Genomic DNA, 576,716 nt, shown 5'->3' with positions numbered 1-576,716 from the left:
TCCGCGGGTATAAAGGAATACACACAGAATACATTATGCTCCATACATAAATACGGTGTTCTACAGTAGAAATGACACAACACAATATACAGAAACTGTATTATGATAAGGTAATAAAGCACTTACTTTGATGGGAACGCACATAGTAATTATTATTAAATCAAATCAAATTTTATTGGTCACATACACATATGTAGCTAGATTTTATTGTGGGTGTAGCGAAATGCTTGTGTTCCAAGCTCCAACAGGGCAGTAATATCTAACAATACACAACAATACACACAAATCTAAAAGTAAAAAAATGGATTTAAAAAATATTGAAATATTAGTATGAGTCCGGAGTATAAATATATATATATATACTGTTTATATACACACTACATGACCAAAGGTATGTGGACACCTGCTCGTCGAACATCTCATTCCAAAATCATGGGTATTAAAATGGAGTTGGTCCCCCCTTTGCTGCTATAACAGCCTCCACTCTTCTAAGAAGGCTTTCCACTAGATGTTCGAACATTGCTAAGGGGACTTGCTTCCGTTCAGCCACAAGAGGATTAGTGAGGTCGGGCAATGATGTTGGGCGATTAGGCATGGCTCGCAGTCGGCATTCCAATTCATCCCAAAGGTGTTCGATGGGGTTGAGGTCAGGGCTCTGTGCAGGCCAGTCAAGTTCTTCCACACCGATCGCGACAAACCATTTCTGTATGGACCTAACGTTGTGCATGGGGGCATTGTCATGCTGAAACAGGAAAGGGCCTTCCCCAAACTGTTGCCACAAAGTTGGAAGCACAGAATCGTCTAGAAGTTCATTGTATGCTGTAGAGTTAAGATTTCCCTTCACTGGAACTGAGGGGCCTAGCCCGAACCATGAAAAACAGCCAAAGAACATTATTCCTCCTCCACCAAACTTTACAGTTGGCACTATGCATTCGGGCAGGTATCGTTCTCCTGGCATCTGCCAAACCCAGATTTGTCAGTCGGACTGCCAGATGGTGAAGCGTGATTCATCACTCCAGAGAACGCGTTTCCACTGAGCCAGAGTCCAATGGCGGCGAGCTTTACACCACTCCAGCCGACACTTGGCATTGCGCATGGTGATCTTAGGCTTATGTGCAGCCGCTCGGGCATGGAAACCCATTTCATGAAGCTTCCGTCTAACAGTTATTATGCTGACGTTGCTTCCAGAGGCAGTTTGGAACTCGGTAGTGAGTGTTGCAACCAGGGACAGACGATTTTTCAGCACTCTGCGGTCCCGTTCTGTGAGCTTGTGTGGCTTACCACTGTTGCATCTAGACGTTTCCACTTCACAATAACAGCACTTACAGTTGACCGGGGCAGCTCTAGCAGGGTAGACATTTGACAAACTGACTTAATGGAAAGGTGGCATCCTATGACGGTGCCACGTTGAAAGTCACTGAGCTCTTCAGTAAGGCCATCCTACTGCCAATGTGTGTCTATGGAGATTGCATTGCTGTGTGCTCGATTTTATACACCTATCAGCAATGGGTGTGGCTGAAATAGCCGAATCCACTAATTTGAAAGAGTGTCCACACACTTTTGTATATATGGTGTATGTGATGGGATGTATAGACATTGTGGACAGTATGTGGATAGAATATGTAGTAAATCTGAAGAGTACGTGGATAGAATGGTATATGTACAGAAGTAGTTGAATAGGATGGCCTTGACTAGAATACAGTATATACGTATGAAATGGGTAAAGCAGTATGTAAACATTATTAAAGTGACCAATGTTCCATTATTAAAGTAACCAGTGTTGCATGTCTATGTACTAAGGGCAGCAGCCTCTAAGGTGCAGGGTTGAGAAACCAGGTGGTAGCCGGCTAGTGACAGTGACTAAGTTCAGGGCAGGGTACAGGGTGGAGGCCGGCTAGTGATTGCTATTTAACAATCTGATGGTCTAGAGATAGAAGCTGTTTTTCAGTCTTTTGGTCCCAGTTTTGATGCCTGTACTGACCTCGCCTTCTGGATGATAGTGGGGTGAATAGGCCGTGGCTCGGGTGGCTGAGGTCCTTGATGATCTTTTTGGCCTTCCTGTGACACCAGCTGCTGTAGATGTTCTGAAGAGAAGGCAGTGTGCTCCCGGTGATGCGTTAGGCTGATCGCACCACCCTCTGCAGAGCCCTGCGGTTGCGGACGGTGCAGTTGCCGTACCAGGCGGTAATACAGCCCGACATTATGCTCTCAAAGGTGCATCTGTAAACGTTTGTGAGGGTCTTAGGGGCCAAGCCAAATTTCTTCAGCCTCCTGAGGTTGAAGAGGCGCTGTTGCGCCTTCTTCACTACACTGTCTGTGTGGGTGGACCATTTCAGATTGTCAGTGACGTATACACCAAGGAACTTGAATCTTTTCACCTTCTCCACTGTGGTCCCGTCGATGTGGATGGGGGCGTGTTCCCTCTGCTGCCTCCTGAAGTCCACGATCAGCTCCTTTGCTTTGTTGAGGGAGAGGTTATTTTGTGCCTGGAGGAAAAACTTCAGGCAGGTTCTGTTCTGCCTTCATCAATCATCACAGACAGTGAGGGAAAAAAGTATTTGATCCCCTGCTGATTTTGTATGTTTGCCCACTGACAAAGAAATTATCAGTCTATAATTTTAATGGTAGGTTTATTTGAACAGTGAGAGTCAGAATAACAACAAAACAATCCAGAAAATGCATGTCAAAAATGTTATACATTGATTTGCATTTTAATGAGGGAAATAAGTATTTGACCCCTCTGCAAAACATGACATAGTACTTGGTGGCAAAACCCTTGTTGGCAATCACAGAGGTCAGACGTTTCTTGTAGTTGGCCACCAGGTTTGCACACATCTAAGGAGGGATTTTGATCCACTCCTCTTTGCAGATCTTCTCCAAGTCATTAAGGTTTCGAGGTTGACATTTGGCAACTCGAACCTTCAGCTCCCTCCACAGATTTTCTATGGGATTAAGGTCTGGAGACTGGCTAGGCCACTCCAGGACCTTAATGTGCCTCTTCTTGAGCCACTCCTTTGTTGCCTTGGCCGTGTGTTTTGGGTCATTGTCATGCTGGAATACCCGTCCACGACCCATTTTCAATGCCCTGGCTGAGGGAAGGAGGTTCTCACCCAAGATTGGCCCCGTCCCTCGTCCCTTTGATGCAGTGAAGTTGTCCTGTCCAGAAAAACACCCCCAAAGCATAATGTTTCCACCTCCATGTTTGACGGTGGGGATGGTGTTCTTGGGGTCATAGGCAGCATTCCTCCTCCTCCAAACACGGCGAGTTGAGTTGATGCCAAAGAGTTCGATTTTGGTCTCATCTGACCACAACACTTTCACCCAGTTCTCCTCTGAATCATTCAGATGTTCATTGGCAAACTTCAGACGGCCCTGTATATGTGCTTTCTTGAGCAGGGGTACCTTGCGGGCACTGCAGGATTTCAGTCCTTTACGGCGTAGTGTGTTACCAATTGTTTTCTTGGTGACTATGGTCCCAGCTGCCTTGAGATCATTGACAAGATCCTCCCGTGTAGTTCTCGGCTGATTCCTCACCGCTCTCATGATCATTGCAACTCCACGAGGTGAGATCTTGCATGGAGCCCCAGGCCGAGGGAAATTGACAGGTCTTTTGTGTTTCTTCCATTTGCGAATAATCGCACCAAATGTTGTCACCTTCTCACCAAGCTGCTTGGCGATGGTCTTGTAGCCCATTCCAGCCTTGTGTAGGTTTACAATCTTGTCCCTGACATCCTTGGAGAGCTCTTTGGTCTTGGCCATGGTGGAGAGTTTGGAATCTGATTGATTGATTGCTTCTGTGGACAGGTGTCTTTTATACAGGTAACAAGCTGAGATTAGAAGCACTCCCTTTAAGTGTGTGCTCCTAATCTCAGCTCATTACCTGTATAAAAGACACCTGGGAGCCAGAAATCTTTCTGATTGAGAGGGGGTCAAATACTTATTTCCCTCATTAAAATGCAAATCAATTTATAACATTTTTGACATGCGTTTTTCTGGATTTTTTTGTTGTTATTCTGTCTCTCACTGTTCAAATAACCTACCATTAAAAGTATAGACTGATCATTTCTTTGTCAGTGGGCAAACGTACAAAATCAGCAGGGGATCAAATACTTTTTTCCCTCACTGTATTATCTACTTTTTCACCCAGGTTATAATCCATGAGACAGAACTAGGCCCTACATTTACAATGTGCATAGCTTGAATGAATCATATAGTCCTGGTCAAATGTTATTGTTGAAAGAGCAACTCACTGTAAATGCATCCTTTTTACTTTAAGCATTACAGTATTATAACCAACTGTGGTGTTGTGTGATTTTTCATGTATCAAGTAAGACTCAAATATGGGAAGGTTTAGTATGAATAAGTAAATGTTAGCTCAACTGGCACAGTTATAAGAACATTACCTTTTTTGTATTTCAGGAGGTGCAGACTATGAGGGAGTTGGAGACGCGCCATGAGCACAGACAGATAGACCAAGGTGAGCAGGTGAGAGGGGAGGACGTTGGAGACCTCGTAAAGTTTGTAGCATCTCAATCCCTGTCATCCAGGGCGTTGTATTTTCAGGAGGTGTTTAAGGAAGAACACGTGGCCTCATTACAGCTCAACAAGGGTGTGCTTTGTTTTTACTGTTCAAAGACATTCCGAGCAGGAAAGAAACGCATTGCCAGTAAGATGTATCCTGCTTTTGTGTCAACTTGGTTTAATATCTGGAAGAAAGCAATTGAAAAGTTTGCCAATCACCAAGGCTCTCAATGCCACAAAAATGTTTTCACCACATACTTGCATGAGAATGAAGCACAGCCTGTGAATATACAACTCTCACATGCACAAAACAACAGCAGAAAGAGGTCAGAGAAAACCTATGGAAGATCGTGGGGGGCATCAAATATTTGGCTAGGCAGGGTAAGGCTTCCAGATGACACGACAGAAAAGGAGGGAAACGTCAAACAGCTGCTTGTGTACAATGCTGAGGATGACTCAAAACTGGCAACGTGACTACGATGACACCAGGATTTCAGCAGTCCGAAAATTCAAAATGAAACTTTATGTATAATGAGTAGTGTTATTTAAAGAAAATTAGTAAAAAACATCTTGCAATATTCTATAGTTATTGATGGCTCTCAGGACATAGCAGGTATCGAGCAAGAATCCATATGTCTTTGTTTTGTAGATGGAGACCTCGAACCCAGATAAGAATTTGTTGGACTGTATGAGAATATATTAGACAGTATGAGAATACTGGGGAGAATATTGCTAAAGTGGCCACTGATATTTTGGCTTCGCCTAAACCTCCCCTTCTCACAGTAGTGTGGGCAAACATATGATGGTGCTGCAAACATGTCAGGCAGTGTGCAGGGTGTTCAGGCTCTTCTGAGGAAACAACAGCCACTGGCACCATATGTTAATTGTGGACCACAGTGTGTTAACCTTTTTACTCAAGCGGCCTGCTCAGCCTCTCTATTTGTTAGAGAGTTTGAGTTTGGTACATGAATTAGGAGGGTTTTTCAAACATTCAGGCAAGTTCAAAGTTATCTTCAACAAGATAGCCAGGTCAGAAACTGGACATCACATCACCCTGAAACCCTTGTGCCCCACCAGGTGGACAGTGTACACCAGCGATACGCACTGTACTGCATCAATATGAGTCTGTCCTTACATCGTTGGAAGAGATGGCTTCATGTAGCACGAAGGAGACGGCATGGGCTCCATGAAAACTTTCTGAAGGGAAATACTGTCCTTGGGCTTACCCTTGCAGAGGATGTGATGACTGACTTGGAGGGCTTGAATGTCCCTGCAGCACAGAAGGCAAACGATCTCAGCAATATTAGCTGTCAATCATGTGAAAGCAGACATGGCAAATAAACAAACAGAGGAGCATTTTAACAGGATGTGTTCAAAAGCAACTCAAATTAGCACTTCCTTGGACCTGGTGTCTATTAAGAGGCCACACATCTGCCACCCTCTGAAACATTTCTTAGGCCTTGCTGAGCCTCATGTCCATGATACTGCAGAATCATACTACAGAATGCAGTACTTCACATCTTAGATACTACAAGTGTACAATTCACAGACCGTTTTGACCAGGGGGGGCTCCACACACACCAGAAATTGGAAAAGCTGCTCGTCTCTGGAGAAATGGATGGTGTGGTCAACCAATACCCAGAGTTGGAGCCCAGGGCGTTGCAGGTACAGCTAGCCATGCTAGAGTCTTACTACACATACAGCACCTGCTCGCAAGAACATGGTACCAGAGGTGAGAAGTCTCTTCAATCAAAAACCTTGGTGAGACTTCTACTTGTTGTTCCTGCGTCCTCTGCTGAGGCTGAGAGAAGCTTCAGTGCCATAAGAAGACTGAAAACATGGCTCAGAACATCAATGACACAGAAGTGACTGAACAATGTGGCTGTATGCCATGTTCACCAGGAAAGTTTGGACAAGTTAGACTGGACAAAAATCTGTCAGAGCATAGTCAGTATAAGTGACATCCGCGAAAAAGTTTTGGGATCATTTATTTGAGTCCAGTCCAGCCTCTGGCTGCTGCATTCAGAGTCGAGCCATTGTCTGTCTCCTTCAAAGTCCAGTCCAGTCTCTGTCATCCACCTGCAGATTACATCAACCCTCAATCTTTAGTACCAGTAAGTTAAATACTGTATTACTCCTGGACTAATTTACAGTTTCATTGGAGACTCTCCCCTGACTCTTTCTCTCTCTCCAACATGCATTCAGCCATTTCTTAGTTAAACTCAGACCACACTGAACCCTGAAGTGGCCCAGTGCCAGTGACCATATATCTTTAATATTACGTGAAATATATAAAAGCCACCTTTTAACTATTGTCTTCAATGACAGCTGTTTGTTAGACTGAAAATCAGGACTCGAAAAATACTGGAAGGTATGTTTTAGCTCAGCCCCCTCAAATGTATGCCTTCCACCTGTAAACTATGAAAAACAACAAACTTGATAGTCAATGTATGATCAACTTAGCAGATGATATCCTATGTAAATATTAATGTGCATCATTATAATAGTACTCAGTGTGCATCTTTTGTGTCTTCTTAATATTTGCCTTAAAATACTTTCATTGATGATGGCAACAGACCCGGTGTTATTATTTAAAGGGTTGGTCTCTGCATGCCTTAAGGTTGAGTATGAGTTTTACAAAATGATCAACAGCTGTGGTTTTGTGTGTGTATTAAAGTAAGACAAAAAGTAAAGTCTCTCTCGCTCTCTGCAGGTGGTCCAGTTGTGTGGCTCTCTGATAAGCCTGCCAGTTCAGAGCTGCTATGTGTTTTCTATATATTTGTCTTCCCTATAGTATACTGTAGAATACTATACTACACACTGTAGTATCCCTCGATCATGTGTGGTACTTACTATTGAATGTTGTAGTATACAGTAGAATACTATAGTAAATACTACAGTATTATTCGCAAAAAAACACTGTAGTAAATACTACAGTAATGTCCGCAATAACCGTAGTCCACAAAAACAATATATTTTTTTAACTATAATAAATACTACAGTATTACGTTTGCATATACCCTGCCCATTCCCCTCCCCATATCACAATTTGTGCTACCCATAAGTATAGACCATATATTGTCTTCCCTACAGGTTATAGAAAAAGAGCAGAAGTGCTGAACTATCCATTTACACCCCAGTCCAACCTACAGGTTAAGGAAAATGTGCTCTTTTAGTATTTCTCCAGTAAGTTTCCTGAAGGAGAAATTCTCCACTTCTATGTCAAAGATAATAAAACACAAAAACACTATAGTAAATACTACAGTATACTACAGTCTGCAAATACACTACAGTAAACACTACAGTATAACCCAAACTGCAAAAACACTACATTAATTACTATAGTATATTCGACTGTTTTCTTATACTAAAGTATTTATACTATAGTTAACTAAATACTACAGTATACTACAGAATACTACAGTAAATACTGACTTTAGTCTGCAAAAACACTACAGTGAATACAATAGTATTTATACCATAGTATACTATAGTATTTTTTTATGTGAGCATTTAGTGTCCTCAAGTTACTAGCTAGCAATTCTTGGCATTGTTACTAGCTTGCTATTGTTAGCATAAGTACTGCATTGACTGTAGTGAGCCATACAGATACAAACGTGAGAATATAGACCTTGACGCCAAGACAGGTTTTAGTGAGATACACTGGTTGCAGTGAAATACACTACATTTATAGGATGTTTGCAACATTCATTTCAGTCTATCTCTCAGTATTATTTTCAGTCTATCTCTCAGCATTCATTTCAGTTTATCTCTCAGCATTCATTTCAGTTTATCTATTAAAGGTATACTTAATGCTAAATTACGCTAGGCTGAACACTGGCAAACCAGAATTGAATCTGCCCTTAAGGAAAAAACATATGAATTTCACATATAAAACTACACATGAGCACATGAGCACATGAGAACATGATCTCATGTGAAATGAATGTGAAATAAATGTGAGAACATGTGGATGCAAAATTTCAACAACAACATGTGAAAACCCAGGTGTCAAATGTCATTTAGAATATTTTACTTTGAAAGTTATAATTGACATTAATTAAATGTAAACATTCATGGTCCCCTGCAGGTTTGTCTAGTTCCCGGGTTTGTTCCAGGGATATTCTTAGAACATTGTGTCATGGTCCCCTGGAGGTTTTTGATGCTAGCTACTTGAAGTTCCTGCTGCGCCACCAGATCTGTGGACTTAATGGAGATTAGCAAGAATACATTTATGCATTTTGCCTAAAGTTGCAGTAAAAATAAAGTAAATACAGACAACAACTTGAAGGTGTTATTTCTTTAAAAATGACAGTATGCTGCTGTATTCTGATTTAAATTACTGTAAAATCTTGTATTGTGACCACAATTGGGACTCAGCCTTAAATTATATTTGAACTCATAACCTCTTGGTCACTAGCAAACTGAAATGCTCTGCTACAGTACAGCTACACCACCAGATCTGTGAGTATTAAAGAGATATGGCCAAGAATTGCTAAAAGCTGCCCAGAATCAAGTAAATAATTATCCAATTATTTACATTTTAGTCATTTAGCAGACGCTCTTATCCAGAGCGACTTACAGTTAGTGAGTACATACATTTTTCATACTGTCACCTCCAACATAACATCAACTTAAAACTAGCAGTTGACGTAGAGTATACATTAATTATTTAGGGATTTGAACTTGCAACCTCTTGTTTCTGCAGTGCCACCAGGTTCATGACAATTGGTTGGAACATATATTAGCACACTCTCAAAAAAATAAGGGTATGGTTAGGGTACACTACTGTGTTGTTACCTGGGGTACAACAAGGTCAAAGGTACACTTCACATGTACACATATGAACTCACATGGTACAGTTTGGTAACTTGTAGGTATAATGGGCAATTTTTCTAGCCAATATTTTGAATATAAGGTACGATCATCACTGTGCTTTGATAGGTGGAGGAAATATACTGGGCTCATTAGCATATTTGGGGGCGAGGTCAACTAGATATATATTTGTGTCAACCGTCAGTGGAAGTGTTGTAGCAGTTTAAGTGTTTGATGATTATGCCGATGCAAGTAGAGCATCTACTTTGACAAAGTTAGTTCTGAAAACTTTATATGGGAATGTGTCAGTAATGAGCTGTATTGCAAAGAGTTTGTTGTGCATTTTTCAGTAGCAGAAGTTGCTGTGAATTTGTAATTTCTTAACTGGAAACTACTTGTTATTGTAAAAGTCACAATAACTTACTAGCATAATGTTGCCAGTAATTTACAGGACACTTGCTGCCACTAGAAATCTTGCCAGTAACCTACTGTGCCTTCACCGACTCTTCTATTGACAACATGGACATCACTTGCTGATTGCCAGCATACTGTAACAACAGAAGCCTATCAGAAGATAGCAGGCATTGCTTATTCGAGGCGTGGCATTCAGCTAGCTCTTTTTGGTCTCTCATAAGAGGGAACGTCATCCAAGTTATGTGCTCTGTTCATAAACATTATGCTTGTACACTGTCAGTTCTGCAACCTTGTTAAAGGCTGAAATAAGTGTAATGCCAAAGAAGCATATGATTTTTAATTTATAGCTAGTCACCATGTAATTGTAATAATCACTTTCCTACCAGACCATCAGGTCAAAGAGTGTGATGGATTAAAGGCATTGCATGGTCAATCTGACGTCTGCATTGGCTGTTTAAGGTGATGCGGCCTCTGCAGAAGTCAGGGCATTCATACTTGTATTGTATATGTGGTCCTCTGTAGCTTAATTGGTAGAGCATGGCGCTTGTAACGCCAGGGTAGTGGGTTTGATCCCCGGGACCACCCATACCTAAAAATGTATGCACACATGACTGTAAGTCGCTTTGGATAAAAGCGTCTGCTAAATGGCATATTATTATATTATTATTATACATCTTACGCTTCGACGAGAAGTGTAGAGCTGTTGTGAAGGAAGTTATCGAGGAAGTGAGTTTTGGTTTATACAGAACCTCCCGCCCTCACCTACCGTCAACCAATCATGTCAATGCAGAGCTATACGGAGCCCTCCGAATTGTTAAAACATTTGAGAGGCGCACGGTGATGCGGTATGGAGCTCAATTTGGCCTCTGCGTGCCTCCGGAGGGCTCTGTATAGCTCCGTTGTAACTAGTTGACAGTTATGTTATTGAAAATTAAACATTAACTTCCTCTGAACCAGCTGCCATTAAGCTACTGGAAAATGCATTGTCACAAGTTCTTGCAAAGATTGCAGAACTGACCATTAGTGATGTTACGTTTGATACCGGAGCTCCGAGGCATGTGTCGAAATCGCTAAGCAGCTAACTTCGAAGCAGTGTGCCGATGCGTGTATCACTTTATCAGAAGTACGTCATCAATGACGTCCAAAGCTTTGTTTGATCAAGTGCTTTTTCAAACCGTGTGTTGCAAAATGCGAGATCCCACTGATTTCACTCTTGTTCTGGTGCTTTCTTCGATTCAGTTCTTGAAAAATAGTAAACTTCCAACTAATTATAGGCTATTAAAGCAAACAACTCACCTCTGCGCCACAGAGTTTTGATAAAACACATCTATCTGATAATCACACACCACTATTTATTGCTGACCAGCAAATGTCAGTAATGTGCATTGTGAACACTGATGTGGGAGCTGTGGTCGGGAGAGGTTGTGTTTTCTCTAAGCAGGAGGTAAGCTTGGCTTCTTTTATGGTGTTGAGTAAAGCTTAAACCATGTATTTAGATCGTAGGTAGGTAGTTGTAGTTAGGTATTGTAGGTAGTTTATTTAGGTAGTTATTTAGGTAGTTATTGTAGGTTTCCGTAGGTAATTATTTTAGGTAAGTATTGTTTACGGCGGAGCCCGGCGAAGCACGAGGCTAGCTAGCTAGCGGGTAGCTACTGGTAACGTTTAGCAACGGTGGAGAGTTGTTTCCAATGTTAATGTGCCAGCTAGCCAACGTTAAATTTTTGCTGCGTTATGAAAGGAACTAGACACGGACACGAATTATCTGTTTAGTGTGTTAACACACTACTGGTAGTTTGTTGTAACCAAGTATTGGTGCTAAACTGTGTGTTATTGGATGCTAGCATGCTAGTTAGCTATGGCGTCATAGTTAGGCATCGTGGGCTGTTGTGGGTAGTTACTGTAGGTTAGCATTGTTTTTCGGCGGTGCCGGGTGTAGCACGAAGCTAGCTAGCTAGCCGTTCTTCAAACAAAGTCAACACAGTAGCCATTGCTAGCTAGCCAACACGACCAGCTAACTGTACTGTAGTAGCTAAATACAATATACTTGTGCTAGCTAGCCAACGTCTAATTATTGCTGCGTTATGAAAGGAACTAGACACGGACACGAATGATCTGTTTAGTGTGTTAACACACTATTGGTAGTTTGTTGTAACCAAGTATTGGTGCTAAACTGTGTGTTATTGGATGCTAGCATGCTAGTTAGCTATGGTGTCATAGTTAGGCATCGTGGGCTGTTGTGGGTAGTTACTGTAGGTTGGCTTTGTCTTCGGCGGTGCCGGGTGTAGCACGAAGCTAGCTAGCTAGCCGTTTTTCGAACAGAGTCAACACAGTAGCCATTGTGTGCTGTACTGTGGCAGCTAAATACAATATATTTGTGCTAAGCTAGCCAACGTTTAATTATTGCTGCGTTATGAAAGGAACTAGACACGGACACGAATTATCTGCTTAGTGTGTTAACACACTATTGGTGGTTTGTTGTGACCAAGTGTTGGTGCTAAACTGTGTGTTATTGGATGCTAGCATGCTAGTTAGCTATGGTGTCATAGTTAGCTAGCTGAATAAAGTGGGTTGAGTCTATTCCTTTAAACATTGAACCGCTGTGGTTCACAACAATTCTGATTTCTAAAGGTGGAAGTTGGGAGAGTTTTTGTTCGGGTGGTTCAGTGAAACAATTATAGTTTCTGAGGTGGAAGTTTTGGTGAGGGAGGCCCTGCTCTCTCCTCTCCCAGATGTTTAGTTCATTTCATTCCGATCTCCTCTGCATTATTGTAGCCATTTGCTACAGCCTGTCAACTATGCCTCTGCCTATCCCTGTTCTCTCCTCTCTGCACAGGCTACACAAACGCCTCACACCGCGTGGCTGCTGCCTCTCTAACCTGGTGGTCCCTGCACGCACCCCACACCTGGAGTTCCAGGTCTCAGGCAGCCTCTGGAACTGCCGTTCTGCTGCCAACAAAGCTGACTTCATCCTATGCTAACCTCCAGTCCCTCGACTTCCTGGCGCTGACGGAAACATGGATTACCACTGAAAACACTGCTACTCCTACTGCTCTCTCCTCGTCTGACCATGTGTTCTCGCATACCCCGAGAGCATCTGGTCAGAGGGGTGGTGGCACAGGAATCCTCATCTCTCCCAAGTGGACATTCTCAATTTTTCCCCTAACCCACCTGTCTATCTCCTCATTTGAATTCCATGCTGTCACAGTCACTAGCCCATTTAAGCTTAATATCCTTGTCATCTATCGCCCTCCAGGTTCCCTTGGAGAGTTCATCAATGAGCTTGACGCCTTGATAAGTTCCTTTCCTGAGGATGGCTCACCCCTCACAGTTTTGGGGGATTTCAACCTCCCTATGTCCACATTTGACTCATTTCTCTCTGCCTCCTTCTTTCCACTCCTCTCCTCTTTTGACCTCACCCTCTCACCGTCCCCCCCTACTCACAAGGCAGGCAATACGCTTGACCTCATCTTTACTAGATGCTGCTCTTCTACTAATCTCACTGCAACTCCCCTCCATGTCTCCGACCACTACTTTGTTTCCTTTTCTCTCTCGCTCTCCTCCAACACTACTCACTCTGCCCCTACACAGATGGTAATGCGCCGCCGCAACCTTCGCTCTCTCTCTCCCACTACTCTCTCCTCTTCCATCCTATCATCTCTTCCCTCTGCTCAATCCTTCTCCCTCCAATCTCCTGATTCTGCCTCCTCAACCCTCCTCTCCTCCCTTTCTGCATCCTTTGACTCTCTGTGTCCCCTATCCTCCCGGCCGGCTCGGTCCTCCCCTCCAGCTCCGTGGCTTGATGACTCATTGCGAGCTCACAGAACAGAGCTCCGGGCAGCGGAGCGGAAATGGAAGAAAACTAAACTCCCTGCCGACCTGGCATCTTTTCACTCCCTCCTCTCTACATTTTCTTCATCTGTTTCTGCTGCTAAGGCCACTTTCTACCACTCTAAATTCCAAGCATCTGCCTCTAACCCTAGGAAGCTCTTTGCCACATTTTCCTCCCTCCTGAATCCTCCCCACTTTGAAAAGAAGGTTGACGACATCCGATCCTCGTTTGTTAAGTCTAATGACACTGCCCTACCCTATGCTTTGACTTCTTTCTCCCCTCTCTCTCCAGATAAAATCCTGCGACTTGTGACTGCAGGCCGCCCAACAACCTGCCCGCTTGACCCCATCCCCTCCTCTCTTCTCCAGACCATCTCCGGTGACCTTCTCCTCTACCTCACCTCGCTGATCAACTCATCCTTGACCGCTGGCCATGTCCCTTCCGTCTTCAAGAGAGCGAGAGTTGCTCCCCTTCTCAAAAAACCAACACTCGATCCCACTGATGTCAACAACTACAGACCAGTATCCCTTCTTTCTTTTCTTTCCAAAACTATTGAGCGTGCCGTCTTTAGCCAACTCTCTTGCTATCTCTCTCAGAATGACCTTCTTGATCCAAACCAGTCAGGTTTCAGGACTGGTCATTCAACTGAGACTGCTCTTCTCTGTGTCACGGAGGCTCTCCGCACTGCTAAAGCTAACTCTCTCTCCTCTGCTCTTGTCCTTCTAGACCTGTCTGCTGCCTTTGATACTGTGAACCATCAGATCCTCCTCTCCACCCTCTCCGAGCTGGGCATCTCCGGCGCGGCTCACTCCTGGATTGCGTCCTACCTGACCGGTCGCTCCTACCAAGTGGCGTGGCGAGAAGCTGTCTCCGCACCACGTGCTCTCACCACTGGTGTCCCCCAGGGCTCAGTTCTAGGCCCTCTCCTTTTCTCCCTATACACCAAGTCACTTGGCTCTGTCATATCCTCACATGGCCTCTCCTATCATTGCTACGCTGACGATACACAACTAATCTTCTCCTTTCCCCCTTCTGATAACCAGGTGGCGAATCGCATCTCTGCATGTCTGGCAGACATATCAGTATGGATGACGGATCACCACCTCAAGCTGAACCCTGGCAAGACGGAGCTGCTCTTCCTCCCGGGGAAGGACTGCCCGTTCCATGATCTCGCCATCACGGTTGACAACTCCGTTGTGTCCTCCTCCCAGAGTGCGAAGAGCCTTGGCGTGACCCTGGACAACACCCTGTCGTTCTCCGCTAACATCAAGGCGGTGACCCGCTCCTGCAGGTTCATGCTCTACAACATTCGGAGAGTACGACCCTGCCTTACACAGGAAGCGGCACAGGTCCTAATCCAGGCACTTGTCATCTCCCGTCTGGATTACTGCAACTCGCTGTTGGCTGGCCTCCCTGCCTGTGCCATTAAACCCCTACAACTCATCCAGAATGCCGCAGCCCGTCTGGTGTTCAACCTTCCCAAGTTCTCTCACGTCACCCCCCTCCTCCGCACACTCCACTGGCTTCCAGTTGAAGCTCGCATCCGTTACAAGACCATGGTGCTTGCCTATGGAGCAGTGAGGGGAACGGCACCTCTGTACCTTCGGGCTCTGATCAGTCCCTACACCCAAACGAGGGCATTGCGTTCATCCACCTCTGGCCTGCTGGCTCCCCTTCCTCTGCGGAAGCATAGTTCCCGCTCAGCCCAGTCAAAACTGTTCGCTGCTCTGGCACCCCAATGGTGGAACAAGCTCCCTCACGACGCCAGGACAGCGGAGTCACTCACCACCTTCCGGAGACATTTGAAACCCCACCTCTTTAAGGAATACCTGGGATAGGATAAAGTAATCCTTCTACCCCCCGCCAAAAAAAAATTGTAAAGTGGTTATCCCACTGGCTATAGGGTGAATGCACCAATTTGTGAGTCGCTCTGGATAAGAGCGTCTGCTAAATGACGTAAATGTGCCCTTGAGCAAGGCACTTAACCCTAATTGCTCCTGTAAGTCGCTCTGGATAAGAGCGTCTGCTAAATGACTAAAATGCAAAAAAATTTAAATGTAACACATAATGAAGCTCAGATTAACGAAAAAAAATTCAGCACAATTTTGCAGAAGCATTCAGAATACCTCAGTTTTCTACCACTACTGACAACGTCAAGAGATGCTTAGCTTTCATTAACATAATGATCAAATCACATAAACTGGTACAACATTTCCACTGACGGTTGGCACAAATACAACATATTTTAGACCATGCCCCCAAATATGCTAATGAGCCCCCACTAGCACATTGCCCCCACCTACATTTCAAAGTGTAGTAATGAGTTTACCTAATGCTGCATTCGTAACCAAGTGGGAAGTGGGAGTTTACCACATACGAAAGGGAAAAATCCACTTTAACCACCCTCCAACTGGTAATTACTAGTGGAAACGCATCTATCATCCCTGAGCTCCAACTTCTCTCACATGCTGACCTCTGATGTCCCCCACTAAGGAAAATACCTTGATAACAGCATTTTTTTCAGTTAAATGTAACAACAAAATATTATTCATAAAAATCTATCAAATATGGTTTTTGAACTCGTTTTCAAGCATGATAGCTGTACTTTTAGTTTATGGTTGACACCGCTTGTTGGCCATTAGACAATTGGTGTTTCCCAACGATTTCAAAGCACGTGAATGCATCCAACTGGTATTTACGACTTCACAGCTGGTAAATTCCCACCTCCCACATGATTACAAACGCAGCTTTATATTTAATATATTGGGTAGAAAAATTGTCAATTTTACTAGGTTAGCTGCACATGTACCCTAATAGGTACCGACCATTACCATGTGAGTTCCTATGTGTACCTCTGAAGGTACCTTTACTTTGAAGTCCAAAGTGTAGGAATACAGGTGAAATCAATTATTGACACAGACATGGTGGTGTAGCAGGAAGATCGGAATGCTGTGAACCAAGAGGTTCAAATCCCAGGTAAGGACATGTTGAATAATAATTACTGTATAAATGTGTAAGTTGAAAACACTGTATGTTAAAAGCACTGAGCGTGTAGCATAATTACTATTTTTTGTTTGCAGGTCATTACCTGTGCAACCTGGTAAATATTTGAATCCACATGTGAAAGGTTATGTGAATCCACAAGGAAAAATGTGAATCCACATGTGATACTTCATGTGAAATATCATCACATGTGAAGTGTTCCAAAAACACATGGTTACACATGATTTCACATGCGCAAAACATGTTGAAATGTCACGTGAAATCAAGTGATTTTCCACATTTGAAATCATGTGGTTTTCAGTAAGGGTGAGTCCCCCACAAAACATTCCCCAACAACACTTTGGTATTATTCCTATGAAATAATCACTTTGCAGCTCAGGGATATCACTTCCCCCAGCCCCCAATGCAACATGCTGAAACAACATGCTGAAACTTTGCCTCGTTGAACATACAGAGCCGGAGAAACTGAGATAGATTGCGTTCTCAATGAACAAACCCCATTACTCCCTCTCTCTCTCGCTCTCAATTCAATTCAATAAATGCTTTATTGGCATGAATGGATGGTTGCCACTGTTGCCAAAGCAATTTATATGAAGTATTATATAAACGAAAAACATGTTTGCGCAACAATAATAATATATACAGTACATCAACAACCATCTCTCTCCCTCTCTCTCTCTGTTCTCTGAATCGGCTCAGTATATGGGGAGGTTGCTTTCAGGTCTGACTCGGGTTCACGGCGGCACTCCCCTGCTGGGATGGAATGTTTAGAGTGAATCCACGTTAGTTATTTTTCTACCTCCTCTCAGGGTTTGAGGCAGCTGTCCATCATGCGCACCTCTGTGTGGCTGGGTTCAAGGGTCACGGTAGCCCCTGGTATTTTTCAACACATCAAGGCTATCAGGAAGTGGAGCAACCACTTACCCAAGGTCAGTCAGAGGAGAAGGTAAACGTAACCTCTCCTCTGGTGAAGAAGTGAAAACACAGTGTGAGCCAGTGGAATGGACAGAAAAACGATTGTTGAGTCAATTATAGAGATTTTTGCCTTTAAATCTCATATACAGTGCCTTCAGAAAGTATTCACACCCCTTGACTTTTTCCACATTTTGTTGTGTTACAGCCTAAATTTAAAATTGATTACATTTAGATGTTGTGTCACTGGCCTACACACAATACCCCATAATATCAAAGTGGAATTATGTTTTTAGAAATGTTTACAAATTAATACAAAATGAAAAGCTGAAATATCTTCAGTCAATAAGTATTCAACCCATTTGTTATGGCAAGCCTAAATAAATGCAGGAGTAAAAATTTGCTTTACAAGTTGCATGGACTCACTCTGTGTGCAATAATAGTGTTTAACATGATTTTTGAATGACTACCTCAGCTCTGTATCCCACACATACAATTATCGTAAGGTCCTTCAGTCGAGCAGTGAATTTCAAAGACAGATTCAACCACAAAGACCAGGGAGGTTTTCCAATGCTTTTCAAAGAAGGGCACCTATTGGTAGATGGGGTAAAAAATAAATAATCTGACATTGAATATTCCTTTGAGCATGGTGAAGTTACTAATTACACCTAGTCACTACAATGATACAGGCATCCTTCCTAATTCAGTTGCTGGAGAGGAAGAAAACCACTCAGTACAATGGTGACTTCAAAACAGTCACAGAGTTTAATGGCTGTGATAGGAGAGAACTGAGGATGGATCAACAACATTTGTATTTGTATTTATTATGGATCCCCATTAGCTGCTACCAAGGCAGCAGCTACTCTTCCTGGGGTCCAGCAAAATTAAGGCAGTTCATACAATTTTAAAAACATTACAATACATTCACAGATTTCACAACACACTGTGTGCCCTCAGGCCCCTACTCCACCACTACCACATATATACAGTACAAAATCAATGTGTACGTGTGTGTATAGTGTGTATGTTATTGTGTGTGTGTATGCATGTGTCTGTGCCTATGTTTGTGTTGCTTCACAGTCCCCACTGTTCCATAAGGTGTTTTTTTAATTTTACTACTTGCATCAGTTACTTGATGTGGAATAGAGTTCCATGTAGTCATGGCTCTATGTAGTACTGTGCGCCTCCCATAGTCTGTTCTGGACTTGGGGACTGTGAAGAGACCTCTGGTGGCATGTCTTGTGGGGTATGCATGGGTGTCCGAACTGTGCGCCAGTATTTAAAACAGACAGCTCAGTGCATTCAACATGTCAATACCTTTCATAAGTACAAGTAGTGATGAAGTCAATCTCTCCTCCACTTTGAGCCAGGAGAGATTGACATGCATATTATTAATATTAGCTCTCTGTGTACATTTAAGGGCCAGCCGTGCTGCCCTGTTCTGAGCCAAAGTCCTTTTTTTGTGGTGTAGTGTCTAAACAGTTTATGACTTTGTTGATGTTTGCAAATGGTGTGTTAGAGGAAGTCTGTTAGGTGGCCTCCTGGGATTGGTTTATGGGAAAACACCCATATTATGTTACATAGGGCATAGGATATAAATACCATGGTTGAAACAAAGGACGTAGAGTAACAACATATTAGAGATTGGGAGAGTTGTTCTCCAGATGTATGCAGAAGTCTGTAAATTGGCGCTGAAATCTTCAATGTAATAAACTATTATAATCGAGGACAGTGTCAGCGGATTCCTTATCCTCACAGCATAATTAGCATCATTATTTAGATACCACAGAATGGCGACGAGGAACTTTGGGACGTGTTGCGTCTCTCCAGCGTTCCATTCATGAGCTACGAAGTGACTCCCGCTCAAGACGCCGGCACATAAGGTGAGATTTCTCACAATTTTGTGCGCTGGTCGGTTCGTTTGCTTATGTGGGTGTGTGCGCTGAGGAGATGTACTGTTTGAAAGACTTATGTGTGCACTTTGCTGTTATTTGCTGTGGGATAAGAGTCCGTTCTAAATTTCTAAATTTGTTTGCGCTGGAAACAACGCAAACAGGGGGGAGTGTCTATAGGAATTGATAATACTAGACACAGGGATATTTTGCTTGAATAAAATTCAAAAAGAATACAATGAAGGAATAAGGCCAAGGGAAAATGTATACAAATTAGGACGTTGTTGATCTATGGTAAGCCCTCAAACGAGGCGATCATTAGGATGGGCCGAAAATCCTGAAAACTCACTAGGTTGATTTTTGAGGTCAGTTCTGGGAATTGGGGTTTGTGGTAGATACATTCGGTTGAAAGTTACCCCTCGACTTATAATTGACGAGGTATATGTTCGAAGTAACCTCTCATTGAATATCTGCAAACTCGAGGTAGCATAAATTTAGGAACAATGAAAAATAAGGAACGACTGTAGCATGCTTTAGAGGACCGTAGGAACGGATGTATTGCTCTTGAATTGTGTGTGTGTGGGGGAGAAAAAGAAAGAAAGAAAATAATAAAATAAAGACGTCTCTGTTGTGTTTAAGCTGTGTGTCGACTCATGTTAGGATAAGATTTATGTTAGAGATATATACATATATATGTTTTGGTTGAGAACAGGGGTTTTAGTTTTTTGTAAGGAAATATGTAAGTTAAGGTTAAAATCTTATGAGTCTCCGTTAGTGAGAACGTTAATAATTGTTAACTATATATAAGCCCCCTGGAAGGACGTTAAGGTTAAAATCTTATGAGTCTCTATAAAAAGAGAACGTTTAATAACTGTTAGAAGATTATTAGCCTAAACGGAGGAGTTTCAAGAGTGTATAGAGATGTTTTGTAATGGGAAAAGAAAATAACTATAAATCTGCAGATTAGGATAAGTGAAGTTAAGAAATTTCAAAGTAGGATTTGTGTTCTATGTTTTGTGTTGGTTTGTGAGTTCTGTTAAGTGTTACTGTTTATCTGTGTTGGGGAATTAACGGAGGGACAGCTGGTCTGTCTCCTTTCTGTTGTTTAGCTTGGAGAGAGCTGCTTGGGAGCTCTTCTCACTCTGAAATCGCACTGGTGAATGTGTGGGATTTTATGAGTTTAGAGTTACGTAGAGCAAATATGCCACTCCCCTGCCTGCACTGAGCTGCTGTGACATGCAGACATAGAAGGAGGGGGAGACTTACACACAAATAAAGTATTCTGTTTGTTAAATCGGCTGTTGCTTAACGATGAAACTATTTGATTGAGATCTATTGAATTGATAAATGAGAGATATGTTGACGGATTAAAAATAAATAAAATAAAATGTTATTGAGCTATTTATAATATTCCTGAGTTAAGCTGTTTGCTTATTTCTTAGCGCGAGTGTGAACATAGGTTTGAATAAAAGGGTATTGCATGATTTAAATAACCCAGTGAGTGCATGAAATACTAAATTCTTGTCTGTTCCTTTGTTCTTCTGTGATATGAGAGACGAGAAGGAGGAGACAGAGAGAGAGAGAAGGTGCTGATGAGTGCGTCACGCGACAGGGTGTGCTGCAACGGATCCAGTCCAATTAAGGCTAGTAATGTTCTGTTCACAAAACGTACCTTCCCATACAGGATATTTTGTGTGCCTAGCATATTTCATGTTGTGACAATTTGACAGGGACTTGGCAACAGACTGATCAATTGATGTAATTAAGAATTGCATATTGGAGTTTTTTGTGCATGAGTTGGTTTGTTTAGAGTTGTGTTGGAAATCCAGCACTGACATTATTCTGTAAAATTAAGGTAATTGGGTGCTTATTAAGCAATTGGTTTGTGGGTGCTGTAGTGTTGCTGGATTAGAGGTCTTTCTTTTTTGGATTGCTCTGAAGTTGACTACTTTCCTTTACTTTTCCTGATCGGATGTGGTAAGATTGCCACTAATCAATAATTTGGTAAAATAAAATAAAATAAAAATGAATAAATTAATAAATTGATGAATAAATTAATACATTAATTGATTAATTAATTAATTAATTTGGAAAAAATAAAAATAAAAAAGGGAGGGAAACATAAGCTACATAGTCTAAAATAATAAAATAATTCACAATAAAGGAATATAAAAGAGTTGTTACAATGGGGAAAAAGGACATCAAAACTATGAAAGTAATTACTCCTGTTGATGTAGTAGAAAATAGTAATCCTCTAGTTAATGGTATTGCAAGGTTATCTGGAAAATTGAATAAACGTTGGCCTGACATTGAACAACCATGGCCAGTGGAAGGGACTCTTAACCCTGACGTCATAAACATAATGAAAGTGCTTCTGTCAATTTATAAGGCAGATCAAAAGAAGGGGGGAAAAAGGGAACAACGTAAAGAAAAGAGACAAAGAGAGCTGGGTGTTCTTAAGCTGTTTGAAAATGAAGGACAAAAACTGATAAAAGATACCAACGATAAAAGAAACAGAGGTATAGAGAAAATGGCAAAAGAGGTGAAGGTGACAGAAAAACTAATGGCAGAAGTGAATACACCTTTTTCACATACGGATTCAGCAAAAAGACCCCCACCTTATGAGAAAGAAGTAGAGTTTAAGGACATCTATCCTCAGCTTCCAATGATCATTCAGGAGGGTGATTTTTGCATCAGAGATGAAGATGAACGAATAATAGAGAGAGGACAAGCAGAAACTACCATAAAGATGAATCCAAACTCCAAAAGTAAGAAGAAAACGAGATGTCTGGAAACTAAGGGTGGAGTGAGTTTCAGGAGGATGGAACTTGAAGATGATGATGATGATGATCAAAGTGATTCAGAAGAGATCATGGGTGGATATGACCCTGTGATCAGATGGAGGTTGGCCAGAGCGGAAAGAAGGGGTGATGGAAGTTGGAAGAAGGATACTAGAGATTCGATCTCTGATGAAAGTGAAGATGGAGAAAGCGATGAAGATTTGGAGATTAAAGGTGCTTCATGTTCAAGAGGATTTTATTGTACAATGACTAGCACAGAAGAAATAGAAAGAGATATAGATCATATAGCCCATCAAGTGGATCTGTACAGGAAAAAGGAACACAACCAGAAAGAACAGGACAAAGAAACTCTCAGAAAACTCAATCAAATACAACTGGTGTAGAATAAGAAGGAGAAGAAACAAGCTTTGGTTATGCAGAATCAGTGTGCACCAAATCAACAATCACTGCCACAGCTTCAACCGGACCAGTTCCAACCGCAATTGTACCAGCCACCAATAGCGGTACCAGTTGTTTCATATCCACAGCCAGTCGCTGGACAGACACAGAATTGGAGAGGAAGAGGACGAGAAGGCTTAGAAAGAGGAAGAGGAGGAAGATTTAAGCCATACTTCCAGCAATCTTCAGAAGTGTGTTATAATTGTGGACAGGTTGGTCACTTTGCCCGTGAGTGTAATGGGCCAGGAGGAAACATCAGAGGGAATTTCAGAGGAAGATATAGGGGCCAGTCAAGATCATCTGGAGGACCGGTGAACCCTTATAGGGGCCCGGAGCAAGGATTCTAGGAGTGCCCAGAAGATCCGAAAGGGGGGTGTCAGCTGGTAGCATCAGGACTGGAAAAAGATCCTACAATTGAGGTGAAAATAAACAACCGACCATTGGAAGTGATGGCGGATAGCGGAGCTGCTTTTACCTGTGTTCGGCCTGAAGATGCTACACATCTCCCTATGTCCAATCAACTAATTAGGACAATCGGATTTGAGGGAGTGAAACAGCTGATTCTTCTTATGGAACCAATTGAGCTCTGCTATAAAAATCAGAAAATTACAATACCCATACTGGTATCAGAACATACACCTATTGCATTGTTGGGAAGAGATGCATTGTGTAAGTTGAACTGTACAATAAAATGTACACCAGACGGCTGTCTGGTAGAAGTGCCAAAGGAAAAGGTTTGCCAATTGTTGATGATGACAGAGATGGATTCTTCTACAGTATTCTGGATTGGAAATCTCAGTGAAGATTTTTTGAAGCAGGCTAAGATATGGGAGAAATGTATTGTGGCAAATATGCCAGATGCGAGGCTTCCGGAATATCCATTTCATTGTACGCTCAGGTATTTCAAGAATGCTGCCCAATCGAACTCTGAGGAATGGTTGAGTCAAAGAAAGTTCAACTCAGCTCATGTTGCATAATTTTAGGACAACAAGGAGCAGCTATGAAGATAAACACAGACGATTATCTGGATAAAGAATTGGAGATTGAGAAGAGTGTGCCACATGTGACCTTGTTGGTTTCTGAAGGCTATGAGCAGAAGCAAATAGGAGAAATGATGACAGAAGCAGAGAAAGTTGTTTTCGTACCGATGAAAGAGAATTTGGGGATTTGGAGGAGTGAAGATCAGCGACTTCTCAAAATAATGATTTCGGCTCAAGGACAAGGAGAGCCACAAGCTGTACGGATGACACATGAATCTATTTGCAGTGTGAAGATGGATTCAGACCCTATGAAAGAGGAGATGTTGCAACAAGTTCAAGAATGTTTGAGGTCTCAACACAGTACCGATATTGGACTTGTGAAATCAGCCCAACCGGTGAAAGTTGAACTTCGACCAGGAGCCAGACCTCCTCGGAAGAATCAGTATCCAGTGAAAGATGAAGCAATCCAAGGGATTGAACCACAAATTGAAGGACTTTCGAAAGCAGGTGTTTTGAAGGCAATAAAAAAAAATCCTCAGAGTAGCAATCCTTTGTTGTCTTTGGAGAAACCATGAGGGGTTGATAGTAGCGCCTCTAGACCTATTAGGTCTGATGATTCAGGAAGCACATGGGTTAGCTCATGTTGCAAGGGGGGAGGTTAGGAGAAAGATCACAAAGGAGTATGGTTTTTGGGAACCATATTTGCTTGAACAGGTTGACTATGTCATAGGCAGGTGCACAATCTGTCTGAAAAATAATGTTTACAGGGGTGTGACTGTTATTCTTGGTTAGGATGTCCAACTAAGCGAAAATATGCTCAATCGGTTGCCAAGTTCTTGTGTAAAGAAGTCATAAACAGGTGGGGTCTTCCCGATCAAATATCCTCAAATTAGTGGGGGAGAGTTTTGTGGATAAATCAGTGAAATGGTTTTTGAAAAAGTTAGGAGAAAAGTCAGACTAAAACGTTACGAAAACTAGGGTTGAAGTAACTCTAGGACAGTCAGCTCAGCTTCCATGTAAGTGCACGAGAGAGAACAGTGGTGAAGGGAAATTTAGAGTTCAGGAGAAGTATATTACAGTAGCCACTCCAACAGTAAATAGTACACAGAGGACATCTGTCACTTTCCCACTGGAAATAATTAAGAGTGTTAATACATCAACTAAAGCAACTATTTTAACATTAACTTTGAAAGAGATTAATGTTACGAAGGCAATAACACATTTAGGAAATGTGACACAGACACCAACAACAACTTTTCTGAAACTAAAGGATGTAGTAAGAGTGACTCAGAAGTTTATGATACGGAAGGAGAGTGCTGTGAATGGTAGTAAGGATAGTGTTGAAATAGGAGAGCAGATGGTAGTAGAGAAATAGTGCAGAATACTATCATGGAGGTACAGGATGAGTTCTTTGATTTTGATGGAAGACCAGAAGATATATCTGATCAATACCGCTCGTTAGGGAAAAGAGAAACTAAATGGAAGGCATATGGATTTGATTCTTCTGTTTTGCAAATTAAAGATGGATGGGCAGGTAGGAATCTATGGTTTCAGCAGTTAACTCATTCTGTAAGATCAGTGAGGAATCTTGAGGGTCCATGTCTGTTGAGAATTCCAGCACCAGGCACATGGGGTTCAATCTTAGAGACGGTGGCTCAACCTCTATCAAGTACATGTCAATCTTATGCTTTGTCATGGCTGTTGTATCAGCAACAATCATGAACAGATATAATAATGTCGTTGTCGAAGCATTTGTTTAGGCCTAGGTTTAAGTGTTCTTGGTCAAATGAATTACCCTATGTGAATTTGTTAGATCGGAAGGAAAATCAGTTAACAGCGATTCCTGAAGCATTGGAGGTGAAACCCGTGAGGGCTAAAAGCTGTTTTTGTTCAAATAAAACATATGATGGAAAGGGTATGTTTATGGGAATATCAGATTGTGAGGATTATATGATGACTTTGGGTAAGCATGAACGTAAGGTTAGTAATGAGAAATATAATGTAACTTTTTATGTTCCAGTTAGTAAGAAGAGCAGGACTTAAATAGTGATGAAAGATCAGCTTTTGCCTGGTAATGTGACTATTGGGAATTTTAGAGATATTTGGTGGGTTTGTGGTGATAAAGCATATATATTATTACCCTATGGATGGACAGGATGTTGTTACATGTCGACGTTGAAGCTTCCATATGAGGTTTTTACCATTAAAGGAGGGGAAGCACCGGAGATAGATAAATCTGATTCTAGGTTTGGAAATAGGGTGAAAAGGGACATGGCGAAATGTCATAGTCTGGAAGCCTACCATTGGAGGATAAGTCTAGGAGAGAAGTGGGGACTTGGACTTTTTCCATGGTATGGTGTAACATTTTTGGCAGATCACATTGATAATATTACCTATACTTTGCAGGGTTTTGCAAATGAAACGATAAGAGGGTTTAACCTTCTGTCAAATACTCAAAGAAGTCACAGACTGACGCTGTTGAAACATGACATGGCTCTTGACTATATTTTAGCAAAACAAGGTGGATTATGTTTGGCTATGAACTTGACGGGGGATGATTGTTATACTTTGATCCCCGATAGTTCCGATAATATCACTAGTGTTATAGATGCATTGAAGAATATAAGGGATGCGTTTGGTAGATCTGAAGGAGCTGAATGGTCAGCGAAGGCTTGGTTGCAAGATCAGTTAGGCCCAGTGGGAGCAGTGATAGTTCCGATTTTAGTAGCAGCTTATAGCGCTGTGTGTGATGTTTTGCTTTTGTACTTTGTTATTGACTTTTGTGAAGGCTATGATATTGAGATGGGTTGGAGTTGTGATGCCTGGAGAAAACACTCAGATGCCGTTGTTAACTGTTACTGATCTAGATGGAGATGAACAAGTGGGACTGGATGGAGTATTGATGGATAGATATCCATTTTGAATATCCGATCATTTTTCACATGTTTTTACATATTATTGTGATATTTAGTATTTTGTTATGAATCAAAGGGGGGAAATGGAATGTGATTCATTTTATATATAATTTTTATATTATTGTTGATATTGATGTTTTAATTTGCATGTGTTGTTTTGCAAAATATACTGTTTGGTGTTTTCTTTTCTTCCAGAAGCATATGGGGGAATGTGTAGAGGGGATTCAAATACTCAAACATGGACAATATGAATGGACTGGAGGAAGTGGAACAAGGAAGGTGTGGAAATGTTCAGATTCCATCATCGACGATGCATTGAAAGTCGACACTGCTGAGGAGATGAAGTGTAGTGGACTACATTCCAGTGTCAGCAATGATATATAGACATATTTGCATGTGTAATACATAATTTGTGTCATATTCTTTCTGTATTAATTTTTGAAGAATGATATTTTCTGTTGTTGGGTATATGTGGGGATCTCAGATGTTTTTGTTTATTTCGTGGATGTTTAGGGATATTGGGTCTAGGCAGGGACAGAGAGAATCCACAGGAGGGTCCGATGGGTCGACCAGCCTGAATGTGGACATTTTTGATTGTATTTTGTTTTCAATTGCATCATAGTATACAATGCATTGGTAAAGATTTATGAATTGATTTGGAGTACTTAGGTGGTTGCCTGGGGCAGAGGGGCCGTGAGAGAATTTTACTGTCTTGATTGATTGATGGATATTTGGAAAGAAAGCTGCCAGATCGGTTTTTCGCTCTCACACTCCATAAAGATTTGTTCATATTTCATAGAAATGTATTTACACTCCATAGAAAATGTGTTTACTCTCCATACATTTTGTTTTATTGCTAAAGTTACTCAATAAGAAAAATTGTTATTTGTCATAATCCTATTATTTTTGTTTTCGAGACTTAATTAGTCTCGAAGGGGGGAAATATGTAGTGTCTAAACAGTTTATGACTTTGTTGATGTTTGCAAATGGTGTGTTAGAGGAAGTCTGTTAGGTGGCCTCCTGGGATTGGTTTATGGGAAAACACCCATATTATGTTACATAGGGCATAGGATATAAATACCATGGTTGAAACAAAGGACGGAGAGTAACAACATATTAGAGATTGGACCAGTTGTTCTCCAGATGTATGCAGAAGTCTGTAAATTGGCGCTGAAATCTTCAATGTAATAAACTATTATAATCGAGGACAGTGTCAGCGGATTCCTTGTCCTCACAGCATAATTAGCATCATTATTTAGATACCACAGTGGCACCTGACCACACGACTGAACAGTAGTCCAGGTGTGACAAAACTAGGGCCTGTAGGACCTGCCTTGTTGATAGTGCTGTTAAGAAGGTAGAGTAGCGCTTTATTATGGACATACTTCGCCCCATCTTAGCTACTATTGTATCAGTATGGTTTAACCATGACAGTTTACAATCCAGGGTTACTCCAAGCAGTTTACACACCTCAACTTGCTCAATTTCCACATTATTCATTACAAGACTTAGTTGAGGTTTAGGGTTTAGTGAATGATTTGTCCCAAATACAATGCTTTTAGTTTTAGAAATATTTAGGACTAACTTATTCCTTGCAACCCTCTCTGAAACTACTAACTGCAACTCTTTGTTAAGTGTTGCAGTCATTTCAGTCGGTGTAGTAGCTGACATGTATAGTGTTGAGTTATCCGCATACATAGACACTCTGGCTTTACTCAAAGCCAGTGGCATGTCATTAGTGAAGATTTAAAAAAGTAATGGGCCTAGACAGCTGCCCTGGGGAATTCCTGATTCTACCTGGATTATGTTGAAGAGACTTCCATTAAAGATCACCCTCTGTGTTCTGTTAGACAGGTACAGTTGAAGTCGGAAGTTTACATACACTTAGGTTGGAGTCATTCAAATTCATTTTTCAACCACTCCATAAATTTATTGTTAACAAACTATAGTTTTGGCAAGTCGGTTAGGACATCTACTTTGTGCATGACACAAGTAATTTTTCCAACAATTGTTTACAGACAGATTATTTCACTTATAATTCACTGTATCACAATTCCAGTGGGTCAGAAGTTTACATACACTAAGTTGACTGTGCCTTTAAACAGCTTGGAAAATTCCAGACAATGATGTCATGGGTTTAGAAGCTTCTGATAGGCTAATTTACATTATTTGAGTCAATTGGAGGTGTACCTGTGGATATATTTCAAGGCCTACCTTCAAACTCAGTGCCTCTTTGCTTGACATCTTGGGAAAATGAAAAGAAATCAGCCAAGACCTTAGAAAAACAAACGCAGACCTCCACAAGTCTGGTTCATCCTTGGGAGCAATTTCCAAACGCCTGAAGGAACCACGTTCATCTGTACAAACAATAGTACCACGCAGCCGTCATACCGCTCAGGAAGGAGACGCGTTCTGTCTCCTAGAGATGAACGTACTTTGATGTGAAAAGTGCAAATCAATCCCAGAACAACAGCAAAGGACCTTGTGAAGATGCTGGAGGAAACAGGTACAAAAGTATCTATATCCACAGTAAAACAAGTCCTATATCGACATAACCTGAAAGGCCGCTCAACAAGAAAGAAGCCACTGCTCCAAAACCGCCATAAAAAAGCCAGACTATGGTTTGCATCTGCACATGGGGACAAAGATCGTACTTTTTGGAGAAATGTCCTCTGGTCTGATGAAACAAAAATAGAACTGTTTGGCCATAATGTCCATCATTATATTTGGAGGAAAAAGGGGGGAGGGCTTGTGAGCCGAAGAACACCATCCCAACCGTGAAGCACGGGGGTGGCAGCATCATGCTGTGGGGGTGCTTTGCTGCAGGAGGGACTGGTGCACTTCACAAAATAGATGGCATCATGAGGAATGAAAATTATGTGGATATATTGAAGCAACATCTCAAGACATCAGTCAGGAAGTTAAAGCTTGTTCGCAAATGGGTCTTCCAAATGGACAATGACCCCAAGCATACTTCCAAAGTTGTGGCAAAATGGCTTAAGGACAACAAAGTCAAGGTATTGGAGTGGCCATCACAAAGCCCTGACCTCAATCCTATAGAAAATGTGTGGTCAGAACTGAAAAAGCGTGTGCAAGCAAGGAGGCCTACAAACCTGACTCCGTTACACCAGCTCTGTCAGGAGGAATGGGCCAAAATTCACCCAACTTATTGTAGGAAGCTTGTGGAAGGCTACCTGAAACGTTGGACCCAAGATAAACAATGTAAAGGCAATGCTACAAATACTTATTGAGTGTATGTAAACTTCTGACCCACTGGGAATGTGATGAAATAAATAAAAGCTGAAATAAATAATTCTCTCTGCTATTGTGCTGACATTTCACATTCTTAAAATAAAGTGGTGATTCTAACTGACCTAAGACAGGGTATTTTTACTAGGATTAAATTTCAGTAATTGTGAAAAACTGAGTTTAAATATATTTGGCTAAGGTGTATGTAAACTTCCGACTTCAACTGTAACTCTGTATCCACAATATGGTAGGTGCAGTAAAGCCATAACACATAAGTTTTTCCAGCAGCAGACTATGATCGATAATGTCAAAAGCAGCACTGAAGTCTAACAAAACAGCCCCCGCAATCTTTTTATCATCAATTTCTCTCAGCCAATCATCAGTCATTTGTGTAAGTGCTGTGCTTGTTGAATGTCCTTCTCTATAAGCATGCTGAAAGTTGTAAACTGTAAAATAGCATTGTATCTGGTCAAACACAATTTTTTCCAATAGTTTACTAAGGGTTGGTAACAGGCTAATTGGTCGGCTATTTGAGCCAGTAAAGGGGGCTTTACTATTCTTGGGTAGCGGAATGACTTTTGCTTCCCTCCAAGTGGGGGCACACACATTCTAGTAGGCTTAAATTGAAAATATGGCAAATAGGAGTGGCAATATCGTCAGTATTATCCTCAGTATTTTTCCATCCAAGTTGTCAGACCCCAGTGGCTTGTCATTGTTGATAGACAACAATAATTTTTTCACCTCTTCCACACTCACTTTACGGAATTCTAAATTACAATGCTTGTCTTTCATTATTTGGTCGGATATACTTGGATGTGTAGTGTCAGCGTTTGTTGCTGGCATGTCATGCCTAAGTTTGCTAGTCTTGCCAATGAAAAAAACATTAAAGTAGTTGGCAATATCAGTTGGTTTAGTGATGAATGAGCCATCTGATTCAATGAATGCTGAGTTTGCCTTTTTTTCCTAAATTTAATTTAAGGTGCTCCAAAGCTTTTTACTATCATTCTTTATGTCATCTATCTTTGTTTCATAGTGTAGTTTATTCTTCTTTTTATTCAGTTTAGTCACATGATTTCTCAATTTGCAATATGTTTACCAACCGGTTGTGCAGCCAGACTTATTTGCCGTTCCTCTTGCCTCATCCCTATCAACCATACAATTCCTCATCAATCCACGGGGATTTAACAGTTTTTACAGTCATTTTCTTAATGGGTGCATGCTTATTAGTAACTGGAATAAGCAATTTCCTAAATGTGTCAAGTGCAGTGTCTGTTTGCTCCTCATTACACACCATGGACCAACATATATTCTTTACATCAACAACATAATAATCACTACAAGACTTATTGTATTGTATATACTCTTATACACAATATTAGGCCCAACCTTTGGAACTTAGGTTTTCCTAGATATACAGTGGGGAGAACAAGTATTTGATACACTGCCACCCTCGGTCTGGACCTGGACATGCGCTGGCTTGAGCAGGGAGATCTTGCGTGCGCTGCAGGATTTTAATCCATGACGGTGTAGTGTGTTACTAATGGTTTTCTTTGAGACTGTGGTCCCAGCTCTCTTCAGGTCATTGACCAGGTCCTGCCGTGTAGTTCTGGGCTGATCCCTCACCTTCCTCATGATCATTGATGCCCCATGAGGTGAGATCTTGCATGGAGCCCCAGACCGAGGGTGATTGACCGTCATCTTGAACTTCTTCCATTTTCTAATAATTGCGCCAACAGTTGTTGCCTTCTCACCAAGCTGCTTGCCTATTGTCCTGTAGCCTATCCCAGCCTTGTGCAGGTCTACAATTTTATCCCTGATGTCCTTACACAGCTCTCTGGTCTTGGCCATTGTGGAGAGGTTGGAGTCTGTTTGATTGAGTGTGTGGACAGGTGTCTTTTATACAGGTAACGAGTTCAAACAGGTGCAGTTAATACAGGTAATGAGTGGAGAACAGGAGGGCTTCTTAAAGAAAAACTAACAGGTCTGTGAGAGCCGGAATTCTTACTGATTGGTAGGTGATCAAATACTTATGTCATGCAATAAAATGCAAATTAATTACTTAAAAATCATACAATGTTATTTTCTGGATTTTTGTTTTAGATTCCGTCTCTCACAGTTGAAGTGTACCTATGATAAAAATTACAGACCTCTACATGCTTTATAAGTAGGAAAACCTGCAAAATCGGCAGTGTATCAAATACTTGTTCTCCCCACTGTAGCGACTATATTGTGATCACTACATCCAATGGATTTGGATACTGCTTTCAAACAAATCTCTGCAGCATTAGTAAAGATATGATCAATACATTATTTAATTCCTGTACTGTTTGTAACTACCTTGGTAGGTTGACTAATAACCTGAACCAGGTTGCAGGCACCGGTTACAGTTTGAAGCTTTCTCTTGAGTGGGCAGCCTGATGAAAGCCAGTCAATATTTAAATCACCCAGAAAGTATACCTCTCTATTGAGTATTACATACATTATCAAGCATTTCACACATGTTATCCAGATACTGACTGTTAGCACTTGGTGGTCTATAGCAGCTTCCCACCAGAATTGGCTTTAGGTGAGGCAGATGAACCTGTAGCCATATGACTTATGGGCCCCGTGTAGCTCAGTTGGTAGGGCATGTCGCTTGCAACGCCAGGGTTGTGGGTTTGATTCCCACGGGGGGCCAGTATGAAAAAGAAAAATAAAAGTATGCACTCACTAACTGTAAGTCACTCTGGATAAGAGTGTCTGCTAAATGACTAAAATGTAAATGTACTTCAACAGTATTTAACATGAGATCTTCACAGGAATGTGGTTCTGAATATAAACAGCAACACCCCCACCGTTGGCATTTCTATATTTTCTGTAAATGTTATATTTATTTACCCCTTATAGCCAGGCTGTCGACAGCAAATCCAAGATGGCAGCATGTCAAGTCGTTTGTTTGTGACTAGTACATTTTAACCTACTAATAATCTATTTATTTATGGTTGCGTAACTTCGTTGTTGCGTAGTGCAAACTATTTTATTTTTGCTGGTGTAAAGATCACGGGTCCTCCTCAACTCGGAACTTCATTACTTGAAGTTTACCAAAGTAACCCTATCTCTGGCTGGCCTGAGTTCCTCGTTAGTCCGCGGAGTGTCTTGTCCGAGCTGCTCCTTACTCTTCGCCTGGCTGTCAGTGGCAGCTCAACCCGTTACCCAATCTACTCACACGCGCAAACACTCACATTGACTCACATACACGCTGTCCCTCTCTCCACTTACCTTCGTTGGCCTCTTGTTTTTTGGTCAGAGAAAATGACAATTTACGTGGTATTGCTTTGTGCACTGACTTTATTGAACTCTGGAGAAAACGAACATTGTCGCAGGGTGAGTACATCTGACAATGTACTCTCGCGTCCATTAGACATTTTGTCTGCAGGAACTCGCTCTTTTTCACTCGGTCCACTCGTCCAAGTGCCGATGCATTTGTGGCATGATGTGAACAGTACGAATTTGTGTCACTACCAAAGTCTAATGGTTTTAAATGACTGTTTTGTATTGTCTGGAAACTCACTTGTAGAATTCGCTTGCAGTAGGTCTCTTAAAAAAGAGAAGCCGTGCAAGGTTATTAAACAGAGGTGCCTAGTTATTCTTCTGTTGTTGATATCAGGTAACGTGCAACCTAACCCTGGCCCTGATATGCAATGTCTCCAAACCCCCTCTGATTTTAAATCAAGATCTGGTTTTGGTATTTTTCATTTAAATGTACGCAGCCTGTTGTCAAAAATTGATGGGGTTAGGATTTGGGCTAAATCAACTGATGCTGATGTAATTGTGTTTTCGGAAACCTGGCTCAGCAAGTCTATTTTTGATAAGGATATTTGTATAAGTGGTTACAATGTTTATCGTGCAGATCGGGTTAAGAAAGGTGGGGGTGTGGCTATATATGTAAAATCTAAATTCCATGTAAGTGTGGCAAAGTCTGAAACTATTTGTAAACAGTTGGAATTTCTTGCTTTGAATATTGAGGTTTCAAAGGGCCTCTCTATAACTGTGATTGGCTGTTATAGACCCCCCTCTGCTCTTGGTGATGCATTTTCTTCTTTGACGCACCTTATGTCTAAACTTCTTTACAGTGAAATGATCTTGATTGGTGATCTCAACTGGTGTTGGTTAAAGCCGGTGTCTGATGATTTAAAAATGTTTTGTAATTCTATGAATCTTACCCAGTTGATTAATTCACCCACTCGCCCAAATCTTAAATGCCCTGATAAATCTACCCTGATTGATTTGATATTGACAAATGTTCCACATAAATATTCTGCGGTTGGTGTTTTTTGTAATGATTTAAGTGACCATTGTGCTGTTGTTGCTGTTAGAAATACTAAGGTTCCAAAGACAAATCCACGTTTTATTCGTAAGAGAAATTTGAAGTGTTTTAATGAGCAGGCTTTCTTTCATGATTTGTTTTATTTTGACTGGAGCAAGATTGAGCTTATCCCTGATGTGGAAACTGCCTGGATATTCTTTCATGATGGTTTTTTCCAAATAGTAAACAAACATGCACCATTCCGCAGGTTCAGGGTTAAAGGGCGGGATAATCCATGGTTTTCTTCTGAGCTGTCTTGTATTATTCACGACCGTAATCTAGCCTGGGCTAAAGCAAGGAAATCTTGTTCTGATGCTGATTGGCTTATTTTTAGGCAGTTAAGAAACAAGTGTTCTTTTCTTCTCAGGAAGGCCAAGTCTGAATATTTTATGTCTGTTACCACTGATAACCTGAATGACCCTAGAAAGTTTTGGAATGCTATTAAGTCTATGTCTGGTAACAGTAATGTTAATGAATTACCGTCATGTGTTTTGAAGGACTCTGTTGCTATATATGACAAAACTGAAATGCTGAATTGTTTCAATGAGCACTTTGTATCATCTGGTAGGCTGTTTGATTCAGTGTCCTCTGTCTCTGTACAACCCTGTGTGGATGAACCAGTGTCCTCTGTCTCTGTACAACCCTGTGTGGATGAACCAGTGAGAGCTGGTCAAACTTTTAGTTTTCTGCCATTCTCAGTGCAGGTGGTACATAAAGCCCTGAAATCCTTAGATCAAAGAAAGCCTGCAGGTCCTGATCTTTTGGATCCCTGCTTTTTAAATCTGGCAGCTGATTTCATAGCTGAACCACTTACATATCTGTTCAATCTAACCCTGGAATGTAATGAAATTCCAAAGATCTGGAAATCAGCATTTGTCCTACCACTTTTAAAAGGGGGAGATCCAACTCTTTTAAATAATTATAGGCCAATCTCAAAGCTGTCACCCCTGGTGAAAATACTTGAAACCCTTGTAAGTGAACAGCTAAAAGAGTTTTTATTTACTAACTCTATTTTTTCAATGTATCAATCGGGCTTCAGGAAGAAGCATAGCACAATTACAGCAGCCATGAAGGTTTTAAATGATATCACTGAAGCCCTTGACAAAAAACAGCACTGTGTCTCACTTTTTATTGATCTCTCTAAGGCTTTTGATACAGTTGATCATGCTATACTAAGGCAGAGATTGTTGAGTGTAGGTCTGTCGGAGCATGCAGTTGCATGGTTTGCTAACTATCTGTCTGATAGAACTCAGTGCACTCAATTTGATGGGCTTATGTCTGTTAAATTGTCTGTCCTGAATGGTGTGCCCCAGGGCTCTGTACTTGGTCCTCTCTTATTCACTATTTATATTAATGATTTAGACAAAAATGTCCAAAATGCACAACTTCATTTTTATGCTGATGATACTGTTATTTACTGTTGTGCCTCATCTCTTACAAAAGCTTTCCAGAACTTGCAAACTGCTTTTTATACTGTTCAACATACCTTGTGTCAATTGAAGCTTATCCTCAATACTGACAAAACTAAACTAATGGTGTTTTCTAATGCAAGAAATAGACCTCTGAACCTTTCACCTGTTACTACCTGTCAGGGCAAGGAGATTGAGGTTGTAACCTCATATAAATATCTTGGAATTCTAATTGATGACGGCCTCTCTTTTAAATTGCATATTCAACAACTTACAAAAAAAATTGAAGCTGAAATTGGGATTTTATTTTAGGAATAAGGCCTGTTTTTCTTTTGAAGCCAGAAGGAGGCTAGTATCAGCTACATTTATGCCTTTACTAGACTATGGGGATATTTTATATATGAATGCTTCCGCTCAGTGTTTGAGATCAATTGACACTCTTTATCATGGTACTTTGAGATTTATTTTAAACTGCAAAACCCTTACGCACCACTGTACTTTGTATACCAGGGTTGGCTGGCCTTCTCTAGTCACTCGTAGGCTCAGTCACTGGTATACTTTTATTTACAAAGCCATTTTGGGTTTTCTACCTTTTTATTTGGGCATTTTTATTGTTCAGAAATGTGGTGGGTACTCTCTTCGTTCACTGGACTTTATCCTGCTAACTGTTCCAAATGTCCGAACTGAATTTGGTAAAAGGTATTTTATGTACTCTGCGCCATCGTCTTGGAACACCTTACAAAATAATTTTAAACTGGAAGAACTTGTCCCGATTGGTGTTTTTAAATCTCTGATGAAGGATTTTGAGGCTGATTCCCTGACCTGTCAATGTTTTTAATTTGCTGTTTTTGATATTGTTATACTCTTGTGAATTCATGAATGGTTTTTACTAGATTACTTGTAGTTTTTCATGTTGTCTGTCTGTAATTTTTTGTAATGACTTGGTGCTGCCTATCTTGGCCAGGACGCTCTTGAAAAATAGATTTTAAATCTCAATGAGCCCTTCCTGGTTAAATAAAGGTTAAATAAATAAATAAAAAATAAAATATAACCTTGTATTGCTACCACTGTATCATCAAAGGTATTATCTAAGTGAGTTTCAGAATATTAATGTAATCTGTTACTAGCAAATTATTGATTTAATTAACCTTAAGCTACGTATGTTAACGTGGGCTATTTTGAGCACTTTTCTTCTGGGATGCTTACTTGTTTTTATTGCTTTACTGGGAAGCTTAGCAGCAGTAGATGTGCTCATGTTCTTTATGTTAGTGCAGGGTGAGCTGCACACAGTGGACTTCGTCCAAGGCCACACCGGCTCAGTGCTAACAGTATAAATCTGGTTCTTAGGCACATGATTACTGCATGCAATAGCTGTAGGATCAGCAGAGGCATTCAGGGCAGTTAGAGGGACATAAATTAGGTTACTTATATTGTGTCTACCGACGCCCCTGCTGTAATGTACATTTACTGAAGCATTATGACAACTCTGCGTCACAATGGTAGGGATTAGCTGAGCTGGTTGGGTCATTGATAAGTAATTGTCTCAACGCAGCCTTATAATGCTGTGAAATTATTTGGGTGGATCCCATCCTCCTTATAAAACGTGTTTTGTTTCCAAAAGGTATCGAAAATGTCAACAAATGTTACACCCATTGAGCTGCAATAATCATGTAGCCAGTTGTGAAGAGCACGAATCCTGCTAAAGCGTTCAATGCCACGATTCAGAGAGGGCACAGGGCCAGATATGATGTTTTTTTTTTGTATTTACTCCACAATGCTGACCGAAATGACAGAGTAAAAAGAAGGAAGCCTGTACAGAATACAAATATTCCAAAACATGCATCCTGTTTGCAATAAGGCACTAAAGTAAAACTGCAACAGAAATAAACTTTATGTTGAATACAAAGCTTTATATTTTCAAGCATGCATCATGTTATGGGTATGCTTGTCATCGGCAAGGACTAGGTAGTTTTTTAGGATAAAAAGAACCGGAATAGAGCTAAGCACAGGCAAAATCCTAGAGGAAAACCTGGTTCAGTCTGTTTTTTAACAGACACAGGGAGACAAATTCACCTTTTAGTAGGACAATAACCTTAAACAAAAGGCCAAATATACACTGGAGTTGCTTACCAAGATGACATTGATTGTTCCTGAGTCGCCGAGTTACAGTTCAGACTTAAATCAGCTTGGAAATCTATGGCAAGACTTGTAAATGGCTGTCTAGTAATTATCAACAACCAATTTGACAGAGCTTGAAGAATTTTTTATGGAATAATGTGCAAATATAGCTCTTAGAGCAGGGTTGCCCAACCCTGTTCCCGGAGAGCTACCCTCCTGTAGGTTTTCGCTCCAACCCCAGGTGTTACTAACCTGATTCGTCTTATCAACCTGCTAATTTGCTAATTATTAGAATCAGGTGTGCTAGATTAGTGTTGGAGCAAAAACCTAAAGGACGGTAGCTCTCCAGGAACAGGGTTGGGCAGCTGTAATCGCTGCCAAAGGTGATTCTAATATATATTGACTCAGGGGTGTGAATACTTATGTAAATTAGATATTTCTGTATTTCATTTTCAATACATTTGCAAAAATGTCAACAACAGAAAAATCACTGTCATTATGGGGTATTGTGAAAAATGGTTGAAAAATGTCAATTTAATCAATTTTGAATTCAGGCTGTAACACAACAAAATGTGGAATAAGTCAAGGTGTATGAATACTTTCTGACGGCTCTATAGATGTTATGATAGTGTCAGTAATTTTTCCAGTGTTTCCGTTGTTCATTCAAAATCACATGTAGTGGGATAGTGTCACCTTGTAAAATCATGTAATTTAATGTATTTTTCAGTATTGTTTTGTATTTTTTTCTGCAGCTGTCTTTCCTGCGTCTCTATTGGATAACGTATGACCTTTTCACCTTTAGACCATGCTGCCTTGTTGTCAGGTCCCACAGAACCTCACACAAGGGCACGAAGACAGTTGCCGAGTTCCAGGGCAATAAGCAGCAGTGACAAATTGGTGGACATTTTAGGTCACCGGCAACCTGCTCCCCCCATTATTCATCAGAGCACACTGTGATGGAACTAATAAAGCCAGCTTGTTGCTGTGGCCACAAACATATGTTTTTGCTCGCCAGCCAACCCATTTCGCTCTTTCACTATACCCATTAATGAGCAATCTGTGGGTGTTGCCTTGTTCCCCTAGGCAACGAGGAACGTTCGAGAGCGTTATATTCCAACTGTTGGCGTAGTCGTGTTTGAACACTGTCTCCAGGAAAAACAGTCATTATTATTAAATGCAATGTTGTTCTGTGCTGTCTTGGGCTGACACTACGGGGCTGAGAGGACTCCTGCTAAGTGTGTGTGTGTGTGGGTGTGTGTGTCCACACCCATGTGCAATAGTTCTGCAGGGCTCATTTGTAAAAGAGACCTTGATCTCAATATGACTCCCGGTTAAAATAAAGGTTAAATAACAAATACATATGCGTGCGCACGTACAGTGAGGGAAAAAAGTATTTGATCCCCTGCTGATTTTGTACATTTGCCCACTGACAAAGAAATGATCAGTCTATAATTTTAATGGTAGGTTTATTTGAACAGTGAGAGACAGAATAACAACAACAAAAATCCAGAAAAACGCATGTCAAAAATGTTATAAATTGATTTGCATTTTAATGATGGAAATAAGTATTTGACCCCCTCTCAATCAGAAAGATTTCTGGCTCCCAGGTGTCTTTTATACAGGTAACGAGCTGAGATTAGGAGTACACTCTTAAAGGGAGTGCTCCTAATCTCAGCTTGTTACCTGTATAAAAGACACCTGTCCACAGAAGCAATCAATCAATCAGATTCCAAACTCTCCACCATGGCCAAGACCAAAGAGCTCTCCAGGGATGTCAGGGACAAGATTGTAGACCTACACAAGGCTGGAATAGGCTACAAGACCATCGCCAAGCAGCTTGGTGAGAAGGTGACAACAGTTGGTGCGATTATTCGCAAATGGAAGAAACACAAAAACACTGTCAATCTCCCTCGGCCTGGGGCTCCATGCAAGATCTCACCTCGTGGAGTTGCAATGATCATGAGAACGGTGAGGAATAAGCCCAGAACTACACGGGAGGATCTTGGCAATGATCTCAAGGCAGCTGGGACCATAGTCACCAAGAAAACAATTGGTAACACACTACGCCGTGAAGGACTGAAATCCTGCAGCGCCCGCAAGGTCCCCCTGCTCAAGAAAGCACATATACAGGGCAGTCTGAAGTTTGCCAATGAACATCTGAATGATTCAGAGGAGAACTGGGTGAAAGTGTTGTGGTCAGATGAGACCAAAATCAAGCTCTTTGGCATCAACTCAACTCGCCGTGTTTGGAGGAGGAGGAATGCTGCCTATGACCCCAAGAACACCATCCCCACCGTCAAACATGGAGGTGGAAACATTATGCTTTGGGGGTGTTTTTCTGCTAATGGGACAGCACAACTTCACCGCATCAAAGGGACGATGGACAGGGCCATGTACCGTCAAATCTTGGGTGAGAACCTCCTTCCCTCAGCCAGGGCATTGAAAATGGGTCGTGGATGGGTATTGCAGCATGATAATGACCCCAAACATACGGCCAAGGCAACAAAGGAGTGGCTCAAGAAGAAGCACATTAAGGTCCTGGAGTGGCCTAGCCAGTCTCCAGACCTTAATCCCATAGAAAATCTGTGGAGGGAGCTGAAGGTTCGAGTTGCCAAACGTCAGCCTCGAAACCTTAATGACTTGGAGAAGATCTGCAAAGAAGAGTGGAACAAAATCCCTCCTGAGATGTGTGCAAACCTGGTGGCCAACTACAAGAAATGTCTGACCTCTGTGATTGCCAACAAGGGTTTTGGCAACAAGTACTAAGTCATGTTTTCCAGAGGGGTCAAATACTTATTTCCCTCATTAAAATGCAAATCAATTTATAACATTTTTGACGTGTTTTTCTGGATTTTTTTTTTGTTATTCTGTCTCTCACTGTTCAAATAAACCTACCATTAAAATTATGAACTGATCATGTCTGTCAGTGGGCAAACGTACAAAATCAGCAGGGGATCAAATACTTTTTTCCCTCACTGTACGTGCATGTTTGTGTGTCTAACAGGACTGGAGGGGTTCAGAACTAGGGGCCTGGGAGAGCGCTGCTTCCAGCGTCTTAATATGATCAGACAGATAGCAAACACAGCTGACAAGCGCCACCACCTGGGACTTACATTCTATATTTCCTGCTCATGCTCTGAAAGAAAGAGAGTGAGAGAGAGAAAGAGAGAGATAGGGGTAAAGAGAGTGAGGGAGGATATGGAGAGGGAGAGTGTGTATGCTTGTCTGTTTCTGCACATGTGAGTGTTTCTGTTATATACAGTGAGCTCTAAAAGTATTGGGACAGTGACACACGTTTTGTTGTTTTGGCTCTGTACTCCAGCACTTTGGATTTGAAATGATAAAATGACGGTGATGTTAAAGTGGAGACTGTCAGCTTTAATTTGAGGGTATTTTCATCCACATCAGGTGAACCGTTTATAAATTACAGCACTTTCTGTACATAGTCCCCCCATTTTAGGGGACCAAAGAGTTTGCGACAAATTCACTTACAGTGGCTTGCGAAAGTATTCAGCCCCTTGGCATTTTTCCTATTTTGTTGCCTTACAACCTGGAATTAAAATAGATTTTTTGGGGTTTGTATAACTTGATTTACACAACATGCCTTCCACTTTGAAGATGCATAATATTTTTTTACGTGAAACAAACAAGAAATAAGACAAAAAAACAGAAATCTTGAGCGTGCATAACTATTCACCGCCACCCCCCCCCCCCCCCCCCCAAAGTCAATAGTTTGTAGAGTCACCTTTTGCAGCAATTACAGCTGCAAGTCTCTTGGGGTATGTCTCTATAAGCTTGGCACATCTAGCCACTGGGATCTTTGCCCATTCTTCAAGGCAAACTACTCCAACTCCTTCAAGTTGGATGGGTTCCGCTGGTGTACAGCAATCTTTAAGTCATACCACAGATTCTCATTTGGATTGAGGTTTGGGCTTTGACTAGGCCATTCCAAGACATTTAAATGTTTCCCCTTAAACCACAGAGTGTTGCTTTAGCAGTATGCTTAGGGTCATTGTCATGGGCACCCTCACATGGGCACCCTCATAGATATCATCCTGACTAATTTACCCTCTAAATACACCTCCGCTATCTTCTCAGCGATCACTGCCTCATTGCCTGTGTCCGTAATGGGTCCGAGGTCAAACAACCACCCCTCATCACTGTCAAACGCTCCCTAAAACACTTCAGTGAGCAGGCCTTTCTAATTGACCTGGCCCGGGTATCCTGGATGGATATTGACCTCATTCCGTCAGTAGAGGATGCCTGGATGTTCTTCAAAAGTGCTTTCCTCTCAATCTTAAATAAGCATGCCCCATTCAAAAAATTCAGAACTAAGAACAGATATAGCCCCTGGCTCTCCTCAGACTTGACTGCCCTTGACCAGCACAAAAACATCCTGTGGCATACTGCATTAGCATCGAACAGCCCCCACGATATGCAACTTTTCAGGGAAGTCAGGAACCAATATACACAATCAGTTAGGAAAGCAAAGGCTAGCTTTTTCAAACAGAAATGTGCATCCTGTAGCACTAACTCCAAAATGTTTTGGGACACTGTAAAGTCCATGGAGAATAAGAGCACCTCCTCCCAGCTACCCACTGCACTGAGGCTAGGAAACACTGTCACCACTGATAAATCTACAATAATCGAGAATTTCAATAAGCATTTTGCTACGGCTGACCATGCTTTCCACCTGGCTACCCCTACCCCAGCCACCAGCTCTGCACCCTCCGCTGCAACTTGCCCATGCCCACCCCGCTTCTCCTTCACCCAAATTCAGATAGCTGATGTCCTGAAAGAGCTGCTAAATCTGGACCCCTACAAATCAGCTGGGCTAGACAATCTGGACCCTTTCTTTCTAAAATTAGTCACCAAAATTGTCGCAACCCCTATTACTAGCCTGTTCAACCTCTCTTTCGCATCATCTGAGATCCCCAGAGATTGGAAAGCTGCCGTGGTCATCCCCCTCTTCAAAGGGGGTGACACTCTAGATCCAAACTGTTACAGACCTATATCCATCCTGCCCTGCCTTTCGAAAGTATTTGAAAGCCAAGTTAACAAACAGATCACTGACCATTTCAAATCCCACCGTACCTTCTCCGCTATGCAATCTGGTTTCCGAGCTGGTCATGGGTGCACCTCAGCCACGCTCAAGGTCCTAAACAATATAATAACCGCGATCGATAAAAGACAGTACTGTGCAGCCATCTTCATCGACCTGGCCAAGGCTTTTGACTCTGTCAATCACCGCATTCTTAGCCTTGGTTTCTCAAATGACTGCCTCGCCTGGTTCACCAACTACTTCTCAGATAGAGTTCAATGTGTCAAATCGGAGGGGCTGTTGTCTGGACCTCTGGCAGTCTCTATGAGTGTGCCACAGGGTTCAATTCTCTGGCCAACTCTATTCTCTGTGTATATCAATGATGTCGCTCTTGCTGCTGGTGACTCTCAGATCCACCTCTACGCAGACAACACCATTTTGTGTACATCTGGCCCTTCATTGGACACTGTGTTAACAAACCTCAAAACGAGCTTCAATGCCATACAACACTCCTTCCGTGGCCTCCAACTGCTCTTAAACGCTAGTAAAACTAAATGCATGCTCTTCAATTGAACACTGCTTGCACCCACCCGCCCGACTAGAATCACTACTCTCGGCGGGTCTGACTTAGAATATGTGGACAACTACAAATACCTAGGTGTCTGGTTAGACCGTAAACTCTCCTTCCAGACTCACATTAAGCATCTCCAATCCAAAGTGAAATCTAGAATCGGCTTCCTATTTCGCAACAAAGCCTCCTTCACTCATGCTGCTAAACATATCCTACCGATCCTTGACTTCGGCGATGTCATTTACAAAATAGCTTCCAACACTCTACTCAGCAAATTGGATGTAGTCTATCACAGTGCCATCCGTTTTGTCACCAAAGCCCCATATACTACCCACCATTGTGACCTGTACGCTCTCGTTGGCTGGCCCTCACTACATATTGGTCAACAAACCCACTGGCTCCAGGTCATCTATAAATCACTTCTAGGCAAATCCCAGCCTTATCTTAGATCATTGGTCACCATAGCAACACCCACCCATAGTATGTGTTCCAGCAGGTATATCTCACTGGTCATCCCCAAAGCCAACACCTCCTTTGGCTGCCATTCCTTCCAGTTCTCTGCTGCAAATGACTGGAACGAACTGCAAAAATCTCTGAAGCTGGAGACACTTATCTCCCTCACTAACTTTAAGCATCAGTTGTCAGAGCAGCTTACCTATCACTGCACGTGTACACAGCCCATCTGTAATTAGCCCACCCAACTACCTCATCCCCATATTGTTATTTACATTGTTATTTATTTTGCTCATTTGCACCCCAGTATCTCTATTTGCACATCATCTTCTGCACATCTATCACTCCAGTGTTAATACTAAATTGTAATTATTTTGCACTATGGCCTATTTATTGCCTTACCTCCATAACATACTAGATTTGCACACACTGTATATAGATTTTCTATTGTGTTATTGACTGTACGTTTTGTTTATTCCATATGTAACTCTGTGTTGTTGTTGTTTGTAATCGCACTGCTTTGCTTTATCTTGGCCAGGTCGCAGTTGTAAATGAGAACTTGTTCTCAACTGGCTTACCTGGTTAAATAAAGGTGAAATAAAATAAAAAAATAAAAAATTGTCCTGCTGGAAGGTGAACCTCCGTCCCAGTCTCAAATCTCTGGAAGACTGAAATAGGCTTCCCCTCAAGAATTTCCCTGTATTTAGCACCATCCATCATTCCTTCAATTCTGACCAGTTTCCCAGACCCTGCTGATAAAAAACATCCCCGCAGCATGATGCTGCTACCACCATGCTTCACTGTGGGGATGGTGTTCTCGGGGTGATGAGAGGTGTTGGGTTTGCGCCAGACATAGCGCTTTCTTTGATGGCCAAAAAGCTAAATTTGAGTTTCATCTGACTAGAGAACCTTCTTCCATATGTTTGGGGAGTCTCCCACATGCCTTTTGGCTTATTTTTTTCTTGAAGCAATGGCTTTTTTCTGGCCACTCTTCCGTAAAGCCCAGCTCTGTGGAGTGTACGGCTTAAAGTGGTCCTATGGACAGATACTCCAATCTCCGCTGTGGAGCTTTGCAGCTCCTTCAGGGTTATCTTTGGTCTCTTTGTTGCCTCTCTGATTAATGCCCTCCTTGCCTGGTCTGTGAGTTTTGGTGGGTGGCCCTCTCTTGGCAGGTTTGTTGTGGTGCTATTTTCTTTCAAAAAAAATTATAATTTCGATTTTAGTCATTTAGCAGGCGCTCTTATCCAGAGCGTGTGCATACATTTTTTCATATTTGGATTTAATGGTGCTCCGTGGGATGTTCAAAGTTTCGAATATTTTTTTATAATCCAACCCTGATCTGTACTTCTCCACAACTTTGTCCCTGACCTGTTTGGAGAGCTCCTTGGTCTTCATGGTGCCGCTTGCTTGGTGGTGCTCCTTGCTTAGTAGTGTTGCAGACTCTGGGGCCTTTCAGAACAGGTGTATATATACTGAGATCATGTGACACTTAGATTGCACAATAATTAACTAATTATGTGACTTCTGAAGTTAATTGGTTCCACCAGATCTTATTTAGGGGCTTCATAGCAAAGGGGGTGAATACATATGCACGCACCACTTTTCCGTTATTTATTTTTTATAATTTTTTGAAACAAGTAATTTTTTTCATTTCACTTCACCAATTTGGACTATTTTGTGTATGTACATTACATGAAATCCAAATAAAAATCAATTTCAATTACAGGCTGGCTATGTACAAAAAGTGCTATAATTTCTAAACGGTTCACCCGATATGGATGAAAATACCCTCATACAGTGAGGGAAAAAAGTATTTGATCCCCTGCTGATTATGTACGTTTGCCCACTGACAAAGACATGATCAGTCTATAATTTTAATGGTAGGTTTATTTGAACAGTGAGAGACAGAATAACAAAAAAAAAATACAGAAGAACGCATGTCAAAAATTTTATAAATTGATTTGCATTTTAATGAGGGAAATAAGTATTTGACCCCTCTGCAAAACATGACTTAGTACTTGGTGGCAAAACCCTTGTTGGCAATCACAGAGGTCAGACGTTTCTTGTAGTTGGCCACCAGGTTTGCACACATCTCAGGAGGGATTTTGTTCCACTCCTCTTTGCAGATCTTCTCCAAGTCATTAAGGTTTCGAGGCTGATGTTTGGCAACTCGAACCTTCAGCTCCCTCCACAGATTTTCTATGGGATTAAGGTCTGGAGACTGGCTAGGCCACTCCAGGACCTTAATGTGCTTCTTCTTGAGCCACTCCTTTGTTGCCTTGGCCGTGTGTTTTGGGTCATTGTCATGCTGGAATACCCATCCACGACCCATTTTCAATGCCCTGGCTGAGTGAAGGAGGTTCTCACCCAAGATTTGACGGTACATGGCCCCGTCCATCGTCCCTTTGATGCAGTGAAGTTGTCCTGTCCCCTTAGCAGAAAAACACCCCCAAAGCATAATGTTTCCACCTCCATGTTTGACGGTGGGGATGGTGTTCTTGGGGTCATAGGCAGCATTCCTCCTCCTCCAAACACGGCGAGTTGAGTTGATGGCAAAGAGCTCGATTTTGGTCTCATCTGACCACAACACTTTCACCCAGTTCTCCTCTGAATCATTCAGATGTTCATTGGCAAACTTCAGACGGGCCTGTATATGTGCTTTCTTGAGCAGGGGGACCTTGCGGGCGCTGCAGGATTTCAGTCCTTCACGGTGTAGTGTGTTACCAATTGTTTCCTAGGTGACTATGGTCCCAGCTGCCTTGAGATCATTGACAAGATCCTTCCGTGTAGTTCTGGGCTGATTCCTCACCGTTCTCATGATCATTGCAACTCCACGAGGTGAGATCTTGCATGGAGCCCCAGGCCGAGGGAGATTGACAGTACTTTTGTGTTTCTTCCATTTGCAAATAATCACACCAACTGTTGTCACCTTCTCACCAAGCTGCTTGGCGATGGTCTTGTAGCCCATTCCAGCCTTGTGTAGTTCTACAATCTTGTCCCTGACATCCTTGGAGAGCTCTATGGTCTTGGCCATGGTGGAGACTTTGGAATCTGATTGATTGCTTCTGTGGACAGGTGTCTTTTATACAGGTAACAAGCTGCGATTAGGAGCACTCCCTTTAAGAGTGTGCTCCTAATCTCAGCTCATTACCTGTATAAAAGACACCTGGGAGCCATAAATCTTTCTGATTGAGAGGGGGTCAAATACATATTTCCCTCATTAAAATGCAAATCAATTTATAACATTTTTGACATGCGTTTTTCTGGATTATTTTGTTATTATTCTGTCAAATAAACCTACCATTAAAATTATAGACGGATCATTTCTTTGTCAGTGGGCAAACGTACAAAATCAGCAGGGGATCAAATACTTTTTTCCCTCACTGTAGTCATCGTATCATTTCAAATCCAAAGTGCTGGAGTACAGCCAAAACAACAACAAAAATGTGTCACTGTCCCAATACTTTTGGAGCTCACTGTATCGTGTGTTTATGAATGTATAAAGGTGTCCACCTACCAGGTTCAGTTTACTCCTAGCAGAACTTGGTGAAGCGAAGAGCTGTGCATCGCATACTCCCTTAAAAAGGCATTTCCTTAAAAAATGAGAAAAAAGCATCAATATTACTGTTTGTCCCTCTATAGATGCCGTACAAAAACATGGCCATAACACTTCCTCAAAATAGTCAGAATTAATCTAAGATAAATCAAGAAATCTGTAATTAATGTTGAAGATTATGCCGAGGAGTTCTTAGTCGCTCAATTCTACATTTAACTAAGATGATTGTTGCAGTGTTTCTCAAGTGACAAAATGTGCATTAAAAAACTTGTCGTCTCTCGTTGAATGACAACAACCACTTCATTGAATAATTCCTACTGTTGACCAATCACCTAGGAAGGGGTGTAAACTTCGGCTACCGAACTTCAGCTTGCCTCAAGAAAAAATGTAGTGTGCCCGAACAGCCGAAAATGACCACATGACCCTCTGCGCCGCTTCTCTCTGTGCAGCAGTGGAGCCGTGCCAACAGTAGAATACTAATGAGAGCATGAACGGGGTCCATCTCCCTTGTTAATGATTCAATTTCCCCTAACCACTGACCACGTAGGCATGGCAGGCAGGCCCACAGCACTGCAGTGCTGCCCAAGATATAAAAAGCATCAGGGAGAGAGGGAGGGAAAGGAGAGTAGAAGAGGGGTGGGAGACAGAGGGAGCGAGAATGAATGTGGAATGCTTCTGTATTTCCCATAGAGAGAGAGAAATATAAAAAGAGAGAAATATAAAGAGAGAGACAGAAAGACAAAGAGAAAGAAACGGCCAGAGAGACAGAGAAAAAAAAGAGAGTGATAGACAGAGAGAGAGAGAGTTCCAAAAAGAGCCAGAGACTAGCTGGGCCCAGGAGGGCTCAGTACAGGAGTTACAGTACCTTGCAAAAGTATTCATCCCCCTTGGCATTTTTCCTATTTTGTTGCATTACAACCTGTATTTTACATGGATTTTTATTTGGATTTCATGTAATGGACATAAACAAAATAGTCCAAATTGGTGATGTGAAATGAAAATAATAACTTGTTTAAAAAAATGCAATAAAATAAATAACGGAAAAGTGGTGTGTGCATATGTATTCATTTGCTATGAAGCTCCTAAATAAGATCTGGTGCAACCAATTACCTTCAGAAGTCACATAATTAGTTAAATAAAGTCCACCTGTGTGCTATCTAAGTGTCACATGATCTGTCACATGATTTCAGTATATATACACCTGTTCTGAAAGGCCCCAGAGTTTGCAACACCAATAAGCAAGGGGCACCACCAAGCAAGCGGCACCATGAAGACCAAGGAGCTCTCCAAACAGGTCAGGGACAAAGTTGTGGAGAAGTACAGATCATGGTTGGGTTATAAAAAAATATCCAAAACTTTGAACATCCCACGGAGCACCATTAAATCCATTATTAAAAAATTGAAAGAATATGGCACCACAACAAACCTGCCAAGAGAGGGCCGCCCACCAAAACTCACGAACCAGGCAAGGACGGCATTAATCAAAGGCAACAAAGAGACCAAAGATAACCCTGAAGGAGCTGCAAAGCTCCACAGCGGAGATTGGAGTATCTGTCCATAGGACCACTTTAAGCCGTACACTCCACAGAGCTGGGCTTTACGGAAGAGTGGCCAGAAAAAAGCCATTGCTTAAAGAAAAAAATAAGCAAACACGTTTGGTGTTCGCCAAAAGGCATGTGGGAGACTCCCCAAACATATGAAAGAAGGTACTCTGGTCAGATGAGACTCAAATTTAGCTTTTTGGCCATCAAGGAAAACGTTATGTCTGGTGCAAACCCAACACCTCTCATCACCCCGAGAACACCATCCATGGTGGTGGCAGCATCATGCTGTGGGGATGTTTTTCATCGGCAGGGACTGGGAAACTGGTCAGAATTGAAGGAATGATGGATGGCGCTAAATACAAGGAAATTCTTGAGGGAAACCTGTTTCAGTCTTCCAGAGATTTGAGACTGGGACAGAGGTTCACCTTCCAGCAGGACAATGACCCTAAGCATACTGCTAAAGCAACACTCAAGTGGTTTAAGGGGAAACATGTAAATGTCTTGGAATGGCCTAGTAAAGCCCAGACCTCAATCCAATTGAGAATCTGTGGTATGACTTAAAGATTGCTGTACATCAGCGGAACCCATCCAACTTGAAGGAGCTGGAGCAGTTTTGCCTTGAAGAATGGGCAAAAATCCCAGTGGCTAGATGTGCCAAGCTTATAGAGACATACCCCAAGAGACTTGCAGCTGTAATTGCTGCAAAAGGTGGCTCTACAAAGTATTGATTTTGGGGGGGTGAATAGTTATCCACGCTCAAGTTTTCAGTTTTTTTGCACTTTCTTCCAAGTGGTAGGCACGTTGTGTAAATCAAATGACACAAACCCCCAAAAAATCAATTTTAATTCCATGTTGTAAGGCAACAAAATAGGAAAAATGCCAAGGGGGGTGAATACTTTCGCAAGCCACTATATAGTCAGCCTGAGGACTCCTGACCCCAGCTTCAGCTCAGGTTAGCTAGTTTTTTTAGTCTATCTCTTTCTGGGCTCTGGTGCAGCATTTCCAATGAGGATTTACCACAGTGTTTCACCCAAAAGGTTCAGACTTCTCTGTTTCCATCTATGTGGGCCGGCACCCTTGTCTCACTGGGCCAGGGCTATGGCGGACCTGCTCCAACTTGGAGCCAAGGGAAGCCCTGGGTACTTTTAGGCTTAGATGCACATAACAATGGCTAACTGTGAACTTTTAACACCTTCTCACAAAGCAACAGTCTTGAATGATCAAATCAAATCAAATGTATTTGTCACATGCGCCGAATACAGTGAAATGCTTACTTACAAGCCCTTAACCAACAATGCAGTTTTAAGAAAGAATACACAAAAAAATACAATATAAAATAATACGAAATAAAAGTAACAAATAATTAAAGAGCAGCAGTAAAAATAACAATGACTATGCGTAGATAATAAACAGAGAGTAGCAGCAGCGTAAAAGAGGGTGGGGGGGGCAATGCAAATAGTCTGGGTAGCCATTTGATTAGATGTCCAGGAGTCTTATGTCTTGGGGGTAGAAGCTGTTTCGAAGCCTCTTTGACCTAGACTTGGCGCTCCGGTACCGCTTGCCGTGCGGTAGCAGAGAGAATAGTCTATGACTAGGGTGGCTGGAGTCTTTGACCATTTTTAGGGCCTTCCTCTGACACCGCCTGGTATAGAGGTCCTGGATGGCAGGAAGCTTGGCCCCCCCTCTGTAGTGCCTTGCGGTCGGAGGCCGAGCAGTTGCCATACCAAGCGGTGATGAAACCAGTCAGGATGCTTTCGATGGTGCAGCTGTAGAACCTTTTGAGGATCTGAGGACCCATGCCAAATCTTTTCAGTCTCCTTAGGGGGAATAGGTTTTGTCGTGCCCTCTTTACGACTGTCTTGGTGTGCTTGAACGATGATAGTTTGTTGGTGATGTGGACACCAAGGAACTTGAAGCTCTCAACCTGCTCCACTACAGCCCCGTTGATGAGAATGGGGGCGTGCTCGGTCCTCATCTTTTTCCTGTAGTCCACAATCATCTCCTTTGTCTTGATCATGTTGAGGGAGAGGTTGTTGTCCTGGCACCACACGGCCAGGTCTCTGACCTCCTCCCTATAGGCTGTTTTATCGTTGTCGGTGATCAGGCCTACCACTGTTGTGTCATCGGCAAACTTAATGATGGTGTTGGAGTCGTGCCTGGCCATGCAGTCATGAGTGAACAGGGAGTACAGGAGGGGACTCAGCACGCACCCCTGAGGGGCCCCCATGTTGAGGATCAGTGTGGCGGATTTGTTGTTACCTATCCTTAACACCTGGGGGCGGCCCGTCAGGAAGTCCAGGATCCAGTTGCAGAGGGAGGTGTTTAGTCCCAGGGTCCTTAGCTTAATGATGAGCTTTGAGGGCATTATGGTGTTGAACGCTGAGCTGTATTTAATGAATAACATTCTCACATAGGTTTTCCTTTTGTCCAGGTGTGAAAGGGCAGTGTGGCGCGCAAAAGAGATTGCATCATCTGTGGATCTGTTGGGGCGGTATGCAAATTGGAGTGGGTCTAGGGTTTCTGGGAAAATGGTGTTGATGTGAGCTAATCTATTGAATGGCGCCGAAGAAGATGGCAGCCGTTTTACTGCCCTCTAACCAATTGTACTATTATGTGTGTTTTTTCGCATTATTTGTAATTTATTCTGTACATAATGTTTCTGCCACCGTCTCTGGATATCAGGACAGCGATTACTCACCTCGTATTGGACTAATCATTTTTCTTCAACGAGTCAGACGCAAAGGATATCCTACAGACACCCGATAAGGCCCAAATCCCTGTCATTCACATGAGAAAGAGACTGAGATATCGTGGACGTAGGTCAGGGTGCCTTGTAAGGATCTGACGGCGAGCGAGTAAACTGCCATTTCCATCATCCTATTAGCCAATGTTCAATCATTTGAAAATAAATTAGACGACCTAAGATTGCGGTTATTCTACCAACGGGACATAAAAAACGGTAATATCTTATGTTTCACCGAGTCGTGGCTGAACGACAACATGGATAACATACAGCTGGCGGGATATACGCTACATCGGCAGGATAGAACAGCTGACTCCGGTAAGACAAGGGGTGGCGGTCTGTGTATATTTGTAAACAACAGCTGGTGCATAAAATCAAATACTAAGGAAGTCTTGAGGTTTTGCTCGCCTGACTACACTATTTACCAAGAGAGTTTTCATCTATATTTTTCGTAGCTGTCTATTTACCACCACAAACCGATGCAGGCACTAAGATTGCACTCAATGAGCTGTATAAGGCCATAAGTAAACAGGAAAACGCTCATCCAGAGGCAGCACTCCTAGTTTCTGGGGACTTTAATGCAGGGAAACTTAAATCCGTTCTACCTCATTTCTACCAGCATGTTAAATGTGCAACCAGAGGGAAGAAAACTCTAGACCACTTTACTTCACACACAGAGACTCATACAAAGCTCTTCCTCGCCATCCATTTGGCAAATCTGACCATAACTCTATCCTCCTGATTCCTGCTTATAAGCAAAAACTAAAGCAGGAAGCACCAGTGACTCGGTTAATAAGGAAGTGGTCAGATGATGCAGATGCAAAGCTACAGGACTGTTTTGCAAGCACAGACTGGAATATGTTCCGGGATTCTTCCGATAGCATTGAGGAGTACACCACATCAGTCACTGGCTTCATCAATATGTGCATCGATGACGTCATCCCCACAGTGACCGTACGTACATATCCCAACCAGAAGCCATGGATTACAGGCAACATCTGCACTGAGCTAAAGGGTAGAGCTGCCGCTTTCAAGGACGCTTATAAGAAATCCCGCTGTGCCCTCCGACGAACCATCAAACAGGCAAAGGAGTAAATACAGGACTAAAATTGAATCGTACTACACCGGCTCTGACGCTCGTCGGATGTGGCAGGACTTGAAAACTATTACAGACCACAAAGGGAAGCACAGCCGCGAGCTGCCCAGTGACACAAGCCTACCAGACGAGCTAAATCACTTCTATGCTCGCTTCGAGGCAAGCAACACTGAAGCATGCATGAGAGCATCAGTAGTTCTGGATGACTATGTGATCAAGCTCTCTGTAGCCGATGTGTGTAAAACTTTTAAGCGTCAACATTCACAAGGCCGCAGGGCCAGAAGGATTACCAGGAAGTGTACTCCGAGCATGAGCTGAACTGGCAAGTGTCTTCACTGACATTTTCAACATGTCCCTGACTGAGTCTGTAATTCCAGCATGTTTCAAGCAGACCACCATGGCCCCTGTGCCCAAGAATACTAAGATAACCTGCCTAAATGACTACCGACCCGGGATTTCTTATAAGCTTCCGGGTTAGAGTCCCGCTCCTTGAAAGCGGCAGCTCTACCCTTTAGCTCAGGGCGGATGTTGCCTGTAATCCATGGCTTCTGGTTGAGGTATGTACGTACAGTCGCTGTGGGGATGACGTCATCGATGCACTTATTGATGAAGCCAGTGACTGATGTGGTGTACTCCTCAATGCAATCGGAAGAATCCCGGAACATATTCCAGTCTGTGCTAGCAAAACAGTCCTGTAGCTTTGCATCTGCTTCATCTGACCACTTTTTTATTGACAAAGTCACTGGTGCTTCCTGCTTTAGTTTTTGCTTGTAAGCAGGAATCAGGAGGATAGAATGATGGTCAGATTTACCAAATGGAGGGTGAGGGAGAGCTTTGTACCCGTGGTCTAGAGTTTTTTTCCCTCTGGTTGCACATTTAACATGCTGGTAGAAATGAGGTAAAACAGATTTAAGTTTCCCTGCATTAAAGTCCCCAGCCACAAGGAGCGCTGCCTCTGGATGAGCATTTTCCTGTTTTAGTGCCAGCATCGGTTTGTGGTGGTAAATAGACAGCTACGAAGAATATAGATGAAAACTCTCTTGGTAGATAGTGTGGTCTACATCTTATCATGAGATACTCTACCTCAGGCAAACCTTGAGACTTCCTTAGATATCGTGCACCAGATTTAGTTTACAAATATACACAGATCGCCACCCCTTGACTTACTTGAGGCTGCTGTTCTATCCTGCCGATACAGTGTATAACCCGCCAGCTGTATGTTGTTCATGTGTTCGTTCAGCCACGACTCGTGAAACATAAGATATTACAGTTTTTAATGTCCCGTTGGTAGGATATTCGTGCCTGTAGTTCGTCCACTTTATTTTCAAGCGATTGTAAGTTGGCCAATAGTATCGATGGCAAAGGCAGATTAGCCACTTGTCGCCAGCTCCTTACCAAGCACCTCAATCTCCTTCCGCGATATCTCAATTTCTTTCTACTGCGAATGACTGGGATAAGGGCACTGTCTGGTGTCTGGAGCAAATCCCTCTCATCCGACTCATTAAAGAAAAATTATTTGTCCAGTTCAAGGTGAGTAATCGCTGTCCAGAAGCTATTTTCGGTCATAAGAGACAGTAGCTGCAACATTATGTACAAAATAAGTTACAAACAATACGAAAAAAATACACAAAATAGCACGGTTGGTTAAGAGTCCATAAAACGGCAGCCATCTCCTCCGGCACCATAATCCACTGATGCAGAGGTTGTTGATTCTGCTCGCCCAATGTCTTAAGTGTCACACTCCTGATGGAAAAAAATAACACTAGAGCTTACATTAATTGGCAAAGCACCATGGGATGCCTGGCAGGGGCTCTGTGTACCAACCTGTTAGCAAATTTTTTGTAATCTACTTTCCAAATGATTAATATCACATGTAATCACCCAAGGACAAAATCATCTACAATATATATACAAAAGTATGTGGACACACCTTCAAATGAGTGGATTCGGCTATTTCAGACACACCCATTGCTGACAAGTGTATAAAATCGAGCACACAGCCATGCAAACTCCATAGACAAACATTGGCAGTAGAATGGCCTTACTGAAGAGCTCAATGACTTTCAACGTGGTACCGTCAAAGGATGCCACCTTTCCAACAAGTCAGTTCGTCAAATTTCTGCCTTACTAGAGCTGCCCCGATCAACTGTAAGTGCTGTTATTGTGAAGTGGAAACGTCTCGGAGCAACAATGGCTCAGCTGTGAAGTGGTAGGCCACAGAAGCTCACAGAACGGGACCGCCGAGTGCTGAAGCACGTAGCACGTAAAAATCGTCTGTCCTCGGTTGCAACACTCACTACCGAGTTCCAAACTGCCTCTGGAAGCAACGTCAGCACAAGAACTGTTCGCCAAACAGTCGCACACAAGCCTAAGATCACCATGCGCAATGCCAAGCATCGGCTGGAGTGATGTAAAGCTCACCTTCATTGGACTCTGGAGCAGTGGAAACACGTTCTCTGGAGTGATGAAGCACGCTTCACCCTCTGGGACGAATCTGGGATTGGTGGATGCCAGGAGAACGCTACCTGCCCGAATGCATTGTGCCAACTGTAAAGTCTGGTAGAGGAGGAATAATGGTTTGTGTCTGTTTTTCATGGTTCGGGCTAGGCCCCTTATTTCCAGTGAAGGGAAATCTTAATGCTACAGCATACAACGATATTCTAGACGATTCTGTGCTTCCAACTTTGTGGCAACAGTTTGTGGAAGGCCCTTTCCTGTTTCAGCATGACAATGCACCCGTGCACAAACCGAGGTCCGTACAGAAATGGTTTGTTGAGATCGGTGTGGAAGAACTTGACTGGCCTGCACAGCGCCCTGACCTAAACCCCATCAAACATTTTTGGGATGAATTGGAGCGCCGACTACGATCCAGGCCTAATTGCCCAACATCAGTGGCCAACCTCACTAATGCTCTTGTGGCTGAATGGAAGCAAGTTCCCGCAGCAATGTTCCAACGTCTAGTGGAAAGCCTTCCCAGAAGAGTGGAGGCTGTTAAAGCAGCAAAGGGGGGACCAACTCCATATTAATGCCCATGATTTTAGAATGAGATGTTCGATGAGCAGGTGTCCACATACTTTTGGTCATGTAGTGTATGTACACACAGAAAGCACTGTAAAAAAAAAAAAAAATCTTACACAAAACATACACTACCAGTAAAAAGTTTTAGAACACCTACTCATTCAAGGGTTTTTCTTTATTTTTACTATTGTATACATTGTAGAATAATAGTGAAGACATCAAAACTATGAAATAACACACATGGAATCATGTCGTAACCAAAAAAGTGTTAAACAAATCAAAATATATTTTATATTGGAGATTCAAATAGCCAATCTTTGCCTTGATGACAGCTTTGCACACTCTTGACATTCTCTCAACCAGCTTCATGAGGTAGTCACCTGGAATGCATTTCAATTAACAGGTGTGCCTCCTTAAAAGTTAATTTGTGGAATTTCTATCCTTCTTAATGCGTTTGAGCCAATCAGTTGTGTTGTGACAAGGTAGCGGGATATACAGAAGATAACCCTATTTGGTAAAAGACCAAGTCCATATTATGGCCAGAACAGCTCAAATAAGCAAAGAGAAATGACAGTCCATCATTACATCAAGACATGAAGGTCAGTCAATCCGGAAAATGTCAAGAACTTTGAACGTTTCTTCAAGTGCAGTCGCAAAAACCATCAAGCGCTATGATGAAACTGGCTCTCATGAGGACCGCCACAGGAATGGAAGACCCAGAGTTACCTCTGCTGCAGAGGATAAGTTCATTACAGTTACCAGCCTCAGAAATTGCAGCCCAAATAAATGCTTCACAGAGTTAAAGTAACAGACACATGTCAACATCAACTGTTCAGAGGAGACGGTGTGAATCAGGCCTTCATGGTCGAATTGCTGCAAAGAAACCACTACTAAAGGACACCAATAAGAAGAAGAGACTTGCTTGGGCCAAGAAACACGAACAATGGACATTAGACCGGTGGAAATTTGACCTTTGGTCTGGAGTCCAAATTGGAGATTTTTGGTTCCAACAGCCGTGTCTTTGTGAGACGCGGTGTGGGTGAACGGATGATATCCGCATGTGTATTTCCCACCGTAAAGCATGGAGGAGAAGGTGTTATGGTGTGGGGGTGCTTTGCTGGTGACAATGTCTGTGATTTATTTAGAATTCAAGGCACACTTAACCAGCACGGCTACCACAGCATTCTGCAGTGATACGCCATCCCATCTGGTTTGGGCTTAGTGGGACTGTCATTTGTTTTTCAACAGGACAATGACCCAACACACCTCCAGACTGTGTAAGGGCTATTTTACCAAGAAGGAGAGTGATGGAGTGCTGCATCAGATGACCTGGCCTCCACAATCCCCCGACCTCAACCAAATTTAGATGGTTTGGGGTGAGTCGGACCGCAGAGTGAAGGAAAAGCAGCCAACAAGTGCTCAGCATATGTGGGAACTCCTTCAATACTGTTGGAAAAGCATTGCAGGTGAAGCTGGTTGAGAGAATGCAAAGAGTGTGCAAAGCTGTCATCAAGATAAAGGGTGGCTATTTGAAGAATCTCAAATATAAAATATATTTTGATTTGTTTAAAACTTTTTTGGTTACTACATGATTCCATATGTGTTATTTCATAGTTTTGACGTCTTCACTATTATTCTACAATGTAGAAAATAGTAGATATAAAGAAAAACCCTTGAATGAGTAGGTGTTCTGAAACGTTTGACTGGTAGTGTACATTCAAATCCTGTTTTTCCTCAGATACTGGCTGCATCCGAAATGGCAACTTATTATATAGTGCAGTACTTTTGTTTTCTACATAAGGAATAGGATGCCATTTGGGATGCAACCACTGTTGGGTGGAAATATCTGTTCCAGCTTGCGTCATGGTTCCTCTTAAAAATAAACTGAGGGCTGTGAACCATAGAGAGCCTTGTATCTCCCCTGCCTGGGACAATTCCCATCCCTTAGACAAATAGTGTGGGTGTTAACTGACAGTTCACACGCTTGCCATGCCCTCAGATCACTCTCACTCTCTCTCCCCTCTCCCTCACACACATTCCAACCTCCCTGAAACACACACACACAAGTAACACACCACTCTATCTCCTTCACTCACTCACAGAGACAACACACTGCCTCTCCCAGCCACTTAGACGGAATGATTTTTATGCCAACCAATCAGATTTGAGGCGGGTTCCCATCACAGTGTTGCCCTGCAACGTACACAAGGTGTCACAATTCACATCAACCTGAGCAGGTAACACAAATACACACTCACACACACACCACATGCACATGCACATGCACTTAACACACACACAGGGTTGGAGAATGTGTAATCTGATTACTTTTTGTCTTCTTCTAATGCCTCTTGCTGAGTATATTTGTCCGCTCATACAGGAGCAATAAAGGCCTAGTTCATTCTAACATTCAAATTGGCTTTGAAAAAAGACTACAAGTACCTCTCTTCATGCATACTTTACAAGTTTCCACTCACCCCAAACCATTGCGATAAGGCATATTTACACAAGAAAGGTGTTGATCTAGCACAATGTGTTGTCACAGGTAGCTAGTGCCACTAGCTCTTACAGGGTGTTATCTCCTAGGAGAGAGTGTGTATTTGTTTAGCATTACAGTGGAACATGAACAAATGGCTCAGTGCAGGCAGAGCTCGGAGGGATATCTCCCCTATGTCTGAGTCAATGAGCCATCTCATTTAGCCACATTGACAAATCTTCCTCTCCAGAAAGTACTGGTAAGTGGATAAGGGGAGTAGAAGAGTGTGTGTACACACACAGGAATGTACACACACAGGCATGCACTCACACACACACACACACACACACACACACACACACACACACACACACACACACACACACACACACACATAGTGTAGAAAAGCAATCAGGTTCATGTGTGTAATATTTCAAGAAGCAGGATCTATGGGACAGATCTTGAATTGATTTTGCCCAGCGGTGTCGGAACCGCAGTGAAGGCTTCCATTAAATCTTCTATTTCTCATCTCGGCCGGCGGTGGACGTGAAGCCTGGTGGTGTGTGTGTGTGTGTGTGGACAGTCCTCCCTCTCTCCCTCTCCCTTTATGGAGCCAATATGATATCCCCCTTGGTGAAGAGAGAAAACCCAGATTAGAATCTTCTTTGTCTGTGCAGGCTTGTGGTGAGCTGAAGGTCATGTTTTACCCTGAGTATAGCACCTTATTAAAGACCTGGTCCACCATGTACACACACACACACTGACCCATGTCTTCTGACGTCCCCCATCCCCCCTCACTTGACCCCAAGCCATGATGTGGTCACCATGTGGTCTTCATTATCACCATCCCCTCCCTCTATCCCTATTCCTCCTTCGCTCTCTCATCCTCCCATCCCCCATGAGGCAGTATGGCGTGGGCAGACTGGACTGACAGGCAGAAGGCAGTGTGTGTGTCAGGGTTTCTGTTAGCTGGAAACAGCCGGCTTTTGGACATTTTTTTTTTTAAGCCTATAAATAAAACTGACACTGCCAGTCAGATAGAAGAAGAAAATATCCCATTGCGAAATAATGCTTTTTAGCCTGCCTATTCATTGATGGAAATACCAGTCGACGGAAATACATTTGACTGGTCATGCTTATCGGTATATAGGTTAATTTGCATAATTTGGTGGAATTAAATTGGCCTGTGTACAAAATATTTGTTATGTATCTTATTTATGTAGTTTTATTTTAGTTTAACCTTTATTTAAGTAGACAAGTCAGTTAAGAGCAAAATTTTATTTACAATGACAGCCTACTTGTAAAGCCCCCCCGGCCATTTATTTATCACACGCGTACACAGTGGTGTAAAGTACTTAAGTAAAAAAAATTTAAAGTGCTACTTAAGTAGTTATTTTGGGGTATCTGTAATTTACTTTACTATTTATATTTTTGACAACTTTTACTTCACTACATTCCTAAAGAAAATAATGTACTTTTTACTCCATACATTTTCTCTGACACCCAAAAGTACTCGTTACATTTTGAATGCTTAGCAGGACAGAAAATGGTCCAATTCACACACTTATGAAGAGGAAATCCCTGGTCATCCGTACCGCCTCTGATCTGGCAGACTCACTAAACACAAATACTTCATTTGTAAATTATGTCTGACTTTTGGAGTGTGCCCCTGGCTATCCGTCAAAAATATAAATAAATATTTGTGTCGTCTGGTTTGCTTAATATAAGGAATTTTTAATTATTAATTATTTTACTTTTACTTTTGATACGTAAGTATATTTAAAACCTAATACTTTTAGACTTTTACTCAAGTAGTATTTTACTGGGTGACTTTCACTTTTACTTGAGTCATTTTCTATTAAGGTATTTTTACTTTTACTGAAGTATGACAATTGGGTACTTTTTCCACCACTGCGCATACAGCATACAGATACAGAGCCTATGAGCGGAAAATCTGTCAGACAGTGAGAGAGCTGCTGCTACAGCATCTCAAACAGCACATGCATAGGTAACGGAAGGCAGGCTTTCAACAGCGCGTCACATACCACTTTGCAATGAAGCAGTATGCATTTTGAAAAACATGTACTTAATTGTTTGAAACCTGAAAGTTTTACTACATATTATGAGGTCATATCTTATCTTGATTCAAAGTAGACCATATCCGTGGAGGGAATTATTTTATATAAACTTTATTTCATTTTCCAGTAGCCAAAGGCACAATCCTAGTCATATTATCAACCCAAGCTAGTTGCATATTCGATTTCCCCTCTTCCTAAATTTCGAATGGATATTTTCATCGTCTCGCATGTGCAGTGCGCTTTTGACAATGGTGTTTTCTCACTAATTGCATTACTTGAACGAACATTTGCACGTAGTCTTACTGCATTGCTGCGCTTATAATGTGAATAAATAATAGTTTATCAACATTTTAAGCTGATCTGTTGCATCAGACTCATTGCTTATTTATTTTATTTTTATGTAGCCTAGGCCTACTGGTTGTATGAATTTGGGATCTATCGTCCCACAACAGTCCCAGAGTCTGCTGGGAATAGGTTATTTCTTTTACAACAAGCTGACCAATAGAATAAGTAAAAGCTTCTACCATGGGGGATAGTATATTGACATATGTTAGTGATTTTACTGTTCGTTACTCGTCTTGTTGGCTGAGGAAAAGTAAATGTGGTAAGTTATTCTAACAGCTTCAAATTACATATCAGAATTCGATAAGAAGGACTTCGTTGCATCCTTGACTTGTATGTTCTGTTAATATTAATTACCATAATCTAAATATGATCTATGTCATTCTGAGCACTGTGGGTGGACGCCCTAATCAGATTATACACCCATGTATATGGGTCCAGTACATTTCTCAAATGTCCGGTAAATTAAAATGCTGCAGGTTAAATGTCCAGCGTCACATTTTCCTAACAGAAACCCTGGTGTGTGTGTGTGTGTGTGTGTGTGTGTGCATGTGTGCCTGCGTGTGTGCATGTGTATGTGCCCATGTGTGCATGTGTACTGGCAACTTCATTAAATAGTACCCGCAAAACATCAGTCTCAACGTCAACAGTGAAGAGGTGACTCCGGGATTCTGAACTAGGCAGAGTTGCAAAGAAAAAGCCATATCTCAGACTGGCCAATAAAAAGAAAAGATTAAGATGGACGTTGAGACTGGTGTTTTGCGGGTACTATTTAATGAAGCTGCCAGTTGAGGACCTGTGAGGCGTCTGTTTCTCAAACTAGACACTCCTCTTGCTCAGTTGTGCACTGGGCCTCCAACTCCTCTTTCTATTCTGGTTAGAGCCAGTTTGCGCTGTTCTGTGAAGGGAGTATTACACAGCGTTGTACGAGATCTTCAGTTTCTTGGCAATTTCTCGCATGGAATAGCCTTCATTTCTCAGAACAAGAATAGACTGACGAGTTTCAGAAGAAAGTTATTTGTTTCTGGCCATTTTGAGCCAGTAATCGAACCCACAATTGTTGATGCTCCAGATACTCAACTAGTCTCAAGAAGGCCAGTTTTATTTCTTCTTTAATCAGCACAACAGTTTTCAGCTGTGCTAACATAATTGCAAAAGGGTTTTCTATTAATCAATTAGCCTTTTAAAATTATAAACTTGGATTATCAAACACAACGTGCCATTGGAACACAGGACTGATGGTTACTGAAAATGGGCCTCTGTACGCCTATGTAGATATTCCATTAAGAATCAGCCGTTTCCAGCTACAATAGCCGTTTACAACATTAACAATGTCTACACTGTAGTGTATGTGTGTGTGTCTGTGTGCGCATGGAGGAGGAGGAGAGTGGAGCCACCGAGAGAGACAGAGACAGAGACAGAGACAGAGACAGAGACAGAGACAGAGACAGAGACAGAGACAGAGACAGAGACAGAGACAGAGACAGAGACAGAGACAGAGACATGGCTGGGCTGCTGAGGGAATGGAGAGTGACACACCAGCACTGGGACCAGTCATTTACATCTATATCTCACCCAAGTAGCTTCATGATGAACGACTTATTCTTCATGACCTCTGCTTTCTAGAATTTCTGTGCATCTAGGCTGTTTACATTATGCCAAATCATATTCACCGAAAGTACTACTTGGGTCGTTCCACCAATTAGGTCCCACTGGGCACAGATGTCAAATCAACATCTATTCCACGTTTGTTCAACAACGTTGATTCAACCAGTGTGTGCCTGTGGGGTGCCTTTTAAGTAGTGTAACTTGGTGGAAACTTTTGGATTTCACCACATTTTTACATTTTGTCATAAAGAGCACATGTTCAATGTCATAAAAAAACATGTTTTTCCATCTCAAGAGGTTAATATATACATATATTTTTTGGTTAACAGACTAGTCAAAAACTAGTTGAATCAACTGTGTTTCCACATCATTTCAACACCAAAAATCAGTGTGGTGACATTGAATCAACGTGGAAAACTAATTGGATTTGCAAAAAGTCATCAACGTAAAACATTTTTTTCCAAACTTTTAACCTATATTTCTGTTGTTGATTTCACGTTGAATTCACATTAGTTGACAACTCAACCAAATGTAATTCAAAATAGGACATTGAACTGACGTCTGTGCCCAGTGGGAAGTGCCTATTAAGTGCCAAATAAAAAACAGGGTTGACTGTAACAGGGATGACGACCTGCTCAGTTTTCCAACACAAAAAGAGTAAAACCAGTTCACCTGCTTTTACACTATGATTTGACTATTAGATGTTCAATGTTTCTTTTGAAATAAATATTTCAAAAGGATTGGTTTTACCACATTAAAACGAGAGTTCCATTCATGTAAAAGGATTGACCTTAAAATGAGGGACAGGTTTTTTTAACCTTAAAATGAATCACTAATCACATTAAATAAATAATAATGTTCAGAAATGACTTTGTCAAAGCAACAAAATAACTAGGGCTTTAAAATGTTGGGGTAAAATCGTTAAGATCTTCTAGAAGTCACAGAGGGTGCATGGAGGGACATGTCAAAATACTGCATTTTGGCACTTTAGCAAGTCTTTATTCATATAATAAATTGGATTTATTGAATGTTCCATGTGGTCTATATTACAGGGCACTTCATTTAATATAGCAGGCTATTAAATTCAATATTTGTGCACAATTTCTACTTATAATATCAAAGGGATGCAAAAGGCACTCATTTTTTTTTTAGCAAAATAGTGTTTTTTAGACACAACTGCAAACTTAAAGGCGCAGATCATTCAAGGATTGATCTGATGGTCTGATGGGGTTTTGCATGGTCATCATCTTCCCCCCTAGCTTGAGGAACAATAGAGGAGCAATAGAGAACAAAAGAGGAACCCCCCCACACTTGTTCCATGTCATGAGGATACCTGGACCACCTAGGCAGGGAAAACCCGTTTTGATGATTTCTGGTATATCATCAAAATAAATAAATCAGTAGTCTGGACTCATTCAGCAGTTTTTACCTGATTAAGTACAGCTGTAGGATCTTAATTTGGTCACCCTGTTGCAGGAGAAGTACACATTTGTAGTGTATTTTAGTTTTTAATTTTCACTTAGAAATTTCAGACTTGATTTCCTTGCAAAAAATGTATCACCCATATATAAATGTCCATTCATTATAATACACATAATAATTGTCATTTCTTCTTGTTGCAGGATTATTTTCCTGCTGTAGCAAACTGGCTCAAATTAAGATCTTACATCTGTACAATACCATTGTATCTGTACAATACCAATACTAAATGTCAATTTATATTCCTAAAACTTAAGTTGAAATTTATGCTTTCACATAATTTGATAAATAGCCCAATGTCAAAAGACAGTTTAAGTGTCCAAATCAATAACCAATATGCAGAAACAGTTTGTGATATATTGAAAACCTTAACATAAAATGTAGTATCTACACATACATGTGCAACAATAGTAATCATATTACTTTTTTTTACGATAACCTTGTTTTGACAAGTGCCAATAAATCACTCAACTCAAAAACCACATGGAAACTGGAGATATTTTTACATCACTGTTAAGAGGACAACCTGCAGAACACAGTCAGCTACATTTTGGAATGTTGCATTTTGATACGGGGGTCACCAAAACAGAAAGAGAAATGCAATGCTTTTTATCAATAAATCATCGATTATCACGTTGAAATCAATTGCGCGAGAGGGGGTAGAGGAGGTTACACATCCTGTTAAAACTAACACAGCTCAAAAACCACACGGAATCTGGGAATAATGTGTACATAACTGGTTAGAGGACCATTTGTAGAAGATAGCTAGATACATTTTAAATTGTTGCATTTTCATTTTCATTTCACACTTTTTTTGTTAATCACTTCCATCGATATCACGCTGAAATCAATAGAACAGGTGGCAAATGTTTGGGGTGTAGTGCTGTTTAAACTAACACTATTCAAAGGCCACACGGAAACTTGGAATAACCTATACATGGTTGGTTAGTTGTAGAGGGCTTATATCTATATTTTGGAATGGCGGATGTTGATTTTGGGAGGCTGCCATCACAGGAAGGGAACAAACCACTTTTTCTGTTAGTTAACTTTAACGGATAACGACCCACCATAGGATATCGACGTGATAACGGTTGGCTGCTATTTAAGTGATAGTTTGACTGTCAAATCAGTGTATTGGTGTGGGGTCAGCAACATTTATAGAGAGACCGCCTGGAATGAGCCGTGCCATTCCAGCCACTGTAGTTAGTAACATTAATAAATCACAATGAATTTCATCTAGCAAGCAAACTGGCAGTATGGTATAACAGAGATATCTCTGTGGTATAATGGAGAGTGAATTAAATTATTTATTAATCTTGCTAGCTAGTTATCTAGTTGTGGCGAGCTAGCAACATTAGCGCAGCTAGCAAGCTTTGGCTATCTAGCATGGACATGCCAATGGAAGCAAAGCTTAAGAAAGCAACGCTACTACCAACTTCTGGCCTGTCCATGCTGTATTTAAACAGGTTAACGGCCGATGTACTGTTCTATGTGTCCACAAAAAAAGATTAACTGCAGACATTCTGGACATAGGTGCAGAGTAGTACTGCAGCCGACGGTCTCGGTGGTCTGATCAAGGCTCTAGAATGGAAATTTGTGACTCAAACCATCCGAATATAATAGAACAGAACAGAACCCAACTGAACTGAACAGAATAATTTACATTTTAGCTTTACTTTTCTCATAGGGAACAGAATGCCATTTAATCTATTATATTGTATTCATACTTTTCTCCCCATCCTGAATATAAAAGATTGTCCTGTATTTCAGACAGCTCAAAAAGCTATACCCAGTTATAAATAACACTGATCTGAGAGCAGTTCCAGATTGAATCCCTCAGCTGGTTGGGCCCATGTAAGTGTGGAATTCCTCCACTCTCACAGGTGGAGTCCCAAATGGCACCCTATTCCCTACATAGTGCACAACTTTTGACCAGAGCCGTATGGGCCCCGGTCAAAGGTAGTGCACTATATAGGGAATAGGGTGCCATTTGGGACGCAGACACACTCTCTCAGTTCAGTGAGATCTGCTGATCAAAAGGGCCGTAACTCTCTTCACTCTCCATTATCTAACTCTCTTCACTCTCCATTATCCGGAGCCACAAGGAGAGCTGCCAAATGCAGCTGGCACCAAGATTTATGTCAGACCAGCCCGTGTGTGTGTGTGTGTGTGTGTGTGTGTGTGTGTGTGTGTGTGTGTGTGACACAGAGTGAATACCTTCTCCTCTCCTTTCATGGCCTCCTGCTTCCAGCCTGCGGGAGCCACATCACCATCTCAATATGTCTGCTTTTTATTAAGGTCATTTTTCCACTTCAATGAGAAACGGGAGATGGTGAAATGATGTCAAAATGGAATTGAAAGGTTCTAGTTGAAGGTGAAAGAGGAGAGTGACCCCCGGATGTTAGTTTGACGTGTTCTTTAGTCACAGAGAGGAAGCTGAAGGAGCTAATGCTAGAGTGAGGTTTTTCTTTCCTTGTGCATTGTTGTCTGTAATAGGATTGTGTTTAGAATGAGTCTGGCATGGGAACCATTCCCACCCCTTCCACCCCCTTCATACCAAGAAGCTTAGGAGCAGAATAACCGTAAAACACCCACTCCCTTTGCCTCCCAGCACTCTCCCTCCAACCCCCCAATGTGTGCTCAAAGCTAGCTTACAAAATGCATTATTAGGCCTATATGTGTGAGGAATGAAGAATGATCTGAAATCTAAAATAACCTAAGATGGGAAGGTTTTTTTGTATCATTTTTCTTTTTTTCCATCTTGGTTGTTAAGACTGCATGTGAAATGGCATCGATTTTGACTGTATATCATACTTTCTTAACATGTTGTCTACATTCTGATTAATCCACAGATAAGTCATGGCATCCAGGCCTGCGTCCCAAAGGGCACCCTATTCCCTAAATAGTGCACTACTTTGTCAAAATAGGGTGCCCTTTGAGACGCAACCCAGAGAATCAGTAGGATAAACACTTGAGACAATTAGTGGTGGGGAGTCGACTCCAAAATAATAAATTCCTCGACTTTATGCAATGGAGGAGACTGAGTAGTTGCCGTAGTCTACTTCTGAGAACACAAACTCTTGCATCTTTCACAGCAAAAAAAGAGCGAACTAGCGAGAGAAAGAGAAGGGAGGGGCACAGCCAGGCATAGGTAGGCAGGTCGGCCACCAGACAGACAGAATCAGAACCGTGCATTGGTAATCAAAAGTTGTAGGCCTATATCACAATGGTGTATCTCACAATGTCTTGCCTTGCAATGAGTAGGCTTAGCTATTCTACACACAACAGATCGAAAACTGAACACATTCGCATCATTCTTAGAGAAGAGAAAGAGCAGGCGAGCCAGCAAGGGAGAGAGAGGAGGGGCAGGCAGATAGACATTTGGTACCGTGCGCATGGGCTATATCTTGGTAATCTATAGCGTATCGCAATGTCTTGTCTTGCAATGCCTAGTAAATTTACCAAAAGTATTAAAGTATAGATTAGGCTATCAATGAGTATGGCTATGCTATTTTAAATAGTGCCAGTGAATTGAAGTTGAACATTGCCAAATGTTTCAGTTTAATTTGCCAGGGTATCAGCACAGAGGGGCCCTTCTGACCGAATTATTGAAAAAAGGAACGCTGATATGGCCTATCATAAACGCAAATTAGGCATCATCATATATTGAGCTCCGCAGGTAGTCAGCCCCATGGACAGCAGCACCAAAGCAGAGATTCATCAAAACTACGCGTGTCAAACTCATTCCACAGAGGGCCAAGTGTTTGCGGGTCTTTGCTCCTCCCTTTTACTTAATTGTTGAATTATGGTAACTTTCTTTTATGCTATTTACAGAAAAATAAGTCCTGTATGCTTTGCTAGTAATAGACAACAAGAAATCCACAGGGGCCGACAAATGTTATCCTGCTCTGCTTAAGTGTGCAGCGCACATCATTGTTGGCATAATAACCCACATTGTTATCAGGAAATATTCCAAAAGTATGTATATCAGCTCTTGTGCTGCCACTCCATAAGGGCGGGGATAGTAGTGATCTTAATAATTATCGCCCCATTTAAAAGGCTTCCTTGTCTAGCTAAGATTCTGGAATCCTTGGTAAATGTACAACTTTGCTATTTTTTATATGAGAAATGTATTTAGAATGTAAATCAATCAGGGTTTAGGCCTGGGCATAGCACTATTACAGCAACCACTTTAGTTGTTAATGATCTTGTCATTGCTTTAGACACTAAAATGAAATGTGCTGCTTTGTTTGTGGACCTGTCAAAAGCTTTTGATACTGTTGATCATGCTATTTTATTAAATAAGTTGTCCTCGATAAGCCTGAGCTCTGACGGCTGTTCTTGGTTTCATGATTATCTTAGTGACAGAACTCAGGCCATTGTGATGGATGAGGTTAAGTCTGAATTTCTTGAAGTACATAAAGGTGTACCACAGGGGTCGAATTTGGGACCTGCTCTCTTCACTATTTATACAAACACCATTGGTCAATCTGTTAAAAAATGTAAACTTAATCTATATGCGGATGATACTATTATGTACGCTATTGCCCCGACTGTTGATCTGGCTGTGTCAAAACTACAGTCAGATCTTATAGCTATGCAGGAATCCCTTGCTTGCTTTATACGGGCAAAACGAAATACATGTTGTTTTTAAACGCTCGTAAGAAAGTTTCAGATGAATTACATTTTCACTCATTAGATTGTTCTCCAATCGAACATGTTCCTGCATATAAATACTGAGGCATTAGATAAAAAGGTAGACTGAATAATCTGCTTCCTACTGCTTAGAGAAAGGCAAGATCTCTTTCTGTAGAAAAAGCCAACTTTAAATCCTAGCTTCCTAACCAGCTCACCTATATGTTTTTTAAACGTCAAATCCATATAAATCCTGTTTTTGATTATGGTGATATTATTTATCAAAGTGCAGCTGCTATTACTCTTAAACCTTTGGATGCCATCTACCATAGTGCCCTTCGTTTTGTTACAGGCGACAGTTTTGATACTCATCCCTGTATTCTGTATCAAAACGTTGGCTGGACTAAAGACCCGTAGATTTCTATATTGCTCCCTTTTTGTTTACAAGGCCCTACTTCATAAACTTCCGTCTTATCTAACTTTGCTAAGTATAGACACCTGAGTTGCCTAACCCATTCACAGGATTGGTTAACTCTAGAGGTTCCTAGGGTCTCCACCGAGCTAGGTAAATCTGCTTTTAGTTTTAATGCACCGTATTGCTGGAACAAAATTCAAAATACATTTAATCTTGATGTTCTGGTGCCGTTTGGGCAATTTAAAGTATTGACTGGGGTTTCTTTGTGGATGAATGTAACTGTTTTTCTGGGTGATTTGTGATGTTTTATTTTTGCTTACCATGACTTAAATTTTGTATTCTAATGTATGTATATACAGTACCAGTCATAAGTTTGGACACACCTACTCATTCAAGGCTTTTTCTTTATTTTTACTATTTTTTATATTGTAGAATAATAGTGAAGACATCAAAACTATGAAATAACACATATAGAATCATGTAGTAACCAAAAAAGTGTTAAACAAATCAAAATATATTTTATAGTTGAGATTCTTCAAATAGCCACCCTTTGCCTTGATGACAGCTTTGCACACTTGGCATTCTCTCAACCAGCTTCATGAGGTAGTCACCTGAAATGCATTTCAATTAACAGGTGTGCTTTCTTAAAAGATCATTTGTGGAATTTCTTTCCTTCTTAATGCGTTTCAGCCAATCAGTTGTGTTGTCACAAGGTAGTTGTGAGAAGATAGCCCTATTTGGTAAAAGACCAAGTCCATATTATGGCAAGAACAGCTCAAATAAGCAAAGAGAAACGACAGTCCATCATTACTTTAGGACATGAAGGTCAGTCAATACGGAACATTTCAAGAACTTTGAAAGTTTCTTCAAGTGCAGTCGCAAAAACCATCAAAAGCTATGATGAAACTGGCTCTCATGAGGACCGCCACAGGAATGGAAGACCCAGAGTTACCTCTGCTGCAGAGGATAAGTTCATTAGAGGTACCAGCCTCAGAAATTGCAGCCCAAATAAATGCTTCACAGAGTTCAAGTAACAGACACATCTCAACATTAGACTGTGTGAATTAGGCCTTCATGGTCAAATTGCTGCAAAGAAACCATTACTAAAGCACACCAATTAGAAGAAGAGACTTGCTTGGGCCAAGAAACACGAGCAATGGACATTAGACAGGTGGAAATTTGTCCTTTGGTCTGGAGTCCAAATGACAGATTTTTGGTTCCAACCGCTGTGTCTTTGTGAGACGCTGTATGGGTGAACGGATGATTTCCGCATGTGAGGAGGAGGTGTTATGGTGTGGGGGTACTTGCTGGTGACACTGTCTGTGATTTACTTAGAATTCAAGGCACACTTAACCATCATGGCTACCACAGCATTCTGCAGCGATACGCCATCCCATCTGGTTTGTGCTTAGTGGGGCTATCATTTGTTTTTCAACAGGACAATGACCCAGCACACCTCCAGGCTGTGTAAGGGCTAGTTTACCAAGAAGGAGAGTGATGGAGTGCTGCATCAGATGACCTGGTCTCCACAATCCCCCGACAACAACCCAATTGAGATGGTTTGGGATGAGTCGGACCGCAGAGTGAAGGAAAAGCAGCCAACAAGTGCTCAGAATATGTGGGAAGTCCTTCAAAAATTTTGGAACAGCATTCCAGGTGAAGCTGATTGAGAGAAAGCCAAGAGTGTGCAAAGCTGTCGTCAAGGCAAAGGGTGGCTATTTGAAGAATCTCAAATATAAAATATATTTGATTGTTTAACACTTTTTTGGTTACTACATGATTCCATATGTGTTATTTCATAATTTTGATGTCTTCATTATTATTCTACAATGTAGAAAATAGTAAAATAAAGAAAAACCCTGGAATGAGTAGGTGTGTCCAAACATTTGACTGGTACTGCATTCGGAAAGTATTCAGACCCCTTGACTTTTTTCACATCTTGTTACGTTACAGCCTTATTCTACTATGGATAAAATTGTTTTTTTCCCCCTCATTAATCTACACACAATACCCTATAATGACAAATCAAAAACAGGTTTTTTATCAATTTTGGCAAATTTATTAAATATATAAAAACGTAAATATTACATTTACATAAGCATTCAGAGCTTTTACTCAGTACTTTCTTGAAGCACCTTTGGCAGCGATTACAGCCTCGAGTCTTCTTGGGTATGATACTACAAGCTTGGCACACCTGTATATGGGGAGTTACTCCCATTCTTCTCTGCAGATCCTCTCAAGCTCTGTCAGGTTCGATGGGAAGCGTCTCTGCACAGATATTTTCAGGTCTCTCCAGAGATGTTCGATCGGGTTCAAGTCCGGCCACTCAAGGACATTTAGAGACTTGTCCCGAAGCCACTCCTGCGTTATCTTGGCTGTGTGCTTAGGGCTGTTGAGGGCCTGAGCGCTCTGGAGCAGGTTTTTGTCAAGGATCTCTCTGTACTTTGATCTGTTGATCTTTCCCTCGATGCTGACTAGTCTCCCACTCCCAGTCCCCGAAAAACATCCCCACAGCATGATGCTGCCACCACCATGCTTCACCGTAGGGATGGTGCCAGGTTTCCTCCAGACGTGACGCTTTGCATTCAGGCAAAATAGTTCAATCTTGGTTTCATCAGACCAGAGAATCTAAAGGAGAGTCCTTTAGGTGCCTTTAGACAAACTCCAAGTAGGCTGTCATGTGCCTTTTACTGAGGAGTGGCTTCCGTCTGGCCACTCTACCATAAAGGCCTGATTGGTGGAGTGCTGCAGAGATGGTTGTCCTTCTGGGAGATTCTCCCATCTCCACAGAGGAACTTTGGAGCTCTGTCAGAGTGACCATCGGGTTCTTGGTCACCTCCCTGAATTTTTTGGTACCCTTCCCCAGATCTGTGCTTTGATACAATCCTGCAAAGGTTCTCTACAGAAAATTCCTTCGACCTCATGGCTTGGTTTTTGCTCTGACATGCACTTTGATTTTGTCATTATGGGGTATTGTGTGTAGATTGATGAGTAACATTTATTTAATCCACTTTAGAATAAGGCTGTAATGTAACTAAATGTGGAAAAAGTCAAGGGGTCTGAATACTTTCCGAATGCGCTGTATATATATTTTGTGTTTAATGTCTGTTTATATTGTATTTTTTAAGGAACTCCCCTCACCTGGTTGTCTAGGGCTTAATTGAAAGGAAAAATAAAAAATCTGCAGACACTCAGCCCTCCGTGGAATGAGTTTGACACCCCTGATCAAAACAATTTATCGCAGCACATGAAGCGCTCATTTAGCTGAAAAATAAGCCTACATTCAAAGATAAAGCGGTCACAGCGTAAGTAACACATTAGGCAGGCAGTGTCTCACACACACACAGCCTGCCTATAGGTGCTGAGAGGTGATGAGCAAGATGGCCTGTAATAACATTCTGACTGCTTAAGTCTTAACCAAAGACCAATTAAAAAGGATGTTTCACTCACCGGGTTGTCTTTGCACAGCCGATGTAGCCATGTTGTAGTTTGATGTAGTGTAGTCCATTTGTTAATTCCATCATCATACTGTACATTCCATAGAACAAAATAATAATCCCAACAGGTGAACGACCTATGTACAAATGAAGGTTTGTTTTAAAACGTCATCCTCCTCTCCTTTATGTTGGCAAATTTGCCAACCACTTTGTCAATGTCTATGTCCCGCTCAGCACAAAGCAAATTGAGGTTGGATAGTCTGGCCTCATTCATGCATTCACGCAAATAGCTCTTGATGAGCTTCAGGTGGCTGAAACTTTGCTCGGCACTGGAACTGCTGATGGGAATGGTTTTGTAGATTCTATGGAGAAGGGTCAGATTTGGATATGCTCAGTACATGGCGTTGGCAATGAGGAATGAATGGTAGGACTGCGTCAGTGTTGAGATCCATGGCTAACTCGGAAATACATTATGCGGAAAGACAAGAACTCATCCACAACTTCCTCAGGCTTGTAAATGTCTTCTGAGTAGAAACGTGCGAGCTCAAGCATATTATTTTCATCATCAGGGCGCTCAAAGAACTTTGGATTGAGCACAGAGAACGCCCAAGCCACTTTTCTGAAGTCGGCAAATCGATTCTCAAAGTATGAGTATGATTCTCAAGTAGCCCCACAAGTATGTAATAGTAGCCTACGTATAGGCTACATCAGCTTTACACGCCTTCTGCTTTACACTTCTGTCGTCATCTGCGTCCTCGTCATGAAACCTCTTCCTCTTGCACGATCCAACCAACATAAATGTAAATTAAAATGTGCAAATTTTTTAGAGCAGGCATTCGGCTTCAGAGGCCGTATTTGGTGTAGCATGATTATGGTGCTTTATTCAGCGCAGGGCTTCAAGTTCAAGGATCACGGGCAGACTCTCTATAACCACTTCTGTGACCTGTTTCCTGGAGGCCCACCTTGTGTCCGATAGGCTCTTCAGCGTGAGAATGGCTCTCTCCAGCTGCATGTTTTCCTGTTCATCCTCAAGTATTTTAAAACTTAAACCTAAACAAATGTATTGTTAACAAACTATCATTTTGGCAAGTCGGTTAGTACATCTACTTTGTGCATGACACAAGTATGTTTTCTAACAATTGTTTACAGACAGATTATTTCACTTCTAATTCACTGTATTACAATTCCAGTGGGTCAGAAGTTTACATACACTAAGTTGACTGTGCCTTTAAACAGCTTGGAAAATTCCAGAAAATTATGTCATGGCTTTAGAAGCTTCTGATAGGCTAATTGACATAATTTGAGTCAATTGGAGGTGTACCTGTGGATGTATTTCAAGGCCTACCTTCAAACTCAGTTCCTCTTGGCTTGACATCATGGGAAAATCAAAAGAAATCAGCCAAGACCTCAGCAAAAGAATTGTAGACCTCCACAAGTCTGGTTCATCCTTGGAAGCAATTTCCAAATGCCTTCCAGCAGGACAATGACCCTAAGCATACTGCTAAAGCAACACTCGAGTGGTTTAAGGGGAAACATTTAAATGTCTTGGAATGCCCTAGTCAAAGCCCAGACCTCAATCCAATTGAGAATCTGTGGTATGACTAAAAATATTGCTGTACACCAGCAGAACCCATCCAACTTGAAGGAGCTGGAGCAGTTTTGCCTTGAAGAATGGGCAAAAATCCCAGTGGCTAGATGTGCCAAGCTTATAGAGACATACCCCAAGAGACTTGCAGCTGTAATTGGTGCAAAAGGTGGCTCTACAAAGTATTGTCTTTGGGGGGGTGAATAGTTATGCACGCTCAAGTTTTCAGTTTTTTTGTCGTATTTCTTGTTTGTTTCACAAGAAAAAATAATTTGCATCTTCAAAGTGGTAGGCATGTTGTGTAAATCAAAGGATGCAAACCTTGAACTTTGAATTCCAGGTTGTAAGCCAACAAAATAGGAAAAATGCCAAGGGGGGTGAATACTTTCGCAAGCCACTGTATAAACAATGAACGGCAGAGAGAGGCTGAGAGAATGTTCCAGCACAACGGTGCCTCATTCCTGGGTGGCTGAGGAGGTGAGGTTTGGAGAAGGAGGGTGTTCTTCTTCAGAAAGAGATGACTAGGGGGGAAACCAATGGGAAACGTAAGGTTACTTGCGTAACCCCAGTTCTCTGATAATATGAGTTATATGTATCACATGTGGAGTTCACTAGGTTACCTACTCTCTCAGAAGTACCTATCAAAAGTGTATGTTGGAGACAGACAGGAAGAGTGGCAAATAAGGTGAGACCCTCACTTCCAGAAATGGAGCCTCTCCTGCCCTCTGGTTCTTCTCAAGCATGCTTCTCTTCCTCACGCTCTTGCGAGCAGGGGAATGCAGTGATACATCTCAATCATATTATCTGAGAAGTTATTTTTCAAATACTTGTTTCGATGTATCACGTGGGGATATGGCTAACTCCTGAATCGCAAAACATGCTCTCTGAAGCCAGGGTAGTTCCAACATCAGCAACACTCAGAGGTCCCGACACTAAGGGAGTACGCATCGAGAAGGTGCGGAGACAACCCATCAGTAAAAACCTCATAACAAATTGAAGGGAAGCCCAAACATGGCGCACAAAATCTCAGTTTACTGAGCTATGTCCCCAAAACAGTGCCCAATAGGTAAACTCCTCAGTAGGAAAGAGCCCTTCCAGGCCCCTCCGAAGGCTATCACCCTTGCCATTATAAATGGCAAGGGTGATAGCTGTGTGAGGTCGTCGGGTGAGGTTGTGTCTCTCTCTGGCGGGAGGTAAGCTTGGCTTATATGGTTTATATACATAGTTTGGGCTTTGTCGAGTAAAGTTTAAACTATGTATTTAGATTGTAGTTAGGTGTTGTAGGTAGTTATCGTGGGTTGTTGTATGTAATTATTGTAGGTTAGTATTGTATTCGGCTGAGCCCGGTGAAGCACGAAGCTAGCTAGCTAACCCAATACCTGGACTAGCTAGCGGGTGGCTACTGGTAACTATTAGCAACTGTGGATAGTTGTTTCACGCCTGAGAGTGCCTGTAATTACGCCAGCTAGCTGCCTACAATAATTACATACAATAATGACAATAATGCCTACCATTCAGCTGTTTTTCTAACCTCATTGTCTGAAGCGTTAACGTTAGGTAGTAAGTGGCTACTGTGCTTGAAATTTAGCTAGCTTGTTGCTACCTGGATAGCTACTAAACAATGGCTGGAACGACCTAGCGAACAGACGCGAACTGGCTGAGTCAATTCAGTGGCTAGCTTTGCACTTGGCTAGCTAACAGTAGCTGCTAGGGGTAAGTTATAACCTACATTTGTGTTTTGTTTTTACATACTGGTAGCCAGAGTCGTTCAAGGGAATTCGGGACATGGGTGACTAGTTAACGTTAGCTTGGCTCTCTCTGTGTGTTCGTGCCGTGGGAGGAGGGGTTGCTTTGTTGTCTGAAAGCAATGGCTAGCTAGTATGCTAACTATTCTAGCTAACTAACTGGCTGAATAAGTTGACAACGGACTCGCTCAAGCTGTCGGGACTAACCCACAACGTTAGACACGGACACGAATGATCTGCTTCGCGTGTTGACACACTGGTGGTTTGTTGTGGCCGAGTATTGGTGCTAAACCGTGTTGTTGGAGTCCGGCATGCTAGTTGGCTGTGGCGTCATATGACCAGGTGCCCTGGACGATTTTCACGGAAGAATACTGTACCAAGTTAGCTAGCTGAATAAACTAAGTTAGTCTATTCCTAGAAAACATTGAACCGCTGTAGTTTACAACAAGAATAGTTTCTGAGGTGGAAGTTGGGAGAGTTTTATATTTGGGTGTTTCAGTGAAACGTAAGTGAGGGAGGCCCCGCTCTCTCCTTTCCCAGATGTTTAGTTCATTTCATTCCGATCTCCTTTGCATTATTGTAGCCATTTTCTGTAGCCTGTCAACTATGCCTCTGTCTATCCCTGTTCTCTCCTCTCCGCACAGGCTATACAAACGCCTCACACCGCGTGGCTGCTGCCTCTCTAACCTGGTGGTCCCTGCACGCACCACCCACGTGGAGTTCCAGGTCTCAGGCAGCCTCTGGAACTGCCGTTCTGCTGCCAGCAAGGCAGAGTTCATCTCAGCCTATGCTACCCTCCAGTCCCTCGACTTCTTGGCGCTGACGGAAACATGGATTACCACTGAAAACTCTGCTACTCCTACTGCTCTCTCCTCGTCTGACCATGTGTTCTCGCATACCCCGAGAGCATCTGGTCAGCGGGGTGGTGGCACTGGAATCCTCATCTCTCCCAAGTGGACATTCTCTCTTTTTCCCCTGACCCACCTGTCTATCTCCTCATTTGAATTCCATGCTGTCACAGTCACTAGCCCATTCAAGCTTAACATCCTTGTCATTTATCGCCCTCCAGGTTCCCTTGGAGAGTTCATCAATGAGCTTGACGCCTTGATAAGTTCCTTTCCTGAGGATGGCTCACCCCTCACAGTTCTGGGTGACTTCAACCTCCCTACGTCTACCTTTGACTAATTTCTCTCTGCCTCCTTCTTTCCACTCCTCTCCTCTTTTGACCTCACCCTCTCACCGTCCCCCCCTACTCACAAGGCAGGCAATACGCTTGACCTCATCTTTACTAGATGCTGTTCTTCTACTAATCTCACTGCAACTCCCCTCCATGTCTCCGACCACTACCTTGTATCCTTTTCTCTCTTGCTCTAGTCCAACACTACTCACTCTGCCCCTACTCAGATGGTAATGCGCCGTCGCAACCTTCGCTCTCTCTCACCCGCTACTCTCTCCTCTTCCATCCTATCATCTCTTCCCTCTGCTCAATCCTTCTCCCTCCAATCTCCTGATTCTGCCTCCTCAACCCTCCTCTCCTCCCTTTCTGCATCCTTTGACTCTCTATGTCCCCTATCCTCCGGGCCGGCTCGGTCCTCCCCTCCTGCTCCGTGGCTTGATGACTCATTGCGAGCTCACAGAACAGGGCTCCGGGCAGCCGAGCAGAAATGGAGGAAAACTAGACTCCCTGCGGACCTAGCATCTTTTCACTCCCTCCTCTCTACATTTTCTTCATCTGTTTTTGCTGCTAAAGCCACTTTCTACCACTCTAAATTCCAAGCATCTGCCTCTAACCCTAGGAAGCTCTTTGCCACGTTCTCCTCCCTGCTGAATCCCCCCCCCCCCCCCCCCCCTCTCTGTGGATGACTTCGTCAACCATTTTGAAAAGAAGGTTGACGACATCCGATCCTCGTTTGTTAAGTCAAATGACACTGCTGGTCCTGCTCACACTGCCCTACCCTATGCTTTGACTTATTTTTGTACTTTTTTTTGTACTTTTTTTTTTGCTTTGACTTCTTTCTCCACTCTCTCTCCAGATAAAATCTTGCGACTTGTGACGGCCGGCTGCCCAACAACCTGCCCGCTTGACCCTATCCCCTCCTCTCTTCTCCAGACCATCTCCGGTGACCTTCTCCCTTACCTCACCTCGCTCCTCAACTCATCCTTGACCGCTGACTATGTCCCTTCCGTCTTCAAGAGAGCGAGAGTTGCACCCCTCCTCAAAAAACCAACACTCGATCCCTCTGATGTCAACAACTACAGACCAGTATCCCTTCTTTCTTTTCTCTCCAAAACTCTTGAGCGTGCCGTCTTTAGCCAACTCTCTTGCTATCTCTCTCAGAATGACCTTCTTGATCCAAACCAGTCAGGTTTCAAGACTGGTCATTCAACTGAGACTGCTCTTCTCTGTGTCACGGAGGCTCTCCGCACTGCTAAAGCTAACTCTCTCTCCTCTGCTCTTGTCCTTCTAGACCTGTCTGCTGCCTTTGATACTGTGAACCATCAGATCCTCCTCTCCACCCTCTCCGAGCTGGGCATCTCCGCCGCGGCTCACTCTTGGATTGCGTCCTACCTGACCGGTCACTCCTACCAAGTGGCGTGGCGAGAATCTGTCTCCTCTTCACGTGCTCTCACCACTGGTGTCCCCCAGGGCTCAGTTCTAGGCCCTCTCCTATTCTCGCTATACACCAAGTCACTTGGCTCTGTCATATCCTCACATGGCCTCTCCTATCATTGCTATGCAGACGACACACAACTAATCTTCTCCTTTCCCCCTTCTGATAACCAGGTGGCGAATCGCATCTCTGCATTTCTGGCAGACATATCAGTGTGGATGACGGATCACCACCTCAAGCTGAACCTCGGCAAGACGGAGCTGCTCTTCCTCCCGGGGAAGGACTGCCCGTTCCATGATCTCGCCATCACGGTTGACAACTCTGTTGTGTCCTCCTCCCAGAGTGCGAAGAGCCTTGGCGTGACCCTGGACAACACCCTGTCGTTCTCCGCTAACATCAAGGCGGTGACCAAGTTCTCTCACGTCACCCCACTCCTCCGCACACTCCACTGGCTTCCAGTTGAAGCTTGCATCTGCTACAAGACCATGGTGCTTGCCTACGGAGCTGTGAGGGGAACGGCACCTCCGTACCTTCAGGCTCTGATCAGTCCCTACACCCAAACGAGGGCATTGCGTTCATCCACCTCTGGCCTGCTGGCCCCCCTACCTCTGCGGAAGCACAGTTCCCGCTCAGCCCAGTCAAAACTGTTCGCTGCTCTGGCACCCCAATGGTGAAACAAGCTCCCTCACGACGCCAGGACAGCGGAGTCACTCACCACCTTCCGGAGACACTTGAAACCCCACCTCTTTTACTGCAGGTACACTACTGGTCAAAAGCTTTAGAACACCTACTCATTCAAGGGTTTTTCTTAATTTTTACTATGTTCTACATTGTAGAATAATAGTGAAGACATCAAAACTATGAAATAACACATATGGAATCATGTAGTAACCCAAAAAGTGTGAATGTGTGTCGTGGCTAGCTCAGTGCTGGCTGAAGGAAACCAAGTGACCAAGTTAGCCTTCAGAAAGAGTGCTCCCATGACCGACGGTGCCGTGAAGGCCGAGAGGTTAACTAGACTAGAGAAGGGAGCTAGAAATTCTACCGTGTTGCAGGTAGGGTATGCTAGTGAGGTTCGTTTGCCTCTCAGCAAGCTAGCCAAGTTAGCTTTGCAGCGTGTGCTAAGTGAGTCTTAATAGCTAGCAGTGATACTAGTTACCAATGGAGACTGAGAAGTAAAAAATATATTCCTACTCGAATCTTAGTACTCAACCTCTCTCTGAAGACCTACGCTAGGCAGCGATATCCTTCACAGTTTGCTTGTGAGCAGATTAAGCAGTTAAACAGGTATCCAGTCGATATAGAGCTACAGTAGTGACACTTTGTGAGGAAGAGAAACGAGAATAACCAGAGGATGGGAGAGTGGCTCCTTTTAAGGAAGTGAGGGTCTCACCTCATTTGCAACTCTACCTGTCTGTCTCCAACATATGCTTTTGATAGTTACTTCCGAGAGAGTAGGCGGTCCTAGCGAACCCCACATGTGATACATCGAAACAAGTATTTGAACGAGAACCCTCCTCTCTCACCAGTGTGTGTGTGCGTACGTGTGTGAGGAGGAGAAATGTTGGAGGCCAGTGAACAATCGTGATCAAACAGGGACCATCCATCTAGCGAGTGAAACAGCCAATCTGTGGTAACAACCAATGCTCCACAGCCACAGTCTGCTCTCACTCCTGCAGCTTTCAAATAACCTTCTGTCGAGTGATGGGGGACGGGGTAAAAAACCCTACTCTACTTCAATCAGTACTGAGTCTGCTTCTGACAACCCCCCTCCTCTCCACTCCCCACTCCCCACTCCCCTGCCCATCCCCTACCTCGTGCTACTAAAGCGAGATTCTGAGAGAAAGAGGGAGGGACAGAGGGAGAGAGAAAAAGTGAGGCCTGAAGCATGCGGTCAAAATGTCAACCGAGTTGTACAGCAGGAAATGTCGCCGATATCTGGGATTAGGGTTGGAAGAAGTGGTGGAGAGAAGAAATCCCAAAAGGTATTTTCACCTCCCACTGCAAGCATTAAAGATGTGGAAATTGAGTTAGCTTGGTGAGGGGGGGAAATAGTGAGCAGGATTTGCGATTGGAAATAGTTTTACAGCTTGCGTAACATTTGCTGCAAGCCTACTGAAAGAGAGCTTGAAGAAGAGAGAAGCTGTTTGATGTGTTAATATCGGAATCTTCAAAGAATATACATTCGCTCTCCTCTCTTCCTCATATGTCCGATATTTTCCGCCTCTGAGGAGGTCCGGGGAGGCTAGTGAAAACACAGACACTGGCTGATCTGTTTTCGATTCCCCACGGTTTGAGTACTGTATGTGGCACATTATCAGGATTCCTTTCTCTCCTCAGTCTCCTGTATGACTGACACATTGATATATAGGCTGCATCCCAAATGGCACCCTATTCCCTATATATGGGTCAAAAGTAGTGCTCTATAAAGGGAATAGGGTTTAATTTGGGACGCAGGCATAATATGTCTTCACATGCTGTTCTTCATTCCACAATTCCACAAATTCCTCAATAGTATTCAGAACAAATCTGGCATGCCAATGCCATACTCTCAACAGACAAATACTGATTATGTGTTTGGGTGCAGTAGTGTAATAACAAAACAGCGTAATCTAATCGAAACAAATACTTTGTGGCAGAAACATGTCCTTGTGACCTTGCTTTTATTGAATGACACAAAACAAAAACAACCGATTCAGTTTTCCCAAACTACTGTTCCCACTTCCCAGGCCTATCTTCCCACTGTATGGAACAAACAATGGAACAACCAAATCAACAGCACGGGTTCATCACCCGTGCCTGTCCCCTTGCCACAGGGGAGTTGTCCGCCCTCACCGCCCGGGTTGGTCATGCTGTTATTGTGCTAGTGGAGGACTGTTGGTAGGTTGGCGGCTCTCTGAGGGGAAACTGAAAGTGCATGAACTTTTGAACGTCCGGTTCCTCCAGGCTGGGCGCTTTAGTGTGGATATCACACAGTCTCTCTCTCTCTCTCTCTCTCGCTCTCTCTCACTCTCTCCCCAGTGGAGGAAGGAGGTTCCTGGGAACTCTGGTGGTGGTGGTGGTGATAGGAAGGCTGGGTTCATCCTCGGGCAAAGGTCGTCTCTCGCGGTGCGTTGCTTTTCCCTTCATAAACATACGGCTGTTCAACTCCCAGCCACATTTAGTCTCTTTCTCTCTCATTCTTGTTCTCTCTCTACCCCCCCCCCCCCCCCCCCCCCCCCCATTCTCGCTTTGTCTCTCTCTCTGTCTCTCTGCCACCCCATCCATATGTTATGGTTAGAGACATTCAACAAACTCCTTTGTGTGTCAGTGCACATGTTCATGCTTGTTAGGACTCCAGACAGTGGCCTGTGTGTGTTGTGGGAGAGAGAGGGCCATTAGCCACCTGTGCTGTTGACATACTTTGACACCTCTGTTGACAGCTCTCTCAGAGCAGGGACAGGGTATGGGACATTCTGCTAAGTTTTACTTTTTAATGTGTGTGTAGGCTGTATGTGTGTGCGTGTATGTGTGTGTGTGTGTGTGTGTGTGTGTGTGTGTGTGTGTGTGTGTGTGTGTGTGTGTGTATGTGAGTATGAGCCTGTACTCAAGGCCTCGGCGGCGAACGTAGCTTTGAGTGCCGCCAGCTGTTGAGTAGACAGGTCTGCCTGTCGAGGGCAGCTGCTATTTCTCAAACCAGAGAGCCCGCCTGTCAGTTCTCCGGGGCAGAACGCTGCGCTGCTATTGGTCATGTGGGCCAGGGTACTGTAAACACTGCACCGGAAGGAGGCGACACCACACTGTGGGGCCGCAGGCACCAGGCAAAAGTCATTTCCCTTCACGCTAGACTTGCTTGCCACAGCCGGAGAAGGAAAACAAACGCCCTACGTTTACGTGCCGTGGGGCGTCCCCCTACTACCACGACCGAACGACTCTCGCTTTTTACAGTGAATAAGAAGGTCATGCGAATAAATCAATGGAATAATATAACACTGCCTGTGTTCATACACCTCCTCTCCCCCCTCAACCTCCTCTTTTTTTGCAAGGTGGTGCTGATGAGTCAGTCGAGGGGGAGGCCCGGAAGGCGGCTGTGCCCCCCTTTGGACTCAGAGATTGGTGTGTTTTTGAACAGCTGTAACTGCCATTTTCTGCAATCTAAAACCTTAAATGATAAGAAATAAAGTAGCAAACCCAGTGATTAAGTGCAAATGAATTATTTAATTTAAGTATTTGTCCTAGAATTGTCCTTAATCTTTTATTTTTATTGGCCAGTCTGAGATATGGCTTTTTCTTTGCAACTCTGCCTAGAAGGTCAGCATCCCGGAGTCGCCTCTTCACGGTTGACGTTGAGACTGGTGTTTTGCGGGTACTGTTTAATGAAGCTGCCAGTTGAGGACCTGTGAGGCATCTGTTTCTCAAACTAAACACTCTAATGTATTTGTCCTCTTGCTCAGTTGTGCACCGGGGCCTCTCACTCCTCTTTCTATTCTGGTTAGAGCCAGTTTGCGCTGTTCTGTGAAGGGAGTAGTACACAGCGTTGTACGAGATCTTCAGTTTCTTGGCAATTTCTCGCATGGAATAGCCTTCATTTCTCAGAACAAGAATAGACTGACGAGTTTCAGAAGAAAGTTATTTGTTTCTGGCCATTTTGAGCCTGTAATCGAACCCACAATTGCTGATGCTCCAGATACTCAACTAGTCTCAAGAAGGCCAGTTTTATTGCTTCTTTAATCAGCACAACAGTTTTCAGCTGTGCTAACATAATTGTAAAAGGGTTTTCTAATGATCACTTAGCCTTTTTAAAATGATAAACTTGGATTAGCAAACACAACGTGCCATTGGAACACAGAACTGATGGTTGCTGATAATGGGCCTCTGTACGCGTATGTAGATATTCCATTAAAAATCAGCCGTTTCCAGCTACAATAGCCATTTACAACATTAACAATGTCTACACTGTATTTCTGATCATTTTGATGCTATTTTAATGGACCAAAAAATTGCTTTTCTTTAGAAAACAAGGACATTTCTAAGTGACCCCAAACTAGTGTGTGTGGGTGTGTAAACTATGCATGACGGTGCGTATGCAGCGCCAATCTATTTAAGCAGACAGGTTGAGTGAGAAGCTCCTCTTTCATTTGTGACATCAGTTGCTCTCTTTGTACGTGACAAAAGGTATGACAACAACACCAAAGCCTAGAGCCCTCACTACCGGCGACCACCATTTGATGTGCGGCTTCATGCTTGTCTTCTTGCCCTAGGGCCCTGGTCAAATATAGTGCACTATAAAGGGAATAGGGTGCCATTTGGGACGCAGCCCTTCGTGTCTTTCCCCATTACGAATCACACGCCATTTTTCGCATCCTGTTCTTTGTTGCCCTTCTCTGTCAAATTAGGCTGTCCACAGAGATAAGAGAAAAGGAACATCTGCAATGTGTTGCTAGCTAAGGAAGCGCTAGCTCCATGCACTGCATTGTCAGTTTACCATGATAATGCGGCACAGATGACACAAAGGCAGGGAGAAACCAAGAGGCTGGCCCTCCCTTTATCCCCCCTCATTACTCCATCTCCCTTTAACAGCTCATTAGAATGACTGATTAATTAGCATAGCGAGCGCCAGACAGACCAGAGAGGGGAATCAAATGAAAATGTAAATTCCGCTCCTCACTTCCATAGCTCGCGATGAGACGGGCATTGATTAAAATGTAATCAGGGGTAAGACACACACACACTGCCTTGCATGCATGTATTTGCACACACATATGGTGGGGTCTGAAATTATTTACACCCAAAAATGACTGTATAAAATAATTAGCTATATTGTATGCTCAAAAAAATTGGGGAATTATATTTCATACTAATGTCACACCCTGGCCGAGAGGGGTTGTGACTAAACTCAGTTCAGTACCATAAAATCGACTACACAAAGTGTCACACCCTGGCCGATAGTGGCTGTGACTACACACAATTCAGTACCATAGATCCGACTACACAACCCTACACTCTTAGAAAAAAGGGTTCTTTGGGGTTCTATATATAACCTTTTTGTACTTTGGACGAGATTAAAGAACCCTTTACTGAAAAAGGTTCTCTATGTTAATCTAATGAAGGCAAAGAACCTTGAGGGTTATATCACTACCCCAGAGTATAATGTGGATTTTAGCCAACAACTAAAAGAAAAGCTAACGGTCACATCAAAATCTTAAATGACACTTAACTACCTGCCTTTTCATTTGTTTTAGCTGTTTTGCATTGACAATTATAACCATATTAATGATGCTGCTGCATGATTTAGCCTGGTCAAAAAAATGGCTACCTGTCTCGTCCGACACCGGCAGTGGGAGATCGAATTCGTATTTTGCAACATTGTTGCCGAGGTCGGAGTGGCAAACAGCAAGGTTCATACAAACCTATGTGGTTGCAAACTATACTGAACAAAAATATAAACGCAACATGTCACGTGTTGGTCCCATGTTTCATGAGCTGAAGTAAAAGATCCCATAAATGTTCCATATGCACAAAAAGCTGATTTCTCTCAGATGTTGTGCAAAAATTGGTTTACATCCCTGTTAGTGAACAGTTCTCATTTGCCAAGATAATCCATCCACCTGACAGGTGTGGCATATCAAGAAGCTGATTAAACAGCATGATCATTACACAGGTGCACCTTGTGCTGGAGACAATGAAAGGCCACTCTAAAATGTGCAGTTTTGTCACACAACACAGATGTCAGATGTCTGAAGTTTTGAGGGAGAGTACAATTGGCATGCTGACTGCAGGAATGTCCACCAGAGCTGTTGCCAGATAATATAATTTTCATTTCTCTACCATAAGCCGCATCCAACGTCGTTTTAGAGAATTTGGCAGTACGTCCAACCAGCCTCACAACCGCAGACCACATGTATGGCATCGTGTGGGCGAGCAGTTTGCTGATGTCAACGTTGTGAACAGAGTTCCCCATGGTGGCGGTGGGGTTATGGTATGGGCAGGCATATGCTATTGACAACGAACACAATTGAAATGTATTTATTGTAATTTTAATGCACAGAAATACCGTGGCGAGTACCTAAGGCCCATTGTGAGGCCCATTTATTTTAAGGTATCTGTGACCAACAGATGTATATCTGTATTCCCAGTCATGTGAAATCCATAGATTAGGGCCTAATTAAATTATTTCAATTGACTGATTGTCAAGAGTTGCTGTAGGTAGGTGTGGTGTGGAATCAGGCGCAGGACGCAGAAGTAAAGTCCAACAAAATACTTTAGTAGATCACACAAAATAATCCAACAAACCAACACAAACCGGGCGAGAAACATAGTCCATCGAGCCTGGCGAGGATTCAGTCTCCTAGCTGCCCGAATGTATTCCAGGTTACGGTGGTCGGTCAGAATGAGGAAAGGGTGTTGAGCCCCCTCAAGCCAATGCCTCCACACCTTTAGGGCCTGTACTACGGCTAACAGCTCCCTGTCCCCTACGTCATAATTCCGCTCCGCCGGACTGAGCTTCTTAGAATAAAAAGCACAGGGGCGGAGCTTAGGTGGTGTGCCGGACCGTTGTGAAAGAACTGCCCCGATACCGGCCTCAGACGCGTCCACCTCTACTTGGAAGGGTAAAGCGGGATCCGGGTGCGCCAGCACCGGAGCCGAGGTAAACAGGTCCTTCAGTCTCCCAAAGGCCCTGTCCGCCTCAGCCGACCACTGCAAGCGCACCGGACCCCCCTTCAGAAGAGACGTTATGGGAGCTGCCACCTGTCCAAAACCCCGGATAAACCTCCGGTAGTAATTCGCAAAACCCAAGAACCGCTGCACCTCTTTAACCGTAGTTGGGGTTTGCCAATTACGCACGGCAGACACTCGGTCCACCTCCATTCTCACCCCTGACGCAGACAACTGGTAACCCAAAAAGGAGACTGACTCCTGAAAGAACAGACATTTCTCGGCTTTGACATACAGGTCATGCTCCAACAGTCTCCTCAATACCCTGCGCACCAGGGCTACATGCTCGGCCCGAGTAGAACTGTACACAAGAATATCATCTATGTACACCACTACTCCCTGCGCCTGCATGTCCCGGAAAATCTCATCTACAAACGATTGGAAGACTGATGGAGCATTCATTAACCCATATGGCATGACGAGATACTCGTAATGGCCGGAGGTAGTACTAAATGCTGTCTTCCACTCATCGCCCTCCCTAATGCGCACCAAGTTATATGCGCTCCTGAGGTCCAATTTTGTGAAGAACCGTGCCCCGTGTAATGACTCCGTCATGGTCGCAATCAGCGGGAGTGGATAACTATATTTCACAGTCACCTGATTGAGACCGCGGTAATCAATACACGGACGCAAACCTCCATCCTTTTTCTTCACAAAAAAGAAGCTCGAGGACGCGGGAGAAGTGGAGGGCCGTATGTATCCCTGTCTCAGAGACTCGGCAATGTAAGTCTCCATTGCCCTTTTCTCCTCCTGTGACAAAGGATACACATGGCTCCGCGGGAGCGCAGCTCCTGTCTGGAGGTCTATCGCACAATCCCCCTGTCTATGAGGCGGCAACCGTGCCGCTCTGGTCTTACTAAACACCAGTGCCAAATCCTCATACTCAGGCAGAATGTGCAGTGCTGGCATCTGGTTCGGGCTCTCCACCGAGGTCGCCCCTACGGAAACACCCAGACATAGCCCCTCACACTGAGCAGACCACCCTTTAAGAGCCTTCTCTCGCCACGAAATCGTAGGATCATGGGTAATCAACCAGGGAAGCCCCAGTACCACCGGATACGCAGGAGAGTCGATCAGATAGAGTTGAATCATCTCCTCATGACCCCCCTGCGTCATCATCCTAAGTGGCGCCGTGACCTCCCTAATCAACCCAGATCCTAACGGACGACTATCTAAGGCATGTACAGGGAAGGGCTTATCGACTGGAAGGAGGGGAATCCCTAACTCAACATAGAATTTACGATCTACAAAATTCCCAGCTGCGCCTGAATCGACTAGCGCCTTATGCTGGGAACGAGGTGCAACCTGTGGGAAATAAACAGGTAATGTAATGTGTACGACAGAAAGCTCTGGGTAAGTAGGGCGCCTACTCACCTGGGAGGACTCCCCAATGTGTGACCTGCCATCTCCCTCACCAGGGGACCCTCCCCAGCACCTAGCCGCGGTGTGCCCTCCGCGGCCACAGTTGGTGCAGGAGACTGCCCCCCTCGGGCTCCTTCCTCTCCTCCCTCTAGCGCCAGCACCTCCAAGCTCCATCGGGCTCGGCTCGGAGGCGCTGGAGGGTGGAATGGGAGGCCCCCACCTGGGACGTCCGCGGGTCGCGAGCAGGGTGTCCAGCCGAATGGCCATGTCCACCAACTGGTCAAATGTTAGTGTAGTATCCCTGCACGCTAACTCTCTACGGACGTCCTCCCGAAGGCTACATCTAAAGTGGTCTATGAGGGCCCTCTCATTCCACCCTGCATCTGCCGCTAGAGTCCGGAACTCCAGCGCAAACTCTTGAGCGCTCCTCATCCCCTGTCGGAGGTAGAATAGACGCTCCCCCGCCGCCTTCCCCTCTGGTGGATGGTCGAAGACAGCACGGAAGCGGCGGGAGAACTCCGCATAGGTGACTGTGGCGGCGTCTATTCCCCTCCATTCGGCGTTGGCCCACTCCAACGCCTTGCCGGTGAGACAGGAGATGAGGGCGGAAACGCTCTCGTATCCCGAGGGCGCCGGGTGTATGGTGGCAAGGTAGAGCTCCACTTGTAATAGGAACCCCTGACACCCGGCAGCGGTGCCGTCGTACGCCCTCGGGAGCGAGAGCCGAATCCCACTGGGTTCCGGTAGTTGGACGGGCGGGCTGTCTGATGGTGATGGTGCGATGGGTGGGGGTGTGGGTACCCCGCTGGTCTCCCATCGATGGAGGGTGTTCATGACGCGGTCCAAGGCGTGCCCGATCTGGTTGATACGATCCTCTTGACCACGAAGACGCTCCTCCATGATGTCGGTGGGTGCTCCTGCTGATTCCATATGAGGTGTGTAATTCTGTCAAGAGTTGCTGTAGGTAGGTGTGGTGTGGAATCAGGCGCAGGACGCAGAAGTAAAGTCCAACAAAATACTTTAGTAGATCACACAAAATAATCCAACAAACCAGCCCGGAGGCGAGAAAAGCGCGCACAGGCGTACACAAACGGGCGCACTAAACAAGTGCGTAATCTTCTCCTAAAAACAAACAAGGAGGTAAGCTACAAAATAGCGCACCAAAATACAGGTAGCGCAGCAACACGACAAGGAACAATTACACACAACACCTAACTAACAACAAGGAACTAAATAGGGTGCTTAATGAGACATAACACAAAACAGGTGTGACAAACAGACAAAACCAATCAAACAAGAAACATAGAACGGTGGCAGCTAGTACTCCGGAGACGACGACCGCCGAAACCTGCCCGAACAAGGAGGAGGGGCCGCCTCGGCCGAAACCGTGACACTGATTTCCTCATATGAACTGTAACTCAGTAAAATCTTTGAAATGATTGCATGTTGTGTTTATATTTTTGTTCAGTATAAATGCTAGCTAGAAGCAAGAGGAAATAATGTGTTTAATAAAAGCATACACTTTTATGATTTTATTAAAGGGGTTCTATTACCCTTTTTGGTCAATTCAAATTCTCCAATTCTAATGGTCCACCAGGCACCAACTGTCATTCCAGCATGAAGACGCACGAGGACGGTGGTTGCAGATAAGCTACCAATAAATCAATTTAATAAGATAAGCAAAGTTGATTCGAATTTGAGCACCGTTCGTATGCTAGCAAGCTAACGTTAGACAGGAAAGTTGCCGGGTTGTCACGTGTCCTACTTATATCAGTACACTCGTAACAACCTAAACATTACCAAAACTTCTACTCGATGAAATAAGCCACACGTAGCAAATGAGCCATTCAATTGTTCAAATCAAATCAAATGTTATTGGTCATATACACATATTTAGCAGATGTTATTGTGGGTGTAGCGAAATGATTGTGTTCCTAGCTCCAACAGTGTAGTAATATCTAACAATTCACAACAATACACACAAATCTCAAAGTAAAATAATGGAATTAAGAAATATATAAATATTAGGACGAGCAATGTCTGAGTGGCATTGACTAGAATACAGTAGAATACCGTCTATGTATATAGGGCAGCAGCCTCTAAGGTGCGGGGTTGAGTAACCGGGTGGTAGCCGGCTAATGATGGCTATTTAACAGGCTGATGGCCTTGAGATAGAAGCTGTTTTTCAGTCTCTCGGTCACAGCTTTGATGCACCTGTTCTGAACTTGTCTTCTGGATGATAACGGGGTGAACAGGCCGTGGCTCGGGTGGTTGATGTCCTTGATGATCTTTTTGGCCTTCTTGTGACATCGGGTGCTGTAGATGTCCTGGAGGGCTGGCAGTGCGCTCCAGGACATCTACCAGACCACACCACCCTCTGGAGGTTTTTCTGCTATGGGGACAGGACAACTTCACTGCATCAAAGGGACGATGGACGGGGCCATGTACCATCAAATCTTGGGTGAGAACCTCCTTCCCTCAGCCAGGGCATTGAAAATGGGTCGTGGATGGGTATTCCAGCATGACAATGACCCAAAACACACGGCCAAGGCAACAAAGGAGTGGCTCAAGAAGAAGCACATTAAGGTCCTGGAGTGGTCTAGCCAGTCTCCAGACCTTAATCCCATAGAAAATCTGTGGAGGGAGCTGAAGATTCGAGTTGCCAAATGTCAGCCTCGAAACCTTAATGACTTGGAGAAGATCTGCAAAGAGGAGTGGGACAAAATCCCTCCTGAGATGTGTGCAAACCTGGTGGCCAACTACAAGAAACATCTGACCTATGTGAAGGGTTTTTCCACCAAGTACTAAATCATGTTTTGCAGAGGGGTCAAATACTTATTTCCCTAATTAAAATGCAAAACAATTTATAACATTATTGACATGCGTTTTTCTGGATTGTTTTGTTGTTATTCTGTCTCTCACTGTTCAAATAAAGCTACCATTAAAATTATAGACTGATCATGGCTTTGTCAGTGGGCAAATGTACAAAATCAGCAGGGGATCAAATACTTTTTTCCCTCACTGTAGGTGTTCCTCTTGTCCAGATGGGATAAGGCAGTGTGCAGTGCGATGGCGATTGCATTATCTTTGGATCTATTGGGGAAGTATGGAAATTGAAGTGGGTCTAGGGTGTCAGGTAAGGTAGAGGTGATATGATCCTTGACTAGTCTCTCAAAGCACTTCATGATGACAGAAGTGAGTGCTACGGGGCGATAGTAATTTAGTTCAGTTACCTTTTCTTTCAAGTGGGGACTGGGATAGGGAGAGATTGAATATGTCCGTAAACCCTCCAGTCAGCTGGTCTGCGCATGCTCTGAGGACGCGGCTAGAGATCCCGTCTGGGCCGGCAGCCTTGCGAAGGTTAACACGCTTAAATGTCTTACTCACGTCGGCCACGGAGAACGAGAGCCCACAGTCCTTGGGAGCGGGCCGCGTCGGTGGCACGGTGTCCACGACATGGCTGGTTTTCCCTCTGTAATCCGTGATTGTCTGGAGTCCCTGCCACATACATCTCGTGTCTGAGCCATTGAATTGCGTCTCCACTTTGTCTCTATACTGACGTTTTGCGTGTTTGATTGCCTTATGGAGATCATAACTGCACTGTTTGTATTCAACCATATTCTCAGTCCCCTTGCCGTGGTTAAATCAAATCAAATTTGATTTGTCACATACAGATGTTATAGCGGGTGTAGCGAAATGCTTGTGCTTCTAGCTCCGACAGTGCAATAATATCTAACAAGTAATATCTAACAATTTCACAACATATACCCAATACACACAAATCTAAGTAAGGAATGGAATTTAAGAATATATACATACAGTATATGGACAAGCAATGACAGAGCAGCATGGACTAAGATACAGTATAATATCATAGAATACTGTATATACATATGAGATGAGTAATGCAAGATACGTAAACATTATTAAAGTGACTAGCGTTCCATTTCTTAAAGTGGCCAGTGATTTCAATAGGCAGCAGCAGCCTCTAATGTGCTAGTGCTGGCTATTTAAGAGTATGATGGCCTTGAGATAGAAGCTGTTTTTCATTCTCTCGGTTCCAACTTTGATACACCTGTACTGACCTCGCCTTCTGGATGATAGCGGGGTGAACAGGCAGTGGCTCAGGTGGTTGACCTAACTGAGGATCTAAATGTAACCTTGCAGTCACACCCCTAAAAACAAAAAATATGTGTCACAAGAAACTAGCTCACTGGTATACAGAAAATACCCGAGCCCTGAAGCAAGCCTCCAGAAAATTGGAATGGAAATGGCGCTCCACCAAACTGGAAGTCTTCCTACTAGCTTGGAAAGAAAGTACAGAGCAGTATCGAAGAGCTGCTCGATCATCCTATTTTTCCAACCTAATTGAGGAGAATAAGAACAATCCAAAATGTATATTTGATACTGTCACAAAGCTAACTAAAAAGCAGCATTCCCCAAGAGAGGATGCCTTTCACTTCAGCAGAGATTAATTCATGAACTTCTTTGACGAAAAGATCATGATCATTAGAAAGGAAATTACGGACTCCTCTTTGAATCTGCATATTTCTCCAAAGCTCAGCTGTCCTGAGTCTGCACAAAACTGCCAGGACCTAGGACCAATGGAGACAGTCAAGTTTTTAAATCTCTTGACACATTCATGAAAATAGTCATGGCCTCTAAACTTTCAAGCTGCATACTGGACCCTATTCCAACTAAACTACTGAAATAACTACTTCCTGTTAGGCCTACTGCTGCTAGGTAGCTCTCTCTCTGCTCTTCCCCTCCCCTCTGTTTGTCCTTGATTGCAGGAGTGAAGTCTGGTGTGCGGGAGTCAGGGTTCCAGCTGCAGCTCATTCACCATAATCACCTCAGCCTTTAAGACCCGGTCAAACTTGCCACTCATCGTCAGATCATAGTCAAGACGACCATGTTAGTCTCGCTGCCGACTCAACCTGTTGTTTTCGCTCTTTGTGTTTTTTGGCCTGTTCTATTTACTTTTCTCCTGTGCCACAGATTATTGGAACCTGACTCCTGCCTCCGCTTCACTCCTGCCACCACCATCCTGCTTTCCACTACCGGACCTCCCTTTTGGACTTACCACGGACACTAGGACATTACTGTACCACACCTGCTCTGACCTGGATCTGTTACCCTCCCTGTAACCTGGACTTGCTCTTCCCCTATTATTGGAAACCTGGACAAATTGAACATTGTAAATAAACCTGTTAAACCTTCTCTGGCTCGGTGTGGTTGTCTGCATTTGGGTTCAAATCCAGTTTAATCATGACAGTATGATCTGACCATGATGAACCCAGCAGACTGTAGCTCGGATACCAACCCAGAGTGCACTCAAATTCACACTGCCATAGCCAATCAGGGCATTTTACTTGGCCAACATGATACTTTGTTTAAGACTATTTCTGAGAACAGTCAGATGCTGTTTAATCAGATTCAATTACTCACCCATCAAGTGTCTGTCCTTACTACCCAAATTAATAATGCACCCCTCGTTCATGGCATACAAACTGCTCCTCCAGCCCAGATCAGAGAGCCTTTTGTTCCTGCTCCAGAGCGCTATGACGGGAACATGGGAACCTGTGGTGATTTTTTGACTCAATGCTCGCTGGTGTTTGAACAACAGCCCCTCACCTACGCCTCAGAGAGAGCCCGTATTGCCTACCTTATCAACTCTACTAGCGGTTCCGCTAGTTCCTGGGGATCCGCGGTCTGGGAGAGTCAGTCGGACATTTGCAACGCTTACGTTGCCTTCACCACTGAGATGAGGAAGGTTTTTGACCACCCCGTACGGGGCAAGGAGGCTGCTAAACGGTTGTTGTCTCTTCGGCAGGGGTCTCGCAGTGTGGCGGAGATGGCAGTGGAGTTTCGGGCGTTAGCGGCAGTGAGTGGTTGGAATGACGAGGCATTACAAGGAGTGTTCATTAATGCTTTGTCTGAGACTTTGAGGGATGAATTGGTGTCATATGATGAATCGCCTACGCTGGATAACCTTATTTCACTCACCATCCGGTAGGATAATCGGATTCGGGAGCGCCGCCGGGAGAGGGCAGAGTCTTCCCGAGTTGATACGAGGAGCACTGAACCCGAAGCCATGGAGGTGGGTCGTGCACGGTTGTCCTCAGAGGAGCGTGCACGTCGTATTCAGGTTCGGGCCTGCCTGTATTGTGGAGAAGCTGGTCATTTCGTTCCTTCCTGCCCAGTTCGTCCGGGAAAAGGGCCGGCTCATCATTAATGGGAGAGGTTTTGGTGAGCCGAACAGCGGATTCTTCCTCTTCTCCCCGCATTCTGCTCCAGGCATCCCTCCAGTGGCAGGTCCAGGATTTCCCTGTTAGTGCGCTGGTTGACTCTGGTGCCGATGAAAGCTTTTTGGATCGAGAGTTGGCTCAACAAATGGAGTTAGAGACTGTTCCTATGGACCGTCCGCTGCAGGCTAAGGGTCTAAATGGACAATTGTTGACCCGTATTACTCATCAGACTGTCCCTGTTTGTCTCAGAGCGTCGGGTAATCATCAGGAGAGCATTCAATTTCACATAATTGACTGCCCACAGACCCCCCTGGTCCTTGGTATCCCCTGGCTCATAAGACACAATCCACACATTGATTGGGTGACAGGTAGAATTGTTTCATGGAGCACATTTTGTCATGTGAACTGTTTGTGTTCTGCTCAAACCCCTGCCAGCACTGTGCCTCAACCTCCACTGGAGTCCATGGATCTCTCTGCTGTTCCTGACGTGTATCATGACCTGGCATCCGTTTTCTGCAAACACAGGGCAACTTCTCTTCCACCTCACCGGCCATACGACTGCGCCATTGACCTCCAGCCAGGAGCCCCTCTCCCTAACAGTCGCCTGTACAATCTCTCCCGCCCGGAGACGGAGGCTATGGAGAACTACATGCGGGACTCCTTGGCGGCAGGTATTATTCGTCCTTCCTCATCACCTGTAGGAGCTGGATTCTTTTTTGTGGGAAAGAAGGATAAGACCCTCAGACCCTGTATTGATTACCGTGGACTTAACAACATCACCATTAAGAACAAGTATTCTCTGCCTTTGATTAATTCTGCTTTTCCCCTCCTTCATGGTGCTACCATCTTTACGAAACTGGATCTACGAAATGCGTATCACCTGGTGCGCATTCGTAAAGGTGATGAATGGAAGACTGCCTTCAACACACCCTTGGGACATTTTGAGTATCTGGTCATGCCTTTTGGTTTGTCTAATGCCCCTGCTGTTTTTCAGGCACTCGTGAATGATGTCCTTCGGGACATGTTGAATCGTTTTGTTTTTGTCTATCTGGATGATATCCTGATTTTCTCAGAGTCCTCCCAGGAACATGAACTGCATGTGCGCCAGGTGTTGCAAAGGTTGTTGGAGAACAAACTATTTGTGAAGATGGAGAAATGTGAATTTCATGTGTCTGAGACCTCTTTTTTGGGTTACATAATCACTCAGGGGGAGTTGCGGATGGACCCAGCTAAGATCTCTGCAGTCACGGACTGGCCAGCCCCCTCCACCCGCAAACAACTTCAACGATTCCTGGGGTTTGCGAACTTCTACAGGAGGTTCATCAAGGACTGCAGCCGCATTGCGGCACCACTCACCGCTCTCACCTCCATCTCACTACCGTTCGCTTGGAATGAAGGGGCCGAATCAGCGTTCGAAGAACTGAAACATCGCTTCGCCTCGGCTCCCATTCTGATGCAGCCGGACCCTGACCGCCAGTTTGTCGTGGAGGTGGATGCATCCGACACTGGGGTAGGTGCGGTGTTGTCACAACGTTCTCCTGAAGATAACAAACTGCATCCCTGTGCTTTTCTTTCACGGAAGCTTTCTCAGGCAGAGAGGAATTATGATGTTGGCAATCGTGAACTTCTCGCCGTTAAGCTGGCTCTCGAGGAGTGGCGGCATTGGTTGGAGGGGGCGGAACAACCCTTCATCGTTTGGACGGACCACAAGAATCTGGCATACATCCAGTCAGCTAAGCAGCTCAATCCCCGTCAAGCCAGGTGGGCACTATTTTTTGGGAGATTCAATTTTTCTCTGTCTTACCGTCCTGGGTCACGCAACGTCAAGCCTGACGCCCTGTCTCGTGTTCAATCTGCTGTTGATACTGGTAGTAACCCTGAACCCATCTTGCCTCCTACCTGCAGTATTGCGGCCATTACATGTGACATCGAAGGGATGGTTAGACAGGCTCAACATCATCAAGCTGATCCTGGGAGCGGTCCTCCTAACCGGTTGTTTGTCCCGGAGTCTGTTCGCTCCCAGGTACTTCAGTGGGCTCACTCGTCTCCCCTTACCTGTCATCCTGGAGTTACTCGGACCCTTGACTTTGTGCGACGGAAGTTCTGGTGGCCCAGGATGGAGGCGGACACTCGAGCCTTCATTGCTGCTTGTACGGTATGTGCACGAAGTAAGAACTCCACCCAGGCCAGCGCTGGTCATCTACGACCTCTGCCAATACCCAGCCGGCCCTGGTCCCACATTGCTTTGGATTTTGTCACTGGACTTCCCCCCTCGTCTGGAAAGACTGTCATTCTTACTGTGATTGATCGTTTTTCTAAGTTTGCTCATTTTTTGGCCCTACCTAAACTGCCCACTGCCAGAGAGACGGCTGATATTTTGGTTGAACATGTGTTCCGCTCTCATGGTCTGCCCACTGATCTCTGGTCCGTGAATTTCATCGGTTACATCCCGATAAACCCTGTCGGCCGCCAGGTGGCGTCCGTAGAGGGGGGGGTACTGTTAGGCCTACTGCTGCTAGGTAGCTCTCTCTCTGCTCTTCCCCTCCCCTCTGTTTGTCCTTGATTGCAGGAGTGAAGTCTGGTGTGCGGGAGTCAGGGTTCCAGCTGCAGCTCATTCACCATAATCACCTCAGCCTTTAAGACCCGGTCAAACTTGCCACTCATCGTCAGATCATAGTCAAGACGACCATGTTAGTCTCGCTGCCGACTCAACCTGTTGTTTTCGCTCTTTGTGTTTTTTGGCCTGTTCTATTTACTTTTCTCCTGTGCCACAGATTATTGGAACCTGACTCCTGCCTCCGCTTCACTCCTTCCACCACCATCCTGCTTTCCACTACCGGACCTCCCTTTTGGACTCACCACGGACACTAGGACATTACGGTACCACACCTGCTCTGACCTGGATCTGTTACCCTCCCTGTAACCTGGACTTGCTCTTCCCCTATTATTGGAAACCTGGACAAATTGAACATTGTAAATAAACCTGTTAAACCTTCTCTGGCTCGGTGTGGTTGTCTGCATTTGGGTTCAAATCCAGTTTAATCATGACACTTCCTGTGCCTATATCGAATCTCCCATTCCTCTCAACATTTTTTGAAAAAGCTGTTGTGCAGCAACTCACTGCCTCCCTGGAGACAAAAAAATGTATACGAAACGCTTCAGTCTGATTTTAGACCCCATCATAGCACTGAGACCGCACTCATGAAGGTGGTAAATTACCCTTTAATGGCGTCAGACCAAGGCTCTGCATCTGTCCTCGTGCTCCTAGACCTTAGTGCTGCTTTTGACACCATCGATCACAACATTATTTTGGAGAGATTGGAAACCTTAATTGGTCTACACAGACAAGTTCTTGCCTGGTTTAGATCTTATCTGTCGGAAAGATATAAATTTGTCTCTGTGGATGGTTTGTCCTCTGACAAATCAATTGTACGTTTCGGTGCTCCTCAAGGTTCCATTTCAGGACCACTATTGTTTTCACTATATATTTTACCTCTTAGTGATAACATTGTGTTTCCGAATGACAACTTTCATTGCTATGCGGACGACACACAGCTCTACATTTTGATGAAACATGGTGAAGCCCCAAAATTGCCTAACCTGGAAGCATGTGTTTCAGCAATAAGGAAGTGGATGGCGGCAAATGTTTTACTTTTAAACTCAGACAAAACAGAGATGCTAGTTCTAGGTCCCAAGAAACAAAGATCTTCTGTTGGATCTGACAATTAATCTTGATGGTTGTACAGTCGTCTCAAAAAAAACTGTGAAGGACCTCAGCGTTACTCTGGACCCTGATCTCTCTTTTGACGAACATATCAATATTTCAAGGACAGCTTTTTTCCATCTTCGTAACATTGCAAAAAATCTGAAACTTTTTGTCCAAAAATGATGCAGAAAAGCTAATCAATGCTTTTTTCACTTCTAGATTAGACTACTGCAATGCTCTACTCTCCAGTTACCTGGATAAAGCACTAAATAAACTTCAGTTAGTGCTAAACACGGCTGCTAGAATCTTGACTAGAACCAAAAAATTTGATCATATTACTCCAGTGCTACCCTCTCTACACTGGGTTCCTGTTAAGGCTAGGGCTGATTTCAAGGTTTTACTGCTAACCTACAAAGCATTAAATGGACTTGCTCCTACCTATCTCTCTGATTTGGTCCTGCTGTACATACCTCCACGTACGCTATGGTCACAAGACGCAGGCCTCCTTATTGTCCCTATAATTTCTAAGCAAACAGCTGGAGAAGGGCTTTCTCCTATAGAGCTCAATTTTTATGGAATGGTCTGCCTATCCATCTGAGAGACGTAGATTCGATCTCGTCAGTAGGTCCTATGATTGAGTGTAGTCTGGCCCAGGGGTGCGAAGGTGAAGGGAAAGACAAACCGCCCTTGCTGTCTCTGCCTGTCCGGTTCCTGTCTATCCATTGGGATTCTCTGCCTCTGACCCTATTACGGGGGCTGAGTCACTGGCTTACTGGTGCTTTCCATGCCGTCCCTAGTAGGGGTGCATCACTTGAGTGGGTTGAGTCACTGACGTGATCTTCCTGTCCGGTTTGTCACTCCCTCGGGCTCGTGCAGTGGAGGAGATCTTCGTGGGCTATACTCAGCCTTGTCTCAGGGTAGTAGGTTGGTGGTCTGTTGATATCCCTCTGGTGGTGTGGGGGCAAAGTGGGTGGGGTTATATCCTGCCTGGTTGGCCTTGTCTGGGGGTATCGTCGGATGGGGCCACAGTGTCTCCCGACCCCCCCCTGTCTCAGCCTCCAGTATCTATGCTGCAATAGTCTATGTGCCGGGGGGCTAGGGTCAGTCTGTTATATCTGCTGTTATTCTCCTGTCTTATCTGGTGTCCTGTGTGAATTTAAGTATGCTCCCTCTAATTCTCTCTCTCTCCCTCTCTCCCTCCCATCCCGGAAGACCTGAGCCCTAGGACCATGCCTCAGGACTACCTGGCCTGATGACTCCTTGCTGTCCCCAGTCCACCTGGTCGTGCTGCTGATCCAGTTTCCACTCTTCTGCCTGCGGCTATGGAACCCTGACCTGTTTACCGGATGTGCTACCTTGTCCCAGACCTGCTGTTTTCAACTCTCTCTCTCTACCGCACCTGCTATTTCAACCTCTAAATGCCCGGCTATGAAAAGCCAAATGACGTTTACTCCTGATGTACTGACCTGTTGCAACCTCTACAACCACTGTGATTATTATTTGACCCTGCTGGTCATCTATGAACAATTGAACATCTTGGAGAAAAATCTGGCCTTAATGGCCATGTACTGTTATAATCTCCATCCGGCACAGCCAGAAGGGGACTGGCCACCCCTCAGAGACTGGTTCCTCTCTAGGTTTCTTCCTAGGTTTCTGCCTTTCTAGGGAGGTTTTCCAAGCCACCGTGCTTCTACATCTGCATTGCTTGCTGTTTGGGGTTTTAGGCTGGGTTTCTGTATAACACTTTGTGACATCTGTTGATGTTAAAAGGGCTTTATAAATACAATTTGATTGATTGATTGATGTCCTTGATGATCTATTTGGCGTTCCTGTGACATCGGGTGCTGTAGGTGTCCTGGAGGGCTGGTAGTTTGCCCCCGGTAATGCGTTCGGCAGACTGCACCACCCTCTGGAAAGCCCTGCAGTTGCGGGCGGTGCAGTTGTCGTACCAGGCGGTGATACAGCCCGACTGGCTGCTCTCAATTGTGCATCTTGTGAGGGTTTTAGGTGCCAAGCCACATTTATTCAGCCTCCTGAGGTTGAAGAGGCTCTGTTGTGCCTTCTTCACCACACTGTCTGTGTGGGTGGACCATTTCAGTTTGTCAGTGATATGTACGCCAAGGAACTTGAAGCTTTCCACCTTCTCCATTGCGGTCCCATCGATGTGGATAGGGGGGTGCACCCTCTGCTGTTTCCTGAAGTCCACGATCATCTCCTTTGTTTTGTTGACGTTGAGTGAGAGGTTATTTTCCTGGCACCACACTCCCAGAGCCCTCACCTCCTCCCTGTAGGCTGTCTCGTCATTGTTGGTAATCAAGCCTACTACTGTTGTGTCGTCTGCAAACTTGATGATTGAGTGTCGTGCTTGGCCACGCAGTCATGGGTGAACAGGGAGTACAGGAAGCTGAGCACGTACCCTTGTGGGGCCCCAGTGTTGAGGATCAGCGAAGTGGAGTGGAGAGCCATGATTCCGTGAAACAGAGTATGCTACAGTCCCTGATGTCTCTCTGGAACGAGATCCTAGCCCTGAGCTTGTCTACTTTATTGTCCAGGGACTGAACATTAGCGAGTAATATACTCGGAAGTGGTGGAGGGTGTGCACACCTCCTGAGTTGGACTAGAAGTCCTCTCTGAATACCTCTTCTCCACCGGTGGCGTCTTGGAGCAGCCTCTGGGATAAGTTAAATTGCCTTGGGGGGTACGAACAAAGGATTCAATTCGGGAAAGTTGTATTTCTGGTCAGAATGCTGGTGATTTACCTCCGCTATGATATCCAAAAGTTATTTCCAGCTGTATGTAATAACACAAAAAAATGTGTCTAGGCTAATAATGTAAGAAATAACACACAAAAAATATATATATACTGCAAAGTTGCTTAGGAGCTAGAAGCAGATCTGCCATGTCTGTCAGGGCCATCGGTTTGTTAACCAAATTCGACACACTCTCATTGACCTCCATACAAACACTCCTAGCTTGGTGAGCAAAAAAAAAACCTGCTAGAGAACACAGATTTTGGGCTCAGTTATCCCTCTCGCTTCGCCTCTTCCTCTATGGCAAAACAAATGCTTAAAAGGAGCTCTGCCACAGCCTCCAAACAAACGTTGCTTTCTCTGGGAGGCCACATCTCAAACAAAGGAAACAAAGGTTTTCGGGCCAGGGAAAACAAGAAGCCAATCGCATTACTCAATAATTCAAGCAATAAACAAGCGCTAAATTAAGAGCACATGGGCTGAAGCATGCACAGTAATCAAGGGGGATTCATCACACCAGTGACAGGTCAATGACATCATGAACTTTACCCAGTACCAGGACATTATAGCCAAAAACCTGGTTGCCTCTGCCAGGAGGCTGAAACTTGGCCAAAAGTGAATCTTCCAGGAAGACAATAACCCAAATCACCCATCAAAATCCACAAAGAAATTGTTAACTGGCCACAAAATCAACATTTTGCAATGGCCATCTCAGTCTCCAGACTTGAAACCCATTGAAAACCTGTGGTTTGAATTGAAGAGGGCATTCCATAAGCGCAGACGAAGGATATCAAGGATCTGGAAGGATTCTGTATGGAGGAATGGTCTAAGATCCTTCCCAATGTTTTCTCCAACTCATAAAATATTTTAGAAAAAGGCTCAGTGCCATAATCCTCGCAAGGTGAGGTATTGAAAGGTATTGAAAACAATATATATTACTTGTTAAACAAAACATTTCTATTAGTATAAAATAATATAATTTCCCAATTTTTTGGAGCATACAATATAGCTAAATATTTGAATTATTTATTTTATACAGTCATTTTTGCTAATCTTTATCAAGGGTGTCAATAATATCGGACCCCACTACACACACCCTCGCTGTGCCGTCTGCTGTTTACCACTCAAACCAGAGAGAGAGAGAGAGAGAGAGAGAGAGAGAGAGAGAGAGAGAGAGAGAGAGAGAGAGAGAGAGAGAGAGAGAGAGAGAGAGAGAGAGAGAGAGAGAGAGAGAGAGAGAGAGAGAGAGAGAGAGAGAGAGAGAGAGAGAGAGAGAGAGAGAGAGAGAGAGAGAGAGAGAGAGAGAGAGAGAGAGAGAAGGGAGTGTCTGCCCTCACTGTGTGAAAATGACCCCATTCATTCAGTTTCCCCTTGCCTCCCTGTGCCCACTGCCTCGCAGAGCCGCCAAGATGATTCCCTCTGTCATGTCAAAGGCAACATTATCATATCTTTGTTGCCCGGATAACCAGCTCAGAATGCCTCAGTGGAGTGTGAAGAGTGAGTATCATCACCCCTCCTTCCTGCTTTTCCTCCCACCTTACAGAAGGCGAGTAAACACGAGAGGTTATCTCTGCGCTGCTGTATGACAAATAGCATGACACGTTTGCCTGTAATAAGCATTGCTTCTCCCTTTCCTGCAGCTGTTGGCTGGTGTCTCTCTAACAACAGTGTGCTGCCCCCGCCATTAGCCTCTAACACACACTGAGTGAGCATTAACACTATCGCCCAGGCATAGGTAGACCTTGGACAGCCTGCTCATTAATAAGGCTTTTCTGCTGGCATTAAAACTGGCAAGATCTGCCCTCACTTCAGCGGCTATGTCAACTGTGAAGATTAAGGTTAGAGGATTATTATGTGTGTGTCAATTTCGACCAGCCCACCCAACAAATAAATGGTCCAGCCCATCTGGCATTTGCCAAGATTGCCAGATGGCCAATCCGCCTCTGCACACACACATACACACACACACACACACACACACACACACACACACACACACACACACACACACACACCAGTGTAGCTGGTGACTTGAAATATTTAGGAGGATGGGCACCCCACGTTATAGGTGCGGACCGCACAGAGACGACAAAGCGTTTAAAAAATCACCAAAGACAAAAACAATTGACCTAAAACATTTAATAAAGACATTTATTGGGACGTCCGGTGACGCAATTTAGGAAATCGCTGCCTGATTTTTCGTACTGCACATCGGTTGGGTATTTCCCCCCTAAATTCAATTATTTACTCTGAGCATTATAGTAACTTACACTAAAATGGAAACGGGAAAATAGGAAAAGGTTGTGGAGCTACAACGATAGCCCGAAACAAGACAGGAGAAGGACGTGCGGCTCCCGCTGCAGGACATCGCCAGCCAGGAGGACGACCCCGAGGACGAGGAGCGGGCCGGTTAGGGCGGCGACAGTGGAAGTCCCGAATTAGATTTGGGTCTAGAACGTCCCCAGCCGGAACCCAGCTCCTCTCCTCAGGACCATACCCCTCCCAGTCCACCAGATAACGGAGCCATCCCCCACGGAACCAGGAGTCCAGCAGGTGCGGGGGGGGGGGCGTACTCCGGGGGGACGGCATCCGCCAGAGGACCAGGAACCACCGGCCTGAGGAGAGACACATGAATAGTGGGTGAGACATGGTAGTGAGGGGGAAGGAGCAGCCGGTACGATACCTCATTTATCCGCCGGAGGACCTTAAACGGCCCCACAAACCAGGGGCTCAATTTCATGCAGGGCAGGCGGAGAGGGAGGTTTTTAGTGGACAGCCAGACACGATCACCAGGCTGGAATACGGGGGGCTCACTGCGGTGGCTTGGTCCTTCTGCCGACGAATGACCCTCTGGAGATGGACATGGGCGGCATCCCAGACCTGTCCGGCCCTGCGGAACCACTCGTCGACAGCGGGCACATCGGTCTGGCTGGGTGTCCAAGGGGCCAGGGCCGGCTGGTACCCCAGGATGCACTGGAAGGGAGTGAGCCCCATGGAGGAGTGAACGAGGGAGTTCTGGGCATATTCTGCCTAGGGAAGAAACCTCGCCCACTCACCCTGCCGGTCCTGACAGTGGCAATGAAGAAACCTCCCCAGTTCCTGGTTCATGCGCTCCACCTGCCCATTCGACTGAGGCCTATACCCGGAAGTGAGGCTGGCCGTGGCCCCGATCTTCTCCAGGAAAGCCTTCCACACTCGGGAGGTGAATTGTGGGCCACGGTCCGAGACAATGTCCTCCGGAAGTCCATAATGCCGGAAGACCTGTTGGAACAGGACCTCAGCGACCTGGAGAGCAGAAGGAAGACCAGTAAGTGGCAAAAAACAGCATAATTTGGAGAACCGATCTACGACCACCAGGACTGTGGTGAAGCCGTCAGAACGTGGGAGGTCGGTGACAAAGTCTATGGACAGGTGTGAACAAGGTTGCTGAGGCACTGGGAGAGGAACTAGTTTGCCTGCCGGGGCGTTCTGAGGTGTCTTCGTTTGGGCACATATGGCACAGGAGTTTATATAACGGGATACATCAGTAGCCAAGGTGGGCCACCAGTATTTTTGTGAGAGAGAATGTAGGGTGCGCGTAATACCGTAGTGCCCTGCCGTAAGGGTGGTGTGTGCCCAGATCAGCAGGCAGTTACGGACCCTGGTGGGTACATACATGCACTCCGGAGGGGCTTTGGCAGGCGCTGGGTCCTCCTGAGCCACCAGGCGGATGTCTTCATCCACATCCCAAACGACAGGTGCCACGATGAGAGACGGAGGCAGGAGAGGTAGAGCGTCTGATGAACCCCTGTTTCAGTGTCTCCACCACATACTTCTCCATGGCCTCAGTCTCCGCTATGGAGAGGGAGTAAACGCAACTCTTCGGGGGTTGTTGCCCTCCAGCAGGTCAATGGCGCAGTCCCAGGGCCTGTGAGGAGGGAGACACTTAGCCTTGGAGGCAGAGAAGGCATCGGAGAGATCTGCATACTCACGTGGAATGTTGGGCTGGAGGGCAGACTCAAGACTCTCCACTGACGTGGAACAACAAACCACCGGCAGGCAGGTCCTCTGGCATGAGGGGGACCAGGCTTTGACCCTCTTGGTGATCCAATTGATGGTGGGGTTGTGTAGTCTGAGCCAGGGCAGTCCCAAGACGATCCGGTGAAGGGGTGACATAACGATGTGGAAGGATAGCTCCTCGTGGTGCTCCGGTAGTGTGGGAATGGTGATGGTGATAGGGAGAGTGAAGTGCGTAATGGTGCCTGATCCAAGGGGTTTATTGTTGTGATGTAGTGGCAGTGGCACGGTGGGCAACCCCCATTCAGAGAACAGCTCCCTATCGATAAGGTTCCCCGCTGATCCGGAATCTATCATTGCCGTGGAAAGCGAAAAGAAGGAAGAACCATTCACTTTTAGGGGAACTAAAAACAATGGTTTGGTGACAGGTGAAGACGAACACTCACAGAGTGGCGACGGGAGTCATACAACCTAGATAGAGAGCCGCCAGGAGATCTGTGGTCCGTGGTGGTGTAGGGGGTGCTACCCACCTCCATGGGTGAGGACTCGGAGGCAGGGCGGCTTCCATAGCTCAGATGGGGTGAGCGTTGAGGCTCCGGGTGATGTTGGGAACGCCGTCGGTCTCTCAACATGTCGTCAAGACGAATGGATGTGGCGGTGAGGGTATCAAGGTCCATCTCGTCATCCTGACATGTGAGTTCCGTCGTGATATCCTCTCGTAAGCCTCTCCTGAAGGCCGTGCGCAGAGCACGCTCATTCCAGCCAGAAGACACCGCCACTGTGCGAAAGCTCAGGGCGTACTCGAACGCGGCCTCTTCTCACTGTTTCCCTCCGTGGGATGATCGAACACCACCCTGAACCGAGCGAGGAAGGTGGAGTAGGGAAGCGCCGCGGACTCACCTCCTTCCCAGACTGCCGTGGCCCAATCCAGTGCCTTTCCCTTCAGTAGCTAAATCACCAGCGCTATCCTGGCTTGGTCCGATGGAGATGCCCCACGCTGATGTGCCAGATACAGTGAAACCTGTAGCAGGAAGCCTCTACATAGCGCTCTGGCAGGGCGAAGGTTCCCTCAGACGTTGGTGATAGCACGGGAGGAGGTGGACTGGGTGCACTCACTGCTCCCTGAGGTGGAACCGGAGCGATGGTCAGTTTATGCAACGTTTGGAGCACTTCCTGAATGGCGGCGTTCAGCTGGGCAATCTGCTGCTGGTGCTGGTCGAGGCGCTGGGGACCTCCAGGAGGATTACCTGCTGCATCCATCTTCGTGATAGGTGTGTGATTCTGTGACGAGTACTGAGGATACGAAGAGGCAGGACGCAGACGCAGGAATGACCCTGAGCCTGCCTGCCATTCTGTACTTTGTCACACCACCCTGGAGTACTGACCTCTGGCTGCCCTTGACCTGTCGTTTGCCTGCCCCCTGTTTTAGTAATAAACTTTTGTTACTTCGACACTGTCTGCATCTGGCACTTCTCCTGAAACGTGATAGCACGAACTGGCCATGACTGCCCCAGCAGACTCGGACCAGCTCCGCAACACCATCTCCTCCCAAGGAGCCACCATTGGAATGCACGAGGAGTTGCTTCACGGTCTCATGGAAGGGATCCAGACCTTGGCCGAACGCCATGACTGAGCGTTTAACACATTGCTGGAGCAATTCCGTGGGTTGTCTGTTAGGCAGCCTACCACAAAGGTAACCTCCCAGCCCCTCAGTAACCCGGCTGTTAGCTGGAGAGTCGGGAACCTGTTGAGCATTTCTCGCTCAGTGTTCGCTCATCATCGAGCTGCAGCCCTCCTCCTTCCCATCGGACCGCTCTAAGATAGCGTACCTCATCATGCTGATGTCCGGGAGGGCTCTCGCCAGGGCTATGGCAGTGTCTGGAGGAGTTCATGCAGGAGGTAAAGAAGGTTTTCTATGCTCCATTGTCCGGGAGAGAGGCTGCCAGGAAGTTACTCCAGCTTCGGCAAGAATCCTGCGGTGTTGCAGTGGATTTCTGCACGTTGGCAGCTGAGTGTGCCTGGAACCCGGAAGCGCTGTTCGACACGTTCCTGCACGGAGTATCGGAGGAAGTAAAGGACGAGCTTGCAGCCCGGTTACTCCAGCTTCGGCAAGAATCCCGCGGTGTTGCAGTGGATTTCTGCACGTTGGCAGCTGAGTGTGCCTGGAACCCGGAAGCGCTGTTCGACACGTTCCTGCACGGAGTATCGGAGGAAGTAAAGGACGAGCTTGCAGCCCGGGAACTACAGATGGACATTTGGATCGATGGGCGACTACGGGAACGAAGGAAGGAGAGGAAGTCCGATTCCATTTGCCTGCCCAAGGATTCCACCTCGCCTCCGAGGCATCCCGGAAGTCCCCGGCGGCTCCGTTGCCGAAAGAACCCGAGGCTACCCAAGTTCCCCTGAGAGTCTCCGAAGTCTGCCAATTCACCTCTTCCCGAGCCGATTCAACTAGGCAGAGCTAGGCTGTCTCCAGCCAAACGGCAATACAGGCTTCACACGAAGAGTTGCCTGTATCGCAGGACTACTGGTCATTTTGTGTCCACCTGTCCACTAAAAGACCAGGCTTACCGTTAGGAGCGAGTACTCTGGTGGGCCATATGGATAACTTTCCTCTCACCTTTCCTGCCATCTTGCTGTGGGGGAACCAGTCGAAATCTCTCCGGGTACTCATCGACTCTGGGGCCGATGAGAGCTTTATGGACGCTACCCTAGCGTCCGAGCTGGGCATCCCCACTCAGCCCCTCTCCATTCCCATGGATGGTAGAGCTCTGGACAGGTGCTCTATAGGCCAGGTCACCCACAATACCACCCCCATCAACCTACGAGTATCAGGGAACCACAGCGAGACGATCCAATTCCTGCTAATTAAGTCTCCTCACGTACCCGTGGTATTGGGTTTCTCTTTGCTCCAGCAACACAATCCCTTTATTGACTGGTCTACTTGTGCCATTATGGGCTGGAGCCTGTTCTGCCACACTCATTGCCTGAAGTCAGCGTAGCCTGCCCCGGGACGTCTTCCTGGTGGCTCAGAAGTTGCCTCGGACCTCTCTGCCATTACCGCGGAGTTACAGGACCTCTGGGAGTTGTTCAGTAAGGCCCAGGCCACTTCGCTTCCGCCGCACCAACCCTACAACTGCGGAATCGACCTTCTCCAGGCACCACTCCGCCCGGGGAAGACTGTACTCATAGTCGGGTCCGGAGACCAAGGCTATGGAGACCTACATTGAGGACTCCCTAGCTCCCGGGTTCATCCGTCCTTCTGCCTTCCCCCCCTGGTGCAGGGTTCTTCTTTGTGGAGAAGAAGGACAAAACCCTGCGCCCGTGCATCGACTACCGGGACCTGAACGACATCACAGTGAAGAACCGCTACCCGCTACCACTCATCTCCTCGGCCTTCGAGCCGCTCCAGGGGGCCAACGTGTTCTCCAAGCTGGATCTACGGAACGCCTACCACCTGGTGCAGATACGGGAGGGGGACGAGTGGAAGACTTCCTTCAACACGGCCAGCGGTCACTACGAGTATCTGGTCATGCCATTTGGCCTTACCAATGCTCCAGCTGTGTTCCAGGCCCTGGTTAATGATGTTCTCTGTTGAACCGGTTCGTCTTCGTCTACCTCGACGACATCCTTGTTTTCTCCCGCTCCGCCCAAGAACACGTGCTCCTTGTCCGACAGGTCCTCCAACGCCTCCTGGAGAACCAGCTTTGTGTGAAAGTGGAGAAATGAGAATTCCATCGCTCCACCATCCCCTTCCTGGGCTACATCATCGATCCCGGGAAGGTGAGAGCGGTGGTGGATTGGCCCCAGCCTACGTCCAGAGTGCAGTTGCTATGCTTCCTGGGATTCGCCAACTTTTATCGCCGCTTTATCCAGGGTTACAGCACCCTGGCTTCCCCCCTGTCTGCACTCACCTCTCCCAAGGTTCCGTTCATCAGGCATTCCGGGACCTCTAACACCGTTTCACCACTGCTCCATCTTGGTTCATCCTGAAACGTCCCGCAAGTTCGTGGTGGAGGCCAAAGCTTTGGATATCGGGGTGTGGGCGGTCCTGTCAGATCACACCCTGTCTGTTTCACCTGTCTTTGTGATTGTCTCCACCCCCCTCCAGGTGTCACCCATCTTCCCCATTATCCCCAGTGTATTTAAACCTGTGTTCTCTGTTTGTCTGTTGCCAGTTCGTTTTGTTTCGTCAAGCCTACCAGCGGTTTTCCCCTTGCTCCTGTCTTTCTCAAGTTCCTGTTTTCTAGTTTTCCCGGTTTTTACCATTCTGCCTGCCCTGACCCTGAGCATGCCTGCCGTTCTGTACCTTTTGGACTCTGATCCGGTTTACTGACCTCTGCCTGCCCTTGACCTGTCGTTTGCCTGCCCCCTGTTTTTGTAATAAACTTTTGTTACTTCGACACTGTCTGCATCTGGGTCTTCACCTGAAAAGTGATAGACAATAGAGCATTTTTGGAACTCACTTGATCTCCCCTCAATTGGGACAGAGCAAAATGATAGACTTACTTCAGAAACAGCCACTGAAGAAATGAATAATGAAATATATAATCTAAAAGCAAACAAATCTCCAGGCACTGATGGCTTCCCTTCAGAATGGTTCAGAGAACAACTAATACCTCTACTTCAGGCCTGTATTAACTGGACTCTGCGGGAGGGGGATCTTCCACCATCGTGAAGAGAAGCCATAATATCTGTAATTCCAAAAGAGGGTAAAGATAAGAAGGAATGCAGTTCCTATAGACCTATCTCAATTCTTAACATGGATTATAAACGATATGCATCAATAATAGCCAAAAGAATGGAGGGCATAATCCCAGAATTGATTGACGGGGATCAAACTGGTTTCATACGAAAAAGACAGACACAGGACAACATAAGGAGAACAATAAAGTCGTGGTCAAACGTTTTGAGAATGACACAAGTATTGGTCTTCACAAAGTTCGCTGCTTCAGTGTTATGAGATATTTTTGTCAGATGTTACTATGGTATACTGAAGTATAATTACAAGCATTCTATAAGTGTCAAAGGCTTTTATTGACAATTACATTAAGTTTATGCAAAGAGTCAATATTTGCACTGTTGACCCTTCTTTTTCAAGACCTCTGCAATCCGCCCTGGCATGCTGTCAATTAACATCTGGGCCACATCCTGACTTATGGCAGCCCATTCTTGCATAATCAATGCTTGGAGTTTGTCAGAATTTGTGGGTTTTTGTTTGTCCACCCGCCTCTTGAGGTTCGACCACAAGTTCTCAGCGGTATTAAGGTCTGGGGAGTTGCCTGGCCATGGACCCAAAATGTCGATGTTTTGTTCCCCGAGCCACTTAGTTATCACTTTTGCCTTATGGCCAGGTGCTCCATCATGCTGGAAAAGGCATTGGTCGTCACCAAACTGTTCTCGGATGGTTGGGAGAAGTTGCTCTCGGAGGATGTGTTGGTACCATTCTTTATTCATGGTTGTGTTCTTAGACAAATTTGTGAGTGAGCCCACTCCCTTGGCTGAGAAGCAACCCCACACATGAATGGTCTCAGGATGCTTTACTGTTGGCATGACACAGGACTGATGGTAGCGCTCACCTTGTCTTCTCCGGACAAGGTGTTTTACGGATGCCCCAAACAATCGGAAAGGGGATTCATCAGAGAAAATGACTTTACCCCAGTCCTCAGCAGTCCAATCCCTGTATCTTTTGCAGAATATCAGTCTGTCCCTGATGTTTTTCCTGGAGAGAAGTGGCTTCTTTGCTGCCCTTCTTGACACTAGGCCATCCTCCAAAAGTTTTCGCCTCACTGTGCGTGCAGATGCACTCACACCTGCCTGCTGCCATTCCTGAGCAAGCTCTGCACTGGTGGTGCCCCGATCCCGCAGCTGAATCAACTTTAGGAGATGGTCCTGGCGCTTGCTGGACTTTCTTGGGCGCCCTGACGCCTTCTTCGCAACAATTGAACCTCTCTCCTTGAAGTTCTTGATGATCCGATAAATGGTTGATTTAGGTGTAATCTTACTAGCAGCAATATCCTTGCCTGTGAAGCCCTTTTTGTGCAAAGCAATGATGACGGCACCTGTTTCCTTGCAGGTAACCATGGTTAACTGAGGAAGAACAATGATTTCAAGCACCACCCTCCTTTTAAAGCTTCCAGTCTGTTATTCTAACTCAATCAGCATGACAGAGTGATCTCCAGCCTTGTCCTCGTCAACACTCTCACCTGTGTTAACGAGAGAATCACTGACATGATGGCAGCTGGTCCTTTTGTGGCAGGGCTGAAATGCAGTGGAAATGTTTTTTAGGGATTAAATTCATTTTCATGGCAAAGAGGGACTTTGCAATTAATTGCAATTCATCTGATCACTCTTCATGACATTCTGGAGTATATGCAAGTTGCTATCATCAAAACTGAGGCAGCAGACTTTGTGAAAACTAGTATTTGTGTCATTCTCAAAACTTTTGACCACGACTGTACATGTCATGGACCACATCACTCTGGATAAGACAAGTGCTATATTAATCAGTCAAGATGCAGAAAAAGCATTTGATTCAGTGGGATGGGATTATCTATTCCAAGTTATGGATAGATTTGGTTTCAACAAAGAAGTGATACAGTGCATCAAAACATTGTATCCATGTCCGACTGAATAAAGATGAATGTACAACTGTCACGAATGATAAGTTTAGAACGAGGGGTAAGACAGGGCTGTAATCTTTCACCCACTCTCTTCTCTTTGTACATCGAGCCGTTAGCCCATCTTTAGAGGCAGTGAACATAAAATATGCATGTATGCTGATGATGTTCTATTATTCCTTAAAGACCCAGGTTCAAGTGTACCTAGATTGATGGATGTTTTACAAACATTTGGAACATATTCAGGGTATGTGCTTAATGTACACAAGACCCAAAGCCCTAGTATATACAGTTGAAGTCGGAAGTTTACATACACCTTAGCCAAATACATTCAAACTCAGTTTTTCACAATTCCTGACATTTAATCCTGATAAAAATTCCCTGTCTTAGTTCAATTAGGATCACCACTTTATTTTAAGAATGTGAAATGTCAGAATAATAGTAGAGAATGATTTATTTCAGCTTTTATTTATTTCATCACATTCCCAGTGGGTCAGAAGTTTACATACACTCAATTCGTATTTGGTAGAATTGCCTATAAATTGTTTAACTTGGGTCAAACGTTTCGGGTAGCCTTCCACAAGCTTCCCACAATAAGTTGGGTGAATTTTGGCCCATTCCTCCTGACAGAGCTTGGTGACTGAGTCAGGTTTGTGGGCCTCCTTGCTCGCACACGCTTTTTCAGTTCTGCCACACATTTTCTATAGGATTGAGGTCAGGGCTTTGTGATGGCCACTCCAATACCTTCACTTTGTTGTCCTTAAGCCATTTTGCCACAACTTTGGAAGTATGCTTGGGGTCATTGTCCATTTGGAAGACCCATTTGCGACCAAGCTTTAACTTCCTGACTGATGTCTTGAGATGTTGCTTCAATATATCCACATAATTTTCCTTCCTCATGATGCCATCTATTTTGTGAAGTGCACCAGTCCCTCCTGCAGCAAAGCACCCCCACAGCATGATGCTGCCACAGTTCTATTTTTTTTAGTTTGTTAACAAGACATTTGTGGAGTGGTTGAAAAACAAGTTTTAATGACTCCAACCTAAGTGTATGTAAACTTCCGACTTCAACTGTAATTTTACCCCACAGCCAGTGCTTCCAATGGACCTCTTCATCCATTAAACATCTTGGAGTAAATCTACCAAAAGATACTCTATGACCTGAATTACATTCACATCAACAAGAAAATATATGATGACCTGGACAGGTGGAATTCACTTCCTTTGGATCTTAGTAGTAGAATTGAAACAATCTAAATGAATATCCTGCGGAGGTTACTGTATTTGTTCCAATCACTGCCCATAGAAATCCCACCTAAACAGTTTAGGGAATGGGATAAATGGATATCAAGGTTTATCTGGAACAGTAAGAGGCCAAGAATTAGATATACAACATTACAATTACCAAAAAACAGGGCATGGCCTTACCAAGCCTAAAATATTATTTTGTGTGAGCCCAATTGAGACCTCTGGTGTGTTCGTGCAATTCAGAATCCAAATCCAAATGGAAAGACATCGAGACTACTTTGACAGAGATACCCATACAGTCAGTTTTGGGTAATAAGGTCATGGTAATAGAAATATACAAAAGACAAAATCTGTGGATTAATTTCTCTCTTAAGACATGGTTTAGGGTAGTTAAGCAAATTCATTTAGACAGAGAGGTCAAACTGCTGAGTTGGCCCGCATACGACCCCAGCTTCATTCCTGCAGTTCAGGATAGCAGATTTAAACAGTGGACGCAAAAACGTTTCACACCATTTTGTACAATTATAAGGAATGGGGATCAAGAGAACTTCCAGGACCTAAGTAAAAAACATTGCTTGGATAAACACAATTTTTACAGGTACCTAGAGGTTCGATATTACTTTTTAAAAGAAATAAAAGTGATTGATCCTCGGGCACCTCAGAAATTGATCCAAGTATTGACTAACGCATAAAACTTTGGGAATACCAAAAAAACTATTTCAAATCTTTACTTGGGTATTTTATCCTCAAAGAAACACTCTACAAACTATATTAAACAGAAATGGGAGGAGGAACTTAACATTGAAATAACTGATGAAACGTGGTTGAACATATTTGAGACTCAATTAAGCTCTATCAACTCAAGGACTTGGAGAGAATTCTGTTAGAAGAATGTTATACGTTTCTTCACAACACCTAAACTGAAATCAAAACAGACAGGCACCCAACACCCTTGTTGGAGAGATTGCGGGCTATCAAGGGCGGATCACACTCATATCTTTTGGTCCTGCCCCGCAATTGAAACTTACTGGCGAGAAATAAGATCAAACATTGGAAAATTAAATTATTATTATATATATATATATATATATATTTTTTTAGGGGGTAGATCAGCTTTAATATTGCAGATAGATTGTAACTTCCATCAATGTAATTGTCTGCATCACTTCCAGTCCCCCATATGTAATTTTTTTCTCTGCTCAAATAAATAAAGGGAACACTTAAACAACACAATGTATCTAGTCAATCACACATCTGTGAAATCAAACTGTCCACTTAGGAAGCAACACTGATTGACAATACATTTCACATGCTGTTGTGCAAATGGAATAGACAACAGGTGGAAATTATAGGCAATTAGCAAGACACCCCCAATAAAGGACTGGTTTTGCAGGTGGTGACCACAGACCACTTCTCAGTTCCTATGCTTCCTGGCTGATGTTTTGGTCACTTTTGAATGCTGGCGGTGCTTTCACTATAGTGGTAGCATGAGACGGAGTCTACAACCCACACAAGTGGCTCAGGTAGTGCAGCTTATCCAGGATGGCACATCAATGCGAGCTGTGGCAAGAAGGTTTGCTGTGTCTGTCAGAGTAGTGTCCAGAGCATAGAGGCGCTACCAGGAGACAGGCCAGTACATCAGGAGATGTGGAGGAGGCCGTAGGAGGGCAACAACCCAGCAGCAGGACTGCTACCTCCACCTTTGTGCAAGGAGGAGCACTGCCAGAGCCCTGCAAAATGACCTCCAGCAGGCCACAAATGTGCATGTGTCTGCTCAAACGGTCAGAAACAGACTCCATGAGGGTGGTATGAGGGCCTGACGTCCACAGGTGGGGGTTGTGCTTACAGCCCAACACCGTGCAGGACGTTTGGCATTTGCCAGAGAACACCAAGTTTGCCAAATTCGCCACTGGCGCCCTGTGCTCTTCACAGATGAAAGCAGGTTCACACTGAGCACATGTGACAGAAGTGACAGAGTCTGGAGACGCCGTGGAGAACATTCTGCAGCCTGCAACATCCTCCAGCATGACCGGTTTGGCAGTGGGTCAGTCATGGTGTGGGGTGGCATTTCTTTGGGGGGCCGCACAGCCCTCCATGTGCTCGCCAGAGGTAGCCTGACTGCCATTAGGTACCGAGATGAGATCCTCAGACCCCTTGTGAGACCATATGCTGGTGCGGTTGGCCCTGGGTTCCTCCTAATGCAAGACAATGTTAGACCTCATGTGGCTGGAGTGTGTCAGCAGTTCCTGCAAGAGGAAGGCATTGATGCTATGGACTGGGCCGCCCGTTCCCCAGACCTGAATCCAATTGAGCACATCTGGGACATCATGTCTCGCTCCATCCACCAATGCCACGTTGCACCACAGACTGTCCAGGAGTTGGCGGATTCTTTAGTCCAGGTCTGGGAGTAGATCCCTCAGGAGACCATCCGCCACCTCATCAGGAGCATGCCGAGGCGTTGTAGGGAGGTCATACAGGCACGTGGAGGCCACACACACTACTGAGCCTCATTTTGACTTGTTTTTAGGACATTACACATTACAAAGTTGGATCAGCCTGTAGTGTGGTTTTCCACTTTAATTTTGAGGGTGACTCCAAATCCAGACCTCCATGGGTTGATAAATTTGATTTCCATTGATAATTTGTGTGTGATTTTGTTGTCAGCACATTCAACTATGTAAAGAAAAAAGTATTTAATAAGATTATTTCATTCATTCAGATCTAGGATGTGTTATTTTAGTGTTCCCTTTATTTTTTTGAGCAGTGTATATATATATATATACACATGCATACATATACGCATATACATATATACGGTGGGGAGAACAAGTATTTGATACACTGCCGATTTTGCAGGTTTTCCTACTTACAAAGCATGTAGAGGTCTGTAATTTTTATCATTAGGTACACTTCAACTGTGAGAGACGGAATCTAAAACAAAAATCCAGAAAATTACATTGTATGATTTTTAAGTGATTAATTTGCATTTTATTGCATTACATAAGTATTTGATACATCGGAAAAGCAGAACTTAATATTTGGTACAGAAACCATTGTTTGCAATTACAGAGATCATATGTTTCCTGTAGGTCTTGACCAGGTTTGCACACACTGCAGCAGGGATTTTGGCCCACTCCTACATACAGACCTTCTCCAAATCCTTCAGGTTTCGGGGCTGTCGCTGGGCAATACGGACTTTCAGCTCCCTCCAAAGATTTTATATTGGGTTCAGGTCTGGAGACTGGCTAGGCCACTCCAGGACCTTGAGATGCTTCTTACGGAGCCACTCCTTAGTTGCCCTGGCTGTGGGTTTCGGGTCGTTGTCATGCTGGAAGACCCAGCCACGACCCATCTTCAATGCTCTTACTGAGGGAAGGAGGTTGTTGGCCAAGATCTCGCGATACATGGCCCCATCCATCCTCCCCTCAATATGGTGCAGTCGTCCTGTCCCCTTTGCAGAAAAGCATCCCCAAAGAATGATGTTTCCACCTCCATGCTTCACGGTTGGGATGGTGTTCTTGGGGTTGTACTCATCCTTCTTCTTCCTCCAAACACAGCGAGTGGAGTTTAGACCAAAAAGCTCTATTTTTGTCTCATCAGACCACATCACCTTCTCCCATTCCTCCTCTGGATCATCCAGATGGTCATTGGCAAACTTCAGACGGGCCTGGAAATGCGCTGGCTTGAGCAGGGGGACCTTGCGTGCGCTGCAGGATTTTAATCCATGATGGCGTAGTGTGTTACTAATGGTTTTCTTTGAGGCTGTGGTCCCAGCTCTCTTCAGGTCATTGACCAGGTCCTGCCGTGTAGTTCTGGACAGATCCCTCACCTTCCTCATGATCATTGATGCCCCACGAGGTGATATCTTGCATGGAGCCCCAGACCGAGGGTGATTGACCGTCATCTTGAACTTCTTCCATTTTCTAATAATTGCGCCAACAATTGTTGCCTTCTCACCAAGCTGCTTGCCTATTGTCCCGTAGCCCATCCCAGCCTTGTGAAGGTGTACAATTTTATCCCTGACGTCCTTACACAGCTCTCTGGTCTTGGCCATTGTGGAGAGGTTGGAGTCTGTTTGATTGAGTGTGTGGACAGGTGTCTTTTATACAGGTAACGAGTTCAAACAGGTGCAGTTAATACAGGTAATGAGTGGAGAACAGGAGGACTTCTTAAAGAAAAACTAACAGGTCTGTGAGAGCCGGAATTCTTACTGGTTGGTAGGTGATCAAATACTTATGTCATGCAATAAAATGCAAATTAATTACTTAAAAATCATACAAAGTGATTTTCTGGATTTTTGTTTTAGATTCAGTCTCTCACAGTTGAAGTGTACCTATGATAAACATTACAGACCTCTACATACTTTGTAAGTAGGAAAACCTGCAAAATCTGCAGTGTATCAAATACTTGTTCTCCCCACTGTATACACATACATATCCTTTAAAAAATATATATATTTCCCTTTATTACTTTCCAACCCCACCATCCCTTCCCTAATTGGAGTAAACTAGTGAACAACAATGCTTAGGCCTCTACTTCATGCTTATACATACTATATCCATTTTATGGACACAGTCAATAATTGTATTTTGTTTGTTTTTACTCCTGAACTTCATCCGATCATTTTCATGATGTCCATCTTGTATGCTTCTATATGCCATATCTTTCTAACTGTGCTCTTTCACAAAAGCTCACAATATATAACCTATATACTTATTATGGACACAGCATGTCTTACACTAGTTATCTTGTTGTTATTAGTTGTTATTAGTCCCATCCTTCAGCTCCATTCAACACCTCCCATCTATCTCTTAACACCATCCATATTGGATTTCTATTTGCCATATATTTTTCAACTGTACTGTGATGTTTTACAAAAGTTCTGAACCTTTCTATTCTCATTGTTCCTACGGTTTGTGAATTGAAAATAAACATTTTTTGCTAAAAGTATTATTATATTATTGATCGATTGACTATGACTTTTCAGATCACCCAGTAGTGCTATCTGCAGGGTCAGCTCCATGCAAATATTGCAATCCTTGACCTTCCTGGACCTGTGTCCAGAATTAAGCTACAAATGGACAGTACCAAAACAGATGATCTAATGATTCTGTCTCTTCACAGCCAAATCTGCAGAGCTGGGAAGATTGTATCCCCCATACAAATAACATTCTATTGGTAGCAAGAACTTTATATAATAATTTAAATTGAAAAATTCTAAGTTTTGAATCCGGCGTCGTTTTGAGTATCAGTTCATAAACACTAAACACAATGGAATAGGTACGTCAAAAATCTCTTCCCAACTCTTTTGCAATCTATATGGGACGGCTGTTAATCTTTTGGTCCTTAAATGATACTGGTAAACTTTATTTATCACAATTTTCTTTAACCAATTATGTTCTTTAATGCAAGGCCTTCCACTTTCCTCTTCCATTTTTGCCGTACTGCTGCAATTATTTGGTTGTAATTTTGGGTAGAGCAGACATTTCCATATGTTTTTGTTAGCTGCATGTGATAATATCAGATACCGATAATATCATTTACGAAGATTATACTTTTTTTTTCTCAAAAAAGAACGGTTTTTTATCAATTAGTATATTTGAGTTTAACCTGTCATGATTTAACTGGATTTGAACCCAAATGCAGACAACTACACCAAGCCAGAGAAGGTTTAACAGGTTTATTTACAATGTTCAATTAATCCAGGTTTCCAATAATAGGGGAGAGCAAGTCCAGGTTACAGGGAGGGTAACAGATCCAGGTCAGGGCAGGTGTGGTACCGTAATGTCCTAGTGTCCGTGGTGAGTCCAAAAGGGAGGTCCGGTAGTGGAAAGCAGGATGGTGGTGGCAGGAGTGAAGCGGAGGCAGGAGTCAGGTTCCAATAATCTGTGGCACAGGAGAAAAGTAAATAGAACAGGCCAAAAACACAAAGAGCGAAAACAAACAGGTTGAGTCGGCAGCGAGACTAACATGGTCGTCTTGACTATGATCTGACGATGAGTGGTAAGTTTGACCGGGTCTTAAAGGCTGAGGTGATTATGGTGAATGAGCTGCAGAGGGCTAACCGACACAGGCTTAATCTGGGAAACATGAAAAGTGGAATGAACCCGTAGGGAGGCAGGAAGCTGTAGCTTAACCGCGCAGGGGTTAACAATAGACAGTATCTTGAACGGTCCTATAAAACGAGGCGCCATCTTCTTAGACTCCACTTTCAATGGAAGGTCACGTGACTTAAGCCATACCTCTTGACCAGGAGAGTAACCGGGAGCCTGGGACCGGTGACGGTTGGCTTGCCTCTGCATGTACGCCAAAGCTCGGGACAGAGCTACCCTGGCCTTCCTCCAGACCTTGAAGCAGCGGCGCATGTGGGACTGCACCGAAGGTACCGCCAGTTCCCTCTCTTGAGAAGGGAACAGGGGAGGTTGATAACCCAGAGCACAGAGAAAGGGAGACAAACCAGAGGAAGCGTTAGTCAAGGTGTTATGAGCATATTCCACCCAGGGGAGCATGGAGCTCCATGACCCAGGGTTAGACCCTGTGACACAGCGGAGAGCGGTCTCCATCTCCTGGTTCGCTCTCTCGGCTTGCCCGTTGGTCTGGGGGTGATATCCAGAGGACAGGCTGGATGTGATGCCCAAAGCTTTACAGAAAGCTTTCCACACCTGGAAGACAAACTGGGGACCCCTGTCAGAGACAATATCCGTGGGTAGACCATGAGAGCGGAACACATGTTCAACCAAAATATCAGCCGTCTCTCTGGCAGTGGGCAGTTTAGGTAGGGCCAAAAAATGAGCGAACTTAGAAAAACGATCAATCACAGTAAGAATGACAGTCTTTCCAGACGAGGGGGGAAGTCCAGTGACAAAATCCATAGCAATGTGCGACCAGGGCCGGCTGGGTATAGGTAGAGGTCGTAGATGACCAGCGCTGGCCTGGGTGGAGTTCTTACTTCGTGCACATACCGTACAAGCAGCAATGAAGGCTCGAGTGTCCGCCTCCATCGTGGGCCACCAGAACTTCCGTCGCACAAAGTCAAGGGTCCGCGAAACTCCAGGGTGACAGGTAAGGGGAGACGAGTGAGCCCACTGAAGTACCTGGGAGCGAGCAGACTCAGGGACAAACAACCGGTTAGGAGGACCCCTCCCAGGGTCAGCTTGATGATGTTGAGCCTGTCTAACAATCCCTTCGATGTCACATGTGATGGCCGCAATACTGCAGGTAGGAGGCAAGATGGGTTCAGGGTTACTACCAGTATCAACAGCCGAATGAACACGAGATAGGGCGTCAGGCTTGACGTTGCGTGACCCAGGACGGTAAGACAGAGAAAAATTGAATCTCCCAAAAAATAGTGCCCACCTGGCTTGACGGGGGTTGAGCTGCTTTGCTGACTGGATGTAAGCCAGATTCTTATTATCCGTCCAAACGATGAAGGGTTGTTCCGCCCCCTCCAACCAATGTCGCCACTCCTCGAGAGCCAGCTTAACGGCGAGCAGTTCACGATTGCCAACATCATAATTCCTTTCTGCCTGAGAAAGTTTCCTTGAGAGAAAAGCACAGGGATGCAGTTTGTTATCTTCAGGAGAACGTTGTGACAACACCGCACCTACCCCAGTGTCGGATGCATCCACCTCCACGACAAACTGGCGGTCGGGGTCCGGCTGCATCAGAATGGGAGCCGAGGCGAAGCGATGTTTCAGTTCTTCGAACGCTGATTCGGCCCCTTCATTCCAAGCGAACGGTCGTGAGATGGAGGTGAGAGCGGTGAGTGGCGCCGCAATGCGGCTGTAGTCCTTGATGAACCTCCTATAGAAGTTCGCAAACCCCAGGAATCGTTGAAGTTGTTTGCGGGTGGAGGGGGCTGGCCAGTCCGTGACAGCAGAGATCTTAGCTGGGTCCATCCGCAACTCCCCCTGAGCTATGATGTAACCCAAAAAAGAGGTCTCAGACACATTAAATTCACATTTCTCCATCTTCACAAACAGTTTGTTCTCCAACAACCTTTGCAACACCTGGCGCACATGCAGTTCATGTTCCTGGGAGGACTCTGAGAAAATCAAGATATCATCCAGATAGACAAAAACAAACCGATTCAACATGTCCCGAAGGACATCATTGACTAGTGCCTGAAAAACAGCAGGGGCATTGGACAACCCAAAAGGCATAACTAGATACTCAAAATGTCCCAAGGGTGTGTTGAAGGCAGTCTTCCATTCATCACCTTTACGAATGCGCACCAGGTGATACGCATTTCGTAGATCCAGTTTGGTAAAGATAGTTGCACCATGAAGGAGGGGAAAAGCAGAATTAATTAATGGCAGAGAATATTTGTTCTTAATGGTGATGTTGTTAAGTCCACGGAAATCAATACAGGGTCTGAGGGTCTTATCCTTCTTAGCAACAAAAAAGAATCCCGCTCCTACAGGTGACGAGGAAGGACGAATAATACCTGCCGCCAAGGAGTCCCGAATGTAGTTCTCCATAGCCTCAGTCTCCGGGCGGGAGAGATTGTACAGGCGACTGCTGGGGAGCGGGGCTCCTGGCTGGAGGTCAATGGCGCAGTCGTAAGGCCGGTGAGGAGGAAGAGAAGTAGCTCTGTGTTTGCAGAAAACGGATGCCAGGTCATGATACACGTCAGGGACAGCAGAAAGATCCATGGACTCAAGTGGAGGTTGAGGCACAGTGCTGGCAGGGGTCTGAGCAGAACACAAACAATTCACATGACAAAATGTGCTCCATGAAACAATTCTACCTGTCACCCAATCAATGTGTGGATTGTGTCTTATGAGCCAGGGGATACCAAGGACCAGGGGGGTCTGTGGGCAGTCGATTATATGGAATTGAATGTTCTCCTGATGATTTCCCGACACTCTGAGACAAACAGGAACAGTCTGATGAGTAATACGGGTCAACAATTGTCCATTTAGACCCTTAGCCTGCAGCGGACAGTCCATAGGAACAGTCTCCAAATCCATTTGTTGAGCCCACTCTCTATCCAAAAAGCTTTCGTCGGCACCAGAGTCAACCAGCGCACTAACAGAGAAATTCTGGGACTGCCACTGGAGGGATGCCTGGAGCAGAATGCGGGGAGAAGAGGAAGAATCCGCTGCTCGGCTCACCAAAACTTCTCCCAATAATGATGAGCCGGCCCTTTTCCCGGACGAACTGGGCAGGAAGGAACGAAATGACCAGCTTCTCCACAATACAGGCAGACCCGAGCCTGAATACGACGTGCACGCTCCTCTGAGGACAACCGTGCATGACCCACCTCCATGGCTTCGGGTTCAGTGCTCCTCGTATCGACTCGGGAAGACACGGCTTTCTCCGTAGGGAAGATGCGGGGAGGAGTTTGTTGACGACAGACAGGTTGCTTGGAACTAACACTCCTCTCCCGGCGGCGCTCCCGAATCCGATTATCCAACCTGATGGTGAGTGAAATAAGATTATCCAGCGTAGGCGATTCATCATATGACACCAATTCATCTTTTAAAGTCTCAGACAAAGCGTTGATGAACACTCCTTGTAATGCCTCGTCATTCCAACCACTCACTGCCGCTAAAGTCTGAAACTCCACTGCCATCTCCGCCACACTGCGAGCCCCCTGCCGAAGAGAAAACAACCGTTTCGCAGCCTCCTTGCCCCGTACGGGGTGGTCAAAAACCTTCCTCATCTCAGTGGTGAAGGCAACGTAAGCGTTGCAAATGTCCGACTGACTCTCCCAGACCGCGGATCCCCAGGCACGAGCGGAACCGCTAGTAGAGTTGATAAGGTAGGCAATAGGGGCTCTTTCTGAGGCGTAGGTGAGGGGCTGTTGTTCAAACACTAACGAGCATTGAGTCAAAAAAATCGCCACAGGTTCCCATGTTCCCGTCATAGCGCTCTGGAGCAGGAACAAAAGGCTCTCTGATCTGGGCTGAAGGGGTAGGAAAAACAGGTGGAGCAGGAGAAGGAGCAGTTTGTATGCCATGCCCGAGGGGTGCATTATTAACTTGGGTAGAAAGGGCAGACACTTGATTGGTGAGTAATTGAACCTGATTAAGCAGCACCTGACTGTTCTCAGCAATAGTCTTAAACAGGGTATCATGTTGGCCAAGTAAAATGCCCTGATTGGCTATGGCAGTCCGAATTTGAGTGCACTCTGGGGTGGTATCCGAGCTACTGTCTGCTGGGTTCATGTTGGTCAGATCATACTGTCATGATTTAACTGGATTTGAACCCAAATGCAGACAACTACACCAAGCCAGAGAAGGTTTAACAGGTTTATTTACAATGTTCAATTAATCCAGGTTTCCAATAATAGGGGAGAGCAAGTCCAGGTTACAGGGAGGGTAACAGATCCAGGTCAGGGCAGGTGTGGTACCGTAATGTCCTAGTGTCCGTGGTGATTCCAAAAGGGAGGTCCGGTAGTGGAAAGCAGGATGGTGGTGGCAGGAGTGAAGCGGAGGCAGGAGTCAGGTTCCAATAATCTGTGGCACAGGAGAAAAGTAAATAGAACAGGCCAAAAACACAAAGAGCGAAAACAAACAGGTTGAGTCGGCAGCGAGACTAACATGGTCGTCTTGACTATGATCTGACGATGAGTGGTAAGTTTGACCGGGTCTTAAAGGCTGAGGTGATTATGGTGAATGAGCTGCAGCTGGAACCCTGACTCCCGCACACCAGACTTCACTCCTGCAATCAAGGACAGACAGAGGGGAGGGGGAGAGCAGAGAGAGAGCTACCTAGCAGCAGTAGGCCTAACATAACCACAATATTTGTTGCAATATTTGTTCTGTCATTTCTGGAGGATTAAATTGAAATTGCAACCAACTTTCTATGGCTTGATTTAGAAATAGTGATATTTGGGAGATTATTTCCTTTTCAAATACCTGAAAGTGAGGAGTTGTAATCTGAATAAAGGGAAAAAGTCCCTTCTTGAACATTGGGTGAGACAATCTTACTAGTTTGCTAGAGAACCAGTTCGGATTTAAGTATAATGTTTGTATGACTGAAGCTTTTAGTGATAGGTCTAATGCTTTAATATTTAATAATTTCTGTCCTCCGAATTCATATTCATTATATAAATAGGACTGTTTAATTTTGTCTGGCTTGCCGTTCCAAATAAAATGGAATATTTTTTTCTCATATAATTTAAAAAACTGTTCACTAGGCGTAGGCAAGACCATAAGCAAATAGGTAAACTGGGATAATACTTAAGAGTTAATCAGGGTGATTTTTCCACAAATTGACAGGTATTTACCTTTCCATGGTAGCAAGATCTTATCTATTTTTGCTAACTTTCTATTAAAATGTATTGGAGTGAGATCATTTATTTCATATGGGATATGTATTCCGAGTATATCCACATCATCATCAGACCATTTTATTGGTAAACTACAAGGTAATGTAAAAATTGTATTTTTTAGTGATCCAATACGTAATATAGTACATTTATCATAATTTGGTTGTAATCCAGAGTGGTTCGAAAATGTATCTAGATCCTCTATGAGGCTGTGGAGGGATTCAAGTTGTGGATTTAAAAGAAAACATTAATCATCACAGACAATGACACCTTTGTTTTTAAGCCCTGGATTTCTAATCCCTTTATATTATTGTTGGATCTGATTTTAATAGCTAATATCTCGACGCATTAATAAATAGATATGCCGATAGTGGACAACCTTGTTTCACTCCTCTTGACAGTTTAAAACTTTCTGAGAAATAGCCATTATTTACTATTTTACACCTAGGGTTACTATACATGATTTTAACCCAATTTATAAGAGATTGACCAAAATTGAAATGCTCCAGGCATTTATGTATAAACCCCAGTCGTACTTTATCAAATGCCTTTTCGAAGTCTGCTATGAATAGTAGGCCTGGTTTCCCAGATTTTCCATAGTGTTCTATTGTTGCCAGTACTTGCCTTATATTATCTCCAATGTATCGCCCATGTAAAAAACCTGTCTGATTAGAATGAATAATGTCCGACAATACCTTTTTAATTCTATGTGCTATACGTTTTGCTAGAATTTTTGCATCACAACACTGAAGTGTAAGGGGCCGGCAATTTTTTTAATGGACTGGATCTTTATGTTTTCCACTTGTATCCTGTTTCAGTAATAATGAAATCAGACCTTCTTCTTGAGTGTCTGATAATCTACCATTTACATAGGAGTGATTAAAACATGCTAATAACGGTCCTCTGAGTATATCAAAAAAGGTTTGGTATACCTCGACTGGTATGCCATCCAATCCTGGAGTTTTCCCGGACTTAAAGTCTTTAATTGCATCCAGAAGTTCCTCCTCTGTAATTTCACCTTCACATGAGTCTTTCTGTTTGGCTGTTAATTTTACATTATCAATAGAAAAAAAATCTCTACAATTTGCTTCAGTTAGAGGACATGGAGGCGACTGAAACGAAAACATATGCTTAAAGTACTTTGTTTCCTCCTTCAAAATATAATTTGGTGAATCATGGGTTAATAATGTTTTTTTTTTTTTACATAGAACAAACATTCATTCCTTTGTATTTGGGTGAAATACCTGATAACTTACACAATAGAGAAAAGTACCAGTTGAAGGTCCTACTGGCAGCCAGTAAAAAGGCTATCACTGGGAAATGGCTACAAAAGACCCTCTCACCATGACACAATGGATAGACATTGTTAAAGAAATACTTTATATGGAGCGTATGACCTTTGCTTTAAGAACGCATGAGGAGAGTGCCAGGAATACTGGGAAAAATGGGTCTCGTACTTGAAAATGGTCTATTTCAAAGATTATGTTACTGTAACTAATCTGATGAACGTATGATGTGTGCTGTACCTGCCAGACATTTTTTCCTTTATGTATGTATGTTGTTTTATATAAAAAAATATTTTAAAAAATGTGTGTTCTTCAATAAAAACAACGTAAAAAATAAAAAAATAAAGACATTTATAGTAAAATATTATGGGGAGGGCTACTTACATAGTGTTGAGAAGGGATCACAGCAGTGATTGAATGAGGGTATGAGGCATGAGTTGAGGTGTTCAGAGGCTTGACTTCAGTGCAGGAAAGAGGTTGAGGTGTTCAGAGGCTTCAGTGCAGGACAGGTTCATCATGGTGGATGTGTTGGAGAAAAGCTCAACTCTTCCACTGATGGCAGGACAGGATTTGACTGGGAAGACAAAAACAATTACACAGTTACACGAAAGAGCTAAGAGTTAGTCCAAGCAAGGATTCAAATCACATTGATGTGTAATAATGTGATTGTTTTTGTGTATGTGATTGACTCTACCATAGAGATCCTATTAAATTAGTGCAGATCAATTCTTCAAATTCGTCATTTTATTTGATTTGACCAACTCCCTGATCAAAATGGTTGACCTTTATACCATCATAAAAAGGTTTGTGCCCCTTCTAGTACTCTAATTCCTAATTCTATGGACTCTACATACAGTAATGAGAGAAAATGTACAGGCCTACTCACAGTGCTTGGAGAGGAAACATTCAATGTGCCGGTGGATGAGAGGGCACATGAGACATGGCTTCAGTTCATATCAGGAGAGAGTTCCCAGCTAACTACAGACGTTCCCACAACTTTAGAGAACGTTCCCTTAAGTGTCTCATCAGGTCATTAACTAACATTTTTTAAGAGACCATTCCCTTAATGTCAAATAGTATTTACCCAGAACATGGTTACCATGTTCTCAGAACTTAAGATATTAATGTTCTAGACACATTTCATGGGAACGTTGCAAGAATATTAATGTGTCCAGTTTTCTGTGGGTTAGGAAAATATTCCATCAACGTCCTACCAAACATACACAGAACATGGTTGCGATGTTCTCAGAACATAAGATATTAATGTTCTAGGCACTTAAAATAAGAACGTTGCAAGAACATCCATGTGTTCAGTTTTCTGTGGGTTAGGAAAATATTCCATCAACGTCCCACAAAACATACACAGAACATGGTTGCCATGTTCTCAGAATATAAGATATACCTTTTCTAGACACGTTTCAAGGGAACGCTGCAAGAACATTTGTGTCAAAAGAAAAAATTCATTACACATCACGTCTTGTTACTGTTGCCGACGCAATCAAGGCCCTGATTGGTGAACCACTGATCCACTTTGTGAGAGTAGGGTGTCTCCCCTAGCCAGTCTCGAACCCAGGCCACCAGCACCAATGACAAACACCCTAACCAGTGTCCCAATAAGGGATATCAAATCAAATGTTATTTGTTACATGCTTCGTAAACAACAGGTGTGGACTGCTTTCTTATGGGGCCTTCCCAACAGCGCAGAGAGAAAGAAAACAGAGAAATAATAGAAAAGTAAAACACATAATAATACAAGTAATAATACATACACAATGAGTAACGATAACTTGGCTATATACACAGGGTACCAGTACCGACTGTGTTGGTGTGTTTGGATCATGATAGATCCTAAGTGATGTGGACACTCCACTACAGCCCAGTCGATGTGTATGGGGGCGTGCTCGGCCCTCCGTTTCCTGTAGTCCACGATCAGCTCCTTTGTCTTGCTGACGTTGAGGGGGAGGTTGTTGTCCTGGCACCACACTGCCAGGTCATTGACTTCCTCCCTATAGGCTGTATCATCATTGTCGGTGATCAGGCCTAGCACCGTCATGTCGTCGGCAAACTTAATGATGGTGTTGGAGTCATGCACAGCCACGCAGTCGTGGGTTAATAGGGAGTACAGGAGGGGACTGAGCACGCACCCCTGAGGGGCCCCCGTGTTGGGGGTCAGCGTGGTGGATGTGTTGTTGCCTACCCTCACCACCTGGAGGCATCCCGTCAGGAAGTCCAGGATCCAGTTGCAGACATAGCCGTGTGAAGTAGGGATGCTGAGAGTGAAACATTTGAATTTTCTTCACAAAAGTTATGCACTGGGCCTTTACTAGTCCTGTATTAGTGGACCGATATCCCCTCCCAGTTCTCATGTTAAGGGTACATTTTGGCTGTATAGAGCAAACATACAATATGGACCCATGGGGCGGCGAGCAATTGGCCCAGTGTCGTCCAGGGTAGGGGAGGGAATGGCAGGCAGGGATGTAGCTCAGTTGATAGAGCATGGCGTTTGCAACGCCAGGGTTGTGGGTTCGATTCCCACGGGGGGCCAGTATGTATGCACTCACTAACTGTAAGTCTAAATTACTAAAAAAATAAAAAATAAAATAATAATAATAATAATAATAATAAAGCCACATCAGAAGAACAACAGAAACAAAAACCCAGAAGTTACAGAATAAGACTATAGTATGATATGTCAGGAACTCTGACCAGATATCTTCATACCTATGCTGTCTATGTTGCAATATTTATGTAATTCTCTCCATGTCAGCAAGTTCCCCGCATAGACCTAACCACATATCTTTTGAGGGTGCATGTTCATTTTTCCAGCATTTTGTTACACATTTCCTTGCTGCTGCTAAAAGATAATCTATCAATTTAAGTGGAGTGGAGTGTATCCACAGGAACAATACCTAGAAGGAGATGACATGGGTCTGGTTGAATAATAACACCTGTGATGTCATGTATAACATGGAGAATTTCAGACCAAAAAGACTGGATTTTCAGACATTGCCTAAATATATGCGATAAAGTACCTATTTGTCCACACTGCCTCCAACACGTAGAAGATTTTTCTTTGTTAATTTAATACATTATATTAGGGCTTATAAAAAAAACGATCTGGTACTTTGAACTCCCTTGTTCGTTTACATGTAGTAGCTTTATATAGTGTTTTCCATACCCTTACAAAAAACTTATACAGGAATCCTACAGGAATTTGACCTTTTGTGAAGGAATTTTGCAGGTGTCCTGCAGGAATCCTGTAGGATTGACAAAATCCTGAAGGAAAAGTCATTGATGCTTTTACAGGACTCCTGCAGGAGTATGACTGTAGTAGACAATCCTGCACAACCAAGTACATTTCTGCATGAATCCTGCAGGACCAAAACCTGCAGGATTTTGATATTCCTGTAGGATATGGCAATTTCAAGTTAACTAAAGGATTTGAGATACAGTATGTTGTGACAACAGAACAAATAGACTTTTGAAATATAGTGCAATATCAGACATTTCAACTCAGCAGATGTGAGAAATTTAATAAATTATTAAGTTAAGCGGTTCAACCCTTTCTCAGTCTACCTCGCACTTGTTGGGCTGTAAACATATGTAGTTCCCTTGTACACCTGGGATGTCTTTCAGGTAAACACAGGTGGTACAGATGTCTGTGCATCTGATTAACTGAACCTAATTTGAAATGCCAATCTCATTAAGAATCCCAGAGGCAGTGCCTCCTGTCTCCAGGTCTCTTATTGTGCATCTTGTTGTCATCACTGGGTCTATAAAAGCATAGCCCACTTCACTGCCAACATCAACAAAATACCTGACCATCCCCACTGACCCATGTTGTGTGACCACTACATGGTTTACTCGTTTCGATAAGGTACTTCCTGTTTTGGAATGAATGAGATTCCCATTAACGATCGCTCTATGGTGAAATTGACATGGTCCTTTGTAAGTAACGTCTGACTCTCCAAGGAGAAAAGCCTCCCTTGATGTAGGGTTCCGTGCAACAGGATACCCTAGTAAAAATACACTGTTATTTTTTTCACATTTGTTAGCGAGTTTGTAGCCCCTTAACATTTCTTCAACAAACCTTTTGCTAGCTTGGCTTGATTCTGTGCTAAATGTAATAGTGAGTAGTCTCTGGAGGTGTTGGTAGATAGTGTCCTGGTAAACCTTGAGTGCCATGGAAGAGTTTACCAAGTCTCCCATTACTAATTTCAAAGATTAATGCACTTTGAGCCCACAAAGGTCCCCAGTTTCGGACAGATGTAGGTGCATGCAAAAGTATGTGGACATTGTAGCTGACATGACATTTCCCATACAATTGTTCAAACCTAATAACAAATTCTCAAAAGAACATCTAAGCCATATCAATGTCATGAGAGGTAACCGTGTCTTTCAGTAGACAATAGATACCCTGCACCAGCAGCAGTAAATGGTGTAAGTACTGCCTGGGTAAAATCCCATTTAAACAGGGGAGGCTATAGAACAGCAGGAAGTGTTGGAACTCTGTGGCTTTCCAATATTTGAGTAAATGAATTAAGCGTGGTGGTCTTGTCACATTTACAGATGGTTTTGTAACAAGCAATCTTTTGTTTATGCGCTCTATTTCTCTTCAAATGTACCAGGAATCAGGGTGATATTTGGACTCAAACCACAGTGTAGTCATTTGCCGACATATGCCAAGTAAGATGCCGTGCATGTAATCAAAAGCATGTATGATATTCCCTGACTCTACCACCAAGGTAACCTCTTTGCGGTGTTTAGTGTCTGTGCATGGCTCTGGTTCACTCTTAAGCAAATACACTCTAGTGAATCCATTACCCTTTTCTACCAGTTCTCCTTTGTGATAGCACCAGTTGCACCCATGGTCACCATTGAATTGTTTGATATTCTGTACTTTGCAGCGAGCAGGGGAATTGCAAATACATAGTAAAACTGTACACAAGTACATTTGTGGGTGTCCCTCTCAACTGGCATGTCAAGCCCTCACCCTCAAGTGAAACACACTAATCCACAAAGGGCTGAAGGAAATAATTAATTTCTGGGCTCTTTGGCCCAAACCACAGCCCAAGTAATATGATGTGCTTTGCTCTTAGGTTCGGGGGAAGTTCATTAACTGTGACTTGTATGGGCAAGATGTGAAAGGGAGAGGACTTGAATATTGGAACGCCTTCCACATTCCATGAGAGTGAAAGGTTAATTCAATTGGTGTTGTTAAGGGCATCTATTGACTTGTATACAGTGAGGGAAAAAAGTATTTGATCCCCTGCTGATTTTGTACGTTTGCCCACTGACAAAGAAATGATCAGTCTATAATTTTAATGGTAGGTTTATTTGAACAGTGAGAGACAGAATAACAAGAAAAAAATCCAGAAAAACGCATGTCAACAATGTTATAAATGGATTTGCATTTTAATGAGGGAAATAAGAATTTGACCCCCTCTCAATCAGAAAGATTTCTGGCTCCCAGGTGTCTTTTATACAGGTAACGAGCTGAGATTAGGAGCACACTTAAAGGGAGTGCTCCTAATCTCAGCTTGTTACCTGTATAAAATACACCTGTCCACAGAAGCAAGCAATCAATCAGATTCCAAACTCTCCACCATGGCCAAGACCAAAGAGCTCTCCAAGGATGTCAGGGACAAGATTGTAGAACTACACAAGGCTGGAATGGGCTACAAGACCATCGCCAAGCAGCTTGGTGAGAAGGTGACAACAGTTGGTGCGATTATTCGCAAATGGAAGAAACACAAAATAACTGTTAATCTCCCTCGGCCTGGGGCTCCATGCAAGATCTCACCTCGTGGAGTTGCAATGATCATGAGAACGGTGAGGAATCAGCCCAGAACTACACGGGAGGATCTTGTCAATGATCTCAAGGCAGCTGGGACCATAGTCACCAAGAAAACAATTGGTAACACACTACGCCGTGAAGGACTGAAATCCTGCAGCGCCCGCAAGGTCCCCCTGCTCAAGAAAGCACATATACAGGGCCGTCTGAAGTTTGCCAATGAACATCTGAATGATTCAGAGGAGAACTGGGTGAAAGTGTTGTGGTCAGATGAGACCAAAATTGAGCTCTTTGGCATCAACTCAACTCGCCGTGTTTGGAAGAGGAGGAATGCTGCCTATGACCCCAAGAACACCATCCCCACCGTCAAACATGGAGGTGGAAACATTATGCTTTGGGGGTGGTTTTCTGCTAAGGGGACAGGACAACTTCACCGCATCAAAGGGACGATGGACGGGGCCATGTACCGTCAAATCTTGAGTGAGAACCTCCTTCCCTCAGCCAGGGCATTGAAAATTGGTCGTGGATGGGTATTCCAGCATGACAATGACCCAAAACACACGGCCAAGGTAACAAAGGAGTGGCTCAAAAAGAAGCACATTAAGTCCTGGAGTGGCCTAGCCAGTCTCCAGACCTTAATCCCATAGAAAATCTGTGGAGGGAGCTGAAGGTTCGAGTTGCCAAACGTCAGCCTCGAAACCTTAATGACTTGGAGAAGATCTGCAAAGAGGAGTGGAACAAAATCCCTCCTGAGATGTGTGCAAACCTGGTGGCCAACTACAAGAAACGTCTGACCTCTGTGATTGCCAACAAGGGTTTTGCCACCAAGTACTAAGTCATGTTTTGCAGAGGGGTCAAATACTTATTTCCCTCATTAAAATGCAAATCAATTTATAACATTTTTGACATGCGTTTTTCTGAATTTTGTTGTTGTTATTCTGTCTCTCACTGTTCAAATAAACCTACCATTAAAATTATAGACTGATCATGTCTTTGTCAGTGGGCAAACGTACAAAATCAGCAGGGGATAAAATACTTTTTTCCCTCACTGTAGTGCACCATCATACAGTAAATGTCATCTATACTATCTGGGCTGCTCTTGGACCTAGAATACTTATATTCTAATGCTTTGCAGAATTTGGGGTCTGATAACTTTTCCTCTAGTTGTTTTTTGACTGACAATTTCATGAATACTGATCCACTGTTGACAAGAAATGGCATATCCCCAAGGAGGCAACCACATGATGTGCAATGATCTGGCACTTCACTGATCTGTTGGACAAATATGCTGCATTTGAAAAGTGTCATTACAGTCAAAAGACTTCATAAACCTGTAAAGACCGTTGATATTTATAATGTCTAATAAATCACTGAGAGCTATCTTGGTGGTTGTTTGTCTTAGACCATAGCAGAGTATTGAGAGCAGAGACTCATCTTCAGTAATTTTTACATTTGGATAGATTTAGCCTTTTCTCCTCCCTCCCTGTCCTCAGACTTGATTTATGATGTCCCTGCCTTGTCCATCTGTGTTGTCTCCACCTGTCTTCTCTCCCTGTAAGCACAGCAGATACCCAGGTTAGAAGGAGGCTTATAGCCGTAGTGTTAACATGAAGGAAGGCAGATGACTAACAAACAGACAGTGGAACAGGAAGTTGACAAATTCAGGAGGTGAAAAATGAAACAGAGGAGAAGACTTGTCGGCTTGCACCTCTCAGTCATCAACCTGTACTTTGGTATTGTTCCCACATATTGAGCCTACCCTGTAGTCTTGTGGTAAGAGTTTCTGTTGTGTCAGAAGGTTGGGTGTTCGATCCTGATCAAGCCATACCAAGTTTTTAGAAAATGTGACCGCATGAGTCTCTGTTTGGCACTCAGCATTAAACACAGTATATTGCACAGTGGATATTTTAAACACCACCCCCAGATATCTGGCCTGTTGAGGACCTATATTCCCATTTTACCTAAAAACCTGCCAATTTCCAGGATGGCTAAGTGATCATTGTATTTACATTTCGCCACAAAGGTTGAGAGTTCAAGTCCCTTCTGTGATCAATTCCCTACTGTTTAATGGTGTCAGTTTACCTTCTAAGTTCATGCAATTTAAATTGCTATGTTGTTTTACCTGAATGGACGGATGCTGGCGGTCTGGGGTCACGCGGCGATCGACGTCGCTCTCGGACGAGTGGTCCTGTGGGGAAGAGCCATGCATGTCAGGTGACTGTTGCAACTGTCAGTAACGTTTTAGAAACTAGTGAATGTATAGCACTGCTATGTTGTTTTACCTGAGTGGACGGATGCTGGCGGTCTTGGGTCACGCAGTGATTGATGTCACTCTCGGAAGAGCTGTCCTGTGGGGAAGAGCCATGCATGTCAGGTGACTGTTGCAACTGTCAGTAACGTTTTAGAAACTAGTGAATGTATAGCACTGCTATGTTGTTTTACCTGAGTGGACGGATGCTGGCGGTCTTGGGTCACGCAGTGATCGATGTCACTCTCGGAAGAGCTGTCCTGTGGGGAAGAGCCATGCATGTCAGGTGACTGTTGCAACTGTCAGTAACGTTTCAGAAAGGAGTGAGTGTGTAGCACTGCTATGGTGTTTTACCTGAGTGGAATACTTACTTGTAGCAATGGCATATAAGCCGTTTTCCTCTTCCAATCTAAGGAGAGTAGATGTTGATGACATGATTAAGGATACAGCACAGACAAAATACAACCAATCGTCATTATCAGTAGACAGTTTTGGTATGAAAATCATACAGTAGCTACTTTTCTTGTTGTTGACCCGTGCCCATCTCGTTTTTGTCCGTCTTGGGACTGGCGTAGGTTCTTGGAGGTAGGCCTTCAATTCCATGACTATGCCTGTAAGCTAGATGAAATGAATGGGGCAGAATAGGTAAGAGGGCATTGAAAAGGAGATGAAAATAGCTAACCAAGATACCCAGAACAGTGTTTCCCCTAGGATGGTAGTAGGTGTGGCCAATGGAAGTTTTAGAGGCCCTCTAGGCCGCAGAGACAACATTTTGCTGTTTTAAAGCAAATTTCCTGCAATTCTACACATTTTGCCATGGGGCCTAGAGAACATTTTACAGTTTTTAAGCTAATTTCCTGCAAAATAACACATTTTGTCATGGGGCTGAGAGAAAAACTGCAGTTTCAAAGCTGTTTACCTGCAATCCTACACATTTTCCCATGGCTTACTGTATGTCGTGTTCTTATGCTATTTACATTTTTAGTCATTTTTCAGGCTCTTATCCAGAGCGACTTACAGTAGTGAGTGCAACATGCAACAATTTCAATGATTTTACTGAGTTACAGTTCATGTAAGGAAATCCGTCAATTGAAATAAATTCATTAGGCCCTAATCTATGGATTTCGTATTACTAGACAGGGGCGCAGCCATGGGTGGGCCTGGGAAGGCATAGACCCACCCATTTGGGAGCCAGGCCCAGCAAATCAGAATGAGTTTTTCTCCACAAAAGGAGAAAAGACAGAAATACTCCTCAGTTTCATCAGCTATCAGGGTGGCTGGTCTCAGACGATCCAGCAGGTGAAAAATCCGGATGTGGAGGTCCTGGGCTGGCGTGGTTACACGTGATATGCGGTTGTGAGGCCCGTTGGACGTACTGCCAAATTCTCTAAAACAACATTGGTAGACAGCTCTGGTGGACATTCCTGCAGTCATCATGCCAATTGCACGCTCCCTCAAAACTTGAGACATCTGTGGCATTGTTGTGTGACAAAACTGCACATTGAGAAATGAGAAATGCTCACTGAAAGGGATGTAAACAAATTTGTGCACAACAATTTAGAGAAATAAGCCTGTATTTGGAACATTTCTGGGACCAATTGTGCAAGTTCTCCCACTTAAAAAGATGAGAGTCCTGTAATTTTCATCATAGGTACACGTCAACTATGACAGACAAAATGAGAAGAAAAAAATCCAGAAAATCACATTGTAGGATTTTTAATGAATTTATTTGCAAATTATGGTGGAAAATAAGTATTTGGTAAATAACAAAAGTTTCTCAATACTTTGTTATATACCCTTTGTTGGCAATGACACAGGTCAAACGTTTTCTGTAAGTCTTCACAAGGTTTTCACACACTGTTGCTGGTATTTTGGCCCATTCCTCCATGCAGATCTCCTCTAGAGCAGTGATGTTTTGGGGCTGTCGCTGGGCAACACGGACTTTCAACTCCTTCCAAAGATTTTCTATGGCGTTGAGATCTGGAGACTGGCTAGGCCACTCCAGGACCTTGAAATGCTTCTTACGAAGCCACTCCTTCATTGCCCGGGCGGTGTGTTTGGGATCATTGTCATGCTGAAAGACCCAGCCATGTTTCATCTTCAATGCCCTTGCTGATGGAAGGAGGTTTTCACTCAAAATCTCACGATACATGGCCCCATTCATTCTTTCCTTTACACGGATCAGTCGTCCTGGTCCCTTTCCAGAAAAACAGCCCCAAAGCATGATGTTTCCACCCCCATGCTTCACAGTAGGTATGGTGTTCTTTGGATGCAACTCAGCATTCTTTGTCCTCCAAACACGACGAGTTGAGTTTTTACCAAAAAGTTCTATTTTGGTTTCATCTGACCATATGACATTCTCCCAATCCTCTTCTGGATCATCCAAATGCACTCTAGCAAACTTCAGACGGGCCTAGACATGTACTGGCTTAAGCAGGGGGACATGTCTGGCACTGCAGGATTTGAGTCCCTGGCGGCGTAGTGTGTTACTGATGGTAGGCTTTGTTACTTTGGTCCCAGCTCTCTGCAGGTCATTCATTAGGTCCCCCCGTGTGGTTCTGGGATTTTTGCTCACCGTTCTTGTGATCATTTTGACCCCACGGGGTGAGATCTTGCGTGGAGCCCCAGATCGAGGGAGATTATCAGTGGTCTTGTATGTATTGCAGATTCAGTCTTCCCAGGCTGGTGCAGGTCTACAATTTTGTTTCTGGTGTCCTTTGACAGCTCTTTGGTCTTGGCCATAGTGGAGTTTGGAGTGTGACTGTTTGAGGTTGTGGACAGGTGTCTTTTATAGTGATAACAAGTTCAAACAGGTGCCATTAATACAGGTAACGAGTGGAGGACAGAGGAGCCTCTTAAAGAAGAAGTTACAGGTCTGTGAGAGCCAGAAATCTTGCTTGTTTGTAGGTGACCAAATAAATCCAGAAAAAAAACAAATCCAGAAAAACGCATGTCAAAAATGTTGTAAATTGATTTGCATTTTAATGAGGGAAATAAGTATTTGACCCCCTCTCAATCAGAAAGATTTCTGGCTCCCAGGTGTCCTTTATACAGGTAACGAGCTGAGATTAGGAGCACACTCTTAAAGGGAGTGCTCCTAATCTCAGTTTGTTACCTGTATAAAAGACACCTGTCCACAGAAGCAAGCAATCAATCAGATTCCAAACTCTCCACCATGGCCAAGACCAAAGAGCTCTCCAAGGATGTCAGGGACAAGATTGTAGAACTACACAAGGCTGGAATGGGCTACAAGACCATCGCCAAGCAGCTTGGTGAGAAGGTGACAACAGTTGGTGCGATTATTCGCAAATGGAAGAAACACAAAATAACTGGGAAAAGGGAAAAGATTGTAGACCTACACTCGCCGTGTTTGGAGGAGGAGGAATGCTGCCTATGACCCCAAGAACACAATCCCCACCGTCAAACATGGAGGTGGAAACATTATGCTTTGGTGGTGTTTTTCTGCTAAGGGGACAGGACAACTTCACCGCATCAAAGGGACGATGGATGGGGCCATGTACCATCAAATCTTGGATGAGAACCTCCTTCCCTCAGCCAGGGCATTGAAAATGGGTCGTGGATGGGTATTCCAGCATGACAATGACCCAAATCACACGGCCAAGGCAACAAAGGAGTGGCTCAAGAAGAAGCACATTAAGGTCCTGGAGTGACCTAGCCAGTCTCCAGACCTTAATCCCATAGAAAATCTGTGGAGGGAGCTGAAGGTTCGAGTTGCCAAACGTCAGCCTCGAAACCTTAATGACTTGGAGAAGATCTGCAAAGAGGAGTGGGACAAAATCCCTCCTGAGATGTGTGAAAACCTGCTGGCCAACTACAAGAAACGTCTGACCTCTGTGATTGCCATCAAGGGTTTTGCCACCAAGTACTAAGTAATGTTTTGCAGAGGGGTCAAATACTTATTTCCCTAATTAAAATGCAAATCAATTTATAACATTTTTGACATGCGTTTTTCAGGATTTTTTTGTTGTTATTCTGTCTCTCACTGTTCAAATAAACCTACCATTAAAAGTATAGACTGATCATTTCTTTGTCAGTGGGAAAACGTACAAAATCAGCAGGGGATCAAATACTTTTTTCCCTCACTGTAAGTAATGCTACGCTGCAGGCTTGAGGTAGAGGTGGCACCTCCAGCACAGCCATGGTGAAAGACCTGTGGCTGTGTTTGGGAGGGGGGTGATATTTTTTTCTTATTTTAGGGGGTAGATCAGCTTAATATTGCAGATAGATTGTAACTTCCATCAATGTAATTGTCTGCATCACTTCCAATCCCCCAGGGAGGTGATTGCTACCCCATGGATTATCTGGAAAAATTGGGAATGCCAATAAAGGGACTTCACCAAAGCCGGCCTTTGATGAGGGAAAAGTCAAACTGAAAATTGGTATGGGAAACATTTAGACCGTAATGCAGCCCTACAAAGTTATTTCCAGTGGCAAAACCAATTTATTTACTTATAAAATGTTCTAGACATTTTTAATATGGGACCACCTGGTCGTGACTTGTCCAAATGTGGAGATAAAGTGCCATTAAAGTCACCTCCATTATACAATGTGTATTTGACTCCTTAGAAACATCTATTAATAAATGTGGGGAATCATCATTTGGTGCATATACAGTGAGGGAAAAAAGTATTTGATCCCCTACTGATTTTGTAAGTTTGCCCACTGACAAAGAAATGATCAGTCTATAAATTTAATGGTAGGTTTATTTGAAAAGTGAGAGACAGAATAACAACAAAAAAATCCAGAAAAACGCATGTCAAAAATGTTATAAATTGATTTGCATTTTAATGAGGGAAATAAGTATTTGACCCCTCTGCAAAACATGACTTAGTACTTGGTGGCAAAACACTTGTTGGCAATCACAGAGGTCAGACGTTTCTTGTAGTTGGCCACCAGGTTTGCACACATCTCAGGAGGGATTTTGTCCCACTCCTCTTTGCAGATCTTCTCCAAGTCATTAAGGTTTCGAGGCTGACGTTTGGCAACTCGAACCTTCAGCTCCCTCCACATATTTTCTATGGGATTAAGGTCTGGAGACTGGCTAGGCCACTCCAGGACCTTAATGTGCTTCTTCTTGAGCCACTCCTTTGTTGCCTTGGCCGTGTGTTTTGGGTCATTGTCATGCTGGAATACCCATCCACAACCCATTTTCAATGCCCTGGCTGAGGGAAGGAGGTTCTCACCCAAGATTTGACGGTACATGGCCCCGTCCATCGTCCCATTGATGCAGTGAAGTTGTCCTGTCCCCTTAGCAGAAAAACACCCCCAAAAAATAATGTTTCCACCTCCATGTTTGACCGTGGGGATGGTGTTCTTGGGGTCATAGGCAGCATTCCTCCTCCTCCAAACACGGCGAGTTGAGTTGATGCCAAAGAGCTCCATTTTGGTCTCATCTGACCACAACACTTTCACCCAGTTCTCCTCTGAATCATTCAGATGTTCATTGGCAAACTTCAGACGGGCATGTATATATGCTTTTTTGAGCAGGGGGACCTTGCGGGCGCTGCAGGATTCCAGTCTTTCACAGTGTAGTGTGTTACCAGTTGTTTTCTTGGTGACTATGGTCCCAGCTGCCTTGAGATCATTGACAAGATCCTCCCGTGTAGTTCTGGGCTGATTCCTCACCATTCTCATGATCATTGCAACTCCACGAGGTGAGATCTTGCATGGAGCCCCAGGCCGAGGGAGATTGACAGTTCTTTTGTGTTTCTTCCATTTGCGAATAGTCGCACCAACTGTTGTCACCTTCTCACCAAGCTGCTTGGCGATGGTCTTGTAGCCCATTCCAGCCTTGTGTAGGTCTACAATCTTGTCCTTGACATCCTTGGAGAGCTCTTTGGACTTGGCCATGGTGGAGAGTTTGGAATCTGATTGATTGATTGCTTCTGTGGACAAGTGTCTTTTATACAGGTAACAAACTGAGATTAGGAGCACTCCCTTTAAGAGTGTGCTCCTAATCTCAGCTCGTTACCTGTATAAAGGACACCTGGGAGCCAGAAATCTTTCTGACTGAGAGGGGGTCAAATACTTATTTCCCTCATTAAAATGCAAATCAATTTATAACATTTTTGACATGCGTTTTTCTGGATTTTTTTGTTGTTATTCTGTCTCTCACTGTTCAAATAAACGTACCATTAACATTATAGACTGATCATTTCTTTGTCAGTGGGCAAACTTACAAAATCAGCTGGGGATCAAATACTTTTTTCTCTCACTGTATATTAGCAAAAGTAAAATGAATGCCAAGTAATAGGCACTGAATAACAACAAACCGACCCTCTGAATCAGTTACCTTATTTTTCTATTTAAAAGACAACCTCTTATTAACCATTATACAAACACCATTTCTTTTTGAGGAGGAGTGAGAGAAGAAAATCGTCTGACCTACTCATTTCCAGGGGCGCAACTTTCACTTGGGACGGGGGGGACAAGACAAGTTGCGCCCCTGCTCATTCCCGTTTAAGCTTTTTGTGCTCCTCTTCTGATAAGTGAGTCTCCTGGAGGAGAGCGATGTCACAATCCATTCGTTTTAGCTGTGTCAATATTTGTTTTTGTTTGACCACATGGTTTAAGCCTTTCACATTATAAATCAAAATGTTAAGTGACGTCGACGTCATTGTCAGTATAAAGTGTCAACATAAATCACTACAGACCTTGATTTGAATTGACCTTTTCCTTGTACACAGAACAGTGAATTTAAAAGTAGAACACAGAAGACTGCCGCATTCCTGTGCGGCAGATCTTGGTGGTGTTGTGTTCTTTAAACGAGGGGAAAAAAATTCAGGGGGTAGATCAAAATCCGGTGTTTCTGCGTCAAACGGTTTCGTTATATTTCAGTCTTCTGTGATGTATATAAAGTGTAATATTGGGATGCAAACTCAAAATGTAATACATTTCCTGGTTGGAAAGCTCCGTGTTATGCGGAGCTACGTACTGTGTTGCCAGTGCGCTGGCACAGTCCTGTACGTCCTGTGCTTGCACCACGCACGTGCCGTGCGAAGATGGGCATCCAGCCAGGACGGGGTGTGCCGGCTCAACGCTCCTGGTCTCCAGTACGCCTCCTCGGTCCCGCATATCCTGCGGCAGCTCTACGAGCTGTATCGCCAGTACGCGTGCACAGCCCAGTGCGTCCTGTGCCAGCGCCCCGCACGTGAAGTGCAAAAGTGGGTAGCCAGCCAGGACGGGTTGTGCCAGCTCTCCACTCCAGACCTCCAGTCCGGTCCGGCCCGTTCCTGCTCCTTGCACCAAGCCAGTGGTGCGCGTCGCCGGCCCGGCCCGGCCTGTTCCTGCTCCTCGCACCAAGCCAGTGGTGCGTGTGTCCAGTCCGGCACGGCCCGTGCCTGTTCCACCGGTGCCTGGTCCGGCACCAGTCAGCTGCTCCACTCCGGAGCCAGAGCAGTCCGCTCCACCGGTGCCCAGTTCAGCTCCGGTCAGCTGCTCCACTCCAGAGCCAGAGCAATCTGCTTCACCTGGGTCCAGTCCAGCTCCGGTCAGCGGCTCCACTCCGGAGCCAGAGCAGTCCGCTCCACCGGTGCCTGATCCAGCTCCGGTCAGCTGCTCCACTCCGGAGCCAGAGCAGTCCGCTCCACCGGGGTCCAGTCCAGATCCGGTCAGCGGCTCCACTCCGGAGCCAGAGCAGTCCGCTCCACCGGTGCCTAGTCCAGCTCCGGTCAGCGGCTCCAGTCCGGAGCCTGAGCATTCCGCTCCACCGGTGCCCGGTCCAGCTCAGGTCAGCGGCTCCAGTCCAGACCCAGACGTCAGCCCCTCTCCAGGTTCGGGGTCTCCCACACCAGGGTCCAGACAGGGCTTGGAGTATAGTGGGAGGAAGGAGAGGGGAAGCAACGTGCCGAGGTCTAGACCAGACCAGGGGCGCAACAGGGAGGCGAAGAGTGAGAGGTCGTCACGCCCTGAGCCGGATCCGCCTCCGAGGCGGAATGCCCACCCGGCCCCTACCCTGTTATGTTTATGTTGTGCGGTCGGAGTCCGCACCTTTAGGGGGGGGGGGGGGGGTACTGTCACGCCCTGACTCTGGGAACTCTTATTTGTTGAGCCAGGGTGTGATTTTTCTATGTTTGTGATATAGGTTTTCTAGATCTATGTTGGCCGGTGTGGTTCCCAATCAGAGGCAGCTGTCGCTCGTTGTCTCTGATTGGGGACCATACTTAGGCAGCCTATTGGCACTAGTGGGTTGTGGGATCTTGTTCTGTATAAGGTTTGTTGTGTTACCTTAGGACTTCACGTGTCGTTAGTTTATTGTTTTGTCGTGTGTTTATTCGTGTAATAAACATGTTTGCATATCACGCTGCGCCTTGGTCTGACCCGTTCATCAACGAACGTGACAGTGTGTGAGGTGTATACTTTTGTTTCAAAGTAGATTTTTTTAAGACTACCAAGAAACACTCTGTGTGACCCTGATTTGTGTGACTGCAGTAAAAGGTTAAAGCGAGTGTCAAACTCATTCCACGGAGGGCCAAGTGTCTGCGGGTTTTCGCTCCTCCCTTGTCCTTGATTGATGAATTAAGGTCACTGATTAGTAAGGAACTCCCCTCACCTGGTTGTCTAGGTCTTAATTGAAAGGAAAAAAACTACAAAAAAAACAAGCGGACACTACCCTCCATGGAATGAGTTTGACAGACCTGGTTTAAAGGGTAGCCTGGGTGCATAATCAAATAATAAAAGGGAGGAGCCTATAAACAGACCAGCATGGATGAAACATTCCATGCACTCCGTTATAAACTATTGTCATGACTCTCTCCTTGGTGAGGATCAACGGTGCCAGATCAGCTTGGCAAATGGCTGAAAGATAGCCAGACCCCCCCCCTCTCTCCCACAGGAGAGGAGAAGGGGGAGTTGGGACGGTTTTATGACTTAACAGCCGGTCATAAATAGTTTGCAGAAAAAGACTCCTTTTGGTCTCTAGTATGGGAAGAAATACATCTCTTTGTTACAGAGAGACTCTTGCTGCCTAAAAACTCTAACGTCAAAAGATTGGACATTGGAACATTATTCCTGACCACCAAATGTTTGGAATGGTCAGTGGGGATCTAAAGAATAATCATGTCATATTGTTTATTATTTTATGATGTCATTAAGAATGGTATAACTGCACGTTTGAAATGGTGAGAAATCCTGAAACTCTCAATCTCTACACGAGAAAAAGACCACACACTGGACCTTATCATATCAGTCTGCAGCTGTACATGTAAAGTACTAGAACTTTCACTAAAGACACGAGTTGGGAAGGACAATCCAATCTCAGACAACCGTAGGTACATCTGAAGTATCTATTCTAACGGACACTCCATTAGAAGACAAGCTGAGTCTGACCGAAGTGGAATAGGACACTCAAACCCTTTTTGAGAAAGTGGTTCAACAGAGAGACGACGATCAAGGACAGCTACGCGTAAATATGCATTGCATTTCTTATTGGAATGTGCGGCGGTTTCCAAATGTAACAACAATAAGTTGAATCTCTGTCTCTCCCTTTCACTCTCTTTCTATTGGCCAATCCTTCCCCTAACCAAGCAGTCATGCTATTGTTAGTCCAGTCCACTAGGGACCTGTTTTCATTGTATTATGTTAGTAATCAATAACCTATACTGTGTGTGGTTGTATGTATTCTGTGTTATTATTTAGTAGTTATTAAATAAATAATTGAGCCAATTTGTGTATTGCTGATTCATCAATAAGGTTAGGGTTCTTGCAGATTCAAGGATTATGCGACGTTCAGAACGAGACTGATGAGGTAATGATTTAATAAGTGACTGTTATCGATATATAACATACATATATCTAAGAGTTTAATTCGGGAGATGGTAACTCGTTTAACAACTTCTTCCGTGGTGCCCTAAATTCCTAATGAGTTAATTGTTACATGATTCATTTAATTGAGTGACAATTAAACATAGTTAGTTGATTCGAGAAATAACAGTCATCACATTAATGTAAGTCACGTCACAACACTATGAAATATAGCCCAAAGCCTATTAAATGTTTTTCTAATGCAAATATTTTTTATTTTTTAAAAATACATTAAACTATATACAGTACCAGTCAACATTTTGGACACACCTACTCATTCAAGGGTTTTTCTTTATTTTTACTATTTTCTACATAGTAGAATAATAGTGAAGACATCAAAACTATGAAATAACACATATGGAAAGCTGTCATCAAGGCAAAGGGTGGCTACTTTGAAGAATATAAAATATAAAAATATGTTTTGATTTGTTTAACACTTTTTTGGTTACTACATGATTCCATATGTGTTATTTCATAGTTTTGATGTCTTCACTATTATTCTACAATGCACAAAATAGTAAAAATAAAGAACAACCCTGGAATGAGTAGGTGTGTCCAAACATTAAAAAAGTTATCAGTATATTTAGATAAAACTATACTAAATATATTCTCATGTCAGCACATACTGTCACGTTGTATAATGATTTGAAGACAGGTGCAGGAATAGACGCCTCACCCGACGCCTTGAATCCAGGACTTCACGGACCGAGTACGCCGGACCTCGCTCGATGTCCAGAGGAGGGGGTGGGGCGTCACTGGGTCCAGCCTCAACGAGGGGACCAGGCACCACTGGCCTGAGGAGAGACACATGAAAAGTCTGTCACGACCCGGTGCGAGAAACAGTCACTAATAATTGTCAGAACCCAGAAGATGAGGCAGACACAGCAGTACTAGAGATGGTGGTTTAATAAAGAACAAAATCTTCAGGCAAAGAAACTAAATCCACAATGTCCAAAAATAAAGCCAAGAGGCACAAAGAGGAAAACCTCCAAAAAACAAAGAAACTCCACAAAGTGGTAAAAAACAGCAGGGAAAAACAAACCTCAAAAGACTACTCAAACAGAACACAATAACTAAACCAGAGAACCTCTGGAAAAATCCCACCAGAGAAATATCAATATAACACAAGGCTTGGGCTGGGGCTGGGTGCTAACTTACAAACACTGAGCAAGGAACTGAGGAACACACAGGGTTTAAATACTAACAAGGGAATGACCTACAGGTGCAAACAATAATTAGATCAAGAAAAAACAAAAGGTACAAAAAAGGTGCAATGGGGACATCTAGTGACCAAAACCCGAACAGTCATGGCCAAAACCTGACAGAATCCCCCTCCTAGGAACGGCTCCTGACGTTCCTACCAGCCTTCTCAGGGTGGAGGGCCCTGAACTGACGAATGAGGTCAGGGTCCAGTATGTCCTTGGCAGGAACCCAGGAGCGCTCCTCGGGACCGTAGCCTTCCCAGTCCACCAGATACTGCCAGGACCGCTGCACCTGGCGGGAATCCAGTATCCGGTGGACGGTATAAGCCGACTGGCCACCGATGACACGGGGCGGAGGGGGAGGTCTGCCTGCCGGAATAAGGGGAGAAAAAACAACAGGTTTTAATAAAGAAATGTGAAATGTTGGATTGATCTTAAGGGATCTGGGTAAGTGCAGGCGAAAAGTAACGGGATTGACTCTCCTGGCAATCTTAAAGGGACCGATGAACCTCTGGGACAGCTTGCGAGACTCCACCCGTAGCGGTAGGTTCTTAGTTGAGAGCCATACTCTCTGGCCGGGGTACAGGGTAGGACCGGGACGGCGACCTCTGTTGGCTTGTCGTTGGTACTGCTGAGAGGAACGCAGAAGATTAAGACGTGCCTTCTTCCACGTAAGCCGACAGCGTCTGATGAACCTCGAGGCTGAAGGCACTCTGACTTCTGCCTCCTGGTCCGGGAACAATAGAGGCGCATAGCCAAACTGACACTCATGCGGGGACATACCAGTGGAGGAGGAGCACAAGGTGTTGTGCGCGTACTCGGCCCAAACAATGAAGGATGACCAAGTGGACGGGTTGTTGGAAACCATGCATCTGAGGGTGGTTTCCAGCTCCTGATTCATCCTCTCAGTTTGGCCATTGGACTCCGGATGGTACCCGGAAGATAAACTGGCCGTGGCCCCTATGAGTTGGCAGAAGGCCTTCCAAAACCTTGAGGCGAACTGGGGACCTCTGTCGGAAACCATATCTTGCGGGATCCCAAAGACTCGGAACACATGGTTAATCACCAACTCAGCTGTTTCCTTGGCAGAAGGTAATTTGGTCAAAGGAACAAACCTGGCCGCCTTAGAAAACCTGTCGATGATGACTAGGATCGTAGTATTACCATGGGACGGAGGAAGGCCAGTGATAAAGTCCAATGAGATATGGGACCAGGGTCGGTGGGGAATAGATAGAGGGTGAAGGAGTCCTTGAGGGCGAAGGTGAGAAGATTTGCCCTGGCAGCACACGGAACAGGCCTTGATGAAAGTGGCAACGTCTTCCTTCATGGTGGGCCACCAGAACTTACGCTGGATGAACTCCAAGGTGCGGCCTACGCCCGGGTGACAGGTGAGGCGAGAGGAGTGCCCCCACCGAAGGACTTGGGACCTTGCTGCCTTGGGAACAAACAACCGATTAGCAGGACCTCCACCAGGGCCCGGTTCGATGGCTTGAGCTTGTTTCACGGTATCCTCCACTTGCCACGAGATCGGAGCCACGATCTTAGCGGCCGGAAGGACAGTCATGTCAGTATCTTCTCGAATGGCAGGAGAGTAGATTCGTGACAAGGCGTCCGGTTTGAGATTCTTCGACCCGGGTCTATAGGTGAGGATAAACTGAAATCGGCTGAAGAAAAGAGACCATCGAGCTTGTCTGGCGTTCAACCGCTTCGCCTGCTGGATATACTCCAGATTCTTGTGGTCCGTAAGCACTTGAAACGGTTGAGAAGCCCCCTCGAGCCAGTGTCTCCATTCCTTCAATGCCATCTTAACCGCTAGGAGTTCACGGTCCCCCACATCGTAATTCCTCTCGGCCGGGGTAAGCCGGTGAGAGAAGAAGGCGCAAGGATGAAGCTTCTTGTCTTCACCCCTCTGAGACAGGACAGCTCCAACCCCAACCTCTGATGCGTCTACCTCCACCACAAAAGGTTCCTCCGCCGTTGGTAGTGTCAGGATGGGAGCAGAGAGGATGCGCTGCTTGAGTCCTTGGAAGGCCGTCTCAGCTTCTCTTCCCCACAGAAACCTTGTGTTGCCACCCTTGGTTACCGCCGAGAGAGGGGCTGCCACCGAGCTGAAGTTCTTGATGAACTTGCGGTAAAAGTTGGTGAAGCCCAGGAAACGTTGAACTTCCTTAACGGACTTGGGGGTGGGCCAATCCGCTACCGCCTCTACCTTCTTGGGGTCCATCTGGACTCGTCCGGGTTCCACTATAAATCCCAGGAATTGTACTCGAGAGGAATGGAATTCACACTTCTCCGGCTTAACGTACAAATGGCTGTCTAGGAGGCGTTTGAGCACTTGTCTGACATGCTTAGTGTGTTCTTGAAGGGAGCTCGAAAAGATGAGGATGTCATCCAAGTACACAAACACGAAGATGTTAAGCATATCCCTAAGCACATCGTTTATGAGCGCTTGGAACACAGCCGGAGCGTTGGTCAGGCCGAAGGGCATCACCGAGTATTCGTAGTGACCAGTAGGCGTGTTGAAAGCGGTCTTCCACTCGTCCCCGGGTTTGATCCGCACAAGATGGTATGCGTTCCGCAGGTCAAGCTTAGTGAAGACAACTGCTTCCTGGAGCAGCTCAAAGGCTGTGGCCATAAGAGGTAGCGGGTAGCGGTTACGGACGGTTATGGCATTGAGTCCCCGGTAGTCGATGCAAGGTCGTAATCCGCCGTCTTTCTTGGCCACAAAGAAAAACCCTGCTCCCGCCGGCGAGGTAGATGGACGCATGAGGCCTGCTGTCAGAGCGTCCTTGATGTAGGTATCCATAGCAGCTCGTTCGGGAGGAGAAAGGGAAAAGATCCGACCCCTGGGAGGGCAGGTCCCCGGCAACAGGTCGATGGTGCAATCGTAAGGTCTATGGGGTGGTAGTTTGGTGGCCCTCTGTTTGCTAAATACCAGTTTGAGGTCATGGTAACACTCGGGAACTCGGGACAAGTCGATGGATTCTAGAGACTCGGAAGGAGAACTCTGGGAACTCGGGAAGATACAAGTGGCTTGGCACGTGGGACCCCACTGCTTGATAGTGCCCACAGACCAGTCGATGTGAGGGTTATGGCTGTGAAGCCAGGGATAGCCAAGGACGAGAGGAAACTCGGAACAGGCGATCAGATGAAAGTTCATCACTTCCTTGTGTTGGGAAACTGAAAGTCGTAAGGGGGTAGTGGCACGAGTGACAAGTCCAGATCCCAAAGGACTTCTATCCAACGTAGTAACCCTTATGGGGTCACTTAGAGGTTCAGAAGGAACGCCATTCTCCTTCGCCCAGATCCCATCCATGAAGTTACCTGCGGCTCCAGAGTCTACCAAGGCTTGAAGAGAAACCTCGTGGTCGTCCCAGGAAAGGGTAACAGGAATGAGCAGGCGGGAGTTGGATGGATGGGAGGAGGTTATGTTTCCCGTTACAGTCCTCCCAGGCCTGCACGGGAGAGTGCGTTTCCCTGGAGCCCGGGACACGTGGAGCGGAAATGGCCCGGTTTGCCGCAATATAGACAGCATCGCTCCCTCATTCGGCGGTCTCTCTCAGCCTGGGAGATGCGTCCAACCTGCATGGGTTCTGGTGGAGCCAGCGAGGATAAAGGTGAAGACTCGGAGTTGGAACCGATAGGAACTAGGGTGAGCGGTCTATGGTTTTGTTCTCTCTCTCTCAGACGCTGGTCTATGCGTGAAGCCAACTTGATAAGGGACTCGAGGTTGTCCGGTGGTTCCCGAGTGGCCAGTTCATCTTGGATGGTGTCAGAAAGACCCTTCAAAAAACACACTGTGAGCGCCTCGTCGTTCCAGCCACTTGCTGCTGCCACAGTGCGGAACTGGATGGCATAGTCCGTCACGCTGCGCCGACCTTGGCGGAGAGTCAGGAGCTGTTTGGCTGAGTCAGGGCCGTTGGTAGGACCTTGAAACACTCGCTTGAATTCTTCAGCAAAGGTAGAGTAGCTGGCACAGCAGGGACTTTGGGCATCCCACACAGCAGTAGCCCAGGCTAGAGCCTTTTCCGACAGCAGGGTGATGATATATGCTATCTTGGACCGGTCGGTGGGAAACGACGATGGTTGCAGCTCAAAGGAGAGAGAACATTGGGTGAAAAACCCCTTACAAACACTTGGGTCCCCTGAGAACCGTTGGGGAGGCGGCAGACGAGGTTCCGCCAGGGGATTAACTGCCAGGGGCCCTTGAATCGGATGAACTGGAGCAGAAGCGGTTGCCGGGGAAAGTCGATCCGAAATCTGCTTTATGGAAGTCAGCATCTCTGACAGAAGTTGAGAATGTCTAGCCATTAAGGCCTCTTGCTGACCCAGAGCAGCTTCGTGGCGTTGGACAGTCCCCTCATGGTGGGACAGCATGGAAAAAAAAACCTGGGTACTGGCTGCCTCTGGGTTCATAATAATGGCTCAGTGTTTCTGTCACGACCCGGTGCGAGAAACAGTCACTAATAATTGTCAGAACCCAGAAGATCAGGCAGACACAGCAGTACTAGAGATGGTGGTTTAATAAAGAACAAAATCTTCAGGCAAAGAAACTAAATCCACAATGTCCAAAAATAAAGCCAAGAGGCACAAAGAGGAAAACCTCCAAAAAACAAAGAAACTCCACAAAGTGGTAAAAAACAGCAGGGAAAAACAAACCTCAAAAGACTACTCAAACAGAACACAATAACTAAACCAGAGAACCTCTGGAAAAATCCCACCAGAGAAATATCAATATAACACAAGGCTTGGGCTGGGGCTGGGTGCTAACTTACAAACACTGAGCAAGGAACTGAGGAACACACAGGGTTTAAATACTAACAAGGGAATGACCTACAGGTGCAAACAATAATTAGATCAAGAAAAAACAAAAGGTACAAAAAAGGTGCAATGGGGACATCTAGTGACCAAAACCCGAACAGTCATGGCCAAAACCTGACAAAGTCGGGTTAATGCGGTAATCAGCAGGGAGTTGCAAACGGTACGTTACCTCATTAACCCTCCTCAGGACTTTGAACGGCCCCACAAACCGCGGGCTCAGCTTCCGGCAGGGCAAGCGGAGGGGCAGGTTCTGGGTGGAGAGCCAGACCCGGTCGCCTGGAGAGAAAACAGGCGCCTCACTGCGGTGGAGGTCGGCCTGTTCCTTGTGCCGACGGTCGGCCTGTTCCTTGTGCCGACGCATGGATAGGGGGCAGGTAGGGGAGAAATGACCCCTTTCTCCACAATAGGAGCAGAGGCCCAGATTCCTCCTTCTCCTACGCTCTGCCTCAGGCAAACGTGCAGAGCCCACCTACATCGGCTAAGGCTTCGGATTCTGCGCAAGTCTTCATCGGGACCGCAGGAGGTTGTCCAATCGGATTGCCATGCCGATGAGCTGGTTGAGTGACAGGTTTTCATCATGGCAGGCTAACTCCCTATGTACCTCCTACTGCAATCCACTGCGGAAAACGGTGACCAGAGCCGACTTGTTCCATCCGCGATGGTCCAGAACACCAGGGCGAACTCCGAGGCGGTCCTAGATCCCTGCCGTAGTCGGAGTAGACGCTCACCCCCCTCTCGGCCCTCCACAGGATGATCAAACACCGAGCAGAAGAAGAGGGTGAAGCGCTCGTAGCACTCGACGTCGGGTCTACCCGTTTCCCAGACCGCGGCACCCCAGTCCAGGGTCCTTCCGGTCAGTGCCGAGATGACTGTGGCAACCCTGTCAGTCCCGGAGACAGCCTCAGCGTAGCGAGTGGGGTACAGGTCGCATTGCAGAAGGAATCCCTTGCATCTCGCTGGCGCGCCATCGAAGCGCTCCGGGAGGGACAGGGCTATTCCACGGACCGGCTCAGATGGGACAGAGGCAGGTAGTGGTGGTGTGGGGGCTGGTGCCAGAACCAGTGCTGGAGACTGGAGGGATTGCACATTCCTCTCCAAACGCAGGATGGTTGCCAGCACGCTGTCCATGGCTCTGCCGAGTCTGGAGAGACAGTCCTCGTGATGCTGGACTTTCTCTACGATGGTCGCCAGCTCGGCCTTTCCCGCTGTCTCCATTTTATGGGTAGATTATTCTGTCACGTTGTATAATGATTTGAAGACAGACGCAGGAATACGTATTAGGGGTTTTATTTACTCCACCCAACACAAGGTACGTCATAAAAAACCTCGGGGAAGAAGCCCAAAACAAACACGTACAGTATATATACAGTTGAAGTCGAAAGTTTACATACCCTTAGGTTGGAGTCATTAAAACTTGTTTTTCAACCACTCCACAAATTTCTTGTTAACAAACTATAGTTTGGGCAAGTCGGTTAGGACATCTACTTTGTGCATGACACAAGTCATTTTTCCAACAATTGTTTACAGACAGATTATTTCACTTATAATTCACTGTATCACAATTCCAGTGGGTCAGCAGTTTACATACATTATGTTGACTGTGCCTTTAAACAGCGTGGAAAATTCCTGAAAATTATGTCATGGCTTTAGAAGCTTCTGATAGGCAAATTGACATCATTTGAGTCAATCGGAGGTGTACCTGTGGATGTATTTCAAGGCCTACCTTCAAATTCAGTGCCTCTTTTGCTTGACATCATGGGAAAATCAAAAGAAATCAGCCAAAAAATTGTAGACCTCCACAAGTCTGGTTCATCCTTGGGAGCAATTTCCAAACGCCTGAAGGTACCACGTACATCTGTACAAAAAATAGTACGCAAGTATAAACACCATGGGACCACGCAGCCGTCATACCGCTCAGGAAGGAGACGCGTTCTGTGTCCTAGAGATGAACGTACTTTGGTGTGAAAAGTGCAAATCAATCCCAGAACAACAGCAAAGGACCTTGTGAAGATGCTGGAGGAAACATGTACAAAAGTATTTATATCCACAGTAAAACAAGTCCTATATCGACATAACCTGAAAGGCTGCTCAGGAAGGAAGATGTTTGGCCATAATGACCATCGTTATGATTGGAGGAAAAAGGGGATAACTTGCAAGCCGAAGAACACCATCCCAACCGTGAAGCACGGGGGTGGCAGCATCATGCTGTGGGGGTGCTTTGCTGCAGGAGGGACTGGTGCACTTCACAAAATAGATGGCATTATGAGGAAGGACAATTATGTGGATATATTGAAGCAACATCTCAAGACATCAGTCAGGAAGTTAAAGCTTGGTCGCAAATGGGTCTTCCAAATGTACAATGACCCCAAGCATACTTCCAAAGTTGAGGCAAAATGGCTGAAGGACAACAAAGTCAAGGTATTGGAGTGGCCATCACAAAGCCCTGACCTCAATCCTATAGAAAAATTGTGGGCAGAACTGAAAAAGCGTGTGCGAGCAAGGAGGCCTACAAACCCAACTTATTGTGGGAAGCTTGTGGAAGGCTACCCGAAACATTTGACCCAAGTTAAACAATTTAAAGGCAATGCTACCAAATATGTAAACTTCTGACCCACTGGGAATGTGATGAAAGAAATAAAAGCTGAAATAAATCATTCTCTCTACTATTATTCTGACATTTCACATTCTTAAAATAAAGTGGGGATCCTAACTGACCTAAAACAGGGAATTTTTACTAGGATTAAATGTCAGGAATTGTGAAAAACTGAGCTTAAATGTATTTGGCTAAGGTGTATGTAAACTTCCGACTTCAACTGTATATATACATACTAATCAGGGGGAATGGGAACCAGGTGTGCGTAATGAGACATGACAGTCCGCGGTTGGTGGTAATGATCCATGTCAGTGACTCTTAGAAAGCCAGTGACGTAGACCTCCGGAACTGGTGAACGGAATGAGCAGCAGTACCTGATTAAAACACACTGTTTTGCCATGAAGGCCTACAGTAGTCTCAACAGCAACCTCTAGGGTAGCACCATGGTGTAGCCGGAGGACAGGTATTTTCCATGCTCCTTTGGCTACATTGACTTCAATACAAAACCTAGGAGACTCATGCTCCTCACCCCCTTCCATAGACCTACATGGTAATTATGACGACTTCCAGAGGTCCTTCAACCAATCAAAGCTTTTGCAGTATGAACTTACATGTTGTACTAGGATCAGAGAATTAACCTAGTACTACACGTGTGATTTAGAAGCTTGGTGATTTAGTGACATTGTTGTATAGATTACGATAGTGAATAGTGATAGTTGAGCTTTTTAAAAATATATATATTATTCAATTCAAAATGATTTATTCAAACTACAGAAGACGAAGGAGGTAGATTATATATTGTTTTCTTGGACGTCACAGCACCAATTTGCCTTGCCAATTTGCCTGGTACAGCTGTGGTCCACATCGTAGCATTTTCTCCCCCTCTCCCGCCACACACCCACTCCCTTTGTGCTTTCTGCCTGTTTGTGTGACATTGCTGTGACCTCTGTTACACAGACAACTTCTCCCACTCGTTTGTGGCAGAATTGAGTGGGAAAAGTCACTAAAAGGTATCAAAATCATAGAAACCCTCGGTGTGAAAACTCCCCCAAGGCAGCCTGAAAAGTAGCTGATTTGGTTGCTAGATTCTTTTACCAATAAAAGTTGTTGGAGGGGTCTGAAAACTACACAACAAAAATATAAACACAACATGCAGGAATTTCAAAGATTTTACTGAGTTATAGTTCATATAATGAAATCAGTCAATTGAAATAAATTAATTAGGCGCTAATATATGGATTTCACGACTGGGAATACAGATATGCATCTGTTGGTCACAGATACCTTTCAAAAAAGGGAGGGGCGTGGATCAGAAAACCAGTCAATATCTGGTGTGACCACCATTTGCCTCATGCAGCGCGTCACATCTCCTTCGCATAGAGTTGATCAGGCTGTTGATTGTTGCCTGTGGAATTTTGTTCTACTCCTCTTCAATAGCTTTGCAAAGTTGATGGATATTGGCGGGAACTTGAACACGCTGTCATACACGTCAATCCAGAGCATCCCAAACATGCTCATGCACATGTCTGGTGAGTATGCAGACCATGGAAGAACTGGGACATTTTCAGCATCCAGGAATTGTGTACAGATCCTTGCGTCATGGGGCCGTGCATTATCATGCTGAAACATGAGGTGATGGCAGCGGATGAATGGCACGACAATGGGCCTCAGGAGGGGCTGGCGTGGTTACACGTGGTCTGCTGTTGTGAGGCCGGTTGGACGTACTGACACATTTTCTAAAACGACATTGGAGGTGGCTTATGGTAGAGAAATGAATATTCAATTCTCTGCCAACAGCTCTGGTGGACATTCCTGCAGTCAGCATGCCAATTGCACACTCCCTCAAAACATGAGACATCTGTAGCATTGTGTTTAATCAGCTTCTTGATATGCCACACCTGTCAGGTGGATGGATGATCTTTGCAAAGGAGAAATGCTCACTAATAGGGATGTAAACTAATTTGTGTACAACATTTGAGAGAAGCTTTTTGTGCATCTGGAAAATTTCTGGGATTTTTTATTTCAGCTCATGAAACATAGGACCAACACTTTACATGCTGCGTTTATATTTTTGTTAAGTATATTTAGCAAAGTTGCTAAATTGGCAACACTGCTAGCTAATGCTAATGACAACGTAGTGGAGTTTTTGTTGAAGAAACCCATTCATTGTCTACATCAGACTCAAACTTCTGGGTAAAAGCCACATCGATCATGTAATGGGCGAAGGTCTGCGTATTCAAATTGCACAACACAACGAGAAGGTAAGAAGAAACAGGGATACTTCATTTTTGGGCATATAAGAGTTGGCTTTTACTATGGCTTATTGTTTACAATGAACAAGGGTGACTACAAGGAGCTTGCAGAGGTAATTGCACGTTGCGATGCTTTACTTATGGAAGTTTCTACTGTCTTCTCTGGGATGTCGAAATCAATTCAGAATGATTTGATAGCTCCCATTGCATCATCCATTAAAAGTGAGATTAAAAGAGAGGTTGACGCATCAAATGTTTCTGCATGGCAAATGGATGAAACCACAGACATCAGCTGTCACTCACAGTTGTTAGTTATCCTCATGTATGTGGATGATCAGGGCTTTATTCAGGAAAGTTTCTTGGGCTACTTTGATGTGTCAAGTGGGCGAGATGCGCCGTCTGTGTTTGACTTTGTGAATTCTGAGATGTCCTCATGTATGCCAAGGGAAGCCAGGCTTCGGCAAAAAATGTTTTCCTTCAGTTCGCAAGAGGCATGAGTGAGTGAAACAGCGCCCCTCTGTCTCTGTATGTGTAGCCCATCTATCTGATGCTATCTGGTCAAAAAGAGTATGACATTGTTGCTGCCTGTAGCGTTTTGCTGCAAGGGAAGCCAGCGAGCATTTGGCCTCCCTTGATAAAAAATATATAAAATAATAGCCAATCAGCGTTGAGCTAAACTGAGTGAGCTCAACTGTGAATGGTCCTGGCACACCCAAAAAAAGTGTCAAGGGAAGCCCGTTTGGATTTGGCTCCACACCAATCACATCAAGAGCAGAACATAATTTACAGAAAAAACTTGAATTGTTGGATCTCGTTGTGTCGTTGTCCTCTGGTGGATAGCTAGCTAGCTAAAATTGGCCCTTTCCTAAATTAACCAGTGATGGAGATAGGGATTTGGACTTGTGGTTTTACTTAATTCTCCGTACTGGCCAATGATTATAACAGCAATTCTTATCCAACCATAAATTCATACATTGTGCCCCTGGCCTGAGATGATGGAAGTTCAATATGTAGCTAGATGTAGTAGGCTAATGTTAACTAGTTGGCCCAGCACATCGTTGCCCATGAAAGGAAGTTAGGCTAGCAAGCAAGCATTTTAGCCAGGTAGCCTAGGACAACAAAAACTAAAAGCTTGTACTACATGACAGAGTCATAGACCGTTTCGGCAACTTGAAAGAGAGGGGCATGTCATTGGCGTTTCTTTACAAGTAGGATGAGTCAACATGTGTGTTCTACTTGCACATGCACACACACACACACACACACATTCCTACACAGGTGATCCGAGCAGCTGCTTTTCTTCAATAAGCGTGTTGATTTATCTGATCCCGTTCTCCCCACCAGGCACAATGTGTCACATTCAAGCATCTGAGCTGTCGCAGTCTTGAATCAAGCTCATAGATCTGTCATCCTAATGACTGATTTCCAACTGTAAGCAAGGGAAATGTGTGTTCCTGATACAGCCTGTTAATTTAGAGCTGCAGCCCTGTGTGCCTGACAGACAGCGCGGCATGAAGCCTCTGATCTCTGTTCCCTCACTGTGTAGTCTGCTGTTCAGCACTCAAACCAAGGTAAGAGGAGAGATGGGGGGAGAGAGAGCGAGAGAGGAGGGGGAGAGAAAGTGAGAGAGAGAGAGAGAGAGAGAGAGAGAGAGAGAGAGAGAGAGAGAGAGAGAGAGAGAGAGAGAGAGAGAGAGAGAGAGAGAGAGAGAGAGAGAGAGAGAGAGAGAGAGCGAGGGAGCGAGAGAGCGAGAGAGAGAGGAGACAAAAAGGCAGAATGAGAGAGAAAGAAAAAAACTAGCCCTGCCTTCTTCAAAATGGAAGCTGTTCCTGTGTGTGTGGATGAATCGTAAGCCAGCATGAGTGCAGTGTGCACAGAGCGGAGGAGGCTATGAGAAGATGGAGTGCCGGCAATGACTGCCGCCCTCACTGTGTGAAAATTATCCCATTAATTCAGTTTCGCCTGGCCTCCCTGTGCCCGCTGCCTCGGAGAGCCACAGAGATGATTCCCCATAGAATTAGGAATTTGAATAGTAGAATGCACATGAACCTTCTTTTGCTTATTTGAGCTGTTCTTGCCATAATATGGACTTGGTCTTTTACCAAATAGGGCTATCTTCTGTATACCCCCCACCTTGTCACAACACAACTGATTGGCTGAAATGCATTAAGAATGAAAGAAATTCCACAAATTAACTTTTAAGAAGGCACACCTGTTAATTGAAATGCATTCCAGGTGACTACCTCATGAAGCTGGTTGAGAGAATGCTTGCTTGCTAGCCTAACTTCCTTTCATGGGCAACGATGTGCTGGGCCAACTAGTTAACATTAGCCTACTACATCTAGCTACATATTGAACTTCCATCATCTCAGGCCAGGGGCACAATGTATGAATTTATGGTTGGATAAGAATCGCTGTTATAATCATTGGCCAGTACGGAGAATTAAGTAAAACCACAAGTCCAAATCCCTATCTCCATCACTGGTTAATTTAGGAAAGGGACAATTTTAGCTAGCTAGCTATCCACCAGAGGACAACGACACAACGAGATCCAACAATTCAAGTTTTTTCTGTAAATTATGTTCTGCTCTTGATGTGATTGGTGTGGAGCCAAATCCAAACTGGCTTCCCTTGACACTTCTTTTGGGTGTGCCAGGACCATTCACAGTTGAGCTCACTCAGTTTAGCTCAACGCTGATTGGCTATTATTTTATATATTTTTTATCAAGGGAGGCCAAATGCTCGCTGGCTTCCCTTGCAGCAAAACGCTACAGGCAGCAACAATGTCATACTCTTTTTGACCAGATAGCATCAGATAGATGGGCTACACATACTGAGACAGAGGGGCGCTGTTTCACTCACTCATGCCTCTTGCGAACTGAAGGAAAAAAATTTTTGCCGAAGCCTGGCTTCCCTTGGCATACATGAGGACACGCCACTGAATGCCAAGAGTGTGCAAAGCTGTCATCAAGGCAAAGGGTGGCTATTTGAAGAATCTCAAATATAAAATATATTTTGATTTTTTTAACACTTTTTTGGTTAATACATGATTCCATTGACTCTGCACCGGTCCCCCCTGTATATATAGCCTCCCTACTGTTATTTTATTTGACTTCTGCTCTTTTTTTCTCAACACTTTTTTGTTGTTGTTTTATTTTACTTTTTTATTTAAAATAAATGCACTGTTGGTTAAGGGCTGTAAGTAAGCATTTCACTGTAATGTCTACACCTGTTGTATTCGGCGCATGTGGCCAATAAAATTTGATTTGATTTGATTTGATTTGTAAGGGCTATTTTACCAAGAAGGAGAGTGATGGAGTGCTGCATCAGATGACCTGGCCTCCACAATCCCCCGACCTCAATTCAATTGAGATGGTTTGGGATGAGTCGGATGGCAGAGTGAAGGAAAAGCAGCCAACAAGTGCTCAACATATGTGGGAAGTCCTTCAAGACTGTTGGAAAAGCATTCCAGATTAAGCTAGTTGAGAGAATGCCAAGAGTGCAAAGCTGTCATCAAGATAAAGGGCGGCTATTTGAAGAATCTCAAATATAAAATATATTTGGATTTGTTTAACACTTTTTTGGTTACTACGTGATTCCATATATGTTATTTCATAGTTTTGATGTCTTCACTATTATTCTAAAAAATAGTACAAATAAAGAAAAACCCTTGAATGAGTAGGTGTGTCCAAACTTTTGACTGGTACTGTACATAAGAGTGTCAAAACCCACAAAACCTACCACACAAGGCAAAACATTCCATTTCACCATAGCCCATTTGTCAACAGTATGTTTATGTTATATAACATTTTCTGAAATTGACCATATTAAATTATCATTATCATTGTAATTGCGCACACATTGATGTCAGACATGCATCTACCTCAAATGCTCTGTTTCTGATGACTGGGTGAATGCAGGAGCAGATTTCAGGAGCAGGACAAGACACCCTCTTTTTGACTGATGACTGACATAAGGGCATGTACGTGATAGTGACACAGGATGGTCATAATGCTTCTTGACAGTGTCATAAAGTTATTTAAAATATGATGAAAAGAAACATGACTGTAAAGAATGCATTACAACAACAACAAAGGACTTAGGAAACAAACTTTCAAATGAAAGGAAACTTCTTGGCAGGAAAAAAATAAATTTGAATAAATGTGGGTTTTGACACTCTTATGTAAGTGTCATAACCAGCCATAAAATAGCACAATATATGTCACAACAGGTGTAAATGACAGGTTATAACAAGTTATGTCAGATGTTATGACATGGTTATGACCTTGTCATAACGTGTTATGAAGCTGGGTGTCAAGTAAAGTGTTACCGCTATTTTTCTTGCCTTGATTCTAAATGTATGTTGTTTTTCTTGTATATATTATTATTTTTTCTCAGTAGAGCTTTGTAATGAAACTCTGTAATGAAAAGTGCTATACAAATTAAATATATGATGATGATGATGATGATGATTATTATACATTTTTCAAATTAACTGCCAATATGCCAACATTCCATTCAAACAATGCAGTCAATCCACAGCCATACACTGGTTGAAATCAGTTGATGATAGGACTTAGATAAGTTACAAATGCAACAAGTACTGATATTGTATCATATATTAAAACTCACAGCTTTCCAAGAAAACTAAAATTGAGACATTTATGGTCTGTTTACATATACCTCAATTACCTCGTACCCTTGCACATTGGCTCAGTACTGGTACCCCTTGTATATAGCCAAGTTATCGTTACTCATTGTGTATTTATTCCTTGTGTTATTATTTCTCTATTATTTCTCCTTTTTTTTCTCTCTGCATTGTTGGGAGGGGGCCGTAAGTAAGCATTTCACTGTTAGTCTACACCTGTTGTTTACGAAGCATATGACAAATAAAATGTGATTTGATTTGTACTGTTTTTGGTATTTGACACAATCCTTGGTATCCATAGCTGTACTATAAACCCGGGGAAATAAACACGAAGATACAATTGCACTCTGCATAAAATATATGCAGTTGAAACAGAATTCTGAAATTGTTTTTTTTTGTGTGAATTTATTTGAAACAAACTCTATGTGGATAATATTGTATAAAGTTATATAAAATCAGACATCAATATTTTTCTTTTCTTTCTTGTTATTTGTATTTCAACCAAATATTTAGTAGAGTAGCCTTGTTATCTCATGTCAAGCACAACATACACGTGTGCATTTTGACAGCCAAATGTTTTAATTTTTTTATTGTACCTTTATTTAACTAGGCAAGTCAGTTAAAAACAAATTCTTATTTACAATGACGGCCTACACCGGCCAAACCCGGACAACGCTGGGCCAATTGTGCGCCGCCCTATATATCAATAATGTAGCTATGTTTCTTTTTGCTGCCTCGTATTTACAATAAACCATATTGTTCCAGTAATGCCAATAATCATCCAAGGCATTGGAGACTCGTTCACCAAACATCCCCAATCCCCTCCAAAATCCAGTTCCGGTTCTTCTCAGCTAGTGGTGTACCTCCCCTAGCGGTTCAGGCCATGAATATCTCATTCCTGAATTTGCAAGTGACTCGTTCTGCTTGTTGGTTACATTGTATTCGCTCCGCTCAGCATTGACAGATAAACAGCCATTACGATATTTGAGATTCAGGGAAATCAAGTCCAGTAATAAAACTGGTGGAAACCACCGGAATATCGGAATTTACAATTCGGACTACAGAAAGGATGTGCTTTATTTCCAACCAGGCTTGAAACTTAATTTGAAATGCCCATCGTAACCGGTATTTTTCAATTTTCAACAGGATCTCTACGTGTGATGATGGCTGCAGTCCAGTGAATTGGCATTTCCTTTTCTCTGCTGTTGGATATCTTGGGAGCGCGTTGATTGATTTGTCTGTGTATTTTAGCACGTTGGGGGTCATCAAAGTGGTTTTAATTTTACTATCAGGATCTATGGAGTGTACATAAACATTCGTTGGATTGGTGTTGGCAAGAGGGGTAAGTTAACAACATTAAGTTTCTACTAGTGTAGGATTTTTTTTATATAACGTTTACTTACTTTAGAAACGCGGGACGTAACTAGCGCGTGAGCTAGCTTCCTTAGCTAATGCTAATCTGGAAAGGGTGCTACCTAACTAACAGTTAGCTTAGCTGGCTAACAACTGCTTTCATGCATTGCTTTGGCGAACCCCTCTTTGTCTGAAGACCCAGGAGGAGCAGTTATTTCAACACAAGCACCCATGAGTTATTCGACTCGTGTCCTAAATTGGTATTAACTAACGTTAGCCATAGCTAACAAATTATCCTAAGAAGTAGACATTTATGAAATGCCCAAATGTAATGTGTGCATTTGAGGGAATAACGTTTAGCCGCCATCTATTTTCATCTTGGACTCTGATGAGGATATTGTAGCAGCTAGTGGGAAATTAGCCATTTAACAAGCTGTTTTAAAGAGTCACGTTAATTGTAAGAGCATATATAGCTATTATTCCTTTCAATTTGCTAGTATAGCTATTCTATGCCAATGCTTGTGTACACTTGTCATCTGTTTCCCTAGGAAGTGACTTGATGATATTGCTATTCAACATTAGTTGGCTAACAGGGTGTCTATCATAAACCAAGCTAGTGTGGGCTTTTATTAGGTTGGCTCAGCCTTTTGCAAAGAACATACTGATATGCAGTGTGCCAGAGCATATGTCACAGTATTTGCCTGGACAGCCATGCTACTTGACGCTAGAAGGGCCAGGGTTAGTGGGTTCCCAGCCTACTGAACATGTTCCTTTTAGTTGCCTTCAGACATCTCTATATTTGATTGGATGACTCAAGTCAAGAGGCGTGGTGAAATCGCAATCAACCATCATCACATTTTATTCAATGCTATATTTTGTGATAACAATGCAAGGCAGTCTGGTTATTGTTACAAACCTGGCTCTCCCAAGGGAATTCGCTTCCTTGTAGCAGTGCTTATGGTTGCACATTTGCTGTCCTTGTTCTTGGTGACCTGAGTTTGAGCCACGCTCATAGATGTACTTCCCGTATGGTGGGGGTAGTGTAACGAACCTGGCATTGATAAGAGTCACCAATAACTACTCCCCCAAGAATATGTATTTTTTTTAACCATTGGCTACGGCCGCTGCCTCTCTTGGCGAGCTGGGTTCGTGGCACTCTCACCGTCTCCCCTGGATTGTTACGGTATTGTCAGTAGCGGTACGGGGATAAAATCACTAGGGAAGCCAAGCCAGAAAAAAAAGCCATATTAAACCCTATGTGTTCTGATAATTGTGTTGTTTGCTCTATAACCTGTTAGTTCATATGCCTTGCCACCATGATATATAGGCCTAAGGCCGAGACAATAAGAAGACACAGTGGCAGAAAAAAATCATCAAAAAACGTAGAGCAACATCTGTCTGGTTAAGTCCACAAAACATACTGCATGGTCAAGCAAGTTAATGTTTCAGACATGTTCAGACTACTAAACAACTATTGATTTAGAATCATAGAGTTGTCGCAAAAAAAAAGGAGCTGCCTCCACTATTCCAGCACCATTTCAATATTTAAACACCCATCAAATCACCTATGCTTAGTCTAATACAGTGACAACTAAAAGATAACAAAAACAATTTAGTCCAATCAACATAAGCTAAATATGATGTGGCTGTCCATGGTTCTGAATTCTATGTGTGTGCGTGCATTCGTGCAAGTAGAAAGAAACATGTCGACTCACCCTACTTGTAGAGAAACGCCAATGCCATCCTCCTCTCTTTCATGTTGACGAAACGGTCTATGACAGTACACACACTTAGTTTTTGTTGACCTAGGCTACCTGGCTAAAATGCTTGCTCGCTAGCCTAACTTCCTTTCATGCACAATGATGAGCCAGCTAGTTAAAATTAGCATATTACATCTAGCAACATATTGAACTTCCATCCCCTCAGGCTAGGGGCAATATATGAATTTATGGCTGGATCAGAATTGCCGTTATAATCATTGGCCAATACGGAGAATTAAGTAAAACCACAAGTCCAAATCCCTATCTCCATCCATGGCTAATTTAGGAAAGGGGCAATTTTAACTAGCTAGCTCTCCACCGGACACACACACTCAGTTACACGCTCGCTTACACACTTGATCTCTCTCCCTCTCATTCTCTCTCTTTTCTCTCCTCTCTCTCTATTGTCGAACTTCCTATAATTCAATATGTTTTTGTCTATCTTTTGTATGTCTTTGTCTACATGTTTATAACAAGCAATGGGAAGATAGCAGAACAGGGATGTTGGGGAATAATAACATATTGTACGAGATCTCGCTTTCATAATCATGTGAAACATCAATTACTATGGAAATGCTGGGATGGGTTTTTCTATGAAAATGATGTTTAATGCAACTATGATGTTGATACAATATGGATTACAATTATCATTCTGAATATAAAGGCTACACTCACTTCATGTTACACACTTACACTCAACCATGGAAATTAGCTGGGTTATTATTTATTTAGACACCACACATTATAGTCGTACTCTTACCCAGACATCATACACACTCACTAAATCACATCCAATATCACACACATCGACCTACTCAGATCTACTACACACATAATATCCTGACTCAATTTTCTAACATCTGTGGCATTGGCTCACAGGCAAGAAAAGAAAAAAATAAACATAAACACCTGTTGCTAGAACCTGTTTTTTGAATTCTAAACATCAGACATTTAAAATCTCTATTTTAGACTGTCATGATACCTCCTATGGCAGTATTTTACAAGCACTAATTATGGTAAATTTAGACTGAGAATAGTATCTAGTTATGGTAAGGGAAATAAGTATAGCCAGTTATAATTGTAACGGTTTAGCAGATTATAAGAAAAGACGATCAGTCTTTACGTGGCTAGAAGAAAAGGAATATAACATATACTGTTTACAGGAAACTCACTCTACATCTTTAGATGAAGTTGTGTGGAAAAAGGAATGGGGAGGTGAAATAATTTTCTGTCATGGACAAAGGAACTCACTCAAAAGGTGTGATGATACTAACTAACAAAAATGTCAATCCGAATGTGGAAACAGTCAGGAATGATCCGCAAGGAAGGTGGACCCTTTTGAATATGAAAGTGGATGAAAAACTGATTTGGCTCATTAATCTATATGGTCCAAATCAGGATCATCCACACTTCTTCTAAAATATTTATACCAATCTATTAAATTTATAGGCAACAAACGATCAAATCATTATAGTGGGAGACTATAACACAGTGTTAAGTACCTCAATGGACTGTAAAGGAAATCACTCTACAAACTATCAAAACGTGCCCTTAAGGAGATCACAAATATTATGGACACATTAGAAATAGTGGATATTTAGAGACTTAAAAAACCCTAACATAGTGAGATATACATGGAGGAGACTTAATCAAGCTAGACGTCTTGACTACTTTCTTGTCTCTTTCTCTCTTGCATCAAAGGTTAAAAAAGTATTGATTGGAGACAGAATGAGATTGGACCATCATTACATTTTACATTTTAGTCATTTAGCAGACGCTCTTATCCAGAGCAACTTACAGTTAGTGAGTGCATACATTTTTATTTATTTTTCATAATCTAATTGGCCTTCACATAACTCTTACAGAATTTCCTCTTGGATGGGGATATTGGAAATGTAATCAGTCTACTGGAGGACAATTTGTTCTTTAACTAAGACAAAATAATTCATAACTGAATTTTTCCAGTACAATATAGGTTCAGCAAATCCCCTTATTGTTTGGGATAACTTCAGAGGTCATTCAATTCAATATTCATCAGTAAAGAAAAAGCAGTTTCTGTCTAAAGAGACAAGACTAAGGGAGCTACAGGAACCAACAGTACAGGTAGATAGCAATAAAACCAGTACCACAGAGACACAAAACAAGTTAGAGGAAAAACAAAAAGAACTGGAGGAACTTATTCAAGAACAATCTAATGTAATATCTTACAAAAAAATAAAGCAAACTGGATGGAACATGGATAAAAATGCACCAAAAGCGTCCTGAATCTTCAACAAAGGAACGCAACCTGAAAGAATTAGCAGAAACTCTTTACTAAAGATGGAGTCATCCATGATTCTCTGAATTATATTTTAAGAGGAAGCTAAATATTCTAAGCATATGTTTTATTTTCCGTCTCCTCCTCACCCTCTGAATGACGATTACTGTATGGAATTATTTCCAAATAATAATACAAAATGAAAAATTAACAAATGCACAAAAAGAACAGTGCGAAGGCCAAATTACAGAGGAATAACTTTTTGAGGCTATTAAATCCTTTCAGTCTGGCAAACCCCCAGGGCTTGATGGCATACCGGTAGAGGTATATCAATACTTTTTTGATATACTCAAAGCTCCATTATTAGCTTGTTTTAACTACTATAGAAATGGTAGTCTGTCAGGTACTCAGCAGGAAGGTCTGACTTCACTATTATTAAAACAAGACCCGGATGGCAAATGTAAAGATCCAGTCCATCTAAAAAAACTTGAGGCCTCTTACACTTCAATGTTGTGATGCAAAAATTCTAACAAAATGAATAGCACTCAGAATTCAAAAGGTTTTACCAGGTATTGTTAATCCTGATCAGACAGGTTTTTTACATGGACGATACATTGGAGATAATACACGACAACTACTAGAAATAATAGAACAACATGAAACATATAAGAAGCAAGGCCTGGTATTCATAGCAGATTTTGAAAAGGCCTTTAACCTTTTCAAGCGTGAGTTTCAAATATCTCTAACGGTCGCCCCAGTGTGAGTAGTTTTATGCACGTGATGTCAGAATGCACTCACTGTTCCAAAATGTGATTGTTACGCAACAGGACAGTTAACCCTCGCTGCCTGCTAATTATCTATAGGCTATGTTTCAACTTGTCAATTTCAAATTATTTTCTAACAAGTTTGATTTTCTAACAGTTTGAATTTAGGTGTGTTCCGCCTCCTCATTAATTCACATAGAAGTAGCCCATTTCACTGTTCCGGACAATTTATGTGTGAGGCTTTACTGAGCCGGACAAACTTCTCTCTTCGAGGAGAACCCAAGCACTTCCCCAGTGTTTCCGCAGATCAGGTATGCAGACATTTGCACAGTCTTGCACAAACTGGCACATTTTCTGGCTGGCGTTCGCAATTGCCTTCATTGTTGTTTTCCTTACAAATAATAACTTTGTGTGTGCGTTCCTATCAAAGTAAGTGCCTTATTTTCTGTTTATCGTGTTGTCGTTTCTACTGTAGCATACAGTATCTATGGAGCATAATGTATTTACAGTTTTATTCACGTTTTCAAGTACTGGTGACAAATAATGCATTCCGATTATTGCGTAGATTGTAATGCACACCTATGATGTGTAAAATACTTTTTTGAAGGTTGTACTGATTATGATGAGCTAATGCTAAGCTATTTGCCAGCTATGTGTGGCGCCATGTTTGTTGACATTATACAATGCATTCTGGTAAACGTTGGTCAGACCAAAGATGTTATAAGAGGTAAAGGAATGGTTCACTTATCTTTGAGTAAACTTCCGGAAGTGAATGAAGGGAAGTGAATGATCGTAGACGACACACCCCCTTCAACATGCATACTGCAAACAGACCAAACTCATCTTGTCTCCTCTTATTATCGTTGGTTGATGAGGAAAAACAAACATGGTGGCGTGCACAAACTACCCATCGTTGGATTACTTTCGATTTATAGAAAGTGTTGTACTCAATTATTTGGATCAATGGTGAGCTCACCCGTGATATGATGAATTGTAAATAGTAATTGCAATTAGCTATTTCATATTGTGGTTTCTGCCAGCCGAGAGTTAGCTAAATATGACCGCTTGTGTTACGCCAATCTCTCCACAGTTAGCGCTAGGACTAATGTAGCCTACATTTTCGGTTTGGATGATTGTCTGTTATGCTGTCGCTACTTCTGTAAATGTCTGAACATTGCATCCAAAAATAAACTGGTCACATTCAGGACATAACCTTGTAAGGACTGTGTTTGTGCAAAATGTTTCTGTGAAAAAACAGTGTGGCCAGCTCAAACGCTGACTGTTGTGTCAATCGAAACTGGATGTTCTAAATAGGCGTTCTAATCATGCCGGTTTGAGCGTACGCTGCAGGGACCACTGTAGAATGATCACAGCCGTTTGTTGGTATGTGTGAAAGGTTTAATAATGTATGACTGTGTTTTATACAGTGGGGGAAAAAAGTACAACCTCAAACAGTCACACTCCAAACTCCATTATGGCCAAGACCAAATAGCTGTCAAAGGACACCAGAAACAAAATTGTAGACCTGCACCAGGCTGGGAAGACTGAATCTGCAATAGGTAAGCAGCTTGGTTTGAAGAAATCAACTGTGGGAGCAATTATTAGGAAATGGAAGACATACAAGACCACTGATAATCTCCCTCGATCTGGGGCTCCACGCAAGATCTCACCCCGTGGGGTCAAAATGATCACAAGAAAGGTGAGCAAAAATCCCAGAACCACACAGGGGACCTAGTGAATGACCTGCAGAGAGCTGGGACGAAAGTAACAAAGCCTACCATCAGTAACACACTACGCCGCCAGGGACTCAAATCCTGCAGTGCCAGATGTGTCCCCCTGCTTAAGCCAGGCCCGTCTGAAGTTTGCTAGAGTGCATTTGGATGATCCAGAAGAGGATTGGGAGAATGTCATATGGTCAGATGAAACCAAAATAGAACTTTTTGGTAAAAACTCAACTCGTCGTGTTTGGAGGACAAATAATGCTGAGTTGCATCCAAAGAACACCATACCTACTGTGAAGCATGGGGGTGGAAACATCATGCTTTGGGGCTGTTTTTCTGCAAAGGGACCAGGACGACTGATCCGTGTAAAGGAAAGAATGAATGGGGCCATGTATCGTGAGATTTTGAGTGAAAACCTCCTTCCATCAGCAAGGGCATTGAAGATGAAATGTGGCTGGGTCTTTCAGCATGACAATGATCCCAAACACACCACCCGGACAACGAAGGAGTGGCTTCGTAAGAAGCATTTCAAGGTCCTGGAGTGGCCTAGCCAGTCTCCAGATCTCAACCCCATAGAAAATCTTTGGAGGGAGTTGAAAGTCCGTGTTGCCCAGCGACAGCCCCAAAACATCACTGCTCTAGAGGAGATCTGCATGGAGGAATGGGCCAAAATACCAGCAACAGTGTGTGAAAACCTTGTGAAGACTTACAGAAAACGTTTGACCTGTGTCACTGCCAACAAAGGGTATATAACAAAGTATTGAGAAACTTTTGTGATTGACCAAATACTTATTTTCCACCATAATTTGCAAATAAATTCATAAAAAATCCTACAATGTGATTTTCTGGAATTTTGTTTCTCATTTTGTCTGTCATAGTTGACGTGTACCTATGATGAAAAGTACAGACCTCATCTTTTTAAGTGGGAGAACTTGCACAATTGGTGGCTGACTAAATACTTTTTTCCCCACTGTATATAAATGCCTGGATTTTTTCAATTTAGGTGAGTCTCTTATTCAATGGGTAAAAGTAATGTATAACAAAAGCACTAAACCTCTCTCTAAAAGCTTCACTTATACAAAAGTTTTACTTGAACCCAAAATGGTTCTCAAGGAGATTACTAAGAAAAGCTCATCCCTTGTTTAAAAATGGCCTTTGTGCAGTTTGCTATGTCTCATTTTAGATTAATTGAAAATGAAATCTTGTTCAAACTATCTCTCTTTTTCAAACAAGCAATGCAGAGCTGGTTACAATTTCAATTTCATCCCCCAGAAAAGATAGAACAAATATTATGGTTGAACTCAAATGTGCTGGTTAATAAAATACCTGTATTTATGGAAAGGGTGTTTGAAAAGGGTACTTTGTTTTAAATTATATTGGAATGGTAGAGTTATGTCTTTCATGGAGCTATCGGAATTGTATGGGAAGGTCTGCTCAATCCAAGATTACAACTAATTGATTACAGCATTACCCCAAAAATGGAGGAGGCAAGTGGCAGTGTGAGGAGGTAGGGAACTGGTCTGTCTGCCCAATATAAATGATCAAAACAGGCAAAGGAACAAAAATAGCATAAATAAATGACAGCTGTGCCATACGGATTGCAAAATAGCTGGGAAGACATTTTTCATGTACCAATTCCATGGCACAGGGTGTATGAGTTGATATATAAAATGACGCATGATTCAAGACTTCGTGCTCTTCAGCAAAGAAATGGTACAGAATTCTTGCCATCAACAAAACGTTGAATATTTGGGGCATACGATCATCGCAGCTCTGCAGATTTTGTTGCGAGGATACAGAATCAATAAACCATTTGTTCTGGTATTGCCCACAGGTAGCCATCACAGCATAGTTGAAAGATACAGTGCATTCGGAAAGTATTCAGACCCCTTTACTTTTTCCACATTTTGTTATGTAACAGACTTATTCCAAAATTGATTAAATAGTTTTTTCCCACTCATCAATCTACACACAATACCCCATAATGACAAAGCAAAAACAGGTTTCTATACATTTTTGCAAATGTATTACAAATAAAAAACTGAAATATTACATTTACATTAGTATTCAGACCCTTTACTCAGTACTTTTGTTGAAGCACCTTTGGCAGCGATTACAGCCTCAAGTCTTCTTGGGTATGACGCTACAAGCTTGGCACACCTGTATTTGGGGAGTTTCTCCCATTCTTCTCTGCAGATCCTCTCAAGCTCTGTCAGGTTGGATGGGGAGCGTCGCTGCACAGCTATTTTCAGGTTTCTCCAGAGATGTTAGATCTGGTTCAAGTCCGGGCTCTGGCTGGGCCACTCAAGGACATTCAGAGACTTGTACTGAAGCCACTCCTGCGTTGTCTTGGCTGTGTGCTTAGGGTCGTTGTCCTGTTGGAAGGTGAACCTTCGCCTCCAGTCTGAGGTCCTGAGCACTCTGGAGCAGGTTTCAATGAAGGATCTCTCTGTACTTTGCTCCGTTCATCATTCCCTCGATCCTGACTAGTCTCCCAGTCCCTGCTGTAGAAAAACATCCCCACACCATGATGCTGCCACCACCATGTGTTACCGTATGGATGGTGCCAGGTTTCCTCCAGACGTGACGCTTGGCATTCAGGCCAAAGAGTTCAATCTTGGTTTCATAAGACCAGATAATCTTGTTTCTCATGGTCTGAGAGTCCTTTTACTGAGGAGAGGCTTCCGTCTGGCCACTCTACCGTAAAGGCATGATTGGTGGAATGCTGCAGAGATAGATGGTTGTCCTTCTGGAAGGTTCTCCCATCTCGACAGAGGAACTCTGGAGCTCTGTCAGTGTGACCATCGGGTTATTGGTCACCTCCCTGATGAAGGACCTTCTCCCCCGACTGATGTACAGTATGTCAACTTAACTCCTGGTTCATCTGTGTGTTGAGTGGAGTTGAAGGAAAAGGCTGATGTTTGCTTACTCCTTTGCCATCTTCTCATGTCTTTTCTTGGAACTCCATCCATACACACACATAATCTGTAACATACTCTGTTTCACGGAAACATGGCTTTCTCTGGATATACTGTCTGAGTCGGTCCAGCCAGTTGGGTTCAGACAGGAATAAATATCACTCCGGGAAGCAGAAGGGCGGAGGTGTATGTTTTATGATTAACGACTCATGGTTTAATTGTGATAACATACAGGAACTCAAGTCCTTTTGTTCACCCGACCTAGAATACCTCACAATCAAATGCAGACCGTATTATCTTCCAAGATAATTTTATTCGGTTATAGTCACGGACGTGTATATCCCCCCTCAAGCCGATACCACGACGGCCCTCAAAGAACTTCACTGGACTCTATGCAAACTGGAAACCACATATCCTGGGGCTGCATTTATTGTAGCTGGGGATTTTTACAAAGCAAATTTTAGGAAAAGGATGCCGAAGTTCTATCAACACATCGACTGTAGTACTCGCGCTGCTAAAACACTCGACCACTGCTACTTTAACTTCCGGGATGCATACAAGGCCCTCCCCCGCCCTCCTTTCGGCAAATCTGACCACAACTCCATTTTGCTTAGGCAGGAACTCAAACAGGAAGTTTCCATGCTTAGGACTATTCAACACTGTTCTAACCAATCTTAATCCACGCTTCAAGAGAATAATATCGACGTATATACTGTGACTGAGTTTATCAGGAAGTGTATAGGAGATGTTGTACCCACTGTGACTATTAAAATCTACCCTAACCAGAAACCGTGGATAGATGGCAGCATTTGCACAAAACTAAAGCGCGAACCACCGCATTTAACCATGGCAGGGTGACTGGAAATATGGCAGAATACAAACAGTGTAGTTATTCCCTCCGCAAGGCAATCAAACAGGCAAAACGTCAGTATAGGGACAAAGTGGAGTCGCAATTCTACGGCTGAGAAGAGACGTATGTGGCAGGGTCTACAGACAATCACAGACTACAAAAGGAAAACCAGCCACGTCGCAGACACCGACGTCTTGCTTCCAGACAAGCTAAACACCTTCTTTGCTCGCTTTGGGGATAATACTGTGCCACGGACGCGGCCCGCTATCAAGGACTGTGGGCTCTCCTTCTCCGTGGCCGACGTGAGTAAGACATTTAAGCGTGTTAACCCTCGCAAGGCTGCTGGCCCTGATGGCATCCCTAGCCGCGTCCTCGGAGCATGCGCAGACCAGCAGGCTGGTGTGTTTTTACGGACATATTCAATCTCTCCCTATCCCAGTCTGCTGTCCCCACATGCTTCAAGAAGGCCACCATTGTTCCTGTACCCAGGAAAGCAAAGGTAGCTGAACTAAATGACACTCGCCCCGTCGCACTCACTGCTGTCATCATGAAGTGCTTTGAGAGACAAGTCAAGGATCATATCACCTCTACCTTATCTGCCACCCTAGACCCACTTCAATTTGCTTACTGCCCCAATAGATATCACAGACGATGCAATCGTAACATAACAGTAGTAGGCTTGATTACCAACAATGACGAGACAGCCTACAGGGAGGAGGTGAGGGCTCTGGGAGTGTGGTGCCAGGAAAATAACCTCTCACTCAACATCAACAAAACAAAGGAGATGATCGTGGACTTCAGGAAACAGCAGAGGGTGCACCCCCCCTATCCACATCGACGGGACCGCAGTGGAGAAGGTGGAAAGCTTCAAGTTCCACGGCATACACATCACTGAGAAACTGAACTGGTCCACCCACACAGACAGTGTGGTGAAGAAGGCGCAACAGCACCTCTTCAACCTTAGGAGGCTGAAGAAATTTGGCTTGGCACCTAAAACCCTCACAAACTTTTACAGATGTGCAATTGAGAGCATCCTGTCGGGATGTATCTTCGCCTGGTACGGCAACTGCACCACCCGGAACAGCAGGGCTCTCCAGAGGGTGGTGCGGTCTGCCCAACGCATCACTGGGGGCAAACTACCAGCCCTCCAGGACACCTACAGCACCCGATGTCACAGGAAGGCCAAAAAAGATCATCAAGGACAACAACCACCCGAGCCACTGCCTGTTCACCCCGCTATCATCCAGAAGGCGATGTCATTACAGGTGCATCAAAGCTGGGACCGAAAGACTGAAAAACAGCTTCTATCTCAAGGCCATCAGACCTTTAAATAGCCTTCGCTAGCACATTAGAGGCTGCTGCCTATATACGTAGATCAGAAATCACTGGCCACTTTTTAAGAAATGGAACACTAGTCACTTTAATAATGTTTACATATCTTGCATGACTCATCTCATATGTATATACTATATTCTATACTCTTCTACTGTATCTTAGTCTATTCCGCTCTGACATTGCTCGTCCATATATTTATTTATATATTCTTAATTCCATTGCTTTACTTAGATTTGTGTATTGGGAATATGTTGTGAAATTATTAGATATTACTTGTTAGATATTACTGCACAGTTGGAGCTAGAAACACAAGCATTTCGCTACACCCACAATAACATCTGCTAAACACGTGTATGTGACCAATAACATTTGATTTGATTAGGCGTCTATTTGTTTACTGTGAAGTGTGATACCGCCCACTCACACCTCTCATTGTTGAGGTGTTGCTGCGAGTTTGCAATCCTGTTTGACTCGAGAATAAAAAGCCCACACGTGTAGGTATGAGGGCTAATGAAGAACATTGTGAATAATCTTGGACATGGATATTAACTTATTTGTTGTAATCAGTAGTCAGAGATCATCATTGAAAAGAGAGAAACGTAAGTCCTTTAGGCCTATTTCTGTCATTGTAGAAATGTATTCTCCACCGTATCCATCCTCAAAGTGAAAGCAATCTTTATTCTCAGAGGGCAAACCATGCCCCTTACGCCTATACCTAGATGTGGGCCCTAAGCTAAATAGATTTCAAAGTAATTTATTGTATTTCTCTAGATTCCTCGCCTTGCTGTTGTTTGAAAACCATTTCAGAGACACTTTGAATTCAAGACATTTATGAAAGTACATCATGCTTACCTACCCTTTTCACTCTTTTTTTTATGTCTATGATGTTCTTTGTCAAAAGGCCTAAATGCTTCTCACTGACAAAGGGAACCATTGCAACAGCTCTATGATTCATGAACATGGCCTAATGTTTGTTCACCTCCCAGATAGTGATGGGGGGGAAAAATGGTATACATTTACATATCGCAATATTATATTGAGCAATATATTTGGAACATCAAATCGCAATAAAATCGCATTATCGAATCGCAATACATATAGAATCGTGAGCGTCGTGAGAATCGCAAAACATATACCATCGGGACCTAAGTGTTGTAATAATGTCGTAGCGTGAGGTCCCTGGCAATTCTCAGCCCTACTTCCTAGACCATGACCATTGCATGCAACGTTGATTGATTGCATGAATAAAAATATAATGATCAAATCAAATTTTATTTGTCACATGTGCCGAATACAACAGGTGTAGGTAGACCTTACAGTGAAATGCTCACTAACAAGCCTTGGGATAGTTATGGAGTTGTTGAAAATGTAATCTTGAGGTGTCATCAGACATATGATAGGCTACATTACGCTGTTGTCATGTTCTCTTATTATTGTAACAGTGTTTTTTTTGGGCCAGTTCATGACCTCATTTATTTTAGTTGAGACCTATGATCTGATTAAATCACTCAAGTGGTGCAAAACAAGGCCTTTGATGCCTGAGGTGATGTTAGGATGAAGGTCTGCTAAGTCACCCCCTTTTGACATACTGCCTCTTGGCTGAAACCCAAGTGGCCTCTGGAAGAGGAGATTTGTTGTCAGAGGAACAAGGAATCTGAAATCGCCCAATCTCACTGCACATCTGCTGGCTCCAATTCTGAGAGGAAGACCAAAGAACAAGCCACTAATGTTTTGGAATGGCGGGCCAGTACTGAGCCTCCTTTTTGTCTCCGGTTTTGTTATCTGAGATCTGCCTGTCAGCTCAAAGTTTTAGTGCAGTCCATAAGGGCTTCTGCTACCCAAATTTACCTGCTAAGCCCTGGTGTTCTTAACTGAGAAATTCTCTGTTCTCTTGTCAAAAACAATTCCCTTAATCGCTGGCTCTGAATGAGGCAAAAAGATTGTACCCGATATCCTTTCCCTTTTGGGTTACCTGAGGTAGAAAACGACACTGAGAAAAGCAACCCCAGGCTTGTGTATCTCCGATCCGTTAGTCACAGCAAATTGAATTTAGGATGAGAAGGATAAATATACAGTTGAGGTCGGAAGTTTACATACACCATAGCCAAATACATTTATACTCAGTTTTTCACAATTCCTGACATTTAATCCTAGTAAAAATTCCCTGTCTTAGGTCAGTTAGGATCACCACTTTATTTTAAGAATGTAAAATGTCAGAATAATAGGAGAGAGAATGATTTATTTCACCATTTGTATTTATTTCATCACATTCCCAGTGGGTCAGAAGTTTACATACACTCAATTAGTATTTGGTAGCATTGCCTTTCAATTGTTTAACTTGGGTCAAACGTTTCGGGTAGCCTTCCACAAGCTTCCCACAATAAGTTGGGTGAATTTTGGCCCATTCCTCCTGACAGAGCTTGGTAACTGAGTCAGGTTTGTAGGCCTCCTTGCTCGCACACGCTTTTTCAGTTCTGCCCACACATTTTCTATAGGATTGAGGTCAGGGCTTTGTGATGGCCACTCCAATACCTTCACTTTGTTGTCCTTAAGCCATTTTGCCACAACTTTGGAAGTATGCTTGGGGTCATTGTCCATTTGGAAGACCCATTTGTGACCAAGCTTTAACTTCCTGACTGATGTCTTGAGATGTTGCTTCAATATATCCACATAATTGTCCTTCCTCATGATGCCATCTATTTTGTGAAGTGCACCAGTCCCTCCTGTAGCAAAGCACCCCCACAGCATGATGCTGCCACCCCCGTGCTTCATGGTTGGGATGGTGTTCTTCGGCTTGCAAGCAACCCCCTTTTTTTTCCAAACGATGGTCATTATGGCCAAACAGTTCTATTTTTGTTTCATTAGACCAGAGGACATTTCTCCAAAAAGCACGATCTTTGTCCCCATGTGCAGTTGCAAACCGTAATCAGGCTTTTTTTATGGCGGTTTTTGAGCAGTGGCCTTATGTCGATATAGGACTCGTTTTACTGTGGATATAGATACTTTTGTACCTCTTTCCTCCAGCATCTTCACAAGGTCCTTTGCTGTTGTTCTGGGATTGATTTGCACTTTTCGCACCAAAGTACGTTCATTTCTAGGAGACAGAACGCGTCTCCTTCCTGAGCGGTATGACGGCTGCATGGTCCCATGGTGTTTATACTTGCGTACTATTGTTTGTACAGATGAACGTGGTACCTTCAGATGTTTGGAAATTGCTTCCAAGGATGAACCAGACTTGTGGAGGTCTACACAATTTTTTCTGAGGTCAACTTAGTGTATGTAAACTTCTGACCCACTGGAATTGTGATACAGTGAATTATAAGTGAAATAATCTGTCTGTAAACAATTGTTGGAAAAATTACTTGTGTCATGCACAAAGTAGATGTCCTAACCGACTTGCCAAAACTATAGTTTGTTAACAAGAAATTTGTGGAGTGGTTGAAAAATGAGTTTTAATGACTCCAACCTAAGTGTATGTAAACTTCCGACTTCAACTGTATCTGTGTAATCAGACTAGCGTTTTTATTAGCGTTGCCTATGCCCACAAAGGCCTTTTGAGAAGACCTTATTTGAAAGACTGAAGTTGTTTTCACTGCAGAGCCGAGCTAACTGTGAGGTGCAGCCTAAATTCTGCATACTCTTTTCCCTAAGCCTCTGTTGGAGTAGGCTACAGAAAGAAAAAGGCTGTTGAGAATGCCGAGATGAAGGCTTATTGAAGTGACTAGCATATGTAGGCTGATATGCAATCAATTGCAGATGGTGGATTTCCAGATGACGCTTGTGCGTTTTGATTTGCAAAGCAACATACTGGAAGGAGTTGACACTTAAAAAGCCTAGAAACTGGCATTCCCACTGCGTGACACATTTTCTCACCGCAAACCTAGTTGAGAAATCATCCGGCGCACGCAATCAGACTGGCAATTCCTATACAACCTAGGATTGAGGATAAACAATGCCATTTGAGAAGCTTTCAAAGACGTTTGACAAAAATCAAGCTCCTTTCCATTTCCCACGGGACTTCCCCAGTGAACCGAGAATTTAAAACAGTGGTTGCGTGACAGAATGTAGGCCTTGCCTAATGCTAACAGCATTACAGTGTATGCTAATGGCCCGTGGGACTGTGTTTTTATTTTTGTATGGGGTTTACCATTTTATTGTATTTGCCGTTTTAACTTTGATAGAACTTTACGCTCAAAGAAGCATTAGGTATACACTACCAGTCAAAAGTTTGGACACACCTACTCATTAAAGTTTTATTTTTTTATTTTTACTATTTCGACATTTTAGTCATTTAGCAGATGCTCTTATCCAGAGCGACTTACAGTTAGTGAGTGCATACATTTTCATACTATTTCTTACATTGTAGAATAATAGTGAAGATATCAAAACTATGAAATAACACATATGGAATCATGTAGTAACCAAAAAAGTATTAAACAAATCAAAATATATTTTATATTTGAGATTCTTCAAATTGCCACCCTTTGCCTTGATGACAGCTTTGCACACTGTGTATATGGTAATAATATGTATAAATGTATATGGGTAATAAGAAAAGTTGAGGTGCGCCAGCAGTTTTGCGGCTCTATACCTCCATGGCCTCCCAGCTCCAAAACCCTTTCTCACCAATACAAATGAGAGAATAATCAATACTTTTCAATAATATGGAACAATAAAATGGATATTTTGTGTACTATAGGCAATGTCACATAGCCATAGGCCTAGGCCTAAAACCTGGAGGGTAAATCCCATGTAGACTATAGGCTACAAAGGGGAATAAAGTTGGGAAGTGAGACGTCAAGTTATCGAATTATGGTAATTTTCCAGGCCTGTTTTAGGCCTACAGGATTTTTTTATCTAGGCTTAGTCCTAACCTAAACTCTTGTATTCATAGAAAACGCTTGAGGCTAAATGATGGAGACATTTTTGGATGTTTGAATTGATTCAGTAGGCTAAATATAATTTTTTTGGGAAGAAAGGTTTAACTAGGGCTTAAAAAGGATGATAGAATGCTGGTTCCCTAATGGTTTCCCTTCTGATAAATTTGCCAAGTGATAGGCCTACTCTGTGGTATGTTCTGTCTCGGTTACATATTGGATAATTTTGATGATGTTGATTTAAACATGGCTCTATTTAACCCCCCCCCCCCGAGGAATGTATTAAGGGTCGTGCCGCTACACGTCGTTGGTACTGAAGACTAAACTGTGCTACTGATAGTATACCTTCACAGAAGATCGGTTGCACTGGAATGAGCCATCAAACCAGATAGGATTTATGTGCTCAAAGGGGACTGCCTGAGATCCCAGAAAGGGCAAGAGCTGAGCTAGTACTTGAAGCGAGCCAAAACTTAAACCCAACTCAGAAAGTTCACGATGCCCTTTAAGTGTAACAGTTCATAAAGCATTCTTAAAGTGGATATGAAGCTGAGGCATAATCATGACATGATTTCCGATGTGTTCTGCATGATGTAGAACGGTTCATGATGTGTTCTGACGTGTGCTAAGCGGTGCCATTTTTATTTCATATCTGAGCCAGAAAGAAAAGTGATCCTGTAGAGCAGTAGCCTATAGGACGCGTAGGCCTTCTATGTGTCATTATTCATTTGGCTAGGCCTGTGCATTCATTCATGATTTAAGCTAGGTCTATTTCAGTTAGCCTGGTTTCTTACATGTATTAAAAGGTGATGGTAAGATTATACATTGCACACATTCGAAATGGCATAATTGTTCATTTTGTTCTTACCAGCCTTTTAGATTAGTGATTTTGAAGACTAAAGAGAGATGCTGCAATGGCAAATGAACACATAGTGTGTGTTCTTTGTGTTTCAGGGTGTTTTCACACTTGTTCCCTTTCAGCCAATTTTTCACTTCGGTTCGCTTAATTGTTTGTGCTGTGTGAACACGCCAAAGGGACTCAGACCCCTCAAAAGAGCCCCGAAGTGAACCGAACTGAGACATCTCAAGAGATGGTCTGAGTTCGGTTCACTTGAATTCTGTAGTTTGTTTCTCTTTTTTTTAGTGCAATGTGAACACAGCTCTCCAGGTTCACTTATCATTATTTCCACACCAAGCACTACAGGCTACTGCAACACCGTTTCCCCTGCTGTAGCCCCTCACATTAGTGCCACAAAAAAAAAAAAGATGATGTGAAGATGATCTCTGAAGAGACCTGAAAATAGCTGTACAGCGACGCTCCCCATCTAACCTGACAGAGCTTGAGAGAATCTGCAGAGAAGAATGGGAGAAACTCCCCAAATACAGGTGTGCCAAGCTTGTAGCGTCATACCCAAGATGACTCGAGGCTGTAATCGCTGCCAAAGATGCTTCACCAAAGTACTGAGTAAAGGGTCTGAATACTTATGTAAATGTGATATTTCAGTTTTGTATTGCTTTGTCATTATGGGGTATTGTGTGTAGATTGATGAGGGGAAAAAAACAATTTAATCAATTTTAGAATAAAGCTGTAACGTAACAAAGTGGAAAAAGTCAAGGGGTTTGAATACTTTATGAATGCACTGGGTGTACAATTTTGAATTACAGCATTATTTAATCTGCAATTATTATTCTGCTATTGATTCTGTTACCAATAATATTTACATGTTAATAGTATCTTCTGATTACAATTGTTATGTCTCATCTTTTAACTAGAACCCAGAGTGCATTGAGTGAATGTTGGAAAAAGATCTGGGTTCCTTTCTAAAACATAGCAATGTGAATGCAAAGTAGAATCGGACCACAAAATAGGTGAAGTAAACTGGCAAAAGAGTTGAGTCCTCAATCAAAAACAAGGGCAGTGTCAATACAAAGAGAACAGAGTTATTTGGCTTTTTTTTTTTTTTTTTTTTTTTAGGACTTGGCAAGGCTTTCTTTTGACAAACCATTTTCGTAAAGTTTTACTTAACTATATCACAATTACATCCTTGCCGTCTAGGTGTCTGAAACCTGTATCCTTTGTGCTTTCAATAGCCCACTATTTTAGTCTGGCTCTCTCTCTCGCTCTTGCCTTAGCAGTGCTGACCTGTATGCCCCTGCGCTTAAAGGGAAGGTAGCGTAAACATAACCAGATATAACATATGGATTTGCATTAGTATATGCATTAAAATTCCCAATGCAAAGTTACACCTCACTTTACTATTTTTCTATTTATTACATAAATCTGATCAGAACCGATCAGAATTCTGAAGTCATAACAGATTTTTTGGGGGAGGGATGATACGTCATTAAGAGGACCTAGCCAGCCAGCCTATTCCCTACAACGGAAACTCCAACAGAAATATCTTAAAATGTATAACTTCAAATTAAATCAAATCGTGTGCACTCATGACTACTGGTTTCAAAAACATTTTCAGCTAACTTACAAGCAAAAACTTTATTAATTTACTGTTATAAATCAGCTTGCAAGGATGCTAGCCTGCTAACGTTAGCCCTACTGAGCCACACTAAAGTAAACCAACGTTTTGGAAACTCATAATGCCATCTAACCAGTAATCAAAATGGAGCGTGGCCATGGGCGAGGCCAATGGTGCAGTTGCCGACCGAAGATTTTAGAGGCCCTCCTGTTGGCTGCAGAGACAAAATTGAACTGTTTTAAAGCACAATTCCTGCAATTCTACACATTTTGCCATGAAGTGGAAAGAATTTTCAGTTTTAAAGCTAATTTCCTGCAATTCTACACATTTTGCCATGGCTTATGCCATCTGAGTGAACCAAACATTATAACAAAATCAATGCAAAGCTGTCATCAAGCCAAAGGGTGGCTATTTGAAGAACCTCAAATATAAAATATATTTAGATTTGTTTAACACTTTTCTGGTTACTACATTTACATTTTTACATTTTAGTCATTTAGCAGACGCTCTTATCCAGAGCGACTTACAGTTAGTGAGTGCATACATTTTTCATACTGGCCCCCCGTGGGAATCGAACCCACAACCCTGGCGTTGCAAGCGCCATGCTCTACCAACTGAGCTACATGATTCCATATGTGTTATTTCATAGTTTTGATGTCTTTACTATTATTCAACAATGTAAGAAATAGTACAAATAAAGAAAAACCCTTGAATGAGTAGGTGTGTCCAAACTTTTGACTGGTAGTGTAATTTGTTTTCAGCACTTTTGTTTCCATGACTGATCAAAACTTGTTTTCTCATGGCTTCCGCTTGTCCCTCTTCAGCAGACATATGGTGACCAATATGTTTGGAACATCGAATCGCAATAAAATCACGTTATTGAATGGCAATACATATAGAATCGGGAGATTCGCTATAAATATCATATCGGCACCAAAGTATCATGATAATATCGTATAGTGAGGTCCCTGGCTACTCCCAGCCTTACTGATAAGTGCCTAAATTGGAAAGCAGTGGCTGTACAGTACCATGCTATAATTAAAGGCAGAGCTCAGGGTCTGCAGTATTCCAGCACTGTATGGGTTTTGACTGAGAGCTGTTCTGAACTTGAGCACCACACGCGACAATAAGTTGCCCTCATGTTGTCGGAATGAGGGAAATGCTGAAAATTAAGAGGACTTGATGTATTTTGAAGGATGAGACATTGAGACAGTGCTCAAAACTGCTACCAAACCACTTTGACTTGGTAGTGCGACCCCAATTTTTTTGGTTCACAATTTACTCAACATTTTTTATTACCAAGATTTATTCAAACAGCAATGTGTATACAACAATAGGTATGCAGACCAGGTATTAAAGTTTGGTCCGAAGTCTTGGTTGAATCTTTGCGATGCACAATTCAGTCATCATGCGCTGTTTGAATGAACATTTCGAAAGACTTTCCCCAAAGAACTTCCCAATTAAATGTCGACTAAAAAGTAGGCTTCACTGGGAGAATATCATGATGATTTGTATCAATCGCAGGGCATTTGTTTAGTCAACTCTGCAATCACATGTAGCCTACGCTGTACATTGTACAGTACAAGGACACTGCAAGCCAAACACAACGGTCTCTTGCTAGGTGCCTACTTGAGTTAAAAGGCAACTACACCCTCCCCAGTTTTTTTATTGTTCCCAGACCTCAAAAGTGGTCTCCTGATGTGGTTTAACACTAGAACTTCCGGGCCTCGAGGGACCCCCTCTTCAAGCTAATGAGCAGTCATTCTGACTGGAACATTCTAACAGTGTAATTAATACATTTCCTATATGCTATTGGAAAAATAATCATTTGGTTGTGTTTATACAGGCCTTGGGTAACATTACAATACGATTGTAATTTTATTTCAAATAACACAATAGCATTTTCATTAGTTTATGTTACTGTAGTCTATATGTAAAAACACACATTCAAGTGTACAATCAATTTTATTAGTGGAGTGCCTTTGTTACAACTATGAAACAGAAAGCATATGTGTTGGAACACGGTAACAGCTTCTTTTTTATAATGATAAAATCAATACCCCCAACCACCAAGATGCACAGTCAGCAAGACGTTCAAATGATGAAAACATCAGTAGCCTAAACATCATTATAAGTGCCAAGTGGCCTTGATAAATAATACAAATCTGCACAAAAGCAATAATGGCATTTATAATTAAATATGTGTCGATATGACAGCAGTCAAAAGTAGTCAATTACTGTCAGCTCGTGCTTACATTGGGTGCGTTTTCACGCTACGGCATCAGTTGGATTTCATTTAGCTGTTATCCCTTGTCCTAACAGTTGACACACATCTTTTGTAACTTTCACTTGCTTGACACACTCTGACATACCTTTGTTTGGTTGTAGTGTGTAATAGTCTCCGGATTTCTCTTCTATTGTGTCCCTGTCATCTTGTCATTCTAAAGCACCATTGTGGAGTACAACGGCTGTGCAGGTGCCTTATTTTGCGCTGAGGGCGGGAGCTCCCGTCTCACTTTGTTCATGGTGCCGGCCAATGACAGGGAAGTGAAGATATTGTCCATGGGGACATTTCTCCCCTTGCCAATTTAAGGTTCCACAAGCCTCATCGCCACATTCTCTGACACTTGCTCACCTGCTGCCCGATGTGGATCTTTTCCCAGATATTGAAAGCCGTTCAGCATGTACAATTCCGCACGCTCTCACTGTGTAGCCGACTTCAAGTAGGCCAGAGTAGACTGATAAAGCTGTTTGGAATAGGTGGACTGATATATGATTCATACGATTTTGAGATTCTAATTAGAATATACCGATACAATAGAATGGCCCGCCCTGTTCTTCATTCGCATTTGATGATTACATAATTATGCATCGTTGGCTTCCCCTCGCTCATCAACTCCCCCATTCACCCCATCATACTTTACTTAATTTATCTCATCTGTTATATGTGTGAAATTAGTGTCAGTATAGTTTAGGTTCAGTTTTGAGGCAATTATCGGGGTAATTATCAGCTGGGCACTGCACTTTCAACTGTCAGAAGAAGGAGCGGCGCATGCCCTACTATTGGGAGGAGGGGGGGGGCAACGGGGGAAAAACATTTTTTAAATGACATACCCTCCTAAAACTGGCTATAACTCAAATTCTGTTGTTTTAATTCGAACACCGACAGTGTGTTTATATAGACTTATTTAGGAAAAGTCAAGGACGGAGGGCAGAGTAAAAAAAAAAATGGCAGAGTAATAATTTTTTTTAATAGCGGTTCTATTGTTAAGCATAGTTGTGGACTTAGAACATCATTTTTTTTTTTAGTTTTTCAACAAAACCAAAAACGTTTTTGAGTGAACCTGAAAAAATAAAACAGGGAAATGGAATTTACCAAAAGATAAAACTGATTTTATAGGGCCCTACAACTGTGGAGGTACTGTTCAAAATCGCTAACAATAACATCATTTTTTAGATCAAGGAAAGTAAAAAAAAAAATCCCTCAACAATCAATGTAAATATGATATTGTCAAGTTAAAGGTAGACTCAGCAATATGACGTAGATGCAGAAAGTAAACCGCGTAGTGGGTTAATTTCTGCAACAACTAAGAGCGCTTAAGCGTGAGGCTCAACTTATGTTTTGGTGCTCTGGCTACCACGCTGTGAACAGCGTGATGCGAACCCATGCACATGCGCAGATACTGTGTGACTGAGTCTTGCATCTCGCTCATCTCAATATCTGCGGTGCTGCTCGTGGCAACATCATTTTGATTCTACCTTTAAAATGTAATTATTTGTGTGTGGAGGGTAGGTCATTATAGGCTACTTTCTCAGCCCGCAAATTCAATATAACATTTAAATAATGCGTGCATCATCCGCTTTCCAGGGCCAGTATTCTTTTCATTTGGGCCAGTTGCTTTAAGTTGGCAAATTTACCTGAATGTCAAGCCCTGCAAGGGCATACTAATTTAAAAATGGCTAGTCATTATTAGCCTGGTTCTGCAGGTACATTACGGGACACAGATCATTACCGCCGTGCAGCGTCAAAAAGTTGGTGCGACCAAATCATATGCTGGTGCCATCAACTGAAAAAGCTGGTGACACCAGTGGAACATTTTTGTCTAGAGCTCTGCGTTGAGGATCATAATACTGCTTTGATGTCATACAAGCAAGCCAAGCACCCGTGAGTCCAAATGTGCACTTCACATTTCCATATCATAAAACTCATGTCATATACAGTGTCAACGTTTATGATCACTATGTTTGATGTACAGTTAGTTACAAGATGACATGGTGTCATACCCTGGGTTGTTCTGAACAGAATTAACCTATTGTTGTCTATTGTGAAGAAATTCGCAGCGGAACACGCACTTGAATGCACACATGACTCCTTTCTAGGGTTGGGTGGTATTACCGGCAGTGCACACAAAGGGCACGTTAGCCACTTGGCTAATGTAAGCAAAACCCAGCTGGAGATAATATATTTGGCAAATCGTAGATAGTTAACTTAATAGTTATAAGATGTCTAGCTGGCAAACATTAATAGTGAAGTGTAACTTGATCACCTCACTTAAATTGCGCTACAGGTGTGACTCACCTCACAAAGCTCCCGTTTTGCTTGTTTGTAAACAAACACATGTGACTGGCTCAAACAGCTGTTTTGGGAAACTAGTACAGGTAAGCTTCATAATGAAAAATAATCTAACAGGCGAAATGAAGAACGCAATCTGCTTTATCTGTTACCTAGTACACACGTTGACTGCAGGATGTATTTATTTAAAAAGTGCAAATATTCAAAAGTATGAAACTGTATTAGAAAATCATGCCGAGGGTATTTCGAAATACCCCGGCATACGGTATATCGCCCAACCCAACTCCTTTCTTTGTGCACCAAAATTACGATTGGTCTATTAATTGCCCTGTGAAAGCCTAACACTGTAAAATCATATTTTATAACTTAGCTAGTCATGTTGGCAAAAGAACAAGCTTTCAAACGATGCCCACCTGACCTAGATTGCGATTTATAATGGGCCGTTTTTGGATTGCATAAACAACAACAATTGTGTGATGGCGGGGATGCTGGGCTGTGTTTCAAACAAAACAACTACAGTGCTTGCTCTAATTCGTCAACGGCATAGCTAGGAGAGCAAAAAAATAAAAAAAATAACTTGTAGTTGAAGACTGATCTTTGAGTCATAAAAGTGAATTGAAATTACTTAGGTACTGTGCACACCTTTGGAGAGGTGTGTGGCCAATGGGGGACACCAGTTAGTGCTCTCACTCAAACCCTTGTCATTTTTTGATTAAAAAACAGATGGAAAGCTGTTTGTTCATTATTTATCACACGCGCGCTGCACACATATAGCCTATAGATCATCAGTCGGGCAGAGAGAGCATGCAGCTCTCAAACAGGACACGAAGACCGACAGCGGTAGGGGTAAGAAAACGGTAGGAAATATTTTCCAATTTATGAAATCTACCAGTAAATGCTAAGGCAAGAATGGGTATGCAAACTAGGTATTTAAAAAGTCTTAAAGTTATGGTAGCTGATTTAGAAGTTCTACTGCTCCAATATAAATATATCGTGATTTTATTTCATTTCTGTTTCCCGCCGTTTCAATTGAAGGGTGTTGCGCTTGTTGCTGTAAAACCATGTGCTGTTATTATGAGCAAGACAACATTGAACGTTGGCTTCAACTTGGTTATCGATACAAAGTGTTCCATTATAAAGGGAACACAGTTTTTCGTCGCTTTCTCGTTTTAAAACATGATACAATAACCCCTCAATAACTCTTCAACATCTCAAATGGCAAGACTGACTAGAATACCACATGGACAGATTTCATTACTGTGTTTGTGTCGGGAGCATGCTGTCTAATTTAGTCAGGCAATGCCCACATTCTAACCTGTTTTAGAATGTAAAAATAATGTGGATGTCAATACATAATGCCATTGGGTAGACCGATACAAAAATAATGCATAATTCTTAGTGGTAGTGCAGACTTTTTTGCATACATTTTGGGGGGAGTTTTTTTTTCTATAGGCTATTACAACAAATATAAAATGTAGGTCCTTGAAAATTACAATTAAGTGCTTGAAAAAGTCATTGAAAGTCCTTGAATTTGACTTGCCAATGTCTGTATGAACCTTGTTATAGGCTACTTGCTCAGCCCGCAAATGAAATCACCTGCTATTGAAATTATGCACGCATCATTCGCTTTCCTGTCAGATCTTGACCCGGCCAGTATTTTGTTCCATTCGGGCCAGTAGCTTTCAATTGGTGTGTGCCACTGGAAAATGCACCTGAATGTCGAGCCCTGCTGTGTGCAGTGCGCGTAGGGCCTATATGTCTACCTCTTTGTGTAGCCGTTAGCGATACTAATGGTAGCCCAACCGTTTTTGGGTAGACGGAAAGGCATTTAAAAGGTAACTACAAAGTAGCCTATGCTTACCTGGCCATTTGTTTTGAAAACTCCATCACAAGTGCGCTACAGAAACACACTAGCCAAACACAACTGTCTTGCTGGTGCTCACCGGACTTAAAATAATTGAAAGGGTACACATAAAAATCTAGATTTCTCTGATTTTTGCTGGACCTCAGAAATGGTCCACTGATGTGGTTTAAGCATTGTTGTGAACATCCCATTTAGTTGTTGTTAAAAAAAAGAGAAGAAAGGGTTATTTTGAGAGTGAAAACCTGAAAAAGCTAAGGGGAAATCAGTCCTTCTCCCTACTGCTTTTTATTTATTTTTTACTGCGGTATCGTTTTGGTATCAAGTTTTTATTCTGCCCTCTAGAGGATTTCGCAGAAAATAATAAATGGCATCTTGAAATCTGCAATAAAAATAACTTTATTTTAAGTCTCTTTTCTTTGCTGTTGCAGTAGGCCTAAATCTATCCAAATCCATGTAAGAACACGCTCATTTAAAAGATGGCTAGTCATTATTAGCCTGGTTCTGTTTGGAATGCAGGTACATTATGGGACACAGGCCAGGTCATTATCAATTATTTAAAACAAATTGGTGCCACCAAATCATGTGCTCGTGCCACCAGTGGGAATTTTTTTTGTAGATCCCTGCTTGCAACATACCTTTGCATAACACCGCTCTTGACGAAACCAGTAGGCATTCATAGTCAGGAATAGGTCGGGGTGAATTGCTTGTCGGCTAGGACAGGACTTCCATTTGGCTACACATTGAAATAATTTGCCAAACAAGTGGTCTTGAGCTCACGGAACAACCACATAATGATCGTGTTCATCCTCAGGGGACTGGTAAGAACAGCCTTTGAATAAATCGGCCACTAATGAAGCTTTGTGTTTCAATCTATTCAAAGTCCCTAACAGAACCTTCTAGAGTGGCCTAGGAGAGCTTTCATAGTCCTTTCTGAATGCATAATGGTACTACTGTGCAAGTGACTGGGTGTTGATTCAAAATAAAACAAATTATGTGAGGTCTTTACTGTCTGATACTTCTGGTTCAACTATTAAAGCCATCAGTGATGGAGACGTTTAACCATCGCTGGTAATGCTAGGAAATTAAGAGCACTAATGACTCTGCTTGCCTTGGTAGAACAGTCTACAAATTCTACAATATTGAGTGTCTACCTTATTGTCGCTCTGAGCATAACCGGAGGACCTATTTGGTTTTCTCCTCCACCCACTCATTCGTCTCAGTTTTTAAGCCATTTAAATTGAGTTGCGTTTTGAAGGCTGGCCGTACTCCTCAGCTCCAGGGGAATTAATTGAAAGTGTTCTTCTACTCCTACTCCTGACTGGCTGCTGAACCCTGCGTCTTTTTTTTTGAGAACACAGTGTTGAGGAAAGAAGGGAGACGGAGAGAGAATGAAGAGAATGAAAGGGAAGCCTTTCTGTGACAGTGCAGACCTGTGACAGGAGTTGCATTATCTCATCTGCCACCTTGCAGTCCCATCAATAATGGTCCACGTAGGGAATGTCACACTGCTCCGGTTCCATTGCCATAGCCAAGCTAGACCCTTCTGGAATGTTCCGTTATGGCTGGCAGGTGGGTGATAATGTAAGCCCAGGCCCTATGATGTCATTCTGGTCTGTCATGTGAGTCTGGGAGTCATGACCTTTTAATTTTTGATTGACAGACCACGGAACTGACCACTCTCATTTTCAGTGTGTGTCTGGTTTAAATGTCATTCTTGAACACATTCCTGGAGCAATTTGCTATTGTGTTCCAGTTTGGTGTCCCAGGCCTATTTTCTCTGGTGGGTGGAGTAAAGGCAAGTGTCTTAAGCATTTGACAGTGTTGGACTGTAGGCTATTTCTCCCCTAGATTACATGAGGGTCTTTTAAGAGTTTGTCAGACCCATGTTCCTTTTGAATGCACATCATCACTGTGGCAATACATATTGTCCTGTTCTCCCCAGTTAATACAGTTTCTCCATAATAAGCAGGGCTGAAGCTTTGTTCCTTAGGCTGATGTGATGAAAACTGTTTTTGAGTTAGACGCCCCAAAGATACTGAGAGAGCGATCAGGCAGCTGAATGAATCAATACGATTGAGTGCCCTCTAGACCGAGAAGTAGCTTTGTTTACAGTTTAATGTGGGACTGGATTATTTTGGTAATGTCCCTGGCTAGGATGACTGTGATCGATCGAACAAAACCTTTTCGTGCTAGGCAAAATTGCAGTGGTGCAAAGTGTCTTTTCAGCCTACTCATTTGCAATCAAAACTATGGGTTAACCAAATGCCAGCCCCCATGGCATTTCCACACACTCACTGTAAAATTACACCAGTGTCTGAAGGATAGTCTCCTGTAGCTCAGTTGGTAGAGCATGGCGCTTGCAACGCCAGGGTTGTGGGTTCGTTTCCCACGGGGGGCCAGTATGAAAATGTATGCACTCACTAACTAAGTCGCTCTGGATAAGAGCGTCTGCTAAATGACTAAAATGTAAATGTAATAGCATATGTCCTGCAAATGATAGCAGCAGAGCTAGGCTATAGAGCAGGGCTATTCAACAGGTGGCCCGCGGGCCAGCTCTGGCCCGTTTATTCATTTAGTATGGCCCTTTGATAAATTCTTAACATTAAAAAAAATCCCAGCCAAAATCCGACATTCAGTGCCAAAATGACATGCACTATTGTGGTTTCTTGCTGGTTTTTGAGGTTTTTAGCGCCTATGTGCCATGTTGATAATTTTTTCTTCATATGAATTTGGCTCTAGCGTTTGAACGGTTTAAGCTTCAAAATATTATGACCCCATTCCTGAAAGCTACGACTTTCAGGAACACGTACGTGCCTTCTGTTGTCCTCTGATGTTCACAAGGACTCGTTAGAAGGGAATGTAACAGAAAAATGCACCTAATGATTGAGGGAAATTAATTCAAATCATACTTCATTCATACTGGAATTTGGCATTACCTGATTTGACATCTCTTTGTTATTTATTGAGATGCTTAGTTTTCAGATTTTAAAATGACCTAATTACTTTTAAGAAGCTTTTAATAGTTGTTTAAATAAAAAATGGCGAGCGTTGTGCCTTTTTCCTTTTCAATGATTATCAAATATTTTGGTTGCATCTCGACTCACGTTGGTTGAGCACCCTCCTTCTTTCTTAATTAATTTGAGCAACATTTAATTTTAAGAAAAGTGCTTTATTGGTGTGTGTGTGTGTGTGTGTGTGTTGCTTTTTTTATACATTTCTTCCGAAGAATATTTGCATGTTGAAAATGTCCGTCCCCTTTGCAATTCACCTGTTTTACATCTGGCCACTGTAAGAATATAGTTGAATAGCCCTGCTATGGAGTTCCTTCAGGTGCATTAGTTACTGACTAGTCAACCCCATCTGCTAGCAATTAGTGTGGATTTGTTAAACCACTTTTGAAAGGATTCCAATGGATGGCTTATTAGTACTGGGAAGTGTCGCGTCACGATGCTGCCATCTTCTTAAAAAAGGTGTAAACGTCATGTGCACTAAGTTCTAATTGGAGGATCTTTGTTCTACAATGAGATTTGTTTCTTGAGGAGAATGTCATGAGCCAATTAAGTACTGGAGTCATTGCTTGTACTTCACTTGACATAGTGAAATAAAGGAGTACTTATTGTTGCCCCTAGTGAAATTACACAAGGGCAATTCCACAGTAACGGAATTACGTTTTGACTTTTCACTTTAAAATATGCCAAACAATAACCAAAGATTCAAAGTTTAGCAAACCATACAACTCTATGCACAATGACTACATTGAACAATTTACAAACACACATTTACTGGAAGAACTGTGCAGATGCAAAGTTTGATAACAGAATTACGGTCAAATCTCCCTTCGTTTTTTATGCGACCACGTTTTCCAAAAGCTCGCTTAAATATCTGCTCCAGGGCCTCCCGAGTGGCGCTGTGGTCTAAGGCACTGCAACGCAGTTTCGCAGCTGGCCGTGACCGGGAGACTCATTTTGTGATATCCAATTGGTAGTTACAGTCTTGTCCCATCGCTGCAACTCCCGTACGGACTCGGGAGAGGCGAAGGTCGAGAGCCATGCATCCTCCGAAACACGACCCCGCCAAGCCGCACTGCTTCTTGACACACTGCTCGCTTAACCCGGAAGCCAGCCGCACCAATGTGTCGGAGGAAACACTGTCCAGCTGGCGACCGTGTCAGCGTGCATGCACCCGGCCCGCCACAGGAGTCGCTAGAGCGCGATGGGACAAAGACATCCCAGCCGGTCAAATCCTCCCCTAACCCGGACGACGCTGGGCCAATTGTGCGCCGCCTCATGGGTCTCCCAGTTGCGGTTGGCTGCGACACAGCCCAGGATCGAACCCGGGTCTGTAGTGACGCCTCAAGCACTGCGATGCAGTGCCTTAAACTGCTGCACCACTCGGGAGGCCCTGAGGATGCTTGTTACAGTAAATGGAAAGAGGGTAGGTGGTAGGTGTCATGGTAGGTGTCAGTAAGAGCCGGGAGAGGTGATATTAACTGCAGGGAGAGAGAAGAGGGAGAGAGAAGAGGGGGAGGGAGTGAGAGGACAGTAGCAGGTGATCCAACTGTGGTGTTTGACTACTAAGATTTCCCATTGTAGCTTATTCAATTGCAGTAATTCAGTTACCAATTAATTTTTTCCGGTAATTCCGTTATTGATTTAGTAAGAATTACGAGTTTGAATCACTTAATAATTCGTAAACAAACTTGATATCAGTAAAAACACGAACTAATTGGTAGGTCTACCTTTACTTGTTACTTTCGTTATTCTCTAGGGGTCTAATGGTTCACCAAACCCACGGTTCGGTACGTATTGTGGTTTTGGGGTCATGGTTTGGCTCGTTTGGGTGGAATGGGAAAATGAAATGCCAACAGTTACTGTAGTTTAATTTTTGTTTATTTAAGAAAATACAAAGTTTTGGTATTCCTGATTCCAAATATGATCGTTAGTCATAATGCCTGATGAGAGCACAATCAGGAATACCAACACTATTTTCGTAAATGATTACTCATCAACAACAACACTAAAATAAAGTGAAATATGAGTGAAATCATTACGTACACATGGCTTAGACATTGTATAGGCCTATGCTATAATGTTTTCTTACAAAGAGAAAAATGTGCACACTTGTAAAGGGGGTTTTCAGACTCCTCCAGCGACTTTTATTGGTAAAAGATTCTAGCGACATATTGAGCTACTTTTCAGGCTGCCCTTTTCAGGCTGCCGCAAACGAGAGTGGGAGAAGTGCACAGCAACGTTGCACACCCACGTTGCACACCCAGGTAGAGAAGCACAACGGGAGGGGGAGGGGGTGTGCAGTTGGAGAGGGGGGCGAAAACACAATGTTGGGGAACGCAGCTGTGTGGCAGCAAGGCAAATTGGTGCTGTGATGACGTCGTGGCAACGGCAAAATGTCTGTAGTCCTGGTGGTCCCACCCAGCTGTAGTAAGCGCAATACAGGGTGCATTGGCTTATTCATTGACGACTTTGGCTTTAGCTTGCTTATATAGAGCGGGTACTACCTTTTTGCTGAAATGGGTGCGAGAGGGCGAAATTCGTATTGTGGCTTGAGCACTTTCACGAGGTGCTGAAACCCCCTATTCTTCTCAATCACCGAGAATGGGCGCATATCCGTGGCTATAAACATACTCATGTAATTCATTTGGCCGGTCAAAATTAGCTGCGAAGGGCTGCTTGAATGCAGAGGGGAAACAAAGATGTTGTTCTTTGTGTTTCCGTCTCGCTCCGGTAGGAATACTGGGATGTCGGCGTAAATGTATCAACATGTTTTGAGGTGTTGGAAGCTGCATAGGCTTTTCTCATTGAGCAGTGGCGACATACTCAACATTAGCATGAATTTCATCAACAGGAAGTACAACATTACAAATATTTTCAGAGATTTAAGATAATTGACTTGTAATGGGAAATTCCACGATAACGGAATTACGTTTTGACTGAGATTTTACACTTTAAAATGTATTCCAAACATTTGGGGGGGGGGGGGGGCCCTATTTGGTAAAAGATCAAGTCCATATTATGGCAAGAACAGCTCAAATAAGCAAAGAGAAACAACAGTCCATCATTACTTTAAGACATGAAGGTCAGTCAATACGGACATTTCAAGAACTTTGAACGTTTCTTCAAGTGCAGTCGCAAAAACCATCAAGCGCTATGATGAAACTGGCTCTCATGAGGACCGCGACAGGAATGGAAGACACAGAGTTACCTCTGCTGCAGAGGATAAGTTCATTATAGTTACCAGCCTCAGAAATTGCAGCCCAAATAAATGCTTCACAGAGTTCAAGTTACAGACACATCTCAACATCAACTGTTCAGAGGAGACTGTGTGAATCAGGCCTTCATGGTCGAATTGCTGCAAAGAAACCACTACTAAAGGACACCAATAAGAAGAACATACCTGCTTGGGCCAATAAACACGAGCAATGGACATTAGTCTGGTGGAAATGTGTGCTTTGGTCTGGAGTCCAAATTGGAGATTTTTGGTTCCAACCGCTGTGTCTTTGTGAGACGCGGTGTGGGTGAACGGATGATCTCCGCATGTGTAGTTCCCACCGTGAAGCATGGAGGAGGAGGTGTTATGGTGTGGGGGTGCTTTGCTGGTGACACTGTATGTGATTTATTTACAATTCAAGGCACACTTAACCAGCATGGCTACCACAGCATTCTGCAGCGATATGCCATCCCATCTGGTTTGGGCTTAGTGGGACTATCATTCGTTTTTCAACAGGACAATGACCCAACACACCTCCAGGCTGTGTAAGGGCTATTTAACAAAGAAGGAGAGTGATGGAGTGCTGCATCAGATGACCTGGCTTTCACAATCCCCTGACCTCAACCCAATTGAGATGGTTTGGGATGAGTCGGACCGCAGAGTGAAGGAAAAGCAGCCAATAAGTGCTCAGCATATGTGCGAACTCCTTCAAGACTGTTGGAAAAGCATTCCAGGTGAAGCTGGTTGAGAGAATGCCAAGTGTGTGCAAAGCTGTCATCAAGGCAAAGGGTGGCTATTTTGAAGATTCTCAAATATAAAATATGCTTTGATTTGTTTAACACTTTTTTGTTTACTACATGATTCCATATGTGTTATTTCATAGTTTTGATGTCTTCACTATTATTCTACAATGTAGAAAATCGTAAATATAAAGAAAAACCCTTGAATGAATAGGTGTGTCCAAACATTTGACTGGTACTGTGTATATATATAAATTTGCCTACAAATGGCAGTTGGTTCAGTCAATAGCATTCATCTCTCTCCTCCACCTGTCTGCGTCTCTCTGTCTGGGTTGAGCTCTCGTTATAGCGAACTTGCAACATTGTTTCAACTGGGCCCTCACCGTTTCCTGCGCAAATGAGCTTGGAACAGACCCAGCTGTATTTGTGCAAGGGAGAAGTGTTCAGGTAGCCTATTTTATGACATTTCTAATGGAGATATGGGATCAGCAATATGCGGTGGTTACTTATGCCTATGGAGGAGTGTTGGAAAGATTTTCAAGTAAAGTGAGGAACTATTGTCATTCGCAATGGATGTAAAACACTCTTGACTTTCTGTGTGAGGTGACGAAGAAAATACTTTGAGAAGCTCCACAGCTCATAAGTGGTGGTGGGTTAAGACAATCAGAAATAAGCCTACTATCAGACATCCCCAAATGGGACATTTTTATAGGCCTACATTTGTGCACAGGCCAGGTACTATACGTGCTCTAGCTAACTCTAAAAAATCAACATTACAAATCAAAGGGCAAACAATTCACAGAATGAATGTGCACGAATTAGCGGGAGAGAGAGCGCATTCGAGAGACAGACGTGCCTACTAGTGTATCTTCGCCACACACCCCAATTCTCTGTTTGTTGTGTGGATTTTTTTTTTAAAGAGATGTCATTTATGAAAATACTAAGACCACAACTCAATTATTTTAGCTAGGCCTACAACAGAAAATACATGTGAAACGTTAACGTATACTGCCTGCCAGACAAGTCAAAACAATTTTGCTGGTTTGCGCAGCAATAAAGCTGAATTTGTTATCTTTCGGATCCATTTGGGTCCAATACAGACCCGGAACCTGACCCACCTCGGATCTGAATCGGATTGGGAATTGATTTTCAAAATAATTACCGGGTCCTGTCTGTGTTGGATGGGAATGTCACGGATCCGATACGGATCTCCAATTTCGGGATCGGAGAAGACCTCTACTAAGGAGGGACAAAACTAGCAACACAATGTTCTGTGAGAACTGTTGAAAGTGTGGAGTAATGGCAGCAGGGAGGACTTGTTTTGCTACTGGCTCCAGCCACCTCAAACACGAGTCGTTTCTAAAACATAACTTAAGCCAAAAGCACATCAAGTGCTGGGAGAAGTGTATCGGGGCAACATCACTAGTGTACTACCAGGCAGACGTATTTGACAGGCAACCGGTGCCAGCCCAAGCCGGTCAACAGGCTGAGTTAACTGAGATAGAATTAACCTCTGCTGGATCGGTGTCCCGTATATGGGACGGTTGAGCTAACGTGCGCTAATGTGATTAGCATGACTGCTGTAAGTAACAGCAAACTTTCCAGGACGTAGACATGTCTTTTATGGGCAGAAAGCTTAAATTCTTGTTAATCTAACGGCACTGTCCAATTTACAGTAGCAATTAAAGTGAAAAAATACCATGCTATTGTTTGAGGAGAGTGCACAACAACAAAAATCTTATCATGGCAACTGGTTTGATACAATTACCTCTGAAGGTAAATTATGTACTTACATTCAGTAATCTTGCTCTGATTTGTCATCCTAAGGGTTGCAGAGATGTATGCATAGTTGTGTTTGATAAAATCAATTTTTATATTCAAATGTAGGAACTGGGTTCTACAGTTTGAACCCCTGCTGTCTCTGGCTCCACACCCACCCACCCCGCCCGGCCATCTAGATGTGTGAAAGTTAGAATATAAGCTAATGATCCATCATGTATGACATTCCTGGGAGTGTGTAAACTTACATTTTGTATTACCATATCATTTTTGTATGTTCTCTATAGTTATGTACTTGAAAATGTATCAATTGACCAATTTGGCACATTTGGGCAGACTTGATACAAAATAGTCCAGTATTGCAATGCTTCACTGGATCAATCTAAAACTTTGCATACACATAGCTGGCATCTAGTGGCCAAAATCCAAATTGCGCCTAAACTGCAATATTATATTGTGGCCTTCCTCTTGCATTTCAAAGATGATGAAAAATAAATAAATATGAAAACGCATGTTTTTTTTGTTTGTATTATCTTTTACCAGATCTAATGTGTTATATTCTCCTACATTAATTTCACATTTCCACAAACTGCAAAGTGTTTCCTTTCAAATGGTATCAATTAGATGCATATCCGTGCTTCAGGTCCTGAGCTACAGGCAGTTAGATTTGGGTATGTCATTTTAGGCTAAAATTGAAAAAAGTGTCAGATCCTTAAGAGGTTAATGAAATGTAACACCACTTACTGCATTGCCAAAAAGGAGATGGTTTTTACCAAATTCAGACCCATGTTACTCATCCAGAAAAAGAATGGATTACAAATGAACCCGACATATGGAAATATGGTGTCCTGCACAAAATGTTTTGTGCATTTACACTGATACATTTACTAGAATGGGAGGGAATACATTTCAACTTTGAAATGGTACCAGAAAGATGGTTGGAGGTCCACACTTCAGAGAATGTTGACTTGAATGGGAATATCAGTTTTAAATTATATACTGTCAATCCTCCATAGGAAACCTATTGAAATCATAGAAATATACAGTGCCTTCAGAAAGTATTCACACCCCTTGACGTTTTCAAAATGTTGTTGTGTTACAAAGTGGATTGAAATGGATGTAATTGTCATTTTTTGTCCACGATATAAACAAAATACTCTGTCGAAGTGGATGAAGAATTCTAACATTTTTATTAATGTAAAATAAAACACTAATATATTTTGATTAGATAAGTATTCTTTGGCAGCGGTTACAGCTGTGACTCTTTCTGGTTAAGTCTTTTAAGAGCTTTGCAAACCTGGATTGTACAATATTTGCCCATTTATTATTTCTAAAGTTCTTCAAGCTCTGTCAAGTTGGTTGTTGATCATTGCTAAACAGTCATTTTCAAGTCTTCCCATAGATTTTCAAGCTGATTTAAATCAAAACTGTAACTAGGCCACCCAGGAACATTCAATGTCGTCTTGGTAAGTGTATAATTGGCTGCATTTTAGGTTATTATCCTGCTGATAGGTGGATTTGTCTCCCAGTGTCTGTTGGAAAGCAGACTGAACCAGATTTTCCTCTAGGACTTTGGTTGTGCTTAGCTCTATTCCTTTTCTTTTATCCTAAAAAACTCCCTAGTCCTTGCCCATGACAAGCGTTTTTTTACCCATCTTCCCAATAGGTGCCCTTCTTTGCGAGGCATTGGAAAACCTCCCTGGTCTTTGTAGTTGAATCTGTGCTTGAAATTAACTGCTCGACTGAGGGACCATACAGATAATTGTATGTATGGGTTACAGAGATGTGGTAGTCATTCAAAAATCATGTTAAACACCATTATTGCACACAGAGCACAAACTGGCTCTAACTAGAATAGAAAGAGGAGTGGGAGGCCCCGGCGCACAACTGAGCAAGAGGACAAATACATTAGTGTCTAGTTTGAGAAACAGACGCCTCACAAGTCCTCAACTGGCAGCTTCATTAAATAGTACCCGCAAAACACCAGTCTCAACGTCAACAGTGAAGAGGTGACTCCGGGATGCTGACTTTCTAGGCAGAGTTGCAAAGAAAAAGCCATATCTCAGATTGCCCATCTTAATCTTTTATTTTTATTGGCCGGTCTGAGATATGGCTTTTTCTTTGCAACTCTCCCTAGAAGGTCATCATCCCGGAGTCGCCTCTTCACTGTTGATGTTGAGACTGGTGTTTTGCGGGTGCTATTTGATGAAGCTGCCATTTTGAGCCTGTTATCGAACCCACAGTTGCTGATGCTTGAGATACTCAACTAGTCTCAAGAAGGCCAGTTTTATTGCTCTTTAATCAGCACAAGTTTTCAGCTGTGCTAACATAATTGCAAAAGGGTTTTCTAATGATCAATTAGCCTTTTAAAATGATAAACTTGGATTAGCAAACACAACATGCCATTGGAACACAGGACTGATGGTTGCTGATAATGGGCCTCTGTGCGCCTATGTAGATATTCCATAAAAAATCAGCCGTTTCCAGCTACAATAGCCATTTACAACATTAACAATGCCTACACTGTATTTCTGATCAAGTTGATGTTATTTTAATGGACAAAAAAATTGCTTTTCTTTCGAAAACAAGGACATTTCTAAGTGACCCCAAACTTTTGAACGGTATTGTATACAGTTGCAGTCGCTTAGTCTTTCAAATAAGGTCCTCTCAAAAGGCCTTTGTGGGCATAGGCAACGCTAATAGAAATGCTAGTCTGATTACACAGATACAGTTGATGTCGGAAGTTTACATACACTTAGGTTGGAGTCATTAAAACTCGTTTTTCAACCACTCCACAAATTTCTTGTTAGCTAACTATAGTTTTGGCAAGTCGGTTAGGACATCTACTTTGTGCATGACACAAGTAATTTTTCCAACAATTGTTTACAGACAGATTATTTCACTTATAATTCACTGTATCACAATTCCAGTGGGTCAGAAGTTTACATACGCTAAGTTGACTGTGCCTTTAAACAGCTTGAAAAATTCCAGAAAATTATGTCATGGCTTTAGAATCTTCTGATAGGCTAATTGACATCATTTGAGTCAATTGGAGGTGTATCTGTGGATGTATTTCAAGGCCTACCTTCAAACTCAGTGCCTCTTTGCTTGACATCATGGGAAAATCAAAAGAAATCAGCCAAGACCTCAGCAAAAAATTGTACGCAAGTATAAACACCATGGGACCAGCCGTCATACCGCTCAGGAAGGAGACGCGTTCTGTCTCCTAGAGATGAACGTACTTTGGTGTGAAAAGTGCAAATCAATCCCAGAACAACAGCAAAGGACCTTGTGGCGATGCTGGAGGAAACCGGTACAAAAGTGTCTGTATCCACAGTAAAACGAGTCCTATATCGACATAACCTGAAAGGCCACTCGGCAAGGAAGAAGCCACTGCTTTCGAAGTGACCCCAAACTTTTGAACTGTAGTGTATGTTTTTTTAAATAATCAAGTAGTTTGACAACAATGTTTTTAAATGACATCAAACTCAACCATTTATATTGTCCAGTGATGAAGACATGGATGTCTCATGATATGGTGGGGTATGCAAAATGGGTCAACTTTGAGCACCTTTATCTCCTGAATGTTTTGGCATTCAGGTCCAAAACGATACTTTGTGACCACTTCTTCCACAGGCAAACATGTATGGGAAGTTTCTTTAAATCAAAAGGGATGCTGTCAAAAAGTGATTGCATTCAAATGGATTGATCTTACATGGGAAACACTGCTTCTTAATAGAATTGCTGAATGAGATTGAAAATAGCTCAGGCTGTGTGAAGCGCAGTAGCCTAAGCATGATCAACTTTGCCTTCTGGTTATAGTTTGCAATGTAATTTGAAACCTTATTTTGATATCAATAAGCCTAGGCTAATAACATATTCGATCAATGCAGAGAAGCACCTGTGTCAACTGTCTCTTTATTTACCTTCCTGATGATATAGGCTATTACTATCATGATAATAAGATGTCATCATAAGGTGCTTTTTGCTCCATTGTTAATGGCACACAGCTGTCTTGGAGATCTGTAGCAACAAACACATTTTGAATGGCTAAGCAGGCAGACAAAAAGATGAGTGTAATCCTGCCACACTGCTCTCTTTTCCCATTGATCTGCCTCCATTTTACTCTACAGACCGGGATCTTCTCATGATTTACATCTACTTAGCAGGGATTGTCATGTGAAATACAGATTTATCTCAAAGGTGTTGATTTCAGAAGGTCGTCAATGGAGGGCAAAAAGATGAGTGTGTTTATTTAGGGACATTCTTTGTTAGTATCGTTTGTCTTACTAATTGCTTAATCAGGCTGTTATGATGACCTGTAATGACTCAGAGATTGGGTTTGAAAGAAATATCCCACACAGGCCTATCTCTTGGCATGTCATCCATTTTCTGCCCTAAATTGCTTTTTTGGAATGTGCGAGTGATAGATTGATTGGTTTAACTCACTCATTCATGGCGACAGTCTCTCTCCCCCCCCCCCCCCCCCCCCCCCATTACGTAGCCTAGGCCCAAATGTAATCTGAAAATGTCTCATGTTACACTTGTGTGTCAGTGCTTGGTAATACAATTTCATATCCGCACTTCTTGTCATGCCTTATCTTTTCCATTGTGATCATTACCCCAATTACACTGAGTGTACAAAAAATTAAGGACACCTGCTCTTTCCATGACACACTGACCAGGTGAAAGCTATGATCCCTTATTGATGTCACTTGTTAAATCCACTTCAATCAGTGTCGATGAAGGGGAAGAGACAGGTTTAAGAAGGATTTTAAGCCTTGAGACAATTGAGACATGGATTGTGTATGTGTGTCATTCAGAGGGTGAATGCTCAAGACAAAATATTTAAGTGTGTTTGAACGAGGTATGGTAGTAGGTGCCAGGCGCACCGGTTTGTGTCAAGAACTGCAACGCTGCTGGGTTTTTCACACTCAACTGTGGGAAGCACCTGAACTTCTATATGTTTTGAGCTTGTTTCAAAAATAAGTTTGATGGAGAAGTACATCCGTGTCCGGATAGGTCCGTACTTGCGTGCTAAATAGTAGGCCGTTTGGGTATGCGAAAATAGAACGTTTTCTAGTATGTGAAATTAAGAAAATGGTATCCTTTGAATGCCAGGATGTCATACACATTTCGGCTTTTCATCTAGTATGAATTCACTGCACACTATTGAGGAAGAATGGCTAATCGTCTTTTCAGACCCACATGCGTTTGACAGCAGCTGATAAACGACTGATAATCAGATAAGGGGACGAGATGTACCAAAATGAAGGAAAAAACTTCATTGCGCATTAGATGACTCATTTTCAGTATGGGTGAGCCTAGTATGTTCATATGTGTTGCTTACTGCATACATTTTTACTAAAGAGTATGTTCTAAATAGTATGTAGTATGATTTAGTACACAGTATGTAGCCTAGTTTTTAATAAGTAGTAGGCAAGGCAGATTTCAGACATGGCACCTGTCTACAGTTGACCCATATACATTTTTACATTTTAGTCATTTAGCAGACGCTCTTATCCAGAGCGACTTACAGTTAGTATGTAATGCCTTAACTCATCTGGGGCGTTTATTTTTCATGAATTTTTTTATTTTTTGCAGAAATGCCTTCTTGGACATGTAAACTTTCATGTGCCTTAATAACAAACTTGTACGTGATCTGTAATTTATGAAGAAAAATGTAAAAACATAGTGTTTAGTCATGGAAAAGTACAGAATCCCAGCCATGCCATGATTGGTTGAGATAATGAGGGGGCTGGGACATTCACGAGAGAGAGAGTGTCTGTCACTAGTCTTCTGTCAAGTGGCTCGTCCTGCTCTCTGCTAACGCGGATATTTCAAATATCCTCAGATCGTTGGATTTATACAGATTTCCATCATGGACAACATGCAAAGCGTAGCTACAGCATTCAATAACAGGGTTGCCCTGAATTCTGTTGGTGCTTCTAACATGCAGCTCTGACTGTGGAAGTAGAGCTGTGATGATTATGGAATTTTGGGAGACCATTAATTGTCATGCAAACGACCTCGGTTATTGTAATGTTTGGTAAAATGTTTTGAGCTTATAATGTATCTTTGAAAAATAGATATGACTTACCTAATGAATACAACACAGCTTTGGTGACACCCATGTCTCAAAAACTAATGGTTCTGACCATTTGGAACTTTAGCTTATCCTACGGACTGTGATGTTCTACTCGTAAAATGATTACCAACTTCTATTGGGTGAACTATATCTACTTGAATATAAAGTTGGATCCCCCCTAGTCCTAAAGTGAATATTAAGATGATTATGGCGACAGTTCATGGTTATTGTCCAAAATTGTCGGTTATATGATAATTCTACCAGCCCTATGTGGAAGGAAATCCTCGTCTGGTTGTGGGAAGGATATTTTGAAAGTGTTTGTCTGCCGTGATGAATCATAATCCATTGCCATAGCTACGCAGGTAAGAGTCTACAGTTAAATAGCTTGCTAGCTTCAAGTGCATACTTTATTAGCTAGCTCACACAGTATCATAAAGTAGTTTTCATTACTAGCTATTGCTCTGTAGGTAAATGGTTGCATACAGGTAGCTAACTAGATAACGTTAGCTGGACAGAACTCTAGCTAGCTAGCTAGCTAATGTTAGATTGGTTAATGTTTATTGCTGATGTGCTAAACCATTCATGACATGATGATAATCTGTGTGATTTTTTTTCATTTTATGTTAAACCATCAAAAAGAGCCCCTGTGGTGCACTATGTTGGCTAGCTAGCAAGCCACGATGAAATGATGGCTAAATAGCCATCTAGGTTGGTTTTTTAACTGGCTAGCTAGCTGGTAATTATGTTAAATGTTTGCTAAATCAGTTGTCAGCATTGCCATTGTTGGGCTGGAAGCAGGTTGAGAACAGGGCTTGTGTTTTAGCTGGTGAAGTTTAGTACAGCTGTAGCAGTCAACAGGAAATAACAACCTATAGGAGATTAATTAATTAATGTTTTAATTTTAACCTATTTTCTGGAATTTTTCTTTCAGCATAAGAAGAACCTGCTCTCCTCCACCAGTACAAGGAGATGAACGAGGTTGTACAAGCAGCACTTCAGGTCAGGGTGGAAAATGTTACCAGCCGCTCAAATCTTTTACCAGAATTCTTTTTTTGAAAAAATATAAATCACAGAGAACACTGTACCCCACCCCGCTTTCACCACTGTAGCATTGAGATTCTCTTTTCCAGAGCTGACACACACTCAAATATGTATGTTTTTTGTTGGCTTTGGGTTGAGAAAAATAAATGCTCCCAAATGCTCTGTGTGACCACAGCCAACGCCAAAATCGACCAGCATTTGGCTGGTGGCTGGTGATAATTTCCCCACCCTGCTTCAGGTATTTTGTCTTTGTACTTTATGAGCTTATTGCTTTAACTTGGAGGTAAGTGAATGTTATTCATAGTATGCAAGGTTTTAATGTCTTGTCTATTGTTGTCTGCTTTCCTCTTTTACAGCTTCAATTGTCTGGAGCCTGGTGTTGTTGTGTTGCCTGGCTACCTAGACTACTTGCTCCGGCCAAATGCTACGCCACGCCCACGGACGTTATTTTCTTCTCCGCAATGAGTCTGGATCTGAGTACCTCCCCGACGTTTCACCGAATGCGAACACATTCGGGGCCGTCTGATTGGTCCGGAAACCGATGGTTTGGGCCAGAGCCAGAACACGTGGGTAAAGTGGCGGTTTGAAAATTCGTCATTGGCTGTGATACTCTGATTGGTTAGAGACTGTCCAATCGCTGATGACTTTGTTTTGTACCAAACCTCCTTGTACCTTTCGTCACCACAAACAACTTCAAAGATGGCAGTCTCAGACTAAAGTATGTAGCGAACGACAGAGCAGCGGAAGAATTTAGTGTGCGTCGTCAGACTAGTTGTTGTGGCCAAGGAGCTTTCACTCAGATGGAAGCAGATTTCAGCTGCTTTGCAATGTTGACGTCCTTCCTCCCAGAGATGTGAAAGCATCCCCTGGACTGGATACAATCTGGCAAACACATATTTTTGAGAAGATCATTACTTTTGCAATGAAAAGGCCATGAACATTATATGTCCTGTTCCAAAGGGCAGGACAGAAATAGGCTCTCAGGGTAGATTCCTTTGTTCATATCATGACAAGACCTGACCAAAGTCACTCAAAGGATCTCATGATATAAGCTTAGGTCTAGATCATGTTTTTAACCAAGCCTTTATTTGTTTGTGTGTTAAGTTTTTCCTACTTGTAGGCTATCACTTGAAGTTAATAAAATATTTTAATCTTGAAATGTTTTCTTTGTTTTTTAAGCACTACCTCACTGCTTTAGCACATGGCCACAGTCACATGGGTTCACTTGAATTCTTAGAGATGGGTGGGTCTAAAGGTCTCTACAGCCATCACGCCGTCGTTCGACGTGAGTGCGTGTGCATGGGCGGAGTCGTTTTTTTTCTTTTTTCTGTCCACGTCATCATTGCGTTCCACCCAGAGAGGAAGTCCGCTTTGTGTAGTGTATATCCTCTAGGGGGCTTGGGTGTTGCCAGATTAGTTTACCAAGCAAGAGGGTCCGAGGCACTCTGACTATAGCTAGTGACGACATTTGAACTTTCGGATCCAGTGTTATATACCTTTTTGTTTACAAATACTAACTAGCTAGCTACATGTCTAGCTAGTATGGTGTTCTATGCTTTTCAACGCTACGTTTTAAGAATTTAACTAGCTGCAGAAGCAAACCTGTCTATCTACGAATTGGAAGAGCTTGAACTGCTCTTAGTACTCAGGAGGATAAATAAAAACAATGGCATGTCCGTCCACTGAACATTACAAGAGGGGACGAGCTTGCCGAAAGGCTTTCGTTTTTTGGCGAATGGCAGCACACAGCAAAGGATCACTGCAAGTTATAAACAAGGAAACTCTACAGTTTGTGCAAAAATATAAACGCAACATGCAACTATTTCAAAGATTTTATTGAGTTACAGTTCATATAAGGATATCAGTGAATTAAAATAAATAAATTAGGCCCTAATCTATGGATTTCACATGACTGGGAATACAGATAGGTATCTCTTGGTCACAGATACCTTAAAAAAAAGGTAGGGGTGTGGATCAGAATACCAGTCAGTATCTGGTGTGACCACCATTTGCTTCATGCAGCGAGACACAGATCCTTGCGAAATGGGGCTGTGCATTATCATGCTGAAACATGAGGTGATGGCAGCAGATGAATGGCACGACAATGGGCCTTAGGATCTCATCACGATATCTCTGTGCATTCAAATTGCCGCCGATAAAATGCAATTGTGTTTGTTGTCCGTAGCTTATGCCTTCCCATACCATAACCCCACCGCCACCATGGGGCACTCTGTTCACGACGTTGACATCAGAAAACCGCTCGCCCACACGACGCCATACACACTGTCTGCCATCTGCCCGGTACAGTTGAAACCGGGATTAATCCGTGAAGGCAACAGGTTTTTTTGAGGGGGTTTTTACCTATTTTTCTCCCCAATATTTGTAATATCCAATTGGTAGTTACAGTCTTGTACCATTGCTTCAACTCCCGTACGGACTCGGGAGTAGCCAAGCCGTACACGACCATAGCCAAGCCGTACTGCTTGTTGACACACTGCTCGCTTAACCCGGAAGCCCCCGCACCAATGTGTCGGAGGAAACTGGCAACCGTGTCACTGTGCATGCGCCCGGCCCGCCACAGGAGTTGCAAGATTGCGATGGGACAAGGACATCCCGGCCGGCCAAACCCTTGCCTAACCCGGACGACACTGGGCCAATTGTGCGCCGCCTCATGGGTCTCCCGGTCGCGGCCGGCTGCGACACAGCCCGGGATCAAACCCGGGTCTGTAGTGACGCCTCAAGTACTACGATGCAGTGCCTTAGACCGCTGCGCCACTTGGGAGGCCCTGGCAATAGCTCTGGTGGAAGTTCCTGTAGTCAGCATGCCAATTGCACGCTCCCTCAAAACTTAAGACGTGGCATTGTGGTGTGACAAAACTGCACATTTTAGAGTGGCCTTTTATTGTCCCCAGCACAAGGTGCACCTGTGTAATGATCATGCCGTTTAATCAGCTTCATGATATGCCACACCTGTCAGGTGGATGGATTATCTTGGCAAAGGAGAAATGCTCACTAACAGGGATGTAAACACATTTGTGCACAGAAATTTGAGAGAAATAAGCTTTTTGTGCATATGGAAAATGTATTCTATATTGTAGCTCATGAAACATGGAACCAGCCTTTACATGTTGTGTTTATATTTAATAAACACTGGCTAATGATGAGTAGCAAGGTACATTCAATTCCAAAATGTCAACTCCATACTAGTCACTTGTTTGCATTTCTTTGGAGGCCCGCTTGTCCTTCAACAGCCTGCCAAGCAGCTGAGAAAGACCTGAAAATAGCTGTGCAACGACGCTCCCCATCCAACCTGACAGAGCTTGATCTGCGGAGAACAATGGGAAAAACTCCCCAAATACAGGTGTGTCAAGCTTGTAGCGTCATACCCAAGAAGACTCTAGGCTGTTTTTGCTTTGTCATAATGGGGTATTGTGTGTAGATTGAGGGGGAAAAAACAATTTAATCAATTTTAGAATAAAGCTGTAACGCAACAAAATGTGGAAAGAGTGAAGGGGTCTGAAACATGGAACCAACATTTTACATGTTGCGTTTATATTTAATAAACACTGGCTAATGATGAGTAGCAAGGTACAGTAAATTCCAAAATGTCAACTCCATACTAGTCACTTGTTTGCCTTTCTTTGGAAGCCCGCTTGTCCCTCAACAGCCTTGCCAAGCAGCTGAGAAAGTTCTCAGCACTGACATTTTTTTCTGTTGCATTTTGTGAAAGCAGCTCATGCTGGGATAATGTGGTGTTGGGAAGGCTGAGACCGCTGTGATTTTTCAACTGCTCTGGAGAGACGTTATATCAAAGACCAGGAGGCCTTTGAACAGGGCAGCCTCTTGCACTGAGGCGTAATGCACGCTGTGATGTGTGCCCCTGGTTGACATGTGTGGCAAATGTCAAGAGTTACCTCTGTTATTGGATCCATTCTTCTCTTGTCTGGCAGCCTACCAGTCTCGCCAATGACTGTATGTGGACAATGTCTGAATCTAAAATCAATTTGTAGCTTTTATGAATAGGCTAGTCCTAGTCTTTTTTGCACCTTAACTCATTCATGTCTATAACAGGGGGAAAACTATTTAATCAATTTCAGAATAAGGCTGTAACGTAACAAAACGTGGAAAAAGTCAAGGCGTCTGAATACTTTCTGAATGCACTGTATAAGGTTCCACAGTTGACAGTGCATGTCAGAGCAAAAACCAAGTCATGAGGTCGAAGGAATTGTCTGTAGATTGTGTCGAGGCACAGAGCTGGGAAAGGTTACCAAAACATTTCTGCAGCATTGAAGGTCCCTAAGAACACAGTGGCCTCCATCATTCTTAAATGGAAGAAGTTTGGAACCACCAAGACTTCCTAGAGCTGGCCGCCCAGCCAAACTGAGCAATCAGGGGAGAAGGGCCTTGGTCAGGGAGGTGACCAAGAACCCGATGTTCACTCTGACAGAGCTCCAGAGTTCCTCTGTAGAGATGGGAGAACCTTCCAGAAAGACAACCATCTCTGCAGCACTCCACCAATCACGTCTTTATGGTAGAGTGGCCAGACGGAAGCCACTCCTCAGTAAAAGGCACATGACAGCCATCACCTGGCCAATACCATCCCTACGGTGAAGCATGGTGGTGGCAGCATCATGTTGTGGGGATGTTTTTCAGCGGCAGGGACTGGGAGACTAGTCAGGATCGAGGGAAAGATGAGCGGAATAAAGTACAGAGATCCTTGATGATGAAAACCTGCTCCAGAGCGCTCAGGACCTCAGACTGGGGCGAAGGTTCACCTTCCAACAGGACAACGACCCTAAGCACACAGCCAAGACAACGCAGGAGTGGCTTCGGGACAAGTCTCTGAATATCCTTGATTGGCCCAGCCAGAGCCCGGACTTGAACCTGATCCAACATCTCTGGAGAGACCTGAAAATACCCGTGAAGCGACGCTCCCCATCCAACCTGACAGAGCTTGATCTGCAGGGAAGAATGGGAGAACCTCCCCAAATACAGGTGTGCCAAGCTTGTAGCGCCATACCCAAGAAGACTCAAGGCTGTTTTTGCTTTGTCAGTATGGGGTATTGTGTGTAGATTGATGAGGGGGAAAAACTATTAAATCCATTTTAGAATAAGGCTGTAACGCAACAAAATGTGGAAAAAGTGAAGGGGTCTGAATACTTTCCGAATGCATTCACGTGAAATGTGTAATAAAACTAACCCCATGTGTCCAAAGACTAAATATAGTACGATACAGAAATGGCTGTAGTTCACAAACGACAATGAGTTGAATCATATATTTGGGCTTAGAACAGGTCAAATAACAATACTATATGCTTTTAAACAATTTAATTTTGTAATGTATTTTGTAATACATATGCTGAAGTCGTTTTAATGTTTTTTTTCTCACATTTTCTCAAAATCCCAACTTTGTCATTATCTATCATACTTCCAGTGTCAATCGTAAAATTTCAATCAATATGTAGACACTTGTACTAATTATTTTGACACCAAATTTCATGCATTTACACCAAACAGAATTCGTTCAGAGGCACATTTTGATATTGTACTAAATATAGTACAAGGACGTGAATCGGTTAAATTGATATTCCATTGATAGTTGCTTTGCCGTTTTTGGTTCAGGTTTTTGACATGATTGCTCAGCTATCATTACAGATAATGAAAAATTGTGCGAGCTTGTTAGTGTATTAGATGCTTAAATATTAGCAATCTGGCATGCAAATGCATCTGCTTTATCACATAATTTATATTGTTATTGGGTGAAAAGATGAGGATTGCCAATGCATTAGGCCCAAAATTATTATGTGAATAATGTGAAGTTAAACAATCAGACTTTTGCTATCAAATTATGTTACTGCAGCTGTGTGACATTCAACCCTAGTAGCTGTTTAAGATTCTTAGCTATTTACTACATGCCACCGTTGTTATAAAATAATGCTCCATTTAAAATGCAGGTCTAATTAAATGCAAGTCTAAACAATTTTCACGTACGGTTTTGAAAATGGTTTTGTACAAATGTTGAGTTTGCACCCTACAAACTATCTTCTCTCATTGAGACAACTTTTAGAAGAAAATGGAATGGAATTTGGTACGTGTGTGCACTTATTGTATTGACCTGGCTTTTGTTTGAGATGGTAGTAATGGGCAACCAATTATGGAGCATTGAATGTTTTAGTTTTCTGAAAACATTAACAAAGGATTTGGATAATTATACTGAACAAAATATAAATGCAACATGCAACAATTTCAAATATTTTACTGAGTTGCAGTTCATATAAGGAAATCAGTCAATTTAAATGAATTCATTAGGCCCTAATTTATTAATTTCACATGACTGGGAATACAGATATGCATCTGTTGGTCACAGATACCTTTAAAAAAAGGTAGGGGCGTGGATCAGAAAACCAGTCAGTATCTGATGTGACCACCATTTGCCTCATGCAGCACGACACATCTCCTTTGCATAGAGTTGATCAGGCTGTTGATTGTGGCCTGTGGAATGTTGTCCCTCTCCTCTTCAATGGCTGTGCAAAGTTGCTGGATATAGGCGGGAACTGGAAGACACTGTTGATCCAGAGCATCCCAAACATGCTCAATGGGTGACATGTCTGGTGAGTATGCAGGCCATGGAAGAACTGGGAAATGTTCAGCTTCTAGGAATTGTGTACAGATCCTTGCGGCATGGGTTCATACATTATCATGCTGAAAGATGAGGTGATGGCGGCGGATGAATGGAACGACAATGGGCCTCAGGATCTCGTCACAGTATCTCACAGCATTCAAATTACCATCGATAAAATGCAATTATGTTCGTTGTCCGTAGCTTATGCCTGCCCATACCATAACCCCACCGCCACCATGGGGCACTCTGTTCACAACGTTGACATCAGCAAACCGCTCGCCCATGATGCCATACATGTGGTCTGCGGTGTAAGGCTAGTTGGAAGTACTGCCAAATTCTCTAAAACTAAGTTGGAGGCGGCATATGGTAGTGAAATGAACATTAAATTATCTGGCAACAGCTCTGGTGGACATTCGTGCAGTCAGCATGCCAATTGCACTTGAGACATCTGTGGCATTGTGTTGTGTGACCAAACTGCACATTTTAAGAGCGGCCTTTTATTGTCCCCAGCACAAGGTGCACCTGTGTAATGATCATGCTGTTTAATCAGCTTCTTGATATGCCACACCTTTCAGGTGGATGGATTATCTTAACAAATGAGAAATGCTCACTAACAGGGATGTAAACAAACTTGTGCACTAAATTTGAGAGAAATAAGCTTCTTGTGCGTACGGAAAATGTCTGGGATCTTTTATTTCAGCTCATGATACATGGGACCAACTCTTTTACATGTTGCGTTTATATTTTTGTTCAGTGTGCACAAACATGGTGAACAAATGTAATTTAATACATCTGTAAAGTACATTTACTTGTAATGTGTGGTCAACTTTATAATGACTCTGCTTTGATAATAGATGCGTTTTGAATGACTGGTTATTCACAAAAACCTCCTCTTCCGCCCTCTGTCAACAAAAAGTATATTATCCTCTTCATTGTTCATTTCAGTTCCATTCTCTCACCCTTGCCAAACAAAGTGGATGGTAGTAGCTAGTCAAGTCATATTTGTAACCAAGGTACTGCTCACAACAGTTTTTCCCCCCTATCATATTTCCATGAATTTGTGGAATTCATGATCCTTAGCCAACCGTTGATTTTCTTGAATCAGGATGATGCTAGGTATGTAACTTGCTAGCTAATACAAATGTGTGTCCTAGCATCCCAGGTTCAAACAACAGATGTCTACAAAACAGTTTCATTGTGTGTGATAATAGCAGCGCATAGGTTTACTTAGCGATCATAATATTGTTTCCAGAGTTTAATGGAGGAGAAAACATTTGGGTGCCTTTCAACTTCAGTTCTGACATTTTCCCCCCCTTATTTCTTTCTTATTTTGACAGTTGGATACAAAGTTTTGTTGATAGCGAAGAATGATAGTTTCAACCCTTATACCTAAGCTGTGTTTCTATTTAATTTTTATTTATTTTGTTGTCATTGGCTGTGAGATCAAATTTATGTTGAACTTGGAGAATAACTGCATTCAGAGCTCATGCTCTTATGCCTCCAAACTGACTTTGTGGGCCTCCGTTGGACCAAAAGGGACGTTTTTAAAGCAATGAAGGGAAGTGTTTGGAATGGGTCGGTTCAGCAGGGAGGCTTGCTGGGTTAATGAGTGCCGTATGCTCTCACATGGGCCTGTATGTTCTCGTGGGCCATTTGGTCATGGAAAGATTGGCTTGGACGAGGCTGGGTATGCAGGCAGCTGACTCTCATTTTCATGTCTTGCATGTGCATGTCTGGAAACCACCCATTGTCACATGATCAGGCGTGTAAAGCATTTGCGGGGATCGGGGTTGGAGAGCATATGAATATCGCTGGAGGTAGACTAATATTAATTGTGTTTTTTTGGTTTTGAGAAAAGTATACAAATTTTGTTTAAACTTTTAATAAAGTCACCACCTGGAAGGCAACTTGACTTCAGAGTATTTTTCTGTGGGGCATTGCCAAAGAACCAATTGTGGTTGCAAGTAGAGTAATCCAAGGTGATTAGAATTGGGTGGTTTGTGTTGTAACGGATGCCGTTTCTTGGCCTTCCGTTTTGATGTAATCCTCTGTGTAGGCTAGCCACAGGATGACTTTCAACCAGCATTTGGAATGTTTGACTTCACTGTTGTACGGGCTATTTGTGGAAATTCCTTTCAGTTTATTCAGTAAGGCTGGCTACACCATTGTGAAAAACATCCTTGTCAGTTCATCCCTTGTCCTGTCATCAGGCACTGGAAAATCATTGCACAGGACTAAATTCACAACATGATTTCAACACCTGTTAATGGTTGAGTTAAACTTGCATCAATAACATGCAATCAAGACAAGGAGGCAATTGGTGGTTTTGTTTTGTGCTGGTTTTAAATGCCAGAAATTCCACTAGAAACCACTTCTGAACTTGACTCTCTCTCCTGGGTGTGACCTAAATGCTAAGCTTTCCCAGTGTGAGCCAGCCGAGGGGAACTGTGCTCTATGCTGTTCCTGCAGCAACAGCTGGGGTGCGGGGGATGGGCCCTAGTTATTAAAGGTGATTTATTGAATTACGGTCATTTGGAAATCAGTGGAGGCCTAAACTGGTCCTTTAGGACTGAGGCATGCTGCACTTGACTTCATTTAAGTGTTTAATTGATCAATAATGTTTGCAGACAAAACAGAGCCTAATGATTTAGAGAGCTGGGGCTAAAGTGAACTGAAGAGTAAGCTGCAGACCAGTGGATTTACAGTGGAAGAAGCCAGGCTAATGGGATCTATGGGAAGCCTTTCCCTGTCTCTGTCTGCCTCCTGCACTCCTAATCGTGTGTATCGGAGTGTAAAGCGCTCCTCTCATGTTGACTGACTGCCTTAATTCCCCCCCCGACAACTGCCGCTTGTTCTTTATATAACCAATTACTGGAATCTCTCACTTAGGTCTAACTGACAGATCTTTGCCCCCTCTCGTTGGCTCCAAATCCGTTTGGCAAAATCCACTATTTAGCAATAGGTCTGGATGGACGGTCGTTGAGTGAATATGTTCGAGAAATGTAGACCCTAGCAATGTTTTCCCTAAGCGCCGGCCCTCGGCTAAACAGCCGGTAACAGACTTATTTTAAGCCGGCTGCTTTTTCCACCTCAAAAATTAACAGCTACTTTTCATTTAAAAGTTTCAATTGGCTAGTCAGAAAAGTTTCAATTCGCTAGTCATCCCATGTATTGTAAGTGGTAACAATGTGTCAAAATCCACTTAGCCTAATTATTGTTTTCTGGCACATTCATTTATTTAATTTTGCGTGTTTCCTATAGCCAGCCACAGAGTCGTGGCACTTAGGCTATTTACTGTGCTTTGATTGATGGCCAAACAGCAAGTGTTTTTAGAAGTTGTCGCTCTGACTATATCCCTTTGCAATTAATAAGTCATACAACATAGTTATATGTCATGGTATCGCACCAGGACAAGTATTTTAAACCAAAGATTTCGTTTGTATTTTCCTAGGATATGAAGCCCATGTCAGGACTTGCCAGACAGTGACGCGCTAAAGTGAGTGACTCGTCAAGGAGCCGTTCATTTTGCTCCCTAATTCACATACTGGTACGCTTTTTGGCAATTATCTGCAGATAAATATAAATTATCAAAACATTCAATGAAGATTGTGAATCCTCACTACAGGAACAATAGATAGACCATTCTAGTCCAAATATGATAATGATAATTTTAAATAAATGTCTGTAAAATCAGAAACATAGCTATAATATTTAACCCTTTTAATTTTTTGTTTTAATAAAATACATAATTTGAAGAACGAACATCATTGTGGTAATTTATATCTTGCAGTAAAACTGTAAATAAGACTTTCATCTCAAGAGAAGACAGGTTTACTGTTAAAGGTTTGATGTTCTCCACTTATAGTCCTGATCATATAGGCCTAGACGATATCCAAAAGAACTAACACACTGAATTCATACATTCATACTCTCTTTCTACACAATACTAGGGATGGGCACGGTTATTCGAATATCCGAATGGACGTTAATATTCGATTACTGAGGAGAGTATTCATTTTTGAGAAGGAAAAAAAGGCTTTATCTAAAATTAAATACAATTATCTATTTGACATTGCTACATAGCCTACAAGGATAGACCATTACATTTGAAATGTTTATAAAACAACAGTTTTATGACAGCTATTATGAGTGCGCCCCATTAAAAAAGACGCACCTGTAGCCTGCACACATTTCACACTTTTAGCTTGTTGTTATTGTCAGTCAATCAAATCAGCGATAGAGGCTCCATGTGTAGCAAGTGAATTGGGAGATTTATAATCAATGCAAAATTGAATAAAAATGACAGAATTAAGTTAAATGAGAAGGAGTAGGCTACAATGATCACCCAACAGGTAAACTGTTGTTTCATATGAATGGAGTTGTTGTAGACAAGGACACCTCAAACTAGCCTCAATTAGCCTTGCTACTTTAGCTAGCAAGCTGGCTAACTTAGCTACATACTGCAGTTAACTAGCTAGCTAGCTTCTTTACAACGATATGATGCAGTCAAGACCGGCAATACCAGATGGTATGATAGACAAACTTTTTGCGGCCATCGGTTTGGCTACTTTCTCCCTCCGTGCCACACACATAGAAACGTTCCACAGGGATTCTGGCCCTACAGCTTCTCACAGTTGTGTCAAGTTGGCTGGATGTCCTTTGGGTGGTGGACCATTCTTGATACACATGGGAAACTGTTGAGTGTGAAAAACACAGCAGCGCTGCAGTTCTTGACACACTCAAACTGGCGTGACTGGCACCCACTACCATACCCCGTTTAAAGGCACTTTAAATATTTTTTCTTGCCCATTCACCCTCTGAATGGCACACGTACACAATCCATGTCTCGAGGCTTAAAATTCATTCTTTAACCTGTCTCCTCCCCTTCACTTACACTGATTTGAAGTGGATTTAACAAGTGACATCAATAAGGGATCATAGCTTTCACCTGGTCAGTCTGTCATGGAAAGAGTAGGTGTTCCTAATGTTTTGGACACTCAGTATATTTCGACTATCCTAATATCAGAAAAAATTGAATGATATAATTTGAATAGTGAAATCATTTAAAATGCCCATTCCTACACAATACCTAATTTTACCAATCTGGGAGGTAAACTCGATAAATTATTAAATCATTTCGATGTGTATTTTGGATGGAATCAAGGCATTAGAATGTACCAGAGGCAACCAAAATAGAGCTCGTTTGGCAAAGAAATTGGAGTCCGGAAAGGCCTGGCTATTTTTTCTATTTGTCTGGCTACTCTATGTACTTAAGGAAAATACTTCCCTAGTCTAGGTTTATGACTGAAGGTAAGATGTTGAACATTGACCCCGGGTCTATTAAAAACTGTTGTCTTAGGAGTGCATTGAACTCCCCAGCACATCTATGACACATCCTTGACAGCTGTCGTGCATTGATTAACCTAGGTTGGTGTAGGGCAATTCCACGGTAACAGAATGACGCTGAGATTTCACTTTAAAGTATGCCAAACAAAAACCATTGATTGCAAAGTTAAACAAACCATGCAACTCTATGCATGTACTGTTTTAACAATTTCGCCTGAAAATGTTACAAACACACATTTAATCGAAGAACAGTGCAGAGTGTGCAGATGTAAAGTTTGGTAACAGAATGACGGTAAAATCTCCCTCAGTTTATATGACCATGTTTTCCCAAAACTCTGTTAAATATATTCTCTGAATTAAGATTAAAAGATGTCTGCAGAAAGAATGGGGTGTCAGCTATGATATGACATCTTGAGTTTGAAAAAAAATTATTTTTGTTATTGAAGTACAGTAAGTGAAGTGGATTAACACCCGGTAACAGAATGATGATAACAGAATGATGATAACAGAATGACATGGGTCCCTGATCTGTACTATACAGAAATGCATAGTTATGAATGTCTTTCTCTTTACGGTGATGTATCCTGAATAGGTACACAAAGGCATGTTTGGGTATTATTTTACACACTGGCTATTATTGTAATGAGCTCCGGCCCCAAACAAGACTGAATTTGGTTGGTCCAGACCGGACCAAGTTTGTACCAATCATAGACGTCTATGTTTCACAAGTTTGGAGATCACAGTACAACACAGGAGAGTACAGCACAACACAGTAGAGTAGAGTTCAGTATAGTTCAATACAGTAAATTATACTGTACTCCTAATCTAGTGTGCTCTACTGTACTGTTCTAAACTCTACTCTGTACTGTATTATACTGAACTATATTCTACTTTCCATTACTGTACTGTCCAAACTTGTGAAACAGACGTCTACGATTTGGTTCTGATTTGGATTGACCAAATTTCAACTACTTTTCGATGTCCATGGACATCCGGTGTCAGTCGGTGCACAGTGGGCTGGTTACAGTAAATGGAAAGAGATGGGGCTCATGGGTAGGTGTCAGTAAGCCGGGAGAGGTGACATTAACTGGAGAGAGAAGAGAGCGAGAGGGAGGGGTTGTCCAGGCTCTTTTCACACTCTTGCTTTGACCACCACAGGACAGAAAGAGAAAGAAATCAGAATGAGCTGAACATAACAGTATGCCAGTGGAAGGGAGGAAAGTAGCAGGTGACCCAACTGTAGTTTGTGACTACTATGAATTCCCGTTGTAGCCAATTCAGCTGCAGTCATTCTGTTAAAGATTTTAATCACTTAATAAATCATAAACCAAATTGTTATCAGTAAAATCACTATAACTAATTGGTAGGTCTAGCTTTACTTGTTACTTCTGTGAACTTACATTATCCTCCCTCATGAGAGACAGAAATGAGAAAATATCTTAAAGATTAGTGTTTTCACAAGACCAGAATTTTTACTTCGATTCCGATACCAGGTTTTGTATCACAATACTCGATATCATCACGATACTCGATACCAAAACGATAGTAGTGAATTGATGTTAGTTTCAGCTGTAAGCTAGCAAGGAATTTAGCCAACAAAGCTGGAAGCTGCCGGTATCTTCTTGCCCTGTAAATTGTAGCCTGTATGGACATTGTTTTGCGAACAGTAATTAACAGTTTCAATATTTCTACATGCCATGTCATATTATCAAGTGTGTTAACTCCTGTGCAGCATGAGTGGGGAGCTAAGCATGATGCAGCCCAGACTCTCAGTGCAGGCTAGCAATGAGTGTGTGGAGCAGGCACGGTGTGCTCCGTGGGACATTGACTAAGCTGATAGACAGACTTGATCTGTGAGACACATTTGACAGAAGTACCGAAAGTAACACAAATTCTAGTACGGAACCGTTTTTCATGTTATAGTATCGAAAAACTACCGACGTTTCGGTATACCGTGCAACACTATTAAAGATATGTGGGTTTTTGCTAACAGAATAACAAGACACTAGGAAATATTTCTTTAACTTACAGAAGGCAAATCATTTCTGCAAAACTAATTAAACATTTTGATATTGATTGGCAGGGGTCTTTACATCAACATTATTGTGTTTTGATGATTTTCGCCTTCGGAAAGTATTCAGAACCCTCGACTTTTTCAACATTTTGTTACGTTACAGCCTTATTCTGAAATTGATTAAATAAATATAAATCCTTAGCAATCTACACACAATACCCCATGATGACAAAGCGAAAACAGGTTTTTAGAAAATGTACATAAATACCTTATTTACATAAGTATTAGGACCCTTTGCTGTGAGATTCGAAATTGAGCTCAGGTGCATCCTGTTTCCATTGATCATCCTTGAGATGTTTCTACAACTTGATTGGAGTACACCTGTGGTAAATTCAATTGATTGGACATGATTTGGAAAGGCACCTGTCTATATAAGGTCCCATAGTTGACAGTGCATGTCAGAGCAAAAACCAAGCCATGAGGTCGAAGGAATTGTCCGTAGAGCTCTGAGACAGCATTGTGTCAAGGCACAGATCTGGGGAAGGGTACCAAAACATTTCTGCAGCATTGAAGGTCCCAAAGAACACAGTGGCCTCCATCATTCTTAAATGGAAGAAGTTTGGAACCACCAAGACTCTAACTAGAGCTGGGCGCCTGGCCAAACTGAGCAATCGGGGGAGAAGGGCTGAGGGCCTTGGTCAGGGAGGTGACCAAGAATCCGATGGTCACTCTGACAGAGCTCCAGAGTTCCTCCGTGGAGATGGAAGAACGTTCCAAAATGACAACCATCTCTGCTGCACTCCACCAATCAGGCCTTTATGGTAGAGTGGCCAGATGGAAGCCACTCCTCAGTAAAAGGCACATGACAGCCCGCTTGGAGTTTGCCAAAAGGCACCTAAAGACTCTCAGACCACGAGAAACAAGATTCTCTGGTCTGATGAAACCAAGATTGGACTCTTTGGCCTGAATGCCAAGCGTCACGTCTGGAGGAAACCTGGCACCATCCCTACGGTGAAGCATGGTGGTGGCAGCATCATGCTGTGGGGATGTTTTTCAGCGGCAGGGACTGGGAGACTAGTCAGGATCGAGGCAAAGTTGAACGGAGCAAAGTACAGAGAGATCCTTGATGAAAACCTGCTCCAGAACGCTCAGGTCCTCAGACTGGGGCGAAGGTTCACCTTCCAACAGGACAACAACCCTAAGCACACAGCCAAGACAACGCAGTAGTGGCTTCGGGACAAGTCTCCGAATGTCCTTGAGTGGCCCAGCCAGAGCCCGGACTTGAACCCGATCTAACATCTTTGGAGAGACCTGAAAATAGCTGTGCAGCAACGCTCCCCATCCACATTTGTGGCCTGCTGGAGGTCATTTTGCAGGGCTCTGGCAGTGCTCCTCCTGCTCCTCCTTGCACAAAGGCGGAGGTAGCAGTCCTGCTGCTGGGTTGTTGCCCTCCTACGGCCTCCTCCACGTCTCCTGATGTACTGGCCTGTCTTTTGGTAGTGCCTCCATGCTCTGGACACTACGCTGACAGACACAGCAAACCTTCTTGCCACAGCTCGCATTGATGTGCCATCCTGGATGAGCTGCACTACCTGAGCCACTTGTGTGAGTTGTAGACTCCGTCTCATGCTACCACTAGAGTGAAAGCACCGCCAGCATTCAAAAGTGACCAAAACATCAGCCAGGAAGCATAGGAACTGAGAAGTGGTCTGTGGTCACCACCTGCAAAACCAGTCCTTTATTGGGGGTGTCTTGCTAATTGCCTATAATTTCCACCTGTTGTCTATTCCATTTGCACAACAGCAGGTGAAATTTATTGTCAATCAGTGTTGCTTCCTATGTGGACAGTTTGATTTCACAGAAGTGTGATTGACTTGGAGTTACATTGTGTTGTTTAAGTGTTCCCTTTATTTTTTTGAGCAGTGTTTATAAACTCTGCAAAAAAAGAAACGTCCTCTCACTGTCAACTGCGTTTATTTTCAGCAAACTTAGCATGTGTAAATATTTGTATGACCATAACAAGATTCAAGAACTGAGACATAAACTGAACAAGTTCCACAAAGACGTGACTAGCAAAAGTGGGGTAAGTAACAGTAAAAGTAAAAGTAACAGTCAGTATCTGGTGTGGCCAATAGCTGCATTAAGTACTGCAGTGCATCTCCTCCTCATGGACTGCACCAGATTTGCCAGTTCTTGCTGTGAGATGTTACCCCACTCTTCCTCCAAGGCACCTGCAAGTTCTCGGACATTTCTGGGGGGGAATGAACCTAGCCCTCACCCTCCGATCCAACAGGTCCCAGACGTGCTCAATGGGATTGAGATCCGGGCTCTTCGCTGGCCATGGCAGAACACTGACATTCCTGTTTTGCAGGAAATCACGCACAGAACGAGCAGTATGGCTGGTGGCATTGTCATGCTGTAGGGTCAAGTCAGGATGAGCCTGCAGGAAGGGTACCACCCTGTAATGCACAGCGTTGAGATTGCCTGCAATGACAACAAACTAAGTCCGATGATGCTGTGACACACCGCCCCAGACCATGACGGACCCTCTCGTAAAACGCTGTGTACTACTCCCTTCACAGAACAGCGCAAACTGGCTCTAACCAGAATAGAAAGAGGAGTGGGAGGCCCCGGTGCACAACTGATCAAGAGGACAAATACATTAGAGTGTCTAGTTTGAGAAACAGACGCCTCACAGGTCCTCAACTGGCAGCTTCATGAAATAGTACCCGCAAACACCAGTCTCAACGTCAACAGTGAAGAGGAGACTCTGGGATGCTGACCTTCTAGGCAGAGTTGCAAAGAAAAAGACATATCTCAGACTGGCCAATAAAAAGAAAAGATTATGATGGGCAGTCTGAGATATGGCTTTTTCTTGGCCAAAAAGTTCTACCTTGGTTTCATCAGACCATAACACATTTTCCCACGTGCTTTTGGGGGACTTGATGTTTGTTTTTGCAAACTTCAGCCGGGTTTGGATGTTTTTCTTTGTAAGAAAAGGCTTCCGTCTTGCCACCCTACTCCATAGCCCATTCATATGAAGAATACGGGAGATTGTTGTCACATGTAGCACACAGCCAGAACTTGCCAGAAATTCCTGCAGTTCCTTTAATGTTGCTGTAGGCCTCTTGGAAGCCTCCCTGACAAGTTCTCTTCTCGTCTTTTCATAAACTTTGGAGGGACGTCCAGTTCTTGGTAATGTCTCTGTTGTGCCATATTTTTATCCACTTGATGATGACTGTCTTCAGTGTGTTCCATGGTATATGTAATGCTTTGGAAATTATTTTGTACCCTTCTCCTGACTGATATCTTTCAACAATGAGATCCCTCTGATGCCTTGGAAGCTCTCTGCGGACCATGGCTTTTGCTCTGAGATGCAACTAAGAAAATGTCAGGAAAATCCTACTAGAACAGCTGAACTTTATTTGTGATTAATCAGAGTCACTTTAAATGATGGCAGGTGTGTAATGACTTCTATTTAACATGAGTTTGAATGTGATTGGTTAATTCTGAACATAGTCACATCCCCAGTTATAAGAGGGTGTGCACACTTATGCAACCAGGTTATTGTAAGGTTTTTATTTTTCATTTTTCCCCCTCGAAGATTTCAGTTTGTTTTTCAATTCAATTGTTCACATTATAGGTCACATTAACAGTGGAAAAGGTTCTGACATGATTTATCTTTGTCTCATTCTTTTACATCACAAAAACCTGCCATTTGAACAGGGGTGTGTATACTTTTTATATCCACTGTATATACAGTACCAGTCAAGTTTGGACACAGCTACTCATTCAAGGGTTTTTATTTCTTTTTAGTATTTTCTACATTGTAGAATACTAGTGAAGAGATCAAAACTATGAACATATGCTGAGCACTTGGTTGGCTGCTTTTCCTTCACTCTGCCGTCCGACTCATCCCAAACCATCTCAATTGGGTTGTGGTCGGGGGATTGTGGCGGCCAGGTCATCTGATGCAGCACTCCATCACTCTCCTTCTTGGTCAAATATCCCTTACACAGTCTGGAGGTGTGCTGTGTCATTGTCCTGTTGAAAAACAAGCCCAAACCAGATGGGATGGCGTATCGCTGCAGAATGCTGTGGTAGCCATGCTGGTTAAGTGTGCCTTGAATTCTAAATAAATCACAGACAGTGTCACCAGCAAAACACCATAACACCACCTCCTCCATGCTTTACGGCGGGAACTACACATGCGGAGATCATCCGTTCACCCACACCACGTCTCACAAAGAGACAGCGGTTGGAACCAAAAATCTCAAATTTGGACTCCAGACCAAAGGACACATTTCCACCGGTCTAATGTCCATTGCTCGTGTTTCTTGGCCCAAGCAGGTATGTTCTTCTTATTGGTGTCCTTTTTAGTAGTGGTTTCTTTGCAGCAATTCGACCATGAAGGCCTGATTCACACAGTCCCCTCTGAACAGTTGATGTTGAGATATGCCTGTGACTTGAACTCTGTGAAGCATTTATTTGGGCTGCAATTTCTGAGGCTGGTAACTGTAATGAACTTATCCTCTGCAACAGATTCTCTGTGTCTTCCATTCCTGTGGCGGTCTTCATGAGAGCCAGTTTCATCATAGCGTTTGATGTTTTTTGCGACTGCACTTGAAGAAACGTTCAAAGTTCTTGAAATGTTCCGTATTGACTGACCTTCATGTCCTGAAGTAATGATGGACTGTTGTTTCTCTTTGATTATTTGAGCTGTTCTTGACATAATATGGACTTGGTCTTTTACCAAATAAGGCTATCTTCTGTATTCCCCCCTACCTTTTCACAACACAACTAATTGGCTCAAATGCATTAAGAAGGAAATAAATTCCACAAATTAGCTTTTAAGAAGGCACACCTGTTAATTGAAATGCATTCCAGGTGACTACCTCATGAAGCTGGTTGAGAGAATGCCAAGAGTGTGCAAAGCTGTCATCAAGGCAAAGGGTGGCTATTTGAAGAATCTCAAATATAAAATATATTTTGATTTGTTTAACACTTTTTTGGTTACTACATTAATCCATATGTGGTATTTCATAGTTTTGATGTCTTCACTATTCTACAATGTAAAAGTAAAGGAAAATCCTTGAATGAGTAGGTGTGTCCAAACTTTTGACCAGTAGTGTATATATATTTTTTGAAAGGGGCTCCCGTTCACGGCCAGCTGTGACACAGCCTGGGATCAATCGATCCCCAGTCTATAGTGGCGCACCAGTGCCTTAGACTACTGTGCCACTCAGGAGGTCCCTCTACTAGGCTCCTTTTCTGCTAGATGTTTTCTAAGACTGCTTTCCCATCGGTTTGACCAGAGATCAAATCCTTTTCTTATTCTTAATTTTTAGGATGACGAATGGTTGAATAATGTACAGTAGGGAAAAAATGTATTTAGTCAGCCACCAATTGTGCAAGTTCTCCCACTTAAAAAGACGAGAGAGGCCTGTAATTTTCATCATAGGTACACGTCAACTATGACAGACAAAATGAGAAAAGAAAATCCTGAAAATCACATTTGTAGGATTTTTTATGAATTTATTTGCAAATTATGGTGGAAAATAAGTATTTGGTCAATAACAAAAGTTTCTCAATACTTTGTTATATACACTTTGTTGGCAATGACACAGGTCAAACGTTTTCTGTAAGTCTTCACAAGGTTTTCACACACTGTTGCTGGTATTTTGGCCCATTCCTCCATACAGATCTCCTCTAGAGCAGTGATGTTTTGGGGCTGTCGCTGGGCAACACAGACTTTCAACTCCATCCAAAGATTTTCTATGGGGTTGAGATCTGGAGACTGGCTAGGCCACTCCAGGACCTTGAAATGCTTCTTACGAAGCCACTCCTTCGTTGCCCGGGCGGTGTGTTTGGGATCATTGTCATGCTGAAAGACCCAGCCACGTTTCATCTTTAATGCCCTTGCTGATGGAAGGAGGTTTTCACTCAAAATCTCACGATACATGGCCCCATTCATTCTTTCCTTTACACGAATCAGTCGTCCTGGTCCCTTTGCAGAAAAACAGCCCCAAAGCATGATGTTTCCACCCCCATGCTTCACAGTAGGTATGGTGTTCTTTGGATGCAACTCAGCATTCTTTGTCCTCCAAACACGACGAGTTTAGTTTTTACCAAAAAGTTCTATTTTGGTTTCATCTGACCATATGACATTCTCCCAATCCTCTTCTGGATCATCCAAATGCACTCTAGCAAACTTCAGACGGGCCTGGACATGTACTGGCTTAAGCAGGGGGACACGTCTGGCACTGCAGGATTTGAATCCCTGGCGGCGTAGTGTGTTACTGATGGTAGGCTTTGTTACTTTGGTCCCAGCTCTCTGCAGGTCATTCACTAGGTCCCCCCGTGTGGTTCTGGGATTTTTGCTCACCGTTCTTGTGATCATTTTGACCCCACGGGGTGAGATCTAGCCCCAGATCGAGGGAGATTATCAGTGGTCTTGTATGTCTTCAAATTCCTAATAATTGCTCCCACAGTTGATTTCCTCAAACCAAGCTGCTTACCTATTGCAGATTCAGTCTTCCCAGCCTGGTGCAGGTCTACAATTTTGTTTCTGGTGTCCTTTGACAGCTCTTTGGTCTTGGCCATAGTGGAGTTTGGAGTGTGACTGTTTGAGGTTGTGGACAGGTGTCTTTTATACTGATAACAAGTTCAAACAGGTGCCATTAATACAGGTAACGAGTGGAGGACAGAGGAGCCTCTTAAAGAAGAAGTTACAGGTCTGTGAGAGCCAGAAATCTTGCTTGTTTGTAGGTGACCAAATACTTATTTTCCACCATAATTTGCAAATAAATTCATTAAAAATCCTACAATGTGATTTTCTGGATTATTTTCTCAATTTGTCTGTCACAGTTGACGTGTACCTATGATGAAAATTACAGGCCTCTCATTTTTTAAGTGGGAGAACATGCACAATTGGTGGCTGACTAAATACTTTTTTCCCCCACTGTATATATGCCTTATTTCAAAAACATATACACTCTTAGCTTTCATTTGACACCAAATTTGATGTGTTCCTAAGAACTTCACATGTTGGTGCTCATGGGGCTTTTTACATGTAAATGCCCTGTATAGTCCAATGCCTTAGGAAACCCTCACATGGGAGGTACAAAAGTCATAGTCGAGAGGGGTCTCTTATGAAAAGCAGCATTAGCGAACCCCTAATCTCATCAGAGGAATTTGGCAGTTAAATATTTATGTACTTTGGTCATTCCCTGCATGCCTGGGAAACTAGGGAGTTTGCCCCGCCCAAAGGTAATGGAGAAAGGTCAAGATAAGCTAATGCACTGTTTAGATAACGAAAAGAGGGATCTTAATCATAATGATTTCAGAACTGGCATGAAGAAATTGCATAGCACTCTAATCCTCAAGATTGTTTGTAATTTAACTATCTAGTGATATGACAAGATTTACAGCAGCAAAATATTTGCATATGTAGCAATGAATATTTTACAGTTGTGTGTCTTAACTCTACATGGCAGCTCTGCAAGTTTAATAGCACAGTCTCTATGGGAAGGAGCCACTTCAGTCCCCACTAGACAAGCAGTATCTTAATTTTGTTGAGTTATAACAGGTTGTAACAATAGGCCATTTATGCACAATCCAATCACTAAAATGAAAAAGGTCATTCTGTACATCCATTGGCACAGTTTGACTACCTGAAACTTGCCCGACGCAATTTCAGTGCTGAGAAAGGGGATGGCTAGGCCTGTTATTTGAAATACTAGTTTCCTTTACCTTACTTGTAATCCTGCTAAAAATAAATTAAAACTATACAAATATTAAGTCAGGCAGACATAAAAAACGACAGAACAGTGTATATTTAGAGACCGCTTAAATGTGTGTTATATTTAATTTATTTTTATTGTCATGTACTGACTGTTAGAACTGTTAAGGCTCCATAGATTGATGAGGAATTGAAAAACTGTATGGTTGAAAGAGATGTGGCAAAGGGTGTGTCTAACAAGTCTTGCAGCACATCTGACTTACTGCAAATTGAGAAATGATGTGACTAAACTCAACAAAAAGAAGAAGAAACTGTATTATGAAGCCAAGATTAATACTATAAGGAATGATGGAAAAAAACTTTGGAGTACTTCAAATGAAATTATGGGCAGAAAGACAAATTCAACTCCATCTTTTATTGAATCAGATGGCTTATTCATCACAAAACCATTTGATGTTGCCAATTATTTTAACGATTACTTCATTGGCAAAGTGGGAAAACTTAGGCAGGAAATGCCAACAATGAACAGTGAGCCATCGTATTAATGCTTTAAAAAACAAATAATGAAAGAAAAGCATTGTAAGTTTGTATTTTGTAAAGTTAGAGTGGGAGAGGTGGAGAAATTATTGTTATCGATCAATAATGACAAACCTCCTGGCATTGATAACTTAGATGGAAAGCTGCTGAGGATCGTAGCTGACTCTATGGCCAATCCTCTCTGTCATATCTTTCATCGAGTCTAGAGGAAGGTGTTTGTCCTCAGGCCTGGAGGGGAGCCAAAGTCATTCTGCTACCCAAGAGTGGGAAAGTGGCCTTTACAGGTTCCAACAGCAGACCTATCAGCTCTTAGCAAACTGTTGGAAAAATTGGTGTTTGACATAATACAATGTTATTTCTCTATAAACAAATTAACAACATACTTATAGAGCATGCTTATAGAGAAGGACACTCAACATGTACTGCACTGACACAAATGACTGATGATTGGTTGAAATAAATTGATAATAAGAAGATTGTGGGAGCTGTACTGTTAGATTTCAGTGCAGCCTTTGATATTATTGACCATAACCTAATGTTGAGAAAAGGTATGTGTTATGGCTTTTCAACTTCTGCCATATCGTGAATTCAGAGCTGTCTATCTAATATAACTATTTTCTTTAATGGAAGCTTTTCTAATGTCAAACATGTAAAGTGTGGTGTACCGCAGGGCAGCTCTCTAGGCCCTCTACTCTTTTCTATTTTTACCAATGACCTGCCACTGGCATTAAACAAAGCATGTGTGTCCATGTATGCTGATGATTCAACCATATACGCATCAGCAACCACAGCTAATGAAGTCACTGAAACCCTTAACAAAGAGTTGCAGTCTGTTTTGGAATGGGTGGCCAGTAATAAACTTGTCCTGAACAGCTCTAAAACTAAGAGCATTGTATTTGGGATAAATCATTCCCTAAATTCTAGACCTAAGCTGAATCTGGTAATGAATGCTGTGGCTGTTGAGCAAGTTGAGGATATTAAATTACTTGGTGTTACCTTAGATTGTAAAATGTCATGGTCAAAACATATATAGATTCAATGGTTGTAAAGATGGGGAGAGGTCTGTCCGTAATAAAGCGATGCTCTGCTTTGTTTTACACTAAACTCCACAAAGCAAGTCCTGCAGGCTCTAGTTTTATCTTATCTTGATTATTGTTCAGTCAAATGGTCAACTGCTGCAAAGAAAGACTTAGTTAAACTGCAGCTGGCCCAGATCAGAGCAGCACATCTCTGCATTGTAATCAGAGGGCTAAGTTAATACTATGCATGCCAGTCTCTCTTGGCTAAGAGTTGAGGAAAGACTTACTGCATCACTTCTTGTTTTTATAAGAAACATTAATTTGTTGGAAATTCCAAATTGTGTACATAGTCAACTTACAAACAGCACTGACACACACACTTACCCCACCAGACATGCCACCAGGGATCTTTTCACAGTCCCCAGGTCCAGAACAAATTCAAGGAAATGTACAGTATTATACAGAGCCAACAGTGCATGGAACTCCCTTCCATCTTATGCAAGTGAACAGCAAACCTGGTTTAAAAAAATGAATGAAGCAACACCTCACGGTACAACACCTCTCCCCCATGTGACCTACTTGTTGTGTGTATCTACTGACATGTATGTGTAACTGATAGATGCACACACACACACTACATGTTAATGTTTTTAAATGTATGTAAATTGTAAAGTCTTTTGTCTGTAATTTCTTTTTCGTTATGTGTCGGACCCCAGTAAGACTAGCGGTCGCCATTGGCGTCGGCTAATGGGGATCCTAATAAATCAAATCAAATACACTGGATAGGTGCAATGAAATGTGTTGTTTTACATGGTCAGCCATAATAGTACAGTACCCCTGGAGTAAATTAGGGTTAAGTGCCTTGCTCAAGGGCACATCGACCGATTTTTCACCTTATCGGCTCAGGTATTCGAACCAGCGACCTTTCGGTTACTGGCCCAAAACTCAAACATGGAAAAAAACATATCTGAACATGTGAGAAAAAAAAAAAAGTTGTAAGGCCACTAAGAAGCAGATCTTGGCCTACATCTAAAGCTTTGCAGTGGTAGCTGTGTGGTCGATAGCTAGTGTCAGGAACATACTAGTCTCCGCTGTAATATTTTATTTCAACTGACAAATTAGCCTGCGTATTAAGTCTGGTGATACAACTGGTGCAGAAATGCAGCCCTGTCTCGGCTAGCTGCACGTTCTAACTTAATTGTAATCAACACTGCTCGAGTCATGTCTCGAAGACTAGTAAAACATGACACACTTGATTGGACTGTGCTTCAGAGACCCCAGAAGTGTCACTAGGCTACTGATACGTTGCACAGTGGGACTCTCCGCAGTAGTGTAATGATCATTGGAGCTGTAATGGCTGTTTGAACTCACATGAGAGACAGGAGAAAATGGCCCACTGTCCTGGAGGCTGAGGATTGTCTCTGTATCCCCCTGAACCCTCCTGGTCACTGGGTTGATACGGGGACATTTTAGTGGTCTCTAATGGAGCCTCCTACAAATGCTCCATAGCTGCATTTCACACTTCTGGGGTTATCAATCTGGCAACTTGTCAGGTCTGTGAAGGTGGGGACCTCTGCTTGGCCAGAAGCGTCGGCAGAGCGTGATTTCTGTGCCGTGTGTAAATGGCCTGGAAATGATCTGTGACATGGCGACTGGGCTTGCACGCGCTCCCTCTCTGTGAACCTATTACCCAGAGGAGCTCTCATCCCCCCCTGCCTGCCAAATAGTTTTCTCTCTCTCTCCTCTCTTCTTTGGATTCAGCCACCGATCATGATGGAGTGAAATCTGATGCAGCCAGACTGCCCTACTTTATTCATATGTATGCACCAGGGGAATGGAGATGAAAGCATTAGGAAAGCATTAAATGTTTCATTTCTGCCTCTGCCGTGGCTTATCTGGAAGCACAAGGGGTATTGTCAAAGTGTTTCTCTGTGGAGACTTCACACAATGTGCGGCGACTGGAGCAGCGTGGTCCAGTTGAACTAAAAACCCACGACCAGAGAAAAAGAGACTTGCACTTATACCTTTAGGGCTGACCGATTCAACACCGTCTTAGACACTGCACTCAAACAGTACGCGTGAGGGACTGAGTACCTTTTAAGTCCTGCACTCTCTGAGGTGGCTGCCGCCACCCTTCTGACATTTAGCTGAGATGGAGCTTGGCTGACCTCCCTGGGTCCTGATGATTCCCATCACCTGGATCCTGGCCGGGACATTTCTATTTCAGTCAGCAGCTCAAGCACACAATCCAATTACACGGGCCAGCCTCGGCGTGGATCCCTGCACGGAATACGGGTCCCTCACCAGCGGGCCCACTGAAATTACTCATTAGCCAGGTCCTGCACATGTAATTGAAGTCCTTATTGAGTTGTTATTCCTCAGTGCTAAAAATGTATCTTTGGGCTAAAGGTGCCAGCCACAGAGGTGAAATCGCTCCGATCCAGGGGCTGTGTTATCAAGAACGGGTCAGTTTTTATCTACCCTCTATCGCACCGGCTTTCATCACCACTGGCATGTTGTGAAATTGGTATCAAAATGGCATTTTTCATTCACCTGTTGCCATGGATACGCTGTGCAAACGGGGGGGTTTTGCCGAGCGTTATTGAAATGACAAATTGCAGTTGGAATCCACTCCCCAACCCTGAGGGAAATGGTCTGCTGCTCTTTTATTCAGGAAATATTGATAAAATGAGAGATATTTGAGAATTGTGAAAACAGAATATTGTGGATGGATTGGAAAATTATATACTGGAACATTGCCTTTTCAGATTTTTCCTTTAATCCCTCAGTATTTAACTACACTACAGTGGGAGGAAATGCACACAGGCTCAGTAAATGCAAACCCATTATTAAGATATGAAAACACTTGAGGCGAAAAGCTTTAGGCCTAGATGCTAGGCTATACAAAATAATTGGTGAATGAGGTCATGCGAAGTGACAGATTCCCTTTGGCAGGTAGGGATAATCTTTGTGTTTAACCCCAGGAGATTGATTTGATGAGAGACACTCATTCGAATGGACAGCATTTAACCTGGCGTGGGATGTTAAAACAGCTTACATTGCTTTACTAGTAAGGGCAACAAGGTAGGTTGAGTACAGATAGGGTTTCCAGCCCCCTCTCAACCCTACCAGATGGGACAACCCCGTGCTCCCTTTGGCCTCGTCCTCAGTGAGTGTCCCCTTGTGGGTGACGGTACTATTGTTGCTTCTGTAGGTGGCCACTGTCTGTAAAGGGCTGACGGTGAAACCGGTGAATTATGAGCCTGGCATGCAAAGCCCGGCGGACATTGGGGATTTCGCCTGTCCCTGTTAATGAGAGCTGAATAATGCAGGCAGGCGAAGCTCCCAGGTCGGGGCCGGCAGGAGCGAGCTGCCGAGCATGCTCAGCTAGCAGCCACATCAATAGCCGAGCAATCAATGCCTGCCTAGTGCAGAGCTGACTGAGAGCTGAGCAGAGCAGGTTCCGGGTCTGCAAAAGCAAAAGGGTCGTCTGTATCACTGTGTGTCATCATCTTTTTTGCAAAGGCTCGATAAATCCACACCCGGCCTGTCACAGTGGAGGGGCTGTATCTGCTCCCAGTGATCGCTGTACACTAGTTTTAGCGAGAGAAACAAAAAGGAAGATGAAATCCAGAGTGGCTCTTTCATCTGATGCAACGCACCTAATCCAACCAAGGGGAAGTGCTTCTGCCTGCACTGCTCTTCTTCTCCCCCCCCCTCCCCCCCCCCCCACCTCCCGCCCGAACCTCTTCAGAGAACTTCACACAGAGCCTGCCTGTCACCTTCTCTCTGCGCCAGCAGGCTTTGAAACCCATTCTTTATTAGAGATCCTCATTTACTCTGCAGTGAAGGGGGAATTAAAAATGAAAGGCGGCACTGTGCAGACGGAGGCAGAGAGCTCTCCACAATCAGGTCAGAGGTTCTCTTATGTAATCTGTTTTCCTCCTCGCACTCTTTTTTTGTCATCTGTCGTGTTGGATGTTTTTCTTTTCCTCCCCCGCTTTGAAAGCACCAAAGAGGGCCCTGACAGAACCGCGGTTGGAATCGATCTGATCCCTCAGTCTGTCATCGCGCTGTGAGAGGCGTCCCTGCCCCGCGCCTGATTCATTTTCTCTTCACGTTTCTCATCAGCAGAGGCGGCCGTTGCAAATGCCTGTATTAATCAGGCCCTTGTAGTGCGGCAGCAGGGGCTGGGTGGGAGCCTGTCTGCCCAGATTCACTGGTGCCTCTCCTCCCTGCACACTCCCATGGCTCACTGGCATGTGGCAGGGAAAGCCAAATTAGTTTAGAGATGTTATTTACAGCCGCTGGAAGGGCACCAGTAGCAGCACAGCGAGCCACCAGGGTTTATGTGTGACTGACTGGACTGGAGTGGAGAGGACAACCTTTTCTGGGGCTAACAGTAGAGCACTGCAGAGCCGGGAGAATACACTCAGTACACAGTGCGCTAGAGCTAGCTAGGCTAACCATCGAGCAGGGAAGCAATCGCAGCAACTGCATCTCTCTATTTAATGGGAGCCATGCATTTTGCTACATCAAGATGTTTAATGGAGTAATATTTTCCATGGGAGGTGCAGCGAAATGAAAATGAATGATCTGGAATAGGACGTATTAAACAAGGAATATGTTTGATGTGGCAAGATCAGTGGAATGAAACGTGTGTGCGCCATATGCTTGTGAAAACGATTGAGTGTAGCCCAATTGATGTTTGCACAAGCACACATGAACATGGAGCTTGTAGTAAAATAGAGATGGCATGTTCAGGGAGCGTTAGAAGGCAACCCTCTCCACACAACTGTAGTCAACAGTCTATCTCTAAGCAGTCACCACTCCTCTGACAGTTGACTAAAGCGTCTTACTTTCCCCCCGTTCTGTTGCCAAGGACAACATCTGTCTGTCAGATTTTCATCTCATATCCTGAATCTGAGTGTCTTCTGGGAAACAGTGGGAGTAGTCTACTAAGTTGCTAGGGTATTGGACTTGACTTTAGATAGATAGTTCAGGACTAGTATGAAGCTATTATCTCAAATTGAAGGCGCATTTCCAGCAGAATGATAGCCTGTGGAATTCTAAGCCCTTGGAAACGATGTAGCATTATTTCTGTGACGGCAAGCTGTGTTGCGCCTTAACATGACCCTGTGGTTTTGAAATGGCTAACTGTTGCTGCTCACAATCCCCAACGGAGAGAGAAGTGGGGAGAGAGAGAGAATTGCTTGGAACAGCTTGCCACAGCTTGCCACCGTGTCTATCAATCAGGATCTTCCCATGTTGCCACAGTAATGACGTAGAGCAGGATTTGTGACTGCAAATACAAAACGTAATGGATTGGTGGGAAATTCGAGGTATCTGGCAAGGGATGAAAAATGTATTATTTAGGACATCCTCCCCCATGTCCACAATAATAGGAATATTTCAGATGACTCTTTGGGAAAGGGCATGATCTTATGAATGTTGATTAACTTTACTGAGAAGTCTTGTTTGATCAAATCTGAGGTAGTAGCCCTAAACCCAAATAAAATATCACAATTTTATTTTGTTTAATATATCTTAATTTGCCATTTGGGTCACTTCAAAGTGATAAAATAAGTTATAAGTATATCAGCTTTGTTTTACAAATTGCAGGTCAGATTTCTCCAAGGAATTATGACGCATAGGCCTATTGATAGAATGTTGCTCTGATCCATCCACGACTACAGCAACACAGCAACAATACAAATAAGCTTATCTATATCCCTCATTATAAATAACTAATTGTAAATTAGAGTTGTGGTACAGAATAAAAGTGTAATTTATCTGATAAATGCGTGTGGTAACGATTCATATATTGGCTCTGTCTACACCTTTTTGGAATGTAGTCCGTGATAAAACCCACGGAAGAAGAAGTCAGTCTGTCAGCTGATGATTCGTAGCAGAGCATTTTTGAAAACACTGGTGGCTTTGGAACAAAGTGCTTTGTTGTGTTTACTATTGCAACCTTTTGATGGTGAATGTATTTTATAATTCAACATAGCATAGGCTAGGTAGTTTCTGAGGGTGGACTTTTCTAGACAAGTGTTTGCACTGCAAGACTGAGATCAAGCAGCTGTTTTTGCACCGCAGTATATTGTCGTCTAGCTATGTACATTTGAATAGCATTTGACTTCTTTTACGTTCATAGCGGACTCGGACTCAATTGTTATTATTTATAATACAGCAGCCTATATGCTTGTTGTAACTAGAAAACTGGTTGATATGAATTGAGAACTCTCAGATAGCCTAGACTCTACAGCATGTTATGACGAATTGCCTGGGTTTGTTTTGTTGACCTGACCAAAAAATATAAAATGTAAACAAAATGCCGAAACTGACACTTACTGAGTCTGGCTTTAATGGACTATAACGGGTTTGTTTGATAGTGTAGTGATAGGAAAAGGTATGTTGGCTTTGATGTAGCCTAGGCCTTTTCCCCATTATTGGAGTGGGCTAGTCCTTCCTGGAAAGAAGATTTTAGATTGTAAAAAGGAAACTGATTGTAAAAAGGAAACTGATTGTAAAAAGGAAACTGATTGTAAAAAGGAAACTGATTGTAAAAAGGAAACTGATTGTAAAAAGGAAACTGTTTTGGCCAGTTTTTCAAATAGCTTAAGCCTAACAAACACCATTTATGTTTTATACGCCATTGAACTACACTCTACTGTACTGTGCTGTCAAATATTGTGGAACATATAATTGGTTCAGATTTGGTCAGCTGATTTAAACTGAGGAGTATTTCTGTCTGTAATAAAGCCCTTTTGTGGAGAAAAAGTCATTCTGATTGGCTGCGCATGGCTCCCCAGTGGGTGGGCCAGGCTCTCAAGTGGGTTGGTCTATGCCCTCCCAGGCCCACCCATGGCTGCGCCCCTGCCCAGTCATGTGAAATCCATAGATTAGGGCCTAATTTATTTATTTCAATTGACTGAGTTCCTTATATGTAACTCAGTAAAATCGTTGAAATTGTTGCATTATAAATATGTGTTGATATATAGTTGGTAGGGGTCTTTACTTCAACATTGTTATGTTTTGATGTATTTCTAATAACCTCTACCAGAAAAAGTCTTAAGGTTTCTATGACCCCTTTCCCATCTGTTTGACCTGAAATCAAAGCCACTGATGCCTGGAAAATGGTTTTTCTATGCCTTCATTTCTGCAAAATATAGACTCTTAGCTTTCATTTGACACCCAATTTGATATGTTCTTAGGAACTTCACATTGGTGCTCATGGTCCTTTTACATGGAAATGAACAGGTTCACTGTGGGATTCTTTTGGAACAATTTCCATATGAAGAGGGTGTTACTGAATGACAATGAAAAGAGAGCGGTGCAGTGAGTGGACCTTTTGTAATCATGTCTCATCCTGCTGAAGGCCTCACACTATGGTTAGTTTAATTACTGTAAGTGTGGAATTAGAGGCAGTTCACCAGAAAGGCAGTTCTTGGAAAAGCTCTGGCATTCTGCATGCCACGGAATAATCTACTGGGTCATTTCAAGCAGCACAAATAGTTTTATTAGATTCTATTATCTTTTGAATACTGTATTTTCTAAATCCTGATTTTGCATAATAGTGTTATTAGAATCGTAAATCCCTTTCATACACAGTATTCCCACTAATTTACCATGCCTGCTTCCTTTTGCTTGGTTTTTTGTTTATCTGAAAGGGTTAGGGGGTAAAAGAACATGGTAAATTAAAACCCACCGAAATACCTAGACATGATCCCTGAATTTTAACAGACCCTAAGACCAAAATACAGGTAGTAGGTCTGTGTGAATGGTTCTCTGCTTTTTTTTTGCAGGTAAATTCATTAAAGGGGGACTGTGCTTCCTGATTTGGCCTTGTGAAGCTTGGTCATTAAGAAATTACAGAGGCCCTCTCTCTCACTCACTCATCTTCACTCGCTCCTTGGAGCATAGGGCCTCGTCAAATGGATCTCCACGCCTTCCTATTCTGGGCCAGGTCACAGGCTGATGTGGTGTTGTGTCCCAGGTTGTGTAGGTCGTCCTCCAACTGGTCGGACCACCTGGCTCTCGGTCTTCCTCTTGGACGTGGCCAGTTGGGGGATGGCTCCTTGAGGATAAGGGCAGGCTCCAGAGGTGGGTTTGATCGGACCAGGTGACAGTCGGAGTCGGGAGGCTCTGACCAGGGAGGAGATGGGGTTGATCCGTCTTTTGACGTATTGTGGAGTTCGGGATGTGGTCATGCCATGTGATGCCCAGTATGCGACGGAGGCACTTGGAGTCAAAGGCATCCAGATGACGTGAGGTCCAGGGTGAGGGTCCATGACTCTGATTCATACATCAGTTTTGTTTTCAGAGAGAGTTGTTTCCAGATTATGTTTAGGCTGCCCGGCTGATGCGTAGGTGAATGTTGGCATTGCTCCTGCAGTTAGCTGTTAATGTGAATGAGAGTTGTCTTGAGGTTTACATGTTACCAAGGAAAAGGTATAAACTGCGAGTTGAATGCCCGGTCTTGAGTCAGCTCAGCTGTACTACAACACAATATTTTATAATTGGTAGTTTTGTCTCGTCTCTCCATATGGCCGCTGTTAGATCTTTCCCAGTGGACAAATCCCAGAACTATTAATATCCCTACAGGTGTAGGCTACATGTTGTGACGAACTCACTTGCAAAACTCTGTTTTGGACGAGACTGACTTTATGATCAAATTATCCTATTAGCACAATGACTGGAAGTCTATGGGTATCTGCTAGCATGCTGAAAAATCCAGAAGTATCTCTTTAACACTTCCATTGTTTAACACCTCCCTAATTTGAAACGCAAATGGCCCAATGGTTTAACAACACCATCCAACCCCCACCACTTCCAATTTGCCAGTTACCCACTGATATGTATAAAAGGGGTATAATATAATATAAGGGTATACCTGAAAGAGAGTGGTAAATAAGGGACTGTTTGAAAGGGGGTCATATAAACATTGCCGTATGTTTTTTTTACAGGTAATATAACACATCTTCTGTCTGAAATGGGTAATAGCTTGATAGTAGTGATGGGGGAAAAAATCGATAGTTACATATCGCAATATTATTTTGGACGATATTCTATCAATACTTTTGACTCCAAGTATCAATTTGTAAAAAATACTAATACAATTGCCCAACCTTTACTTTTTTGCTAGGTAGTGTTAGCTAGCACGTTTACGTAGCAGGCGTAAAAATTCATGTCTGAACAGCGTTTCTTTCTTTCTGCTCCTGACAATGTTTTTTTTTTTGTGTCGGGGGAGGTTCTCTTCTGCACTGTTAAACCAATTCAGTAAATGTGGAGGAGTTAAAGATGGAGCATCGCCTTGTTAACGTCCAGGGGCTTTTTCCATTTCCCCTGAAAACGCAGCGGGTGGCTACCGCTAGTCGGCTGTACCTGCACCAAAACTCTGGTGTTGATCATCCTATAGCTTGTTCTCCATCTTCTTTTTAAATCGTGAGCCAACATGTTTTCAGCACTTTTATTACATGACTGATCAAAACTCATTTTCTCATGCTCTCTCTTGTCTTCAGAAAGTATTCACACCTCCTTCACTTTCTCCACATTCTGTTGTGTTACACCCTGAATTTAAAATAGATTAAATTGAGATTATGTGTCACTAGCCTACACACAATACTCCATAATGTCAAAGTGGACATTTTTATACATTAATTAAAAATTAAAAGCTTAAATGTCTTGAGTCAATAGGTATTCAACCCCTTTTCTTATGGCAAGCCTAAATACGTTCAGGAAAAATGTACTTAATAAGTTGCATGGGCTCACTCTGTGTGCAATAATAGTATTGAACATGAATTTTGAATGATTACCTCATCTCTGTACACCACACATTCAATTATCTGTAATATCCCTCAGTTGAGCAGTGCATTTCAAACACAGATTCAACCACAAAGACCAGGGACGTTTCCAATGCCTCGCAAAGAAGGGCACCTATTGGTAGATGGGTAAAAATGTGGATGGTGTATCAATACACCCAGTCACTACAAAGATACAGGTGTCCTTCCTAACTCAGTTGCTGGAGAGGGAGGAAACCGCTCAGGGATTTCACCATGAGGCCAATGGTGACTTTAAAACAGTTACAGAGTGTAATGGCTGTGATAGGAGAAAATTGAGGATGGATCAACAACATTGTATTTCTCCCATTCTCCCGAGTGGCGCAGTGGTCTAAGGGCCACTAGAGATCCTGGTTCGAATCCAGGCTGTGTCGTAGCCGGTCACGACCGGGAGATCCATGGGGCGGCGCACAATTGGCCCAGCGTTGTCCAGGGTAGGGGAGGGAATGGCTGGCAGGGAAGTAGCTCAGTTGGCAGAGCATGGCGTTTGCAACGCAGGGTTGTGGGTTCGATTCCCACAGGGGGCCAGCATAAAAAAATAAAAATAATAAACAAATGTATGCACTCACTAACTGTAAGTCGCTCTGGATAAGAGCGTCTGCTAAATGACTAAAATGTAACAAATGTAAATTGTAGTTACTCCACAATCCTAACCTAATTGACATAGTGAAAAGGAAGCCTGTACAGAATATACATCCTGTTTGCAACAAGGCACTAAAGTAATACAAAAAATGTGGCAAAGCTATTCACTTTTTGTCCTGAATACAAAGTGTTATGTTTGGGGAAATCCAAAACAACACATTACTGAGTACCACTCTCCATATTTTCAAGTATAGTGGTGGCTGCATAATGTTATGGGTATGCTTGTAATTGTTAGGGACTGGGAAGTTTTCAGATAAAAAAGAAACGGAATGGAGCTAAGCGCTGTCAAAATCCTAGAGGAAAACCTGGTTGTCTGCTTTCCAACAGACACTGGAAGAGGAATTCACCTTTTAGCAGGACAATAACCTAAAACACAAGGCCAAATCTACACTGTAGTTGCTTACCAAGACGACAGTGAATGTTCCTGAGTGGCCGAGTTACAGTTTTGACATAAATCTACTTGAAAATCTATGGAAATCAATGATCAACAACCAACTTGACAGAGCTTGACAACAGCAAAGGGCCTTATGAAGATGCTGGAGGAAACAGGTACAAAAGTATCTATATCCACAGTAAAACGAGTCCTATATCGACATAACCTGAAAGGCCGCTCAGCAAGGAAGAAGCCACTGCTCCAAAACTGCCATAAAAAAGCCAGACTACGGTTTGCAACTGCACATGGGGACAAAGATCGTACTTTTTGGAGAAATGTCCTCTGGTCTGATTAAACAAAAATAGAACTGTTTGGCCATAATGACCATCGTTATGTTTGGAGGAAAAAGGGGGATGCTTGCAAGCCGAAGAACACCATCCCAACAGTGAAGCACGGGGGTGGCAGCATCATGCTGTGGTGGTGCTTTGCTGCAGGAGGGACTGGTGCACTTCACAAAATAGATGGCATCATGAGGAAGGAAAATGATGTGGATATATTGAAGCAACATCTCAAGACATCAGTCAGGAAGTTAAAGCTTGGTCGCAAATGGGTCTTCCAAATGGACAATGACCCCAAGCATACTTCCAAAGTTGTGGCAAAATGGCTTAAGGACAACAAAGTCAAAGTATTGGAGTGGCCATCACAAAGCCCTGACCTCAATCCTATAGATCATTTGTGGGCAGAACTGAAAAAGTGTGTGCGAGCAAGGAGGCTTACAAACCTGACTCAGTTACACCAGCTCTGTCAGGAGGAATGGGCCAACATTCACCTAACTTATTGTGGGAAGCTTGTGGAAGGCTATCCAAAACATTTGACCCAAGTTAAACAATTTAAAGGCAATGCTACCAAATACTAATTGAGTGTATGTAAACTTCTGACCCACTGGGAATGTGATGAAAGAAGTAAAAGCTGAAATAAATCATTCTCTCGACTATTATTCTGACATTTCACATTCTTAAAATAAGGTGGCGATCCTAACTGACCTAAGACAGGGAATTTTTAATAGGATTAAATGTCAGGAATTTTATAAAACTGAGTTTAAATGTATTTGGCTAAGGTGTATGTAAACTTCCGACTTCAACTGTACCTGTGCGCCTCCCATAGTCTGTTCTTGACTTGGGGATTGTGAAGAGAACTCTGGTGGCATGTCTTGTGCTTTATGCATGGGTGTCCGAGCTGTATGCTAATAGTTTAAACAGACACCTCGGTGCATTCAGCATGTCAACACTTCTTACAAAAACAAGTAGTGATGAAGTCAATCCTTCCTTCACTTTGAGCCATGAGAGATTTACATGCATATTATTAATGTTTGCTCTCCATGTACATTTAAGGGCCAGATGTGCTGCCCTGTTCTGAGCCAATTGTAATTTTCTTTTTGGCACCTGACCACATGACTGAACAGTAGTGCAGGTGCGACAAAACTAGAGCCTGTAGGACCTGCCTTGTTGATAGTGCTGTTAAGAAGGCAGAGAAGCGCTTTATTATGGACAGACTTCTCCCCATCTTAGCTGCTGTTGTATCAACGTGTTGACCATGACAGTTTATAATCCAGGGTTACTCCAAGCAGTTTAGTCACCTCAACTTGCTCAATTTGCACATTATTCATTACAAGATTTAGTTTAGATTTAAGGTTTAGTGAATGATTTGTCCCAAATACAATGCTTTTAGTTTTTGAAATATTTAGGACTAACTTATTCCTTGTCACCCATTCTGAAACTAACTGCAGCTTTTTAAGTGTTGAAGTAATTTCACTAGCTGTAGTAGCTGACGTGTATAGTGTTGAGTCATCCGCATACATAGACACACTGGCTTTACGCAAAGCCAGTGGCATGTCATTAGTAAAGATTTTTAAAAGGGGCGTAGACAGCTGCCCTGGGGAATTCCTGATTCTACCTGGATTATGTTGGAGAGGCTTCCATTAAAGAACACCCTCTGTGTTCTGTTAGACAGGTAACTCTTTATCCACAATATAGCAGGGGGTGTAAAGCCATAACACAAGTTTTTCCAGCAGCAGACTAAGATCGATAATGTAAAAAGCCGCACTGAAGTCTAACAAAACAGCTTCCACAATCTTTTTATCATCAATTTCTCTCAGCCAATTATCAGTAATTTATGTAAGTACCGTGCTTTTTGAATGTCCTTCCCTATAAGCGTGCTGAAAGTCTTATCGATTTGTTTACAGTAAAATATAATTGTATCTGGTCAAACACAATTCAAATCAAATGTATTTGTCACATGCGCAGAATACTTGAAAAGGAGAGCCGCAATAATTTTATAACCTAATAACCAACGTTTCGACAGACAAGCTGTCTTCATCAGGTCCCTTTTCTTTTTAAAGTGTTCTACTCCGTTAGCTAGCACCTCACCTAAATAGGTGTTTATTTCGCCTCCACATGCGCAGAATACAACAGGTGTAGACCTTACCGTGAAATGCTCACTTACAAGCCCTTAACCAACAATGCAGTTCAAGAAATAGAGTTAAGAAAATATTTACGTAAAAAATTAAATAAAAAGGAACCCAATAACAATACCGAGGCTATATACAGGGGGTACCGGTAGCGAGTCAATGTGCGGGGGTACAGGTTAGTCGAGGTAATTTGTACATGTAGGTATGGGTAAAGTGACTATGCATAGATAATAAACAGTGAGTAGCAGCAGAGTAAAAACAAGGGGGGAGGGGTCAATGTAAATAGTACGGGTGGCCATTTGATTAATTGTTTAGTAGTCTTATGGCTTGGGGGTAGAAGCTGTTAAGGAGCCTTTTGGACCTAGACTTGGCGCTCCGGTACCGCTTGCCATGCGGTAGCAGAGAGAACAGTCTATGACTTGGGTGACTGGAGTCTTTGACAATTTTTAGGGCCTTCGTCTGACACCGCCTAGTATATAGGTCCTGGATGGCAGGAAGCTTGGCCCCAGTGATGTACTGGGCCGTACACACTACCCTCTGTAGTGCCTTACGATCGGATGCCGAGCAGTAGCCATACCAGGCGGTGATGCAACCGGTCAGGAAGCTCTCGATGGTGCAGCTGTATAACTTTTTGAGGATCTGGGGACCCATGCCAAATCTTTTCAGTCTCCTGAGGGGGAAAAGGTGTTGTCGTGCCCTCTTCATGACTGTCTTGGTGTGTTTGGACCATGATAGTTTGTTGTTGATGTGGACACCAAGGAACCTGACACTCTCAACCTGCTCCACTACAGCCCTGTTGATGTTAATGGGAGCCTGTTCGGCCCTCCTTTTCCTGTAGTCCACGATCAGCTCCTTTGTCTTGCTCAAGTTGAGGGAGAGGTTGTTGTCCTGGCACCACACTGCTAGGTCTCTGTCCTCCTCCCTATAGACTGTCTCATCATTGTTGGTGATCAGGCCTACCACTGTTGTGTCGTCAGCGAAGTTAATGATGGTGTTGGAGTCGTGCTTGGCCATGCAGTCGTGGGTGAACATTGAGTACAGGAGGGGACTAAGCATGCACCCATGAGGGTTGAGGATCAGCGTGGCAGATGTGTTGTTGCCTACCTTTACCACCTGGGGGTGGCCCGTCAGGAAGTCCAGGATCCAGTTGCAGAGGGAGGTGTTTAGTCCCATGGTCCTTATCTTAGTGATGAGCTTTGTGGGCACTATGGTGTTGAATACTGAGCTGTAGTCAATGAACAGCTTTCTCAAATAGGTGTTCCTTTTGTCCAGGTGGGAAAGGGCAGTGTGGAGTGCGATTGAGATTGCTTCATCTGTGGATCTGTTGGGGCGGTATGCAAATTGGAGTGTGTCTAGGGTTTCCGGGATGATGGTGTTGATGTGAGCCATGACCAGCCTTTCAAAGCACTTCATGGCTACAGACGTGAGTGCTACGGGGCGGTAGTCATTTAGGCAGGTTACCTTTGCTTTCTTGGGCACGGGGACTATGGTGGTCTGCTTGAAACATGTAGGTATTACAGACTCGGTCAGGGAGAGGTTGAAAACGTCAGTGAAGACACTTGCCAGTTGGTCCACGCATGCTCTGAGTAAGCGTCCTGGTAATCCGTCTGGCCCTGCTGCCTTGTGAATGTTGACCTGTTTAAAGGTCTTGCTCACATCGGCTACGGAGAGTGTGATCACACAGTTGTCCGGAACAACTGGCGCTCTCATGCTTGCTTCAGTGTTGCTTGTCTCGAAACGAGCATAAAAGGTATTTAGCTCATCTGGTAGGCTCGCGTCACTGGGCAGCTCGCGGCTGGGTTTCCCTTTGTAGTCCGTAATAGTTTGCAAGCCCTGCCACATCCAACGAGCGTCAGAGTCTGTGTTCTCTGCAGATCCTCTCTAGCTCTGTCAGGTTGGATGGGGAGCGTCGTTGCACAGCTATTTTCAGGTCTCTCCAGAGATGTTGGATTGGGTTCAAGTCCGGGCTCTGGCTGGGCCACTCAAGGACATTGAGACTTGTCCCAAAGCCACTCCTGCGTTGTCTTGGCTGTGTGCTTAGGGTCGTTGTCCTGTTGGAAGGTGAACCTTTGCCCCAGTCAGAGGTCCTTAGCTCTCTTTAGCAGGTTTTCATCAAGGATCTCTTAGTACTTTGCTCCGTTAATCTTTCCCTCGATCCTGGCTAGTCTGCCAGTCCCTGCCTCTGAAAAACATCCCCACATCATGATGCTGCCTCAACCATAGGGATGGTTCCAGGTTTCCTCCAGAAGTGACACTTGGCATTCAGGCCAAAGAGTTCAATCTTGGTTTCATCAGACCAGAGAATCTTGTTTTTCATGGTCTGAGAGTCTTTAGGTGCCTTTTGGCAAACTCTTAGCGGGCTGTCATGCCTTTTACTGAGGAGTGACTTCCGTCTGGCCACTCTACCATAAAGACCGAATTGGTGGAGTGCTGCAGATATGTTTGTCCTTCTGGAAGGTTCTCCCATCTCCACAGAGGAACTCTGGAGCTCTGTCAGAGTGACCATCAGGTTCTTGGTCACCTCGCTGATCAAGGCCCTTCTCCCCCGATTGCTCACTTTGGCCGGGCGGCCAGCTCTAGGAGGAGTCTTGGTGGTTCCAAACTTCTTCCATTTAAGAATGATGGAGGCCACTGTGTTCTTGGGGACCTTTATAAAATTTACATTTTAGCAGACGATCTTATTCAGACGCTCTTAGTGAGTGCATACATATAATTTTTTTCATACTGGCCCCCCGTGGGAATCGAACCCACAGCCCTAGCGTTGCAAGCGCCATGCTCTACCAACTGAGCTACATGGCCTTCAATGCTGCAAACATTTTTCGGTACCCTTCCCCAGATCTGTGCCTCGACACAATGCTGTCTCGGATCTCTACGGACAATTCCTTCGACCTCATCGCTTAGTTTATGCTCTGACATGCACTATCAACTTTGGGACCTTCATGTCCAATCAATAGAATTTATCACAGGTGGACTCCTATCACGTTGTAGAAACATCTTAAGGATGATCAATGGAAACAGGATGCATTGGAGCTCAATTTTGAGTCTCATAGCAAAGGGACTGAATATTTACTGTATGTTAATAAGGTATTTTTTATTTTTATTTTTAAAAATCTGTTTTCGCTTTGTCATTGTGGGGTGTTGTGTGTAGATTGCTGAGGGAATTTTTTTTTTAAATCAATTGTAGAAAAAGGCTGTAACGTAACTAAAAACTAAAAAGTCAAGGTGTCGGAATACTTTCCGAACGCACTGTACTTGGATGTGTAGTGTCAGCGTTTGTTGCTGGCATGTCATGCCTAAGTTAGCTAATCTTGCCAATGAAAAAATAATTAAAGTAATTGGCAATATAATTGGGTTTTGTGATGAATGAGCCATCTGATTCAATGAATGATTGAGCGGAGTTTGCCTTTTTGCCCAAAATTCATTTAAGGTGCTCCAAAGCTTCTTACTATCATTCTTTATATCATTTATCTTTCTTTCATAGTACAGTTTCTTCTTATTTTTGTTCAGTTTAGTCACATGATTTCTCAATTTGCAGTACATTTGCCAATCGGTTGTACAGCCAGACTTATTTGCAATTCCTTTTGCCTCATCCCTCTCAACCATATATATGTTCAATTCCTCATCATTCCACAGGGATTTAACCATTTTTACAGTCATTTTTTTAATGGGTGCATGCTCATTAGTAACTGGAATAAGCAATTTTATAAATGTGTCAAGTGCAGCGTCTATTTGCTCCTCATTACACACCACAGACCGGCAAGTATTCTTTACATCATCAACACAGGAATCACAACAAAACGTATTGTATTACCTGTTATGATGAGTTTCTCTGGTATCAGGTAATTCAGGATGCCAGAATATACTTCAACAATATATGGAGAGTTGATACAAAGTATTTAATAGATACGGTACAGGATTCAACATAACAAGTGGCACGTGAGTGGCCTCTTGCTATTTGAATGAATAGACATAGAAAATCTCTCAGTTTATAAACTACTTTGCAAGCTAATTCTATCCAACAGTTGCCAACCATTATTGAGTGTCACTCCCAACTACAATAGTATCATCTTGCTACCCAGTCATCTTGCACCCCAGTCAGGACATTTCATCACGTACTCATTCTAAGATTAACACCAGTGGCCCCCCAGCCTTCTTGGCACGCCGACCTTCTGGCACCCACCAGTGACATAAATAAATGGCTTGAACACATAATAATAATAATAATAAGCCATTTAGCAGACGCTTTTATCCAAAGCGACATACAGTCATGTGTGCATACATTAACAAATCCTGTGTAAAACACATAATATAAATCCCCCCTTTTCTCTCTCTATCTGTTGTAAGTAAAAGTCCCCAGACATAACATTACTTTAACTAAACATCGACATTTTGGGTCCATGGCCAGGAAACTCCCCAGACCTTAATCCCATTGAGAACTTGTGGTCGATCCTCAAGAGGCGGGTGGACAAACAAAACCCCACAAATTCTAACAAACTCCAAGCATTGATTATGCAAGAATGGGCTGCCATCAGTCAGGATGTGGCCCAGAAGTTAATTGACAGCATGCCAGGGCGGATTGCAGAGGTCTTGAAAAAGAAGGGTCAACACTGCAAATATTGACTCTTTGCATAAACCTAATGTAATTGACAATAAAAGCCTTTGACACTTATGGAATGCTTGTAATTATACTTCAGTATACCATAGTAACATCTGACAAAAATATCTCATAACACTGAAGCAGCAAACTTTGTGAAGACCAATACTTGTGTCATTCTCAAAACTTTTGACCACGACTGTACACCCGTTGCAGGTAGAAGTGGTGCTGGACAGGACTGTATTGCCTTTGTTGCTCCTCTTCAGCCGGTTTAGAAGGGTTTTGCCGTTCTTGACCGAATTATCATTGCTATGCATCACAACACCCTCTGTAGTTAAAGAGAGGACAGAACATAACAGTTTAGTTGAGTTCATTTGTAATCCAAGAAATCCATATAAGTATTGATTAAATGACATATTATTATTTTCACCAATTATTCTTAATACCAATTTCCAAAATACTCCCCTTATCACACTGTCGATTACACCTCATAGTCACAGGATCCAGAATATTTTACCGCCACAAAGTCTCCAGGGCGCAGACAATGCCCAGATTCTCCTGCTAGGTTGCGCCTAGAAGCCTTCACCCGGAAGATAGTCTTAAGAACATTGTTAAGTGAGACACAGTATGCTACTGTAACATGTCTTCTTATCAGTCAGGAGAAGCCCTGAGATTAGGAAGTGCACATTCTTGTAGCTTGTTGTAGTACACTAGTCTCAGAGACAGGCCCCCTTTGTACTTTGTTTCTGGCCACAAATACATTTGCACATAACACATTCCATCTAACCCATAACACATTATTTACTACTGCTCATATTCTTAATACAATTTGCATATTTACCAAAAGGCCCTAGGGGAGCCAGTAATTCCCCCTTGTAACACGATTCACATCGTGATTCATGCCCCCAAAGAAAACAAAACAACCACACTGCCTGATAAATGAAAATAACAAATGAAATTAGCATGACAACCTTTGATAATATCTTAACTTAATTGTATCCCATAAGGTAATTCAAGGAATAGTAACATTGACTAGCGACAAGTGTCCCTCATTCAGGGCTAGCACTCTCTCTCTGTCCTTGTCATGGTCCGAATCATATATAGGACTATTGCCAAATTATAAAGTTCTTCCTAATCATTAGTGTTTACCTATTACATTTAAATGTCACCCAATGTTTCTAGGCTCTCTAGTGAGGGTGTTTATGTGTTTACTTAAAACTCACTCAGAAAATAAACTTCAGAAAATGTGCTGTGTTGTGTGCCTTCAAGATTTAACTAACTGCTCCCCCAGCCCACAGACTCTGGAATCTTTCCACAGAGAGAGATAATTAAACCCCCATTCTCCTGGAACAGAAAGTTGACATGTTGTTAACATTCAGTTATAATCAGCAATCCAAAAAATTGTAATTACACACAAAACATGATGCAGATAATTCCACTGTACTACCTCACATCAATAATCGTTTGTTTCAATCTAATTCCTCGTGACTACTCCAGAATAAGATGACCTAAAATCTCTCACAAGATGAAAACCACCCAAGGTTCTCTGAGTTTGCAAAGAGCATCCCTAAGTGATTACCCTTTAGACTTCATTTTCTGTAATTCTCACAAGGATTATTCAACCCCAAAATCGGCTCCATTTGCTCCCATGTCAAATTATTGTGGTATTGTTACTGGATCAACAACATAGGTAATAGCTGTTTCGCCTTAGATTGTTCCTGTCACCCCTCTAAATATCATATTTTATTCAGTCGCCAATATGATCAATTACCCCTTTTCGGTAATCTAATCATCACAACCTGTTGCATTAATTTTGTAAAAATATAAACCTGTTGATTAACAAATCTAGAAACTGAGAAAATCCCTTAAGCCTTAATAGTTACATCATTAGGTTAAGTCAATTCCCCATGTTTTTCAAAAAGTGGACATACGCCAATCCATTCTCTAAGACTATTACCCCTAGTTTGTAGGCAGTCCTATAATGCTTAACCTTGGATCTTATCAAATGATCCATAAACGGCACCAACTAAGAAAATGTTTATTTATTGTTTCCCACCCCTCACGTACGTCTACGTTTGGGTGCGCAAGTTATCGTATATGAATATTATCCAAATTATTACTTTATCAAATCTCTAGTAATTGATTACACACACATGACATGTATCATATTTTCATATATTCACATAATCCATATAGAACGTTAGAAACTCTTAGGTACTCACATCAACCAATCCCTTCGTGTTCTTAACGATTCTCAATCGACACAAATCAGCTTCTTCAAACATACTCCCAGCGGGACCACAACACAACAACTATATTTTCCCCGGACACTTCCCGTCCTGTCATGGTATCCTCCCAGAAAATACAGACTTTCCACTACTTTGTAAAATAGCATTCCGCTCTCAATACCACTCCTTGATATTCTATGACCTAATTCAGTTATATATCGAAACGTATTATCCAAACGTATCATATTATCATACACATTTCTATAATGTATTATGTACACTTCAGATTAAAATTAATTTCTGCTCTCTTTTCATAAGGTACCCTATGCTGTTCCATTGCCCCATTACTTAATTTCTTAACTGACTTTTTCTCCTAACTAGTTATATTTCCAGGTCATTATGCGCTCATTAAATCAAATGCTTTATACGCCTCTTTCATATAATCTAAATCCCATTTCGTGTTATTTACGGCGATATTGTCAATTATATATTTTCGCACTACCTGTAATTTATCCCTTTTAAAACTACCATCCTGAGGATACTCATTATCGGTCCATGCTGATAAATCACCGAGATATGGTTCCACATAGAAAAACCTTCATTTACTCAACATCCATTCGCGCGGTGTCTAATTTTCGATACTTTAAAAAGAGACATGTTTTAGATGCGGATTTGTCTGTAATAATTGCTTCACCTCCTTTCTCTCTCTTCGAGGCAAATCAAGCACTGATTTATTCTTAATTGTGATTTTCTTACCAGATACCGGTCTACTGAGTTGACTACCCATTTGTTTTTATTAGTTCATGCAATATTAGTAATTAAATATTTGAATCAAATCCCCATATTGATCTTCTTTGTTTTTTTGTAAAATTTAATTTGTCTATTTAGTCATTGGTGCCATGATCCAATATTCTAAATTTTAGCTGCTGTATTAGCTATGGTTTTCTCTGTCTTTCGCCCGTCTTGAGTAATTCATAAATGACTAATTCTCTCTTCACCAAGGTACTCTCAGAGGCTTGAACCTCCTTAATTTGTACTTCTCCTCTATAGTGTTGTCATTCCCTTAATCAATTATGGCTTATTTTAACTGATAGGGCTTCAACAAAGGACTCTAACCTTTAGCAAACACATTTTAGGGACTCAAAACCCGCACTTTATAATGTGTTTCTACAATTAAAGGACTCAAACCCCACAACTTTATAATGATTTTTCACATTAAAGGACTCAAACCTCACAACTTTATAATGATTTTTCACATTAAAGGACTCAAACCTATATTTTTATAATGATTCAACACACCAAAGACTTAAACATATATATTTTACTAAGGGACTCAAACCCACCATTTTCTTTTTAATGCCTTACACATTTAGGGATCCTGCGCCCAATCTTTATCCTCTGTTGTTTTTACTCATTAATCTGAACGCATCCTATTTTGAATCATAGCACCATGCCATTGGCTAATTCAGGATTTCTCCTTACATCTCTGTACATAATTGAATACCACTCATCCCCCTTTAAAATATTGAATTTTAAACGTTCTTTACAGCTCAGCTTTACCACAGATAAGCAGATTTTAACACAATCCAAAAAAATTAAAGTCTGCTTACCTGTCTGTTCGGCCGTAAACTGTATCCTGTTCGTAGACGCCAATCTGTTATGATGAGTTTCTCTAGTATCAAGTAATTCAATATGCAAGAAGATACTTAGATTTAGAGTTGATACAAAGTATTTAATAGATACAGTACCTGATTCAACATAACAAGTGGCACGTGAGTGGCCTCTTGCTATTTGAATGAATAGACATAGAAAATCTCTCAGTTTATATACTGCTTTGCAAGCTAATTCTATCCAACAGTTGCCAACCATTATTGGGTGTCACTCCCAACTACAATAGGATCATCTTGCTACCCAGTCAGCTTGCACCCCAGTCAGGACATTCCATCACGTACTCATTCTAAGATGAACACCAGTGGCCCCCCAGCCTTCTTGGCACGCCGACCTTCTGGCACCCACCAGTGACATAAATAAATGGCTTGAACACATTAACAAATCCTGTGTAAAACACATCATATCATGACCTCTTATATATTAGGCCCAGTCTTTGGAACTTTGGTTTTCCTAGATATGGCTACTATATTGTGATCACTATATCCTATGGATTTGGATACTGCTTTAAAGCACATTTCTGCAGCATTATTAAAGATGTGATCAATACATGTTGATGATTTCATTCCTGTGCTGTTTGTAACTACCCTGGTAGGTTGACTGATAACCTGAAGCAGGTTGCAGGCACTGGTTACAGTTTGAATCGCAGTATCGAATCACAATACATATAGAATCGTGAGAATCTCAATGCATATCGTATCAGCTCCTAATTATTGTGATAATATTGTATCGTGAGGTCCCTGGCAATTCCCAGGCCTAATTGATAGCCAGACAGCTAATCCTAAGTGTTTATCAAGTAGAACCCATCAATTTGTGCAGTATGTTCTGCTGTCTTTTTGTGACAAGATTCCTCCTGGTTCTGTGGCCGGGATTTTAGTTGGTGGGAATGCTAGCGTCTCTCAGCAGGCTCAAGCCTTGTGACTAACTAAAGGATTATACCAGACTATTTGAGAGTTTTTGTCACCCCCTGTCTGACCATCTGGCTTCACAGCCAATCAAGCTCCGACAGAGCATTTTAACCTGCCTCTGACCGAGCAGGTCAGAGTTCAGCAGAGCACTCAGCAACACAGCCAGAGCTAGATAGAGCAAGGACCCAATGCTGACCTAGCTGTAAATAGTGGCTATATGGATGGATACCTATCCACTGACTCTCTCCTTTTTCCTGTATGATCCCTGGAGGATTTTGTGTGTTGTAAATGGAGGATTTTTGTTTTTTAGCTTGCCAGTTCAATGTTAATGCCAAATCAGGGTATCTGAAATGGATTCAATTGTCAGCCTTTGACAAATCGACTTTCTTTTCAGTATGTGGCATGCATCTCTATTAGACTATGCAAACATCCCAAGTGACCCTCTGTGCGAGTAGGAGAATTGAATCTGAGCTTTATTTTCTCACACATAGCCAAGGGTTTAATTAGCATCTGTGACAAGTCAATAATGGCATGACAGCCTTTTTATAGGGTCTTATAAAATCTGTTTTATTTTTCCAGGTTTCAGTTTTTCAATTTTTTTTCAGGTTTTCACTCTCAGAATCACACCTTTTTAATAGGAAAAACAAAAAAAAAACGATGTGCCTCGGGGGCTGGAGTGATGTCACACTTTTCCCCCATCCTTAGCAAACACTGCTGATTAAACTAATTGCATTCTAAACTGAAGATGATTAGTGATTATTGTGTTAGCTGGGGCTGGGACAAAAGTGTGACACTAATCAGGCCCCCCGAGGACTGGAGTTGCCCATCCCTGTTCTAAATCCACAACAATGCTTAAACCACATCAGGAGACCACTTCTGAGTTCTGGGAAAATAGAAGAAATTTGGATTTTGGGGTGTAGTTACCCTTTAATGCAAGTGTGCACCAGCAAGAGACTGTTGTTTCGTTAGCGATGTTTATGTAGCGCTCGTGATTACGGAGCTTGCAAAACAAATGGCCACTGGATTGATGCAAATAATCATGATGGCATTCTGCCAGGTAGGCATATTCTACTTTGTAGTTAAGATTTCATTGAGAAGGTTTTTGGGAAAGCCTTTCCATCTCTACCAGAAGGTTATCATTAGCATCATTACTAATGGCTACACAAAGTGTAGACATACGCAGGCACCGCACACTCAGACAGGGGCATTCCTGTTCCATTTCAGAAAGTTATAGGAAAATACAAATCACTGATGCATTTTGTTAATGTCTTATGATTAACTTAGGCTAATTCATGAATTGTCTAATAAGTTCAATAAAAAATATATATTGTTGAATTCCGTTTTAAAAATGTCTGGATTCCGTTCGTGTCCTCTGCAACGCAGATTTTATAGGGCCCTACTTTTAATCCTTACAGTAGCCCTAAACTGGAGGCTATGGTGGGGAATCTGACCCCTCCTCACCCACCACCCAGCTCTCTCTCTCTCTCCTCTGTGAAAATCCTTCCATTGTCAAGAGGGGCGAAGGGGTTTTGCTAACGCATTCATATGATAAGTGCCTTGAAAAGAAGGCTTGTGAAAGAGATGCTCCTATTCCTGCACACAAGTTGTTTTTGACCCAGTGTTAGGAAAGCAAAAGCAGTGAAGGGCTGTGATCTGCCTCAATGGAGGCTTTGTGTCAGGGCCCATAAAATCTTTATTAGTCTGTCACATGTAAACAGGCTTGGGTGAGGAATACCAATAGCTCAGAGCAAACTGGTTTTTGAAGAATGCTAATGCCAGTGTCTTTCTTTGTCTTAAATTTTTGTCTTTTTGACGGTACAGGCTGACTACAATCAACCAGAACTTCCTAACCAAGAACATTGTCAGTGTTAGTGTGTCCTTTGTAAGTCAGGACCTCCCACCCCCACTGATATGAATGCAAATATCTTTCTGTGTTACATAAAATGTCGCACAATGGCGAGGTAGGCTTAATAAGAGCGTGGTTGCCTCATCAAAACCTTCATTAATGCTGACATATTATTCATTCATTCCCATTAGCTTAAGTCTTAGGGCTATGGCTCATTCAGACTCAAGATAGAGAGTGAAGAGGGCATGCAGGCTTTGACGCCGGCAGTAGAAGTCAACCTTGTTTTCGTGCTGTTGTTGACCTCATTCGATTGATATGTCAGGGTGTTAATTAGACTAAATATCCTGTGGCGGGGGAGCTCTGGTGAGGAGAAAGGAGCTTGATCTCTGGGTCAGGGTTTGTGGCTTTGATGATTTCAGAGGTCTCTTTAGTCCTGCCTGACGTCAACCTGCTGGTAAAAGAGGAAATGGACTCCATATGTGTTTTCAGGTTTGTGGAAACCTCACCCTCCCTGGCAAAGCCCAGCTCACTGTTGGCATACATGTGGCTTATAAACCCAAAGGCAGCTTTCTCCCTGAACTTGAGTGCATCGAGAAAGCTTGGTTATTGTTTTTTCTTTGTCAGGAATGATACAGTTTATGATGAAGCTGTTGCAAAGACAGTACACTTTTTACACGTAGAATCGGGTGAAAGTTTCATACGTCAACAGTGCTCTAAACGATCTGTAGACCAACCGGAGATCCACATTCGGTGGGTTGTGTGCGACCCTTTAAGTCAAAGAGACTGGTTAGAAAGTATTCTCTGTAGATCAGCTTTAATATTGCAGATTGTGGCTTCTATCAATGTAATGGCATCATTTCCAATCCCCTATATATATATATATATATATATATATATATATATATATATATATATATATATATATATATATATATATATATATAGACAGTGGGGAGAACAAGTATTTGATACACTGCCGATTTTGCAGGTTTTCCTACTTACAAAGCATGTAGAGGTCTGTAATTTTTATCATAGGTACACTTCAACTGTGAGAGACTGAATCTAAAACCAAACTCCAGAAAATCACATTGTATGATTTTTAAGTAATTAATTTGCATTTTATTGCATGACATAAGTATTTGATACATCAGAAAAGCAGAACTTAATATTTGGTACAGAAACCTTTGTTTGCAATTACAGAGATCATACGTTTCCTGTAGGTCTTGACCAGGTTTGCATACACTGCAGCAGGGATTTTGGCCCACTCCTCCATACAGACCCTTCAGGTTTCGGGGCTGTCGCTGGGCAATATGGACTTTCAGCTCCCTCCAAAGATTTTCTATTGGGTTCAGGTCTGGAGACTGGCTTGGAGGATGCTTCTTACGGAGCCACTCCTTAGTTGCCCTGGCTGTGGGTTTTGGGTCGTTGCCATGCTGGAAGAACCAGCCACGACCCATCTTCAATGCTCTTACTGAGGGAAGGAGGTTGTTGGCCAAGATCTCGCGATACATGGCCCCATCCATCCTCCCCTAAATACAGTGCAGTCGTCCTGTCCCCTTTGCAGAAAAGCATCCCCAAAGAATGATGTTTCCACCTCCATGCTTCACGGTTGGGATGGTGTTCTTTGGGTTGTACTCATCCTTCTTCTTCCTCCAAACACGGCGAGTGGAGTTTAGACCAAAAAGCTCTATTTTTCAAAGAAAACCATTAGTAACACACTACGCCGTCATGGATTAAAATCCTGCAGCGCACGCAAGGTCCCCCTGCTCAAGCCAGCGCATGTCCAGGCCCGTCTGAAGTTTGCCAATGACCATCTGGATGATCCAGAGGAGGAATGGGAGAAGGTCATGTGGTCTGATGAGACAAAAATAGAGCTTTTATATATATATATATATATATATATATATATATCTATATATATATATATATCTATATATATATATATATATCTCGTTTATTTGCTAGGGCAAAAAACAAAACGTGCACCCCTTGGGGTCCCCAGGACTGAGCTTGGGAAATGCTAGCCTTTAGGCTATGGATTATTTGATTGAGACCACACTAAATAGCCTATAGGCGCACTTGATATTGTGCGCCCAGCGGAGAATCAGAGATGAGGGGTGACATCGGGCACACATCGATATATACAGTATAGCCTAATAAGCAACTCATTCTAAAATAATATTTACATTTCATCAATTACAAATTACATGACCCTCCCCTGGACTATATTTAAACAATATTAAACCTTCCCCTGGACTGAAATTGAAAAAAGCATGACCCCCATTTTCCTGCAGGTATCAATTATGTAAATGTCAATCCATCCCTAACCCATGCATCTTTAGAGCTCCCCTTTTTCTTAGTATCTAATGGATATTTTCATCTGTGTCACATGAAACGGCTCACAGGTGTGGTGCAATTTTGAGAACTGTGTTTTCCCGCTAATTGCATTTTGGAACATTCGCGTGTAGCCTACAGCCATGTGCGCATTGTTGAGCTTATAATATGAAGAAATACAACTTTATCAACATTTTAAGATCAACGGTCTGATCTGTTGCATCAGCCTTATTGCTTTTTTACATTTTTAAATGTGCAGTGGTTGTTTGAATTTTGGTCTGTTGTCCTAGAACTGCCTCAGTCTGTTTTGAACCGTAGACATATTTTTTATCGTCCCGGGGACGACGGGACGCCCTTAATTTCGAGCCCTGTAGGGAATTCTTTTATAAAGACATAAAAAGTATTTAGTTGTAATATTTTATAAGCTACCGAGGCTGGCCAACCATCCTACCAGGAGAGCCTAAAAAGGAGTGTTGTATTTTGAGACAGCCTTGAATATGCAAAGAAGCCAATAGACCGAGTGTAGCCTACATTTTCTTCTGATTCTCTATGGTAAAAAAAGATAGTAATTCATTTTATTTTGTATAGTGGCATCATACAATGATGTAATAAAGACCTTTTTTGAGGGGGGACAAGTGACTTGAGCTTTTCTACTTGTCCAAAGGACAAGCCCTGATTTCTTTCCTGCCATACTTTCCTCTGTAGCTCAGCTGGTAGAGCACAGCGCTTGTAACGCCAAGGTAGTGGGTTCGATCCCCGGGACCACCCATACACAAAAATGTATGCACGCATGACTGTAAAAGCGTCTGCTAAATGGCATATTATTATTATTATTATTATAATCTCTAATGTTCTCATTATAGTTTATCTTGGTATGTTAAGAGCTTGACTTCTGACTGCAGAATTTTCACACATTTCCTCTCTTTACAGGGCAAAAATGTGGGTTACTGGGAAGGGGATACCGAGAAGACCATAAAGCTGCTGCAACCCTTCTCCCACTGCCTCCAGTAGTCTGAGAAGGTCAGACTTAACTGTGGAGCAACTGGGCCGCTGGCACTAAGATGTCCCTAAGCAGTGGCACTGCAGGCGGGAAAGGTGTGGACTCTAATGCGGTGGACACTTATGACAGCGGCGATGAATGGGATATAGGTGTTGGCAATCTGATCATTGACCTCGACGCGGACCTAGAAAAGGACAAACTTGAGATGTCTGGCACTAAAGACGGTGGGGGCGTGGCTGCCCCTCCCAGCGCTGTAGCAGCTCTACCCGACAACATAACCTTTGTTAGCCCCGTACCAGCTGCTCAAGGCAAAGAGAGTAAATCCAAATCCAAGCGTAGTAAGAACTCAAAGGAAAGTGGCAAGGCCTCGGTCACAGACGGGGCAAAGAAAGACGCCCAGGTGCGAACCCAGGGCGAGGTCACGGGACCCGCCATTGGCACAGGTCCCACAACAAACACCAACTCTGGAAAGGGTGCTGAGAAGAGCACCAAAGGCTCCCGCAATGTTCCTAGTGGAAAGAAAGACAAGGAGGCGGGCTCTGGGAAAAGTAAGAAGGAGAAAAGTGAAGTTGTGGCTACAGGAGTGGCTAATACTGAGAAGGAGTTAGGTGCCCCAAATCTGCCTTTGGGGGCCCCTCGTAGTGTCCCATTTGAGGGTACGCAAAATACAGACTTGGCTGTGGCCGAACAACTTGGGAATATCGCCCTGGATTCCACAGGGATTGTTGTACCACCATTAGCCATTAAAAGTGATCCAGAGGAGGTGGACAACGGTGAATGCAGAAACCTGAAGAAAGTGAAAAGTGAAAAGGTAAGTAACAAGCTGTCTTATGTCTTTGATTTTGCATTTGGCTGCTGTTAAATCAATGGATTTGAACTATAGCAGATGCTGTCTGTTTGTTTGCTGCTGGAATAGTAGCATATCTAGCTCGCCTTGACAAGTGATTTATTACATTTTAATGTAGCACTTTGCTTTCAAGTTGAGTGAGCAACAGACGTAATCTGGTTCTCTGTGTGGGGGATAAGAGCTTTGTACTGTCTCGAAACCTCTCATGTAATCACTGAATTTTGATGGGTGTGTTAAGTAGTGCATGAGTCTCCATCTTGACGCTAATGTCTCCTCAGGGGACTTTCACGCTACTGTACTCACCCCATAGCCCAGAAACAAGTGAAGTAGGTTCTGCAAGACCCAACATAAGCATCAGTCTGTAGCACTACATATGGCAGATGCCTTGTCCTTTTATGTGTGCCAGTCATTTCAGCAATGGATTACTGCTCAGGCTCTTCACTGCCATTAGTGAAAAGCCTGAGCAGTAACCCAGGCCCCCCGTTTGCAAACCTTCTAGAAGATGTCCTCAGGCACTCAAATGGGCAGACTTGTTTTTACACAAGTTGCTTGTTGATATAGTGGGGGGATGGAAGGCTTCAGCGTGTCGGATGCCAAAGATGTGACAAACCTGAGTGCCGCTGCTCTCTGATAAGGTTTCTGACAGAGACGCTGGAGAGTATTGAAAAGCCATCTCTCGAAGAGGCTTTGCACCAGGAGATCAGTTCCAACTGTCGGCCATATGTCACCGCCAGACGCTGAGACAAAAGTGAAGCTCAAGGGGCAGTGTCGGATGTCTTGTTCTGGCAGCAGATTTTTTTGGGGGGAGAGTGTCGAAGAGCCTCAACATTTTCCAGCCTGCAGTTAGTCAACTGGGGGGCACTTTCAGGCTAGAGTTACCCCATTAGACATAATTACTGGCTGCTCATCTCCAAGTCATCTTGATAGTATGCTTTTCAAAATCTTCATCGGATGGAACTTGGTAAGATCGACAGGAAAAGGTATCAAAAGATTCATGAGCTGTGTGATAGCTGCTTCTCCTGTATAAAAGAGGCCATCCGTATTCCATTGAGAGGGTTTTCTGCTTATCTTTGGAGCTTGGGGAGTGCTGCCTCAGTCTGAACTCTGTGGCGGTAGGTTTCATGTGTCATCTTGCTCAATTTTCGACCTCTATCATTCAATGGTAGGGGGCATTCAGTTCAACTCATTCTCGCTGTGTCTGTCTTGGGTGGGGGAGGAGGAGAAGAGGAGAGGAAGCAGTTCAGACTCTCTCTGTTAGGATCATGCCGGCAGGCCAGGAAATCCTGCAACAAAAGGACAAGATATCTCTGTCGTCTCTCTAGAGAAAAGGGTCTAGGGTCAATAAGTCATTCCTTGTTTAGACACATTTAAAGGCTTAGTCGCCTTAAAATTACATTATTTTTTAGCAAAAATCATGGTATCATCCTGTGTGGCCCTTATGATCTCATCAATAGGCCATTTCTGACATTATGTAGTCGTCAGCAGCTGACGCTGGCTAACTGCACCCATGCTACAGTCATGACCTTCACATGCCTCTCCTGTTTGGACAACACAGGGAATTTGCAGTGCCCTGTACAGGCATTAACCTCAGTGATGGTGATTGCATGTTTCCACTATGTTAGAGATGGAATTACTTGAGGTGAATGAGAGACTCTCTTTTTGAAATCCCTCGTAATCCGCTTTTGCCGATTTATTTTAACGTCTCCTGGTTGTCCACAGTCTGTCTGGTCTCTTTAGACAAACTAGGCTGTCATAAAAACCTCATCGCTTACGTAATTACACTTTTTGCTACTAAGCGCCCTGTCGCAAAATGGGGGATCATTCTACCACAAAAAGGTCTGCATTTGGTTGCACAATGCTCTAAACAGGGCATTTAAAATGTACTGTGGCCTGTGGAAGTTGGCCTTTCCTTAAAGTTCAGGTTGAAGTTCATTTCTGGAAGTCAAGTGAGCTTCTGTTGCCAATAGGCTACCTCCTCATTAATTAGCAATGCAAGAGGTTTATGTAATTTCTCAGCTAAATGCCAAGCTCACAAAGAATGAGCCTTCATTTTGAATCAGCACCAGACACCTTCCTCACTGCCAGTTATCGCAACCTGCGTGGAGATCAATGGACTACTGTAGCGAAAGTGCTGTATGCACAAGGGGGTTTAAAGCTTCCTAGCATTCCTCTCTCAGCAGTGAATCCAGACATGATTTATTTACACTATTGAAACAATTTTACTTTCTTATCCCGCTGTAAAGTTTGATAGTCAGTCAAGGCTCAGGTTTCTCATCCAGTCTTTATTAGAATGTCTATATTTTCACTCCTTGAATTAACTCCTGGAGCAGTGGTTTTAATGAATAGGTATTTTTGGATCTCTCTCTCTCTTTCCCCTCTCCTCTCTCCCCTCTCTTCTCTCCTTTCTCTCGACTGTGGAGTATTCTGTAGGGAACGTGTCTGGGTGTAAGCAGTGCCGGTGAAATGGCAGGCTTCAGTGCTCTCACAGTCAAATCCAGGGATTTATAGCATGACAGGAAGTCTCCTGTGCACCTGGGAGCAGCCCTTCTCTTCTCAAATGTATTTTTTTTTCTTTCTCTTTCCCTCTCTCACTGCCCATGGTGACTTATGACTGGTGCTATTGTATTACAACTCAGGGTTAGTCAGGGCTGTGCAGACGGGGTGGAGGGGTGGCGCAGGGAGAGAGAAAACTTGGACTCTCTCCCCTTTCCGTGTCTATCAAGTGACCGGGGGGACCGGCTTTGCAATCTTTCTCTGTTTTCTCTGCATTCTGGCGACCTGATCGGAATACGGGTTGTGGGTTTAAACTCTAGAAGTCAGGAATTGTGTACGTACGTGTGTGTATTGTATAAGCGACCCAGAAGGGGAAAGGTGGTGCTGTACTGCAGCCCTTGTTTCCTTCTCCACAGTAACACCACATAGCAGAGCTCCAGTGGAATGTATGCCTGCACTAGAGGGCTGCATCATGAAAAATGTCGACCCCGCCGCAATGGTCTCTGTTGGGACCTGCGGGTCCTGACAGAGATCATTGCGGCGGGGTCGGCATTTTTCATGATTGGTTTGGGAGCGGGCGGTCAGGCAGACAACTTTGAGATTAAAATACTTTTGTTGTCCCGCAGATGATTTGTAAACGGCCGTCTTTCTGCTTTGTATGCGTTAGCCTACCTATTGAATTAAAAACACATCTTTGTAGCATTATTCACACACTCAGAATTTGCTGCTTTAAGTTAAGTAGCCTACCTCTCAAGTGCGCGTAGTATATGTGTGGTCTCAATTAAATAGAGTAGGCTGACTATGCATGGTTGGAGAATCACGTGTCAGTTATCTTTCCAAGGAAATTAAAGTAAATATGATTAAACTCTAAACTATACTACAGTGCCTGTCCATAAATATTGATAATGGAAAGATGTGGAGGGCGCTCAACCAGCGTGAGTCAAGGTGCAATCCAAAAATGTGATCGTCATTGAAAGGGAAAAGGTGTACCACGCACATAGGCTACCATGGTGAGCGAGCTTTGCACCTTTTGATTTTCAATAAATATTGATTACCCATTTATTTGTCTCTGTCTGCTAATCGTCCTCCTAAAAAGTAGGCTATATCCTATGTGCAAAACTTATCGCAAGAGAAAGTGTCCGCTTTCATCATTCTTGCTGCTTCAAGTTCAGTAGCTTTGTGCTCAGAGATCAGGTGCGTGTGTGGTCTCAATTAAATAGAATAGGCTATAGCCTATCCACGGGCGGAGAAGCACAGGGCCATTATCTTTCCAATGAAATGTACTTCCTAAATATGATTAGGCTACAGTTTACTACATTGCCTGGAAATATTGATCACCCATATTTTTCTCAGTCTGAAAATCGTCCCACTCCCAAAAGGTAGGCTGTAAAACGTAGCTCAAGAGAAATTGCAAGTCTTCAACTCTGCTCTCTTCAAACTACGTCTGTTGGACCACCAAGTAATACAGATAGACTAATATAATGGGCCATATGAGAATCTCTGCTAATTTAACCTATTACTTAGGTTCTTTTTGCACACTTTGATATTGCCTATAGGGTGCAGTATTGCTGGGACCATGGCTGGCATGTGAACTGTGTCACATATGCCTAAAATAACATTGCGGGACTGGGGTTGGGTTCAGGACCAGTTCTTGCAGTAGTGGGTGAGAGTCTGACAGAAAGCCAGCAAGTGTGAGCGGGTGCAGTATGAGAAGCCGGGATAAATAAATCAGTCCCGTACAGACCTCTGGCCTGCACCATCAGACAGAGCCACAGTCATAGCTTTGAGAACAGAGCCTTACAATAACTAGCTTACACCACTGAACTTGTTTGTATAAACCCAGGCACACATCCATCAGCACTAGTGTAGCAGGGACACACTATCTCTCTCATACACGCACACGCCCTCAGAAGAAATTAACCTTTTGAGCTGTAATCTCCCTTGTGATCTAGTAGTGTTAGCCCTCGCATGAGAACAGCCTCTGACTCGTGTTTCTCTTCCAGTCCAGACTCCCCCTCCTCCGCTCCTCTGTCAGGGTGTGTAATCCAAAGACAGAGGGGGGGTTGTTGTGTGTAGAGATCAGCCCCACCATTCGTTTTCCAGCCATCTGTTCCGAGATGCCTGAGTCACATTCTGATTACCGCAGAAAACTATACAGCAAACTGGACAGACCAAGCTCGCCTCTTTATGTTCCAATCTCGTCGAGCTCTCAAATGGCCACCCCACGCGTCTAATGGAAGGGCAGTGCCTTCCCCCTGCCTGGCTGCAGTGGAACAGCGATTCCTCTTCATCAGCAAAAGGCTAGCTCCAGGTCTCACACAGGGCTTTTATACAGCCTTGTATTCATAGCATGTACAGCCCTGGAAATGGAGTAAGCAAGACCCAAATCTTGAATGCCGAGGCCGTCTAAGTCAAACGGGAGAAGTAGGCCAACGTTCCTCTCTTCAGACTCCATGGGAGACATTTCCATTTGTCATGTTCAGTGCCATTTTAAGACGAAAAGCAGCCTTTCCTACCCACGGATCACAAGCTATAATGCCAACACCATCGCAGTCCCTTTTCAGAGAATGTACAACCGCCTCATTGTGGTCGGTGCAGGCTGTCTCCCTTTTTTGTGTAACACAGTTCAGCCCCAAATGGGAATCATTGAAGTGGATGCCTGTCTTGAAGTTGAGTGTTTGTGGCTTCCTTTGAAATGGGGTGGCGGATAATTGAATACACAGAAGGAAAATGCAGGACCTGTGCCACGTTTTCCGTTTCTGGCGAGCTGCCAGGGAGTTTCAACTTTCCAACCATGCCATGGTCCACTCAAGACCAAACCAGCACAGTCAGTCAGCTGCTCTGCTTTACACATGGATCACATCCATAGCTGCAATTCTTTCAACATTTCATCATTTCTACACATCAGTCATTTTGGTTAAAATAAGGTTAGCATTTTAAGTTTGCCAGATAAAAACAAATACTTGCCTCAGTTGGCACTTGCAGCTTAAAATGGTTTCTAGACTGATGAAATCAAACAGCCAAGACCCCTATCTCTGAAGAAAGAAACTGAAAAACACAAAGCTAGCTCTCTGCCCCAAGGAGAAGTAGTTGCTTGGTTTAGACCAGTGTTGTTTATTTTTGTCTGTTTGAAAATTAGTTTGGCAGTGCAGCACCTACAGATGCTGCCAAGACAGACTTAGTGTTGTCACGATACCAGAATTTTGACTTTGATAACAATACCAGGTTTAGTATCACAATACTCGATACCATCACGATACTTGATACCAAAACGATACTACAACTAAAAAAACAAGGCGTATTAGCCAAAGTCACAGAATGGCACTTGATACAGTGCCTTCAGAAATTATTCATACCCCTTGACTTATTCCACATTTTTTTGTGTTACAGCCTGAATTCAAAATTGATTAAATATATTTTTGTATTGAAAATGAAATGCAGAATTATTGCATTTACATAAGTATTCACACCACTGAGTCAATACTTTGTAGAAGCACCATTGGCAGCGATTACAGCTGTGAGTCTTTCTGGGTAAGTCTCTAAGAGCTCTCCACACCTGGATTGTGCAACATTTGGCCATTATTCTTTTCAAAATACTTCAAGCTCTGTCAAAATGGTTGTTGATCATTGCTAGACAACCATTTTCAGGTCTTGCCATAGATTGTCAAGTAGATTTAAGTAAATCAGGAACATTCACTATGTTCTTGGTAAGCAAGTACAGTGTAGATTTGGCCTTGTGTTTTAGGTTATTGTCCTGCTGAAAGCAGGGTTTCCGTTAGGAAAATGTGGTCCCCAGACATTTGACTGGCAACATTTTAATTAACTGGACATTTTGAGAAAACTGACGGACCCATATGCATTGGGTGTGGAACCTGATTAGGGCGTTCACTCACAATGCTCAGAATGACAGAAATCATATTTTGTTTATGTTAAGTAATATTAAAAGAACAAACAAGTTGAGGATGCAACGATGTGCGGTCCTTCTCACCGAATTCTGATGTGCACTTTGAAGATGGTAGAATTAGGCTTGGGCGGAATCTGGATTGTCATACGTTCATACCGACCTTGTGTAATACTGGGATATTTGGTAATACCGGCACTGAACACAATGGCGCTGTTTTCAATCCCCACTGATACTATGTAATCCGAAGGTTAGCAATGCTAATAAGTACATGTAAAATCCCATAGAGAATGCTAACTAAATGCTAATGAGCGCATTGTAAACATTTTGTACAGTGTCTGACCTAAACTATAAAAGTAACTAAAAAATGCTACTCACAGTTTGCTGCATACACAAAACAAATATTATCCAGCAAGGCTCTTGATCCAGGAGGTGATTCTCTGCTGTTACAAAGCAAATGCTTGATTTTAGGACACATCGCTGCACTCTATACTCCTTTATAAACTGGTCATCTTTGTATACCCGTCGCAAGACCCACTGGTTGATGCTTATTTATAAAACCCTCTTAGGCCTCACTCCCCCCTATCTGAGATACCTACTGCAGCCATCATCCTCCACATAGAACACCCGTTCTGCCAGTCACATTCTGTTAATGGTCCCCAAAGCACACACATCCCTGGGTCGCTCATCTTTTCAGTTTGCTGTAGCTAGCGACAGGAACGAGCTGCAAAAAAACACTCAAACTGGACAGTTTTATCTCCATCTCTTCATTCAAAGACTCAATCATGGACACACTTACTGACAGTTGTGGCTGCTTTGCGTGATGCATTATTGTCTACCTTCTTGCCTTTGTGCTGTTGTCTGTGCCATAAAATGTTTGTAATGTTTTGTGCTGCTACCGTGTTGTGCCATGTTGTGTTGCTACCATGTTGTTGTCATGTGGTGTTGCTGCCATGCTATGTTGTTGTCTTAGGTCTCTCTTTATGTAGTGTTGTCTCTCATGTCGTGATGTGTGTTTTGTCCTATATTTTAATTTTTGATCCCCGTCCCCGCAGGAGGCCTTTTGGTAGGCCGTCATTGTAAATAAGAATTTGTTCTTAACAGACTTGCCTAATTAAATAAAGGTAAAAATATATATAATTTTTTGAGGAATAAGCTAACCACTTAGCTAGATAACGAACTAGCTACTAAAGTAGCAAACCAAATGCACAACTGCAATGCATTTAGCACATTTTAGATAGTTAACTTAATAGTTATGAGATAACTAGCTGGCAAACATTTAGTTGTGAATTCCATAACGTAATTAGATCACCTGGCACATGCTGCACAACAGTGAGTGACTCACAAGTCTCCGGTCTCTCGTCATTGTCCCGTGGATTTTTCTAAATACCCCGGTATACTGTAGATATGGTATACCTCCAAAGCCTAGTTAGAATAAAGAACAGCAAAATCACTGGCCTATGTCAATATGGAGGACCAAAGCTGCCATAATTAGAATTAATTGAATAAATACATAAATGCACACATTAATAGATAAATACATGAATAAATAAATAAATGCACACATACAGTGCATTCGGAAAGTATTCAGATTTTTTTTTTACGTTACAGCCTTATTCTAAAATGGATAAAAAAATAAAAAAAATCTCATCAATCTACACACAATACCCCGTAATGACGAAGCGAAAACAGGTTTTTAGAATTTTTTTGCAAATGTATACTAAATAAATAACAGATACCTTATTTACATACAGCACAAGTCAAAAGTTTGGACACACCTACTCATTCAAGGGTTTTTCTTTATTTTTACTATTTTCTATATTGTAGAATAATAGTGAAGACATCAACTATGAAATAACACATATGGAATCATGTAGTAACCAAAAAAGTGTCTGTAGAGCCCCGAGACAGAATTGAATCGAGGCACAAATCTGGGGAAGGGTACCAAAAAATGTCTACAGCATTGAAGGTCCCCAAGAACACAGTGGCCTCCATCAAAAGTTTGGAACCACCAAGACTCTTCCTAGAGCTGGGGGAGAAGTGCCTTGGTCAGGGAGGTGACCAAGAACTCGATGGTCACTCTGACAGAGCTCCAGAGTTCTGCTGTGGAGATGGGAAAACCTTCCAGAAGGGCAACCATCTGTGCAGCACTCCACCGATCAGGCCTTTATGGTAGAGTGGCCAGTAAAAGGCACATGACAGCCCACTTGGAGTTTTGTTAAAAGGCACCAAAAGGACTCTGACCATGAGAAACAAGAGTCTCTGGTCTGATGAAACCAAGATTGAACTCTTTGGCCTGAATGCCAAGCGTCACATCTGGAGGAAACCTGGCAACATCCCTACTGTGAAGCATGGTGGTGGAAGCATCATGCTGTGGGGATGTTTTTCAGCGGCAGGGACTGGGAGACTAGTCAGGGTTGAGGGAAAGATGAACGGAGCAAAGTACAGAGAGATCCTTGATGAAAACCTGCTCCAGAGCGCTCAGGACCTCAGACTGGGGCAAAGGTTCACCTTCCAACAGGACAACGACCCTAAGCACACAGCCAAGACAACGCAGGAGTGGCTTCGGGACAAGTCGCTTAATTTCCTTGGGTGGCCCAGCCAGAGCCCGGACATAAACCCGATCGAACATCTCTGGAGAGACCTGAAAATAGCTGTTCAGTGACGCTTCCCATCCAACCTGACAGAGCTTTTTATAAATGTGTTACAAATTTTACAAACTTGTTTTTACTTTGTCATTATGGGGTATTATGTGTAGATTGATAAAGGAAAAAAACAATTTAATCAATTTTAGAATAAGGCTGTAATGTAACAAAATGTGGAAAAAGTCAATGGGTCTGAATACTTTCTTATTGCAGTGTAAATAGATAAATAAATGCACAAATAAATAGAAAAATATATAAATGGATAAATGATTGCGCACATAAATAGATACATAATTATTTAAATAATGAATCTCACTTTCTTTCATTTTATTCACTTAGATTATTTGTTATTTTATTTAGTTCTGTATGTCTTCCTCTAATATCATAATGGGGGGGTGTCAAACAAACGTATGTGGGTGCTATCTAACACACCATTGGTTGATCAATGCCATGGCACGTTGATCGATTGCATTTGCCTGGGCTGCGTTCAGTATGACAGAACGTGTTAAAAGTTGAAAGGACATATTTAACACATTAACACCCCATAAACAATCACATGTAGCGCATATAGCCATGTCTCAATATTATGTCACTTTTGGGGGGGAAATTGGATATCAAATGTATTATATGCTGCTGTGCCACACATGCACAATAAAAACACATAAAAATAACAAATGGAACATTGTCCTTGCTTGACGTAGAAACAGGTGAACAGTTTTGGAATACTGAGCCAATGACTGCCTGCCTGCACCAGATGGCTGTGTTACGAGTGGGTTGCTTTTGACAATATGGCATCGGACTACAGCCATATAGTTTTGAACCTAGAAGAAGACCAAGGGACAAGAAGGAATCGACTGGGATGGGCAAGAGGAGTGTCCAGTTGTCCAGAAAAGCATGGTAAACTAATGTTACAGAGTATCAAGCTAGCTAGCTTGGCTACAACTGATAAAGTCAAGTTGGCCAGCTAGCTGCATTGTACAGCCAGAATCAGTTTTTCACGTAGCTAGCTAGCTAGATAATTAACTAAACTGCAATTATCATAAACCATTATTATCTAGGTAGCTAAATATCTGTCATATGTAAAGCAAGCAGGATTGTGGCATGTCAGAAGCAATGCATGTTGGCTAGCTCACGTTAACTAGATCACTTATTAAGCAATAGAGTGGATACTTAATGAATAAACTAGCAGCTAGCTAACTACAGTCAAGTAAGGAGGAGCATGTTGTCATGATGGAATACATCACCATTGAGAAGCTAGCCACAATACGGATTAGCCACAATAGTGGAATTTACTGTTCGCCTTAGCAATTGTTAGTGAGATGAGATGTGGTGCCATAAAATATAAATAATATCTTAGCTAGCTATAAATTCACATGTATGCCATGTAATTTGTCATAGCCGTTTTCACAAAATGGCATGCATACATTTAATCAGATCTATTTGCATGTATAGACATGAATGTGAAGTAGGCATACTGATACATGAATCCTAAATACAGGTACCATTTTCTTTTTAATCTCTGCAGGTTTGTCATCTGATTTCTTGGAGCCTGGTGGAGATGGATGCAACCATTCTACAAGGCAGGACATTTCTCTGCATCTAGGTTGAGGCTTGCTACCAGCAGGAACATGGAGCACTCTGTCGTAATGATATTATTGCTTTCCTTTACATTGCACGATACTAGGTAGGAGGCCCTGGGCCAGTGGGAGGTCAGGGGTGAGGCTACTCTCTTTTTCTAGCACTCACTACGTCTATCCGTCTCTCTCCAGGTTCTACAGAGACAGAATGGTCCAAGGACCTCCAGAGCCTTCTGACCAACTACCTGCGATCTCTCCAGAGCAGTAAGCTACACTCATAATAGTATACTTGATGCACCGTGTAAACCTCCTTCACTGTGGCAGTCTGCCTGTGTGATGACATGGCATATGTGACCCATTTCAAGAAGCTAAGCGTATGTCTCACGTCACTATTTCACAGGAGAGGCATTTTTTTGGCAGAAACGTCTTCTGGAACATGTGAACTTTCATGTGCCTTAATAATAAGCTAGCTAACATTGAACCTAGTTGGTTAGCTTTAGCTACCTGCTGATTCGTGCATGGTAGTATTGCCGTGTTCAAAACAACTGGGAACTCAGAAAAAGAAGAGGTCAAATCATGATGTCAGTGATCTTCAGGTTGGAAAGTCTGAGCTCTAGAAAGAGGCCAGAGTTCCCGAGTTGGATGACCGTTCAAATCGATTTTTCCCAGTCGGCGCTCGTTTTTTTTTTGCGTTCCCAGTTGTTTTGAATGCTCGGAAGTCTGCGATTTCCAAGTTCCCCGTTGTTTTAAACACGTCATTAGAGTTGGGATTTTGGTTAATTGTTTAGCTAGCTAGCTACATGTCTAAACAAAACACTCCACTATGCAAGTAACCATTTCACTGTACCGTTTACACCTTCTGTATCCATGTGACAAATAAACTTTTGATTTTATTTGATATAGTGTGTGTTTACCAGAGACGGTAATGTGAAGAACAACATGACCTGCACCAAAGTCAGATTAGGATATAGGCTAAGGATTTAGTGTATTTGTACTACTACTTTTTGCTACTACTTTCACCACTTTTAGTCTCAAAATCTTTTGGTTCTTTACTACTCTGTGCATCCTTAAAGAGATGGGTGGGGCTAAGACTTAAGAGGGTGTGAACGATGCTGAATGGGTGTAGACAAAGAAGAGCTCTCCAGTAGGTGTACCAAAACATTCAAGTGGGGTTAGAAGTTTATCAACTTTCAAAGCAGAATTATTTTCCCATTGTTCCTCAACTGCAGTGTATGATATACAATTTTCTCTACTTTTATCCAATGTAAACAACACCATTTCAAATGTTGCTACATAGGACCGAATCCAGGTGGTGGGTCACATATTATCCAGAGCCACTGGTTGAATTGGATTGACTGTACTCATGCTATCTCCTCCCTGTAAAAGTCTCCCAGACTTTTATCAAAATGAACAAGTCCATCCCCCTATCCCCAGGTGAGTCTGCTGGGCTATGGAACTCTAGAGCAGCACATGAAAAAACCTGCCACCCTGTTGTCAGCTATATGAAGACAGTTCCCTGAGGAAGGATGCAACTATCAAGGCTTTTAAAGGCCACATTTTGGTGATGACCATTACATTTACATTTTACATTTTAGTCATTTAGCAGACACTCTTATCCAGAGCGACTTACAGGAGCAATTAGGGTTAAGTTCCTTGCTCAAGGGCACATCGACAGATTTTTCACCTAGTCGGCTCGGGAAATAGAACCAGCGACCTTTCGGTTACTGGCACTACGCTCTTAACCACTAAGCTACCTGCCGCCCAAATGCAATATAGTTTTGTATAAACTCATTTTAATTGTATTGTTAGATTACAAAACAATAACTTTTTCATAGCATGTTTGTCACACTAACTTTGACTAACTTCTATGGTAGCTTAAACACAAAGACAACACTTGGAGCTTATGATTCAAAAGGTCTAAAGTAAATGCAATTCTCATGTCCTGGGTGAATACATTTTTATTAATATATATCAGACATCACACAGGTTTGGCAACTAAAATATTGAAGACTGGGACAAGTAGACAAAGTGAATATAAGTCAGTGCTTGTGTCTGTAGCTGTTGGTATGAATTTGAGCGGTTACATACATATTTACAGAATGGCTGTGAGACAGAGAGAGACTGTTGCTGTACTCCCAGGTAAGGCCCTTGCTTCTGGTACCAGTGAAGGCCACAGTCTTCAGTCCGGCAGCTTGAAGATGTGTCACCATCCAGGCCCATGTCACAGCATGCAGTTGCCTGATAGGGAGATGACAATAAATTCAATATGTACCTTTCATCACCAAAGTCATGTTAGCATTTACAGCACATGTTGCTGAACAATTCAACCCTTTTGTTAGTGTCATTGATATATGGAAATTCACATACAATATTCAGTTCATAATCATTGACTAATACCTCTAGGGCAGGGGTAGGCAACCCTGGTCCTAGAGTGTCACAGGCACTTTATGTTTTTGATTTAACCGACCTGGAAGACCAGGTGTGTTGAATTTAGGCAATCACTCAACTGATCAATTAGTTCAGTTGGTCAGGGCTGTGTTCAGTACATACAAATGTAATAGAACGTTCAATTGAACGGAAACAGTGCTGTACTGAACGACTAGTTGAAAAATAGGGAGGGGTTGGGTTGTGGGTTCAAAATGCACTGCTGCCCTTTAAATCCAGGTAATCTAGAAATCACTTCTAGGCAAATCCCCGCCTTATTTTAGCTCATTGGTCACCATAGCAACACCCACCCGTAGTATGCGTTCCAGCAGGTATATCTCACTGGTCATCCCCAAAGCCAACACCTCCTTTGGTCGCCATTCCTTCCAGTTCTCTGCTGCAAATTACTGGAACGAACTGCAAAAATCTCTGAAGCTGGAGACACTTATCTCCCTCACTAACTTTAAGCATCAGTTGTCAGAGCAGCTTACCGATCACTGTACCTGTACACAGCCCATCTGAAATTAGCCCACCCAACTACCTCATCCCCATATTGTTATTTACATTATTTATTTTGCTCATTTGCACCCCAGTATCTCTATTTGCACATCATCTTCTGCACATCTATCACTCCAGTGTTAATACTCAATTGTAATTATTTTGCACTATGGCCTATTTATTGCCTTACTACATTTGCACACACTGTAGATAGATTTTCTAGTGTGTTATTGACTGTACGTTTTGTTTATTCCATATGTAACTCTGTGTTGTTGTTTTTATCGCACTGCTTTGCTTTATCTTGGCCAGGTCGCAGTTGTAAATGAGAACTTGTTCTCAACTGGCTTACCTGGTTAAATAAAGAATACTTCACTCATTTGCTTCAAGCCACACCCCGGCACACCCACCGAATGGAGCAAACGTATCAGTCTGTTGAAGAACGTACAATAATGTTTTGGGAAAACGTGGCGCTGAGTACAAACCGTTCCGCAACGTAGAAAATGTTCAAGCGAACTGAACAAACCCGTTGTTGTGCCTAGTTGAAACTCAATCCTGTGGCACTCCAGGAACAGGGTTGCCTACCCCTGCTCTAGGGTCCTGTGGTGAAATGACTGCTGTGCAAGGTATTGGACAAAGCGTCTCTGTGTAGTGATAGTAATCTAGGATAGCCTCCCCCTTGTCAATGGAATTGTACTTGGTGTGAAGGCAGAACTTATCCTAAAATCAGTACTACGCTGAGATTCTTTGAATATGTGCCCTGGCCTGTCAGCAATGACACTCCACCTGAAATGCAACAACAACAACAACATAAACAAGAATTAGCTTAGTCAGTCAGTAACTTAGTTAACTAGCCCATGAAACACTCATTTAAAACGTGCACAAGCCCCCTAATCAGCCAAGCTATATGAAAACAACACAGCCTATTTGCAGTAAAATTAGGAGGGGCACTTTTCTTGCCAACTTTCAGTCACAAAAGCATAAATAAACAGGCAGGGGAACAAAGTAGTTTGACAAAAACAGTTCAAATAGTCAGTAACTAGCTACCAATATAGCTAGCAATTATATAGCTAGTTATTTTCTAGAAACCTAGCTAGAGTCCACTTAGCTAGCTAGCCAAGGTGAACTATTGGTGGGGGTTAGCTAGCTAAGGTGAACTCTGTTGGTGGGAGTAAGATAACGTTAGCTAGCTTTCCCCCTACAGTTTCAAGATAGCTGGCTAGTTAATGGAATTTCTATCAATCAGATGAATAACTAGCAAATATATTCTGTCACCTATAAGTCGCTTGTAGCAGCTATATATTCTGTCACCTATAAGTCGCTTGTAGCAGCTAGCTGACCCAAGTTTTCGATGCATACCTCCACACGGAAAAGCAGGTAATCTGGAGATGCGTAGTTTTAGCAGCAGCCAGCACTTTATGTGAATCTAACCACAATAAAGATTAGCCACAATAATGGAATTTATGGTTCACCTTCAAAATATAGGCCCCTCATTGAAATGGACACAAATAGTGAAATCATGCCATATTTGCAAGAGATAATGCTTAACAAGTTATATAAATTCAACAAAGACAATAAGTTAATTTGACCAAAAAAAAGACAAATCAGTTGAAATCGCACTGTGGATGTATTAGACTTCATAATTGCATTGGGGGCATACTTATATTTTGCTGTACAGCCTTACCTATGGATTGTGGATCAAGTCAATGGGGTATCAGCCTATTCAGTGACACCCACAGAACACAATTGTGAAGAGTGTACACAAATATTACCATTGTAGCTCATATTGCAGGACTTTGACTGTGGGAAATCACCTCCCCAGGCAGTCTATTGTGTGTAATGGACAGTCAAACTGCAATGTACACAGCCTTACCTATTGTAAAAAATGGCTAGCTGCCATCTGAGCGGTCAGCTGTGAATGCCCTCACCCACTAGTACTTAATGTGATGTAATTGGTTCTGACTCGCTACAGGCTGCAAGAACAGTACAGATGCTTCTTAGTCCAGGACTTGTATTATCTTTATCAACAGCACACACTATAGTATTCACACTCACACAGAAATCTCCAGTTTACATAGGATGGACTTGTGGTTCTGAAAGGTAAGAACAAATATACAATGTTGTAAGCTATGCAATAGGAATGTCTACACAGGAAATAATGGCATAGCATGTATACAGGGATATTCAGCAGTATATGTATAAACATCTCATGGAGAGAGAGAGAGAACTAATTAAGACAGGCGAGATTTATGGCCCTCTCTCTCATGACTGGTGGAGATCTTATCCGATCTGTGTCTGGTGCCACAGTCTAGGAAACATCTAGAATCTCTCGCCATGGCTTAACAGTAACGTGAACTATGAAAATGCAGCGGTAAAGTGTACGTACAGGCTATAGGAATGAACCATCTCTAAACAATAACATCTACTGCAAAACACTCATGCAATACAGGCACTTATAAATGACATGCACATGGAGTATCTGAAATATACATAAGCTGCAGCAGTACTATACAGCTACAAACGTAACAAGGTAATTATGCCTAAGGTAATTGCTTGCAGTCAATCACCATAATGTAGCGTTAACCCCCCCGACAATAAACCCCACAACTCACTTCTTGAATGCACACACAAACGTACTAAAATAAACACACTGATAACTTGGTCAGCAGCCAAACTTTCGTCTTCTTCTTTGGGATTTGGTTGGCGGATCGCATCTAACTTTTAAGGCCTACACCGCCATTTACTGTACTGGAGTGTGAGGCCAGTCACGGCCTACCTAGATTAAATTCTCTTCATTGGTCCTGTTCCTCTAAGAAAGTTAAATAGAGCCCTAGACACCACTCCCCTTCCCTTTCCTCCCCCCACTACACCACCCCAACCCTGTCCAATCCTCTCTATCCCTTTCACACAATCTCTCCCTATCTACGGTCATACAGTTCACAAAATAACACATGCTCCACTGTTTCCTCCACTAAACATGAATCACACAGACAACGTGTGTCTTTATCTGCTGACAACGAAAGCCACTGTGACCTGCAGTGGGAGGGATCAGAGTCCAAATGTGCATTCAGGCACTCTGATTGGTGGAAACCAGGAAACTGTGATAGGGTGATTTCTCCCCTTCTCAGTTGTCTAAGGGGACTGTGGGGAAAGTCCCCTGCACAGGCAAGGCCTTTTTCTGACACCTATGGATCTTGGGTCCATTACATTTTTGTATTTCCTTGCTCATTTATTTAATTATGTGAGGATTTATCTATTTATATGTGCATTTATTTATTCATTTAATTCAAATTACGGCATGTTTGGTCCTCACATACAGTGGGGAGAACAAGTATTTGATACACTGCCGATTTTGCAGGTTTTCCTACTTACAAAGCATGTAGAGGTCTGTAATTTTTATCATAGGTACACTTTAACTGTGAGAGACGGAATCTAAAACAAAAATCCAGAAAATCACATTGAATGATTTTTAAGTAATTAATTTGCATTTTATTGCATGACATAAGTATTTGATCACCTACCAACCAGTAAGAATTCCGGCTCACACAGACCTGTTAGTTTTTCTTTAAGAAGCCCTCCTGTTCTCCACTCATTACCTGTATTAACTGCACCTGTTTGAACTCGTTACCTGTATAAAAGACACCTGTCCACACACTCAGTCAAACAGACTCCAACCTCTCCACAATGGCTAAGACCAGAGAGCTGTGTAAGGACATCAGGGATACAATTGTAGACCTGCACAAGGCTGGGAGGGGCTACAGGACAATAGGCAAGCAGCTTGGTGAGAAGGCAACAATTGTTGGCGCAATTATTAGAAAATGGAAGAAGTTCAAGATGACGGTCAATCACCCTCGGTCTGGGGCTCCATGCAAGATCTCACCTCGTGGGGCATCAATGATCATGAGGAAGGTGAGGGATCAGCCCAGAACTACATGGCAGGACCTGGTCAATGACCTGAAGAGAGCTGGGACCACAATCTGAAAGAAAACCATTAGTAACACACTACGCTGTCATGGATTAAAATCCTGCAGCGCACGCAAGGTCCCGCTGCTCAAGCCAGCGCATGTCCAGGCCCCGCTGCTCAAGCCAGCGCATGTCCAGGCCCGTCTGAAGTTTGCCAATGACCATCTGGATGATCCAGAGGAGGAATGGGAGAAAGTCATGTGGTCCGATGAGACAAAAATAAAGCTTTTTGGTCTAAACTCCACTCGCCATGTTTGGAGGAAGAAGAAGGATGAGTACAACCCCAAGAACACCATCCCAACCGTGAAGCATGGAGGTGGAAACATCATTCTTTGGGGATGCTTTTCTGCAAAGGGGACAGGACGACTGCACCGTATTGAGGGGAGGACGGATAGGGCCTTGTATCGGGAGATCTTGGCCAACAACCTCCTTCCCTCAATAAGAGCATTGAAGATGGGTCGTGGCTGGGTCTTCCAGCATGACATTGACCCGAAACACACAGCCAGGGCAACTAAAGAGTGGCTCCGTAAGAAGCATCTCAAGGTCCTGGAGTGGCCTAGCCAGTCTCCAGACCTGAACCCAATAGAAAATCTTTGGAGGGAGCTGAAAGTCCGTATTGCCCAGCGACAGCCCCAAAACCTGAAGGATCTGGAGAAGGTCTGTATGGAGGAGTGGGCCAAAATCCCTGCTGCAGTGTGTGCAAACCTGGTCAAGACCTACAGGAAACGTATGATCTCTGTAATTGCAAACAAAGGTTTCTGTACCAAATATTAAGTTCTGCTTTTCTGATGTATCAAATACTTATGTCATGCAATAAAATGCAAATTAATGACTTAAAAATCATACAATGTGATTTTCTGGATTTTTGTTTTAGATTCCGTCTCTCACAGTTGAAGTGTACCTATGATAAAAATTACAGACCTCTACATGCTTTGTAAGTAGGAAAACCTGCAAAATCTAGCTCCTGTATGTCAAACTACTATCCTGCATAGTAGAAAAGTTTATCTATTCTATTGGTCAGCTTGTCGATAAAGAAATAGCTTATTCCCAACAGACTGAGACAGTTGTGGAAAAAAATGTGGAAAAGGTCAAGGGGTCTGAATACTTTCTATCTGTTTTTTAAATCTGACTACTGCTTGCATCAGTTACCAGATGTGGAATAGAGTTTCATGTATCCATGGCTCTATGTAGTACTGTGCATCTCCCATAGTCTGTTCTTGACTTGGGGGTTGTGAACAGACCTTTGGTGGCATGTCTTGTGGGGTATGCATGGGTGTCCGAGCTGTGTGCTAGTATTTTAAACAGACACCTTGGTGCATTCAGCATGTCAACACTTCTTACAAAAACAAGTAGTGAAGTCAATCCCTCCTTCACTTTGAGCCATGAGAGATTTACATGCATATTATTAATGTTCGCTCTCGGTGTACATTTAAGGGCCAGCCGTGCTGCCCTGTTCTGAGCCAATTGTAATTGTCCAAGGTCCTTCTTTGTGGCACCTTGTTGATACTATTGTTAAAAAGGCAGAGCAGCGCTTTATTATGGACAGACTTCTCCCCATCTTGACTACTGTTGTATCAACATGTTTTGACCATGACAGTTTACAATCCAGGTTTACACCAAGCAGTTTCGTCACCTCAACTTGCTCAATTTCCACATTATTCATTACAATATTTAGTTGTGGTTTAGGGTTTAGTGAATGATTTGTCCCAAATACAATGCTTTTAGTTTTTGAAATATTTAGGACTAATTTATTCCTTGCCACCCATTCTGAAACTAACTGCAGCTCTTTGTTAAGTGTTGCAGTGATTTCACTCGCTGTAGTAGCTGACGTGTATAGTGTTGAGTCATACGCATACATTGACACACTGGCTTTACTCAAGGCCAGTGGCATGTCATTAGTAAAGATTGAAAAAATTAAGGGGCCTAGACAGCTACCCTTTTCTAGTAGGCTTAGATTGAAGATGTGGCAATATCGTCCGCTGTTATCCGCAGTTATTTTCCATCGAAGTTGTCAGACCCCGGTGGCTTGTCATTGTTGATAGACAACAATCATTATTAACCTCTTCCACACTCACTTAACAGAATTCAAAAATGACAATGCTTGTCTTTCATAATTTGATCAGTTATACTTGGATGTGTAGTGTCAGCGTTTGTATCTGGCATGTCAGGCCTAAGTTTGCTAATGTTGCCAATGAAAAAATCATTAAAGTAATTTGCAATATCAGTGGGTTTTGTGATGAGGGAGCCATCTGATTCAATGAATGATGGAGCTGAGTTTGCCTTTTTGTCCAAAATTTCATTTAAGGTGCTCCAAAGCTTTTTACTATATCTCTTTATATAATGTATTTTTGTTTCATACTATAGTTTCTTATTTTTATTCAGTTTAGTAACATGATTTTCCAATGTTTAGTACGTTTGCCAATCGGTTGTGCAGTGAGACTTATTTGCCATTCCTTTTACCTCATCCCTCTCAACCAATACAATTTTTCAGTTCCTCATCAATCCACAGGGATTTAACAGTTTTTACAGTCATTTGCTTAATGGGTGCATGCTTATTAGTAACTGGAGTAAGCAATTTTATAAATGTGTCAAGTGCAGCGTCTGGTTGCTCCTCATTACACACACAGACCAACAAATATTATTTACATCAACAAAATAGGAATCACTACTAAACTTATTGTATGACCTCTTATACACTATATTAGGCCCAGCCTTTGGAACTTTGGTTTTCCTAGATACGGCTACTATATTATATTATGATCACTACATCCGATGGATTTGGATGCTACTTTAAAGCAAATATCTGCAGCATTATTAAAGATGTATTGATCACATGTTGATGATTTCATTCCTGTGCTGTTTGTAACTACCCTGGTAGGTTGACTGATAACCAGAACCAGGTTGCAGGCACAAGTTACAGTTTGAAGCTTTTTCTTGAGTGGGCAGTGTTATGAACGCCAGTCAATATTTAAATCACCCAGAGAATATACCTCTCTGTTGATATCACAGACACTATCAAGCATTTCACAAATTTTATCCAGATACTGACAGTTAGCACTTGGTGGTCTATAGCAGCTTCCCACAAGAATGGGCTTTAGGTGAGGCAGATGAACCTGTAGCCATATTACTTCAACATTATTTAACATGAGATCCTCTCTAAGCTTTACAGGAATGTGGTTCTGAATATAAACGCCAACACCTCCACCATTGGTATAACCATGTATTGCTACCACTTTATCATCAAAGGTATTATTTAAGTGAGTTTCAGAGATTGTCAGACTATGAATGTCATTTGTTACTAGCAAATTATTGATTTAATGAACCTTGTTTCTTAAGCTACATATGTTAACATGGGCAATTTTTAGCACTTTTTTGGGATGCTTGATTGTTTTTAATGCTTTACTGGGAAGCTTAGCAGAAGTAGACATGCTCATGTTATTTATGTTAGTGCAGGGTGAGCTGCACACGGTGGACTTCCTACTATGGCACACCGCCGCAGTGCTAACAGTGTAACTCTGGTTCATAGGCACATGATTACTGCATACAATAGCTGTATGATCAGCAGAGGCATTCAGGGCAGTTAGAGGGACATACATTAGGTTACTTACATTGTGTCTTCCAACGCCCCTAGGATAATGTACATTTGCTGAAGCATTATGACAACTCAGCGACACAATGGTAGGGATTAAATGGGCTTGGGTCATTGATAAGTAATTGTCTCAAATCAGTCTTATAATGCTGTGAAAGGATCCAGGAACCCAAATGATTTGAGTGGATCCCATCCTCCTTATAAAACAAGCTTTGTTTCCAAAAGGTATCAAAATTGTCAGTAAACGTTACAATAATCACGTACCCAGTTATGGAGGGCTAAGAGTCTGCTGAAACGTTCAATGCCACAATTTATATGGGGTGTTTGTTGGTGTCGAGCAGAAATCCGCCCATTCCTACCCCTCACACAATTAGTGGAACCTTTCACAGGTCCATGAGAAGCAGGATAGCAAAATTGGCCTTATGGTGAAATCCCTGAGCGGTTTCCTTCCTCTCCGGCGACTGAGTTAGGAAGGACGCCTGTATCTATATAGACTGATACACCATCCAAAGTGTAATTAATAACTTCATCATGCTCAAAGGGATATTCAGTGTTAGCTTTTTTTTTTTACCCATCTACTAATAGGTGCCCTTCTTTGCGATGCATTGGAAAACCTCCCTGGTCTTTGTGGTTGAATCTGTGTTTGAAATTCACTGCTTGACTGAGGGACCTTACAAATAATTGTAGGTGTGGGGTACAGAGATGTAGTCATTCAAAAATAATGTTAAACACTATTGCACATAGTGAGTCCTTGCAAATTATTGTGACTTGTCAAGCAAAGTTATACTCCTGAACTTATTTAGGCTTGCCATAAAAAATGAGTTAAATACTTATTGACTCAAGACATTTCAGCTTTTAATTTTTAATACATTTGTAAAAAACATAATTCCACTTTGACATTATGTGATATTATTGTGTGTAGGCCAGTGATGAAAAAATCTCAATTTAATCAATATTAAATTCAGGCTGTAACGCAACAAAATGTGGAATAAGTAAAAGGGTGTGAATACTTTCCGAAGGCACTGTAAACTTAGATACTTCTCTGTTCAATCGTTGGACATCTTTTTATTTCAATATCATCACATTTGAAAATGTTTGTCAATTCTTTAGAGACCGCTGTGTATGCATTATGACTCAATTATACAATCATACAATCAATTTGACTTTGTTTTTGCCATTCTAACCACAAAACAACATAATGGTAATCATTTATTTGAATGATAAATCTCTATTGATAAACTGGGTAAATCAAGATGTAGCCTAGGTCTATTCACAATCCAGATGAATCCATATTATTCAAAAGGAGTGTGTGTGCGTGCATTGCGTTATTTAGCTTTTTTTTTTGGCGATTTCATTGGGCTACAGATGACAATCCCTTCCATTTAAGACTTATTTTATTGACAACTGCTACGAGAAACTATTATTTTAATTTACTGATCAACAACATTTGCGTAGAAGAAGCAATTTCTTATTTGATGAAAGTGTACTTTGTCTCTTTATGAAAGTAATGATGTCATTCGTGAGGCAGAATGTGGCTATGGAATCTAGTGGAAACCAGACGGGAGGCGAGGAAGACTAAGAAATGAATTAGTTTTTGTTGACGAGGGAGACGAAGCAAATTAATAACGTTTTTGGTGACAATCAGCTTTGATATTAGCATATTTGGCGTTATGGTTAGCATATTATCACAAACAAGGTATTAGGGTAGTGAATTCAGCTGTACGCTAGCAAGGAAAGTTAGCCTAAAATTAAAGCTGGAAGCTACTGGTATCGTCTTGCATTGTAAAAGTGTTCTAGCCTGTATGGACATTGTTTTGCGAACAGTAATTAACCGTTTCTACGTGCCGAGTTGCAGTATCTTAGTCTCACTCCTCATTCCTATCTTTAATGCTGAGCTCCTAATGTCTTATCTTTAAGACTTACCATGGTGTTAGTTGTGTTACGTATGAGGAATTAGGGCCTTACATTTTAGTAATTTAGCAGACACTCTTATCCAGAGTGACTTTCAGTAGTGAGTGCATAATTTTTTCTTTTCTTTTTTGTACTGGTCCCCTGTGGGAAACGAATTCACAACCCTGGCGTTGCAAGCGCCATGCTCTACCAACTGAGCCACACGGGACCACGGGACTACTTCTATTGATATTGCTGGGGTTATAAGACATCTTATTCAGGTAGTTCACTGTCAGTGTTTTTGGCCAGGTCAAAATGTGAATACACACCACATGGCAACACAACATTTACACATAAAAACCTTTTAGAAGCCATCTTGGAAAATGTGCCAAGAGGAGTGCAGTGAGGGTAAGCTTCCATGAGTGCAGTGTATTATCTAGTCATTTTGCAGCATTATGGCTGTCCTCTGCTTTCGCCAGAGTGGAATTCTTCTCCAAGCCCAGAGTTTACTATGGTGGATAGCTCAAATAGGTGAACGCCTGGGCTGTCTGAGCAGAGAGAGGTGTGTTTTGTTAGGTGGAGGGTTAGCTGGCGAAGTGTCGGTCGGCTGTGTTTCTGTCCCAGCTCTAGCTCCTGGTGTTGGTGCCGCTGGGCCGTTTGAAGCACCCCAGCCCCGCGGGACTCCAGTAAAAACACTCCACACTAATTGTTTTCCACCTGTCTCCACCAAAATGGCTCGGAAGGCAATCACTTTAGCACAGCACAGGGATCAAGGGAAGAAAGCAAGGGGAATGCTTAGCTCAGTCTACCTATCTATCGTGTGTGTTTCGAAGAAAATTGTACCTTGATTCTGCCATAACTATGTTGTGTCAACAGTAAAAACACTAGAGACTTCACTGCTAGTTGATTTAGTTGTTTTTCTTTCCCCCTCCCCTTCAACCTTGGACTGTCTTCAGATGATTACGAGTTGTTTCCACAAATGCAGTTGGATGTTTCCAGGTTTAGTTGCTGATAGTTGCCAGCAATTGTTCTCTCTCGAGAGAGAGAGTCTGAAGAGTGTTGTTGAAAGTGTGTTATTTTTACTTGCTGATGTTGACTATGTAGTATTTGTATGTCTCTGTGCTGTTATTCTGAATTAATTTGCTACCAATCTATTCACCTGACTCCCTATTGAGAGCACGGCTGTCTGTTACCTTGAAAACACAATGGCTCTCATAGTTGATTCTGAGGAATAAACGGGTCCTGAACATGCCTAAAGCATTGTATTTGGTACAAGTCACTCCAGAGGTACTGGACCTCAGCTGAATCTGGTAATGAATATTGTGGCTGTTGAGCAAGAAGAGACTAAACTTCTTGGTGTTATATTAGATTGTAAACTGTCATGGTCAAAGCATATTGATTATCTTGTTGTAAAGATGGGGAGAGGTCTGTCGGTGATATATGCTCTGCTTTTTTAACATCACATGCAACCAAAAGATCCTGCAAGCTCTGGTTTTGTCGCATCTTGACTTGCCCAGTTGTATGGTCAGGTGCAGCATAAAATGACCTAGAAAAGCTGCAGCTGGCCCATAACAGAGCAGCATGTCTGGCCCTCAAATGTACACGGAGGGCCAATGTCAATAACATGCATGTCAGTCTCTCCTGGTTCAGATTGGAGGAGAGAAGTATTGACGTAAGAAGTATTGACGTGCTGAAAGTACCAAATTCTCTGTTCAGCCTGTTAACACACAGCTCAAAAACCCATATATACCCCAAAAGACATGCAATCAGGGGTCTCTTCACAGTCCCCAAGTCCAGAACAGAGACTGGGAGATGCAAAGTACTGTATAGAGCAGTGACTATATGGAATTCTCTTCCAGCTCAGGTAACTTAGGCAAGCAATAAAATCAGTTAAAAAAATAAAAAACATCACCTCAAGGAGCAACACTGACTTTGAAGAGATGCACACACACTCTAACACACAGGGCTTGCAAACTAACACAGAGTACAAAGGGAAACCCAGCCGCGAGCTGCCCAGTGAGACGAGCCTACCAGACGAGCTAAATGCCTTCTATCCTTGCTTCGAGGCAAGCAACTCTGAACCATGCATGAGAGCACCAGCTGTTTTGGACGACTGTGTGATCACGTTCTCTGTAGCCTATGTGAGTAAGACCTTTAAACAGGTTAACGTTCACAAGGCCGCTGGGCTAGACGGATTACCAGGACGCGTACTAAGAGCATGCGCTGACCAGCTGGCAAGTGTCTTCACTGACATTTTCAACCTCTCCCTGACCCACTCTGTAATACCTTCATGTTTCAAGCAGTCCACTATAGTCCCTGTGCCCAAGAACACCAAGGTAACCTGACTAAATGACTATCGCCCCGTAGCACTCACATCTTTAGCCATGAAATGCTTTGAAAGGTTGGTCATGGCTCACATCAACACCATCATCCCAGACACCCTGGACCCACTCCAATTCGCATACCACCCCAACAGATCCATAGATTACGCAGTCTCTATTGCACTCCACACTGCCTTTTTCCACCTGGACAAGAGGAACACCTATGTGAGAATGCTACAGCATTGACTACAGCTCAGCATTCAACACCATAGTGTCCTCCAAGCTCATCACTAAGCTAAGGACCCTGGGACTGAACACCTCCCTCTGCAACTGGATCCTGTACTTCCTGACGGGCCACCTCCAGGTGGTAGGCAACAACACATCCGGGTTCGTCCCCTCCTGTACTCCGTGTTCACCCACAGTCTGTTTCTTTCACCCAGTACTGGGCTTTGTACGGATTACCCACCTTCGAGGGACGCCTGCAGCGTGTTGCAACACCGATTGAGACAGAGAAGCAAAACAGGCAGCCAGCTAGCCGAGATGATCGCAGAATTCCACAGCCGCTTGCGTCCTTATTTGAGCTCGCAGCGGCAGCATCACACATTCCCTCCTGGAGGCCGATCTCTGGTAAACAGCATGCTGTAAGATGTCATTTCTCACATAACACTTAATTATTTGAAGGAACACATTCTTCCCAGAGGTAATCACTTCCCCATCGCACAGAGCAATTGCCGGGGCTATATAAACTCCTAGTATGTTATAATCCCGTCCTGCCATGCTGAAACAGGATTAGTGCTCAGTCTCTATTTAGCAGTGTGTGGGTTTGGGTTGAGAGAAGACCAGGCAACTACAGCCACTACACATGAGAGATTCGCCTCTGAAAACGTTCTTCGTGTTTGTAATGGCCGATGTGGGTATAGGGCTAATGTAGTCAATCACAGCGTACGCTCACTTAATGTGACTACATTAATTCAGTTAAATCATGTTGTTTTTCTCTGATCTACTTTGGTTTGTTCACACAGCAGGAAAATGAATTGCACGCTGGGTATTTTACTATCCCCATCCCCATAATTTTTTATCAGCCATTGTTTTGTTCCAAAAAATCTCAATCTTTGTTCAAGAGCTTTAACTGTGAAATGACTACCTCGTAATAATGTCTGTAATCGAAGCGATTGGGACGAATACATGTCTGATGTTTAGTGTACACAAGCATACTCCCTAAATCCCTCTGGAAAGCCTGTGAGTCAGTATGTGTAAAAGGGAGGAATCCTGAGGGCACACAGCAGAGCAGGCCTGTGGAAACGATCCCAGAGCTGGGAGAAACAAAGCACTTTCATGGCCGGCTGGCCCTTCCCTCTCCTTCCCCCTCTGTCTCTCAGCTTTGTAAGCAGCGTGTGTCTGGAATGGCTGTGCAGCAAGGCGTGGGGGAGGGGACGACCGAGCTAGGCAGAGAGATCGAGAGAAAGGGAGGGAGCGAAAGGGAGAGACTCGCTCGCACTGCTAATTCATCCCATGAAAGCCTTGTGCATTCAGAGCAGCTATATTCCATTGTCAGCCCCAGCTAAATTTCCAGCGCGCCTCATTTCGCCTCTCGATGCGTGAGTAGCAAGAAAGTGGAAGAGGTGGGGGGAGGAGAGGAAAACAGGACTGCAAAACCCTTGGAGAGGAGAGGAAGGCCTGGATCTGGGACTGACTGTCAGTGAGAGCTCGGGCTACTACGGTGGGCCTGCAATGGGCAGAGGGGGTCAGTATATAACGTGTCTGTGTGTGTGTGTGTCTGATTTGCCTGCCTGTGAGAGAGGCAGCCATGCTGTTGCAGCCTCTGCCTGAAGGAAAGAACACTTGAGGGGGAAAGGAAGGAGGGGGAGGCAGGCAGCTGAGGGAAAGGGGGAGGCGAGAGGGATGCCAGAGCTCTGTGTATAAATGGATGAGACGTTTGAAGCTGCCTGTGCTTTGCTCAAAGGTTTCTCAGCTGTAGGGAAGAAGAGACTTTAGAAGCAGCAGGAGAGGTGTAGATGGAAAGAGAGGGGGGGATAGAAAGAGCCCTCAGTTCATTTATTAATCTCTCCTTTCTGCCTCTGAAAAATAAGTACTGGTTTATAGAAAGAGGGAGAGATTGATATTTGAACAGGGAAATAGCATTGACAGTGCTAGAGACCCAGACAGAAAGACAAGACAGACAGACACGGAAGGAAAAACTGGAGCTTCAAACGCAACAAAGCCAATCCAATCCACTCGCAGTGAAGTGAGGGAGTTCCAATGCTGACTGAACCCTCAGAGCGTGTACATTGTCAGATTAAAGCTGTCATAGTGAGAAGGAAGGTTGTTTTTTTAGACTAGCTTTGCACAAGAGAGGCGGTCGAGTTCCCTCCTTTTTCCTGGTATCTGGCTGGGGTGGAACGGAGAAGAGGGCTTCATGGAGAGTTTCTGTGAAGGGTTTCTGTGACGCTTCCCCCCTTGATCAGCTCTCCCTTTGGAACAGCCCAAACGTTTCCTCCCCGCTGCTGTTGCTCTGACACTTTTTAATAATAATAATGTAATGACACAGGAAGGAGATGTTCCAGGTTGTGTGTGGATCGTTTTCTCCCTCATGTTTACACGAGGGCTGAGCCAGTGATTTATGGGCCACCTCCTCTGTGTCCCTTTGTTCCTGAATGTACAGCAGACTAATCTTGTCCGGCCCATAACGTTTTGAGCCCTGAAAATGTCAGGCAGTTAACTTGCTCTCACCACTACAGTTTGTGAACCCTGGCGGCCTGAGGGTATTTTAAAGAGTAGGTAGCATAAACGTAACCACATGTAACATATGGATTTGCATTAGTATATGCATCAAAAGTCCCAATGCAAAGTTACACCTCACTTTTACATTTTTATAGTTATTACATAAAACCAATCAGAATTCAGAAGAATGCTGAAGATATGTCGGGAAAAATGTTTTTGCGGGGTGTGACGTTATATGGAGGACCTGGCAAGCCAGCTTATTCCCTATAATGTAAACTCCAACAGAAATAACTTCAAATGTATAACTTCAAATTAAACCAAATAATTTGCACTCATGACTACTGGTTTCAATAAAATGTTCTGCCAACTTACAAGCAAATACATTTATTGTTACAAATCAGCTTGCAAGGTTGCTAGCCAACTAGCATGCCAACATTAGCCCAACTAGCCTGATGATGTTAGCCCTACCAGCCTGCTGTGGGCAATTCCACGTTAGTGGAATTACGCTTTGACTCAGATTCTTTACTTTCAAATGTATGCCAAACAAAAAAACATTGATTTCAAAGTTTAACAAACCATACGCACAAGGAATACTGTTAACAATTTCTACTGAAACATTTACTAAAACTAATTTAGTGGAAGAACTGTGTCGATTCAAACTTTGGTTACGGAATTACGGTAAAATCTCCCTCAGGGTTTTATGCGACCACGTTTTGTGTGGATGTGGATGTGGATGTACACCTGATAACGGAATTACATCACTGGTTCCTGATCTGTACTACACAGAAATTCATAAATATGGATATTGATGTCATTCTCCCCATGTTTCCCAAGTTTGGACATCACAGTAGAGTACAGTGCAGTACAATACAGTAGAGTAGAAATAGGGTAGGGTAGAGTTCAGTATAGTAAAGTAGTACAATAGACTCTACTCTACTGGACTGTACTGTACTAATGTATTATATTGGACTGTAATCTACTGTGCTCTACTTACTTTCTACAGTACTGTATTGTACTGTACTCTACTGTGCTTTACTCACTGTACTATACTGTACTGTGCTATCCAAACTTCGAAACATACTAGTGTTGTCACGATGTCAGAATTTTGACTTCGATACCAGGTTTAGTATCACGATACTCAATACTGAAATGATCCTCAATACTAAAACGATACTCGACACCTAAACGATACCACGACAAAAAATAAATAAACGTGTATTAGCTAAAGTCACAGAATAACCACTGGGCTTTTTTATTTTATTTTTTACATTGAATAATATGTTGATAACTGGTAGAACAACTAAAATAACAAATAAAATATCTATATTCAATTTCTTTCAAAAGTGAAGCACCATATTAAATAACAAATCAAAATCAAATAACATTTTTTTGCTTGCATACACATATTTTGCAGATGGTATCGCAGGTGTAGCGATATGCTAATGTTCCTAGCTCCAACAGTACAGTAATACAAAACAATACACGCAAATCCCAAAAAGAAAAAGAAAGGAATTAAGAAATGTATAAATATTAGAACGAGCAATGTCAGAGTCCGGAATATAAATATGTGATGATGTGTGTATAGACATTATGGACAGTATATGAATAGAAAAGATGTGTGGCGATGTAGTTAAAGGATGAGCCTTGACTAGAATAAAGTATGTAAACATTATTAAAAGTGACCAATGTTCAATGACTATGTACATAGGACACCAGTCTCTAAGGTGCAGGGTTGAGTACCGAGTGGTAGTCGGCAAGTAACAGTGACTACAGTTCAGGGCAGGGTACTGGGCGGAGGCCGGCTAATGGTGACTATTTAACAGTCTGAAGGAGATAAGAAGCTATTTTTCAGTCTAACAGAAGAATATCTTAAAGAGTCCTAATGCAAAACCATATCTGAGACTATAATTTTACAATTACATCTAAACTGTTTTAAAATGAAATTTGATACAAACAGTATCAGGGTTAATTTGCTCATATATGGCCATACTATTGGGTGAAATGACATTAATTAGACCTACAGTATGATTCAAAATGCATCATACGGGGATGATTTCTGTATTTTGAAAGTTAGATATCTTGAAAACTTGATTGCTGACAAGCAAAACATTTAGGGACTATGTCAACAATGGAGTAATGAAACAAATACCAAAATATAGTTTTTGGGTGGAGTTTTCCTTTAAGGAAGGTTGACCCATTTGCAAAACAAGTTCCACAGTCTCACACGGATTTAACTTCAACTGAACTGGGATCAGACCTTGAATATGGGGCATTGGAGAGGATCTGGTCCGAGCTAGAAAGGACTTCAGATCCAAGAGCAGCCATTAAACGTTCCCTGTTTTATGAACTGAGAGTAAAAAGACATGAGGTGAAGAGAAACACTCTGTTATTCATTGCGTTGGATGACTGCTTTGTAGACTACTTAGCTAGAAAACATTCTCGCATCTGACAGCTATGTGCTGTGGATCCAATTTTATGAGCCTCTCCTGAGCTCTGTTGAGGTTTTGTCTAGAGAAATAGCTGGTATTACAGGGTGTCTGGTGAGAGCCAAGGAAGTGGCAGTTAGGCGGAGACATCAAATTGATGGTTTACCTGCAAGCTTTCAAGACCTGCCTCTGCGCTTAGCTAGAACAACAGTGGAAGAAATATCTCACTCACTCAGGCTATTATTCACTTAACGGTTAGCCTGACTGTCGACTCAAAAGACTGGAAACAAATTTTGTACAAGATTGCCATATGATTCTGTGAGCTGAATAGCTGGCCTTTCTTTGAGTGAACATATTTGGTAGCCTGGTTGCGATACGAATCAAAATGCCAGGCCTACTGCCTCTTCTTTATCCTATCCTATCCTCCTTTCTTTCAACCCTCACACTACTGTTGTGTGTAAACGGTGCCTGTGACGTTAAGCCAGGTCAAGGCTGGAGCAAACCACAGTGTTCCTTATTCAGTCATTTATCTATCTATCTATGATCCAATTTGGCTGTGTAGAAGGATAGTGTTATTGCCCCTATAATGGAGTAATAATCGTCAACCAGAGCAGAGCCAGCACAAAGACAACAATGGTATTAAAATAGCTCCAAGGCCCTTGGCTAGCAGTTGGTAGTATCTCTGCCTGATCCCTTCCTTTCAGCCCAAGCCTGCAGTGATGATTATCACCATCTATCTAGAGCCTTCAGAAAGGATTCACTCCCTTTGACTTTTTCCACATTTTGTTGTTACAAAGTGTGATTAAAATTGATGTAATTGTTTTTGTCAACGATCTACATAAAATACTCTGTCAAAGTGGAAGAAAAATTATAACTTTTTGTATTACTAATGGTAAACAAAACACTAATATATCCTGATTAGATAAGTATTCAACGCCCTGAGTCAATACATGTTAGAATCACCTTTGGCAGCGATTACAGCTTTGAGTCTTTCTGGGTAAGTCTCTAAGAGCTTTGCAAACTTGGATTGTGCAATATTTCCCCATTATTCTTTTTAAAATTCTTCAAGCTCTGTCAAGTTGGTTGTTGATCATTGCTAGACAGCCATTTTCAAGTCTTACCATAGATTTTCAAGCCGATTTAACTCAAAACTGTAACGAGACCACTCAGGAACATTCAATGCCGTCTTGGTAAGTAACTCCAGTGGATAATTGGGCTTGCGCTTTAGGTTATTGTCCTGCTGAAAAGTGGATTTGTCTCCCAGTGTCTGTTGGAAAGCAGACTGAACCAGGTTTTCCTCTAGGAGTTTGTTGTGCTTTGCTCTATTCCTTTTCTTTTTATCCTAAAAAACTCCGTAGTCCTTAATGATGACGAGCATACCCATAACATGATGCTGCCACCACCATGCTTGAAAATATGAAGAGTGGTACTCAGTGAGTGTCGTGTTGGATTTGCCCAAACATAACGATGTGTATTCAGGACAAAAAGTTTATTTATTAGCCAATTTATTTGCAGTATTGCAAACAGGATGCATGTTTTGGAATATTTGTATTCTGTACAGGCTTCCTTTTTACTCCGTCATTTAGGTTAGTATTGTGGATTAACTACAATGTTGAAAATATCAAAGTAAAGGGAGAATGTAGCTACTTGTAACACTCAAGTACTGTTGGAGTTCAATAGAATGCCCTTCGGCCTGTGTAACGCCGCCCAGCATATTTCATTCCAAGACTAATGGAGAAAATATTTGGTCACCATTAGTATTTGTGATACAGCCCTGAGTAAATTATAATGCAGCTAATTCATTACTCAAGGACCGTTTCTTAGTAGTATTTGTGGTACAGACCTAAATAATGTGATAATGTATTTTAGGATTGGGGGCGATGTCAACATTTCTCCTATTGTAACTTTCTCCTATTGTATAAGTACCCATTAAACATCATGATATACGATGGTGTCACATAGGCCTACTCTACACATCATTTCTTTCATAAGCTTTGCTCCGCTGTTAGTTTTCTTTTGACTTCTCATTCGATTATTGTTTGCTCAATTTCACTTCTTGTTGCCTGTAATTCTTCTCATTCAAAATAAAGCTGCGATAGAGAATAGCCTATAGACTCTGACTTTCACAATTGTTCCCATTTGAAAGCTACAACTTTAGGACATTAAACACTTTATTAGAATAGCCTATTTGGGAAATGCTCTTCATAACTTTAACTTGTCTTAATGCTTTTGATAGGCTATTTGAATTAGTAGGATTTGGCTTTTGGCTATTTGGTTCACAACGGCAAGGAGGGATGCATGCATCATTTCTTTTAGACTAAGCTTTGCTCAACTTTAAGGTTTATTCAAATTACATGTTTGATTTTTCTATCTCGCTGTTATTTGTTCTATCTCTCTCATTATTACCTTAGGCCTATCATGTTTTTAGGTTATTCAAAAACTATTTAAAACTTTCGGAGAACTCCGTTAGTTAAATTCATTGTTTGATCATGAAGTATCACGTCAGGAGAAAGCCAGCATAAAAACTGAAGTCGTGTTCATATCAAATGAAGTGGAAAGACCAAATTAGGCTTTTAAAATGATTAGACACCGGAGTGTAAGGCTATATGGCCCAGATCGTCCTACATATATTTTCTGACTGGAAATTTTGAGCTGCTTTTGGTGAAAATCTTAGCTCTGTCGACATTGTTCTCTTGCATTCTGTAAATTGTTCATAACACATTTATTTAAATAGATATTACAGGCTATAGCAAAGTAATAGGCCACTTGCATAGCCTTGCTGTGTACTGCCCGGTCAGCTCTTGACTGCACGGTGCCAGTCAAGTTGAAATAGGCTATACATCGTCTGTCATATCACGATGTCGTCACCATTGACGATGGCTGTCAATCATCTTCGACATCCGATACTATTGTAATATCGCCGAACCCTAATGTAGCTACTGATATCACTCAAAGACCCTTTCTGAGTAGTGTTTGTGCTGCAGACCTGAGTAAAGTGATAATGTAGCTACTTGTATCACTCAAGGACAATTTTCTTAGTAGTGTTTGTGGGATAGCAAATTGTGCTCTTGTTACTCTGGCTCTTTGCGACAGCGAGTGAACGCGACAGCTGCTGCGTAGGGAGGAATGAGGAGGGGGAGCAGGTTCTCTTGTGGCCTTGTCAGAAAGGTATGCTGACAGGTTAACAGGCATGCAGGGCGGCTTTGTGTTCTGAGTTGGTCTCACTCTGATGAGGTCAGTGTCACAGGGAAGGGCTCCTTTAATGAGATTAGAAGAGCGCTGCAGCTGCACAACACCTCCAAGACTCAGAGACCAAGGGACCGAGGGAGGGAGGGAGAGGAAAATAATGTATGTGAAAAAGAAAGAGGAGTGTAGTGGTAGAGAAATGCAGAGAGGGAGAGAGTGAGTCAGAGGAACAGAGAAGGAGGGAGGAAGGAAGGTGAAACCCCTCTTTTGTCATGTTGAGAGAGCTGACAGGCCAATTGTTGTTCCCTTCCTAATCTCGTTTCACTCCACACTGTGAAGGGCCTTCCCCAGGTGTGCTCAGCCTGACCCCTTTCAGCCTCCCAGAAAGCAAGAGGAAGAGAAAGTGTGAGTGAAAACAAGTGAGTAATTTCTATTTTATATTAGAGCCGTTAAAAATGCACCAGCCATAAATGTTTAAAGTGCGTGCCTTTTCGGATTAGAGTTTCAGGAGGGCTACGTGTTGCTCCTTACCTCTCACGACATCACCGCATCTGAAACTTTAGTAGTCCGCGACAACGCACACAGAACAATCCCAAGCCCGAGAGAGCAACGTACTGCTTAAAAAAAACAAAAAAAACGTTTTCTTTGTCATTGGTAGTAGCTGTTAGATATGCTTTTTCCTCTGTACTGTGTGTAGGAGGTCTCAGAGGCCGCCGGGGGATCGCCATGCATATTTAACAGGAGGATGAGTACATACACTGGAACCCTACCAGGCTTCTAGTTTTAAAACGGCATCCTGCATCGCACAGTATGGAGGAACGGTTTGAAGAAATAAAGATACAGTGCCTTCAAAAAGTATTCATACCCCTTGATTTATTCCACATTTTGTTGTGTTACAGCCTGATATCAAAATGTATTAAATTGATTTTTTTTCTCACCCATCTACACACAATACCCCATTATGGCAAAGTGAAAACATGTTCTTTGAAATGTTTTCAAATTTATTGAAAATGAAATACAGAAATATCTAATTTACATAAGTATTCACACCTTTGAGTCACTACTTTTGTAAAAGCACCTTTGACAGCTATGAGTCTTTCTAGGTAGGTCTGTAAGAGCGATTACAGCTATGAGTCTTTCTAGGTAGGTCTGTAAGAGCGATTACAGCTATGAGTCTTTCTAGGTAGGTCTGTAAGAGCGATTACAGCTATGAGTCTTTCTAGGTAGGTCTGTAAGAGCGATTACAGCTATGAGTCTTTCTAGGTAGGTCTGTAAGAGCGATTACAGCTATGAGTCTTTCTAGGTAGGTCTGTAAGAGTTTTCCACACCTGGATTGTGCAACATTTTCCTATTATTCTTTTAAGAATTCTTCAGGCTTTGTCAAATTGGTTGTTGATCATTGCTAGACAACCATTTTCAGGTCTTGCCATAGATTTTCAAGCAGATTTAAGTAAAAACTGTAACTCGGCCACTCAGGAACATTCACTGTCTTCTTGGTAAACAACTTTAAGTTATTGTCCTGCTGAAAGGTGAATTGATCTCCCAGTGTCTGGTGGAAAGCAGACTGAACCAGATTTTCCTCTAGGATTTTGCCTGTGCTTAGTTCCATTCCGTTTCTTTTTTATCCTGAAAAACTCCCCAGTCCTTAACGATTACAAGCACACCCATAACATGATGCAGCCACCACTATGCTTGAAAATATTGCGAGTGGTACTCAATAATATGTTGAATTTGATTTGCCCCAAACATAACACTTAGTATTCAGGACAAAAAGTGAATTGCTTTGCCACATTTTTTGCAGTGTTACTTTAGTGCCTTGTTGCAAACAGGATGCATGTTTTGGAATATTATTATCCTGTACAGGCTTCCTTCTTTTCACTCTGTTAGTTAGGAGAGTATTGTGGAGTAACAATGTCGTTGATCCATCCTCAGTTTTCTCCTATCACAGCCATTAAACTCTGTAACTGTTTTAAAGTTACCATTGGCCTCATGGTGAAATCCCTGAGTGGTTTCCTTCCTCTCCAGCAACTGAGTTAGGAAGGACGCCTGTATCTTTGTAGTGAGTGGGTGTATTGATAACACCATCCTAAGTGTAATTCATAACTTCACCATGCTTCAATGTCTCCTTTTTTTATTGTATTTTTATTTTTCGACCCATCTACCAATAGGTGCCCTTTTTTGAGAGGCATTGGAAAACCTCCCTGGTCTTTGTTGTTGAATCTGTGTTTGAAATTCACTGCTTGAGTGAGGGACCTTATATATAATTGTATGTGTGGGGTACAAAGATGTCATTAAAAAATAATGTTCAACCCTATTATTGCATACAAGGTAAGTCCATGTAACTTATTATGTGACTTGTTAAGCACATTTTTATTCCTGAACTTATTTAGGTTTTCCATAACAAAGGGGTTGATTAATACTTATTGTCTCAAGACATTTCAGCTTTTCATTTTGTATTAATTTGTAAAGATTTTGAAAAATATTATTACACTTTGACATTATGGGGTATTGTGTGTAGGCCAGTGACAAATAATCGCCATTTAGTCTATTTTAAATTCAGGCTGTAACACAACAAAATGTCGAAAAAGTCAAGGGGTGGTCCTCTGTAGCTCAGCTGGTTGAGCACGGCGCTTGTAACGCCAAGGTAGTGGGTTCGATCCCCGGGACCACCCATACACAAAAAAAATGTATGCACGCATGACTGTAAGTCGCTTTGGATAAAAGCGTCTGCTAAATGGCATATTATTATTATTTATTATTATTATTATAAGGGGTGTTAATACTTTCTGAAGGCACTGTAAAAGGCTATTGCGGCAAGGAGACCATTTTCAACCCAAAGTACAGCATGGCACTGTAAACATATGCCTGCCTGTCTGTTTGTGTAATAACAGCGGGCCCTGAGGGTTTCATTTGACTGAGAGCTTAGAGAACTTAGCTGTTGCACTGCATTACATAGACCTGGGCCTGGGTTTGTGTTCATTAGATACCAAATGGAAGAAAACAGACCGAAACAAGGAGGAACTTCCTGAATAAGAAAAGCCCATTTTCTTTTTCCGTAGCAAAACGTTGTATAATGTTTTCCGTTGCATGCCCTAATGAACACAACCCATCTGTAGTGTAGCACACACTGGAGGGATAGTTAGAGGGGACTGGTGAACTAATCAGGTCTGCTTCCTCTACTGACAGAAGATATTCCCTGGGTGGTTTGGCTTCAACCTTCCCCTGTTTCTACAAAGTATGTATTTATTTAAACTATGGCTGTCAAACGATTACAATAATTAATCGAGTTAATGGCATTAGTTCATTGTGATTCATCGCAATTTTAGAATTTGCTCAAATTTGGCCCAAAATGAATAAATAAAATATTTAAAAAGCAGTAAATCAAATCTTATTTGCCACATGCGCCGAATACAACAGGTGTAGACCTTACAGTGAAATGCTTACTTACAAGCCCTTAACCAACAATAAAGTTAAGAAAAAAGATAGATACAGTGAGGGAAAAAAGTATTTTATCCCCTGCTGATTTTGTACGTTTGCCCACTGACAAAGAAATTATCAGTCTATAATTTTAATGGTAGGTTTATTTGAACAGTGAGAGACAGAATAACAACGACAAAAAATCCAGAAATGTCAAAAATGTTAGAAATTGATTTGCATTTTAATGAGGGAAATAAGTATTTGACCCCCTCTCAATCAGAAAGATGTATGGCTCCCAGGTGTCTTTTATACAGGTAACAGGCTGAGATTAGGAGCACACTCTTAAAGGGAGTGCTCCTAATCACAGCTTGTTACCTGTATAAAAGACACCTGTCCACAGAAGCAATCAATCAATCAGATTCCAAACTCTCCACCATGGCCAAGACCAAAGAGCTCTCCAAGGATGTCAGGGACAAGATTGTAGACCTACACAAGGCTGGAATGGGCTACAATACCATCGCCAAGCAACTACCATTAAAATTATAGACTGATCATGTCTTTGTCAGTGGGCAAACGTACAAAATCAGCAGGGGATAAAATACTTTTTTCCCTCACTGAAAGTAAAGAATCAAAATTGCAAATAATTAAAGAGCAGCAGTAAAATAAAATAACAGTAGGGAGGCTATATACAGGGGATACTGGTACAGAGTCAATATGCGGGGGCACCGGTTAGTTGAGATAATTGAGGTAATATGTACATGTTGGTAGCGTTAAAGTGACTATGCATAGATAATAAACAGAGTAGCAGCAGCGTAAAGGGGGGGTGGGCAAAGCAAATAGTCCGGGTAGCCATGATTAGCTGTTCAGGAGTCTTATGGCGTCGGGGTAGAAGCTGTTAAGAAGCCTTTTGGACCTAGACTTGGCGCTCTGGTACCGCTTGCCGTGCGGTAGCAGAGAGAACAGTCTATGACTAGGGTGGCTGGAGTCTTTGATCATTTTTAGGGCCTTCCTCTGACACCGCCTGGTATAGAGGTCCTGGATGGCAGGACGCTTGGCCCCAGTGATGTACTGGGCCGTACGCACTACCCTCTGTAGTGCCTTGCGGTCGGGGCAGAGCAGTTGCCAAACCAGGCGGTGATGCAACCAGTCAGGATGCTCTCGATGGTGCAGCTGTATAACTTTTTGAGGGTCTGAGGACCCATGCCAAATCTTTTCAGTCTCCTGATGGGGAAAAGGCTTTGTCGTGCCCTCTTCACGACTGTCTTGGTGTGTTTGGACCATGATAGTTTGTTGGCGATGTGGACACCAAGGAACTTGAAGCTCTCAACCTGTTCCACTACAGCCCCGTCGATGAGAATGGGGGCGTGCTCAGTCCTCTTTTTTTCCCCTGTAGTCCACAATCATCTCCTTTGTCTTGGTCACGTTGAGGGAGAGGTTGTTGTCCTGGCACCACACGGCCAGGTCTCTGACCTCCTCCCTATAGGCTGTCTCATAGTTGTCGGTGATCAGGCCTACCACTGTTGTGTCATCAGCAAACTTAATGATGGTGTTGGAGTCGTGCCTGGCCATGCAGTCATGGGTGAACAGGGAGTACAGGAGGGGACTGAGCACGCACCCCTGAGGGGCCCCTGTGTTGAGGATCAGCGTGGCAGATGTGTTGTTACCTACCCTTACCACCTGGGGGCGGCCCGTCAGGAAGTCCAGGATCTAGTTGCAGAGGGAAATGTTTAGTCTCAGGGTCCTTAGCTTAGTGATGAGCTTTGAGGGCACTATGGTGTTGAACATTGAGCTGTAGTCAATTAATAGCATTCTCACGTAGGTGTTCCTCTTGTCCAGGTGGGAAAGGGCAGTGTGGAGCGCAATAGAGATTGCATCATCTGTGGATCTGTTGGGGCGGTATGCAAATTGGAGTGGGTCTAGGGTTTCTGAGATAATGGTGTTGATGTGAGCCATGACCAGCCTTTCAAAGCACTTCATGGATACAGACGTGAGTGCTATGGGTCGGTAGTCATTTAGGCAGGTTATCTTAGTGTTCTTGGGCACAGGGACTATGGTGGTCTGCTTGGAACATGTTGGTATTACAGACTTAGACAGGGAGAGGTTGAAAATGTCAGTGAAGACACTTGCCAGTTGGTCAGCGCATGCTCGGATTACCAGGACATGTACTCCGTCTGGCCCTGCAGCCTTGTGAATGTTGACCTGCCTAAAAGTCTTACTCACATCGGCTACGGAGAGCGTGATCACATAGTCATCCGGAACAGCTGATGCAGTGGTTGCTTGCCTCGAAGCGAGCATAGAAGTGATTTAGCTCATCTGGTAGGCTCGTGTCACTGGGCAGCTCGCGGCTGTGCTTCCCTTTGTAATCTTTAATAGTTTTCAAGCCCTGCCACATCCGACGACCGTCTGAGCCGGTGCAGAACGATTCAATCTTAGTCCTGTATTGACTCTTTGCCTGTTTGATGGTTTCGTCAGAGGGCATAGCAGGATTTCTTATAAGCGTCCGGGTTAGAGAACCCCCTTGAAAGCGGCAGCTCTACCCTTTTAGCTCAGTGCAGATTTTGCCTGTAATCCATGGCTTCTGGTTGGGGTATGTACGTACGGTCACTGTGGGGATGACGTCATCGATGCACTTATTGATGAAGCCAGTGACTGATGTGGTGTACTCCTCAATGCTATCGGAAGAATCCCGGAACATATTCCAGTCTGTGCTAGCAAAACAGTCCTGTAGCTTTGCATCTGCATCATCTGACCACTTCCTTATTAACCGAGTCACTGGTGCTTCCTGCTTTAGTTTTTGCTTATAAGCAGGAATCAGGAGGATAGAGTTATGTGGTTAAATGTGGTCTAGTTTTTTGTCCTCTGGTTGCACATTTAACATGCTGGTAGAAATTAGGTAGAACGGATTTAAGTTTCCCTGCATTAAAGTCCCCGGACACTAGGAGCGCTGCCTCTGAATGAGCATTTTCCTGTTTACTTATGGCCTTATACAGCTCATTGAGTGCAATCTTAGTGCCAGCATCGGTTTGTGGTGGTAAATAGACAGCTATGAAGAATATAGATGAAATCTCTCTTGGTAAATAGTGTGGTCTACAGCTTATCATGAGATACTCTACCTCAGGCGAGCAAAACCTTGAGACTTCCTTAGTATTAGATTTTATGCACCAGCTGTTGTTTACAAATATACACAGACCGTTCTATCCATAATAGTACAATTGGTTAGAGGGCTGTAAAACGGCAGCCATGTTCTCCGGCGCCAAGATCTACTCATTGAGTTGTAGGCATACTATGTTTTGATTGTAAGAAAGAAACAGAAAATAATCCGTATCCAAATGTTTTTAATGGCATTTTCACCATTAACAACACAAAAGTGACTAACATACAGCTATTAATGCTCCCAATGTTTAAGTAGGCCTAATCCCTCTTATCAAAGTTCTTGAAGTTTAACACTTCCGCGTGTGCACACACTCAAGTACTGTTAACGCTTCAGGCTCTCTAAATGATTGTTCTCCCAATTTCTGATTGGAGGGTTGACTGTACAAAGAACAAAGAGCTTTTAAACTTGTCCAACAATGTTCTGAATCCCACAGAAGACAATAACAACAGATCAGCCAGATTAGTTCATGTAATATATCAGTGTTCCCCCTATGTGCATTTTTTTTGTGATGGCAAAACCTTTTAAGTGTAACCTTAAACGACTAAAACCAGATAAAGTATGTAGAAAAGAGAATGGATTTTTTATATATAAGATCATCTTTGAGAACTAACAATCACCAAAATAACAACATTGACAGTCAGGGAGAAACTGAAATTCCCAAAATGATTTTGTTATAATGTTTGAGTCACTCAGATAGCATAATAACAAGGCATAAGCCAATGGCAAAATGTGTAGAATTGCAGAAAATTTGCTTTAAAACAGCAAAATGTTGTCTCTGCGGCCAAGAGGAGGGCCTCTTCAAAAGTGTTGCTCAAAGCTGTGCACATAGTGCACCACAATAGAGACCGACAGCGCTACCAAGACCGAACGCGTTAACTTTGACAGCCCTAATTTAAACACAACTGCCCTCCCTCTCTCTGTGTTCTTTCGCTCTCTTAATCTTCCTTTCAGATATATTCTGACAAATATGTCCAACCTCTTTTCCTTGTTTGCTATCGGTGTTGAGTGTCTGTATGGTAAATAGCAAGCTACTTGTCATCTTAAGTACGTACTCTGGCATGCGAGGGAGCTTTTCTGACAACAGATGGAAGTGTGTGTTAGAGTGTGTGTCGGTGTGTACATGTGTGAGAGGGTGAGGTATTGAAATCGGAGTACATTGTGACCCATGGGTCCTTCGCACACTCCAGATTAGTCACTGAAGCAAATCTATTGACCACCAAATCTATTGAACCATGTCCAACTGTTTCCTCCTCGCTGGTCTGTTCGACAGTGTCCGTTTTGCAGTTTTTTTGTCAGCACAAATCCAGGTGCGGAGAGGGTCGAGGCTACTGAGAGGAAAGGGGAGAGAGGGAGGAGGAACTGTAGATTTATTAGGTGTTGGCTCAAACGCCCCCTCTCTGGCCTCTCCCTCCCCTCCTTCTCTCCCTCTGAGTGAGGTTGACTTGTTGTAAACTCATCATGTCGCAGGGCCTTACTGGAGCCTCATCAGGTATGGAATGTGTTTATGGGTCAGGGTTTATCTGTGTCCTGGATGTTACTGTCACAGGGTGTGTAGTGCTTATCTAAGGACTGCTTAGAGAGAGCCAATAGCCTCTGGTATTCGGTGCTGCTTTCTTCATATCTACTACGACTTTGTTCATTTTAAAGACTTGCTGTCAGTGCATAGGCTACATTTGATGTTATGTTCATACGCTCTTCCTGAAGAACTTTACGATGTAGCAGTTTGCCAGTGTGTGTTTTATTATGCTGTGCCGACTGCCCCCTCCCATTATCTACGCCTGATACCGGCCTATCTTAATGGTGAGAGAGTTTGCCGTGTGTGTTCAATATGCAGCATGCACTCCCGCAAGGGGCACATTTTTATGGCCTCTTACGCCCTTCCCTAAGCCGCCACATATGTTGCAGTGCCTTTGAACCTTTTGCAGCTCTCCCCCTTGGACATCGCGTCTCAGCTCCCCTCTGTAGCCCAGGCAGACCTCGGCCGTCCCTTGCGCGTTCCAGAACATTCTCCCTCCGCCATATTTGACCCTCCCAGAGGTCAACTGTGCTCCGTTTGAGGAATACTAAGCAGGGACCTTCGCTTTACAGTCCGTCGTTTCTCTCCCGTTTATTAAACATAGCCGGTCACGAGCGACGCAGGAATAAGGTGTTGGAGTGTGCTACTGCATCTCCTTGGTACTGGCCATTCCTCTTAAATGGCCTCTTCCTTTCCTCGTCTTTAGAATGGAGGCTAAGTGAAACCAGTGGCTAGCTGGGCTTTCCGCTATCTTCCTGTAACCTGGCCAATACTTCGATAAGGACAGCATAACACATAGCCATATGTTAGTACTGGGGACATGGCTTGTGTTTTAACACTGCGAGGTGGGTCGGAGATGAAAGGCGCCTCTTGTTTCCAGGCTAATCCACACAGACAGCCATGGCCCATGTGACTGGTGTTACCCCCCTCTCCACCACCTCCCTGACACTCACCCCTTTGAATAGAACCCTCTCTAATTCACCCTAAAAGGACTTCTTTCCAAAGAGGGGATTACTTCACTGTGAAGGGAAATCACAGGGAACACTGTCGTCCTTGGGGGAAGTGATGGCCAACATTCCCAATGATCCAGACTGGTGGCAGCAAGCAAGGGAGGGCACAATGTAGGATTGTAGCTGTCTGGAATGAGGGGAAATCGGGAAGTTGTTGGACATCATGAGGAATGGAGAAGGGTCCCTCTCGCACCCAGGCTGAGCACACTGGAATCCACACGGGTTTCCTGGAAGCAGCTTTCCCCATCCTTTAAAACGTCACTGGTTCATTCAGCCATCCGTCAGTCCACTCTATCGGGGGGGCAGGCATTGTGAAAACGAGCTGTGATTCAACAGACCTCGGCGAGAGCGAAAAACGAGATGGAGGGAAAGCGAGAGAGAGAGGGAGTGAGGGGAAAATATCTACTCGAGTTCCAAGCATATGACCTGTTCATTAGCCAAAGTAAGCGGCTTCGTAATTGACTGCCTTTTTTTCCCGGGCTCTTGGAGCAATTTTGAAAATAGTCTTGACTCCAGTCGGAGGATTTTGAAACAGCGAAAACCCCCACTTGAAGAGCCTCTATTGAGCTGCAGTAGCTATGGTTACCATCAGGGTCCGCATAAGTGGGAGAAAAGGCTAATTCCTCCAGTGTTACAACCCAGCCAAATGGTACAGAGAGAGAGATAAAAGATGAGAAAGAAGGGTATACCTCTCATTCATTCTGCCCCCTCCCATCTCCTGGTGCGTAGCTCCGCTTGACAGGCACAGATCATGACTTGTTGTGGATATCTGGGGAAGACCCACCCCTCCCCCTGTCCCTGCCTCCTTCCCTCCACAGTTCAGACCACAGAGCCATTCTAGGAAGCATAGCCTGGGCCTCAGTCCAAGGAGGAGGGGGGTCGGGTCAACTCACAAATTACTAAACCTTGTTCTCTCTGCCTTGAAGGAAGACACAATTCCCAGATCTTTGGAGAGTGTATTTTGGATGGTTATGGAAAAATAACAGAGTTACCTCCTGCTCATTTTTTACATTTGTCAGTTTCATCGGCGAGGGCAGGTAGCTGACGCCCTCTGATGGATTGCACTTGGTGTAGAAAGCCAAAGGCCTGGGAGAGGATGCATGTTTTTCAGTGAATCTGTATGTAGGCCTACTATTCTTCCTTTTTTCCTTTGTTCCTTTGGCAATGTAAAGGTAGAAGTTCAGGGCCATTTCACCAAGCAGACCACTTAGGTATGATTGTGTCGTTTTAACAAAGCACATTGTAGCATATCCCTTTTAAATCGGAGCAAAAGGGAAATCAATCGATTTTCAAATGTATTATCTTGCTTTATCCCGGATTAATTACAAGTCTGTCTAAAATGCCAAATTTGACACACACACATATATATATATATAATATTATTTCAGCAATGATGTTTCACCGTGCCTTGAGGATAGGCTGTGTGTTCTCTTTTCCCTGAAGTGTCATAGGGCCTCTCTACCACTTTAGTATCTCGTCTTCTGCTAGATCCTCTTTCCTAATAAAGACTCTGACTTGAACAGGGGAGCTCTCTCTCTCATTTGTTTATCCCCCGTCCATCCCCCCTTCTCAGAATTGGGCTTTTTGCTTTACTGATGGATTGAACTGCTGAGCCCTCCACGCCTCCCCGCTTTTCTCTCTCTCTCTTTCTCCTATCCCGCTCCTCTTCTCTCCAGCACGGTGGTGGCGGTATAAATCCGGTGATTAATCAAAAGGAGAGGGCCTGTATCCCCTGCCTGCCTGATTTGTCCCGGCTCGTCATTGGCACAGAGAAGTGCCACGAGTGGCTCTTTCATCAGCACGCCATCCTTGGTGACATTGTCTGAGGCTCCGCGCCTAAATCATCCCATGACTCACATTCTCCGACTACACTACCTGCCATGAGAGGAAAGGAGGGGAACGGTGGGAGCGAGGAGAGGATGGATGAACTGACTGGTCTTCTTATTTTTTTTCCTCTTGCCTTTCCTTCTGTTTCTGTGCAGAGTTTCAGCTGTCGCTAGGATACCCTTCGACAGATGTATCGTCCTTTTGCGAATCGCCCTCACAGGGGTGGCTAATGGCCCACCGAGCTCGACTGCTGCTTGGTTGCTGCTTCGTGTGTGTGTGTCTGTTTGCATTTGTATAGTGTTAGTGTGTGGAGAGTGGGGTGGGGGAACTAACTAGGCCTCCAGGCAGTTGCCCATCCAATTAGTACTTTCAGTAAACCGGCTGAAACTCTTCTGTCGTTGTTCCCTGTACTTTGAGTGGTTGAAGCTTAAAGCCAAAAAAGGACTTGGGCCTAGTCAAAACCCACCTCTTCAATCACAGACTGTTTTCTCATTACCCTGCTAGGTATGCGTAATGCCCGAGTCAGTGACGACATAATTATCTTAATTGTCGTCACCATCACTGGGAGAAAAACAACAACAACAACCGAGCAGTTTATGAAAAAGCATTAGAATATGTGTGCTCTCTGATAGTAGTGAGTTCAACAGAGCAGCAGACATTAAGGTTGTTTGCCCCAAAGCCTAGTACATGGTGAAAAAGCTGAGGCTGCCTTCTAACATGGCCTCCAGAAATGGAACTCTATTCTCAGTGTGAGCGGAGCGATGTCGTGAACAGCACAGCAGGGCTTTAAAACAACCAGCGCTGAAGAGCATTCCATGACCAATGCTGAACTCCGGGCTTAGGAGAGCTCCATCAAAGCAGGCGGCGTTAAAGGGGCTGTCTGGACAATGCCCAAGCAAGGATAAGTGACCGCCCTCTGTCTCTCTCCATCCTGTGCTCACTCACTGGCCCCTTCTCTGAAGAAAGAAAGAAATAAAGAGAGAAAGAAAGAAAGAGGGAGTGAGAGAGAGAGGGAGAGAAAGCAGGATTTCATTTCCTTTTGTCTCTGCGCCCTGCAAATTGATCCTCTGGCTCAAAGTGAAATGGCTTAACTGCAGTATAAACAGACTGCCGCTGTTCCTCATAAGGACTAGCATTAGAGGAAATTGCCGGTGTCGGGACCGACAGAGCGAGAGAGAGATAGAGAGAGAAGGCATGGGCAGAAGAGCAGTGTTTAAGCCCACGCACTCACTGCATCCAACGCGCCTGCGCTCCCAGCATGACTAATACCAGAGGTCATCAGCTCCAGAGGCGGCAGCCATTTCTCATGGAGAGCAGTCGCTGATTACGCTGGTGTTTGTGGATGTAACTGTGTGTGTGTGTTCGAGCCTTCTGAGCAAGTTATCCAGGAAACGTCCGAGAAATGGGGCTCAGGGAAGCATGTGGAGTCGTTCCATGTCATTCAGCAAGCCATGACACCCACCATCTGTTCGTTCTGAAATCATTTCTGTAGTTAGAAACAGGTAAGATTGGCAGTCATTAAATGTATTTAGATCTCTGAGAATTAAGCTCATTGATTGCACCCAAATTGGCAATTTTAATTTATATGATTCAGATAATATTCATTAAATATAGTACCCAACAGCAGCTTTGGACCATACTTCTTCCTACCAATGTGTAAGACATGAGGAATCCAAAAAATTGTCAAAAGCCACCCACACACCCTATGCCAATCCCACCCCAACAACCAGTGTGGTGCCAAGACAACAACCTCTCCCTCAACTTGAGCAAGACAAAGGAGATGATCGTGGACTACAGGAAAAAGGGGGACCGAACATGCCCCCATTCACATCGAAAGGGCTGTAGTGGAGCGGGTCGAGAGTTTCAAGTTCCTTGATGTCCACATCACCAACAAACTATCATGGTCCAAACACACCAAGAAAGTCGTGAAGAGGGCATGACAACGCCTTTTCCCCCTCAGGAGACTGAAAAGATTTGGCATGGGTCCCCAGATCCTCAAAAAGTTCTACAGCTGCACCATCGAGAGCATCCTGACCGATTGCATCACCGCCTGGTATGGCAACTGCTCGGCATCCGACCGTAAGGTGCTACAGCGGGTAGTGCGTACAGCCCAGTACATCACTGGGGCCAAGCTTACCTGCCATCCAGGACCTATATACTAGGCGTGTCAGAGGAAGGCATAACATTTTTTGTTCTATTGTGGTACTTTTTATTTTATTTTTTACTTTAGTTTATTTAGTAAATATTTTCTTAACTCTATTTCTTGAACTGTATTGTTGGTTAAGGGCTTGTAAGTAAGCATTTCACTGTAAGGTCTACAGCTGTTGTATTCGGCGCATGTGACAAATACCATTTTATTTGATTGTCAGTTCTCTACAGTCGTGGTCAAAAGTTTTGAGAATGACACAAATACTAATTTTCACAAAGTCTGCTGCCTCAGTTTTGATGATGGCAATTTACATACACTACAGAATGTCATGAAGAGTGATCAAATTAATTGCAATTAATTGCAAAGTCCCTCTTTGCCATGAAAATGAACTTAATCCCCAAAAAACATTTCCACTGCATTTCAGCCCTGCCACAAAAGGACCAGCTGCCATCATGTCAGTGATTCTCTCATTAACACAGGTGAGAGTGTTGACGAGGACAAGGCTGGAGATCACTCTGTCATGCTGATTGAGTTAGAATAACAGACTGGAAGCTTTAAAAGGAGGGTGGTGCTTGAAATCATTGTTCTTCCTCTGTTAACCATGGTTACCTGCAAGGAAACACGTGCCGTCATCATTGCTTTGCACAAAAAGGGCTTCACAGGCAAGGATATTGCTGCTAGTAAGATTGCATCTAAATCAACCATTTATCGGATCATCAAGAACATCAAGGAGAGAGGTTCAATTGTTGTGAAGAAGGTGTCAGGGAGCCCAAGATGGTCCAGCAAGCGTCAGGCCCGTCTCCTAAAGTTGATTCAGCTGCGGGATCGGGCCACCACCAGTGCAGAGCTTGCTCAGGAATGGCAGCAGGCAGGTGTGAGTGCATCTGCATGCACAGTGAGGCAAAGACTTTTGGAGGATGGCCTGGTGTCAAGAAGGGCAGCGAGGAAGCCACTTCTCTCCAGGAAAAACATCAGGGACAGACTGATATTCTGCAAAAGGTACAGGGATTGGACTGCTGAGGACTGGGGTAAAGTCATTTTCTCTGATGAATCCCCTTTCCGATTGTTTGGGGCATCCGGAAAATACCTTGTCTGGAGAAGACAAGGTGAGCGCTACCATCAGTCCTGTGTCATGCCAACAGTAAAGCATCCTGAGACCATTCATGTGTGGGGTTGCTTCTCAGCCAAGGGAGTGGGCTCACTCACAATTTTGCCTAAGAACACAGCCATGAATAAAGAATGGTACCAACACATCCTCCGAGAGCAACTTCTCCCAACCATCCAAGAACAGTTTGGTGACGAACGATACCTTTTCCAGCATGATGGAGCACCTTGCCATAAGGCAAAAGTGATAACTAAGTGGCTCGGGGAACAAAACATCGACATTTTGGGTCCATGGCCAGGGAACTCCCTTAATCCCATTGAGAACTTGTGGTCGATCCTCAAGAGGCGGGTGGACAAACAAAAACCCACAAATTCTGACAAACTCCAAGCATTGATTATGCAAGAATGGGCTGCCATCAGTCAGGTTGTGGCCCAGAAGTTAATTGACAGCATGCCAGGGCGGATTGCAGAGGTCTTGAAAAAGAAGGGTCAACACTGAAAATATTGACTCTTTGTACTAGGCTTTGACACTTAAGGAATGCTTGTAATTATACTTCAGCATACCATAGTAACATCTGACAAAAATATCTCATAACACTGAAGCAGCGAACTTTGTGAAGACCAATACTTGTGTCATTCTCAAAACTTTTGACCACGACTGTATGTCTGACAAGAAGTATGGCGCTGCGGCTTGGAGTATTGCTTCTTCAACCTTTGTAATTTATTCCCTGTGAATCTGGTGATAGTTATTAACCCCTGTTCAGAGAAATTTGGCATTGAAGTTGCTTGCTTTATTATTTAATTATTGTGGTCAAGCCAGTCCTTCATGAACGCCATTCAGTTTGTCCTTTTCTTAGCAACATAATGCTTCAACCCAACTCTCCCTGAATAGTCCAAAAAGTGGCAGCTCTCTGAGAGGGTTATCCTTATTGTGCAATTCTCATGTTAATAAAACTTGGTGGAAAAATGGGCTAGGGACTAAAATGTTGTGGCAGCCATAATAAAATTATATTTTAAACCATTGCATGACGGTCTTATGTTTGTCAAAATAAATATTAGAAAACAGCTCTATTTAATGCGATTAGTGACATTTACCATTAAACCCAATTGAATTGCTTTCATGGAGGACTGGCTTGAATTGTGAGGATTACCACACAATGTATTTTCATCATGAGCAAAAGCTATTGGTCTCTACCTAAAGTTGCAAAGGAAATATTGTGATCTATTTAATAAAATGGATAAAAGATCATCCAGTGGTCAAAACCTGGTACTTTCACACTCATTTATAGTAACTAATGCAAGCGACTTCAATGACACATTTCTCTAAACAGGGGAAAATAACCGTCACCAAATTCACAGGGAATACATTACATAGTATGAAGAAGCAATACTCCAAACCGCAGCTTAATACTATGTTTTACTATGTCAGACATATTAGAACTGATACTGATACTGTATACTGGATGTTGGGGTGGGATTGGCGTGGGGGGGGGGTCTGTGGGTGGCTTTAGATTTTTTGGGGGGATTCATCATGTCTTCCTAATTTTAGGAAGAAGTTTGGTCCACATTGGATGTTGGGTACTATATTTATTGAATATTATCTGAATCCTATCAATTAAAATGTCAAATTTTGGCGTATTCAATTAGCTACATTTCTCAGATCAAATTATATTTAAAAAATAATAATGTTCAGGAAAGCTAATCGTATCAGTTACTATTTCAGAACAGTCTGAGATGGTGGGTGTCGAAAGCGCAGCGTGCTGGATACATGAGCCCCGACCTGATTCGCTTTGGCTAACATTAATCAAAAACAGTAAGCGGAAAAGAAAAACGAGACTTGAGCGCCAAACTTTTTGAGGATCTTGGGTTACGCTGAGTACCACGGTGGGTCCCGCAGTTTTACTCAAGGTGACCCGACCGCTCCCGTGTCAAACCACGTGAAGACTACTTCTGTCCTAAGGGCCTTAGTTGTTTTGGCTAACCTAAATGGTGCACATAGCAATGCTTTCTTCCCTTCTTGAACATCAAATAAATAGGCAAAATATGTTCGAAAATGGCTGTGTATTCTAGTGTAAGTTCCATTTAGCCTATGTCTTTGCCATGTTCAGTGTAATGTTAAAGGTAATGTGAAGACTATTGTTCAGACGTACCAGGTCTGGCAAGGCATGGCCAGGACTGCTAGAGGCTAAGGAAAGAAGGAAGGGAAGAGTCTAGAATTCCTCTCCATCTCCCTCCTACCGTCCCCTCCATCCCACCCTCCACCCCCGTCCCGTTGAGGAGCCCCATATGCTGAAGGACACTCAGGAGAGGGGCTTTGTGGGTTTTAGGAAGGGGGGCTCCTCAGCTCCCGCTGTCTGCTTACTGTATCTCGGTCACGTCTAGTGTTTTAATCAGACAGTTACCATAGGTCTCCTCTCTCTGCCTTTCTCTCCTTCCATCCCTCCCTCCCTCCCTCCCTCCCTCCCTCCCCTGTTCTCGCCTGTCTGTCACTCAGTGGGGTGAGAGCAAGGGGGAGAGAGAGAGAAAGTGCTGCTGTCCTTAGACAATTTTTTAAAATACTTTTACTGTTGAAAACGATATCCCAAATATAAATACAGTAAAGGACACACACTAAAGGGTAAACAAATATTTTTTGAGCAAATTAGTGTTTTTTAGAGAACTGCAAAGTTCAAGTAGTAGGGCATTCAAGGAGTTGGTCTGATAGGAAGTCGTGGTGTCATCGGCCTCCCCCTTGCTTGAGGAACAATAGAGGAGCAATATAGAACAAAAGAGGAAAGGCCCACCCCCCTACTTGTGCTGTGTCATGACTTACCTGGACCACCTATTGTTAAGTAAATCAGGTGTTAAATTAGGTGAAAAGGAGACTGGAGTGCCACTTTAAAGCCTGACAGACAGCGGGGATTTGCATAGTGAGTATGAGCAGTCTACTTGTCATCGCCATCACAGCAGCAGCACAGAGGCTGGCTGGAATCTCAAGGTCTTTTCATGTCTGCTCTGCAGTTGTCCATTTCAGCCACTATTCTTGTCAGTTCTCATTTTAAACTACATCCCATTTAGTCCGCTGTCGTCCTCACCGGCTCACCCAAACAGCTCATCATAGCTAGCTATTTAACACGGCTATATATGAACAAGGTTCAAAGAATTATGTCCCTGGGTGTGTACAGTGTTTATTAGTGGCTGTGCCCGGCTTTTGTTGTAGACAATGTGTTGGATGAGCCGGAATCTCAAAGAGCAAGAGGAGCAGGTAAACTAATGCATTCAAACTGTCCCGAGTGGCGCAGTGGTCTAAGGCACTGCATCGCAGTGCTAGCTGTGCCACTAGAGATCCTGGTTCGAATCCAGGCTCTGTCGTAGCCGGCCGCGACCGGGAGACCCATGGGCCCAGCGTCGTCCAGGGTAGGGGAGGGAATGGCTGGCAGGGATGTAGCTCAGTTGGTAGAGCATGGCGTTTGCAACGCCAGGGTTGTGGGTTCGATTCCCACGGGAATGAAAAAATAATAATATATGCACTAACTGTAAGTCGCTCTGGATAAGAGCGTCTGCTAAATGAGTAAAATGTAATTCAAAAAGTTGCTTCAATCAACCCTGTGCTGTTGGGCACCAGTGTTCCCATTTCCCACTAGCCTCTCCCCCCTTCTGAGCTGTGCTGTGGAGCCCGTTGCCATGGTTAACGTTGAGTGACATCCCCCTGCTGATAGCCAGGTAGTCTCCGTGGATACGCCAGGTCATTAAATGGGAGCTGGGGAGCGGCGGCTCTGGCTGGTTGGTATCGACCTGACAGACACTGAAATGAGGTGGCCCCGTGCCAGCCCCCCGTCTGACCCTGGCCCTGGCACTGCATGGACTGGCAGCTCCCCTTACAGCCCCTGGGCTCACTCACTCACTCCCTGTGGAAATGGAGACAGTAGATAAATGATTAGCGACAGCTTCATGCATTCCCCAGTCCCCGTCCTCATGAGTGAGTATATGAATACGTTTTCATGAACTGGTGGAGATTTTGCGTCATAGTGGCTGTGTAAGTCTTGGAATGCGTAGAGCGGTTTATCCGTGGTAAGACTGCTTACACTGAAGAATGACCAAAGCCACATAATGTGGCTAGTCACTTTGGATAATATGATACTCTGCTAATATGACATATCCTTTGTGTTTCTACGGAAGCAAATTCGTTTTATTGATTCCACTGCACTGTCCAGTCTTTAAATGTTTTTTAAGCACCAGTAACTACATACCTGACAGTGCTCTCTTGGCTTTACACGTTTCAAAGATGGCCGCCACCTGGCTACCCTTTCAGAAGAATCTCTTGTGGTTTGAAACTGCGAGGTGAGGAGGGGTGTGGATGGGGAATAGGAGTTTCACAAGGGTGGTGGGGGAGGAGGTGTTTTGGGGAACTGGAGGATAATTTGACTCTGTCGGCAGCACCTCCCTCCAGGGGCTTGCTGCAAGAACAGGAAGTGCAGGCGAAGACTGAACAAACCCATGCGGTCTATAATTAGCTTGGTGGCGGGCATCAGGGGCTCTCCTGGGAGGTGGCACAGGGAAGAGCGGGAGCACGTTCTCTTGATTCGAACATGCAGTTAAAACCGCCTATTTACGGCATCTGACCGCAAGCGGTACCGGAGTGGCAAGTCTAGGACCAAAAGGCTCCTTAACAGCTTCTACCCCCAAGCCATAAGACTGCTGAACAATTAATCAAATGGCCACCCGGACTATTTACATTGACACCCCCCCTCCCCTACATGTACAAATTATGCATAGTCACTTTACCCCTACCTACATGTACAAATTACCTCGACTAACCTGTACCTTCGCACTTTGACTCTGTACCCGTACCCCCTGTATATAGCCTCGTTATTGTTATTTTATTGTGTTACTTTGTATTATTTTTTACTTTAGTTTATTTGGTAAATATTTTCTTAACTCTTTCTTGAACTGCATTGTTGGTTAAGGGCTTGTAAGTAAGCATTTCACGGTAAGGTCTAAACCTGTGGTATTCGGCGCATGTGACAAATCAAGTTTGATTTGATTCTGGCCTGTCGCCGGGGCCCACAGGGGCCTCCGTCCTCTCTTCTCTCCTCCTCTTCCATCCCAGGGAGAGAGCAGTGACAAGAGGCTGCATGGGTTCAGGTCACACAAGGAGCTCAGTGATGCAGAGGACTCACCTTGAGAAAGCAGCTTTTTATGGCGTTGGACTCAATATACAATAATAGGGACGCCTGTGTACTTTATTGTGAGGTATAGTGGTATCTCTCTTTACATGAGAAGAGCGGTATCAGCCAGACAGCCAAGCACGTTTCGGTGACCCTCCGAAAGGTAGCTGGAGTAAACGAGAGAGAAGAGAGGAGAGGAGGGAAAGAAATGTGTGTTTTGGGGGCTTTGTGGTGTGCAAAGCTGAGAGGAAAGGTTATCCTTTCAGACTACCGATAAATGGCTGTGTGTGTGTCTGCGTGCGGTGCAGTGCTAGGGTGATGTAAGGTCTTATAGTTGGGCAGGGACTGCAGTGGAGCATGATGGTCGTCGTCTCGCCACAGCTTGGAATGCGAGACACCCCTCTTTTCTCCTCTCCTCTGGGCCCCTCTCTCTGTCCCCCAATGACTGTTTATGAATAAACAAAGCCATCGATCACGTAACACAATGAATTCCTATGTGAAGACTCAATAGCGCATTGAAGCCAAAATAAGTCAGATGGCGTCTCATGGATACATAACATGCGCAGTTTGAGATAAACCAGGAAGTTGCAGGCTAGCTCAGTGCTGCACGCTCTCATTAAGTAACTAAAGTTGATGGCCGACCGGGGTACTGCAGGCTGAATAGCAACCAAATTATCCTAGATAGATGGGAGGTGTTGAATGGAGCTGAAGGATGGAAATAAAAACAGCATGATAACTAATATAGGGCATGCTGTGTCCATAATAAGTTTATAGGTTGAGAGCTTTTGTGAAGGAGCACAGTTGGAGAGATATGGCATATAGAAGCAAACCGGATGGACATCATGAAAATGATCGGAGAGGTTGAGGGTAGAGGAAGTTCAGGAGTAAAAACAAACAAAATACAATTATTGTAAAATTGACTGTGTCCATAAAATGTATATAGTATGTATAAGATGGAAGTAGAGGCCTAAGCGTTGTTGTTCACTAGTTTACTCCAATTAGGGAAGGGGTGGTGGGGTTGGAAAGTAATAAAGGGAAATATATTTAAAAAAAGGATATATATATATATATATATGTGTGTGTGTGTGTGTGTGTGTGTATGTATATATGTATGCGAGAAAAAAAACGATGGGGAATTGGAAGTGATGCAGACAATTATATTGATGGAAGTTACAATCTATCTGCAATATTAAAGCTGATCTACCCACCCCTCCCAAAAAATTAAAAAACTAAATTATCCTTATAATCCTTTTTCTATGTGCGATTTATAAAATAATCGGTTCAAGGACATACATCTGTTGTAATAGAAGCAATTATAGGTACCCTGATTGACCACGAAGATTGCCATTTTCCCATTCACTATAATGGGGGATCCTGTTTTCTGCAAACAATTACATTTTAGTCATTTAGCAGATGCTCTTATCCAGAGCGACTTACAGTTATTGAATGCATACATTGTCATACTGGCCCCCCGTGGGAAACGAACCCACAACCCTGGCGTTGCAAGCGCCATGCTCTACCAACTGAGCTACAGGGGACAATGCCTGCAGGACCGCGGTCGGCCTTGAACTGCATGGCTTTAATAAGATTGGGCAGTCGTTCTCCCCTGCTATCCCCTTCTCTAACTCTTTGTCCCTCTCTTTCCCACTACTTTCTTCTCTGTTTTCTCCCATGCCCATTTTCACTCCCACACTAAAAATCGAATTGTGTCCTCTAGAATTGAGAGAAAATTAATTAATTAGGCTAGATGTCATTTGAACTGAAGCCCCAAGGTAAGAGTCTGTTACACAACTACTTTTTATCAGAGTTTTCAGACAACTGTGTGCAGTTCTAACAATCAAAGTTGGGAGTGTTCTTGAATCAAATGCTTATTTTCTCTATTTTTGGATCAGCACTCCAGCTTTGTTCCCTCCCCTTCTGCAATTTTCTGTTTCCCAAAAAATAGTATGTTACACAGAGTGGACTACGTTTTATAGACTTTACCCTTCGCCAAAGTTTCTAAGAACTGCGTTGTTTAGAAGAGTGCAAGGGCGAATTTAGTCATTCCACACGCAGACTTCATAAGGTAGGTGTTCCCTAATGGAAATATGCAAATACATGCTAGAACGAACCAATAGGATCTCGCTAGCTCGTGCTTGGTTTTGCCCACCTCCTTGCTTGTTCTGCTCACTATGCTTCATTTGCTCCCATTGGAAACAACAGGCTGTAGTGTATCTTGGGTTAGTTATAAAAATCTTTGGTACAGTACACAAAAAGTGGTCAAAGCATTTCAGCTATTTATGAAAAAATCCCCTGAGGATCTTAACTCATGACACTTATTATCACACATTGCTTTCTTTAATATATTTAGATAATATTTGAAAAACGTATCTTTCCAGCAATCAATTCTAATCACAACAGCTGTGAGATGTATTTCCATACAGGTCAACCCCTGACAGCTGTATGGTGTATTTCTGAGCTATATATGGTTTAGTCTGGCGATTATCTGGAATGTAAACCTTTTCTCCCCGCGTCTTTGTTTGGACCTACCTTTGGCCACGATGAACATGCCTCCACTCTGTAGGAGGTCCCCAGTGAAGTTCCCCTGGATCCCTTGAGCTTTGGCCTGGAGGACAGAACAGAGGACAAACCATGTAAAACACCTTCCAATTCCACTCAGACAGACAGAAGAGGCCATATACATGCAGTATCAACTGAACATAACCCCCCTCCCGCGTCAACCATGATACAGCAATGTTATTGGACAAAGTGAAATCACAAATATTAACTTTGTCGTAACCTCTCGTATTTTCTTCCCCAGTGCTGCAGGAACCACACTAAGAGCCGTGTACCTGTTTACGAATGTAAGATTAAATAATAAATAATAATATGCCATTTAGCAGACGCTTTTATCCAAAGCGACTTACAGTCATGCGTGCATACATTTTTGTGTATGGGTGGTCCCGGGGATCGAACCCACTACCTTGGCGTTACAAGCGCCGTGCTCTACCAGCTGAGCTACAGAGGACCAGATTACAAATGTAAGTTCTATGCAAGAGCTATTTTTTTCTTCTTGGCACTCCAAGTAGTACATCTAGATAAGTAAATAGTACACTGATGACCTAACTTACCTTTTGAAGCCCAGATCCTTTCTCGTCAATGTAAAGGTCTGCCACAGAAGACAACAGGACGATTATGATACGATCCACAAAGTCTCAAAACTCTTACTATGGCAGAGCAGGGCATTTAAGGTCGGCTGTGAAATCCATCAGGAGGCAAGTTTATTGCTTTCTAAGTGAATGGCCATAAATGGCCAGTGTTACAAAAGGAAGCTACATATGTTGTGTAAGGGTGACAAAGTTTCTATGGATTCTAAATGACAAAAATTGTCATTAAAAAGTAAATGGTATTCAAAGATACATTTTTTTGAATACATTTGTGGTTGCTTGAGAAGTCAAAAGGGTTGGGTTGTAGACATCATTGGTCTATTGCCCAATGTGATTTTGGACAACTGACTCTGTGCCCCCAATCTAGAATCATTATTTTGCAAAACAGACATGGATTTTTTTTAACCTTTGAAGAATCCCCCCTCCTTAAACTCCTTCAGGCCTGTCTCCTCAGGTCCGATGCCCACCAGGGCGATACCGTTGGCTGTCAGGTCTGGCTCAAGTTTACTGATCTCTGCTGCTGTCCAGCGGCCCACCTGGCAGCCAAACCTGCGCAGGAAGAACAGGACCACAGGCTTGTCGCGCCATAAAGACTGGAGCTCCACACTCTGCAACAAATGACAGAGAAAATTGACATGTTATTTTACCTTTATTTAACTAGGCAAGTCAGTTAAGAACAAATTATTATTTACAATGACGGCCTACCCCGGCCAAACCCGGACGACGCTGGGCCAATTGTGCGCCGCCCTATGGGACTCCCAATCACTGCCGGTTGTGATACAGCCTGGAATCGAATCAGGGTCTGCAGTGCCTTAGACCGTGCGCCACTCGGGAGCCCCCTGAGTGAGGGAGGGAGGTTACTTCCCTGAATAGTTATGTTAGTGAGGGAGGGAGGTTACTTCCCTGTAGCTCAGTTGGTAGAGCATGGCGCTGGATAAGAGCGTCTGCTAAATGACGTAAATGGTATGGGTAATATTTAGACCTTGGCTGCTGAAAGCATGTTACCTTGGCTGTGATGTGTTTGGTAATCATATCTGTATGAAACCCTCTGGCCCGGCCCAGCCCAGCGCTGTGAACTGCCGTGGTTGTTGTGTGGGTAAGTAATCCCAGCAGGGCTCGCTAGCCGGGGCGTTGTTTACTGTGTGTTCTCCCCTGACGGAGGTGCAGAGGTGCTGAGCTGTTGTTTGTTGAGGGCTCAGCAGTCTGTCTCTGGGCCGTAGAGATAAGGGCATGACTAAGCAGTGGGCAGAGAGAGAAGAGAGGGGGAGAGATCGACAGAGGCTCTGCACTGCTTATCTGGATCTCTGTGCTCCAAGGCCCGGCCCGCCCCTCTGACTGAGCTCTCCGGTGGGTGACCTTGACAAGAATGTGGATTATTATTGTAATAAATACCGCTCTGGTGGAATGGCTGGAGGTCAGGAGGGGAGGAAGGGAGGAGACAAGGCGGGAAGTAGGGAGAGAGGGAAGAGTGAGGGAAGGGAGGGTGCAAGGGGGATTTCCGGTATTTTCCACAGCACAGATGGGACTTTGTTGAAACATGTCGCGGGGAGACCGGTCGGGTTAGAGCAGCAGATTGGCATCTCAGTTTCGTGTCCCGGAACTGTTTACTACTACTACTACTTCACCGTCCCAGCAGCAGCCATGTTGTTTTTCCTCAGTCTTCCGTCTGGATTTGTTCAAGGGAAGCCTGGGAGTTGTGTTTTTGGGATGGGGCTTGACTGAGGCACTGCGTGTGCCTGGCATTCCTTTGGCTTAATTAACTCCCCGGCAACAGAGCTAACAACCCTTTCATAGTTTATTTTTTATTTTTTAATCAAGAATCTCCAGCTCATCTCAAAATGTAAGTGCTGTGTTGATTTTGCTACTCGGTGGGGGGAAAAGGATGTTGTACAGAGATTGCAACTACAGTGAAAGTACACCCTTGTGAAGGGGGTGTGGGAAGATTTCAAGTGGCCATGCTTTTGGGGGGTCGTTGGGGGGCCCTTTGAGTTTGGTCTCCTCCCATTACCACCAGCACACAATACCAGGCAGAGGCCCCAAGCCAGCCAGCCACCGTCCGAGTTGAAGGGGGAGGGGTAGGGCAACAGAGGCAGGCGAGGGGAGGGAGGTAATCAGCTTGGCTTGTGTTGCGACCAGAGAATAGAGGAGCAAACACCTGCTGAGTTCCAGCCAGCCAGCCAGTTCTCAGACAGGAAGGTACTGCTGTAGTCAACCGTGTCCCTTTTCTTAATACACCACTGAGCTGCCAGCTCCCCCAAGCACTAACTCTCTCAGGTAGCAGCACATTCTCAATTGGCTCTCCTCGAGTGGAAAGAGACGGGAAAGTGGGAGGCAGAAAGGGTGTCAAGTATTTTTTTCTCTCTGCATATGTAGTCAGAGTTGGTGTACACAAATCCATGTATGCACTCCCGTGTAAACGGAATATAGACGTCAAGCCATCCGTGAAACTCTTGTGCAGTTATCAGGCAATCTAAGGTCTTTTTCAGCTTGCTTTGCTACCTTCTGGTTTCATACAGGTTCCTGTCCCTGAATACTGATAAGCCGGGAGGCTTTCTCTCTCCCCCTCTCGCTCACTCACTCACTCGCGCTCTCTCTCTCTCCCCCTCTCTTCTCTCTCGTGAAACACTATCTTGCTTGTTATGCCGTATGTAGAAAAGCTTTTCCTCCCCGCTGTCTGGTCATATTACACCCAGTAGTCCGGGCTGTGTTCTCAGGGAACACAAACACTTCTCAGTGTTTCTACTCCCTCTCTCTCTCTCTCTCTTGCTCTTTCTCTCGTACTCTGTCCTCCCTCCCTTTCTCCGATTCTGTTTTCACGCACGGGCTCTAAAAGCAAAGAGGCATCGGAGGTGGAGCTGGCAGCAATCCATCAAGGCTGAAACTAGGGCAAGCAAAGGGAAATGTAACCTAAACGGCAGGCTAAACCAAAGAGCACAGCCTCTCAGTAAGTAGAGACACTGCCTTTGTACGTTCGAAGGAGTAGCTGGTGACCGCCCTTCCCTGCACACACAGTGCCTTTTCCACGTTATTTTTAAAATGGGCATAATGTAGGCGTCGACAATGTCTTGTGAAAAACCGAGTCCTGCAACAACGCCGTTTAGCCCGGGGCCTGAGAGCATTAAATCGAAGCTTTGCTTCCATTTCCTCTCTTTTTTTTTTTTTTTTTTGTCTGCCTCAGCTGCTCGGAAAACACCCTTCTGAGTGCACACTCGTAATCAGGCAGCCTGCGCTGTGCTTCGGTGCCTCGGCTTTCAACTCTGAACAGAGCCCATTGTTGTCTGATGTCTGTGTTAGCCGAGTGTGCTACTAGGCTGTGTCTCAAATCATGCCGCCTCAACCCACAGAGAAGAGGCTAAAATGCCTTACCGCCTAACCACAGAGACACCCAAGAGTAGTGGAAATTGACGGCATAAGGATGAAGGTAGCTTCACGCGGTTTATTGTATTAGAGCAAACGAGAGCTGTCGTAATGACTATTCCTAGCCGCGGTGACAATAACAGTTGAATTGCATAACGTCTAGGCTAGCAATGTCTCACTAACAAGCCGCTGCGTTCAACTGTTTTGTTGAACCAGCAATTGGCCGTGTGATCTATAATTGACAGTCATTTTTTTCAGCCATTGGCTATAGGCCTTCTGTAGCTCAATGTTGAACAGTGCTCTCTTTCTTCCCCTCTGCTGTGTTGTCAAGTGCCTCCTACTCAGTTGAGGCCTCTGCTGAATTGTCGAGACCAGGCTATTGGCTGCTTGCAAAGTACAGGTGTTGTCGGGGTTACCACCAGTTCTTGCTTCCTCACAGCCACTGTCTCTCTCACACACTCACTGTCTCTCTCACACACTCACTGTCTCGCTCTTCACCTACAGTTGAATTGTCATCGCCACAGGCAGTAGAGAAAGGCATCTCTTTTGTTTAGCACCTTCTGTGGCAGCAGGAATCCAGTGAATGGCCTCTTCAGGTAAGGCCTTGTCAACTTGCCAACGATTATTCTCTTTTAAATCAAAGCTGCTTTCGTTTACCATAGAATCATAGCGAATATCAAATGATCCTCTTTATTGAAAATTTATTTTTTATTTTTTATTGTCTGGCCTAGTTTCCCTTTCTCAAGGGCTGCTTGATTTAAAAGGCTGGAGACTTTGATTTGTGTTTCATTTAGTTCGGTACAGTAACGATTATATTTTGGTTTCACTGCCTCGTTGATGTTGTTAGGATGTGAGAGGGCTTGGCGTAGTCTCTTTCCTCTTAGCAACAGGTGAATAGCTGGCTGAGGCTGTTGCTAAGGGCCCGCAGATGAGGGAGGGAGGCTGGATTCTCTGAGCTGTCTGAAGGCACCGCCTCAATCTGTCTCTCCCTTGTGGGGGACTGTTTGGCAAACCCACCCTCCTCCCTACGCATTAAAATGGGTCACTGAAGAATACCAGTTCTTCCTAGTCATTGAACATCCTACTTGGTCCTTTCAAAAAAATATATGTTTTATTGTCACAGTGAAATGTGTTGTTTTACAGGGTCAGCCATAGTAGTATGGCGCCACTGGAGCAAATTAGGGTTAAGTGTCTTGCTCAAGACCACATCGACAGATTTTTCACCTTTCGGTTACTGGCCCAACGCTCTAACTGCTAAGCTACCTGCCGCCCTTTTGTGCATAGTAGAAATAATACTTTTGTACATATTGGAAAGAATACTTGATGGCAAGGTATTCAGAATCTGACTTTTATTGTGATACCATTGTCATTTAAAATCTATTTTGCTGAGGCAGTTTTAATTAATGTCCAACTCTCTCGTTAGACTTCTCTTTGTGTTGTGTCAATAATGGTTAAAGGGGTCTGTTGAAGTTGATGTGGGAGGTGGTGTGATTGAATTAGCCAGGGCGCAGCTCTTGCTGTTGACTAGCAGTAGGCTCTGCATGTGAACTGTAAAACAAAGGTTTCTGTGGTGCCCTGGATTGCACGACACTGTCAGCCATTTCTACCCGCAAATCTCTCACACCTCCCCTTACCTGTCACTTTCTGTGGTCTGTCTGCTTTCACCCACTGCAAGCTCTCCCTCGCTCGCACACTAAACACCAACCGGGGAGTCTCAATCATTACCTCACAAAAGGCCTAGCCAATTATACAAACCTTATATGGTATTTTAAAGAAGTGGTTGTTGAACAAATGGGTCTTCAAGTCATTTATAGGATAGCGTTAACTATGTTTCTGTTAAACCATGCATTTAAACATGGCAGTCTCTCCGAGTTGTGTCTGCAGTCCCATTTAAGTCACTTTCATCATCAGTTACAGAGCGCCCGAGAAAACATGTCAGTTTGGTTTCATTCCTCTCAAAGGCAAAGGAGAGAAAAAATAATGGTCCAAGGCCTGGACCAAAAAATAATGGTCCAAGGCCTGTTGTATGTAATTGTGGGATGCATGTTTGAGGAGGCGTACTGTTAGCTGGCAGCCATATGCTGGCAAGCAGCATCTTTTTTTATGAATAAACTGCCTCCTCCGTGAATCTAGGTTACAAGGGGGGAGGGCTCAGTGTAGACAAGCTTGGTTTACTCAGCGGGGCTATTAATGTGGTGGTTGTCTTTTGTTGTTTTCCTCCCTCTCTCACTCTCTCGCTCTCTCTCTCTTTTCAGTTTGAGGCTTGTTCTTGGGCTTGGAGACAAGAAACAGAAAAAAAACCCTCGCTGCTTTTCACTTTCGACTCTGTGGGCTTTTGCTCATTTTCTTCATGTTCTTCATGAAGTTGTGTCTCATGCTAGCGTTTAGTCATTTTCCACTTCTCGGTCTCTCTGAGGTTTTCAGTCCAGACAACGCAGCTTGTCATTTAAAAGACCACATTTGGTCACAGGAAACTGGCAGGCGTTCTCCTGTGTCATTTTGTTTTGACAGTGCTGTTAGGCCTGTTCCATGAGAGACTAGGGATGGGGGGAAGGCTGGTTGAGAGTGCCAGGAGCAGACTCTCCTGACCACTCAATTTGGCGCCTCCAGTGTGGTCATCAGAGAGGCTTCCAGGACCCAGGAAAACTCAAATTACAGGCAGCCTTGGGTTTCCATGAATCAGATTTTCAATCAATCATCCTCTCTAGGGCAGTTATTGCCCGATTTTTGTTTTACGGCCCCCGTGTTATTGCCTTCTTCAGAATGTTCTGGCCTGGTGCCGGCTAGCTCAACATAAACTGTGTAACCACTCACAACATTAACACGGACTGCTCATTCCCCTTTTTGTCCTTTTTTGGGGAAAGTAGTGGGTTTTACAGACCACTGTCTAGGTTACTGACCACATTGATTCCTCTGACACTGAGAGATCAATATTTTGACTTTTCTTATCGGAGGATCAATGGCGGTAACAGTATTGACTGTTGTTTCTGGGCATTCGAGAAATGCAAAGTATGCTATTTCTGGTAATGTTACGTGGTCAAAGTCTGTTTAGAGGTTGGACACCCCATGATATTCGTTTTAATCTGTCCTGTCCAGATCTCTGGGTTGTGTGTTTTTCAAATGCTATTTTGAGTCCTGTTGAGTGGCTGTGTGAATCGTGTCAAATAGGAGCTATGTCAGAGTGTCAGGTGTTGAGCAGCCCTCTAGGTCCTATCATCTGTCCCTGGCTATGAGTGCATGACTCATCACTTCTCCCCCAAGTGCTGGTGTGAGCATGCTCAGTGGGCGAAGGGAGGCATGTTGGGTAATGGGCACAGATTTACACAGTATCACTACAGCGCAGTGATTAATTGCAAAGGACAGCGTCTGTGTGAAATGGCCGCCCCCCTGATTCGAACTCTGGTACTGCTAGTGCAGTGAATAAATTGTGGTAACCTTTGATCTGGAGGAGAGCTTGTTAAAATGATGTAACCTACATTTATAATGTTTGACATGCACAGGGAAGCTGTTCGGCATGCCAACACAAACACACTCCCTTTTTTTGCATGGTGTTCCACCTCCCGTGTGTTGATTCAATGGTGGACTTTAGGTTACACAGCTAAAGCCAATTGACACACTTAGTTACCCAGGGCATCTGCTAAATCAGTAAACCCTAAAAAAAGTCCATTAGGCCAATGACCGTTCTGACTAGTAGTGTGAAAGTATTGCTTTTTAATGACGAGAAGTCATAGTCCAAGGTCTTTATTTGTTTTTTAATACCTTGACTCTTAAACATGTTGAACATGTTGAAGAGAAGTCTTCCTTTTTCTGCCATTTGTTTCAGAAAAGGGAACGTTATCAAGCCTTTCATGATCTATATCAAAGTGGAAAATGCCTTTTGGGATGTCTAGATCACAAGAGGATGTTTGGAGTCATCCTATTTGAATTGCCTGAACTTTAAGTCCTCACTGCCTGCTTGTTTCCATAGTTGGGATTAGAGCTCCTAACCTGAAAGGCTGTTTAGAGAGAGGTCCATCTAAACATAGCGTGACATTAGTTCAACTTTGTCAACACCAACAGGGTTAAGTTGAAAGGTTGCGAGTGATTGATGAAACGTACACTTTGCTCTCTCAATGCCATGCTATTTCTACACCTTTACAGAGATTAAACGAGGTGTCTCTTTTCAGTTAGGTGTTTCGAATACTGTCCTCGTGAGAAAAAAATGTCAGATCCTTGAATATATTAGTGTTACTTAGCATTCTGGTAGTAAGGTTCCCCAGGCACGTTGCCACATTTATGTCAACAGGTGTTTTACTACCTGCATCAGTTAATGGCAGGGTCAAAGAAGGGGAAGGTCACTGTGCGGTGAAAGGTGAGCGTGTGACTCTGATTTAATTTAAGCCTGTAAAAACATGGAGAATGCCTCCAATCAGTTCAAATTAGCCTGGAGGCTAGTGGACCAAGAGGCTAGTGGACCAAGAGGCTAGTGGACCAGGAGGCTAGTGGACCAAGAGGCTAGTGGACCAAGAGTCTAGTGGACCAGGAGGCTAGTGGACCAGGAGGCTAGTGGACCAGGAGGCTAGTGGACCAAGAGGCTAGTGGACCAAGAGGCTAGTGGACCAGGAGGCTAGTGGACCAGGAGGCTAGTGGACCAAGAGGCTAGTGGACCAAGAGGCTAGTGGACCAAGAGGCTAGTGGACCAGGAGGCTAGTGGACCAAGAGGCTAGTGGACCAAGAGGCTAGTGGACCAAGAGGCTAGTGGACCAAGAGGCTAGTGGACCAAGAGGCTAGTGGACCAGGAGGCTAGTGGACCAGGAGGCTAGTGGACCAAGAGGCTAGTGGACCAAGAGGCTAGTGGACCAAGAGGCTAGTGGACCAAGAGGCTAGTGGACCAGGAGGCTAGTGGACCAAGAGGCTAGTGGACCAAGAGGCTAGTGGACCAAGAGGCTAGGACCCTCAAAGAAATGATTGAGGATTGTCGCTTAATTCCCCATTCTTGTTCACTTCTAATTTGCGTCAAGTAATTTCTCTGCCTTATTTAGTTTATATTAATACTTAGCCTAAATGTTGACACAGGCTTTTTTGTCAAATCTAAATTGGCCACCCTTACCCATTCATCTGATGTGTAGTTTCCAGACAGCCAAGTCTGGTTCACTACTTAGTGGATTCTAAATTATTCTGCATCGTTTTCTAGGGCTGGGAATTGCAAGGGACCTCACAATATGATATTGTCACGATACCTAGGTGCCGATACGATATGTATTGCGATTGTCACGATTCTATATGTTTTGCGATTCGATACTGCGATTTTATTGCAATTTCAAGTTCCAAGCATATTGCTCACTAAATGTCTGCTGCAGAGAGACAAGAGTGAGCATCAGAAAATGTGTTTTGATCAGTCATGGAAATAAAAAGTCCTGAAAACATTTTAAAAAATAAGATGGATGAAAAAGACTAGATTTTTGGTGTAAGTACAGCTGACTAGCGTTACCTAACGCTTCCTTATTTTATTTTTTTACGAATCGATACTTACGAATCGAAAGTATCGATATAATATTGTCCAAAATAATATTGCGGTATCAATAATATTGCGTTACCCCCCCCCCCCCCCCCACCCCCCATTCCTATCGTTTTCCTCCGTTGCTCTCTCTATTTTTGTTTCTAGGCAGAGGGCACTTCTCTCCCCTGTCGTTATGATGTGGGGTGAGGAGGGGGACTTGTATGGCAGATGTATTTTCCATAGTTGTGGGGCCCTCTCCTGATGTTACTGGAGACTCTTGACACGGCCTGAACTCTGCTCCCTAACCACTGCCTGACTCCAACCTCCCCAGCAGGGACATGTCACCCCCTCCGAGCGGGACGTTGGGAAGGTGACATCACCCACCCGGGGGCCTCAGGGATCTGTTCCTGAACCTGAAACACTTACTCGGCTGTGGAAAGGAGGGCGTGGGGGCGCGGAGGAATGTTCTGGGAACTCAATGGAATTGAGTCTGTAACACACTCGCCTGCCAAAACCAAATTTTGTGTTCCGTGGGGGGAGATTCCATTCCTATTATACTAGTCGTCTTCTGCCTCAGAGCTTTTCCATACCTCTTTCCCCCTCCCCCCTTCCCCTTGTTTTTGAGTGATTGTTTTCCGCCTCTGAAAGGCTGTCTAAGGGAACATTGATTCTCCTCACTCTGCCAGGGTGAAAGTGGATATGGTTGTTTGATGCTTTCCAGACCACTGGATTGGGGGGACCCTTAAGATAATGCCCATGGGCTTAGCAGACCGAGGGTCTGGTCTTTTGCAGCCAGCAAATGACATGTGGAAAAACAGTCATGAGCAGGGGTGTTACTCCTAAAAAGGCTTATAAAGTAAAGGGCCGTTCACTCTTTTCCGTTTTGGTATGGCCTAATTAGCTTAGTGAAGCTTTATATTGATATAAAGACAATCTCTAAACATTTACCAACTGAATAACGATGTGGTTGTATTAGAACCTATGCCTACTAAGGGCACAAAATCACAGGAAAAGCATGATTTCACTTTTCATCAATCTCAAATGCATTTTTACCTAGTAGGCCTACTTTTCGTAACATGGCACACTGCCACAATTTGGATTTGCAATACTTAAATCATATGTCGAACAGTAAAAATAGCCTTTAAATTGTTTATATTTGGGATGAAACTGTCAGGCATTGGACAGACCCAATCCGTTTACAGCTTCAGAGTCCCAGTTGCAGGGTGTAGACAGAGCACATGGTGCGTGTGTGCAGGCTTGGCGAAGTGAAAACTTTGCAGAAACAAAAGTACCACTAATAGTGCACTTGAGCCCACAATAGGAGATACAGGGCCAGGAATAGTGGATGTTTTTGTCGTAGGCTTCGGCTGGAGCTGCCACTGAGGTTATGCATCCATTTAGATTCCTGCTTCCCCCGGCTAGAGACTGGCCCTCCCTGCTTTTTCGCAAAGCAAAAGTGTATACATAGGCAGGGTTTCTGTTTGGCTGTCTTTTCCTGGTGTCTCCACTTTAGCGTTCAGTTTGTGTTTGGTGGGCTCTCCCTCCAGTCGTAAGCATCTTTGGTTTGGAATGATCTGAAGCTGGGGTATGTAAGCATGCTTTTGGTCGACGGTTGGAAGAATTCCTCTTCGACCACTGCCGTTTTCAGGTTCGCTTTCTTCTCTATGGAGCCTACACTTGCAAATAAGTGTTAGCCGGTAGCTTATGATAACGTGTTGATTGTTTTTACATATGCATTGTCTTGTTAGCCGACAACAGCAAAGAAATACTCAACTGTGTTCTGAGCCTCTGGCATTGAAAAATATGGTGTCTTTACAAGCATCAGTTTTACGAGAGCAGCACAAGGTGGCTGAGCACGACGCCCTGACTGTAATCCCCCAGTAATTCGGTCTGAGGCCAAGGGCTCACTTACTTCTCTCCAGCCTGATTAAACAGGGAGATATGACTAAGGTTGACATCCTGTAGACGGGCTGCCGCAGTGGCTTTACAGTGAGCACAGCCTTCAGGTTCTGAAGGGCAACAGGTTTAGGTTTGGCAATTCGCCCTGTGATTCTGTAGGCTTTATAAAGGTGGAGAGAGTGAAGTCTTGCCTCATGCCAGAGTATAAAATGAAGCTTCAGCTCAGAATTGGCAGAATGAACTCTTCCCCATAGCCCTGCAGGGTGTGGGGTGATGAGTCACTCAGATGGTGCGGTCCTCGCCAGGCCCCGGAATGAGAGTGTGTGACTCCACACAGAGCCCTCGCAAACAGTGTGGTCATCAGAATTTTTAGCAGCCAGACTGTAAATCCAGGGAGCTGCAGTCGTGATCTGCACGGAGATGGAGCGAACGAGAGAGAGACATTGAATTTAGCATCGAAGGACAACCACTGAGTGAGTGATCACACAACCACAGGAGTTTTTCCCAGACTGGAGGATTTGGCTTTGACTGATGGAGTAGTGCTCTCTTGGATGCAAATCATAGACAAGCCCTTCTTGTGTGTCAGCCTGCCAGCCTTGCTGCAATAACATTTGCGATTGGCTCGATTACAGTAGCGCCATAGCAACAATCAATATCTAAATTCTGAAAAGGCAAGACTATCCAAATGCATTTTCATTATATTTATCCCCCCCTTCCTATATGATGCACTCCGCAGTCATTTCCAGCGCCATCTTTGATATTCACAGAGGGCTCAATGATATCCTTGACGACAAGGGCCTTTAAGAGGCGGTCCCAGAGCTCCCTGGGCTGCTGAAGGCACCAGCTGCTGTTGCCCGGCGCTCCAATTAAAGGCTCCGCTTCTCTCGGCTCAATTCATTAGGGAGCTTGTTGCTTACTGCCGAAACAGACTGCGAGAGCAACAATCCCAACAAACGGACCCTAAAAAGTCTTCAGCTACACCCCTCTCCCTAGTTTTTACAACTCCCCTTTCTCGCTCACAATAGAGCCTCTTTTCCGAGTGGGCTTCCGCCTGTGAGAGTCAAACAGAAGTGGTTATGTAAATACCTCATGTCATCCACCACCTAGGTGTGGAAGTCATTAACGGTGGTTTTATCGTTGCCCCTTCCGTGGTGGCAGCGTCTCAAACATCCCCACATTAGTGTGAAGTGGTCTTTTCACCATAGGGCTTTTCTGTCACTCAGATAATGGATTGTATTCACAAAGCTCCTTTAATACACTGCTTTTAAGACGTTTCAAATTGTGTTTGCCTCTTCTTCAATTGTGTTGTATTTTACCATACCCAGCAAGACAGGTTGGTTTTTATTCAAATGAATTAGGCTAGCCAGTCAGTAAGCAACGCTGTCATGGGGGTTTGGTTGAGGGTATGATGTCGAGTCAAGCTCATCAGTACTTGCATACTCACAGCACGTCTGTTGTTCTGTAAATTAGGCCGAACTTCATGACAACACACTGCAGCCTACACATCACCTTCCAAACATACAAGTCAACCTTCACATCACTTTAGTCTCCAGGGTACAAACAGTACTACACAATCCCTAAATAACAGGTGTGCTCTGAAAAGTTGACAACGTAAGCAATGCCGTCACAGGGGTTTGCCTACGATAAGGGCGTACATTCTTGAGAAATGGTTTCCATTAAATACACACAGCGGTATGTTTACTAGGGGTTCGGTTGACTGACAGCCCCAGTAGTTTTCAGCACCCCGCTCCGCTAGCTCCAAGACTTATTGTGTTGTTTGTTCGAGGTCGTTGCCTCCTGGGGAAGTGGTGGGAACAAAGAGCCGGCCCTCTTTCTCTCTACAGCGGTGAGGGAGGCCATCTGCGGATTGGCCTTGATTTAACACATCCTCGTTGATTAACCCTGTGTTTCAGCGGTGTGACACGGCCCCATCAGCTCCTCCTTGGCTAGCTCCAGGGCTTATTATGTTGGCATCTGGAATCCGTCACCGCGCGACCTTCGCCTGGTTTCTCCAAGCAGTATGATCGTATATTCACCTTTCTCTTGAAGCGCCTAACACACAGGCTTTTCCCAAAGGCTGTACATTAAAACCAGGTTGACTGAAGTGGATTAGGGAGTCTCCACTCGTGATAATAATAATTTGGTGGGTGCTTATATTTGTCTTATTTCAAGTGTGTGTTATACACGTGTGAATTGGAAATGTGTTTTGCATATCCAACTCCCACTAAGACACCCCCGGAGAGTGGGGTCACGGCCAAGTTCAGCCATTATCACCGGTGACCCTGGAGCAATTAGGGTTAAGTACCTTGCTCAAGGGCACATCGACAGATGTTTCACCTTGTCGGCTCGGGATTCGAACTAGCCACCTTTCGGTTACTGGCACAATGCTCTAACCGCTAGGCTACCTGCCACCATACATGCACCTTCCTCTCTGCATTGTAAGCAAACACCAAGCAATTGCAATGTCTTAAACAATTCTCCCTAAAGTCCCATCCATACTGTTGTTGAAATGGCAATTATATGCTGAGTGTAGTCTTAGGAGTAGTTTTACTTGTACATATTTTCCCTTACCTCACGGAATGGCAGCTACTGCTAAGTAAATAGGAAGATCTCAAGCATTACATAAAGTAGGCGCTCATTGTTGACGTTTCTAACAACGTGTGGATTGATCTACTGCACTGTTTTCTTTGGTGTTTGGTTTGGTTTGGTTATGTCGCTGTTTGGAACTTAAGCCTAGTACCGCTATGTCAGTCTGTTGTTTTCCCCGCTATGCTTGGTTTGATTTCACAGTAAAAGAGATCTCTTACTAAATGCTGCACTTTCATGTGTGGGGCTAGTCAATAAACACCACTAATTAGATTGCCAAGTTTGCTCCCCGCGCAACCCTGAGCGAGAACTAGCAATAACATTTGCGAAATCAAATGGCTTCGGAAGCTGCAGCTGAAAAAAGAAAAGAAAAAGCTTTATTACAGCCGTAGCTTATGTTTTAATGATTCGGTGCACTTAAACGTCCTCAGCCATGAATAATAATCATGGCGGATGGTAATGATCTCCACCATCAAGGTTAAATAAGCTTCCACCACGGCTCTCTGAATATGGATGACTAGCTCACACTGCAGGAGAGAAGGTATCATAGCTAGACCCCCCTAAAGCCAGATCTTTAGATGAGGTGACTGTAGCTGATTTGGTTGTCCCAATAGTGGGTTGCAATGAGAGTGACCCCATGGACATGATCAAAACAAACCCAGATTCCCCCAGGATGAAATTGCCCTCTAAGTAACCCAGGCCTCCAGGCGGGTTCAGTGGGTTTGTGAGAGGCTGAGAGCTCGGGGGGGGGGGGCTCCGCAGGGGGGTTTCAATCTCTATGACCCTCATCTTCAATGGGCAACATTCACACAGCAGGGGAAACGCCATAGCTGCTGCCAACAACAAGCGATGACTGCTACTGACTACCACTGTATCAGAGCATCTAGCCTGATACTTTCTTGCCACCCTACACATTTTGTTGTGCCTATCGTAACGTAGGCTGGCCACCTTTGTGTAGACATAGACCACATTAAGCTTATCAATGTCAGCTTTGTTTATCATGTTATCTCATATCTCTAACCAGAAGCTTCTCCTTTCTCCCTGTGCAGATGGAGTCTCTGGTCTCCACGCCCACCCCTCCACCCCTCCATCTCCTGGCACCGGTGGGCAACCGTAACGACAGCATCGCCTCGCCCTGTGAGCAGATCATGGTGCGCACGCGCTCAGTGGCGTCCAACACGACGGACGTGGCCCTGGCCACGGAGCCCGAGTGCCTGGGGCCCTGCGAACCTGGGACCAGCGTCAACCTGGAGGGCATTGTCTGGCAGGAGACCGAGGACGGTAAGGACTGATCTCTGGGCTAAGGGTATACAGGGATAAACAATTGTGTGTGGACCTTTTTTTTCGTGGAAAAATGAAATGTCTGGGATTTGTTTCATGATGAACCCTAGTTCAGTGGTTTAAGTGTGTGCTCACCCACAGAAATCCTGCGGCCTATATTTTATGTAGGATGTCCCGATAAAATGTCAAAGATGGAGGGGAAAAGAAAGCTGTTCTGTTTTCTTTTATCCTCTGCCATAAATAGGCTTCATCTGGTATGAACTGTAAGCCCTCTTTGGATGAATAATTCATTGATTAATGCAGAAGAGACATTCTTCAAAGAGGTGCATTAGGAAGTTATTTTAGTTACGCCATCGCCTACAATTGGAGCTAGCTCATCTGCTTTATTGTTTTATCACAGTGAGCCGGTCTACCCTCTGTAGTCTGCTCCTCTTTCCTCGCTTGGTAATGGCCAGCCGCCATCTCCTCTTTTTTATCACCGCAGCAGCAGTTAGCCATTACTGATTTGAAACCTAATTTCACAAAAGCTTCAGGTCTTTCTTCGGGGAATTGCTAGCACGCCTGCTCCGACTTGCTCTTCCCACAGGGCCGATAATGTGTTTAAAATGAAGGACTATGCAGCACACCAGACTGCCTTTAATGATTCAGCACAGGGGTGGGAGAACACGTGGCGCATCCACAGAGTTGTTTACAGTCACTTACAAACCTTTCTGTTTCTGGAGGAATGGAAAGAATCAAAGCACCCCATCCTGATACTGAGTGAGGTGGTGCGATCTGCAAGCCACTTACTCCCAACCTCTTTAACAGCCATGAATAAATCAGGGCTCCGGAGTATCTGGAGCTTTATCGGGAAATACATCAACAGAGAGGACCCCGAGGGTGGCTAGTGCCAGGCCGGTCATTTATTCCCCCGCAAATGGCCCTGGTCAGACTCGCAGCAGCGTATTCAAATGGCCGTGATTTACCGGCAACAACCGTTGTCAGGTGTGCCCGCGTGCTCTCACGCATTCCACCAACTCCACCGCCACGGTGTGACTAGATGAATACAGACACACTAAAGCCCAATTCAAACGAAAAGCGTTTTTTTTTTAAGTGCGCGAACGAGTGCGCTCATTCTGGAAATATATATGAGTATACATATATACATATGAGTGAATGATAGAAAAGACGGCCCTTGAGTGTCTACGGCGTCAAATTAGAAAGCAAGTCTATTTTTCTCGCGTCTACGCAGAGTAATGCAGATAAAATAGGCGGGTAAATTGCGTGGGTCATTTGTAGAAAAGGAATTAGAGGAATCGTTATGATCTTGCCTATGCTAAGTAGACTAAATGTACCGGTAGTTTAAAATGTATTGGGCTGCAAGCTAAGGTTTATTAGTCAAATAGGCTATATATTTGAAAACAATTGCACCCTACCTGTGTTGATTTCGATCACATATAGGCAGGCTACGGCTAGAAAACTCGAGGACTTGAGAGAATGCTGTTTATGTTGAAGAACGATACTTGGTTGTTTATAAAGCAATGCTGGTCAAATTAGCGGATAAATTGCCAGAAGATAGACTGCATTGTTACATCTGGAATTGTGACATGTATAGTTACAAAGTGTCTATTTCGTGTTGATATGTTTAACTGCCAGTGCCAATAATACATATTTGAAAACAATAAGGTTATGCCTACCTGTGTGTATTTCGATCACAGGCATTCATTTCACGGCTGGGAAACTCGAGGAACTTCAAAAGAGAATACTGTTATGTAGAAAGAACGAGACTAGCTAAATTCTTTATAAATGGCTCGGGTGTATTAGCTACAACTCTCTTCACAAAGGCAGGTACGGTGACTCCCGTAGGACATATAAGGTGAGTCAAAAGGAACACAAAACAATAATTCACAAGGGCTACATAGCGAACATAACAAATACAACTGTTTATTATGGATTCTCATGACAATTAAAGTTGGCATACGCTACGCAGTGTATGTGAATTGGCGCTCTCTCGCCTGCAAATTTTGACGCAGTTGACGGCGTCTCTCCGTGTGATTTCGTCTTAACTCACAGTTCACCCTGTGGCGGTTGCTGAGAGAGAGTGACTAGCTGGTTCTCATCCTCCTCCCCCTCATCCCCTCATCCCACGCTCCCCTCTCCTATGTCCCCCTCCCTTCTTCCTCCTCTCCCTCTAGTATTGATTTGGCGCCGTGTTGCTCATGCGGCGTTAGCGCTCCCCGTCGTCCCCCCAGCACTTATCCTACCGCAGCAGCAGCCCCCCTCCTCGCCTGACAAATGCGGAGAGTAAGCACTGGGAGCAGCCTCTAGGATAAACAATAGACCATAGACAACAGCATCTGCTTAAGTGCAGGAGAGAGACGCAAGGAGTGTGGAAGGAGAGCAGGCAAGGCAAGGTTACCCCCTCGGTGACGTCATCTGCTTCTTCATGGATTTCTAAGGTGCTAGAGGCTGGCGATTTGATACACGTCGTTAGAAGCTGAACATTCAAAGCGGAAGCTTGTGTGTATCTGTGTGTTTTTCGCCACACGCTTGAATTTATCCTCCCGTCTTCTGAAGCGCTTCGTAATGGATGCAAATCAAAACACAGTGCACTCCCTGTAGTGCCAGCAAGAAATTATTAATCAATATATTCTACATATGTTCCCCCATGTTGGTGCAATTGCACATCACTCAGGTCGTCAGCTCCATATTCCCAGCTTCCTTAATTAAAGTGGGTCGCGTTGTTTTTTTAAAAGGGTAGATCAGCTTTAATATTGCAGATAGATTGTAACTTCCATCAATGTAATTGTCTGCATCACTTCCAATCCCCCATATGACTTTTCAGATCACCCAGTAATGCTATCTGCAGGGTTAGCTCCAGGTAAATATTGCAATCCTTTAGCCATTCCTGTACCTGTGTCCAAAAACAAGCTACAAATGGACAGTACCAAAACAAATTATCTAATGATTCTGTCTCTTCAAAGCAAAATCTGCGGAGCTGGGAAGATTGTATCCCCCATATAAATAACATTCTATTGGTAGCAAGAATTGTATATAATAATTTAAATTGAAAAATTATAAGTTTTGAATCCGGCGTCGTTTTGCGCATCAGTTCATAAACACTATGCCATGGGATCGGTACGTCAACATTTCTTCCCAACTATTTTGCAATCTATATGGGATGGCTGCCAATCCTTTGGTCCTTGAATGAAACTGGTATACTTTGTTATTTATCACCGTTTTCTTTAACCAACTATGTTCTTTAATGAAAGGCTGACAGACAAGTTCCTTACATTTTCCCCCTTCCACTTTCCTCTTCCATTTTTGCAGTAATGCTGCAATTATTTGGTTGTAACATTGGGTAGAGCAGACATTTCCATATGTTTTTGTTAGCTGCATGTGCAACATAACTCCACCAGTCCTACCGATGATATCATTTACGAAGATTATACCTTTTTTAAACATTTTGTCAAAGAAAATGTTTTTTATCAATTAGTATATTTGAGTTTAACCACAATATTTGTTGCGTTATTTGTTCTGTCGTTTCTGGAGGATTAAATTGAAATTGCAACCAACCTTCTATGGCTTGATTTAGAAATAATGATATTAGGGAGATTATTTCCTTTTCAAATAACTGAAAGTGTGAGGTTGTTATCTGAATAAAGGGGAAAAAGGCCATTCTTGAACATTAGGTGAGACAATCTTACTAATTTGCTAGAGAACCAGTTCGGATATAAGTATAACTTTTGTATGACTAAAGCTTTAAGTGATAGGTCTAATGCTTTAATATTTAATAATTTCTGTCCTCCGAATTCATATTCATTATATACATAGGCCGTTTAATTTTGTCTGGCTTGCCGTTCCAAATAAAATGTTCTCATATCATTTTAAAAACCTGTTCGCTAGGCTTAGGCAAGACCATAAGCAAATAGGTAAACTGGGATAATACTTAAGAGTTAATCAAGGTGATTTTTCCACAAATTGACAGGTATTTACCTTTCCATGGTAGCAAGATCTTATCTATTTCTGCTAACTTTCTATTAAAATTTATTGGAGTGAGATCATTTATTTCATTTTGGATATGTATTCCGAGTATATCCACATCACCATCAGACCATTTTATTGGTAAACTGCATGGTAATGTACATTTATTTTTTAGTGATCCAATACATAATATAGGACATTTATCATAATTTGGTTGTAATCCAGAGAGGTTAGAAAATGTATCTAGATCCTCTATGAGGCTGTGAAGGGATTCAAGTTGTGGATTGAAAAGAAAACATGAATCATCAGCATACATTGACACCTTTGTTTTTAAGCCCTGGATTTCTAATCCTTTGATATTATTGTTGGATCTGATTTTAATAGCTAACATCTCGAAGGTCATAATAAATAGATATGCCGATAGTGGACCACCTTGTTTCACTCCTCTTGACAGTTTAAAACTTTCTGAGAAATAGCCATTATTTATTATTTTACACCTAGGGTTACTATACATGATTTTAACCAATTTTATAAGAGATTCTCCAAATTTGAAATGCTCCAGGCATTTATGTATAAACCCCAGTCGTACTTTATCAAATGCCTTTTCGAAGTCTGCTATGAATAGCAGGCCTGGTTTACCAGATTTTTCATAGTGTTCTATTGTTTCCAGTACTTGCCTTATATTATGTCCAATGTATCTTCCATGTAAAAAACCTGTCTGATTAGAATGAATAATGTCCGACAATACCTTTTTAATTCTATGAGATATACATTTTCCTATAATTTTTGCATCACAACACTGAAGTGTAAGGGGCCTCCAATTTTTTAAAATGGACTGGCTCTTTGTATTTTCCACTTGTATCCTGTTTCAGTAATAATGAAATCAGACCTTCTTCTTGAGTGTCTGATAATCTACCATTTACATTGGAGTGGTTAAAACATGCTAATAACGGTCCTCTGAGTATATCAAAAAAGGTTTGGTATACCTCGACTGGTATGCCATCCAACCCCGGACTTAAAGTCTTTAATTGCATCCAGAAGTTCCTCCTCTGTAATTTCACCTTCACATGAGTCTTTCTGTATGGCTGTTAATTTTACAATATCAATAGAAAAAAATCTCTACAATTAGCCTCAGTTAGAGGAGATGGAGGCGACTGAAACGAAACCATATGCTTAAAGTACTTTGTTTCCTCCTTCTAAATATAATTTGGTGAATCATGGGTGTGACTGTCATTTGTAACCAGTTTCAGTAAATTATTTTTGGTAGCATTCCTATGCTGAAGATTAAAAAAGAATTTGGTGCATTTCCCCCCATATTCCATCCAGTTTGCTTTATTTTTTATAATATATTACACTTGATCTCTCTTGAATAAGTTTCTCCATTTCTTTTTGCTTTTCCTCTCATTTATTCTGAGCCTCTATGTTACAGTTATTATTGCCATCTATCTGTTCTGTTAGACCTTCTATTTCCTTTGTTAGTATGGACTCTTTTGATCTAAATTGCTTTTGTTTTTTAGATGAGTACTGAATTGCATGGCCTCTAAAGGCACATTTAAAGGTGTCCCATACAATAAGGGGATTTGCTGTACCTATGTTATGTCGGACAAAATCTGTTTTAAAAATCTAGTTTCTAGAAGGATTACTTTTATACTATTCCAGGTATTCCTTAAAAAGGTAGGGTTTCAAGTGTCTCTGGAACGTGGTCAGTGACTCCGCTGTCCTGGCGTCGTGGGGGAGCTTGTTCCACCATTGGGGTGCCAGAGCAGCGAATAGCTTTGACTGGGCTGAGCGGGAACTGTGCTTCCGTAGAGTTAGGGGGGCTAGCAGGCCAGAGGTGGGTGAACGTAGTGCCCTCGTTTGGGTGTAGGGTCTGATCAGAGCCTGAAGGTACGGAGGTGCCGTTCCCCTCAAAGCTCCGTAGGCAAGCACCATGGTCTTGTAGTAGATGCGGAGCAGCGGGGTGACATGAGAGAACTTGGGAAGGTTGAACACCAGACGGGCTGCAGCGTTCTGGATAAGTTGTAGGGGTTTAATGGCACAGGCAGGAAGGCCAGCCAACAGCGAGTTTCAGTAATCCAGATGGGAGATGACAAGTGCCTGGATTAGGACCGGTGCCGCTTTCTGTGTAAGGTAGGGTCGTACTCTGCGAATGTTGTAGAGCATGAACCTGCAGGATCGGGTCACCGCTTTGACGTTAGCGGAGAACGACAGGGTGTTGTCCAGGGTCACGCCAAGGTTCTTTGCACTCTGGGAGGAGGACACAATGGAGTTGTCAACCGTGATGGCGAGATCATGGAACGGGCAGTCCTTCCCCGGGAGGAAGAGCAGCTCCGTCTTGCCGAGGTTCAGCTTGAGGTGGTGATCCGACATCCACACTGATATGTCTGCCAGACATGCAGAGATGCGATTCGCCACCTGGTTATCAGAAGGGGGAAAGGAGAAAATGAATTGTGTGTCGTCTGCGTAGCAATGATAGGAGAGACCATGTGAGGATATGACAGAGCCAAGTGACTTGGTGTAGATCAGGATATTTAAGCCTCCATATATCTACTAGTTCTAATGTATCCATGACGTTCATGATTTCCTTAAGAGCATGAGGGTGATTGTTTGTAGTGTGATCTCCATTGAGCTATTTAAAACGGTATTATAATCTCCCACCATAATAAAGTCTTGAATTGCTTGCAGGGTTGATAATTTATTATATATATTGTCAAAGAAGTGTGGATCATCATTATTTGGTCCATAAAGGTTAATGAGCCATATCTGTTTATGGTCCAATAACATATTTAAAATAATAACCTTGCGTATCTGTTTGGACAATTTGCACATTCGGATCGAAATTACTGTTAATTCATATCATCACCCCTTTTGAGTTTCTTTGCCCATGGGAGAAGTATATTTCGCCCCCCCATTCCTTTTCCCACGCAACTTCATCTAGAATTGTTGAATGAGTTTCCTGTAAACAATAGATATTATATTCCTTCTTGTTTTGTTCATTCTCTAATAAAAGGGACCAACCTTTGCTAGGGATATTTGATTACCAAATGCTGACCTTTTTAGCCATGCAGTATTTATTTTCTGCCGTGTAGATCAATGAGCAGCCCCATGCTGGACCTGACAGGGTCAGGCAGGGGAGAAGGAAGTGCCCCTGACAACTCCAGCCCCCTGACACACACACACACGCATGCACATGCACGTTTAACCCCCTAAGGTCGATGTCCGTGCCCCGCGGAAATCTAATTTGCGTAATACAAAAATCCCCATAAAAATCAGTCAGTTTAAGCTAGAGATATCGGTATTTTTTGCATTGGATGTATATCAATCTGCTTATGTCACACTTCCCTTATCAGCGGTGGAAGGTGACCGAGCTAGCGCGGTGTTTGTCAGATCATGAGACATCCCGAAAATCAGTCTTCTCACAATCGTCTGTAGCGTCCAAACGGTTTGGCCTACAAACTATTATGGCCCCTCTGGAAAGATGAGACTCTCACAAACACGATGATGTTCTCCGTTTTGGGACTTGTCTGAGTCGGTACGGCCGATCTGCCAACTTTTGACTGTAGTGTCCGAACAGTTTGGGCTACACACTAATATGTTTAACTTCAGAATAAACTTCCTTTCGATTTTTTTGGGGACTATCTGTTGTTCAATGCATTCGTATGGACTAATAGCAGTAAGGACAAAAATATATATTTTTTGGGGATACTTCAAGTAGTCTTCAACTTTTTTATCAATAGCAAACACGCTGTCAGTCAAATCAGCCCAGGATGCCACACTCTCACACATCTCTGCTTGCTGGGAAGAGAGAGAAAAACGACAGGAAGAGAGGAAAGGAGAGAAGTGGCATTTGGCTGCAACGCTGGGACTGAAATACTGAAAATCCTGCTGAGATTGGACCCTGACCCCCCCCTACCCCCCCGGGGTCACGCTCGCTGTTGTATCGTTGTCAGCCCTTCCAGGCCCCCCACATGCTGCTGCTGACGGTTCCAAAATGTAAGCTCTAAATCTTGTAAAAGTTTAGTGCCCTTGAAGTGCCGCCTAGAAAAGCACACCGCCACCACCACTCCCCTCACGGCAGGGCCGGCTGGCGCTACATGCCAGGGAGAAATCAAGCAGACAGTGTGCCAGCGTAGTGTGGGCAGTGCCCACAGTGCCCACACCAATGACCCCGGCAGCAGACCTCTGTCAGAGTTTTGAGAGCAACGGCCAAGACCCACGCTCACGCCCCCGCTGTGGGATTGCCACGGCTACGGGCGTCTGCACCCGGCCATTTTTCTATTTAATGTGTTATGATTTGGGGATTAGGTCAACAATGAACATATGCCAGCTTTTTTTGCTGAAGAATTTTGTGGTGTTTGGAAAAATAATGATGGAAAAATGTGCAAGAGGAGGGAACGGAGAGTTGAGCAGTGGAGAGAGCTGTGGGGAGTGAAATGTTTATTGTTGGAGCACTGCCACGCTGTTTGAAACAATTGGCTAAGCCCGCTAAGAGGAGGCGCTGGGCCTCACAGCTGAGAAAGCCCTTCTAGCTCAGAGCTCTAGATTCAGCCTTGTCACTCGGTCCAACCTGGGTTGTCAGAAAGTCCCATGGAGATGTTACTACAGAGGAGAACATCTTGTACCCCTGCTTGTTATTGTCCCTGTCCACTAAGAATGTGATGATGATGGAAACTTGTGAATGTCTAGTTTGTCTACATAGGCGAGCCGGTATGAACAGACGCATGCACGCACACACACACACACTGCGACGAGTCCTGAGGGGATTCTGCACTTTCCCTGGCATTTATTCACTCTGTGGTTTGTGTCTCAGTGAAGCCCGCTCGGAGCATGCTCGCTACTCATCCACTACACCCCTCAGTCTTTCACTCTGCCTCTCCCAGAGCTGTGGTTTTGGCCTCTGTTCTCAGCTCTCTCTTTCTTTTTCAATCAGTCTTCCCCATCTGTCCAGTTAGACCTCCCTCCATTCCATCCATGGTCTTTCTCACTCGTTCTTGGGTTCGGACCAACCCTGCAGCGAGGCAACTAGCCAGCCTTAGTGTTCATTCAGCCTAGTCCAGCCCAACCCAGCTCCGCTGCACTAGACAGTTTTTGAATGGAAATTGACACTGGCCGGATGTTTACATTTGAGAGGGACCCCTATTAAAGGTATGCAGTGTGTGTGGTCAATGGCCAAACACATGAGAGTGGTTATCAAGGCCTACTACAACAGGGAGCGGGTAGGAGAGGGTCAGGCCCTCAAAGGAACTGAAAAAAAATGACAGGCTGTTTTCTCTCTCCTCCTCCCATTGAGCGGGTCACTCAGCTGTGCTAAATGACAAGTGGGGTGATTACAAAAGAGGAGCTCTCTCCTCCAGTGGGAGACCCCCACACCCTGGTCATGTGACCCTGATAGTCAGAGGAGGCAGTCGCCGTTGCCGCCACGCCACAGGATCAAGACCTTATCAACATCACAGATATGTTGTGTATGGCAACTTTACCCCATCCATTTGCTGACGCTTGCTCAGGCGGTATATTTTGCTAATTCGTTCGTGAGGTAAACAAGTTTACGTCGTCTACCTACTCAAATGTCAGTTATTAGCCTATGTCCAATTATTTGAACAAAAATAGGAGAAGCACCAATGTGGCCTGAAGTATCCATATTGGCATGATTACAGAGACACATTTAATTGAAGTACCATATTGTGCTCAACCCTTACAAAAAATATTGCCGTTTTGAAATTGCAGTAAAAGTGCAGTAACTGCAGTCGACTGTGGTATTTTTGGACGCAGTAATTGCAGAATAACTGCAGTGAACTGCAGTGATACTGCACTGTAACTGCATTTACACTGCATAATTACTGTAGTAAAAAAATTGTTATTTTGGACTCAGTGTTTGCAGCATACTGCAGTTGTACTGCATTGTACTGCAGTTAAACTGCACTCTGACTTCCATCTTTTTTCGTAAGGGAAGGCTTTGTCCTTATTGGAACAAGATGATAACATGATCACTTTTGAAAGCCCAGCACCACCACAGATTTCAGCGCTAAGCACCAAAGTCAAAGCTACAATGTTCTAGCTAGCTTTGTGTATGGGAGAGCGTAATCCAATGCCACAGAAAGGCTGAGTCACGATGGTGGAGTTTATCAGTTACCATTTCACAGGAAAGGGATTTTATTCCTTTATCCCTGCAGTCGATCAGCACTGTTCCTTCTCCCCTCCTCACTTGAGCAAACACAGATTAAGGCCTTAATCAAACACTCATAATCCTGTCTCACTCTTGTCAGCACTGTCAAAGATATTAAATAATCCCACGCAGCTCCCGTCAATACAATGCCTTTTAGACAGCCATTAAGAACATAAACTCTCTGTCTCTCAGGCTGGCTAGGACTGTGCACTAGCGGGTGACACGAACACAGACCCTTTTCTCGCCCTTCCTCCATTTACATAGATGGCTTTTGTCCACTGTGGTCTATTTGACCTGCAGTTGGTGAATGGACAAAGTATAATACGACAAGTTAAATGAGAATGGTGCCCGGTAGCAGGGGTCATAGTGCCTGGGGGCCTCGGAGGACCTGCAGACTTGTCCCACCGTGGGGGAGGGGGGCCTCAAGGGTGCAAGGGAGGAGGATTACGGGGGCCATGCCCGCCCATTAATGAAAGGCCGTCCACCGGGGTAAAGATTAAACTGGTGACCCAGGCAGGAGAGGCCCCAGGCTCCCTCTGGGAGCTTGTCAGCTCTTTGTTGCCATTAAGGAGGCCTTTGATGGGGGAGGTGAAGAGGGGTTAGGGGAGCAGGGCTGGAGGTGGTGGTGGAGGTGGTCTTTGTTGCTCTGCGGGGGCAGTGGGAGGGAAAGGGATGTGAAATGACAAGTTTCCTAGCTGCTGCACTTGAGAATCAACATGGGGGCAACCGGTTCATGTCTCTCCTAGCTTCTTTCTCACTCAGTGCATCTCGCTATTTCACTTTTTTTGTACTCTCTTTTCTGTCTACATTTCTCTCTCTGTCTCTTTCTCTTTTGCTCTTGTCTACTTTATCTTTCTGGACCCTTCTGGTTCCTCAGATTGATACAAATGGGCCAGGCTAACGCAGATCTTTTTAGCAAACAGTGGGAAGGGGATAAACCAAGATGGAGCAGGAGGGGGATTTAGAGATTTCAGAGGGGGGTTGGTTGCCTAGTTCACTGAGACTACTTGACTCCTTCACACATCCACTCACACACACCCTTATAAAGTCCTGAAAGATTTGCAACTCAGCCATGGAGAAGGAAAATGAATTGCCCCCAAATCCTCCGAACCCTATCTGGAGATCTGCTCTTTACGCTCTCTGGATGAGTAAAACCCCGGCGAGCTGAGCTTTTTGTCTGAGTTTGGGCTTGTCTGCCACGCCAGTTTGCTGCTCTTGGCAAACGCAGTCTGCAGAGAGGTATGCAAAACAGCCGCTGAAAGTCCCACACCGCAAGTATGAAAAACAGCCAGGCTTTCTCTCTCCACAATGAGCAACTCTCCAACAGGACTGTCTCACTTATACAAGCCCTACAAACCCCAGGCAGGCTCGCTGGGAGGGGAAACACAGCTGCACACAGAGAGAAAGAGAGAGACTGACACACATTGTATTGTTAGCCTGAGAAGACTTCATGTTGCATAGTCTCCCTCCGTGTTCAGACTCTGTTCTGTTCTGGGAAGGTTCAGTGCCTGGGGGTTATGTGTAGTGTGGAAGTGAGTGAGAATTTTTTTTGTTTTCTAGTCGAAAAACTCCCCAGTGCTTGTGTGGTGGGTCATCTGGTCCTTTGTAGCGCATGGTGCTTGTAACGCCAGGCTAGTGGGTTCGATTCCTGGGGCCACCCATACGTCAAATGTATGCACACATGACTGTAAGTCGCTTTGGATAAAAGCGTCTGCTAAATGGCATATATTATATTATACTAAATGGAGACTAGTCATCGCTGAGTCATTGTCCAGTGCGCCAACCAGCCAGCCCTTCCCCCACCGCCACCCTGCCCTTATTATCTCTTCAGAGAGGAATAAACTCATAATCGTCTAAACCTCAAAGGCCCTTGAAGCTCAACATGCGGAAGTACGGAGATCACTTTGTTTACATCTTTGCTTTGTGTAAGTCTTATCGGTTTCACGCTCTCGTGAGTTTCTATCTTCACTAAGTGAAAGACCAGGGTGAGAACAAAGGCTTTGCAGGTATTTCCAGCAACAACTACTGCATTCCAAGCGAAAAGTGCGAGGGAGACAGGGGCCGAGAGCTCTCTGAGCTTATAAAAACTGAATTAGCCTTCAAGACGCTGTCAGACATGTAGCTCTAATGCTGGCAGACTCGGGTTACCACCAACGACCTATCTGGCACACAGAGGTCACTATCAGGGGAGAGGCTTGACGCGAGCTGCAGGCTTTCAGGCCTGAAAAGCAGCACTGTGTGGGCTTTTTTACCACTTGTTTTTTCCTCACGATGTGGCTACGAGAACATAGGCTAGGTTACACTTATTCATATACACACACACACAGCTCACACACTTCAACCCACACCTGTGTTTTTACAATTATATATGTGAATTCAGGGACTTCCCTCGCCTGCTTAAAGCACTTATGTGATTTCAGGGACTACATGAATGGTGTTTAATAAGCTCAGAAATGGACCGAATCTGATTTTTTATGCCTTGGCTCAGACTTTCTTTACGAGGCTCCGGTGTTGAACCTCAGCGTTGCGTGCCATTTGAAATAACATTTGCGCGCCAGAGCAAATGACATGGAATTGGCAGAGGGTTTTGTTTGTCTTGCACCTTGCCCAGGCAATGGGCCCCAGGTTCAATTTCAGTGGTAATGGTTACCTTTCCAGCAACGCGCTGATGTCATGCTAACTGATCGCAGATGGGATAATTGCTACCAAGGCGGTTCTGTGTAACGTCTGCCTGGATGTAAATTCGCGTTCATTTATCATTGTTTGTTTGAACGGCTAGTCTCGTTGAAAATAAATGTTTTTCTCATTGTAATGTCGTGAACTTTTTTCTATTGCCGTTTTACTGCTCTGACGAAAACCATGCACGGCAATAATAGTTAGAATCTATTGGAACGGTTGTAAAGCACAGCTATAGGCTTTTGAGTGAATGGTGCTTATTCCCTTTTTTGAAACCAAACCAATATTGTACACTTGAGTTAGGCAACATTATCTTGAGTGTGCTGTGTAAACACAATCATTGTGACTGAGATTTATGAGAGAAGCTGCAAAGGCAAAACGGTCAGCTGATGCAGTTCAGGTCAATTATGAAAGGCAAGCCCCCGGGGGAATGTCTCAATGAAATGGAGTGTGTGTGGTAGTGATTCTATGGAAGCTCATCCTGTGATACCAACTGCCGCCTAGTGGTCCAAGAGCACATGGCAGTTTCTCTCAGCAGCCAAGCACACAGACGAGTCGAGCCTCAATCCTCCACTCCCCCTCACTCTTCTAGTATCAAAGTGTCTGCCATCCAATGCACAAACCATTCGAGAGACAAATTGATGGCGACAGACCTGGGCTCTCACAACCAGGGAACTCTTTTATATGCCTCAGCTGTTTCCTTCCCCGACACGAAAATACAACCTTTTTTTTTCTGTGGAGCCTCTGCAGTCTGCAGGCAGCAATGTCAGATGGAGGACACCGTGCCCCTGTTTTTTCCTCCTCCTTCGCTCAGCTGCATACAAATGGCCGTCTGTCAGTGTACTGTGCTGCTCTTAGGCTGTAATCAGGAACTGCTCTGTTCTAATGGAGGGGTGAGGGGTGTGTGTGTGTTTTAGCAGTTCCAACAGGGGAACCAGCATGCAGCATGCTGAATACTAAACAGTCCCGATATTTTATTCAATACTCTGAGATGACATTCATTTCAGATTTACCTGAATGTTGCTTAGTGCTGTCTTTTCTCTTGAGGAATTAATATGAAACCAATGATTAGTGTGACAGATTTGAGTATTTTTGCTAATAGTTAGCGGTGCGATTATATGATCTGTTTATTGTGTGTGTGTGTGTTGCATGATGGTTTAGACTTTTGGCTGATGAAGGAAGACATGAGATGACAGTTCCTCTATGATCTTCATTCCTCATCGTGCCCCCTCTCCTCCTCCTCCCAGGTATGCTGGTGGTAAACGTGACCTGGAGAAACAAGACCTATGTGGGAACCCTCCTGGACTGCACCAGACACGACTGGGCCCCGCCAAGGTAAGCATACAGTAACTCAAATACACACACTCACTCAAAACATACAAACCCACGCATGCACACACACACGTTCAAACAGAACATACAGTCTGTCAGACACTTGAAAACAGACAGATACTGGTATGAAGGGCCTCGAGGGCAGATTTCCCCCATAGCTTTTCCTGTGCTCGGAGCTAGCCATTATGAATGAAATACCATTGGGTAACATCTCAGAAGCTTTTCCCCCACTGACACAGGGGTTTTGAAATGCAACATCAGGGGTTGGATTGATTTTTCTCCTCTGCCATCGATCCTGTCAAGAGGCACCACAGAGCTGGCTGAGCCTTTCAGCCTTTCACAGACTTCTAATTAACACGTGTAATGACTGTATGCCAGCACCAGCAGCGCAAGCCTCCCTCTATGCTTATGCGCGAGTGAAGTGAGTTCGGAAAAAACTGAAAGTATGCATCTTATAAATAGTTTTCACATACCAACGTTTTATGTCTCAGAATCAAATAAGCTTCCCAAAGATAACATGGTGGAATGTTTATTTTGATAGACAATTTTGTGCATTTATCAGAATCCAATCAGGTAGCCTGATTTCAGATGTGTCATGTCAACAAGATTATTAGGGAAATTGTTCTTCTCACAAAGCAAGAACATTTTGCACTGCTTTGGTGGAATTCTCCGCTCTGTCTGACCTACATTCCCCTCTTGCGTTCTGTATCTAACATATTTATTAAAATAGGCTATAGCAAATGGGAATAGGCAAATTACTCTGAATGTAATTTGAGTGCTGCCCTGCTGTGCGCTGCGAGACTCCATTCTTTACTGCTCAAAATGACCACCTGATGTGGGCATAAACATTTTATTTTGAATCAAACATTTTTAAACGGGATTTCTAGTCAAGTTCAAAAAGGCTGAACCATCATCTGTCACATCACGATGTCGTCAAGATCGACGATGCTGTCGTAATATTCCCCAACCCTACAATGAATATAAGAATATAAAGAGTCGATAGGTAATTGCTTCACCATGTGTTGGTAAGTAAGATTAACAATTTCTATAGTACTGTAAGTAATCGTCCTTCATCTCCATAGCTTTGTGTGGTACACAGTAATCTTCTCATGTAATTTAACTATGTATTCAACCATTAATCCAAGTTGCAATTTGTCAGTGGTTCATGTAAAAAAACCCAGTCTCACATGCTATCGTCACAGATCTGATCTACCCTGCAGCTGCCTTTCCTGACGTGCAACATGTCATTTGATAGAGCTCTGTGACTCTTCTCTCTCTGTCTCTCTCGCTCTGTTCCCTGTTGGCTGGTGTGTAAAAGGGGGGATGTTATCTCTTCCTATCTGATCAGCTGCTACGTCACCCTGGCCTTATCTGTCCGAGCCCCGTGGCGCTTGGCAATCTGTCAGAACACATCGGGCTGTTGAGATTGGGGGGATAACGAGAGGATCAGAATCCACGTCCAGGGCCTGTAAAAAAAAGTTCTGGGAGTGTCAGAAATGTTGAGCCTTTATCGTGTCTGGTGTTACGAGCCGATCCCGGTTACTGACTAATAGAGACACTGCCAGTATGCATACAATAATACGATTATTGTGAATAGTCAGATTCATATAATAGTTTGATTAAAACGTTTACATGCTTTGCAAGAAGAACGATTGGGGGGATGTAATGGGCGATAGGTTGATAGATCTAATTCTCTGGTTTTGGTTCTCTTAGGTTCTGTGAGTCCCCCACCAGCGACTTGGAGATGAGGAACGGCCGGGGCCGGGGGAAAAGGATGAGGCCAAACGGCAACACTCCTGTCAACGAGAACAGTAACTCATCAGACAACAAGGGCAGCGGCACCAGCAAGACTCGCGCCGCCAACAACAGCAGCAAGGGCCGGCGGGGCAGCCAGACGTCGTCGGAGCGCCGCACACCACCCAACAGCAACACGGAGGATGTCAAGGCCAGCTCATCGTCAGCCAACAAGCGCAAGAACAAGCCTGCCTCGGACATGGAGCCAAACTCCAGCTCGGAGGACACCAAGGGCAGCAAGCGCATGCGCACCAACTCCAACAGTGGCCCCAGAGGAGTGCCCCACCTGTCCCACGCCGGCTTCCAGGGCATCCCCACCATTAATGCGGAGCCCCTTCCCCCACCACAACTCGACCGCAACTGCCCTTCTCCGGTGCTCATCGACTGCCCGCACCCCAACTGCAACAAGAAATACAAGCACATCAACGGCCTCAAGTACCACCAGGCCCGCGCCCACAACGACGACGACATCAAGTTGGACATGGACGGGGACAGCGAGTACGGAGAGGACTCCACTCTTCACCCCGATCCGGGCAGCTGCAACGGGGCCTCCATCTCTCAGAAGGGATGCTTGTCCCCGGCCCGTTCGGTCACACCCAAGGGCAGGGGCTTCGAGGCCCAGACTCCGTCGCCCTCCTCTGGGAAGTTTGGCTCCAAGCAGAGTAAAAAGAAGCCCTGCGAGGCCGACCCGGAGGCAGGTGGCATGGCCATGGACGGCTGCGAAGATGGGCCCTGCCTAACAGATGAGGCTAGCAATGACGGCATGGACGACAAGAAAGACAGGGCCAAGAAGTCGGGTAGCGGCTCCAAGGCGGACAAGCTGGCCCAGAAGGGCATGAAGTCAGCACGGCCCATCGCCACGGCCATACCACCTCAGCAGCTGTACTCCCTACAGACGGCCGGCGGCTTCCCTGCAGCCAGCCCCGGCTCCACCCCCGCCTTGGGCTCAGTGGTTCAGTCCATTCCCAAGAGCCCCCAGCTGAAAGCCATCCAGCCCAAGCCCTCGGCCCTGGGAGACCCCTCGTCTGTGAACCCAGCTCTGAGTGGCTCGAAGGACAAGAAGAAGAAAGACAAGAAGAAGAAGGAGGCGGGAAAGGAGGGAGACAGCCCCAAAGGGCTGGGGAAAGGGGGGAAGCCGGAGGAAGGCAAGAGCCCATACTCTGAATCCTCGGACCCGGGGAGCAAAGGCGATGGACTCCTGAACGGCTCATCGGACCCCCACCAGAGCCGGCTGGCCAGCATCAAAGCAGAGGCGGACAAGATCTACAGCTTCACCGACAACGCCCCCAGTCCATCCATCGGCGTGGCCAGCCGGATAGAGGCTGGAGTCATGGCCCAACCCCTCACCCCGCTCCACGTGGTCACGCAGAACGGAGCCGACAACTCCTCGGTGAAGACCAACAGCCCGGCCTACTCGGACATCTCGGACGCAGGTGAGGACGGCGAAGGTCGGGTGGAGGGCGTCAAGGGCATCAAGTCCGAGGAGCATGCCATCCGAGAGGGGGCCAAGAAGGCCCTGTTCCCCGCCCAAACGCCCAGCAAGGAGTCCCCCTACTACCCCGGCTACGAGACCTACTACTCCCCGAACTATGCCAACCCCAATCCCAGCCCGGGGGTGTCGGTCACGGGGTCCGCACTGCAGGAGGGGGCCCAGGTCAAGGTAAAGAAAGAGGAGCAGGAGGAGCCAGGCGACGAGGACCTTAAGGTCAAGCAGGAACAGCAGGAGGACCGTAAGCCAGAGATGGGTGCCTCTGGATCGGGGCAACAGCAGCAGCAACAGGCCTCGGTCATCCAGCAGCGCTCCAACATGTACATGCAGCCTCTCTACTATAACCAGTATGCCTACGTTCCCCCATACACGTACCACCCGGACCAGGCCTACCACAACCACCTGATGAACACCAACCCAGCCTACCGGCAGCAGTACGAGGAGAGGCAGCGGCAGGCAGCAGCCGAGCAACACCGCGCCGCCGAGAAGAAATCAGACACTGCTGGAAAGGACAGAGATCGAGAGGGCTCCTCGGGGAAGGAGCGGAGTGAGGAATGGAAGCAGAAGGCTTCGGTGCCCCCCACCCTCTCCAAGGCCCCCAGTCTCACAGATCTGGGCAAAGGAGGGCTGCCCCAGGGCAAGCTGCCCAAAGAGCCCTCGTCCTCCTTGGAGCAGGCCAAGTCATCGGTCATCATCCCCAAGGGTGAGGATGCCAAGGCGCCGGCCCAGCAGGCCGAGGGGCTGAAGATGAAGCTGAGCGAAGGAGGGCACCATGGGAAGGGGGAGGAGCTCAAGGCGGGCATGGAGTCGGGCAGGCCCTCGGCCATGGAGCAGGGCATGTGGTACAGACAGGTAACATGACCCAGCTGTGTTTGAATCTGTTGATTTTGATTGGATGTTAGAAACATTTTACGTAACGAGCCACCCATTCAAAATGAGCAGTATAAAACTGAGTATTTTTATATTTTGAGAAATGTTTAAGTGAATGTAAAAAAAAATTGTAAGACTCAACTGTTGAGATATTGTTTGTCATGAGATATGTTGTGTTGTTTTCAGGAGCCTGACTCGCGGCTGTGGCCTTACGTTTACCCCAGCAAGTACCCTGAGGCCCAGAAACCACAGGACGAGGAGCGGTGGAAAGAGGAACGCGACAGGGAAAGGGAAAGAGACAGAGATCGAGCAGACCGAGAGAGGGACAGGGACCGAGACAACAGAGACAGGGAACGGGACCGAGACAGAGAGATAGACCGAGACCGAAAGGGCAAGGAGGGCAGGGATGAGAGGGCTCGGCCCAAAGACGCCACCCCCAAGGAGGAGAGCAAAGAGGGGGCTGAGCCTCGGTCGTCGTTGACGGCCTCTGAGGAGCACAGGGGGATGGGGAAGGACCCGAGGGCCACTGCTGCCCACATGCAGTTCTCCTCCCCCCTTGCCCAGCACCAGGGCTACATGCCCTACATGCACGGAGCCTATGCCTACGGCCAGGGCTACGACCCCAGCCACCCGGGCTACCGCGGGATGCCCTCAGTCATGATGCAGAACTACCCTGGTAAGAGTTAATGCTGTGGGATACATACTCCTCTTCCATTGGGATTGTGTTTAAATCTGTATTATGATGATGTACAAAAATGACTTGGTGTATTAACTCCTGCCATTTTGGAAACGCGTTGTTGATTCAAATGTCATGGTGTCTAACCACCTCTGTCACCTCCAGGTTCCTACTTCTCCTTCTCCCCGTACGGCAGTAAAATGGGGCCAGGCGAAGAGGGCGGCGAGAAGGCGGCGCGCGCCAGCCCCACGGTCAGCGGCAAGTCCGCCTCGGAGGCAAAGGCCCTGGACATCCTTCACCAGCACGCCAGCCAGTACAAGAGCAAGTCGCCGACAGTCGGCGACAAGACCCCCTTGCGTGAACGGGAACGGGAGCGCGCTGCTTCCGAACGAGACCGAGATATGGACCGGCCACGCTCCTCGCCCTCGCAGCGCATCCTGCCTTCCCATCACCACCTGGGCTACCCGCTTCTCTCGGGGCAGTACGACCTGTCCTATGCCACAGGTGAGTGACAGATGGACGCCCACAAAAAACGGGCTCAAGCACACGGACACATCTCTGCATTTAGTGTTCTATTAGCTAACTGGTCAAATAGAGCGCTATTCTATGGTAATCGCCTAACTGTAAAATTATATCACTTTGTAAGGCCCTTTTCTGCTACATAAGGTACTATAGAAAAAGTACAATAATAACATGCAATCCATGAGTCATTATTAGTATATGGAGGGTATGTAACAAGTGGCTCTTTCTTCATAGGTCTCTCCTCATCAGCCATTGTTGCCAGTCAGCAAGCCTCCGCCCCCTCCATGTACCCACCTGCACGGAGGTGAGAATGGTAAGCAAGAACCAGATCCCCTTCACAGCTCCTGAGGACAACAAATGCTGCATACACACACACACACACATCTTCCTGGTGTTTAAACATGGTCATTTTTCTGTAGCTAGTTCCTTAGTCAAAAACTGCTGCTGACTAGAGGGATTTCCTGTTGTTTGATGACAAACATACACTGCATTCTATGGTGCCCTCTGCTGGACGAAATATGAACAAACATCAACTACATTTTTTTCCAAGCATCATTAGACAAAACAGAATGTGTGATTCTCTGTAGGGCGTTACTACAATATAGGCTTGATTAAGCAATGCTAAATACAGGCCAATCATCTTGTTGAATGTGGATTTTAAATTCTTGCCGTTGCTGTTGTATAACTCTCCCTGTCTCATTTTTCCCCACAGGGAGACCTGATTGGCTGACCTCAACTTTGCCTGGAGCCATGTGACTGGATCACATGAGGAAGCGTGCTGCGGCGCTCGTTTTTAGACATCAGTTCAATGGTGTTTGTTGTATTTTTTGTTGTTTTTGCCTGGTTGTTCCGGCTGATCTGGTTCCTCCTCCCTCAGCTTCTGTGATGGCCACCCCACGGCAAGGCTTCCTGTGGCTGGGTTGAGGGCTCACTGAGCCCACCTCCTCTGGTACCGCACAGCCAACCAGCCAGCCAGTCCATCGACACTTTTGCACTGCTGAGACATTCACAGGATGGACTAAAAGGCCCGAAAAAAGGCCTGATGAGACTGGCACGTTCTGATGGGGTGAGCCCCATCACACAGACGGCCATTTTGGAACTGGAGAGTGCAAAGGGGAGATGGGGTCGATCAGAAACAAACTGGATTAAGTTTGAAATCACTACATGGAAATATGGACTTAATGGATTGTTCGCAGATCCTGGGCCTTAGCGTAATAGAGTTGCAGCTTGACTTGAGGAAGTGTGTTGTTTCGTCCATCCACCAACCTACCCACTGACCCTGAGGACATATTGAGACATTCATTGCAATGGACCCATATTTTTCAGTTGTGTTTTTTGGGGGATGGTTGTTTGGGCCAGAGGAGGGGTGACTGAGAGGGGACCGACTGGTGTATGTTGTCCCCGCCCCTCTCCACCACTCTGGGCTTTCTATGCAAGCCGAAGCTGCTCATCTCCACATACTGACAGAAACAGCCCTCCTCTCTGTCTGTTCAGTTTCAGGGGGAGGAACTTTCAAATTCACGTTCTGTTGAATCTGTTTTGTGAAAAGTTATCATCCGCCTACTTGAGTTCGTTCAGAGAGTAAACCATATCCGTGTTTGTTTTTTTGTTGCTTTTTTTGTACGAGGCTTTTGTGCGTTGTTCGTTCCACCGCACAAGTCTCCACACTTCATGTTTTTTTAGATTATTTGAGCAGTTTATATTTGTTATTTTTTTCTTCACATCTTGACTTGACGACCTTGTTTCCATCTCACTCTGACCCAGTGGGGAACACTACTGGCCTCTCTCAGTGCCGGCGGCGGCAGCTGTGTCGCGGTTTCCTTTTCCAAAGGGTCATCCAGTTTACAAAGCAGCACCAATGCATCTGCTACGGCTACAGCTCCCAGCTGCTCAGCTGGGAGAGGACATATCTGTGCCTGGAGGTACTTTGGCTCAGAGAGAGAAGAGGAATGGAGAGGAGAGGAGAGAAGTACAGATGCACCATTCAGAAGCTCTCCAAGCTCTGTGACCCAGGAAGGGAAGAGAGGGAGAAGCCATCCATCCTCAATGGGCACTGTAGAGGCTGGAAGAGGAGAGGGGGTCCATACAGACAGGCAGCCTAGCTCTTACAATACATATGGCATTTGTTTTGGCTGTTGTGGGCCCCAAGTGTCAGTTTGTGGACATGGAAACTGTCTGGGACCCACAGGACTTTGTATGTGAACGGTTGGCAACTGTCTGCAAGCCACAATCTGGCTGCTGCTGCTAGTCTCTCACCAAACTGCATCATGGGATAGCTGCAGTCCTCCCTCATCAATGGACATGTAAGAACACAGAGGGAGGCTCTCGCCAGGCTCTCTCCAGAGCTGTCAATGGATGCTCAGTAGATATGGCTGGTGCTGCACTCGCTCTCCCTCTGATCTAGCGTGTAGTGCTGGAGAGACAGGCAGCTCACTGTATATTTATTAGAGGACTTATAGTCACGGAGTGCTGTGTTACTGGGAGTTGGCACATGCCCCTGTACTATATTTGGTGAATGAAAGCAATTGCAAAATGGAATCTCTCCTGCAGGCCCACATCCCCTCCCATCGTATCTCTCTCTCCTTTCCAACTATCTCTGACTATCTCTATCGCGAGTGCCTGCACGGTGTAAGATGGAACTGTAACGCGATAGAGCAAACACATAGTCCTTCCCAGCGGAGCCGTGTGCACCTTTGCTTTGGGACACTTCCTATCTCCTCCCTCCCGCCCTTCTCTCTCTTTTTCCCCCCCACACGCACTCACTATTGTGGTTTTCTGTATATATTGTACAGCGGAATTATTTTAAAAAAGGTTGTTTGATGCTATCGGAAAAATGTCCTACTCTTTATTCGTCTGTTAGCCTTCTCTTTTCTTTCTACCGTTCTTGATATAATATGACAAACTGTAGCTGGTGTAACAGCTTTAGAATTGAATTGTTGTGATATTATTTTTTCCCTCCCTGGACCCCACCCCTTCAGAAGCTTGTTGTCCCCCCCTTGAAGCCCATGACGCCATTTTAGTCCCTTCTTCGCAGCCGCCTCAAGGAAAACAATGTCACATTTCAACATGTCATTGTAACCGTCACTCCTTTGTTGTTGTTTTGGGTTCCATGAGAAGCTGCTCACGAATGCAGTTTTGTTGGCTGGGAGTTGGTACGTTATTACTTTCGGCCATGATAGACAAAGTAGAGGAGGGAAGCGAGAGAGGCTGAGAGCAGAGCAGCTGTCGAGAGGGTTGATAGAGAGGTAGAACACAGCAGATTCTCCCACCGCGTCCACTCCTCTCCCGTTAATGGTGCCCGTCATCCCAACACCGCTACACAGCGCCCGCCCGCTGAAAACAGTCAATCTGATTCGCTCTGATGCTTTTATTACCCTTCATGGATCCAGCATGCTCGGGAGCGCAGCACGGAAAATCTGAACTAATAAATTAGGTTTGTGGTTTTTGTCTTGTGTGTGTGATTTAGGGCCGGTTCGAAATTTACTGGGGTGGGGGGGGTGGTCCGAAATAGGGGAGGGTTGTGTTTTTTTTTATTGGGCACAGGGGAGGGTAGTGCGTTTCTCCCTGGTTTACATTCACTATTTAGCAGGTTTTACTATATGATTTCTTCCATCCTAGCCAAATGTCCTCATGTGCTTGCATGCTCCTCCCCATCAAGGTGTTTTGGTACTTCCCTAATGCACTACGCTATTCCACGCGCTTACTGTACCACAGGTCAATATAGTCTACCAGTCCCAACTGTCTATCCTGCCCTCTGTCCAACATTCATAGTGACAATAGTGGCAGGTGGATTGTTTGTCCAGATCTGCAATCGGTTAACTAGCAATCATACTACACATTAAAGCATTCAAATCTGCACCAATTTTCTATAAAAATCCACAAGAACATAGAGGAATAGCTGATAGGCAGCGGAAAGGCCAGGTGTGTCATTGCGCATGAAAGAACAGTGAAGAGATGAGACGCGCAGCTTAAAAAGCTCCCCTATTGATCTTGTTTAGGGACAATACAATGATCCTACCTAGACTAGCCTACAACACCACAATGCATTGAATAATTGCATTATTGTTTTCAAGTGACTACAAAATTCTTCTCTAGGCTGTAAACTGTAGTGAACATGTAATTTGAATAACAGCGCAAAAGCCCTGTCATATGAATGTTTCATTCCATTTGGATCAGTTGTGGGTCTAGAAAGGCACTGTAGCAGGCCAGTCTGGCTGTATTTTTAACTTCTGATACTGAATGCGCTGGTTTTTGCAGATCATCATTCTTCCAAGTCGTCCTATAATAATGTTGCCACATAGGCCTATGCTCCCAGCAGGCCCAGTGATTCAGAAAATATGAACCTGTGTTCTGCCTCCTCTCCGATCCGAACCGCTATTCCTCGCGCAACTAGAACCATAACGCTTCAACATAGCCTAAATATTTGTCATTTGACTTTTTAAATGTATAACCATTTATGTGTGGCATAAACACAACCGGTCACAATGTTTTAATCTGGTTAGGCTACTTCAAAAGTCTCCTGTAGGCTACCTTCGCACGTTCGTCCACTCTAATATAATTCCAGCATCCAAACTGCCCTGGCCATTTCAGGAATAGAAAGAGCCATCTGTTACAAAACACCAAAATGTTTAATAACTTTCGGAGATTGTCAAGCCAAGCCTTCGGTACTGGTTAAGCCTACAAGGTAGGGAGGGATGTATAATCTGTTTGTCCAGATTGACATAGTCTATTTAATTGTGGTGTTGAAAATGCAAACCTTGATGTTGAAGCGCCCGAAATTGGTAATCCGTATGCAGCTATGTTTTGCTTATTGGTTGTGTGGTGCATTGGCACAGAAACCTGTTGGTGGAAAATTAGTTTGCATATATTTTCTATAAATATAGCATCAAAATGTTGAAAATCTGATTTCCCCCTAGCTGATCATTGTCTGCCAGCTCTGATTGTAGTGTAATGAGACAGGCAGGGAGAATCTCGTCTGTGGTGGTCGGCGAACCCTGAGCCTTCTGGCCCGTAGCCCTGCGTGGCATCGACTGTGCCACAAAAGGATGCTAAAGTGGTAAAGTCGATATCCCTGTTTATAAAGACTGGGTCGCTATAGTTATTGATATTTGTGGTTGTACTCTTTTTTTTTGGGGGGGGGGGGGGGGGGTGTAATTCAATGAGGGGAGGGGGTGCAATTTTTTTAACAGTACAAGAGAAGTGTCGTGAAAATATGTTTTACGTTGGGGAGGGGCGTGCATTTTTCTTTTGACACCTCGAGTTGGACCACTGATTGATAGGCCCTACTCTCACCACATGACTGTTGATGCTCAGCCATGATTGGATACTGGCACAGATTTTTTTTTCTTCAAAGTCGATTCTTGATTTTTTAGATGTGTCCATTATACAATGGGGGAGGAGCTAGTGTTTTGTTTTTAATGCAATCTGTACAGAGTGAGATGGAAGGTGAGGGAGGTCATATAGTAATAATGTCATTCTCTGCTGTTATACGTCTCATTGTTACCCTGTGGTGGTGGCAGGTTGTTAAAAAATGATGAGGAAAAAAAGCTCTTGATTTTATTTTTCATTTTTCGAGAATCTAGTTTGGGGCAAATTTTTTTAGTACGCTGACACCCGCCAGCCAGAGAAATGACTTGTTGATCCCACGGCAGCCATTGTTGAGGCATTGTCTCAGATGGTGCTTGGGTAGTCGATCCTTGTGTTCCTCCCACAGGGGGAGGAGGGAATGTTCTTGTGTGGGATTTCCTCTTCCAGTTCTCTATTCATAACCCCGCTCCCTAAACCCCCCTGCCCTATCACACTCAGCCCAGCCCCGCCCCGCCCCGCCCCCAGAGCAGTGGCTCAGTATCAGTCATCGGTACTTGAAAGAAAGATGTTTACAGCTTTTTTTTATTGCTATGTTTTGTTTTGGTTAATCCCCCACCTCTTCTCTCCCTCCCCCGCTGTCCTTTCCCCTAGGGTTTCTCTCTTATGTAAAGTGTACATTGCCACGTTTCTTTTTTTTATACAATACTGTAACTTGCCTTTGTCCATTTAGGCAACAAATAAATCTTTTTATGAGACAATCACTCCTGTCCCATCTGTCTTTTTTCCACAGGTAAATAAAGGGCATGGATCACCATAGGTATTGCTATTGGGAAACACTTAGGTTAGTGCACTTGCATCATATGCAATAACTTATCAGATTATAAGGTTATTTGCCAACATTCTGGTACTTGCTTGTGTTTAAGAATATATTTTTCCATTGACTTGACAAATATGGTTCACCATGCAAACAAATTCCGCTAAAACTTACTAACTACAGGCACACTTATAAACTTATAGTGCATTATAACGCTTGTTGTAAGTTGTCATAATTCATAAATAGTTATAACATCCTTACAATACATGACTAGGATGCATTATAAGACCAAAGTGCATAATCCATCATAGATCCTATTTGAAAATAGTGTTATAGGTGAATGCAGCGTGGTCCTCTGTAGCTCAATTGGTAGAGCATGGCGCTTGTAACGCCAGGGTAGTGGGTTCGATCCCCGGGACCACCCATACGTCAAAATGTATGCACACATGACTGTAAGTCGCTTTGGATAAAAGCGTCTGCTAAATGGCATATTATTATTATAATGCAATGTTGTATTACCCAACTCAGTGGATTGGTTACCCTATACATGTATCCGGTAGGGCTATGCTGCATTATGCACCATAGTGATGATGTATTATCATGAAGGTTACTAGTTATGAGTTGTTATGATGCAAGTTTTATAATGCACTATAAGTGTATCATAAGGCATTGTAAATGCGCTTTCAAGGCATGTGTGCATCATCGAAAGCGTTACCCAAATTCCGCTAGCTTTATCAACTTTTAACTTCATTGTTAATCAGTTGGGCACTGTGATACATTTTGTGATGCAGTAGGGCACATTGACCACAGAGGGGCTCTGGCATACCGATATAATTCTCCTCTCATCCAAGTTGTGAGCGCTGTTCAGCATTCAACGAACTGCACATTAGTGGTTTGCTTTGAAACGAATGCTATCCACACACACTGCACACTATAAAAGTGAGTTGAAGGATATGGGTCACACTGTTTTCTTAGTCTAGTTGGGGATTTGTCAGCCCAGTACCAGGCTTCTTTTCAGCTTTTTGAGAAATCAGGTGACCAAGCCTGGCTCAAGATAAAAGCTCCATACAAACACTCCAGCCTCGTGCACAGCGGTTGCTATGGAGACACTGTTGGAAGTTTGATGGGAAGAAGGGAGCCCTGTACCTGAATGAATTACCTACCCTGAGCGCACCGTCTCAAGAGAATGGCCCTACTGTAGGCTACTGGAGACTGCCTCTGGCTGTAGTGAGTGCAATGGTGTTTTACTTGCCAATTAATATTTTAGCGTTTTTTCCTCATGCATAATTGAGAAGGAAATGTGTGCTTTAAACAAAATAAAAATGACTGGTTTGGATATTTATAGTATATAGATCCCTTTCCACAGATGCATCACTAATGTAGGCATGGTTCTTTCAATTATTAGTTTCGATATCTCACGTGGGATTCACCAGAATCTCATAAGCTCGAAGAACCACTCACACAGGTCTGTTGGAGACAGACGGCTCGAGTGGCGAATGAGGTGAGCCCCTCCCCTCATCATAAGGAGCCACTCGCCCATCCTCTGGTCATTCTCACCTCTTCCTCGCAAAGGGTACTAGGCTGAATCCAAAATCATGCCCTCGGTCTCCAGTTGCACAAGTGTCCCAAAGCTGAGGTAGTGAAAATTGTTGAGGGTGTAGGAGCTACACTGAACAAAAATATAAACACAACATGCAACAATTTCAAAGATTTTACTGAGTTACAGTTCAAATAAGGAAATCAGTCAATTGAAATAAATTCATTAGGCCCTTATCTATAGATTTCACATGACTGGGAATACAGATATGCATCTGTTGTTCACAGATACCTTAAAAAAAAGGATGATTCTACAATGTTTGTATCAGGGTGCACAAAACATTCCTTTGATGTTCCAAGAATGTTGACAGAACAGCCTTTGTGAGTTCTTAAAGATTCACAGAACATTTAGTTAGGTTTTGTGAGCATTGTGGGTACATTACAAGAGATAGGTTCCCAAAATACAAAATATGCTCAGTTGTGATGACATTCATACAATGTTTAAGTTAGATTGCACATGACATTCCTATAAGGTTGTAAGAATGTTGACAGAACATCTGATTGAGTTATGGGAGTTGTCTGGGATGTTGCAAGAATATTATTTTGATATTCACATAGGTTGCACAGAACATTCCAACAATGTTGCACAATGTTCCATGATTTCTAAATAAGTCTGTTTTTAGGTTTAACATAATATTCCATTGATGTTCACGCAATGTACATTTTACCAAAGAACATTTAAAGAACATTTAGAAAATGTTATATTTAAGTTTTACCTAATATTACCACAACATTCTCAGCATGAAAATGTGCACTCTGATTGGTTAGAGATGATCCAATCGCTGATGACTGTTTTGTACAACACCCCTCATTTTGACGTCACCACATTCATACATGACAACAAAAAATAAACAGTCAAAAAATAAATCTATAGAAACAAGGTTTTGAAGTGTTCGTCCTATATCTAGGAGATATAAGAAAGCTCAAGATATATATATATATATATATATATATATATATATATATATATATATATATATATATATATATATATTACACATATTTAGAGCAAAACGGAGAACACCATCGTGTTCGTGAGAGTCTCCCCTTTCCATAGAGTGGTCTTAATAGGTGTAGGTCAAACCGTTCGGACGCTACATACGTTGTCTTGAGAAGGCCGATTTCGGGATGTCTCATGGTCTGACAAACACTGCTCTAGCTCTGCCACCTTTCACCGCAGATGCAGAAGTGCGACATCAGCGAATGCGGTGGAAAACCCCCGATATCTCTAGCTTAAACTGATGGATTTTGATGGGGATTTTTTTATTATGTTACTTAGATGAACGCACCGGTGCGTCAATCAACTCTACGGGGTTATATTACTACCATACTCCCATGTCACAAGTCGTGGAATCCGAAGGCAGCGGCATGCTGCTAAGCGGACTGGGGTGTCTGCAAGAGGTTTGGAGCAGATTGACATAAGGAATAGCTTCGCTGCACTGGTGCCTGATCTACCTGCGCCTTTATTGCTGGGATTGCCTGTGTGTGCGACGGATGTGCTGACTCCAACTACGCTGATTCCAGCAGCGGATTCGTCGTCAAGTTTGGCTCCTATCCCTCTATCTGGATCTGACGGGGGGCACTGCCTGCTGTGGGAGGTCTGGACCTATCGTCGGGAGCAGCGGGCGTATGCTATCCTGCTTCTCGTGGGCCCGTTAAAGGTTCCACTAATTGTGTGAGGGGTCGGAATGGGCGGATTTCTCCATCCCCTTCTCCGGCCGTTGTATTGGGCAGTTCAATGATGAGAAATGTCTCAGTCCCTGGAGCAAAAACGTTGTTATCCAGGAGCACGAATACAGGACATCAATAAGCTGCTCCCAAACATTTTAAACCTGCATCAGGAAATTGAGTCTATCATAGTTCATGTGGGATTCAATGACATTATGAAGGGCAGCTCAGAACAGCTGAAGATGGATTTCAAAGAACTGATTGGGTCTCTGCTTGACAACAACAACAATCTCCCCATAATATCTGGCCTTGTGCCCTCCCTAAATCGTGGCACTGAACGTTTCAGTAGACTTTTAGCCCTCCATAAATGGCTACGAGACTATTGCAGCTCTGTGGGTATAACATTTATTGACAATTTTGATACCTTCTGGAAACAAAGCTTGTTTTATAAGGAGGATGGGATCCACCCAAATAATTTGGGTTCCTGGATAATTTCACAGCATTACAAGGCTTGGTTGAGACAATGACTTATCAATGACCCACGCCCAGTTCAGTTAACCCCTACCATTGTGTCGCTGAGTTGTCATAATGCTTCAGCAAATGTACATTATCCCAGGGGCGTTGGAAGACACAATGTAAGTAACCTAATATTTGTCCCTCTAAATGCCCTGAATGGCTCTGCTGATCCTACAGCTATTGTATGCAGTAATCATGTGCCTACGAAGCAGAGTTATACTGTTAGCACTGAGGCGGTGTGCCATAGTAGGAAGTCCACTGTGTGCAGCTCACCATGCACTAACATAAAAAACATGAGCATGTCTACTTCTGCTAAGCTTCCCAGTAAAGCAATGAAAACAATCAAGCATCCCAGAAAAGTGCTAAAAATAGCCCACGTTAACATATGTAGCTTAAGAAACAAGGTTCATGAAATCAATAATTTGCTATTAACAGATGACATTCATATTCTGACAATCTCTGAAACTCACTTAGATAATACCTTTGATGATACGGTGGTAACAATACATGGTTATAACATCTACAGAAAAGACAGAAAAGCCAAAGGTGGAGGTGTTGCTGTTTATATTCAGAACCACATTCCTGTAAAGCTTAGACAGGATCTCATGTTGAAGTAGTATGGCTACAGGTTCATCTGCCTCACCTAAAGCCCATTCTGGTGGGAAGCTGCTATAGACCATCAAGTGCTAACAGTCAGTATCTGGATAACGTGTGAAATGCTTGATAATGTATGTGATATCAACAGAGAGGTATATTTTCTGGGTGATTTAAATATTTACTGGCTTTCATCAAGCTGCCCACTCAAGAAAAAGCTTCAAACTATAACTAGTGCCTGCAACCTGGTTCAGGTTATCAGTCAACCTACCAGAGTAGTTACAAACAGCACGGGAATGAAATCATCAACATGTATTGATCACATCTTTACTAATGCTGCAGAAATTTGCTTTAAAGCAGTATCCAATTCCATTGGATGTAATGATCACAATACAGTAGCCATATCTAGCAAAAACAAAGTTCCAAAAGCTGGGCCTAATATAGTGTATAAGAGGTCATACAATATGTTTTGTAGTGATTCCTATGTTATTGGTGTAAATAATATTTGTTGGTCTGTGGTGTGTAATGAGGAGCAACCAGACGCTGCACTTGACACATTTATGAAATTACTTAGTCCAGTTACTAATAAGCACGCACCCATTAAGAAAATGACTGTAAAAACGGTTAAATCCCTGTGGATTGATGAGGAATTGAAAAATGTTACGTTTGAGAGGGATGAGGAATGGCAAATAAGTCTGGAGGTGCAACCGATTGGCAAACGTACTGCAAATTGAGAAATCATGTGAGTAAACTGAATAAAAAGAAGAAGAAACTACTATGAAACAAAGATAAATGCCATAAATAATGATAGTAAAAAGCTTTGGAGCACCTTAAATACAATTTTGGGCAAAAAGGCAAACTCAGCTCCATCATTCATTGAATCAGATGCTCTGTCATATCCTCACATGGTCTCTCCTATCATTGCTACGCTGACGATACACAACTAATCTTCTCCTTTCCCCCTTCTGATAACCAGGTGGCGAATCGCATCTCTGCATGTCTGGCAGACACATCAGTATGGATGACGGATCACCACCTCAAGCTGAACCCTGGCAAGACGGAGCTGCTCTTCCTCCCGGGGAAGGACTGCCCGTTCCATGATCTCGCCATCACGGTTGACAACTCCGCTGTGTCCTCCTCCCAGAGTGCGAAGAGCCTAGGCGTGACCCTGGACAACACCCTGTCGTTCTCCGCCAACATCAAGGCGGTGACCCGCTCCTGCAGGTTCATGCTCTACAACATTCGGAGAGTACGACCCTGCCTTACACAGGAAGCGGCACAGGTCCTAATCCAGGCACTTGTCATCTCCCGTCTGGACTACTGCAACTCGCTGTTGGCTGGCCTCCCTGCCTGTGCCATTAAACCCCTACAACTCATCCAGAATGCCGCAGCCCGTCTGGTGTTCAACCTTCCCAAGTTCTCTCACGTCACCCCCCTCCTCCGCACACTCCACTGGCTTCCAGTTGAAGCTCGCATCCGCTATAAGACCATGGTGCTTGCCTATGGAGCAGTGAGGGGAATGGCACCTCTGTACCTTCAGGCTCTGATCAGTCCCTACACCCAAACGAGGGCATTGCGCTCATCCACCTCTGGCCTGCTGGCTCCCCTTCCTCTGCGGAAGCATAGTTCCCGCTCAGCCCAGTCAAAACTGTTCGCTGCTCTGGCACCCCAATGGTGGAACAAGCTCCCTCACGACGCCAGGACAGCGGAGTCACTCACCACCTTCCGGAGACATTTGAAACCCCACCTCTTTAAGGAATACCTGGGATAGGATAAAGGAATCCTTCTACCCCCCCCCCCCAATTGTAAAGTGGTTATCCCACTGGCTATAGGGTGAACGCACCAATTTGTGAGTCGCTCTGGCTAAGAGCGTCTGCTAAATGACGTTAATGTGCCCTTGAGCAAGGCACTTAACCCTAATTGCTCCTGTAAGTCGCTCTGGATAAGAGCGTCTGCTAAATGACTAAAATGTAAATGTAAATGTAAATGTAATGTAAATGTAATCACAAAACCCACTGATGTTGCCAATTACTTTAATGATTTTTTTCAATGGCAAGATTAGCAAACTTAGGCATGACATGCCAGCAACAAATGTTGACTCTACACATCTAAGTATAACAGATCAAATTATGAAAGACAAGAATTGTAATTTAGAATTCCATAAAGTGAGTGTTTAAGAAGTGAAAATATTATTGTTGTCTATCAACAATGACAAGCCACCGGGGTCTGACAACTTGGATGGAAAATTACTGAGGATAATAGCAGACGATATTGGCACTCCTATTTGCCATACTTTGATCTAAACCTACTAGACAGTGTGTGCCCTCAGGCCTGGAGGGTGTCAGGTTTTGGCCATGACTGTTCGGGTTTTGGTCACTAGATGTCCCCATTGCACCTTTTTGTACCTTTTGTTTTTCTTGCTCTAATTATTGTTTGCACCTGTAGGTCATTCCCTTGTTAGTATTTAAACCCTGTGTGTTCCTCAGTTCCTTGCTCAGTGTTTGTAAGTTAGCACCCAGCCCCAGCCCCAGCCCAAGCCTTGTTTTTATAGATATTTCTCTGGTGGGATTTTCCAGAGGTTCTCTGGTTTAGTTCTTGTGTTTTGTTTGAGTAGTCTTTTGAGGTTTGTTTTTTCCCTGCTGTTTTTACCACTTTGTGGAGTTTCTTTTGTTTTTGGAGGTTTTCCTCTTTGTGCATCTTGGCTTTATTTTTGGACATTGTGGATTTAGCTTCTTTGCCTGAAGATTTTGTTCTTTAATAAACCACCATCTCTAGTACAGCTGTGTCTGCCTCATCTTCTGGGTTCTGACAATTATTAGTGACTGTTTCTCGCACCGGGTCGTGACAGAGGGAAGTAAAAGTCCTTCCCCTACCCAAGAATAGTAAAGCCCCCTTTACTGGCTCAAATAGCCGACCAATCAGCCCTTAGTAAAGTTTTGGAAGAAATTGTGTTTGACCAGATACAATGCTATTTTACTGTAAACAAATTGACAACAGACTTTCAGCACACTTATATGGAAGGACATTCAACAAGCAGGCACTTACCCAAATTACTGATGATTGGCTGAGAGAAATTGATGATAAAAAGATTGTGGGAGCTGTTTTGTTAGACTTCAGTGTGGCTTTTGACAGCTCTGCTGTTGGGACAGCTTTATGTAGGCCCGAACAGGCACCGTTTGTCACAATTATATTGCAATTAATGTATTCTTGTAGTGTTGTGTTGTGTAGTGGCTTTGCTGGCATGCATCAAAACATATATTTTTTGCCCATCAAGATTTACATGCTAAAATCGCCACTGTGTGTTACTATCTCCTGCCTCAATTTTATTAGGTAGCGACATGCTGCTTTGTGATCTCCTAACTAACGGCAAATGCATCTGTTAGGCCTACGTTTTAATGTTTTTATTAGCCTACCATTATTATAATTCCCGTACATTAAACACCTCAATTTTCCCCAAAATAACAATATTTGCTTGCAGTACAGTTGATCAACCACTAGAAATGATGTGTTCTGCGTTCTCTGCACAAGTACACGTAGATGGACCGTGGAGATCACAGTAGTAAGGCACAAAAAAGTGCAGGAGGCGGGAACAGTAAATAAATAAGCCACTGCCCAGTGCCCACTGCGCTCGTGGATGCTCAGCGCAACAAGTTAGCTTGATAGCCAGCAGAAATGTAATCTACTCGGTGCTCCTGCCTTTGTGTTGACAGCTCGACAACTCCGAAAACCGCTTCTCCCCTTCCAGTCTTGTCTACCATTTTCCCTTTCCCCACGGACTTCTTACTTTAGAATACGATTATGTGGACATTCGCCCTAATTTCTCTTCTCTGAGTCGTCCACGGAAATGATATACTCGACAGCATATCTACCCAGCTTCCACGGTAGGTTTTATCCATGTCGAGACCGCAGACATTATAAATGAGCGCCAGGTTTTCTACTTCGCGTTCCTGGTACTCTATTTACCCGTTATATTACAAGATAGACAAGTTAATTTGAAATATGACAGACAGCAAATGTAATGAACAGCTGATTCAAGTCGGACAGTAACATTATTATTATTATTATTATTATTATTATTATGTTATTACATAACGGATAGGTTACTGCTTGGTCATTCTGGATAAGAGCGTCTGCTAAATGACTAAAATGTCAATGTAAATGTCATTGAATTATCCATTTGAATTACATAATGAAAATCTTCGACACTCATGCCAATGTGCTGTGGTAGTCTATGCACTCATCCTGTCATTTTAGCTATATTTAGTTACAAAGGAAACAAAAAACTGATAAGTCATTCTTCTATGCAAACTTTGAGCAGTGTTCTTCTAGAACAATGAACAAGGTGTGCAGAGAGTCCAGTGTGCTGATAATAGGACATCATGGCTGCTAAAATAGACTGCAAGGTTCTCAGTAGTTTCTACTTTGGGAATGGAAACTTGTCACCCAGCACATGATGTTCCACTCATGGGTATGTCAGGTATGTAGTTATGATTAGTTTAGCCAACAGCCCCATGTACATTTAGTGTCTGTCTGAAAGGTAATGCAATGCATTTTCTAATGGTTAGTATCAAATGGGTCATACATTCCAGAGAGTGGTTAATAATTAGACACAAGTGTGTCTGAATCCATTTGGCATATGCAAGCCCAAGGATGCACTAGGCTAGATGTTGCAGCTGGATAATAAATAGTGTCAGAAGGGTCAAATAATAATCCTGTGTTTCAGTCTATGAGTGGTTACATGGAGATCAGAGAGGAAGCTACACTATATATACAAAAGTATGTGGAAACCCCTTCAAATGAGTGGATTCGGCTTTTAGCCACACCCGTTGCTAACAGGTGTATAAAATCGAGCACACTGCCATGCAATCTCCATAGACAAACATTGGCAATAGAATGGCCTTACTGCAGAGCTCAGTGACTTTCAACAGGGCACCGTCATAGGATGCCACCTTTCCAACAAGTCAGTTCGTAAAATGTCTGCCCTGCTAGAGCTGCCCCGGTCAACTGTAAGTACTGTTATTGTGAAGTGGAAACATCTAGTAGCAACAACGGCTCAGCCAGGAAGTGGTAGGCCACACAAGCTCACAGAACGGAACAGACGAGTTGTGAAGTGCGTAGCGTGCAAAAATCATCTGTCCTCGGATGCAACACTCACTACCGAGTTCCAAACTGCCTCTGGAAGCAACGTCAGCACAATAACTGTTCGTCGGGAGCTTCATGAAATGGGTTTCCATGGCTGAACAGCCGCACACAAGCCTAAGATCACCATGCGCAATGCCAAGTGTCGGCTGGAGTGGTGTAAAGCTCGCCGCCATTGGACTCTGGCGCAGTGGAAACGTGTTCTCTGGAGTGATGAATCACGCTTCACAATCTGGCAGTCCGACGGACAAATCTGGGTTTGGCAGATGCAAGGAGAACGCTACCTGCCCGAATGCATATTGCCAACTGTAAAGTTTGGTGGAGGAGGAATAATGGTCTCGGGCTGTTTTTCATGGTTCGGGCAAGGCCCCTTAGTTCCAGTGAAAGGAAATCTTAACGCTACAGCATACAATGACATTCTAGACAATTCTGTGCTTCCAACTTTTTGGCAACAGTTTGGGGAAGGCCCTTTCCTGTTTCAGCATGACAATGCCCACGTGCACAAAGCGAGGTCCATACAGAAATTGTTTGTCAAGATCTGTGTGGAAGAACTTGACTGGCCTGCACAGAGCCCTGACCTCAACCCCATTGAACACCTTTGGGATGAAGTCCCTGCAGCAATGTTCCAACATCTAGTGGAAAGCCTTCCCAGAAGAGTGGAGGCTGTTATAGCAGCAAAGGGGGGACCAACCCCATATTAATGCCCATGGTTTTGGAATGAGATGTTCGACGAGCAGGTGTCCACATACATTTGGTCATGTAGTGTATTACAGTTTATTTGACATCACTATTTAGTTCCCATGCTTGGGTCATTTAATTCTCATGCAGTAGAATACTAAAGGTTGACATTTCGTTCCTCTGGTAGGTTACTATGTATCACCCTTTCCTAAGCTCACGGCTCGCCCAGCTAGATTTAGTAATGATTGAGTGAATAGCTGATGTCAAGTAAATATACAGTACAGTAAATATATTACATAATATATATATAACCCACTGTACATGATTCAAGTTTATTTTTGTCTGGAAAACGTATGACTTAAATGAAGAACGCAATCTGCTTTATCTCCTAATGTATTGCACAAGTTAACTGCAGGTATTAACTTAAAAAGTAGCTACAAATATTCACATGTATTGAAAGACTTCAAATAAATCATTTAGACAGTATTGAAAAACCATCCTGTTGGCTTTTTCCAAATACCCCGGTGTACGGGATTTACAGTATATCGCCCAAGCCTATCACACAATACCAATGACAGCCATCAGTATTGTAAAGCCCTCTTTATTGAAAGGTTAAACATGTTAACATTGCATATGGCCCAACCTCTATTATGAGTGTCTGAAAGAGATGGATCAAGTATTCTGTCCCATTGTAATGTTTTATTGTACTTGTATTGGAAATGAAAGGTGCTAAGTGAGCACTGCAGGCTATGTTTAGCCAGCCTAATATTCGAAAGTGAAGTAGGTTGGGAGCTTCAAAGAGAACCAATTTATAAAACCTGGGACACAGCTCTCGGCGGCAAGGTAATTTACATCTCAAGGTTCTGTATCTGCTTGTATTGTAGATATAACAGCTGTCTGAAAGTCAAGTTGGACAGATCAGTCTCAACTAAACCAAACAGTAAAATGGACTTCGTAGGCAAAGATATTACTAGTAAATTATTTAATTCATTACAACTGATATTGGATAATGTGGATACATTCCTTATTGGTTGTCATGCACCTTCCTTAGACCTATACACCACACACACCTCCTGTCTATTGGTATGCATCTCCCATAATGACTGATTTACTGTGTGGCCTGGTGTGACATTGTTTACAGTTTCCGGTCCACTAGGCTTAAGCCAAAATCTTTTTCTAGGGGGAAATGTTTCCCCTCCACAGAGTTGAGACAGGCACAATGTGGTCGTTTCCCCTAGCTGTGTTTGGAATGGACACCTCGTTTGGGGACAGGGAGCACTGAAGGGGTGAGATCACTCAAGGACACTTAAACAAGAGACCCATTGATAAGGTTCAGAACCATTTTGGCTCTGATTTGGAGTCAGTAGCAGCACTACACAATATAACTGTTTGTGTTTGTTTAGTTGTAAAACCGCTGCCCCTTGAATGTCTTTTGGACTCAAAGTTACTACTCATTAGATCTCCTGAAGAGCAGCCATTATCTACCATCTGTCAAATAACAGTGAACAGTGAACAGGACTCAAAGATTGAATCAATTTAATTTCAGTGCATGTAGATGGGTGTTGATTCCGGAGAGAGGAGAATATTATTTTCGTAACCATTTTGCATCAGTGTCAATGGACATTTTTATCCTGCCAAGTACACTACCGGTGACTGAAGCGAGACAGGAGCTTGTGTGAGTGAGCAAGATCATACTGTATCTGGACTGATTGTTTGTGGATGATTGTTTGTTTTTCTCACAGAATGATGATACCATTCATGAGGAACCTCCTTGGCTGAGGCTGATATTATTTCACTAATGGGTTTTAGTAGTAAACATTACATTAGTTAGTCGGAAAAGCGTTCGGAGAAGTGACGTCAAGAGAACAACACACGAGTGAATACACAGCAGGAGTTAAGCCACTATCCACATAAGACGGTAAAGACCCATATCATACAGAGTCCTCATTGCTTTTTAAAAAATATTTTGGCACTCTGAATATTTATCATCTGACCATATCCTGTGAGTTCTTTATTCTGTATAAGCAAATCATATTTTTTGCACTTATACAGCGTGCCGACTTTTAGCCCTTGCTGGCTTACCTCTACTAGCTAACCACTAGCAGCCTTGAAACACATCACTTATTAGCAGTTCAGCACATCAACATTTCTCGTGCTGTTACACAAAATCAAGATAAACCTTTACCATCATAGTAGACGTTGAACATCTATAACCAAACTGGCTAAAACGCTGTCGTTGGCCGATGGTAGCTATAGCTACACATGCTAACCTGAGTTCTAACGTTACTAACATTACTAGCAGCAGTAACAGTAAATCCAGGTATAATGGCTAACACAAACATTGACCACGTTTACATGCGCACAGTATTCTGGATAGTAGCTCATTTCCAGCTTAAGGTCTTATTGGGGATAAACTGTTTACATGCACCTTTGTAACTCACGAGTATCCCTGTAACCATGAATAAACAGAATATTCCTAATTTAAGTTCATATGGGTTAAATAGAATAGTAACTGAAATATGGACACTGACTGTAGGCCTGACTACACTCACATGTAGTGTAATATAATATGAACTCCTGCAGAATGATGCATTTCTTGCCGTAAAACGATAGAACACATTTTTATTTTGTCTCGGGAACAGGATTGGATAAATATTATTTCTTTGTTTCAGCATCTCTTGAGAAAATGCAAGTGTAATGTGTTATCTTTGACACTGTTATGCAAGCAGACAGTATTTCAACCACATAAACTATGCACTCAAGATGAACTGAAGTGTTATCAGAAACATGTTTCATTGTTTTCTCAGCTTTCCATTTCCTTAAAACCGGTCAAACTGATGACATTTGGACATTTTTCACAGGACCAGTCTTTCCACAGTTTTGGAGTTATTGCGTTCTTCCTGGTCTCTAAACGCAGAACGAAACAGACAACTTTACTGGTGTTAACTAGGTTACTAATGCATTCATTCTATCCATGTCTGCACTACTTTATTTAGTCTTCTGGGGCAACAAGTAATGGCAGAAGAGAAGCTGCATGTATCTAACTATAGTTGACAAAGAAATGGCCTACCAAATGTCTGAAATTATAATATGGCTTTTCCAAATGTCGGAAATTATAAGCAGAAACTTGTCTAAAATAGGGGTGAAAGTAGCCAGTAAGCTATACTGTCCAGTACGTATGTATCAGCAAAATAAATTATTATGGAATTAATATGGTGGATTTAACTGCACAGATAGCCTACTTTTCAAAGGGATTTGTTTGACAATCAGATGAAAACATCACACAACACCCATGATATGCGAAACTGAGCCTGCGCAGACCACGAAAAACAACAGTAAACGAGATAAGATGTTTACATGCCACAGTATCCCGTCTAAGACCAGGCATCTTATCCGGGTTTCTCATAACCGGGATACAAGCTTTTTCAGGTTATTGTAAACGGGATATGATGTTTATATGCGTCAACTCAAAAACAGAATACTTGAGTATCCCGAATAATAATGGGATATTGGTGTGCATGTAAATGTGGTCAGTGGCTACCATAATATCCTGCAAGTTATATCAGCCAATAAAGATCAGGCAGTAATAAAGACATATCTTGAAATAAACAATGATCCGATTGGTATTTGACCATTCATTTCTGCAAAACTTGCAGTGTTGATGGAGTTGTTGTAGCTTGCTTCCATCCCCATACACCAAGCCAGATCCAAGTGGGCCAGTTTGTTTTGCATGGCACAGTGCACTTAGATAGCTGGCTATCTTCGTTTTTTTGTCATCTACTAGCAATATAACATGACAAAACTCTTTGGGCACTTTAGTACCTACTAACCTGATTCGCCTCCATCACCGAAGCCACCTTTCTTGACTTCAAAGCCGCGGTGTATTGTTGGTATATGAGTTTTTATAAATGTAATTCAAATTGAGAAAATAGAAGTATGTAATTATAATAAACTTTTGCATAAAGACCGTTTAGATGGGATATAATCAGTCGACCTTGTTTTAGATTTGTGGAATATATATCGTGCAACCTTTCCTTTAATAGCACAAGTGAGGCTGGATTATTGATAAAGTCTGTGAATTAAATGTATTTTTGAACAGCCAAAGATGTTTTTAATATTGTATCTTGATTATTTTTAACCATCATCTCAATGCTAGCCTGGTCCTAGATGTCTTGTGTGACAATGACCATGGGAGTTGGCAAGACAGCACACACAGATCTGGGACCAGGCCATCTCAGTGCACGTCACTCTGGTCTTGGCGGAGCTAGGATGCCAGACAGCCAGTCACCAAGGGGCTTACTGAACTTCAGAGAACATGATGCTTTGAATACAAGTGGGAAGAGAAGAGCATGTTTCGCAGATGAAACCAGGAGATACAGTGGGGGAAAAAAGTATTTAGTCAGCCACCAATTGTGCAAGTTCTCCCACTTAAAAAGATGAGAGAGGCCTGTAATTTTCATCATAGGTACACGTCAACTATGACAGACAAATAGAGATTTTTTTCCTCCAGAAAATCACATTGTAGGATTTTTTATGAATTTATTTGCAAATTATGGTGGAAAATAAGTATTTGGTCACCTACAAACAAGCAAGATTTCTGGCTCTCACAGACCTGTAACTTCTTCTTTAAGAGGCTCCTCTGTCCTCCACTCGTTACCTGTATTAATGGCACCTGTTTGAACTTGTTATCAGTATAAAAGACACCTGTCCACAACCTCAAACAGTCACACTCCAAACTCCACTATGGCCAAGACCAAAGAGCTGTCAAAGGACACCAGAAACAAAATTGTAGACCTGCACCAGGCTGGGAAGACTGAATCTGCAATAGGTAAGCAGCTTGGTTTGAAGAAATCAACTGTGGGAGCAATTATTAGGAAATGGAAGACATACAAGACCACTGATAATCTCCCTCGATCTGGGGCTCCACGCAAGATCTCACCCTGTGGGGTCAAAATGATCACAAGAAAGGTGAGCAAAAATCCCAGAACCACACAGGGGACCTAGTGAATGACCTGCAGAGAGCTGGGACCAAAGTAACAAAGCCTACCATCAGTAACACACTACGCCGCCAGGGACTCAAATCCTGCAGTCCCCCTGCTTAAGCCAGTACATGTCCAGGCCTGTCTGAAGTTTGCTAGAGTGCATTTGGATGATCCAGAAGAGGATTGGGAGAATGTCATATGGTCAGATGAAACCAAAATATAACTTTTTGGTAAAAACTCAACTCGTCGTGTTTGGAGGACAAAGAATGCTGAGTTGCATCCAAAGAACACCATACCTACTGTGAAGCATGGGGGTGGAAACATCACGCTTTGGGGCTGTTTTTCTGCAAAGGGACCAAGACGACTGATCCGTGTAAAGGAAAGAATGAATGGGGCCATGTATCGTGAGATTTTGAGTGAAAACCTCCTTCCATCAGCAAGGGCATTGAAGATGAAACGTGGCTGGGTCTTTCAGCATGACAATGATCCCAAACCCACCGCCCGGGCAACGAAGGAGTGGCTTCGTAAGAAGCATTTCAAGGTCCTGGAGTGGCCTAGCCAGTCTCCAGATCTCAACCCCATAGAAAATCTTTGGAGGGAGTTGAAAGTCTGTGTTGCCCAGCGACAGCCCCAAAACATCACTGCTCTAGAGGAGATCTGCATGGAGGAATGGGCCAAAATACCAGCAACAGTGTGTGAAAACCTTGTGAAGACTTACAGAAAACGTTTGACCTGTGTCATTGCCAACAAAGGGTATATAACAAAGTATTGAGAAACTTTTGTTATTGACCAAATACTTATTTTCCACCATAATTTGCAAATAAATTCATTAAAAATCCTACAATGTGATTTTCTAGATTTTTTTTTCTTATTTTGTCTGTCATAGTTGATGTGTACCTATGATGAAAATTACAGGCCTCTCTCATCTTTTTAAGTGGGAGAACTTGCACAATTGGTGGCTGACTAAATACTTTTTTCCCCCACTGTACCTGGTCTGGGGAGTCACCGGGCATTCACCTAAACTGACCTTAGATCCAGTCCTTCCTACCTGACTACCTGACTACTTGACTGGCAAATTAGGGGAAAATTCTAGAAAGGAAAGATGGAGAGAGCAGGGTTGTGTAACTGACAAAGGGATAATCTTACCAAGCACAGCATATACACAGAGTGTACAAAACATTAGGAACACACCCTTTTGCTCTCAGAACAGCGTCAGTTCGTCGGAGCATGGACTTTACAAGGTGTCAAGCGTTCCAAAGGGATGCTGGCCCATGTTGACTCCAATGCTTCTCACAGTTGTGTCAAGTTGGCCGGATGTCCTTTTGGTGTGGACCATTCTTGATACACACAGGAAACTGTTGAACATGAAAAACCCAGCAGTGTTGCTTTTCTTGACACACTCAAACCGGTGTGCCTGGCACCTACTACCATACCCTGTTCAAAGGCACTTAAATCTTTTGTCTTGCCCATTCACCCTCTGAATTGTACACACATAATACATGTCTCAATTGTCTCAAGTATTCTTAACCTGTCTCCTCCCCTTCATCTACACTGATTGAAGTGGATTTAACAAGTGACATCAATAAGAGATCATAGCTTTCACATGGATTCACCTGGTCAGTCTGTCATGGAAAGAGTTCCTAATGTTTTGTACACTCAGTGTATTTCTCAAAGGGGAATGCGTTGCTGTAAGTCGTGTATCCTGATTAAATCCGAGGGAACAGACAGGGCAGGCACAGACACGTTGAATGATAGTTTGTTCATGCTAGGGATGTGACAAATTAAAATGTTTAAACAGCCATCTTAAAAATCGGATTTCCACGTGAATTCACAATGCAGCTTCGCTTCTGCCAGCAACAGTTTGGGCCTCACGGTGCGTCCCTTTCAGATGGCTAAGCAGTGAACCTGTACTACCATTACTGTACCTCAATTCCACCTTGCAAAGTTTGCAATGCATTCTCATTTACCTTCTCAAAGTATTGCCATACAGGACTTCACTGCTGTACCTTGCCTTTTTATGCCACTTTTCCAACTGTTGACGATGACGTAGTGGTGGAGAGTCGACTCCACATTAATTGATTCCTCAACTCCTTTCATGCCGACTCCCGGTGTAGACTCCCATTTCTGAGTGTCCAGATTTGATTCCGCTAGGATTCATTATTTTTGGAACGGAGGAGACTGATTAGTTGCCGTACTTCCGAAAACAGAAACACTTGCATCTTTCATAGCGAGCTAGCGAGGGACAAAGAGAGAGAGGGGAGGGGCACAGTATAAGCAGGTTGGATACCAGGCAGACTGAGTCAGAACTGTGCACTAGGCCCATCTATCAACAATCAAAAGCTGTATCTCGCAATGGACAGCTGTATCTCTTTTTGGCTCGCAACTTCAGTTAAGCAGGGCCTATCATCAATGATTAGGCTAGAATATTGAGATGAGCACATGCACAGTATCTGCGCATGTGCACGGGTTCACTTCACGCTGTTCACAGCGTGGGAGCCAGGGCACCAGCGCCTCGTGTTTCAACACTCTTAGATGTTGCGGAATTTGACCCACTATGCTGTTTACTTTTGCATCTACTTCATATCACTGAGTCTACATTTAAATTAGGCATCTTTCCCTTTATAGCCTATTGTCTAGTTAGGCTATAACACGGAAAATATGTTTTGTGATAACTGCACTGTGTTTTTCGTTAAGGGATTTTTCTTAACGTTAAGGATGCCAATTAAAGTCGTGCTTAGACACTCTCCTAGACCTCCACACTGAAGGCCAAATCAACCAATAAACCACCATCACCCTATGCCAGTGTGAGTAGAGAAGATAAATGGTGATGAGACTAATTAGATCTATTTATGTTCCAAGCCACATCACAGGAAATGGGTTTCCAAGATTCAGGGAGCCATGGAAACCGTAGTCATGGTTTGTCTCGATGGAGCTTGTACCTGTCTTCTCAGGCAGTGTGTGTGATGTCCGCAGCTGTTGCAGATAGGATCACGTCAGGAGATGTGTGAAAAGGGTGGACTGGAAAGAAAGGAAGGCAATGGAGAGGCGTGAACTCTTCTTAAAGATGCTGTCTGGGATCTTTAGCACTTACTTCATAACATGGTGTACGTAACATTTAATACGAAATGGATGACATAGTACACAATTGTGCATCATTTTTGGCTCGTGAGCACTACTTCCAAAACTACTGGCTGAAATTATACAAAAGCTCTGGAGCATCACTTTAATGACTGCTGAAGCTGACAGGAACAGGAAACCAGATACTCATAGTACACTTATATAGTACGCCAACAGACTGACTCATATAGTTTTCACATTTTATCCCATGTTTTTACTCTGAAATACACATTCACTCTACAGAACAGCGCCGGAAGAAGATGGCTGCCGTTTTACAGCCCTCTAACCAATTGTACTATTATGTGTGTTTTTCCGCGTTATTTGTAATTTATTTTGTACATAATGTTTATGCCATCGTCTCTTATAACCAAAGAGAGCTTCTGGATATCAGGACAGCGATTACTCACCTCGCGTTGGACGAACACTTTTTTTTCAACGAGGCGTTCGCGAAGGATATTCTACAGACTCCAGACAAGGCCCAGATCCCCGTCATTCGCGTGAGGAAGAGACGGAGATACCGTGGACGTAGGTCGGGGTGCCTTGTAAAGATCCGACGGCGAACGAGTAAACTGCCTCTCCCATCAATCCTATTAGCCAACGTTCAAGCTTTGGATAATAAAATGGACGATTTAAGATTACGGTTATCCTACCAACGGGACATTAAAAACTGTAATATCTTATGTTTCACGGAGTCGTGGCTGAATGACAACAATGACAACATTCAGCTAGCAGGCTATACGCTACATCGGCAGGACAGAACGGCAGACTCGGGTAAGACGAGGGGTGGCGGTCTCTGTATTTTTGTAAACAACAGCTGGTGCACAAAATCAAATACTAAGGAAGTCTCAAGGTTTTGCTCGCCTGAGGTAGAGTATCTTATGATAAGCTGTAGACCACACTATTTACCAAGAGAGTTTTCATCTATACTTTTCATAGCTGTCTATTTACCACCACAAACCAATGCTGGCATTAAGATTGCACTGAATGAGTTGTACAAGGCCATTAATCAACAGGAAAACGCTCATCCAGATGCAGCGCTCCTAGTAGCAGGGGACTTTAATGCAGGGAAACTTAAATCCGTTCTACCTCATTTCTACCAGCATGTTAAATGTGCAACCAGAGGGGAAAAAACTCTAGACCACCTTTACTCCACACACAGAGACGCATACAAAGCTCTCCCTCGCCCTCCATTTGGCAAATCTGACCATAACTCTATCCTCCTGATTCCTGCTTATAAGCAAAAACTGAAGCAGGAAGCACCAGTGACTCGGCTAATAAAAAAGTGGTCAGATGACGCAGATGCTAAGCTACAGGACTGTTTTGCTAGCACAGACTGGAACATGTTCAGGGATTCTTCAGACAGCATTGAGGAGTACACCACATCAGTCACTGGCTTCATCAATAAGTGCATCGATGATGTCGTCCCCACAGTGACCGTACGTACATACCCCAACCAGAAGCCATGGATTACAGGAAACATCCGCACTGAGCTAAAGGGTAGAGCTGCCGCTTTCAAGGAACGGGACTCTAACCCGGACGCTTATAAGAAATCCCGCTATGACCTCCGACGAACCATCAAACAGGCAAAGAGTCAATACAGGTCTAAGATTGAATCATACTACACTGGCTCTGACGCTCGTCGGATGTGGCAGGGCTTGAAAACTATTACAGACTACAAAGGGAAGCACAGCCGCGAGCTGCCCAGTGACACAAGCCTACCAGACGAGCTAAACCACTTCTATGCTCGCTTCGAGGCAAGCAACACTGAAGCATGCATGAGAGCACCAGCTGTTCCGGACGACTATGTGATCACGCTCTCCGTAGCCGATGTGAGTAAGACTTTTAAGCAGGTCAACATTCACAAGGCCGCAGGGCCAGACGGATTACCAGGACGTGTACTCCGAGCATGTGCTGACCAACTGGCAAGTGTCTTCACTGACATTTTCAACATGTCCCTGACTGAGTCTGTAATACCAACATGTTTCAAGCAGACCACCATAGTCCCCGTGCCCAAGAACTCTAAGATAACCTGCCTAAATGACTACCGACCCGTGGCACTGACGTCTGTAGCCATGAAGTGCTTTGAAAGACTGGTCATGGCTCACATCAACAGCATAATCCCAGAAACCCTAGACCCACTCCAATTTGCATACCGCCCCAACAGATCCACAGATGATGCAATCTCTATCGCACTCCACACTGCCCTTTCCCACCTGGACAAGAGGAACACCTACGTGAGAATGCTATTCATTGACTACAGCTCAGCATTCAACACCATAGTGCCCTCAAAGCTCATCACTAAGCTAAGGATCCTGGGACTAAACACCTCCCTCTGCAACTGGATCCTGGACTTCCTGACGGGCCGCCCCCAGGTGGTAAGGGTAGGTAACAACACATCTGCCACACTGATCCTCAACACGGGGGCCCCTCAGGGGTGCGTGCTCAGTCCCCTCCTGTACTCTCTGTTCACCCATGACTGCATGGCCAGGCACGACTCCAACACCATCATTAAGTTTGCCGACGACACAACAGTGGTAGGCCTGATCACCGACAACGATGAGACAGCCTATAGGGAGGAGGTCAGAGATCTGGCCGTGTGGTGCCAGGACAACAACCTCTCCCTCAACGTGACCAAGACAAAGGAGATGATTGTGGACTACAGGAAAAAAAAGAGGACTGAGCACGCCCCCATTCTCATCGACGGGGCTGTAGTGGAACAGGTTGAGAGCTTCAAGTTCCTTGGTGTCCACATCACCAACGAACTATCATGGTCCAAACACACCAAGACAGTCGTGAAGAGGGCACGACAAAGCCTATTCCCTCTCAGGAGACTAAAAAGATTTGGCATGGGTCCTCAGATCCTCAAAAAATTCTACAGCTGCACCATCGAGAGCATCCTGACTGGTTGCATCACCGCCTGGTATGGCAACTGCTTGGCCTCTGACCGCAAGGCACTACAGAGGGTAGTGCGTACGGCCCAGTACATCACTGGGGCAAAGCTCCCTGCCATCCAGGACCTCTATACCAGGCGGTGTCAGAGGAAGGCCCTCAAAATTGTCAAAGACTCCAGTCACCCTAGTCATAGACTGTTCTCTCTGCTACCGCACGGCAAGCGGTACCGGAGTGCCAAGTCTAGGTCCAAAAGACTTCTCAACAGCTTCTACCCCCAAGCCATAAGACTCCTGAACAGCTAATCATGGCTACCCGGACTATTTGCACTGCCCCCCCACCCCATCCTTTTTACGCTGCTGCTACTCTGTTAAGTATTTATGCATAGTCACTTTAACTCTACCCACATGTACATATTACCTCAACTAGCCGGTGCCCCCGCACATTGACTATGCAACGGTACCCCCCTGTATATATAGCCTCCCTACTGTCACTTTATTCTATTGTATATATAGCCTCCCTACTGTCACTTTATTTTTTACTTCTGCTCTTTTTTTTCTCAACACTTTTTTGTTGTTGTTTTATTCTTACTTTTTTGTTTAAAATAAATGCACTGTTGGTTAAGGGCTGTAAGTAAGCATTTCACTGTAATGTCTGCACCTGTTGTATTCGGCGCATGTGACCAATAAAATTTGATTTGATTTGATTTGATTTCTATCCACTATTTCAACACTATCAGAATACTGTTCCTATGTATTTATTTTTAGAAGTTATTCTTTGTTCTGTTTAGCACAATTTTAATTGTGACTCCCTTTTGAAGGCATTCATGTTTGTCTGAGGGAACGGAAAGGCTACACTTGCTCACAGATGATTTGTTTCGCAACACTCTCAAGGTCCTCTGTTTTGTGTGCTACCTGACCTTTCGTGAGATAAGCTGCACTATTCATATAGCCCAGGTTATGTTTGCACTGGGTTTCTATCTGTTGACCATTAAACAAGGTGTGTCCTCATGTCCACTTTAGAACTCGGTAAATAGCAAGAAGAAGAAAATGCCCGACTCGAATGGCCTTTTCTCAGGCTGTTGCCATGGCGACGGGGAGAGAAAATGCCTGCGTGCGTAGCGGCCGTACATGACGGTGTGGCAGAGTGAGATTTTACAAGCAGTGGGGACGAAAGAAAGTAACTGACAATATGTGCAAAATATGTCAAACACTGTCACGGAAATGCCAAGAGCTTTTTTGTGGTGATGTGGTTTGTCTTTATCGAGTAAGGAAGCCTGTGTCTATTCATAGTGCAGGGCCACTGGACAGAGAATAATGAGCCAGGCTTGCTCCATTCTCTTTTCACTGCCATTATTAAAAAACATCTCCCAAGACATGAAAAAACATCTCCCAAGACATGTCATGCTGGCCTGTAATCCACCCTCATCATCTCCTGTAATATTTCCCTCAAACAATAAGATCACTCTTCCGTCTCATTTTACCCTTTCTCTTTCTCTTTTTTGCTTTTGGTTGAGGACATGGTGGGGATATAAAACTCCCTTTGTGTCCGGACAGTCCGGGCGGGCAGTGTCTGGTGCCAACTCTATCCCATGGCAGTCCCGACTCCAGTCACATCACAACTAAAGAAAACACAGTGCCAGCTAGTCCTCCGGACCTGCCCTGAGCTTTTCCCTGAGCTGCATTTTGGATGTCCTCCAAAAGCACAATTTTCTTCTCTTCAGTGTCCCTGAGTGGGGTAGCTTTGGTAAGGATGGGAACCTGGCAAGATAGTCAATTATAAGTACAGAATACAGAATCTGGGGCTGATAGACCAAGAGCTGTGAATGCCTTGTCTCCCTAGTTAAAGTAGGGCTGTTTCAGCTCTTTGAATTTGAATGTGAGAGTAGTTACTTACTTCTCACATTGAATTGTGTGTGTGTGTGTGTGTGTGTGTGTGTGTGTGTGTGTGCATGCGTGCGTTCATCATTCTCTCTTCTCATACAGCTCACACATACAGACTCGTCAACCTAGTTACTTTTGGCACTCATTGTGTTTCTGCTGCTTCGCCGTTTGCTGCCACCACACTATTTACACTCAGTGCATCACTACCTGTCACACTCGTTGTCATCTCGCTGTCACGCCATGTAATCCTCTGTCTCAATGTAAACCCATCACTGCCTGGCATCCCCGGTTGAACCTTCAGTCATAGTGTTAACCGTCCTTTGAATGCTTGAAAGAATATCTCGAGAATGGGTGTTTATCATGTACACCAATGAAGAATGTGGGGTCTTCCGCATCTTCAGAAGAACAAAGATATGAAGTCCTTGAAAGGCTTTAGGGTGATAAGGGATTTTACAGCAGGGGGAGGTTGAAGGACCTTGTTCTTGGTGTGCGTCAAGCATGTACGGAACATGGACTTGAATGGAGACGGGTCAAGCTCAGTGGTGGTCTTATCTCAGATTCACTTCCATCTTATCACCCTTTAAAATTGCATCTGTTCAGCAAACTGGCTCTGTTTTATTCCCTTCAGAACACTGGAGAGAAGATGAAACAATGGTATTTTGTTTGATGTGCCGCTAATTACTGTTTCTAAATGGGTTCACTGTTCACCCAGTCGATGGCGTCTACGTGCTTTGCCAAGCTAACGTCTCTGAAACTGTGCGAGCGCCCACGCCTCAATCTTTCTCCCTGCAGTCTTTTAATGATGGTCGTACCTCTATATTTAGCTGTTATCTCCACACTCTCTCCCTCTCTCCTTCCCACCTTTTCAATAAGCTGGGCTGTTAGCTGAACTGACAGCCTGATCCTCACTTCACTTCTCAACCTGTCTTGTCAGTTATCAGCTACCTTGTCTTTCCATTCCTAGCCAACTAATCAACTGTCACCTATCATTCCATGCTAGCCAATCAGCTGTTAGCATGCGTGTCTTCCCTCATACAGCGACCCAGTCTGCTGTTGTTATTCTCATTAGTGTCTTTCTACTCTCTTAGAGTAGAGTAAGAACGTTATTAGCTAATGAAAGAGGACTTTCAGGTCAGGGCCCACAAGGCTGTGTACCAGTTTAGTGGATTGACAGGAAACCATTAAGGACAAGCAGAAAAACACACTTTGTTGTGGTTGTCTGAACTCGTGAGCGGAACAACTGGAATCCCACAGTTATTAGTACGTGGATACCCAAAGCTGGTCAGCCAAACCAATTCATTAGGGGTCCGTCAAGGTGTGTGACTCTCACTAACCAAGCGTTTGGTTTGGAGATGACATAGCTGAATACAGAAGCATGTCTGTTCTACGAAATATATTCCCAAATTAATGTATCCTCAAATATTTTATTTTCTCTGTTACGGTGTGTGCACTGAACTGACCTACATGATTGTTGATGACACTCCGATGTTCAGATGAAGGGAATGAAATAGTCTATAATGTCCACCACCGCAGCGCTCAAATCAAACAGTGGTGTGTAGCATACTGTAGCTCCTGGCAAAGTAATTCAAAGGCTATACTTTATCACTCAGGATGGAACTTTCCAGTGCTACTATTTCTGCCATGTAATGTTGTTATTTTAAAAAAGATTAGACAACCCCGTAGTAGAATAGTTGACCTACAGTGGGGGAAAAAAGTATTTAGTCAGCCAGCAATTGTGCAAGTTCTCCCACTTAAAAAGATGAGAGAGACCTGTAATTTTCATCATAGGTACACGTCAACTATGACAGACAAAATGAGAAAAAAAATTGTGCTACATTCTCCAGAAAATCACATTGTAGGATTTTTTATGAATTTATTTGCAAATGATGGTGGAAAATAAGTATTTGGTCAATAACAAAAGTTTCTCAATACTTTGTTATATACCCTTTGTTGACAATGACACAGGTCAAATGTTTTCTGTAAGTCTTCACAAGGTTTTCACACACTGTTGCTGGTATTTTGGCCCATTCCTCCATGCAGATCTCCTCTAGAGCAGTGATGTTTTGGGGCTATCGCTGGACAACACGGACTTTCAACTCCCTCCAAAGATTTTCTATGGGGTTGAGATCTGGAGACTGGCTAGGCCACTCCAGGACCTTGAAATGCTTCTTACGAAGCCACTCCTTCGTTGCCCGGGTGGTATGTTTGGGATCATTGTCATGCTGAAAGACCCAGCCACGTTTCATCTTCAATGCCCTTGCTGATGGAAGGAGGTTTTCACTCAAAATCTCACGATACATGGCCCCATTCATTCTTTCCTTTACACGGATCAGTCGTCCTGGTCCCTTTGCAGAAAAACAGCCCCAAAGCATGATGTTTCCACCCCCATGCTTCACAGTAGGTATGGTGTTCTTTGGATGCAACTCAGCATTCTTTGTCCTCCAAACACGACGAGTTGAGTTTTTACCAAAAAGTTCTATTTTGGTTTCATCTGATCATATGACATTCTCCCAATCCTCTTCTGGATCATCCAAATGCACTCTAGCAAACTTTAGACGGGCCTGGACATGTACTGGCTTAAGCAGGGGGACACGTCTGGCACTGCAGGATTTGAGTCCCTGGTGGCGTAGTGTGTTACTGATGGTAGGCTTTGTTACTTTGGTCCCAGCTCTCTGCAGGTCATTCACTAGGTCACCCCGTGTGGTTCTGGGATTTTTGCTCACCGTTCTTGTGATCATTTTGACCCCATGGGGTGAGATCTGGCGTGGAACCCCAGATCGAGGGAGATTATCAGTGGTCTTGTATGTCTTCCATTTCCTAATAATTGCTCCCACAGTTGATTTCTTCAAACCAAGCTGCTTACCTATTGCATATTCAGTCTTCCCAGCCTGGTGCAGGTCTACAATTTTGTTTCTGGTGTCCTTTGACAGCTCTTTGGTCTTGGCCATAGTGGAGTTTGGAGTGTGACTGTTTGAGGTTGTGGACAGGTGTCTTTTATACTGATAACAAGTTCAAACAGGTGCAATTAATACAGGTAACGAGTGGAGGACAGAGGAGCCTCTTAAAGAAGAAGTTACAGGTCTGTGAGAGCCAGAAATCTTGCTTGTTTGTTATTTTCCACCATAATTTGCAAATAAATTCATAAAAAATCCTACAATGTGAATTACAGGCCTCTCTCATCTTTTTAAGTGGGAGAACTTGCACAATTGGTGGCTGACTAAATACTTTTTTCCCCCACTGTATTATGTATTTTATTTGTTTTGTTTTGTTTCCTGTTTGGACCCCAGGAAGAGTAGCCGCTGCCTTGGTAGCGGCTAATTGGGGAACCCAATAAATACTGCTAAATACTACTACCTGGTTTTTGGCTAAAATGTCCTGGTACTTGGTAAATTTCATGATGCCGTTGAGCTTAACAAGTGCCCCAGGACCAGTGGAACCAAAATAGCCCCATAACATCAAAGAACCACCATATTTTACCGTAGATATGAGATACTTTTCTACATATGCTTCTGTTTTTCAATGCCAAACCCACCATAAACATTTTGCAATGGCCATCTCAGTCTCCGGATTTGAACCCCATTGAAAACCTGTGGTTTTAATTGAAGAGGGCAGTCCATAAGAGCAGACAAAGGATGTCAAGAATCTGGAAAGATTATGTATTGAGGAATGGTCTAAGATCCCTCCCAATGTGTTCTCCAATCTCATAAAACATTTTAGAAAAAGGCTCAGTGTCGTTATCCAAGGGTAGGGTGCTGGAGTACTGAAAATGGGTGTTGATCATTTTGAACCCTATCTTAAAAACAAATATATATACAGTGGGGAAAATAAGTATTTAGTCAGCCACCAATTGTGCAAGTTCTCCCACTTAAAAAGATGAGAGAGGCCTGCAATTTTCATCATAGGTACACGTCAACTATGACAGACAAATTGAGAAAAAAATATCCAGAAAATCACATTGTAGGATTTTTTATGAATTTATTTGCAAATTATGGTGGAAAATAAGTATTTGGTCACCTACAAACAAGCAAGATGTCTGGCTCTCACAGACCTGTAACTTCTTCTTTAAGAGGCTCCTCTGTCCTCCACTCGTTACCTGTATTAATGGCACCTGTTTGAACTTGTTATCAGTATAAAATACACCTGTCCACAACCTCAAACAGTCACACTCCAAACTCCACTATGGCCAAGACCAAAGAGCTGTCAAAGGACTCCAGAAACAAAATTGTAGACCTGCACCAGGCTGGGAAGACTGAATCTGCAATAGGTAAGCAGCTTGGTTTGAAGAAATCAACTGTGGGATCAATTATTAGGAAATGGAAGACATACAAGACCACTGATAATCTCCCTCGATCTGGGGCTCCACGCAAGATCTCACCCCGTGGGGCCAAAATGATCACAAGAACGGTGAGCAAAATTCCCAGAACCACACAGGGGGACCTAGTGAATGACCTGCAGAGAGCTGGGACCAAAGTAACAAAGCCTACCATCAGTAACACACTACGCCGCCAAGGACTCAAATCCTGCAGTGCCAGACGTGTCCCCCTGCTTAAGCCAGTACATGTCCAGGCCCGTCTGAAGTTTGCTAGAGTGCATTTGGATGATCCAGAAGAGGATTGGGAGAATGTCATATGGTCAGATGAAACCAAAATATAACTTTTTGGTAAAAACTCAACTCGTCGTGTTTGGAGGACAAAGAATGCTGAGTTGCATCCAAAGAACACCATACCTACTGTGAAGCATGGGGGTGGAAACATCATGCTTTGGGGCTGTTTTTCTGCAAAGGGACCAGGACGACTGATCCGTGTAAAGGAAAGAATGAATGGGGCCATGTATCGTGAGATTTTGAGTGAAAACCTCCTTCCATCAGCAAGGGCATTGAAGATGAAACGTGGCTGGGTCTTTCAGCATGACAATGATCACAAACACACCGCCCGGGCAACGAAGGAGTGGCTTCGTAAGAAGCATTTCAAGGTCCTGGAGTGGCCTAGCCAGTCTCCAGATCTCAACCCCATAGAAAATCTTTGGAGGGAGTTGAAAGTCTGTGTTGCCCAGCGACAGCCCCAAAACATAACTGCTCTAGAGGAGATATGCATGGAGGAATGGGCCAAAATACCAGCAACAGTGTGTGAAAACCTTGTGAAGACTTACAGAAAACGTTTGACCTGTGTCATTGCCAACAAAGGGTATATAACAAAGTATTGAGAAACTTTTGTTATTGACCAAATACTTATTTTCCACCATAATTTGCAAATCAATTCATTAAAAATCCTACAATGTGATTTTCTGGGGTTTTTTTCTCATTTTGGCTGTCATAGTTGACGTGTACCTATGATGAAAATTACAGGCCTCTCTCATCTTTTTAAGTGGGAGAACTTGCACAATTGGTGGCTGACTAAATACTTTTTTTCCCCACTGTATATTACTTTTTAAACACAATCTCTTTCTCTGAGTAATTGTATTAATATAAAATACATTTCAAATTGTTTTGAGCATGCAATATATTATATATTTTCTACAGTTTATATAGTGTTTTTTGCTCATCTTTATCAAGGGTGCCAATAATTATGGACCTGACTGTAGCGGTGGACAATATCCTGGGAAAGTGGGTTTATAGGGCTTTTCACACCACTGAGCAGAGTGAAACCAAGCTGTACTGAGCTGGCCCAGTTACACATCCACCATTGTAGCTGAAAAAGACAATGTGAAAGCAAAATATCATCTGCTAGCACAGTTTAGAGTCAGCACGATAGTTAGAAAAGGGTATGTGTATGTACTTGAGTGAAGTGTTTCTGTTGATAATTTAGTCAGTGTGTTTTGTGTTTTGTGTTTTGTTCTGTCCCCTCAGGCTGAAAATGATGGAACACCAGGAGCAGAGTGATGACATCAGTGTCCTGAGCCCGCTTGAGTTGCTGGCAGAGGCCGCCAAGGAGGATGATGGACACTGCCAACCACAGTTCAGGTGAGGCATCTCCACTTCCTATGGCACAATTTAGGATCAGCTAACCCTCTCAATCCTAATCTTAATTGTTGGGTTATAAAACTGACCTCAGAAGAACTGACCTAGGGTCACTTCAACCTACTCCCTTTCCATACAGTACACTTATAAGAATCCTGTATATGATATACTCCATTGCCTTTGAGTGGTCAAAAACATATTTTAGCAATCGTTAGGGCAAATAGAAGAGGGCTCCGACTCTAGTGTGAAAGTCGTCTGCCTCCCTGCAGACTCCAGAGTGCTAAACAGATGGATAATGTCACCTCATGCTGGCATGATGTACGCACTCAGTCAGTCATGGTTAATGTGGCTACTCTGGTCACACTGCACTACCAGCAAGCAAAACTAGTTACAATAACGTCATGATCATGGTTGTATAAGGACATTTTGTTAACATCTTTTTAGCAACCAGAAAATCACGTTTTAATCTGTTTATATGACATCTTCTGAATCAGAAAACCAATTCTCAACCTTAAAATAACGTAATTGCATGATCTGAGATCTGTCTGAAGCTCTCGTAGTAACAGTCCTAACAGTGAGGCAGCAGTAGTCTGTGCTGTTCTGGGAGTGTGACTGATAAACAGGCTCGTTGGCAGCACATGAAAGCCTAGAAGGGTGCGTGCTGAGGGAGAAAATACAGAGGGAGTTTGGATCATTAGATATGAAACTGGAAAAGCCCCCCGCCCCATACACACACACACATCACACAAACAGAAAACGCACACACACTCAAAACGCATGCACACACACAAACAAAGGCGTCGTGTCTCTGCTCACTCAGAGGGTCTCACATGTAAAGAGAATTCCTGTGGTGATACTGTCTGCTCACTGCACTGAGCCAAAGAGGGAAAACTAGACCTGGTCAGAGAGACGAGCTAGCTCTTTGAGGGAAAAGGCTGGAAATAAGGGGGCAAAAGCATTGTCTATGTTGTCTAGGTAAATATGTTGTCTATGTTGTCTATTGTCTATGTTGCCTATTGTCTATGATGTCTATTGTCTATGATGTCTAGGTAAATATGTTGTCTATGTAAATATATATTTATAGGTTGCACCTCAGTCACTCGATCGCGTCGTTGCCATTGTTATCAGCTGCTACAGATGCCGCAGCTTATTGATGTCTGACTGATGGTTAATACCAAGTCTTTCTGAATGGAGGCTAATGGCTGTTTCGTAAAATGTACACTATTGTGGCCTGGAAATATGATGACATTGCTAAAGTAGACAAATAATAAGTAGAAAACAACTTTGCCATCATTGTGATGTCTTCAAGTTTCATTTAGGCAAGTGGCAATGTTGCCATGAGCTAGCAAAGTTCATCAGAAATAGCTAGCAATGCTAAAGTTAGCTAGCAAAAATGTTGGTGCTCTCCCCTCAATCTTAGCTAGCTAGTTAAAAAAATTATGCATCTAAAGTCAATCTGGAGACATCACAATGATCACAAAAGCTTGTCTTACTAATTATTTGCCTCCTTTTGAAATGTCATCGTGTTTCCAAGCCACAATAATGCACTTTAGACAAAATCGTCATCAGCACCCATTGAGACTGCATTGAGCCCTAAAATGAACGTTCAAAACAATATTGTGACATATACAATGGGTGGGTCTAATCCTGAATGCTGATTGGTTAAAACCGCATTCCAGCCGGTGTCTATTCCACAAGTTACCACCGGCTAAATCTATGACGTTAAAATGCCTATTTACTCTATTCCATCTGATTGCACAATCCACTGTCTCATCAGCCCAGCCAAGCAATTTACATTTTACATTTTTACATTTTAGTCATTTAGCAGACGCTCTTATCCAGAGCGACTTACAGGAGCAATTAGGGTTAAGTGCCTTGCTCAAGGGCACATTTACGTCATTTAGCAGACGCTCTTATCCAGAGCGACTCACCAATTGGTGCGTTCACCCTATAGCCAGTGGGATAATCACTTTACAAATTTTTTTTTGGGGGGGGGTAGAAGGATTACTTTATCCTATCCCAGGTATTCCTTAAAGAGGTGGGGTTTCAAATGTCTCCGGAAGGTGGTGAGTGACTCCGCTGTCCTGGCGTCGTGGGGGAGCTTGTTCCACCATTGGGGTGCCAGAGCAGCGAACAGTTTTGACTGGGCTGAGCGGGAACTATGCTTCCGCAGAGGAAGGGGAGCCAGCAGGCCAGAGGTGGATGAACGCAATGCCCTCGTTTGGGTGTAGGGACTGATCAGAGCCCGAAGGTACAGAGGTGCCGTTCCCCTCACTGCTCCATAGGCAAGCACCATGGTCTTGTAGCGGATGCGAGCTTCAACTGGAAGCCAGTGGAGTGTGCGGAGGAGGGGGGTGACGTGAGAGAACTTGGGAAGGTTGAACACCAGACTGCGGCATTCTGGATGAGTTGTAGGGGTTTAATGGCACAGGCAGGGAGGCCAGCCAACAGCGAGTTGCAGTAGTCCAGACGGGAGATGACAAGTGCCTGGATTAGGACCTGTGCCGCTTCCTGTGTAAGGCAGGGTTGTACTCTCCGAATGTTGTAGAGCATGAACCTGCAGGAGCGGGTCACCGCCTTGATGTTGGCGGAGAACGACAGGGTGTTGTCCAGGGTCACGCCTAGGCTCTTCGCACTCTGGGAGGAGGACACAGCGGAGTTGTCAACCGTGATGGCGAGATCATGGAACGGGCAGTCCTTCCCCGGGAGGAAGAGCAGCTCCGTCTTGCCAGGGTTCAGCTTGAGGTGGTGATCCGTCATCCATACTGATATGTCTGCCAGACATGCAGAGATGCGATTCGCCACCTGGTTATCAGAAGGGGGAAAGGAGAAGATTAGTTGTGTATCGTCAGCGTAGCAATGATAGGAGAGGCCATGTGAGGATACGACAGAGCCAAGTGACTTGGTGTATAGGGAGAAAAGGAGAGGGCCTAGAACTGAGCCCTGGGGGACACCAGTGGTGAGAGCACGTGGTGCGGAGACAGCTTCTCGCCATGCCACTTGGTAGGAGCGACCGGTCAGGTAGGACGCAATCCAGGAGTGAGCCGCGCCGGAGATGCCCAGCTCGGAGAGGGTGGAGAGGAGGATCTGATGGTTCACAGTATCAAAGGCAGCAGACAGGTCTAGAAGGACAAGAGCAGAGGAGAGAGAGTTAGCTTTAGCAGTGCGGAGAGCCTCCGTGACACAGAGAAGAGCAGTCTCAGTTGAATGACCAGTCCTGAAACCTGACTGGTTTGGATCAAGAAGGTCATTCTGAGAGAGATAGCAAGAGAGTTGGCTAAAGACGGCACGCTCAATAGTTTTGGAAAGAAAAGAAAGAAGGGATACTGGTCTGTAGTTGTTGACATCAGTGGGATCGAGTGTTGGTTTTTTGAGAAGGGGAGCAACTCTCGCTCTCTTGAAGACGGAAGGGACATGGCCAGCGGTCAAGGATGAGTTGATCAGCGAGGTGAGGTAGGGGAGAAGGTCACCGGAGATGGTCTGGAGAAGAGAGGAGGGGATGGGGTCAAGCGGGCAGGTTGTTGGGCGGCCTGCAGTCACAAGTCGCAGGATTTTATCTGGAGAGAGAGGGGAGAAAGAAGTCAAAGCATAGGGTAGGGCAGTGTGAGTAGGACCAGCAGTGTCATTAGACTTAACAAACGAGGATCGAATGTCGTCAACCTTCTTTTCAAAGTGGTTGACGAAGTCATCCACAGAGAGAGAGGGGGGGGGGCGGGGGGGGAGGAGTCAGGAGGGAGGAAAATGTGGCAAAGAGCTTCCTAGGGTTAGAGGCAGATGCTTGGAATTTAGAGTGTTAGAAAGTGGCCTTAGCAGCAGAAACAGATGAAGAAAATGTAGAGAGGAGGGAGTGAAAAGATGCCAGGTCGGCAGGGAGTTTAGTTTTCTTCCATTTCCGCTCCGCTGCCCGGAGCTCTGTTCTGTGAGCTCGCAATGAGTCATCAAGCCACGGAGCTGGAGGGGAGGACCGAGCCGGCCGGGAGGATAGGGGACACAGAGAGTCAAAGGATGCAGAAAGGGAGGAGAGGAGGGTTGAGGAGGCAGAATCAGGAGATTGGAGGGAGAAGGATTGAGCAGAGGGAAGAGATGATAGGATGGAAGAGGAGAGAGTAGTGGGAGAGAGAGAGCGAAGGTTGCGGCGGCGCATTACCATCTGTGTAGGGGCAGAGTGAGTAGTGTGGGAGGAGAGCGAGAGAGAAAAGGAAACAAAGTAGTGGTCGGAGACATGGAGGGGAGTTGCAGTGAGATTAGTAGAAGAGCAGCATCTAGTAAAGATGAGGTCAAGCGTATTGCCTGCCTTGTGAGTAGGGGGGGACGGTGAGAGGGTGAGGTCAAAAGAGGAGAGAAGTGGAAAGAAGGAGGCAGAGAGAAATGAGTCAAATGTGGACATAGGGAGGTTGAAATCCCCCAAAACTGTGAGGGGTGAGCCATCCTCAGGAAAGGAACTTATCAAGGCGTCAAGCTCATTGATGAACTCTCCAAGGGAACCTGGAGGGCGATAGATGACAAGGATATTAAGCTTAAATGGGCTAGTGACTGTGACAGCATGGAATTCAAATGAGGAGATAGACAGATGGGTTAGGGGAAAAATTGAGAATGTCCACTTGGGAGAGATGAGGATTCCTGTGCCACCACCCCTCTGACCAGATGCTCTCGGGTATGCGAGAACACATGGTCAGACGAGGAGAGAGCAGTAGGAGTAGCAGTGTTTTCAGTGGTAATCCATGTTTCCGTCAGCGCCAGGAAGTCGAGGGACTGGAGATTAGCATAGGCTGGGATGAAGTCAGCTTTGTTGGCAGCAGAACGGCAGTTCCAGAGGCTGCCTGAGACCTGGAACTCCAGGTGTGGGGGTGCGTGCAGGGACCATCAGGTTAGAGAGGCAGCAGCCACGCGGTGTGGGGCGTTTGTGTAGCCTGTGCAGAGAGGAGAGAACAGGGATAGGCAGAGGCATAGTTGACAGGCTGTAGCAAATGGCTACAATAATGCAGAGGAGATCGGAATGAAATGAACTAAACATCTGGGAGGGTAGAGAGGAGGGCCTCCCTCACCAAAAACTTCTACTTCTAACAACTATAATTGTTTCACTGAACCACCCGAACAGAAACTCTACCAACTTCCACCTTTAGAAATCAGAATTGTTGTGAACCACAGCGGTTCAATGTTTAAAGGAATAGACTCAACCCACTTTATTCAGCTGGCTAACTATGACACCATAGCTAACTAGCATGCTAGCATCCAAAAACACACAGTTTAGCACCAACACTTGCATCCAAAAACACACAGTTTAGCGCCAACACTTGGTCACAACAAACCACCAATAGTGTGTTAACACACTAAGCAGATAATTCGTGTCCGTGTCTGTTGGCTAGCTAGCAATGGCCACTGTGTTGACCTTGTTTGAAGAACGGCTAGCTAGCTAGCTTCGTGCTACCCCCGGCACCGCCGAACAACAATGCCAACCCACAGTAACTAACCACAACAGCCCACGATGCCTAGCTATGACGCCATAGCTAACTAGCATGCTAGCATCCAATAACACACAGTTTAGCACCAATACTTGGTTACAACAAACTACCAAGAGTGTGTTAACACACTAAACAGATAATTCATGTCCGTGTCTAGTTTCTTTCGTAACGCAGCAAAAATTAAACGTTGGTTAGCTAGCACATTAACATTGGAAACAACTCTCCACCGTTGCACTAAACAGATAATTACCAATAAACGTTACCAGTAGCTACCCGCTAGCTAGCTAGCATACCAAGAGTGTGTTAACACACAAAACAGATAATTCATGTCCGTGTCAAGTTCCTTTCATAACGCAGCAAAAAAAATGTTTTAACGTTGGCTAGCTAGCACATTAGCTAGCACATTAACATTGGAAACCACTCTCCACCATTGCACTAAACAGATAATAACCAATAAACGTTACCAGTAGCTACCCGCTAGCTAGCTAGCCTCGTGCTTCGCCGGGCTCCGCCGTAACAATACTTAAACAATACGTAAACAATACTTACCTACAATAATTGCCTACGGAAACCTACAATAACTACCTAAATAAACTACCTACCTACGATCTAAATACATGGTTTAAGCTTTACTCAACACCATATGAGAAGCCAAGCTTACCTCCTGCTAGAGAAAAACACAACCTCTCCCGACGAAGTCGAAATAGAAGATTTATTTATAAACTTGATCTCCACAATAAAAAGCATCTAGACATTATCTCACATTTCTTTTAGACTAACATTTAGTTTTCAACAGCGGAGATTTGTATGAACCTTGCTGTCTGTCTCTCCGACATTTGCAACATTATTTCAATATTAAAATTCGATCTCCAGCTGTCCCATAGTAATGAAGGTGTCGGGAAGAGACAGACAGGCAGGCAGCGTTTCTCAGCCAGTCGAAATCATGAATCAGCATCATTTTTATGGATATATACAAAGAAATGTCAATTGAAAAAAGGTCAAATGAAACGAAGTGCAGCTAGTTTGCGGTCTTTCCAGCTTAAGTGATTATGTTAGCTGTGTTGTTGGCTAGCTCCTCTGAACAACAGTGTCCTGACGAGAGAGCACATTTTCTATGCCAGGCGAAATCGCGCCTCATTAGCTCATTGTTATGGATGTATCCAAATAAATGTCCCTAGAAAACAGCTTAAACAAATGCAAATGCAGCTACTTTGATGTTATTCTGGCTGCACTGTTTGACAATGTTATGGCAATGGAACATTTAGAACGAACGACTGGGTCGCGTCTCTGGCAACCAAACCGATAGAACGAACGGCCAGCCGGCTGGGGTAGCAACCCTAGATTTGTGTAAAAGTGATAATGCCCTCGAAGCCAGTGTTTGGAGGATATATTGGCACGGTTTGCCTAACAACACCCGTGCCAATGTATCCTCCAAACACTGGCTTCTCAGGCATTAGCACCTAAATGTGCAACCATGAATATGTTGTCTATGTACAGTTGTCGGAAGTTTACATAAACCTTAGCCAAATACATTTAAACTCAGTTTTCACAATTCCTGACATTTAATCCTAGTACAAAATCCCTGTCTTAGGTCAGTTAGGATCACCACTTTATTTTAAGAATGTGAAATGTCAGAATAATAGTAGAGAGAATGATTTATTTCAGCTTTTATTTCTTTCATCACATTCCCAGTGGGTCAGACGTTTACAGACACTCAATTAGTATTTGGTAGCATTAACTTTAAATTGTTTAACTTGGGTCAAACGTTTCTGGTAGCCTTCCACAAGCTTCTCACAATAAGTTAGGTGAATTTTGGCCCATTCCACATGACAGAGCTGGTGTAAGTGAGTCAGGTTTGTAGGCTTCCTTGCTCGCACACGCTTTTTCAGTTCTGCCCACACATTTTCTATAGGATTGAGGTCAGGGCTTTGTGATGGCCACTCCAATACATTTACATTTTAGTCATCCAATACCTTAACTGTTGTCCTTAAGCCATTTTGCAACAACTTTGGAAGTATGCTTGGGGTCATTGTCCATTTGGAAGACCCATTTGCGACCAAGCTTTAACTTCCTGACTGATGTCTTGAGATGTTGCTTCAATATATCCACATAATTGTCCTTCCTCATGATGCCATCTATTTTGTGAAGTGCACCAGTCCCTCCTGCAGCAAAGCACCCCCACAGCATGATGCTGCCAACCCCGTGCTTCACGGTTGGGATGGTGTTCTTCGGCTTGCAAGCCGACCCCCTTTTTCCTCCAAACATAACGATGGTCATTATGGCCAAACAGTTCTATTTTTTTTCATCAGACCAGAACGGTACGATCTTTGTCCCCATGTGCAGTTGCAAACCGTAGTCTGGCTTTTTTATGGCGGTTTTGGAGCAGTGGCTTCTTCCTTGCTGAGCAGCCTTTCAGGTTATGTTGATATAGGACTCGTTTTACTGTGGATATAGATACTTTTGTACCTGTTTCCTTTCCAAAGGTCTTTTGCTGTTGTTCTGGGATTGATTTGCACTTTTCGCACCAAAATACGTTCATCTCTAGGAGGCAGAACGCGTCTCCTTCCTGAGCGGTATGATGGCTGTGTGGTCCCATGGTGTTTATACTTGTGTACTATTGTTTATACAGATGAACGTGGTACCTTCAGGCGTTTGGAAATTGCTCCCAAGGATGAATCAGACTTGTCGCGGTCTACAATTTTTTTCTGAGGTCTTGGCTGATTTCTTTTGATTTTCCCATGATGTCAAGCAAAGAGGCACTGAGTTTGAAGGTAGGCCTTGAAATACATCCACAGGTACATTTCCAATTGACTCAAATGATGTCAATTAGCCTATCAGAAGCTTCTAAAGCCATGACATCATTTTCTGGAATTTTCCAAGCTATTTAAAGGCACAGTCAACTTAGTGTATGTAAACCTCTGACCCACTGGAATTGTGATACAGTGAATTATAAGTGAAATAATCTGTCTGTTAACAATTGTTGGAAAACTTACTTGTGTCATGCACAAAGTAGATGTCCTAAACGACATGCCAAAACAAGACATTTGTGGAGTGGTTGAAAAACGAGTTTTAATGACTCCAACCTAAGTGTATGTAAACTTCCAAATTCAACTGTATATGTATACTGAACAAAAATATAAACGCAACATGTAAACTGTTGGTCCCATGTTTCATGAGCTGAAATAAAAGATCCCAGAAATGTGCCATATGCACAAAAAGCTTATTTCTCTCAAATTGTGTGCACAAATTTGTTTACATCCCTGTTAGTGAGCATTTCTCCTTTGCCAAGATAATCCCATCCACTTGACATTGTGGCATATCAAGAAGCTGATTAAACAGCATGATCATTACAAAGGTGCACCTTGTGCTGGGGACAATAAAAGGCCACTCTTAAATGTGCAGTTTTGTCACACAACACAATGTCAAAGATGTCTCAAGTTTTGAGGGAGCGTGCAATTGGTCTGCTGACTGCAGAAATGTCCACCAGAGCTGTTACTAGAGAATGTAATGTTCATTTCTCTACCATAATCCGCCTTCAATGTCGTTTTAGAGAATTTGGCAGTATGTCCAATATAATGTCTTAATATGGTGTTGAGCCACCACGAGCCAGAACAGCTTCAATGCACCTTGGCATTCTTCCACAAGAAATTCCGTCATTTGCTGTTTTGTTGATGGTGGTGGAAAACGCGGTCTTAGGCGCTCCAGAATCTCCCATAAGTGTTCAATTGGGTTGAGATCTATTGACTGAGACGGCCATGGCATATGGTTTACATCGTTTTCATGCTCATCAAAACATTCAAACTCAAGTGTTTCCATTATTTTGGCAGTTACCTGTATGTATATGTTGTCTATGTTGTCTAAGTCTATTTAAATATATATATATATATGTTGTCTGTTGTAAATGCACACATCTCCTAAAAAATTATCTGACAGGTCATCTTCAAGCTCCTCGCACACTTAAACGCCATATCAGTGCGGCTGTGGTGTGATCTGAACTGGGCCCCAGCAGAGCTCAACAACACCTCCCTAAGATAGATCCTACCCCTACACACACACACACACACACACACACACACACACACACACACACACACACACACATAAATAACACACACACTCCTCATCCTCCTCTCACACAGCACCGAAGAGGCTGCAGGAGATGCAGAGTGCTGGGAGAGGCAGAGTGCTGGGAGAGGCAAAGCGAGAGGATCACAGGAAGAGAGTGAGGGGAAGAGATGGAGAGAGAGAGTGCTGCAGCCCAGCGCACGTGCAGCCTGCACACGTTTACTAGAGAAGAGCGGAGACCCCGTTATGTAACACATATCTAGGGGGAGGGAGGAGGATAAGAGGAAGGGGAGGGTAAAGAGGAAGAGTGAGATGGATAGAAGGGGATTGAGGGAGAACTAGATGGGAAAGAGAGGGGGAGGAGAGAGAAATATGGGAAAAAGGGGGAAGGGAGAGACATTTATGGAAAAGAGGGGAAAGGAGGGAGAAATACATACCGTGCCTTCAGAAAGTATTCACACCCCTTGACTTTTTCCACATTTTGTTGTGTTTCAGCCTGAATTTAAGATGGATTCAATTGAGATCTTGTGTCACTGGCCTACACACAATATCCCATAATGTCAAAGTGGAATTATGTTTTTAGAAATTTTTACAAATTAATTAAAATAAAAAGCTGAAATGTCTTGAGTCAATAAGTATTCAACCCCTTTGTTATGGCAAGCCTAAATAAGTTCAGGAGTAGAAATGTGCTTAACAAGTCACATAATAAGTTGAATGGACTCACTTTGTTGAATGGACTGACTAACTCATATCTGTATCCCACACATACAATTATTTGTAAGGTCCCTAAGTCAAGCAGTGAATTTCAAACACAGATTCAACCACAAAGACCAGGGAGGTTTTCCAATGCCGCTCAATAAAGGGCACTTATTGGTAGATTAAAAATAAAGCAGACATTAAATATCCCTTTGAGCATGGTGAAGTTATTAATTACACTTTGGATGGTGTATCAATACACCTAGTCACTACAAAGATACAGGCGTCCTTCCTAACTTAGTTGCCGGAGAGGAAGGAAACCGCTCAGGGATTTCACCATGAGGCCAATGGAGACTTTAAAACAGTTACAGAGTTTAATGGCTGTGATAGGAGAAAACTGAGGATGGATCAACAACATTGTAGTTACTCCACAATACTGACATACATGGCAGAGTGAAAAGAAGAAAGCCTGTATAGAATAAAAATATTTCAACACATGCATCTTGTTTGCAATAAGGCACTAAAGTAAAAAAGAAATTCACTTTATTTCCTGAATAAAAAGCGTTATGTTTGGGGCAAATCCAACACATCACTTAGTAGCACTCTTCATATTTCCAAGCATTGTGGTGGCTGGATCATTTTATGGGTATGCTTGTCATCAGCAAGGACTGGGGAGTTTTTTGGGGGGGGATAGCAATTAAAGGAATAGAGCTAAGCACAGACAATATCCTAGATGAAAACCTGGTTTCCAACAGACACTGGGAGACACTGGGAGACAAATTCACCTTTCAGCAGGATAATAACCTAAAACACAAGGCCAAATATACACTGGAGTTGCTTATCAAGACGACATTGAATGTTCCTGAGTGGCCTAGTTACGGTTTTTAGTTAAATTGGCTTGAAAATCAATGGCAAGACTTGAAAATGGCTGTCTAGCAATGATCAACAACCAACTTGACAGCGCTTGAAGAATTGTAAAAATTATAATTTGCAAATATTGTACAATCCAGCTCTTAGGTACTTACCCAGAAAGACTCAGCAGTAATCACTGCCTAAGGTGATTCTAACATGTATTGACTCAGGGGTGTAAATACTTATTTCATGTTCAATACATTTGCTAAAATTTCTAAAAACATGTTTTCACTTTGTCATTATGGGGTATTGTGTGTAGATGGGAGAGATACAAAATATATTTAATCCTTTTTGAATTCAGGCTGTAACACAACAAAATGTGGAATAAGTCAAGGGGTATAAATACTTTCTGAAGAAATTGGGAAAGAGAGAGAATGAGTCACACACACACTGCTACCTACCTTTCAAATACAAAGCAAAGAGCCTCCACTCACCTGCTGGTTAGATCTCAGTCAGTGAGAGCTGAGAGCCTGGAGCCATGGCATTGGAGGTAATGATAGCCCTGTCACACACACACACACACACACACACACACACACACACACACACACACACACACACACACACACACACACACACACACACACATACATATATACACACATTATTATACACGCACACTCACACACATACACACACACACACACACAGAGACATCAGACACCACACACACACTGAGATTAGACACCATACACCTGCCTCTAATCCAATGCCAGGGAACACAGAGAACTGCCAGCCTTTGACTCGAGAAGCATGGCTCAGCATCTATATCAGGGGTGGTGGGAAAGCATGGGAACCAAGTAATTTAAGGGAAATCACTTTGACACGTGAAACTGTTTTTTTCAAGGTGAATTATATAGGACTATTCTATTTTGCATTGGGGAGTTCCCAAAACGGAAATTTTTCCAATTCCACCCCCGCCGAGAGTCGTCATGATCCTATCTTTTTTGTACTAGCTACTGAATTCTATCAGAGATTGTACAGTGGGGAAAAAAAGTATTTAGTCAGCCACCAATTGTGCAAGTTCTCGCACTTAAAAAGATGAGAGAGGCCTGTAATTTTCATCATAGGTACACGTCAACTATGACAGACAAAATGAGAATTTTTTTTCCTGAAAATCACATTGTAGGATTTTTAATGAATTTATTTGCAAATTATGGTGGAAAATAAGTATTTGGTCAATAACAAAAGTTTCTCAATACTTTGTTATATACCCTTTGTTGGCAATGACACAGGTCAAACGTTTTCTGTAAGTCTTCACAAGGTTTTCACACACTGTTGCTGGTATTTTGGCCCATTCCTCCATGCAGATCTCCTCTAGAGCAGTGATGTTTTGGGGCTGGCTAGGCCACTCCAGGACCTTGAAATGCTTCTTACGAAGCCACTCCTTCGTTGCCCGGGCGGTGTGTTTGGGATCATTGTCATGCTGAAAGACCCAGCCACGTTTCATCTTCAATGCCCTTGCTGATGGAAGGAGGTTTTCACTCAAAATCTCACGATACATGGCCCCATTCATTCTTTCCTTTACACGGATCAGTCGTCCTGGTACCTTTGCAGAAAAACAGCCCCAAAGCATGATGTTTCCACCCCCATGCTTCACAGTAGGTATGGTGTTCTTTGGATGCGACTCTTTGTCCTCCAAACACGACGAGTTGAGTTTTTACCAAAAAGTTCTATTTTGGTTTCATCTGACCATATGACATTCTCCCAATCCTCTTCTGGATCATCCAAATGCACTCTAGCAAACTTCAGACGGGCCTGGACATGTACTGGCTTAAGCAGGGGGACACGTCTGGCACTGCAGGATTTGAGTCCCTGGCAGCGTAGTGTGTTACTGATGGTAGGCTTTGTTACTTTGGTCCCAGCTCTCTGCAGGTCATTCACTAGCTCCCCCCGTGTGATTCAGGGATTTTTGCTCACCGTTCTTGTGATCATTTTGACCCCACGGGGTGAGATCTTGCGTGGAGTCCCAGATCGAGGGAGATTATCAGTGGTCTTGTATGTCTTCCATTTCCTAATAATTGCTCCCACAGTTGATTTCTTCAAACCAAGCTGCTTACCTATTGCATATTCAGTCTTCCCAGCCTGGTGCAGGTCTACAATTTTGTTTCTGGTGTCCTTTGACAGCTCTTTGGTCTTGGCCATAGTGGAGTTTGGAGTGTGACTGTTTGAGGTTGTGGACAGGTGTCTTTTATACTGATAACAACTTCAAACAGGTGCCATTAATACAGGTAACGAGTGGAGGACAGAGGAGCCTTTTAAAGAAGAAGTTACAGGTCTGTGAGAGCCAGAAATCTTGCTTGTTTGTAGGTGACCAAATACTTATTTTCCACCATAATTTGCAAATAAATTCATAAAAAATCCTACAATGTGATTTTCTGGATTTTTTTCCCTATATTTGTCTGTCATAGTTGACGTGTACCTATGATGAAAATTACAGGCCTCTCTCATCTTTTTAAGTGGGAGAATTTGCACAATTGGTGGCTGACTAAATACTTTTTTCCCCCACTGTATTACTAGTGAACAGCATTGGCTTTGATGTAGGTAAACACTGATGTTCCTGCCAGAATAGTGAGAAAATGACAACCATTGGCTGTGTGCGTTTCTCCAATGTTTACCCACACATGATTTGGCATATCAGTGGCATTTTGAATGGGGGATTCAAATCCTGGTGGCACACTATCTATTGTACACCACTCCTAGCATAGGTGACAGTAGCATGGGTGCCGAGAAACATTGTGTACGCTGGCCCAGGTTGCCTTGGTTGTGCCGAGTCTTAATTAAAAGCTGTTTAATAATGGAGGACGATGAAACTCACTCGTCCCCACGGAGTGCCAGTGTTTTTCTATTAGCGGCCTCGGCGCTGCCAGGGTACTGCCAAGGGACCCAGCACTGCCTGTTTACAGCACGGAAGAAAGGGAGGCACAAGTACGCACAGAACACACGCAGGCACAGACACATGGCGTCAGCGGCAGTGGTCCCTTAGCAATTGCTAACGCACAAACCACTCACATGTCCCACAAACCCGCACATACATGCCACTTACACACGTCATACATTGGCATTTAAATGTCTCCTTATCTTCCCTCAAGACTGATTCAGTGCCACTCTCAAAATAAGCCACTCTAGATAATGTTTTTAACATGTTCCCGAATTGATACCAAAAAATACATTAGCATGACTTTAATAATGACTAATTTATTCCCCAGGGGAGAACGACTGCCCCCTCTCATTGAAGTTCACAGAAGTTCAAGGCCGACTGCGGTACTGCAGGCATTGTTAGTAGAAAACAGGATCCCCCATAATAGTGAATGGAATATCAAATCCCCAAAAGATATATATTTGTCACATGCTTCGTAAACAACAGGTGTAGACTAACAGTGAAATACTTACTTATGGGTCCTTTTCCATCAATGCAGAGTAAAAAAAAAATATATATATATATACAGTGGGGAAAAAAAGTATTTAGTCAGCCACCAATTGTGCAAGTTCTCCCACTTAAAAAGATGAGAGAGGCCTGTAATTTTCATCATAGGTACACGTCAACTATGACAGACAAAATGAGAAAAAAAAATCCAGAAAATCACATTGTAGGATTTTTTATGAATTTATTGGCATATGATGGTGGAAAATAAGTATTTGGTCAATAACAAAAGTTTCTCAATACTTTCTTATATACCCTTTGTTGGCAATGACACAGGTCAAACATTTTCTGTAAGTCTTCACAAGGTTTCACACACTGTTGCTGTATTTTGGCCCATTCCTCCATGCAGATCTCCTCTAGAGCAGTGATTGTTTGCGCCTGGGCAACAAGACTTCAACTCCCTCCAAATTCAACTCCCTCCAAAGATTGCAAGCCCACACCACCCCCCTCTACTCAGGACCTTGAAATGCTTCTTAAGCAATCCTTCGTGCCCGGTCGTGTCAGACCCACGTTTCATCTTCATGCTGAAAGACCCAGCCACGTTTCACACTCAACTCAAGCCCTTGCCTGAAGTCAAACTAATCTCACGATACATCGCAGCCCATTCATTCTTCCCTTTACAACGGATCAGTCGTCCTGGTCCCTTGCAGAAAAACAGCCCCAAAGCATGGATGTTCCAACCCCATGCTTCACAGTAGGTATGGTGTTCTTTGGATGCACTCAGCATTCTTTGTCCTCCAAACATGACGAGTTGAGTTTTTACCAAAAAGTTATATTTTGGTTTCATCTGACCATATGACATTCTCCCAATCCTCTTCTGGATCATCCAAATGCACTTCAGACGGGCCTGGACATGTACTGGCTTAAGCAGGGGGACACGTCTCGCACTGCAGGATTTGAGTCCCTGGCGGCGTAGTGTGTTACTGATGGTTGGCTTTGTTACTTTGGTCCCAGCTCTCTGCAGGTCATTCACTAGGTCCCCCCCGTGTGTTCTGGGATTTTGCTCACCGTTCTTGTGATCATTTTGACCCCACGGGGTGAGATCTTGTGTGGAGCCCCAGATCGAGGGAGATTATCAGTGGTCTTGTATGTCTTCCATTTCCTAATAATTGCTCCCACAGTTGATTTCTTCAAACCAAGCTGCTTACCTATTGCAGATTCAGTCTTCCCAGCCACAAAACAACCACACACCAACCACCTTTGACAGCTCTTGGTCTTGGCTGGCATTGTGAAGTTTGGAGTGTGACTGTTTGAGGTTGTGGACAGGTGTCTTTTATACTGATAACAAATTCAAACAGGTGTCATTAATACAGGTAACGAGTGGAGGACAGAGGAGCCTCTTAAAGAAGAAGTTACAGGTCTGTGAGAGCCAGAAATCCTTGCTTGTAGGTGACCAAATACTTATTTTCCACCAATAATTTGCAAATAAATTCATTAAAAATCCTACAATGGGATTTTCTGGATTTTTTTTTCTCAATTTGTCTGTCATAGTTGACGTGTACCTATGATGAAGATTACAGGCCTCTCTCATCTTTTTAAGTGAGAACTTGCACAATGGTGCTGACTAAATACTTTTTTCCCCACTGTAAATATACAGCTCTGAAAAAATTAAGAGACCACTTCAAAGGTATGTGTTTGGGTAAAAATAACATTTTTGTTTTATTGTATAAACTACTGACAACCCCCCCCCCCCCCCCCCCCCCCCCCCCCCCCCCCCCCCCCCCCAATTATTTGCAGAAAATGACAACTGGTCAAAATAACAAAAAAGATGCAGTGTTGTCAGACCTCGAATAATGCTAAGAAAATAAGTTCATGTTCATTTTTAAACAACACAATACTAATGTTTTAACTTAGGAAGAGTTCAGAAATCAATATTTGGTGGAATAACCCTGATTTTCAATCACAGCTTTCATGCGTCTTGGCATGCTCTCCACCAGTCTTTCACATTGATGTTGGGTGACTTTATGCCACTCCTGGCGCAAAAATTAAAGCAGCTCGGCTTTGTTTGATGGCTTGTGACCATCAATCTTCCTTTTGATCACATTCCAGAAGTTTTCAATGGGGTTCAGGTCTGGAGATTGGGCTGGCCATGACAGGGTCTTGATCTGGTGGTCCTCAATCCACACCTTGATTGATCTGGCTGTGTGGCATGGCGCATTGTCCTGCTGGAAAAACCAATCCTCAGAGTTGGGGAACAGTGTCAGAGCAAAAGGAAGCAAGTTTTCTTCCAGGACAACCTTGTGCGTGGCTTGATTAATGTGTCCTTCACAAAGACAAATCTGCCCGATTCCAGCCTTGCTGAAGCACCCCCAGATCATCACCGATCCTCCACCAAATTTCACAGTGGGTGCGAGACACTGTGGCTTGTAGGCCTCTCCCGGTCTCTGTCTAACCATTAGATGACCAGGTGTTGGGCAAAGCTGAAAATTGGACTCATCAGAGAAGATGACCTGGCGCTTCTTTGCTTCTCATTGATGAAGGGCTTTTTTCTAGCTTTGCACGACTTCAGCCCTGCCCCTAGGAGCCTGTTTCGAACCGTCCTCGCCGTGCACTTCACCCCAGCTGCCATTTGCCATTATTTTTGGAGGTCACTTGATGTCATCCTACGGTTGTTGAGTGACATTCGAATGAGTTGGCGGTCATCCCGGTCAGTAGAGAGTCGTTTTCGCCCTCTGCCGGTCTGTAGCTTGTTGTCCCCAATGTCTACCGCTTGACCTTCTGTCTTTGAAATTTTAAGGATGGAAGCAACCTGACGCTCACTGTATCCCTCTGCCAGTAAAGCCAGAATTGAACCCTTCTTTTCCTCACTCAAAACATTCCTTTTCAACTCTTTTGGCATGGTCAATAGTTATTTTTTGATTCATATTGCTTTTGAGGTACTATTAACACTGTTTTTGCCATCCAGCTGGTCCTATTGCAAGAGGATAGTGATGACCACAGCAGTGGTTTTTATACTTTTCCTCGTTAAATAAGATTTGGTTCAGGTGATCACCTAATCAGTACCTAATTCAGTAGAATGAGGTGTGCCTGTGTTGGAATTCAACAGACACTGGAATGGAATGGCTGTCATCCATGTTCACCTGATTCACCTGTTCAAGCGCTTGATGATTAGTTGAGAAGTTGAATCAGGTGTGCTAGCTGTGGAATAGTTCAAATACATGGAACTGCTCAGGGTGCCCGAGGAGAGGTTTGAAACGCCTTGGACTAGACTAGAGGACCACATTACTGCAGCTTGTATCCTAGCTTGGTTGTGCAGAGCCGTGGTCAAGTGGGTAACACTACCGGCCCAATCTGCATATGCCTCCCCACTGGAGACTGGGGTTCCATCCCTCTTTCCTCTTATGTCTCCCTTCTCACTATATCCCCTTTATTTTTATATTTGTATATAAATATCCTAGGTAGCTTTCCATAATTTAGCGTCTCGTTTTTGCTCTGTTATTTTCAGAACGAAAGTTTGACAACCTGGAAATCGAGGTGTGCCGTATGCTACCAACAAGAAAAATATCAGATGAAAATGCTTGCTATTCCTGTTTTAACCGGTTCAACTAAAGGCCCCTCTGTTGTGTGTTGATAATTTGTGGTGGAACTCCAACTGAAAGTATCCGGCCGCGACCGGGAGACCCATGGGGCGGCGCACAATTGGCCCAGCGTCGTCCAGGGTAGGGGAGGGAATGGCCGGCAGGGATGTAGCTCAGTAGAGCATGGTGTTTGCAACGCCAGGGTTGTGGGTTCGATTCCCACGGGGGGCCAGTATGAAAAATATAAAATAATGTATGCACTAACTGTAAGTCGCTCTGGATAAGAGCGTCTGCTAAATGACGTAAATGTAAAATGTAAATAACGATACACATTTGTTTACTGTAAGAGAGTTGTTAATTGCAGGATTTACAGGAGGAACAGTGAGTCTATGAAGGGCAGAGTGAGTGAATGTACTGAGGGCTGTAGAGCCTCAGTGAATAGGCAGTAGAACAGCTCTAAATTGGGTCTGGCTGCGTGTCAGAGGGCTGTGTGTGTACCGGCAAATTGTCTCCTGTGAGAACAACATGTAGGCCACCCAAAAGTTCCTGAGGACAACAAATGCCGCATTCACCACTGCGGACAAACTGACGCCGCTTACTCACCCACGCACACACACACACAGATAGGCACACACAGACAAACATTCAAACACACAAAAACACACACACTTTCCCCCTTCCCACCTCTCACAAACACAGACAAGCAAAAACTCACCCTTGCAACAAAAAAAAGAGGAGAGTAAATACTGAACACAATTCTATGTTGTGGAACTAACCTCAATATGCAGTTTACCTCTTGTATAACCCACATAAGAACTGGAGTCTATCTCTCAGACCATCTGACATCAAGTCCTTGCCTGAGGGTCTGTGACCAATAACTTTATTAGTCTGTGCACTCCTCCTGTTGACAGTGTCTGAGAACTCTAATCACACACACACACTCAGTGTCTGGGAACTCTAAAGCTGACTTATCTTTTTCTCCTCTGGTGTTTAATATTGTCCAGCTTTCCTTTTCTCCTGGTCTCTGTTTGCACTGGACTAGAATATAAACAAGGGTGTCTGCGTATGAATAGGAGTGTGCTTAGGTGGAGGTGTGTGTGTGTGTGTGTGTGTGTGTGTGTGTGTGTGTGTGTGTGTGTGTGTGTGTGTGTGTGTGTGTGTGTGTGTGTGTTAGAGAGAAAACTTCGCTGTTGTGTATATATACTGGATAGTGTGTCTCATAAATGGAGTACATTACAGAGGACTGTGGCGAAAGGAAGCCGTTTAATACTTGTGATGAAACATGTTCTCTCCTTGATTCAGTTCAGATCAGCCTTCTCTTTTCCCTGAAGACAGGGGGAGGTCTGGCAATGTTGGCACGGCCCGCAATGGTGTCATCATACCTACCTAGCCTCATGATCCAAGGTTGGCATAGGAAGGCATTTCTTTAAAGGAAGGCATCTCTGTAAGCAACAAACAAATGGTGTTTGGCCTCAGGAAACCAGGGAATACTTTATAATAATGTTCATGAATTAAACATTTAAATTTAAAAGCCATTTAAAAACGTGAAAGCCATTTAAAAGCTAATGCTTATTAATTGTAATGATTATAAAAAGTATAAATGCTTTTACATGTACAGTACCAGTCAAAGGTTTGGACACACTTACTCATTAAAGTTTTTTTTTTTAAATACTATTTTCTACATTGTAGAATAATAGTGAAGACTTCAAAACTATGAAATAACACATATGGAATCATGTAACCAAAAACGTGTTCAACAAATCTAAATACGTTTTATTGACACGTTGTATAATGAATGTAAGACAGGCGCAGGAATACGTATTAGGGGTTTTATTACTCCACCCAACACAAACACGTATATACAGTGGGGAGAACAAGTATTTGATACACTGCCGAGTTTGCAGGTTTTCCTACTTACAAAGCATGTAGAGGTCTGTAATTTTTTATCATAGGTACACTTCAACTGTGAGAGACGGAATCTAAAACAAAAATCCAGAAAATCACATTGTATGATTTTTAAGTAATTAATTTTGATTTTATTGCATGACATAAGTATTTGATACATCAGAAAAGCAGAACTTAATATTTGGTACAGAAACCTTTGTTTGCTATTACAGAGATCATACGTTTCCTGTAGATCTTGACCAGGTTTGCACACACTCCTCCATACAGACCTTCTCTGTAAACTGTAAAAATATCCACATTGGACTGGACCGCTATTTTTAGGGCACCATTAGGAATCAGTATGTAATTCAAACTCCGGCAGTTATCAAATCGGTTATGTAGGGCTTGAACTGAGACCTTGCACTTGACTATGCCTTACTGATATGATATGATTTGATTGGATAATTAATATAAATACAAACAAAAAAGCTGCTCCAATTGAAGACAGACACACATTTTAAAACCATTTAGGTTCAAATTCAAAGGATTATTTACAGTAGTAATATTATACAGAATCATGTGACCCTGCCTGCACCTTGCTGGTACCAGAGTCAAATCTTTTCGAATATATTTGTTTATATTCTGTATTCTTATTTGTGACTCAGATACAGTGTTCTTGGGTTTGAGTCTGGGAGACGATATTAATCAAATGTAAACACTACACAAATAAAACATGGTATGCATGAGCATACACTGGACACTACGTCCCCCAGGACAGGACAGGACTCTGTTGTTAATCAGCTACTGTTGTCGATAGACCCCTGTTAGACAGTCCCTGCTGTCCTCTCTGTCCCTTGGCTCCTGTTCTCGTTTCTTCCTCTCCTCTTCTCCTCATCTCTCCTCTGATAATAATATAATAATACTGTATATGCGATTTAGCAAACGCTTTTAGCCAAAGTCACTTACAATAGTGACTCACTTACAACATACATTGTCACATTGGTGGTAGAGGGGGCCTCACCTCTCCTCCTGGCTGACAGAGAGACAGATGGAGAGAATGACTCCTGACTGGGCGCATGTGGCCTGACGCCGGCTGACTCTGACAGGTATCCGATGGCACATGGCCTGACATGGTGACAGACAGGGCTGTCCCAACAGGGGTAGAGACACACACACACAGACACACACACACACGACAGACAGGGTTGTACGAACATGGGGTTAAACACTGTCACTGCTCTTTAGAAGAGGCTATTTTGGGGACCGCTTCAGTTGTAGCAGTGGTGAGGGGGAGTGACAGAATCAGACCACAACACTAGCCATATAGGGAAAGGAAAGCTGGACATGCAGAGATCTAGGTATAGTATAGTGCTGCTGTTTCCTTAATATAGTTATACAGTTGAAGTCGGAAATTTACATACACTTAGGTTGGAGTCATTAAAACTTGTTTTTCAACCACTCCACAAATATCTTATTAACAAACTATAGTTTTGGCAAGTCGGTTAGGACATCTACTTTGTGCATGACACAAGTAATTTTTCAAACAATCGTTTACAGACAACAATTCCAGTGGTTCAAAAGTTTACATACATTAAGTTGACTGTGCCTTTAAACAGCTTGGAAAATTCCAGAAAATGATATCATGGCTTTAGAAGCTTCTGATAGGCTAATTGACATCATTTGAGTCAATTGGAGATGCACCTGTGGATGTATTTCAAGGCCTACCTTCAAACTCAGTGCCTCTTGGCTTGACATCATGGGAAAATCAAAAGAAATCAGCCAAGACCTCAGCAAAAGAAAAGTCTGGTTCATCCTTGGGAGCAATTTTCAAACGCCTGAAGGTACCACGTTCATCTGTACAAACAATAGTACGCAAGTATAAACACCATGGGACCACGCAGCCGTCATACCGCTCAGGAAGGAGACGCGTTCTGTCTCCAAGAGATTAACGTATTTTGGTGAGAAAAGTGCAAATCAATCCCAGAACAACAGCAAAGGACCTTGTGAAGATGCTGGAGGAAACAGGAACAAAAGTATCTATATCCAAAGTGCTATATCGACATAACCTGAAAGGCCGCTCAGCTAGGAAGAAGCCACTGCTCCAAAACCGCCATAAAAAAGCCAGACTACGGTTTGCAACTGCACATGGGGACAAAGATCGTACTTTTTGGAGAAATGTCCTCTGGTCTGATGAAACAAAAATAGAACTGTTTGGCCATAATGACCATCGTTATGTTTGGAGAAAAAGGGTGTCTGGACCCTTCTAAAACAAACCATTTACATAAAAATAGAGATATGGTTGTAAAACAGAAAACAAATCCTTTAAAGCTAGAATCCTTAGTTACTAAATACATTTTGCACTTATAAATTAATGATATGTACCCATTGATTCTTGAAGAATATAACTTATAAATGCCTATAATGTTGTAAGCCATATAAGCTTGTTTTACTCCAATCTTGTAAACAATGTAAATATAAACAAATAGCCTCAAAACATAGTTAAAACTATAATGTTGATATCATGGGATGGTCAGTCCTTGCATCCATAGCTCTGTCTATGAATTTGAGAGTGGCTCCATTTCTCCAGGCCCACCCCATAGCCGTTTACCAAAACAGAGGCGGGCTCCCGTTTCGTTATTGTTTAAAGGGATAGTTATCGCAAATTACAAAATGACAGTGGCCAGGTAAACAAAACCAAAGCATGGATTGCAGTCTTACCTATAGACTACTTACAGGGTAAATAAACCAATATACAGTGGGGGGAAAAAGTATTTAGTCAGCCACCAATGCAAGTTCTCCCACTTAAAAAGATGAGAGAGGCCTGTAATTTTCATCATAGGTACACGTCAACTATGACAGACAAAATGAGAAAAAGAATTCCAGAAAATCACATTGTAGGATTTTTAATGAATTTATTTGCAAATGATGGTGGAAAATAAGTATTTGGTCAATAACAAAAGTTTCTCAATACTTTGTTATATACCCTTTGTTGGCAATGACACAGGTCAAACGTTTTCTGTAAGTCTTCACAAGGTTTTCACACACTGTTGCTGGTATTTTGGCCCATTCCTCCAAGCAGATCTCCTCTAGAGCAGTGATATTTTGGGGCTGTCGCTGGACAACACAGACTTTCAACTCCCTCCAAAGATTTTCTATGGGGTTGAGATCTGGAGACTGGCTAGGCCACTCCAGGACCTTGAAATGCTTCTTACGAAGCCACTCCTTCGTTGCCCGGGCGGTGTGTTTGGGATCATTGTCATGCTGAAAGACCCAGCCACGTTTCATCTTCAATGCCCTTGCTGATGGAAGGAGGTTTTCACTCAAAATCTCACGATACATGGCCCCATTCATTCTTTCCTTTACAGAAAAACAGCCCCAAAGCATGATGTTTCCACCCCCATGCTTCACAGTAGGTATGGTGTTCTTTGGATGCAACTCAGCATTCTTTGTCCTCCAAACACGACGAGTTGAGTTTTTACCAAAAAGTTCTATTTTGGTTTCATCTGACCATATGACATTCTCCCAATCCTCTTCTGGATCATCCAAATGCACTCTAGCAAACTTCAGACGGGCCTGGACATGTACTGGCTTAAGCAGGGGGACACGTCTGGCACTGCAGGATTTGAGTCCCTGGCGGCGTAGTGTGTTACTGATGGTAGGCTTTGTTACTTTGGTCCCAGCTCTCTGCAGGTCATTCACTAGGTCCCCCAGTGTGGTTCTGGGATTTTTGCTCACCGTTCTTGTGAACATTTTGACCCCACGGGGTGAGATCTTGCGTGGAGCCCCAGATCGAGGGAGATTATCAGTGGTCTTGTATGTCTTCCATTTCCTAATAATTGCTCCCATAGTTGATTTCTTCAAACCAAGCTGCTTACCTATTGCAGATTCAGTCTTCCCAGCCTGGTGCAGGTCTACAATTTTGTTTCTGGTGTCCTTTGACAGCTCTTTGGTCTTGGCCATAGTGGAGTTTGGAGTGTGACTGTTTGAGGTTGTGGACAGGTGTCTTTTATACTGATAACAAGTTCAAACAGGTGCCATTAATACAGGTAACGAGTGGAGGACAGAGGAGCCTCTTAAAGAAGAAGTTACAGGTCTGTGAGAGCCAGAAATCTTGCTTGTTTGTAGGTGACCAAATACTTATTTTCCACCATAATTTGCAAATAAATTCATTAAAAATCCTACAATGTGATTTTCTGGATATTTTTTTCTCAATTTGTCTGTCATAGTTGACGTGTACCTATGATGAAAATTACAGGCCTCTCTCATCTTTTTAAGTGGGAGAACTTGCACAATTGGTGGCTGACTAAATACTTTTTTCCCCCACTGTACAATTTTGTAATTTGGGTGAACTATCCCTTTAACCGACTTGTCATTAAATGGACAGGTTTTAGTATTTCACCAGTTCTGATTCAATTATGGTTTATATGAACAGTATAATACGCCAGGCTTGGGCTGTGAATGGGAAGTATCCTCTCTAACAGAAACGTCTTTGACTGCAAGCTATAATAGACACTTTGGATTCTAGTGGCCTGAGTTCAGTATCAATCACTTTAGGTGTGTGTGTGCCAGTGTGTGTGCGCGTCCATCTGTCTGTGTGTGTGTGTGTGTGTGTGTGCCTGTGTGTGTGTGTCAGGACTTGGCCAATAGGGACAGCTGCTAAACTGTTTGTCTTTCACTTGACTTTCTCAACTAGACTTTACATAAACAGACTTTTCATATTACACAAGCATTTACATTCACATCCATCACCTGTTTGCGGTGTGTGTGTGTGTGTGTGTGTGTGTGTTTGTCTGTGTGTGTGTGTCCATTTGCATGCCCCTGTCTTTGATTAATGGTTTTCATTTTAGGTGGTGTGTGTGTCTGAGAGAGAGAGAGAAGACTGTGAGCTTGTGTGTGGGCACGGGTGCGCTTGTGTGTGCCACTCAAGGGTCATTTTGTCCATCATTAGCAGTTCAACAGTACATGCTATCATAGTCGTGCTCTGCTTAAAGACTATATGGAGGATACATTTAAGAAAAATGCATCATCATCATCATCATCGCAGTTTTTGCTCTGTACTGAAAGTGCACTATCTTGAAGACTTGACTGCTAACATGCATATTTTGGGGGGATTGAACGGACAGTAGACTAATTAACAAAATACCAGAAACAAAAATGTTTTGTGAACTATCCAGACTGAGCTGAACATGGCACAACAGTCAGATTATTATTTTTTCTACTTATTTCTTTTCTGATGGTGACAAACCATAGAAACTGTCACCACTCCTAAACTTCTCGGTGTTTCTCTCTTCTGTCTCTCCTCTACAGGCTGCAACTGATTGATGACCTGACATATGAAGATGTCAAGAAATGCTACAGGGGCTCGGTGAGTTGTTTTTACTGTGTCCAGATTCCACTGTTTACACGGTATTATTAGCATAAGGAAGTAATGGTGCGCTTCATTCATGCGTGAATGTTTCTACCTACTAGAATATTACATATAGTCCAAGGGGAGACGTAGTAATGACGCATGTAGTTGTACTTGAACTATCACACAGAAAAACTGTCTTTACACGATTGTAAGCAAGACATGGTATTTGTCATAACAAAGGAATGAGTTTATGGCAAGTTACAGTGCCTTGCAAAAGTATTCATCCCCCTTGGCGTTTTTCCTATTTTGTTGCATTACAACCTGTAATTTAAATTGATTTTTATTTGGATTTCATGTAATGGACATACACAAAATAGTCCAAATTGGTGAAGTGAATTTTAAAAAATAACTTTTTTCAAAAAAATCTAAAGAAAAAAATAACAGAAAAGTGTTGCGTGCATATGTATTCATCCCCTTTGCTATGAAGCCCCTAAATAAGATCTGGTGCAACCAATTACCTTCAGAAGACACGTAATTAGTTAAATAAAGTCCACCTGTGTGCAATCTAATTGTCACATGATCTGTCACATGATCTCAGTATATATACACCTGTTCTGAAAGGCCCCAGAGTCTGCAACACCACTAAGCAAGGGGCACCACCAAGCAAGCGGCACCATGAAGACCAAGGAGCTCTCCAAACAGGTCAGGGACAAAGTTGTGGAGAAGTACAGATCAGGGTTGGGTTATAAAAAATATCGGAAACTTTGAACATCCCACGGAGCACCATTATAACCATTATTAAAAATGGAAAGAATATCGCACCACAACAAACCTGCCAAGAGAGGGCCACCCACCAAAACCCACGGCCCAGGCAAGGAGGGCATTAATCAGAGTGGCAACAAAGAGACCAAATATAACCCTGAAGGAGCTGCAAAGCTCCACAGCGGAGATTGGAGTGTCTGTCCATAGGACCACTTTAAGCCGTACACTCCACAGAGCTGGGCTTTACGGAAGAGTGGCCAGAAAAAAGCCATTGCTTAAAGAAAAAAATAAGCAAACACGTTTGGTGTTCGCCAAAAGGCATGTGGGAGACTCCCCAAACATATGGAAGAAGGTACTCTGGTCAGATGAGACTAAAATTGAGCTTTTTGGCCATCAAGGAAAACGCTATGTCTGGCGCAAACCCAACACCTCTCATCACCCCGAGAACACCATGTTTTTCATCGGCAGGGACTGGGAAACTGGTCAGAATTGGAGGAATGATGGATGGCGGTAAATACAGGGAAATTCTTGAGGGAAACCTATTTCAGTCTTCCAGAGATTTGAGACTGGTACGGAGGTTCACCTTCCTGCAGGACAATGACCCTAAGCATACTGCTAAAGCAACACTTGAGTGGTTTAAGGGGAAACATTTAAATGTATTGGAATGGCCTAGTCAAAGCCCAGACCTCAATCCAATTGAGAATCTGTGGTATGACTTAAAGATTGCTATACACCAGCAGAACCGATCCAACTTGAAGGAGCTGGAGCAGTTTTGCCATCAAGAATGGGCAAAAATCCCAGTGGCTAGATGTGCCAAGCTTATAGAGACATACCCCAAGAGACTTGCAGCTGTAATTGCTGCAAAAGGTGGCTCTACAAAGTATTGACTTTGTGGGGGGGGTGAATAGTAATGCACGCTCAAGTTTTCTGTTTTTTTGTCTTATTTCTTGTTTGTTTCACAATAAAAAATATTTTGCATCTTCAAAGTGGTAGGCATGTTGTGTAAATCAAATGAAACAAACCCCCAAAAAATCAATTTTAATTCCAGGTTGTAAGGCAACAAAATAGGAAAAATGCCAAGGGGGGTGAATACTTTCGCAAGCCACTGTATTTACCAATGTAACAGTAAGTTCATCAGTCCACAGAATATTGTATATGTATAGTATGTATAGTATAAGTGTCAGCTAATGCATTTGAAATCTTATGAAGTGTTTATTATTTTACAAGATTTTAGTACAGTAACAGTACACTCACAAGTCCACGTAATATTGGTTGCATACAGTATGAGTTTCAGATATTTGCATTTCAAATGTTTATTATTGTGCAAGGTTTTCTAGTGAAAGCTTCACAAACCAACACAGGGTTAACAGTATGTGAGGGTTAACTTAAGCTCTGAATGGATCAGACCATATGACTTATGATTTAAATAACCTTCTCCCCCGTCTTATACACACACAAACACACACACACACACACCTGCAATCAAACTTATTCAAACAATCAGTCCCCTTCAGAAAGGCTGAGGAAAATGTATCACTTGGAAATAACCCACAGATGTTTCCAGCAAAGGAGTTGTCGCACCACTACAGAGGAACACGGAGGGGAAGGGATTGTCTGTGGCACCACTACAGAGGAACAGAGAAGGGAAGGGAGCACCGTTAGATGTTACACAGGATAGACTCACAATTGAAGTCAGAACACAGTGTGACACAGGAAGTGTGCCTGAGTTAGAAAACACAGAGTAACTCAGAGAGGGTGTGGGACTAGTGTATAGGGTTCCCTGCTGATTGACCAGCACCAGGGGAACAGGTGTGTGCTTGCCTGCGTTTGTGCGTGCACCTGTGTGTGAATGTGTGTGCAAGAGTGCATGGTTATGTGTGTGTGTGTTCCCATAGGGAAAGGACACAGTGCAGGATAAAATGGCTGAGAGGAACCTCATTTAATGGGGAGGGTTTTATTCACTTCCAAATTAATAACAGGAGCTGAATCACAATCTTTTAATAAAGCTTAGGTGATATAGTCACATGGCCATAAACTTTATTACAAGATTCTGTTTGGAAGCAGCAAAACAGTGAGTGGACATTTTCTGAAAGGAACCCTAACCACCTGCCTCGTCTCACCCGTCTCCAACCTGTCTCCCCCCTGTCTCTACCCTGTCTCACCCCCGTATCCCCCTGTCTCCCCCCTGTGTCACCCCTGTCTATCCCCGTCTCACCCATCTCTCCCTTACAGACCGTCAGCAAGTACAATTCCCAGTACCACAAGCTGTTCCAGACCGTGCCCAAGGAGGAAATCCTCATGAAAGGTAAGTCAGGGGAACTTGAAAACGATCTACACATCATACACTCTGTCTATGAAACTAGAATACTACTGTACTTAGAATGCATGCCCAACACATTGCTTCATACTAAGTGGTATGCCATCTGTTGGTTTGGGATGAATGTGTGCATGAAATTTGAATAGGGTTTGCATCACTCCAATGTGCAAGGGTTGACTTGACACTAAACTAAATATGGCTGTGTAGCTACAGTACAACAGTTGAGATGTAGGCTATTCATATATCTTGCAATGCCTGATATGGACATTCACTCTATCATAAACCACGCCAAACCCGCCAGTCGCTAAAAAGCCGGCAAAGTGGTCTTTTTTAGGTTACAAATTAATTTGGGATTATGTGATTTAAGCCAGACTCAATCAAATCACTGTCAGCTGGCTGTTAGAATCACACTGAGCTCCTCATCGCCTGACAGCAGGCTTCACAGTGCTTCCTAGCCAGCTGCTTTCCACTCCACAGTGTCTCCCTCTCCCTTCTCTTTCTCTCTCTTTCCATCTCTCTCTCTTTTGATCTCTCTCTCCCTCTCTCCCTTTTCTCCTCTCTCTCCCTCCCTTTCTCTCTGGGGAAGCCTGTACCAGCCTGCTGCATTCAGCTGGAAATGGAAAGGGAAAGAGGATACCCAGTCAGTTGCACAACTGAATGCATTCAACCGAAATGTGTCTTCCGCATTTAAGCCAACCCCTCTGAATCAGAGAGGTGCGGGGGCCATTAAAAGCCTCTCCGATCACACACTGTTTGTTTGTGTTTTGGTCATGACTCATGTTTTGTGACATTGGTTCATAATCTGTGTTAGAACAGAATTGAGTTTATTTATTTTTGGTCGTTTCATAATTTGTGGTATGGGCGTCTAAAGATTGACGTGTTAGTATGCATGCCCTGAAGATAATATTTACGGGACAATGAAAATTACGTAACGATATTGTAAGTTGTTATGTTTCTATACTAATGGAAATCATCACCAGCCAACAGTGTTCCACAATCCCATACACTTCAGCTGTATCCCACTCCCACAATGTGTAGGTTTAAAGCCAACTCGTATATATCCCACGCTAGTCTCCAGCTCTTTGCATTCTCCCTCTGGTGTGTGTATTCCCCACAGAATTAAATAGGACACTATTATATTGTATCTATGGTATTCTCGGTCTTATCTGTGTTTTTGCCCTCATTTCCAGTGTATTCCTGCGCTCTTCTCCGAGACATCCTACTTCAGGGCCGCCTCTACATCTCCCGCAACTGGCTGTGTTTCTATGCCAACCTCTTTGGGAAGGACATCAAGGTGAGTGTCAAACAGCCTTGGTGATGTGGTGGTGTTTCATTCGCTCCAGTGGGTTTTCCCTGGTTAGCAGTTACGCTGATGCTGCCTAGTTCACAATGGGAAGGAATTGCAACTGCCCTCAGCCTTGACACAAAATGGCTTCTCTCTTCTAACAATGGGTGTGTTCGTACATTTGCTCTGGCAATCTACTCCGATTTCAGAGCACTCTCGTCTGAGTGTGCCAGAGCGCAGAATAACTGATTAATTTACAAACACTCAACACCCGTTGAATATGGCCGGTGTCAGTAAACGTCGGCAAAAAAGCGTAATTAATTGTTGCCAGCAGCGCAGTTACAGTCACCAACGCTCTGGAAAACATGAAAACAGCCTAACCAGCTCTGCTAGGGCCAGTAAAATGGTCAGAGTGAGGTGTTATCTCATTTGTGTCTGGAAGTAGCTAGCAAGCTAGCCAACGTTAGCCCATTAGCTTGGGTGCTTGACTGCCGTTGTGAGGTCAGAACACTCGGATCAACCCTACTCCTCGGCCAGAGCGTCCAGTGTGCGCTCTGAATGCTCTGAGAGCGAAATGCTCTGAATTTACGAATGCACAATCTGACAACGCTCAAGATGAAGACCTGTGTTGAAAATAAATAATAGACCTATCATCACTGAGTTAGCTTCTATAGCATTGTTGGTATGATCATTCCCGTTGATAACAGGTTTTCTTATTTTTACCTCCACATTTTCCATTGTCTAGAGATCATTCAACATAAATTGATGTTTCTCTGTTCAATTGCTGAAAGTTTCTCTCTTTAAATAGAGAATAAGGATGTCTGATATACTTTTATCCTCTGCACTTAACCTGAACACAAAAGACATTCAAATGAATCGCACTGCATGCAGATTTCCTCTATTGTTAAGTCCATCATTGAAACTGCTTATTTGCTTATGTTTCCTAGTTCAGATAATTGAGCTTAAAAAAGAAAATGTTACAAGGGTAACGTTCAACATGAGATATGGCCTGTTTGATGTAGGTATTGAAATAAGTACAATAAAGTGATAGTCAGGTTATTAATTGAACAGCAAACAGTTTTACAAGATTTTGACTCTATTTACAGTAAAGGAAATTGAGTTGAGCACCAATTTCCTTATTTACAAATCATAACTTTCCATGACATCTAACTGTAAGTCGCTCTGGATAAGAGCGTCTGCGAAATGACTAAAATTTAAAAATCTAGGAATACAACATAAAAGGTGGTTGTGAAAGGGAAAATAATACAATTGTTGGTCAGTCAAGTGTAAAAATGTTTTCAAGAGGAAAGGGTATTTGGCACCAATTGACTTATTTTAACTGTGTATCCAGATCAGTCTAGGCCTATGCATTTCAATTATATAATATTTGTATTGTATTCCTATGAAATAACTGTCACGAGTGTAGAGCGGAGTAGGCAGGAGGCAGTCGCAGGTTTAGAACTACGGAATTTATTAAAATGCCATAGCTTAAAGTGGGACGAAACCCACAGTGCCAAATATAAATGTCACGGTTTCGGCCGAGGCTGCGCCTCCTCCTTGCTCGGGCAGGCTTCGGCGGTCGTCGTCCCCGGAGTACTAGCTGCCACCGTTGTATGTTATCGATGTTTGTTTGGTTTTGTCTTCTTTGTACACCTGTTTCCTTTTAGTGTTAATTATGTCTCCTATAAGTTTCTCGTTTTGTTAGTCGTGTGTTGTGTGTAATTGTTCCGCCTGTCTTTTTGGTGCTACTCGTTTTTGCATTTTGTATGTTCTGGTTAGTCGCACTGTGTTTCGTGCGCTATCGCATTTGAGTGTTTTTACGCACTGCTGCGTAATAGTTCGCCTCCTGTTTAGTTGAGGCCAGTGTTTATTATTTTTTTCATTCAGTAAAGTCGATTGGACGAAGCTTCTGTGTCCTGCGTTTGACTCCTACACCACATCCACCTCAGCAGTTTCTGACAGAATTACACACCATAACTGGACCAAGCAGCGTGTCCAGGAGCCAACGCCAGAGAGGACTCTAATGAATATCAACCTCGACTGGGTCAAGCAGCGTGTCCAGGAGCCAACGCCAGAGAGGGCTCTAAAGGATATAAACCTCGACTGGGTCAAGCCGCGGGAGGAGGAGAGAGGTTGGACTTGGGAGCAGAAGAGGGAGAGTCTGGCGAGAGCCATGGAGGCCATAGCCACGGGGGAGAGACGAACCCAATACATTCTTAGGTGGGGGCTCACACCGTGGACGACGGGACTGCTGGAGGCAGATAAGGGGCGAGTTGGTGGACGAGGAGAGAAGGCCACCGGGTTACGGGAGCCATTGGCGAGTAGAGGGAAGGAATATGTAGAGGCACAGCGAGAGGTACTGAGGTGTGTAGCCAGTCCGGTCCGGCCCGTTCCTGATCCCCATGTAAGGCCAGTGGTGTGTGTTCCCAGTGCGGTCCGGCCTGTTCCTGTCCCTCGCACCAAGCCTGTGGTGCGCGTCGCCAGCCCGGCCTGTTCCTGCTCCCCGCACCAAGCCAAGGGTGCGCGTCGCCAGCTCGGCCCGGCCTGTTCCTGCCACTCGCACCAAGCCTACGGTGCGCGTCGCCAGCCCGGCTCAGCCTGTTCCTGCTCCCCGCACCAAGCCTGTGGTGCGCATCGTCAGCCCAGTCCGGCCCGTCCCTGCTCCCCGCACCAAGCCTGTGGTGCACGTCGTCAGGCCGGTCCGGCCCGTTCCTGCTCCCCGCACCAAGCCTGTGGTGCGCGACGTCAGCCCAGTCCGGCCCGTCCCTGCTCCCCGCACCAAGCCTGTGGTGCGCTTCGTCAGCCCGGTTCGGCCCGTCCCTGCTCCCCGCACCAAGCCTGTGGTGCGCGTCGTCAGCCCGGTCCGGCCCGTTCCTGCTCCCCGCACCAAGCCTGTGGTGCGCGTCGTCAGTCCGGCACAGCCCGTGCCTGGGTCACCGGTGCCTGGTCAGGTACCGGTTAGCTGCTCCACATCGGAGCCTGAGCGATCCGCTCCACCGATGTCCAGTCCAGATCCAGCCAGCAGGGCCAGACCGGACCAGGGGCGCTATGGGGGGTTTATTGGAGGGTGGGGGTCAAGCCCGGAGCCGGAACCGCCTCGGAGGAGGAATGCCCACCCGGCCCTTCCCTGTTCGGTTTATGTTTGGCGCGGTCGCAGTCCGCGCCTTTGGGGGGGGGGTACTGTCACGCCCTGGCTCTGGGACTCTGTTATGTTGAGCCAGGGTGTGTTGTTTCTATGTGTTTTGTGTTCTAGGTTTTTTATCTAGTTTATTTGTTTCTATGTTGGCCGGTGTGGTTCTCAATCAGAGGCAACGTGTATCAGCTGTTGCTTGTTGTCTCTGATTGGGAACCATACTTAGGCAGCCTGTTTTCCACAGTGTGTTGTGGGATCTTGTTCCGTGTATGGTTTGTGTCTGTTACTAAGGACTTCACGTATCGTTTTGTTGTTTTGTTCGTTCGTGTGGTAATTAAAATAAATAAGTATGTTCACTCATCACGCTGCGCATTGGTCCACTTCCTTCAGCGATCGTGACAATAAAGTACTCAGGAAATTGGAGATTCCTCTCAGCAAAACAAGCAACATATACAATGACCGACAAAGACAAATGACAGAGGGAGTATATAGACAGTGATAGAGTGGGGATTGGAACCAGGTGTGTGTAATGATGACGAGACAAGTCTGGGGTTGATGAGTGAAGGGTGTTTGCCAGCAGCAGGTTCGGAAGCAGCTAGAATGCCGGCGACGCCGAACGCCTGAGCTGGACAGGAGGGGGAGCCAAAGGGAAGGCTGGTGTGACAGTAGCCCCCCCCCCCCCGAGGCATTGCTCCAGCAGCGGGGCACCGCCAACCTTGGGGACGACCCCGGAGACGCGGTGTGGGTCGGTTCGGGACAACATCTGTGGAAATCCCGAATGAGAGAACGGTCCAGGACGTCCCGCGCCGGAAACCAGCACCACTCTTCGGGACCGGACCCCTCCCAGTCGACCAGGTACTGGAGAGACCCCCCACGACGCCTTGAGTCCAACAGGCTGTGGACGGAGTACGCCGGGGCTCCCTCGATGGCCAAGGGAGGGGGAGGTGCATTGTGGTGTCCAGCACTAGCCAAGGTACCAGCTGCCACCGGCCTGAGGAGAGATACATGAAATGAGGGTGAGATACGGTAATTGACCGGGAGCTGTAATCTGTATGTCACCTCGTTGATTCTCCTCAGGACTTTGAACGGCCCCACATACCACGGGCTCAGCTTCCGGCAGGGCAGGCGGATGGGCATGTCCTTCCTAGAAAGCCAGACCCTGTCACCGGGGTAAAAGACCGGGGCCACACTGCGGTGACGATTGGCCTGCGCCTTCTGCCAGAGGACGATGTGCAGGAGACGGGTGTTCTGTGTCCCATACCTCCTCGGTGCACCGGAACCAATCGTCCACCGCAGGAGCCTTGATCTGACTCCGGTGCCAGGGCCTGGCTGATAGCGTAGAACACACTGAAAGGGTGTGAGGTTAGTGGAGGAGTGACAGAGGGAGTTTTGTGCGTATTCTGCCCGAGACAGAAACGCAGCCCACTACCCCGGCCGGTCCTGACAGTAACTACGAAGGTACCTACCCAGTTCCTGATTTACCCTTTCCACCTGCTCATTTGATTGGGGACGGTACCCGGAGGTGAGGCTGACCGTGACCCCCAGTTGTTCCATGAAGGCCTTCCAGACATGGGAGGTGAACTGAGGACCACGGTCAGACACGATGTCCTCCGGGATCCCGTAGTGCCGGAAGACGTGAGAGAAGAGAGCCTCCACGGTCTGCATGGCCGTAGGGAGACCAGGCAGAGGAATCAAACAGGCTTTGGAAAGCTGGTCCACAACGACCAGGACGGTGGTGCACCCCTCTGAGGGGGGAAGGTCTGTGACAAAGTCCACGGAGAGATGGGACAAGGATCGTTGTGGAACCGGCAGCAGGTGGGGTTTGCCATAGGGGAGGTGTCTCGGTGTCTTACTCTGTGCGCAGGTGGAGCAGGTAGAGACGTAAACCCGGACGTCCCGGACCAAGGTGGGTCACCAGTACTTGGTGGAGAGACAGTCGATAGTACGGGCTATACCCGGGTGCCCCGACACAGGTGCTGTGTGTGCCCAGGCAAGGAGACGGTCCCGCACATCAGAGGGAACGTAGATACGCCCCTCAGGACAGTGGGCAGGTGAGGGCTTCTGTCGCAGGGCTCGACGGATGTCCGCGTCCACATTCCACACGACAGGAGCCACAATGCGGGACAGGGGAATAATGGGTGTCACTTCCTCCCTCCGATCCTCTGTGCCATGCACCCGGGACAACGCATCAGCCTTAACGTTCTTATATCCTGGCCGGTAGGAGAGGGTGAAGTCAAACCTGGTGAAGAATAGGGGCCAACTGGCCTGACGCGGGTTCAGCCTCTTCGCTGCTCGAATGTACTCTAGGTTCCGGTGGTCCGTCCAGACAAGGAAGGGGTGTTGAGCACCCTCCAGCCAGTGCCGCCATGCCTTCAGCGCCTTCTTGACGGCCAACAACTCACAATCCCCCACGTCGTAATTCCGCTCTGCGGGAGACAGCCTCCGTGAGTAGAAGGTGCATGGATGGAGTTTAGGCGGCGATCCAGTACGTTGAGAGAGAACAGCCCATACTCCAACCTCGGAGGCGTCCACCTCCACGATGAAGGGCAAAAACGGGTAAGGGTGAGCCAGAACTGGTGAAATCACCCCCTAAAATCAGCGAATGGAAATCTAAATTGGGTATAGCTGATATAAAGGTAGAAATTAAACTTGTGTCATCCCAATTGGGGGCATAAACACTAGCCAAAACAAGAGGTAGAAAACAGTTGACCAGTTACTATGACTTATTGTCCCTTAGGATCAGCAATAACCTCATAAGCTACAAAGGGATTCGATTTAACTAAATAAACTAAAGTCACAATAAAAATAACAATAACGAGGCTATATACAGGGGGTACAGGTACTGAGTCAATGTGCGGGGGAACAGGTTAGTAGTGGTAATTGAAGTAATATGTACATGTAGGTAGGGGTAAGGTGACTATGCATAGATAATAAACAGCAAGTCGCAGCAGCTTTTTTTTTTTTTTTTTAAAGGAGTGGGGGTCAATGTAAATAGTCCGGGTAGCCATTTGATTAACAGTTCAGGAATCTTATGGCTTGAGATTCAAAATCTGTTAAGGAGCCTTTTGGACCTGGACTTGGCGCTCCGGTACCGCTTGCTGTGCGATAGCAGAGAGAACAGTCTATGACTAGGCTGGCTGGAGTTTTTGACAATTTTTAGGGTCTTCCTCTGACACCGCCTGGTATAGAGGTCCTTGATGGCAGGAAGCTTGGCCCCAGGGATGTACTGGGCCGTACGCACTACCCTCTGTAGCGCCTTGCGGTCGGATGCCAAGCAGTTGCCATACCAGGCGGTGATGCAACCAGTCAGGATGCTCTCAATGGTGCAGCTGTATAACTTTTTGAGTATCAGAGGACCCATGCCAAATCTTTTCAGTCTCCTGAGGGGGAATAAGCGTTGTCGTCTTACATTTCACAGGGTTGTTAGCCCCTTTGACGTTCCACGAAATGTACTTGATGGTATTATTTTGGCAAAACTGAGCAACCCTGTTATACACCCCTGTCATTAGAGCAAAGTGAAAAAGCAATGAATACCCCAAAATCCTAAGATAATTTGTACGGTGTAAGATACTTGGAAAAAGTACAGAAAAAGAAACAGAAAAAAACGACGGAATGACATTAGAACTAAACAATTCACTCACTGATGAAACTGAGCCTTGTAGGCCAGCTTTTCTCAAAATCGGGTTTGTGGTGTTATGTTTCGTTGTCATTCTGACATTTTGAAATAAAATAGTCTTGGGTACTTCAGAAAGGGATCACCAAAGTAATATTTGAAAATAAATGCAGACGCTTATCCAGAGCGACTTACAGTTTTTTAGTGAGTGCATACATTTTCATACTGGCCCCCCGTGGGAATCGAACCCACAACCCTGGCGTTGCAAACGCCATGCTCTACCAACTGAGCTACACGGGACAACCTGTTGTTGTATTCGCGTGGCTGTTGTCATCAACCAGAAACCGGAAACAGGGTATGCTTTTCATTTGACTTTTAAAATAATAAAATCACTTAATTACTCAAAATGAAGGCACCGAAGTGGCCACAACTTTTCACTGTGGAAGAGGCTGTATCTACAGTGCCTTCGGAAAGTATTCAGACCCTTTGACTTTTTCCACATTTTGTTAGGTTACAGCCTTATTCTAAAATTGATTACAATTTTATTTTTCCTCATCAATTTACACACAATACCCCATAATGACAAAGCAGAAATATCACATTTACATAAGTATTCAGACCCTTTACTCAGTACTTTGTTTAAGCACCTTTGGCAGCAATTACAGCCTCGAGTCTTCTTGGGTATGACGCTACAAGCGTGGCACACCTGTATTTGGGGAGTTTCTCAGGTTGGATGGGGAGCATTGCTGCACAGCTATTGTCTGGTCTCTCCAGAGATGTTCGATCGGGTTCAAGTCCGGGCTCTGGCTGGGCCACTCAAGGACATTCAAAGACTTGTCCCGAAGCCACTCCTGCGTTGTTTTTGCTGTGTGCTTAGGGTCGTTGTCCTGTTGGAAGGTGAACCTTCGCCCCAGTCTGAAGCACTGAGCACTCTGGAGCAGATTTTCATCAAGGATCTCTCTGTACTCCGCTCCGTTCATCTTTGCCTCGATCCTTACTAGTCTCCCTGCCGCTGAAAAACATGCTTCACGGTAGGGATGGTGCCAGGTTTCCTCCAGACGTGACGCTTGGCATTCAGGCCAAAGAGTTCAATCTTGGTTTCATCAGACCAGAGAATCTTGTTTCTCATGGTCTGAGAGTCTTTTGGCAAACTCCAAGCCTGACAGACTAACTACAGAGTTCGCCAATGTTAGTTGATTAGTTACAAAGCTGGGACAATTTCCAAATTAATTACATCAGTAGAAACAGGACAAAACAAGCAATTTGTTAGCTGGCTATGTCAACAAATATCCAACCCATCATATGAGCTCCACTGCGTGGGCATCTACCCTACACAGCTAAACTGTCAAATATTAGGAAAACGTACAAAATGTATGGCCTTGGAATATCTGCACCTAGCAAACATGACAAACCATAACCTAAGCCCAACAGATAAACACAAATTACTCTAGCCTTCATTTTGGTGGCTAGATAGCTATTTATTAAATAAAGGTTAAAAAAGTCGCGGTAATTCTGCCATAAATTTATATTTTGAAATAGAGCTCAAGGAGTCATTTTTAAGAGTTGTTTGGCAATGATAGGTTATTTGGAAATGGCATAATTTGCTCTTTCTGATACTATATAGACATCAAAACGTCTAACCTGCTTGTGACTCGGTAGGAGAATTTGATAAAATCCCTTTTTGGCGCTTAGTTTACCTGCCTCTGTGTCTATTCCAAGCTGTGCTGTTCATCAGATTCTTCATATACAATTTTTAACAATTAAATATATTCTCACCCATCAGACTATTCTCAATTTAATCTTGTCTTTAGGCTATCTCAGTTATTATATTTGTGAAATTAGTTCCAATATAGTTTAGGTGTAGTTTCGATGGGCCATCATCAGCTGCGCAGGCTGACTGCCAGTGAGTGACTTGAGGAGCATTAGGGGCAGGGGGAACTGCTTATAACACAAATTATGTTTGTGATATTAAGATTCTAACAACGCCAGTGTGTTATGTAGACTTTTTTATTAAAAGCCAAGGATGGGGGGGTGGGGTCATGACTTAAAAAATGGCAGAGTCATTAAAAAAGTTCATTTGTTTTTTGTCAACACGACGCTCTCGGCTCTCCTAGTGTTGTGGTGCTGACCATGTTTGCTTTTCCTCTACAGGTGGCCATTCCGGTGGTGTCAGTACGGCTGGTGAAGAAACACAGGACAGCAGGCCTAGTACCTAACGGGTTGGCTATCACTGTGGACACCAGCCAGAAGGTATGGTTCAGCATAGTACAGCAGCACAATGCAATATGGCTCTACCACTCACAAACAGCTAGCTAGGTGCTAACCCTTTCAGAGTTTTTTCTGCATAGAAGAGTATTGGGCGGGCCGGGTAAGTGTTTGTTCGGGCTGCCTATGTGCAAATAGTGTAAAGAAAAAAAAAAAAAAAAGATATATACAGTACCAGTCAAAAGTTTGGACACACTTACTCATTCCAGGGTTTTTCTTTATTTGTACTATTTTCTAAATTGTACAATAATAGTGAAGACATCAAAACTATGAAATAACACATATGGAATCATGCGTTTGAGCCTATCAGTTGTGTTGTGACAAGGTATGGGTGGTATACAGAAGATAGCCCTATTTGGTTGAAGACCAAGTCCATATTATGGCAAGAACAGCTCAAATAAGCAAAGAGAAACGACAGTCCATCATTACTTTAAGACATGAAGGTCAGTAAATCCGGAAAGTGTGATGAAACTGGCTCTCATGAGGACCGCCACAGGAAAGGAAGACCCAGAGTTACCTCTGCTGGAGTGGATAAGTTCAAGGGAGTGCTCAGATTGCAGCCCAAATAAATGCTTCACAGAGTTAACAGACACATCTCAACATCAACTGTTTGAATCAGGCCTTCATGGTCGAATTACTGCAAATAAACCACTACTAAAGGATACCAATAAGAGGAAGAGACTTGCTTGGGCCAAGAAAAACAAGCAGTGTACATTAGACCAGTGGAAATCTGTCCTTTGGTCTGATGAGTCCAAATCTGAGATTTTTGGTTCCAACCGCCGTGTCTTTGTGAGACACAGAGTAGATGAACAGATGATCTTCGCATGTGTGGTTCCCAACGTGAAGCATGGAGGAGGAAGTGTTATGGTGTGGGGGTGCTTTGCTGGTGACACTGTCGTGATATATTTAGAATTCAAGGCACACTTAATCAGCATGGCTACCACAGCATTCTGCAGCGATACGGGACTTTAATTTGTTTTTCAACAGGACAATGACCCAAAACATACCTCCAGACTGTGTAAGGGCTATTTGACCAAGGAGGAGAGTGATGGAGTGCTGCATCAGATGACCTGGCCTCCACAATCACCCGACCTCAACCCAGTTGAAATGGTTTGGGATGAGTTGGACCGCAGAGTGAAGGAAAAGCAGCCAACAAGTGTTCGGCATATGTGGGAACTCCTTCAAGACTGTTGTAAAATCATTCCAGGTGACTACCTCATGAAGCTGGTTGACGGAATGCCAAGAGTGTGCAAAGCTGTCATCAAGGCAAAGGGTGGCAACTTTGAAGAATCTCAAATATAAAATATATTTTGATTTGTTTAACACTTTTTTGGTTACTACATGATTCCAAATGTGTTATTTCATAGTTTTGATGTCTTCACTATTCATCTACAATGTAGAAAATAGTAAAAATAAAGAAAAACCCTTGAATGAGTAGGTGTGCCCAAACTTTTGACTGGTACTGTATATATATATTCCGGATATGAAGTTAATTTCTTTGCCCCATTTTTTGCAGTTTTACTTTCAGTGCCTTATTGCAAACAGGATGCATGTTTTGGAATATTTGTATTCTGTGCAGGCTTCCTTCTTTTCACTCTGTCAATTAGGTGTGTATTGTGGAGTAACTACAATGTTGTTGGTCCATCCTCTGTTTTCTCCTATCACAGCCATTAAACTCTGTAACTGTGTTAAAGTCATCATTGGCCTCATGGTGAATTCCCTGAGCGGTTTTCTTCCTCTCCAGCAACTGAGTTAGGAAGGACGCCTGTATCTTTGTAGTGACTGGGTGTATTGATACACCATCAAAAGTGTAATTAATAACTTCACCATGCTCAAAGTGATATTCAATACCAATACATGCCCTTCTTTGCGAGGCATTGGAAAACATCCCTGGTCTTTGTGGTTGACTCTGTGTTTGAAATTCACTTGCTCGACTGAAGGACCTTACAGATAATTGTATATGTGTAGGGTCAGAGATGAGGTAGTCATTCAAGAATCATGTTAAACACTATTATTGCAGACAGAGTAAATGCAACTTATGTGACTTGTTAATCAAATTTTTACTACTGAACTTATTTAGGCTTGCCATAACAAAGGGTTTGAATACTTATTGACTTAAGACATTTCAGCTTTTCATTTGTAATTAATTTGTAAACATTTCTAAAAACATAATTCCACTTTGACATTACGGGGTATTGTGTGTAGGCCAGTGACAAAATCTCAATTTAATCAATTTAAAATTAAAGCTGTAACACAACAAAATGTTGAAAGATTAAAGGGGTGTGAATAGTTTCTGAAGGTGGGCAAAAAAAGTATTTAGTCAGCCACCAATTGTGCAAGTTCTCCCACTTAAAAAGATGAGAGAGGCCTGTAATTTTCATCATAGGTACACGTCAACTATGACAGACAAATTTTGAAAAAAATATCCAGAAAATCACATTGTAGGATTTTTAATGAATTTATTTGCAAATTATGGTGGAAAATAAGTATTTGGTCACCTACAAACAAGCAAGATTTCTGGCTCTCACAGACCTGTAACTTCTTCTTTAAGAGGCTCCTCTGCCCTCCACTCGTTACCTGTATTAATGGCACCTGTTTGAACTTGTTATCAGTATAAAAGACACCTGTCCACAACCTCAAACAGTCACACTCCAAACTCCACTATGGCCAAGACCAAAGAGCTGTCAAAGGACACCAGAAACAAAGTTGTAGACCTGCACCAGGCTGGGAAGACTGAATCTGCAATAGGTAAGGAGCTTGGTTTGAAGAAATCAACTGTGGGAGCAATTATTAGGAAATGGAAGACATACAAGACCACTGATAATCTCCCTCGATCTGGGGCTCCACGCAAGATCTCACCCCGTGGGGTCAAAATGATCACAAGAACGGTGAGCAAAAATCCCAGAACCACACGGTGGGAGCTAGTGAATGACCTGCAGAGAGCTGGGACCAAAGTAACAAAGCCTACCATCAGTAACACACTACGCCGCCACGGACTCAAATCCTGCAGTGCCAGACGTGTCCCCCTGCTTAAGCCAGTACATGTCCAGGCCCGCCTGAAGTTTGCTAGAGTGCATTTGGATGATCCAGAAGAGGATTGGGAGAATGTCATATGGTCAGATGAAACCAAAATATAACTTTTTGGTAAAACTCAACTCGTCGTGTTTGGAGGACAGAGAATGCTGAGTTGCATCCTAAGAACACCATATCTACTGTGAAGCATGGGGGTGGAAACATCATGCTTTGGGGCTGTTTTTCTGCAAAGGGACCAGGACGACTGATCTGTGTAAAGGAAAGAATGAATGGGGCCATGTATCGTGAGATTTTGAGTGAAAACCTCCTTCCATCAGCAAGGGCATTGAAGATGAAACGTGGCTGGGTCTTTCAGCATGACAATGATCCCAAACACACCGCCCGGGCAACGAAGGAGTGGCTTCGTAAGAAGCTTTTCAAGGTCCTGGAGTGGCCTAGCCAGTCTCCAGATCTCAACCCCATAGAAAATCTTTGGAGGGAGTTGAAAGTCTGTGTTGCCCAGCGACAGCCCAAAAACATCACTGCTCTAGAGGAGATCTGCATGGAGAAATGGGCCAAAATACCAGCAACAGTGTGTGAAAACCTTGTGAAGACTTACAGAAAACGTTTGACCTGTGTCATTGCCAACAAAGGGTATATAACAAAGTATTGAGAAACGTATGTTATTGACCAAATACTTATTTTCCACCATAATTTGCAAATAAATTCATAAAAAATCCTACAATGTGATTTTCTGGAAAAAAAATCTCATTTTGTCTGTCATAGTTGGCGTGTACCTATGATGAAAATTACAGGCCTCTCTCATCTTTTTAAGTGGGAGAACTTGCACAATTGGTGGCTGACTAAATACTTTTTTCCCCCACTGCATGTATTTATTTTGAAGAAAATAAATTAGGATGGAAAAAGGTTTTCAGTGTAAACTTAAACAACTAAAACCAGATATAAAGTATGTAGAAAAGATAATGGAACTATATATTTTTTTAATAGAATGATATTTGAAAACGAACAATCACCAAATTAAAAACTAGAGAGTCGGGGAGAATCTAAAATTCAAAAAATGATGCATTCAGGGGTATTTTTTTAAAAATAATTTTGTGTCAGTCAGATAGCATAAGCCATGGCAAAATGTGTAGAATTGCAGGAAATTAGCTTTAAAACTGCTACATTTATCTCAGCCCCATGGCACGATGTGTAGAATTGCAGGAAATTTGCTTTAAAACAGCTACGTTTTGTCACTGCGGCCAACAGAAGGCCCTCAAACATTTTAGGTCAGCGACCGCACCATTGGCCAAGCCCCCACCACACCCACCACCTAATCCCCATTTTGATCCCCAATAAAACCTGCCTTTAAACACCAAAGCAGTACGGGCTAGAGGTTGCTTCTGGACCAGGCCTGTTTTGCTTTAACTTGTCTTTGTCTTGCTAAACAATGCAAAGCAACGCAACAAAGTAGCATTGCAGAAACAGTCAGGTAGCCAAGCTAACAAGTAGCCAGGCCAACTGTCAGGTAGCCAGACTAACAGTCAGGTAGCAGGCTAACAACAAGGTAGGCAGGCTTAAAACCAGGTAGCCAGGCTAAAAGTCAGGTAGCAGGCCAACTACCAGGTAGCCAGCCTAACAACAAGGCTAACAACCATATAGCCAAACTAACAGTTACTGTAGGTAGCCAGGCTAACATCAAGGCTAACAACCAGGTAACCAAACGAACAGTCAGGTAGCCAGACTAACAACCAGAGAGCCAGGCAAACAGTCAGGTAGTCAGCCTAATCAAGCTAACAGCCAGCACTCAGCTACACAAAATAGTGTGTTTGAGAACACCTGAACCAACAGAATGTAACCTAGTCAGCACACGTGGGGAACACACAAGTCAGGTTAATGTCAGTCAAAACACTCAATGAAGCAATCCCCCAGGCGGTCCAAAGGTAGAGGGTCCACACTGTATGTTCAACTGGTCCAGTCAGAGGGAACTCTGTTAGTGGAGCCACACAGCGGACATACAGGTAACTGCCAAAATAAAGGAAACCTTGAGTAAATGAGGGAAACAAAGTATATTAAAAGCAGGTGCTTCCACACAGGTGTGGTTCCTGAGCAATTCCTAAGCAATTAACATCCCATCATGCTTACATGCTGACTACACTGGCCACGTGTGTGTGTGTCCGCATGCACCATGGCACACGTTGATTTTGTCCATCCACACCAGAAGCAATCATGACACGCAGGTTAAAATATCAAAACCAACTGTGAACCAACTATATTAATTTGGGGGCATGTCAAACACACATGAAACATGAATGGACATTTAGCTAGCTTGCTATTGCTAACTAATTTGTCCTGGGAGATGAACATTGGGTTGTTATTTTACCTGAAATGTATATGGCCCTTTTTTTGCTGGATCTTTGTAGAATTTTGACCCGGAGTCATACAGAATCGTGTGTTTCTCTACTCCGACTATTAACACTAGAAAAGCTGGGCATCTAGCAATCCCGTTCTGAGCCAATTAATTCTAACAGTCTAAAAAATACATTTTATATATGCTATTGCAAAAATAATAATTTGGTTGTTTATGAAGGTTGTAGGTAGGTCTACCATTAGAATAAAAACATTTTCATTAGTTTATGTTACTGTAGGCTACATGTAAAAATGAAAAAACTAAACACCACAATTCAAGTGTTATCACAAAGAAATGCATTATTATTTCGTTAAGGCAGGTCTTTAGAAACATTAAACTAATAAATTATATTTCAAAAGAACAGAATAGTCTGTGCATAGTAGCCTATGGCTAAGCTGCCGCAAGTGCTCACATGTAGAATGCATTGAATAACGGCTATAATATTCTACAAAAAAAGTGGTATTTTGAAATAGAGCCCATTCCTTAATTTTTTATTGTTTGGCAAATGTATGTGTTTTAGAAACCTTAGAACCTGCTCTTTAGGCTTCATCTATTATTATAGGCCTATGTGTGAAATTAGTTTTCATATACTGTAGTTTAGGTGGAGTTTCTATGGGCCATTGTCAGATGGCAGCCAACTGGTGAAGCAAGGGCAGGGCAGAAAAAAATCACGTCCTCCTAAAATTGCTTAGAACACAAACTCTGTTTGTGATATCGAAATTCTAATTACGACAGTGTGTTGAATATACTTATTTAGGTAAAGTCAAGAACAGGGTGGACATGACTTTAAAAATGGCAGAGTAATTACAATTTTTAATGTGTATGACCTCAAATTGATGCGCTCTGAGTTTTTAGTTAGTTCAATAATGAATCTCTCCTCGTTTATCTTTCAAATACCCACGTGGGGTTGTATGCTCCTGAAAACCAATGAGTAGATGGGAGAGGCAGGACTTGCAGCGTGGCAGGCCTCTCAAATAGAACCAAGTTCTATTTTAGCACTTGGCTAAGCAGACACTCGTTCACACATGCGAGCGGTGTGGGTGAAAATATTGAATAACATGTATGTGTACATTTATTTTGCAACACTCGGCTATGCAAAATCAAATCAAATGAAATTGTATTTGTCACATGCGCCGAATACAACAGGTGTAGACCTTACAGTGATGTCACGCCCTGGCTCTGGGGACTCTCGTATGTTGAGCCAGGGTGTTAGGTTCTAGTTTTGTGTTTCTATGTTGGCCAGGGTGGCTCCCAATCAGAGACGGCTGTTGCTCGTTGTCTCTGATTGGGAGCCATACTTAGGTAGCTGTAAGGCATTCGTTTGGTGTGGTTTCTTGTTCCTTTTGATTTGTGTTTGTATCGAAGGACTTCACGTTTCGTTTGTTGTTTTGTTCGCTGTGGTGTACAAGAAAATAAATATGTACGCATCTCACGCTGCGCCTTGGCCCGCTCCTTTTCAAGACGATCGTGACAGAAGAAACCACCACGACTGGGTCAAGCAGCGTGATGAGGAGAAAGGTTGGAATTGGGAGCAGTGGAGAGAGAATTGGACGAGAACCATGGAGGCCTGGTCCACGGGGGAGAGACAAGCCCAGAAAATGTTTAGGGGGGCGGCTCACGCCGTGGACGACGGGGCAGCAGGAGTACGGGATAGAGTGGTTCAGAGGGTTGGCAGAGGAGGCCGCCAGGTTACGGGAGTTACTGGACACCAGGGGGAAGGAGTATGTAGAGGCACGGCGAGAGGTACTGGGGTGTGTTGCCAGTCCGGTCCGGCCCGTTCCTGATCCCCGCGTAGGGCCAGTGGCGTGTGTTCCCAGTACGGTTCGGCCTGTTCCTGCCTCTCGCACCGAGCCTGTGGTGCGCGTCGCCAGCCCGGTCCGGCCTGTTCCTGTCCCTCGCGCCAAGCCTGTGGTGCGCGTCGCCAGCCCGGTTCGGCCTGTTCCTGCTCCCCGCACCAAGCCTATGGTGCGCTTCGTCAGCCCGGTTCGGCCTGTTCCTGCTCCCCGCACCAAGCCTATGGTGCGCGTCGCCAGCCCAGTCCGGCCTGTTCCTGCTCCCCGCACCAAGCCAGTGGTGCGCTTCGTCAGCCCGGTTCGGCCCGTCCCTGCTCCCCGCACCAAGCCAATGTTGCGCGTCGTCAGCCCGGTCCGGCCTGTTCCTGCGCCCCGCACAAAGCAAGTGGTGCGCTTCATCAGCCCGGTTCGGCCCGTCCCTGCTCCCCGCACCAAGCCAATGGTGCGCTTCGTCAACCCGGTTCGGCCCGTCCCTGCTCCCCGCACCAAGTCAATGGTGCGCGTCGTCAGCCCGGTCCGGCCTGTTCCTGCTCCCCGCACCAAGCAAGTGGTGCGCTTCATCAGCCCGGTTCGGCCCGTCCCTGCTCCCCGCACCAAGCCAATGGTGCGCGTCGTCAGCCCGGTCCGGCCCGTCCCTGCTCCCCGCACCAAGCCTGTGGTGCGCGTCGTCAGTCCGGCACAGCCCGTGCCTGTTCCACCTGCGCCTTGGCCCGCTCCTTTTCAAGACGATCGTGACAAGTGAAATGCTTACTTACAAGCCCTTAACCAACAATGCAGTTTTAAGAAAGAATACCAAAATAAATAAAAAATAAAATGTTACAAATAATTAAAGAGGAGCAGTAAAATAACAATAACGAGGCTATATACAGGGGGTACCGGTACCGATTCAATGTGCGGGGGCACCGGCTAGTCTGGGTAGCCATTCGATTAGATGTTCAGGAGTCTTATGGCTTGGGGGTAGAAGCTGTTTAGAAGCCTCTTGGACCTAGACTTGGCGCTCCGGTATCGCTTGCCGTGCGGTAGCAGAGAGAACAGTCTATGACTAGTGTGGCTGGAGTTTTTGACAATTTTTTGGGCCTTCCTCTGACACCGCCTGGTATAGAGGTCCTTGATGACAGGAAGCTTGGACCCAGTGATGTACTGGGCCGTACGCACTACCTTCTGTAGTGCCTTGCGGTCGGATGCCGAGCATTTGCCATACCAGGCAGTGATGCAACCAGTCAGGATGCTCTCGATGGTGCAGCTGTAGAACCTTTTGAGGATCTGAGGACCCATGCCAAATCTTTTTAGTCTCCTTAGGGGGAATAGGTTTTGTCGTGCCCTCTTCACGACTGTCTTGGTGTGCTTGGACCATGTTAGTTTGTTGGTGATGTGGACACCAAGGAACTTGAAGCTCTCAACCTGCTCCACTACAGCCCCGTCGATGAGAATGGCAGCTCTACCCTTTAGCTCAGTGCGGATGTTGCCTTTAATCCATGGCTTCTGGTTGGGGTATGTACTTACAGTCACTGTGGGGATGACGGCATCAATGCACTTATTGATGAAGCCAGTGACTGATGTGGTGTACTCCTCAATGCATCGGAATAATCCAGAACATATTCCAGTCTGTGCTAGCAAAACAGTCCTGAAGCTTAGCATCTGCTTCATCTGACCACTGGTGCTTCCTGTTTTAGTTTTTGCTTGTAAGCAGGAATCAGGAGGATAGAATTATGGTCAGATTTGCCAAATGGAGGACGAGGGAGAGCTTTGTACGCGTCTCTGTGTGTGGAGTAAAGGTGATCTAGAGTTTCTTTCCCTCTGGTTGCACATTTAACATGCTGGTAGAAATGAGGTCAAACGGATTTAAGTTTCCCTGCATTAAAGTCCCAGGCCACTAGTAGCGCCACCTCTGGATGAGCGTTTTCCTGTTTGCTTATGGCGGTATACAGTTCATTGAGTGCGGTGTTAGTGCCAGCATCGGTTTGTGGTGGTAAATAGACAGCTACGAAGAATATAGATGAAAAGCTCTCAGCTTATCATGAGATACTCTACCTCAGGTGAGCAAAACCTTGTGTCCGGTAAGGTTTGCATGTTAGGGTCATGTATAAAAAGTTGCCCATTATTTTGGCTACCATGGCTATGCCCCTATAGGTTCTACTAAACTGTATGGAATTGTTTTAAGAAGGTCAAACCGAGGATCATTTAGCTATTTGATTTTGAATTTTAAGACCCCTTGAAGTATTAAAAAAATATATACAAAAATTATTTGATGGAAGAATTGTATTTGGCTTACATCTATTAGCCCATACAAACACATTGAATAACATATTCACTACATGGAACAATAGATAGTCCCCCCAAAAATCTAAAGGAAGTTTGTTCTGAAGTGTCTGTCCTATACCTGAGAGAAAGATCAAGAAACATTATATATATATTTTTACATGTACTGTATTGAACCCCTTATTTTTGGCACTAAACTGTTTCCATATACAGTTGAAGTCGGAAGTTTACATACACTTAGATTGGAGTCATTAAAACTAATTTTTCAACCACTCCACAAATGTCTTGTTAACAAACTATAGTTTTGGCAAGTCGGTTAGGACATCTACTTTGTGCATGATACAAGTAATTTTTCCAACAATTGTTTACAGACAGATTATTTCACTTATAATTCACTGTCTCACAATTGCAGTGGGTCAGAAGTTTACAAACACTAAGTTGACTGTGCCTTGAAACAGCTTGGAAAATTCCAGAAAATGATGTCATGGCTTTAGAAGCTTCTGATAGGCAAATTTACATAATTTGAGTCAATTGGAGGTGTACCTGTGGATGTATTTCAAGGCCTACCTTCAAACTCAGTGCCTCTTTGCTTCACATCATGGGAAAATCAAAAGAAATCAGCCAAGACCTCAGAAAAGGATTGTAGACCTCCACAAGTCTGGTTCATCCTTGGGAGCAATTTCCAAACGCCTGAAGGTACCACGTTCATCTGTACAAACAATAGTACGCAAGTATAAACACCATGGGACCACGCAGCCGTCATACCGCTCAGGATGGAGACGCGTTCTGTCTCCTAGAGATGAACGTACTTTCGTGCGAAAAGTGCAAATCAATCCCAGAACAACAGCAAAGGACCTTGTGAAGATGCTGGAGGAAACAGGTACAAAAGTATCTATATCCACAGTAAAACAAGTCCTATATCGACATAACCTGAAAGGCCGCTCAGCAAGGAAGTGTGTGCGAGCAATGAGGCATACAAACCTGACTCAGTTACACCAGCTCTGTCAGGAGGAATGGGCCAAAATTCACCCAACTTATTGTGGGAAGCTTGTGGAAGGCTACCCGAAACGTTTGACCCAAGTTAAACAATTTAAAGGCAATGCTACCAAATACTAATTGAGTGTATGTAAACTTCTGACCCACTGGGAATGTGATGAAATAAATAAAAGCTTAAATAAATCATTCTCTCAACTATTATTCTGACATTTCACATTCTTAAAATAAAGTGGTGATCCTAACTGACCCAAGACAGGGAATTCTTACTAGGATTAAATGTCAGGAATAGTGAAAAACTGAGTTTAAATGTATTTGGCTAAGGTGTATGTGAACTTCCGACTTCAACTGTATACTTCCATATATTTTTTTTACTGGTACAGGGGGACTTTCAGACGGGTCTTGTGAGGCCTGTGGGAATCTTAGAGCTAAACAACATGTACGTGTTCATGAGAGTCTCACCTTTCCACAGAGGGGTCATACTGTTCGGACGCTGCAGACAGAAATTGGCAGATCGGCTGTACCGATTTCAGACTGTCACACCCTGATCTGTTTCACCTGTCTTTGTGATTGTCTCCACCCCCCTCCAAGTGTCGCCCATCTTCCACATTATCCCCAGTGTATTTATACCTGTGTTCTCTGTATGTCTGTTGCCAGGTCGTTTTGTTTCATCAAGCCTACCAGCGTTTTTCCCCTTGCTCCTGTCTTTCTCAAGTTCCTGTTTTCTAGTTTTCCCGGTTTTAACTATTCTACCTGCCCTGAGCCTGAACGTGCCTGCCGTTCTGTACCTTTTGGACTTTGATCTGGATTACTGACCTCTGCCTGCCCTTGACCTGTCGTTTGCCTGCCCCCTGTTTTTGTAATAAACTTTTGTTACTTCGACACTGTCTGCATCTGGGTCTTCACCTGAAAAGTGATAGTACGAACTGGCCATGACTGACCCAGCAGACTCGGACCAGCTCCGCAACGCCATCTCCTCCCAAGGAGCCACCATTGGACGGCACAAGGAGTTGCTTTGTGGTCTCATGGAAGGGTTCCAGACCTTGGCCGAACGCCATGACCGAGCATTTAACACATTGCTGGAACAATTCCGCGGGTTGTCTGTTAGGCAGTAATCTCCCAGCCCCTCAGTAACCCGGCTGTTAGCAGCGCAGCCTCCCCGGCAACTCCGGTTTTCCGAGAACCCTGCTTACCTCCCCTGGAAGGCTTCGCTGAAGAGTCGGGAACCTGTCAGGCATTTCTCGCTTAGTGTTCGCTCATCATAGAGCTGCAGCCCTCCTCCTTCCCCTCGGACCGCTCTAAGATAGTGTACCTCATCACGCTGATGTCCAGGAGGGCTCTCGCCTGGACTACGGCAGTGTGGGAACAACAGTTGGCCGTATGCTTCAGTCTGGAGGAGTTCATGCAGGAGGTAAAGAAGGTTTTCGATGCTCCATTGTCCGGGAGAGAGGCTGCCCAGAAGTTACTCCAGCAAGAATCCCGCAGTGTGGCAGACTATGCAGTGGATTTCCGTACGTTGGCAGCTGAGTGTGCCTGGAACCCGGAAGCGCTGTTCGACACGTTCCTGCACAGAGTATCAGAGGAAGTAAAGGACGAGCTTGCAGCCCGGGAACTACCAACGGATCTCGACGCACTCATTGCCTTGACCATTCGGATCGATGGGCAACTACGGGAACGAAGGAAGGAGAGGAAGTCCGGTTCCACCTCGCCTCTGAGGCATCCCGGAAGTCCCTGACGGCTCCGTTGCCAAGAGAACCCGAGGCTAACCGAGTTCCCCCGAGAGTCTCCGAAGTCTGCCAATTCACCTCTTCCGGAGCCGATGCAACTAGGCAGTGCTAGGCTGTCTCCAGCCGAACGGCAATACAGGCTTCACACGAAGAGTTGCCTGTATTGCGGGACTACTGGTCATTTTGTGTCCACCTGTCCACTAAAAGACCAGGCTCACCGGTAGGAGCGACTATTGTGGGCCATACGGATAACTTTTCCTCTCCCCTTACTCACACCCCCTTTCATGCCATCTTGCTGTGGGGGAACCAGTCGAAATCTCTCTGGGTACTCATCGACTCTGGGGTCGATGAGAGATTTATGGACGCTACACTGGCGTCCGAGCTGGGCATCCCCACTCAGCCCCTCTCCATTCCCATGGACGTTAGAGCGCTGGACGGGCGCTCTATAGGCCGGGTCACCCACAATACCACCCCCATCAACCTACGAGTATCAGGGAACCACGGCAAGATGATCCAATTCCTGCTAATTAAGTCTCCTCGGGTTCCCGTGGTATTGGGTTTCTCTTTGCTCCAGCGACACAACCCCTTTATTGACTGGTCTACTGGTGCCATCATGGGCTGGAGCCCGTTCTGCCACGCTCATTGCCTGAAGTCAGCGTAGCCTGCCCCGGGACGTCTTCCTGGGGGCTCGGAAGTTGCCTTGGACCTCTCCACTTCGCTTCCGCTGCACCGAACCTACGACTGCGGAATCTACCTTCTCCCAGGCACCACTCCGCCCCGGGGACGACTGTACTCGCTGTCTGGTCCGGAGACCAAAGCTATGGAGACCTACATTGAGGGATCCCTAGCTGCCGGGTTCATTCGTCCTTCTGCCTCCCCCGCCGTGCATCGACTACCGGGGCCTCAACGACATCACAGTGAAGACCCGCTACCACTCATCTCCTCGGCCTTCAAGCCGCTCCAGGGGGTCAACGTGTTCTCCAAGCTGGACCTACGGAACGCCTACCACCTGGTGCGGATACGGGAGGGGGACGAGTGGAAGACTGCCTTCAACACGGCCAGCGGTCACTACAAGTATCTGGTCATGCCTTTTGGCCTTACCAAAGCTCCAGCTGTGTTCCAGGCCCTGGTTAATGATGTTCTCTGCGACATGTTGAACCGGTTCGTCTTCGTCTACCTCGACGACATCCTCGTCTTCTCCCACTCCGCCCAAGAACATGTGCTCCACGTCCGACAGGTCCTCCAACGCCTCCTGGAGAACCAGCTTTTTGTGAAAGCGGTGAAAAGCGAATTCCATCGCTCCACCATCCCCTTCCTGGGCTACATCATCACTGCAGGGAGTGTACAGATGGATCCCGGGAAGGTGAGAGCGGTGGTGGATTGGCCCCAGCCTACGTCCAGAGTGCAGCTGCAATGTTTCCTGGGATTCACCAACTTTTATCGCCGCTTTATCCGGGGTTACAGCACCCTGGCTTCCCCCCTGTCTGCACTCACCTCTCCCAAGGTTCCGTTCACATGGTCCCCAGCTGCTGACTGGGCGTTCCTGGACCTCAAACACTGTTTCACCACTGCTCCCATCTTGGTTCATCCTGACCCGTTCCGCCCGTTCGTGGTGGAGGCCGATGCTTCGGATGTCGGAGTGGGGGCGGTCCTATCCCAGCGTTCGGCCCTGGACCTCAAGTTACATCCCTGCGCCGCCTTCTCCCATCGCCTCAACACCACGGAGAGGAATTACGGTGTGGGGAATCGTGAGCTTCTCGCAGTGAAGATGGCGTTGGAGGAGTGGAAGTTCTGGCTGGACAGGGTGGAACTTCCGTTCATTGTGTGGACAGACCACAAGAACTTGGAATATCTCCGCACCGCCAAGCGTCTCAATTCCAGGCAAGCTAGGTGGGCCCTGCTTTTCACCCGGTTCAAGTTCTCTCTCTCATACCGACCGGGATCCAAGAATGTCAAGCCAGATGCACTGTCACGCCGCTATAGCCCCGCGGCTACACCCCCGGAATCAGAGACCATCCTTCCCACCTCGTGCTTGGCGATGGCACTCAGTTGGGGAATAGGGAAGCAGGTCCGGGAGGCGCAGCGTTCCCAGCCGAACCCTGGGGGGAGGTGGGGCCCAGATAATCGGATGTTTGTTCCTGACGCTGTCCACTCCTCGGTCCTGGAGTGGGCCCACTCCTTCAGGCTTGCCTGCCACCCGGGCTCCCGTCAGACCCTGACCTTTGTACGACAACGCTTTTGGTGGCCTACCACGGTTTGTGACATCTCCGCCTGCACAATCTGTGCGCAGAACAAGACAGGGGATTCCAGTACCTGGTTGACTGGGAGGGTTATGGCCCGGAGGAGAGGTGCTGGGTCCCCGCTAGGGACATCCTGGACCCAGGCCTCATCGCTGAGTTTCAACGCTGGCACCCCGGTCAACCAGGTATGCGCCCAGGTAGGACGCCAGGTGGTGCCCCTAGAGGGGGGAGTACTGTCACACCCTGATCTGTTTCACCTTTATTTGTGATTGTCTCCACCTCCCTCCAGGTGTCGCCCATCTTCCCCATTATCCCCAGTGTATTTATACCTGTGTTCTCTGTTTGTCTGTTGCCAGTTCGTTTCGTTTCGTCAAGCCTACCAGGGTTTTCCCCTTGCTCCTGCCTTTCTCAAGTTCCTGTTTTCTAGTTTTCCCGTTTTTTTTTTTTCAATTTAAAGTTTTATTAAGTTTTCAATCAACCAACCAAACACATTCCACATTCACAGATGTGAATTAAAAAAAATAATAAAAAATAATAATAATAATAATAATAAAAAAAATTGTTTTATATATGTATATATATATACATACATATATATACATACATACATACATACATACACACACAAATAATAATTATAACAAAATTTAAATTATAGAACTTGCAGCAGCACTATCAAGGTTCTTATTAGCTATTTCCAGCCTTAGCTGAGATGACGAGCCAATAATTAGTTTTTAGGTTTTACAGCACCTTACACAACACGCATCTGCCCATCTCCCTGATTCCCCCATTCACTCTGTCCAATTTGAAATATAGTTGAGTAGTGGAGACCAGAGTCTATCAAACTTGGGCTGTCTCTTGTGGAGGTCATAAGTGAGCTTTTCAAGGGGGAGAAAGTCAACAATCTGGTCAATCCACATTTTAAATGTAGGAGAAGTATTAGAGGCCCACAATAGAAGAATACATTTCTTAGCAAAGTATGTAATGGTCATGAGCAAATTTTCTCTGTCAGGATCAAGAACAAAGTCCTGCTGGGCATTAAGAAGATAGAGACACGGGGTCATATCAAACTGTACATCTAGTATTTTCTGTGCAGCAGTATGTATAGATTGCCAAAATCTGGCAATCTCTCTGCAGCTCCAAAATACATGCATATAGGTTCCACTTTCAGAGGTACATCTGTTACAATTAGGAGAAATGTCTGTTTTCATTTTATGGAGTCTCAGGGGAGTGTAATAAAATTTGTACAAGAATTTGTAATTAGATTCTTTCATTTTTACATTAGTAGAGGAGCAGTATACCCTGTCGCAAACCTCCGCCCATAACTCGTCACTGATAGTCAGACCAAGGTCCTTTTCCCATATTATTTTCAAAGGAGTAAAGGAGGATCCTCCTTTCTCAGAAAGGAGTCTATAGATATAGGATATTTTGCCTTTAATGGATTGTGCTGTGACAAGAAGGGTTTCAACTTCATTCAACTGAGTTCTAAACCTCCTCTTGGAAGTAAATGAGGAGATGACATGTCTAATTTGTAGATATTTAAAAAAATGGGATCTTGGCACATTGAATTCATTGCAGAGCTCTTGAAAGGATTTCAGTGTAGTGGTCTTCTGATGAAATAGGTCTGAAAAGGTCCTGATTCCTAGAGTATGCCAAAGATTAAAGTTGGCATCTCTCAGGGCTTTTGGCAAGTCTGGGTTGCCTACTATAGGCGAGTGAGAACATATTTGGGAGGAGATGCCCAAGTATTTCTTACAGTCCCTCCACGCTCGTAGGGTACTGTAAATCACAAATGTTTTGGCTATGTTGCCCACTTCACTAAAGTTATCAATGAATATAGTTGAGCTTAGTGGCAATGAACCACAAGATTGGGCTTCTATCTGGCTCCACGTTGACTCTTGTCTGTTTGTGATCCATGTTAGCATGTTGCGGATTTGGGCAGACCAGTAGTACAATTGAAGGGAGGGAAGGGCAAGACCACCCTTAGATTCAGGTTTCGATAGAGTGGAAAGCTTGATCCTAGGTTTTTTATTGCCCCATATAAATTTGGTGATGCTTTGGTTAATTGTTTTGAAAAAGGAAGCTGGGAGATAGCATGGGAGCATCTGAAATAAATAGTTCAGTCTAGGGAGGATGTTCATACGGATTACATTAATTCTTCCTACTAAGCTAATTGGGAGGGAGATCCAGGTTTGGAGGTTGTTCTTGATTTGATCCAGGAGTGGAAGATAATTCTCTTTGAAAAGCCTATTCAGATCTGGTGTTATGAATATCCCAAGGTATTGAAACCCCTGTGTCTTCCATTGGAATGGGCATAGTGTCTTCATAGAACTGGTGAGTATAATATTGAGAGGGCAGACAGTGGATTTGTTAAAATTAATCTTATAACCTGAAAACGTGCCATACTGAGCAATTGTATCTAAGATGGGAGGAAGGGATTTCTCAGTGTTGGATATGTAGAGCAAGACATCATCCGCGTAAAGCGAAATCTTGTGCTGCAGGCCGCCTGCAGGAACACCCATAATACTTGGATTGCTCCTTATCAACTCTGCCAGAGGCTCCGCCCCCAACAAGTAGAGCAGGGGGGACAGCGAGCACCCTTGTCTTGTGCCCCGTCCCAAAGGGAATCTGTCAGAGTTCAGTCCGTTAGTAGTCACCATGGCATTTGGATGAGAGTATAGTGATTTGATCCATTTAATAAAGTTTGGGCCCATGTTGAACTTCTCTAAGACTGAGAACAGAAAGCTCCACTCCATCCTGTCGAACGCCTTCTCAGCATCCAGTGAAGCCAGCAGGACAGGGGTCTTCTGTGCGTTTACTTGATCAATAATATCAAAAAGACGGCGAATGTTATCAGAAGAGTATCTGTCTCTAATAAATCCCGTCTGGTCCGCTTTTATTATTTTGGGAAGAAGAGTGTTTAGTCTTTTGGCGAGCAATTTGGTGATTATTTTGTAGTCGAAATCCAACAAGCTTATGGGCCGGAAGGAGGAGCAGGATAGGGGATCCTTGTCTTTTTTGAGCAACACTGTAATGCGAGCTGTGTGCATTGAGTCTGGGAGAACTCCGTTTTTGCAAAAATCCTCCAGCATTGGCATGAAAATAGGGCTAAGCTGGGGCCAAAAAGCTTTGTAGAACTCTCTGGGGAATCCATCTGGGCCTGGGGACTTGTTAGGTGGCATGGAGGTAATTGCCTCCAGGATCTCCTCAGGAGTGAAGGGGGAGTTGAGATCTTCTTGGTCGGTCTCTGATAGTTTAGGTAGCGAGATTCCCTCTAGGAAGGAGTGGAGTTCTGCCTCCGTGTGTTTTCTCTCAGAGGTATATAGTTTGCAGTAAAAATCATGAAAAGTTAAATTGATCTTTTTTGGATCATATGTGACCTCATCCTCTGCTGTTCGGATAGCCATAATTGTACGCTCTGACTGCTCTTTTTTTAATTGATAAGCAAGCAATCTACTAGGCCTATTGCTATACTCATGGTATTTCTGTTTAGTAAAGAAAACTTTTTTTTTAATCTCCCGAGTATAGTCCAAATTCAGTTTGGCTTTGGCTGCTTTAAGTTGACTCCAGGAGGTGCTGTCTGGGGATTGTTTATGTACTTTTTCACAGCGTTCCAGCTCCCTCTCCAGATCTAGCCTGTGTGCTTCCATTGCTTTTTTCTTAGAGGAAGCATATGCAATTAGATGACCTCTTAGTGTGGCTTTAGCAGCGTCCCACATTGTGGCCGGAGAAACAGGAGAATCTTTGTTGTCTTGTGTGTAGTTGTCTATCCATGTAGTTACCAATGTATGGAATGCTTCGTTTGATAGCATGGAGGTGTTGAATTTCCAGCTCTTTGATCTCGGGATGTTTTTGCAGAGGTCAAAGCGGAGGTGGACAAAGGCATGATCCGAAAGCGCTATGGGTCCGATTGTACACGTGGCTGAATTTATGAAACTCTTTGGGATAAAAATGTAATCTATACGGGAGTAGGTGTTATGGACATTAGAGTAGTATGTATAGTCCATAGCTGAGCTATTAGTCTCTCTCCAGATATCTATCAGTCCCATCTCTTTAGTAAGAGAGTTCAACATCTTTGCAGATCTAGGATTTGTGGTGGTGATTTGAGATGATTTGTCTAGGGTTGGGTTCAGGGTACAATTAAAATCTCCGGCCAACACTCCAAAGGAAACACAATGCTCATTGAACAGAGTTATCATTTTCGACATAAAAGCAGGAGTATCTGTGTTAGGGGCGTATATGTTTAAGATAGTAATTGGTTGCCCATACAGTGACCCAGTTATCAAGATAAATCTCCCCTCCGGATCAGATATGTTTTTGTCAATTATGAATGGAACATTCTTATGGATAAGTATTGCTGTACCTCTACTGTTGGATTTGAAAGATGAGAAATACACCTGTCCCACCCAAGCTCTGCGGAGTTTGGCATGTTCAGCATCACAGAGGTGTGTCTCTTGCAATAGCGCGATGTCTGCTTTTTCCTTTTTTAGAGCACATAGTATCTTTTTCCGTTTTATTGCATGGCCTAGACCGTGGCAGTTCCATGTCAATAGATTTAAGGTACTAGTCATCGTCATCGAACAGTAATCGAACTTTAGTGCAAGTCATCTCTGGGTAAAGGTGGATCGTAGTTACAGCTGCGTTCACATAAAAGGAAAATAAATGGTTTACATAAAATAACAATCTCTGAACACCCCAGCCGAGTTCCCAAACAACTCGACATATCCCGTTGGATCTATTACCTCCCCGCTCAGTCACAATTCTGTGTTCCAACAAAAAAAAAGACCGGGAACAGTTAGCAACGCACAACGTCTCCCCCTCCCCACCAAAGAAATGCCTCATCCTCTCCGCCCGCATTGAGTAACTGACAACGTAGCCCCCGTCCAGACCACATTAAGAAAGGGAGAAAATAAAATCAATAGCCCAGCCTACATACAGTAGGCCTAAGTTATAATATGGGGCCTATCCCTCTCAGCTAAAGGAACATAAATATAGATTGGACGGCTATAATGAAATTTAGCAGGGCGGTGGGTCTTTGGATATCGGCTATATGTTGTCTTACCTCCTTTAGTAATAACAGTAATCGCATTAATCGCATTTAGTCAATGGTCCATTTCTCATTGACCGGGGTTGTCTTTCAAAAAACGTTTTGCCTCTTCGGGAGTTTTGAAGTGTCGCAGGGCTCCTTGGTGAAGAATCCTGAGCTCGTTTGGGTATTTGAATCCCCTAAAGATGCCTCGGTCAATGGAGCATTTCTTCACCTCGTCAGACTCTCGGCGCTTTCGGCGTATTCCAGCTGACAGGTCCTGGAGTAAGGTGAGTTTGGCGTTTCCCACTGTAATGGTGTTGGTTTTCGCCGCCTGTAGGACTCGTTCCTTGTCGGTGAATCTCAGGAAACGTATGGTGATTGGGCGCGGTGGTTGTCTGGCTGCTGGTGGGGGCCTCAGTGCTCGGTGAGCTCTCTCGAGTTCTATGGGCCTGTCGGTGGACAGGTGGAGCCACTCGGGAAGTTTGTCTTGCAGGTAGCGGATCAGTGGCATGTTTCCCTCTTCTTTTTCGCCCAGATTTAATAGAACACAATTATTCCTTCGCCCCCTGTTTTCCAGGTCCTCTGTTTTCTCTTCCAGCTGCTCTATTTTTTTTTTAGCATATGCTATTGTTTCCATGGCGTCTGTCAATAAGTTTTCCGTGGATAGGATTCGCCCCTCTGCCTCGTCCAGGCGCCCCGCGTTTATGGTTATCTTGTTGTTTATGTCAGGCAAGGCATTTTCCAGGATTGTCACCTTGCCCCCTATCGCACTGAGCTGAGCGTTAATGGCATCTAGTTTAGTGTTGAGTTCTGTACGTTGGGATCTCAGCTCAGAAAAGATGTCTTCGACAGAGTGCGAGGTTGGCATTCGTTGGGCCTCGGGGGGGGACGGGTCCTCTTTCTCCTGGCTAATGGCGCTAGCTTTTTCTGAAGCTAGCTGCTTCTTGGAGGCTTTTTCCGTCGCTAGTACTCGAGTCCGGGTAAAAATGTCCCCTGTAGTGTTGCCTTTTGAAGCCGCCATGACTTTTTGACTAAAGCTAAATGAGTTTAAACTTGAAGTGGAGGTAAGATTAGGAATTGGAAACTACTTGTGCGGAGCTCCTAGTTCATGCGGCCATCTCGTTCAAGGGTCACGTGATCTCTCCGTTTTCCCGGTTTTGACCATTCTCCCTGCCCTGACTGTGAACCTGCCTGCCGTTCTGTACCTTGTCACACCACCCTGGATTATTGACCTCTGCCTGCCCTTGACCTGTCGTTTGCTGCCCCCTGTTTTTGTAATAAACTTCTGTTACTTCAACACTCTCTGCAACTGGGTCTTCTCCTGAAACGTGATACAGACGAGTCCCAAGACGCTTGTGGGGGTCGTAGAGCAAAACGGAAAACACCATCGTATTTGTGAGAGTCTCATCAAACCGTTCAGACACTACAGATGATTTTGTGAGAAGTCCGATTTTCAGGATGTCTCATGGTCTGATAAACACCGCAGATGCGGAAGTGTGACATCGGCGGATGCGTTGTATTGAGAGGCATCCAATGCAAAAAAACATATCTTTAGCTTAAACTGACAGATTTTTCTGGGGACATTTTTGTTATATATTAATTTGATTTCCGCAGGGCCTCGGAAATTGACTCTAGGGGGTTAAGACAATTTATGTTGGTGTTTCCTTTATTTTGGCAGTTACTGTACCTGCAGTTTGTTCTCAACAGACACTGCTCTAAATTGAGTACATACAACATATCAGGTTAAAGGCCCAGTTCCGTCAAAAACTTGATTTTCCTGATTTCCACACTAAGAGGTTGGATAATACTGTGAAATTGTGAAAATTAGTGTAAGAGCTGTTTGAAAAGACTGCCTGAAATTTCAGCCTGTTTTTGTGGGATGGAGTTTTGTTCACCAAGCGGTAAATTTGTTAATTAACCAATAAGAAAGAGAGTTCCAAACCTCTCTGCCAATAACAGCTAGTTTTCCCCTCCCCACTCAGACCACTCCCAGACAGTCCTAGTAAAATTCTTGCTTGAGAAATTGCTCTTTGCTCAAAGGTATATTTTTTTATTTTTGACCATTTTAATAAAATAAAATCAAATTGTATTTGTCACATGCACCGAATACAACAGGTGTAGACCTTACCGTGAAATGCTTACTTACAAGCCCTTAACCAACAATGCAGTTCAAGAAATAGAGTTAAGAAAATATTTACTAAATAAAATAAAGTTAAAAATAAAATAAAAAGTAAAATAACAATACAGATGCTATATCCCTTTTCAGGTTTAGAAAAAGTGGCTGCTAAATGCTAACTCCCATTTGTGGTAAAGGTTAGTCGAGGTAATTTGTAGGTAGAGGTAAAGTGACTATGCATAGATAATAAACAGCGAGTAGCAGCAGTGTAAAATCAAAGGGGGGGTGGCCATTTGATTAATTGTTCAGCAGTCTTATGGCTTGGGGATAGAAGCTGTTAAGGAGCCTTTTACATTTACATTTACATTTTAGTCATTTAGCAGACGCTCTTATCCAGAGCGACTTACAGGAGCAATTAGGGTTAAGTGCCTTGCTCAAGGGCACATTTACGTCATTTAGCAGACGCTCTTATCCAGAGCGACTCACCAATTGGTGCGTTCACCCTATAGCCAGTGGGATAACCACTTTACAAATTGTTTTTTGGGGGGGGGGGGTAGAAGGATTACTTTATCCTATCCCAGGTATTCCTTAAAGAGGTGGGGTTTCAAATGTCTCCGGAAGGTGGTGAGTGACTCCGCTGTCCTGGCGTCGTGAGGGAGCTTGTTCCACCATTGGGGTGCCAGAGCAGCGAACAGTTTTGACTGGGCTGAGCGGGAACTATGCTTCCACAGAGGAAGGGGAGCCAGCAGGCCAGAGGTGGATGAACGCAATGCCCTCGTTTGGGTGTAAGGACTGATCAGAGCCCGAAGGTACAGAGGTGCCGTTCCCCTCACTGCTCCATAGGCAAGCACCATGGTCTTGTAGCGGATGCGAGCTTTTAGACCTAGACTTGACGCTCCGGTACTGCTTGCTGTGCGGTAGTAGAGAGAACAGTTTATGACTTGGGTGGCCGAGTCTTTGACAATTTTTTGGGCCTTCCTCTTACACCGCCTAGTATATAGCTCCTGGATGGTTGGAAGCTTGGCCGCAGTGATGTACTGGGCTGTACGCACTACCTTCTGTAGCACCTTACGGTCAGATGCCGAGCAGTTGCCATACCAGGCGGTGATGCAAATGGTCAGGATGCTCTCAATGGTGCAGCTGTATAACCTTTTGAGGATCTGGGGACCCATGCCAAATCTTTTTAGTCTCCTGAGGGGGAAAAGGTGTTGTCGTACCCTCTGCACAACTGTCTTGGTGTGTTTGGACCATGATAGTTTGTTGGTGATGTGGACACCAAGGAACTTTTGGAACTACAGCCCCGTCGATGTGAATGAGGGCGTGTTCGGCCCTCCTTTTCCTGTAGTCCACGATCATCTCCTTTGTCTTGCTCACGTTGAGGGCGAGGTTGTTGTCCTGGCACCACATTGCCAGGTCTCTGACCTCCTCCCTATAGGCTGTCTCATCGTTGTCGGTGATCAGGCCTACCACTGTTGTGTCGTCAGCTAACTTAATGATGGTGTTGGAGTCGTGCTTGGCCACGCAGTCGTGGGTGAACAGGGAGTACAGGAGAGGACTAAGCACGCACCAATGAGGGACCCCCGTGTTGAGGATCAGCATGGCGGATGTGTTGTTGCCTACCCTTACCACCTGGGGGCGGCCCATCAGGAAGTCCAGGATCCAGTTGCAAAGGGAGGTGTTTAGTCCCAGGGTCCTTAGCTTAGTGATGAGCTTTGAGGGCACTATGGTGTGGAACGCTGAGCTGTAGTCAATGAACAGGTGTTCCTTTTGTCCAGGTGGGAAAGGGCAGTGTGTAGTGCGATTGAGATTGTGTCATCTGTGGATCTGTTGGGGCGGTATGCGAATTGGAGTGGGTCTAGGGTTTCCGGGATGACGGTGTTGATGTGAGCCATGACCAGCCTTTCAAAGCACTTCATGGCTACCGACGTGAGTGCTACGGGGTGGTAGTCATTAAGGCAGGTTACCTTCGCTTTCTTGGGCACAGGGACTATGGTGGTCTGCTTGAAACCTGTAGATATTACAGACTCGGTCAGGGAGAGGTTGAAAATGTCAGTGAAGACACTTGCCAGTTGGTCCGCGCATGCTCTGAGTAAACGTCCTGGTAATCCGTCTGGCCCCGCGGCCTTGTGAATGTTGACCTGTTTAAAGGTCTTGCTCACATCAGCTATGGAGAGCGTGATCACACAGTCGTCCGGAACAGCTGGTGCTCTCATGAATGCTTCAGTGTTGCTTGCCTCGAAGCGAGCACAAAAGGCATTTAGCTCGTCTGGTAGGCTCGCTTCACTGGGCAGCTCGCCGCTGGGTTTCCCTTTGTAGTCTGTAATAGTTTGCAAGCCCTGCCACATCCAACGAGCGTCAGAGCCTGTGTAGTAGGATTCAATCTTAGTCCTGTGTTTGATAGTTTGTCTGAGCGCATAGCGAGATTTCTTATAAGCGTCCGGATTAGTGTCTCGCTCCTTGAAAGCGGCAGCTCTAGCCTTTAGCTCGGTGTGGATGTTGCCTGTAATCCATTGCTTCTGGTTGGGATATGTACGTACGGTCACTGTGGGGACGACGTCGTCGATACACTTATTGATGAAGCCGATGACTGAGGTGGTATACTCCTCAATGCCATTGGGAGTATACCACCTCAGTCATCGGCTTCATCAATAAGTGTATCGACGACGTCGTCCCCACAGTGACCGTACGTACATATCCCATCCCTGTACTAGCAAAACAGTCCTGTAGCGTAGCATCCGTGTCATCTGACACCTTCTGTATTGAGCGAGTCACTGGTACTTCCTGCTTTAGTTTTTGCTTGTAAGCAGGAATCAGGAGGATAGAATTGTGGTCAGATTTGCCAAATGGAGGGCGAGGGAGAGCTTTGTATGCATCTCTGTGTGTGGAGTAAAGGTGGTTTAGAGTTTTTTTTCCTCTGGTTGCACGTGACATACTGGTAGAAATTAGGTCAAACTGATTTAAGTTTGCCTGCATTAAAGTCCCCTGAATATTATCTGTGTTGTCGTTCAGCCACGACTCAGTGAAATATAAGATATTACAGTTTTTAATGTCCCGTTGGTAGAATAGTCTCGAGCGGAGATCATCCAGTTTATTTTCCAGTGATTGCACGTTGGCCAATAGAACGGATGGTAGAGACAGGTTACCCACTCGCCGACAAATTCTCACAAGGCACCCCAATCTACGCCCCCTGTATTTCTGTATTTTCTTCATGCGAATGACGGGGATTTGGGCCTGGTCTCTGAGAAGCAGTATATCCTTCGCGTCGGAATCTTTTCGGTCATAATAGACGTTTGTAGTAACATTATGTACAAAGTAAGTTACAAAAACTGCGGCCGCCAAGAAAATTATTTCTGTATGATGGAAGCCTCCACGCTCAATAGATCTTAATATTTTTGTATGTGATTTATATGGAGTTGTCTACGGCTCGTGTTCAGGGAGCTAATGACGACACGTTGACCCAATGGCTTCTTGCTACTTAATAATTTCGTGATGTATTGCTTTGAGTTTCTTTGTTTTGTTTTGTTTGCTTTTCTGATCCGTCTTTATGTCATTAGATCCATTGGGTCCTCGGTGGGGTGGGATTGATTTGGGGGGGGGGGGTTGTAACTTCATTCTGTGTATCTGTATTCTTGTTTCCTAACAGTTATTATTATAAATAAAAACATTTGATCATAAAAAGGAATGTACAGCAATCAGGGTGCTTGTGTTTTGTTTCTAACGTTAACTCAATAGCCTGTTCTCGTTCTTGTACCAGATAGTGGTGTGATGTAACAGGGCTCCTGACAGCGAACACCTTTATGGGGTTTTATGGACCTTAGTGACGACAGCTAAAGCTGCTGGCTGCCGCCTGGCTTTGTTTTGTCTTGGATGAATTGGAGAAGCTGAGTGGGAGAGACAGCTCTCAGATAACTTCAATGTCTAAACGTGTTTTGGGAATAGTGGTCTAAGCAAAACATTTATGGGTAACACATACTATACACATATTGTCTGTTTCGTTTATCTAGTGCACAGCTAGATTGGCTGAAGCTACTCAGTCATTGCATTTCATAAAGATGTCAGTTGACAAGTGAGAAATCTAACTTTGTTGATAACCTGTGCATCTTCACATCTTCTGTAATAGACTATCAAAGATAGTGGAGCTAAAGTTTGTTTTTGTTTTTTACACAAGTGTCTTGTTCTCTTTTGCAGTATGTGTTTGTGTCCTTGCTGTCCCGAGACAGTGTCTACGATGTCCTCAGGAGGATCTGTACACACCTTCAGGTGCAAAATAACCTCAGAATATGCCATTGTCAAAGGGACTTTAGTATACCAATAGATGTGGTAAAAAGTTCAATGGAACGCAGACCGTGGGGGAGAGAAGAAGTTCACCGGATTGGCGCACATTTATCAAATCTTATCTAACCAAGTTGATATTCGTCAAATCCATCATAATTGATGTATTGTAACAGGCCCACAATGTGGTTACTAAAGTCCGATTTTGATATATTTGGCAGTTTTCGGTGAATAACATTTAGAAAGTCCCTTTTCAGGTTTAGAAAAAGTGGCTGCTAAATGCTAACTCCCATTCGTATAAGCTGATAGCATAGCTAGCATACATAAATTGTTGTTGGCAGTCAAAGTTGTTTGTAACTGTAATGCAGTTGATTGGTGATGATGATATTAATATGTATTGGGGTTGACATCCATACAAGCATTATATGCCAAATTTTACCTCAACATAGTGTGAAATACACATATAAACAATAGCTTAAATGGGCTAATTTTGCTGGGGGGCAATGAGGAGATTTGGGATCTTTCTCCCACGTCATCTTTCGCCCACCCGTTCCCATGGCATTTCCATTGTTTTGGTCGAGTTCCATTGACCTCTTTACCACATTTATGGTCTGTATAGTTGAGCAGATATCGTGGATATCCATACTGTAGTGTAGTTACATTGTAGTTACACATGTAGTTACAATGTAACCTTATTTTCCTCCCTAGGTGAATGGGAAGAAAAGCCTAAGCCTGAAGCAGTACTTGGAGGAGCCTAGCTCACTATCTATGGTAAGCCCAGCCAGTACACTAAACTGCACTACTCTGGGTGCACTACAGTAGGACAGATATGGTAGCCTGGGTGCCAGGCGGTTTCTGTTCTCTTACCAACTCCTCATGGAATGAGTGACAAGGAGTTGGCAAGAGATCAAACACAGACGCCCAGAATACAGTTGTGGTGCAACCAATCCTGCTTTACACAACACATTTGACAGTCTAGATCCATCTGCTACTGTTTGTTGACCAGCTGCCAATGACCATAAATTGAACCAGGCAATGTGCAATTTACAACATCCCTGTACTTTATAGTAAGTGTGTGTAGGGTCAAGGAGATAGATGGGTAATGTAGTGTAGCATTAGCATTATGAAAGTCAGAGAGATAGGCATTTGTTAAAGACGTCCTCCATCGATTTTTTAACTTTTACTGTTGAATGCAATATCCCAAGTATGAGCACAGTAAAGTACATACACTTTATGGTTAATAAATAAATAAAAATCAGCAAAAGGTTTTTTAGACACTGCTGCAAGGAGAGTGAATTGCCACTTTAAGTGTTTTGAATATGCCCCTACACGTTACTCAACGTGACTCTCATAGTAGTAAATTGCACTACTATACTGAACAAAAATATAAACGCAACATGCAACAATTTCAAAGATTTGACTGAGTTACAGTTAAAACTGTATAAGGAAATCAGTCAATTGAAATAAATTCATTAGGCCCTATATGGATTTCACATGACTGGGCAGGGGTGCAGCCATGGGAGGGCATAGGCCCACCAACTAGGGAGCCCAGCAAATCAGAATTTGTTTTTACCCACAAAAGGTCTTTATTACTGACATTGGAGGCAGCTTATGGTAGAGAAATGAACATTCGAATCTCTGGCAACAGCTCTGGGGGACATTCCTGCAGTCAGCATGCCAATTGCACGCTCCCTCAAAACTTGAGACATCTGTGGCCTTTTATTGTCCCCAGCGCAAGGTGCACCTGTGTAATGATCATGCTGTTTAATCAGCTTCTTTATATGCCACACCTGTCGGGCGGATGGATTATCTTGGCAAAGGAGAAATGCTCCCTAACAGGGATGTAAAAAAAAAATGTGTGCAACATTTTTTAGATAGATAAGCTTTTATTGCGTATGGAACATTTCTGGGATTTTTTATTTCAGCTCATGAAACATGGGACCAACACTTTACATGTTGCGCAATTTTTTTTTCTCCAGTTTATATACACTGAAGCTTGCTTCTGGCCTTCCCTGTCAATTGTAAGTCCTCTTAAGAATAAGATAAGCAGAGTGCCTCAAACTGCTGTTTTTTGCTACTGTTTTTGATCCTTTAGTAGACCCTTTTGTGGTTGTTGACGTCATTATGGGTTAAGGGCATCATGGGTTAAGAAGCTTATCATGCTGGTATTTTACTCAGGCGAAAGTAAAAGGGCTTTTAGAGCTACTATAGCAATAATATCCCACTAAATGATGTGAGTGCTTAAAGGGACCTCAAACTCAAACTACCCTTCTAGCCTTCTCTCCTCTTGATCTTGTTTTTTAATCACTGGCATAATGATAGGTTCCAATTAGTTTTTTTAAACGCATATCCAAATTAATAACAGCCGCTGGGGAAAAAATTATGCCAATACATAGAAAAAGAGAATGTCCACTCACTGTTTTGCTGCTCCCAAACGTGATATTTTAATAAAGCTTAGGCAATACAATCCCTAACGTGTCGACCAAAATGTTGTGATTGTATCATTAACCTTAATTAAAGATACCTTTTGCTTTCAGCCTCTCTCAACTCCATCTCCTCTCCTCCTCTGCTGGCCTCCTCTCTTCCCCTTGCTCCTCTCCTCCCTCATTCAGGATGAGTTCCCTGTGGTCAATGACTTCCCTCCAGTGTTGAAGTGGAGGAGGAAGCCATCCATTCCGTCCGTGTCCTCCTCTCTCCCAGACCTCCTGGGTAACTCCACCAGCAGCCTGAGCGCAGTGGACACCCCCTACCTACCCACTGAGGTTCCACTGACATTGAAGGGTAAGATCAAAGGTAAGCCCCACTCAATCATTAATCATCATGGGGCAACAGGTAGTCATTTCTTGGGTGGGAAAGGATTATTTTGGATTTAAAAAATTCTCCAGGCTGCACATAAACGTCTAAAACCTGATAGAAACTATGTAGAAATTATAATGGACCTATATACAGTTGAAGTTTGAAGTTTACATACACCTTAGCCAAATACATTTAAACGTTTTTCACAATTCCTGACATTTAATCCTAGTAAAAATTCCCTGTTTTAGGTCAGTTAGGATCACCACTTTATTTAAAAAATGTGTAATGTCAGAATAATAGTAGAGAGAATTATTTCTTTCAGCTTTTATTTCTTTCATAACATTCCCAGTGGGTCAGAAGTTTACATACACTCAATTAGTATTTGGTAGCATTGCCTTTAAATTGTTTAACTTGGGTCAAACGTTTTGGGTAGCCTTCCACAAGCTTCCCACAATAAGTTGGGTGAATTTTGGCCCATTCCTCCTTATAGAGCTGGTGTAATTGAGTCAGGTATGTAGGCCTCCTTGCTCACACACGCTTTTTCAGTTCTGCCCACAAATGTTCTATAGGATTAAGGTCAGGGCTTTGTGATGGCCACTCCAATACCTTGACTTTGTTGTCCTTAAGCCATTTTGCCACAACTTTGGAAGTATGCTTGGGTCATTGTCCATTTGGAAGACCCATTTGCGACCAAGCTTTAACTTCCTGACTGATGTCTTGAGATGTTGCTTCAATATATCCACATAATTTTCCTTCCTCATGATGCCATCTATTTTGTGAAGTGCACCAGTCCCTCCTGCAGCAAAGCACCCCCACAGCATGATGCTGCCACCCCCGTGCTTCACGGTTGGGATGGTGTTCTTCGGCTTGCAAGCGTTCCCCTTTTTCCTCCAAACATAACAATGGTCATTATGGCCAAACAGTTTGATTTTTGTTTCATCAGACCAGAGGACATTTCTCCAAAAAGTACGATCTTTGTCCCCATGTGCAGTTGCAAACCGTAGTCTGGCTTTTTTTGGTGGTTTTGGAGCAGTGGCTTCTTCCTTGCTGAGCGGCCTTTCAGGTTATGTCGATATAGGACTCGTTTTACTGTGAATATAGATACTTTTGTACTTGTTTCCTCCAGCATCTTCACAAAGTCCTTTGCTGTTGTTCTGGGATTGATTTGCACTTTTCGCACGAAAGTACGTTCATCTCTAGGAGACAGAACGCGTCTCCATCCTGAACGGTATGACGGCTGCGTGGTCCCATGGTGTTTATACTTGCGTACTATTGTTTGTACAGATGAACGTGGTACCTTTTGGAAATTGCTCCCAAGGATGAACCAGACTTGTGGAGGTCTACAATTCTTTTCTGAGGTCTTGGCTGATTTATTTTGATTTTCCCATGATGTGAAGCAAAGAGGCACTGAGTTTGAAGGTAGGCCTTGAAATACATCCACAGGTACACCTCCAATTGACTCAAATGATGTCAATTAGCCTATCAGAAGCTTCTAAATCCATGACATCATTTTCTGGAATTTTCCAAGCTGTTTAAAGGCACAGTCAACTTAGTGTATGTAAACTTCTGACCCACTGCAATTGTGATACAACAATTGTGTCTGTAAACAATTGTTGGAAAAATTACTTGTGTCATGCACAAAGTAGATGTCCTAACCGACTTGCCAAAACTATAGTTTGTTAACAAGAAATTTGTGGAGTGGTTGAAAAACTAGTTTTAATAACTCCAACCTAAGTGTATGTAAACTTCCGACTTCAACTGTATTTGGAAATAACTGCCCTTTTTCCAGTCCACAAATTGATTTTGACAAACAAATCAGTCCAAACAAAAATATGTACGACCTTCCTTTGAATTTGTTAATCCTTATGTGGCCCTCAAGCCCTCGAGATGTTGCTTGCCCCTAGAGGTTTTCGAGGTAAGCCAGCAACAAGAGGGTTGCCAGTTCTAAACTTTGTATCCCGGGTCTTATGGGGAAAATCTGAAAGGAAGTGAGCACTTAGCTAAATGGCTAAATGCTACATACTTAATGACTAACATTTAAATGTAAGCTAGGCTCTGTTTTGGTTCTCTATGCCTGACGTAGTCTCTCATGACAGACCGGTACCAAGATAATGCTCGACAGAAAAGAGGCCTATTAGCTGATCGGTTGATATCTCTTCCTTCCTCCACACACAAGCTGTTTTGCTAATGTAGCATCTTCACAAAGTCCTTTGCTGTTGTTCTGGGATTGATTTGCACTTTTCGCACTAAAGTAATTAATCTCTAGGAGACAGAACGCGTCTCCTTCCTGAGGGGTATGATGGCTGTGTGGTCCCATGGTGTTTATACTTGCGTACTATTGTTTGTACAGATGAACGTGGTACCGAGATAATGCTTGACAGAAAAGAGGACTATTAGCTGATCGGTTGATATCTCTTCCTTCCTCCACACACAAGCTTCTGGGCCAAATGTCACACACTATTGACTCACACACTGATAAGTAGGGATCTATGGCTACTAATTACCCAGCTGATAGTATTTTTCTAACCAGCGTGCATAGAGCCACATACGTTTGCAGATAAACTACTTGGACTCTTGATTATTGTATGAGGTCAACTTTGTCGTAATTTTTTTTTTTCTCAACTTACTTTTCCTTGAGAGTTAGAATAATAGAATACACAAGGTGCAATTTCAAAATGTGTTTGTGCATCAGCAGATTGGTAAGTTAGTCTAGTGGCCAGCTATCTAAACTTCTAGTAAGCATGGTCGAATTACCGACCGGGGTGGGGCCAATCAGTTATCATATTAAAAACTGCAAACGTTTGCCTCCACCCTATGGTAAAATGTGTAGAATTGCAGAAAATTAGCTGTAAAACTGCAAATTTTTCTCTCCGCCCCATGGCAAAATGAGAAGAATTGCATGAAATTAGTTATAAAATTGCAAAATCTTCTCTCCGCCCCATGGCAAAATGTGTAGGATAGCAGGAAATTACCTTTAAAAAATATATTTTTTGTATTATCTTCACTGTGACGAGGGGGCCCGCTAAAGTGCTTTGCTTGCAAGGTGGGGGGGATGGTGTGGGTACTGAGCCACTGCGGCCCCTCATGATGAGTTCTGTTTTCTTGTGGCCCCCACCCCCATCAAAGTTGCTCATCCCTGGGCTAGAGGAAGTGAGTTCAGTTGTACCAGAGAGAAAGAGGTGAAGCGAGAGGGTTTTCTCCACCCAAAATCTGTCCACGTTAAGCATATCATTAATTATTAAGCGAGTGAGGAGTTTTTGTATGGGGGGCAATGAGAGTGTTAAATTTAGTCAAGATAAAAATGTATTGCAATTTGATATGTGAGGCTTATTTAATCTAATAGAAGGTTTGTAATGCTTAGGTTGTTACAAGTGTACTGATATAAGTGTGATGCACGTGACATCCCGGAAACTTTGAGAAAAAACACTTTATATCAGAGTTGTCCCTGTTGAAATTTGAGACGGTCTGTGCATATTCATGAGGCTAGCATAGCATCTCACTCTCCATTGAATACAGGTGGTTGACGTCAACACCCCTCATCAAAGAATTCAAAAAAATATTCAAATAACGAGATGTATCCACCAATCCAAAGACAGGAATAGGCGGGAGCTTGACAGCCCGCTGTTCCGCTCTGTGGACAGCGAATCCCATTGTTAGGGCGGAGACACAAGCATCTCGTCATAATTTCCAGTATCTCTGGTTGTACTTAATTGTACCTTCTCTCAGATCATTTAAAGCCCAGCTGGGTGGAGTTTTTAGCAGGGTCCTGTTCATTAGCCACCAAATGGAAAAAGATGGACTGAAAAATGGAGGGACTACCTTGACTTGTCCAATAAGAAATGCACATTTTTGTTTGCCGTTGCAAAACATTTTGAAACAATTTACATAGTGTGACATAATGAACAAGACCCTGTAGAGGCCAAACCCAGCCCTGTTAAAAAAGATGGGTAGAATGGAATGTTAGCACAATCAACACATACTGTATGTACAAAAGATATCCTACTGTAAAACTAGCTCCAAGACTAGTATTGTTACTTTCTATGTGGAAGCACCACTTTAAAGCAATGATTATGGTTTAAATGCTCTTGTGTAGGCTAATCAAAGTAAGGTTGTAAATGGATCCCCTGTGTTGAAGTTTCTCCAAAGTGTCTGCCTTCAAGTTTAATTCTTGCTGCATTGGTGTCAGACGTTGGATAGGAGACAGACAGTGGCGCTTAGCCTTGTTAGCTGTTAGCCACCCACATACTCAGTGCTGTGTTGACTGTGTAGTCTATAGAGAAAGAATAGCTCAATGCTAACACTAATGCCATTATGATCTGTTGTGTTGTCTATAGACGGTTGGTTGTTTAGCAACAAAACCGGCGCTTGCGCAATGTTTATTGAAGACATAAATATATATGTGAGCACTTGTTGTCTCTCAAATACATCGTTACAGTTGTTGGTTAGCTAGCTAGCAATTATTTTAAACCATATTAGCAAAACAAGACATGGTATCAATAACAAGATACAACGATCTGAAACGAGCCACCTACGATTCCCCACATGGCAGCGTCTTGTCATTGTTGCCAGCTATCTGACCGTTCAGAATCATAACGCCAAACGGCCTTCTGCCTCATCGATGTGCGCGCATAATGTTTGTGACGTTGTCACCCAACCAGTCTATAGAGACAGATTAGCTTAATGCTAACGCTAATTAGCATTGCTCTCTCTTGTGTTGTGCTGTCTATAGACACACAATAGCTCAACGCTAACGCTAACACATTTTGGTCTGTTGTGTTGTATGCAGAGCGGAGTCTGGAGACAGAGAAGATCCTCCTGACAGAGCCAGTGCCAGAGCTGGGCCACATGGAGTACCAGCTGCTCAAGTTCTTCATCCTTCTGTGAGTACTGGATGAACTAACCTGGTGCTGTTTGTGTTCTCGTGGTGTGACAATCACCATAGGAGTTGGCAAGGCAGCCCAAACAGATCTGGGACCAGGCTTCGGACAGACCACACTGCCCTCACATCACACACAGGGCTAATGTCCTGTACTGTTACTATACACTTAGGGAGAATATAAATTGCATTGTCTTTCCTGGCGTCCTCTCTCCTCACCTCCTTCTCAAAACCCATTGGATGAGAAGGTCAGAGGACCCTCCACTCTGACCTTTTGAGAAGGACACGAGGAGAGAAGACGTGAGGAATCAAGGCAATGCAATTGACATTCTCCCTTACTGTCATACTGCCACCTGCTGGTCATAGTAATTCTGGCAAGTTCATATTACACTTACAGTACAAATTTAGACATTTGTATTTTTTGTAAATGGCATTACACTGTTGTTTTTCATGGCTGTTAAGATTTTAATGAATTTTATAGCATGCTTGGGGAAAACATCTGTTGAAGCTCAAGGCATGTCATTCATATAATGATCCATAGGCCTTTATTATAGCTATCAGTGTACATATGTGTTGGAAACAATGTGGTAATTGTCTGTCTCCTGTCTCCCTCAGTATCATTCTGCTCATCATGTCCTCCTGCTACCTGGCCTTCCGTGTGTGTAGTCTGGAGCAGCAGCTGTCCTTCCTCAATACACACCCCACACTGCACATGAGAGAGAGGTGAGGGACACACACGCATGAGCACACACATGCACGCACATACACGTGCATGGGTTCATACACACACAAGAGAGAGTTGAGTGTGACACACACACACATAAAGGCATGGGCACACACTCATACACACACACACACTGAACACACATACACAGCAGTGGCAGTTGGTGCCATTCAAGATTAGGGAGGACCATTTTTTAAAATGAGCATGACCTTATTTCTATTACAGCATATTGGATGACTGTCTTTCATATTCCATTCACCCAGCCCAGTGTAACATCGATAGGTTTAGGCTACTACATGATACTCGAATTTGCCCTATACCAATCATGAGGTTGCTACATCCTAGCCTACAAATTAAAGTTTATAACGTAGGTGCACAGGTCGAGAGACAAACTGGAGTAATCAAGGTGACAGACAGTGACACACATTCAATGAAGGATTACTTTATCCTATCCCAAGTATTCCTTAAAGAGGTGGGGTTTCAAATGTCTCCGGAAGGTGGTGAGTGACTCCGCTGTCCTGGCGTCGTGAGGGAGCTTGTTCCACCATTGGGGCGCCAAAGCAGCGAACAGTTTTGACTGGGCTGAGCGGGAACTATGCTTCCGCAGAGGTAGGGGAGCCAGCAGGCCAGAGGTGGATGAACGCAGTGCCCTCGTTTGGGTGTAGGGACTGATCAGAGCCTGAAGGTACGGAGGTGCCGTTCCCCTCACAGCTCCGTAGGCAAGCACCATGGTCTTGTAGCAGATGCGAGCTTCAACTGGAAGCCAGTGGAGTGTGCGGAGGAGCGGGGTGACGTGAGAGAACTTGGGAAGGTTGAACACCAGACGGGCTGCGGCATTCTGGATGAGTTGTAGGGGTTTAATGGCACAGGCAGGGAGCCCAGCCAACAGCGAGTTGCAGTAATCCAGACGGGAGATGACAAGTGCCTGGATTAGGACCTGTGCCACTTCCTGTGTAAGGCAGGGTCGTACTCTCCGAATGTTGTAGAGCATGAACCTACAGGATCGGGTCACCGCCTTGATGTTAGCGGAGAACGACAGAGTGTTGTCCAGGGTCACGCCAAGGCTCTTCGCACTCTGGGAGGAGGACACAACGGAGTTGTCAACCGTGATGGCGAGATCATGGAACGGGCAGTCCCTCCCCGGGAGGAAGAGCAGCTCCGTCTTGCCGAGATTCAGCTTGAGGTGGTGATCCGTCATCCATACTGATATGTCTGCCAGACATGCAGAGATGCGATTCGCCACCTGGTTATCAGAAGGGGGAAAGGAGAAGATTAGTTGTGTGTCGTCAGCGTAGCAATGATAGGAGAGGCCATGTGAGGATATGACAGAGCCAAGTGACTTGGTGTATAGCGAGAATAGGAGAGGGCCTAGAACTGAGCCCTGGGGGACACCAGTGGTGAGAGCACGTGGTGTGGAGACAGCTTCTCGCCACGCCACTTGGTAGGAGCGACCGGTCAGGTAGGACGCAATCCAAGAGTGAGCCGCGCCGGCGATGCCCAGCTCGGAGAGGGTGGAGAGGAGGATCTGATGGTTCACAGTATCAAAGGCAGCAGACAGGTCTAGAAGGACAAGAGCAGAGGAGAGAGAGTTAGCTTTAGCAGTGCGGAGAGCCTCTGTGACACAGAGAAGAGCAGTCTCAGTTGAATGACCAGTCTTGAAACCTGACTGGTTTGGATCAAGAAGGTCATTCTGAGAGAGATAGCAAGAGAGTTGGCTAAAGACGGCACGCTCAATAGTTTTGGAGAGAAAAGAAAGAAGGGATACTGGTCTGTAGTTGTTGACATCAGAGGGATCGAGTGTTGGTTTTTTGAGAAGGGGTGCAACTCTCGCTCTCTTGAAGACGGAAGGGACATAGCCAGCGGTCAAGGATGAGTTGATCAGCGAGGTGAGGTAAGGGAGAAGGTCACCGGAGATGGTCTGGAGAAGAGAGGAGGGGATAGGGTCAAGCGGGCAGGTTGTTGGGCGGCCTGCCGTCACAAGTCGCAAGATTTTATCTGGAGAGAGAGGTGAGAAAGAAGTCAAAGCATAGGGTAGGGCAGTGTGAGCAGGACCAGCAGTGTCATTTGACTTAACAAACGAGGATCGGATGTCGTCAACCTTCTTTTAAAAATGGTTGACGAAGTCATCCACAGAGAGGGAGGAGGGGGGGAGGGGGGAGGGGGGGGGATTCAGCAGGGAGGAGAATGTGGCAAAGAGCTTCCTAGGGTTAGAGGCGGATGCTTGGAATTTAGAGTGGTAGAAAGTGGCCTTAGCAGCAGAAACAGATGAAGAAAATGTAGAGAGGAGGGAGTGAAAAGATGCCAGGTCTGCTGGGAGTCTAGTTTTCTTCCATTTCCGCTCAGCTGCCCGGAGCTCTGTTCTGTGAGCTCGCAATGAGTCATCAAGCCACGGAGCTTGAGGGGAGGACCGAGCCGGCCGGGAGGATAGGGGACATAGAGAGTCAAAGGATGCAGAAAGGGAGGAGAGGAGGGTTGAGGAGGCAGAATCAGGAGATTGGAGGGAGAAGGATTGAGCAGAGGGAAGAGATGATAGGATGGAAGAGGAGAGAGTAGCGGGAGAGAGAGAGCGAAGGTTGCGACGGCGCATTGCCATCTGTGTAGGGGCAGAGTGAGTAGTGTTGGAGGAGAGGGAGAGAGAAAAGGATACAAAGTAGTGGTCGGAGACTTGGAGGGGAGTTGCAGTGAGATTAGTAGAAGAACAGCATCTAGTAAAGATGAGGTCAAGCGTATTGCCTGCCTTGTGAGTAGGGGGGGACGGTGAGAGGGTGAGGTCAAAAGAGGAGAGAAGTGGAAAGAAGGAGGCAGAGAGAAATGAGTCAAATGTAGACGTAGGGAGGTTGAAATCCCCCAGAACTGTGAGGGGTGAGCCATCCTCAGGAAAGGAACTCATCAAGGCGTCAAGCTCATTGATGAACTCTCCAAGGGAACCTGGAGGGCGATAGATGACAAGGATATTAAGGTTAAATGGGCTAGTGACTGTGACAGCATGGAATTCAAATGAGGAGATAGACAGATGGGTCAGGGGAAAAATTGAGAATGTCCACTTGGGAGAGATGAGGATTCCTGTGCCACCACCCCGCTGACCAGATGCTCTCGGGGTATGCGAGAACACATGGTCAGACGAGGAGAGAGCAGCAGGAGTAGCAGTGTTTTCAGTGGTAATCCATGTTTCCGTCAGCGCCAAGAAGTCGAGGGACTGGAGGGTAGCATTGGCTGGGATGAAGTCTGCCTTGTTGGCAGCAGAACGGCAGTTCCAGAGGCTGCCTGAGACCTGGAACTCCACGTGGGTCGTGCGTGCAGGGACCACCAGGTTAGAGAGGCAGCAGCCACGCGGTGTGAGGCGTTTGTGTAGCCTGTGCGGAGAGGAGAGAACAGGGATAGGCAGAGGCATAGTTGACAGGCTGCAGCAGATGGCTACAATAATGCAGAGGATATCGGAATAAAATGAACTAAACATCTGGGAAAGGAGAGAGCGGGGCCTCCCTCACCACAACTCCCAAATATAACTCTCCCAACTTCCACCTCAGAAACTATAATTGTTGTAAACTACAGCGGTTCAATGTTTACTAGGAATAGACTAACCTAGTTTATTCAGCTAGCTAACTAGGTGCAGTATTATTCCGTGAAAAACGTCCGGGCACCTCGTCATAAGACGCCACAGCCAGCTAGCATGCCGGTCTCCAACAGCAGGGTTTAGCGCCAATACTCAGCCACAACAACCACCAGTGTATCAACATGCAAGCAGATCGTTCGTGTCCGTGTCTAACGTTGTGGGTTAGTCCCGACAGCTTGAGCGAGTCCGTCGTCAACTTATTCAGCCAGTTAGTTAGCTAGAATAGTTAGCAAACTAGCTAGCCATTGCTTTCAGACAAAGAAGAACCCCTCCTTTCACGGCACGAAAACACAGAGAGAGCCAAACTAACGTTAACTAGTCACCCATGTCCCGAATTCCTTGAGCGACTCGGGCTATCAATATGTAAAAAACAAAACACAAGTGTAGGTTATGACTTACCCCTAGCAGCTACTGTTAGCTAGCCAAGTGCAAAGCTAGCCACTGAATTGACTTAGCCAGTTCGCGTCTGTTCGCTCGGTCGTTCCAGATATTGTTTACATGTAGCTATCCAGGTTGCAACAAGCTTGCTAATTTTCAAGCACAGTAGCCACTTGCTACCTAACGTTAACGGTTCAGACAATGAGGTTAGAAAACAGCTTAATGGTAGGCAATTATTGTATGTAATTATTGTAGGCAGCCAGCTGGCGTAATTACAGGCACTCTCAGGCGTGAAATAACTATACCATTGCTAATAGCTACTCGCCAGCTAGTGCAGGTGGTGAGTTAGCTAGCTAGCTAGCTTCGTGCTACACCCGGCACCGCCGAATACAATACTAACCTACAATAATTACATACAATAACTACCTACAACAACCCACGATACCTACCTACAATACCTAACTACAATCTAAATACATAGTTTAAGCCTTACTCGACAAAGCCCAAGCTATGTATAAAGCCAAACTTACCCGACGCCAAGCTTACCCGGGTAGGAACCAAAGTGTTGGTCAGTGTTTCCCAGTGGACCCTAATTTAGAATATACAGTTGCACAAACTACATGCTGATCTAGGCCTACACCAGCACTGGTATCAGGCTGTATTTTCTAGTTAGCTAACTACGTTTGCTTTGACTAAGTACATTTAGCTAGCTAGCCAGCTAACTAGCGATGAGCATTAGTGGCTAACACAATTTATTTTAGCCACAACTTGCTAAGAAAAGACAAACTAGCTGTTTGCAGACAGTAAGATACACAAACTAATAGTGTCATTTACAGGATATTAAGAAGCAAAGTGGAAAGCAGCATCGTTGTCACCATCTTGTCGCATCTGCAGCATTGACCATGCAGACAGTCACTGCGAGTAAACGGCAAGTGAAGTGGTTGTGACTCATGGTAGAGCACTCTCCTTGGGTGACAGGGGGTGCGGCTTGGTGTGAGCGGGAGAGAGACTACTCAAGTAGCAAACGAGTAAACTATAAAAAACGGACATTACAAGTGGTGGAGTGGCGTAACACATTAAACAAACCATACATTGGAGTATCGTTATACAAGCTAAACTAGAAACCCAAACCGGTACGTGCATCAATACTGGTATATAGTCAAATACTGTATACCGCCCAGCCCTAGATCCCTTCCCGTTTCGTTCAGAAATGTTTTGCGACAGAATCGGCGGAATGAATACACCCTTGATCACCCTCACACACGGTTCACTTTCATAGCAGCCACATACAGCATCATCACTTTGCTCGTTGTATAATTCATTCTCGCATCTACGCGCTCTCCTCCTCTAACCTTTCCCTTAGCTTGTGGACTTCAGTGCACAGCACAACAGCTGTCTGTGACCAGGCGCAAAAATCTCTCCAAGCCAAACCTTCATACCATAACTGCTAACCGATACACAGCCTACATTGTTGTCACTATATTAATGTTCTAGTCAACAAACTAGAATTAATGCGTTAGGAAATCCACAATCCAATCCATGTGTACAATCACGCAGTACAGGGTACAGCTAGCAGTTTAGCAGTTACACCGGCAGGCCCCGGTGGCAATACATTTATACAACCGAAAGCTTACCTTGACTTGGAAGAGTTGCAGTGTTGGATAGCCTTAGCCAGCTAGCTAACATAAATAGCATTCCTCTCTGTTTGATTCAGGTTGTTGAATAGGCTAAATTAGCTGCATAAGCTAAGTAAGTTAAAGGTTAGCCTATGCAGAGTCGCCAAAAAATGCTAACGTGTTTTTCAGGGATACAGTATTTGCAACCTAACTTCTGTTTCCCCTGAACTCCGCTCAGGCGTCTTTCTACGCCTGCCACATTAGGTTAGTAAAAGGTGAAATAGGAAAATAAAAATACAACAAAATATAACTCTCTCTCTCTCTGCTGCTTCTCCTTAATTTTTCTAGAAATTAATTAGTTGAAAACTGTTCAACTATTGTCTTTCTCTCTCTGTGAGTCAACTACTCACCATACTTTATGCAGTGCTAGCTAGCTGTGGCTTATATAATTTCAGTACTAGATTCATTCTCTGATCCTTTGATTGGATGGACAAGTTGTTAATTCATACTGCAAGCGCTTTTGATAGATTGGAGGACGTCCTCCGGAAGTCGTCATAATTACTGTGTCTATGGAATTGTGTGAGAACCATGAGCCTCCTTGGTTTTGTATTGAAGTCAATGTACCCAGAAGACGGAAAATAGCTGTTCTCCGGCTACACCATGGTGCTACCCTAGAGGGTGCTGTTGAGGCTACTGTAGACCATTACAAAACAGAGTGTTTTAGTCAGGTATTTGGTAACATGAATATATTTAGTCGTTTTATCTAAAAAACGATTTTTCTGAAAATCACAGAGTGGATGGTCCTCCCCTTCCTCCTCTGAGGAGCCTCCACTGATACACACAAAATACACATACATACTCCAAATGTTTTACCAATGAACACATCTTTGTCCCCCAGTCCCTTTGCTCATTTCCTATCTCAACAGAGTGCTGAATGCTTTGATAAGTCATGTTTGCTGTATCGTCATATTTGACTAGATATAACATTATATTCCCACTTCAAGATCAGATAGTGTTGTTGCTATGCCAACTTGCATGTTTGTCCCCTCCCAGGTAACACTTGCTGTACGCTGCGTCCCCATTGGACAGATGTCCTGTCAGTCACAGAGGTTCTCCTGGCGATTGGGCAAACAGAGACTCAGTTCATTTACCTGTCCCAGCATAGTAGGTGTGGAGAAGTACCCTGCTGGTTCAATGAGAAGACAATGACTTGAGACAAGCCAAGACCTGAAGCGAAAACTGCACTTAAACAGACAGCCCAATAGGGGGTGCCAGTGAGCCAATAATCCTCTTGTCATTCCCTAGAAAGACTACAGACCCCTCGGACAAGAGACTAGGATGGAATGAGGAGGATGGAGGAGGATTGGAAGTAGAGGACTACAGAGTTGATGTCAATGGGGCCGTGCCAACCAAGTTCACCTGATTTTGACCTTTGACCTCAATGTCCTTATTTTACTGCCAAGGAATTACAATTACAATTCCAGTCGACTGATCAGACACTTTCGCATCCAGGATTTCAGAGACTAGAGACTTTTTTTCAGAGACAGATACTTTTTCAATAGGAACAGACTGCACCCAGTGGGTGTTTTTGCGTACACTTTTGTGGAGAGTTTCTGCGAGAGAGACTGAAGATAAGGCATTCCGATCAGGAACTCAACCTGACCTGGTCAAACATTTCCCACCGCAGCCCACCCGGCAATGTTTACTGAGCACGGTCACTAAGACACGAACGCTCTTGTACCCTAATGAAGAAACCATTTCAATAGACATTATTATCAGAAGTTTATCTGTCTGTCAGAATTGTGAGATGATATGCTAGAGTTATGGCTGAATTATAACGGTCTTGTCATGCAAACTGAAAACATGGTACTGTGTGTGTCAGGTGAGGATGACAAGTCATAAAGTGAAAGCTACGTGTGTGTGTGTGTGTCAGCTTGTGTGCGTGTTTATGTGTGTATGAGTGTTTTCAGCATTATGTGTGTGACTTAACAAGTGGCTAGGACTATCTTAAGGAATTGTGTAGCTTCTCCACTTGACAAACGATGGCTGCATGTAATGTAATACTAGATATTGACTGAATTGTAAAGCCATTGTCTGTGACACTGTTGCATGGATGTTATCAATGGAACTAATGCAGAGTAAAGCAGTGAAGATATTGAGAGAGACGCAGGTTGACAGTGAATGTCGTTGCTGTTCACTTGTTCTTTAATTTTCCATGTGGAGGTGTGTACTATAGAGATTGTACAGTACTTGAAACCTAATCATGCATTTCATAGGACATTGTGTATTCATGTAATCCATGGTGTGGAAAAATATGGCCTCCACTTCAGCTACTACGTGCACCTTTAAAGCGTATCCAAGGCTGGGCAGAGAGAATTGTGTAGACTAAAGTGTATTTACTACTAGAGCCTGTATGTATTTATTTGTGTGCAATTTCGTACTGAGTCAGAAGGGCATGTTGTTTGTATTGAGTCGGTATGGGTGTTTGTTCACTGACGTATTTCTGACCTGAGTTGTGTTCATTTTGCACAAAATGGGAAAAAACTGATTGAAATGGGGGAGAACTACTTTGATTTGTCCAATCGTGCCCTAATGAATACGACCATGTCTTGCAGTAGGGCTGGAGTCACAGCAGTGCCATGCGTAGCTGTGAGACAACAGTGACTAATAAACAGCCTTCCTTGCCCGTGCCTCTTGTGACCTTTCACCTCATATAACCGGATCCCAACACTGGAAATGGAAACACCTGGAAGCAATCATGGAGGAACATCAATACTAGTTCTTCCCCCTACTGACCTACAGCATATTTACTGTGCAGGGGTTACATCATTACAAGTGTGTAGGATGTTAGTTTAGTTGGGAGAGACTATGGTAAACACAGTGATGAAATGTCCACTCCCCTTTTTATTAAATGTATGTATTTATTGTATGCACACGTGTCCTAATACTTACAGTGCATTCGGAAAGTATTCAGACCCCTTGACCTTTTCCACATTTTGTTATGTTACAGCCTTATTCTAAAATTGATTTAAATGTTTTTTTCCTCATCAATCTACACACAATACCCCATAATGACAAAGCAAAAACAGGTTTTTAGACATTTTTGCAAATTTATTAAAAATTGAAAATTGAAATATTACATTTACAGAAGTATTTAGACCCTTTACTCAGTACTTTGTTGAAGCACTTTTGGCAGCGATTACAGCCTAGAGTCTTCTTGGGTATGACGCTACAAGCTTGGGACACCTGTATTTGGGGAGTTTCTCCCATTCTTCTCTGCAGATCCTCTCAAGCTCTGTCAGGTTGGATGGGGAGCGTTGCTTCACAGCTATTTTCAGGTCTCTCCAGAGATGTTCGATCGGGTTCAAGTCCAGGCTCTGGCTGGGCCACTCAAGGACATTTAGAGACTTGTCCCGATGCCACTCCTGCGTTGTCTTGGCTGTGTGCTTAGGGTCGTTGTCCTGTTGGAAGGTGAACCTTCACCCCAGTCTGAGGTCCTGAGCGCTCTGGAGCAGGTTTTCATTAAGAATCTCTCTGTACTTTTCTCCGTTCATCTTTGCCTCGATCCTGACTAGTCTCCTAGTCCCTGCCGCTGAAAAACATCCCCACAGCATGATGCTGCCACCACCATGCTTCACCGTAGGGATGGTGCCAGGTTTCCTCCAGACGTGACGCTTGGCATTCAGGCCAAATAGTTCAATTTTGGTTTCTTCAGACCAGAGAATCTTGTTTCTCATGGTCTGAGAGTCTTTAGGTGCCTTATGGCAAACTCCAAGCGGGCTGTCATGTGCCTTTTACTGAGGAGTGGCTTCCGTCTGGCCACTCTACCATAAAGGCCTGATTGGTGGAGTGCTGCAGAGATGATTGTCCTTCTGGAAGGTTCTCCCATCTCCACAGATGAACTCTAGAGCTCTGTCAGAGTGACCATCGGGTTCTTGGTCACCTCCCTGACTAAGGCCCTTCTCCCCCAATTGCTCAGTTTGGCTGGGCGGCCAGCTCTAGGAAGAGTCTTAGTGGTTCCAAACTTCTTCCATTTAAGAATGATGGAGTCCACAATTCCTTTGACCTCATGGCTTGGTTTTTGCTCTGACATGCACTGTCAACTGTGGGACCTTATATGGACAGGTGTGTGCCTTTCCAAATCATGTCCAATCAATTGAATTTACCACAGGTGGATTCCAATCAAGTTGTAGAAACATCTCAAGGATGATCAATGGAAACAGGATGCATCTGAGCTCAATTTCAAGTCTCATAGCAAAGAGTCTGAATACTATGTAAATAAGGTATTTCTGTTTTTATTTTTAATAAATGTGCTAACTTTTCTAAAAACCTGTTTTCACTCTTCCATTATGGGGTATTGTGTGTAGATTGCTGAGGAAAAAAATATATTGTGGTCCTCTGTAGCTCAATTGGTAGAGCATGGCGCTTGTAACGCCAGGGTAGTGGGTTCGATCCTCGGACCACCCATACGTAAAAATGTATGCACACATGACTGTAAGTCGCTTTGGATAAAAGCATCTGCTAAATGGCATATTATATTATTTTTAATCAATTTTAGAATAAGGTTGTAACGTAACAAAATGTGGAAAAAGTCAAGGGGTCTGAATACTTTCCGAAGGCACTATACATTACTACTACTAAAGTAGAGTTCATAACATTGTATGCAACAAATCTGTTTGTGTTACTCAGAAATACGTTACGGATAAGACAAAGTCTACCCAAGAGCTGATTTGTCTATGAGGGGAGGCAGATAGGCCGTGTTACTTGAGCTGTGTAGAGCAACTCCATACAATTAGATTGGAGACAAAGACATACTATTACTATTTGATTATAAGTTCAGAATGAAATTAACTCCTTGTGTACTCGTTTATTGGGAACTACCTGTCTCATGAGTGTTTGGATTGTGTTGGACTTCGAGTACATTTATTTTTCTCACAGCTAAAGAGCCAGATTGGTGTGACTATTGGATTATGACCCCCCCCCCCCCCCCCCCCCCCCAAGTTGCCTAGCGGTAAGAGAGGCAAGCCAGCAACGGGAGGGTTGCCAATTCAAATCCCGGGTCCAACTGGAAAAAATCTGTTGAGGAGTGAGCTGGAAACCAGAGGGTTGCTGGTATCAAATCTTAGATGCCATTGCCTGCCGTTATGCCCTTGATCAAGGCACTTAACCCCCCACAACAACAGCTCACTGGGCACCCAGTGAAACGATGTGTGTCTTTCGGAGGGGTTGGGTTAAAAGTGGAGGTGAAATTTCGGTTGGAACTTGTGTGCAATGACCAATAAAGTGTTCTTAACCTCAGTCAATGGGGGCCTTTGCTGGGGGAAGTTTCGAAGGGTTTTTGCTGACACACCCGTGAAACTGGCTACACATTGGGAGATGCACCACTGACAAAGTAGGGGGAAAATAGCAGGCGTTTTGCTATCGGTTACAAAACAATGCATACCCAATGGAAATGCAATCCCCATTTTCTGTGGACGTATATTATTATATTATTCAGCAAAAACAGACCCAAACTCAAACTAAGGACATATAGTTGATATAGATAGTTATTATTATGGGCTTATGGAGAGTTCAGTGGTCAATCTAGACTTGGTTATTGGCTGTTCTATGGTTTCTTGCTGTAGCAAATTCATCCGGAGTCCAGTACAGCTCTGGGTTTTGTGAATTACTGTCTGCAGTCCATTGGTAATACTGCAAGCACCAACATTATTTGGAGCAAACATTTCTAGCCTACTTGTGTGAAGTTGCTTGTGTCTCTATTATAGCCGACAATAACCGCACTTTGGCTGGGATTCAGTCAAACCTGTCTTTGTTTACAAACTTCACCCTGTGCACACACTACTTTCTGAGAAGTAAAAGCATACCTGTGAGGGGAGTCTACCTGGTAGTAGCTGTGAGTGCTCAAGTAGAGGGATTGTACAGTAGAGGCCACTTCATTCAAGCAAGAGGTCATATTTGTTTCCATCCACATAGAAGAAATTACACAGAAATTAGAGGAGTGACTCACTAAAATGATTCTCTTAAAGCATTTTTCCAGTAGGATATCTACTTATCTATATTTTAAAGCACTTAGGCAATTCCATGCACTGTGCCCATCAATTTTACGAATTATTTTAATGTTCTCTGTGCTTTCTCAGATCCTGTGTTGCATGAGCAGTATCAAGATATGTCAAAATAATACTCCCTACCCATCTCCCTACCTATTAACTATTTGCATGACACACAACTCTTCAACCGTTCATTTTTCTTGGAGGTGAGCGAGAGGACACATCGGGCGCAGTAACCTGACACTTTTTGTATAAAGAGCGATTATGGGGCATGGTGCGTCGATGATAGACCTACCACCGGAGAAAGACCAGTGTGCGCTGTCGAAGTTGATAAATAGTTTTTTAATGTCAAAGGCCTTCTGGGATCACACGGGCACACACAGAGACACACACACCGGCATACACACGCACACAGAGGCCCGGTGGCATTCTCTCCCACTTGTGGTGAGAAATGTTTTCAGATATGCACAGGTGAAGCTGAGGGTCACGTAGGCAGATTATGACGGATGATAATGTTTAGACTACATTACTAGTCTCCTTTCTCCCAGACTCGAGGCCTCTTCTCATGTCGACACCGACACAGCTCTGTGGAGAGAGGAACTGGAGATGCTGCTATGAACATTTATCTGCTTCTCTGCTGATAAATCTACAGCAGTCCTGTTGCCCAATTCCAAATTCACCCCTAAACCCTACACCTTGTGCGCTTGTGGATACCTGAGGGGATCGGACAGCTATAAGCAATATGGTGAAACTTATTAACATATCGCTTACACCTATCAAATCCTCTCATATCTTCATAGGTGCATAGGTTCTAGGGGTGGATTTGAGATTGTGCAACTGTGTGAGCCGAACCAGGAACACTCCTAATAACAAAATGACAAGATGGGTTGAGGCGACTGTACAGTCAGAAAGGTCTGTATGATTTAGTGTTTGGATCCACCTTAGCTTTTCGGTAGGAACCTGAAGGTAGCTAGTCTAATGATCAAGAGAAGAAACATCAACATGACATTCCTGTGCGTGTGTGTGTGTGTGTGTGTGTGTGCGAGAAGATGTGTTTATGACGAAGTGTAATGGGGCTGGGACTGTGTGTGGGTGGTGATGGGGACAGCATAGGGTTCCGCACCCCTCCTTCCTCCTCTCCAGTTAATGTGCACTGGGAGGGAGTTTGACTAGGACATTCCTGTCTGGTGGCTAATGGCTGCTGGGGTTCAGGGGACAGTCTTTATGAGCCTCTCCCCAGGGAGGTGGGGTGTTCGGGGGGAGAGCAGAGCAAGTGGAGGGCAACCAACCATCCGTGGTGGAGGATGGATGTCTGGGTGGGTGTCTTGTGTTCAACCTTCTTTTTCCATTCTATGTAAGACTTGACCATACGACTAGACACTGACCACTGTTGAGAGTCCAGACCCTGGGCTGAGTACCATGGGGTTAGGCCAGATATGCCAATGCCGCTGTCCAAGCAAACAGTGAAGCGAAGGAAAATACCATGCATGCTGCAGCCAATGTGGCCCTTGGGTGTCATTTGCTGTAGAGCCAGGGGTCACACACACACCTCAGTGTGAGGGGCAGCACGTGCCACAAATTCAATAAAACAGGAAAACAACCAGGGAGGACAACCTTGTCTGTGGGTTAACTATCCATGACCTGACAGTGTCTGTTTCCTTGCAGGGAGGCTGTCTGACATGGGATCTGTGTCTGTGTCTATCTATGATGGTATTAATGTAGACACTAACTGAACTGAGATCAGTTTTTGTGTTTGTGTCGAGCCATACTAGTATCTGTGTGAGGCCTGGCTGTTCCAGGATCAGTGGATAGAGGCAAGACAGTGAAGCTCAGGGATGGGGAATGTGCTGACTGAGCAGATGGAAGTCTCGACTCGGCCTCTAGCACTCCCCGGAGTCCCTTCAGCCTCTGGAATGTTCTTCCAGGGACCTTTGCTCTGCTCAGTCTGTCTGTACAAGATGAGGCAGCCGCGAGCGTGACTGACACCATCTCAGTCTGTCTCTTCCTTTTAGAACATGCGGTGAAGAAACAATACACCAGAATGAACCAAATCAGCGCACATACACTATATGACCAAAAGTATGTGGACACCTGCTCGTTGAACGTCTAATTCCAAAATCATGGGCATTAATATGGAGTTGGTCCTCCCTTTGCTGCTATAACAGCCTCCACTCTTCTGGGAAGGCTTTCCACTAGATGTTGGAACATTGCTGCGGGGACTTCAGCCACAAGAGTATTAGTGAGGTCGGGTACTGATGTTGGGCGATTAGGCCTGGTTCACAGTCAGCGTTCCAATATATCCCAAAGGTGTTCGATGGGGTTGAGGTCAGGGCTCTGTGCAGGCCAGCCAAGTTCTTCCACACCGATCTCAACAAACCATTTCAGTATGGACCTCGCTTTGTGCATGGGGGCATTGTCATGCTGAAACAGGAAAGAGCCTTCCCCAAACTGTTGCCACAAAGTTGGAAGCACAGAATAGACTAGAATGTAATTGTATGCTATAGCGTTAAGATTTCACTTCACTGGAACAAAGGGGCCTAGCCCGAACCATGAAAAACAGCCCCAGACCATTATTCCTCCTCCACCAAACTTTACAGTTGGCACTATGCATTTGGGCAGGTAGCGTTCTCCTGGCATCCGCCAAACCCAGATTCATCCGTCAGACTGCCAGATGGTGAAGCGTGATTCATCACTCCAGAGAATGCGTTTCCACTGCTCCAGAGTCCAATGGCGGCGAGCTTTACACCACTCCAGCCGACGCATGGCATTGAGCATGGTGATCTTAGGCCTGTGTGTGGCTGCTCTGTCATGGAAACCCATTTCATGAAGCTCCCAACGAACAGTTCTTGTGCTGACGTTGCTTCTAGAGGCAGTTTGGAACTCTGTAGTGAGTGTTGCAACCGAGGACAGTTGCTGAAAAAGCAGAATCCACTAATTTGAAGGGGTGTCCATATACTTTTGTATATACACTACCGTTCAAAAGTTTGGGGTCACTTAGACATTACCTTGTTTTCGAAAGAAAAGCAATTTTTTTGTCCATTAAAATAACATCAAATTGATCAGAAATACAGTGTAGACATTGTTAATGTTTTAAATGGCTATTGTAGCTGGAAACGGCTGATTTTTTATGGAATATCTACATAGGCGTACAGAGGCCCATTATCAGCAACCATCAGTCCTGTGTTCCAATGGCTCATTGTGTTTGCTAATCCAAGTTTATCATTTTAAAAGGTTAATTGATCATTAGAAAACCCTTTTGCAATTATGTTAGCACAGCTGAAAACTGTTGTGCTGATTAAAGAAGCAATATATCTGGCATTCTTGAGACTAGTTGAGTATCTGGCGCATCAGCAATTGTGGGTTCGATTACAGGCTCAAAATGGCCAGAAACAAATAACTTTCTTCTGAAACTCGTCTGTCTATTCTTGTTCTGAGAAATGAAGGCTATTCCATGCGAGAAATTGCCAAGAAACTGAAGATCTCGTACAACGCTGTGTACTACTCCCTTCACAGAATAGCACAAACTGGCTAACCAGAATAGAAAGAGGAGTGGGAGGCCCCGGTGCATAACTGAGCAAGAGGACAAATACATTAGAGTGTCTAGTTTGAGAAACAGGTGCCTCACAGGTCCACGCATCCCGGGGTCGCCTCTTCACTGTTGACGTTGAGACTGGTATTTTGCGGGTACTATTTAATGAAGCTGCCAGTTGAGGACCTGTGAGGCGCCTGTTTCTCAAACTAGACACTCTAATGTATTTGTCCTCTTGCTCAGTTGTGCACCGGGGCCTCCCACTCCTCTTTCTATTCTGGTTAGAGCCAGTTTGCGCTGTTCTGTGAAGGGAGTAGGACACAGCGTTGTACGAGATCTTCAGTTTCTTGGCAATTTCTCGCATGGAATAGCCTTCATTTCTCAGAACAAGAATAGACTGTGGGGGAGGGAACTTAAAAAGTAACCCAATATCTAAGAAATTATGGGAGATTTTCAGGTTGTTTTATTGTTAGTTTACAGCCTCCTTAATTTTTCTCAGTGTCAGTATCAGTTCATATGCCAGACCATGAAATTGGCTTTTATGGACAGGGCTACATTTACATGTTTCTTACAGAGGAATTATGAAATGCATATGCGTAACCATGGTAGCAATTGAAAGGGAACAGTTTCGAGATTATGGGGAAATGATTATACCAAAGGTGAGGACAACAGTTCACCTTACACAAGATGTTATGTGGATTTTACATTTACTGTACATCAAACATAGTGATCATAAACGTTGACACTGTATATGACATGAGTTTTATGATATGGAAATGTTAACATTTGGAGTAACGGGTGTTTGGCTTGCTTGTATGACATCAAAGCGTTATTTATTATAATCCTCAATGTCTCATCTTTCAAAATACATAGAGTTCTCTTAATTTACAGCATTTCCCGCACTCAGACAACAAAACATTTGCTAAAGTTGCCCAATTAGTGGGTGGGATGAGGTGCTCAAGTTCAGAACGGCTGCAAGTCAAAACCCATAAAGCGCTGTGAAGCGCAGAGCCAGAGCTCTGACGTCATCTATAGCATATTACTGTACATGCACTCCAATTAAGGCATTCATCAGTGCCGAAATCTGCCATTTTCAACCCGTATACGGGTACAAGTGTAAAGGATTAGGCCCCAGTAAACTGGCCTCAAAGTGATAAATCTGGTCTAGGATCAGTATTATCGGGGCACTTTAAGTCATTTTGAGTGAAGGGTTGTGTAATGGAGGATTTTCTTCTCTTCCTGCTGGTAAACTATTCCCTGATAAGCCAGTCGACCGTCAGCTTAAAGACCACCAGGCCAGCAGGGGGTGCTCCATTAAATATATATATACGATGATAAAGTTAAGAGTCAATTCGCACAAGTGAAATGTACACACACAAAGCTTACTGTAAAGTATGTCCTTACTGTACTACGTGGTATTCTTTCATGTTCCTTTACTAAACACATCAAATAAAATCCAAATATGTGTTTCTCTGTATAACAGAATGACCCAAAGTGATGTAAAACCCCTGACCGCTTCAGAGTCATGCCCACTCCAAGGATCATCAACTAGATTCAGCCGCGGGCAGATATCGTTCTTGAGCTGATTTTCAGGGGGCCGAAACATAATTACAAATCATTTGTAGGCTGCAAATTGACCGCAAGAAGCCCAAACAGACATAATAATTTCAAACCTTGCTTACGATCACATATTTCTCTATTATGCGTGGGACTATTTTGGAACAGATTTCCAAAATTAAAATCAATTGGAGCTGATTTGCTAGTGTTTTTACGGTCTTTTTATTTTGCTCAGAAGACTTGGGGCAGAAATAAAAATCACCAGTTGGGGAACCCTGTTCTACTTTACCCAGGTATACTGCAGACACTGGCACTGTTATGGGCAACCTTATGGCTGTAGCACTGACACTTATGGGCAACCTAAAGGCTGCAACCCCCCCCCCCCCCCCCCCCCCTATTTTCTGGCGTATTTATTTTCCTAATGTAGATCTAGCAAGAAGATGCCTCTCTATCCTCTAGAACGAAGCGCTGACTCATCTTACAGTCGAATGCCTGAAAATAAATAGTGCCTTCGGGATATTTGGACAGTCTCTTTGTGTTTAAAGCAGTTGTACATCCTATGTCCACAGTGTTATGTTCTGTGAGTGTAAATTAACCAATCAGATGTCTCAAGCTGGACCATAACAGGAACATAACATAACTGTTTGGTTTTATAGGGTTTCTTGTTCAGTTACGGGAGCAATGGACAAAAAAGGTATTAGCAGCAGAAGCATGAGAATGAAAAGCATGCAACGACCAAAAACAATCTTCAAATTATGAATATGATCTCATGTTGTTTACGTAATAGACGTTCCGCTAATGTGTGGAGGTTATGCGGAGCACATGTGCACATGTGTTCGGCCATTGACTATAGCGTCGGCACGTGGTTTGCCGAACGCAATACCTTGGGCAAACTACCCGCCCTCCAAGACACCTACAGCACCCGATGTCACAGGAAGGCCAAAAAGATCATCAAGGACATCAACCACCTGAGCCACTGCCTGTTCACCCCGCTATCATCCAGAAGGCGATGTCAGTACAGGTGCATCAAAGCTGGGACCGAGAGAATGAAAAACAGCTTCTATCTCAAGGCCATCAGACTGTTAAATAGCCATCATTAACAATTTAAAGGCTGCTGCCTATTGAAATCACTGGCCACTTTAAGAAATGGAACACTAGTCACTTTAATAATGTTTACATATCTTACACTACTCATCTCATATGTATCTTAGTCCATGCCGCTCTGTCATTGCTTGTCCATATATGTATATATTCTTAAATTCCATTCCTTACTAGATTTAGGTGTATAGGGTATATGTTCTGAAATTGTTAGATATTACTTGTTAGATATTACTGCACTGTCGGAGCTAGAAGCACAAGCATTGCTACACCCGCAATAACATCTGCTAAACACGTGTATGTGACAAATAACATTTGATTTGATTTGGTCTCTGAAATGTGTTATCCATTAGATAAGTGGCTGACTGTGGGGCTCCTCAAGCTCTTCTGAAATCTCTAAACCCAGGTTGAGGCCATAGGGAAACCAGAGGGGGATTGGGACCCATGAAGTTGAGTGATAAAGTTATAAAGAAGGATTCATTAGGAGAGAACATGCCTTCCATAAACTCAACACGCACGCACACACACACACACACACCTCAAGGCACTTGATCATAGCTGAGGTGCATTTGCCTGTGTGCGGGGCCCATTTCTTCTGCTTTCGATATATGCCTAATGGGGAGAGAAGTTTGGGGGTTTGGGGGGTCGGCGAGGTAGTCGACTAGCCGTCAGCCATGGAGCTGGAGTGTTTCCTCATATTAAAGCTGCCAACCATAATTCAACCACAGAGAACTCTACCTTTCAGAGGGAATCAATTACTTTTTCAGCGCTACAGACCCTCTTGTCTGTGTCCCAAATGGGCCCATAGGGCTCTTGGTCAAAAGTAGTGCATTATATAAGTAATAGGGTGCCATTTGGGATCTCTAGTCTACATCCCTCCACCCTAGACACCCTGTCCTGAGACCGTGGAGGCGCCAGGGCCGCAAGTGGCGACAGAGACGGGGGCACTCGAACCTGCAGCACCTGGTCGCCTGTCACCACATGCTAATGAACACCACCTGCTGGAGAGAGAGAGCGAGAGGGAAAGAGAGAAAGAGAGAAAGAGAGAGAAGGACAGAGAGCAAGGTGTTGGAGGAGTACATGTCCTAAACAAATTACCTCAGGCAGTGACCCATGGATGCTATGGAGGTATGTTGAATCAAACTCGTGATAGTTACTACATATGACCATAGACAGCTCAGTGTGTGTGTCATTTCTGTCCACGCTGGGTTGATTGCAAAGCAGTTCTGAATGTTATTTCAATTCCTTTTTAGCCTAGGCCTACTGTGCTATATTCTTGCATAAACGAGAAAATGCAAATAAGATATGATCAAGGCATTGGAATATATTCAATTCTTTCCACCCATCTTAGAGTGTAGCGAACACAGTACAGACTCCCATAGAATGTTTTAAATCAAATCAAAGTTTATTGGTTGCGTACACAGATTTGCAGATGTTATCACAGGTGCAGCAAAATGCATGTGTTTCTACCTCCAACAGTGCAGTAATAATACCTACAGAACAATACGCACATAATCCAAATTATCCAAATTAAAAGAAAGAAATTACGAAATATCAGAACGAGCAGGAATCAGGAATCAGGAATATTATATATACACTACCGTTCAAAAGTTTGGGGTCACTTAGAAATGTCCTTGTTTTCGAAAGAAAATTTAAAAAATTGTCCATTAAAATAACATCAAATTGATCAGAAATACAGTGTAGACATTGTTCATGTTGTAAATGGCTATTGTAGCTGGAAACGGCAGATTGTTAATGGAATATCTACATAGGTGTACAGAGGCCCATTATCAGCAACCATCAGTCCTGTGTTCCAATGCCACGTTGCTAATCTAAGTTTATCATTTTAAAAGGCTAATTGATCATTAGAAAACCCTTTTGCAATTATGTTAGCACAGCTGATAACTGTTGTGCTGATTAAAGAAGCAATAAAACTGGCCTTCTTGAGACTAGTTGAGTATCTGGAGCATCAGCAATTATGGGTTCAATTACAGGCTGAAACTCGTCAGTCAATTTTTTTTCTGAGAAATGAAGGCTATTCCATGCGAGAAATTGCCAAGAAACTGAAGATCTCGTACAACGCTGTGTACTACTCCCTTCCCAGAACAGCGCATACTGGCTCTAACTAGAATAGAAAGAGGAGTGGGAGGCCCCGGTGCACAACTGAGCAAGAGGACAAATACATTAGAGTGTCAAGTTTGAGAAACAGACGCCTCACAGGTCCTCAACTGGCAGCTTCATTAAATAGTACCCGCAAAACACCAGTCTCAACGTCAACAGTGAAGAGGCGACTCTGGGATGCTGACCTTCTAGGCAGAGTTGCAAAGAAAAAGCCATATATCAGACCGGCCAATAAAAAGAAAAGATTAAGATGGGCAATCTGAGATATGGCTTTTTCTTTGCAACTCTGCCTAGAAGGTCAGCATCCCGGAGTGGCCTCTTTACTGTTGACGTTGATACTGATTATAGCCTCGAGTCTTCTTGGGTATGATGCTACAAGCTTGGGACACCTGTATTTGCGGTGTTTCTCCCATTCTTCTCTGCAGATCCTCTCAAGCTCTGTCAGGTTGGATGGGGAGCGTCGCTGCACAGCTCTTTTCAGGTCTCTTCAGAGATGTTCGATCGGGTTCAAGTCCGTGCTCTGGCTGGGCCACTCAAGGACATTCAGAGACTTGTCACGAAGCCACTCCCGCATTGTCTTGGCTGTGTGCTTAAGGTTGTTGTCCTATTGGAAGGTTGAACCTTCGCCCCAGTCTGAGGTCCTGAGCGCTCTGGAGCAGATTTTCATCAAGGATCTCTCTGTACTTTGCTCCGTTCATCTTTGCCTCGATCCAGACTAGTCTCCCAGTCCCTGCCGCTGAAAAACATCCCCATAGCATGATGCTGCCACCAGACCAAAGAGTTCAATCTTGGTTTCATCAGACCAGAGAATCTTGTTTCTCATGGTCTGAGAGTCTTTAGGTGCCTTTTGGCAAACTCCAAGCGGGCTGTCATGTGCCTTATATTGAGGAGTGGCTTTCGTCTGGCCACTCTACAATAAAGGCCTGATTGGTGGAGTGCTGCAGAGATGGTTGTCCTTCTGGAAGGTTCTCCCATCTCCACAGAGGAACTCTAGAGCTCTGTCGGAGTGACCATCGGGTTCTTGGTCACCTCCCTGACTAAGACCCTTCTCCCCCGATTGCTCAGTTTGGCTGGGCGGCCAGCTCTAGGAAGAATCTTGGTGGTTCCAAACTTCTTCCATTTAAGAATGATAGAGTCCACAATTCCTTCGACCTCATTGCTTGGTTTTTGATCTGGCATGCACTGTCAACTGTGGGACCTTATATAGACAGGTGTGTGCCTTTCCAAATCATGTCCAATCAATTGCATTTACCACAGGTGGACTCCAATCAAGTTGATCAATGGAAAAAGGATGCACCTGAGCTCAATTTTCGAGTATCATAGCAAAGGGTCTGAATACTTATGTAAATAAGGTATTTCTGTTTGCTGAGTTTTTTAAACAATTTAATCCATTTTAGAATAAGGCTGTAACGTAACAAAATGTGGAAAAGGTCAAGGGGGTCTGAATACTTTCTGAAGGCACTGTGGAAAGTGGGTAAAACAGTATGTAAACATTATTAAAAGTGACCAGTGTTCAATGACTATGTACAGTTGAAGTCGGAAGTTTACATACACTTAGGTTGGAGTCATTAAAACTCGTTTTTCAACCACTCCACAACTTTCTTGTTAACAAACTATAGTTTTGGCAAGTCGGTTACTTTGTGCATGACACAAGTAATTATTGATTATTTCACTTATAATTCACTGTATCACAATTCCAGTGGGTCAGAAGTTTACATACCCTAAGTTGACTGTGCCTTTAAACAGCTTGGAAAATTCCAGAAAATGATGTCATGGCTTTAGAAGCTTCTGTTAGGCTAATTCACATCATTTGAGTCAATTGGAGGTGTACCTATGGATGTATTTCAAGGCCTACCTTCAAACTCAGTGCCTCTTTGCTTGACATCATGGGAAAATCAAAAGAAATCAGCGAAGATCTCAGAAAAACAATTGTAGACCTCCACAAGTCTGGTTCATCCAATTTCCAAACGCCTGAAGGTAACACGTTCATCTGTACAAACAATAGTACGCAAGTATAAACACCATGGGACCACACAGCCGCCATACCACTCAGGATGGAGACGCGTTCTGTCTCCTAGAGATGAACGTACTTTAGTGCGAAAAGTGCAAATCAATCCCAGAACAACAGCAAAGGACCTTGTGAAGATGCTGGAGGAAACAGGTACAAAAGTATCTATATCCACAGTAAAACGAGACCTATATCGGCATAACCTGAAAGGCCGCTCAGCAAGGAAGAAGCCATTGCTCCAAAACCGCCATAGAAAAGCCAGACTACGGTTTGCAACTTCACATGGGGACAAAGATCGTACTTTTTAGAGAAATGTCCTCTGGTCTGATTAAACAAAAATAGAACTATTTGGCCATAATGACCATCGTTATGTTTGGAGGAAAAAGGGGGTGGCTTGCAAGCCGAAGAACACCATCCAAACCGTGAAGCACGGGGGTGGTAGCATCATGCTGTGGGGGTGCTTTGCTGCAGGAGGGACTGGTGCACTTTACAAAATAGATGGCATCATGAGGAAGGAAAATTATGTGGATATATTGAAGCAACATCTCAAGACATCAGTCAGGAAGTTAAAGCTTGGTCGCAAATGGGTCTTCCAAATGGACAATGACCCCAAGCATACTTCCAAAGTTGTGGCAAAATGGCTTAAGGACAACAAAGTCAAGGTATTGGAGTGGCCATCACAAAGCCCTGACCTCAATCCTATAGAACATTTGTGGGCAGAACTGAAAAAGCGTGTGCGAGCAAGGAGGCCTACAAACCTGACTCAATTACACCAGCTCTGTCAGGAGGAATGGGCCAAAATTCACCCAACTTATTGTGGGAAGCTTGTGGATGGCTACCCGAAAACTTTGACCCAAGTTAAACAATTTAAAGGCAATGCTACCAAATACTAATTGAGTGTATGTAAACTTCTGACCCACTGGGAATATGATGAAAGAAATAAAAGCTGAAATAAATCATTCTCTCTACTATTATTCTGACATTTCACATTCTTAAAATAAAGTGGTGATGCTAAATGACCTAAGAGAGTGAGTTTTTACTAGGATTAAATGTCAGGAATTGTGAAAAACTGAGTTTAAATGTATTTGGCTAAGGTGTATGTAAACTTCCGACTTCAACTGTACATATGGCAAAGCAGTCTCTAAGGTGCAGGGCAGAGTACCGGGTGGTAGCCGGCCAGCAACAGTGACTAAGGTTCAGGGCAGGGTACTGGGCGGAGGAAGGCTAGTGGTGACTGTTTAACAGTCTGATGGCCTGGAGGTAGAAGCTGTTTATCAGTCTCTCTGTCCCAGCTTTGATGCAGCTGTACTGTCTCCTCCTTCTAGGTTAGGGTTTCCCAAACTCTGTCCTCAGGACCCCAAGGGGTGCACGTTTTGGTTTTTGCCCTAGCACTACACAGCTGATTCAAATAATCAACTAATCATCAAGCTATGATCATTTGAATCAGCTGTATAGTGTTCACCCCTTGAGGACCGAGTTTGGGAAGCGTTCTTCTAGATGGTAACGGGGTAAACAGGCCGTGGCTCGGGTGTCTAAGGTCCTTTATGATCTTATTGGCCTTCCTGTGACACCGGGTGCTGTAGATGTCCTGGAGGGCAGGCAGTGTGCCCCGATGATACGTTGGGCTGACCACAACACCCCCTGGAGAGCCCTGTGATTGTGGACGGTACAATTGCCGTAACAGGCGGTGATACAGCCCGACAGGATGCTCGCAGTGGTGCATCTGTAGAAGTTCATGATGGTCTTAGGAGCCAAATTTCTTCAGCCTCCTGAGGTTGCAGAGACGCTGTTGCGCCTTCTTTACCACACTGTGTGAAGGGACCATTTCAGGTTGTCAGTTATGTGCACGCCGAGAAACCAGGGCCCTGGGCCCTGAGCTTAGTGATGAGCTTGGAGGGCACTATGGTGTTGAAGGCTGATCTGTAGTCGATGAACTGCATTCTTACATAGGTACAGTGAGGGAAAAAAGTATTTGATCCCCTGCTGATTTTGTATGTTTGACATGATCAGTCTATAATTTTAATGGTAGATTTATTTGAACCAGAAAAATGCATGTCAAAAATGTTATAAATTGATTTGCATTTTAATTAGGGAAATAAGTATTTGACCCCTCTGCAAAACATGACTTAGTACTTGGTGGCAAAACCCTTGTTGGCAATCACAGAGGTCAGACGTTTCTTGTAGTTGGCCACCAGGTTTGCACACATCTCAGGAGGGATTTTGTCCCACTCCTCTTTGCAGATCTTCTCCAAGTCATTAAGGTTTCAAGGCTGACGTTTGGAAACTCGAACCTTCAGCTCCCTCCACAGATTTTCTATGGGATTAAGGTCTGGAGACTGGCTAGGCCACTCCAGGACCTTAATGTACTTCTTCTTGAGCCACTCCTTTGTTGCCTTGGCCGTGTGTTTTGGGTCATTGTCATGCTGAAATACCCATCCACGACCCATTTTCAATGCCCTGGCTGAGTGAAGGAGGTTCTCACCCAAGATTTGATGGTACATGGCCCGTCCATCGTCCCTTTGAAGCGGTGAAGTTGTCCTGTCCCCTTAGCAGAAAAACCCCCAAAGCATAATGTTTCCACCTCCATGTTTGACGGTGGGGATGGTGTTCTTGGGGTCATAGGCAGCATTCCTCCAAACATGGCGAATTGAGTTGATGGCAAAGAGCTCAATTTTGGTCTCATCTGACCACAACACTTTCACCCAGTTCTCCTCTGAATCATTCAGATGTTCATTGGCAAACTTCAGACAGTCCTGTATATGTGCTTTCTTGAGCAGGGGACCTTGCGGGCGCTGCAGGATTTCAGTCCTTCACGGCATAGTGTGTTACCAATTGTTTTCTTGGTGACTATGGTCCCAGCTGCCTTGAGATCATTGACAAGATCCTCCCGTGTAGTTCTGGGCTGATTCCTCACCGTTCTCATGATCATTGCAACTCCACGAGGTGAGATCTTGCATGGAGCCCCAGGCCGAGGGAGATTGACAGTTCTTTTGTGTTTCTTCCATTTGCGAATAATCGCACCAACTGTTGTCACCTTCTCATCAAGCTGCTTGGTGATGGTCTTGTAGCCCATTCCAGCCTTGTGTAGGTCTACAATCTTGTCCCTGACATCCTTGCAGAGCTCTTTGGTCTTGGCCATGGTGGAGAGTTTGGAATCTGATTGATTGATTGCTTCTGTGGACAGGTGTCTTTTATACAGGTAACAAGCTGAGATTAGGAGCACTCCCTTTAAGTGTGTGCTCCTAATCTCTGCTCGTTACCTGTATAAAAGACACCTGGGAGACAGAAATCTTTCTGATTGAGAGGGGGTCAAATACTTATTTCCCTAATTAAAATGCCATTGACATGCGTTTTTCTGGATTTCTTTGTTGTTATTCTGTCTCTCACTGTTCAAATAAACCTACCATTAAAATTATAGACTGATCATGTCTTCGTCAGTGGGCAAACGTACAAAATCAGCAGGGGATCAAATACTTTTTTCCCTCACTGTATTTATCTTGTCCAGGTGGGCTAGGGCAGTGCACAGTGCAATAGCAATTGCATCGTCCATGGATTTGTTGAAGCGGTATGCGAATTGTAGTGGGTCTAGGTTGTCGGATAACGTGGAGGTGATATGGTCCTTAACTAGCCTCTCAAAGCACTTCATGATGACAGAAGTCAGTGCTATGGGGCGATAGTCATTTAGTTCAGTTACCTTCGCTTTCTTAGGTACATGAACAATGGTGGACATCTTGAAGCAAGTGGGGACAACAGACTGGGAAATGGAGAGATTGAATATGTCCATAAACACTCCATCCAGCTGGTCTGCACATGCTCTGAGGATGCGGCTTGGGATGCCGCCTGGGCCGGCAACCTTGTGAGGGTTAACACGCTTAAATGACTCTCGTCGACCACGGAGAACGAGAGCACACAGTCCTCATGAGCGGAGCGGACCCGCGTCGGCGAAGAAACTGTTTAGCTTGTCCGGGAGCCAGGCGTCGGTGTCCGCTACGTGGCTGACTTCCCTTTATAATCCGTGATTGTCTGGAGTCCCTGCCACATACAGTGGGGAGAACAAGTATTTGATACACTTCCGATTTTGCAGGTTTTCCTACTTACAAAGCATGTAGAGGTCTGTAATTGTTATCATAGGTACACTTCAACTGTGAGAGACGGAATATAAAACAAAAATCCAGAAAATCATACAATGTGATTAATGAATTAATGAATTAATTTGCATTTTATTGCATGACATAAGTATTTGATCACCTACCAACCAGTAAGAATTCCGGCTCTCACAGACCTGTTAGTGTCTGACTTTTTCCTTGTACTGTCATTTTGCCTCCGATTGCCTTACGGAGGTCATAGCTGGTCTGTTTGTACAAGTCCATATTCCCGGTCACCTTGCCATGGTTAAATGCGGTGGGTCGCGGTTTCAGTTTTGCACGAATGCTACCATCTATCCACAGTTTTTGGTTTGGATAAGTTCTAATCATCATAGTGGGAATAACATCCTCTAAGCGCTTCCTGATGAACCCAGTCACAGAGTCAGTGTATACGTCGATACTATTCTCAGAGGCACCCCGGAACATTTCCCAGTCCACGTGATCAAAACAATTTTGAAGCATAGCTTCTTACCACGGCTGCTTCCTGTTTAAGCATCTGCCTATAGGTGGGGAGGAGCAGAATGGAGGCATGATCTGATTTGCCGAAGGGAGGGCGGGGAGGCCTTGTGGCCATCCCGGAAGGGAGAGTAGCAATGATCAAGAGTGTGTGATGCGCGTGATGCAGAGGAGATGTGTTGATAGAATTTCTGTAACATTTTCCTCAGATTTCCTTTAATAAAGTCCCAATCTACAATAAATGTGGCCTCAGGATAAGTGGTTTCCAGTTGGCACATAGTCCAGTGTAGTTCCTTGAGAACCGTCGCGGTGTCAGCTTGGGGGGCAGTGACGATGATGGAAGAAAATTATCTTGTGAGGTAATGCGGTCGGCATATTTGATGTTGAGGTATTCCAGATCAGGAGAACAGAAGGACTTGAGTTCCTGTAAGTTACCACTATCACACCATTAGTTGTTAATCATGAAACAAACCCCTCTGCCTTTTTTCCAGATAGTTCTTTCTTCCTGTCCGTGCGATGGACGGAGAACCCCGCTGGCTGAAGCCAGTGTTTATGCCTTGATTCATGTTTTGTGTTTCTGTCCTTTATCACATGATAAACCTTTACAATGATAGCGGAGTACAGTTTCGAGATGAACCTGCACTGAACATAGTAAAGTATAGGCCTAGATCTAATCTGGCCATTTCTGTCTTCTGGCAGTTCAATGAGCTGAAACATTAGGCTTTACAGTATGTTCACCGCGTAAATCACACGCCACATATATTTGGGAAACATCTGATATGTTTTTGCTAGAAAAATAAACTGGGTTTCATTGCTAACAAAGTTTGTAGGGCTTGGGAAAACTTGACAGGGAAAATAGGTTGGGGGCTGTGAATTTATCGACGGGTTGACAAGTGGGTCTTTTATTAGGTTGTTGATTGGAGAGGCAATGTTTTTTTGGAGGGGGGCAAAGATTAGTACCCTTGTCCTCGTGCAAGGGAGGACAAGTCGGGCTTCCAGGAAAAGTCAATCACATTTAGGAGGAGCCTAATTGACGTCAGGATATCTTTACCTTAAATGGCAAGAGGCTTATGATTTTGGTATGAGCCTGCATTTGAGCCTCAGGTGTGGAGACTGGTTTCCCAGCACACCATCATAAGTGTCAATCTTCACTTAGGTGGTAAATGTCATTAACATAACTCCTGTACAGGACTTAATCCCTTTGTATCCAGCTTCCCTTAGCGCTCTGGGAGAGTTACTGACAGTCTCGTTCATACTGGATATCTCACACTGTCTGTCTGAGGGGCACAGGGGTGTTCTAGCTCCCTAGCCTGGAGAGTAAATACACAACTGTGAAGCAGCAAAACCCTTGAGCTCTTACTGTGGCAGTTTGGTATTGCTGGGTATCAGTGGCGGTCAGTGCTGTTTATGATGAGGGAGGACAATTCTTTTTTATTACAGCATGTTGGATGACTGTCATTCATATTCCATTCACCTAGTTCAACGTAACATCGATAGGTTTAGGCTCCTACATGATACTTTAATTTTCCCTATACCCATCATGAGGTTTCTACAACCTAGCCTATGAATGAAAGTTTACAACGTAGGTGCACACAGGTCGAGAGAAAAATGTGAGATGACAGACAGTGACACATGGACAGACAGTGACACATTCAATACCGCCTTGCACACTCTTGCCTGCATCTAGCTTATCTAGGGTGTAATCATTAGTCCAACAGTTGCAAACGAGAGTTTCTATTGGACAAATTCAGGTATTTTTATCCCTGTTTCGTTTGCTTCCGTTTAAGATACATTTTTCGACATAATCGGCAGAATGAATACACCCCTGATCACGCATAAACACAGTTCACTTTCATAGCAGCCACGTTGTATTCATTCTAGCCTCTATGCAGTCTCCTCCTCTCACCTTTTCCCTTCGTTTGTGGACTTCAATGCACAACACATCAGCTGTATGTGACCAGGCGAAAAAACCTTTCCAAGCCAAACCATAGCATAACCGCTACACACAGCCTACATCGTTGTCCCCATATTAGCTAAAGTAACGTCCTAGTCAACATAGCTAATAGAACTAATGCGTTAGTAAACCCGCTACAATCATGCAGTAACGTTACAGTGTATAGTCAGTAAGCAATTAGACTGGCGGGCCCCAGGGACAATCAATTAATAAAACCAAAAGCTTACCTTGACTTGGAAGAGTTCCAGTGTTGTGTTGGATAGTCATAGCCAGCTAGCTAACATAGCATCCATCTGTTTGAGCCGGGTGTTTGAGTAACTAAACTAGCCAGCTGCATTTGCAAGCTAAATAAGTGAAACTGAAAGTGGAAAAAAATTACACTCTCTCGCTCTCTCTGTCTTGCTTCTCCTTCATTTTTAAAGAAATTAATGTGTTGAAAACTGTTTTACTATTGTCTTTCTCTCTCTTTGAGTGAACTACTCACCACATTTTATGCACTGCAGTGCTAGCTAGCTGTAGCTTATGCTTTCAGTACTAGATTCATTCTCTGATCCTTTGATTGGGTGGACAACATGTCAGTTCATACTGCAAGTGCTCTGATAGGTTGGAGGACGTCCTCCAGAAGTTATCATAATTACTGTGTAAGTCTATGGAAGGGGGTGAGAACCAAGAGCCTCCTAGGTTTTGTATTGAAGTCAATGTACCAAGAGGAGTACGGAACCTAGCTGTTCTCCGGCTACACCATGGTGCTACCCTATAGAGTGCTGTTGAGGCTACTGTAGACCTTCATTGCAAAAGAGTGTGTTTTAATAAATTATTTCATAACGTGAATATATTTAGTATAGTTTTATCTAAAAAGGATAACTTTTTCAATGTTTTACTATTTTTATTTTTATGAAATTCACTGAGGAAGATGATCCTCCCCTTCCTCCTCTGAGGAGCCTCCACTGCTGGGTATTGTCAATAAGGAGCAGGAACTGTGGACACGGTAGGGTTTAGGGTTGAAAATATCACAGTTGTGATATTGAGTGCTGGGTATGATGAAACAAGTGAAGCTACAGGTAAAATCCATTAGTCTCATGACTCTCACCAGAGGAACATGCCACTCTGGGCCTATGGGGGGTTTCGCATCCTTTCATAGCACTATACACCCCCACCACCAGAGGTCAAAGTGGTCCAGTCCCAGAGTTCACACCTCATCTTGTGTCAGCTCAACAGACATGAGAAGAGAGACACCATGACAGCTTGTTGATGCTCATAGCGCCCTCGGAACATGACGCTAGAGAGCCAGCCGTGTCCTCAACGATCTCGTGCCCCACAAACTCTTGTTATCAAACAGCACCATCGTCACATTGAGAAGACTACAGAACATGGTAGAAAAGAGGTTGTTTTAACTCCATAATCCAGTACTGTTTTGACTTAACCCCATAGCTTCATGTTCTCCAGAGAAGAGAGTATTTTCCAGCCCTACTTTAACAAAATCAAACCCAAAGCCTATTCATGTCCTTATAACCAGCCTTGTTTGGGGCTCTTGTGATTTATCCACACAATAACCCCTGTTCTTATTATGTAAACTAGATGTCGAAGCTTGGTAAACTGACCTTGGGATTACCACAAATAATCATATCCTCACATTGTTCTCCTGGGCTGGGATTGGCTGGGAGCCTGGAAGGGGAGGGCCAGATCCACCGCTGCTGCCTGCACCACAATGAACAACATGTAACTGCATTGTTTACAGGGAGAAAGTGAAAGTGAGTAATAAATGGGATTTAGATTAGAATTTATAAAGTCACGTCGACATTCCGTCAAGCAGGATGCTAGATACTCTAGTGCATATAGACAGTATTGTCAGTGGATGAGGAGAGACAGCATTTGATTTTAGCTGCCGTTGATGGGCAGGACTCGCAGTATATTTGTAAATGAATTTGATCAAGCTATGTAGCCTATTGATTCCTTCTTGATGAATAAATAAAATGAAAATGTTTTGTTGTTTCTCTGTAATACTAGCCACCTAACAATTTTATGCAAAAAGGGAGTACTCCTAATCTCAGCTTGTTACCTGTATAAAAGACACCTGTCCACAGAAGCAATCAATCAATCAGATTCCAAACCAAGACCAAAGAGCTCTCCAAGGTTGTCAGGGACAAGATTGTAGACCTACACAAGGCTGGAATGGGCTACAAGACCATCGCCAAGCAGCTTGGTTAGAAGGTGACAACAGCTGGTGCGATTATTCGCAAATGGAAGAAACACAAAATAACTGTCAATCTCCCTCGGCCTGGGGCTCCATGCAAGATCTCACCTCGTGGAGTTGCAATGATCATGAGAACGGTGAGGAATCAGCCCAGAACTACACGGGAGGATCTTGTCAATGATCTCAAGGCAGCTGGGACCATAGTCACCAAGAAAACAATTGGTAACACATTACGCCGTGAAGGACTGAAATCCTGCAGCTCCCGCAAGGTCCCCCTGCTCAAGAAAGCACATATACATGCCCGTCTGAAGTTTGCCAATGAACATCTGAATGATTCAGAGGAGAACTGGGTGAAAGTGTTGTGGTCAGATGAGACCAAAATGGAGCTCTTTGGCATCAACTCAACTCGCTGTGTTTGGAGGAGGAGGAAAGCTGCCTATGACCACAAGAACACCATCCCCACCGTCAAACATGGAGGTGGAAACATTATGCTTTGGGGTTGTTTTTCTGCTAAGGGGACAGGATAACTTCACCGCATCAAAGGGACGATAGACGGGGCCATGTACCGTCAAATCTTGGGTGAGAACCTCCTTCCCTCAGCCAGGGCATTGAAAATGGGTCATGGATGGGTATTCCAGCATGACAATGACCCAAAACACACGGCCAAGGCAACAAAGGAGTGGCTCAAGAAGAAGCACATTAAGGTCCTGGAGTGGCCTAGCCAGTCTCCAGTCCTTAATCCCATAGAAAATCTGTGGAGGGAGCTGAAGGTTCGAGTTGCCAAACGTCAGTCTCGAAACCTTAATGACTTGGAGAAGATCTACAAAGAGGAGTGGGACAAATTCCCTCTTGAGATGTGTGCAAACCTGGTGGCCAACTACAAGAAACGTCTGACCTCTGTGATTGCCAACAAGGGTTTTGCTACCAAGTACTAAATCATGTTTTGCAGAGGGGTCAAATACTTATTTCCCTCATTAAAATGCAAATCAATTTATAACATTTTTGACATGCGCTTTTCTGGATTTTTTTGTTGTTATTCTGTCTCTCACTGTTCAAATAAACCTACCATTAAAATTATAGACTGATCATTTCTTTGTCAGTGGGCAAAATCAGCAGGGGATCAAATACTTTTTTCCCTCACTGTAGCTACCAAGCCATTTCAGGCTATCAATCAAGTCTTAGCTAGCATGCCTACTGGCAATTGCTTTAATTATTGGGTTATGATACTACTGTATATACCAAGGCATAAAAGTTATTAAAGAATCAAAGTGCATCATTAATTAAAATGACAATTGAACAGGTAAAGAGGTATGCTTAGATAGCCTATGAAGAAAAAATATACATATTTTTGACATAGAATTAGGCATAATGATTATGGCTCTAGATTACAGAAAAAAACTGTTTCAGCTGTTTGAAAATGCTAAATTCTCAGATTTCCAGAGGGGGGACCAACCCGCCCCCACCCTCACGTACTTCGTGCCCCCTCTAAAATAATGGATGCATGACGTCCCTGCTGACCAAGGTAAGAATTGTTTTGGATATTACATTTCTGAGTTAATATGTCATGTACACAGTAAATCAAGGATAGTTGAAATCACAGTGTTAAAAAAAAAAAAAAAAGAGGGGTAAATTAACTCTACTGGGAGTTATCTTAACCCTCAAGAGTGATACGCTCCCTGGAGTTAGTGTTGATAACTGGAGTTGATTGGGATGGAGTACATTTAACTCCATTAAGAGTAACCAGAGACAGGGAGTTAAATCTATGGAGTTATCCACAGATGTGGGAGCTCGCCTCATTGTCATATTTCCCAGCATGCACTGTTGCAGGTTGATTTTTAAATTGCTTGTTTCAATAACTGTGTTTTCGCATTGTTGATTGTTTTTGATCTTATGTTACACAAATAATATTTTTAAAAATAAACTTTATAGCAACCGTTGTTCCAGTTTACATGGTGTAGTCCCCTGTAGCTCAGTTGGTAGTGCATGGCATTTGCAATGCCAGGGTTGTGGGTTCAATTCCCACGGGGGACCAGTATAAAAAATGTATGCACTAGCTGTAAGTTGCTCTGGATAAGAGCGTCTACTAAAATGAAAAATGTAGGTAGTCTCCATATAATGTATTTTCTTCACTACTATGACAGGCATTCTAAATGAAAGTTGTGGGCGATGTAAAAGTTATAGATATCTTGCTGCAAGTTGGATTCCAACAGAGATTAGGTATCACATTGCAAACCACCATTATGTGACACATTAAGAAATATTCAAATAAGGCTCAAAGGAAGTAAACTGAAATAAAAATATACTCTGATGGAGTTGATTGTTAATTCAAAATGAACACAGAAAATAGTAAAATGGCAATTTGAGTTTTGAATTTAAGCAACTCTGAGAGTTGGATATTTACTCCATTTAGTGTCGTTTTAACTCCAAAAATATCAACACCATGACCAGAGTAGTTTTAACACAAAATGGGGGTGGGACCATATAAACCCCAAAATAGTTTTACATTTGACTCCATAGGGGTTGAATTAACTCTTGCGATTTTACTGTGTATGTATTAGATACCATTTAATTGCCAAATCTAGTTAAAGGGAAATATCACTGCTGCTCTTTCACTGTATACAGTGGGGGAAAAAAGTATTTAGTCAGCCACCAATTGTGCAAGTTCTCCCACTTAAAAAGATGAGAGAGGCCTGTAATTTTCATCATAGGTACACGTCAACTATGACAGACAAAATGAGAAAAAAAACTCCAGAAAATCACATTGTAGGATTTTTTATGAATTTATTTGCAAATTATGGTGGAAAATAAGTATTTGGTCAATAACAAAAGTTTCTCAATACTTTGTTATATACCCTTTGTTGGCAATGACACAGGTCAAATGTTTTCTGTAAGTCTTCACAAGGTTTTCACACACTGTTGCTGGTATTTTGGCCCATTCCTCCATGCAGATCTCCTCTAGAGCAGTGCTATTTTGGGGCTGTCGCTGGGCAACACAGACTTTCAACTCCCTCCAAAGATTTTCTATGGGGTTGAGATCTGGAGACTGGCTAGGCCACTCCAGGACCTTGAAATGCTTCTTACGAAGCCCCTCCTTCGTTGCCTGGGCGGTGTGTTTGGGATCATTGTCATGCTGAAAGACCCAGCCACGTTTCATCTTCAATGCCCTTGCTGATGGAAGGAGGTTTTCACTCAAAATCTCACGATACATGGCCCCATTCATTCTTTCCTTTACACGGATCAGTCGTCCTGGTCCCTTTGCAGAAAAACAACCCCAAAGTATGATGTTTCCACCCCCATGCTTCACAGTAGTTATGGTGTTCTTTGGATGCAACTCAGCATTCTTTGTCCTCCAAACATGACGAGTTGAGTTTTTACCAAAAAGTTATATTTTGGTTTCATCTGACCATATGACATTCTCCCAATCCTCTTCTGGATCATCCAAATGCACTCTAGCAAACTTCAGACGGGCCTGGACATGTACTGGCTTAAGCAGGGGGACACGTCTGGCACTGCAGGATTTGAGTCCCTGCGGCGTAGTGTGTTACTGATGGTAGGCTTTGTTACTTTGGTCCCAGCTCTCTGCAGGTCATTCACTAGGTCCCCCCGTGTGGTTCTGGGATTTTTGCTCACCGTTCTTGTGATCATTTTGACCCCACGGGGTGAGATCTTGCGTGGAGCCCCAGATCGAGGGAGATTATCAGTGGTCTTGTATGTCTTCCATTTCCTAATAATTGCTCCCACAGTTGATTTATTCAAACCAAGCTGCTTACCTATTGCAGATTCAGTCTTCCCAGCCTGGTGCAGCTCTACAATTTTGTTTCTGGTGTCCTTTGACAGCTCTTTGGTCTTGGCCATAGTGGAGTTTGGAGTGTGACTGTTTGAGGTTGTCTTTTATACTGATAACAAGTTCAAACAGGTGCCATTAATACAGGTAACAAGTGGAGGACAGAGTAGCCTCTTAAAGAAGAAGTTACAGGTCTGTGAGAGCCAGAAATCTTGCTTGTTTGTAGGTGACCAAATACTAATTTTCCACCATAATTTGCAAATAAATTCATTAAAAATCCTACAATGTGATTTTCTGGATTTTTTTTTCTCAATTTGTCTGTCATAGTTGACGTGTACCTATGATGAAAATTACAGGCCTCTCTCATTTTTTTTATTTCCTCACTACACTCAAGGATGAGCGTTTCTGCATTTCACCGGTAGAAACGGGCCATCTACATTTCCTGGTTGTAAGCAAACCACAATATCCAGAATTCATAATGATTTTAGGACGTAGTAATGCCCCTGTCGAGGTGGAGCCAGTCAAGAATGGGTGTCAACAGGTAGCTAACGTTACTCAATGGACCAGTCACTCGTTCATAGAACATCAGCTTGCGAATAACTATTTATTTGTATTTTTGTGTCGACAACAACTGTAAAGTTTTGTCATGGTGTGGTGCTCAGTACCAGGATGTGCAGAGTACAAGCAAGCACAGGCCGCTGGAGTAACATTTAATTGGTTACCGCGACGCCGGTGCGATTTTGGGTTTTACCATTGGATTAGTCTATTTCTTCTGCATCCGTTGGTACCATTAGTCTGTGATTAACGGGGGCTGAGCTAGAGCGGTGTTTGCGAGACAAGGGCAGATCCCGAAGGGGCCCGGGGCCGGGTCTTTTTTACAAAAACATCTGTAGAGTGACTCTGTCTTTGCATTATGCACAGGGTAACTGTCAACTTGTGAGTCTGAAAATGGACACTGGAGGTTAAGGAATCTGCATTGTAGGTATCAATTTGATTTTCATGAACATTAACCCCTATTTCTTCATCTTGTGTTGATTTTTTTCACTGACTCTCTCGGTCTCAGCATTATCCACAGGGTGATTGTCAAATTGTCACTCACCCTTCTAGGTAACTTGAAACAGCCTAACCATGTCTTGTGTCTGGAAGTGGCCTAGATAGCCCATACAATAGCAATCAGTCGATATAATCTAGAACTATCATCAGAAATCACACAAAATCAGAATCAGACAGTGGGGCACCGCCTGACCAAGTAGTTGGTCGGAAGGTTCAAATCAACTATTCATATCGTAATTTCTGAGTGCAATGTTTACAGTAATCAAATTGGCTGTTATTACACCCCGTACAAGTTGGTGGCGGTAATGACCATTTTTATTGCATTTTTATTGTGCCATAACTAAAACTAGAAGAAGATCTTCTGACTTTCCCTTCAAAGGTACGCAATCGCATTGTTTTGTTAACTGTGATTTACAAATGCTAATGTAATAGATTTTGAAAAAGTGTTTTTACCCTGTGATAGCCCGCTAATATGACCCATAGTAGGGGAGAACATTTCTTGAGTGCAATTCGATTTGTATATATTATCAATTTCACATGATTTGCAATTTTGCATTAGCAGTCTTTGGCTTTTAAATTTCCCGGGAACCATGGCATGGTGTCATTTCCTGTTTTGGGTGCTAGGCTGCGTCTCATTTCTCTGGATGCGTCTTAAAGACATGCTCTGGTACTTTGGCGCCTAGTAAGTATTTTTTAAACCTCCAGCTTTGGGCTGGACGTGTCAATGTGTAGTTCATACATGCATAATACATTAGCAGAATTACTGTCTTACTTCAATTAGCCACGAAATCCCTAGTTTGAAAGTGACTGTTTTCTGGAAGCTGTGCTATGCCATTTCCCCTACATTTCCCGCCCACATGGGCCAGCCCCCTAGCAATTCGAGTTCCAGCCAAAGACATTCAGCCCCTCGCTATTTGAGTGACAGCTAGCAAGAATCACACACAGCAGAGCGAGGTAAAGCGCAATGACGTGGTGCACATATCTGTACATATGTGATATCGTACACAATTTTCGGGGACCACTTTTGGCTCTAGAACTACTGGCTAAAAAGTATACATAAGTCCTGGAGAATCCATTTAAGCATCATTCATAACTGCCTACATAACATACAAATACATGCATTTATTATTACCAACCTCCAGAATTAGACACAAGTCCTGGTCCAGCCCAACTTCCAGCCTCAGCCCAACTTCAACCCCAGGTCCAACCCCTTCCTCCTCTAACCCTAGCTCCACCCATAACCCAACCTCCAACTCCAGCCCCATAGGGGGCACGTGCCCCCTCAGATATATATATATACAGTGGGGAAAAAAAGTATTTAGTCAGCCACCAATTGTGCAAGTTCTCCCACTTAAAAAGATAAGAGAGGCCTGTAATTTTCCTCATAGGTACACGTCAACTATGACAGACAAAATGAGGAAAAAAAATCCTGAAAATCACATTGTAGGATTTTTAATGAATTTATTTGCAAATTATGGTGGAAAATAAGTATTTGGTCAACTACAAACAAGCAAGATTTCTGGCTCTCACAGACCTGTAACTTCTTCTTTAAGAGGCTCCTCTGTCCTCCACTCGTTACCTGTATTAATGGCACCTGTTTGAACTTGTTATCAGTATAAAAGACACCTGTCCACAACCTCAAACAGTCACACTCCAAACTCTACAATGGCCAAGACCAAAGAGCTGTCAAAGGACACCAGAAACAAAATTGTAGACCTGTACCAGGCTGGGAAGACTGAATCTGCAATAGGTAAGCAGCTTGGTTTGAATAAATCAACTGTGGGAGCAATTATTAGGAAATGGAAGACATACAAGACCACTGATAATCTCCCTCGATCTGGGGCTCCACGCAAGATCTCACCCCGTGGGGTCAAAATGATCACAAGAACGGTGAGCAAAAATCCCAGAACCACACGGGGGACCTAGTGAATGACCTGTAGAGAGCTGGGACCAAAGTAACAAAGCCTACCATCAGTAACACACTACGCCGCCAGGGACTCAAATCCTGCAGTGCCAGACGTGTCCCCTGCTTAAGCCAGTACATGTCCAGGCCCGTCTGAAGTTTGCTAGAGTGCATTTGGATGATCCAGAAGAGAGGATGGGAGAATGTCATATGGTCAGATGAAACCAAAATAGAACTTTTTGGTAAAAACTCAACTCGTCGTGTTTGGAGGACAAAGAATGCTGAGTTGCATCCAAAGAACACCATACCTACTGTGAAGCATGGGGGTAGAAACATCATGCTTTGGGGCTGTTTTTCTGCAAAGGGACCAGGACGACTGATCTATGTAAAGGAAAGAATGAATGGGGCCATGTATCGTGAGATTTTGAGTGAAAACCTCCTTCCATCAGCAAGGGCATTGAAGATGAAACGTGGCTGGGTCTTTCAGCATGACAATGATCCCAAACACACCGCCCGGGCAACGAAGGAGTGGCTTCGTAAGAAGCATTTCAAGGTCCTGGAGTGGCCTAGCCAGTCTCCAGATCTCAACCCCATAGAAAATCTTTGGAGGGAGTTGAAAGTCTGTGTTGCCCAGCGACAGCCCCAAAACATCACTGCTCTAGAGGAGATCTGCATGGAGGAATGGGCCAAAATACCAGCAACAGTGTGTGAAAACCTTGTGAAGACTTACAGAAAACGTTTGACCTGTGTCATTGCCAACAAAGGGTATATAACAAAGTATTGAGAAACTTTTGTTATTGACCAAATACTTATTTTCCACCATAATTTGCTAATAAATTCATTAAAAATCCTACAATGTGATTTTCTGGATTATTTTTTTCTCATTTTGTCTGTCATAGTTGACGTGTACCTATGATGAAAATTACAGGCCTCTCTCATATTTTTAAGTGGGAGAACTTGCACAATTGGTGGCTGACTAAATACTTTTTTTCCCCACTGTATATATATATATATATATATATATATATAGATAGATAGATAGATAGATAGATACTACATGATTAAAAGTATGTGGACACCTGCTCGTCGAACATCTCATTCCAAAATCATGGGCATTAATATGGAGTTGGTCCCCCGTTTGCTGCTATAACAGCCTCCACTCTTCTGGGAAGGCTTTCCACTAGATGTTGGAACATTGCTGCGGGGACTTGCTTCCATTCAGCCACAAGAGCATTAGTGAGGTCGAGCACTGATGTTGGGCAATTAGGTCTGGCTTGGAGTCGGCGTTCCAATTCATCCCAAAGGTGTTTGATGGAGCTGAAGTCATGGCTCTGTGCAGGCCAGTCAAGTTCTTCCACACCGATCTCGACAAACCATTTCTGTATGGTCACCGCTTTGTGCATGGGGGCATTGTCATGCTGAAACAGGAAAGGGCCTTCCCCAAACTGTTGCCACAAAGTTGGAAGCACAGAATCGTCTAGAATGTCAATGTATGCTGTAGCGTTAAGATTTCCCTTCACTGGAAGTAAGGGGCCTAGCCCAAACCATGAAAAACAGCCCCAGACCATTATTCCTCCTCCACCAAACTTTACAGTTGGCACTATGCATTGGGTCAGGTAGCATTCTCCTGGCATCCGTCAAACCCAGATTTGTCCATCGGACTGCCAGATGGTGAAGCGTGATTCATCACTCCAGAGAACGCGTTTACACTTCTCCAGAGTCACTCCAGCCGACGCTTGGCATTGTGCATGGTGATCTTAGGCTTGTGTGTGGCTTCTCGGCCATGGAAACCCATTTCCTGAAGCTCCCGATGAACAGTTATTGTGCTGACGTTGCTTCCAGAGGTTGTTTGGAACTCTGTAGTGAGGACAGACGATTTTTACACGCTATGCGCTTCAGCACTCGGCGGTCCCGTTCTGTGAGCTTGTGTGGCCTACCCCTTCATGAGCGGCTGAGCCGTTGTTGCTCCTAGACATTTCCACTTCACAATAACAGCAATTACAGTTGACCGGGGCAGCTCTAGTAAGGCAGAGCTCTGACGAACTGATTTGTTGGAAAGGTGGCATCCTATGACGGTGCCATGTAGAAAGTCACTGAGCTCTTCAGTAAGGCCATTCTACTGCAAATGTTTGTCTATGGAGATTGCATGGCTGTGTGCTCGATTTTATACATTTGTTAGCAACGGGTGTGGCTGTAATAGCCGAATCCACTCATTTGAAGGGGCGTCCACATACTTTTGTATATATAGTGTATACAGTGTACAAACACTGAGTGTACAAAACATTAGGAACACCTGCTCTTTCCATGGCTTAGACTGACCAGGTGAAAGCTATGGTCCCTTATTGTTGTCACCTGTTAAATACACTTCAATCAGTGTAGATGAAGGGGAGGAGAGGTTAAAGAAGGATTTTTAAGCCTTGAGACAATTGAGACATGGATCGTGTATGTGTGCCATTCAGAGTGTGAATGGGCAATACAAAATATTTAAGTGCCTTTGAACGGGGTATGGTAGTAGGTGCCAGGCGCACTTGAGTGTGTCAAGAACTGCAATATTGCTGTGTTTTTCACGCTCAAGAAATTCCCATTCAGTTGTCAAAACGTGGGTTGGGATCTAATCATCACATTAGGAATAGTAGGCAAGGATGCATGGAATGCTTTATTAAAAAGGTGCATGTTTATGGTGAAAATTAGCTTCCCCAAACCTCAAACCCACGCGCCGCGTATGTTAAAAGGTAATGCATGTTAAATGTGATATGACAAATCTTTCTAGGCACAGAGATCATATATGACATTAATAGGGATTATATATGTAATTCTATGATAACACCTAGGCTTGGGTGTCTACTTTCACCCCTGGTTGGAACCAGCATGCATTGGCAGGCAAGCTGCAGAAGGACAAGCAGGCTACTACTACTCCCCATAGTTTATTAGAGCAATTTTGACAGCCAACTAGCTGAAAAAGTTTGAGAGGGGTTATATATTGTTCCCTCGTTAGATTTGAGCTCATCTCGCTCTAGCATTAGTTGTTGTTGATGTGCATAACTGAGGGAGAGAGATCCTACCTTTTCATGGTTGTTTGATCAATAGGACTGTAAAGTTCCCAAATGTAAGAGGACATCCGTGGTAGTTACATATTTGCAGAAATCCATTCAGGTGTATTTTGTGGCTTTTGGCGAATGCGTTCTAATGATCTAAAGTTGCGCTGTTGCTACTGCCTGTAAACACACAGTGTAGTTCAAAGTGAATGGTCGCAGGCCTGTGTGGCAAATTGATTATTTGCATAAAGGCCTACTGTAGCTCTGATTGGCTATGGCACACCAGTCTGCGTAGCTTCTTCTTGGCAGATTGCATCCAACTTTTAAGGTACATTCACCGCCACTTACTGTACAGCCTACCTACATTAAAATTATCTTAATTAGTCCTGTTCCCCGAAGAAAGTGAAATAGAGCCCTAGACACCCACCACACCACACCACCCAAACCCCAACCCTGTCCAGCCTCTCTAACCCTTTCACACAATCTCTCCCTATCTATGTCATACAGTTCACAAAATAACACATGCTCCACCATTTCCTCCACTAAACAAACACTCATCACACAGACCCGTTTCATGTCTCCCTATCCGTGGCATTCAAACCTGTGTGCCCCAACTGTAGTCTACTCCACACAACTTCCTCTCTCCTCCATCCCATACTCCCCACCTCTTCTTTTACTGACTGATGTACGCAATAAAATGGCCTCCCCTTACTACTAGCATTCCACTCCCTTTGCCAAAGATCGAGCCCTTTTGCCCGGATCAAGGACTTGACTTCCCTGTGGCCCAGCGGGACCTTAATATCTACCCACTCTCTCCTTACAGCACTCTTAGCCACCACATCAGCCTTCTCATTACCCTCCACACCCACATGGGCGGGAACCCAGCAAAATCTTACCACCACTTCCATCCTCTCCAATCTCATTAACAGCACCATCATCTCCACAAACAAGTCTCCCATATCTGACCTGCCCGTCTTCACACTACTCAACACTGCAGCCGAATCAGAACAGATCACCACTCTGCGTGGTTTCACCTCCTCAAACCATCTTAAACCTATAATCATGGCCATCATCTCAGCTGCATACACTGACACATAATCAGTCAACCGCTTACATACTCTAACATTGAAATCTGGGATATATACCCCAGCCCCCACCCTACCACTGACTGGATCCTTTGAACCATCTGTAGATATCCTTGACATTTTTTTAAACAAAATTATCTATGCATCTCTCCACACACCGTCTCACATCCTCAACCCATTCTCTCCTGCCCTCAATCATGTCTGACTCTGGTCTTGGACGAGATGGATGTTTTTATTAGGTTTTATTTACTGCAGTGTCTATTGTCCAAACGCACAGCTGCTTTCCCTCTCTATATTGCTATAGAATTATCACAAATGTCTTACTATGTCATTCCCATACATTTTATGAATTTATAAAAACGTGAAAATTACCATATCTAAATGCTCGCTTGTCAGAAAATGTAAAAAAGAAGGTGTCATATTCTTCCTGGGGGTGTATATGAATACATTTGAATAAGATTTAATGTTGCTTAAATGCAGCAGGACAGTTATATCATTGTTGAATCACAGAAAAGGATATAGTTGATTCAAATATAATGATGCATACTATACTTCTGGTTGAATAAGGCTTTGACTCCTTGCACGCTATTCTTGTCAAACCCATTGAACTTTGACTGTGAAGCTGCAGGTTTGCCTAGACGTAACATTAAAGAGGCTCATTACTGTATGAGGCATTATATATAAATGTACTGTATGCTTGAGGTAAAGTGTTACCAAAGTAATTTTTAAAATATGTGTACCAGAAAAGTGTACAGAAAACTTGGCGATCAGATCCTGGCCCTCAAAAAATGTCCTTCCCCTCCCAGATGAGGCTGTGTTGACTGGTATGGGGTCCTCGGGGTTGTGGACAAGGAATGCTGTGTCGACCCCCATACCTTCCATCTCGATAACCTAACAAAAATATATTATGCACAAATAGAAAACAGAAAAATAAATTCAATTACAATAAACATAGTAAAAGACAATACATAAAAATGCATATACTGTAGGAAAAGAGTTGGTGTAAAGACTGAAATCCTTCCATCAGAAAAATGCCTGTTTCTCTGCATCTTAAATCTGTATCTCGAATCCAACTCCATAAATACATAACTTTTTTTATTTAAAGTCTCAGGATTTCATTATGTACTATTGTGACCCTATATATTCCCACCATTGATTTCAGCCGGCTTAAATAATCGTTGACTTTTAATGCCTTCAGGTTCCCCTCCAACTCCTGACCAACTGCCTGAAGCTCGTCTGCCTCCTCACTGTAATGGGCTTTTGTGGCAGGTGGTAATGCCTGCCTTTTGCCCATGATCCCTCACAAACAGGTTGTAGGCTGACACATTATGTTTGTAGAGCTTCATTTTTTTGGGAGGGACAGCTTGACTTTGGGCCAGTTTTCTTCTTTCATTCCCTAACCAATTATCGAGGAAACAATAGGAAGACAACACAATAGTAAAGAATACTGCATCACATTTTCAAATCAGAGTAATTGCACATAATACTTTATTAAAGGGTAGACACAAAAATGTTGCTCCACCAACACAGCTTGATATCTTGCAGATGATTGAAAAAGCAGGCCTTATAGAGACGCACCACTGTGATTTATCTAAATTGTGTCACAACCAGAGGGACAGTGAGGGGTTATTTCAATCTGGGTTTTACCAGGTGATATGAAACTAGAGGCAAAACACAAATAGTTACTGGAAAAAGTTAAAATAACATAAGATTAATCAACATTATCACAACAGCCGAGGATAGGATCCAGGATTTGCCTGTTCTTTGTTCATGAATATGAAGTCATAGCTGTCTGATAGCTAGACAAGGGGAAGTGGTAGGGGTAGGGAGTGCATTGGGACCGACAATAGCCTGACAACAATGAATGAATTAATGCAATTGTTCCATAGCGGTATATGTTTGGGAATAATGTCACACATGTATCATCACAGGACATTCAACACTTCACTTAAATACAACACACACATATCACAGGACATACTTCACAGGACAAGGTCAGACAGACATATACTGTACACTTAAAAATGAAAATTATTCAAATCTAAAAGATAGAATTCAACCAGAGAGCGCCCTTGGATCATAGGAAAAGTCAGCACTTGACCGTTGCACTTGAATCATTCCCACCGTAAATGGCTAGGCCCGCTATGCAATGAAACCACACATTATTGCAGACTTTGATATTACCGGCCGCAATTGATATGGTGACAATAATGTGTGGGGAGGCAGAGGCACAGAAACTCACATCAATACCTTTGTCAGATAACACTGTTAAACGAAGAATTTATGCTCTGACTGAATGACTCAAAAAGCTCTCCAAATGGACGTTAGCTGTGAGGGCCGAGATGCCCATGCATTGACTTTTGTTCACTATACATCTTGGGGGGATGCTATTCACGAGGACATATCTATGGCGGGCCTCTGCACTCTAGTTATAAATGTGTCTCCCTCTGCCCAATGGACGCATTGTATGATACACAGAGAGTAACTGGTGGCAAAAGAGCAGAGCACAAAACTCTGAGATATACCGCAGCAGGTAACTTCAATTGTAAACTACATCAATCCACATCCACTGCGTGCACGCATGCCTGTTCGCAAAACTATGTGGAGACATGGGATCAGAGCATGACAATGTTCTATTTCACACCGAGGCTTGGTGGATATCGAGGGGGAGTGTTGGAAAGATTTATCGCATTGAGAGAGGAACTACTGTCATTCACAATGGATGTAAAAAAAAAAAGAGAGACTTAGTTGACTTTCTGTGTAATAACAGAACAGCATCAGTAAGTGTCCCACACGAGTGATGACTGCTCATCTTCAACGCTTGGAATAGCAGTTTGGGACCTCCCAATCTGTTTGTCTGTAATCCTGGCTCAGTTGACATGCCGGTAACTGAAATCGAAAAGCTGATCGAATGCTGCAGAAAACGCATTCACAGGTCACTATGGAGGAGTTTTGGTTCCTGACTCAAAAGGGAATATCATGCCGTCCCCGTATGAGTTTTAATGCCGCGTTCAAGATGACTGGGAACTCTGAAAGAAACGAGCTCCAACTGGGAAAAATCGTTTTGAATGATTATCCAACCCGGAATTCCAACTCGGGAACTCAGGCCTCTTTCTAGATCTCCGACTTTCCGACCTAAAGATCACATGATTTGACCTCGTATTTTTCAGAGCTTCCAGTGGTCTTGGAAGCACCATAAAACTCATGGTAGGCTAGCCTCACCAGCTCATATCTGTGTGATGCTGGATTCAGTGCTCTCGTCTGCATTAAAACCAAATATCAATCCAGAAATGAGGGGCGCATTGTCGACCTCAGACGGCTCGGTCATGCAGGTTCAGGTACAGTCTGCAATGTTTGAATTTCCAACTTTAATTATTGAGCAAGTAAGACACCAGCCAGCAGTCTAAAAATGGCAGCATTGTGACACAGTCTATAGCTTCGTGAAATGTTAAGCTTAACATGGAGAAAATTACGACCAAATAGGCCTAAAAATAAACATTTATCCATTAGCTGAAGCAATGCAATACAAACATCAACATGTTTCAGCACCATAGACAGTAATCGTTAGTCTATAGGCCGACTTTGTGAGTGGCTGACTGACATACATTTTTTTAGGGGGAGGGGGCGCAACCCCAACCTTCTTATAATTCTCGATTATATCGACTGGTTCACTTTGGATATTTGTGAGGCTAGTTAGGGACCATCAATAAATTACACAATGTAAATGGGACAATATTTTCATGTTGCACACCTTTTAGTTCTCATTAAATGCTTTTAATATTTGTATATGAATTTCTACAATGTATAGATGGTTTGAGATTGTCATTGAAATTATATATATATATAATATACAGTGGCTTGCGAAAGTATTCACCCCCCTTGGCATTTTTCCTATTTTGTTGCCTTACAACCTGGAATTAAAAATAATTTTTGGGGGGTTTGTTTCATTTGATTTAAACAACAAGCCTACCACTTTGAAGATGCAAAATATGTTTTATTGTGAAACAAACAAGAAATAAGACAAAAAAATAAACAGAAAACTTGAGCGTGCATAACTATTCACCCCCCCCCAAAGTCAATACTTTGTAGAGCGACCTTTGCAGCAATTACAGCTGCAAGTCTCTTGGGGTATGTCTCTATAAGCTTGGCACATCTAGCCACTGGGATATTTGCCCATTCTTCAAGGCAAAACTGCTCCAGCTCCTTCAAGTTGGATGGGTTCCGCTGGTGTACAGCAATCTTTAAGTCATACCACAGATTCTCAATTGGATTGAGGTCTGGGCTTTGACTAGGCCATCCCAAGACATTTAAATGTTTCCCCTTAAATCACTCGAGTGTTGCTTTAGCAGTATGCTTAGGGTCATTGTCCTGCTGGAAGGTAAACCTCCGTCCCAGTCTCAAATCTCTGGAAGACTGAAACAGGTTTCCCTAAAGAATTTCTCTGTATTTAGCGCCATCCATCATTCCTTCAATTCTGACCAGTTTCCCAGTCCCTATCGATGAAAAACATCCCCACAGGATGTTGTTCTCGGGGTGATGAGAGGTGTTGGGTTTGCGCCAGACATAACGTTTTCCTTGATGGCCATAAAGATCAATTTTAGTCTCATCTGACCAGAGTACCTTCTTCCATATGTTTGGGGAGTCTCCCACATGCCTTTTGGTCGAACACCAAACGTGTTTGCTTATTTTCTTCTTTAAGCAATGACTTTTTTCTGGCCACTCTTCCATAAAGCCCAGCTCTGTGGAGTGTACGGCTTAAAGTGGTCCTATGGACAGATACTTCAATCTCCACTGTGGAGCTTTGCAGCTCCTTCAAGGTTATCTTTGGTCTCTTTGTTGCCTGTTTGATTAATGTCCTCCTTGCCTGGGCCGTGAGTTTTGGTGGGCGGCCCTCTCTTGCCAAGTTTGTTGTGGTGCCATATTCTTTCCATTTTTTAATAATGGATTTAATTATGTTCCGTGGGATGTTCAAAGTTTTTGATATTTTTTTATAACCCAACCATGATCTGTACTTCTCCACAACTTTGTCCCTGAGCTGTTTGGAGAGCTCCTTGGTCTTCATGGTGCCACTTGCTTGGTGGTGCCCCTTGCTTAGTGGTGTTGCAGACTCTGAGGCCTTTCAGAACAGGTGTATATATACTGAGATCATGTGACAGATCATGTGACACTTAGATTGCGCACAGGTGGACTTTATTTAACTAATTATGTGACATCTGAAGGTAATTGGTTGCACCAGATCTTATTTAGGGGCTTCATAGCAAAGGGGGTGAATAGACATGCACGTACCACTTTTCCGTTATTTATTTATTCGAATTATTTGAAAGTTTTGTTTTTCATTTCACTTCACCAATTTGGACTATTTTGTTTATGTCCATTACATGACATCCAAATAAAAATCCATGTAAATTACAGGTTGTAATGCAACAAAATAGGAATAATGCCAAGGGGGATGGATACTTTTGCAAGGCACTGTGTGTATATATACAGTGAGGGAAAAAAGTATTTGATCCCCTGCTGATTTTGTACGTTTGCCCACTGACAAAGAAATCATCAGTCTATAATTTTAATGGTAGGTTTATTTGAACAATGAGAGACAGAATAACAACAAAATAATCCAGAAAAAAGCATATAAAAAATGTTATGAATTGATTTGCATTTTAATGAGGGAAATAAGTATTTGACCCCCTTTGAGTGCTCCTATTCTCAGTTTGTTACCTGTATATAAGACACCTGTCCACAGAAGCAATCAATCAATCAGATTCCAAACTCTCCACCATGGCCAAGACCAAAGAGCTCTCCAAGGATGTCAGGGACAAGATTGTTGACCTACACAAGGCTGGAATGGGCTACAAGACCATTGCCAAGCAGCTTGGTGAGAAGTTGACAACAGTTGGTGCGATTATTCGCAAATGGAAGAAACACAAAGTAACTGTCAATCTCCCTCGGCCTGGGGCTCCATGCAAGATCTCACCTCGTGGAGTTGCAATGATCATGAGAACGGTGAGGAATCAGCCCAGAACTACACGGGAGGATCTTGTCAATGATCTCAAGGCAGCTGGGACCATAGTCACCAAGAAAACAATTGGTAACACACTACGTCGTGAAGGACTGAAATCCTGCAGCGCCCGCAAGGTCCCCCTGCTCAAGAAAGCACATATACATGCCCATCTGAAGTTTGCCAATGAACATCTGATTGATTCAGAGGAGAATTGGGTGAAAGTGTTGTGGTCAGATGAGACCAAAATCGAGCTCTTTGGCATCAACTCAACTCGCCGTGTTTGGAGGAGGAGGAATGCTGCCTATGACCCCAAGAACACCATCCCCACCGTCAAACATGGAGGTGGAAACATTATGCTTTGGGGGTGTTTTTCTGCTAAGGGGACAGGACAACTTCACCGCATCAAAGGGACGATGGACGGGGCCATGTACCGTCAAATCTTGGGTGAGAACCTCCTTCCCTCAGCCAGGGCATTGAAAATGGGTTGTGGATGGGTATTCCAGCATGACAATGACCCAAAACACACGGCCAAGGCAACAAAGGAGTGGCTCAAAAAGAAGCACATTAAGGTCCTGGAGTGGCCTAGCCAGTCTCCAGACCTTAATCCCATAGAAAATCTGTGGAGGGAGCTGAAGGTTCGAGTTGCTAAACGTCAGCCTCAAAACCTTAATGACTTGGAGAAGATCTGCAAAGAGGAATGGGACAAAAATCCTCCTGAGATGTGTGCAAACCTGGTGGCCAACTACATGAAACGTCTGACCTCTGTGATTGCCAACAAGGGGTTTGCCACCAAGTACTAAGTCATGTTTTGCAGAGGGGTCAAATACTCTTTCCCTCATTAAAATGCAAATCAATTGATAACATTTTTGACATGCGCTATTCTGGATTTTTTTTCTGGAAAATCAGCAGGGGATCAAATACTTTTTTCCCTCACTGTATATATATATATATATATATATATATATATATATATATATACAGTTGAAGTCGGAACTTTACATACACTTAGGTTGGAGTCATTAAAACTCATTTTTCAACCATTTACATTAACATTTCCGTCATTTAGCAGACACTCTTATCCAGAGCGACTTACAAATTGGTGCATTCACCTTATGATAGCCAGTGGGACAACCACTTTACAATTTTTTTTTTTTTCTTGGTAACAAACTATCGTTTTGGCAAGTCACAAGTGCATGACACAAGTAATTTTTCCAACAATTGTTTACAGACAGATTATTTCACTTATAATTCGTTGTATCACAATTCCAGTGGGTCAGAAGTTTACATACACTAAGTTGACTGTGCCTTTAAACAGCTTGGAAAATTCCAGAAAATGATGTCATGGTTTTAGAAGCTTCTGATAGGCTAATTTACATCATTTGAGTCAATTGGAGGTGTACCTGTGGATGTATTTCAAGGCCTGCCTTCAAACTCAGTGCCTCTTTGCTTGACATCCTGGGAAAATCAAAAGAATTCAGCCAAGACCTCAGAAAGAAATTTGTAGACATCCACAAGTCTGGTTCATCCTTGGGAGCAATTTCCAAATGCCTGAAGGTACCACGTTCATCTGTACAAACAATAGTACGCAAGTATAAAAAACATGGGACCACGTAGCCGTCATACCGCTCAGGAAGGAGATGCTATCTGTCTCCTAGAGAAAAAGTGCAAATCAATCCCAGAACAACAGCAAAGGACCTTGTGAAGATGCTGGAGGAAACAGGTACAAAAGTATCTATATCCACATTAACACGAGTCCCATATCGACATAACTTGAAAGGCCACTCAGCAAGGAAGAAGCCATTGCTCCAAAACCGCCATAAAAAAGCCAAACTACGGTTTGCAACTGCATATGGGGACAAAGATCGTACTTTTTGGAGAAATGTCCTCCTGTCTGATGAAACAAAAATAGTTTGGGCATAATGACCATCATTATGTTTGGAGGAAAAAGGTGGACTTGCAAGCAGAAGAACACCATTCCAACCATTAAGCACGGGGGTGACAGCATCATGCTGTGGGGGTGCTTTGCTGCAGGAGGGACTGGTGCACTTCACAAAATATATGGCATCATGAGGAAGGAAAATTATGTGGATATATTGAAGCAACATCTCAAGACATCAGTCAGGAAGTTAAAGCTTTGTCGCAAATGGGTCTTCCAAATGGACAATGACCCCAAGCATACTTCCAAAGTTGTGGCAAAATGGCTTATGGACGACAAATTCAAGGTATTGGAGTGGCCATCACAAAGCCCTGACCTCAATCCTATAGAAAATGTGTGGGCAGAACTGAAAAAGAGCGTCCGAGCAAGGAGGCCTACAAACCTGACTCAGTTACACCAGCTCTGTCAGGAGGAATTGGCCAAAATTCACCCAACTTATTGTGGGAAGCTTGTGAAAGGCTACCCGAAACGTTTGACCCAAGTTAAACAATTTAAAGGCAATGCTACCAAATACTAATTGAGTGTATGTAAACTTCTGACCCACTGGGAATGTTATGAAAGAAATAAAAGCTGAAAGAAATAATGTGGTGATCCTAACTGACCTAAGACAGGGAATTTTTACTAGGATAAAATATCAGGAATTGTGAAAAACTGAGTTTAAATGTTTTTGGCTAAGGTGTATGTAAACATCCGACTTCAACTGTATATATATATACGGTGGGGAAAAAAAGTATTTAGTCAGCCACCAATTGTGCAAGTTCTCCCACTTAAAAATATGAGAGAGGCCTGTAATTTTCATCATAGGTACACGTCAACTATGACAGACAAATTGAGGAAAAAAATTCCAGAAAATCACATTGTAGGATTTTTAATGAATTTATTTGCAAATTATGGTGGAAAATAAGTATTTGGTCAATAACAAAAGTTTCTTAATACTTTGTTATATACCCTTTGTTGGCAATGGCACAGGTCAAACGTTTTCTGTAAGTCTTCACAAGGTTTTCATACACTGTTGCTGGTATTTTGGCCCATTCCTCCATGCAGATCTCCTCTAGAGCAGTGATGTTTTGGGGCTGTCGCTGGGCAATACGGACTTTCAACTCCCGCCAAAGATTTTCTATGGGGTTGAGATCTGGAGACTGGCTAGGCCACTCCAGGACCTTGAAATGCTTCTTACGAAGCCACTCCTTCGTTGCCCGGGCGGTGTGTTTGGGATCATTGTCATGCTGAAAGACCCAGCCACGTTTCATCTTCAATGCCCTTGCTGATGGAAGGAGGTTTTCACTCAAAATCTCATGATACATGGCCCCATTCATTCTTTCCTTTACACGGATCAGTCGTCCTGGTCCCTTTGCAGAAAAACAGCCCCAAAGCATGATGTTTCCACCCCCATGCTTCACAGTAGGTATGGTGTTCTTTGGATGCAACTCAGCATTCTTTGTCCTCCAAACACGACGAGTTGAGTTTTTACCAAAAAGTTATATTTTGGTTTCATCTGACATTCTCCCAATCCTCTTCTGGATCATCCAAATGCACTCTAGCAAACTTCAGACGGGCCTGGACATGTACTGGCTTAAGCAGGGGGACACGTCTGTACTGCAGGATTTGAGTCCCTGGCAGCGTAGTATGTTACTGATGGTAGGCTTTGTTACTTTGGTCCCAGCTCTCTGCAGGTCATTCACTAGGTCCCCCCGTGTGGTTCTGGGATTTTTGCTCACCGTTCTTGTGATCATTTTGACCCCACAGGGTGAGATCTTGCGTGGAGCCCCAGATCGAGGGAGATTATCAGTGGTCTTGTATGTCTTCCATTTCCTAATAATTGCTCCCACAGTTGATTTCTTCAAACCAAGCTGCTTACCTATTGCAGATTCAGTCTTCCCAGCCTGGTGCAGGTCTACAATTTTGTTTCTGGTGTCCTTTGACAGCTCTTTGGTCTTGGCCATAGTGGAGTTTGGAGTGTGACTGTTTGAGGTTGTGGACAGGTGTCTTTTATACTGATAACAAGTTCAAACAGGTGCCATTAATACAGGTAACGAGTGGAGGACAGAGGAGCCTCTTAAAGAAGAAGTTACAGGTCTGTGAGAGCCAGAAATCTTGCTTGTTTGGAGGTGACCAAATACTTATTTTCCACCATAATTTGCAAATAAATTCATTAAAAATCCTACAATGTGATTTTCTGGATTTTTTTTCCTCATTTTGTCTGTCATAGTTGACGTGTACCTATGATGAAAATTACAGGCCTCTCTCATCTTTTTAAGTGGGAGAACTTGCACAATTGGTGGCTGACTAAATACTTTTTTTCCCCACTGTATACACTGCTCAAAAAAATAAAGGGAACACTAAAATAACACATCCTAGATCTGAATGAATGAAATAATCTTATTAAATACTTTTTTTCTTTACATAGTTGAATGTGCTGACAACAAAATCACACAAAAATTATCAATGGAAATCAAATGTATCAACCCATGGAGGTCTGGATTTGGAGTCACCCTCAAAATTAAAGTGGAAAACCACACTACAGGCTGATCCAACTTTGATGTAATGTCCTTAAAACAAGTCAAAATGAGGCTCAGTAGTGTGTGTGGCCTCCACGTGCCTGTATGACCTCCCTACAACGCCTGGGCATGCTCCTGATGAGGTGGCGGATGGTCTCCTGAGGGATCTCCTTCCAGACCTGGACTAAAGATTCCGCCAACTCCTGGACAGTCTGTGGTGCAACGTAGCGTTGGTGGATGGAGCGAGACATGATGTCCCAGATGTGCTCAATTGGATTCAGGTCTGGGGAACGGGCGGGCCAGTCCATAGCATCAGTGCCTTCCTCTTGCAGGAACTGCTGACACACTCCAGCCACATGAGGTCTAGCATTGTCTTGCATTAGGAGGAACCCAAGGCCAACCGCACCAGCATATGGTCTCACAAGGGGTCTGAGGATCTCATCTCGGTACCTAATGGCAGTCAGGCTACCTCTGGTGAGCACATGGAGGGCTGTGCGGCCCCCCAAAGAAATGCCACCCCACACCATGACTGACCCACCGCCAAACCGGTCATGCTGGAGGATGTTGCAGGCAGCAGAACGTTCTCCACGGCATCTCCAGACTCTGTCACGTTTGTCACGTGCTCAGTGTGAACCTGCTTTCATCTGTGAAGAGCACAGGGCGCCAGTGGCGAATTTGCCAATCTTGGTGTTCTCTGGCAAATGCCAAACATCCTGCATGGTGTTGGGCTGTAAGCACAACCCCCACCTGTGGACGTCGGGCCCTCATACCACCCTCATGGAGTCTGTTTCTGACCATTTGAGCACATACATGCACATTTGTGGCCTGCTGGAGGTCATTTTGCAGGGCTCTGGCAGTGCTCCTCCTGCTCCTCCTTGCACAAAGGCGGAGGTAGCAGTCCTGCTGCTGGGTTGTTGCCCTCCTACGGCCTCCTCCACGTCTCCTGATGTACTGGCCTGTCTCCTGGTAGCGCCTCCATGCTCTGGACACTACGCTGACAGACACAGCAAACCTTCTTGCAACAGCTCGCATTGATGTGCCATCTTGGATGAGCTGCACTACCTGAGCCACTTGTGTGGGTTGTAGACTCCGTCTCATGCTACCACTAGGTCAAGACCTACAGGAAACGTATGATCTCTGTAATTTCAAACAAAGGTTTCTGTACCAAATATTAAGTTCTGCTTTTCTGATGTATCAAATACTTATGTCATGCAATAAAATGCAAATTAATTACTTAAAAATCATACAATGTGATTTTCTGGATTCCGTCTCTCACAGTTGAAGTGTACCTATGATAAAAATTACAGACCTCTACATGCTTTGTAAGTAGGAAGACCTGCAAAATCGGCAGTGTATCAAATACTTGTTCTCCCCACTGTATATACAGTGAGGGAAAAAAGTATTTGATCCCCTGCTGATTTTGTAAGTTTGCCCACTGACAAAGACATGATCAGTCTATCATTTTAATGGTAGGTATATTTGAACAGTGAGAGACAGAATAACAACAAAAAAATCCAGAAAAACGCATGTCAAAAATGTTATCAATTTATTTGCATTTTAATGAGGGAAATAAGTATTTGACCCCTCTGCAAAACATGACTTAGTACTTGGTGGCAAAACCCTTGTTGGCAATCACAGAGGTCAGACGTTTCATGTAGTTGGCCACCAGGTTTGCACACATCTCAGGAGGGATTTTGTCCAACTCCTCTTTGCAGATCTTCTCCAAGTCATTAAGGTTTCGAGGCTGACATTTGGCAACTCAAACCTTCAGCTCCCTCCACAGATTTTCTATGGGATTAAGGTCTGGAGACTGGCTAGGCCACTCCAGGACCTTAATGTGCTTCTTCTTGAGCCACTCCTTTGTTGCCTTGGCCGTGTGTTTTGGGTCATTGTCATGCTGGAATACCCATCCACGACCCATTTTCAATGCCCTGGCTGAGGGAAGAGGTTCTCACCCAAGATTTGACGGTACATGGCCCCGTCCATCGTCCCTTTGATGCGGTGAAGTTGTCCTGTCCCCTTAGCAGAAAAACACCCCCAAAGCATAATGTTTCCACCTCCATGTTTGAAGGTGGGGATGGTGTTCTTGGGGTCATAGGCAGCTTTCCTCCTCCTCCAAACACGGTGAGTTGAGTTGATGCCAAAGAGCTCCATTTTGGTCTCATCTGACCACAAGACTTTCACCCAGTTCTCCTCTGAATCAATCAGATGTTCATTGGCAAACTTCAGACGGGCATGTATATGTGCTTTCTTGAGAAGGGGAACCTTGCGGGAGCTGCAGGATTTCAGTCCTTCACGGCGTAGTGTGTTACCAATTGTTTTCTTGGTGACTATGGTCCCAGCTGCCTTGAGATCATTGACAAGATCCTCCTGTGTAGTTCTGGGCTGATTCCTCACCGTTCTCATGATCATTGCAACTCCACTTGGTGAGATCTTGCATGGAGTCCCAGGCCGAGGGAGATTGACAGTTCTTTTGTGTTTCTTCCATTTGCGAATAATCGCACCAACAGTTGTCACCTTCTCACCAAGCTGCTTGGCGATGGTCTTGTAGCCCATTCCAGCCTTATGTAGGTCTACAATCTTGTCCCTGACATCCTTGGAGAGCTGTTTGGTCTTGGCCATGGTGGAGAGTTTGGAATCTGATTGATTGATTGCTTCTGTGGACAGGTGTCTTTTATACAGGTAACAAGCTGAGATTATGAGCACTCCCTTTAAGAGTGTGCTCCTAATCTCAGCTCATTACCTGTATAAAAGACACCTGGGAGCCAGAAATCTTTCTGATTGAGAGGGGATCAAATACTTATTTCCCTTATTACAATGCAAATCTATTTTTTAAAAATTTGACATGCGTTTTTCTGGATTTTTTTGTTGTTATTCTGTCTTTCACTGTTCAAATAAACCTACCATTAAAATTATAGACTGATAATTTCTTTGTCAGCGGGCAAACGTACAAAATCAGCAGGGGATCAAATACTTTTTTCCCTCACTGTATATATATATATTTTTTTGCTTAACACTTTTTATTTGTTTTACTTTGCATTGTTGGTTAAGGGCTTGGAAGTAAGCATTTTACTGTAATGTCTACACCTGTTGTATTCGGCGCATGTGGCAAATACATTTTGATTTGATTTGATATACAGCGCATTCGGAAAGTATTCATACCCCTTGAACTTTTCCACATTTTGTTATGTCACAGCTTTATTCTAAAATGGATTAAATTGATTTTTTTCCTCATCAATCTACACACAATACCCCACAATGACAAAGCAAAAACAGGTTTTTAGAAATCTTTAAGAAACAGCCCTGTTTTTGTGGCATACTCCGCGCAGATGACTGACTAATGTTAGGTGTCCAATTTTCCATCTTTGGCCTCTTAAATTGTTTGTCATCTCAAAAAGGGGGATTATGTTGTAACAGTTAGTTGGTTGCCAGTGCAGAGGCCCACTCTTGCCCGCTCTGAAGGCTTTTATTGGGCCTATAATTCTTAACGTAGCGGCAGTAGGGGCCGTTTGCTCCTGGTGAAATATCGTAGCCCGGTGTGGATGGCCACCCATCATCACCCAGAGGGTGGCATGGCTCCAGAGACTGTAAATCTGAGAAAAACACTGCCAGCCCCTCATACTGCTCTGCTCTGCCATGCATTCACTCCCCTTCGTGTGGCTCCACTCCCTAAAAGTTAAATGATTTTAAAAGTTAAATGATATTAAGACACTTATTGTTTACCTATTAGCTGTAGAAAGTGACATACACGGAGATTACAGGGAATGTGTTGTCTTTCCACCTGTTTTGGTAGAAGTTATTCATTTATTTTGTCTGCTGGGGATGCATTTGCCCAATTTTTTTTATTGATGGCTCACTCTTTGATGTGGCCTTTTCATGTAAAGCGCCTGTCAATTTGGACAGGGATGCTAGTCTGCCTTGAATGTGTGGAATGGGGCCCCTTGCTGCAGGTGAGTTGTATTCCAATTTACAGAGCCAAAGGAACGATTTCCTTATTAAAATGTAAACCCTGGAACATACAGTGTCTTCAGAAAGTATTCACACCCCTTATCTTTTCCAGATTTTGTTGTTACAACCTGAATTTAAAATTGACCCAATACCCCATAATGTCAAAGGAATTATGTTTTCAGACATTTTTACAAATTCATTAAAAATGAAGAGCTAAAATGTATTGAGTCAATAATTATTCAATCCCTTTGTTGTGGCAAGCGGTAATAAGTTCAGGAGTAAAGATGTGCTTAACAAGTCACATAATAAGTTGCATGGACTCACTCTGTGTGCAATAATAGTGTTTAACATGATTTTTTAATGACTACCTCATCTCTGTACCCCACACATACCAATTATCTGTAAGGTCCCTCAGTCGAGCAGTGAATTTCAAACAGATTCAACCAAAAAGACCAGGGAGGTTTTCCAATGCCACAAAGAAGGGCACCTATGGTAGATAGGTAAAAAATAAAAAGAAGACATCGAATATCCATTTGAGCATGGTGAAGTTATTAATTACACTTTGGATACACCCAGTCACTACAAAGATACAAGCGTCCTTCCTAACTCAGTTGCCGGAGAGGAAGGAAACCGCTCAGAGATTTAACCATGAGGCCAATGGTGACTTTAAAACAGTTACAGAGTTTAATGGCTGTGATAGGCGAAAACTGAGAATGGATCAACATTGTATTTACTCCACAATACTAACCTAATTGACAGAGTGAGAAGGAAGCCTGTACAGAATACAAATATTCCAAAACATGTATCCTGTTTGCAACAATGCACTAAAGTAATACTGCAAAAAATGTGGCAAAGCAATTAACTTCTTGTCCTGGATACAAAGTCTCATGTTTGGGGCAAATCCAATACAAAACATTATTGAGTTCCACTCTACATATTTTCAAGTATAGTGTTGGCTGCATCATGTTATGGGTATTCTTGTAATCTTTAAGGACTGGGGAGTTTTCCAGGATAAAAAAAGAAACGGAATGACGCTAAGCACAGGCAAAATCCTAGAGGACATCCTGGTTCAGTCTGTTTTCCACCAGACACTGGGAGAAGAATTCACCCTTCAGCAGGACAATAACCTAAAGCACAAGGCCAAATCTACACTGGAGTTGCTTACCAAGAAGACAGTGAATGTGTGTCCAAGTTAGAGTTTTATCTTGAAAATCTATGGCGACCTGAAAATGGTTGTCTAGCAATGATCAATAACCAATTTGACAGAGCTTGAAGAATTTTGAAAATAATAAATGTTGCACAATCCAGGCGTGGAAAGCTCTTAGACTTACCTAGAAAGACTCACAAAGTATTGACTCAGGGGTGTGAATACTTACGTAAGTTAGATTTCTGTATTTCATTTTCAGCAAATTAGCTATTTCTTTTGTCATTATGGGATATTGTGTGTACATGGGTGAGAATTCCTATTTTTAAAATACATTTTCAATTCAGGCTGTAACTGTCACATCTCTTCCCGTTGCTCCCCTCCGGCGCTCTGATTCGCCGGTCTACTGAGCCACCGGTCTGAGTGCACCACCGCGGCAACACCGGAATGGAAACCCAACTACCCCCTAATCACCTCCAGCGCACCTGCACCTCATCACCACCCCTATAATGCACCATACCGGAGAAAGGAAGGATCTGGGGGATACTGCCTCCGTCTCTCATTGTGGCCCCTGTCGTTTGGGATGTGGACGAAGACATCCGCCTGGCAGCTCAGGAGGACCAAGTGCCTTCCAACGCCCCTCGGGGGCGCGTGTATGTACCCACCAGAGTCCGTGACCGCCTGCTGATCTGGGCGCACACCACCCTTATGGCAGGGCACTCTGGTATGACGCGCACCCTACATTCTCTCTCACAAAAATACTGGTGGCCCACCTTGGCTACTGATGTCTCCCGCTATATCAACTCCTGTTCCGTATGTGCCAAAACGAAGACACCTCAGAACGCCCCGGCAGGCAAACTTGTTCCTCTCCCAGTGCCTCAGCTACCTTTGTCACACCTGTCCATAGACTTTGTCACCGACCTCCCACGTTCTGACGGCTTTACCACAGTCCTGGTGGTCGTAGATCGGTTCTCCAAATCATGCCGTTTTTTGCCACTAACTGGTCTTCTGCTTTACAGGTCGCTGAGGTCCTGTTCCAACAGATCTTCTGGCATTATGGACTTCTGGAGGACATCGTCTCGGACCGTTGCCCCCAATTCACCTCCCGAGTGTGGAAGGGTACTGTCACGTCTCCTCCCGTTGCTCACCTCTGGCGCTCTGATTCGCTGATCTACTGAGCCACCGGTCTGAGCGCACCACCTCGGCGACACCGGAATGGAAACCCAACGCACCCTAATCACCTCCAGCGCACCTGCACCTAATCATCTCATCACCACCCCTATATAGCCCTGGACTGTTCAGTGTTGTGTTGTGTGTGTGATTGTTAGTGTCTTGTCGTGTACTCACTCTTTGTTGTTCTCTTGCTCAGTGATAAGTAAACCTTTACATTGTTGATTCCTGCATCTGCGTCCTGCACATATATACACATACTAATCAGGGGGAATGGGAACCAGGTGTGCATAATGAGACAAGACAGTCCGGGGTTGGTGGTAATGATCCATGTCAGTGACACCTAGAAAGCCGGTGACATAGACCTCCGGAACTGGTGAACGGAATGAGCAGCAGTACTGGGGGGATCCGTGACAATACCTCCCCCTCCCCGACACGCTGCACCAGCAGCGGGATGACACCGGCCTCGGGGACGACCACAGGGACGCAGTGCGGGTCGGTCAGGGCGCCGACTGTGAAAATCCCTGGTCAGCGTCTAGGATGTCCACCGCAGGAACCCAGCACCGCTCCTCTGGGCCGTACCCCTCCCAGTCGATGAGGTACTGGAGACGCCCCGCCCGACGCCCGAGTACACACCGGACCTCCCTCGATGTCCAGAGGAGGAGGTGGGGCGTCACTGGGTCCAGCCTCAGCGAGGGGACCAGGCACCACTGGCCTGAGGAGAGACACATGAAAATTTGGGTTAACGCGGTAATCAGCAGGGAGTTGCAAACGGTACATTACCTCATTAACACTCCTCAGGACTTTAAATGGCCCCACAAACCGCGAGCTCAGCTTGCGGCAGGGCAAGCGGAGGGGCAGGTTCTGGGTGGAGAGCCAGACCCGGTCGCCTGGAGAGAAAACAGGCGCCTCACTGAGGTGGAGGTCGTCCACTTCCTGATTGACCCTCTCCACCTGCCCATTAGCTTGAGGACGGTACCCAGAGGTGAGACTGACCGTGACCCCCAGGCGTTCCATGAACGCTTTCCAAACGCATGAGGTGAACTGAGGACCATGGTCTGACACAATGTCCTCCAGGATCCTGTAGTGCTGGAAGATGTGTGTAAAAAGAGCCTCCGCAGTTTGCATGGCCGACAGGAGCCCAGGCAGAGGAAGGAGGTGACAACCTTTGGAAAACCGGTCCACAACGACGAGAACGGTGGTGTTCCCCTGAGACTGGAAGGTCAGTGACAAAGTCCACCGAGAGGTGAGACCAGGGTCGTTGTGGAACCGGCAGGGGAAGGAGCTTTCCATAAGGGAGGTGTCTGGGTGTCTTAGACTGGGCACAGATGGAGCAGGAAGAGACGGAAACCCGGACGTCCCTAGCCAAGGTGGGCCACCAGTACTTCTCAGTCAGGCAGGCGATGGTACGGCCTATCCCAGGATGACCCGACACAGGCGCCGGGTGCGCCCAGGAAAGGAGGCGGTCCCGCACACCCGTGGGAAAGTAGGCGCAGTTCTCCGGGCACTGTGCAGGTGCGGGTTGCGTACGCAGGGCCTCCCGTATGTCGGCGTCCACGTCCCACACCACTGGCGCGATGATACAGAATGGAGGGACGATGGGGGTCTCCTCTCCCTGCCTCTCTTCTGCATCATAGAGGCGAGACAGGGCGTCCGCCTTCACGTTCTTCGAATCTGGCCTATAGGAAAGCGTGAATTGGAACCTGGCGAAGAATAGAGCCCACCTGGCCTGTCTCGGGTTTAGCCTCTTCGCTGCCCTGATGTACTCCAGGTTGCGGTGGTCCGTCCACACCAGAAAAGGGTGTTTGGACCCCTCCAGCCAGTGCCTCCACGCCTTCAGAGCCTTCTTGACCGCCAAGAGTTACCCAACACCTACATCGTAGTTCCTCTGGGCGGGGCTCAGCTGCTTAGCGTAGTAGGAGTAGACGTTCACCCTCCTCTCGGCCCTCCACAGGATGTTCTAACACCGAGCGGAAGAGGAGGGTCCGCCCGTTTCCCAGACCGCGGCACCCTACACAATACACGGGACGAGACCCGTAAACATCAAGAGAACAATACCCGGTACTCACGAGACCCACGGACGTGGGACAATAATCGGCCTTCTAGCCACTGCCGCTCCACATCTCATCATTCCATTTGTTTTGTCTTGTTTATAACACACACCTGGTTCATATCCCCTCATCAGTTCCTGTAAAAGTGTTCCCTCTGCCCCCTTGTCTTTGTGTGTGATTGTTTATTGTGGAGGATAGTGAAGCTCGGTGGAGCTCTGTGTATTTTGTATCGGCGGGATATTTCCCTGTGTGCCGTGTATTTTCCAGTGTGCCTGTTTTGCGCACTAGAGTGTTTTGACGCATTTCTGCGTAACTCTGTAATTGCGGTATAAAGCCTGTTATTCTGTGATTTACCCTCCTACGCCTGACTCCTTCGACATCACCTCATCACAGAATCACACCCCAGACACGGAGTCAGCAGGAGAGGAGCACATACCTGGTGTCGTGGCACGGGTCCGGGAGCATTCGACGATGCTAGCCAGCTTGGGAGAAGTGATGGATCGGGTTCTCCAAATCGTCCAACACCTGGAGAGGAGAGGACCTGATCTTTCGGGATCAGTTGAGCGACCGGATCCAGTCACCCACACCCCAGCACCCAGAGGGATCCATATATCCCGACCATGGGATTTCGACGGGACAGCTGCCCTCTGCCAGGGATTCCTTCTACAACTGGAGTTATACTATTCAAACATCAGCCCGGCTCCATCGGAGCGGGAGAAGGTTTCCGCCCTCGTCTCCTGCCTCTTGGGGAAAGCCCTGGAGTGGGTCAATATGGTCTGGAGTGAAGGAGGAGCTGCATGGGACAACTACCGGGAGTTTGCACGCCTCTTTCGTGCCGTCTTCGATCACCCGCCCAAAGGTAGAGAGACGGGTGAGCGGCTGGTCCACCTGAGGCAGGGGTCGAGGACCGCACAGCACTTCGCCCTGGAGTTTCGGACTCTAGCGGCTGGGTCTGGGTGGAACGAGCGGGTCCTCATCGACCACTTCTGGTGCCATCTACGAGAGGACGTCCGAAGGGAGCTAGCCTGCCGGGACACCTTGTTGTCCTTCAAACAACTGGTGGACATGGCCATCCGGTTGGACAACCTGCTGGTTGCTAGAGGACATCTTGGAAGGGGCCTGCCCATTACACCCCCCCCCCCACCCCCCCAACCCGGATCCCGAGGACATGGACCTGGGTGGAGCGGCGATCCGGGAGAGCGGAGGACGACAGCGCCAGTGTCACTCTCGTGGCACGAGAGGACATTCTCCTACACACTGTTGTCGGCATTCTTTTGGGTCTGGAGGCGGCAGGCAGGGCACTCTCGTGTCACCCCAGGTATCGAACATGCACACACGTTCAGAGCCCTCTGCTGCGCACTGTACCCTACACATCCACTTTTCTGATTACACAGTAGTTCCCCAGTGTAAGGCGCTGGTCGATTCAGGCGCAGCTGGGAACTTTATGGACAGGTCATATGCACATAGTCTAGGCATTACATTGGTTCCCCTATCCATTCCACTCCCCATCTGAGCACTTGACAGTCGACCATTAGGGTCCGGGTTCGTTAGGGAAGTTACAGCACCAGTCACTATGGTTACGCACGAGACCCATAGAGAGCAAGTCACCTTTTTCATTATTGAGTCTCCTGATTTCCCTGTTGTGTTAGGTCTTCCCTTGTTAGCACTACAACCCCACCTTTTCATGGCCGCAGAGGGTTCTCACGGGGTGGTCGCGAGAGTGTCAGGGTAGGTGTCTAGGTGTTTCCGTTGGTGCAACCATGGTGGAAAGTCCAGACACTACCTCCACCATGCGCATTCCCCCCGAATATCTCGATTTGGCGCACGCGTTTTCCAAAATGCAGGCGACCAAATTACCACCTCATCGGGCGCGGCATTGCGCGATAAACCTCCGGTAGATACTGTGCCTCCCAGGAGTCATGTGTATCCCCTGTCGCAGGCTGAAACGGAGGCGATGGAGACATACGTCTCCGAGTCCCTGCGTCAGGGTTCATACGTCCCTCCACTTCACCCACCTCCTTGAGTTTCTTTTTTGTGAAGAAGAAAGACGGGGTCTGCGCCCTTGCATTGATTACCGAGCACTGAACAAGAGGACAATACGTTATAGTTATCCTCTACCCCTCATTCCATCTTGGATCGAGTCAATGCATGGGGCACGCTTCTTCACAAAACTAGATCTCCGGAGTGCGTACAACTTGGTGCGTGTCCGAGAGGGGGACGAGTGGAAGACAGCATTCAGCACAACCACGGGGCATTACGAATACCTGGTGATGCCTTACGGTTTGATGAATGCTCTTCCAGTCCTTTGTGAACAAGGTGTTTCGGGACATGCTTCCGCTACGCTCAGCTCGGTCTGTTTGAGCCGGGTGTTTTTAGTAGGCTAAACTAGCTAGCTGCATTCGCAAGCTAAGTAAGTGAAAGTGAAAAAAATACTACGAAATATAGCTAGCTCTCTCTCGCTCTTCCTTCATTTTTGAAGAAATGAATTTGTTCAAAACTGTTCAACTATTGTCTTTCTCTCTCAGTCAACTACTCACCACATTTTATGCACTGCAGTGCTAGCTAGCTGTAGCTTATGCTTTCAGTACTAGATTAATTCTCTGATCCTTTGATTGGGTGGACAACATGTCAGTTCATGCTGCAAGAACTTTGATAGGTTGGAGGACATCCTCCGGAAGTTGTCATAATTACTGTGTAAGTCTATGGAAGGGGGTGAGAAGGTTTTGTATTGAAGTCAATATACCCAGAGGAGGACGGAAACTAGCTGTCCTACGGCTACACCATGGTGACATGTGAATATATGTAATAGTTTTATCTAAAAAGGATCATTTTAAAATGTTTCACTATTTATATTTTTATGAAATTCACTGAGGATGGTCCTCCCCTTCCTCCTCTGAGGAGCCTCCACTGATGTCAACACACGTCCAAGAGTACAACCAGTTTTTTTGTCACTTGCTGCTGATGAGAGTTTGCTATTTTTTTCTTGCTGAGACAGTTTGTTTGGATCGCCAATAATAATAATCCTTGATAATTCAACTACTATTAGGGGCGGTAAGTAGCCCAGCGGCTAGGGAGTTGGACCTATGGCCAAAAGTTGACAACAAATAAAAATGATTGTCCACAACAAATAAGAGATATACTTTATTACTCCATACATGATGGAAATGTGTCTTCTGCTTTTAACCCAACCCCTCCGACATACACACACATCAGGTTTGAACCACTGGAGCAGAGGGCAGATGCAGTGCAGTGCCCAACAAGCAGTTTAGGGGATTAATTTCCTTGCTCATGGGAACATCGGTGGTAAGAGGCACCTGAGATCTGTATGAGATATTGATGCCAGCAACCCTCCGTTTGCCGGCTCACTCCTACCAGTCCCCCCCCCACTCCCACCCCCAAAAGCACAGTACGAATTACAGGGGCCGTTGCTCCACCCACACCCCATTCGATGCATTGAACGGATGTGGGTGGAGCAATGTCTACATAAGGGTGCAAATCAAAAACACTCACAAAAGCTCTGACGAAAGCCTTGAGGCCGATACGTAAAGCTTAATAAAGAGCAGTGATACTAGCAAGAGCAGCGTGCAGGTTTTTTCTCTCATTTTAATCAATTGTTACCATGCACCTGAAACAAAGATAGCTCAGATGTGCGAGTGCCTTTTGAATTTTGGATCACAGCTAAACATAATTAAATGTTATGTAGGCATAGTTACACTTGCAGTGCATTTTCTGAGATCTCCAAGATCCATGATTCATACAGGGTTCAAGTTCAATGTTCTATACGGAACATAAATATAAACACAACATGCAACAATTAACGATTTTACAGCGTTACAGTTCATATAAGGAAATCATTCAATTAAAATGAATAAATTAGGGCCTAATCTATGGATTTCACATGACTGGGCAGAGGCGCACCCACTGGGGAGCCAGGCCCTGCCAATCAGAATGAGTTTTTCCCCACAAAAGGGCTTTATTACAGACAGAAATAACCCCCCTCTCCTCAGACAATCCCGCAGGTGAAGTAGCCGGATGTGGAGGTCCTGGGCTGGCGTGGTTACACGTGGTCTGCGGTTGTGAGGCCGGTTGGATGTACTGCCAAATTCCCTAAAACGACGTCTTATAGTGGAGAAATGAACATTACATTCTCTGCCAACAGCTCTGGTAGACATTCCTGCAGTCAGCATGCCAATTGCACACTAAAAACTTGAGACATCTGTGGCATTGTGTTGTGTGACAAAACTGCACATTTAAGATTAGCCATTTATTGTCCCCAGCACAAGGTGCACCTCTCTAATGATCATGCTGTTTAATCAACTTCTTGATATGCCACACCTGTTAGGTGGATGGATTATCAAAGCAAAGGAGAAATGCTCACTAACAGGCAAATGCTCACTAACAAATTTGTGCGCAAAATTTGAAAAATAAGCTTTTTGCGCCTATGGAAAATTTCTGGGATCTTTTCTTTTCTTTCAGCTCATGAAACATTGGACCAACACTTTATTTTTGTTCAGTATAATTCAATTGTTAAATGCTTAATAATGACAAATAACACTGTCAAATGCCATTAATGAATGTAATATAATTCAAGTTTTTCTGAAAAATGCATTGAAAGTATAGGGAGCATTACTTTTTTCACCGCTACTGGCAATCAGGGTTTACCCACCAATTTTTTTAACACTACCTCATTGGCTACCTGTAGGCGTATTTGAAGTTAATGGTAATACACATTGTAGCCTACTCTAGTAAATTGACCCTGTGTGTTAAGGTGACCATCCCACTTTTCCCGGGACAGTTTCAAACCCATTTCATGGGTCCTACTTTTCAGGCTACAAAAAAGATCAATTTGTTAGCAAGATGCATCAATTAATGTAGACATAATCAATGGCAATCGCTGAATGTCATTAGGCACACTTTTGGGCGTTTTGTAACAGATGTCTATTTCCACTAATTAAATAGTGCGAGTATACTGTACATGCAGTTTGGATGCTGGAATTATTTTGGAGTGGACAAACATGCACATGTAGCCTACTTTTTGAAGTGATTCGTTTGAAAATATCATGACTGGTTGTGTTCATGCCAAATTAAAAGGTAATTCATTTTTACCATTTAAATCACATCTTTATTATTAGGCCCATAACAAAAAAGAATGTGTGTGCACTCAATAGAGACCCCCGAATGTTATGATGTAATTCGCACTCTGCCAGTAGACTTTACTCTTTCCTTCCATTCACCATATGGTTCAATTGACGTGCCTCCACTACTCCTGGTATGTGGTGCTTAATAAGATTTTACACTGCAACGCCAGAAATGACACCTTTTTCTGAAAATTCCCAGAGACACAATACACATTCCTTTTGTTATTCTGGCGTACAATAAATCAACACCATACCACTCCTGGTCACTGATTGACTCCACCTTTCCCATTGCGTCCGCACAACTCGTCAATCCTTTTTTACGGATGGGCTACTGCAGCAGACAACCACACCGGGTTCCACTCCTATCAGCTAAAAACAAGAAGAAGTGGCTCCAGTGGGCACGTGATCACCAACACTGGACAGTTGAGGAGTGGAAAAACGTCACCTCGTCCGACGAATCCCGGTTCCTGTTTCGTTATTCTGATGGCAGAGTCAGGATTTGGTGTAAGCAGCATGAGTCCATGGCCCAATCCTGCCTGGTGTCAACGGTACAGGCTGGTGGCAGTGGTGTGGGGAATGTTTTCCTGGCACACATTAGGTCCCTTGGTGGTCCTCTGTAGCTCAACTGGTAGAGCACGGCGCTTGAAACGCCAAGGTAGTGGGTTCGAGCCCCGGGACCACCCATACACAAAAATGTATGCATGCATGACTGTAAGTCGCTTTGGATAAAAGCGTCTGCTAAATGGCATATTATTATTATTATACCAATTGAGCAACGTTTCCATGCCCCTAAGAATTCAGGCTGTTCTGGAGGCAAAGGGGAGTCCAACCTGTTACTAGATGAGTGTACCTAATAAACTGGCCACTGAGGGTATATCACATGCCTGGGCTACAGCAAAAGCAGAACGCTTACTCTGAATTTTCAGAATTTATATGATACAGTAGCCTATATCGAGGTTGTATTTTTCTGGAGACCCCTCCCTCGTTGACGCCCATTCCCTGCACAACTCCCTCCCACCGATCTGTAGGCAACCTCCCATAATACAATGAAATGATAAAATAGAGGTCGCGCGCTCAGCAGTTTACGCCTATTAATACGAAAAAGACCAAGCTGTCGGCGGGCGACTTGACACAGCGCTCTCAAATACGCAATATTCTGGAGAAAAAAGAAAGGAAATTTGGATTATCTACTAGTTGACACCTGTACTGAGTAAGATTTATATTGAAGAAGCTAACCAGGTGGGTGCCGTTTGGAAAGTATTCACGTTGTCATTCGTGAAAAGGGAATTAGTATGAGTTTGAGTGCAGTATTTGTAAGCAGACGGAGCACACGCCTTCCTCATTAGAAAAGGTTGTATCGGGAGCTGGACTACAGGAGTGGATTCAAGCAACAGTGGAGGTAAACCAGTTTTATAACGTTACTCACACTTTACATACGAGGGCATAGTTTATATAGTCTATGGCAAGGACGGTGCTTTTGTTCATGACAAACACCAAATCTACCTAACTGTCCCCTGTGGAAGGCTATTGACATCAAGTCGAATGTCAGATCGCTCTTGCAAGCTGCTGTCTCGCAGAATAGCGTTGAATGGCACATCTATCGTGGCCGTTCAATTCCAACACAGAGACGTTTGGTAGGGTAGTATTACGTCGAGAACATAACGTGACAACATTCAGGTTATCTTTAGGTTTGCTTTGTGTGGTCGAAAACCACCAGCTCAGTCTCCCAAACAGGCTCGAATAAGCATCCTTTTCACCCCGTTGCCTTTGATAATGTCATGGATGCGGTTATCAAACAGAAATGTAACACATTTTCCCCAAACTGGTAGGTACTAGGTAGGTTAGATTTGTTGACCCCACCTATCAAACATGTAGAATAATACAGTGTATCACATTGTCAATGGACAAGCAACAGTGAACGTGACGCATTTTATTTAGTTACTTTGTATCTGACTAGTAGCATTCCATGTCGCAGGGGGAGTGGAGCACTCCGTAAGTAATTACTCTTTGACATGTATTGTTGTACACATGTAGCCACTGCGCTATTTGCCACTGGTCAACAGGGCTTATTCAGTGAGGTTGCGTTTTGGTGTATCGAGATGCTTGCAGGATGGGTTGCATCATAGGCGTTTTGATGAGGAGAAACAGCACTTTCCAGAGCAACAATGTATTCATTATCTATAGTAACTATAAAGTATCATGCCATTTTATTGTAAGGAACCATGTCCATATTCTACAAAGCACATGGGGTAGTTGAACATCGTGTGATGTGAACCTGAACCCCCATGTGTTAAGGAGCCTTAAAGGGGAAAAACATCAAGCTATTCAGCAAAGCGCTCAATAGGTGACTGCAGAAGGAGATCTCCAAACTTGGCCTACCTCTATAGGGAATATGGTACCTTAGTCCTAGCTCGCATTCTGCTTCACACTGTGACAATGTCCCATAGTGGGGGAAGACATAGGCATAGAGATCCACATACCCCAACCACTCTTAATTGCCAACATTGAGTAACAGTCCTCTCAAAGCCCATGTCACGAGTCGCTATGGGCCTTCGTCAATCCTCATGAAATATCACAATGATGTCATTCTTCTCAGCAGGGAAGATGGGCTAAAGTCGTTATGGCGTGGAGAGGTGACATCTCCTCAACAAAGTTTACATCCAACTGTATCTACACTAGGGCTGTCCCGACAAAAAAAAAGTATTGGTCGACCGAGAGTAGTCTGTTCTTTCGACTGATTGGTCAAATATTGTATTCTTCACTATATAGACATACCCTATGTGTTAATAAAATCAACTGTACGTAGGCTGCTGAGCTTGTCTGATGCTTAAAGCACACCGTTATTAAATAATTAAGACACACAAATGACTCAAGAGCCAGAGATCAAGATAGCCTAACCAGAATAAAAAACCTCCCCCTCCAGCTGGTGCTGGCCTTTGCAGATTCTGCCTTTTAAGCTCCCGAAGATGCCGGTAATAGGCTACACCAGGGGTCGGCAACCTTTTCCATTTGGAATGCCAATTTATCTTACCATTTCTACTGATCTGCATGATTGTCATATGCACATTTTCGTGGAACAGTTTCATTTATAATAAAGTCTTCCTATCTCAAAATCATGATCATGTGGTTAATCAAAATTCTAAAAGTAACTTATATTGCCATTGCCAACTATGTAAAAATAGCCTACATAAAGCCAACAAATAAAAACATTGAAGCCTGCAGGTAGAAAATATCCTGATAATAAATATCCTATAAATCACATTGGCTACGCATGGCCTGTCTGCAAGGAACTTGAAAAATTGTTTCAACTGCTAACTTGGTCCTGCCTGAAGCTTACACTAGCAAACGTGCAACATTGTATAAAATATTCTGGGCCCTCAGTTTCCAGCACCATTGATCTCCGGACAGACCCAGCTGTAGGCTATTTGCGCAAGGGATAAAAAGTAATCGGGTAGGCCTATTTTATGACGTTTCCACCATATCAGCGCATGACATTTGTTTTCCCTTTTAACACTTAAGTGGTTATCTAAAGAGCTGGAATGATTTTTCAAATAGGCCACATTGAGGAACTATTGTAATTCTCAATGGATGTAAAAACAGACTTTGGTTAGTTGCTGTTGGAGGTGAAGACTATTTTTTTTGAGAAGCTCAACAGTGGTGGTGAGTTAAGACAATCAGAAATACTATCAGATCCCCAATTGGGCACATTTATAGGCCAACATTTGGATGCAGGATAGGTAGCCTAGGCCTACTTCTATGCATAATCAGGTGCACGTCCTTACTCAACATTGACCGGAGCGCTACAAATAAAATACAATAAATTGACAACTCGTAAATGGAATGAAATAAACCAAAACTTGTTCCTCGCAAGTGTAGCCTAGGTTGTGCGGTCCGCAAACAACGTGTCCACTCTGACAATGAGAACAGTAAAATACTAATAATAAGATATTGAATGCATTAACAGCAATTACCTTAACCAAAAAAAGATTGTAGATTAGAAATTATGGGAATTAGCGTTAAATTGTACTACTGGTGATACTGGTGTGCGGCCTCCAACGGATTAGTCCACTGAGACATGCATGAATCAGACAGGCGTCTTGTGTGCCATAAAAGAAAATAGACACTACCAGTCAAGTTTGGACACACCTACTCATTCAAGGGCTTTTCTTTATTTTTTACATTGTAGAATAATAGTGAAGACATCAAAACTATGAAATAACAAAAATGGAATCATGTAGTAACCAAAAAAGTGTTAAACAAATCAAAATATTTTATATTTGGGATTCTTCAAATAGCCACCCATTGCCTTGATGACAGCTTTGCACACTCTTGGCATTCTCTCAACCAGCTTCATGAGGTAGTCACCTAGAATGCATTTCAATTAACAGGTGTGCCGCTTAAAAGTTAATTTGTGGAATTTCTTTCCTTAATGCGTTTGAGCCAATCAGTTGTGTTGTGACAAGGTAGCCATATTTAGGAAAAGACCAAGTCCATGGTAAGAACAGCTCAAATAAGCAAAGAGAAACGACAGTCCATCATTACTTTAAGACATGAAGGTCAGTCAATACGGATCATTTCAAGAACTTTGAAAGTTTCTTCAAGTGCAGTCGCAAAAACCATCAAGCGCTATGATGGAACTGGCTCTCATGACTGCCACAGGAATTGAAGACCCAGAGTTACCTCTGCTGCAGAGGATAAGTTCATTACAGTTACCAGCCTCAGAAATTGCAGCCCAAATAAATGCTTCACAGAGTTTGTCACAGACACATCTCAACATCAACTGTTCAGAGGGGACTGTGTGAATCGGGCCTTCATGGTCGAATTGCTGCAAAGAAACCACTACTAAAGGACACCAATAAGAAGAGACCTGCTTGGGCCAAGAAACACGAGCAATGGACATTAGACCGGTGGAAATGTGTCCTTTGGTCTGGAGTCCAAATTTGAGATTTGTGGTTCTAACTGCCGTGTCTTTGTGAGACGTGTGTGGGTGAACGGATGATCTCCGCATGTGTAGTTCCCACCGTAAAGCATGGAGGAGGAGGTGTTATGGTGTGGGGTGCTTTGCTGGTGACACTGTCTGTGATTTATTTAGAATTCAAGGCACATAACCAGCATGGCTACCACAGCATTCTGCAGCGATACGCCATCCCATCTGGTTTGGGCTTAGTGGGACTATCATTTGTTTTCCAACAGGACAATGACCCAACACACCTCCAGGCTGTGTAAGGGCTATTTTACCAAGGAGGAGAGTGATGGAGTGCTGCATCAGATGACCTGGCCTCCACAATCCCCCGACCTCAACCCAATTGAGATGGTTTGGGATGAGTCGGACGGCATAGTGAAGGAAAAGCAGCCAATAAGTGCTCAGCATATGTGGGAACTCCTTCAAGACTGTTGGAAAAGCATTCCAGGTGAAGCTGGTTGAGAGAATGCCAAGCGTGTGCAAAGCTGTCAAAGGGTGGCTATTTGAAGAATCTCAAATAGAAAATATTTTGATTTGTTTAACACTTTTTTTGGTTACTACATGATTCCATATGTGTTCTTTCATAGTTTGTCTTCACTATTATTCTACAATGTAGAAAATAGTAAAAATAAAGAAAAACCTTTGAATGAATAGGTGTGTCCAAACATTTGACTGGTACTGTGTATATATATATACATTTGCCTACAAATGGCAGTTGGTTCAGTCAATAGCATTCATCTCTCTCCTCCACCTGTCTGCGTCTCTCTCTGTCTGGGTTGAGCTCTCGTTATAGCGAACTTGCAACATTGTTTAAACTGGGCCCTCACCGTTTCCTGCGCAAATGAGCTTGGAACAGACCCAGCTGTATTTGTGCAGCTGGGTCTGTAACTCTTTCATAGTTTGTCTTCACTATTATTCTACAATGTAGAAAATAGTAAAAATAAAGAAAAACCTTTGAATGAGTTGGTGTGTCCAAACTTTTGACTGGTACTGTATATATATATTTGCTACTGCTCGACTAATAAAATATTGGTCGCCCAACAGCCTATCGACAACAATCAACCAGTCAATTAAATGCGGTCAGCCCCTAATCTACACTAAACAAAAATAATCGCAACATGCAATAATTTCAAATATTTTTATGTAAGGAAATGAGTCAATTGAAATGAATTCATTAGGCCCCAATCTATGGATTTCACATGACTGGGAATACAGATATGCATCTGTTGGTCACAGTTACCTTAAAATAAATAAAAATAAAGTAGGGGAATGGATCAGAAAACCAGTCAGTATTTGGTGTGACCACCATTTGCCTCATGCAGCGTGACATCTCCTTCGCATAGAGTTGATCAGGCTGTTGATTTTGGCTTGTGGAATGTTGTCCCACTCTTCAATGGCTGTGCGATGTTGCTGGATATTGGCGGCAATTGGAATACGCTGTTGTACATGTCGATCCAGAGCATCCCAAACATGCTCAATGGGTGACATGTCTGGTGAGTATGCAGGCCATGGAAGAATTGGGACAAATTTCAGCTTGCGACATGGGGCCGTGCATTAGCGTGCTGAAACATGAGGTGATGGCGGCGGATTAATGTCACGACAATGGGCCTCAGGATCTCGTCACGGTATCTCTGTGCATTCAAATTACCATTGATAAAATGCAATTGTGTTCATTGTGCGTAGCTTATGCCTGCCCATACCATAACCTCAACGCCACCATGGGGCACTCTGTTGACATCAGCAAACCGCTCGCCCACACGACGCCATACACGCTGTCAGCCATCTTCCTGGTACAGTTGAAACCAGGATTCATCTGTGAAGAGCACACTTCTCCAGAGGCCATCGAAGGTGAACATTTGCCCACTGAAGTTGGTTACGAAGCCAAACTGCAGTCAGGTCAAGACCCTGGTAAGGACGACGAGCACGCAGATGAGCTTCCCTGAGACTGTTTCTGACAGTTAGCGTAGAAATGATTTGGTTGTGCCAACCCACAGTTTCCTCAGCTGGCCTTTTGGCTGGTCTCAGACGATCCCACAGGTGAAGAAGCCGGATGTGGAGGTCCTGGGCTGGCGTGGTTACGTGGTCTGCAGTTGTGAGGCCAAATTCTCTTAAACGATGTTGGAGGTGGCTTATGGTAGAGCAATTAACATTAAATAAATTTAAATTTAAAAACAAAAATTCTCGCAACAGCTCTGGTGGGCATTCCTGGAGTCAGCATGCCAATTGCATGCTCCCTCAGCTTGAGACATCTGTTGCATTGTGACAAAACTGCACATTTTTGTGGCCTTCTGTCCCCAGCACAAGGTTCACCTGTGTAGTGATCATGCCGTTTAATCAGTTTCTTGATATGCCACACCTGTCAGGTGGATGGATTACCTTGGCAAAGGAGAAATGCTCACTAACAGGGATGTAAACAAATTTGTGCACAAAATTGAGCGAAATATACTTTGCGTGTATGGAAAATTCCTAGCATCTTTTTTATTTCAGCTTATGAAACATGGGACCATCACTTCACATGTTGTTTTTATATTTTTGTTCAATTAATGTTTCACAAGCACAGTGACAACCTCGCACTGATAGCCTAACAGGGAATGATTCATAATGTTGGAGTTTGCTATATTTCTTTAACATTTTATGCAGGTAATTGCATAAGTGAGCAAATGAAAAGCCTTGGAGAAAATAATTGAAACATTGGTTTGACAGTGCACTTAATAAAATCTTGGAACAAATGGCCAAAAAATGCCTAGTACCACATTGTAGCAACAGCAGTGGCTTACCTCCGTGGCAGACATTATCTTCCCTCCAACACACCTGTTTTAAATGCCATGTGTTAATTAGCTCAATGACTATCACCTGTGACAGTGAGCCACTATTCCCGCTCAGCCAATAGAAACACACAGACAATTGATGCAAAAAGGCTTGTCCTTCGCAAATGTTTTTGGTGGCTGTTTTTTATTTTAAAGCATCACCTAGGGGCCCCCCCTGGGTGCACATTCCGGTTTTTGCCCTAGCACTACACAGCTCATTCAAATAACCAACTCATCAAACTTTGATTATTTGAATCAGATGTTGAAGCAGGTGAGTTTGTCCAGGGTTGAAACATAAATGTGTGCTGTTGGGGATACTTGAAGACTAGAGTTGGGAAACACGGACTTATGACATGTTTTTGTTTACTTATCCCTGGTTACACCCATGCATTCCCAGTTTACGCCATATTTTTAACATTCAGTAGGGAATGTGAATATATTCATGGGTGCTTTACTACCCTTCAGTTGGTGCTATATCTTGCCCTTGCTTTTGCATTTGGCTCATGCAGTCTTGCCAGTTGCAACACTCAAGGCTTGTTGTGTAAAACAATACCAGGATGAGTTCAGTTCCTCTCATACTATAGGCCTACTCAAATCAAATCAAATTTTATTGGCCACATGCGCCGAATACAACAGGTGCAGACAATGCTTACTTACAGCCCTTAACCAACAGTGCATTTATTTTTAATAAAAAAGTAAAATAAAACAACAACAAAAAAGTGTTGAGGAAAAAAAGAGCAGAAGTAAAGTAAAATTAAATAACATTAGGGAGGCTATATATACAGGGGGGTACCGGTGCAGAGTCAATGTGCTGGGGCACCGGCTAGTTGAGGTAGTTGAAGTAATATGTACATGTGGGTAGAGTTAAAGTGACTATGCATAAATAATTAACAGAGTAGCAGCAGCGTAAAAAGATGGGGTGGGGGGGCAGTGCAAATAGTCTGGGTAGCCATGATTAGCTGTTCAGGAGTCTTATGGCTTGGGGGTAGAAGCTGTTGAGAAGTCTTTTGGACCTAGACTTGGCACTCCGGTACCGCTTGCCGTGCGGTAGCAGAGAGAACAGTCTATGACTAGGGTGGCTGGAGTCTTTGACAATTTTGAGGGCCTTCCTCTGACACCGCCTGGTATAGAGGTCCTGGATGGCAGGAAGCTTGGCCCCAGTGATGTACTGGGCCGTACGCACTACCCTCTGTAGTGCCTTGCGGTCGGAGGCCAAGCAGTTGCCATACCAGGCGGTGATGCAACCAATCAGGATGCTCTCGATGATGCAGCTGTAGAATTTTTTGAGGATCTGAGGACCCATGCCAAATCTTTTCAGTCTCCTGAGGGGGAATAGGCTCTGTCACCAGAGCTAAATGCATCTTATACTAAGGTGTATTTATAGGCCTACCCCAATGGGGGGAGATCTCAAATTGAACTGTCTGTGTTTTAACATGGTCAAGGGATGTGAGAAGATACTATGGTAAGGGTCATTGACATGTTCAGCCAGCCACAGGGCAAGATAACTCTGAGGTGGTGGCAGTTGTGTTCTAGTGACCTACTGGCCCGTGGGCTACTAGGGACAAGTCGCAACAATTGATGAGATTTGTCACATCACGATGCACGTATAGTCTGTGCTTTTGACCATGTAAGCATTTTCAATGAGTCATTCATGTTTTTGTCTGAATTGGCCTGTATGACATTTTGCTTACTGTTAGAAAAACATATGGGAAAATGAATTGGATCAAGCATGCATCCGCCCAAGCTATTTATTGAATGTATGAAACGTTTATTTATTTTGCGATAATTCATTTTGTCAGAGTTAGCCCACGGTGCAGTCAAAGCAAAATTAAAGGACTGTTTAAAGAAAAAGAAAACAAATCTGACTGTTTCCCATCATAGCTGTCCAAGGATATTATATTATTTCCCTTTTGCGAGAGCGCTCTTCGAAGGACTGTCACTGGCACAGATTGTTAGTGTAAGATCACATTCCGTTTGATTTCAACATGGCCTGATTCTTATTGGGGCGCTTGTTTCTTGTCTGTCTTCAGTGAATCTCTGCATCAATCTACTTGTATTCATAATTTAACCTAAGTATTAAGGTTGCAAGAAGATCAACCAATTGTTATTCTACAGTGGGTAGGTATACTGTTAAATAACAATGTCCCCCCTGTCAATGCTATCACGTGCCAAGCCTGTCTTGCTATGTATGCTACTGTCTATGGCAGCAGCTGGAGAGGAGAGGAGAGGAGAGGAGAGGAAGACTGTCGCATATACTATTATCCTTACATAGCCTACCTAAAATATGTCAAGAGTCTTAACTACGTACAATTGCAGGAAATGAGCTTCAAAACAACAAAATGTTCCTAAGTCCCTCAAATTAAACAAAATCAAGCTAGTTGTGTATTTCATGTAAAAATTATAAAAATAATTAAAAAAAGAATGTGAAAAGGGGGACAGGTTGGGAAGCCCTGGCATAGGCCTACTACTATAGATCGCTCTGGCATGGAGGTCTTTAGAAACAGTGTTCTACACTGAGTGTACAAAATATTAGGAACACCTTCCTAATATTAAGTTGCACCCCCTTTTGCCCTCAGAACAGCCTCAATTCGTCGGGCATGGACTACAAAGTGTCAAGCTTTCCACAGGGATGCTGGCCCATGTTGACTCCAATGCTTCCCACAGTTGTGCCAAGTTGGCTGAATATTCTTTAGGTGGTGGACCATTCTTGATACACACAGGAAACTGTTGAGCGTCAAAAACCCAGCAGCGTTGCAGTTCTTGACACAAACCAGTGCGCCTGGCACCTACTACTATACCCTGTTCAAAGGCACTTAAATATTTTGTCTTGCCCATTCACACTCTGAATGGCACACATACAATCCATGTCTCAATTGTCTCAATGCTTAAAAATCCTTCTTTAACCGGTCTCCTCCCCTTCATCTACACTGATTTGAAGTGGATTTAACAAGTGATATCAATAAGGGATCACAGCTTTCACCTGGATTCACCTGGTCAGTCTATGTCATGGAAAGAGCATGCGTTCCTAATGTGTTGTACACTCAGTGTATATCCAGCCATATAAACTCCTGTTGTTGTTTACCCACTCAGGATGCTTCCTTTGATTCTGTTTAGGCCTTAAGTAGGTTGCTTAGCATCACTTGAAGCCAAATCCCGGCTTGTTTGTTTGGACGACAGTCTCCCCATAACACACAAGAACAATGGCAGGAGGAGACTGAGGATGTGGAGAAAGTCAATAGGGCTTAATGGCCATTGTGACACACAATCACAGTCCTGAATCCCAAATCTACCATTGACTGCAATGGGAGCTATCTAAGCTAAAGTAATGCTAACAACAAGAAGTTAGCCTAGCCATTCAATGTGATTGGAAAGACTGCTTAGAGATGCTAATGGTAAACTAACATAGCTTCCTTTTTTCATTGAGTGGCTCTTAGCGTCAGCTTATTCACTGAGGAGTTGATTGTAGGTGGTCTATTTGGTCTTTAGTCAGTCAGTTTAGCGGCTAACGCTGATGTTAGCATTTTTGCTCTCACTCTGTAGGCTGCTGATGGATGGCGTTGTTGGTGGGATTGACAGTTCTAGTACAGCGCAGCACTTATGTAAGGCAAACACACTTCTCACAAAAAGCTTTGTGGGAAATCAGAAGTCGAATCCTCCCTTTTTCAAATTAGCACCATGTCATTTGGGTTTTGATGGCAACCGATAATTTCACATTTCTCAGTGTTTTGTGGTGAAGCCTGTTCATACACTGACAGGGCGGTAACATTATTTAATGCTTGTGTCATTTCCATTACCGCTGAATCACTGTCTGTAATAAGTACTGTGGGTATTAATTTTTTTCTGTGTTGCAGTCAAAGTTTTATAATAAATAATTATTTGGTGGGTGCTTATTTGTCATATTTCCTATTTTTTGCATATCCCAACTCTTCCTGAGACACCCTCTGAGATTGGCGACACAGCCAGGGTCTGCCATTATCAACGGCGACCCTGGAGCAATTAGGGTTAAGTGCCTTTCTCAAGGGTACATCGATATTTCTTTTGTCACCTTGTCGGCTCGGGGATTCGAGCTAGCAACCTTTCGGTTTCTGGCCCAATGCTCTAACTGCTAGGCTACCTAGTGTGGGTAGTCTGGTCTGGTACAGTACAGTCATAGGGGGTGGCAGTTTGTCCCTGTAGCCGAATGACAAACGAGAGAAGGGTGGTGGCTGTCGACAGACAGACTGACAGACACCCCCCTCCTCTCACTCAGTCTCTTTAGCAGTGTTGCAGTGTAGTGGAGGAACAGTGTGACAGACAGTGGGTGGGCGGTGGCCAGTCAGTCACCAGTCCTGCGTCACCGAGCTGGCACAATGCAGACCAGTGCCTGGGTGTGGCACCACAGCATGATGGATCCCTGCTGTCCAAGCGCACTAGGAATGGACAGTCTCTGTCTCTCTCTCATCTCTCTCATCTCTCTCTCTCTCTCGTTTTACAACCAAACAGTTCATTCCCATCTAAAAATCCTATTTTCCTTTACCTAAACCTAACTCGTAAACCTACCCCTAAAATAACCTTTTTCCTTGAAATGTCCCCACTTGTCAGAATTGTCCTTGTTTTACTATCCTTGTGAGGACTTCCGGTCCCCACAAGGGTAGTAAAACCCAAAAAACACATACAAACAAACACAGCTCATGTGACCTTTCTCTCATTTTCTCTCTCTCTCTCTCCATTTCTCTGTCACTGACGCATACTGTGACACTGTTACTCCCTCATCCCCTCTCTCCTTCCACCTCGTACTTCTCTCATTCCCTTCTCACTCTATCCCCTCTCTCTCTCACAATCGCTCTCTCTCTCTACCCCCCCCCCCATCTTACTTAATCAATTCAATTTATTCAATTTAAGGGCTTTATTGGCATGGGAAACATATGTTAACATTGCCAAAGCAAGTGAAGTAGATAGTAAACAAAAGTGAAATAAACAATAAATATTAACAATAAACATTACACTCAGAAGTTCCAAAAGAATAAAGACATTTCAAATGTCATATTATGTATATATACAGTGTTGTAACAATGTGCAAATAGTTAAAGTACAAATGGGAAAATAAATAAACATAAATATGGGTTGTATTTACAATGGTGTTTGTTCTTCACTGGTTGTCCTTTTCTTGTGGCAACAGGTCACAAATATTGCAGCTGTGATGGCACACTGATGTTTTTCACCCAGTAGATAAGGGAGTTTATCAAAATTGGGTTTGTTTTCTAATTCTTTGTGGATCGCTGTAATCTGAGGAAAATATGTGTCTCTAATATGGTCATACATTTGGCAGGAGGTTAGGAAGTGCAGCTCAGTTTCCACCTCATTTTGTGGGCAGTGTGCACATAGCCTGTCTTCTCTTGAGAGCCAGGTCTGCCTATGGCGGCCTTTCTCAATAGCAAGGCTATGCTCACTGAGTCTGTACATAGTCAAAGCTTTACTTAAGTTTGGGTCAGTCACAGTGGTCAGGTATTCTGCCACTGTGTACACTCTGTTTAGGGCCAAATAGCATTCTAGTTTGCTCTGTTTTTTTGTTTGTTCTTTCCAATGTGTCAAGTAATTCTCTTTTTGTTTTCTCATGATTTGGTTGGGTCTAATTGTGTTGTTGTTGTCCTGGGGCTCTGTGGGGTCTGTTTGTGTTTGTGAACAGAGCCCCAGGACCAGGTTACTTAGGGGACTCTTCTCCAAGTTAATCTCTCTGTAGGTGATGGCTTTGTTATGGAAGGTTTGGGAATCGCTTCCTTTCAAGTGGTTATAGAATTTAACGGCTCTTTTCTGGATTTTGATAATTAGCGGGTATTGGCCTAATTCTGCTCTGCATGCATTATTTTTTTTTTTACGTTGTACACGGAGGATGTTTTTGCAGAATTCTGCATGCAGAGTCTCAATTTGGTGTTGGTCCCATTTTGTGAATTCTTGGTTGGTGAGCGGACCCCAGACCTCACAACCATAAAGGGCAATGGGTTCTATAACTGATTAAAGTATTTTTAGCCAGATCCTAATTGGTATGTCAAATTTTATGTTCCTTTTGATGGCATAGAAGGCCCTTCTTGCCTTGTCTCTTGCTTTCGCTCTCTCTCATTACTGCTACACTCAGCTGAGGTGACTCTGAAAGCATAGTCATTGTCTGAAGGTTCTGTGAAAGTTGTTTTGTCCCCTATTCCAGGTGTCCTACTTGTGCGAGCAGTGTAGAGGTTAATCTGGGACACTGGACTATAAATATAGTAGGTTATGGGTAGAAAATAATAATACCTCCTCACACAGTAGCTAAGAGAGGACATGTAATGTGTATTATGGTTAAAAAGGCCACTATTCTTATCAGTTGAAAGATTCCATCTTAGGAACAGCACTTCCCATTTAATGTGGAAACCATGATGGAAAAGCCATTCACAAGTCAAGTTTATCTTGAATGATTCTAACATACTTGACCTACTTCCCCAATGCAAAGAGGAACATATAAGTGCAATTTAAAGATTTGTGAGACAGTAGTTTATGTCCCTTTTTACTGTAGACTATGTACAGACACACACCCCTCTAGCTCATCTGTGCCCATGTGTCTCCCATGAAGCTCTCTGTCTTTGGCTCTAGATCACTTGATGTGGGGGATGTTCAAAGGCAGAACACCCACTCACTGTGCTCTGTCACTGATCAGAGCCCCAGCCCTGTGGCATCACTCCCCCCACAGTCACTGGCTGTCTTGGGCACCCTTTTTAACACCGTTTCGCTAATTTATTTATGTTTGTTTGTAATACACAAAGCAGATGTGTACTCTTCATTCCCATTCATTCATTCACCCACAGATTTGTGTCCATTTCAGAGGTTACATGGTACTTCAAACTTGTCCACTACTGTGAAGGAAGGAGCTGTTGCTAGGAGCTCCACAAAATACTTTTATTGCAATGTTTACTCTGGGTCTGAATGGTAATGCAGGTCACTAATTAGTCTATAGTGTTACCATTGCGATAGTAATATGTAAATTGATGCCAATTTGCTGCATGAAGAAGTAGAGGTGTATAATGTCCATACACTCAGCCCATACATTCTTCTTTTCTTCCTTTCACAAAGTGTCATGAAATGGGCAATAGAATATTGCTATATGACTGCTTACATTTAATGAAGACATCTATCTCTCCACTCAAAGGGACTGTGTTTCAGTGTCTCTTTTGAATAATGAGGGGAGATACTGCAGTAAGGGAGTGTAATCTATAGAGCTGATGAAAGCTGCATTGTCTACACCAGCTCCAGACGGAGCTGCCCTATTGGCTGGTGTGCACATTGGCGATGCAGATGATTGGCTCGTGGCTGTGATGTCTGGTCGTTCAGTGTTTTCCACAAGCCCATGGAGTAGACAGCTAAATAGAGAAAGTATCCAGCCAGGCTGCTCTGGCTGGGTGGGGTGGGGGGTGGGGGGGGGGATCCGGCTTGCCCCCATGGGTTAAGACATTTTTGCAGAACAAGCTATATTTTGCTGGCCTCTGGTACATTCTAATGCTAGATTCTATTTCAACTAGCAACTATCACACTTTTACAGTGTTAGTTTCATCAGCTGTCGCACAATATGATATAAAACACAGGACAACCGTAATGTTGACTGCACTGGGGCTTTAAAGAATCCTGTAACAGTATGCTGACTTCCATGGGCTTCAAGCTTCTTTTTAAGAGGCATTTTTCTCAGCTATCTGCAATACAGGTATGAATGAAGCTAGTGTTAACAATGGTCTTTGCTACACAGAAAGCAGCAGTTGACTAATCCATTGTCAACACTTTGATTAAATCAGTAGACCTATATCAATATCTTTGAAAATACCATATAAGTATCATTAGCTTTTAAACTAATTCAATCTGTTTTCTTTTATCATATTTTGGACCAGAGTGAGGCTCTCTCTCCTCTAGCCGAGGGTTTCTCAAACTCGGTTCATTTGATTCTAGCACTATGCTGATTCAAATAACCAACTCATCAACAAGCTTTGATTATTTGAATCAGCTGTGTAGTGCTAGGGCAAAAACCAAAATGTGCACCCAGGTGGGGCCAGCACTAGCCTACCTATTGTTCCTGCAGTGAGGAGGATTCACCTTCATCGAATGTTTTCATAATTTATCTGCAGATAATCGCCAAAAAGCCTTCTAGTATGCAAATTAGGCAATTTTATTTAACCTTTATTTAACCAGGTAAACCAGTTGAGAACAAGTTCTCATTTACAACTGCGACCTGGCCAAGATAAAGCAAAGCAGTGCAATTAAAAACAACAACACAGAGTTACATATGGGGTAAAACTAAACATAAAGTCAAAAATACAACAGAAAATATATATACACTGTGTGCAAATGTAGCAAGATGGAGGTAAGGCAATAAATAGGCCATAGTGCAAAATAATTACAATTAGTATTAACACTGGAATGATAGATGTGCAAGAGATGATGTGCAAATAGAGATTCGGGGGTGCAAATGAGCAAAATAAATAAACAATATTGGGATGAGGTAGTTGGGTGGGCTAATTTCAGATGGGCTGTGTACAGGTGCAGTGATCGGTAAGGTGCTCTGACAACTGATGCTTAAAGTTAGTGAGGGAGATGAGTGTCTCCAGCTTCAGAGATTTTTGCCTTTATCTCCTTGCCCAGATGAACCCGTGGATACCATGTTTATGTCTCTGTGTGCAGTTTGAAGGAAGTTGCTTACTAGCATTAGCGCAATTGCTAACTACCGTTAGTGCAAGACTGGAAGTCTATGGTACCTGCTAGCATGCTAGTAGATACCACAGACTTCGTCATTGCGCTAGCGCTAGTTAGCATTGGCTCGTGAAACTACCTCTTAACTTCCTTCATAGTGAATGCAGAGACATAAAAATGGTATCCATGAGTTTGTCTGGCTCTGGGGAAGTAGATAAAGGGCTTCATTGCCAAAATCCCGGCGTGTCCCTTTCGAGACGAACATTCCAAAAGAGATATTGACATGGCTACAGTAGGCTAGCTAAGACGAATGCTTGGTGTCCTTTTGTAGCTTGCTTTTTTCAGACTATCAACAGTAGCCAGCATATTGCTGGTATGTTCACTATTGAAGGTTTACTTTTGTAAGTCACTTTTTGCTTTTTGCTCTGGACAGCTCGTGTGCTGTGTGTAGGCATCAACTCATGTACTGCTTGAGTGCTCGAAGTTCTGACTCGCGGGAGTGTGGTGGTGCTTGAATGAACGGCCAATCAAATTACACAAATACGAAGCATTACATTTACACGTGTAGTCTTCAGTGGTTTTCAATGATAGATTGCAACAGAGCAGGTAAATGTTGAACTGGAATGCAAAAATGCGCTGAAAGGTTACTGTTGGGCCAGTGATTGACAAGATCCACTGGCCCGACATGTTTAAAAACTGAAATACTTATGTTTCACCGAGTCGTGGCTGAACGACGACATGGACAATGTACAGCTGATGGGATATACGCTACATCGGCAGGATAGAACAGCTGACTCCGGTAAGAGAAGGGGTGGCGGTCTGTGTATATTTGTAAACAACAGCTGGTGCACAAAATCTAATACTAAGGAAGTCTCGAGGTTTTGCTCACCTGAGTAGAGTATCTTATGATAAGCTGTAGACCACACTATTTACCAAGAGACTTTTCATCTATATTTTTCGTAGCTGTCTATCTACCACCACAAACCGATGTTGGCATTAAGATTGCACTCAATGAGCTGTGCATCGATGACGTCGTCCACACAGTGACCGTACATACATACCCCAACCAGAAGCCATGGATCACAGGCAACATCCGCACTGAGCTAAAGGGTAGAGCTGCTGCTTTCAAGGAGCGGGACTCTAACCTGGACGCTTATAAGAAATCCCGCTATGCCCTCCGACGAACCACCAAACAGGCAAAGAGTCAATACCGGACTAAGATTGAATCATACTACACCAGCTCTGACACTCGTCTAATGTGGCAGGGCTTGAACTATTACAGACTACAAAAGGAAGCACAGCCGCGAGCTGCCCAGTGACACAAGCCTACCAGACGAGCTAAATCACTTCTATGCTCGCTTCGAGGCAAGCAACACTAAAGCATGCATGAGAGCACCAGCTGTTCCAGATGACTGTGATCACGCTCTCCGTAGCCGATGTGAGTAAGACTTTTAAACAGGTCAACATTTACAAGGCCGCAAGGCCAGACGGATTACCAGGACGTGTACTCCGAGCATTTGCTGACCAACTGGCAAGTGTCTTCACTGACATTTTCAACATGTCCCTGACTGAATCTGTAATACCAACGTGTTTCAAGCAGACCACCGTAGTCCCTGTGCCCAAGGACACTAAGAACCTGCCTAAATGACTACCGACCCGTAGCACTCACGTCTGTAGCTATGAAGTGCCTTAAGGCTGGTCATGGCTCACATCAACACCATTATCCCAGAAACCCTAGACCCACTCCAATTTGCATACCGCCCCAACAGATCCACAGATGATGCAATCTCTATTGCACTCCACACTGCCCTTTCCCAGCTGGACAAGAGGAACACCTACGTGAGAATGCTGTTCATTGACTACAGCTCAGCGTTCAACACCATAGTGCCCTCAAAGCTCATGACTAAGCTAAGGATCCTGGGACTAAACACCTCCCTCTGCAACTGGATCCTGGACTTCCTGACGGGCCTCCCCCAGGTGGTAAGGGTAGGTAACAACACATCTGCTACGCTGATCCTCAACACGGGGGCCCCTCAGGGGTGCGTGCTCAGTACCCTCCTGTACTCTCTGTTCACACATGACTGCATGGCCAGGCACGACTCCAACACCATCATTAAGTTTGCTGACGACACAACAGTGGTAGGCCTAATCACCGACAACGATGAGACAGCCTATAGGGAGGAGGTCTGAGCCCTGGCCGTGTGGTGCCAGGATAACAACCTCTTCCTCAACGTGATCAAGACAAAGGAGATGATTGTGGACTACAGGGGAAAAAAAAGAGGACTGAGCACGCCCCCATTCTCATCGACAGGGCTGTAGTGGAACAGGTTGAGAGCTTCAAGTTCCTTGGTGTCCACATCACCAACGAACTATCATGGTCCAAACACACCAAGACAGTCGTGAAGAGGGCACGACAAAGCCTATTCCCCCTCAGGAGACTTGATTTGGCATGGGTCCTCAGATCCTCAAAGTTATACAGCTGCACCATCGAGAGCATCCTGACTGGTTGCATCAGCGCCTGGTATAGCAACTGCTCGGCCTCCGACCGCAAGGCACTACAGAGGGTAGTGCGTATGGCCCAGTACATCACTGGGGCCAAGCTTCCTGCCATCCAGGACCTCTATACCAGGCGGTGTCAGAGGAAGGCCCTCAAAATTGTCAGACTCCAGCCACCCTAGTCATAGACTGTTCTCTCTGCTACCGCACGGCAAGCGGTACCAGAGCGCCAAGTCTAGGTCCAAAAGGCTTCTCAACAGCTTCTACCCCCAACAGCCTGAACAGCTAATCATTGCTACCTGGACTATTTGCACTGCCCCCCCACCCCCACCCCCCTATTTTACGCTGCTGCTACTCTGTCAATGATTTATGCATAGTCACTTTAACTGTACCCACATGTACATATTACCTCAATTACCTCGACTAGCCGGTGCCCCCGCTCATTGACTCTACACCGGTACCCCCCTGTATATAGCCTCCCTACTGTTATTTTATTTTACTGCTGCTCTTTAGTTATGTGCTTTAATTTTTTGTTACTTGAGACTTGCAAAAAAAAAATGTATTGTTGGTTAAGGGCTTGTAAGTAAGCATTTCACTGTAATGTCTACACCTGTTGTATTCGTCGCATGTGGCAAATACAATTTGATTTGGACTAGTCATCGTTACCACATTATACTGTATGGGAAGTGCAAATTCATGCTCCCTCTGTAAATAAATTTCACTGCAACCACAGCGCACACACCCAGGTACCGAGAGGCAGGACAAACAACAGACTATCAAACGAGCAGTGTTTCCCTGTCATCGCTCACTTTGTGACTGACAGGTGCCTGTCCTATCAATAGATGCATATCGTTCATTCTAGCGGGAGAGGGCTCTGCAGACTTTTTTTTTCTGACTAGCTAATTGTAAAGGAGTCTAGTTAATGTAAGTGGAAAAAGTGCTCGGCTGAAAATGAGTCTAATCAGCTGTATAACCGACAGCCAGCACTAGTGGAAAACACTGATCGATGTGGTGCTGCTCAGAAATCGCTCACTGGGGAGAGTGTGAACATGAACAGGGTTGGCCATCAGAGGGTGAGAAGTGTGTGTGTGTGTGTCTTGGTGCATGCCAGGGCTCAAAACTGTGACCAAAACACTCACATTTGTAACCCTTTGACTTGGCAGACTGACACCAAATTTTTATAAAAAACCTTCCCAATTAAATGTTGACTGCAAAGTAGGCCTACCTGACAGAATTATGATTTGTATCAATCGCAGGGCATTTGTTTTGCAAACACTGGCAATCACATGTAGCCTACACTGTACATTGTAAAGTACAAAAACACTGCTAGCCATACACAACAGTCTCTTGCTAGGTGCACAATTGAATTAAAGGGCATTGTTGTGGACTTAAAACATACAATATTTGTAGTTTTTCTATGAAAGTGTGATTTTTGAGAGTGAAAACCTGAAGAAAATAGGAGAACTCGTAAACCGGGAACTGAATTTACCAAAAGATAAAACAAATTTTATAGCGGCCCTACAACTGTAGAGTGACAATCTCTAACAATAACACCCCTTTTGAAATTGTAAGTTAAAAAAAAGAATTTGTGTATAGAGGGTAGGTCATTATAGGCTATAGGCTACTTGCTCAGCCCGCAAATTAAAGATACAATTTTAATGATGCGCTTTCCCGTGTCTGTATTATTTTCATTCAGACCAGTAGGTTTCAGTTGGCACTGGCCCGGTGTGCCACTGGCAAATTTACTTGAATGTTAAGCCCTGCAATTGCATGCTAATTTAAAATATTGCTAATCATCACACGCTGCTGCTACTATTTGTCTATCCTGTTGCCTAGTCACTTTATCCCTACCTACAGTGCCTTCAGAAAGTATTCACACCCCTTGACTTTTCCGCATTTCATTGTTACAGCCTGAATTAAAGCTGAAATGTCAAGTATTCAACCCCTTTGTAAACATTTGCTTAACAAGTCACATAATAAGTTGCACGGACTCACTCTTTGTGTGCAATAATAGTGTTTAGCTAGATTTTTTTAATGACCACCTCATCTCTGTACCCCACACATACAATTATCTGTAAGATCCCTCAGTCAAGCAGTGAATTTCAAACACAGATTCAACCACAAAGACTAGGGAGGTTTTCCAATGCCTCGCAAAGAAGGGCACCTATTGGTAGATGGGTAAAAACATATCCCTTTGAGCATGGTGAAGTTATTCATTACAGTTTGGATGGTGTCTCAAATACAGGCATCCTTCCTAACTCAGTTGCTTGAGAGGAAGGAAACCGCTCAGGGATTTCACCATGAGGCCAATGGTGACTTTAAAACAGTTGCAGAGTTTAATGGTTGTAATAGGAGAAAACTGAAGATGGGTCAACAACATTGTAGTTACTCCACAATACAAACCTAATTGACATAATGAAAAGAAGGAAGCCTGTACACAATACAAATATTCCAAAACATGCATCCTGTTTGAAACAAGGCACTAAAGCAATGCTGCAAAAAATGTGCCAAAACAATTAACTTTTTGTCCAGAATACAAAGTGTTATGTTTGGGGCAAATACAATACAACACATTACATAGTACCACTCTCCATATGTCCAAGCATAGTGGTGGCTGCATCATGTTATGGGTATGCTTGTAATCATTAAGGTATGGTGATTTTTTTCCGAAAAAAAAAAAAAAAGCACCGGCAAAATCACTGCTAAGCACAGGCAAAATCATTGGACACTGTGTTAACAAACCTCCAAACGAGCTTCAATGCCATACAACACTCCTTCCGTGGCCTCCAACTGCTCTTAAACGCTAGTAAAACTAAATGCATGCTCTTCAATCGAACGCTGCTTGCACCCGCCCGCCCAAATAGAATCACTACTCTCGGCGGGTCTGACTTAGAATATGTGGACAACTACAAATACATAGGTGTCTGGTTAGACCGTAAACTCTCCTTCCAGACTCACATTAAGCATCTCCAATCCAAAGTTAAATCTAGAATCGGCTTCCTATTTCGCAACAAAGCCTCCTTCACTCATGCTGCTAAACATGCCCTCGTAAAACTGACTATCCTACCGATCCTTGACGATGTCATTTATAAAATAGCTTCCAACACTCTACTCAGCAAATTGGATGTAGTCTATCACAGTGCCATCCGTTTTGTCACCAAAGCCCCATATACTACCCACCATTGTGACCTGTACGCTCTCGTTGGCTGGCCTTCACTACATATTCGTCGCCAAACCCACTGGCTCCAGGTCATCTATTAATCCCTTCTCGGCAAATCCCTGCCTTATTTTAGCTCATTGGTCACCATAGCAACACCCACCTGTAGTATGCGCTCCAGCAGGTATATCTCACTGGTCATCCCCAAAGCCAACACCTCCTTTGGTCGCCATTCCTTCCAGTTCTCTGCTGCAAATGACTGGAACGAACTGCAAAAATCTCTGAAGCTGGAGACACTTATCTCCCTCATTAACTTTAACTTTAGGCATCAGTTGTCATAGCAGCTTACCGATCACTGTAGACTGTACACAGCCCATCTGTAATTAGCCCACCCAACTACCTCATCCCCATATTGTTATTTACATTGTTATTTATTTTGCTAATTTGCACCCCAGTATCTCTATTTGCACATCATCTTCTGCACATCCAGTGTTAATACTAAATTGTAAACATTTTGCACTATGGCCTATTTATTGCCTTACCTCCATAACTTACTACATTTGCACACACTGTATATAGATTTTAGATTGTGTTATTGACTGTACGTTTTGTTTATTCCATATGTAACTCTGTGTTGTTGTTGTTTTTAACGCACTGCTTTGCTTTATCTTGGCCAGGTCGCAGTTGTAAATGAGAACTTGTTCTCAACTGGCTTACCTGGTTAAATAAAGGTGAAATAAAAATAAACAAAGTGCTTATACATAAACTCAGCCTAAAACCCCAAAGAGCAAGCAATGCAGATGTAGAAGCACGGTGGCTAGGAACAACTCCCTAGGAAGAAACCTAGAGGAACCAGGCTCTGAGGGGTGGCTAGTCCTCTTTTGGCTGTGCCGGTGGAGATTATAAGAGTACGTGGCCTTTAAGGCTAGATTGTTCTTGAAGATGTTGAAATGCCCACTAGGGCTGCACGATTTGGGCCAAATATGTAATTGCGAGAAAAGAATATTGCGGGGGCAATTGCGATTTTCATTCACTTTGGTGAAAAGTGAGAACTTGATAGTTCCATGATGCATGGTTTAAACAAGTGTCAAGGTAGAAAACAGCACATCTAAAATTAGTTCATAAGAATTAATACATGCTGTGCTAAATTGACATTATTTTATTGGTTATATAAAAACTTCAAGACAACCCAGGGTATTTTCTGGATCAAAAGGGGGCCTATGTGGGGGGCGTGACAGGGGGTGTGGGAATGGGCGTGGTCATAATTCTTAATAAAAATAAAGAAAAAGTATGTTTTTTATTAAGAATTGTCATTTTCTAACCTTTAATGTCAATTGTCTAAAAACGCGTAAACCGATTTTATTTATTTGCATATAAAAAAATATTTGTTTTATTGTCACATACACCGGATAGGTGCAGTGAAATGTGGTGTTTTACAGTGACATCCATAGTAGTACAGCGCCCCTGGAGCAAATTAGAGTTCATTGCTTTGCTCAATGACCCATCGACAGATTTTTAGGCTTGATGGCTCGTGTACCTGCCGTCCTGCGTATGTTGTAGTTTAGACCCTATTTTACATCATCTGAGGTTTTTGTGTTGTGCCCGCCATCGGTTGAGACACAACATGCTATTGAATACAGGGTGGCTGTCATGTTTTGGCTGATAAATGTACTAGTGGGAATACAATTTTAAATGTTTACTTTCAAATGGTACCTCAAAGATTATTGGAATTCCAGACATCAGCGAATGTTGACTTAAATGGGAATATCAGTTGTTTTAAATTACACTGTCAATCCTCCATAGGAAACCTATTGAAATCATAGAAATATAGATCATAGAATAGACATGACAATTTGAGTTGACATTCGACGGTGGGTGGACCGGCGGCCATCTTTGTGGTAGTAATTAGAAGTTACCATTTCAATTCAATTGAAATTTCAATGGTGCACCAGATCAATTTCAGTTATCAGAAGGGAAAGGTCCATTCTATTAATATTTTTCTGATTGAAATGACACCACCCTGTGTTTAAGAGCAGGTTGTGTCTTAACTGATGGCGGGCACAACACAAAAGCCTCAGATGTAAAATAGGGGCCAAGCTACAACAAATGTGAATATGAAAAAAATCTAAGTCTTTGCATTTTTTTAAATAACAAAAAAAAGAAGATGTATACATTATTTCAATAAATTATAAAATAGTATGACAACCCTGTTTGTAAGCTTTTTCAATTATATCAAACTCAACCGTTTATCTTGTCCAGTGATGAAGACTTTGATGTCTCATGGTATCGTGGGGTATGCAAAATGGGTCAACTTTGAGCACCTTTATCTCCTGAATGTTTTGGCATTCAAGTCCAAAAAGTCACTTTCTGACCACTTCTTCCATGGCCAAACATATATGGAAAGTTTTGTTTATATTAAAAGGAGATGCTGTCAAAAAGTGATTTGAATTCAAATAGATTTACCCCATGGCTAACGCAGTGTTCAATACTTCAAAGTTAATTGCTTTGGGAATTTTCTATTCATGCTGACTGTCTAGCTTTTATTTTGGTGATTTGTTAGTTCTCAAACATTTACATTTTTGTCATTTAGCAGACGCTCTTATCCAGAGCGACTTACAGTTAGTGCATACATTATTTTTTATACCCCCCGTGGGAAGCGAAGCCACAACCCTGGCGTTGCAAACGCCATGCTCTACCAACTGAGCTACATCCCCGCCGGCCATTCCCTCCCCTACCCTGGACGACGCTGGGCAAATAAATACAATATAACAAATCATTGAACTCTGATTCGAACTATAGCTCAGAACTACGCTACTGTTCAAAAGTTTGGGGTCACTTAGAAATGTCCTTGTGTTCGAAAGAAATGCAAAAAAAAGGTCTGTTAATGTTGTAAATGGCTATTGTAGCTGGAAACGGCTGATTTTTATAAGCATACAGAGGCACATTATCAGCAACCATCAGTCCTGTGTTCCAATGGAACGCTGTGTTTGCTAATCCAAGTTTATCATTTTAAAAGGCTAATTGATCATTAGAAAACCCTTTTGCAATTTTGTTAGCACAGCTGAAAACTGTTGTGCTGATTAAAGAAGCAATAAAACTGGCCTTCTTGAGACTAGTTGAGTATCTGGAGCATCAGCAATTGTGGGTTCGATTACAGGCTCAAAATGGCCAGAAACAAATAACTTTCTTTTGAAACTCGTCAGTCTATTCTTGTTCTGAGAAATGAAGGCTATTCCATGCGAGAAATTGCCAAGAAACTGAAGATCTCATACAATGCTGTGTACTACTCCCTTCACAGAACAGCGCAAACTGGCTCTAACCAGAATAGAAAGAGGAGTGGGAGGCCCCGGTGCACAACTGAGCAAGAGGACAAATACATTAGTGTCTAGTTTGAGAAACAGGCGCCTCACAGGTCCTCAACTGGCAGCTTCATTAAATAGTACCCGCAAAACACCAGTCTCAACGTCAACAGTGAAGAGGCGACTCTGGGATGCTGACCTTCTAGGCAGAGTTGCAAAGAAAAAGCCATATCTCAGACTGCCCATTTTTATAGTATTTTTTAACTTTGTTTTTTATTAGGGGGTAGATCAGCTTTAATATTTCAGATAGATTGATGGAAGTTACAATGTAATTGTCTGCATCACTTCCAATCCCCCATATGTTTTTTTTTCTCGCAAATATATATATATATATATATATATATATATATATATATATATATACAGTATCTCACAAAAGTGAGTACACTCACGTTTGTAAATATTTGAGTATATCTTTTCATGTGACAACACTGAAGAAATGACACTTTGCTACAATGTAAAGTAGTGAGTGTACAGCTTGTATAACAGTGTACATTTGCTGTCCCCTCAAAATAACTCAACACACAGCCATTAATGTCTAAACCGCTGGCAACAAAAGTGAGTACACCCCTAAGTGAAAATGTCCAAATTGGGCCCAATTAGCCATTTTCCCTCCCCGGTGTCATGTGACTCGTTAGTGTTACAAGGTCTCAGGTGTGAATGGGGAGCAGGTGTGTTAAATTTGGTGTCATCGCTCTCACACTCCCTCATACTGGTCACTGGAAGTTCAACATGGCACCTCATGGCAAAGAACTCTCTGAGGATCTGAAAAAAAGAATTGTTGCTCTACATAAAGATGGCCTGGGCTATAAGAAGATTGCCAAGACCCTGAAACTGAGCTGCAGCACGGTGGCCAAGACCATACAGCGGTTTAACAGGACAGGTTCCACTCAGAACAGGCCTCGCCATGGTCGACCAAAGAAGTTGAGTGCACGTGCTCAGCGTCATATCCAGAGGTTGTCTTTGGGAAATAGACGTATGAGTGCTGCCAACATTGCTGCAAAGGTTGAAGGGGTGGGGGGTCAGCCTGTCAGTGCTCAGACCATACGCCGCACACTGCATCAAATTGGTCTGCATGGCTGTCGTCCCAGAAGGAAGTCTCTTCTCAAGAAAGCCTGCAAACAGTTTGCTGAAGACAAGCAGACTAAGGACATGGATTACTGGAACCATGTCCTGTGGTCTGATGAGACCAAGATAAACTTATTTGGTTCAGATGGTGTCAAGCGTGTGTGGCGGCAACCAGGTGAGGAGTACAAAGACAAGTGTGTCTTGTCTACAGTCAAGCATGGTGGTGGGAGTGTCATGGTCTGGGGCTGCATGAGTGCTGCCGGCACTGGGTAGCTACAGTTCATTGAGGGAACCATGAATGCCAACATGTACTGTGACATACTGAAGCAGAGCATGATCCCCTCCCTTCGGAGACTGGGCCGCAGGGCAGTATTCCAACATGATAACGACTCCAAACACACCTCCAAGACGACCACTGCCTTGCTAAAGAAGCTGAGGGTAAAGGTGATGGACTGGCCAAGCATGTCTCCAGACCTAAACCCTATTGAGCATCTGTGGGGCATCCTCAAACGGAAGGTGGAGGAGTGCAAGGTCTCTAACATCCACCAGCTCCGTGATGTCGTCATGGAGGAGTGGAAGAGGACTCCAGTGGCAACCTGTGAAGCTCTGGTGAACTCCATGCCCAACAGTGTTAAGGTAGTGCTGGAAAATGATGGTGGCCACACACAATATTGACCCAATTTGGACATTTTCACTTAGGGGTGTACTCACTTTTGTTGCCAGCGGTTTAGGCATTAATGGCTGTGTGTTGTGTTATTTTGAGGGGACAGCAAATTTACACTGTTATACAAGCTGTACACTCACTACTTTACATTGTCACATGAAAAGATATACTCAAATATTTACAAAAATGTGAGGGTTGTACTCACTTTTGTGAGATACTGTGTATATATATACATATATACACTGCTCAAAAAAATAAAGGGAACACTAAAATAACACATCCTAGATCTGAATGAATGAAATAATCTTATTAAATACTTTTTTCTTTACATAGTTGAATGTGCTGACAACAGAATCACACAAAAATTATCAATGGAAATCACATTTATCAACCCATGGAGGTCTGGATTTGGAGTCACCCTCAAAATTAAAGTGGAAAACCACACTACAGGCTGATCCAACTTTGATGTAATGTCCTTAAAACAAGTCAAAATGAGGCTCAGTAATGAGGCTCCACGTGCCTGTATGACGTCCCTACAACGCCTGGGCATGCTCCTGATGAGGTGTGGGATAGTCTCCTGAGGGATCTCCTCCCAGACCTGGACTAAAGCATCCGCCAACTCCTGGACAGTCTGTGGTGCAACGTGGCGTTAGTGGATGGAGCGAGACATGATGTCCCAGATGTGCTCAATTGGATTCAGGTCTGGGGAACGGGCGGGCCAGTCCATAGCATCAATGCCTTCCTCTTGCAGGAACTGCTGACACACTCCAGCCACATGAGGTCTAGCATTGTCTTGCATTAGGAGGAACCCAGGGCCAACCGCACCAGCATATGGTCTCACAAGGGGTCTGAGGATCTCATCTCGGTACCTAATGGCAGTCAGGCTACCTCTGGCGAGCACATGGAGGGCTGTGCGGCCCCCCCAAAGAAATGCCACCCCACTCCATGACTGACCCACCACCAAACCGATCATGCTGGAGGATGTTGCAGGCAGCAGAAAGTTCTCCACGGCGTCTCCAGACTCTGTCACGTGCTCAGTGTGAACCTGCTTTCATCTGTGAAGAGCACAGGGCGCCAGTGGCGAATTTGCCAATCTTGGTGTTCTCTGGCAAATGCCAAACGTCCTGCACGGTGTTGGGCTGTAAGCACAACCCCCACCTGTGGACGTCGGGCCCTCATACCACCCTCATGGAGTCTTTTTCTGACCGTTTGAGCAGACACATGCACATTTGTGGCCTGCTGGAGGTCATTTTGCAGGGCTCTGGCAGTGCTCTTCCTGCTCCTCCTTGCACAAAGGCGGAGGTAGCAGTCCTGCTGCTGGGTTGTTGCCCTCCTACGGCCTCCTCCACGTCTCCTGATGTACTGGCCTGTCTCCTGGTAGCGCCTCCATGCTCTGGACACTACGCTGACAGACACAGCAAACCTTTTTGCCACAGCTCGCATTGATGTGCCATCCTGGATGAGCTGCACTACCTGAGGCACTTGTGTTGGTTGTAGACTCCGTCTCATGCTACCACTAGAGTGAAAGCACCGCCAGCATTCAAAAGTGACCAAAACATCAGCCAGGAAGCATAGGAACTGAGAAGTGGTCTGTGGTCACCACCTGCAAAACCAGTCCTTTATTGGGGGTGTCTTGCTAATTGCCTATAATTTCCACCTGTTGTCTATTCCATTTGCACAACAGCATGTGAAATGTATTGTCAATCAGTGTTGCTTCCTAAGTGGACAGTTTGCTTTCACAGAAGTGTGATTGACTTACATTTACATTTACATTTACGTCATTTAGCAAACGCTCTTATCCAGAGCGACTTACATTATTTTATTTTTTCATACCCCCTGTGGGAATCTATCCCACAACCCTGGCGTTGCAAACACCATGCTCTATCAACTGAGCTACATCCCTTGGACTTGGAGTTACATTGTGTTGTTTAAGTGTTCCCTTTATTTTTTTGAGCAGTGTATATACATACATACATACATACTGCCCATCTTAATCTTTTATTTTTATTGGTCAGTCTGAGAAGGTTTTTTTGCTTCTTTTAATCAGCACAACAGTTTTCAGCTGTGCTAACATAATTGTAAAAGGGTTTTCTAATGATCAATTAGGCTTTTAAAATTATAAACTTGGATTAGCAAACACAATGTGCCATTGGAACACAGGACTGATGGTTGCTGATAATGGGCCTCTGTACGCCTATGTAGATATTCCATAAAACAACATGAACAATGTCTACACTGTATTTCTGATCAATTTGATGTTATTTTAATGGACAAAAAAATTGCTTTTCATTCAAAAACAAGGACATTTCTAAGTGACCCCAAACTTTTGAACGGTAGTGTATGTGTGTAGACGGCTCCTAAGTTTACACTGAAAGATTTCGATTTAGCATGAGCGGCGAATGCATTTTGTAGGCACAGACAGCTTGCTAACTAGCGTTTTGCCGAGAATATATAATAGTATAACATAGAAAACGTGGATTTGGAAGCAAAGTGGAAAGCAGAATCGTGTTTAGAAGTATCTGTTGCTACTTGACAGTATGTTGACTGCATGCGAGTGGTCAAGCCTCGAGGAACAGCTTCCTTGAGTGGCAGGGAGCGGGGCTTGGTGGGAGTGGGGTGCAGGAGGAGAGCGAGACAGCTCACAAAAAAAAAAAATCACAAGTAATGAACAGCGTAGACTATAAAAATGGACGTTACAAGCGACACACACACATACTCCTCCCATCCTTCTGTTCTCTCTCCTCAGTGGCTTAAAATCTCATGCTCCTTGTCAAGTCTACAGTAAAACAATCTCATTGTACATCAGCCTACCGTCTCCATTGATTTCTGTCTTTAGACGGGGGCTTAGAAGCAGGAGGTTGCCAGACTGTACTTGACTGTACTGTACCGTATGTCTGGAGCTTGTGTGCAGTCAAGTCAATCTCATTAGTGATTGTATTGGCTGGTGTAAATGACTGGCGGAATAACGGATGGCCCTGTAAGCTCATTTGGTGCCCCGGGCCCTCTACGGTTAATGGGTTCATTACAATGGGGTGTGTGTGTGTACGTGTACATTGCGTGTGTGTGTCTCTGTCTCCTTTGCATGTGCGTGTTCATGATAGTATGTGCTTGTGTTTTTGCATACGTGTATCTATCCAGGCACCAGGGCAGAAGGGCACCATTCATAGCTCCTCAGTCTCATCAACTCCTGCAGTCCCCTTGCGGATCTCATCTGTAGCAGTCTCTAGCCCAGCTCAGGGTGGCTCTGATTGATAGTTGATTAGGGAGAGAGACTGAGGGAGATACCGATAAAAGAGAAGAGTAGGTACTGTGAGATGATAAACAATGTGTGTTACTGTGGCTCCAAGTGGTTTTGGTGGGTTGGAGGGTAGGGAGAGGTGAGCGTTGGGTGTCAGTTTGGCATGTGTATGGATAGACAGTGGCTTTGTTGCAGTGCATATGCGTGGGCGCGTGCGTGTGAGCGTAGTATGGCAGTATGTCCGTCTCTGACGGTTGAGTTTAGTCTGTCTGTACAGTATGTCTTTGTGTTTGAAAGAAGATTGGCTTGATGTGGCATTTTGTCTGGTTGACCAGTGGCATGTGTCTGAAGATTGTGTGCATGGCCACGTATACTAGTGTCTGATTTTGTTTTCTAGGTCTATGCGCGTGCCTAAGGGTCAGTGTATGTGCATAAGTTACCTAAATGATTTAGCCTACATCCTTTACTTTAGACCCCCACTTACGTACAATGTGGAAAAAAACGGTTGTGTGTGGCGTTTCTGGCCTGTGAGAGCGGTTGAGCTCAGAGGAAGTGAGAGGAGCTCTCCCTCTCCCCCCCTCTCCTTTCTGTCTCTCTCCCCATATCCCTCCCCCTCTCTCCCTTCTCTCTCTCCCTTTACTCTCTCTCTCTCTCTCTGCTCTATGCCCCCCTTTCTCCCTCTTTCTGCATTAGCAGATTGGTTCTGGACTCGCTGTCTCTCTCTAGCAAAAACCGCAAAAGCAACCTCAGTGTTTGGACATCGCCACTTTAATGTGTTTCCGCTTTTGTCTGTGTCCCAAATGGCACCCTATTTTCTGTATAGTGCACTACCTTTGACCAGAACCCTATGGACCGCACCTTGATTTCTTTGTGTAAAGAAGCGTTCTGGTTTTGTAATAGTGCAACATGGACAGTTGGACACTCCTTTATTAGAAAAACAGAAGAAGAGCCAATTGGTTCCAAAAACAAGACTGTGGGTGGTTTCTCTCCCGGAGTTGTCCTCTGGCTCTCGAACATCGGTTATGTCTCAAATGGAACCGTATTCCCTATGTAGTGCACTACTTTTGTATGGGCACTGGTCAAAAGTAGTGCACCATAGGGAATAGGGTGCCATTTGGGACGTGGACATAGACATCATAAACCATACATTCCGATTTCCATTGGATCGCCCCGTCATAACGTGATTTATTGACATACATGGAGACCGTAATCGTCCTCTTGTCCCTGACCACGCCATGTGTATTATTTATCTGTGTGTGAGACGTGAACCTGTTGTGTTTGCAGTTGCACAGCCTTTTGCGTTCATGAGGTGTAAATGTATGCATGTCCATGTGAATGTGTGTGCATATGTGTTGTCACAATACCAGAATTTTGACTTCGATACCAGGTTTAGTATCACAATACTCGATACCATCACGATACTCGATACCAAAACAATGCACACACACCTGTTGTGCATGCATTGAGTTATTGACCTTGTTTTAGATGATTTCATGGGGCTACAGATGACAAACAATCCCTTCCATTTAGGACTTATCTGCTAGGAGAACATATTCTTTGATTGTACTGATCAACAACATTTGCATAGAAGAAGAAATCTGTTATTTTAGAAAAGTGTGCACTGTCTCTTGAAAGGAATGATATCATTCCCAAGGCAGAATATGGCTATGGATTCTAGTGGAGACCATACGGGAGGCGAGGAAGACGAAGAAGTGAATGAGTTTTTGGTGGCGAGGGAGACTAAGTGAAATAATAACGTTTTTGGTGACAATCCACTTTCAAATCAGCATATTTGTTTTGTATCTAAAAAGTACCAACGTTTCGGTATACCATGTATTATGTTTGTGATGTGATCACCCTTTACAGTATAGCAGTCTGCCGGTATAGTATGTAGCCTGTAGTCTGCCGGTATAGTATGTAGCCTGTAGTCTGCCGGTATACTATGTAGCCTGTAGTCTGCCGGTATACTATGTAGCCTGTAGTCTGCCGGTATACTATGTAGCCTGTAGTCTGCCGGTATACTATGTAGCCTGTAGTCTGCCGGTATAGTATGTAGCCTGTAGTCTGCCGGTATAGTATGTAGCCTGTAGTCTGCCGGTATACTATGTAGTCTGCCGGTATACTATGTAGTCTGCCGGTATACTATGTAGCCTGTAGTCTGCCGGTATACTATGTAGCCTGTAGTCTGCCGGTATACTATGTAGCCTGTAGTCTGCCGGTATAGTATGTAGCCTGTAGTCTGCCGGTATAGTATGTAGCCCGTAGTCTGCCGGTATAGTATGTAGTCTGCCGGTATAGTATGTAGCCCGTAGTCTGCCGGTATAGTATGTAGTCTGCCGGTATACTATGTAGCCTGTAGTCTGCCGGTATACTATGTAGCCTGTAGTCTGCCGGTATAGTATGTAGCCTGTAGTCTGCCGGTATACTATGTAGCCTGTAGTCTGCCGGTATACTATGTAGCCTGTAGTCTGCCGGTATACTATGTAGCCTGTAGTCTGCCGGTATACTATGTAGCCTGTAGTCTGCCGGTATACTATGTAGCCTGTAGTCTGCCGGTATACTATGTAGCCTGTAGTCTGCCGGTATAGTATGTAGCCCGTAGTCTGCCGGTATAGTATGTAGTCTGCCGGTATACTATGTAGCCTGTAGTCTGCCGGTATACTATGTAGCCTGTAGTCTGCCGGTATACTATGTAGCCTGTAGTCTGCCGGTATAGTATGTACCTCATCCCAGTCTATTGAAGGAGTGTGTATGCCCCCAGGCCAGGCCGTGCTGAGAGAGAAAGGTTTGGCCTAATGGCTGTATTCTCAGGGTTAAATGGAGTGTGTCTAATTCGGGCCACTCACACACACACACACACACACACTCACACACAGTATCTTAGGGTCTCCTCTATGTATCCTTGTTCCTGGATATTTTTACTATCTCATCCCCAGGAGTATGACGGGTGGGCAATTGAGCCAGATGCTCCCGAAAGTAAATGTTGCTCTCTTCAATGCCACAGTGATAGTGATACTTCTGAACAAGACAAAATAGGTATCCAATGGGTGTGGAAGTGAAACCAATTCAGTATATATACTGGATGTTGGATCATCTCTATTAGGGATGGGCACGGTTATCCAGATATCCAAACGGACGTTAGTATTTGATTACTTGAGTGAGTGTTCATTTTTGGAGAAAAACATTTGTAATATCCTATGTTTCTCAAGAGTCGTGGCTGAAGGAGGACATGGCAAACTCCAAACGAGCTGTCATGTGCCTTTTACTAAGGAGTGGCTTCCGTCTGGCCACTCTACCATAAAGGCCTGATTGGTGGAGTGCTGCAGAGATGGTTGTCCTTCTGGAAGGTTCTCCCATCTCCACAGAGGAACTCTGGAGCTCTGTCAGAGTGACCATCGGGTTCATACTATACCTCGCCAACAAAAACTCATTCACTTCTTCATCTTCCTCGCCTCCTGTATGGTCTCCACTAGATTCCATAGCCACATTTGGAAAGTAATCAGACCCTTTCCCTTTTTCCACATTTTGTTACATTACAGCCTTATTCTAAAATGGATTAAATAAAATACAAATCCTGATCAATCTACACACAATACCCCATAATGACAAAGCGAAAACAGGTTTTTAGAATCTTTTGCAAATGTATTAAAAAATATAAAACAAATACCTTATTTACATAAGTATTCAGACCCTTTGCTATGAGACTTGAAATTGAGCTCAGGTGCATCCTGTTTCCATTGATCATCCTTGAGATGTTTCTACAACTTGATTGGAGTCCACCTGTGGTAAATTCAATTGATTGGACATGATTTGGAAAGGCACACACCTGTCTATATAAGGTCCCACAGTTGATGGTGCATGTCAGAGCAAAAACCAAGCCATGAGGTCGAAGGAATTGTCCGTAGAGCTTCAAGACAGGTTTGATCAAAAAATGTCTGCAGCATTGAAGGTCCCCAAGAAGACAGTGGCCTCCATCATTCTTAAAAGCAAGTAGTTTGGGACCACCAAGACTTTTCCTAGAGCTGGCCGCCGGCCAAACTGAGCAATCGGGGGAGAAGGGCCTTGGTCAGGGAGGTGACTAAGAACCCGATGGTCACTCTGACAGAGCTCCAGAGTTCCTCTGTGGAGATGGGACAACCTTCCAGAAGGACAACCATCTCTGCAGCACTCCACCAATCAGGCCTTTATGGTAGAGTGGCCAGACGGAAGCCACTCCTTAGTAAAAGGCACATGACAGCCCACTTGGAGTTTGCCAAAGGGCACCTAAAGGACTCTCAAACCATGAGAAACCAAATGATCTGGTCTGATGAAACCAAACTTTGGCCTGAATGCCAAGCATCACGTCTGGAGGAAATCTGGCACCATCCCTACGGTTAAGCATGGTGGTGGCAGCATCATGCTGTGGAGATGTTTTTCAGTGGCAGGGACTGGGAGACTAGTCAGGATTGAGGGAAAGATGAACGGAGCGAATTACAGAGAGATCCTTGACAAAAAACTGCTCCAGAGCGCTCAGGACCTCAGACTGGGGCGACGGTTCAACCTTCCAACAGGACAACAACCTTAAACACACAGCCAAGACAATGCAGGAGTGGCTTTGGGGCAAGTCTCTGAATATCCTTGAGTGGCCCTGCCAGAGCCCGGACTTGAACCTGATCGAACATCTCTGGAGAGACCTGAAGATAGCTGTGCAGCGACGCTCCCCATCCAACCTGACAGAGCTTGAGAGGATCTGCAGAGAAGAATGGGAGAAACTCCCCAAATACAGGTGTGCCAAGTTTGTAGCGTCATACCAAAGAAGACTTGAGGCTGTAATCACTGCCAAAGGTGCTTCAACAAAGTACTGAGTAAAGGGTCTGAATACTTATGTAAATGCAATATTTCAGTTAATTTTTTATAAATGTGCTATAATTTCTAAAAACATGTTTATGCTTTGTCATAATGGGGTATTGTGTGTAGATTGATGATCTGTGCCTCGACACAATCCTGTCTCGGTGCTCTAGGGACCATTCCTTTGACCTCATGGCCTGGTTTTTGCTCTGATATGTACTGTCAACTGTGGGACCTTATATAGACGGGAGTGTGCCTTTCCAAATCATGTCCAATCAATAGAATTTACCACAGGTGGACTCCAAGTTGCAGGATGCACCTGAGCTCAATTTCGAGTCTCATAGCAAAGGGTCTGAATATTTATGTAAAGAAGGTATTTCTGTTTTATTCTTTAATTAATTGCAAAAAATTCTAAAAACCTGTTTTCACTTTGTCATTAAGGGGTATTGTGTGTAGATTGAGGAAAACAATTATTTAAACAATTTTAGAATAAGGCTGTAACGTAACAAAATGTGGAAAAAGGGAAGGGGTCTGAATACTTTCCGAATGCACTGGTGTCCACCTGGTGTGTTTTGTATATAAACATGATTAAAGTGACCAGTATTTAAATGACTCTATGTACATAGGGCAGCAGTCTCTAAGGTGCAGGGTAGAGTATCGGGTGGTAGCTGGCTAGGACAGTGACTGAGGCTAGTGGTGACTTTTTAAAAGTTGCACTATGCAGAAATCGCTCCTCTATTTCCTTCTTGCTAAAACTCTAATAGTCGCCTAATTTCAGTTTGTGACAAAATAAACTAGTATAGTGTAGAGAATTATTGTACCATTGTAAACCGCTGTGAAATATATTTTCCATAACCAAAAATATTGTTGTTTCAGCTGTTTTTAAAGCTGGTGTACAAAACCGAAAGTAAAAGACGCACAAAAAAAGAAGAAATGGCACCTATAGAACAGATCTACTGCTTCTTAGACTTGCTTGCAAGTAAAATGATAGATCTATAACATTTCTATGTGAATTTGGTCGCCCAAAAAGTTACATATTGCCACTAACTGTTTACGAAGCATGTGAAAAATAAAATTTGATTTGAAATTCTTAATTTAGTAAAACAACAATCTTTTGTATGTAGTTTTTATAACTGTGCGTTGAGCTACTGCTGCACATTTAGCCCTCCAGTCTCTTCCCTGACATCGGTATGCTATTTTCCCCACTTTAAATAGCAATGACAGGTGCGCACCTGACGGAGTTTCCACAAGACCTGACACAGTTCAATGCAAAACACTTACCAGAAAACCCCTTTGTAACAGAATCAAGTCTATCATGGTGAAAATCAGACTTCTTTCACTTGCTTTTAGCGAAAATCTAGGAGAAAGCAGGCTGTACACTGTTTACCTCTGCTATGTGCATTTGCGTCATTCTGATTGGTCAAGAGTCAAGCATTTTATTTTATATTTTTAATATTTTGTTTTGAAGTTAGACCAGGGTTGTCGATCATACGTGAGGGTGTCCAATCCGGCCCGCTGGTGGTTTGAGTAAAAAAAATAAAGCCATAATAATAATTTGAAATATGGAAAACCAACTCAACTTTAATATACTTAAAAATGACTCAAACCAAATCGAGACTGTGTCCAGCTCACTAATAATAATCACTGAACTGAAAGCTAGACAGTCAGAGAGCATTGAAAATTCCCAAAACTATCAATAGAGGACAATCTTTTTGCTGATTTTTGATGGCGAGAAAATATAACACATTTTCAGTAAGGCCCTCCAGACCTAAATTGAACACCGAATGTGGCCCCTGGTGCAAAATGAGTTTGACATCCGGATAACACATTTCATGATTTTTTGAATAGTGAAATAATGTAAAATCCCTAATCTCTGTTGCGTTTTAGCATATTTCAGTATCAGTATTTACTGTATAATCAATCCTCTTGTCTGTCCACGTCCTTGTCTCTAGCATGGCCCTTTTGTTCAGACTAAGCTCTCTATAGCGAAATGCTGATGATTACGAAGATACCCACTGTAATGTTTTGGTTTGCATTATGCATTCAATATGGTCAGCCACACTGTAAGAACAACAGTTTTTAGAGTGCAAAATGTCGGTCCTTTAGGCTAGCCACCATGATTTCCTGATTAATCCCTGAGGATTAATTTCCTCCTCTGATGGTATATTTAATCTGTGTGGGATTGGGCAGAGGCGGGTTGACATCATTCCATCTCCATGGTAACCCCAGATGATGGGCCTATAGGATGAGAGCGCTCGGGTTTCAGGACTAGTGGGTGATGTTGTTGAAGGAGGATTTCTATCCAATTGGAACCAGGCACTTCAGACTTCACCCTTGTTGACCTATCTAGGAGGACATTGCATTTACATTGACTTTCAACCAACCCAGCGTTATTGCATCATTGTCCATTGGTTCTAGCTAGAGATGACTCCTTGGGGAGGGTTGGTCAATGCAGCTTTGTGTACATGGAACACTGGTTACTGTAATTGTACACTAATGATTCCAGCACATACAGTACAGGACACTGTGGTGGTGATCGGTATTAAGGGCTTTGTGACTCAATGGAAGCAGTCTTCCACTGTACATGTGAGAATAGTACGATGAGTACACAGGCTTCTATGTAAATATAATTGAACTGATGAAGAAAAAAAAGACAACCCTTACAACAACAAAGAAATCTGTTTTGTAACTGCAGTCGACTGTGGTATTTTGGACATACCGCGTCCAAAATACGTTTTTGTATCTGCAGCATACTGCAGTTAAACTGCACTCTAACTACAGTTATACTACAGTGTACTGCAGCTATACTGCATTCTGATTGCAATCTTTTTCATAAGGGAAAGACCAATACCAATCGTCATAGAAACAATAGCGATAAAGAACTATAGTTGATTTAATTTATCGATATTGATGAAAAAGTTATATCGTTGATGTATTTTTTAAATCCACACATTTGCAGTCCCCCACACAGCAGGAGACCTATTTGTCCAGGCCCCTATCTTCCAGGGTAAGCCGATAACAGGGTTTTCTACACTGGTCTTTGTGAGCACTCTAACCATCTTACAGTGATTGGGTGCAGTAGACTGCTCAGTACTGGAGGTGTTCATCTAATAACAGAATCACTTGGCTGAGAGAAGAGAACACAGGAATGTGTGGAGAGTTTATCTGCTCCAGATTCACCCCCTGCTGGCTGTTCTCCTCTAACCCTGAACCTAAACTACTCCGGGCATTTAGCCTGTGTTCTCTGACAGCATTATGGTTATTATCAGAGAGAATTAATGACCAACTGTCATTCTAGCGATCTGATTCGATCTTCCATTTTATGTAGACTTGCTGGTTGTTGCTCCTCTTTTTGCTCCTTTTGCTGTACTGTATGCTGCAAAGTGTCTAAAACTCAGTCACGCTCCTCATACCATATTGGAATTTTCTGGAAGACAACCTCCTTCATTTCCCTAAGAGAACTAGATCATCCCACTGTTGGCTTGGACGAGTAAGAGGGAGCGAGGGAGTGAAAGAGAGAAAGTAACAGAGGGGGCGGTCTAGCTACACTCTACAGCAGAGCGAAATGTTCCAAAAACTGCAACGTTACTCAATCCAGCTGAACAATGTGCTCATTGAACAGTGGGAGTGCATTCTTTCTTGCTGGGGACCCCAGCGGCGCAGGCACAGCACAATGCCCTGTTTATGAGAGCCCCAGTGTCATAGTTCTACAGATATTAGGCCCAGACGGACCGCACAGTCAAACATTGTGCATATCAAACACACTAATGCAGGACATGAGACAGTCATGCCTACAACTAGAGGCTATGGCTTTGAACCCATTTGATAGACTTGAGAGTCAATGTGGCGATTTGTTTTAGTTAGGCTAATTCATCTCTTACGTTCCCCTACGGCGCACAAAATTTGACGTGCAATATTTTCTCGAGTCACTCGTATAACGGGGAATATTCCGATTTGTCAGCGTAGTCTGAAAATATTTTTGGTATCTAAGATTATTCTGGCAATTCTCACAAAACTAACCTTTTTGCATTTGCTTATTTTTTAGACATATTGTTTCAAAATATACGCTTCAAACACGTCAAATTTCCAGAGGGCGCTCTGGTACCTTTAATGATATGACCCATTTTATACATAGAAATTGACATTTAACGGTCATTAACCAATCACTCACACAGCCCTCCTTTAAGATTTCACATTTAGCAGAGGGAGTTCAATTTTTTATCCATTTTCCCATTCACTGTGTTGGTGGTGCTCATAAAATTGATCATAGCTTCAGAATTAGCAGAGAACCCACTCTGGAAATGTTATGTACTTGTATAGTGTTACAAACAATATGTATTAACATTTACAAAATCAAAAAGGGTAGTTTTTTTATATTAATATTTGTTATGAATAAAATGTTACACATTCATTTCAGAATCTACACATACTCCATATTTTAGAGCACACTATAAGGAGTATAATGACACCAAGATGTTGTCTGTGTCATGTACGGTTCACAGATCATAGGGTCTTACAGGAGGCATGTATAGGTCTAAAAAGGGCCTAAAATGGCCACTTTCATCATGATTAAAAAAGTATAATAATTATACAAATGTAAAAAGCATGTCAAACATCCTTCACTCCCAATGAAGTTTCTATGTGAGAATTGCCAGAACAATCCGAGATACCCCCAAAAATGTCAGGCTACACTTGCATGGAATTGTCAGACTGACTCCAGAGGTGTGGTAGAAGCCGTCGCTTCTCGAAACGAGCCATTTGATGTAGCGCTTCTTTGACGTTTGAAATAGGGCCCTAAACCCTCTGTTCCTCTTCTCAATAGACGGTCAGTCTCTTTTGGAGCGGATGTTACCACACCATAATGGTGGGTTGAGCAACGCAGCAACCCACAGGGCTCCGTCATTACCTGGCATTGCAGTGCTGCTGCATTCAGTATCAGCACTCTCCAGTGTGGTTTCTCTCCCTGTCTCCTCGCTACCTCTGTTGACCTTGCTGTGGTACAGGAGTAAAGCAGACAACAAAACAGTGTCTGCTCTGCAAGGCTGCCTGGCGATGGAGGTTATATTGTATGTTCAGACAGAGCTCTCTGGTTTCAGACGCTCCGATATCTGATGCTTCCCTTGTACTGTACATGACCTTAGAATAGCTCTTAGTGGTCTAGGCTGGGTTACTGTACAGCACTATGTGACAACTAGTGAAAAGGACTAAATAAATGTAATTGATAATAAAATAGAAGTCACCGTAGGTGAGAAGTCTGAGTTTGAGAGCAACAAGAGGAAGATAGTGAAGTAAAGAGAGGATATGATGATGCTGCTGGTGTTCCATTCATAGACTTCACTACTAGGCTTGGGCGGTATACTGTATACCGGGGTATTTGGAAATAGCCACGGGATGGTTTTTCAATACCGTCAATACCGTTGAAACTATTTATTTTGACGTTTTCAATACATTTTACATTTACATTTTAGTCATTTAGCAGACGCTCTTATCCAGAGCGACTTACAGGAGCAATTAGGGTTAAGTGCCTTGCTCAAGAGCACATCGACAGATTTTTCACCTAGTCGGCTCGGGGATTAGAACCAGCGACCTTTCGGTTACTGGCACAACGCTCTTAACCACTAAGCTATTTGTAGCAATTTTTCAAGTAAATACCTACAGTCAACTTGTGCAATGCATTAGGATTTAAAGCAGATCGGGTTCTTCATTTCACCTGTCACATTATTTTACATTATGAAGCTTACGTAGTTCCCCAGAACAGTTGAGCCAGTCACGTGTTAATTTGTAAATAGCACAATGGAAGAAGCGGGAACAGGTGAGTCCAGCTGTCTATTGACAGGGTTGCGTTTTATATTGAAAGTAAAGTGATTTTTTTTGCTTCAATAAAGTGATCGGGGACATGCAACTATAGTTTTCCATCACAGAAAATACATTAGTGCAACACATTCGGCAGAAAATAGCTTCATTTTCATCAGATGAAAACAGAAGTGTAACGCTATTTGGCTGGCAGCCAGACATGTAAAGGAGCTTACAATGAAAAAGCAAGGTATTTTATGCAAAAATGATGCATGGCCATCACATTTCTAATGTTTAGGCCGATCATAGAAAGAATGTAGCCAGCTACATTTCCTAATGTTTTGTTTAAAGTTAATCTTGCATTTTACGGGAGAAACATAGGCTGGCTACACCGAGAAAAGTACTGTAGCTACATATTTTTTAATTTTTTAATTTTATTTCACCTTTATTTAACCAGGTAAGCCTCAGTTCTCATTTACAACTGCGACCTGGCCAAGATAAAGCAAAGCAGTGCGATTTAAAAACAACAACACAGAGTTACATATGGGCTAAAAAAAACAAAGTCAAAAATACCACAGAAAAAAAATTATATATATATATATATATATATATATATATATATATATATATATATATATATATATATATATATATATATATATATATATATATATATATATATATATATATATATATATATATATATATATATATTAGGGCTGTCAAATGATTAAAATTTTTAATCAAATTAATCAGAATTTTCAGTGGATTAATCATGTTTAATCACTATTTGCAATTACACCTGAATCCAACCATTTTTTTTCTGAAATGCATACCAAAAGATAAATAACAGGACACAGATACATAATTTTCATATTATGTCTGTTTATTAACACAGCCAAATAATGGTGTTTTAAATCAAGCTGAAACATACTACACACCATAATATTTGTCTTTGTAATGTTCCATCACTTCCTCTTTGGCATTCCTCTTAACCAGGATGTACAATTTACAGTATTCAATTGAACAGAAAGCAATAAATGTAGTCAAATCATAAGTGACCTACCACATTTTTGCACAATTTGAGTCATCTGTGGAAAAAAACTTTTTCAATAAAACTTTTAAATCAAACCAAAGAACAATCTTTTACCTTTTCCTCCATTCTTTAATCCAGTTGCTCAAAAATCCAGTTGCTAACTACTATAACATGTTGCATTGAAACTGGTCTTTTTGTTTGAACATCACCTTTCAAATCTACTGAGCTTCATCATCTTTCAGCCAGTTGCTGAGGCAAACTAACTTGTTCACATTTTCTGAAAGTAAAGCTGACCTTTTCTTGTTCACAATGTGACCTGCAACTGAGAAAAGTCGTTCACAGGGAACAGTGGTTGCAGGAGTGGCTAGATATGTTTGTTACTCACTGATGTCCAATGGTCTCCTGTCAGGGCGATATGATTTACTTGAGCCAAGACCTCTTTCCTTTTTTCTTTTTCGTTTTCATAGAGCTCGTGGATTTTCTTCATAACTGTGGCTCTTGACGGTGGTTTATAGAATGAGTCTTGAGACGCCACTTGCAAAACATCAAGGAAACCTGAGTCTTCTACAATGCTAATGGGTCTACAATCCTTTGCAATCCATTTTGCTATTGTGTTGGTCAAATTATCTGAGGTTGATTTTGTTAATTGCCTGCAAACATTCAGCGTGGTCTGGCGCAAACCACTTGCTGAATCTGACGGCCCAGCAAACGCATGTTTGGCGTTGACATGGTACTTCAAGCTTGAACAGCTCCGGTGAAATTGAAACTCCTTCTTACAAATCTTGCAAATAACCTTGTACTTGTTAACTGTACCATCATCATTCTTTTTATATTTGAATTCGTCAATAGGCCCACTTTGCTCACCTTGCTCCATCTCGCCTCTAGCTCCCAACCACTTTCCTGACCTGAATAATTTGTCACACTGCGCATGCGTGAAATGCGTTAAAAAAATTGACGTAATTAACAGCAAACAACTAATTAACGTCGTTAACGCGCTATTTTTGACAGCCCTAATATATATATATATATATACAGTGTGTGCAAATGTAGCAAGTTATGGAGGCAAGGCAATAAATAGGCCATAGTGCAAAATAATTACAATTAGTATTAACACTGGAATGATAGATGTGCAAGAGATGATGTGCAAATAGAGATACTGGGGTGCAAATGAGCAAAATAAATAACAATATGGGGATGAGGTAGTTGAGTGGGCTAATTTCAGATGGGCTGTGTACAGGTGCAGTGATCGGTAAGGTGCTCTGACAACTGACGCTTAACTGATGTAAGTCATAGCACTGTCTGCTGATAGAATGCCGGTTAGTGAATTCTCATCCAAGTTTAGAAGTGCAACTGCAGTAACGCGACCCCTACGTTTAACCTGCTATCTAAGTAAGTGGCTGAATTAATAAGGTGACAGGGCATCATATTGTGTTAGCTTTCTGTCGTGTTTTAGAAGTCAAAGCCCTTTGGATTAGTTATTTGTACAGATGCCACTGCTATCTTGATTTTCCTTAAGGTTTTTTTGTCCTCTCCGTTCTCCTGTCTGCTTCTCCCACCTCTTCTCAGAGCAGACTCCAGACTCTAGACATGCTGCTGGAGAGCCAGTACTGTCAAAACTTTGCTTCAAAACATTTGCACAATATGTCTCGTTCACGTTCATTTGTAAACTCACCAAAAATGACATTCGGTAGCTCCTACCTATATATGTATAACTTTATGGATTGTCTGTCTTTGTAATTTGTTTATTTTCATTTTGTGCTTGTTAGCATATTTAGCTAGCAGCCTCCATGGAAATTCGCTTTTACTTTTTTGGGGGGGGCATTCTGGTAATATCGTAAATCCCTGTGTGAGAGAAGGACGGTATGATGATATGAACATCTGGATACCGCCCAACCCTACTCACTAATGCAGGAAATGACAAATGAGCCAAATGTGTCACTGTGGTGCTATGCTTGACCATTCAGTGGAAGTGAAAGTGAGCGAGAGGAGTTGACACTGTCATGCTGTACCAGAAGAGAAGGGCTCTGAATCGATCTTCCTCTTCCCCTACCAGAGTCATTGTTCTGGGGGATAGGGGAAAGTGACCAGAAGAGAGTAGTGGAGCCTTAGTACACACTGACTTTGGAGCTATTTCCTTAAAACACTCTGTGTTCTTTGTGTCTGTACATTTGGATGTGTGTATTAGAGACGGGGAGCGAAAGAAAGAGGGGACTGAGTTAATAAGCCAGACTAGACCTGGGCCCATATCCACAAAGCATCTAAGAGTAGAACATTGGTTGTAGGTGCAGAGAATATACATTTTATTCCTACTCTAGGACCTTTTCTGAGATGCTTTTTGGATATGAGCCCAGACCCAAATCTCAAATGCAGCATGGTCTCATGTAGGTCGGCTACAGAAAAACAATCCAGACCTGAATGGGATGCCTTTTTATTTCCCTTCTCCCAAAAGTGAATCATACCTGACCTGTCAACAACTTTTAAAACACCTAGCTTTTCCATCCTGTAACGTCCTGTAAAATCAGACTCCTTTGTGTATAATGAACGAGCCCAGAGCCGAAGGAGTCCGTGGCGTCACCCTGCCCACTGGGCTCTGTGGTGCGTCGAGAGGTCAAGGCACGGATATTTCCCTCTCAGCACTGCAATGTTTACAAGGCCATAAACAGAGCCTGTTGGAGCACCGATGTCTGGTTGGGCCCCAGTCCTCTTATTTCTGCCCGATCTCAGCTTTTTAGAGGCTCCCTCCTTTAACAAACACAAACCACTGGCCTAAGGGGAAGGCTGGACAACAAAGTTGTGACTTTGGACTTGGTACGGAACTGGGTTTGTTAGATGCAGTGCTCCCACCGAATACCACTGGAAATACCTATGTAAGTAGAGTGTAATTTGTATGTGTTAAATTGTTGGGTTAGTTGGTATGTGTAGTGGCTCATAGGGCCATAATGGACATTTCTCTTGTGTAAGAGGTTTTGCTAAGTGGAATGGCCTTGGGGGTCCATTGCAGTGTATGAGGAGCGTGGTCCGATACCCTTTGGACCCTCTTCACTCCATCTTTGCTGACCACAGAGAAAATAGCAGTTAATTTTTTTCCCTCTCGTCTGGAAAGCCCCACTTGAAAACCCATTGTTGCCCTGCCTCATGTCGTGATTCGAATCGCCAAAGACGGCCTTGGCCTGCTCTTCTGTCAATCGCTTCTTATCAAGGCAGTGGGTGAGCTTTCATCTATGTCCTGCTGCATACTGACTCTCTCTCCTTCCTTCTGTAACGTCTTCCTTCCTTCCATAACACAAAGCCCACAGAGATTGTTTTTTAAAAAGCAGATAAATGAAACTGTTGCTGGCCAAAAATTCCATAGCAAAATATTGCTTTTTATTCATTGATTAGAAATAACAGTCAATGTAAATACACTACGTAGACATGCCTTCAAATTAGTGGATTCGGCTATTTCAGCCACACTTGTTGCTGACTGGTGTATGAAATTATGCACACAGCCATGCAATCTCCATAGCCAAACATTGGCAGTAGAATGGCTCGTACTGAAGAGCTCAGTGACTGGAAACGCGTTCTCTGGAGTGATGAATCACACTTCACCATCTGGCAGTCCATCGGACGAATATGGGTTTGGCGGATGCCAGGAGAACACTACCGACCCCAATGCATAGTGCCAACTGTAAAGTTTGGTGGAGGAGGAATAATGGTCTGGGGCTGTTTTTCATGGATCGGGCTAGGCCCCTAAGTTTCAGTGAAGGGAAATCTTAATGATACAGCATACAATGACATTCTAGACGATTCTGTGCTTCCAACTTTGTGGCAACAGTTTGGGGAAGGCCCTTTCCTGTTTCAGCATGACAATGCCCCAGTGCACAATGCGAGGTCCATACAGAAATGGTTTGTCGAGATCTGTGTGGAAGAACTTGACTGGCCTGCACAGAGCCCTGACCTCAACCCCATCAAACACCTTTGGGATGAATTGGAACGCTGACTGCAAGCCAGACCTAATCGCCCAACATCACTGCCCGACCTCACTAATGCTCTTGTGGCTGAAGTCCCCGCAGCAATGTTCCAACATCTAGTGGAAAGCCTTCCCAGAAGAGTGGAGGCTGTTTATAGCAGCAAAGGGGTCCATGATCTTGGAATGAGATGTTTGACGAGCAGATGTCCACATACTTTTGGCCATGTAGTGTACATTTGACAGTCATGCTTATCGGTCTATAGGTTCATTTACATAATTTGGTGTAATTAAATTGTCCTGTGTGTATTTTCGTTAGTCATCATGTATGCCTATTTTGAGAGGGATTTCTGCTGCAGATCCTCAGCTGGTTGCTGCTGGAGTAAAACGTGCTTTTATAAGCCCATTCATTGGACAACAGAACAGTTTTTGTGCACGATTTAAAAATATATTTCTCAACTGGTAATTGAAGCGCGCCTCCCATTCACCATTTTAAATGCAAGCAACAAGAAATCAGCGTATCTGTCACGCCCTGACCTTAGAGATCCCTTTTATTCTCTATTTTGGTTAGGTCAGGGTGTGATTTGGGTGGGCATTCTAGTTTGTCTATTTCTTTGTTGGCCAGGTATGGTTCCCAATCAGAGGCAGCTGTCTATCGTTGTCTCTGATTGGGGATCATACTTAGGCAGCCTGTTTTCCCACCTTAGTTTGTGGGATCTTGGTTTTGTGTAGTGGCTTTGTAGCCGACAGTACTTTATGTTCATGTGTATTTTGTTGTTTGATCTTTGTTCATTTTTTAATTAAAATGTTCGCCTACCACGCTGCACCTTGGTCCGAGCCGTCTATCCACGAGCGTGACAGTATCACCCATCGCTTTTCAATGTGAGATGAAGGCAGTATGCATTTTGAAAACATACTTAATTGTTTGAAACCTGAATATTTTACTTCATATTATGAGGCATGTCTTACCTTGCTTCAAAGTAGCCTACGCAAAATCCCACCATAGAAACGTGGAGCCAATTATTTTATAACAACTTAAAAGCTTAGTTTGGTGCCTATAACAGTAGGCCTATAACTTCCATTGCTCTTTCGCGCCGATGATTGGTGATTATCGAGGGGGAGATTGTTGGAAAGGTTTTTCAAAGCTTACTGTGAGGAACTATAGTTTTTAATATTATAATTCGCAATGAGATGTAAAAAAAAAAAAAAAACACTTTCTTGCATTTCCGCTCAGCAGGCCAGGTACTAATTTGCGTGCTCAGGCACACACACTCCCTCAAAATTATCAGGACAGAGAAACAAAGACGATGGGAAAAATTGATAAATCTCATAAATGATGGTTGAAATAAACCAAAACTTGTTTCTCACAAGTGTAGCAGGTTGTGAACTCTGCAAACAACGTTTCCACTCCAAGAATGAGAACAGTAAATTATTGTAATTAATACATGCATTAACATAAATTAATGTAACCAAATTACTGGGATTAACAGTACATTTACTACTGGTGACATATGTAATGGGGAATTTACACAATGAAACAATGAATGCCAAGAATTTGGCGGGAGACAACGGAGCCATTCTGGAGAGAGACTCGGCTATATCTTCTCCACACATTAAACTCAAGACACATTTATCTTCACACACATTTTTCTATAGTTTTCACTGACAGCTGCAACTCAATAATCAGCTAGGCCTATTGCCACGCGCTGCCCAAATTGCGGGTTTCGCAAATAGGCATATTTATTTATTTTATTTTTTTTTATTTCACCTTTATTTAACCAGGTAAGCCAGTTGAGAACAGGTTCTCATTTACAACTGCGACCTGGCCAAGATAAAGCAAAGTAGTGCAATAAAAACAACAGAGTTACATATGGGGTAAAAAAAAACATAAAGTCAGAAATACAACAGAAAATATATATACAGTGTGTGCAAATGTAGCAAGTTATGGAGGTAAGGCAATAAATAGGCTATAGTGCAGAATAATTACAATAGTATTAACACTGGAATGCTAGATGTGCAAGAGATTATGTGCAAATAGAGATACTGGGGTGCAAAAGAGCAAAATAAATAACAATATAGGGATGAGGTAGTTGGGTGGGCTAATTTCGGATGGGCTGTGTACAGGTGCAGTGATCGGTAAGGTGCTCTGACAACTGATGCTTAAAGTTATTGAGGGAGATAAGAGTCTCCAGCTTCAGAGATTTTTGCAATTCGTTCCAGTCATTGGCAGCAGAGAACTGGAAGGAATGGCGGCCAAAGGAGGTGTTGGCTTTGGGAATGACCAGTGAGATATACCTGCTGGAGCGCAGACTACGGGTGGGTGCTGCTATGGTGACCAATGAGCTAAGATAAGGCGGGGATTTACCTAGCAGTGATTTATAGATGGCCTGGAGCCAGTGGGTTTGACGACGAACATGTAGTGAGGACCAGCCAACAAGAGCGTACAGGTCACAGTGGTGGGTAGTGTATGGGGCTTTGGAGACAAAACGGATGGCACTGTGATAGACTACATCCAATTTGCTGAGTAGAGTGTTGGAGGCTATTTTGTAAATTACATCGCCGAAGTCAAGGATCGGTAGGATAGTCAGTTTTACGAGGGCATGTTTGGCAGCATGAGTGAAGGAGGCTTTATTGCGAAATAGGAAGCCGATTCTAGATTTAACTTTGGATTGGAGATTCTTTATGTGAGTCTGGAAGTTGAGTTTACAGTCTAACCAGACACCTAGGTATTTGTAGTTGTCCACATACTCTAGGTCAGACCCGTCGAGAGTGGTGATTCTAGTCGGGTGGGCGGGTGCCAGCAGCGTTCGATTGAAAAGCATGCATTTAGTTTTACTAGTGTTTAAGAGCAGTTGGAGGCTACTGAAGGATTGTTGTATGGCATTGAAGCTCGTTTGGAGGTTTGTTAACACAGTGTCCAATGAAGGGCCAGATGTATACAAAATGGTGTCGTCTGCGTAGAGGTGGATTTGAGAGTCACCAGCAGCAAGAGCGACATCATTGATATACACGGAGAAAAGTGTCGGCCCAAGAATTGAACCCTGTGGCACCCCCATAGAGACTGCCATAGGTCCAGACAACAGGCCCTCCGATTTGACACACTGAACTCTATCTGAGAAGTAGTTGGTGAACCAGGCGAGGCAGTCATTTGAGAAACCAAGGCTATTTAGTCTGCCAATAAGAATGCGGTGGTTGACAGAGTCGAAAGCCTTGGCCAGGTCGATGAAGACGGCTGCACAGTACTGTCTATTATCAATCGCGGTTATAATATCGTTTAGGACCTTGAGCGTGGCTGAAGTGCACCCGTGACCAGCTCGGAAACCGGATTGCATAGCGGAGAAGGTACGGTGGTATTCGAAATGGTCGATGATCTGTTTGTTAACTTGGCTTTCGAATACTTTCGAAAGGCAGGGCAGGATGGATATAGGTCTGTAGCAGTTTGGATCTAGAGTGTCACCCCCTTTGAAGAGGGGGATGACCGCGGCAGCTTTCCAATCTCTGGGGATCTCAGACGTTATGAAAGAGAGGTTAAACAGACTAGTAATAGGGGTAGCGACAATTTCAGCGGCTAGTTTTAGAAAGAAAGGGTCCAGATTGTCTAGCCCAGCTGATTTGTAGGGGTCCAGATTTTGCAGCGCTTTCAAAACATCAGCTGTCTGAATTTGTGTGAAGGAGAAGCGGGGGGGGCATGGGCAAGTTGCAGCAGAGGGTGCAGAGTTGGTGGCCGGGTTAGTGGTAGCCAGATGGAAAGCATGGCCAGCTGTAGCAAAATGCTTGTTGAAATTCTCGATTATTGTAGATTTATCGGTGGTGATAGTGTTTCCTAGCCTCAGTGCAGTGGGCAGCTGGGAGGAAGTGCTCTTATTCTCCATGGACTTTACAGTGTCCCAAAACTTTTTGGAGTTAGTGCTACAGGATGCAAATTTCTGTTTGAAAAAGTTAGCCTTTGCTTTCCTGACTGCTTGTGTATATTGGTTCCTAACTTCCCTGAAAAGTTGCATATCGCGGGGGCTATTTGATGCTAATGCTGTACGCCACAGGATGTTTTTGTGCTGGTCAAGGGCAGTCAAGTCTGAGGAGAACCAGGGGCTATATCGGTTCTTAGTTCTGTATTTTTTGAATGGGGCATGTTTATTTAAGATTGAGAGGAAATTACTTTTAAGGAACAACCAGGCATCCTCTACTGACGGAATGAGATCTATATCCATCCAGGATACCTGGGCCAGGTCAATTAGGAAGGCCTCCTCGCTAAAGTGTTTTAGGGAGCGTTTGACAGTGATGAGGGGTGGTCGTTTGACCGCGGACCCGTTACGGACGCAGGCAATAAGGCAGTGATCGCTGAGATCCTGGTTGAAGACAGCTGAGGTGTATTTAGAGGGTATGTTAGTCAGGATGATATCTATGAGGGTACCCATGTTTACGGATTTAGGGTTGTACCTGGTAGGTTCGTTGATAATTTGCGTGAGGTTGAGGGCATCTAGCTTGGATTGTAGGATGGCTGGGGTATTAAGCATATCCCAATTTAGGTCACCAAGCAGTACAAACTCTGAGGATAAATGGGGGGCAATCAATTCACATATGGTGTCCAGGGCACAGCTGGGGGCTGAGGGGGGTCTGTAGCAAGCGGCAACAGTGAGAGACTTATTTCTGGAAAGGTGGATTTTTAGAAGTAGAAGCTCAAACTGTTTGGGCACAGACCTGGATAGTATGATAGAGCTCTGCAGGCTATCTCTACAGTAGATTGCAACTCCACCCCCTTTGGCAGTTCTATCTAGACGGAAAATGTTATAGTTGGGGATGGAAATTTCAGAATTTTTGGTGGCCTTCCTGAGCCAGGATTCAGACACTGCTAGAACATCAGGGTTGGCAGAGTGTGCTAACGCAGTGAATAACTCAAACTTAGGAAGTAGACTTCTGATATTTATGTGCAAGAAACCAAGACTTTTGCGATTACAGAAGTCATCAAATGATAGCGCCTGGGGAGTAGGAGTGATACTGAGGGCTGCAGGGCCTGGGTTAGCCTCTACATCACCAGAGGAACAGAGGAGGACTAGAATAAGGATACGGCTAAAGGCTTTAAGAACTGGTCTTCTAGTGCGTTGGGTACATAGAATAAAGGGGGCAGATTTCCGGGTGTTATAGAAAAGATTCAGGGCATTATGTACAGACAAGGATATGGAAGGATATGAGTAAAGTGGAGGTAAACCTAAGCGTTGGGTAACGATGAAAGAGATAGCATCGCTGGAGGCATCAATTGAGTCGGTCTCCGCGTGTATTGGGGGAGGTGCAAAGGAGCTATCTAAGGCAGGTTTAGCTAGGCTGGGGGGTCTACAGTGATATAGTACAATTAGAAACAACCGAAACAACAATAAACTAACCATGTTTGGGCTGAGGCTAAACATAAACAGGATGTAGTACCGTAAAAAGGAACAGTCCAGCAGATATCAGCTGTATAGCTGAGTTATCATAAGGTCCGGTGGTGAAGTACTAGTGAGTAAGAGGCTACAGCTAGCGGGCCAGGGCTAGCAGATGGATGGAATCTTCGTGGTTAACGTCGTAACCACATCAGACGATTTCGTCGGCAGACCAGTCGTGTAGGATCGGCGGGGCTCCGTGTCAATACTAGGTGGTCCCGTCCGGTTGACAGAGAGGTAGATAGCCGGGAGATGGGCCTAGCTCAGGATAATTAGCCAGACCACAGCGTCCGTTTTGTTGTAGCTAGCTGGTAGCGACGAATCCGGAGTTAAAGGTCCAGTGATTCAGTGATTCCAGCGGAAAAACTGATATGTTCTGGGTCGATAACGCGCTGTGCAGACTGGCCGAATATCCGGTGATCAATGTCCAGTGATTAAAATTAATCCCGCAGAAAAAAATCCAATGTTCTGGGTGAAACACCGCTAGCTAAGGCTAATAGCAAGTAGCTAGTTAGCTGGCTAGCTGGCTAGCTAGTTTCACTGGAGATTCTAGATAAAAGGTAAGTCAATAATAGAATCCGTTTCACATTGAGTGAGGCGGGTTGCAGGAAAGTATATTTTGTAGAAGGATGAAAAGTCTGATAGGGAAATAGGTACGAAAAATACAAAAAAACAAGTTATTTACAGGCTATTTACAGGCACACGACAGAAACAGGACTGCACTACTTCGCCATCTTGGATTGCCTATGAGCTTGTGATTTGAAACAATCCATACCTATTTTTAAGAAGTTAATGATCCTCGATTCCTCTGTGGGTAAGTCATGCTTTCTGCCGAAGTATTTTGAAGTATTATTTATTTCTGTATAGAGTAATTATACAATTTTGTCAAATTTATTTTTGTTTACTTCCCCATTGGTCCCACCTCTATGCCATTTCTCTCCTGTTCTATTGATTTTCATATCAACTTTCTTTCGTTGTCCAGAAGCCAAAGGCACAATCCTAGTTATAATAGCAACCCATCCTAGTTGTCGCATCTTTAGCTTCTAACAGAGATGTTCATCTCTGTCACGTATGGAACTGCTATCAGGTGCGCTGTTTAGAATGGTGTTTTCCCAGGTGCACCGTTTAGAATAGTGTTTTCAGGCGAATTTCATTCTGAAAATGACGTTTTGTTGGCTGCTTCATTACATGAGTTTCATGTTCTGTTAAGATGCATTACCATCATCTAAATGTAATTTCTGTCATGACATACACTCCCGGTCAAATGTTTTAGAACACCTACTCATTCAAGGGTTTTTCTTTATTTTTTACTATGTACTACGTTGTAGAATACTAGTGAAGACAAAAATAACACATATGGAATCTTGTAGTAACCAAAAAAGTGTTAAACAAATCAAAATATATTTTCTATTTGAGATTCTTCAAATAGCCACCCTTTGCCTTTGACAGCTTTGCACACTCTTGGCATTCTCTCAACCAGCTTCACCTGGAATGCTTTTCCAACAGTCTTGAAGGAGTTCCCACATATTCTGAGCACTTGTTGGCTGCTTTTCCTTCACTCTGCGGTCCGACTCATCCCATCTCAATTTGGTTGAGGTTGGGGGATTGTGGAGGCCATGTCCCCCCCCCACACATGCACGCGCACACTCCTGCTGGTCGTGACATGTTTGGTTCTGCCCTGTCCAACACTGTGAGGTCTGTTATTATGGCCAGATTTGCTTCCCTTTGATCTCCAAATGGCTTGGCCTGGTCATTAATTCTAGTATACAATTTGTGCATGAGTCAGTCCAAAGGTATTACTCAAAACGAAACAAATGGAAATGAAAACTGACATATAAGTGGATTGATGTTGATTATATGCTATGAGTATGGACCAAAATCAGGGAATGATACGACACTGAGCACAGGTTTTACAAACAGGAAACTGATGGAGAAATATAATTGTCTCAATGCCTGTGATGTGTCTTGCCATTGTTGAAATGACTGTTTACCTGTTTTGTTTTATCATAACTGTGCCTTAACAGCATACTCGTCTTTTGATGGTGGTTGGCCATAGTCAATGAATGTATGCTGTATTGTTGTATTTGATATGAAAGGATTTCTTCTTAGCGTTATACAGTAGCTTCACTGGATCCCTTTTCTTCAGCATTTTAGCTTCTCGGGAACCTGAAGTTCACCACACCTCACTGACCCAAAGTAGTTGCAAGTTCCTCTCAGGTTTGGGTGGACAAGTTATGGTAAAGCTACCTCTCAAAACACGCTAGTGTTTCTGTTGGCTTGGCTCAGTGGGTGGGAGAGCTGACGTGTCCTTGCCTCCTTCCCAGCTGGGCTTTCATCTGACAGCGTAGGGGTGTGAACGGCCATCATCCTGTATTAGAAAACACAAAAAATCCACCTCTTTGAATGTAATGATGTTTTCTTTCCCAATAAAGTTGATCTTATTCATAATAAACAGAATTGAAGAAGGGTAGACATCTTGCAACCTTGCCTTTGGTCCACAATGAACCATTGAGCTTATGGTTTCCTCCTTTTCCTTTCACACTCCTGACCGCAGGTTGATCAAATGTTCTGCACGGATGGCTTTAGCGAAAAATTCCCTTTCTCACCTACCGCTGATGGCCTGAGTTGAAATGCAGAAACTGCGTTACATTTTTCTCTGCAGATTTGGTAGATTATTATGAGTGTTACGAGCGGCTCGCTCAAGATCCAGTTTCAAACTGTTTTGGTGAACCAGAGAGATTACTCACAGATCAGGGTTGTGAGTTTATTCCCATTCATAATAATAATAATATGCCACTTAGCAGACACTTTTATCCAAAGCGACTTAGTCATGCGTGCATAAGTTTTTGTGTATGGGTGGTCCCGGGGATCGAACCCACTATCCGGGCGTTACAAGCGGCGTGCTCTACCAGCTGAGCTACAGAGGACCATTCGTGTTCTGCATATTTTGCTCACGGGGCTGAAGTGGTGCTTCTGTACGTACACTTCGCTGATCTGAGGCCTGTGATGTGAGCCTTGTGAGGTGTTCTCAGGCTACAGCCCCATCAGTCAGGCTAGGCCTTAGGGAGACGGCTGATCTGAGACCTGTGATGGGACGTGTTTTCATGCTACATCCGAACGGCTCCATCAGTCAGACTGGGCCTCAGGGAGAGCTCTGACTGGATAAAATATCCCCCCTCCCTGAGGATGCCATTTTTTTTTTCTTCTCGTAAGAGCCGATCAATAATGGCTCACTCCTCTGCACTTAATCGATCCGTCAATTCCACCCAGGCAGAGTTGGCTTGTCTGGGCACAGGGGGACGTCATAGGGGAGGGGAAGAGGGAGGTGGCAGGAAGAATAAAGCATAATTCAGTCCACAGATGCAGAGACGCGATAGTCCAGCGTCCCATTGTGAAATAGCTACACTGCTCTGAGACCACCATCAGTGGGGGACGCACAGCCCGAACGCGCACCTCCCCCAAATTCCCAACCAACGCAAATCCGTGTACCGCAGTTTGTCGAGGGACCCCACTGTTTTATAGCAGTTTTATAGCTAATCTTATGCTATTCTACACATTTTGCCATGAGGCTGAGAGAAAATGTTGCTGTTTGAAAGCAAATTTCCTGCAATTTTACACATATTGCCTTGGGGCATAATGAAAAATGTGCAGTTTTATAGCAGATCTCCTGCTATTCCATGCATTTTGCCATGAGGCAGAGAGAAAATGTTGCAGTTTTACAGCAAATTTCCTGTAATTCAAATGTTTTTTGCCACGTCTTATGACATGTTCATATGCTATCTATTCTAGAACACTGCTGTGCGTACACGTGTTGGACTATGCAAGATGCTTTATCCTCAGGCTGTTTACCTATCTTGTCTAGTAGAACATGCTCACATTCGCTGTCAATCATTTTTTGGATGTGCTGCAACTGCAGGCCGTTCTGGAAGCTCATTGAGTATTTTGAATTTACAGTAGGTACGTATACTAGATTGATATATCACAGTAAAATGGGTATACTGTACAGTAGACGTGTCATCCAGATGTTGGCTGTAGAAAGTAAACACGTGTGTGTGTGTGTTTGTGTGTGTGTAGTAGGGCCCTATAAAATCTGTTTTTATATTTGGCCTGATTCCGTTTAGTTTTTTCCCAAATTCCGTTTTCCCTGTTAAATTTTTTTAAAGGTTTTCACTCTCAAAATCACACTTTTTAAAAATAAAAACAACTAAATTGGAGTTTCTATGTCCACAACAATGCATAAACCACATCAGGAGACAACTTTTGTGGTCTGGGAAAAGTCGAACAAATAATTGTTTTGGGTGTAGTTACCCTTTAATACAAGTGTGCACTAGCCAGAGACCGTTATTTTGTTATTGATTTTTCTGTAGCTCTCATGTTTTTGGGAAAGCCTTTCCATCTCTACCAGAACACGGTTATCATTAGCATCATTGGTAACTGCTACACAAAGTATAGACATTCCCACACACACCCCATACCAAAAAGATTGTACATTTAAAATATAGTTTTAGAGAAAATTTTAAATGGAATATTTTTATTTTGACCAAATGTATTTTTTTATTTAATATGTTTTAAATACATTCCAACATATATTACAAATGTAAAATGTGTATGTATATATATATATCTCACAAAAGTGAGTACACCCTTCACATTTTTGTAAATATTTGAGTATATCTTTTCATGTGACAACAATGAAGAAATGACACTTTGCTACAATGTACAGTAGTGAGTGTACAGCTTGTACAGTGGGGAAAAAAAGTATTTAGTCAGCCACCAATTGTGCAAGTTCTCCCACTTAAAAAGATGAGAGAGGCCTGTAATTTTCATCATAGGTACACGTCAACTATGACAGACAAAATGAGAAAAAAAATCCTGAAAATCACATTGTAGGATTTTTAATGAATTTATTTGCAAATTATGGTGGAAAATAAGTATTTGGTCAATAACAAAAGTTTCTCAATACTTTGTTATATACCCTTTGTTGGCAATGACACAGGTCAAACGTTTTCTGTAAGTCTTCACAAGGTTTTCACACACTGTTGCTGGTATTTTGGCCCATTCCTCCTTGCAGATCTCCTCTAGAGCAGTGATGTTTTGGGGCTGTCGCTGGGCAACACGGACTTTCAACTCCCTCCAAAGATTTTCTATGGGGTTGAGATCTGGAGACTGGCTAGGCCACTCCAGGACCTTGAAATGCTTCTTACGAAGCCACTCCTTCGTTGCCCGGGTGTTCTTTGGATGCAACTCAGCATTCTTTGTCCTCCAAACACGACGAGTTGAGTTTTTACCGAAAAGTTATATTTTGGTTTCATCTGACCATATGACATTCTCCCAATCCTCTTCTGGATCATCCAAATGCACTCTAGCAAACTTCAGACGGGCCTGGACATGTACTGGCTTAAGCAGGGGGACACGTCTGGCACTGCAGGATTTGAGACCCTGGCGGCGTAGTGTGTTACTGATGGTAGGCTTTGTTACTTTGGTCCCAGCTCTCTGCAGGTCATTCACTAGGTCCCCTCGTGTGGTTCTGGGATTTTTCTCACCGTTCTTGTTCATTTTGACTCCACGGGGTGAGATCTTGCGTGGAGCCCCAGATCGAGGGAGATTATCAGTGGTCTTGTATGTCTTCCATTTCCTAATAATTGCTCCCATAGTTGATTTCTTCAAACCAAGCTGCTTACCTATTGCAGATGCAGTCTTCCCAGCCTGGTGCAGGTCTACAATTTTGTTTCTGGTGTCCTTTGACAGCTCTTTGGTCTTAGCCATAGTGGAGTTTGGAGTGTGACTGTTTGAGGTTGTGGACAGGTGTCTTTTATACTGATAACAAGTTCAAACAGGTGCCATTAATACAGGTAACGAGTGGAGGACAGAGGAGCCTCTTAAAGAAGAAGTTACAGGTCTGTGAGAGCCAGAAATATTGCTTGTTTGTAGGTGACCAAATACTTATTTTCCACCATAATTTGCAAATAAAATAAACACATAAAAAATCCTACAATGTGATTTTCTGGAGAAAAAAAATTCTCAATTTGTCTGTCATAGTTGACGTGTACCTATGATGAAAATTACAGGCCTCATCTTTTTAAGTGGGAGAACTTGCACAATTGGTGGCTGACTAAATACTTTTTTCCCCCACTGTATAACATTGTAAATTTGCTGTCCCCTCAAAATAACACAACACACAGCCATTAATATCTAAACCGCTGGCAACAAAAGTGAGTACACCCCTAAGTGAAAATGTCCAAATTGGGCCCAAAGTGTCAATATTTTGTGTGGCCACCATTTTCCAGCACTGCCTTAACCCTCTTTGGCATGGAGTTCACCAGAGCTTCACAGGTTGCCACTGGAGTCATCTTCCACTCCTCCATGACGACATCACGGAGCTGGTGGATGTTAGAGACCTTGCACTCCTCCACCTTCCGTTTGAGGATGCCCCACAGATGCTCAATAGGGTTTAGGTCTGGAGACATGCTTGGCCAGTCCATCACCTTTACCCTCAGCTTCTTTAGCAAGGCAGTGGTCGTCTTGGAGGTGTGTTTGGGGTCGTTATCATGTTGGAATACTGCCCTGCGGCCCAGTCTCCGAAGGGAGGGGATCATGCTCTGATTCAGTATGTCACAGTACATGTTGGCATTCATGGTTCCCTCAATGAACTGTAGCTCCCCAGTGCCGGCGGGACTCATGCAGCCCCAGACCATGACACTCCCACCACCATGCTTGACTGTAGACAAGACACTTGTCTTTGTACTCACCTGGTTGCCGCCACACACGCTTGACACCATCTGAACCAAATAAGTTTATCTTGGTCTCATCAGACCACAGGACTTGGTTCCAGTAATCCATGTCCTTAGTCTGCTTGTCTTCAGCAAACTGTTTGCAGGCTTTCTTGTGCATCATCTTTCGAAGAGGCTTCCTTCTGGGACGACAGCCATGCAGACCAATTTGATGCAGTGTGCGGCGTATGGTCTGAGCACTGACAGGCTGATCCCCCACCCCTTCAACCTCTGCAGCAATGCTGGCAGCACTCATACGTCTATTTCCCAAAGACAACCTCTGGATATGACGCTGAGCACGTGCACTCAACTTCTTTGGTCGACCATGGCAAGGCCTGTTCTGAGTGGAACCTGTCCTGTTAAACCGCTGTATGGTCTTGGCCACCGTGCTGCAGCTCAGTTTCAGGGTCTTGGCAATCTTCTTATAGCCCAGGCCATCTTTATGTAGAGCAACAATTCTTTTTTTCAGATCCTCTGAGAGTTCTTTGCCATGAGGTGCCATGTTGAACTTCCAGTGACCAGTATGAGGGAGTGTGAGAGCGATGACACCAAATGTAACACACCTGCTCCCATTCACACCTGAGACCTTGTAACACTAACGAGTCACATGACACCGGGGAGGGAAAATGGCTAATTGGGCCCAATTTGGAAATTTTCACATAGGGGTGTACTCACTTTTGTCGCCAGCGGTTTAGACATTAATGGCTATGTGTTGAGTTCTTTTGAGGGGACAGCAAATTTACACTGTTATACAAGCTGTACACTCACTACTTTACATTGTAGCAAAGTGTCATTTCTTCAGTGTTGTCACATTTAAAATACACTGCTCTAAAAAATATAGGGAACACTTAAACAACACAATGTAACTCCAAGTCAATCACACTTCTGTGAAATCAAACTGTCCACTTAGGAAGCAACACTGATTGACAATAAATTTCACATGCTGTTGTGCAAATGGAATCGACAACAGGTGGGAAATTATAGGCAATTAGCAAGACACCCCCAATAAAGGAGTGGTTCTGCAGGTGGTGACCACAGACCACTTCTCAGTTCCTATGCTTCCTGGCTGATGTTTTGGTCACTTTTGAATGCTGGTGGTGCTTTCACTCTAGTGGTGGGTTGTAGACTCCGTCTCATGCTACACAAGTGGCTCAGGTAGTGCAGCTCATCCAGGATGGCACATCAATGCGAGCTGTGGCAAGAAGGTTTGCTGTGTCTGTCAGCGTAGTGTCCAGAGCATGGAGGCGCTACCAGGAGACAGGCCAGTACATCAGGAGACGTGGAGGAGGCCGTAGGAGGGCAACAACCCAGCAGCAGGACCGCTACCTCCGCCTTTGTGCAAGGAGGAGTAGGAGGAGCACTGCCAGAGCCCTGCAAAATGACCTCCAGCTGGCCACAAATGTGCATGTGTCTGCTCAAACGGTCAGAAACAGACTCCATGAGGGTGGTATGAGGGCCCGACATCCACAGGTGGGGGTTGTGCTTACAGCCGTGCAGGACGTTTGGCATTTGCCAGAGAACACCAAGATTGGCAAATTTGCCACTGGCGCCCTGTGCTCTTCACAGATGAAAGCAGGTTCACACTGAGCACATGTGACAGACGTGACAGAGTCTGGAGACGCCGTGGAGAACGTTCTGCTGCCTGCAACATCCTCCAGCATAACCGGTTTGTCGATGGGTCAGTCATGGTGTGGGGTGGCATTTCTTTTGGGGGCCGCACAGCCCTCCATGTGCTCGCCAGAGGTAGCCTGACTGCCATTAGGTACTGAGATGAGATCCTCAGACCCCTTGTGAGACCATATGCTGGTGCGGTTGGCCCTGGGTTCCTCCTAATGCAAGACAATGCTAGACCTCATGTGGCTAGAGTGTGTCAGCAGTTCCTGCAAGAGGAAGGCATTGATGCTATGGACTGGCCCGCCCGTTCCCCAGACCTGAATCCAATTGAGCACATCTGGGACATCATGTCTCGCTCCATCCACTAACGCCACGTTGCACCACAGACTGTCCAGGAGTTGGCGGATGCTTTAGTCCAGGTCTGGGAGGAGATCCCTCAGGAGACCATCCGCCACCTCATCAGGAGCATGCCCAGGCGTTGTAGGGAGGTCATACAGGCACGTGGAGGCCACACACACTACTGAGCCTCATTTTGACTTGTTTTAAGGACATTACATCAAAGTTGGATCAGCCTGTAGTGTGGTTTTCCACTTTTAATTTTGAGTGTGACTCCAAATCCAGACGTCCATGGGTTGATAAATTTGATTTCCATTGATAATTTTTGTGTGATTTTGTTGTCAGCACATTCAACTATGTAAAGAAAAAAGTATTTAATAAGATTATTTCATTCATTCAGATCTAGGAGGTGTTATTTTAGTGTTCCCTTTATTTTATTATATTTACAAACATGTGAGGGGTGTACTCACTTTTGTGAGATACTGTGTATATATATCTCACAATGCATCGGAAAATGTACACTACCAGTGAAAAGTTTG

At 43.6% G+C, this 576,716-nt stretch overlaps 2 protein-coding genes and 1 pseudogene across 4 annotated transcripts; 2 read left to right on the top strand and 1 right to left on the bottom strand.

The window, feature by feature from the left end:
* Window positions 1-158,538: 158,538 nt before the first annotated feature.
* On the top strand, window positions 158,539-348,544 carry znf609a (zinc finger protein 609a). Of its 2 annotated transcripts, none has more exons than XM_084169131.1 (9): window positions 158,539-158,986; window positions 251,372-252,252; window positions 322,760-322,991; window positions 337,041-337,128; window positions 338,839-341,260; window positions 341,465-341,954; window positions 342,120-342,458; window positions 342,711-342,780; window positions 343,189-348,544. In XM_084169131.1, exons 2-9 carry the CDS (start codon window positions 251,503-251,505, stop codon window positions 343,196-343,198), a joined length of 4,401 nt encoding a protein of 1,466 aa, XP_084025257.1. In that variant the 5' UTR covers window positions 158,539-158,986; window positions 251,372-251,502; the 3' UTR covers window positions 343,199-348,544. The 2 variants fall into 2 exon arrangements, with proteins under 2 accessions (XP_084025257.1, XP_084025258.1); XM_084169132.1 differs by having other exon boundaries at window positions 342,711-342,789.
* LOC311135203 (prostamide/prostaglandin F synthase-like) lies at window positions 265,009-309,484 on the bottom strand (annotated as a pseudogene). Its single transcript, XR_014615413.1, has 6 exons — window positions 309,395-309,484; window positions 308,796-308,997; window positions 308,354-308,391; window positions 308,011-308,074; window positions 307,773-307,848; window positions 265,009-265,142 (listed from the first exon to the last, which is right to left on the bottom strand). The product of XR_014615413.1 is annotated as a prostamide/prostaglandin F synthase-like (transcript).
* A 7,956-nt stretch (window positions 348,545-356,500) lies between the features above and the next one.
* On the top strand, window positions 356,501-458,845 carry gramd2ab (GRAM domain containing 2Ab). The gene is made up of 12 exons (XM_084168230.1): window positions 356,501-356,852; window positions 377,505-377,618; window positions 402,884-402,941; window positions 405,921-405,993; window positions 407,196-407,299; window positions 416,188-416,286; window positions 442,069-442,140; window positions 442,861-442,923; window positions 444,765-444,945; window positions 449,735-449,828; window positions 450,440-450,547; window positions 457,209-458,845. The coding sequence occupies exons 2-12, from the start codon at window positions 377,512-377,514 to the stop codon at window positions 457,210-457,212; spliced, it is 963 nt and encodes a 320-aa protein (XP_084024356.1). The 5' UTR covers window positions 356,501-356,852; window positions 377,505-377,511; the 3' UTR covers window positions 457,213-458,845.
* The last annotated feature ends 117,871 nt before the right edge of the window (window positions 458,846-576,716 follow it).

The sequence above is a fragment of the Coregonus lavaretus genome (assembly GCF_964263955.1).
Source record: "Coregonus lavaretus genome assembly, chromosome: 9".
Classification (NCBI taxonomy): domain Eukaryota; kingdom Metazoa; phylum Chordata; class Actinopteri; order Salmoniformes; family Salmonidae; genus Coregonus; species Coregonus lavaretus.
The sequence above is the reverse complement of the archived record's forward strand: the minus strand, read 5'-3'. Positions and strand labels throughout refer to the sequence as shown.

Bases quoted from the DNA above. Each gene is read 5' to 3' on its own strand.
- gramd2ab (XM_084168230.1), top strand. From the start codon at position 377,512: ATGATGGAACACCAGGAGCAGAGTGATGACATCAGTGTCCTGAGCCCG. The intron at 442,924-444,764 runs GTAAGCCCAGCC...TCCCTCATTCAG, and splicing joins AGCCTAGCTCACTATCTATG to GATGAGTTCCCTGTGGTCAA. The intron at 449,829-450,439 runs GTGAGTACTGGA...TGTCTCCCTCAG, and splicing joins CTCAAGTTCTTCATCCTTCT to TATCATTCTGCTCATCATGT.
- znf609a (XM_084169131.1), top strand. From the start codon at position 251,503: ATGTCCCTAAGCAGTGGCACTGCAGGCGGGAAAGGTGTGGACTCTAAT. The intron at 252,253-322,759 runs GTAAGTAACAAG...CTCCCTGTGCAG, and splicing joins AGAAAGTGAAAAGTGAAAAG to ATGGAGTCTCTGGTCTCCAC. The intron at 341,261-341,464 runs GTAACATGACCC...TGTTGTTTTCAG, and splicing joins AGGGCATGTGGTACAGACAG to GAGCCTGACTCGCGGCTGTG.